The 576,716-nt window shown below is 41.9% G+C and overlaps 8 protein-coding genes, 4 long non-coding RNA genes and 3 pseudogenes across 18 annotated transcripts; 3 read left to right on the top strand and 12 right to left on the bottom strand.

Moving 5' to 3' along the window:
- Window positions 1-3,864: 3,864 nt before the first annotated feature.
- ETV3 (ETS variant transcription factor 3) lies at window positions 3,865-18,346 on the bottom strand. 2 transcript variants are annotated; one of them, XM_082423520.1, is made up of 5 exons: window positions 18,250-18,346; window positions 16,234-16,292; window positions 15,404-15,641; window positions 14,046-14,161; window positions 3,865-8,611 (listed from the first exon to the last, which is right to left on the bottom strand). In XM_082423520.1, the coding sequence occupies exons 2-5, from the start codon at window positions 16,277-16,279 to the stop codon at window positions 7,476-7,478; spliced, it is 1,536 nt and encodes a 511-aa protein (XP_082279646.1). In that variant the 5' UTR covers window positions 16,280-16,292; window positions 18,250-18,346; the 3' UTR covers window positions 3,865-7,475. The 2 variants fall into 2 exon arrangements, with proteins under 2 accessions (XP_082279646.1, XP_082279647.1); XM_082423521.1 differs by having other exon boundaries at window positions 16,234-16,289; window positions 18,250-18,317.
- Window positions 18,347-18,459: 113 nt separating this feature from the next.
- LOC309645449 lies at window positions 18,460-20,053 on the top strand. The gene is made up of 2 exons (XR_014254897.1): window positions 18,460-18,570; window positions 19,843-20,053. It is a non-coding gene; the product is annotated as an uncharacterized lncRNA (long non-coding RNA).
- Window positions 20,054-32,546: 12,493 nt separating this feature from the next.
- On the bottom strand, window positions 32,547-34,188 carry LOC309645583. The gene is made up of 2 exons (XR_014254970.1): window positions 33,284-34,188; window positions 32,547-33,194 (listed from the first exon to the last, which is right to left on the bottom strand). It is a non-coding gene; the product is annotated as an uncharacterized lncRNA (long non-coding RNA).
- A 19-nt stretch (window positions 34,189-34,207) lies between these two features.
- On the bottom strand, window positions 34,208-49,779 carry LOC309645509. The gene is made up of 3 exons (XR_014254930.1): window positions 49,565-49,779; window positions 38,165-49,251; window positions 34,208-35,539 (listed from the first exon to the last, which is right to left on the bottom strand). It is a non-coding gene; the product is annotated as an uncharacterized lncRNA (long non-coding RNA).
- Window positions 49,780-66,455: 16,676 nt separating this feature from the next.
- On the bottom strand, window positions 66,456-106,021 carry LOC309642503 (CD48 antigen-like). 3 transcript variants are annotated; one of them, XM_082424120.1, is made up of 7 exons: window positions 98,198-98,318; window positions 81,367-81,732; window positions 75,022-75,321; window positions 73,126-73,236; window positions 72,644-72,789; window positions 71,940-72,092; window positions 66,456-70,090 (listed from the first exon to the last, which is right to left on the bottom strand). In XM_082424120.1, the coding sequence occupies exons 1-7, from the start codon at window positions 98,262-98,264 to the stop codon at window positions 69,980-69,982; spliced, it is 1,254 nt and encodes a 417-aa protein (XP_082280246.1). In that variant the 5' UTR covers window positions 98,265-98,318; the 3' UTR covers window positions 66,456-69,979. The 3 variants fall into 3 exon arrangements, with proteins under 3 accessions (XP_082280246.1, XP_082280247.1, XP_082280248.1); XM_082424121.1 differs by lacking the exon at window positions 71,940-72,092 and having other exon boundaries at window positions 66,458-70,090; window positions 73,122-73,276; window positions 98,198-98,317; XM_082424122.1 differs by lacking the exon at window positions 66,456-70,090 and having other exon boundaries at window positions 72,015-72,092; window positions 73,122-73,276; window positions 98,198-106,021.
- A 36,480-nt stretch (window positions 106,022-142,501) lies between these two features.
- LOC309642627 (uncharacterized protein) lies at window positions 142,502-159,757 on the bottom strand. The gene is made up of 8 exons (XM_082424408.1): window positions 159,561-159,757; window positions 158,545-158,681; window positions 157,071-157,184; window positions 152,781-153,161; window positions 150,893-151,189; window positions 148,885-149,019; window positions 148,591-148,682; window positions 142,502-148,308 (listed from the first exon to the last, which is right to left on the bottom strand). Exons 3-8 carry the CDS (start codon window positions 157,141-157,143, stop codon window positions 148,213-148,215), a joined length of 1,074 nt encoding a protein of 357 aa, XP_082280534.1. The 5' UTR covers window positions 157,144-157,184; window positions 158,545-158,681; window positions 159,561-159,757; the 3' UTR covers window positions 142,502-148,212.
- A 25,370-nt stretch (window positions 159,758-185,127) lies between these two features.
- Window positions 185,128-400,918, top strand: LOC309645634. The gene is made up of 2 exons (XR_014254984.1): window positions 185,128-191,823; window positions 400,641-400,918. It is a non-coding gene; the product is annotated as an uncharacterized lncRNA (long non-coding RNA).
- Window positions 210,072-212,863, bottom strand: LOC309643768 (proteasome subunit beta type-3 pseudogene; annotated as a pseudogene). The gene has a single exon. The product of its transcript is annotated as a proteasome subunit beta type-3 pseudogene (transcript).
- FCRL5 (Fc receptor like 5) lies at window positions 250,579-311,406 on the bottom strand (the record flags this gene model as incomplete). The annotated part of the gene is made up of 16 exons (XM_082414627.1): window positions 250,579-253,405; window positions 253,484-253,515; window positions 255,618-255,686; window positions 255,889-255,971; window positions 257,091-257,118; window positions 257,794-257,910; window positions 258,350-258,628; window positions 274,453-274,731; window positions 278,057-278,335; window positions 283,651-283,929; window positions 286,606-286,884; window positions 288,344-288,628; window positions 288,918-289,172; window positions 290,323-290,614; window positions 291,830-291,850; window positions 311,329-311,406. The coding sequence occupies 16 exons, from the start codon at window positions 311,404-311,406 to the stop codon at window positions 253,316-253,318; spliced, it is 2,745 nt and encodes a 914-aa protein (XP_082270753.1). The 3' UTR covers window positions 250,579-253,315.
- On the bottom strand, window positions 299,085-345,685 carry FCRL4 (Fc receptor like 4). The gene is made up of 13 exons (XM_082430056.1): window positions 343,906-345,685; window positions 342,187-342,210; window positions 337,827-338,081; window positions 336,563-336,817; window positions 335,846-336,124; window positions 334,743-335,030; window positions 329,378-329,488; window positions 328,205-328,232; window positions 327,368-327,450; window positions 327,100-327,168; window positions 323,018-323,049; window positions 301,850-322,920; window positions 299,085-301,806 (listed from the first exon to the last, which is right to left on the bottom strand). Exons 1-12 carry the CDS (start codon window positions 343,964-343,966, stop codon window positions 322,804-322,806), a joined length of 1,602 nt encoding a protein of 533 aa, XP_082286182.1. The 5' UTR covers window positions 343,967-345,685; the 3' UTR covers window positions 299,085-301,806; window positions 301,850-322,803.
- Window positions 390,166-414,845, bottom strand: FCRL3 (Fc receptor like 3). Its single transcript, XM_082429909.1, has 14 exons — window positions 414,770-414,845; window positions 413,600-413,842; window positions 412,784-413,038; window positions 412,263-412,547; window positions 411,167-411,454; window positions 410,580-410,855; window positions 404,384-404,662; window positions 403,889-404,008; window positions 398,384-398,411; window positions 397,389-397,501; window positions 397,107-397,175; window positions 395,583-395,614; window positions 395,370-395,487; window positions 390,166-394,550 (listed from the first exon to the last, which is right to left on the bottom strand). Exons 1-14 carry the CDS (start codon window positions 414,837-414,839, stop codon window positions 394,429-394,431), a joined length of 2,298 nt encoding a protein of 765 aa, XP_082286035.1. The 5' UTR covers window positions 414,840-414,845; the 3' UTR covers window positions 390,166-394,428.
- Window positions 414,846-422,292: 7,447 nt separating this feature from the next.
- On the bottom strand, window positions 422,293-455,123 carry LOC309655170 (Fc receptor-like protein 2; annotated as a pseudogene). The gene is made up of 4 exons: window positions 455,064-455,123; window positions 431,213-431,297; window positions 429,963-430,450; window positions 422,293-429,685 (listed from the first exon to the last, which is right to left on the bottom strand). The product of its transcript is annotated as an Fc receptor-like protein 2 (transcript).
- Window positions 452,522-477,511, bottom strand: LOC309655124 (Fc receptor-like protein 1; the record flags this gene model as incomplete). Its single annotated transcript, XM_082449994.1, is given in 12 exon segments — window positions 452,522-455,389; window positions 456,326-456,357; window positions 456,926-456,997; window positions 457,222-457,325; window positions 459,594-459,714; window positions 460,061-460,339; window positions 460,483-460,770; window positions 467,854-468,123; window positions 470,407-470,427; window positions 474,554-474,599; window positions 474,601-474,642; window positions 477,452-477,511. Coding segments are annotated over 12 exon segments (1,407 nt in total). The 3' UTR covers window positions 452,522-455,317.
- Window positions 477,512-483,094: 5,583 nt separating this feature from the next.
- Window positions 483,095-498,840, bottom strand: CD5L (CD5 molecule like). Its single transcript, XM_082424847.1, has 6 exons — window positions 495,168-498,840; window positions 492,851-492,877; window positions 488,938-489,261; window positions 487,789-488,106; window positions 486,935-487,255; window positions 483,095-485,710 (listed from the first exon to the last, which is right to left on the bottom strand). The coding sequence occupies exons 1-6, from the start codon at window positions 495,193-495,195 to the stop codon at window positions 485,703-485,705; spliced, it is 1,026 nt and encodes a 341-aa protein (XP_082280973.1). The 5' UTR covers window positions 495,196-498,840; the 3' UTR covers window positions 483,095-485,702.
- Window positions 498,841-523,065: 24,225 nt separating this feature from the next.
- Window positions 523,066-548,864, top strand: LOC309655038 (Fc receptor-like protein 2 pseudogene; annotated as a pseudogene). The gene is made up of 3 exons: window positions 523,066-545,758; window positions 546,351-546,364; window positions 546,500-548,864. The product of its transcript is annotated as an Fc receptor-like protein 2 pseudogene (transcript).
- Window positions 548,865-576,716: the final 27,852 nt, after the last annotated feature.

The raw sequence follows: 576,716 nt of genomic DNA, 5'->3' as shown, positions 1-576,716 counted from the left end.
GAGGTCAAAATCATACAAAGAAATCTCTACCCCACCCTCTGCCTGTTTAAATTACTCTTTGAGGAATTTGGGGGAAAGAAAAAACCAGAAGGACAAAAAGGACACACTGGAACAAAGGGCCCTGAAGCCAGAATCATGTTTTCAAGGCTGACCTCTGTCTCCTGGAGAGAGGGGTCCCTCCATCCTCCTCCCTCCTTCCCTCTCCTCCCTGGTCAGGTTCCGGCAGAAGGTGGGGTGAGAGGTCAGAGACGGCCTCCCTCACGGGCCCTTAGCTCTCTGGGACCAAGGTTGTAAGGTTCTGACTGTTCTCCTAAACCAGTCTTCGGGCTGAAGCTGGGATGGAGCCAGCACCTGACAACTGAGGCAAGGGGCAGTGATACTGGGGCAGACACCTGCTGCCTCTTGGCTCTAGACCTTCACTTCTCAGTCTTAGCCCATTGTTGGGCGGCACCCTCCCCATTGTCTCCCTAGACCAGATTCCCAGATCCTAGAGTCCGGAGTTTGGAGATGTGGGGCTTCTCCCCTCAACCTGGGCCCTGGGAGTCAGGGTGGGGCTCGTCTGCATTCTGGGAAGGCTTTAATCTTTGATCTTTATCCCTCCGTGATCAGTCCTCGAAACCCAGCCCCAGGAGCCTGTTTGTCCAGAGATAGAGGCCCCCTCTCCTGGGCCTGCTGCAGGTGCTGGCTTTCCTTCTGCACTCCTGATTGGGACACAAGGCCTGACTCCTGGAGAAATGCTAAGGTTGGGGTCCCCTGCACCACCCCTAATTCTGCGTGTCTAATTAGAATAAAGTGTCTTCACCCTTGTCTCAGAGATCCAAGGCCATGAATGGGCAAAGTATGGGATTTAGACTCATGGGACAGGTTTGAATCAGTAGGACAGGTCACCCACTGTGGACCCCTACTTTCTCATCTGTGAAACAGGGATCATAGTGTTAGGGGAACCACTGACTGAAAACTGCCTGCCCTGGCCAAGCCCGATAGTAACCACTTGCATGAGTTATCTTACAACAGGAGGTCCTGGTAAGGAACGTGGAACTAACAAGCTACCACCAACCAGAAGAATTTGGGAAAAGTCAAAAGGAGAGAGGAGACACCAGTCCATATGTGCTATCAACCTCCGAGAATCCTTTTCGCTAGAATCTATCTTGGCTGAGCGATGTGCGCGCCACCAGGAAGGACCCTGAGTCAGAATGATTGTTCAGAGACAACCCGGAAACTAACCCCATCACCATAAAACCCGAGACTGCGAGCCACGTGGCAGAGCAGTTCTCCTGGGTTCCCTTACCCTGTGGCTCTCTGCCCCAGCGCCCCTTCCCAATAAAGTCTCTTGCTTTGTCAGTAAGTGTGTCTCCTCGAACAATTCATCTCCGAGTGTTAGACAAGAACCCACTCTAGGGCCCTGGAAGGAGTCCCCCTTCCTGCAACAATAGTATATTACCTCCTCTTGAGAGGGGCCGACAGAAGTGATGTGAAGGCAAAAGCCCTGTACAGAGTACAGGCATAAATATCTTTGTCATGTCATTTTAAAAAGGACTTTGAGTACTAAATGCTTTATGTGCATCATTTAATCTTCAGAACAATCTTCTAAAATAGAGAAATAGAGGCACAGAGAGGTTCCATAATCTGCCCAAGGACTCACAGCCAGTAAAATGGCAGGGGTGGGACTATGGGATTAGAGCCAATTCCACTTTATCTCCCTTCCTCAGGGAGTCAACACACCCAGCTCCTGAGAGAGGAGGGAAGCAGAAGCTGTGACAAGAGGGGTTAGGGGTGGTGGAGTGGGGGGATGTCTGAGACAGCAGTCTTCCTTCTGTCCTCAGTATTCCAAACTGGCATTCTCTATCTGGACAATCAAACCTCCTTCATATATTTCTTGTTATTCATTTATCCAGCAAATACTCATCAAGCATCCTCAGGTTCCAGGCAGTGTGCTGGGCACTGGAGAAAACGAACCGACCCCTGCACCAGCCCTAGGCTTCTGGACCATCCTGTGAGAAACCGGACCGGCAGAGCACTGACAAAATTGTGTTAGGGTGGTGGCACAGAGATAAACATGGGCTGCAATAGCACACAGAAGAGTGCCCAGGAAAGGCCCCTGAAGGCAATGACATCTGAGCTGAGTTCTGGAAAAGATGTAATTGGTCAGGTGAAGTGGAGGAAGGACGTCTGTCTCCAGGCAGTGAGTTCAGCAGGGCCAAGAGGCCTTATGGCATGAGTGGTTAAGAACACAGGTATTGGGGCTTGAACCCTGGTCATACCAGTTAATGTCTCTGTGATTTAGTGTTCCCCTTGATAAAATGGGGATTAATACAAGTAAGCGCTTAACATGCCTGGCACATGGTAACTGCTGTCTCTGCACTGGCTGTTATGGTTGGAGCTTAGGCTTTGTGTGGGCTGACAGAGTGTGTTTATGCATGTTTGTGTGGTTAAGGATGAGGCTGGAAGGGTAAACGGGAGCCAGATTATGAAGGGCCTTCTAAACTAAACTAAGGACTGTGAACAGGGAGATAATGGGGAGACTCTGAAGGGGTTATTCCCTACTCGCTCATTTCACAGGCTCTGAGACTTAACATCCAATTCTATGCATTGAATGGTCAACATCGGGTGGCAGAACTGGTGGCCTGGGATCCTGATCTCAAAACTATATCCAGTTTCATTCCTAACAAGTCGCACTTTGCTTTCAGCAGCCTGAGGAAGGAAAAGAATCAGGAGGCTCTCCTAGCAGGAAGGTCTGCATCCAAGCCCATTCATTCCCAGCTTGATTTGGGTTGCTTCAGGGAGTCAACCAGTTAGCCTCTGCCATTTCGCCTTTTCCTGCCAACATGAGTTAATAGTCTTCTTAAGCAGAAATGTTAATTTGACAAGCTGGCCTTCATGCTCCTCTTTGGTCTAGCCCAAACTCTTTTGCGTAATATTGGGAATGGCCATTGCTAGCAGAGTAAAATGTAAACTCTAGGTGTCTCCTAATACCCTTCATAATCCATCCTAGTTTGCCTCTTTAGCCTCACCCCTCATCAATTTCAGCCTTTCTGAACTCGCAGGACCCTTCCATAGAAGTCAAATTTTACACCTGTCTGTGATTCTACCAATGTTGGGATCTTTAGAAGATCACTTTGCCTATCTCACGAGTAAAATGAGAATACTTAGTCTGGCACCATTTTTCTTAGGGTGTGTTATATGATACTCAATATCCCAGTAAGATCTCCTCCTACTCCTCTGGATTCTTGTCCTCTACTGGGAAATACTAGGTTTCCCTAGCACTGGCTTGTCATGTACTAAAAAAACAAAACAAAATCAATAATCCCAAAATCACCTTTATTGGGATTATTACTCACATAGCTGAAAAGTCACCCTTTTAGAGTGACTGTAATTCAGTGGCCTTTCTATTCAACTTGTTGTACAACTATCACCACTAACTCCAGAACATTTTCATCACCCCAAAAAGAAGATGTGACCCATTAGCAGTCACTCTCCACAGCGCCCACTAATCTATGTTGTGTCTGTGGATTTGCCTATTCTGAACATTTCATACAGATTCATACAAAGCGTGGCCTACTGTGTTGGGCTTTGCCATGTACTCTTAATGAATCCTCAAGTCAATCGTGAGGTAGAAATTTCCCCACTAACTCATGTCCCTGGCTTCAGTTGTCCTTTATCTAGCAGCATCTATTGACTCAAGGAAATTGACAATCTCCAAAGCTCTTAAGGGACCTACCCTCACCGTGTTGGCCCCTGCACAACAGGAATAAAAAGCGTGGAGGTGGGTGAGCTAGCATGCACGCGGCACATTCTCTGGCATGACCACCCTGGCTTAGTGTATCAACAACAAAACCAACGTTCCGCAAACATTACTTAAAAGTATTTTTTTTTAAATTTTATTTAACTTTAATTTCTGAGGTAAAATACTTTTTTTTCTTTCAACTTCCATAACAAAATACAGAGCTATCAGATACCCCTGGAAAAAATATGTATATTATACATATATTTCTATAACATTACATCATATATATATAATATATATATGCAAAAATTTGAAGACTTTATAGAAAGCGGAACATCTAAAAGGCACTGCACAATGGAGTTAAGATTACTTACATTTTATGTACATATACACACTTTATTCTGCTTAAGCGGATAACTAGTGAAGTCATCTTTCACATGTGAATTCCCAAAAATCCCTGCATCACAATTTTATAACTCAAAGAATGCCTAAATATTTCAAAACAAATTAACTGGTAACTTTTTTTCCCCCAAGAAGAAACAAAAAATGGAACAGTTCTTGAAAGACTGGATCAAAGTTCTTTTTCTTTTAAACAAAATTTAAAAGTATGTTCCATTACTGTTTACAAAACAAAAAACACAAACATAATTATGGAATAAATAAAAAACAAGGGACAAACAGCCAACTGACTCTACCTGCTTGGTGAGAAGTGGTATACTTCAACTATTTTTTTTTTTTTTTTTTTTAATGCTTCTGAAAGTTTCTTGGCCCATTGAGGACTAGGGTGCAGTAATTCCCTGTGTTAGTTAGCGAGCTGGGTTTAATGCAATGCAGCTTGAAAACTGGGGGTTGAAGGGACTTAGTGAATTGTTTATATTTCACTCCTAGCCGTTCTTAAAAAAAAAAAAGAAAAAAAGCTCAGCAAGGCTGGATGCCCTGAAGAGATCTCTGCTATTTTCTTCTCTAGAGTCAAAAAAGCAAACAGTTAGCATGAACAGGTTCTTAATACGTGTTCAAGATCTGTATTTGCAAAATGTTAAAACATTTGGCACAGCAAAAGTTGGAAAAAATGGGGAGGCAAAATACGTCTGGTGTTGTCCCCCCCTTTCCACCTGCTGTTGGACAGTGATGAGATGCTCGTGGAAGAGAAAGGCCTGGCTTTGTGCCAGGCTGGTGACAGGTGCTGCCCAGAGTGGGCTCGGGGAAGAAAAACTATCTCCCACCCCTTTGCTCCAGGAAATATCAGTGACCTCCACATCCCCTGGTCCACTTCCCGGGCAAGCCCAAGTCTGGCTCTGTGTAGGACCCTCCCCCCAACCCCAGTGTGCAGTGCAAATCAACCAACAATTTACTGGTGGAATGGCAATCAAAGGAAACAGTTAAACACCAAACAATTTCTTAAAGCCAAAAACAGTTTTCATGGAGTTGAACATTTTTTGAGTGTGTTTTTTTCAAGTGTAAAAGCTGTGACTTTTTATTCAAACAGAAGCAGCATCTAGGAATTAATTCTGGCACTTGGGTTCTAGGGGGTTACAGGTATGCATCACGGATTTCTCTCCCTCTTATTTTAAAGGCTTCATGTTTCTATTCCTGAGTTCATACTGACACCTGCCGGCCCTCCCCTCTAGTGGACAGAGACGGTGGGCAGCCAGCCTCCCTGGTTAGATTGGGCAATGCCAAGCAGAGATGCCTCTTCCACCTGCCTGGGCTTGCTTTCTGATTCGAGGTAAGTCGAGGTACAGAGAAAGAAACCGACAAAAACACAACCAACCAAAGGCAGCCTGACCAAAGCCTGAGGGACCATTCTCCTAATCCTTTTCCCAGGGAAAGACAAGCCACTCACGGAATTTGAATCAAACAAGGGGGAGGACAATTGCCGAAAAACAGCATGATGGACTCAAGTCCTCTTAAGCCACCTAACAACTCACTCACCGGCTCGAACCTCTCCTGGGCCCCTCTCTCACGCACGCACTCCAGTTTAAAATAGACACCCCCCCACCATGAAAAGACAACCCTCAAGTGCTTCTTAGTACACTGAGTTCACCTAGGCTGAGATGGAGCCAGGAATCTCTCCAATTTCTAGACAACATCCCTGTGCCCACTCCTTGCCCCTATCAGAGATGCAGTTATTTCTTCTTTCCGCTGCTCGTGGACCTGAGCCATGTTAGGTATTTCTGTATACTACTATGTACTTACATGTGCGCACACACACACACACACACACACACACACAGTTGGCTGTGGCTTCTCTCTGCCCCTAATCCAGGCTCCTTTTGCTTCATGTAAGATCAATACTTTCCTATTCCTTTGAAGTTGCTGGAAGGGAATTTCCCATGAAGAAACAATTCCTGGGGTCTCATGTAGGAGAGTCAATTGATCATGAGAATTAGTACAATCTAGGGGAATGGGTATGGCAAGAACGGCAACACCACAACAGGACAGACACCCACTGTTTCACTTACACCAGGCCTCTTGGCATCTGTCTGCCTTCTGTGTCTGTCTACCGCTTCTTTCAGCTTCCTAAACATCCACTTGTACCCCCAGCTACCTTCTGTGTTTCCAGGTATCATCTGCCCTTAACTCCCACAATCCTGCCTTTTTGCTACCTATCCCAATACATCAAGTGGGGATGATTAAATACCAGCTTAAAATTTAACCATCTTCCAACACTCCTGGATTATCTGAAAAGTTGTCTATGCCCTTTTACAGGTTTACGTTGACAGACCCGTATCATGTTGAAGTATGTTCATTGTTAAGGCTTTGACTTAAGAAAACGATAAGAGAACCAGACACCGCAGAAAGACATCTTCAACTCTGTCACGTCTCTCAGTCAACTCGCTCAGTCACACGTTGGTTTGGCTCCCCAAACCCACGATAGAAGAAAAAAAAAAAGAGCATTTTTGTGTTTTTGTTTTTAAAGGCATTGGGTTACTTCCTCCTGCCCTCTTCTTTCTTCCCTGAACAAGAGTTTATAACTCCTCATGGCTTCTTAATAGGTGAAGTAGGTGAAATGTCCAAGAAATTCACAGCAGGGCCTCCTGTCTCAACAACGTAGCTGAAGGCTCAGTGCCTGTGCCTTGCCAGCCCCGCTCTAACTGGCAGTACATTTCATGTTTCCTGAAAACATTTTATAAAAAGGAAAAAAAAAAAAAAGAAGCCAAACAACAACAACAACAAAGGGAAAAAGAAAAAGAGCAACACCTGAACATCCTCCTGCCCCCGTAAGACTGAGATTATCTTATTCCTCCCCTGAAATAATTATAAAGAAACATTTCAGGCAAAATACTTAAGTATTAATGGTCTCTCACTGCTCAACCTCCCAACCACACCCCTTTCCCTTTTATGTGTATGTCTCAGAGCAAAATAAATTCATTAATGGCTTTCCATATATAAATACAATAGAAAAGAAACAAGTCTGGAACCTGAACTATCATGGGGCCAAACAGTATCTTGGCCCTCTGGGAGTTTGTCAGAAAGTGTAAGCCTCAACAGGAAACAGAGGCTCTTTCTTCTTTCAGTTCAATACCCTTCCCATGTCCTACTCACCAGGAAAAAAAGTGTGTTCACATCCCATCTAATTTACAACAGAAGATACCCCATCCTATCCCCCAAACATAAAAATACAAGTCTATGCCCCTAGAAGGATCAAACCAGCCTAATTCCCTCCCCGCCCCCCACCCTGAAATCTTGCTACATAAATACATGTATGTGTTTGATTATAGTATAAACAGCTCCCAATCAACTTCCAGTTCTAAGCGTCAGCAGCAGCCGTTGCCAAGCCCCGGGGTCCTGACCCATTCCAGAGGAACTTGCCATTCTTACTCAGCTCCCGGGCTTCAGGGTCATCATTCCAGCGCCTCTTCAACCGAAGCTTGGGGGGCATCAGGGCATCTTCTTTCTTCTCAGGTGCACCGGGCTCTTTGCCAGGCCTGTCCTCACCGTCTTCAGTCACCTCTAGGGGTTCTTCACTTGGGGTGCTAATGGGTACAGAGGGCCAGACAGGCGGTGCAGCCGGGCGGGCAAAGATGGTGCCTTTTTCCTCTTCTGTGGTCCTGCTTGGCACACTGCCCTCTTCTTGAGAGCGCTCCTCCTTTTCTCGTGCCGACTGCCTGAGACTCTCAGGATCCTTCTCAGAGGCTGGTTCCACCTTAATTCTCGGGGGAACAGGAGCCAGCGTGGGAACAGTGACAGGCGCTGCCTCCTCGCTGCTCTCCACCCTCTCCCGGTTCTTCCGCCCAATAGGTGGGGGCTGCAGCTTGATGGAAAACTGGGTTGACTCCTCAGGATGCATCTGGCACTGCAGCGGTGGAACCATGAGCCCCGGGTAACGAGGAAATGTCCGCGGACTCAGATGGTAGTTGAACACAGAACAGGCTTGAGAATGAAGGTAGTGTTTCATTTCCTCAGGGTTGAAGGAGAAGCAACTGCTGCTGGTGAAGGGGCTCAGGCCTGGCGACGGGCTATAGGAGAAGATGGTGGGAGTCAGGGAGAGGGCTGGTGAAATGGGGACATTCAGGACGCCTCCACGGCCGGGGATGGGAGAGATGGCGAAGGGACTATGGGGGTCAGGGTACATCCCTGGCCTGGAGAACAGGGGAAGCATGATGTCAGGCTTGCGCTTCTGATGGCCAATCCCTCCGCCGACAGCATTCCGGGAGGACATGAGATCCACACCCCGGCGCCAGTCAGCGGCTGAGCCATCCTCCAGCTCTGAAAGCTCCACCTTTCTATCAGTGCCAGTGCTTGACTCCTGGCCAGAAGCAGTTAGGGAGCTAGCAGAGAACCGCCCTGGCTGCACATCGCTAGTTGGAGAATGGGTGTCCAGAGGTGGGAAATGGAAGCGGGAAGAGGCTGTTGGCACTGGTGGCGCACTCTGGGGAACCACACCTGTGAGGGAGGAAAAGACAAAAGGCCACTTTGGAGTTCTGGTCATTCATTATCAGCAATTTTACTTATGCTAAACAAGTACAAGATGTTGAAGAGCAACAGAAAATAAACATTCCAGCTGGACTGAATCCCTCAGCTGCCTGTCTCCTCAGCTTCCTATACTCAATTTAGTTGCCACCTTTCTCTAGAGTCTTACTCACTGTCTTCACGGTACTCACTACTATCTAAAATATCATTTACTTGTTTATCTGTATTCTAAAACATAAATCCCATGAAGGCAGGGACTTCCTATCATTTGCAAGTAGATTTCCAGCAGTTCAGGGCTTAATAATTAGTAGGTGCTTAATAACTACCAGTTGAATGAATGAATGGGTATTACAGCCTTCTCCTCTGCAACTCTAAATACTGTATATATATCACCTGCTTTAACTCTCAGCTTTGCAAATCATCTTTTCATAATTTTGGCCATATCTATAAAGTAAGGAAACAAACCAAAACCAATGAACAAAACTGGGAACGATATGTATGTAAACAATGCATTAAAAGCCTGAAGACCCTGCACCTCACATGTATGAACACGAACAAGACCACATTTTAAGAACAAAAACAGATCACAAAAAGAGGCTATGTTTGTTAAGGTAGGTTCTCATGGTGTACCTTTTATCATTTCTGATATACAATCACTACTTTGTAGAGATTCAAAAATGTTTAAATCTCTCCAATCTATTTTCTATTATACATAATCTGTATAATGATCTCCACTCCCATCCTGCTTTCAAGCACTGAGGACGCTGGGAGAAAGTCGAGTACCTACCACTTCTCCCAAATTCACAGACTAAAAACTGAAGCTCTAGGCAGAAACCAACACTGTGCTACACATGTCAACTTCAAAGCCTCACAAGTTCTCAACTCCCCCAAAAGGTCCTTCTGACAATCAGAGCATAAGAGAGGTATGAGGCCTCAGGGACCCTTTGGGCGCCTGGGAGGCATCAGTGGCTTCTATCACTGATGATGTCAGGAGGGCTATTTTTACTCTGAGGGAAGGATAAAGGAGAAGAAAAAATAAGAAAAACCCAAATACGTGAAAGTGTGGTGATCCAGGAGAAGAAACAAAAAAGGTGCACGAGATACGATGTGGGTAGGAATTGCTTGCAGTCTTCTATTCTTGTTATAACTGAGTCATCCTCAGATAGGACTCTGGAGTCGGTAGGTATGTGCAAGACTGTAGCTTTCTTGGCACATGTGCCTGAGTAACACTGTGCCAGGGCAGCATTTCAAAATGATGTTCCACAGAAAACTGGTCTGCAGGTCTTTTTTCTGAAACCACTGATTTAATTGCACAATTCGGAAAAACAGATGGATGACCTTGAATATAATTTGAGTAGAGTCAAGAGGGTCTCCAAAGTATCACTTCTACTAGCTTATTACAATGGCTAAAATTCTATTTTTTTTTGATTCTCCTGGATCTTTATTTTGTATTAAGAGCACATCTATTCAAAAGCAAAAAAACACTTCTATGTGTTCTGAAGGACTGAATAAGTATAATGTGGGTCGGGGTGGGGGAAGGGAGGTGGTCTTGTCTCCTAAACAATTTAGTTATTCGCTTTGTTTTTTCTAAACTGGAGGATATCTCAGTCCCTACACAGGCTAAGGTCTTGTCTCCTAAACAATTTAGTTATTCGCTTTGTTTTTTCTAAACTGGAGGATATCTCAGTCCCTACACAGGCTAAGGTACACTGTAAATCTGCAAAAAGGAGACAGAATACATAGCATTTTCCAAATGCATTTAGAGGGAGTGAAGGAAGGCAATTTGGAGGTGGCATTCTGGATCCCTCACCTCTGATTAACTGCAGCAGCCCTATTTTTATATGTTGTATCAGTATGTTGAGATAACAAATCTAAGATTTTGTCTGAAAACTAAGTTTGCTGCTTAAAGAAGTATGAAAACACTGCTTTGAAGAAGACAACCTTTGTGGAGCCACTATGAAATCGGAGTAGTAGGGCTGGAAAACGTGGGTTTGAATCTTAGCTCCAGCACCTTCTACCTTGTAGCCTGGTACAAGTAACCAACTGGTTTTTGAACCCCTTTAGCAAAATGGGAATAATAAGGCCCTTGTCTAAGTTCAAACCCCGGCCCTACCACTTAATAGCTGTGTTACTCTAGGTAACTTACTTACTATTCCGTGCCTCAGTTTCATTACCTGTAAAATGGATAATAACAGGACTAATCCTCATGCTATGAAAACTACAAGAGTTAATATTTGTAAAGTCCTTACACTGGTACCAGCGCATAGCAAACTGCATGTGTTTGTTAAAATAAATAATTTTTTATTAGACAATAATCATGATTAAAAAAGCAAAACTTTAAAAGGCATATATCATTTAAATATGGACCATATATTAGATAATAGTATTAGAGCATGTTAAAACTTCCTGGGTATGGTAATGTTATTGTGAGTAGAAGGAGAATGTCCTTGTACTTGGGAGATACATACTGAAGTACACGGGGATGAAGTGTCACATCTGCAACTTAATCTCAGAAGATTTAAAAAGTATATCGAAATATAAAGCAAATGTTTATCTATTGATTAGTGAATCTAGACAGAGGATATATGGGTGTTCGATGTTCAATTTTTTCCTCAATTTTTCTGTAGCTTTAAAGTTTTCTAAAATAAAGATAAAAAAACTGGGGTGGGGTGAAGTGAGGTCTCAAGTCCATCCTTGAACTGGTCTGCCCTCCCCCCACACTTTGACAGGTAGCATTTTTACTAGTATCTTCTGTATCTGTCCAAGGTTTCTTATGTACATTAAAAAAATACATTTTAATGTAAATATTAAAAATGCATTTAAACATTAAATATTAAAAAAAAATTTTTAAAATTTAAATGTATTGCTTCTATTTTTAAAAACACACAGTTCAAAATAGCCCAACTGTACCAACCCACCATCTAGACAATATCTCTCTAGCCTCCAGGATCTAAATCCACATAGCTCTGCTTCTTAGCGCATTTGTCACACTCCACATTGTATTCCGAATTGTATTAAACCTCATGTATCTTATCTCTCCTGCTAAATTTTAAGTTCCTTGAGGGAAAGAACTCCCCCATAATCTTTTTCTTTGTCTTTAGGGCTTAACACATTATCTGTTGAACAAATGAATGAATCCCAATCCAGAGAAGGAATGTATGATCTATTTCAATAACTCAATCTCTCAAGAATTGTTTCCTGAGAAAGTGTCCACCAGATAACTGTATTCAAGGCACTCTGATCAATCTTTGACTTTGATGTCATCCTTAATTTTATCATTTGTAAAATGAGGGTACTGAGACATATACTTTATTTGGCTAGGAGAGTTGCATGAGTCAATTCACAAAACACTAGGCAAAAGTACCTCCATTAAGTAGATGTTCAATAAATGTTACATTCCTTTGTCATCATAAAAGTTAACCTGAAACATCTGGTCTATCTGGGTAAAAGTTCTCTATGAACTAATGACTCTAGTTCTTTGGGGCTATCTGCAACCAGGATGTAAAAACCAAGTAGTATCCCTAAAAGTTTTGCTTTCCCCATGACTTTTTGATTAGGATCTTGAGCTTAGTTAAGGATCAATGTTGGTTCAACCACCTTCAGGCACAATAGGTGGTGCTAGGCCACTACTGTTAGGTTTCCAGACCAGAGTCTTCATATAGTGAGGGTCCAGATTTCCTTTCCATGGAAAAGCATATTACTCCCAAGGGCTGATGAATGCCCCATTCCAGGTTGTCCAAGTGGCTGGACTTGTGGGTTTTCAATAAAAAAAAAATGGGTCAAAGACAGAAGAACAAGACTCACACACTCTAGTATACCCAGCTAGAGTCAAAATTCCTCTAGGTACACAGGAGGGGGGTAAGGGTGAAAAATAGAGGAAACAAGATTCCAGTGGTTAGAACAGGTTTGATTTCCTAACGCCTCTCCCTCAGGCACAAGGAAAGAAAACAGGTTGTAATTAGAGAGATGCATTCCAATACCACTTTTTTTTAAAAATGCATGCCCCAGGGACAGAAGGGAGTGGTTACAGGAGAGATGGAACTGTAATGATAGCAGCATCAAGCTAAAACTGCCCTAACTTGTTGTGTGTAGTAATTACATATCTGCCATGGATCTCAGCATTATATTCTCTCAGCCACACCCCTGCTCTAATTTTTCAGGTTTCTTCCAACGTTTCTCTGAGAAGTTGTAATACTACAGAATCACAATCAGATTTCTTTGCCTTGTACAATGCCACAAAGACAGAGCATTAATGGACTGCTCAGAAACTAGTTAAATACAATCTATTTTCTTAGGCAGGGGTCTGATTTGCATCTTAAAACAAACAAACAAACATCCTTATCAGAGACTGCCTTCTGCATCCCTGAGAGGCAGACCCAAAACCTCTGTGAGAAGCTGTCATGGAAACCTGTCCCGTGGAGAGCCTAGAGGGGAAGCCTTGCAGCACTTCAGAGGAGAGAAGGTCAAGTAACCCCCGAGTCCTGTTCTCTGAGGCGCTGTTGGTGCAGATCAAAGACACTGCTTTTCACTGCAAACATATGAACCTCCTTTCTGTGATCAAGGATGCTGTGGTTTTGATGATATTCACTTGATAAGGGTGAGCTTGGTTGTTTCATAGAAAATCGGAAGTGTTTGTAGAAACTAGTTCTTGTCTATGAAAGAGTCACTGGGCAGGGTGTTAAAACTCTGAGTCCTGAACTTAAAGATCAACACAAACCTATGGAACACCATTCCTAAAGAAGACAATGCGATAATATCTAGGAGATGACAAATAATATGCAGAAAAAGGAACCAAATAAACCAAATCTATCTTGATGCTGCAGAGTCTATCACTTCCTGTGAGATGAATGGGAAAACTTGAGCAAGAACGCAGAGGAAATCCAGGGGATCATATTACTTTGGTGTTTCTAAATACCCCTTAAACATGACAAATCCTAGACCTGGGTTTTTTTTTTTTTTTTTTACACTGAAGGTCTCTCTATTTCTGATCATTTCTACAACTGTCCATTCAACGATAACTCAAACATGTGTGTCTCAAACTGAATCCTCCTCCAGAAATTTACGTTCATATTTGACTCTATAAACACATGTCTCTAAAAGTCCCATCAACTCCCTAAATCAACATATCCTTCTGGAATCCTGCACCCCTGCTGGGATCACCTTTCTTTTTCCCAGTCACACTGAGCAGATAACAGAAACCACAGGTGTGTTTTCCCTTCATGATGTACCTATGTCCTAGATTTCGGTTTCCGAGGGTCCAGAAGAAAGCTTTTGAGAGAAGCAACCAACTAGGCAGGGTATTATAGCATTATATACTGGGACTTATGTGGTCACATATTAGACCTGGGTTTTTATAATTCTTTTTCAACTCAAAATTTATTCCCCACCAAGAGAGTTTGCATCTTACCACTTGACCGTATGTTGATGAATGGGTAGTTGGGCATCACCAGCTTGTTGAAGTTAAATTTATAAGTAAACCTTTTCCCTTTTGTTTTATGAAGGATCCTCTTGTTGTAATAGTATCTGTAAAAACAGGAATGCACGTCAATTTATCTTCTAGCTACTGACAGTTTTTGATATACTTAGGTAACCACTAAGATCAACAATTCTTGCTGAGTATTACTTGCAAACATCACTATCATTCTTTTGCAGCCTTGCCCTTAGGTTAGAGCTGGGAGACCTAAGAGCGTACTTTTCCCATTCAATTTTCAACTAAATTCTAGTCCTTTACAAAGACAATCTCACTTTGAGATCCTGAACACCTATCCTAGCCCCAACCACCTTTCTTCTCTCTCTCTCTCTATGGTTTCAATTCTTTAGTCCATTTCCTTCCTGTCCCACTGTATGTCACTGCCTTGTTTCTCCTTTCTGCCTTGCCCAGGTGGGGGCAGACAAATCTCTTGGGAGACCTGATGTGGTTAGTCTGGAGGCCTAAGCTCAAGGCATAGACAAAGGAATGTAGAACTGTTTTATGGTGGCAGGTCAAACAATGGTACACCCTGGTCTGGAAAACAGCCGTCAGCTTGGCCTACTTCACTTTCAAAAGGAAGTGAGAGGCTCCAGCGACGCTGCTGCCCAGATTTTACATTCAGGGTCACTAACAGTGAAGGAAGGCAAGGGGATTTCAATGTACCTAGAACCCTGAGGCTTGAATCTATTCAGTGGCACAGGTTACAAACTGGCCCCTGGAGGGCTAAAGGGTTATGAAATGTAAAGACTGACAAGGGGAAAAGAAAACCTGCGAAAACTTATAGTGACCAATCTTTAGACGTGCTGGAGCAACCTATGAACTGACAGCTCGCTGAGCTCACTGACTGGTTCCTGAACAGCCAGGCCACTACCATGCAGTGAGTGCTCTCTTGTGTGCTTGCCTCACTCTTTTTCTAGTTTCTTCCAGGAGAGCCTAAAAAAGAGAGCTTCTAAGAGAATTCTAACAGGGAAGTGTAAACTAATCTTTTGGATTATAAATGAGCTCCAATCCAGGTTTCACCACACATTCTCGCCCACTACAGAGCAGAATTGGCTGTCAGGATCCAGTGCCAGCCACGTTGGAATTCCCTCCTACAGATAACCAAAGATATGCCTTTTCTCCTCCTGTGCCTGTGCTACACAGATTCAACAGCTCCCACTCCCACTTTAAAGCTACACCTTATTCACTCGTGTAGTCTCTTATCACCTGATACCTTTTTTATCTAACATTCACCAAACTACTTAAGTCTCCTTCCAATCTGTTAACACAATGGATTTGGGAATCCTTTCCTTTACCTCAGGGCCCGGCTCAGCTTGTCATAATTCATCTGTGGTTTGCACTTCCTGCGGCCCCAGAGGCGGGCCACCTCGTCTGGATCCTTGATGACAAACTCCCCGTACTCTCCCTGCTGCCAGGCGATGACATGGCGGAACTCCTCCTTCTGCAGCAGCTCCAGGATGAAGTGCCACAGCTGGATCTGCCGGGAACCCGGGGACGACTCTGTTTTATAGGCCCAATCAGGAAACTGATACCCTTTAATATGAAAAGGGCAAGATCAAGGTAGTCAGGAGCTAGGAACATACATACCTGTTTCCCCAACCTCACATTCCAAAGCTCAGAATCTCTAGAGTGCTGTGCAAACATGCCACAAACACCCTTTCGGTCAGCTGGGGCTAACCACAACAGCCGAGAGGAAAGCAGAGAGAAGTTACCTTTCCTTGTGGCAATCATTAAATCTGGTAAGAGTTGGGCAGCAGCACCCAGGTGTCTAATCTCTTACCCTTTCCGATCTTACTAAATCTCATGCCTACTTTCTGTGAGGACATGAAAGTTCCAAAAGGAACGAACAGGAAAGATAATGTTTTAGGAAAATACAACCTTACTCTCAAGGTTGGAAATGTGTCTCTAACAGGAAAGAGACTCTAAAGCTTGGGATAAGGGTGTGGTGACCAGACATGTTAACATTCATCCATAGGAAACAAGCCTACAACTGTCCTAGCAGTATCTACCCTGTCAAGAGGCTGTCAGCCATGGTCTGGCATTTGTGAACCAAGCCCAAGTGGAGAGAAAAGGAACCACTGAGGGACATTCCAGGTATGTCAGAAGATGATTAACTTCTGCTCACCTCCACCTCCTTCTGGCTTTTCCACGATGCTACAGCCTGCTTTCATTTTCACCCTCCTGCTGAGAGACACAAGCCACATCAATTACTTTAAGGTGCTATTTATTTATTATCCTCCCAATGTTTTCTGGCACAGCCTTTCCCCAGACTTCTTTTTCCCTGTCTTTCCCTCCTTATGTAACCCTCTTTCTTCCAAACATGTCACCTCCAAACTGCTAATCCCCAAGTCATCAAATGATGGTCCTCAAGTCATCAGCTTCAAAGGCCATAATTATCTCTCACCTGACTTTAAGCCACAAATTGTAAACACTGTTTTTAATATTTGCTTTCTTCCTCCTGACCAGTCTTTCAAATGTAAAAAAGAAAGGGTATGGTGAAATGAGTCCAAAAAAGCAGCCAAAACAAGTCAAACAGTTTGTCTTCTATTACTAGACAGGCCCAGATGCCAAGATACACAAGCCTGAGTTCACCCAGATGTACCAGTTTAAAGAAGAGTTAAAAAAAAAAAAAATCCAAAGCCATCTGATTGCCACTCAAGAATGAACATCTGATTTTGATTTACTTTCCTGAATTATGTGAGATGGGAGAAGGAAAACTTCTCCCAGTCAGAAACTGCCCCTTCCTCCTTGAAACAGCACCCTGGGATACATTAAGTAAACACACCATATGTACACTTACTCTATACAAACACACACACACACACTCCCCCAATTTTTCTTTGAGAAAAAATTTTACATTTTCTTCCTTTAACAGGAAGGAAAAAAAAGCAAGCATTTCTGAGAAGCTTCTGCTCAACAAGTGGAGGGAGTCTGGCTGTGATTTGAATTCATTCCACCCAGATTTACAGTTCCTTAATAAATTTCCTGTTCCTAGCAGCAAGCAGCCTGTATCAGTCAATCCTTTAACAAAAAGGAGGGAAGGCTAAAACTGCCAGAGGGATATGCGGGCAGAAGGCAGATCTACCCTCACCCAGGCAGTTCCCCAGGGTGAATGACAGGCCCTCAGTACCAACATTAGCAGGAGTCTGGAGGGAATGTAGGTGCCTTAGTGACCCTAGGGTGGGGTGGGTACAAATTCCTAATCTTGAAATTTCATCTAGCCTAGGATTCCTCTAGATCCTTTGAATTTTTTTCCTCACCATACACATTAAGAAGACCGGCAAGTTTCGGGCTATGAAACTACCAGGGAATGAGGATGAGATACATACCCCAAAGGAAGGAAAAAACAAACATAAACACAGACACAGAGTTACACACACAAGATACACAATAACAAGGCCCCAGAGCTGAGGCAGGAGTTTCCTCTCCCGGCTGCTTCCATCTCCGTGACAATGAGAGAGGAAAAACACTAATTTCCCCACGGCTCCAGGAAGCTGCCCCGGACGCTAACAACTAGACCGCTCTGTCGGATCGCCGGGTCTTTATTCCGCCACCGGAATGCCTTCAGCCACCACGACTCTGCGATCCAAACCCCGCTGCAACAATGACTTGCCCAGGAAGCTCTCTCCTGACATCCCAACTCCTCAATTTCACCCATAAAGGCCTCCCTCCCATGGGCCCGGAGGCGCCTCTCCATGCCTTAGGCAAATTCATTCCGAGGACACTCTGTCCAAGTAGGATCACTCATCTCAACTCTGCAAAGCCCGGCAGGGCCCTCGCCCTCCCTCGGACCGCGACCATTCCCCAGAGAGTGAGGCTTGCAGAGTCTGGTGCCGCGGATCCCCCGCTGCAGCTCCCGGTCCCGGCTTCCACAGCCCCGGGAGCCTCCTTTCTACCTGCCTCCCGGCCGGGCCTCCCTCACCCCGTGGCCTCGAAGCTCCGCGGAGCCACTGCACGAACACTGCCTGGATCCCCGTCGCCCCTCAGCCGCGGGGCCCCCTCCCTCCCCCGCCCCCCGCACTGGGGGAGGCCCGGCTGGGTTGGTACGTGGCTCGCCGGGCGGCCCCGACCGCAGGGACGCCGTCCACGCCGAAGCCGGGGGTTCTGCCCTGAGGAACCTGGCGGCGAGGCCGGGACTCACCTCTCCCCCGCACGGTCCGTCTTCGGTCCGGTCTCCTCCGCGGCGTCTCCGGCTCCTCCTCATCCACCCCAGCAGGAAGTGACCTCCTCGGCTGCTTTCGTCACTTCCATCCTCAGCGGAGAGGGCGGGGGAGGAGGCGGCGCCCTCCTGCCGGTCTCGCAGCCGCGCCGCGCCGCACCCAGCCGCGTCTCCCTTTCCTTTCTCCTTTCCGCAGACGCCGACTTCCGCCCGCACCCAGCCCTCAGCGCGCGCTCCTCCCGCCGCGCTGCCCGCGCAGCCACCCCGGCGCGGCGCGTGCGTCACGTTGCGGGGGCACGTTAGGCACGCTCGCAGCGGGCGGCAGGACGGGATTCGGCGGGACTCGCAGGGGGAAGCGGCCTTAGAGGCCAGCGGAGCGGCCGGGGGCTTTCCCGCCGGGCTGGTGTGGGCCAGGCGCTGCCCCGGGGGTCACGCCTGTCGCGGGAGGGGACCTCGCAGACCCCATGGGAACGGGCCCGGCGCCGGCATAAAGCTTTCCCCCAGACCGCTGAGAGGGGGTCCCCTGTTTCTCCTTAAAAGGGCCCTGCGACCTCCCAGAGAGGAGCGCCTTCACAATGGGAAGAGATTCCCGCAGACCTCAGAGGTCGTTCGCTGCCATCTAAGAAAAGAGTCTTTTCAGATACTTACAAAAGAATCCGCGAGGCTTTCTGTGAAGCGCCTTGCTTAGGCATTACACCCTCCACCCCGCCCCGTTAGGGGAGTGTGACGTTTCCTCGCTGACCCCCAACCCCCTGCATTTAGTCTTCATTTGTCCACTTCTAAGCAGCTTGCAGGTTTTCTCCCTAAGTCATTCAACTACATCTCTCCTCTCTTTGTCTTCCGTCTTTTGTTTCTGCTCAAGCAGTTACAAGCATCTTATCCAAAGCATTTTTTGTTCTTCCTTTAAGGTTCACTAATGGTAAAGGATCTCAAACATCTACTTTATCTCCATCCCCAGCCCCATATGTCTGAGTGATGTCCAGGCCTGGTTTCACTCCAAAAGGAGAAAAAAGGGAGGAGTGGGGATCAGTAAAGGTGAAGTAAATTAAAATGAACAATAAGAGTGTGCCAGAAGTGAAATGGAGTTAAAGGACAATTTGGGATAAAGGAGTAAACTTCTTTTTGTACCGCTGTTGTAACAATACCTTTATATCCTGAATGCCAGGAAGAACATAAAACATCACCATTAGTTGTTAGAAAAGTTGGCTTCCAATTTTGGGTTTGCTACTAGCCATTCTCCAGTTACTGTAAATTAACTAGTAAGTTGGTCCCCTCTGGGCCTAAAGTTGCCTTTTCTGTTTAAAAAGAAAGGATAATAGCATTGGTGATACAAGGTCTTTTCTAGTGAGAAAATCCTATGTAGCTGAATAAAATGAGCAAAATTTAAGCGCTCTCGTAGAGAGGACCACTGTAATAGGGAAGAATAAATTACTTTAACCTTTGTATTCTATTGCGTTTGCTACAAGTTAATCACTAAAGGGATGTTGCCTATAACCTTAAATTATACATAATTGACCATCTCTGGGAACTCTGCCTCCCATGTAATGAGCGTTAAGCTAAAATACCTTTCTTTAGCTCACAGGAAACCTCCCGAACAGGCCCACCTGGAAACGGCTGCAGGAAGGAAGAAATTAATACATCCTGGAGCCAGGACTTTACCCCCTCCCCTTTTAGTATAAAAGAAGCATGAATTCTAACTCAGGGAAGATGGTTCTTTGGGACACTAGTCCACCATCTTCTCCATCTGCTGCTTTTCCAAATAAAGTTGTTCTTCCTTGCCCCGACACCTCATCTCTCGATTTATTGCCCTGTTGTGCTGAGAGCAGTACGAACTTGGACTCGGTAACACTACCAATATTTTTAACTATACCATGAGCTCTTTGAGTGCAGGAACTTTGCACTTCTGCAAAGTTCTCCTTCACCATGGCACTGCTGCCTTCTTCATCCACTGCAGACAGGCCTCACAACTTGGAAATTCTTGTTCCTGAAATGTGGAGAGCATGAGCTTTCTGAAAGCACAGGGGTGGAAATGCTCAGATACAGTCTGGGAGTCAAGACAGGTAATCTCTCTTGAATTTCCACTTGCTCAAAGCCCTCCTTTGCACCTTCTGCATAGTACCTAGAACAATGCCTTATATGTAAATGTCAGGTGCTTGGTTAAACATTCTTTTTAAAATGTTGGAGTTTGGGGCGTTCCCTGGTGGCCTAGTGGTTAGGATTCCAGGCTTTCACTGCCAGGGCCTGGGTTCAGTCCCTGCTCAGGGAACTGAGATCCTGCAAGCTGCGCAGTGCAGCCAAAAAAAAAAAAAAAAAAAAAAAATTGGGATTTAGCTAAATGATGTAAATTGTATGCAGGTCCTAGTGCCTTCATTTACTAGCTGTGTGACCTTGGTTAATTTACTTAATCTCTCTGTATGAACATAATACCTATAGTGTCTACTCAAGTGGTTGTATTAAATGTGTCAATACACGTAGAGTAGTTAGAACAGAATGGCCCATTATAAATATGGCAGAGGAACAAATGTTGGCACAAATAATCATAAGAACCATCATAAAAATCCTCGAGTTCTCATACCACCCATACAAATCTTAGTAATTGTGTCGACTCGGAAACCAGGGTGATCAGGAATGAAAGCTGCCTCTGAAAGTCTGAAATTGCTAACCGTTGGCTCATGTCTCAGATTGTCATGGTTAAAGCCAGCACTTCACCTCCAAAGACCCTGTGTTCTACAAAGAGCCAGAACCAGAGTGTAGGACTCTTTGCTTATTCTTATTCAGCCCAGTCTCCTAGTGGTCCTCTGCTGCTGCTTCTCTTGCTAATTAGAGCCACAAAGGATGACTTGAGTAAACAAAATTAACAGAGATAAACAGGTATCTCTACCTGGCTGGAGTCTGATTTGATATGTAGAGAAATGTTTATTTGCCAGCAGAGCTCAACAGAGTTTTTATATTAAGAATCTAATCACTGGCCTAAAACTCAACAGGTGAATTTGGGTTTATTAAAGCAAACTGGAAATTCTCTAACAATTTGTGGATCTGGATAAATGAGTTTTGCCCCGGGAACCTCTCCTGTGGTGTTAGAATCTGGGGAGACTGAGATGGCTAGGGACTTCTTGCCTCGCGTTTGCAAGGTCCCTATCTCCTTCACCATGGCACTGCTGCCTTCTTCATCCGCTGCAGACAGGCTTCACAACTTGGAAATTCTTGTTCCTGAAATGTAGAGAGTATGAGCTTTCTGAAAGCACAGGGGTGGAAACACTTAGATACAGTCTGGGAGTCAAGACAGGTAATCTCTCTTGAATTTCCACTTGCTCAAAGCCCTCTTTGTCCTTCTGCCCCCTTCCTACCCATCTTTATAATTGTTCCATATGCCTAAGGATAAATTTCTGTTTTAAATCTCACACTCTCAGCTCTGCTCCTGCCACAACACAGCTAATCCACTGCTTCTTAAAAAAGAGAAAAAAAAGAACTCTTAAACATTTTGTTCTTCCAAAAAACCCTTTCTGAATTGGTGTGTGTGTGTGTGTGTGTGTGTGTGTGTGTGTGTTACTTCCCTGGCTCGCTTTTCTTTATTGCTCTCATTTTCATTTATGCACTTACATTCTCCACATCCCAAACTTAGCTAGTCATGTATGTGATATAAATGCTTTCCTCTCTATTCTTGTCATAGATCACTATGGTAGATCTACTGTAATAGATACCATCTGTATGTCACGTACATATTTGTTCTTCTTAGTGTGTTTGTCTTAGATTGCAGGCCCTCAGAGGTTAGAGCTGCAGTCAGTAGGTCGCTGCAGTGCCCAGAGCAGTTCTGTGTCATCACTTGAAATGCCTAATGATGATTATTTCCTTTTCTGGGAATGTGCTTCTGAGACTGGCTTCTTCCCACCTCCCTCATACTCAAGTCTCCCAGTAAAAATCAGGTAGCCTCTTTTCCCCAAAGTGTGTCCTCACTAAACTTGGATTCAGAAGAATTGAGTTTCCATCTCAGTTCTGCCATTTGCTAACAAACTGTTTTCTGACTAGCCTCTGAGTTTTGGCCTCCTCATCTGTAAGGATGTCCTTGCTGAGGACAGAGTGTAACAGCGTCTGTGGAGCGCTTGTCCACTATGAAACCCTTTATAAAGGTCAAGGATCCCGATTACTCTTGCTACCACCCCAGACCCTACTCTGTTCTTGGTATCAAGAACTCAAACTTCACTTATCACCTAATTTCACAAACTTCAAGTGGATTTAATGTTTCAATCTTGGGTAAGAATCTAATGGAAAAAGAATTTTGCCTTGAGAATTAGGCTTCTTGAGTTTCTCATCTAGACATTATTTTATGAAGGCTACACTGAGACAATACATTTCAATCACTCTGTGCCTTGGTTTCCCCATTTATAAAAATTATCATGATAAGAACTTCCAGAAAGAAAAATACTGTAACATTAAGGCTATTTACATCGATGAGGTCAAAGACTGAAGGATATATATGAAATCAACTTATTTCCACTCTTTGTGACTCAGTTTCCCCTTCAGTAAAGTGAAGATAAATGATTATAAGAGAATAAAATTTGACTACATATTATTTGCATTTACCACATTGGACTCAAGTAGCTCATAAGATGTTGTGTTTTGGTTTATTTTTCCCATCAACTCAAAGTTGTTGTGAGGCCAGAGGAGTTAATGTCAGTAACATGAGTGGGGATCCCCAGATTAAAGGTTAAGTGAGTCCAAAGCAGAAGTAACTTTGCCCAAAGTCACAGCTTAGCCAGGAGGAGCAGAGAGCCTGACTGTTATTCAGCAGTGACTTAGGGACTCAAGGACTCTCCCCGATTCCACGTCCATCACAGCCCACAAATACCCCTTTCTCTCATTTCCCTTTTTTAGGTCTTGGTTCCCTCATCTCACATCAGCACTGTGGAGAGGGTAGTGAGAGATCACGAAGGAACAGAACAGGAGAATAGGATTAATGTGAGGAAATGACCACTTAAGCTATTTTGGCTTTTCTTTTTTTTCCTGGCAGCCTAGGAGAAAGTTTCCCCTAACCAAATGTTTGATTGCCAGAATCTTTTTCTTTCTTTCTTTTTGTTTTTCTGGGCCACACTGCATTGCCTGGCTTGTGGGGTCCTAGTTCCCGGACCAGGGATTGAACCCGTCCCCAAGACAGTGAAAGTGCAGAGTCTAACCACTGGACCACCAGGGAATTCCTAGAATCTGTCTATTTCCTAGAATCTATTCACTTCTTTCAGAAAGCCTGCTGAAGTTAATTGGAGCAGAGGCCTAGATTTCCTGGTCTTAACTTATCTAGGATGTTTTTTTTCCAAGACCCTTGTGTATTTGTTCCCCACTCATAAGCCCTGATCCTTGACCTGTTTGCCACATAAACCTTTTTGCTGTCTTTTGTATTTATTCACTGTTCATATCTGGCTCTCACTGTATTCTCTTTATGACTGTCCACATCATTTGTCATCTGGAGAGGGCAGAGACTGTGTCTATCTAATGCTCATTATATAATGGCCAATAAAAATGATAATCACTGTAATAGACTTGGGGTTCATAGTCTAACAAACACCAATAATGGCTGTAGTGAAAAATGGAACAAGGCCTCAGATCCTGTTAATTAACAGGCAATCACCTTAAGAATATTTTTAAAAGCTTTCCTTTAATAATTGTGCACACATTTTTTGAATGCGTAGAATCTTAGAGATGAAATGAATGTCAGAGGTCATCTATCCCATCCTCTCTCTAAGTGCTACCAGCCTCTCCTTGAACCCTCATGATGATCAGAGATGATCAGAGGTCACTGCTTTGCCCAACACCTCGTCAACCTAGATTTTTTTTAATACATTGTAAAATACATCATATCCACAAAAGAGTATATGAAAATATACGTGTATCAGTTGAAGACAATAATAAAACAAAGTACTTAAGAACCTACCACCCAGGCAGAGAAGAGAAATTACCATACCCTAGAAGTCTTCTTTTGTCCCTCCTGATTCATCCAAGTTCAACGTTTAGATCACCCTAATTATAGAAAGTTCTTCCTTATATGGAGCTGAAATGTGTTCCACTGACATAACTACCCATGACTCCTAGTTCTGGCCACTGGGGCTACGCAGATTAAATTTAATGTTTCTTCCATGTGACAGCCCATCAGCTATTTGAAGACAGGTATTATGCCTCCCTAAGTAGTTGCTGGAAAAGAACAACCTTAGTTGCTTTTCTCTCCAAATGTGGCTTCAATAACTAAACACAGTCCTCCACAGACCTGGTCTGAGCAAAGTAGAGAGTAAAACTATTCTCCCTCCTTGATTTGGATGCTCTCCCTGCCCCCTCTTTTTTTAAAAGGTGGCTTTGGATAGGATTGACTTTTTCAGAGGCCATAGTACACTGCTGAGTAGATAGTCAAAATTCTCATGGCTTTCTTTTGGGAACTGTTAACCCAGGACTCTTCTGTTAAGTAGTTTTAAAGTCTAAACGCCAGACTTTACGTTACATTAATTCTTGTCAATTTTACTTGGTTGGTTTTGGTCTCTTATTCATTCCAGCCTGTCTATATCATCTTGATTTATTAGAATGTATTATAGTGTAATTTATTGATAGATTGAATTTGGAGCAAGTGTGAAAAAAATGCAGAATACACTGAAACGCCAACGTTAAACTATTCTAAACACAGTCAAATATTTTCTAAATGGTTCAGAAGTCATTGCAGTGTCTCCTCAATTATTATACCTTTGATCTGCGAGATGCCAGTTAGCAGAGTTGCAGGTAATGGGATTTCAAATAGCAGAGTGCTTAGTGTATGAGACTCTGGCAGAGAGTTAAAGCCACTGTGGAAAGCAGAGAACATCAAAGTAAAGCTAGTCATTATGTTGGCAGGAGGGAGAGGGGAGTGGGAGTTCATGTACAGTAGTTGGACATCATAAGGAACTGGGAATCTATCATATTTTGGCATCAGTTCAGAAGGCGGAACTTCTAGATACATGTACTGCCAGGATATTTTTCTCTCAACAATAGATTATTGTAATGGGCTTGGCTAATGTGCTTGCAATAATGCATTAAGACCAGGTTCATTGGCACAATTAAAAAAAATCACCATCATTATAATAACAGGTCTTGATTTTGCAGCAAAAATCTGGGCTGCTAATACTTTAAGGAAAGAAGAAAAAGTCAAAACTTGGAAGGAAAACAACCTAGCACGCACGTTCTTCTCCTGGATGTTAGGAAAGCACCTGGGGCACAGAGAACAGGCACCGCAGAAGCACAAATACACACACAAGTGCCATCTTGTCCAGCTTCTACATTATGCAGATGCTGTTTGCAGACCAAGTCCTCTCCTGCCCCTACATGTCAATGTGGCCCAGAACAGTGCTAGTTTCTCTTACATCCCTTGTGGAAAATATTTTGCCCTAAGACTGCCCCTGAAACACTAATTGAACCTGAACGTTTTAATTGAACCTCATTACTTGAACTGCGTGAAGGAGATGTGGGTCCCTTGGGTCTGAAATAGGGCGAAAGGAGACTGAACTCACGGTTACACAGTCTCATGGTGCCAAAATACACTGCCTCTGGGAACCTGGTTACTTGTAGCAACTTTGAGCTTTCGCCTCCGTTGCTCCTTACACCTTAGCTGCCTGGGTCCCTTCTCCTTGCTGCAGAGAGGGAAGTTGGAATTAGATGGAAATCCTCAGAGCCTTTCTAACATTGGGGAACTGCCACCAGATCAGTCACTTATCCCCACAACTAATGCCATTCACTAGCTAGGTGCCTGGCTCTTCCCTATTCTGTAGAACATGGAAGATCAGATACTTGGGGATCAGTGCTTTGTGTGGATTTGTGACATGATTCCTGCAACTCCACAGGACCAAAATCAAACATCACATAAATAGCTCAGTCTTATATTTGTTAGTCTATCTTTACTTCTCAGATGAAATTGGTCTAAGCATTATGGGCTCATTGGCCAACCTCATCAGGATCATTCTTTGTTAGAATAGAATAGGATAGAAATAGGTGATATAACTACCTGGTGATAAAGAACCTTTAGAAATACCAACAGAGCAGAAGGGATGCCCAGTTCTGGAAGACATTTTTCTAGAAAACATAATAACTTCTTAAGTACATAACGATATTTTTTCAAAGCATTAAATATATTTTAATTTTTAAATATTTTAATTTTTTATCCATCCACCATTCATTCTACAACAATTCATGCATCAGTTGCTATATACCATGCACTACGCCAGACTTTGGGGAAACAAAGCTCATGGAGCTTGGTCTCTTCTGATTGAAATAACAGTTCCATTAGCCATACACCCTACAGATATTTAAAGGTGTGAACCACAGACAAAGCAAGCCAAATATATGAACAGAGTTTAATGTTGTAATCAAATATAACATAAACAGGTTCATCTAGTTCATTAAATTCTATTTGTTCATTCCTTCAGTAGATATTGGCTGAACACCTACTATGAGCCAGGCACTGTGCTAGTCATTAGGGGTACACAGATGATTGAAACACTGGTCTCTGCTTCAAAGAGCTGAGAACCTAATGGGAGAGACAGACACATAAGCAGACAGCCGTGACACACGTTGGGGAACAGTGCAACAGACACTTTGGTAACCTACCCAGTAATTCCCAACCCTTTCTTTCTGGCTGGCAGAGCCCTCTTCCCATTATAAAAGTGAAACTGCTTTCCTAGCCTCCCCTTGTAACTAGGAAAAGGGCATGCTACCAAATCCTACTCTGTAAATCTACTGGAGGGATACTGGGAAGGATTCTTCACCTGAAAAGCGATATTCCCAGAGGGGAACTCCTATACCTGCATCTCCTTCTGTTATGGACTGAATTGTGTCCCCCCCCCGCCCCCCCAGATTCATGTGTGGAAGTCCTAACTCCCAGTATCTCAGAATGTGACTGTATTTGGAGATAGGGTCTTTAAAGAGATAATTACATTAAAATGAGCCCATTTGGGTGGACCCTAATCTAATACGACTGGTATTCTCATAAAGAAGAAGAAATTTGAACACACGTACACACACACACACACACACACACACACACACAGGAAAGACCATGTGAGGACACAGGGAGAAGATGGCCATTTAAGATAGAAGAGAGGGGCTTCCCTGGTGGCGCAGTGGTTGAGAATCTGCCTGCCAATGCAGGGGACATGGGTTCGAGCCCTGGTCTGGGAAGATCCCACATGCTGCGGAGCAACTGGGCCCGTGAGCCACAATTACTGAGCCTGCGTATCTGGAGCCTGTGCTCCGCAACAAGAGAGGCCGCGATGGTGAGAGGCCTGCGCACCGCGATGAAGAGTGGCCCCCACTTGCCGCAACTAGAGAAAGCCCTCGCACAAAAACGAAGACCCAACACAGCCATAAATAAATAAATAAATAAAAACATCGCCAATGTTATAAAAAAGAATAATTCTAAAAAAAAAAAAAAAAGAAAAAAAACGATAGAAGAGAGACCTCAGAAGAAACCAACGTGGCCAACACCATGACCTTGGAATTGCAGCCTTCAGAACTGTGAGAAAATAAAGTCCTGTTGTTTCAGCACTCCCATCAGTGATGCTGTTATGGTAGCCCTAGAAAACGAATAGATCTTCCCTGAATTTGGATATTGTCATGAGTTTGGATCCACTGCAGAAATCTTGCAGAAGGTCCAAAAGAATTGCAGTGATGCTGACTTAGTCCCTGATATCACTGAGCCAATTCAGGAACCATCTTCTTCTGGACTTCTTGTAAAGAGACAATAAGCCCCTATTGTTTAAGCTGCTATAGGTGTAGGAGTTCTGTTACCTAAAACCACAGGCATTGTGATTGATACATGCAAGGATAGAGGCAGTGTGGTGTGGAGATAGGGTACTGCAGGGAAAACAAGGAGAGTTATCTAGGTGACAACTAAGCTTGGGTCTTTAAAGATGTGCAGAAATTAATCAAATAAATGGCCGGACAAAGGGTACTTCAGAAAGAGAGGATCATAAAAAGAGCAGAAGCCACCAGCTATGAGGGAGAAACTTAGTAGCAAGAAACCTTTGGTGTTGTAGGAATCCAAATGTGGAGCCAGGAGGGGAAATACTTAACCTGTGGAAGTTGGCAGGGGTTGGATCGCGGAGTGAGTCTTGATTGCTGCTAAGAGCTGTGACTTTCTTCCTGTCGGCTTGGTTAGAATGATGTAAGTGAAGGATAAATTTGAGGGATCATAGCTGGAAGTGGGGATCCCAATGGAGAGTTTTCTGAAAGTTCAAGAGAGAGAGGAGAAAACAGAACTAAGGTGGTAGAATCAAGATGAAGAGGAGGGGGCCTCCCTGGTGGTGCAGTGGTTGAGAATCCGCCTGCCAATGCAGGGGACACGGGCTCGAGCCCTGGTCTGGGAAGATCCCTCATGCCGCGGAGCAACTGGGCCCGTGAGCCACAACTACTGAGCCTGCGTGTCTGGAGCCTGTGCTCCGCAACAAGAGAGGCTGCGATAGTGAGAGGCCCGCGCACCGCGATGAAGAGTGGCCCCCGCTTGCCACAACTAGAGAAAGCCCTCGCACAGAAACGAAGACCCAACACAGCCAAAAATAAATAAATAAATAAAATTAAAAAAAAAAAAAAAAGATGAAGAGGAGGAACTGATGCCTGAAAGTTGAGGAGACACGGAGTGATTTGCCCATCACTGTGCTGTATGGCAACTAGGCATAGATGGTAAATGAGTAGAATTATAATGTAATGGGTGGGCCAAAAGTTTTGTTCCTTTTTTTTCTGTAAGATGGCTCTAGTAGCACTTAGTTGTCTTTAACTTCATTCGAAACAATTTTGTTAGATTGTATGTGACAGCTGTCATATCAGTGTGCCTTTAAAGAAAGACTTATCAAAATTGGTGAATTTTTGTGTAGCTATTTTAATATTGAAGATGGAAGAAAAAAAGTAACATATTTGGCATATTATGCTTTATTATTTCAAGAAAGGTAAAAACACAACTGAAACGCACAAAAAAGTTGTGCAGTGTATGGAGAAGGTGCTGTGACTGACTGAACGCGTCACAAGTGGTCTGTGAAGTTTCGTGCTGGAGATTTCTCGCTGGACGGTGCTCCACGGTCGGGTAGACCAGTTGAAGTTGATAGCGATCAAATCCAGACATTAATTGACAACAGTCAACGTTATACCATGTGGGAGATAGCCGACATACTCAAAATATCCAAATCAAGCATTGAAAATCATTTGAACCAGCTTGGTTATGTGAATTGCTTTGATGTTTGCTTTCCACATAATTTAAGCGAAATGAACCTTCTTGACCATATTTCTTCATGCGATTCTCTACTGAAACATAATGAAAATGTTCTGTTTTTAAAACAAATTGTGATGGGCGATGAAAAGTGGATACTGTACAATAATGTGGAACAGAAGAGATCATGGGGCAAGCGAAATGAACCACCACCAATCACACCAAAGGCAGGTCTTCATCCAAAGAAGGTGATGTTGTGTATATGGTGGGATTGGAAGGGAGGCCTCTATTAAGGAGTCTCCTTCCGGAAAACCAAACAGTTAGTTCCAACAAGTACTGCTCCCAATTAGAGCAACTGAAATTGGCACATGAAAAGAGTCCAGAATTAGTCAACAGAAAATGCATCAGGATCTTCCATCAGGATAACGCAAGACCTCATGTTTCTTTGATGACCAGGCAAAACCGTTACAGCTTGTCTGAGAGGTTCTGATTCATCCATTGTATTCACCAGACATTGCACCTTCGGATTCCATTCATTTCGGTCTTTACAAAATTCTCTTAATGGAAAAAATTTCAGTTCCCTGGAAGACTGTAAAAGGCACCTGGAACAGTTCTTTGCTCAAAAAGATAAGAAGTTTTGGGAAGATGGGATTATGAAGTTGCCTGAAAAATGGCAGAAGGTAGTGAAACAAAAGGGTGAATATGTTGTTCAATAAAGTTCTTGGTGAAAATGAAAAATGTGTCTTTTATTTTTACTTAAAAAAACCGAAGGCACTTTTTGGCCCACCCAATAGCTGAGAAGAGAAAGCTGAAGTTTATCCTAAATGCCAACCTTTGTCTATTTGTATCATTTTTAATAAAAAAATTTAAAAAATGTATTACTTACTTCCCTGTCTTGTTCAACAGAATCTACTAGGTGTAAACTAACCTTTTCTTAATGACTCACAGCCCTCATTATGAAAAAGGAGGCATCCTGGTGTAGAGGAAAAGGCTGGGTCATGGTGTAGAGGGAAAGGCCTGTGTTAGACATCATAAAACCTGGTTTTATTCCCAGCTCCACTGCTCGCTAATCTGTGTGACCATGGAAAAGTCACTAAGCCTCTCTGTGTAATTTTTTCTCCTTGGCGCCTACTTCATAGGCTTGCTGTGGAGTTGAAATGAGATAATGTGTGTGAAAGGGCTTGATAAACCATCAGACACCAGACAATGAGGCATTATAATCCTTTTTCTAAAGTGAAGTGGCATACAGCACAATGCTGTGTCTACTTTCGAGTCCTGTTGTCCTTTGCTGTTAAGTTGTTTGCTGTCTCTTTGCTCTCAAAACACTTCCCTCTCAGAAGGCCTTTCACCCACACCCACCTTGTCCTCCCAGGGCCATGGGTTGGGAAGCCAGAGGTCAGCCTCTTAGAAACTTTGTACAGTGTAACTCAGTAAGGCTCTGTGTGGAGCGCTAAGGATCTGGTTTTGGTTCAAGAGCTTTGTGTTAGCTATTTTGGGTGCTTAAAGGCCTTTTTCACTTCTGGATTTGGTGCCTCATTCCACAGAATTGGGGTTGTCAGAGGCTGACTTCCAGTTAAGCGAGGTGTAACTCTGGTGCTTTTATACTGCCAGCTGAACTGCTCAGTTTCCCTCTTCCTGCTTAGTTAGTTCTGTTTTATCTCTCTGTAACCAGTTTTCTGTGGTATCACGTACAGATTTCTCCTCACCACTGACTCACACGCCATGGCATAAATTCAGACAGAAACCTTGACCATAACTTTTCAACAGAGAATATTCCTTGCATTCCCATCTTCAAGGATTTGGGGTCCCTGAGTTTCCTCCTCCCCTCTCTTGCCTTCTAACGGGGTCCTCGTTTTAGCATGTTGAGGGCCTTCCAACCCTCACATCCCATAAAGACACGGATGGGTCATTTAAACGGTAGACAATTGGAAGAGTAGATGTATAACCTGGTAATTAAAGCCTGCACTTTTGAGTTGGAGCATACAAGCTCAGGTGTGTTGCATAATCTCTCTGGATCTCAATTTCCTTATCTGTAAAATGAGAGTAATGCCTTGTTGCGAGGAGTCAACGTAATAATGAATTTGAAGCACTTAGCACAGACTCTGGTACAAAGGAAGTGCTCATTAAATGCAAGGTGGTGATTACTGGTTAGAGAAACTAGTCCTGGGAGATAGTAAGGATAAGATGTGCAGGGTCTGAATTCCTTAGGAGAAAAGGAGAAGACAGGAGGTGATAGGAGGTGGGGAATAGAGGATCCTAGAAAACGATTAGGCGTTTGGGTAGAGTGGGTTCTAGACCATAGGCTGGATTTTGAATTAGCCAAACTCCTGGGATCTTACCAGGCTAGGCTAGGTTTGGGGTATAGAGAGAAGAGATATCCAGGAGGTTGAGGTATTTATTACCTTCTTCAGGGACCTCAGCCAAGTCTGAAACTTCAACTTTTACATCAAGAAACTCTCCGTAGCCTTTTTCATCCCAGGTCCCTCACTTCCTCTCCCACACATCCTTCCTTCTGAGTCCCCATCAGGTTACTCTGGGTGGTGGATTAAAGATGGCCACAAATTCTTGGATACTCCTTCCTGGAGAGATGGGATCTATTTCCCCTTCTCCTGAATGTTGGCTGGCCTCTGACTGCTTTGACCAACAGAGTGTAGCAGAAGTGACGCCGTGAGAGTTCTGGGCCTAGGCTTTGAGAGGATTTGCAGCTTCTACCTTTTTCTCTTGGAACCCTGAGCTACCGTTTAAGAAGTCTGGTCCCCCTGCTAGAGAAAGCATGTGCAAAGACCCTGAAACTACATGGAAAGGGAAAGGCACCCAACTAAGATCAGTCTTTCCAGCATCTCAGGCAAGATACCTCACATATGAGAAAAGTCATCTTGGACTCTCCAGCTGAGCTGAGCCCCCAGCTGAATACCACTGGGTAACTCCATTCAGTGCCACGTGGGGCAGAAGAATCACCCAGGTGAATCCTGTCCAAGTTCCTGACCCACAAAATTGTGAGATATAATAAAATGGCTCCTGTTTTAGACAGCTAAATTTGGGGGTGGTTTATTATACAGCAATAGATAACAGAACCAAATAAGCACAAAATAAGGTTTATTTGCAATATTTTGAATAGGCACAAAGAATTTCAGGGATAAAGGGCTCCCTAGGATCTCTCCATCAAAATATTCTTAGAGATCATTATTGGAATAGGGAATACAGTCAGTCATATCACTATTACTGATTAAAGGCCTAAAGTTCAATTGACCTGGGAAAGGCAACTGACTGAAACTCACCTCGCTCCTGCAAGACTCTACTACTCAAATTATTTCATGTTTAGATGGAAAAAATGAGGGAAATATTTGGGAGAGGGCGTCTTCCCCTCTCCTCCCACTGACTATTGGAAGCGGGAGGAAGGGATCTGGGATGAAAGAACAGAAAGGTCTGTAAAACATAGTTTTCAGATCTTGACAGTTTCATTTAGGGCCAGCTCTATTTTCCTACAATCATAAGTGGACAAATAAAAGTTTCGCCCAAGCCCAAGGGATCTTGGAAGGGCCAGCCATATGCAGTCTGGGATGTCTAGGCACCAGCCTCAGCACTCAGGAAAACTGAGTCACGGAGAAGTTCTTTGCTCAGGTAACCCAACATGTCAGGAGTGGAGCTGGAATCAGATCCTGGCTCTCCTAGGCTCTTTTCCAGAAGGATTTTTCTACTGCACCATGATGTTCCTTCACCCCTGTTGCTGAGGACAGAAGCACATTTAAATCATGATTATCTTGCTGTTCTCTGGAACCCTGATTCCCAGATGTTCAGCCTTCTTTTCTGAGTTACCTTCCATCACTCTGAGAAGGTGAGAAGGGGCAGGTGTGTTTCACTGTCTTTGAAAACGGAGCACGGAGAGGTGGGCTTGCACGGAGCTCATAGCTCAGAAAGAGGCATTCTGATGCAGTGGGGAGAATTTCAAAGGGGCCAGGTGTCTGCCCTCAGGCATTTACATTCAAGATGGGGGATATGGCATCTGCTTCCTCCAGTGGGTGGGGAGGCGGGAGGCCATGACTAAGCAAGGTCTGAGCGACTGCAAGGTGAGGCTGCCCCTGAAATCAAGGAGAGGAGTAGAGAGGCCGAGTCAAGAAGGCCTCCTGGAGGAGGTGATAGGCATGTATTGGGAAGGAGTGAGGGAGAATTATCTAGGAAAGAATGTTTTGTGCAAAGTTTCGGAAGCAGAGACAAGCAATGCTTATGTTGAAGACATGATAAGAAAACTACTGGAGATAGAGCACAACCCTTGCTGAGGAGGCAGGAGAGGTATGATTAGAAAAGTGGAGGGAGGGAAAGGGTAGTTAATAATGGCGGGAGGCCTGGACCCTTAGGAGCTCTTTCCCTGATCTCTGGACCCCAAGTATGAGTTGTCTGGTCCCAAGGCCAAACCTCCAGCTCTTACCAGCTCCATGTACATTCGCAACTCCCATCTGTGTCTCCCATCTCAGCAATAATCACAACAGCACCCACGATGGCTGCCCTGTGTTGAGTGCTTACAATGCGACAGGCACTGCATGAAGCTCTTTACATGCATCTTCTCACGTGGCCCTCGTGGAAACACTAAGGGGAATCTGCTCATTATAGATGAGGAAACGATGGAACTGTAAGACAAAGCTAAGAGCCTGTTGAGAGAGGTCAGCAAATTGCCCCATAACTCCCTTGTCACTCATAAGTGGCAGAGCCAGGAAGGAGCCCAGGCTATGTTTTCACCTTCATTTGCGGGGACCTTCTGAGGGCTGGACGCTGTGCCTCTGTGTGGGTTACCAAGTCCCGAAACCCGGCCTGATTGTGTGGGTCACTGCAGAGACACAGGAGGGTCAGACACATTGGGCTTAAGTGCTGTCAGCGGCCCCTGTGTGCCCTCTCTGTCCCACCATTACCCCTCTCCTCCCCTCAGGTAAATCTCTTAGCACCCTCATCCAGGGAGGATAGGGAGGGAAGGACAAGGAATTGGCACTGCCAGTGGGGAGGAGACAGTAAAGCTGTCCTTTGGTTGATCTATCCTCAAAGGATCCTAGCTCCCAGAATCCTAGGGAGAAGCTGCCTTCAGGTGAGGTTTATGCTTGTCTGCCCGGGGTTACATATTGTATAGATATGCACCCGTACAATAAGATACGAAGGTGATTAATCATCTAGGAATTCCTGCCTCCTCAATGCCTTTTACATCTCTGTTTATTTAAGGAGCACTTGCTGTGTGCCTAGCAGTCTTCGAAGGGATGGGGTGGGGGGGGGGGAGGAGACAGAATAAGTGAAGGGAAAGTTAAGCTTCTTGCACTCAAGGAAGTTTTGCACTGATTGGGGATATACGGTTTCTAAATATTAAATAATTAGAAGACAAAGCCAAATAATATATAATTACACTGTCATTTAACTATGATCAAGTGTCAAAATACATGCCACAAATGTGCTACGTGCTGTCTGGAAGAGACGCCAGGGTGGGCTTGAATGAATCAGTGTGGAGGGCTTCCAGAAACGCTGGGCCTTGAATGGTGGGTGGGAATCTGAGCTGTGGAGGTGTTCAGAATCAGAGGTGATGTGGAGAGTTGGTGGGGGGTGGACATTAACAAGCATGGTGACTGTGTGAGCTCGGAAGGTGAGCAGACAGGCTGAGCCACGGGAGGGTGCAGGGCAGAAGAGAAAACTCTGGTGTTGGACAGACTTGGGGTCAAGTTTAACTCTCCAGGGACCTAGCTGCATGACCTGGGGCATTACTTAACCTTTCTGAGCCTCTTTTTTCTTACAATACGATAATATCTGCCATTTAAGGTTGTTCTAAGGATTAAATGCAAGTAAAGTTATCAACATAGAGCCTGGCACAGAGTAGAGCTCAAAAAAAAAAAAAAAGAAGAAAAAAGTTAGTTATTATTATAATTATTTTGAAAATAAACTTGCATAGGTGAGTATGATCGTTATGAAACAATGTCTTGCATCAAATCCCGGCATCAGTCCTTTTTAGCTGGGCTCACTCCGGCAATGTGCTTAACCTCCCCGAGCCTCAGCTTCTTCATCTGAAAATAGGGATGATGGCGTCCCCTACCTCACAGGGGGCTGCAAGGACAAGATGACCTGTTACCTATAAAACACTTAGGAGAGGGCTTGGTACCTAATGAGAGCTAACAAATGTTAGCTGTTATTACAGTTAATCCTCCCAAGTCCTGCAAGGGTTTTTATCATTCCCCTATTGTTGTTGAGGAAACAAAGGCTCAGAGCTTAAGTAACTTGTCCAAGGCCACCCAGCCAGTCACTGGTGAGTCCAGACTGTCTTTCTCATGTCCCCAGTGGAAATGCATCTCTCCAACTCCAAAGCTCTCTGTGCTTCCAGTATAGGACTTATTATAGTGCGACTAACACTGCGGTGACGCCCTCGAGGGCAAGGCCTGGGCCTTACTCATCTTTTGTGTACCAGCACCTGACACCAGTCAGGCCCTGGCAGGTGATCAAGAATGCTTGCTGACTTGAGATGAAGTGAGGTGACTGGAGTTGGAGCGCTGGAAAAGGCAGGGCTGGATGTGAGCCTGTATCTGGGCTGTCGGAGGAAGGAGTCAAGATGACTCCAGGTTTCCAGCCTGGGTGGGTGGGAGAAGTGTGGACCTGTTAACTGAAAACCGGAAGTTGGGAGAGGCTGATGGCTTGGGTTTGAGAAGAAAGTGGGGAAGGGGAGATGCAAAGGTCAGACTTAGGCAGGTTGTGATGGAGAGATGGGGACCCTTTAATTAGGATTCGGGGCTGTGAAAATCCACTGGCGGCTCCCCCACCCCCTCCCCACATGGACTGGCTTGTGACCAGACGTCAAGGTCCCTGCCCTGGACTTGTTACTAATGGGAGACCCGAGACACACCCAGGAAACCACAGGGCTTAGAACACTTACACAGCCATCTATCAGCGCCCAGGAGAGGAAAGGGTGTCTGGCCATTGTGGCCGGATTGAAGAAGAGCCTGGAATGAGGGAGTGTGGGGAGGTCAGTCTAGGAGAGCTTCCTGGAGGAGGAGGCTCAGCTTGGTCAGGAGGGTAGTTAGCTGCAAAGGAGGGAGACAGAATGTGGGGTGGGGGTGCTCACTGCAGGGAAGACTAGGCTTCCTGCCCTTGGCTGGGATTCTGGGCCTGGTCCCCTAAGCCGTCAGCAGGGGAGCTGGAGGAGGAATACATCACAGCTGTTGTGAGGGGGCCCGAAGGAGATCTCTAGGGAAACAGGACAAGAATAACCATTCTAATGCCCAGCACCACCCCATGCACGCTGCCTTCTCTCCTGCGGGGGCTTCGCTTTCTGCCACGTGGACACCCCTCTCTCTCACTCTCCTTCCTCCCTTCCCCATCTTCCCACCCCAGCCGACTGTGAAGGGGGGAGGGCGGGACCACCAGTCCCAGCGCCTGGGGAAGAGTGGGCCTTGCCAGCTGTCTCCTCCCTCCCCTTAGCCCATCACGATCCCTTCCTCCCGGTTCTGACAGACAAATCGGGCACCCGCCCCTCCCTGTCTCCAAGCCCCCTCCCTTCCCCTCCCTCCACTGTCCGGCCAGCCCTCAGCCCCTCCCCTGAGCGGGATGCCAGTGATGCAACCCCATACATACCCAGAAGTGAAGGGGTGAACGAGGGCCCCTCTCCCTCCCTCTTGGGCTTCTGACCCTGTTCCCTGACGTCCCTCCAGCCCCTCTCTCACCCGGTCCCGCCCCAGCCCCTCCCCCCGGGCCCTCAGCCCCTCCCCCCGCCCCCGGCCCCGCTCTGCTGTGGGAGGGCCCAGCAGCTCCCCGGCCTGGCCTGGCCGGGTGTGAGTCCCTGGAGGGCAGGGGAAGCTCGGCTTCTGGGACTTCCCCGGCCTCTGGCCAGCAGGAAGTCTTCCTCTGGAGAGGGGAAACCTTGCCCTTGGCCTCGGGCCAGCTGCTGAGCAAGACCAAGGTTCAGGGGAGAAGCCTGTTTCCCTGGTCAGCTGGGGACTCCCGCTGACCTCTGCTCTTCAGGTCTGGGGGTTTAGGCCTCAGAGGCCCAGAGAGCGCGGTCAGGGTGGCGGAAGAGGACGCAGGAGACGCTGGGGACAGTGGGGCAGAGAGACTCGGCGCCGACCCCCCCTCCCCCCACCCCCCCCCCGCCCGCATCAGCCGTCCTGGCTTTCCCTCCCGTCCCCGGCCTGTGCAGCGGTGGGGTAGGGGCTCTCTGGACGTTTCTCCTCTCCCCGCTGGGTGTGTGTGCCAGGCGGGTGTGGCCTGGGCACAGGGCGTCGATAAGGGGCCGCGGCAGCACCGCCCGCCGCAGCCCTGCAGGACCCAGGGTGGCCTGGAGCAGAGCGGCGTGCGGGCACAGTCCACCCCGGCCTCGTCCTGACACATCGGGCACCGGGGGCAGGGAAGGAGGGTGCCTGGAAGTCTTTCTCCGGTGCCTCGGTCTCCGCCTCTCCGAGGCTGTGGCAGGTGATAAGCCCTGCGAGTGGGGCTGGGGGGGAGCGGCCTCCTTTCCCAGGGGCTCTGGCGGGCAGAGGCCCCGCTCTCCTCTCCGAATCTCGCCTCTGCCCTTACTCCCCGGTTGCCCAGTTCCCGGGCTCCAAATGAGCCCCTGGGGACCCCCCAGCAGCAAACACAACCGGGAGAGAGCCAGAGCCAGCCCCCGGGGAGCAGGGCAGACAACACTGGTGACTGTGCACATTCCCCCCCGCCCCGCCCCGCCCTCCGCCACCCCCTCCTCACCTCCCACTCCTCCGCCCCTCAAAAGCCAGATGGGGTCCCCTTCTCAGAGCTCTTCTTGGAGCTGGGCTGTCCCACCCGGTAGCTTGGGAAGAGGGGGGAGGGCGAGGGGGAGGGGGAGAAGGAGAGGCAGGGAGGTTGGTTGAGACAAAGGGGGCAAGCCTGGGTGGGAAGGAGCCGCTGCGTGGGCTGGAGGTGGGGACAGAGCCAGGTGGCGACAGCTCTGCGGAGCCAAGATCAGGGAGTTTCCGGGGATGAAGGGAGAAGCTGCGCGCTGGGCCAGCGCCCCCTGGTGGACAGTGCTGCAGCGGCAGCCACCCAGTCTCCCTGCCCTGCTGCTGTGGCCACCGGGGTGGTCTGTCCTGGACCGAGAGGAGAGCACAGCCCTGCACAGGACCCAGGCAAGGTCCTCACTAGCAAGACCTGGCTTTGAGAAACTGTACAGGAACCAAGTTCTATTCCAGTGCCCATCGACTCTGTCCACCTCGTTTTCTCACCTGACCAGCAAGTGGTGGGTTCTCATGCAGTCTTTGAGGCCCCTTCTGGCATCGGCAGCCCGAGATTCCAGGTCAAGATGGATCTGATCTGGCTCCTCGTTACCTCTCTGATCTCAGAATCTCCTTCCCCTCTTGCCCGCACTCACATCTGCTCCAGCCACGCTGGCCTGCTGTTCCTGGAACGCACCAGGCACGGTCCCCCCTGAGGGCCACTACAAGGGTTGTCACCTCCACCAAGAAAGCTATTTCTTAAGATGTCCACTCTGTCACCTCCTCCCAGTCTTTTCTCAAAAGTCTTTCCTTTGATGAAGCCTGTTCTGACCTTCCGATGTAAAATTAAAACCACTCTCCCAGGTCTGGATCCGCCCTACCCTGCTTGTCCCAGAGCCCTTATCACCTTCTAACACACTATACCATTTCCTTATTTATCATGACTGTTGTGTAGTGTCTTCCTCCTTCTAATGGAATGATGAGGGTAGAGGGTTTTGTTGGATTCATTCATGGGTGTATCCTAAGCACCTGGAGCAGTGACTGGCACATAGTAGAAGTTTGTTACCAGTTTGTTGAAGGAATGAGTGTACCATTGAGGAGGGTCTGGACTGGGGGCAGACAGGTTGTTATGGATTGAGTTGTGTCCCCCAAATTCATATGTTGAAGCCTTAACCCCCTATTTGATGGTTTTGGAGACGGGGCATTTGGGAGGTAATCAGGTTTAGAGGAGGTCATAAGGTTGGGGTTCTCATGATGGGATTAGTTGCCCTCCTATGAGGAGAAACCAGAGAGTTGTCTGACTCTGCCATGTGAGGACAGAGCACAAAGGTGGCCTTCGAAAGCCAGGAAGAGAGCTCTCACCAGGAAGTGAATCAGCTGGCACCTTGGTCTTGGACATTCCAGCCTCCAGATCTATGAGAATTCTGTTGTTTAAGCCACCCAGTCTCTCTTTTTTTTTTTTTTTTGGCCATGTGGCTTGTGGGATTTTAGTTACCCAACCAGGAATTGAACCCGGGCCCACGGCAGAGTGAGCATGGAGTCCTAACCACTGGACCGCCAGGGAATTCCCTCTGGCATTTTGTTACGGCAGCCTAAGTAGACCAAGAAAAAGTTTTGCCCTAATAGCTCATATTTAGTGAGTAGAAGTGGTTGTGCTACTAAAATAGGGATTCATCGAAAGGATCACATTGCTGATGAGCTTTCACAGGTGGGGAGGGCGAGAAGAAGGCGAGGATTGTGGAGAGAATACAACATAGCTTGGCTCCTGCACTCACTGTGTTCACAAACTGACACCCAATTTACCCATGTCAGAAATTCTCAGCGTGCTCCATGGAGCATCAGTTCTGAGAAATGCTCCTCCAGAAAGGTAGGCAGAGATCAGAGAAGTTTAGGAAATGTACAGACTGATCCCTTCTGAGATATTCATAGCCCCTACTCCAGTGGGAACATTAATTTAAATTCTTCAGTCTGGTATTTCACAACATGTATGACCATGGGATTCACATTCCTTCTGTCTTTTATCAAGCAAAAGCCCTAACTGTTCTGCTAAATTAGCATTCTGACATCACACACTTTAGAAATGCTGACTTACAAGATAAATCTTAACTCTGCGTGTGGCATCCAGGGCCTTTGTGGTCTCTTCCAGTGTCTCCAGACTAGTCTCAAACGTGCCCGACGTTTCACCTATTCCACGCAGTTCTCTATTTGCTCACAGTTCTTTCAGCTTCCCCCGCCCCCATCCCCCCCTCTCCACACTCCTTCCTGGCCCAGCTCAAGTGCTCGTTTCCCCAACCCTGCCTGTGTGTATTGTCTACCCTCCATCACTGTGTGTGTCCCATCCAGCCCTGTGTCTCAGTTGCCTTGTTTTCTTTTGTCTGCTGCCCCTCTGGACCTGCTCCTCTCAGGCAGATGTGAAGTCTGCTCACTGCATCCCCAGGACCTGTCCCATGAGCTGCTTCAGGAGACACAGGATGCGTGGAGCCAAACAGAAAGGATTCTCACAGCTCTGCGTCTGCAGCCTGGGGAAGGGACATCAGCTGCGCCCTCCGGTGACCCCCGCCCCTTTGGTATCTTTAGTATCTTCCTCTCCATGGACACCTCTCTGCCCTCAAAATGCCGAGGATTCAGCATCCCAAACATGACTGGATTTCCCCAAAGGGTAATATTCAAAGATATGTATAGGTCATTCACAAAATAAAAAATACAACCAACTAAGAAACATTTGAGAACATGTTGTAACTTACTAGTAGTCATAGGAATGCAAATTAAACCGTGAGACCACATAGGGTCTGCAATATGCATCAAGAGCTGTAAAGTGTTCATACCATCTGTCTCATTACCCACATCTGTGATGAATCCTAACAAAATCCCCCAAATACTGGAAACACTTAATGCCCAACAGTTATCCACAATATTCTTTTGTTAAAGACTTTTTGACTGTGAAAAATAACACACACAAAGTATATAGCAATAAATGTATAGCTTAATGAATTATTATAAAGAAGTACTCAATGTAAGCACCTAAGGTCACAAGATGGAACATCCCAGTGCCCCAGGAGTCTCTGTGTGTCCCTTAAAAATCACAAGGCCCCCCCTCCCCAGAGATAAGCACTTGCTTTTCTCCATAGTTTGACCACCTCAGTAGACATCCATGAACATGGTGGTTTATGCTGCCTGTTTTGGGGATTCACACAAGTGAAGGCACAGAGTTTGTGTTCTCTCCTCTCTGGTTTCTTTCACCCAGTGTTACGGGATCCTTTTCTTTTTTTCTTTCTACTTTACCCTCTTCCTGTCTTCTTTTATTTTGTTGTTGTTCATTTTTTGAAAATTGAAGTATACTTGCTTTACAATGCTGTATTTGTTTCAGGTGTACAGCAAAGTGATTCCATTATTTTTTTGAAGATTATATTCCATTATAGATTATTACAAGATATTGAATATAGTTCCCTGTGCTATACAGTAAATCCTTGCTGCTTGTCTATTTTATGTGTAGTAGTTTGTATCCCTTTCTCTTTTGGTAATCATAAGTTTGTTTTCTATGTCTGCAAGTCTGTTTCTGTTTTGTGTAGACATTCATTTGTATTGTTTTTTTTTTTTGGGATTTTTCTTTTTTAATTCAAACAGAAAGTCACGAAAATTATACTCATCCTCATCAGTTCACTCAGTCCCATGTAATTAATTTTTCCATCTTGGTCTTTTGTTAGCACTTTTATGAGTTCATCAGTTTTTCATTAGAGTTTTGAAAATGCTTATTCATTCAGTTCAGCAGTACAGTCAGTTACCAGAAACCTGTACTTGTCAGAGTCTTTTCCATGAATTTCTTGAGGATGAAGCCCTTTTATAGGAACATATTTGCAAAAGCGTCAGAGTACACCCAGAACTGTCTGTAAATGACAAAAGACTTAAAAATGACCACGGTTAAAGATTTGATGAAAGTTCATAATAATGCAGTTGACAAGAAAATTAGTTATTTCTGAGATATACATTTTAAAGTAATAACTAGGATTATTACTTATAACATTATACCAGGAACATATAAGATTTTTAGAAATTTCATGTAATGTCTGAAACATTTATATTAACATATTTCCATACAAATAACCCAATGAAAGTTTAGTATTAGTTGTTTTGTTTGTTTGTTTTTTTATACTGCAGGTTCTTATTCGTCATCAATTTTATACACATCAGTGTATACATGTCAATCCCAATCTCCCAATTCAGCACACCACCATCCCCAACCTCCTGCGGCTTTCCCCCCTTGGTGTCCATATGTTTGTTCTCTACATCTGTGTCTCAACTTCTGCCCTGCAAACTGGTTCATCTGTACCATTTTTACAGGTATTGTTGTTTTTTAATTTATTTTTTATTTATTTATTGTTTGTATTGTTTTTTAAGATTCTAGATAGAAGTGGTATTATATAATGTTTGTCATTCTCTGTCTTACTTCACTTAGTATGATATTCTCTAGGGTCCAGGAGCCTTTTTCTTGTGTCACCTGGAGCCAGGTGCATACATTTCTGTAGACCAGGTAGTTAAGTTATAGGGATTATGAGGGAGAACGTATATAAGCTCCTGTCACAGTGCCCTGCACATAGTAGGCATTTAATACTGTTTCATTCTTACCCGCCCTCTCTGACACAGGCCCAGCTCCATTTCTAAGCAGGATTCTCCACACTTCCAGCCCCAGTATTGATCTGCTTCCTATCCTGCTACCACCACTTTTTACCACCACTTGGAATCCAGATTCTGTCCCCCTGGCCACCAGGGACAGAGCAGTCTCAGCATATTATCGTCTGCTGTTCACACAGCTCCCCACTCCTGTGAGGGTTCTTAGGATTTTCTTCAAGAATAAGACAGGCAGAGCCCACCCCTCTATCTCCCACCCATCATTCTTCACTAAGACCCTTCACTGACAAGGCAGTGCTGCTTCACATTTCAGTAGGTGGATCTTTACACAAGGATATGGGAAGATTTCATCAGTATTTCGGAGGAGGTTGACTACCCAGACTTTCTGACAGTTTCTCAAAGAAGTTGAGGCAAGAGAATGAAATCTGGAAAGGAGAGTCCAGATGAACATGTGGGGTAGGAGGCAGGGAGGTGGGGAAGCAGGGAAGCTTCCTGGCTTGGAGAAGGGCAGTGGTGGGCAGAGCAGGCATCTGCAGGAACAGCTTTTAATCCCCCCTCTCTTTCATTTCGTCCCCCCTTTAAAAATCACCTTTGTGTCCCCACTGCACAGTTTCCAGTGTCTTGTGACATTTTGCAAGGTGAGTCTTTTGTGATTACCACCATTATACACTAGATCTCAGGAAGAATTCCTGAAAATTTGTATGGGTTAAGGGACAGGTTTTATCAGGGAAACTTACCAAGAGAAGTTGGCAAGAAGAGAAGAGGAAGTGACCCTGGCTCTCTCATCATCACATGGAAATCAGTGGCTGGGCCTCAGTGATTTGCTGGACACACAGATTGGGGCTGTGCTCCAGAAGAAGGACTCTGCTCCCTTCTTACAGGGCAAGGGGTGAGAGCAGCCTTGACAGTGAGGGGACAGGCAGTAAGAGTTAGGTGCCAGCAATTTATTAGAGTTTTCTGGGAGTGCAGGCAGCCCAGCACCAGTGACTTGGGGGACATGGGACTTTTGTAAGCCCTCTGTCCCAGGGATAGAGCTAAGGACCTCATGGGATGTTGAGTGTGGGTGCAGACTCTCCCAGGAGGAGGAACCCCCAACACCAGTTGGGGTGGTGTCTAGGAAAACCAGAATGAGCTCCAGAATGTTCAGTTTTGTTTCTGGCTGAGAGGCCTGGGCGACAGGCAACCAGCGCTCACTGAATCCGTGGATGAAGTCCTGTGCTCAGGCTTGAGAGAAACACCAGGCTCTTAGCCCGCAATCTCTGTCCCCAGTCCTGAGCCTGCACTGGTCCTGGGTCTGGCCCGCGCTGGGGCAGGGGTGAAGCTGGTGCTCAAGGGGTTAGGTCAGGAGAAGTGGGACGAGGCAGCCTTGGCTGTTAGGACCTCTGGGAGCTGGGTGGTTGGCAGGCCAAGGAGCAGAGTTCAAAGCAGGCAGGTGCCTCTGAGCACTGACGAGTCAGGAATTCCTTTGGGGGAAAGGTGAGCTCGGAGGCCAAGGGGCCTTTATCTTCAGTGATGCCTGTTACAGGAATTCTTTGGTGGTTTCAGGCGGAAGCTGCATCATCCTCACATCCAGGAAACATTTATTTGGCACCCACGACCTGAAGGGCCTGTGGGAGGCCTGAGGACACAAGTGGAAAAGGCTGTCCTGGCCTCAGGGCTCCCTTTCCCGTGGAGGCCACAGACCCCGCCTGCGGCCGGACCGGGGCCACAGTCTTCTTGGTGGAAGGTATTGGTCTTGCTGCTCTCCTGCGTTTTCATCACATGGATGTCGCTGCGACACTGGGCTCTGTCCACATTCCCTGGGTCCCGCTGGCCCTGCTCTCCTGGCCTCAGCCCCGGTCTGCTTGGCCCGGCTCTGCTGCCCTGCATGAGGGGCTTCTCCACACCCCACCTCTTGGCTGGCGGAGTCTTGATCTGAGTGGTCGGTTCGCCGGGAACTCACTGCTGCTGATTCTGCCCGTTACCCTTGCCTTGACTCCTGCTGTGAAAGTCCATCCTGTTAGCACCTGGCCACGTGACCCACCGTCCCCCGCATTCACATCAGCCCTCTGCACACTGAGTTGTATGGCTGGAAGGGGCCGTGGAGGGAGTCATTTCTCCCCCACCCAGTCCCGTTTGCTTCCCTCCCCTACACTGAGACCCCCAACCTTACTTGAACCCCTGGAGATGTGTGAGGAGGGATCTGGGGAAAACCTAGGCAGGCAATAAGCTCACTTACTCCCCTTTTGTCCTTTCCCCCTCAGACTGTCATGCTCCTGGTAAATTTTGATGCTTGAGAAGCTCATTTTTTCCTTTTTAAATTAACCGTAAGGCCATTGCTTTCGCCATTTCTCACATCCTTAAAGCACTCACATGCAGACTCAGGAGCCTGCATCCCACACACAGCACGTTGGACCAGTCTCCTCCAGTTTACATCTGCCTTGGCTTCCATCAGGAACAGGGACCTGGGCCACAGGCCCCCCCAAGCTATATCTCTTCCCATTCCTGCAGCCCCTTCCTCTCCCGGTGTCTGTGTGTGCTCCACCTGCCCCTTGCGGGTCATCCTGCACGCCTCCTCCAAGAGGCCTTCCTGCTTCATTTCAGTTTTCATGTGTTGCTTGCTATCGTCTCCTAGATGAAAGAAAATGTACTGTAGCACATACAACCTGCGCTGAAATGATTTCTGCTTATACCTCCCTGCTAGACTACGGGCTCCTCTAGGACAATGACTTTGCTTCCTGTCTTTGTATTCAGGGTACTGCACACAATAGGCGCTCATCACGTTTTTTTTTTGTTTTGTTTGTAGAATGTTGAAGTGCTGTTGGAAGGCCTCCTTTCGGGAAATCACTAGCGGCAGTTTGATCTTCAGCCGCCAGGTGGCACTAGTGCCCAGGCGCTGCGCGGCCAGTCGGGAGGGCGGAAGGATGCTTTGAGGGAGGCTTCGGTGCTGGTTGCAGGTGGTGCTGCGAGGTCCGTGAGTCTTTTCCTTTCACTCTCAGATTGAGCACACGGGTCGAACCAGAGAAACGGGGAAGGGGTGGCAGGTTGATAGCTGGGGCGGCAGCACAAGTGTAAACCAGGATTCAGCTATTAGGAACTAAATCCTGGGCAAAATGAGCTCATTTTGAGTGAGAGATCCGTGATCTGGGTGAGAAATCAGGGGCAAGGTGCCGATGTGGGAGAGGCCTAGGCTAGGAATCAGGGTGGGGGGACCTGGAGGTCCACGTCTTAGATTGGGCTGGGAGAGAATTATTTTGGGCTAAGAGTGGGGCGGGTTACCATTGAGAAGGGGGAGCCTTGAGGAGCCTATGTTTCAGATCTGAGTTCTTGATCCAAATGAGAAACTTCTGAGGTGAAACAGCTTCAAAGAGGAGAGTGGGGGAACTTCTGCCTCACCCCTTGAGACAGACTCTGAGAGGTGAAGGCAGATTGCCTGGGGATGGGACACAGGGGCTTTCCTGGGGCTGGGGTTCATTCAGGGGGAAATGCCCAGCTCTGTAGCATTTCCCTGGAAGTAAGACTGCTTTGAAGGACTGAGAGAAGACCACATGCCAATATCAAACCCAGCTGCCACAATTTTGTATCAAGCACCCTTTCCATCCTCACTTCTTCACCTCTCTGAGCTGGTTTTCTTCTCTGTAGAGTGGGGAATCCTCGCCTCTCAGGTCAGTTTGGAGACAGCCTGAGGTGAACAATGGGCAGTGCTTTGGAACCTGTAGGGCACTTCCCACCTGGTTCTCATCTTGAGCACTCACAGCTGGGCACCTGCTGGGGTTGAAATCCTGGCTTTCCCCTCCCCCACTGTGTGAAGCTGGGTAAGTTACCCAACCTCTCAGTACCTCCGATTTCTCATGATCCCAATGACGATGTTAATAAGGACAGACCTCATGAAACTGTTGTAAGGATCTTTAAAGTGGCTCCTAAAAATGGTCTTCATAGACTGTTTTCATTTAAAAGTTTCTTGATCTTGTCCTTCTGAATGTTGAAATATTACAGGTGTGCATATGTGTGGGTACCTATCAACACCATCTCTATGTATTTGGGAAGTTACATTTGAAAGAAATCTCCTGGAAGGCATAATTATATACCGCACACATGGCCATAGAACACATCTAACCTTCTGGAACATACCCAGCTGACTGGTTTGGATAGGGGACTCTGTAGTCTGCTAGATGGAGGCCTTCAACGTCACACAGATTTCACGTTAACCACCAGTTCCCACAGGCTGCTGATATTTTCCAAGTCATTAGAGCTGAGGCCCCTTTCTTAGGCATGATGCCACCAGACAGTGGCCTGAAGGAGATAGCCAGAAAATTGATTAGCATCATTGAAACTCCCGTGGCAACAACTTTTTTCAAATTTCTTAAAGATACCCTGGAAGAACTGCCTTCCAGAAATTAAAAAGCCCAGAGCCACAATTGGAGCTGGACCCCCTGGAGATCTTCAGAATGTAAAGGTGGGTCTGTCATTGCAGGAGCTGAACTGAAGGTGGGGTGTTCCTTGGAGAACAGATGCAATAGACCTAATTTTCATTTTTTGTTTGAAACAAAAAATGCCAAACAGGACTCTTGCCACCTCGGTGTGGTACCTGTCCTCCATGATGACCTTGGGGCCCCAGGAGGACTTGCCGCAGTTTCTTCTGATTCTGGGGTCAGCTGGGACCATGGTCTCCTCCATGCCTCTCAGCCTCTCAGTGAACCTGTCCCAGCCTTTGGGACAAGCTCCCCCTTCTTTATAAAGACCTGGCTTCTCTTTGCTAGAGCTTCCTCCTGTACAGACCATCCCCAGCCCTTAGGGCTGTAGTCTGGTAGGTCTGGGACTGCCGTGGGTAGGTGGTCTGCATTCGGGGAGGACCTGCATTTGGGAGAGGCCTGACGTGGCCCTGAGCTGCACAGTAATCCGAGGCTCCCAGCAGCTGGTGGTCAGCACTGCATTTTCCAGGCCGGGCTACCTGGAACACTTCTTCCTAAAGCTGTGACATGTCACTCTCCCTATCGGCCAACAAACCCACTGACTCACCAGCATAGACTCCCTCACTCCGCTCACTGCAGAATGTCACATTTCATCACAATCATGGTTTCCCTTCCAATATCTTCCCCACACAGCTGAGCACCACAGACTACAGTTTCCGCCAGTGACCTGAGGAGATGCGGGTGTTTAAGACTGAGACACTCTCCTACTTGATGGCTGTCTTTCCCACAAAACCTTATCCCTGCCTTAAATCAAAGACGGCTTCTAGCCATTCAGAGTCCCTGATGGGGGAGTGGGAGAGGGAATAAACAAAGAAAAAGGACTCATTGGAGAAATGTATTCCCTACACAGAGTAGACAGATAGCTATTTTCCACAGTATACAAGGAACTCTTATAAATAAATAAGAAATAGACTAACAATCCAATAGTAAAGTATGGAGAGAATATGGAGAGTCAGAAGAATAAATACAACTGGCCATTTAACAGATACTAGAATTTTTAAACTTTCTAATATTTAAGGCATGAAAATCAAAACAATGCGCTACTTTCACAGAGATTGGTAAAATTAAAAAATTAACAAGGTTGATTACTGATTACTGAAGGTTGATTAGGGTTTAGGGAAACTGGCACTCTCATATGCTGTTGAGTGTTAATTTGATGCAAAATTGAGAAAAACTTGACAATATTTATTAAAATATATATAATGTGTATACTCTTTGCTCCAGCAATTTACCCTTTAGAAAAATTCAAGAAAGATCACAGTAATAAATATACAAATAAGTTCAGTGTAGCGTTCTTTTGTTTTTTTGGTAATAAGAAACAATCCAAATGACCATCAATAGGGAATTGTTTAAAGAAGGAAAGAATGTCATTGTTAGGACAAATGAGTAAACCTAGTTGTACCACCAAGTGAAGATGTCCAAGATAGGCTTGTCAATGGAAAAATTTACAAAACTATGCATTCTATGATCTCATTTCTGCAAAAGCATATAGGTAGATACACACATGTAGATAGATACATACACAGGAACAATCTAGACTATAATTGTAGTGGCTCATTCAAAGATGAGGATTAATTGTAATGGCTCATTCAAAGATAAGGAATTGATCAGGGTTTGCTTTTTTCATTTTATGCAGTGTACATTTCTATGTTAATTGAATCTTTTATAGTGCTCACTTTTTGTAAAAAAATACTTAAAAAAATTACTTATTTTATTTATTTATTTTTGGTTGCTTTGGGTCTTTGTTGCTGCACGCAGTCTTTCTCTAGTTGCGGTGAGCGGGGCCTACTCTTCATTGCAGTGCCCGGACTTCTCATTGCGGTGGCTTCTCCTGTTGCAGAGCACGGGCTCTAGGTGCACAGGCTTCAGTAGTTGTGGCTTGCGGGCTCTAGAGCGCAGGTTCAGTAGTTGTGGCGCACATGCTTAGTTCCGTGACATGTGGGATCTTCCAGGACCAGGGATCGAACCCGTGTCCCCTGCATTGGCAGGTGGGTTCTTAAACACTGCACCACCAGGTAAGTCCCTACTTTATTTTATTTTATTTTTTAATTTTATTTATTTATTTTATTTTTGGCTGTGTTGGATCTTCGTTTCTGTGCGAGGGCTTTCCCCAGCTGCGGCAAGCGGGGGCCGCTCTTCATCGCGGTGCGCGGGCCTCTCGCTATCGCGGCCTCTCCTGTTGCGGAGCACAGGCTCCAGACGCGCAGGCTCAGTAGTTGTGGCTCACGGGCCCAGTTGCTCCGCGGCATATGGGATCTTCCCAGACCAGGGATCGAACCCGTGTCCCCTGCATTAGCAGGCAGACTCTCAACCACTGCGCCACCAGGGAAGCCCCCTACTTTTTTTTTTTAAAGAGCAGTTTAGGTTCATGGCAAAATCAAGTGGAAGGTACAGAGGTTTCCCATATACCCTCTGCCCCCACCACATGCATAGCCTCCCCCATTACAACATCGCACACCAGCGTGGACATTTGTTACAACTAATGAACCTACATGGACACATCACAATCACCCAAATTCCATAGTTTACATTGGGTTCACTCTTGGTGTTGTCCATCCTGTGGGTTCAGACGAGTGTATAATGATTTGTCTACCATTACAGTATCATACCAAATATTTTCACTGCCCTAAAAATCCTCTGTGCTCCACCTATTCATACCTCAGTCCCTGCTAACCCCTGGCAAACACTGATCATTTTATTGTCTCCATAGATTTTTTCATAAATGGATGTTGGTGCTTACTTTTGGGGTTAAAGAGAACAATAAAGAAGATTAATTTTGTAGAGGAATATCACTTAGGCAATTATCATTTACCTACACAGGTGAACCCCATCTTTCTCTGCTTACAAGAACATCAAGACCAGATTCTCTTGTACCCTACACAAACACCATATGTGCCATTCAAGTTGCCAAGAACTAATTAGAGCAAACTACTTTAAAGCAGAATCTGTAGGCTTCAGTTTAATTTTTCTTCCTCAGAGAAGCCTCCCTGCCCTTTCACGGCCCCCCTCCCCTCCCAGCAGCCTGCACTTTCCCTTCTCTGTAACTGTCATGATATCTGAGAGGTGACTTATGGCATTTCCTTGTTTAGTGTCTGTTCCCCACTGTGGTGTGGACTCCATGTGGATAGAGAGCAGGGAAGTTGTGTTTACCTTGAGTTATGAGCATCTAGCATGTGCCCGGCACCCAGGAGGGGCTCAGTAAACATCTACTGAATGAGTATGGAATAAACACCTATGAAACAACCCTGGGGACAGATTCCAGTTTTCAATTCCGCTTTCATGGGGTCGGCAGTGGGAACAGGGTTTATTTGGGAGCAAATGCTCCTGTGTATGTGGGGGAAGAGATTCACACATAGGTCTTGTTGGCCTTTGTGGAAACGGTGATGGACATGCCTGAATATCTTTCATGAGCTGTTATAACCAGAAGGGATATGAGCTCAAGGAGGGGTAGCGCTTTTTAAAAAATAAACTTTATTTTTTAGAACAATTTTAGATTTACAGAAAATTGGGAAGATAGTAGAGTGAGTTTCCATACACTCCTCACATACCTTCCCTTATTATTATTTTACAGTATTAATATTTGTTACAATTAATGAGCTGATACTGACACATTTATAGTTCATACTTATTCAGATGTCCTTAGTTTGCCTTGATGTGCCCTTTCTGTTCCAGGATCCCACCCAGGACACCACCTTACTTGTAGTTGTCATGTCTCTTTAGGCTGTTCTAGGCTGGGACAGTTTCTCAGACTTCTGTTTTTTCGATGACCATTTTTTTTTAAATTAATTTTTATTGGCGTATAGTTGCTTTATAATGTTGTGTTAGTTTCTGCTGTACAGCAAAGTGTTGATGACCATTTTGAATACTGAGCAGGCATTTTGTAAAATGTCCCTCAATTGAGATTTGTTTGATATTTCTCTCATGATTAGACTGGGTTTTGGGTTTTTGGGAAGAAGACCACAGAGGTAAAGTGCCATTTTTATCACATACCAAGGGTACATACTACCCACATGACTTACCACTGTTGACCTTGACCTCCATCACCTGGACAAAGGGAATGTTTGTCAGGTTCATCCACTGTGAAGTTACTCTCCCCTGCCCCCCATACTGTCCTCATTGGAAGGAGGTTATTATGTGCAGCCCACACTTAAGGAGGGGGGGGTTATACTTCACTCCTTGAGGGTGGAGCATCTACACACATTATTGGACTTCTGCAGGGGAGACTGTCTCATCTCCATTTATTTATTTACACAATCATTTATTTATATCAGCAAACACTCATTGACATTTATTTTATACTTTGGGTTATAATCCAAAATCACTGTTTAAATTTTGTTTGCTCAACTTATTCCTATTTTGGCCATTGGATGCTCTTTAGCTGGCTCCTGTGACCATTTGACGTGCCCCCATCATTTCTTTTTTTAAGAATTTCCTTACATTATGGCACTATGAGAACTCTAGGCTCATCTTGTATATTTCCTGCTTCAGTCCTAGAATCAGCCATTTCTCTAAGGATCTCTACTTCCATTTATTGGGGAATAGTATTAGATGTGGTGTGCTTGTTGCTACTGGGGGTGGTAGAACTTTTTCAGGTATTGCAGATTGAGAGGGGCATTTCTTCTCTACAGGTATAGATTTTAAGTCCTAAATCCATATAGTCTTATTATGTTCCTGCTTTGTTGGACATGAGTAGACTCTGAGTAAATAGATGTGTCAGAAATTCATCACAAACATCTTTAGACGGGAATGAGACTGGCTAAAATAATAGTCACTAAAGGAATGTCACTTGGCCTCCCCTCAAATATGAAACAACTGATATATCAGGCAAAGGAAACATAAAAGAGTCTGTTGTTTTGTTATTGGATAGCTGGTAATAGTTATCATATCACAGATGTTATTGTAAAGGTCTGTTGATAAAAGCAATCAAGATTGTACTGAAAGTACTGGACAAGAATGTTGCTTTGGGGCCAGACTGATGTGGATTTGAATCCTTTGCCCATTATATATCAGCCTTGGATTTTGGACAAGTCATTCTACTCCTCTTGGCCTCATTTTTCTCATCTGTAAAGAGGATATAATGATCATATCTACCTCATAGAGCTGTTTGAGGACTGAGATATTGCATATCAGGTGCTTAGCCTCAGTGCTTGACAAATGGTAATCACTCAATAAGTGTCAACTGCCTGAAAGACGCCAGGGAGCACCTGGTCAGGGGAAAACACGTAGAGCAGATGTCGAGGTATACAAGTCCTATTCAGACACCTGAAAATAAATTTTATTAGGACAGCAGATTTTGGCCTTTGATGTGGACAGCTTTAGGATATGGGTCAAAACTATTTTAAGGCCTAATAAAAACAAACAAATGGGACCTAATTAAACTTAAAAGCTTTTGTACAGCAAAGGAAACCGTAAACAAAACAAAAAGACAGCCTACAGATGGGGAGAAAATATTTGCATACGATGTGACAGACAAGCGATTAATCTCCAAAATATACAAATAGCTCCTACGGCTCAATATATGTGTGTGTGTGTGTGTGTGTGTGTGTGTGTGTGTATGACCTAATCAAAAAATGGGCAGAAGATTTAAATAGACATGTCTCCAAATAAGACATACAGATGGCCAAAAGGCACATGAAAAGATGCTCAACATTACTAATTATTAGAGAAATTAAAATCAAAACTACAATGAGGTATCACTTTACACTGGTCAGAATGGCCATCATCAAAAAGTCTACAAAAAAATGTTGGAGAAGCTGTGGAGAAAAGGGAACCCTCCAACACTGTGGTAGGAATGTAAATTGATACAGCCACTATGGAGAACAGTACGGAGGTTCCTTAAAAAACTAAAAATAAAGCTACCATATGATCCAGCAATCCCATTCGTGGGCATACATCCAGAGAAAACCATAATCTGAGAGATACTGGCACCCCAATATTCACTGCAGCACTATTTACAATAGCCAAGACATGGAAGCAACCTAAATGTCCATTGACAGAAAAACGGATAAAGAAGATGTGGGGTGTGTGTGTATATATATATATATATATATATATATGTATGTATATGAATGAGTGGAATATTACTCATTCATAAAAGAGAATGAAATAAAGCCATTTGCAGCAACATAGATGGACTTGGAGATTATCATACTAAGTGAAGTAAGCCAGACAGAGAAGGACAAATATCATATGATATCGCTTATGTGTGGAATCTAAAAAAAAAAGATACAAGTGAACTTATATACAAAACAGAAATAAACCCACAGACATAGAAAACAAACTTATGGTTACCGAAAAGGAAAAGGGTGGGGAAAGGGATAAATTAGCAGTTTGGGATTAACATATACACGCTACTAGATATGAAATAGATAACCAACAGGGACCTACTTTATAGCACAGGGAAATATGCTCAATATTTTTTTTTTCAATATTTTTAATTTTTTTAAAATTTATTTTATTTTTGGCTGCGTTGGGTCTTCGTTGCTGTGCGCGGGCTTTCTCTAGTTGCGGCGAGTCGGGGCTGCTCTTTGTTGCAGTGCCCGGGCTTCTCATTGCGATGGCTTCTCTTGTTGCAGAGCACGGGCTCTAGGCACCCGGGCTTCAGTAGTTGTGGCACGCAGGTTCAGTAGTTGTGGCTTGTGGGCTCTAGAGCGCAGGCTCAGTAGTTGTGGTGCACAGGCTTAGTTGCTCCGCAACACGTGGGAATCTTCCTGGACCAGGGCTCGAACCTGTGTCCCCTGAATTGGCAGACGGATTCTTAACCACTGCACCACCAGGGAAGCCCTATACTCGATATTTTGTAATAACCTATAAGGGAAAAGAATCTGAAAAAGAATTATATATATATATATATATATATATATATATATATATATGGTATATATTCTATATATATACATATATACATATTGATATATATAAAACTGAGTCACTCTGGGGAGATTAACCAAGATGGTGGAGTAGAAGGACGTGCTCTCACTCCCTCTTGCGAGAGCACCAGAATCACAACTGGCTGCTGGACAATCATTGACAGGAAGACACTGGACTTCCCCAAGGAGGATACCCCATGTCCAAGGACAGAGGAGAAGCCACAGTGAGACGGTAGGAGGGGCGCAATCAGAGTAAAATCAAATCCCATAACTGCTGGGTGGCTGACTCACAGACTGGAGAACACTTATACCACAGAAGTCCACCCACTGGAGTGAAGGTTCTGAGCCCCATGTCAGGCTTCCCAACCTGGGGGTCCGGCAATGGGAGGAGGAATTCATAGAGAATCAGACTTTGAAGCCTAGTGGGAATTGATTGCAGGACTTTGACAGGACTGGGGGAAACAGAGACCCCACTCATGGAGGGCACACACAAAGTAATGTGTGCATCGGGACCCAGGGGAAGGAGCAGTGACCCTGGGGGAGACGGAACCAGACCTTCCTGCTAGTGTTGGAGGGTCTCCTGCAGAGGCGGGGGCTGGCTCTGTTTCACCGTGGGGACAAGGACACTGGCAGCAGAGGTTCTGGGAAGTACTCCTTGGCGTGAGCCCTCCCAGAGTCTGCCATTAGCCCCACCAAAGAGCCCAGGCTCCAGTGTTGGGTTGCCTCAGGCAAAACAACCAACAGGGAGGGAACCCAGCCCCACCCATCAACAGTCAAGTGGATTAAAGTTTTACGGAGCTCTGACCGCCACAGCAACAGTCAGCTCTACCCACCACCAGAGCCTCCCATCAAGCCTCTTAGATAGCCTCAACCACCAGAGGGCAGACAGCAGAAGTAAGAAAAACTACAATCCTGCAGTCTGTGGACCAAAAACCACATTTACAGAAAGATAGACAAGATGAAAAGGCAGAGGGCTATATACCAGATGAAGGAACAAGAAAAAACCCCAGAAAAACTGAGTCACTCTGTATACCTGAAACTAACACAAAATTGTAAATCAACTGTCCTTCAATAATAATTAAAAAAAACGATTTCAAGGCCCAAAATATAGCAACATCCAGGCAGAGCAATTAATGGTAGATATTTTTCCCAGGTGGGGTGGCGGGCTCTCCCCTGTTGCTCAGATTCTGATAAATGAGTCCCCCTAGATCTGCCAACCCTACAGAGAATGTAGAGTGGACCTGCCCACCCACCCACTGCCACATTCCCCTGGCAGATGGCCCAGGGGAAAGAAAAGGTGGACATAGCACTGGAATAGAGGCCAGGTCTCACCCCAGGTCTTGATGAGAGTCAGAGGCAGATCTAAGTAGATGGACGGGTTTGGCCCCCAAGAGTGTCATTGCTAGAAGGGAGAGGTTATCCATCACCCTTGTGGGGAATTTTTGAGGAGTTTGGCAACAGATATCAATATCATTTGTGGGGTCCATGACCTCTGAAGGTGAGTACGGGAGGCGGCATTCACTTCTTGATGGAGCCGGTATCTCAAATGATGATTGTGGCAAGGACAGGACTGCTCTCTCTAAACGGATCCCCAAATGGGATGGAGAGGGCCTGTCTCATTACTACACTGGTCTTATCTCTGATTGCTATTTTGGTTGGTGAGTCACTTGTGAAGATGCCATGCGCTCAAAATTCCACCCCAGAGACAGCAACCCTAAGGGCAAACATTTACTTGATTACCCCATGTTATGGACGGAATTGTCTTCCCCCCTAGTTTAGATGTTGAAGCCCTAATCCATTATATGACTGTATTTGGAGAGAGGACCTTTAGGGAGGTAATGAAGGTTATCTGAGCTCAAAAGATTCGGAGCCTAAACTGATAGGACTCTGGTCCTTTTAGGAAGAGGAGACGACACCAGAGCTCTCTCTCTCTGTCTGTACAGAGAAAAGGTCATGTGAAGACACAGTGAGAAGGTGACCATCTACAAGGTAGGAAGAGAAGCCTTACCCAAAGCCAACCCTGAGGGCATTTTTACCTTGAACTTCTAGCCTCCAAGAGTGAGAAAAAAAATGTCTGTTGTTTAAGCCACCCAGTTTGTGGTAATTTGTAATAGCAGCCTGAGCTGTCTAATATGCCCCATATTTTTTCCACTGCATGTGTGAGACAGTTGCATTTCTTGTTTTGTGACCTGTTTGTTCCTGTCCTTTGGCTGCATAATAAAAGTTACTCTGTTTATCCATTTGCTTAGGTTTAGTGGCATTTCTTTCTGGTGAGTGAAGAATTTAAAATCCAGAAATGAGTTGGTGAAGGAATTAGTGAGTATTTATCCTCAGTTATTTTCTATCCTCAAGGATAGTCTTAACTTTTTGAAAGAAAATTAGGAAACTGTGGTCCCATGAGGGGGCGCTCCTGGAAACCTGGTCTAGTGATAAAGCCAACCTTTCATAAGAGGAAGTATCTCCGGGAGAATGGATTCTGGAGAATAAGCGTGTTTACTGAGCATTTGTGGCCTCACTGGGCACATGCACAGGACTGCACTTACTAAACCCAGAGACTCCTGAGGTAGGAACACATCCCCAATGCTGTGACAGCTCACGGGCTCAGAAAAGTTCAGATATTTGTCCAGAGCCACTCAGGTAACAAGTAAATAAGATAAAATACAGACCTAATTTTGTTGAGTCCTAAATCTTGGGCTTTCCCAGCACTGAAGACTGTGGCACTGGCCCATCAGGGAGGGTTTATAACCTCAAGGACACTGGTCACCACTGAAATAATGCTGGTCACTGTGTGTCCTCGGAATCAGGGTCACAGCAATCTGCCCACCGGACAGGTGCTTCCAGTTGGGTAAGGAAGTTTCAGGAAGTTCCCGAATATGGGAGAAATACCCCCCACCCTGACCGTCACGGGGTCTTTGTCCAGCAAGCCCCCTTGTTGTTGGGGAGAGAACTTGTTAACGGGAAGGGGGTGTTTAGGGTCCCTGGTTTGACACCCGTCCCCAGACTGGGAGTCTTTATTACAAATAAATATCTTGACATTTTACTCTATAGATCATCCTTGACATAATTTTGTTGACATGAGTATATCACCAAGTGTCTCCCTGTTATTGAATTATTGTAAAAATTTAGAGCTTTGGGACATCTCTAAGTCCACATGTGGATGACTGTGGACTTTGAGATACTTCCTCTAGGGGAAGATGAGGCCAAGGAGGAACTACTAAGGGGATCTGCAGAGGCAGGAAGGTGATGTTTATTAGGATCTGGAAAAGGGGGGCAGGAAGAGGGTCAAGAGCAACGAACACTTACTGAGTGCTTATCTAATGACCCAGAAATCATTATGTCCATTTTACAGATGAAGAAACTGAGGCTTAAGAAGTTAAATAACTTGCTGAAGTTCAAGCAGCTAATATCTCCAAAACTGTTACCGGAACCTCATGCCAGTGCCCAGTGTCTTTCCATGATACCAGGCGGCCTCTCAGAAACCCTGGTCTTGATTCTCACCAGCTCCCCCCAGCCCTTCCCTTCTCTAAGCAGTTTCCCTCAAATCCAGGAACAGCTGTGCAATTCTGAGCTCAGCCACAGGGTGGCGACATTGTCCGACTATGGCTCAGGCCGCCTCCCCCTGGGAGGATGGGAGGAGGGAAGCAGTGGCCTATGTCTGCTGGGGTTGCCCTGCGCTGGGTGCTTTTAGTACCACATTTACTCAGTTCTCCCGACAACCCTGGGAAGTAGCTATTATCCCGTTTTACACATGAGGCCATTGAGGATCTGCCCACAATTACCCGGTCTGTAGTAGAAGCAGGAATGGAATCAAAGTCTGTCTGTCTGTCTCCCTGCAAGGTCCTGCCTCCCAGCATGCTGGGCTTCCAGAGAAAAAGTCGTTTGTGCCCTCAGAATACACAGTCTGGTGGGGAGGTAGACGGGGTGGGCGGGGGACCCCACTTGAGCCTGGGCCGGGGGTGTGTAGTGAAGGAGGAGGGTGGGTGAGGGGTATGCAGGCCTTCGCTTTGGTTAACGAAGGGGAGAGTTAGGTTTTAAGGTGGGAATAAAGTACAGTTAAAACCACTCCTGTGAATCCCTTAGGATATGCTGCTGTGCTGTAGGCCAACGTACCACCCTCAGCAACTTGTCCTCCTGCTGTGGAAGAGGCTGCCTTTTCCTCCTGGTAGACAGTTGGCTGTGTTTCCCAGCAAGGCTACATGAATATGTGTCTGCAGATTGAAATGTTAGATTTCCCCCCCCCCAGACAGGGATGTGCTGGAAACACCTGGAGCTGGCTTGTGAGAGCTGGTTTTACGCGTCTTTTCCCAAGTCTGTGCTCAGGGTTATCACGGTGGTGGTTTGAAATGAGCCATGGAGGGAGTATCCACACCACAGGGATTGGCAAATGCTAGAGACCAGGGCCTTGTCCTCCTGAAGAGCCAGCTGTTAAACAGTTCCCGACACAGCCCTGCCCCCGGGGAAGGTGGGTGGGAGCAGAGAGATGGACCAAGGGACCCAAGGGAACCCATGGATTTACAGCTTCCATCTCAAGCTCACTCCAGGCCTTCAGTTTGTGAAGAGAGTAGATTCTCCTAGAGTGGAATCGCTGCACAGTTTAAGTTGCTATTTTCCTCTCTCTTCTTTATTGCTACTGAGAGCAAATAACCGACTTTGAGTAGAAAACATGCGTAAGCTGTGTCTGCACTGGAAGCAAGATGGCGAACACAGACTGTGTCTTTGGACCCAACCCGTGATGGACTGTGCCCAGGTCCTGAAGAGGTGGGGCGCCCACATGGGGCAGAGTGGCTGTGGGGTTGGCTGTGGAGGGAGGGCACACACGTGCTGCTCACCTCGGGGCTCAGTGACCGCAGCAGATGGTGACCTGGACAGGAAAGGAGGGCCCTGGCTGTGCCGAGACACAGGCGTGCTCAGTCAATATTTGCTGAGTGGAAACCAGTCATGGCTGCCATGTGCAGCTTAGCTGAGAGCTGCCTGTCTTGTTCAAGAGCATCTGTGACACCCCAGTGCCCTCCTAGGAGGGCTGGGACAAGGGTGAGTCAACAGGACACCCACTCTCAGGCGCTGACCCAGCACTTGCACCAGCCTGAGAGTGGGGTCTCCTTGCCTCCCCTGTTCACAGGGCCTGGGGCCTGCATCAGAAGAGGGGGAGGCAAGAGCCTGTGACCTGGTCACATCACAAATGACCAACAACTTGCTGAAGTGCTGTGGGAGCCCAGCGCAGAGAGCACCTAAGTCATCTGGGGCAGATGGGGCAGGCTCCCAGGGGGCCATCTGAGCTGCATCTGGAAGCATCATCGGGCATTGGGCGGGAGGGAAGGGTCTTACTCCAGGGAGTGGGAGCTGGTGTGCAGGCTGGAGGCTGATGGGGGTTCTTTCTTAGGCCCATAAGGGATGGGGATTGACCCCTAAAGTGGGGAGGTTTTCCCAGTTATCCATTCCTGCTGGGGCTCTCCCTCCCTTCTGTGCTCCCAATGGGAGGGTCTTAAAGGTCTGTGGGCACCTTGTCAGGGGTCATGAGTGGGGACCTATCTCTTCACTGTGGGGAGGTTGGTGTACCCTGAGCCCGTGGGGTGGGTAGAAGGTTGTGCTGGATGTTTTGCTCTGTCCAAACCCTGTTGGTTGCAAGAGAGAAGCTGAGAACTTGTCCGGCCAAGAACCACAAGGGAAACCAGTGACAAAGGAAGCCCAGCAGAAAGAGGCCGACTGATGTGGCTGGGGAGAGAGTCACCCACAAACTGAGGTTGGGCAGGAGCCATGCATGGGGGCTGGGCACAAGCTCAGGGTGGGGGCAGCCCCTCCACCAGGGGGGCTTCTCCAGCTTTAAAAGGTAACATAGCTGGCGTGACTGATGGGATGGTTAAGACTAAGGTGAAAAGACCCTGTGAAAGCTGGACCATGAGACTCCCTAGGAGGACAGTTCGCTGCCCCAGGAAGAAGGGCAGGTCCACCAGCCGGCAGCTCACAGACAGTGAGGGTCCCCGGGCCCTGCTGGGAGACCAGCTGAGGCTTCCCAGGCCAGCAGCCTTTGCAGGTCTGGTTTGCGGCTGGGGGTGCACACCTGTTTGTGACACGCTTAGTGCAGGGGGAGGCGGCTGTGGTTGACCAAAGGTCACCTTGATCTCAGAGGCTGCTGAGATGCAGCCATAGGTCTTAGTTCCTCTCTGGGCTGATGCGAGGGAGGCGAGAGGCTGCCCTGGGACCGTCCTGGCCTCCTGCCCCCTCATGTGGCTTCTCAAGGTCTGAAACCAGCTTGTGTGGGAGATTCACTGCACTGAGAGGGCCTTGGATCTGGAAAGACTGTTGGTCTGAAAGGGCAGGGACCTGGTCTTAGGCCAGGCTCTGCCTTGTACTGACTTTCCACATCTTGCGGTTTACCAGTTAACCTCTCTGGAGCCTTAGTTTACTCATCTGTAAAATGGGAAGGTAATCACAATGGTACTTATCTACCTCTCATAGGTGAAAGTGCTTTTGCACCAGAAAGTGCTAGACAAGTGGGGTGCGTTGATGATGGTTTAGCTCCTTGGATGCCCCTGACGGACTGGAGACCAGGAGAAATGTCTGTCGTGCAGATTCAGCAGGAACAGATGAAGCAATGCCCTGTTTATCCAGGGGTCAGACTTCTCCCATCCTTAACCCTTTAGCCCGGGGCTGGGCTCCCACCTCATCAGCACAGGGGCCCGTCTCAGTGACCTGAGCAAGGACCTCCCATCTCCCACCTTTGGGGGCCCCTCACCCACCAGAATAGTTTCTCTCAGACTGCTCAGCTTCACAAAACGGAGGTATTTTCCAACTGTCTCACAGAGAACCATGAAGCTGTTTTAATTTTCTTTTTTATTCTAACGTACAGCAAATCACATTACAGATTAAAAAAAAAAAAGCCCCCTACAAGCCAAAGACTTAACAATTTGAAGTGCCATAAAACGGATTCGTCAGTGACTCTCCTGAGACCATGCATGTATTTAGCATTTTATCTCTGCTCTCTAAGTGTGTGGTGTTGAGGCGAAGAGATAGACGTCACCCTGAGGGGTGTCCCCATCTTCCCTGCTGCTCTGTGCCACCCTGACCCTTTTGAGGGCCTGTGAAGGGAAGCTCTGAACCCAGGTCATAGAGGCAGGTCATGTTTCCTTGAGAATGAGGTCTGTCCTGGGGTCTTTCTCTGGAAAGGCCGGAGTCCTCCTGGCTCTTCAGGTCAGCCTCGGACCCTGGACTTGCAAATGTGCCCTTAGCATCAGAGATGGAGCCAGAGCGCGGTGAGGGGTGCAGGAAAGAGGCTGCCTGAATGGCCTCAGTGTGACCCTGACAGCTGGAACCCACGTCACATGCATGCTCCTGACAAGGGACAATTTTTGGTATTTGTGAGTGATGGATGGTTCCTACCTTTCGGTCACTTCCTCACTGATTTCCGCCTCTTCTGAACTCTTGGTCTGCATTACCGTGTGGGAAGAACTCATTCCTTCCCCACCCCTTGTCCCTCCTTAACTCTTACACTGCTACTACTACTACCACTCACAGCACTTCTGACACCAGACGTGTGGGCTACCCCAGCACCAAGCAAGTCTGTGACACCAGCTGATTGTCCTACAATTCAATTCAGTTCTGACACTGTCCACCTGGAGATATGCTACAGGTTAAGGGCTCAGCCCTACGAGACTGCCCCACCCTCCATTAACATGTCAATCATAAGTCCAGGTTGTCACTTGTGCTTCTGATGATGTTATACATCGGAGGTTCCCAAAACCTCCTTGGCTTCAATTAATTTGCTAGAGCAGCCTGCAGGATTCAAGACAACAGTTTATTTACTGTTTACCAGTTTTTTATAAAGGATATGATAAAGGATACAGACAAACAAGAAAAGGGAAGATATGCAGAGGGCGAGGTATGTGGGAAGGGGCGTGGAGCTTCCGTGCCCTCTCCAGGTGCCCCACTCTCCCAGCACATCCGTGTGTTCAGCAACATGGAAACTTTCCAAACTCCGTACTACTGGGATTCTCATGAAGGCTTCCCCATGTAGGCATGATAGACTAATAAGTCCATTTCCAGCCTCTCTTCCCTCTCTGGAAAAATGGGAGTGGGACTTCTAATCCTAGCCTGGTCTCTCTCTTGACCAGCCCCACCAAGAGTCACCTCATTAGAACAAAAGACTCTGTTATCAGCCAGGAAATTCCCAGAAATTTAGGAGTGCTGTGTCAGAAACCAGAATCAAAGGCCCAATGTTAGAACAAAAGATGCCCTAGTCCTCTTATCACTTCGGAAATTGCAAGTGTTTTAGGAGCTCTTTGCCGGGAATTCAGGGCAGGGACCAATATACGTTTTTTTTCTATTATCTCAAAATTACCAACAATAGTTGGTCCCACAGGATCCTCACACTCAGGCCCCCAGGCTGAGCTCGCCTTCCTGCCCTGAGTCTCTAAAGGCCCAGCACCTTCTCCACTGGACAGCTGGGTTCCTTCTTGCCTTCACCCCTCACACCCAGTCCTTTGCCAAGTGATTCTACCGCAGCCGTGTCTCTCTATCCTGTCATCTCTGCCCTCCATCACTGCCCTGACTTAGCCCCTCATCTCTTGCCTGGATATTACAATGTCTCCTGTGTGGCCCTGTGCCTCCAGTGTCTCCCGATAGGCCACGCTGCCCTGATTAATCCACTGAAAGCGTCCTGTGATCCTGCCTCTCCCCTGTTTAAAGAGCTTCACTGATTTCCAGTTACCCACAGAATTTACTTCCGATGCCTCAGCCTGGGCTTTAGCATCGTCTATGGCCCTGCTACTCGGAGTGTGGTCCTCAGACCTGAGGCTTCGGCATCACCCAGGAGCTTGTACGAAATGCAGACTCTCAGCCCACCCAGAGCTACCGAGTCAGAACCTGCTATTGAACAAGATTGCCAAGTGAATCGTGTGCCCATTCAAGTTGGACAAGTGCTGCCTTATGGTCTCTGATTTCTTCCTTTTAAATATATATATAATCAGATATATAATATACATACTTATAGCATACGTATATGTGCCATCAAGTCATACATGCATATGGTTTTAAAAAATGTAGTGAAAAGTCTCAGTCCCGTGCTGGCCCCAGTTCCTCTCCCCAGAGGCAACCACTTCTATTATTTCTGGTTTTAGTTTTTCTGTGTTTACTTCTGTGTCTCTAGGTAATGTGTCTGATGGTATTTCTGGAGTTTTCAAACTGAAATATCACCTAATGACTTCTTGTTAATCTACAGGAGATTTAACTCACTGATTCCCCCTCCCTCCAACCTGCCAACCTGCCTCCTGTTCTGCCTGCCAGTGGTTGGAATTGATCCGGCTTTTGTCACGTGTCTGGTGGATCCTTGGTTTTCCCCTTTTGTTTGAAAAGGATCCAGGCAGCTCTGTGGGCAACCAGGCTCCACCTTAGGGTGGGGGCAGGGGCTGGCTTTTATGCTGGGGACCCCTAAATGTCAGAATGAGGAGGATTTCCTGAGGCCCCAGCACCCACACAAGCTGCTGAGTTCTCTCCAGACCATGCATGCATTCAGGGTTTTGGGGTTTTGTTTTTGTTTTAGAAGAGCCTTTCTTTGTTGACATCTGAGAAGGAAATGCCTGGCCCCTGGATGGTCATGCCTGGGCTGGGTGAGGGTTGGGAGTTGACTGTTTCGTGCCCAGACTGCCCAGCAGGCTCCCTGTTTCAGCCCTGTTCTCACCCCACCCTCCTTCCTACCTGGCCGTCTGAGTTCAGAGGCCCTGCGGTTCCTCTGGGCAGATGGCTCCATCCTCCGCTGTGCCCCTCGGTGTGTGTTCTAGGTCATTGGTTCTCAAACTTGGCTGCACGTTGGGCTCACCTGGGTCATTAACGAAGTCCTGTCCCCTGGGCAAGACCCCAGAGATTCTGAGGTAATTGGTCTGGGGTCTGGCTCCGCCTTACTAGGCAGCCCTCTTCCTTTCCTCTCTGAGATTCCAGGCATCTCTGGTCTGCTGATTAGTTGCCTCCCTGTCTCTCTTTGATGTGATCGATACACTTAAACAAAATACATTTACTATAGTTTTAATGTTCCAGGGAAGGAGAGGAGACACATGCATTTACTTGGTTCATGAACATCTTGAACAAGAAGTGCAAAACCTAATTTCAGTCTACGTGTCCAACTTCATCTCCAGCCTCTCCTTTGCACTCTGTAATTTAGCAAATACAAACAAACTCCAAAATCATTCCCTTTCACCCATCTTCACGCTGCTCTTTCCCACATCTGTGATGTCACTCATGCTGCTCCGCTGGTAACGTCTAAGCCCAGAGACGAGCTGTGGATCAGCCTCTGCATCTCCTGACCATCCCTCTGCCCTGAAATGACTCCAACAGTTTCAAGCTCCTCATTCTCACACAGCCACAATCAGAGGCAAGAGCCAGTGGGCAGCGAGGGGCACGAGTTTCTCCTCTCCCTCCTTCTTCTTGTCAGGTGGAAGTCATTCTCAGAAGCTCCCAGGAAACTTTTCTTACCTATCATTGGCCAGAACAGGGCCACATGCCCACCACCAGAGAGCAGGGGAATATCCCCACCTACATCCCTGATCCAGGTATCTCGTCTTGACAGCAGAAGCAGTCAGGGCTCTGTTAGTAAGAAGAGGGGAGGCTCTGGGGGAGGAAGTGGATGGTGTTGATCACAGTATTTTATTTCTCCATTCCTTCTGTGTCCTCTTTGGGGAACTAGTTATCTACATGTTTGGTCCCCATTGTCAGTCCATTTTGCTCTAATTGCTTCCCTCTTGTCTTCTACGTTATTTCCTCACCCTGTCTTTCCCATCACTGATGGAGTTTTCTGTAGTGTTGATTCTGTTCTTTGTATTTGAAGTTCTGCAAAATCATTAATTTTCTCCTCGATTATTTTCTTAGATGCCCCACCCCCAACCCCCATGATATTCTGATATTTTCTTTCACCTCTGGTTTCATCAGTCTTTTGCAAACTGCTGTTTCTTTCCTTTATTTTGGAAGGCCAAATATTTGTGTAGGTCTCATGTTTGGGTTTTTTTTTTCCTGCTTTTTCATCTTTGATTGGAGTCTTTCTATTTGTTCTGCTATTTGCCTCAGCAAACCTGTGTATTTGGATTCCTTTTGACTTTGCTTTCTGTCAGGACCCTGAAGTCTGAGCACATGAGTTAGGGAACTAGATGTGATGCCTTGTGTTCTTTGCTTGGTCTCTCAGCTGCCTGGGGAGGGTGGGAAGAGAGCGTGGGCTCTGGGCAGTGGGAGCTGGAGTACCCTGTGTGCTCCACGTGCTCCAGTTCTGTGAAAACCACAGAGAAACAGTTTCCTCCGAGTGGGGTCTTCCTGCTCCACGAGGCGCGCCCTGTGGGGTTCCATTCCCTTCCCCTCCACCCCTTCCGCCTGGGCCGGCCATGTGGTGTAGCATCGTGTGGTTCATGAGCTTTCCGTCCCCTCACCCCTCCTGCCCCTTTGTCTGCTGCCTTTCCCATCTGGGTCCATGGCTCCTGGGATGGTGTTTCTCTCAAACTGGTGTGCTTTGTAGTCTTGGGGTCCTGCAGGTGCTCTGTTAGAATGTTTACATTTCATGCCTTCATTTCAATAATAATCTGACAGTTAATAATCTGGTAATTCATTCTGTGCATATTTGGATCCTGCAGGTGCCCACCTTATAGCAAAGGCATTTTCAGGGCTGCGTTTGCTTTTTTGTTACAGCATCTTCACAGGGGGACCAGAGAACGGCACAGAGCGTCGTTCTGATGGGGACCACCTGGTGCATAGTTTATGTGGAGGAGACAGGTGGGAGGACCGGCCCTCAGGCAGGACAGGGCAGAGTGACAATAACAACCTGTGCTTTTGATGCCGGCACCGCTCTGAGTGCTGTGAGTGTGTTAAGTCAGTGACTCTGCCGACAGCTCTGTGAGGGAAGACCCTGACTACTGCCCTCTTACAGCTGAGGAGACGGAGGCACTGGGAGGTCAAGGCCCTGCTCAAGAGTCTGCAGCCGGTAAGTGGACTGAGGGTTTGACGCGGGCAGCTGGGCCCCAAAGCCTAATTTCTTACCCATTAAGCCGTAAGGCTCACATACATTTGTCCAAAGGTTAATTCAGCTAAAACCAGTTTGCTGAAAGACAGTTTACACAGAAGTCCATTTTCTAAATGGGTAAACCACTGAACAACCAATTTGCTGAATTTCATAAATTTATAAAATATTTATTTCTGTCAATTATTGATAAAATTTGGACTTCCCAGGTGGTGCAGTGGTTAAGAATCCGCCTGCCAATGCAGGGGACACGGGTTTGAGCCCTGGTCCAGGAAGATCCCACATGCCACGGAGCAACTAAGCACCACAACTACTGCGCCTGCGCTCTAGAGCCCGTGAGCCACAACTACTGAGCTCGCATGCCACAACTACTGAAACCCGTGCTCCTAGAGCCCGTGCTCCTCAAAAAGAGAAGCCACCACAATGAGAAGCCCGTGCCCCGCAACGAAGGGTAGCCCCCGCTCGCTGCAACTAGAGAAAGCCTGTGCGCAGCAAGACAACTAAAGATAAATAAACAAATAAATAAATAAATTTATTTAAAAATTAAAATAAAGTAAAATTCTTGATAAAATTTACAATGCTTTGAGTCAGATGGATTACCAGAGCTTGTGAGGACTTTGGGGAGCAAAGCCCCCCGAGATCTGGCTTCAGACTGCCTCCCTGGCCTCAGGCCCCCTCCCTCTGCCTGTCAGTCTCCTCATCTCTCTGCCCCCCAGTCTCCCCTCTCAGGCCATCTTGTGAACTGACTTCTCTTTCTGTCTCCAGCAGGGAGCTGGGTAGAGAGACATGAAACACTGCTTTAGGTGCTCTTAGGAAGAAATAATGAAACCTGTCAACGAAAATGACAGAAATCTTCGAAAGCTGTTAAACCATTTTATCCAATATGAATTGCTTTAAGTTTTACACATAGTTTTAAAAAAAGAAGTTTTTGGTAAATGGATAGATTTGATAATTTTGATGACTTGAACATTCACTAAATTGGCATCTGACAAATTGGCCCCCTTCTGCCCCTCAGCACCTCTTCAACAGGCTTGTCACATTCAAAAATTCCTGCCCTATAGCTGTCAGGGGCGTATCTGACTTGTAAGCTGAGGTATGCGTTTCTATCCTTGTGGCACCAACTTATAAAAGTTCATTAACAGTAATGTTGTAAATACCCACTACGGGTGCAAATACCCAATGAAGAACGTTCTTTTTTTAAAATTAATTAATTAATTAATTAATTTTTGGCTGTGTTGGGTCTTCGTTTCTGTGCGAGGGCTTTCTCTAGTTGTGGCAAGTGGGGGCCACTCTTCATCGCGGTGCGCGGGCCTCTCACTATCGTGGCCTCTCTTGTTGCGGAGCACGGGCTCCAGACACGCAGGCTCAGCAATTGTGGCTCACGGGCCTAGTCGCTCCGCGGCATGTGGGATCTTCCCAGACCAGGGCTCGAACCCGTGTCCCCTGCATTGGCAGGCAGATTCTCAACAACTGAGCCACCAGGGAAGCCCTGAAGAACGTTCTTGTTCTATGATTCCAGTGGCAAGTAGATAGATATGTGTTGAATGAAGACTTTAATAATGTTGTCATGTTAATTTTTTTTCAGGTGAATAAAGCAATTCTACAGATCTATCAATTGTCACCCTGGCAGAGTTTTGGTTAAGATGAGGTTCTGGTAAACAAAGACTTTAATCAAGTATTGGTACAATAAATGTATGTGAACTAGCATTCTTTGTATTGAAGTTAAAAAAAATAAATTAAATACAGAGCCTGATGTGAGCCTGCAGGTTTTTCTCTTAATACCAACACCAATGGTTTAGTTTCAGCAAAACAAAAACATTTATCACATTACATTAAAGTTGCATGTTTGAATATGTTCAAATAATCATTGCTTCATTATTTTGTTGCTTTGTATTTATTTACTTTATATACATTTTTTGTTTATAATATAAAAGCTATAGGCACCAGACATTAATACATAGTTTCATGTTTATACATCTTTAAGTAACATAATAAAAATTAAATCAACATTCAGTAATGAGAATTATTTTCATTTTTTTTTTTAATATTGGTCTTATCCAATGAGTTAGGAAGTGTTCCCTTCTATTCTGTTTTTTAAAATTTTATTTATTTATTTATTTATTTATTTATTTATGGCTGTGTTGGGTCTTCGTTTCTGTGCGAGGGCTTTCTCTAGTTGTGGCAAGCGGGGGCCACTCTTCATCGCCGTGCGCGGGCCTCTCACTATCGCGGCCTCTCTTATTGCGGAGCACAGGCTCCAGACGCGCAAGCTCAGTAATTGTGGCTCACGGGCCCAGCTGCTCCGCGGCATGTGGGATCTTCCCAGACCAGGGCTCGAACCCGTGTCCCCTGCGTTGGCAGGCAGATTCTCAACCACTGCGCCACCAGGGAAGCCCGAGAATTATTTTCTTAAAAGGAATCTTTTTTTTTTTTTTTACTATAAAGTGAATTTTAATTGAATTATTACAAGAAATGAAAATAAAAGGGATCTCTGATAAGCATGACACAAATACCAAACTGACGAAGTAAAGCATAAAAAAAAGTACAGAAGAATTTCATTTATAAATAATGATGCAAAAATCCCAAGTAAAAATACTATCAAACAGTAGTACATTTAAAGAATAATACACCAACTGAGATTTATTCTAATAATGGAAGAATAGTTCCATATTAAGACATCTATTAATGTATTATTAGTAGATAAAAAAGAAAACCATATGCTATGTTCACAGATGTTAAAAAGGAAACAATAAAACTGACCATTTTACTCTTGGTAAAACTCTCGATAAAATAGGAATAAATACATACTTTCTTAACATGATACAGCAATATGCCTTAACCAAAAAAAGAACATCATGCTTAATGGAGAAACACTGGGAGCATTTACATTAAAGTTAGGAACAATACAAGGATATTCTTTATCATCATTATTTAACATGGTTTTGAAAGTATTAGCCAATTCAATTAGATAAGAGACAGGAATAAAGCATAAAAACTGGAAAAAAGGAAGCAAAAATTATAATCACTTGTTAATATTTTTATTTACCCCCAAATTCAAAGGGATCAAATGAAAAACTGTTACAAACAGTAGAGAAATTTAGTAACACGGCTTAATATACATTTTGCATGTATTATTTTAATCAACGAATTAGAATACTCACTGGGAACAAGATCCTATTTTAATAGCAGCAAAATTATGAAGCATTACCATTTCAACAGGACATGCCTTTTGACTTTTGTACTGCAGGCATGTATTATTGAATAAAAATAAAAAAGCCTGTGAATTAATTGAATTTTGAGAACCTAGATAGTACATTTCCTGTGCTTAGAATTAAGCCTAGTAGGTGACAGAGCTCAAAAAATTGTTTCCTTCCCTTTCCACCCTTCTCCTCTACAACACAGCTGGCCCTGAATCTTGTATCTGCAGGTCTCTTTTTTCCACAGTCAAGGGCCATTCTTCTCTCTATTCACGTGTAGCGAGCCGGGCTGTGAAATCCTGAAGGTCCTCCACCCAAGGCCCATCCTTCTCAGGGCCCCCAGGATGCACCCTGTTCCAAGGAATCATCTCTCTCCCCCAACCACCCCTGTGCAGGCCCTGCCTGACCATGAGTGTTCCCTGATGGGGTCAAGTGGCTCACAGGTCAGAAGTGTGGCCAAAGGCTGAAGGGTTTGCTTCTCATATTTGGTTATTTGAGTAGCAGAGTCACCACCCACCATCTGTGATGTGAGAAAATTTTGATGGAGAACCCAGGGGAGCAGCTCGTGCTGAAAATTGGTCAGGAAGACCTAGGCTTTAGCCCCAGCTTCACCTTAATGAGGGATCTGTGGGGACCCAGGGGAAAAGGGTGGGGTGGGGCAGATCTTGCCAAGGCCCCTCCATACTCCAGTGTCATCGTGGTCTAGGCATCCCCCTGGGGCTCTGTACTTGTCCGGATCTTCTCGTAGACAGTGTGGATGGCCAAAGTACACTCCGGGTTATGTGAATGGCAGCTGCCCTTCTCCCTGTCTTTCTACAATTCAAGCAGAGTTTAGGAGTGGTCTTGGTCAATTTCTAAGCATTAGGCAGAGGGGTCAGTCAAGCTACATCTCTTCATGAGCTTCTTGTACTCAACTAGGTAATTCTGGCTCTCAAAACTGATAACGCCCCCAAATATAGCTTCAGCACAGACCTCTCTCTTGAACACTGCAGAATCTTTGCACTGCTCTGTCTTCTACCCATGATGCTACCTCTCTCTCTCCACTCTAAGACTTCCACTTTGCTCACTCCCTCATCTCTTTCAGGGTCTCTCTTCTTCGTGAGGTTTCCCCTGACAGCCTTAATTAAAATCACACCCTACCCATGCATCTCTCTTTTCTGCTTTATTTTCTCATAACACTTATCATCGTCTAGCACTTCATAGTTTGCTTATTGATTCGTCATTCTCCCCTCCCTCAATCTAGAATGTATATTCTGTGAGGCCAAGGACTTTTCTTGTTTTGTAGACTTCTGTAGCCCAGATCAGAACAATTCACGGAACACAGTAGACACTCAACAAATATTTGATGAACAAATTTATAAATCACCTTGACTGCTCTTGTTGCAAAAGTGCTTTGAAAAACTGAGAAGCATCAGATAAATGTAAGTTATTATTATTGTAATCCTCATTTTATGAAAGAAGAAACTGAGGCACAGGGAGGAAAGTGATTTTCTAGAGTTGATCAAGAAGTCTGTGTCACAAACTTATTTTATGAAATAGAAACAGACTCACAGACATAGAAAACAAATTTATGGTTACCAAAGGGGAAAGGGGGTGGGGGAGGGATAAATTTGGCATTTGGGATTAACAGATACAAACTACTATATATAGAATGGATAAACAACAAGGTCCTACTGTATAGCACAGGGGATTATATTCAAAATCTTGTAATAAACCATAATGGAAAAGAATCCGAAAAAGAATCTATCTCTCTCTCTGTCTCTATCTCTATCTCTATCACTGTCTCTGTCTATATCTATATCTATATATCTATATCTGAATCACTTGGCTGTACAACAGAAACTAACACAACATTGTAAATCAACTATACTTCAATTAAAAAAAAATCTGTGTCAGAGCTGGGCCTCACATCCATTTCTGCACTTAACTCCCTGTCTCCTTGTAGGGAATTTATGTTCTCCATCAGACTGAGAGCTCCCCAAGGGCAGGGACTGATGTGGCAGGGGCTTCAGGACAAGGTTGTGTATCTGGGTCAGATGTTGTGTGTCTGGGTCAGACGTTGCCTGATCTGTTTCTCTATCCCAAAGCCACGTATTGCTCCCCTCCTGTGCTTCTCTGGTAGGGGTATTAGGGTTTGGGTAACAATGAACTATATCCTGAGTCCCCCTGAGGCCCAGGTTAGGTAGGGACATAACTGAGAGGGACTGACGTGGCAAGTCACAGTGTGGCAGGCACTGAGGCAGTTGGGGACGCTGCACGGAACACTAGGCTGGGAATGAAGACACCCCTATCCTGTCTTGTGCTTGCCATGGTTCTCTGATAAGTCCAAGTGTTCCCTCTGTGTCTCACTTTCCCCCACTATGACCTGCTGGGACTGGACTGGGTCCTGATGTTCTGTGGAGCAATGATCTAGCATTGTCCCCTCTTTAGGGAAGTCAAGGATGAGAGAAGAGAGGACCTGGCCACTGGCTACTCCTGGGCATCCTGACAGCAGCTCTACTTGCTTCTCCTCTGCTCACCATTTTAGCCCAGTAGTTCTCAACGGGTGGGACCAGGAGTATCGGCATCACTTGGAAACTTGTTAGAAGTGCAAGTTCTCAGGTCTGCCTTAGACCCATTGAATCACAAACTCCGGGAGCGGGCCCAGCAAACTTTATCTTACCAAGCCCTTCAGGCGTTCCCGACGCGAGCTCCGTTTGAGGACCATTGCTTCTGGGAAGTCCCTGAGGTGTCCTCTCCTCCTCCTGCTAGTCCTGTCTCCTGCTCTTCCCCCCGGTGAAATCATTCCAGCTGTGACCATAGCACCAATTCGCAACTAAGGGCAAATAGCCATATGAGATGCTCTCCCAGGGACATCTCATCAGCAGAGGTATCAAAGCCTTTACGCAAAGAGGTGATATTAATGGCAGGATCTCAGGCAGGTAGGAGGGAGAGAGACTTCAGGAAGGAGGGAGGAGGAAACGGGCCTTTCCGGATGCTTCTCAGATTCTTGGGTTTGCCCTATATCCAGGCCCTGCTAGTGTGCCCTACTTTTATTTCCTTGGGGCTTATATAGATGACAGGGTCTACCAGACACCTGGTCATTTACACTTTTGCCTCTTCCGCTTTGCCATCTCTCCTCCTTGGGTGGTAGCAAGGATCTGATGAGGCTGTGGACGTATGAGTGGGGTATGTTTCCCATCAGTGGTTTCCTCCCTTTGCCCCTCAGCTCTCAGCATGTTGTGGGCACCCAGGCACAGCAACCATATTGTCCAAAGCAAGGACTGGACCCAGAACTTGATGGGAAGCAGAATACTCTGGACTTCCCAGGACTCACTGTCTCTGAGCACATATCAGTTGACCCTAATTTGATTCCCTTAGACCCACCTTAGGGTGTCTCAGGAAGCTTATCTCTTCATAGGCAGGGTCATGGCTGTTGGCCACACCAGACTGAAGGTTAGCAGATTCCACTGTGAGAAGGACCTGGGGAGTAGCTGCTGAGCCTGGCACCACTGGCAGGAGAGTGGACCCACCTGTATATAGCAGATGCTAATGAGAATGGATGGAACTCGTGGTGACCCCCCATCAGCCCTTGGGTGAGAGCAGCCATGGCTCTCTGGTTCATAGCATCAGGTCCCAGACCCCTGTCCTGTCCCTGCCTTCCTCCACCCTTCCTTTCTGGGCATGCATACAGCTCCCAACCCCAGCATTGCTCTACCCCAGGCTTCTACCAGGAATGATTCACAAGAGAGGTCAGTGAGCCTCTATCTGACCATTGCCCTGCCACCTTCCCTGGGGTCTCCATCTACTCCTTTCCCCCAGATCCACCCCCATCCCAGGGCTCCCCTCAGGGTCTACCCAGCACCTGCCTCTCCCAGTCTGCATCTTCTTTCTCATCCAGATCCACACTCCAGCCACTAGGCTCACCGTCAGAACCATGAGAAGGATGCCTCTCCAAAGCCATTTGCTCGGAAGAGAACCTGGAGTCAAAGGCAAGTGTCAGATCTGCCTCAGTCAGGCCTGTTGGGTAGGCAATTGGGAGGAGGTGGGGCCACCCTGGCTCAGAGCCTGTATCCCACGTGTACATCCTTGATGCAACCCTGACAGTTTTCCTCCTTTCTAGTCTCTCTACACACTAGCTGCTGTTACTTTAATGTTTCTTCACCAGGCTTTCTGTCCCATTTCTGCACAGGAACCTCAGAGGCTCCCGTTAGCTGCGTGTGCCATTGCTCATCCCCTCAGCCTGCCCCTTTTCTCTTCTCAGACTCCCAGAAGAAAAATACATTCTAAGAGGAAGAAGGGATAAAAAACTCTGGGGTCACCAGACCTCAGGGTATGTCCTTTTCTCTGTTTGGGATGTCTTTTCCACTATGCCACAAGAAAACTCCTATTCATCCTTCAAGGCCCATCTCAAGTGTTCCCTTATCTGTGATGCCTTTCTCAACTCGGGCAGCAGTTACTTAACTTTTTTCTTCCTTCCATCCTTTCTCCCTCCCTCCCTCCCTCCCTTCCTTCTTTCTTTCATACCCAAACCATGTATTTTGTATTTGCTCCAACTTTAGCATTTAACATCTGTTTTTACGTTTAGAAATTTACTCCTCCCCTTCTTTGAGCTATTTTCTGATAATTACTGACATATTATGTGTCATGTACTGTGTTGATAGCTCTATGTAGATTATTTCTGTTCATTATCACAACAGCCCTATGAAGTAGATACAATTATTATCCATATTATGGAAGAGCTACAAAAATTAAGTAAGTTGTCCAGGGTCACACAGCCAGTGTGTGGTGAAGTCCCCACTGCAGTAAGCTCCTTGAGGGCAGGGGCTTATCTTATTTTTCACTGAGCCTTTCCCCTATCACCAGCACCTAGTAGGCACTCAGTGTGAGGGTTTGAATGCTGAGTGAGTGAGGAAATGAGAAGAAAGGGACTGTTCAGACGAGAGCCCCACCTGAGCAAGCAGAGGTCAGGAAGGCATTGGTGGGACGGGGCAGCTGAACTGGTAATTACACCTCTTTTTTAACATCAGTTGTTCCTGCTCTGTAGCACTCAGGATAGTAAGGGATTTGGTACTTTATGACGCCAGGGCCTGGAGTTCTTTCGTAAGGGTTCCCACCCCTGTAACCTACCCAGTACAGTCCCTTTATGAAGCTGAGGTGATGCTCTAGGCTGAAGGGGGAAGGGTGGTAACTGGGTGTAGTGACCGCAGGTTCTCACACTGCTCAGAGGAGGGCTGAACTGTGGTTTATGTACTCAGAGGTGGTAGCCATCCTTTGAATGGGCAAGTCTGGTATGCAGCAAAAAACGGGCATCTATCAGCCTGGACGTGCTATGCACGTCCTGCCCATCCAGGGTTGGGGCCAGAGTCGGGGGCACGGGAGAATTCCAGGGCTGGGGGCAGGGTACCCTGAGTTCCTCAGTCTTTACTCCTCGAATCCTTCTCCTCCCCTGCTTGGATTCTTATGTATAATTCAGCCTCCCAGGGTCCTTGATGCTGGGAAAGGGGGTGCACACAAGCCAGTCCCACATTTATGTTCTGGGTGATGCATTAGTCTCCATATATTGGTCCAACTTCTGGACTTGCAGGTTTGAAGACTACAGTGAGACTATGGCCACTCACTGAGGTGGGGACCTTTTGGCTGCATCACATAAACTGCCTTAAAATGTCCCTCAGTCCCCCCATTTTCCCCAAGTCCTCCCAGTCTTGCTCTCCCCTGGTCTCTGCTGGCCCATTTTCATCACTTTCCTAGCAGATCGCACTCACCCCTCCGTGGACAGACGTCCTCCAGGTGTAAGGTTGCGTTCTTCTCATCCGCGGGGTTGCTGACCACACAGGTGAGGCGGCTGTTGAAGTGGCTGAAGGACAGGCTCAGGCTCAGGTTCCGGGAGCTGCGGGCTGGCCCCAGCGTCCCTCTCTGCTCCAGCTCCCTGGGGAGGCCCTGGCTCAGCCAGGTCACTGTCAGGTTCCCTGTGTTTCCTGGGGTCCCACACTCTAGACTGACGTTGCACCAGCCTGATGTGTTAGATGATGAATGAATCTGGATCTGGGGGTGGGGGATGGGCTCTGGGGTGAGAGGGGACAAAAGAGAAACTGAGCTTCAGGGTTAGAAGCTCATCCAAGTATATCACCTCTCTCACCTATATGATGCATCTGTGTAGGTTTCTAACTATAGGCCTGGGGAAGGAACCTACGCTCCCTGGACTAAGAGGTTCTGATTCCCAGCCCACAGACAGATGGTTGAGTCCCTTCCATGCTCAGTTAAGTCTAGATAACTAAATTATCATGATGTATATGATAATTATATAATTATATGTATACATGATAATATATATGATCACCATATATTATTGTATATATAATAAATAAAACATGTGAGGCATTGAGAATACAGTGTAAAAACATGATAACGTTCTTGTTTTGTTCAAGGAATAAAAGCATACTGATTATCTTTAAATGCTGAAGTAAAAATGTAAGTTTAGTCATCAGTGGGATAAAAGTACAATGTTGTATAATTTCCTAACTACTAGAGAAGTTTGGATCAAAGAAAACTGTATTAATTAAACAAAAGGCAAAAAAAAAAAGAAAAAAATGATAAAAAACATTAAATAGGATGTCTGGAGTAGGTCCATACATGTAAAAAATTAAAATGCATTTGAGTGCGTTATATCCCCCTGTTAAAAAGCCAAGACCCAGATTAGGTAAAACCAGCTGTATGCTATTTACATTACCTAATGAAACAGAAAGATTGAAAAGAAAGAGATGAAAAACAGTAGATGTGGAAAATGTCAACAAAATGATTGCAGGGGTGGCAATAGTCACTACAGACCAAATAAAATTTGAGATAAAAAACATTAAGCAGGTCAAACAGAGATATTTTCGATTACTATGTACCTAACAACATGGTTTGGAAATGTATAAATCAAATTCACTATTACTACCATAGATGAGTTTACTACAGCAGATGGACCTAAAAGGACTAGAGGACAGGATGTAATATAGGTAAATACAGATGTTAATGGCCAGGTGGCCAATCTGGTAGGTCGATCACTATATGCTCAGTCCCACTTCCCTCACTGTCCTTGACTTCATCTCTTGAAGAACCTAGAAAGCTAAATTCTCAATTTCCGTCTTTCTTACAGTTGCATTGGTTCTGACCAGTGACTTAGGGGAAATCTCCTGTGTGAGAGGAAAGGTCTTCACTCCTGAAAAGAGAAAGCCTCAACACAAGAGAGATTTTTTTTCCCCTGTCTTTCTCTTTTTTGCTATTTATGCTAGAATGATGTCTGGAGCAACAGCTATCTTGGACCAAAAGGCAACAAGCATGAGGACAAAAGCCCATGTGCCAAGGATGGCAGAGCAGGAAGATAGAGTGAGCCTCCTTCCCAGGAGACAATGTGGAGCAGATCGATGGCTGCCAGCAAAAGCTATCTCTTGACTTCTGGTGATGTGAGAAAAATAAATCCCCATTTGCTCAAGCCTTTAAAAATCAAGTTTAGGGCTTCCCTGGTGGCGCAGTGGTTGAGAATCTGCCTGCCAATGCAGGGGACACGGGTTCGAGCCCTGGTCTGGGAAGATCCCACATGCCGCGGAGCGACTGGGCCCGTGAGCCACAACTACTGAGCCTGCGCGTCTGGAGCCTGTGCTCCGCAACAAGAGAGGCCGCGATAGTGAGAGGCCCGCGCACCGCGATGAAGAGTGGCCCCCGCTTGCCGCAACTAGAGGAAGCCCTCGCACAGAAGCGAAGACCCAACACAGCCAAAAAATAAATAAATAAATAAATAAATTAAAAAAAAAAATCAAGTTTAATGCTAATTGCTGTCAAACATATCCCTGACTTATGTGCATAGATAACAATAAAAAAGACTTGATCAGCAAAATCAAAGTTGATTAAAAAAAGGCCAATCAAAAGAAAAAAATATTGATGTCTGACCAAAAAATTAAAGCTATAAGTAAATGTCACTAAGAATGAGAATAGGGCATAACTACAGATGAGGAGATATTAAAAATTATAAGAAAACACTATGTACAACTGCATATCAATATATTTGAAAATATAAGTGAAATAATGTGTTTTTATAGGAAAGTGTAAATGATCAAAATCCTATTAAGAAGTGACAGCAAACCTGAATACACCCACAGTCTTAGAAGAAATTAGAAACGTGGCCAAAGATCTGTCCTTACAAAAGTCATGAAGTGTATATGGTTTTAGGGGTGAGTGTTACCAAATGGCCAAAGAAAGAAAATTCCTGTGTTATATACACTGTTCCAGAGTTTAAAAAGGCAAAATATTTCTGAGGTCATTCTGAAAGCATAGTTTAACTTTAATACTCACGTCAGACAAGAATACCGAAACCAAAACAAGACAAAACACACAAATCCATGGGTTAATGTCAGTTACAAACAGAGAATTGAAAATTCCTAAATTAAATATTAGCAAATATAATCACACAATACATCATGATCAAGTTGGGTTTATTATAGGGATGCAAGGATAGTATAATTAGGAAATTTATTAATGTAATTTACACCACTAGCAGATGAAAAGAAAACCATACCTAGCATTTATTGACAGGCATATATTTCCAGGCATAACTCCTAAGGCTTTACATTAACTCATCTAATCCTCATAATAACCCTATAAAGTTACATGAACTAGCTGTGTCAGTAGAGTCATCTAGGGCAGGGGTAAGCAAAGGGTAAAAGATCAGACGGTAAATATGACAGGTGGTCTCTGTCACAACTACGCAACTTTGCCATTATGGGGAGAAAGCAGCCGAATACAACATGTGAAAGAATGGACGTGGCTGTGTTCCAATAAAACTTTATTTATAAAATCAGACATTGGGCTGGATTTACCAGTGGCTGTAGTTTGCCACCCCTTGATCTGGGGCAGTTGTTGAAAATGCAAATTTGTGGGTCCTTTCCAAGACTCATTGAACATTCATCTGGGGAAAATGATATTTTTACATCACTTCTTTAAAAGATCTGATTTAATGAACAGATAACAATTTAAACATAAAACCAAATGGAATGTCTATTACAAAGTGTCATGAAGCACAGACAGGTGTTTAGGAAGTGTATGCTCTTAGGCATTTAAAGTATTCACTCAGCAAGTGGTTTTTATGAATTTTTATTAAGCTCTTTTCAATAGGTAAAGGAATATTAATCAGGCTTGAATAATAAAAATTCCTAGAAATCAGACTTCCCTGGTGGCACAGTGGTTAAGAATCCGCCTGCCAGTGCAGGGGACGCAGGTTCAATCCCTGGTCCAGGAAGATCCTACATGCCGTGGAGCAACTAGGCCCATGTGCCACAACTACTGAACCTGTACTCTAGAGCCTGTGAGCCACAACTATCGAGCCTGCACACGACAACTACCGAAGCCCGTGCACCTAGAGCCCGTGTTCCGCAACAAGAGAAGCCACCAAAATGAGAAGCCCACACACTGCAACAAAGAGTAGCCCCTGCTCGCCACAACTAAAGAAAGCCCACACGCAACAATGAAGACCCAACACAGCCAAAAATAAAGAAATAAAATAAATAAATTTATTTTTAAAAAATCCTAGAAAAATTAGGTGCATTTCTGTAGGTAGCCTTTAAAAATTGCTTAAATCTATTTGGTTAAAGGCATACTTCCTGAATGCCTCCTGGGAGCTGTGTAAAACACTGGGCAGATGCCAAGAAGAGTAGGGTATGGACCCTGCTCTCAAGTGGACAGCAGACCACACGCAAATAACTGTAGTCCAAGGCAGAGAGAAACATTACCCATAAAAGAATTAGGAAAAAGAACTTTCAGACTTCAAAATGGAAATACTCATTCAACAGGGATCAGAAAAGCCTTCATAGGACATGGCAGTTCTGAAAGCCATGAGGTAACAGAGAGAGAGAGGCTGTATTTGAGGAACAGTGTATTTGGCTAGAAACAAGGCTGGAACACTGGTGTCAATTGATGGAGGATCTCTAATGCTGGGATGAGTACTTAGTGCTGCAGGCGATGGGGTGTGAGCAAGTATTGTTGGAAGACTTAATATGGGCACTGGTGGATTATCAGAAAATGGAAAGCAAGACAAAGGGAAACCAGCTAGTAGCACTTGTACTTTTTCTAGCAACTCTTCTTTTGCTCCAACCTTGTGGTTTTGATATGATTTGTTAGTCAAATCACCCTGACCCTGGTTACAGGGGAGGGCACAAGTCCCAGGCGTTGACAATCAGAATATGTTATTTCCCTGGCCAGTGACCCATCTAGGGGTTATCTTGTGACCCAAGCCCAAACAGAAAATGCCCTCCCTAGAATTTTCCATGTGGAGTGAGCCAGGAAACTCCCTTTGCTCTCTGGCTGAGTGGGACCCATAGCTGTACAAGACCATACTCTTAACCACGTGGAGAAGCCCAGGAGAATAAAGCTGACAGGAAAGGGAGAGAGAAACACTGGAAAAAAAGATGAGAGAGTACGTGGTCCCTGACAGATAGAAGAGAGTGCCCTTCAGCTTTCCAATTCCTGTGAGCAAGAGGGCCAGAGGAACTCCTTTATTTCTTTTCCTCCTAGAGACCTATGTACCTTTATCACGAAAACACTCCTTATTGATCTAACTTGAGTAGGCTTTCGTTTCTTGCTGTCAAAAGAGATAGGACGAGACTGTATTGGTAGGATGTTACTCAGAAAGTTATGCCAGGAATTTATCAGCCAAGGAGGAGAGAGAGACAAGTTCAGGAATTAGAAGCTGGAGGCCAGGGAGGCAGCTGATACGTTCTCCATCCTTTACCGACTGGAAACCACAGCTTGGATAGTCAACCCAGCCCCTTCTTAAAAGCTTTCCAGTCTCCTGTGTTAGAGACCCTCACCCCTCCACTGCTGCCACTAGGTGAAGTATGCAGGGAATGTGTGGGATATGGATATTCCCTGGAGAGCCACCGCCGTGTGTCAAGAAGGAAGGGGCCAGGTGGCGAGGTGAAGGGTAGAAAATTTGGAGCATGGCACGTGGAGGAAAGTGTCAGGAAGCAAGGCTGAAGAAGCCGCCGAGGACCTGATCCTGTGCGGAGTTAAACTTCTTTTCCTGAGTGCCATTTATCCTGTGGGGGATGGGAACCGGGAACATTGTTTGGTTTCAAGCAGGTAAATAACAGGAAGAGCGCTACATTTAAAGAAGATCAAGATATCAGCTTCATGCAGGATAATTTGGAAGGGAGAAGAGACCAGAGGCAGGGAAGCCAGTTAGGAGGCTTGCTGTGATAACCCAAGCAGAGGTGATGGAACGGGACAGGGGCTGGGTCTCTTTCTGTATCTCTGACTTGTGTCTAGGACAGAGTTTCATCCTAATCTCTCCAGCTGGACTTCAGATCAACTGGTTTAAAAGCATTTTACCTAACGACTAGTTCTAACATTCAGTCTCCTACTTAGTGTTTTTTCTTCATCCAGTTTTGTTGTTTTGGTCTTGCCAAGTGTTTTGTCACTTAAGAATTTTTAAATCAGTTTTTGAACCAAGCGGCTAAGGATATTTCTGATATAATTGTGTATTTCTAATAATCAACTTTGTAGTATTTTACAATTGAAAGGAGAGTTGTTTTGATATTTGTGGGTGGGCCTCTATACTTTTATACTCCCCAGGGTTGCTGGGGGCTCTCAAGTGATCCCTCTGCTTTACAACTTTTATGGGCTGCCTCTCATGAGATGTGTAGCCCTGGAACCCACCCTGTACCCTGTACCTTCCCTCTGCCAGCTGTGTGTGGGCCCCCAGAGTGGGCAGTGGGATTTGGATGAGGGCCCAGCCCAGGAGGGGAGGAGGGTGGTGGTCAGGCCTTACCATGGTTCTGCTAGGGGTGGATTAACTGGAAGGTGATGAAGCTTAAGCCCCTTTCTCTTCCTGTTATAAATACTTTTAAACAAACAAACGAACAAAAAGAAATTGTAAGAAATTAAGAAATTGTAGCTAGTTTTTCCTAAGACGTAATTTTTAAAATTTAGTTTTCTTTTTAGGGCATCAGAAGAGATGTAAAAACTCCTAAAAAAGAGGTTTTTTTTTTTTTTTTTTAAAGAAAACCTGATTTCTAACTTACTTTAGATAAAGTGGTTGTTGGAATGCCTGCTTGGGGCACGGTCCCATACCTTACCATATAAACAGAGTCTAAAGACTTCCTCCTGGGATTTTCCTGAGTGGAATTTGATTTTCGCTGTATATAGTCCACTCATTTCCAGAGTGAGGTTCCTGATGCTCAGGAAAGCCATCTCTGTTACGTTGAATCTGTGCTTGTGTTTTTCTTCAAGGTCATACCAATCAGGATGAGGGGTATTAGGCCTCCAGGACACCAGCAGCTGTGGTTTCTCGTCGTCCTCCGAATCCCAATTCCACTCAATTTCTCGGATGTTAGGACCCAAAGAGGAGTTCAGTCGCAGCTGGACAGATCCCCCCAAAATCCTTTTCAATGTGCAGGAAGAGCTGGGGTCTTTGATTGTCTGGGAATCTGGTGAAGGAAGAGCTAAGAATGGAGGAAGAAAGAAGCAGAGCAAACATTATGCTGTATCTACTGTCTGCTTTCACATCACACTAATTTTATATTTATAAAAAGAGAATTATCTCCATTTTTACAGACAAGGAAAGAAAGCTGTAGAGGTAACTTGCTTAGGCATTGGTCTTACTTAGAAGTTGGCAGTTTTGATTCAAGCACATGTCTGTCACCCTCCTAGACTCACGCTCTTTCCTTTTCTTGCAGCTTGCACCCAACATGGCCTTTGGTTTAATTCCGGGAAATAGAAACTGAAAATATTGAAGATGATAAATCATAATACAATTTCCCCATTTGTTTGTATATACCAGAAGAAAATCATTTCAGCTTTCCCTGCTGCCACCATTTTTTCACTCAACCCACTGCATTACAGTTTCTGGTCACCACTCCTCTGAAACTGCTCTTGACTGAGTTACTAATAACTCCCTAAAATTAACAAATCCATATGTCACTGGTCAATCATCAGTCCTAGTCTTATGGGACCATCTTGTCACATTTGACATATGACTATTCTCTCTTTCTTGAAACTCTACTTATTTGATACAACTTTTTACTCCTTCCGACCCTCAGCCCACCTTCATTCAATAAATGCTTAATGAGCTAGGCACCATTGAAGTTGCCAGAGATACAGTGGTGAACAAGCAGACCAGGTCTCTGCTTTCATGGAACTTCCATTCTAGTGAGAGAGACTGCTGAAAAAAGCAGGGGAAACAAATGACTTCAGATAATTATAAGTGCTATATAAAAAAAAGGATGTGACACAGCTTTCATATCTGTGGCCTGGCATCTGAACTCCCTTCTCGTATTTATGGCATTTTCTATCTTATGAGGCAAGCCCATATCCCGCTATAGAAGGTGAAAATGCCTGATACTTTCCCAGCCACCTTTGCAGCTGAGACAGCACATAACCTGGGCTCCTCCAATCAGATGCACCTACCCAGACTTCCAAACAGAAGCTAGTGTCATGATGAGAGGAGGACAATAGTATATGTGCTATTGACAATGGCAGTTATGGCAGCAGCCACCTGATTGCCTAAGGCAATGGAGGCAGCAGTTCTGGGGCAAGTCAAGTGTCCAGAGTTAGTGGTGTTGGGATGTAAGCTGTGGTGTCTGTGTCAGGAGTGACAGACCAGCTTCTACTGGACCAGTTCCTGGATGAGTCATCTCAAAGCCTGGTCACCTGGATCCTTCAAAGTTTTGTGGGCCACCTACTCTCCTTTAGTATACATATTTAACTAGTCAGTTGATTTCTGTTGCTTGTAGCCAAGAACTTAGGATAATGTGATAGAATACTGGTGGTTTGATGGAAGTGTGAGGTGTGGGTGGTTCATCAAGAAAGTCCTCAAAGATGGTGTGACAACTAAAGTGAGTCCTGAATGATGACAGGACAGAATGAATTATTCCAGGCAGCAGAAAGAGCATGTGCAAAGTTTCCAGTGCAGAAATGATCTTGGCCTCCATGTGGGACAAAGTGAGAGCTATGGCTGGAGCAGAGTAAGTGAAGAAGAGAACTGAAAACAGATGGCCGAGGCAGGAAAGGATTTGTAGGGTGGGTAGGGGGGTTGGACGGATTCAGAGTGCAACAGGAAGCTGCCAGCTGGTTTTTAGCAGAGTAATATATGTAATTTACATTTTTATTGATCACTGTAGAATAGATACGGTGTGCAGAATGGTTTATAGGAGGGCAAGAGGAGGAAAAGGGATTCCAGTTCAGAGGCTTTTACAATAGGTTAAGTGAGAGAAGGATGGTGGTAGGGGATGGGGAGAAATGGGGAGATTCAGGAAAAATTTGGAGGTAGAACGATAGAGGTTGCTGATGGACTGGATGTCAGAGAGAAGGAAAAGAAGAATCAAAGATGATTTCTAGGTTTTTGGCTTAAGCAACTGGGTAGATGGGGTGACATTTATTGAGCTGTAAATACCATAAAAGCCTGGGGAGGAGAAGGTTTGGGGTGAAGATAAGCATAACACAAGAATTCAGTTTTAGACATGTTAACTTTGGCTTCCAAGAATGGATGTTAAATGGGCCATAGGGAAGGGTCTGAAGTCCAGGGGGAGATGTCAAGGCTGGAAATGTGGCCTTCAGCACAGTAATGCTACTTAACAACCACGGGATTAGCTAAAATCACCTAGGGATTAGGTGATTACAGCTAGGGAAGAAAAGAGGGCATAGCACTGACCACCAGAGGATTCAGGTCCATTGAGAGAGGTGGAGAAGGAGCAGTCAGTTGGGGAAGACCCAGTGAGTGCAGGGTCAGAAAAACTAAAGAAGGAAAGTGGTTCAAGAAGGAGGGGTGGATGACTAGGGCAGCGCTACTGAGAGGTGAGGTGAGACTTCCTTTCATTCTTTTCTTTTTCTCCTTAGTACTCCCAAAATTCTTTTGTGCTTCTCATTCCATTAGTACTCACTTTCTTAATATGTATATTTCTTCACTATTATATTAAAAGATTCAAATGATGCCTGTCTGCTCTTTATTCCCCAATGCTCACCACCACCCCAAGTAGAATGAAAATGCAGAACGTTCACTACCCCACATTCTCTGCTCACTACACAGCCTTATAATATTCTCACACCTCTCCCTGCAACATCCTTCCAACTTGGAGGTTTCACTGACATAGTCAAGTGTTCTATTTCTAGACATTTATTAGATTTTCTCTGAAAATATGACTCTATTGCAAGAATCTTCACCTACCACTTAAATCACAAATTCCCAGTCACATTACCATAATCCACTGCAGTATAATTACAACTGTTGTATGGTTTTTCGCTTACCTCTGCTTATTCTTTATCTTTCCCTGCTGTTACGATTAACTGCCTGTTTGATGGACAACTTTTCTGAGGATTTTCCTTCAATAGGCTCTGTGAGTGATATAGTCTCTGAATCCTTACTTAAATGCTAATGTCTTCTCTTACCATGCTAGTAAGTGGCATTGACGCTGAATAGCATGGATTCTTAACCTTTCCTTTAAGTAACACATAGATGTCTTTTCACCGTCATCAAGCTTCCAGTATTGCAGATAAGAAGTCTGATTATTTTTCATTTCAAAGTATTTTCCCTTTGGAAGCTTTCTAAGTTTTTTTTTGTTGTTGTTGTTTGTTGTATTTCAAAAATTGTACCAGCATACTCTTAGGTGCATGTCTTTTTTTTCATTGAGGTGAAATTCTCCTACGATTAACACTGTAAAGTATACAATTCAGTGGCATTTTGTGTATTCCCAATGTGCAACTGCTACCTCTCTCTAGGTTTAAAACATTTTCATTGTCCCAGAAAAACACCCGGTACCCAGTAAGTTATCATTCTCCCCCATCCCCTGGTAACCACTAATCTACTTTCTATCTGTTCTGGATATATCACATAAAAGGAATCATACAGTATGTAACCTTTTGTGTCTGGCTTCGTGTACTTAACATAATGTTTTCAAGGGTCACCCAAGCTGTAGTATGTACCAGTATTTTGTCCCTTTTTATGGTTGAATATTCCATTGTACATATATACCACAATTTGTTTATCCCTGCATTCATTGATGGACATTTGGGTTGTTTATACCTTTTGGATACTATGAATAATGCTGTAACAAACATCTGTGTACAAGTTTCTGTGTGGACATATGGTTTATTTTCTCTTGCTGTATAGCTAGGAGTGGAATTACTGGGTCATACAGTAATTCTAAGTTTAATTTTTTGAGGAAATGCCTGTTTTCTACAGCTGCTACACCATTCTGCAGTCCCAACAACGCACATGGGGTCCTATTTATCCACATCTTCACTAGTACCTCTTATTTTCCTATTAAAGCCATCCTAGTAGGTGTAAAGTGGTATCTCATTGTGGTTTTGATTTGCATTTCCTTAATGGTCAATGATGTTGAACATCATTTCTTGCACTTGTTGGTCATTTATATATCTTCTTTGGAGAAATATCTATTCAAATCCTTTGCCCATCATTAGTGTATAGGAATGCAAGAGATTTCTGTGCATTAATTTTGTATCCTGCTACTTTACCAAATTCATTGATGAAAAATCTGAAAGAGAAATTAAGGAAACACTCCCATTTACCATTGCAACAAAAAGAATAAAATACCTAGGAATAAACCTACCTAAGGAGACAAAAGACCTGTATGCAGAAAACTATAAGACACTGATGAAAGAAATTAAAGATGATACAAACAGATGGAGAGATATACCATGTTCTTGGATTGGAAGAATCAACATCGTGAAAATGACAATATTACCCAAAGCAATCTATAGATTCAATGCAATCCCTATCAAACTACCAATGGCATTTTTCACAGAACTAGAACAAAAAATTTCACAATTTGTATGGAAATACAAAAGACCTCGAATAGCCAAAGTAATCTTGAGAAGGAAAAATGGAGCTGGAGGAATCATGCTCCCTGACTTCAGACTATACTACAAAGCTACAGTAATCAAGACATTATGGTACTGGCACAGAAACAGAAATATAGGTCAATGGAAAAAGGTAGAAAGCCCAGAGATAAACCCACGCACATATGGACACCTTATCTTTGATAAAGGAGGCAAAAATATACAATGGAGAAAAGACAGTCTCTTCAATAAGTGGTGCTGGGAAAACTGGAGAGCTACATGTAAAAAAATGAAATTAGAACACTCCCTAACACCATACACAAAAATAAACTAAAAATGGATTAAAGACATAAATGTAAGGCCAGACACTATAGAAGTCTTAGAGGAAAACATAGGCAAAACACTCTATGACATAAATCACAGCAAGATCCTTTTTGACCCACCTCCTAGAGAAATGGAAATAAAAACAAAAGTAAACAAATGGGATCTAATGAAACTTCAAAGCTTTTAAACAGCAAAGGAAACCATAAACAAGACGAAAAGACTACCCTCAGAATCGGAGAAAATATTTGCAAATGAAGCAACTGACAAAGGATTAATCTCCAAAATTTACAAGCAGCTCATGCAGCTCAATATCAAAAAAACAAACAACCCAATCCAAAAATGGGCAGAAGGCCTAAATAGACATTTCTCCAGAGAAGATATACAGATTGCCAACAAAGACGTGAAAGGATGCTCAACATCACTAATCATTAGAGAAATGCAAATCAAAACTACAGTGAGGTATCACCTCATACCAGTCAGAATGGCCATCATCAAAAAATCTACAAACAATAAATGCTGGAGAGGGTGTGGAGAAAAGGGAACCCTCTTGCACTGTTGGTGGGAATGTAAATTGATACAGCCACTATGGAGAACAGTATGGAGGTTCCTTAAAAAACTAAACATAGAACTACCATATGACCCAGCAATCCCACTACTGGGCATATATCCTGAGAAAACCATAATTCAAAAAGAGTCATGGACCACAATGTTTATTGCAGCTCTATTTACAATAGCGAGGACATGGAAGCAACCTAAGTGTCCATTGACAGATGAATGGATTAAGAAGATGTGGCACATATATACAATGCAATATCAGTCAGCCATAAGAAGAAACGAAATTGAGTTATCTGTAGTGAGGTGGATGGACCTAGAGTCTTTCATACAGAGTGAAATAAGTCAGAAAGAGTAAAACAAGTACCGTATGCTAACACATACATAGGGAAACTAAAAAAAAAAAAAAGGTTCTGAAGAACCACGGGGCAGGACAGGAATAAAGATGCAGATGTAGAGAATGGACTTGAGGACACGGGGAGGGGGAAGGGTAAGCTGGGACAAAGTGAGAGAGTGGCATTGACATATATACACTACCAAATGTAAAATAGCTAGTGGGAAGCAGCCACTTAGCACAGGGAGATCAGCTCAGTGTTTTGTGTCCACCTAGAGGGGTGGGTTAGGGAGGGTGGGAGGGAGACGCAAGAGGGAAGGGATATGGGGATATATGTATACGTAGAGCTGATTCACTTTGTTATAAAGCAGAAACTAACACACCATTGTAAAGCAATTATACTCCAATAAAGATGTTAAAAAAAAGTAAAAAACCAAACAAAACCAAACAAAACCTTATGTAAAGCAGTGTCTGCTTACAAGTAAATGAATATCTTAATGTACCCATTGTTTTTTAATGCATTCTGTTGGGAATGGAAAAAAAATCATTTTTAAACAATCTTGGGACTTATCTAAACTTTTATTTTTTCCCAGCTAGACCAGTTAAATAAATGATCCAATGTATTTAAAAAAAAATCCTTCTCCCATTTAAAAAAATTGTATTGTTTGTCTTTTTGTTGTTGAGTTGTAAGAGTTCTTTATATATTCTGGATACCAGATCCTTATCAGACATATGATTTTGCCAACATTTTCTCCTATTCTGAAGAATGTCTTTTCATATTTTTAATAATATATTTTGATGCACCAAAGTATTTAATTTTGATGAAGCCCAATTTATTTTTCTTTTGTTGTTCATGCATTTGACGTCAAATCTAAGAATCCTTTGCCAAATCTGAGGTTATGAAGATTTACCCTAATGTTTCTTCTAATAGTTTTATAGTTTCAATGGGTTGTTGACCCATTTTGAGTTCATTTTTGTATATGATATTAGTAGGGGTACAACTTTATTGTTTTGCATGGGTTATCCAGTTATCCCAGTACCGTTTGTTGAAAAGGCTATTCTTTCCCCTCATTGAATGATCTTGACATCCTCACTGAAGATCAATTGGCAATAGATGTTTGGGTTTATTTAGGGACTCTTAATTCTATTCCACTGGTCTATAGATCTATCCTTATGTCAGTAGCATACTGTTTTGATTACTGTAGTTTTGTAGCAAGTTTTCAAATTGGGAAACATGTGTTCTCCATATGAATTTGAAGACTATCTTTTCCATTCCTGAAAAAAATAGGTTATTGGAATTTGGTAGGCGTTACATTGAATCTGTAGATTTATTTGTGGAGTATTGCCATCTTAACAATATTGTCTTATATTCCATGAACATGGGATGTCTTTCATCCATTTAGGTATTCTTTAATTTATGTCAACTCTATTTTGTAGTTTTCAGTGTGCAAGTCTTTCACCTTCTCGACTAAATTTATTTCTACCTATTTTTTTCCAGTGCTATCATAAGTGGAACTGTTTTCCTAATGTCCATTTCAGAGTTTTAATTACTGGTGTATAGAAACAAAATAGAGTTTTGTGTGTTGGTTTTTTTACCCTACAACTGTGTTGAAGTTATTAGCTCTAGTATTTTGTGTGTGTGTGTGTGGATTCTATAGGATTTTCTATGTATAGAATCATGTCATCTGCAAATAGATACAGTTTTACTTCTTCCTTTCCAATTTGAATGCCTTTCATTTCTTTTTCTTGCCCCATTGCTCTGGCTAGGAATTCCTGTACAATGTTGAATAGCACTGGTGAAAGCAAGCAACCTTTTCTTGTTCATGATCTTCAACAGAAAGCTTTCAGTCTTTCACCATTGGATATGATGTTCACTGTGGGTTTTTCATAAATGCCCTTTGTCATGTTAGGGAAGTTCCCTTCTATTCCTATTTTGCTGAGAGTTTTTGTCATGAAAGAGTGTTAAATTTTATCAAATGCTATTTCTGCATCTATTAAGGTGATCATGTATTTTTTTTTCTTCATCCATCTGTATGATGTGTTACACTGGCTGATTTTCTTATGTTAAACCACCATTGCATTCCAGGGATTAATCCCACTTGTAATGGTGTATGTAATCCTTTTAATGTGCTATTGGATTCTATTTGCTAGTATTTTGTTGTGGATTTTGCATGTATATCCATCTTCATTGGTCTATATTTTTTGTGATATCTTTGTCTGGCTTTGGTATCATGGTACTGCTGGCTTCATAGAATGTATTGAATGTAATACAACATAGAGAATGTAATGTACAACAGGGTAACTATAGTTAACCCTACTTTATGGTATATTTAAAAGTTGTTAAGAGAGTAGATCCTAACAGTTCTCATCACAAGGAAAAAAAACATTTTTTGTATCTATATGAGATGACAGATGTTACCTAAATTTATTGTGGTAATCATTTCATAATATATGTAAGTCAAGTCTCTATGTTGTACACCTTAAACTTATACAGTGCTGTATGTCAATTATATCTCAATAAAACTGAAAAAAAAAAGAATGCATTGGGAATTTCCTGGCAGTCCAGTGGGACTCCAGGCTTTCAGTGCCAAGGGCCTGGGTTCAAACCCTGGTTGGGGAACTAAGATCCCACAAGCCATGTGGCATGGCCGAAAACAAAAACAAAAAGAATGTATTGAGAAGTGTTCCCCCCTCTTATTTTATTTTTTGAAAGAGTTTAAGTTGGATTGGTTTAATTTTTCTTTAAATGTTTAGTAAAATTCAGCAGTGAAGCCATCCAGTTCTGAACTTGTCTTTTTGGGGAAGTTTTTGATTACTAATTCAATTCCTTGTTATATGTCTGTTGAGATTTTCTATTTCTTCTTTAGACAATTTTGATAATTTATGTATTTCTAGGAGTTTGTCCTTTTCACATAGATTATTTAATTGGTTAGCATAAATTCTTCATGAGATTCTCTTATAATCTTTGTAATTTTTATAAGGTCAGTAATACCTCAGCTTTAATATTTGACCTTAGTTAACTGCAATCTTCTCACTTTTTTTCTTAGTCAGATTAGGTAGAAGTTTGTCAATTTTGTTGATCTTTTCGAAAACTAACTTGTGGTTTCACTGATTTCACTGATTCTATTATTTTTCTACTTTCTATTTCATTTATTTCTGCACTCATCTTCATTATCTCCTGCCTTCTTCTGGTTTTGGGTTTAGTTTGCTCTTCTTTTTATAGTTCCTTAAGGTATAAATTTAGGTTGTTGATTTGAGATCTTTTTTATTTTTTAATGTAGGCATTTATAACCATAAAGTAATCTCTGAGCAGTACTTTTAATACATTTATACATTTTTGTATGTTTTGTTTCATTTTCATTCATCACAAAATATTTTCTAATTTCTTTTGTGATTTCTTCTTTGGTCCATTGATTGCGTAAGAGTATGTTGTTTAATTTCCATGTAATTACAAAATTTCCAGCTTTCTTTTGGTTACTGATTTCTACCTTCATTCCTTTGTGGTCCAAGAAGATAGTTTCTATAATTCTGAAGTTTTAAAATTTATGGAGAATTGTTTTATGGCCTAACATGGTTTATCTTAGAGAATGACCATGTGTAATTGAGAAAAATGTGCATTCTGCTGTTGCTGGGTAGAGTGTTCTGTATATGTATTTTAGATCTAGTTGGTTTATAGTATTGCCCAAGTTCTCTATGACTTACTGATTTTCTGTTTAGATGTTTTATCTGTTATTGAAAATAATGCATTGGCGTCTTCAATTATTATTGTAGAACTGTCTATTTTTCCCTTCAATTCTGTCAATATTTGTTTCAAAATTGCAGGCTCTGTTGTTTGACATGTGTATTGCATACTTATTATATCTTCTTGATGAATTGACCCTTTATCAGTATAAAATGTCCCACTTTGTCTCATAACATTTTTTTTTTTACTTAAAATCTATTTTTATGATATCAGAATAGTCACCCCAGCTCTCTTTTCATTATGACTTATGTGGATCTTTTTCTAGTCTTTCCCTTTCAACATATTTGTGTCTTTAGGTCTACAGTGAGTCAGGGCAGTTTATTTTTTTTAACTTTATTAAGCTTTTGAATAGCCAGTAAAGTCACAAGGCTCAAAATTTAAAAGGTATAGAATGATAAACTGTGAAAAGACTCTTATGTTTTTTTCCTTTTCCCTGTACCTTTTCAGAGATATTCTACCCATATGCATCCATGTGCATAGAAAACACATATATAATTCCCTTTCTTTTTTACACAAATGATAACATACTATGTAATCTTCTCTGAACAGTGCTTGTTTTCCTCCTTGATGATGTAGGTTAGTAATTATTTCATAACAGCACATAAAGAACTGACTTAGCCTTTTGCATAGTCACATAGAATTCTCCTGAATTATTATTGATCCTCTTTTTTTTTTCTCAACTGATGAACATTTAAGTACCTTCCTCTTTTTTTGGCTTTTAATATATGAGTTATACTATTTTTCCTAATTTGTGACATTTTTTCTAACCATGGGTAGTCATTTTTGCCATGAGGAAATGTTAATTTTCATAAGGTTAAATCTATCAACATTTTCTGCTTACAGAGGTTTTTGATTTTGCCCTTGTCTTTGTGCATGCTTAAGCCTTTCTTATTCTTGGTTATTAAATAAATCATCCCATAATTTTTTTCATTTTGTATTTAAATCTTTTATGTGATGTATTTTTTATCGTGGTAAAAATATACATAACATAAAATTTACTATTTTAGCCATTTTAAGTGTACAGTTCAGTGGCTTAAGTATATTCACAATATTGTGCAACTATCACTTATCTATTTCCAGATGCATTTAAATCTTTGGTCCCTGTGGAATTTATTTTGGTATGAGGTATGTGGTATGAATACAACCTTTTTTTTTCTCTGATGGCTAGCCAGTTGTCTCAAAACAATTTATTGTGTCTTTTCTGGACTTATCATGTCTATTCATGTGCTGATATTCTGCTGTTTTATGATGTGTCTTAATGTCTGGTAGACCTATTCCCTCGATTATGCTTATTTTTTTAGAATGTTTCTGAATGTTCTTGCCTCATAATTTTCCATATAAACAATCTGGATTCAAAAAAAAACTTTGTTGGTAATTTTTTCACTAGGATCACATTTAATTTATAGATTAATTTCAGGATAACTGATTTCTTTACAATTTAATTTTCCTATTAGGTAATATGCTGTATTTTTCTATTTGTTCAGGAATTATTTTATGTTCTTCAATAGCATTTTATATTTTTGTCACATATCTTTGACACATTTCTTGTTATGTTTATACATAGGCATTTTATTTTTCTGATGTCATGTCTTTCTGGTTATTAGTACTATGTAACATGTTCATTTATTTCTTTGTATTAATTTTGTATACAACTCTTTTCCTGAATTCTCCTATTATTTGTAATAATTTTTCTCTGGATTCTTTTGGATTTTTCAAGTAAAAAATTAAATCACCTATAAGTAATGATAATAGAACCCTCCTCTTTGAAATTTTATACCTCATTTCTTTCTCTGGTCTGTTGAAATAAATTTCTAGGCCCAAGACTAAGTCACTCCTGTCTGGATTGCCATGTCAGCAAACCCAAACTTAGATGACTTTTGTGCTCTTGTAAATGTTCCACTTGACCAGAAACTGCAATATCCAGTCAGCCAATCCCCAAACACTAGGCCAATTCTGGGCTCCATACTTATTTTCTTATTCCTCATTCATTTTCTATTTTCCTCTTCCTTATTCCTTATTCTTTATCCTATAAAAGCTTCCTGCCATCCACCCCATTTTACAGTCCTCTGGACCCTTGGAAATGGAGAATGCCCACTTCATGAAGTGTTAAATAAATTTGGTTTGTGTCACCTAAGTTTCCTTTGTTAATCATATTTAACACAGGTCTAACTGTATTAACCAGTATGTTTAAAACACTGTTAAATTGTAGTGGTGAAGGTAAAATCATCTGTACTATAAACATTGGTTATAAGTAATCTATGAAACTACCTGTGCCAATTTCTTTTTAAAGAATAGGTCTTAGACAATTTAACCTATTTTTAAAATCAGGTAATGTGTTATTATTATTTATTATATATATATTTGGTCTTTGTCCACTACTCCTGGGACAGAGCTCCTAAAGCCTTTGCAATTTCCTACATAAGCTCTCCAGTGGCATTATAATATTTAATATTTTTCCCAGTTCCTGAAATAGCTCCAGAGCAATAAATGTGAAATGGGTATCTTTTGTTATTCATAACAAGCCCCTTTGTACCACAGCTGAAATTTATGTTCATAAGATGACTTTGGAAAGCTCCTTAGGATGGGAACTGGTTGTCAGGGGAACCAACCTTGTTGGCAGGTTGGAACTTTCAGTCCCACACTCTGTCATCCTGACAGTGGAGAAGGACTGGCAACTGAGTTTAATCACCAGTGGCCAATGATTTAATCAATTCTGCCTGTGTAATGAAGTCTCCATAAAAATCCAAAAGGATGGGGTTAGGAGAGCTTCTGGGTTGGTGGACACAAGTAGGTGCTCGGAGAGTGGCACACCTGGAGAAGGCGTGCAAACTCTGTCCCCCTCCCTATATACTTGGCGCTATGCATCTTTCCCATCTGGCTGTTCACGGGTTACATTTTTTAAATAATAAACCAGTGATCTACTATAAACTGATCTCCCGTTGTTCTGTGAACTGCTCTAGCAAATTAACCAAACCTGACAAGAAGGTCACGGGAACCTCTGATTTATAGCCAGTCTGTACGAAGCACAGCTAACAACCTGGACTTTTAACTAGTGTCTGAAGTTGGGGGAGAATAAGGGACTGAACCCTTAACCTGTGGGGTCTGACACAAGCTGCAGGTAGATAGTGTTATAATTGTGTTAAATTGTAGGACACACAGCTGGTATCTGGAAAATGAGCAAATTGCTTGGTGTGGGGAAAAGAACTCGTATATCTAGTGTCAGAAGTAGTGTGGTAGTAGTGGGAGAGTAGGCGAGAAACACCAGAGTCTGTTTCCATAGCAGGTAATTTACCTGTTTAGATTTTCTTTCTCTTTTGGACTCAGTATTGGTAAATTATATCTTTCTAGAAAATGATCCATTGCATCTCAGTTTTCAATATATTTGTATAAAGTTAAGCAAAATAGTTTTTTGTTTAACTTCCTTTGTATGTGTGGTTATTTCCTGCTTTTAATTTCTTCTTTTGGGTATTTAGATTTTCAAGGGACGGTTTTGAAAGATTGGAGACACTAGATCATGCTTGTGTGCTGGTGGCAGTGATTCAAGTATTTTACTCTCTTTCAGACAAAACACTCTAGAGTAAGAGGCAGTTTGTGATCACAAAGCAATGTTTGGTTTTTTGAACAGGGAATTAAATTATTAAAGAGAAAGCAACTGGTCAGAGTTCAGGAAAAGGTAGGAATGAGGGAATTTCCAAAGACGGACAATTTAATGAAGAGAGCTGCAGGAGCTCCATACAGCTGTGAAGTTTACATCTGTGTGTTGTTGCAAGCTTCCTGACTCCTGGGTTTTGGGTTGTTTTTTTTTTTTTTCTGGCTTGTTCTCTCTCTCTTTCATTTTTAAAGAAATTTATTAAGCTATTTCTCTTGGGCTACAGAAAAGATTCTTTACTATGAACAGGGAGATAAAGTTAACAATTTACAAGAAAACTGAGAAAAATCGCTAGAGAGAAACTGGTGCCACAATTTTTACAAGATCCCAGTTCCTGATTTCCACTTCTCTTCCTAGTGCACTTCTGGAACCCATTAGAACATACAGAAAAGGGACCAAATCCAAATATGACTGAAAGGCTGGGTAAGAGCAGTGTAAATAAGGTCATTTCCATTTCTCCTATATCAACACATCCTGTGTGCCCTGCCTTGAGGACACATGCAAATATATGTCCATAAAATTTTTCCCTTGCAAATTTTTAAGGAACTGAAATTAAATATGATGATATGATACCATATCCTTTAAACGTCTTAAAATTATTATTTTAAATAAAGGACAAAAGCTCACTAGTTCAATCAACTTCAATTCTTAATAAAAATGAGTTAATCGTGAACCCAGCACTGCCTGAATCTGCTTTAATCCAAGATGCACTTAGAGGAAAGAGTTCTTGCTTTGTCACTGTTTAAGGAATGAAAAGAACATTGTGGCTAGAGCCACTGGCACCCATCCAGCTCCCTGCCCTCCCCTGTCATGTGGGACTCCATGCAGCCTGGTTATGACTGCTCTCGATCTGCTTATAATTCGGCATGGCTGATGCCTGCTTGGGCAAGGCAGGAACAGCTATATCTTCTATGGGGGACTTCCGGCCCTCAGTGGTTGCTAGGCAACTACAAGTGCACAAACAGAGAACAGATGGGCAGATAGCTTCCTGTGTACCCCTCACCACCCTGTCACCTACACAGCTCTCTGTTGACAAGTGCTCTAATGGCAGAACAGTAGAAGTGCTCTGGGAGCACAGAGGAGCCAGCCTAGATGTAACTACATCTCAAGAAAACCCCCAGCAGATCTCCCTGAATTGCTCCCAGTGGACTCTATGATCCTAACCAGGAAATGATAGCACTGTTGAGTAGAAAAAGGAAAAGGAATTCAGATGGGGGAAGGCACTAAGGGAGCAGCTGTTTCCTTACTGAGAAATGTAAATGGGATAATTTTCCTAGAGGCTGGGGTACGAAGGGAGGGTCAGAAGTAGCGAGAGAAGAGTGATTTCTTTTAAATAGCAGAGGTTCCCCTATCCCTTAATTAAGAGGTCAGAGTTCTGTGTGTGTGTGGGGGGGGAGGGTTAGGACAGTGAGGGCAGTGCAGCCTGTGTCCACCTCTCTGCAGTCTAAGGAACAACAAGGTCCTGGAGCTGTTAGATGCCTAGTAATGCTTCTTAGTTCTGAGACCTCAGGCAAGTTAATTAGCCTCTGTGAACCTTAGTTTCCTCAAATGCAAAACGAAGGTAGTGTCATCTACTTAATGGGGCTCATGTATAAAGCCAGATTTCCGAGATATGTCACAGTGCCTGGTGTTTAGCAGGGGGTCTTCCATTGTGTTGACACTTCCTGCCTCATTAGGAAACCCCACAGGAAGCATGTATTGTGTGAGGCTGAAATGAGATAATATATGTAATATTCCTAGTATGGTAGAAATCCTATATGGTAGATGCTCAACACATATTTATTCTTGTCTTTCCTTCTAACCAAGTCCTTTTCATCTTCTCACTCACCCAGACAGCTCTGCCTACCTATAGCGGTCATTGTCACCACCTTCGTGTTGTAACTTGCCCATTGTAATTTACCCTCTTGTTTGGTTCCAATTTCTTCATTATTATAAGTAAACCAAAAAGAATGTCTTTGTGCATAAGATTCTTCTGCATGAAGGTTTTTTTCTTTGGGGTAAATCCCAGAAGTGAAATTACCAAGGAAAAGGTATGAACATTTTAAATGTTTAAATGTTTCTGACACATAAGATGGACTACAGAGAAGCTTTATACTTATTGAAAAAGCTGACCATAATATATGAGAGCGCCTGTCACACTGTTCCGTTGTCATCAGAGTAGTCTCATTAAAGAAAAACACCTGTGTTAATTTGATAGGCAAAATATGATATCCAGTCTTCTTAATTTGCATTTGTTTGATTACCTGTGAAGACCATTCTCTTTCATGCTTATTTATCTTATCTATTTTTTCTTTATGCTTCATCTATTCATACTCTCTGCTCACTCATCAACAATGGTGGTAGTATTTCTCTTATTGATTGGTAAGGGGAAACTGACTTTTTAAAAATGTTCTCACAATATTCACCATGTGTAGGAGGTGGAGGTGGATGGGAGTTTAGTAGAGTGTGCAGTCTCCGTGTTGCTGCAATCCCCTTGATTCCCGGAGGAAAACCTTTTCTCTTTTATAAACTGTTGGATCATGATAAAACTGTCAATTATAAAACAAGGAAACAATACTTTTTTGTGTCTTTTACAGTGTCTATTTGCAAATCTTTCACCAAGATAGAAAAGTACCACATTACGTACATGAGTACTCTGTGTCCCTATGTCAGACATTGCTCTGACATAGGGATGCATGTGCTCTGTTTCATTTAATCTCCCAAATGACACCTCAAGTTAGGTGTTATTCTATCCATTTTACACGTGAGGAAGTTGAAGCTCAGAAAGGTAAAGCCACTTGTCCCAGGGTATATACGTTTGTCCAAGATTTTATGGCCAATATGTGGCAGGACCAGAATCTGTGACCCAGTGGGTCTGACTGCAGAGCTCAGCCCTTCTTTGCAAAGGCAGGGGGGCAGCTCACAAGTCACACACAAGGCAGCACCTGCAGCGTTACCCCCGCCCCCCCAGGAAGAGTTGGAAACAACCGTAACCACACGTAAAGGTCACCGGCAGATGAGAGGCTGGGGTCCCACTTCCCCTGCCTCCCCACCTCTGCGAATGGTGCCACGGCTCAGCTGTCCCTGAAAGATGGGGCAATGGCAAGCTGGGCCGGCCCCTCACCCCACGTGCCCTCCCCAGCCTGGGAGGAGAGGAAGGAAGCAGGCTGGGGGATGGGTAGGGGCTGGAGAGAAGCGCCTCAGATTGTGGAGGTTTCTCTGCCAAACAGGAAGCTGGAAAATGAGACACTGCTCTAACCATTTCAGCAGCGGCAGCCCAGTAAAGCTGGGCAAATATCTGTCTTCTGAGGTAAAGGTTTGACGGTGATTTTCCCATCCTGAGGAACTTGCAGTCATCTCGGAAAGGCCCTAGTCCCTCTTTCCTCCCCCCTCAACCCTCTAAGAAGCTGGAGGAACAGGATGTTGATACCATGCAAGCCCCAGCTGCCCAGCTGTCTCCCTCACACTTGTCTCCTCAGCCTCCTACCACAGCTGCGTCGTTCCAGGAGCAGCCCCCACCGTCCTGTTACTCACCGAGAACGAGGCTGATTTGGAGCATCAGGGTCTGGGTGGGGAACCAGCGGCTGCATAAGCAGTCCATGACTGCCTGGTGACTGCGTTAGACCTGGGCTCCTCCTCTGCCCCGCTCCCCGCCCCTCCCGGCGCCCACTGTCCTCTCAAATCCTCTCAGCACAGCTAGAGCCTCTCCTTGCCTGATGAGTCAAAGGACAAAGTTTTAAAAGCAAGAGGTTTTTTTTTTCTGATGAGAATAATCCATGTCATAATTTATGTAAGAATGTAATAATAATCCATATAAAATTTGGAAAACAGAGAAAATTGTACAGAAGAATAAAAAATCACTTATCACACCTCACAAATCTAACCGTCATAAACATTTTCCAGGTTATTGAGATATTATTGACACATAACGTATGTAAGTTTAAAGTGCACGACATGATGATTTGATACACGTGTGTATTGCAAAATGATTACCACAATGGAGATAGTTAACATCTCCCTGCCCTCACACAGTGACTCTGTGTGTGTGTGATAGTAACATTCAGGATCTATTCTCTTGACAAGTTTCAAGTATGTAATACAGTATTATTAATTATAGTCACCCTGCTGTGTAATAGATCCCCAGAATTGATTCATCCTATCACCCAAAGTTTGTACTTTTTGACCAACGTCTCCCCAACTCCCAGCCCTGGAAATGACCATTCTACTCTCTATTTCTATGAGTTCAGCTTTTTCAGATCCTATGTATAAGTGAGATGATGCAGTACTTGCCTTTCTCTGCCTGACTTATTTCCCCTAATGTGTGGCCCTCACGGTCCATCCATGTCGTCACAAAAGGCAAAACTTCCTTCTTTTTATGGCAGAATATTTTCTTTATCCATTTATCCACTGATGGACACTTAGGTGTTTCCATGTCTTGACTGAAATGAACATGGAGTGGGGTGGGGTGCGGAGTCAGATATGTCTTTGAGATCCTGATTTCACTTCCTTCAGAGGTATATCCAGAAGTGGAATTGCTGGATCATATAGTAGTTCTATTTTAAATATTTTGAGGAACCGCTATACTGGTTTCCATAGCGGCTGTACCAATTTACATCCTCACTAGCAGCGGACAAGGGTTTCCTTTCCCCCACGGCCTCACCAATACTTGTCTCTTGTCTTTTTGACAACAGCCATTCTAACAGGTGTGAGATGATATCTCATTGTAATTTTGATTACATTACCCTGATGATTAAGGATGTTGAACATCTTTCATGTACCTGTTGGCCATTTGTATGTCTTCTTTAGAAAATGTCTATTCAGTTCCTCTGCCCATTTTTTAATTGATCATCAGTAGTCTTGTATAGTTCCTCTGGGTATGTTTTTCTGTGCATTTTAAAATAAAATGAAAAAAAGGTTAACTTTTAAGATAAAGTAGTGGTCTTCAAAGTGTGCTACATGAGTATAAGTGTGCTACTGAATTATAAGAAGAATGTCTATATATTTTTTTAAGATAAGAAAAAAAGTCCCACTCATAACATGTAATAAAATTTCCCTGGCACCCTGTCTTGGTCTGTTTGTCAGTCGCGTGTGAATAAGTTACCCCAAGAGAAAGCGTGAAGTCCCAAGGCCAAGGTTGAGAGTGGCACTCTCATTTGTTGGGTCAGTTTCAGATGATCGCTCTCTAGACGGCATGGGCATCACTGAATTAACCAGCACAGAGTGGTCAAGTTGTTTAAAAAGTTCTCCTGACATTTGTGGACTGGAGAGAACACATGTAAGGCAAAGAACAAGAAAAAGACAGAGCTGACCCTCTCCTACACCTGATTAAGTTCTTTGTCAGCACATTTATGAGGCAAAACTGATGACCCAGTTAACCTGGACAAGAAACTCACCCAAAATTCAAAGTTGTTTAGGTCACCATGATTAGATCTCTCTTACTAGCTGCCTAGTGTATTTCTAACAGACACAAATGTTTGTTGTCACATTGCTTTAAAATAGAAGAATAATGTAAATAGTCTAAATGTCCCTAGCTTTAATTTTTGAATTAAAAATTCGAACTCACAAAAAATCAAGAATACCCCATGAAATATGGATTTGCCTCTGCTACTGTTAATGATAAACCTTACTCTAAATGCATATTGAGCCTTGAGGTGTTAGCTAATGTTGTATGAACCATCATGAACAGCCAGTATTAAAATACTGTTTATTTCATGGATATGGATATCTCATATTTTTATAGATTTTAATTTTTGGTGTCTGATTTTAAAAATGCAGTTCACAATTAAGAAATATACATGTGGTGGGATTGCCTGCTTAAAAGCTTTTAACTTATTTTTCACAACCCTGCCGTAAAATTTGTAGTAGACCACGATATAGACTCTATTTCTTTTTCTTTTTTTTGGCTACACCGTGTGGCACGCAGAACTTCCCTGCCCAGGTATTGAACTGTGCTCCCTGCATGGAAGCACAGAGTCTTAACCACTGGACCACCAGGGAAGTCCCTAGACTCTAGTTCTTTACCTTCTCTACTTTCTAATGATTTTGATGATAAACATCCTGTTTTCAATTTTGCTAGTGGTTTTCTATAAATGAATAAAAATGAGTTTGAACCTATTTTTCCTCTTATCATCAATGATATGCATAGAATGCTATTTCCTTTCCCATGTTCAATGAAAATTGAGTATGTTTCCTCTCTTTCTCCCAATTCTTAGTTTTTTTGATATAACTTGGGGTTTTATATACAGTTTATATAGCTGTTGAATCTTGTTTACTTTATGTCTTCTTTTCCACAAATTTAAAAATATTTGCATTACAAGTTTGGTTCTCTAGCGGCTCGAGAGGAACGTACTGAAGTGCAGCCAAGCTCAAGTTGCTTTAAGAATAAAAGAGGTTCAATGTCAGTATTCTCATATACTGAGACTGGAATTCGATCTAGAAAACCAGGAAAGTGGAAGCGAGGGGCATTTCTACTGCTTACATTATTCCCTCTATTTTAAAGCAGTGCTACAGCAAACTTCTGTCTGTTAGAAGTACATTTGACTGCTAGCGAGAGAGATCTAATCATGGTGAATAGTAATGGTAAATAAATTGTGGGTTTGTTTTTCTCCTGTGTTCAGGAAAAATCTGTAGGAAGCAGTGCAGAGCAGCAATGGTAATTCTATGAAGCATCAAATTCCCAGGCTTCTTATATTATTCTATTCCTTGGTGTGTGGCTTCCATCCTTAAGGTCACAGAATGTCTGCTGGAACCCTAACCATCATGTCCAAGTTCCAGACACTAGAAAGAAGAAAAGAGGAGAAAGCTGAGAAGGTTTTTCCTCAAGTCCCATCCAATTACTTCTGCTTACATTTCATTGCCTTTCTCTGTCTTACAAAGGAGTCTGTGAAGTGTCAGTTTTTAGTTAGGCACATCACTACCAACAAATATATAGTTAGAAAGGATAGCGAATAGGTAGGCAACTAGCTGTTTCATCCAGAACACCCTTAAACATGATTCTTTGAGCACTTATATGGCTTTGCTCCTGTTAAGATTTTTCCTTAGAAGTAGAATGTTGAGATCAAAATGCATTGTGCATTTACAGTACTGATATACTGTCAAATTTCTTCCCCAAAAGGCTGTGCATGTTTACATTCCCACAAACAGTGTATGAGAGTTCCCATTTTCCCATAGCCTTGCCAATACTGGCTATTATTATCTTGATTGTCAATTTGATATATGAAAAATGGTATCTTGTTTCACTTTTTATTTCCCTGATAACTGGTGAATTTGAGCACCTTTTTACAAGTTAACTTATTGGCTTTTACAAATAGGGGTTTGTCCACAGAAAATATTCTTCCATCCATGCCATCTTTCACCCCCTCCTCCTAACTACCCAAAACAAGACTAGGCTTATAAAGAGTGTTCAGAACTAGGGATGTGTAGAAAGTTAATTGAGCCAGTACAGATAAGTTCTGCGACATGGCATCTGAAGGAGAAATTGAGTTTTCTTTCTGGACACAGTAAAATTCTAACGAGGAAGAAAAGGCCAAGGGAGATGTTTGCTAATCAGAGTCATGAGGTCTGGGTGAGGAGAGAGACAGAGAAGTGGTTGATTAGGATGTTCTGGGAAGCTGTTGATTCAATTCCCGTACTTGGCTCATAATGAGGGTCTCTGTCTGGAGTTGCTCACGTGGTGGGAGGAGTGGCAATGTCTGAGAAGAGGAAGAATATCAGCTCAGTCCCTACCAAAGGCTTGGATGACTCACGGTGTTACAGACCCATCCAGCCTGAATAGGGAGACACTTTTGATCTCCTTTTGATCTTCCACCCAGCATAGAAACCCCACATGCACCACTGATTAATGACACCCTTGTCACTGAATAACCCAATGATACAGAGTTCATCTGGTCCAGCATCCCTTGGAATGAACATTTACATAACTCAGATGTCAACTTGATTAAACGTGGTCTGAGATTCACTTTTATACCCTTGAACTATCAAAAGCCCTCCTTGCTCTTCAGTAATATTTGACCTCTACATCCTCATAGCCTCCTCCCAGGGCCTTCTCCATTACTAAATCCCTCCTGATGTTTCAGATCTGCCCTATTTGCATTCCGCTGAAACTATCCACTTGAGCTAGTCATCTTATTGGCCTAATAACTTCACTGAACATCTGGAGGTTGTCATACAGGGAACTACACTCTTGTTGGCACTTCCCTCACTGTCTGTCTCCTTTCAAAGTCAGGTTCTCCCGACAAGTGACTCTTCCCTCAGAGGGGTTCCAGCCTCTTCACTCCAATTGCTTGTCTCAAGTCTTCCTCATGCTGCTTTCCTCAACCCCTGGAATTTTGGTGAATAAAATTTTCTCCATCTCATTACATTTTTTCAGAAAAAATATTCATAGATCCTTGCAAATTTTCTCCTACAAGTTGTGAAGGAGAAAACAAATCACAACATTTACTTGTGAGACTGAGCTCTTCCATCCTGTGTAATGTCACACTCCTTACTTTTTATAATGGTTGTGGAAGAACTCTTCTGTGGGTACTTTTAATGATTTGGAACTTTATGGTCCTTTATGGATCTGGCCCTTTCCTTGGGTACATGAGATCATCAAATCTGGCTTTCTCTATCCAACCCAGGCACAGGTCCCACTGCATCATTAGGATGTTTTAGGGGGTTCATACTGGCAAATATGCAACTGTTGTTTGATCAAATCTGACAGCATTCAGGTTTAGAGATGATCTGCCACATATCCTGCCTGTTCAGAGTCAGGGACCAGCCTGGTATCTACTCACTGGAAGAGAGCATCTTTTGGTGGATGCCCTCCTTTTAACAAGAGGAGCAGAATACTTTATCTACCAAGGTGTTTCAGCTGTAGATCTAAAACTACACATCACTCTGATTCCCTTCATTTCTTGATCTTAATTTCTGGACTCCCAGGGCAGGGGGTGCTTCTGGTGCAGTCTGCAACAAAATACCACCTCCTGCCTTAGCTGAAAAAAGTGGGTAGGATTTTCTGCCTCCCAGGATCCAGGCAGTGCTTCCATTTACCTGAATCTGCACCACATACACTAGGGCTGCTAGGTACTTAGGGCAGGTGGTCATACGTATGATAGTTCCTTGCCACCATCCCACACACATGAAAATTAATTAGTGGACACTATATATGACAATGCTTCTTACACATTTGGTCTGAGGTCTCTTCTGTGGCTAGAGGTGGGAGCCTCTTTATTCCCTTACCCAGAAGGTTGCTTTGTAGAAATCTAACTTTAGGGACTCAAGATACTTTCCACTGGTCTCCGGATCCCCTAAAGCTGAACCGATGTCTCCCATCCAACCCAGTCTTTTGGTATATTTGACAATATTGACACTATCTCTTCTTCCTCCTCAAATTGCTTCACCCAGAACAATAATTTGGAGGCCCATCTGGTGAAGTCCAGGCCTCGTCTGTAAGATTTCATTATAGGTTCTCCGGCAATGCCATGGTGTAGCAATCAATGCCCTCTTCACTTGTGTTGTCTCAATGAATAAATCTCTCTAACCTCAACACATGTGTAGAGGCCTCTTCTTCCTTTTGAGGGATGTGTGGTCAGAAACCTAACATGCAAGTCTCTCTGACTGTCGGCATTACCAAACACCTGTGAAAATCCTGTCAGGTATTGATTTCACGGAGAAAGAGACATTTGCAGCTTTAAACCCAGATATGGTATATAATACTAGATATTGCAAACTTTCTCTAATCTCTGTCAGTTCTCTGCCTCCAAAGCCACACTGTGGCATGCCTTCAGTCATAGGCACTGCACTTCTTGCTAATGTTTCTTATTTCTGGTAACAGCCTACCTGATGGCCGTTCCCTTACCTGCAAGAGTCAGTCTTCAGGAAACTCTGTTCCATCAACTGAAACAGGTAGGAAGCCCATGTTAGCCCAGTGTTGGCCACAGACCTCCTTTCTCTTCCAGGAAAGTTTCTAGTTTCTTAAGGAACTGTGGTTCCATTGGGTTAACATTAACTTCCAGCTTCCAGCTTCCAGCTTCCAGAGTAATTTGTTAGAATTTACTCATTCATTTATGCTCACAGGACAATATTGCAAGGTGGGAGAATCAAACATATCTTATTTAACATTAACCATATGTAGACATATGCTGTGTGCATGTTCATTTGTCCTCTTGTGCCAGGTTCCACAAATGTTAGAGATGGTCTTGGCAGCAGGAATAGGTGCATTGGGACTGTAAGGGAACTGCTTATGCAATGTAATTTTGTCTTCAGGTCCTGCTTGAGCCTACTCTTGTATATAACTTCCACTTGATAATGAAATGCTAGTGGACATGCCTGATTGTATGATTACATGGATTGAAAATCCATCCATCAAGTTAGGGATGGTCAGCTCAGGTTGCATGGTCATTTGTGGTGTCCCATGGTCAGGTATTAAGACTATGAGACTCTTAATATCAAGTCTAAAGCTGTATGAGAGGAGAGTTACTTTCCAAAGAAGATGTGGTTCTGCTTAATATCAGAGGACCCTCTCTTAGCTTTCTGCTGTCATGGTCTTCCACAGGCCCCAAAAAGTAATTAGATGGCTCAAGATCACTTCATACAGTGGTCAATGGCAGAGCTGCTTACATTGTAGCTTGTACCAGCTAGAGAATCCTCTTTCTCTGGGCCCATTCAAAGGTGGTTGCCTTATGGATTACTTGGTAAATGTACTAACATAGTACACCCAGTTGTAATGCATTTGCCTCCAAATACAAAAAGGCCTAGAAAGCATGGTGTCTCTTTCCTCATGACAGGGCATTAAGGTAAAACAAATTTGCTTTTAACTTTGAGGGGATATGCTGATATTCATAAAATTAACCACACACCATGCAAACACTAATCCAGAGAAAGCTATAATGGCTTTCCAAGCAATTATATCAGAGAAAATAGACTTCAGAGCAAGGAAAATTACCAGAGATAAAGAAGGATATTACATAATGATGAAGGGTCAATTCACCAAGAAGAGATAAGAATCTTAAATATGTATGCACCTAACAACAGAGCACCAAAATAAATGAAGCAAAAACTGACAGAACTGAAAGGAGAAATAGACAAATCCACTATTACAATAAGGGACTGTTAAATTCCTCTCCCAGTAGTGGAACTGGTAGATAGAAAATCAGCAAGAATATAGAGGAAATGAACATGACTTTGAAAAAACTTGACCTAATTGATACTTACAGAGCATTCAACCCCAAAATAGCAGACTACACATTTTTAAAAATAATTTAAAAAACATTTATTTATTTAATTAATTTATTTTTGGCTGCATTGGGTCTTCGTTGCCGTGCATGGGCTTTGTCTAGTTGCGGGGAGCAGGGGCTACTCTTCATTGAGGCGCGCAGGCTACTCTATCTTGCGGCGTGCAGGCTTCTCATTGCAGTGGCTTCTCTTGTTGTGGAGCACAGGCTCTAGGCACACGGGCTTCAGTAGTTGTGGTGCATGGACTCAGTAGTTGTGGTGCAATGGGCTTAGTTACTCCGTGGCACGTGCGATCTTCCTGGACCAGGGCTCGAACCCATGTCCCCTGCATTGGCAGGTGGATTCTTAACCACTGCGCCACCAGGGAAGCTCCAGACTACACAGTTTTGTAGTGCGCATGGAAAATTTATCAAAATATATCCTATCCTGGGTCATAAAACAAATCTCAACACATTTAAAAGATTTGAAATAATATAAAGTATATTCTCTGACCATAACAGAATTAGAGTAGAATTTAATAACATAAAGATAACAGAAAAATCTCCTAACAGTTAGAAATTAAACAAAACACTTAATAATTCACAGGTCAAAGAGGAAGTCTTAAGAGAAATTAGAAAATACACAAATCAAATGAAAATGAAAATACAGATATCAACATTTGTTAGAGGAAGCTAAGGCAGTAATATAAAGGCATATATTACAGAAAAAGAAATGTTTCAAATTAATAATTTAAGATTTTACCTTATGAATCTAGTAAACCAAGAGCTAAGTAAACCTGGAGCAAGCAGAAGGAAGGAAGGAAGAAAAATAGGAGCAGTGATCTATGAAATTAAAAGATCTAATAAAGCATATGTACACACAAAAAAAATGATGTAGTTAATATCATGCGTAATGGTGGAAAACTGAATATTTCTCCCCTAATATTGGGAATAAGACAAGGATGGCCATTCTCACCACTCCTGTTCAACATTCTATTGTAAGTCCTAGTCAGTGCAATGACAAGAAAAAGAAATAAAATGGTATATACATTCGAAAGTGGGAAAAAGACCTGTCTTTATTATAGACATTATCTGTAAGTTTTTCTAAATAGAAAATCCCTGGGAATTTACACACACACACACACACACACACACACACACACACACACACACACACATACAGGTTCCTAGAGCTACTGAGCTTACCAAAGTTGCATATATAAGAGCAATAGGGAGGAAAAATTACACTTCCTAAAGCCTGATTAATAAATTTGTATACCAGGTTGTGGGAAGTGCCTTGAGGTTCTTGAAGGGGATTTTCAGAGATGGAGATTAATCTAGTCAAGCTCTACAAAATGAATTAGAGGGTGGGGCAGGGCACTAGTGCATAGAGCCCCATTAGGCTTTGTAGGTATTATCATGGCCTGTGTACTCACCTGCAGTACCTGATTCATCCCCCTTACCATTTGGTCTAAATTGAAAATATGAATCATACTTAATTCAACTTGAGGTATTTCTCCCACAGATTTTGTGTAGTGTAGTTAATAATAATAATATCACCACCTGCTATAGTTAATGCATCTCAGTGTCCCCTGGAGTGGTTCTTACCTGCTCCCTGCCTGCCACCAAGGTTGAGTTTCTAGGACCCTGTAGGGAAAGGATCTTAGCTCAGTACAGTTACTGCACAATTCCGAGAGACAGCCCTGCTCCCCTTCCCATCTGGAAGATAATGATGTTCTCAAATACTTAGAATCCTCCTTTAAATTGCAATCTGCATGTTTTTGGAGTAGCCTTTGTTATAATTCACACACAACTGCATGACTGTATACTGGTGTGTGTGTGTGTGTGTATGTGTGTGTGTGCGTGTGTGTGTGTTTCTTTTCAGAAGCTGAGGTTTTAGTAATGATAAGCTTTGCGAGTTTCCTCTGATCTCTGAGAGTCTAACTGCTACAGGTGGAGCTTGCCGGCCAAGCTGGACAAATTTAAAGGGAGTGACATATGAGACACGGTTTTGTCCTGTTTGAATTAATGATTGGGGCAAATAGGAGCCTGCTTTGTTTCTATGAGGCTAAAGATGGTAATAGGAAAAAGAAGGAGAGAGAATATGTTGTATGAGAAAAGATTACCTTACAATACTTTCCATAGGCCCAGGTAAACCAGCTGAAATTACTCTAGCCTTTCCCATGAAACAAAACACACATTTATTGCCAGATTACAGAGGTAATGATTGCTTCTGCTTTCATTTCCTGTGGGAAAAGAACAATCCATCCTCTTTCTCACCAAGTTTCATGTTATAAAAAAGGAACTTGGCACACTGCGATATAGAGTGATGAGAGAGCTCTGGAGGACATACAAGGAGCAGTCCTCTGGTCTGAAACCAGAGAGAGGGGTGAGGATGGGGGGTGGGGCGGGCACTGTTCTAGACATTCAAAAAATGAGGGGGTGGGGTAGGAAGCTGAGAAAAAGTGTGATGGCTCGGGGAATTTTTCCTTGATTTCCTTAGCAATAAGGATAAGAAACAGTTAATATTTAATTATTGTTTTCTTACCTCTGAAGGTTATACCAGTAAAATAAAATCATTGCATGTGAGGTCCTTAGCACAGGACCTGACGTATGGCAGGCACGTGATCAACTACACTAGGGAGTGGAGAGGAAGAAGTCAAGGAAAAGGCCCAAGTTTCTGGAATGGGTCATTGGCTGAGAGTGGGAACCCAGCAATAGGATGGAAGTTGAAGACAATGAATGGGGCATTGGGCATGTTGAACATGAGCCCCAGTGGAGATACCTAGTAGAGAGTTGGATGCAGGGTCTGATAGTTGGAAGCAAAGGGTGTGGGGTGGAGATATAGACTTGGGCATTAGCAGCATGTGAATGATATTCGGAGCCCACAGGGTAGCTGTCCTAGAAAGAGAATGAAAACGAGTTGAAGGGAGGCTATGACAAAACCACTGGAAGCATCCACATTTGAGGAAAGCATTAGAGATAGAGGAAGAGCCTGAGGAGGATGGCAGAGGGGAATGAGGAGACCTAGGGTGCATAATATCAAGGAAACAAAGGGAAAAGAGACTTCAGGAAGGAAGAGTCAACAGTGTCAAATGCTGGAGCAGCTCCTGGTCCCCTCATGACGCGCTAAGGAGTCAGGGTGAAGGGAGGCCGAGGACTGAGTGTCTTGGAGCAAGTGTAGTAGTGGCTGTGATGTGGGAGAGAGAGAAATAGGACAACAGTTGGAGGTCTGAGTTTAAGGGGGTGTTAAGAAGGGAGAGTACCGAGAATGATTAAGGGCTACAGGAAAGGAGGGAGCAGGTTCAGCGAAATATGCCAGAGAAAGAGAAAGTACATTAGACAGTAAAGTTCCTGAAAAGGGGGGAGAAGGAGGGGTTAAAGCAAGGTGAAAGCACCAACTGTAGACTCTAGGAGCTCAGTGTCTTTTGTGGGGACAGAAGAGAAAGTTAGAACAGATGTAAATAAATGCAGGTCAGTTAAAAGTTAAGTGACAGGAACTTGAAGGCATCGCTTTTTTTCTTTCTTTTTTTTTTTTCTTTTTGCAAAGAAACTATTTTGTTGTCTTTAAAATTTGGGGGAAATGTTATTTACAAGAGTATAAAACATTAATTGAAACTTCTGAGTTGAGGTTTTGGGGAGTGGCACCTCATCTGGCCCTTCTATTATTCAATGGAGAGATCAAGCACATATCTTTCACATCCTAAGCCAACAGAACAAAGTTTCATCCTTTGTTGCTTCAAATACATGGTTGCAGAAGGCATCGCTTTCTGACTTCTATTTTTGTTTCCTGAGAAATAGGAGGCTCTTTCATTTCCCAAGGGTGATAAGGTAGAATGGAGGTTTGGAAGGCTATGAGAAAAGTCAGCAGTGTGATGAAAAGGTGGGTTCTGGAGCTCAGTTACCTGGATTTGAATCCTGGTTCTGATATTTCCCAGCTACGCGACTTGATCACATGATTTAGTCTTTCTGTGTCTCCTCTTACTAATCTGTGAAATGAGGATAATGACGTCTAGCTCACAGAGTGTTTACGAGGATTAAACGAATTTAAAGCGTGGAGAACTGTAATAGAGCGGGCGCTCGGGAGGCCCCGAGGCACCCCGCCCCACCCCCCGCCCTCCCCACGGGGAGACCGGAGCCCCTGAGCCTGCCTGGAATCCTCGGGTGGAGCTGGGCAGTGCGCAACCGGTGGCACGTGGCCCGTTGCTGTGAGCCATTACCAGGCAACCATTATCAGCAGACCGAGAGCCAGAAGGTTAGAGCGGTGGTGAGGGGGCCCCCTCGGCTAAGGGCGGGGTGGTGGTCCTCCAGCGGAGAGTGAGGTAAGAGGCAGATGTGGCCTTCTCCCGGGGGCCCTCCAGGGACAGGAGGGCTGGCGGGTGAGCTGTGGGGCCCGGGGACAGGCTGGGGGCTGTGTCCTGCAGAGCTCACGCCCTCTCCATGGCCGCCACTGGCTGGGCCCAGGCCTTGAGGCGGCAGTGAACCTCTCCCCCATCCCCGCCTCTGCGACCCTAATGGCAATGGCAGTCTGCATGGGTCGCTGTCTTCGAGATCCGGCCCCACCGTTTGGGTGGCCTGAGGAGCCTGAGGGCCAGTTGGGTCCTTGGGTGCCTGGCTCCCTCAGTGATGACGGCTGAGCAGGGTCTGGTGACCTGGCCCTGAGGGCACCTCCAGCTGAGATCTGCCTCTTCAGCCGGGCCTGGGCACTGGCGGGAGGACCCAGACGGGGTACTGCGCCAACGCTCCCGGCCGGGTAACCGACCCCTGCAGGGACCCCCTCCTCTTAGCCAGGACCTGGACTTCAGAGGGTGAAAGTTGTGCCTTGGAACCTGCCCTTTCTTGTCAGAACAGAGAATAACATTTGTCTGGTGGAGATTTATAGGAACGTCGTGACCTGATCTCAAGAACAAAGGATCTTTTGTCAGTTGCTTCATTCCAAAATTTACAAGCAGCTCATGAAGCTCAATATCAAAAAAAAAACCCAACCCAATCCAAAAATGGGCAGAAAACCTAAATAGACATTTCTCCAAAGAAGATATACAGATTGCCAACAAACACATGAAAGAATGCTCAACATCACTAATCATTAGAGAAATGCAAATCAAAACTACAATGAGGTATCCCCTCACACCAATCAGAATGGCCATCATCAAAAAATCTACAAACAATAAATGCTGGAGAGGGTGTGGAGAAAAGGGAACCCTCTTGCACTGTTGGTGGGAATGTAAATTGATATGGCCATTATGGAGAACAGTATGGAGGTTCCTTAAAATATTAAAAATAGAACTACCATATGACCCAGCAATCCCACTACTGGGCATATACCCTGAGAAAACCATAATTCAAAAAGAGTCATGTACCACAATGTTCATTGCAGCTCTATTTACAATAGCCAGGACATGGAAGCAACCTAAATGTCTATCGACAGATGAATGGATAAAGAAGATGTGGCACATATACACAATGGAATATTACTCAGCCATAAAAAGAAACGAAATTGAACTATTTGTAGTGAGGTGGATGGACCTAGAGTCTGTCATACACAGTGAAGTCAGAAATAGAAAAACAAATACCGTATGCTAACACATATATATGGAATCTAAAAAAAAAAAAGAAAAAAAATGGTTCTGAAGAACCTCGGGGCAGGACAGGAATAAAGACACAGACATAGAGAATGGACTTGAGGACACAGGGAGGGGGAAGGGTAAGCTGGGATGAAGTGAGAGAGTGGCATGGACATATATACACTACCAAATATAAAATAGATAGCTAGTGGGAAGCAGCCACATAGCACCGGGAGATCAGCTCTGTGCTTTGTGACCACCTAGAGGGGTGGGATGGGGAGGGTGGGAGGGAGATGCAAGAGGGAGGAGATATGGGGATATATGTATATGTATAGCTGACTCACTTTGTTATACAGCAGAAACTAACACACCATTGTAAAGCAATTATACTCCAATAAAGATGTTAAAAAAATAAAACAAAGAATCTGACACCAAGAATTTGCAACAACTAACCACGCCCCTCCCTCACCTTTCCTATAAAAGGGCTTTGCTGAAAGTTTTCAGGAATTTTGGGGTTTTTAAGGCATGAGCCGCCTGTCTCCTTGCATGGCCCTGCAATAAACCTTTCTCTGTTCCAAACTCCATTTTGGTATTGTTTGGCCTCACTGTGTGTTGGGCACACGGACTTGTGTTTGGTAACAGAATGATTAAGACAGTACGTGGCACATGGCAAGCACTCAATAAGTGTTAGCTATTATTAATTTATGTTATTATCTTTAAATAGCTATCATGCACAACAGCTGATTGCTGGGTGGTGTTAAGATTAGCTGAGGCTAGATATTGTGAATTTATAATGGCTTTGTCAAGGAAGGTTGATGATTCTGCCAGGCAGTTTGAGTGTGGTACAAAGGTGGGGGAGAGTTGGGCCAATATAGGGTTGCCAAGTAGGTGAGACTAAATAGTACTGGAACATATATTTGTTCTAATTTATTTACTCATTTCCCCCTTGGCTTACCACTATTTGTGTCTTATGATAAATTTGTGCAGAATGTTTTAGCACAGAAATTAGCTGATAGTTAGATAGATCCAGTTCTTCCTCTTAACGGTCACTTTCCATTAGTATTATGCTGAGGAGGCTTTAACTCATATCGCCAATATACTTGACCATCAATATCAGTATTATAATCTTACCAACAATGCCAGTTGTTATGGACTTAACTGTGTCTTCCCAAAATTCATATGTTGAAGCCACTCCAATGTGACTATGTTTGGAGACAGAGCCTTTAAAGAGGTAATTAAGGTTAAATGAGGTCATAAAGATGGGGCCCTAATCCAATATGACTGGCATCCTTATAAGAAGAGGAAGGGATACTAGTGATGTATGCATGTACAGGAGAAGGACCATGTGAGGACACAACATGAAGGTGGCCTTCTGAAAGCCAAGAATAGAGGTCTCAGGAGAAACCAAACCTGCCAACACTTTGATATTGGACTTTCAGCCTCCAATACTGTGAGAAATAAAATTTCTGTTGTTTAAGTGACCCATTGTGTGGTATCTTTTTATGATGGCCCTAGCAGACTAATAACCAGTGATACACCATATCTCAGTATAGTGGTATATACAACCTGAAAAATAAAGGCCTACTCCCTGGGGAATATCCTTCTTGTTTGTAGATGGAAAAGTTCTTGTTGGCATTTTGTGCCTCAGAGGGTATAAGAGAACATGCCTAGATTCAGCTCATCTCTGCATTGCTGTAGTAACTCCATATCCACTAACTTCATGGACCCAGGCGGCCACCTCAAGTAAGTTGCACCAAGATATATACTTGCTGGTTCCAATCACCGTTGCTGGAAAGGGGTTCTTTTGATGTGCATAAAAAAAAATATCCTTCCTTAATTCACTCCTTATATTCCCATAGTCATTTCCGTGGGGCCACATTCCGTAAAGATATCACATTAGGCCCGTTTCCATTACACTTCTGCTTGATTATATGGCTAGGCCAATGGTCACTGCCCATGAGTCAATAAAAATTCAAACATGGGGCAAACAGCATGCAATTAACATTAGTCAGCATGAACCATTTTATTTTTACTTTCTTTAATCAAGCTGTTGCCTTTCCAAGCAAGATGTCATTTATTCATCGTGCAGCTGCCTTCCATAAAGCCAGCAAATCTTTGCTGGTCAATAGAGAGTTGTTCATAAGCCACTTCCCAAGTGGCCCAAGTGGCTGTAGGATTTAGCAACTCCTCAGGTATTTCCAAAGTTGACCCCTGGGGAAAAGAGCGCCCCTGCTCCTGAATTCTCCTTGCACTGCCCCTGTAGCATATTCCTATAGAAATCATTTCCATTTTATTATGGAACTCTTCCTGGCACTGTCCTCCCCATTAGAACATTTCTCTGACATCACTCAAGACATTTTGGGTATTTCAGTATAATTTTACATACTCCAGTCATAAGACTAATCTTAATTAGCATCCAATAACAAGTTTGTTGTCTCCCAGATAGTTTCCTCTCAAACTTCTGGTCCGAAGTGCCAGCAGTCAGCAGTCACTGCTAGGTAGTACCCACTGGCTTTTGCCGTAAGCCCCCAGTCTTTCCTCAATATAGGGCTACTGTACATAAAATACGTCTGTACCATCACCCCAGCTAGATACCAATAGAGTGTTAATTAAAGTGCTAATCTCTTTTTGCTAGATAGTCTATACTGTTTCAAGTTAATGACTTGTGGGCTCAGGCAATCTTATTGCTTCTCAGTTAGCATGTTCTATCAATATTGACTGAATGGTATATTTACGTGTCTTCTATTTTACAATATTAATAGGGGAATCATTCCCAACTCAGACACAATATTCATCCCCATAATACATTCAAGTAAAGGAGATAAAACCTCTTTTCATTAAATCTGTTCAAACATTTCAGTTTTCATCCAAACTTTCACCTTAATCTCATCACCTGTTACATCCCTATATCCTCCCAATCTAACTGTAGCCCCTGTTAGGACTTCGTCAACAGGTTTTGGAAGACAGTTCATGAGAATCCCAATCAGAGTCCCAGAAACAGCTCTTCTCTACTCCCTGACCATTTTTCCAACGCCTGTGCACATGCCCATGGGTCTCCTTTGGTCAGTTCTTCTCTTAACTAGACTGTAGGATCATTGCCCCAGGTGCTTTGAGGTTAAATTTCTCATTCTCAACTTTGCCCTCTAGATTTTTAAATTTCTCTAAACTAGTGTGAATAAATCAGATTTTTGGAGACCCCTGGTTGTTGTGGGACCAGCAGGGGTTCCCACTGGTCCACCTAACTTCCAAGAAAGCTGCATTAAGACATTTTTGACACTATTAATGTCTGCTTTATTTATCTCACTTCTTAAAAACCATTTATAGATTTCTACCCTCCTAAGATGACTCCCTTGATTCTCCCCTTTCCCATTCCCCAATCTCTTGTAAATCAGTCTAATTTTGTTCATTATCTGTTCTTTTCTCTTAGGTAGCAACCCTGAGGCTAGCAGCTGTGGTGTGAAGTTGTTGGAATTCAAGCTTGGCCCAGCATCAGGATCCACCCTAACATTCTCTATAACTCTTATTTTAGCTATTACAGATAACAATTACCAATGGATTGCATATCTAGCTTTTTTCTTGTTACTTTGAATTCTCTTATGCATGTAACAAAACAACTCTTCAGGAATTGGATCCATCATTTCTAAATTTAATTGATAACTTCAACCTCTAATAACTGATTGCAGCACAGCTGTAATTCCATACGAGGGGTGACCTTGAGTACATACAGGAATCAAAGATTTCTCATCCTCTGCCTCTTGTTCTTATTTTTCTCAAACCACATGTTTCAGTGAGCAAGGATTGTTGCAGGGAATCCCTCTTCTGACACCAAATGTAAGAGCTGGGCTCACTATAAAGTTAGGAGGCACTGTGCACACAAGACCACTTGTTACCCAGTGCAAGCTTGCTCTGCTCGCTGCATGACAGGCAAATAAATCAGGAGATGAGGGGCTGAGGCAAGGAATAGCAACTTTATTCAGAAAGCCAGCAGACTGAGAAGATGGTGGACTAGTGTCTCCCAAAAAACATCTTATTGGGGTCTGGATGCCAGTTTCTTTTATAGAGCAGAGAGGGGGAGGATGTGAGGAAGTAAAGTAAAAAGGCCATTAGTTTTGCATGGCTTGACCAGCATCGGGGAGAGGATGTGGTAATTTCTTCTTTTCTACAGCCATTCACCTGTGGACAGGGTCAGATTGTCTCCCTGTGAGCTGAACAAAAGCACTTTAGTTTAACGTTCAGGCAGAGGGGCAGGGTTCCCTGAGGCAGGCCATTTTGTATGATTATAATAACAAAAGCAATGAAAAGCAAAGGTTAAAGTCAAAGAAATGATCCAACATGGAGTCAGATTTTGCTCTTCCCTGTTACACATTCACACTTCTGGCACTAACTGCAAGTCCAGCCACCTCAAGTTTTGATAGCTTTGTTAGAAGGACTCACAGAACTCCGTTTTTTTCCTTAAAAAAAATTTTTTTTATTTTAAATTGTGGTAATCACAGAACTCCTTTGTTATAAGGACTGTGAAATAAAATCCATATTTTATGGCAAGACAAGAAAAATTTAAACATAAAAAAATTTCTCTGCCTTTTGGCTTCCTCTCTCCCCTCTACTATGCATTGTGTATCTGCATTATGCATTGACCAAACCTCCCCATTGGCAGAAATACCTGCTCAGCCATAAAGAGCAACATTCTCCTAGCACCAAGACAACTCCTTAAAAGATGACATTCCTTCTTGATCTTGTAAGAGGTCACGATGACCCATCACTTTGTACTTACATATCTGGATTTTGCAAACTATTGACATCTTTTACTGTACAGCTCTCTGTCTCAAAAACCTGTGTAACTGTGCTTTGAGCTCTAATGGGCAGAACAGTTCTCGGAGCCTTATGAGAAGCTGTTCCCAGGTTATAATCCTCAATTTGGCTTGAATAAAATTTTTTACACAGGGAACTATATTCAGTATCCTGTGATAAACCTTAATGGAAAAGAATATGAAAAAGAATGTATACCTATGTATAACTGAATCATTTTGCTGTACAGCAGAAATTAACACAACATTGTAAATCAATTATACTTTAATAAAATAAAAAAATTTCTCTCTTTGATTAATTTCTTTTCATCAGCAGGACTCACAGACTCACTGAAATCTCTTATATTCAAGGTTACAGTTTATTACAGGGAAAGATACAGAGTAAAATTAGCCAAAGGAAAAATACACAGGGCAAAGTTCAGAAAATGTACCACCTCACCATGGAGTCAGGATAACCTTACCTTCCTGGCATCGATGTGTAGCAAATACGCACAGTACGCCAACCAGGAAAGCTTGCCTGTGCAGATCCTCAGCGTCAGCAAGAGATGAGCGCTTAGGGTTTTCTCAGACCTTTCACAAACATCAATATGGTACTGGGGATACACACAGCCCTATGCATGCAAGGACCTTCTAGATTCCAGGGAATATGTCAGAGCTTTCAAAAGCCCCTATGGACATCTAATTCCCCAGTTTTTCCTTTAAAGCTTTTTGGTGAGCCTATTGTTTGCTTCAACTATTTTTTTTTTTTTAATTTTATTTATTTATTTATGGCTGTGTTGGGTCTTCGTTTCTGTGTGAGGGCTTTCTCTAGTTGTGGCAAGTGGGGGCCACTCTTCATCGCGGTGCGCGGGCCTCTCACAATTGCGGCCTCTCTTGTTGAGGAGCACAGGCTCCAGACGCACAGGCTCAGCAATTGTGGCTCACGGGCCTAGTCGCTCCGTGGCATGTGGGATCTTCCCAGACCAGGGCTCGAACCCGTGTCCTCTGCATTAGCAGGCAGATTCTCAACCACTGCACCACCAGGGAAGCCCGTGCTTCAACTATTATCTACTACTGCATATAGCCACAAAGTTAAACACTTGTTTGCAGTTGCTTTCAACAAATACCTCCCTTCAAGTAAAGGGAGCGCACTGAGTTAGGTAAAATACAGGCATCATTGCAAATGGGGTCTTCCAGGAAGCCACCAGAGAGGCAAACAATGACAGTTCTTTGCACATGAACCTTTAAAAAGAAGTCCAGCCCTGTTCTGCTCTTTCAAGTGGCTGCTAGACTGTTAGTTTCACCATGAATTCAGACTGCTGTTTTTCAAAACTACAATGGAGGTAGGGAGTAGGGGGTGGGACTGAGGCAGGTTAAAACACCACGAAGTTCTCTGTTCTTATTGAGATTATGCTGTTTCTCTTGAATAAATTCTCCTTGGGTTGCTGCAAGGTTAATTTTCAGAGTTCTGAAAAAGTACTCTAAAGTTAACAGATTTTCTCATTGCTTTTATGGAGGAGAGAATTTCTGAAGGCTTTTACCCCACCGTTTTCTACACTTTACATTTTAGCATACATGTTGAATTATATTCTTTTTTCTTATCAAAGCTAAAGTTGTTCAGTGTTTATATATTCCCCCCTTAATGACCCATTGAAACCACCCATCATCCTATTATTATTTTATGAAATTTTGTTCTAAGTTTTTAAGTTAAAAATATTTTTAACAGCAAATAGTTGGGTCTTGAGGTTGAGGGAAAGAGGAACTGACATTCAGAGATCAGCCTACTGTCAGCCTGCTCCTGTAGCTGTTTGTTCTTCCTCATAACCCAGACCGGGGCTGCCGAGGGCACACTGGTCATGAAAAAGACAGTAACTCAGAGCATCTACTCCAAGTCTTCCCCTTATCCTATCCCTTATCCTCCTGGGTTGCAGTTCCCCCCCGCGCCCCCCCCCCCCCCCCAAATCAGGAAACAGCCATCCTCTTTCCCCCTAGGCCTCTCACAGTCCTGACTTGAGTTTCTCAGAATCAACACTTTCCTTCCCTTCCTGGGCATGTTTATGGTTGGGCTGGTGTTGAAAGCTTATGAGTACCTTGCCACTTACTATAAGGTGTAAACTTGGACAAGTTACTTAATCCTATGGACATCTGGGATGCTTATCAGTAAAGTGTGTGTAATTCTTAGAAAATATGGTTAATCTGAGGCTTCAATTCAATGTATATTGTGGATTAATTAAAATAATGCATGTAAACCCATAGAGAATAGTAAATATTGTCAAACCTGGAGGCTATAGGGCCATGAATACTGGTTCCCAGCCTAAGGTAAATGCCAATATTTGCACTGGGGATGTGGGGAGTTTACACTTTGAACAAGAAATTTATTCTTTGCTCATAGCTTCTTATGTAGGCAATCAACCAGCTGAAGTTTGTGGAAAGTCAGAAAGGAAACTTGACTCATTAAATGAGGTAGAGACAGAATCCAGGAGGAGCCTAATTCAGCCTTTCTGTAAAGCATGACTTCTGTGCCTGACCACAGGTTGCCACTTATGGTCAGGGCTGCCTGAAGCAGAGCTGTTAACCTGAGGAAGCCGCTAAGAGTAAGAGGTGGATATGAGGCTGGGAACTGTGAAAACACCAAGGTAGTCACAATTGTAAGGAATGGGGCCTGTCCAACATAGTGCCAGGCAAATCATCGACCAGGGCTGTTTACGCATTTATTCTACAATTATTTACTCAGTCCATACTATAGGTGCTGGAGGTGAGATGAAAGACTTTTCTCTAGTGTGGTGGGGCTGTCTCCTTAGAACTAACTTGATGGCCAGAGATCAGCTAAGAACTGGCTTTACAGCTCCAGCCTGGAAGAACTGTGTAAAATGCCCCTAGAGCTCAAGCTTTTACTTTTCTCTTGCCTCTGCCCATTCTGATATTTCCTCTGCAGCAGAACAGGCTGGAAGGGAGTGGGGCCCTACTCAGAAGACCCCCACCTCTGCTGGACCTTCTTGGCTCTGGGATATAACGGCCCCCTCCTCAGTGAGTGGCCTGGGCTCCTGGGAAGGGAGGGAATTGTGTGGAGCTGCGGTGAGGCAGGCAGGGGAGTGGTTGACCACTAGCAGGGCTCCTTAGGTTCAGGTTCTGGTGTCCTTGGTGAACAAAAGGAGAAAAACACAGCCTTGTAATTTGTAAATGTGGTAATTGTATATTTGGTTTAGAGCTCTGGGATGAACAGAAAAAACAAAATATCACCTTTTGGTGGTGACAGCCTGAGAACCCTGAGCTCAGGCGTGGTAGGCTGCATTGAGGGAATCATTTACCAGGGAGGGGGGGCTATTTCTGTTGCATTAGCAGAGAAACCACTAGAATCTGGAATGTCCCTGTGACTGTTGGCAAGGAGTGGGGGAAGAAAGGGTCCCTGTTATTATGGGCTCCAGACGGTGGAAACAGCAAACAGAAATGGAGGCTGGATTTGATGCCCTCTGATGTCCTGTGTGACCCAGGGCAAGTTCAGAGGGAACTACTGTTGATTGCACAATGTGGTGATAGGGTAAGAAAAATGAACAAAATTTTGTGTTAACATGTATGAAAGTTTTTAGTTTTATGTTATTTAAATACATTTTAAACTCAGTCTTGTTTACTACCACATCCACCCCTAGTACATTTTTTTTCTCTTTGAAGATTAGCATCTTTTGTAGATCTGAGCACTTTGCTTTCCTTCTCTTTCCCTGTCTTCTTTTAACTTCCTCACAGCTGGGCTCACCAGCCCCTTCTGGGTGGGTCCTCCCTGCAGCCTGAAGGCTGAGCCTCTTCTCTCCCTGGTTCCCTCCTTTCCAGCAAGTGGGGAGTCTGGTTAGGCTGCTGTCTAACCCTCAGCCGGCCAGAAGTCCCTGCCCTGCTAAACCCCTCTAAGTACTTGCTTCCCCTTTCCCAGGAGAGGAAAGCTGGAGAATGAGCCTCCAGGAACTGCTCTGATCCTGGTGATGAGAGAGCAGTGCTGGGAGGGGAGCTGCTGCGGAGGACAGGGACAGACAGGGTGGGGGAGGTGATGGGCAGCTCCTGCAGGGGAGAAGAACTGGGCTGGGAGACAGGGGCCCTGGCTCCAGGCGTGGCTCCGCCCTGTGTGACCCAGGACAAATTCATCCCCTGGGGCGCCTCCTCCTCCGTGAAAGGAGGGGTCTGGGCAGATCTCCTCGAAGACCCCTCCCAGTTGTGACATTCTGGGATTCGGTGCCTCCACCCAGACCGGACTCTCCTGTGGGGACTTCAAGGCCTCTGCTCTGTCTCTTCATCCTGTCCTGTCTTATTCCTGTGTCCTGACAGGGACTGACAGCTTTTGAGCCTGTTTAGGGAACCTTCAAAGAGAAGACCCCTGGCAGTTCTTGTGGTCACTTCTCAGTCCTTCAAGGAGGGAGGAGATGCTCCTCTTCAAGCTTCCCCTTGGAAATCCAGCCTGGACCTCTGTTTTCTCTGCCTCTGCTCTGGGGTGGGGTCTTGGGACTCAGTGTCCTCACACCACCTGCTGAAGGACATCATCTCCTTCCCCACAGTGTGTGGAAACTTGGTCTGCAAACCACACTCCGGAAAGCATGTTACAGCTGTGCCATTTAGAAGCAGCTAACTAATAATTCCAGCCAAAGTGTTTCAGTTTCTGTTTGTTTAGCAGAATATTTAGCTTCCTCCTTGCTGATCCCAAGTGGTGAGCCCTCTTACCAATGCTTAAGGGGAGTGACACAAACATTGTTTTGGCCAGAATTACCTGTGAGAACCTCTTAGGAAGGTACCACGTTGGAGACTGAAATACTGTTCCTCAGTAAAACCAACTGCCACATTTCCCTTATTGGAACAAGGGCTGTTTCTTGAGCCCAGATTAAACGGAGCACTTATGGCTAGTGTCCATTGTTATACTAAGAATTTTTTATTTAAACATTAGATTAATAATTTTAACATTAGATTCTCTTTGGTTATTTATAATCTTTTTAATACATTATTAGATTCAGTTTGCTGGTATTTTGCTGATGATTTTTTGTCTGTATTCGTATGATATATTGGTCTATAATTTTCTTTTCTTGTGGTTTCCTTAACTGGTTTTGGTATCAGTGTAATATTATACTCATAGAATGAGTTAGGAAGTGTTCTCTTACCTACTTTTAATTCTAATTTTAGAAGAATTAAAAAAGATTGATACTAATGCTTTAAATGTTTGATAGAATTAATCAGTGAAACGACCTGGTCCTGGACTTTTCTTTGTCGGAATGTTTTTTTTGGTTAGTAACTCAATCTTTTTATTTGCTGTAGGTTTGTTGTGATTTTCTATTTCTTCTTGAGTCAGTTTTGTTAATTTGTGTTTCTAGGAATTTGTCCATTTCATCTATGTTACATAATTTGTTGATGTATAATTGTTCATGATATTCTCTTACAATCCTGTTATTTCTGTGAGGTTGCTATTAATGTTCCCAATTTCATTTCTCTGATTAATGATTTGTGTCTTCTATCTAATTTTCCTTTTTCACTCTCACTAATGGTTTGTCAATTTTGTTGAGTTTTTTTCAAAAAACCAATTTTGGTTATGTTGATTCTTCCCATTGTTTTTCTATTATCTATTTCATTTATCTCAGCTCAAATATGTATTATTTCCTTCTATCTGTTAATTTTGGGTTTTGTTTGCACTTCTTTTTAGTTCTTTAAGGTGTCAATTTAGGTCATTAACTGGAAATCTTTTTTCTTTTTAAATATAGGTATTTACTACCATAAATTTCCCTCTGGGTGCTACCTTTGCTGCATCCCATATTTTGGCGGTTCTGTTTCCATTTTCCTACATCTCAAAGTGTTTTCTTTTCTCTTTTTAAGTATAATTGACTTAAAATATCCTATTAGTTGCAGGTGTACAACATAGTGATTTGATACATTATATTATAGTAATTTTGTATATTATGAACTGATCATCACAATAGCCCTAGTTATCAGCTGTCACCATACAATGTTATTACAATATTATTCACTGTATTCCCTATGGTGTATATTACATACCTGTGATTTAATTATTTTATAACTGGAAGTATGTACCTTTTAATCCCCTTCACCTATATCATTCATCGCCCCACCAACACTGCCTCTGGCAACCACCAGTTTGTTCTCTGTATCTGTGAGTCTGTTTCTGTTTTGTTATGTTTGTTCATTTGTTTTGTTTTTTAGATGCCACATATAAGTGAAATCAGAAAGTATTTGTCTGTCTTTGTTTGATTTATTTAACTTAGCATAATACTCTCTAGGTCCATTCATGTTGTTGCAAATGGCAAGATTTTATTTATTTTTTATGCTGAGGAATATTCCATTATATATATAAGCTACATCTTCCACTATCCACTTATCTATCGATGGACATTTAAGGTGCTTCCATATCTTGGCTATTGTAAATAATGCTGCAACAATACTGCTCATATCTTTTCAAATTAGTGTTTTCATATTCTTCAGCTAAATATGGAGAAGTGGAATTGTTGGATCATATGGCAGTTCTATTTTTACGTTTTTGAGGAAATTCCATACTGTTCTCCATAGTGACTGCACCAATTTACATTCCCACCAACAGTGCAAAAGTGTTCCCTTTTCCCACATACTTGCCAAAACTTGTTATTTGTCTTCTGATAATAGTCATTCTGGCAGGAATGAGGCAATATTTCATATGGGTTTTGATTTGGATTTTCCTAATGATTAGTGACTTGAAAATCTTTTCATGTGTCTGTTGCCCTTCTATATGTCTTCTTCAGAAAAATTTCTGTTTGGGTCCTTCTCATTTTTTAATTGCATTGTTTGGGTTTTTCATTTGATACTGACATGTATGAGTTCTTTACAAATTTTGGATATTAATCCCTTATCAAATACATCATTTGCAAATATCTTTTCTCATTCAGGAGGTTGCCTTTTCATTTTGTTGACAGTTTTCTTCACTGTGCAGAAGCTGTTTAGTTTAATGTAGTACCATTTGTTTATTTTTTATTTTATTGCTATTGCTTGAGGAGATAGATACAAAAAATTATTGCTAAGAATAATGTTAAAGAGCATACTGCCTATGTTTTCTTCTAGGAATTTCATGGTTTCAGGTCTTATGTTTAAGTGTTTTACCCATTTTGAGTTTATTTTTGTATATGGTATAAGGAAGTGGTCTAGTTTCATTCTTTTGCATGCAGCTGTCCAGTTTTTTCAGAATCATTTATTGAAGAGGCTCTCTTTCCACATTGTATATTCTTGCCTCCTATGTTGTAGATTAATTGACTTTATGAATGGGAGTTTATTTCTGGGCTCTATTCTGTTCCATTGATCTATGTGTCTGTTTTTATGCCAGTACCATATTGCTTTGATTGCTTTGATAGCATGGTAGTATTGTTTGAAATCAGAGAGTGTGATGTCTCCAGCTTTGTTCTTCTTTCTCAAAATTGCTTTGGATATTTGTTTTGTGTGTGTGTGTGTGTGATTCCATACAAATTTTAGGATTATTTGTTCTATTTCTTTGAAAATTACCAGGAATTTCAGTTGAGATTGCAATGAATCTGTAGATTGTTTTGGGTAATATGGACATTTTAACAATATTGATTCTTGCAATCTATGAGAACAGAATTCTCTTTCCATTTACTTGTTCATTGTCAATTTATTTCATAAGTGTCCTATAGTTTTCAGTGTATAGGTCTTTTCCTTCCTTGATTAAATTTATTCTTAGGTATTTTATTCTTTTTGATGTAATTTTAAGTGGGATTGCTTTCTAATTTCTCTTTCTGATAGTTTGTTATTAGCGTATAGAAATGCAATAGATGTCCGTATATGAACTTTGTATACTGAAGCTTTACTGAATTCATTTATTAGTTCTAATATTTTTTGGTGGAGTCTTTAGGGTTTCTTATATATAGTATCATGTCATCTACAAACAATGACATTTTATTTATTTCCTTCCAATTTGGATTTTTAAATTTCCTTTTCTGATTGTCGTGGCTAGGACTTCAAATCCTATGTTGAATAAAAGTGGCTAGATTGAGTATCCTTGTCTTGTTTCTGATCTTAGAGGAATGCCTTCCTTTGTCTTTTGTTACAGTCTTTTTTTAAACGTCTATTTTGTCTAATACAGGTATTGCTAACCCAGCTTTCTTTTCATTTTCATTTGTCTCTTGTAGGCAGCATATAGATGGGTCTTGTTTTTCTGTTGTTGCTGTTTTTTCTTTAATCCATTCAGCCACCCTACATCTTTTGATTGGTGCATTTAGTCCATTTACATTCAAAATGATTATTGATAAGTATGTAATTATTGACATTTTTTACTTGTTTTCTGGTTGTTTAGCTGGTCTTCTCTGTTCCTTTCTTCTCTTGGTTCTTCCCTTCTGGTTTGATGATTTTTTTTTTAGTGTTATGTTTGGGTTTCTTTCTCTTTATTTTTTTGTATCTTCTGTAGGTTTTGGTTTGTGGTTACAATAAGGTTCATACACACACACACACACACACACACACACACACACACACACACACATATATATAGCAGTTTATTTTAAGCTGATAGTCACTTAAGTTCAGATGCATTCTAAAAGCACTACATTTTTCCTCCTCTTCCTCCACATTTTATGTCTCTGATGGCATATTTTACATGTTTTAATTTTGTGTAAACATATTAAATACTTCTTGAAGTTACAGTTGATTTTAGTACTTTTGTCTTTTAACTTTCATACGAGTTTTTAAGTGGCTGATCCACTGTCTTTACTACATATTTGCCTTTACCAGTGAGGTTTTCTTCTTTCATATATTTTCTTACTTCTAGTTATGGCCTTTTCTTTTCTGCTTAAAGAAGACCCTTTAACATTTCTTTAAGGCCAGTTTAGTGGTGACAAAATCCTTTAGTTTTTGCTTGTCTGAGAAACTGTTTATCTCTCCTTCAATTCTGATTGATAACCTTGCCAAGCAAAGTATTCTTGGTTGCAAGTTGTTGTTTTTTTTTTTTTTTCCTTTCAGCACTTTAAGTATATCATTCCACTCCCTTCTGGCCTACAAAGTTTCTACTGAAAATCATCTGATTGTCTTATGGGGGGGGTGTCCCCTTGTATGTGACTAGTGGTTTTTCTCTTGTAGCCTTTAAAATTCTTTCTTTATCTTTCACATTTTTCATTTTAATTATGATATGTCTTGCTGTGACTCTCTTTGAGTTCATCCTGTTTGAAATTCACTGTGATCCCTAGACCTCGATATGTGTTTCCTTCCCCAGGTTAGGGAAGTTTTTAGTCATTATTTCTTCAAATAATTTTTCTGTCCCTTTCTCTCTCTCTTTTCCTTCTGGAACCCCTGTAATACAAATGTTAGTATACTTGATATTATCCCAGAAGTCCCTTAAACTATCTTCATTTTTTAAAATTATTTTTTCTTCTTGCTGTTTGATTAGGTCATTTCTACTCTTCTGTCTTCCAGATCACTCATCCATTCTTCTGTATCATCTAATCTGTTGTTGATTCCCTCTAGTGTATTTTTCATTTCAGTTATTGCATTCTTCAGCTCTGATTGTTTTTTTCTTATGTTTTCTGACTCTTTGTGAAGTTCTCACTGTGTTCCTACATTCTTCTACCAAGTTCAGTTAGCCTCTTTAGGACCATTTTTTTGAAACTCTTCATCAGGTAAATTACTCATCTCTATTGTATTAGGGTTTTTCCCTGGGGTTTTATCTTGTTTTTTCATTTAAAACATATTTTTCTTTCTCTTCATTTAGTATGACTTCTGTGTTTGTGTCTATGACTTAGACCAAGCAGCTACCTATCCTGGTCTTGAAGGCATGTCCCATGTGTAGACTATGTGTGCTTGGAGGCTTTGGCAGGCTGCCTGGAGCTGGAGAGGGTGCCAGCAGGAATATCCTGGGTTGCACCACATTGGGGTTGGCCTGGCAGGATGACTGGGGCTGGAGGGGGCACAGGCTGGGTGGTTCCTGAGGTGTGCCATGCCAGTACTGTCCTTGCAGGATGGCTGGAATTGGAGCAGGCATGGATCAGGGGGTGGGGTCCCAGAGTGTGCCACACCAGGATGGCTGTAACAGGAGTGAGCACAGGCCAGGGATCCCAGGGTGCACTGAGCTGGGGCCATCCCAGTGGAACTGCTAGAGCTGGAGCAGGTGCAGGCCTGAGGGGAGGGGATGGTCCTGGGACACACTACACTGGGGCCACCTTGGAAGGATGGCTGATGTTGGGGCAGACACAGATGGGGGAACCCAAAGTACATGGTGCCAGGCCAACTTTGGGGGAAGTTGTAGATGGTGGGGGCCAAGTGTCTGGGGTGTGCTGGGGTGGCCTTGGCAGGCCAGCTAGAGTGCCTAGACCATGTTCCCACCTGTGCTATCAAGGGGAAGGGAAATGCAAAAATGGCACTCTCTCGTGCCTCCAACTCTGGAGAAAATTACAGCAGTGCCCCACTTGTTTGGCTGATTCTCTACACTTAGTAAGTGGATTTCCTTAATGTATAGTCTAGGTGACCTTTAAACCACTGTTTTATCATTGTGCTCCCCAGGGTGGGCTAGTCTGTGCATGGACTCCTCAGCGATATCCCTCCCTCCTGCAGTTTGCCACATCAGGGGTGGGGTTCCTGTCTACAACACATCTTCATCTTTCCTACCCACTGTTAGGTGGTCCCTCTATCATTTGTTGTACAGAAGCTGTTCAATCAGCCCTTAGTTCTTCTTTAGGAGGAGTTGATCTATATGTATGTGTAGATCCAATGTGTCCATGAGAGGAGGTGAGTTCAGGGTCTTCCTACACTGCCATCTTAGGCTGAAAGCCTCTCATATTCTTTTCTGATTTCCCTGTGAGTTCACCTCTGACCCACAGGTTGTTTTATTGTGTGTTATTTAAATTCCACATATTGGTGAAGTTTCTAGTCTTCCTTCTGTTATTGATTTCTAGGTTCATCCAATGGTGGTCAGAGAATATGCTTCATATGATTTTATTCTATTTAAATTTATTGAGACTTATTTTGTGGCCTAATACAAGGTCCTGGAGAATGGTCCATGCACACTTGAGAATAAGCGTATCCTGTTGTTGTTGGGTGAAGTAGTCTATGTGTTTCTGTTAAGAAAAGTTGGTTTTAGAGTATTGCTCACGTCTTCTATTTCCATTATGATGGTGATGGTTAATTTTATATGTCAAATTGGCTGGGCCATGGCACCCAACTATTTGGTCAAACATTATTCTTGATGTCTCTGTGCAGGTATTTTTTGGATGAGATTAACATTTAAATCTGTGGAGTTTGAGTAAAGCTTATTACCCTTTATAATGTGGGTGGGCCTCTTCCAATCAGTTGAAAGTCTTACTAGAACAAGGACTGACCTCCCCTCAGCAAGAAGAAATTCATCCAACAGACTGCTTTTGGACTCAAGCTGCAAATCTTCCCTGAGTCTTCAGACTTCTGGCCTACCCCATGAGCTTTTGGATGCACCCATCTTCCACAATCACATGAGCCAATTCCTTAAAGTAAATATATATATTTACTTTGCTTTAAGTAAGTAAGTAAATAAACATATAAATTTATAATAAGAATGTATAATTGGAATAGACATACTCAGCAACTGGCAGAATCCCCACATTGGTTTCCTGACTTGTGAAGTGAGAGCTATTCTGATAGGAAAGGCAAAGTGAAAGCCACTAGAACCACTTCTACCTAAAAAAATAGTAAACCATGAGTAATTCTGCTTTCACAGAGGAACTACATAGATTAGTGTCAAGAACTTGAAAGATGTCGGGGTGGTGATTCCCATTCCCAATCAACTCACCTATTTGACCTGTGCAGAAGACAGATTGGTCTTGGAGAATGACAGTGGATTCTCAGAGTTAAGCTTGCTTACAGTGGACAGTAAGCTTAGCCAGGTGGTGACTTGAATTGCAGCTGGTGTACCAGATGTGGTTTCATTGCTTGAGCAGATTAACTCCTCCCCTGCTAGTGATCTGACAAATCCTTGTTTCTCCATCCCTTTTAAGAAAGATCACTGGAAGCAGTTTTCTTTCAGCTGGCAAGACCAGTAATACACATTCATTGTCCTATTTGAGGGGTATACCAACTCTCACCTGTATGCCATAACTTAATTTGCAAGGATCTTGGTCACTTTTCCTTTCTACAAGATATCACGTTGGTTCATTATATTGATGACATTGTGCTCATTGGACCTACCGAGCCAGTAGTTGCAACTATTCTAGACTTACTGGTTAAGACATGTGTATGTTAGAGGGTGGGAAATAAATCCAACAAAAATTCAGGGACCTTCTACCTCAGTGAAATCTCTAGGGGTTTGATGGTGTGGGGCATGGTGAAATATCCCTTCTAAGGTGGATGATATGTTGCTGCATCTGGTCCCTCCTACAACCAAAACCAAAAAAACAAAAAACCTAGGCATAATGCCTCGGGGGTCTCTTTGGGTTTTCGAAATAGCATGTTCCTGATTTGAGTATGTTACTCCAGCCCATTTACCAGATGACCCAAAAAGCTATGAGTTTTGAGTAGGGCCCAGAACAAGAGAAGGCTGTGCAGTAGGTCCAGGCTGCTGCACAAGCTTCTTTGCTGCTTGAGTCTTGTGATCCAACAGATCCAGTGGTGCCTGAAGTGTTAGTGGCAAATAGTGATGCTGATTGGAGACTTGGAAGCTCCCTATATGTGAATCACAGTGAAGGTCCTTAGGATTTTGGAGCACAGCCCTGTCATTGGGGATAATTACTCTTCTTCTGAGAAACAGCATTTGACCTACTACTAGGCCTTAGTAAAGACTGACACTTAACAATGGGTCACCAAACTACCATGCTGAAAGCAAAGGAAAAACAAAATAGGTTATTGAAGAAAGTAGTTATAAATACCAGCTATGACCATATACCAGTTACAGAAACCAGAAGCAAGGACTGTAATTGTCAAGAGTATTTTTTTCTCATTTTGTTATGAGTGCATTTGTGTGTGTTTGTGTGTTTGTATGTGTAGTGTGTGTGTATAGTGTATATATTTATATTACATATATAATATCTCCAATATCTTTGTTTTCTTCCATCTCTTATCCCCTTATTATATAACATAAGACATACTGACTGTGACATTAAACTAAAAAGCTTCTGCTCAGCAAAAGAAATGATCAATAAAATGAATAAGCAACCTATGGAATGAGAGAGAATATTTGCAAATCATATATCAGATAAGGGGTTAATATCCAAAATATATACAAGAAACTCATACAACTCAATAGCAAAAATACACAAAAAATACAATTTAAAAATGTGCAAAGGACCTGAATAGACATTTTTCCAAAGAAGATATTCAAATGACTAATAGGTACATGAAAAGTTGCTCAAATCACTAATCATCAGGGAAATTCAAATCAAAACCAGAATGAGATATCACCTCACACCTGTTAGAATGGGTATTATCAAAAGACAAGAGATAAATGCTGGTGTAGATGTGGAGAAAAGAGAACGTTTGTGCACTGTTGGTGGGAATGTAAATTGGTGCAGCCACTATGAAAAACAGAACAGAGGTTTCTCCAAAAATTAAAAATAGAACTACCATATGATTCATCAAGTCCACTTCTGGGTATATATCCTAAGGAAATGAAATAATCATTTCAAAGAGATATCTGCACCCTCATGTTTACTGCAGCATTACTTACAATAGCCAAGATGTGGAAACAACCTAAGTGTCCATTGACAGATGAATGGCTAAAGATGTGATATATATTTATATCACAATGAAATATACGCAGCCATAAAAAAGGAGGAAATCCTGTCATTTGGAACAATATGGATGAAACTTGAGGGCTTATGCTAAGCGAAATAAGTCAGACAGAGAAAGACAAATATTGTAGGATTTCACTCATATGTGGAATCTAAAAAAAAAAAACAACTCATAGAAAGAGAAAAAAGATTGGAGGTGACCAGAGATGGGGGTGGGGGGTAGGGGAAATGGGTCAAATAAAATAGGTATCATTGCATCCCAAGTGCTATAGAGATCCAGAGACTCTCCTACAATTTCTGTGAATTCCCAGGGGCTTACAGCTCAGATCTCTTGTTCTTCCTGAACTCCCTATCTCACTCAACTCTATATTTCTCTCCTGTATGGCACCTGCCCCTACTCCCGCCACTCCCTACACACATGCATGATCTGCTGCTGCAGATCAAAGTCTGCTTTCCTTTAATTCCACAAATATTATTGGCATAAGACCATTGTGTATAGCAAACTCTTACCAAAGGTACTGTGGTTGGTACACATGTGCTTGTTTATATGTTATGCCTTCACACAGGATGGATGGAACATTAAGGTGAGACTTTTTTTTTTTTTTTTTTTTTTTTAAATAAGTTTCTTTTGCTGTTTTTATTTATTTATTTATTTATTTATTTATTTATTTATGGCTGTGTTGGGTCTTCGTTTCTGTGTGAGGGCTTTCTCTAGTTGCGGGCAAGTGGGGGCCACTCTTCATCGCGGTGCGCGGGCCTCTCACTATCGTGGCCTCTCCCGTTGCGGAGCACAGGCTCCAGACGCGCAGGCTCAGCAATTGCGGCTCACGGGCTTAGTCGCTCCGCGGCATGTGGGATCTTCCCAGACCAGGGCTCGAACCCGTGTCCCCTGCATTGGCAGGCAGATTCTCAACCACTGCGCCACCAGGGAAGCCCCGAGACTTCTTTAAAAAGTCCTTGGCATATAAGAAGTCAGCCTTGAACGTGTATTGGCTGACTCCTTTCCAATGTCCCTGGCCTCCAGCTGCATAACTGGTTCCCCTCTCCGGGCCCCTCTTCCCCACCCTCCCGCACGGAAATCATTTTCATAATCAAATAATTCCCAAAGAAGGAGTCCTTTCAAGAGAGGTATAGGGACATGGGAGGGAGTGGTGGCAGATGGGACTTGCTCTCCATTACCATGCAGGAGACCAGGGGATGAACTGCTTAGATTTTGACTCCACGTAAGAAGAAGTGTCTGACCCCAGGCTGCACAGATTGCCTTTGCAAGATATTTCCCCATTACTATGTGGAGCAGAGGGGAAATAAAGCCAATGCTGACTATTCTCTTGTCTGGGATGCTTCAGAGCAGTTTTGGGGAGAGAAGAGACTGGACTGCAGGTGACTTGCTTGAGGTCACACAGTGGGATGGGAGAGGGGCTGTGATGTTGGGGGATAATTCCTGAGTTAGTTTCATGAGTCCAGACTCTGTCCCTTGATTAGCTGCGTGACCTTTCATAGGTCACATAATCCCTCTAGGACTCATGTTTCACATCCGTAATATGGTTTTGTATGCAGTGACCCAACTTTCTTGAGTGTGTGGGAGTGAATTCAAACCTGCAGGCTACAAGGCCTTGAATACTGGTTCCCAGGACAAGGTAAATACCAATATTTGCATTGGGGATGTGGGGAGTTGACACTTTTCACTCAGAGCTTTGTTCTTTGCCCGCAGCTTCTCAGTTAGGCAACTGACAGTTGCCATTTATTGAAAATGAGAGAGGAAATTTGACTCACTGAAGAGAGTAGGAAGAGGAGACAACCACTATATCCAGGAGGGCCTAGCCCAGCCTTGCTATAAAAGCATGACTTCTGTGCCTGACCACAGGCTGGCATCGATGAGCCAGGCTACCTGAGGCAGAGCTGTTGATCCAGGAAAGCGGCAAAGTGTGGGCGGATGATGTGTGTAAAAACACAGAGTGGGGACTGCCCAACACGATGCCAGGCAGGTCCTAAAGTGATGCTGTTTGTTCATTTAGTCTATAATTATTATTGAGTGCCTACTGTGGTGCTGGGAGCTCAGTGCTTATTATGATTCAGCAAAGAGGATAGTGGGAGCACAGAGATGATAAAGTTCAATTCCAACCCTCAAGGGGCTGACAGTCTTCAGGGAGAAACTCAAATGACCCTATTAGAAAAAGAAAATTGCTATACTGATGTTATACACAAAATGCAGTTGTGAGCGTAGAAGCAACCTCCATTGGCCTGAACACTCAGAGAAGTTTTCAGAAGTAAAGAATGTGAAGGCAGTTGACAGGTCACCACAAGTTTGCTAGTGAGAGCCAGTTTGAAGAATGTGCTCTTGGCAGGAAAATAGCACACAGAGACACAGAAGGGCAAACAGCTCAGAATGTTCAAGAAGGCAGAGGAAGTAAGTCTCTGTTACCAGAAGTGACAAAGAGCCTTGACATGCTTTGGAAAGAGTTTTGGTTTCGTTTTAGCCTGTCATCCTGGCTCTCTGCCAGGGTCATTTCTCCAGAACTAATTTCTTAGCCAGTGATCAGCAAATGTGGTCACAGTTTCCTTATTTCCAGGCCTGTCTGGGTAGCATTTTTCTTCTCTGTGTCATCTGCAGCTGATCAGGTAGCCTGACATGAGACCCCTGCTCAGGGGCTTAGGCCTCTGCTGGGCCTCCCAGCTTCTGGGCAGCATTTGCCTCCGGCAGGGTAAGTGGTTCAGGATCCCTGGGAATGCATGGCAACTGAGTGGAGCCAGGATACAGGGTCCTGACCATCCAGAGGGCTGTTTAAGCTGCCAGGGCCTAGGAAGCTGAGCCACAGTGGACCGCTGAGACAATATGATCCACTCTGACAATCCCTCACTATTGCACCCACCGTGTTTCATCTCGGTCACTCTGATTCCCACCCCGTCTTTCAAAAGACTCTCTTCCCAGCAGCAATCTTCTCAGAAAGCTGGCAAATGGAAGGGTGCCTCCCTTTCTTTCCTGCCTTTGGGGAATAACAATTGCTCTGTACACAGAATTCTGAATCCACTCTATTATTCAGCCTTTCTGAAAAAACTGCCCAAATAGCTATAGTGGGGTCCTGGACCCCCTTCAGATCTAGGATTTAAGGGAGAAATGAGCTTCCACCTTAGAACGGAAATCTGCAATCAGGCTGCCACAAAATTGGAGAAATACTTATAAATCATATATCTCATAAAGCATGTTTATTGCACCAAATTTTTTTGTTTTGGAAAATAGTTATTTTTTTCATTAAAAAAGTGTTATTTACTTAAACATGTAGTGGTTTCCTAACAAATTACCACAAACTATGTGACTTAAAGTAGCCCCCCATTTGGTATCTCTCAGTTCTGAAGGTGAGAAGTTTGACACATCTTGGCAAGTTCTCCCAAAGCTGAAGTCAATGTTTCAGCAGAGAGCATTCTCATCTGGAGCTTTGGGTCCTTCTCTAGGCTGATTCTTACTGTTGGAAGAATTCAGTTCCTTGTGGTTATGGGTCTTGCTACATGTTAGCCAGAGATGACATTCAACTCCTAGAGGTCATGCTCAAGTCCTTCCCCAGGGACCCCCTCCATTGGCGCAATGAAGAACCTCTCACGCTTTTGATCTCTCTGTTCCTCTTTTTCCATCATCTGGAGAAAACTCTTGTTTATGAAGGGCTCATGTGATAAGGTTAGGCCCTCCCAATCATCTCCCTTCCTTAAAGCTCCATAATCTAATCAAGAAGTGAAATCGATCATGTTCACAGTTGTGGGGATTAGAGTGAGAAGTCTTGGGAGCCAATTTAGAAATATATATATATATATATGATTTATATTTATATTTGTATTTATGTTACATTAAACATTTAATTTTTTTCTACACAAGAACTACAAAAACATGCAGAATATCCTTCCCGTCTTCCCTCTGCCACTCTCCCCACAGCTGCACCCATGTGCTCAGGTAGCTGGTACCTGACAGTGGCTGGGAAAGTCAGCTGCTCTCAACACAATACAACGAATGTCTTCTTAAAGTCAGTAACTTGTTGAACGTAAAGGTTCTGACGGCACCACAACTCCTTCCTGTGTAACAGAATATACAGATGCACGGCTCCCTGGATTTGAACCCTCCTTCTGATTCTGTCCCCTGGTCTCTGGGGAGGAGCCCCTGAGAGGGGTGCTTGGTGGAGAAGAAAGGGCACTGGCTGGGGAATTGGGAACACTGGTTATGTCTATGGTCTTTGTCAAGTAATAATAACAGTAATAGCTTTATTGAATATTGTTTGGACCAGACTCTGTGCTCAAAGATTTATAAAGATTTTTATTTTAGAAAAGAGATTTTGGCAGCCATGCCAAACATGCAGGTGCTGTTTACATGACATAAGAACTGATGAATAGCTAGGTGTGAAGAGTTATGGGCCTGGGGCCTGTGAGAGTCTCTATTTCCAGGAGAGCCTGGGATGCAACCAGCAATTGCTCTATGTTGCTCTAATGGCGTACAGAATGGGGCCAGTGGAGGACAATTTGCATCAGAAATTCATGGGCAGCTTTTGGCCACATGAGAGGTCCAGAGACTCTTAGAGGCCTTAGGGAAGTTTGCTAAAGTCTCTACAGTGAAGCAGAGTCTGGGGGCACTAATAGGAGTGCCTGTTGTGTTGCAATTTGGACACAGACTCTAGAGCAGTTTCTTGAAAGGGGCCACGTTCAAAGTGGGCTGATTTGTGAGTAACAGCAGAAATGGGCTTAAGTAAAATTTGTAAAGACATTACACATCGCTTCCAGAACCCACAAAGGCCTAAAAGATTCTGGGCTTGTTTTAATGTCATGAGTACTGAAAGGGTAAATAGTTGTTTCTTGAAAGTGCCAAGGATGGAGCAACCCTTGACTTCCCAAATAATGTTTAGAAACTTAACCAAAGCGGAAGGGTCTTATAATGTGTGTGGGGCAATGGCCCATCTCTTTGTGAGCTCCTTTGTGAGGATCTGTAGGTCCTGAATGAGTGTGTCTAATGATTTAGCAATCTCACTTCTGCGTATATATCCAAAAACATTGGAATCAGGACTTTGAATAGATATCTGCACTCCCGTGTTCGTTGCAGCATTTTCCACAATAACCAAAATATGGAGATGACCCAAGTGTCCATCAACAGGTAAATAGATAAAGGAAATGTGGTATATGCATACACTGGAATATTATTCAGCCTTAAAAAAGGATGAAATCCTACTATTTGTGATAACATGGATGCACCTGTAAGACATTATGCTTAGTGAAATAAGCCAGTCACAGAATGACAAATACTGCATGATTTCACTTATAAGGTACCTAAAACAGTCAAAAAGTGTAGAAGAAGACAATAGAATGTTGGTTATCAGAGGTTGGGGGTAGGAGAATATGGGGAGTTGTTTTTCAGTGGGTGTAAAGTTAGAGTTACACAAATGAGTATGTTCCAGAGACCTGATGTAAAACAGAGTGCCTATAGATAACAAGAAGGTATTGTGTACTGAAAATTTGTTAAGAGGGTAGATCTCATCTTTCTTACCATGCATACACACACACGTGTGCACACACACACACACACACACTAAAAGGGCACAAGAAAACTTTTAGAGGTGATGTTTGGTAATAAACATTACCTGGATTGTGGTGAAGGTAACACAAGTGTATACATATGATCAAACTCACCTATTTGTATTTATTAATTATGTACAGTTTTTAATATCAATTATACCTCAGTAAAGCTGGCGGGGGGGGGGGGAAGTCAAACATCAAAAATGGAGTCAGACTCTTTATTACAGTGAAGGTTAAAACCCCCTGCCCTTTCTTAGCCCAAAGAAGGCTCTGACTGCTCCTTGGTATGAGCTCTGACAGAAAATCTTCAGCTAAAAGTCATGTATGTAGCCTTCCTGAGTCACGTAAATGCAGCTAAATGCAGCGTCAACAGGGTCCTTCAAGGCTTAGAAAGACTAATCAGAAAGGTACTTTACTCCTGCTTGAGAAAAGGCAAAAGTTAGTTGCTGAGAGGTGGGACAAAGTCTTGGTCTATGGTGGTGGGCACAGGAGTGGGTCCTGTTCAGCCTCCACGGTTGTGCCACACCCGGGAAAGTGGCCCTGTGTGGACCAGAAGGTGATTTCTCAGAGCTCTGGTAATAGCTGTAGTAATGACTTCTTAGGGAGTTGCCAGTGAGTGTGTCCAAGGAGTTGGCTTTTTTCCGCTGTAGGGAAGGGCTCTGGAGCAGCTGCACGGGGACCTCAGCTTCCACCGCCATGCCCAGGCCTTGGCCTTCAGGGACAGCCTTGTCATCCTTACCCTCCACCATAGACTGCAAGAAATTCATGAGCACCTTCAGACCACCTTTGCTGCTTCACCTCCCTACTCTTTGTCCTTAGAAGAGAGACCTAGACTCCTAACCCACGTGACTCCGTGGGGTTGCTGTAACACTGCCCACCACAGCCAGACCTCCTCTGCCTCGAGCCTACTGCCCTCCCACATCTGCCATGGGACAAGGGCTGGGGAGAAGTGGGGGCAGAAAGAGCTCTCACTTGGAGGGCCCTGGCCAGACTTATGTGGGAGGGAGGGCACTTCCTGGGTGTGACTCTATTTTTTTTTTTTAAACACTATGCTGCCTTTTTATTATTTATTTTATTTTTATTTATTTTTGGCTGTGTTGGGTCTTCATTTCTGCGCGAGGGCTTTACAGACAAGCAAAAGCTAAGAGAATTCAGCACCACTAAATCCAGCTCTACAACAAATGCTAAAGGAACTTCTCTAAGTGGGAAACACAAGAGAAGAAAAGGACCTACAAAACAAACCCAAGGGGCTTCCCTGGTGGCTCAGTGGTTGAGAATCTGCCTGCCAATGCAGGTGACACGGGTTCGAGCCCTGGTCTGGGAAGATCCCACATGCCGCGGAGCAACTAGGCCCGTGAGCCACAACTGCTGAGCCTGCGCGTCTGGAGCCTGTGCTCCGCAACAAGAGAGGCCGCGATAGTGAAAGGCCCGCGCACCGTGATGAAGAGTGGCCCCCGCTCGCTGCAACTGGAGAAAACCCTCGCACAGAAACGAAGACCTAACACAGCCAAAAATAAATAAATAAATAAATAAATAAATAAATAAACTCCAATCTCTTAAAAAAAAAAATTTCTTCTTCTTCCCACTCCCTTATGTCTGTTATTTCTTCAAAGTGTTTATTTTTGCATTATAGGCTTGATTCCTTCCTTAATCCTTTTGAGCAGTTAGTCTACACATGTACCCTGATGTGGAAGTCTCCACATGAATCAGTTTAGTATTTGCCCCAACTTGGGTCTTTATAAGCGCCACCTAGTTTTAAGATAGTTTCTGGGCTCTGATTTCTAGCATGTAGTTAGAATTCACATCCACACCCACACACAATGAAGGCTTGGATTCCAATTTCTCACATTCCTCTCATGGAACAGGGCAGGTTGCAGCCCCCATGCTGGCTTCCCATGACAGAAGACAGACACTTTCTTACCCTAATTCACCCAGCCTTTTATCTTTTTGCAGCATCCCTACAAGCTCAAGGCCACGTTTACACTTCATCCCCACTTACAGACATGTAACATTGGCCTCTAAGGTATATTTCTGGTTCTGATAACCCACTGGGACACCTGAACTTCAAATTCCACTCAGCTCTTCAACACTGAGTTCCCTTTTGTTTCTGAACTTAAGTGGCATAATTAAAACATTTTAATTACATTTAATCAAGTTTTGTTGTGTGGTTAGATTGTAAGGAGGAACTCCTGAGTCAGTTCATGTGTCTTCTCCTCTGGAGGATTCCAAAGTATTTTTCCACTCCTGTAATCATTACTCCCACACCCTCCAACACTTGGGGCTGAGACAGCCATGCTCAAGGCAGAGGTCAGAACCCCGCTGAGAATGTGCAAATCCGTGTTCATCTTTTGACTTCCAAAATAGGCAAGAGCCATATTTTATTGACAGAACAAAAGAGATTTGTGTGCTCCCAAACCAAGATTATAGACTAAGAGAAGAGAGTTCATTTGGCAAATCACAAACTAAAAAGACTCCAGGTAGGACACGAGAGCGGTTTTATATATCTCTCTGAAATTAAGTAATCATTAAAAATGCATAAAGGGGGCTTCCCTGGTGGCACAGTGGTTAAGAATCCGCCTGCCAATGCAGGGGACACGGGTTCGAGCCCTGGTCTGGGAAGATCCCACATGCCGTGGAGCAACTAAGCCCGTGTGCCACAACTCCTGAGCCTGTGCTCTAGAGCCCACGAGCCACAACTACTGAGCCTGCATGCCACAACTACTGAAGCCCGTGCGCCTAGAGACCATGCACCGCGATGAAGAGTAGCCCCTGCTTACCGCAACTAGAGAAAGCCCATGCGCAGCAACGAAGACCCAATGCAGCCAAAAATAAAATAATTTATTTTAAAAAATGCATAAAGGATGAGACTGTAATTAAAACTTAAACAGAATGTGACATGCCATTCCCTAGGGGCTCAACAGAAGAAGGCTATGTGGCAGGGGGTGAGGAGCCAGCCAGGTGATAGGAATTCCAGATAAGATGAGCAGGAATGCAAAAGCAGAAGAAGCTTCCGTCCTACTTCCTTCTTCTTTGGGAGGGTAGTACCTCCTCCTAGGGAGTCATGTTTAGTAAATTGGGCCATGTGTGTTTGTGTGTTTGGGCTTTAAAGGGCCTCTAGAAGTGCTACAAGTTCCCCTTAGCTTGCATTCCATGTTGGGGAGGTTCAGACGTTCTCGTGGGCTCCTAGAGGGGAGATGAGGTGCTGAGAGGGGCCATGGGCCAGAAAGTGCCTGAGTTCAGAATAAGAAAGGTCAGAGTGCAGGGACCTCACTACAGGGGAGGCTGTGGCAGGGACCAAGGACGTCCCCAGTGTTGCCCACACAAGCCCAAGACAAGCAGGAACACCCACATCAGCAGCAGATGCAGCAGAGGGTAGAGAGTGAGACCCAAAGACCAGGGCAAATTTCCTTGGCAAAGGCCCACAAGGATCACAGAGAACAGCAAAATAAACTGAGCTCTCTTCCCCACTCTACAGGGACGGGGAGGGAAGGAGGAGCAGTAAGGAAGATGGAAGTTGGAGGCAACAGGAAGGACCTTCCTTGACTCATCCTGTTGTGGAGATCTAGCACTTGGGTTCTCTGGGTGTGAAAGCATTTAGGCTGCTGGTTCTTCCTCTCACGGGGCATTTTCATAGGTTCCTTGGATACCTCTCCTCACCCACGCTGGGGATCTCACCCACACTGTCACAGGTGACACTCTCAGAATGACCACCTATATCTTTCTCTTTGGTTGCTGGTCTTGGCTGGTCCATTTCCACATGGACCAGCCAAGATTCTCTTTGTTGGGAATCTGTTGCCTCTCTAGATGCCCTTCTTGTCAAAGTTCTTTTAAGGCCCTACTTCTAGTTGATAAAAAGCATGCTCATTTGACTCATCAATGCCTTTACAATTTCTTCCCTATTGGCAGCCAATATTTTACTACTATAGGCTGTCTCTGCAGCATTTTATTCCTTCAGCTTCTCAGGTATAAATCAGACACTTGTCCAGTGCATCCCCAAGCTGCAGAGGACACACATCAAGTTCTCAGAATCATCTCACTGAAGCCCCTATCACCATGTTGAGGTGAGAGGTAGGCACCAATCATGTTAGAAAGAAACTCACAGCTCTCTCCAAATAAAATCTCTTTCTGCTTATCTCCAAATCCTAAACTTTGTATGTCTTCAGTTTGGGTGAGAGAGGGTTAAGACTCTCAAACCAGTTTTCAGAACCTTCTTTAAAAATTCTACCCATGGGAAGTATTTGCCCAAGAAGTTTCATTACGCCCTCTGAGTGCTATGGAGATTGTGAAGGTTCTGATAATGCATGTGGAGGGCAAGCAGGTGTGATTTCAGCCGTGTGTGGTGACAGTTGGGGGTACGGGTAGTGAAGAGAGTTGATAGACTGGCTGCCTTCCCTTCTCTAAAACTGCGATTCAGTATCACTTTCTCATTATATAATTTTGCAAACTATTTCACATCTCTAAGCCTCAGTTTCTTTGGCTGTGAAATGCCCTGCCTTCCCAGCTGACTGCTCGGAAACTACATGATAGTGGGTGAATAACATGCTCTGCAAATACAATAATAAGCTTTTGTTCCCTCCTGCCCCAGCGCCTGTGCCCCTTTCCTAGATCCAGGCCGACTAACTATCCATCACACCAGGATGGTGCAATGTCACCCTGGAAGTGCAGGGCCACAGAGGACCTGAAGGTGACTTGGGTAAGCAAGGGCTTTCCCAGGGAGCTGGAACAGAGGAACATTGCGACCAAGCTCTGAGCCTGCCCCTAAGTCAGCCCAACTCCAGCCTCACCTGTGTGCTCAACAACCATGTGGACCAGAAAACTGCCACCATAGACCTTGGGGAACTCTCTTGGGATTAAGAGTGCGCCTGGCAAAGTGAGTGTGCCCACCTCTGCAGACATTCATTTCCCAGGAGATTGGGGGTATGGTAGGTCGGTGCTCATCATTGTCAAGAAATATGATTCCAACCTCCCCAGCCCTTGGGACAGTACCAGATGAGATGGGAATCAGAGATAATAAAGGTTGGCATATGACCCAGGAAATTATGGGAGGAGGTAGAATATCTGTACCAGGCACTGATGTTTATCTCTGCTCTGCTCTAAATCCCACTTGAAGGGCCATTGAGTAGACAAGGAATCATATTTGTAATGAGCAAATGAGAGGCAGGTTTTGACTCATGATATTAGAGGAGAGTTTTCTTTTTTTTTTTTAAATTTATTTATTTATGGCTGTGTTGGGTCTTCGTTTCTGTGCGAGGGCTTTCTCCAGTTGTGGCAAGCGGGGGCCACTCTTCATCGCGGTGCACGGGCCTCTCACTATCGCGGCCTCTCTTGTTGCGGAGCACAGGCTCCAGACGCGCAGGCTCAGTAATTGTGGCTCACGGGCCCAGTTGCTCCGCGGCATGTGGGATCTTCCCAGACCAGGGCTGGAACCCGTGTCCCCTGCATTGGCAGGCAGATTCTCAACCACTGCGCCACCAGGGAAGCCCCTAGAGGAGAGTTCTCTATAGTCAGTCATCCAAAACTGGAATGGATGCTTTGGGGCACAGTGACCTCATGTCACTGGTGGAGTGAAACTACAGGTAAAATCACTTGGTGGGTAGTTGTAAAGCTCAGAATGGGGTCAGACTCCACAGTGAGTTTTCTTCCAACATGGACATTCTTAGATTCTAGGAAAACTTCTTGGCAAAATCAGATTATTTTGAGCCCCAAAGTCCCAGTTTCTCCAGAACCATCAGCTGGAGTAGAGTGCCTTGTGTTGAGCCGGTACACCACAGGGAGCGTGGCCAGCCCAGGATCCATCACTCTGAAGCTTCTCACTCCCTGCTCTGTTTCTGACCCAACAGAGACTACAACTCTATTCTTATTTCCGTTATTGTGGATGATCCTGGCAAAAGCTCTTCTGCTCCTCAGCCTCCCTGGGAAGCTGGAAATTGAGCTCACCAAGGAAAATCTCCAGCAGAAGAAGGGAAATTACATGTGTCCAAGCAGCCTGGACAACTATTTCCTTTTTCATGCTTTGTCAAGTTTTCTGAATCATAAATGAATTCTTTCTATCTTCTGGCAAGTTAAAAAAAATTTGCTAGCACAAAAATTATCTATTCTTTAAAGATGTGAGGAATTCACATTAGGCTTTGTGAATAGGCTTTGCCTCTTATGTCATCAAAGGAGAAAATACTTATGTAAGTTTTATAATATTTTCTATGTTCATTTTTTGAGGTTTATACACACATGTAGATCAATTTTATCAAATCATATTTTTCTAGAAATTGTCCATTTAATAAAGATTTAAAATTGAATAGACATTAATTATGCACTACATTCTCTCAAGAGTTTTTCTTGTTATTATTGTTGTTTGGCTGTTTTAAATATGAGAGGATCTTGCTGAAAGGGTAAGTGATAAATTAGGTGATGTTTCCAGCCCTGAGAGCCACAGAATTCCATTAACCAGTTTATAGCTTTTCTTTTTTAGTCTATTTGCAAAAGTTATTTGGTGGCTCACCTGGTGGCAGGTGGTGTATTGAGGGAGTGTCTTCGCCCTCCACATCCTCTACTACAATTTGGAAATGAGAGAAATAAGGGTAGATGATTTGGAGGGATTTTTTTTTACTATTGGAGATTAAATAAAACGCTATATATCTGGATCACGGGAGAGATATAGCAATGCCAGTTGAGATCAAGGCAAGTCTTAATCTCACATAGGCACGTGACCAAAGAAAGAATGTCAATCAGAAGGATGGTTAACAAGAAATGGGGCATAACGAGAGATGAGTGACAGAGGCAAATGAAGTGCTCCATCAGGCTGGCAGGAGAATCCCATGCGCTGGGCAGGTAAGTCCTACCATGGAGATGGAGAGCTCAGATGAGAAGGCCACTGGGATCCATGCCGGCAGCATCTGCTTACCTGCCCTGACTCAGGGCTCCCCATGTAGTCCAGTGGTAACTCGGCTTCCAATGTGGCCTATCTTTGGGAAGAGGATGCCCTGGTCAGGCTAACAGGGATATCTAGCCCAGTTAGCAAGTATACTTCTCACTGTAAATGAATAAATATGCATTCTGGTTTTGTTTACCAGTGTCTTTTAACATTTATTATCAAGATTTTGCATCCCCAAGGCAAAAGGGCAATGGATGAAATGGAAATTCTGGGTTTTGGCTAAGAATCTACATGTCAGACTCTGAACACATGGTGAACACAACAAAGTACAGTTGACCCTTGAACCAGATGAGTTTGAACTGCGCAGGTCCACATATATGCTTATTTTCTTCAATAAATGTGTACAACAGTACTGTATGACCCATGGATGCTTGAACCCGTGGATGTGGAACTATGAATACAGGGGGCTGATTGTAAAGTTTTATGTGAATTTTTTAACTGCTCAGGGGGTGGGAGCCCCCTACATTGTTCAAGAGTCAACTGTAATGCCAAACTGTAGGGCTTTGTCATTCACTCATTCCTTCACTCAACCAACATTTACTGGCCTACATACTAGCACACACTGAGAAACATCTTGGAAGACAAACTCACAGCCTTTCTTTGCCATGTACATTCCCATTTGAATTTTATGGAGAGTTCATGTAGGCCCAAGGTTTCAGTTCTCAAGCCTGATCATGAATCAGAATCACCTATTGAGTTTTTAAAAAATATAGATGGTGCCCAGTTTCAGGATAGAGTCCAAGTATCTGTTCCTGAAAGCTCTCCAGTTGATCTAATGAACAGCCCAGATTGTAAGCAATTCACGGGGAGCATCCATTTGGATCAATCAGACCACTTTGCCTGTACTATATAGACAGATCTAGACATATTTGGGGTTATTTCAATAAAGATCCTGAAGGCAACAATCAATACAAAAGAAAGTAAAAATAAGCATAAGTACGTTAACTGGTTTAGATGATAAACTTCCTGTTGGTGTATATATGGCTTTATCTATCTGAAGCACAGCTCTGATCATGTCACTGTCCTGCTAAAAATTTTTAATAGGTAATTTTTTTGATTAGTGTTATAAAGAAACTGATGATACAGAAAAAGAGACAGACCGCAGAAGATAACCACTGTTAACTTCTTAACCTACTAGCTTTTAGACTATTTTATGCCTACATAAACATATTTATATATATTTACAATATAGGATAACACTATGCATGTTCCATAACTCATTTAATATTTCATGGGCAACTTTACATTCAAATATATAAAGATGTAATTTGTAACTTATTCTCCTTATTAAATAAATAGTATTCCCTCATGTGGAGAGAGTATATTTTATTTAACTGGTATACAGTGGTTAAGAGCTTTAGAATCCAACTCCAAGATTTCAATTCCAGCTCTGCCAACTATTAGTTATGTGACATTGAGTAAGTTCATTAATTTATCAGTGTTGCAGTTTCCTGGGAATAATAATGGTATTTGCATAATAGGACTGCAGTTTATACTTTGAGGCCTCAATACCCACCTGTCTTTAAACTACAGCCCAGAATAAATGTACCCTGTCACACAGCCTTGTGAAAGTACTATGGAGAAAAATAGACCATGGAGGAGGGAGGAGGGCATCAGGAAGAGTTTGCAGTTTTATATAGGGAGGTCAGGGTAGGTCTTACTGAAGAGTTAACATCTGTACAGAGACCTGAAGGAGGTGAGGAGATGAGACATGTGGATACCTAGAGGGAGAGAATTCTAGAGAGCAAAGGCCTTGTGGAAGGAGCATGCATGTAGTATTGAAGGAATGGCAAGGAGCCCAGTGTCCTAGAGTGGATTAGGAAGGAGGGGAGCATGGGAGATGAGGTCAGCTGATACAGGGCCTTCCAGATAAAGTGGGCCCATGCGGTAGTTCTGAGCTAACGAGTAATGTGACATAACTTAGGTTCTGAAAAGATAAATCTGGGTGATATTATGAAAATAGACATTAAAGGATTAAAGACAAAAGTAAGAGACTCAGAGGCTACTGCAGTAATCCAGGTGAGAAATGATGACCCTATTGGACTAGGGAGGTGGTGAGAGGTATTTTATTATAAATGTAATTTTTTCATATAGGTATATGAAATCAAATATTTGAATATATATAGAATGAAAAGATATCAGTATTTTCTAATAGAGATAGAGGGTGGGGTGTGAGAAAAAGAATGAAGTCAAGGATGACACCAAGGTTTTGTGGCCAGAAAAAATGGAAGGATTGAGGTGACGTTTGGAGGGATCAGAAATTGTATAGGAAGCATGTTTGGGGAGTTTGAATTTAGACATGTCAAGATGGGGATGCTTGTTATACGCGCAAGTGGAGATGTCAAGTAAACAGTTGGATATTTACAATGTGGAGTCCAGGGGAGGGATCATATCTTTAAGTCCCTTTTGCCACATAAGGTCATGTAGTCATGGGATTACTGCATGGCCGTAACATCAAAAAGAAATGAGTGTAGACAGTGAAGAGACGTGGTCTGGGTGGTCTGGGTATGAACCCTGGGTTATTCCAAAATTTAGAAGTTGGAGATAACGGAAAGATACTGATAAAGGAAACTAAGGAGCAACCACCCAGTAGGAGGAAAATAATGTGAATAGTGAATGCAAAGTGAAAACAGTGTTTCTAGAAAATATAGGTCCACTGCGGCTGAGAAGTTATGGGAAATGAGGATTGAGAATTGACCACTGGATTTAACAACATGAAGTTCCCTGGTGACTGGACAAAAGCAGACTCAATGGAGAGGTAGGGGCAATGGATGACAAGAGACAATTCGAGGGAGAAAGAAATTTCTTCAAATAAAGTATACAAATGGTCAATATGCTCATGAAAACATGTTCAACATGAATCATTTGAGAAATGCAATTCATAACCACAATGAGATACCACTTCACCAGCACTAGGTTGGCTACAATCAAAAAATAACAAGAGTTGGAGATGATGTGGAGAAATTCTCATACATTGCTGGTGGAAATGTAAAAATGGTGCAGCTGCAGGTATAAGATGGGAATGAAAGAATAAGAGGAGAATGGAGTACAAGAAGCTTTATGAAGAATAACCCAATGGAAGACGGTAAGTGGTTGGATGTCTGGGATGACAGAGAGAAAGGAATCACAATGTGTGAAATTATTATCCCCTGATATGCCTACATCACTTACACTTGGGAGAACTTCCGTAGGGTACTTAACATCTCTGGATTTTAATTTTCCATTTGTACACTGAGGATTTCTGCCTCACATAATTGTTGAATGAAGTTATGAATAATAATTGATAAGGAAGTTGGCTTGAGAATAGGGATGCTGAAAGCCACAACACACATTGAATGAGAGGAAGTAACTCCCACAAGACCCAAGAGGAAGAAGCATCTCTGCTTTGAATGTCTCATCTGAGCCAGAGGGCAGGGTCTCTCATTCCATGTCTCCCACCCACATCTCCTACTCCACTGTCCACTTAAGGGACAATTCCTCTTTCAACCACCAACTGCTCCATCCATCATCAGGATGAACTCATTCCAAGTTGGGGCACCTGAGTCAGAAGACCAGGATCCTTGGAAGAGGAACAAATGGAGGATATTCTCCTCTGAATACTCCAGGATTACAAGGTCTTCAGTGACCATGTGGCAAAGGATAAGATATGAATGCTGGAATTGTCCAGTGTTGGATTTAAGGCTTTGCTCTGCCACCAACTATTTTGGGACATTGGTTACTTGTCCTGCAAAATGGGGATAGTAATACCTACCCTAGAGTGTTCTTGTAAGAATAAGAAGAAATGATATTTATAAAATGCCTGGGACAAAACCTGGTTCATGATAGGCTTGGAAAGTCAAGTTCCCTTCCTCTTTCATTTTTTTTTCTCTTCTGCTTTAGGTGGGGGGTGGGAGGGGTCAATGGGTGGTCACATCTTACACTGCTTCTGGACTGATGGGCACTGATACCCAGCCATGATCGGTCACCTGGGATGCCAGTGAGAGATGTCATCTTTTTCCTTCTCAGCCTTCTGTTCAGTCTGAGCAGAAAGAGGTTAGAAAGAGCCTTATTATGGAAACTCTGCTCCTCTCTTATTCATGCACCATCTAGCAGGATCCTAGCATAACGCTCAAGCCTTTAGCTCAGAGCTTGGCTTTCTGAGGTCAGAAGTGAAGCAGCTGAGCTTGCTGAGCTGGGAGGGGAACCAAGAGACCTAGGAATCTAGGCCAGCAGACAAAGGATCACAGATCATAGTATCAGAGTGAATCCATCTCCGATTCAAGAGCTGGGACTCAAGGCGGAAGGTAGAGGCTTCGAGGAGGTGAGGACCCCCAGGGAGAGGAGAAGCTTCCACACAATACAGTGCCGGCTACATTAGGTCCTCAGGCAACGTGAAGCTGGATGTGGGTTGGGGAAACCAGGCGGTGTCATTGGAGTTCATCATGTCCTCTTTGCTTCCTTGTGGAGTCACTACCAGAAAGACCTTCAGCAGCCTCTGTGCTCTGGGTCTTGTCTGCTGAGTCTCTGTGGGAGTTGGGAGTAAGAGTAGCTCAGACCCTTCACAGACAGAGGTGCTTGTCTCCTTGGCACTGGCCTCCTAAAGCCCCAGCACCCTCCTGAGGGAGCCCCAGGTGAGGTTAGCAGGGAAGACTCATGACCAACCCAAAGCAAACCTATGGCAGGGGCCTTGATTATGTCCAAGTTGTCTGAAAAGGACAGATGTGGGAGAGGCTATTTTCAAACCTATGCGAACATGTAGACCATGTGACTTGGAAGGGGGTTTTGGGTTGGAATGGTAGGATTCCAACAGGCAGGGATGGGAGGAAGGGATAGGGAAAGGGAGCCATCATTTCAGGCAGAGGGACGTGAGTGAGCAAAGAGGAGGCTGACCTAGGATCTGAGGCCAGCAGGGCTGTGGGGCGCTGAGGGTCAGTAGAAGAGGCAGGAGAGGGTTGGCTCAGACCCTCCTACAAGCCTCACCCCTCACCCCTCCCAGCAGCCTCATCAAGGGGAGGCGGGAGCTGCATGCTTCGTTTCCATTCTAATAACCAAGTACCCCGACCCCAGACAAGGAAAGGCTGAAGCTGCTTTCCTAAGAACACAGGTCCCGACTTGGGTCCCTCTCTGAGAAACAGAAGTCTTGGAAGGTCCAGAAACAGTACACATTCCTTTTCCCACTCCACAAGAGGTGGATTTGAGGTCTACGAGCTGAAGCTGAGGTTAGTAATAGTGGTCAGGGAAAAGGGCTGTGGCCCGATGTATAATATACACTGGATACTCCCCCAACATACACACAGACACACACACACGCACACACACAAACACACCGCTTGACACAAACCTTTTGCCCTATACAGGGTGCAAAGGAAGCCCCAGGCCAGCCCTTTGTGGGATCCCACCTACCCATGCTGCATCCACGGACCCCCAACTCAGCTTCCAGCACCAAGGTCCTAACCCCTTCCTCTGCGGCGTGGTCAATATCTTCTACACGGTCCCCATGCCTGGGCTGTGTTCTCAGAAAGACACACGGCAGCCACTCAGCAGAGGCTGTGGGGATTATCATGTGCAGGAAGGTTCTCTTCGGGAAGCCTCAGGAGGAGAGTGGTCAGGAGCTGAGTCAGTGATGGAAAAAGAGCACGCTTCCTGCAGGGTGAGGATCCTGAGTGGGAAGGCAGCTTGGAGAGGCGACAGAGGCTGTGACAAGGCCACGTGTGCCCAGGGAGTCGAGGGCAGGAGGCTCAGAGTAACGCAGACCAGGGCGGCTGGAGCTGGACCAGAGCTGAGAGACGCAGGTGTCTGCCGGGATCAAGCTCCGAGTGGAGGTGTCCTAGGAGTTCCAGTTCTCCTACCTCCTCCAATTAAATTATCTTCATGGCTTCTCTTTCTGGCTTATGGACCTCACTGTAGACAGTATTAACAGGCTCCTTTTCTTCTAAATGTTGTTCACCAATACCCTAGGAATGCAAGACAGAGAGTTTCTAGAACAGCTGAGAGAGGCCCCAGAGGGACCCACATGGAACCAATGCTGCTGACATGAGCTGCACGTGAATTCCCCCAAAGCGCCCAGCACTGCACTGGCCCCAGGTATAAATTTTCTCAGTAAATACCACTGACCACCTGGAAAGAGTTAAAGAGACAGTGGGGCCGGGAAAGGCAGATGACTGGGTTGACAGGCCCAGACCCAGGTGAGGACGGACCCAGGAGAGCCCAGGCTGGGCACAGCTCCCAGCTCTCACCTTGTGCATGTCCTTTCGAGACTCCTGCTGGCTCAACTCCGCATACTGGATGCCACTATCATTGTCCCTGTGGTCCTCCTGCAATTCTGTACCTGAGTCATACACAGAGTGGAGCTTGAACCTGGGCCTTGAAAACCTGTACGCTCCCCCACTGTTCTGAACCCCAAGGCCAAGGCCACACCCACCATTCCCTCTGCAGAGAGATTCCTTGAGCAGCAAAATGCAGAAGGAAAGGAACCAAGGGTCCAGTGGGGGAGGGGAGGTATCAGGGCAGGAGGGAGAAGTGCAACCTGCCTCTTCCAGTCTGCATTTTCTTCTTCTTCTCACGTGTCTTCCAAAGGTACAGTCCTCCTCCAAGGATCAACAGCACAGCCACGACAGCCCCTAGGATGCCTGGCAGGGGGTCAGCACTGACCTGTCCTTGTGAATCTGTTTCCCTCACACAGAGAGAATGAAGAAAGTTAAGGAAAGACAGAACCTAAGATACCCATTGCCAAGGGGAGACAGAGAGAGAGCAGGTGGAGAGGTCTAAAGGGTCCAGGTTCAGAAGCTGAAGAGGGAGGACCATGTCAGTTTCATCCATTCAACCAGGTCCTGAGCTCCTGCTTGGTGCCAGGGGTACTGAGATGAACAAGATGGGGTCACCCAGTGGGGGAAGACTGAGAAAATACCAAAGTCTTCCAGCCAGAGGGACTGCAGTGCAATAGAGGTTTACACCTTGTACACATGTCTTCAGGGAGGGCCTCCCAGAGGAGGTGATGTGTAAATTGAGTCTTGAGGGAGGAATAGGAGTTAACTAGATATTCAGCGTGGGCACTGAATTCCAGGAAGGAGGAGCACCACATGTGAGAAATGACTGTGTCAAATCGCCAGCCGTGGGAGCTGCCATCATCCCACTGCAGCAGGCAGGAGAGGGACAGGACAGGGAGGAGCCGGGTGCAGAGGGTCAGAGGGAGGAAGAGTCTCTTTCCAGAGGGTTTTGTGGGTCATGCTGAGCATTGAACTTTATCTGAGACTCCAGGATGGGGCTGAGGGGAGGGTAACGCGGGATTTTAAGTGATGCTGACACATCAGTTCCTCCCAGCAGCTCATGGGGGGATGGGTTAGAGGGGCAAGGCTACACTCAGGACACCAGGTCATTCATTCATTCAATGAAATCCTGACTGTGAGCAAACAGTGCCAGGAGCTTTGCTTGGTACATGAATTCAAAGGAGAACAAGACATGGCCTCTGCTCTCAAGGTGTTCCAGGCTATGGAGGAGACAAACCCATAAACAGCATTGCTATTTCGTGTGGGGTGGCTACGGACTGCTCCTTAAAGGGGATGATGCTTGAGGGCAGGACAGTTATAGCACCTGCAGGGCCCTGTGCCACATGAGATTGACACACCCTTGTTCAAACTTTATTAATAACAGAATTATAACCAAGCGCAGGGTCCTGCGTTACTGTTCTGGTCACGTGCCCATGACCTGAGGGAAATCCTTGAACAGGAATAAGCAAGGAAGTGAAGGACTCTTGACTTGGGATGGCTGATGGTAGAGGAAACAGCATTTCCAGAGGCTCAGAAGCTTATAATAGCAGAACACATTCAGGAGCTCCAAGCAAACAATTCCGTGTGAAGTGTATGAGGTAAGAAACATGGGCAGAGGATCATCTGAGCCCTGAATCCTACAGGGAACCAGCGGGTCATACGCCTCCAGATGACACAGACCAATTTCAAGATCCAATTTCTTTTCAAAGGATTCCAGTGGACACACTATGGATAATGGATGAGGTGGGAGAAGTACTGGAAAGCTATTGCCCTGGACCAGCTCTGACACTGCACTACAGCAGCTGGGAAGGAGGGAGATGCCCAGCAAGCAGCAAGCAGGCGGGCAGGCAGGCAGGCAGGCGCAGGCAGCAGGGAGCATGGGTCAGGGGAGGTGTGGGCCCTCAGGGGAATACATCTCTAGGGAACACCTCTGCGGGCTGCAGCCCTAGTTCTCCTCACCTCCCCCACCCCGCCCCTGCTTTCCCTCCAGGGCCAGCTGGGACTGGGAGCTGCTCATCTGGAGCTGGGTGGACAAGATTTGCATCAAAAACAAAACACTTGTATCTTAGGGGGAAAAAGAGGGGGAGTGGAGAGGCGGGCATGGATGTGACAATGAAAAGCAGAGATGAGTTTGCTGTACCTCCCAGACTCCTGTATGAGGTGACCCGATGGAAGGTGGTGCTCATGACATAGTGGGGAGAAAAGCCCAGAACCCTCACCCCAGTGCACCTGAGCTCCGAGAATGCCCCTCCCCTCTGGCAGGTACACTCACCATGGACACAGACTTCCCCAAGGTCTAAGGTGGCAGTTTTCTGGTCCACCTGGTTGCTGACCACACAGGTGAAGCTGGCATTGGGCTGGCTCAGGGGCAGGTTCACAGGCAAGGTCCAGGAGTTGGAGGCTGGTCCCGGTGTCACTCTCTGCTCCAGCTCCCTGGGGAGGCCCTTGTTCTGCCAGGTCACGTTCAGGTCTTCTGTGGCCCCTGAGGCTCTGCACTCCAGGGTGACATTGCACCAGCTTGGTGTGATGGATGGTAACTTGAACAGGATCTGGGGAAGGGGCACCGGCTCTAGGGTAAGAGGGAAATAAGAATGGAGCCTCACATGAGTGGAGAACAATACAGTCTGCACATTCTCATCCAGTATCTCATTGAAATCCTGGCATCCTCCCTTTAATGATGGTGAATGCATTTTACAAGTAAAACACAATTTGCCCAATACTTAATACATAGCAAGTGACAATAAAGAAGGGAGCCACTGAGTTAAGTCCTATGTTATTTCACTAGATTGAGCAAGCCTTAAAAATCTCCAACAAGAAAATAAAACCTGGATCCCACCTACCCAAGGCCCGTTATTTCTAAGAAAATGGGGTTTCCTCTGGAAGGGGAAGAAGTCTGGGACAGAAAGGCTAGTCCCAGATCAGGACTTGCCCTCTTCTCCTGCTCAGATAATGCCTGGGTTTGCATAGCCCTTAGAGAAGGAGGACATCTGGCCAGCACTGGGAGCCCAGAGAAAGGCCCTGTGCTCGCAATAGTGGAGACACTTGTGGGAGATGTGGTGGTAGCAACTGGGAATGATGAGTCTGAGTCTGGTTAGAATATGCCGCTGAACTTGAGAAGTGACATATTGATAAGTTGGTCTTAGAAATCACATGGTGACCTAAAGCTGTAACAGCCTTTATGCAGACAGGGACTTTAGGGAAAGAAAGTGTTGATTAAGTGAGGTTCTTTGGAAGTGTTGCAGTATAACCTTTCTCCTACATCTATTGAGGCTTCTAGAGCTGGATTTGTGGAGTCTGTGAGTGAGGCTGGCCTTGGGTGGCGCTGAGTAAAAGGAGAGGAGGCATTAACTACGTGGGCTTATGAATTGTGGTAGGTGAATAATGGACCCCAGATACGTCCATGTCGATCCTCAGAACTTGTGAATATGTTAGGTTACATGGCAAAGTGGAATTAAGGTAACAGGTAGAATTAAGGTTGCTAATCAGCTGACTTTAAAATAAGGAGATTGTTCTGACTACCTGGATGGGACCAATGTAATCACAAGGGTCCTTGAACGTGGAAGAAGGAAGAAGAGGAGGAGGTCAGAGGGATAAGAATGTGAGAAGAATTGGTCTCACTATTACCTGCTTTGAAGGTGGAGGAAGGTGGTCATGAGCCAAGTAATGTAAGCAACCACTAGAAGGTGGAAAAGACAAATAAATGAATCTCCTTCTGGAAACTCTAGAAAGGAACACAGCCCTGCCAGCACCTCAACATGGGCCCAGCGAGACCCGTATCTGACTTCTGACCTACAGCACAGTAAGATCATAAATTTGTGTTTTATTAAGCATCTAAATTATAGCAATTTGTTCTAGCAGCAGTAGACAACTAATACACAAATTAAGTAAATCTAGACCTATAAAGTACAATAATTGTTTTGGCAATATCATTTCCCCAAATTTCCATTCTCCTCTCCCAAAATACTGAAGTGATTTATCCCTGCTGTGAATCTCAGCTCTGCTCACCATTTGCAGTAAACCCACTTACCCTAATTTCAGAGGAGAAAATAGAGTCTGAAGGCTGGTGTCTGGAAGGAATCTTGAAAAATGGGACCTATGTGAAACTCGTAGCATAAAAGAAGGAGGTAAGCCATGGGATGGGGTCAGGTGCTGTCACTTACCGTAGACAGTGAGGGGGAAAACTTGGTTAAGTTCTATTCCTCCAGTGAAGCTGGCTCGAGCCCGGTACAGTCCACTGTCCTCAGGGGTCAGGTTCTCGATCTTCAGGGACAAGATGCTGGGCACATGGACCCTCTGCTGGTACTTGTCCTGGAGGCTGACCCAAGTGGGAGTGTCTACCCCTGCATAGACTCGCAGCAGGACTCTGTAGTTTGAGTCAGGGCCAAAGCCCCATGTGACCTCCTCCAGGTTAGCTTCTTGCTTCTTGATCACATGAAACAATACAGAACCTCCTCGGACCCTGTGCAGATGAGCATGGGCTCCAGAATCCTGAACTCCAGAACCATGTGTCCCAGAACTCTTGACCCCAGCGCAGCAGATGCCTAGGGCATTGGAAACAGGAAATGTATTTTTTTTTTTCAGTAACAATAAAGGAGAAAACCACAAAACCCATCTTTTAAATGAAATTCATCCAATATACTCCCTTGATTCTTAGGAGGAAGCCTAGTAAAATGAATCTGAAGCAATTCTAGAATTAAGTCCTGGCTCTAGTGAATTGTAACCTTGAACAGGTTACTTAAACTTGCTAACCTGCAGTTTCTTCACCTGCTTCATAATGACAGTATAAACTGAATGAGATCATGGATCAAAAGCACCTGGCAGGGGCTTCCCTGGTGGCTCAGTTGTTAAGAATCCGCCTGCCAATGCAGGTGACATGGGTTCGAGCCCTGGTCCAGGAAGATCCCACACGCCGCGGAGCAACTAAGCCCGTGCGCCGCAACTACTGAGCCTGCGCTCTAGAGCCCGCAAGCCACAACTACTGAGTCTGTGTGCCACAACTACTGAAGCCCGTGCGCCTAGAGCCTGTGCTCTGAAACAAGAGAAGCCACTGCAATGAGAAGCCCGCGCACCGCAACAAAGAGTAGCCCCCGCTCGCAGCAACTAGAGAAAGCCCATGCGCAGCAACGAAGACCCAACACAGCCAAAAATAAAATAAATAAATTTATTAAAAAAAAAAAAAAAAGCACCTAGCAGAGTTTCTGTCAATAGCAAATGCATAACTGTAGGAGGAGCTTCTTAAGTGTCTCCTCATGTTCACATCCTTGTGTAATGCCCTCCCCTAGAGGGTGGGCTGCACCTAGTGACTGGCTTCTAAGGAATGGACCACAGCAGACTTGATGAATGTCACTCAGTGATACTAGGCTATAGGAGACTGTGACTTCCCTCTTGCTCTCTCTCTCTCCTTCACTCTCTCTCTTGCTCACTCTGAGACACCCAGCTGCCGTGTTGTCAGCTGGCCTAAGGAGAGGCCCACGTGACAAGTAACTGAGGGAGCCTCTGGCCAACATCCAGGGAGGAACAGGGACCCTCAGTCCAGCAGACACAGGAACTGCCTCCCATCAGCAATCACATGAGTAAGCTTGGAAGCAGATCCTGCCCAGCTGACCCTGAGCTGCTGCAGCCCCAGCCAAGACCTTGATTTCAGGCTGGGAGACCCTGAGCCAGAGGACCCAGCTGATTCACCCCTGGGCCCTGACCCACAGAAACTGTGAGACCATACCTGGTGGTGTTTAAGGCACTAAGTTTTGGGGTGACAGGTTACACAGCAGTAGATATCTAATACAGATATGAAGGCTGTTCTCTTTCCTGCTCCTTCTAGGCAGTGTAGCTGGCAGGACAGGCTAGGCTGTGCTGCATAACAAACAGTTACAATACCTCAGGGTCTTAGAACAAGGGGAGTTTATATCCCCCAGCACAGGTTCCATGAGACAGTGAGGAGGGGTCCTGTCGCACAGGGCGGAGGTTCTACCTCCTTGTAGCTGCACCCATGGAACTCACAGCACCCTCACGGGCTCCCAGCCCCGCAGCAGGGAGGGGAGACAGGAGAATCACACAGGGGGTTTCACTGCATCTGTCCAGAATTAGCGTGATCCCTGCTCTTGCTTTGTGGCCAGCATTTGTCACAAGGCTCTGGCTAACTGCCAGGGACTAGAATATGAGGGGAAGCGTGATCATTTAGTGAGATCTGCTGTCCCTGCCACCAAGACAGCACTTCCCTAGCCAGGCCCCACGAGGCCGCAGTAGGCCTTTCTTGGTCATTTTCCTGCAGAGCTGTGACCAGTGGGCACATTCGCCTCAGTGGCACCTCCTCCTGAGCCCACCCTCCCGCTTCAGACACAGACCGCAGGGACCCAATACCCTGTTTCCTTCCTGGGGACCAAGGTAGGACAGAACAGGACCAGGGAAAGTGTCTTATCCTGAAAAGATGATCAATCTGCTTCTTCCACCAGGTCAGGATCCATCTGCCTGGGTTGGCCTCTGGCTTCCAAGGTCCCAATCCTCTCTCCAATTCAATAAATTCTCATTATCTCAGGCCTGCCTCCCTCCTGCTGTACTTATGCCCATTCCTGGCTCTCACTGGAAGCAGAGAATAGCTCGTGCCAGCTTTCATATGCACAAGCATTTCAGATATTTCTTTGTTTTTATTTAATCACTAACTCACTTAACCAGGCATCTGTTCCAGATCAGGTCTTAGGGGGGATCTGCCCAGGCCCCTCCTGTCACAGAGAAGGAGGAACCCCAGGGGGTGAACTTGTCCTGGGTCACACAGGGCGGAGCCACGCCTGGAGCCAGGGCCCCTGTCTCGCAGCCCAGTGCTTCTCCCCTGCAGGAGCTGCCCATCACCTCCCCCACCCTGTCTGTCCCTGTCCTCCGCAGGAGCTCCCCTCCCAGCACTGCTCTCTCATCACCAGGATCAGAGCAGTTCCTGGAGGCTCATTCTCCAGCTTTCCTCTCCTGGGAAAGGGGAAGCAAGTACTTAGAGGGGTTTAGCAGGGCAGGGACTTCTGGCTGGCTGAGGGTTAGACAGCAGCCTAACCAGACTCCCCATGTGCTGGAAAGGAGGGAACCAGGGAGAGAAGAGGCTCAGCCTTCAGGCTGCAGGAAGGACCCATTCAGAAGGGAATGGTGAGCCCAGCTGTGAGGAAGACGGAAGAAGACGTAGAAAGAGAAGGAAGGCAGCAAGAGCTGTGATCTACAAAAGATCTAATCCTGAAGAAGAAAATAAAGCCGGGGGGTGTGGTTACAAACAAGACAGAGTAAAAGTTTATGTAAATAATATAAAATTTAACACTTACAAATCAACTTAAAATTTTGTCCATTTCCCTCCTCTCTCTCTCTCTCTCTCTCTCTCTTATGTAATCTTCCAACCCCAGAGCCTACGGAGAAAACTCTAAATAACAGAACATATTTTCCAGTTACGTAAAATTGAAGAGAAGGCCTACATTTTACTGTAGACATAAATTTAACTTGTTAAAAAAGAGGTCATGTTTTATAAAGCTCATTCTTATTTCAAGACATCTGTTTATAAAAGGTCTCTAATTCATTAAATTTCATATAACTCCGGCAAGTTTATTTAGTGGCTGGGTTACTAAAACAAAAAATTAAAACAATAAAAGCTTTCCAACTTTCTCCAGAATTCATAATTCACTGGGTATTAGTATTTTCTCATTAGTTTTTATTTAATTTCCTTTGACATAATCATATAATCTCCCAGGAAGTCCTGTATGTGATTACGGTGTTGTCCAGTCTTCAGTTCATTTTCACTTAACTCCCTGTTGTTTCTACTTCCATTTCTCTTCTCCCCAAGTTCACTCCCTTCTGGAGCCCACATTACCAGTCTACTGTTCCTTCTGTAGTTTCTCCATATTCTTTCTACACGTGGGTATACAGAAACCCTTAAGTTTTACAGGCTGCTGTTCCTTTTTACCAAAGCAGAATTTCACTGTATTCAACATCTTACATCTTGCTCAAGAAACCCAGACTAGAGTTGCTTCCTCCCTCTCAGACACAGGGTTCTGGCTGCCACCCTCCCCCATAGGACAACTGCACAGGCTGCCAGGCGTTCCCCTCTGAGTCTAGGCCAGGGGAGCTTCATTCCCCAGCCCTTCCACGCCAAGGAGCGGGTTTCTTTGTCTCCCTCCCTCTTCCCAGGCAGCTCGATGCTCTCCCAGTCTCTCTGTTATTGCACAGAAACAGCCTCGCCTCCCTGGAAATGTTTCCCTTAATGCAGCCAAGGCTGCCTGAGCACAGGGGTCCCAGGCTCGCCACAACCAAAAGGCCATTTTGTTCTTCTGTTCACCCCAGGGCTCTAAACCAAATGCACTGTAGTTGCTAAATAATTACAGAGCTGTTTTGTCTTTTTGTTCACCAAAGACTTTAGACGTGGAAAGGGGACATTGCCTCCCTGCTCCCCCCAAAGGTCCTCCCTCCCAGGAGCCCGGGCCACTCACTGAGGAGTAGGCTGGTGAATCCCAGGAGCCGGGAGGCCCAGCAGAGATGGGGGTCTTCTGAGCAGGGCCCCATCACAGGCTGCCTGCCTGCCTGTGCAGCTGTGGAAGAAAGGTCTATAGGAGGAGGGGCAGGAGAGAAGGGAAGCGTCACTCAAAGGGACACTTAGGTTCTTCCCCACCCCTAGGGCGGGGCTAGCATGTTAGCTCTGGGTTGCCAGCCCACTAGCCTGTAGTAAGCCACTCAGATGTTTCCTATTACGATCCCCAGCACTTACAGTAGGACCTCAATAAACAATTGCAGAATAAATGTATAAACAACTTCGCTATTGGAGATACCCCATCCCTGTGGTCACACCAGCCTGTTGATCTCACACTCCCCACGCTGGCACTCTCTATAATTCCCTTGCCTGTTTCCCTGGGGTTAGGCTCAGCCCAGACAGCTTGCTCTTCAGTGTCAGCCGATGGTTGGGCACAGAAGTCATGCTATTTCAGCCAGGGTAGGCTGGGCCTCTGCTGCCTTGGGTTGCTGTCTCCTCTGTCTTTACACTGTTTAATGAGTTTGGTTTTCCATAAACTTCAAATGTCAGTTGCCTAAGTAAGAAGCTATGAGCAAAAGAACAAAGCTCTTTGGGGGAAGTGTTAACTCCCCGTATCACAAATGCAAATATTGGCATTTATTGCTTGCACCCTTATGGCTTTCCAGCTGCCCCTAGTGTTACTTATTCTCCCTACATACACACAGGGCAAAGCCAGACCCCACGGTATCTGATAGGCTCTTGTCTGCTTCATTCCTACCATTTCCCTTTAAACCTCTGCCAGGCCTGCTCCTGCTATCACAGAGGGGCAGGGATAGATATCTACACATCCCTCCTGGCCACAGCCTCAGCTGCCTCAGACTCACTCCCACCTACTGAGGCTCAGGCTCTCGCCTCTTCTCACCAGACTGAATACCCCACAACATCGGAGAACTCTTGGGCCCACACCCTAGGGGAGCAGCACCATCTACCTAACTCCTGGGCAGTGCCTCCTTCTCATCCCCACTGAGACTTCCCCCTCAGCTGTCCCAAGGCTGAGGAGCCCCATGCATGACTGGCCCCATGACCATGCACTCAAGGTAGTCATGGCACTGTGTATTAAACCCATTTTACGGATGTGAAAACTGAGACCAAGCGAGGCAGTGTAATTGTAAAAGGTCATACAGTGAATCAAGTGTAGGGTCTGGACTCTCGACAACAAACTCTAGAAAAAAAAACCCCAACATCACAGCCACTGTCCCATCCCACTGTGTGACCTCAAGCAAATCACCTGAGTCTATTCTGTGCTCCTTAAATTGCTCTGCTGAATCCCAGACAAGTGAATATCCAATGCTGGCTTATTCCCTCCAACCTCCTCTAGTAATGGGGAAATTACTGCAAAAGGTAATGAGACTGTGGTCAGAAACTTCTTGTCTGGGGTCAAAAGCCAGGCAGCTCACCCACTGGTCCCTCTCAGAGTGATGGGGAGCAAGCTTCATATTTTTGCTCTCCCATGTCCTATAAGTCCTCTTGTGTTAGTCCTCTTGTGTTTGGGTCTGTAAACCATCTGCTCAGGATCTGGGGAGGGAGGAGGAGCCTAGAGAGAGGGAAACAGCAATGCAGCTACAGGCCAGGGACACCGGAAGAGAGCCAGACAATAAACATTCCATGCTGGCAGAACACCAGGGACTTTTTTGGAAATCTCTTAAGTCAGCATCTCAGCCACCTTGTGTAGCTGGAAAGTTAAATCATCATCAACACCCCCAACCTGTCTACCTCTTTCAAATTCACAAAGCATTTTCGTCTATGAGAGACAGATAGATATTATTACAATTATCTTCCCATTTTACAGATGTAGAAACTGAGGATCCAAAGAGGTTAATGAATAAACCCAATATGTAGTAGAGCCTGGCCTGGGACCAGATCCCTGTCCTTTCATACCAATGGTCTTTCCAGATCCAAGTCCCTCTCAGTGCAGTGAATCTCCCACACAAGATGGTTTCAGACTTTGAGAAGCCACATGAAAGGGGGAGGCCAGGCCTGTCCCAGGGCAGCCTCTCTCCTCCCTAGCACCTTTCCAGGCAGGAAAACTAAGGCCTGTGGCTGCAACTCAGCAGCCTCTGAGATCAAGGTGGCCTTTGTCCAACCACAGCTCCTCCTCCTGCACTCAGTACATCACAAACGGTCTGTGCCTCCAGCCCAGCCAGACCTGCAAAGGCTGCTGGCCTGAGAAGCCTCAGCTGGTCTCCCAGCAGGGCCCGGGGACCCTCACTGTCTGTGAGCTGCAGGCTGGTGGACCTGCCCTTCTTCCTGGGGCAGTGAACACTGTCCTCCTAGGGAGTCTCATGGTCCAGCTTTCACAGGGTCTTTTCACCTTAGTCTTAACACCCATCCCATCTGCCACACCAACGACATTACCTTTTAAACCTGGAGAAGCCCCCCCGCCACCCCACACCAGTGGAGAGACTGCTCTCACCCTGAGCTTGTCCCCAGCTCCTGGGAGGGCTCCTGTTTGCCCGTGACTCTCACCCCAGCCACATCTTTCGGCTTCTTTCCGCTGGGCTCCTTTTTCACTAGATTTCCCCAGCGATTCTTGGCTGGACTGGTTGCCAGCCTCTCTCTTCTGTCCAGCGGGGGAGGACAGACCACAACACACAGCACATCCTTCTACCCACCCCAGGCATTCAGACCACATTACTCTACCCCATAGGGAGCTGAGTGGGCTCTGCAGATCCCCACGCACAGTCCCTGCGAAGGTGCCCACAGACATTTGAGACCCTCCCATTGGGAGCACAGAGGGGAGGGAGAGCCCCAGCAGGAACAGGTAACTGGGAAAAACCTCCCCATTTTAGGGGTCACTCCCCATCCTTTATGGGCCTAAGAAAGAACCCCCATCAGCCTCCAGTCTGCACACCTGCTCCCACTCCCTGGAGTAAGACCTTCCCTCTCGCCCCCTGTCAAATGTCCACCGATCATTCCAGATGCAGCTCAGATGGCTTCCTGGGAGCCTGCCCCATCTGCCCCAGATGACTTAGGTGCTCTCTGCACTGGGCTCCCACAGCACTTCAGCAAGTTGTTGGTCATTTGTGATGTGACTAGTTTACTGGCTCTTGTCCCCCTCTTCTGATGCAGGCCCCAGGCCCTGTGACCAGGGAGGCAAGGAGACCCCACTCTCAGGCTGGTGCAAGTTCAAGGTCGGCACCTGAGAGTGGGTGTCCTGTTGACTCACCCTGGTCCCAGCCCTCCTGTGAGGACGCTGGGGTGTCACATACGCTCTTGAGCAAGACAGGCAGCTTTCAGCTAAGCTCCACATGGCACCCATGACTTGTTTCCACTCAGCAAATATTTACTGAGCACGCCAGTGCCTCGGCACAGCCAGGGCTCTCATTTCCTGTCCAGGTCACCATCTGCTGTGGTCTGAGCCCTGAGGTGGCTTCAGGGGCAGCGTGACCTCACCCAGCACCTCCCCTTCTGATAGACACTTGGCCCCCTAGGGCCCAAGGTGCCGTGTTCTGTGGGAAAATGAAGGTGAGCTCCTCCATGGCTATACCTTCCCAGACCTGTTTCAGGGGTGCTAATTCACCCCAAGAGCATCCACCCCTCAGAAGGACAGTCTCAAAGTCCGCAGTGTTATCCTCAGAAATTCAAGTCTGAAAACTAAATTCTACTACTGGCATATACCCTGAGAAGGCCATAATTCAAAAAGAGTCATGTACTGCAATGTTCATTGCAGCACTATTTACAATAGCCAGGACATGGAAGCAACCTAGGTGTTCATCGACAGATGAATGGATAAAGAAGATGTGGCACATATATACAATAGAATATTAGTCATAAAAAGAAACGAAATTAAGTTATTTGTAGTGAGGTGGATGGACCTAGAGTGTGTCATACAGAGTGAAGTAAGTCAGAAAGAGAAAAACAAATGCCATATGGTAACACATATATATGGAATCTAAAAAAAAAAAGGTTCTGATGAACCTAGGGGCAGGACAGGAATAAAGACACAGATGTAGAGAACGGACCTGAAGACACAGGGAGGGGGAAGGGTAAGCTGGGACAAAGTGAGAGAGTAGCACTGACATATATACACTACTAAATGTAAAATAGCTAGCTAGTGCGAAGCAGCTGCCTAGCACCGGGCGGTCAGCTCGGTGCTTTGTGATCACCTAGAGGGGTGGGATAAGGAGGGTGGGAGGGAGATACGAGAGGGAGGGGATATGGGGATATATGTAGACATATAGCTGATTCACTTTGTTATACAGCAGAAACTAACACAACATTGTAAAGCAATTATACTCCAATAAAGATGCTAAAAAAAAACCCCACATAGGTCAATGGAACAAAATAAAGAACACAGAAATAAACCAACACATATATGGTCAATTAATTTATGACAAAGGAGCCAGTGGGGAAAGAACAGTCTCTTCAATAAATGGTGTTGGGAAAACTGGATAACCACATGCAAAAGAATGAAAATGGCTGAGTAATATTCCATTGTATATATGTACCACATCTTCTTTATCCATTCCTCTGTTGATGGACATGTAGGTTGCTTGCATGTCTTGACTATTGTAAGCAGTGCTGCAATGAACATTGGGGTGTTGCTTAGCCATTAAAAAGAATGAAATAGTGCCATTTGCAGCCACACGGATGGACCTAGAGATTGTCATACTGAGTGAAGTAAGTCAGACAGAGAAGGACAAATATCGTATGATATTGCTTATATGCAGAATCTAAAAAAAATGATACAAATGAACTAAAATTTACAAAACAGAAATATATACACAGACTTACAGAACGAACTTATGGTTACCAGGGGGGAAGGGTTCGGGGGAGGGATAGTTAGGGACTATCATGTACACACTGCTATATTTGAAATGGATAACCAACAAGGACCTACTGTGTAGCACAGGGAACTCTGCTCAATATTATGTAACAACCTAAATGGGAAAATAATTTGAAAAAGACTAGATACACGTATATGTATAACTGAATCACTTTGCTGTACTCATGAAACTAAAACAACACTGTTCATCAACTATACTCCAATATAAAATAAAAAGTTAAAAAAGAAAAAGAATGAAACTGGACCACTATCTTATACCATACACAAAAATTAACTCAAAATAGATTAAAGAATTGAATGTAAATTCTGAAACCATAAAATGCCTAGGTTTTGACAATGATTTTTTTTTTTTAATGTTTGAGCTTTTTATTTAATCAACATAGCCTACTCTCATAATTTAAAAGCATCTATACATATTCGGTAAAATAAAAAATACATACATATGTAAACATACATATGACAATGATTTTTTAAGTGTGACTCCAAAAGCAAAAGCAAGAAATGCAAAAAGCAGCAAGTGAGCCTACGTCAAACTAAAAAGCTTCTGTGCAGTAAAGGAAATCATCAACAAAAGGAAAAGGCAATTTACTGAATGAGAGAAAATATTTTCACATCTTATATCTGAAAAGGGGTTAAGATCTAAACTATGTAAAGAACTCATACAACTCAACAGTAAAAGCACAAACAATCCAATTTAAAAATGGGAAGAAGATCTGAATAGACATTTTCCCAAACCTACAGATGGGCAACAAGTACATGAAACCATGCTCAATATAACCAACCTCAGGGAAATACGAGTCAAAACCGCTACGAGATATCACCTCACATCCGTTAGAATGCCTATTATCAAAAAGACGAGAAATAACAAATGCTGACAAGGATGTGGAGAAAACGGAACCCTTGTACATTGTTTTTGGGAAAGTAAATTGTTGCAGGAACTACGGAGGTTCCTCAGAAATTAAAAATAGAACCACCATATGATTCATCAATTCCACCATGGGGTATTTATTTGAAGAGAATGAAAACACTAACTTGAAAAAATATACATGCACTCCCATGCTCATTTCAGCATTATTTACAGTAACCAAGAAATGGAAACAACCTAAAACCTAAGTGCCCACCAATGGATGAATGGATAAAGAAAATGTGATATATATACATACACAGTGGAATATTATTCAGCCATAAAAAGAATGAAATCTTGCCATTTGCTACAAAATGGATAGACTTTGAAGGCATCATGCTAAGTGAAGTAAGTCAGACAGAGAAATACCAGTACCGTATGATCTCACTTGTATGTGGAATCTTAAAAAAAAAAACAAACAAGCTCATAGATACAGAAGACAGGTTGGTGGTTGCCAAAGGCGGGGGGTGGAGGGAGGTGGGTGAAATGGGGAAGGAGATCAAAAGGTACAGACTTCCAGTCGTAAAATAAATAAGTTTTAACGATGCAATATACAGCATGGAGACTATAGTTAAAAATACTGTATTGCATATTTGAAAGATGCCGAGACTAGATCTAAAAGTTCTCACTACAAGAAAAAAAATTCTGTAACTATATATGGTGACAGATATTAACTAGATTTATTGACTTAATCATTTTGCAATATATGCAAATATTGAATCATTATGTTATAAACTTGAAACTAATATAATGATGCATGTCAATTACACCTCAATAAAAATTTTTTACATTAAATTAAATCAAAAGTGAAAAAGGAACATCTAGTTTGCAGCAGCAGGAAGTCACAGGGGCAGGGCCTCTGGTGATCTGTCAGAGGCCCCTCAGCCCAGGGAATCCTGAACAGGCCTCCACCTCTACCCTTGAAGCTCCTGTGAAGTCTTCTGCAGGGGTTTTCAGCCCCCCGTTCCCCCATACGTGCCCATGCACACCCTCCACCAGAAGTCAGATTACCCAGCACCTAGGTCCGGGGGCAGATTCTTCTTGGAGACGGGATGGGAAGGGGACCTAGGAAGGCCACTGCGGCCATGTGGGTTCCTGGCATCTGTGCACCTGCCTCAGGGTCACCTTCTGCCTCACAGACCCAGCCCCATGGATTTTCCCCCAGCTGCCTTTAGCACAGGCCAGTATTTGGGAAACATTTTTGAGAAAACAGCTCATGTCAGTCAGGGGAGCCAGGAAAGAGTCAGGAGGCCCAAAGGAAGTTACTTATCTCCACATAGGTCTCCCTTGTTTTGCTTTCGACTTCCCCCAGGCTGAATACACCTGAGGACACGGAGTGGGTCCACCCCACAGGCTGGTTCCTGACAGCTCTGCCCATCTCTGCCCAGGAAGAGCCAAAGGGCATGAAACCCCTGCTGCCCAGCGTCCCACCTACTCACCTCCAGATCCAGTTGCTTTTTCTTTTTCTTTCATTTTGTGGAAGCTTTTTTTCAATTTTATGTTTTAAAGCTTTTATTAATTTTTAATAGACATTTTCTAGAAGGGTTTTATATTTCCAGAAAAATAATGAAGATAATAAAGTTCTCATATCCCCTACACACCATTTCCCCTGTCATTAACATCTTACATTAGTATGGTAATCTGTTACAATCAAGGAACTGTTATTGGTAGGTCCACACATTATTCAGATATCCTTAGTATTTCTCTTATGCCCTTTTTGTGTTCTAGGATCCCATCCAGGACAGCACATTACATTTAGTTGTCGTGTCTCCTTCAACTCCCTTAGCTGTGACAGTTTCTCAGAATTTTTGATGTTGACAGTTTTAAGGAGTATTGGTCAAGTACTTTGTACATTGTCCCTCCATTGGGATTTTTTTTTTTTACTTTATTTTATTCATTTATTTATTTATTTTTGACTATGTCGGGTCTTCGTTTCTGTGCTAGGGCTTTCTCCAGTTGCGGCAAGTGGGGGCCACTCTTCATTGCAGTGCGTGGGCCTCTCACTATCGCGGCCTCTCTTGTTGCGGAGCACAGGCTCCAGATACGCAGGCTCAGTAGTTGTGGCTCACGGGCCCAGTTGCTCCGCGGCATGTGGGATCTTCCCAGACCAGGGCTCGAACCCGTGTCCCCTGCATTAGCAGGCAGATTCTCAACCACTGCGCCACCAGGGAAGCCCTCCATTGGGATTTGTGTGATGTTTCTGAGGTTACAGGCTTTTGGAGGAAGACAACTGAGGTAACATGCCCTTCTTATTATATCATCTCAAGAATGCACACTGTCGACATGACATCACTGGTGATGTTGACCTTGTTATCTGTCCTGGGTAATGCCTTTCAGTAATTTTTTATTACTGCTTTGAGTTCTTATCTCTATTTCTAAGAGAACTTTCTCATTTTGAGATAGTTTCTTTCTTTATTGCTTGTTTTAGGTGGACGCATTTTTCTAGAAAGGGGTTCCTAAATCATCACATTCTCAAAAGTTTGCATAATAAAAAAAGAGATGTCAAGACCCTAACAAGGTTGGCTTAGGAGCCCCTTGGGTCACTTCCAGCACAGCCAATACTTACTGAATACGACCAGGAATTCACCCCATAGCAAGGCTTTCCTTCTAACTGTAGGAATTATTTCAAGGGCTTTCTTTTTAAAGAATTGTTCTTATTTATAGTCAAGGTAGACACAGTAGACAGCACAGGTGTTACTGCCAAGGAAAATCACTAGGGGGATATTTATAACAAGGAAATATTGGCAAATAAATGATGAAGAAGGGGAGGAAATCCCCAAGATGTTAAATTGGAGTGCTGCCACTGAGATGATTAATGGTGTCGTGAATTTTAGTGAAGATGATTACTGGATTGTCATGTAACCATAGTGTACACTTAATTGCACCTATAATAAAGCATGTGGTGCATGAGGAGACAAGGCCATGGATCCACATTTTATTTTTCTGATTTACAAGTGTTGAGAAAGGAGAAATCCCAAGATGCAGCTCTCCCCCACCAGGGAAAAGAACATTTTGAGTTCTGTGAATTGGCCAAGTTGTTGTCTCTTCCTGAAGCCATCACTAGGCAGCATGACAAAGCCTCCATCATTCGAATTAGCTATCTGAAAATGAGGGCCTTCACGAACCGGGAGGACCCTCTGTGGAATTTGCGAATGGAAAGCCCCTCACCTAACATATTAGTAAAAGTTATAGGTATACAGTGAAGGAAAGCCCCAGTGCACCAGCCATTGACGTATTTGAAGCACACTTGGGAAGTCACATTTTGCAGTCCCTAGAATGGCTTTGCATTGGCACTAAATGAAGAAGGAAAATTTTGTACATTTCCAACAGTCTCCATCTACCTGCCTCTCTTGCAAGTGACTGGCTTAGTTTGACCCTTTTCATCCAGTGGTTTGGCATGAGGAAAACACAGCTTTAGTGAGAGGGATTTTTTTTTTTTTGGCCACATCACACAGCTTGCGGGATCTTAGTTCCCCAACCAGGGATCGAACCAGGGCCCACAGCAGTGACGGCGCTGAGTCCTAACCACTGGACAGCCAGGGAATTCCCATAGTGAGAGGGATTTTGTATTTGTGTGATGATTTGCCAAGTTGGATAACCTACCTTGTCCCTTGGAGCTAAAGATGGGATAAGATTTGTCTGTCCCCTCTTAAGCAGGACCTACCCCAGACTTGTTGCTTCTGAGAGCTGACACTACTCTAAGGGGGAATCCAGAGCAGCTGGAACCTTCTGGCTGTTAGTGAGTTTGCTGGTTAATAGCTAAATCAAGAAAGGTATTGGTGAATAATAGAGATATTTGGCATTTGAGGAAGGTTGAGGGAGGATGAGAAACACTGACCAATATAACTACTCACTGTTGAGAATCCAAATCCAAGTCCACTAACTCCTCCTTGAAGAACATGGAAGCTGTTGGCTGTCACATATAGAGTAGTTCTATTTCATGTGGACTTTAGCAAATCAATTGATAGAAACTGGGCTATTGTCAACTCAGTATTAGAATTCTTGTACCTCATTGAAATCTCTGATTTTGTAATAGCCTTTAATAGAGTTTCAGCCTTGTCTTTTTTTTTTTTTTAAATAATTTTTATTGTGCATTTGTACTTTTTTTTTTTTTATTTTTTATGGCTGTGTTGGGTCTTCGTTTCTGTGCGAGGGCTTTCTCTAGTTGCGGCGAGCGGGGGCCACTCTTCATTGCAGTGCGTGGGCCTCTCACTATCGCGGCCTCTCTTGTTGTGGAGCACAGGCTCTAGACGCGCAGGCTCAGCAGTTGTGGCTCACGGGCCCAGTTGCTCCGCGGCATGTGGGATCCCCCCAGACCAGGGCTCAAACCCATGTCCCCTGCATTGGCAGGCAGACTCTCAACCACTGCGCCACCAGGGAAGCCCTCAGCCTTGTCTTAATCTGTTTGGGACCTAGTATCAAGAATATCCAATTTTGAAACTGATGTGTCACCGTGTCAACACTGTATCGAACTGGAAACACCACTGTTTGTTGTTCTGCAATGCCCACATTCATCTGTTTTGTGCAGAATATCCAACAAAGTTTAATAAACTAGTGAAGAAGAAATATGAGCAATTAGTTTAAGCAGGTAAATGCTAATTAGGGAATGCCTCAAAAGCATCCATTATATACTAGGTCAAAACACATCTTATAGCCCTGGTTAGTAGTATAATCCAAATTCTGTCAAGGCAACTGCACTTTCTGTTATTAAGGTGTGTGTGTTTGCTTTGCCTGACAGATGGCTCTGTTTGCTTAGATTGATAGCTAGGAAAATAATAATTCCATTATTCTGGCCAAAAGAATATTAGCTCTTGGGTTTTGGCCGTTTCAGTCAGTCTTCCTGCCAGCACAGCAATATGAACATATATGGATTGGATTTTCAAGGAAATTGACTCATCTGGAAGAGTGGCTATCTGAAATATCATCTGTTCACTCTAAAAAAAACCCCAAAATGAACAAATATAATAAAGCAGAAGCAGACTCATAGACATAGAGAACAGACTAGTGGTTATAAGAGGGAAGGGGGTAGGGAGAAGGACAAAATGGGGAAGGGGATTAAAAGGCACAAAACTACTAGGCATAAAATAAATAAGTTACAAGGATGTAATGTATAACACAGGGAATATAGTCAATACTTATAATAACTTTGTTTGGAGTATAATCTATAAAAATATCAAATCACTGTGTTGTACACCTGAAACTAACATAACATTATAATTCAACTATACGTCAATAAATAAAAAAGAAAGAAAAATTTGGCTTTAACTCTGTGCTTGTTTCTCCTTTAAAGCAGTTTATTTCCTTGCTTCTCTCCTGTAGCATTAAGGCAATCTTTTCTTAAAATCTGAGACAAATAATTGAGGTTTCTGCAGAATAAAGGAGCTGCGCTGACGTGGCACAGCAGCTTGCAACTCCTGTGCAGTCATTCTCTGCTTTTGTACGTGATGCTCTTTAAAGTGCTTTTAATAGTCAGCATTTTGACTTACCCAGGGACAGATACTGGCTGCAGTGTGCTATTCCTTCAGCAGTGGATGTGTTCAGTGTTGCCAGAAACAGTCGAATATGCAGGTAGAAGCCGTGAGATACAATGCAGAGATTAGTGCCCTCATAAGAAGAGGAAGAGGTAGCAAAGCTTTCCCCCTTCACCGTGTAAGGAAACAGCAAGGAGACAGCAAGCCAGGAAGAGGGCCCTCACCAGGAAGGGCATCAACCAGCACCTTGATCTTGGACTTCACAGGCTCTGGAATTATAAGAAAATAAATGTCTGTTGTTTAAGCCATCTAGTCTATGGCGCTTTGTAATAAAACTCTAAGAAGACCAAGACAGTCTGGAGGAGAAAAGAAAAAGACTCCATGACCCACCAAGCACCACCTGCAACCAGCACCTAAGCCTCCCTCAAAACATCCTCCTTCCCTGCCCACCCGTAGCGCCTGGGCGTTAGTGCCACCTGGCGGCTGAAGATCAAACTGTCCTAGAGGTTTCCTGAAAGGGTGTCTTCCAACATCAGGTCAACATTCAATAAACATGTAATAAGTGTCAACTGTGTGCAGCACCACTGGGATACAAAGACAGGAGGCAAAGTCACTGTACTAGAGGGGTCCAAACTCTAGCGGGGGAGATAGAAGCAGAAATCATTTCAGTGCAGGTTGTATGTGCTACAGTACAGAGGCTCTTAAGAAGCATTTTCTTTCATCAAGGAGAACAAAACAGATCATGTGAAAACTGAAATAAAGCAGGAAGGCCTCTTGGAGGAGGAATGCAAGATGACCTGCAGGAAACAGGTGGAGCACACACAGCCACTGGGAGGGGAAGGAGCTGCACGAATGGAAAGAGATGTACCTTGGGGATCCTGTGGCCCAGGGTCTCTGTTCCTGACAGAGGCCAAGGCAGGTGTAAGCTGGAGGAGACTGGTGCAACATGTTGTGCTCTAGGGATGTTAGAAATGACCAAAACAATGGACTTAAAGTTAATTTAAAAAGAAAAAAAAATCAGCTTCTCATGCATCAAAATTTACCAGGAGCATGACAGTCTGAGGGGGAAAGGACAAAAGGGGAGTAAGTGAGCTTATTGCCTGCCTAGGTTTTCCCCAGATCCCTCCTCACACATCTCCAGGGGTTCAAGTAAGGTTGGGGGTCTCAGTGTAGAGGAGGGAAGCAAACGGGACTGGGTGGGGTAGAAATGACTCCCTCCACGGCCCCTTCCAGCCATACAACTCAGTGTGCAGAGGGCTGATGTGAATGCGGGGGATGGTGGGTCACGTGGCCAGGTGCTAACAGGATGGACTTTCACAGCAGGAGTCAAGGCAAGGGTAACGAGCTGAATCAGCAGCAGTGAGTTCCCAGTGAACCGACCACTCAGATCAAGACTCCGCCAGCCAAGAGGAGGGGTGTGGAGAAGCCCCACACGCAGGGCAGCAGAGCCGGGCCAAGCAGACCGGGGCTGAGGCCAGGAGAGCAGGGCCAGCGGGACCCAGGGAATGTGGACAGAGCCCAGTGTCGCAGCCACATCCACGTGACGAAAACGCAGGAGAGCAGCAAGACTAATACCTTCCACCAAGAAGACTGTGGCCCCGGTCCGGCCTCAGGCGGGGTCTGTGGCCTCCATGGGAAAGGGAGCCCTGAGGCCAGGACAGCCTTTTCCACTTGTGTCCTCAGGCCTCCCACAGGCCCTTCAGGTCGCGGGTGCCAAATAAATGTTTCCTGGATGTGAGGATGATGCAGCTTCCGCCTGAAACCACCAAAGAATTCCTGTAACAGGCATCACTGAAGATAAAGGCCCCTTGGCCTCCGAGCTCACCTTTCCCCCAAAGGAATTCCTGACTCGTCAGTGCTCAGAGGCGCCTGCCTGCTTTGAACTCTGCTCCTCGGCCTGCCAACCACCCAGCTCCCAGAGGTCCTAACAGCCAAGGCTGCCTCGTCCCACTTCTCCTGACCTAACCCCTTGAGCACCAGCTTCACCCCTGCCCCAGCGCGGGCCAGACCCAGGACCAGTGCAGGCTCAGGACTGGGGACAGAGATTGCGGGCTAAGAGCCTGGTGTTACTCTCAAGCCTGAGCACAGGACTTCATCCACGGATTCAGTGAGCGCTGGTTGCCTGTCGCCCAGGTCTCTCAGCCAGAAACAAAACTGCACATTCTGGAGCTCATTCTGGTTTTCCTAGACACCACCCCAACTGGCGTTGGGGGTTCCTTCTCCTGGGAGAGTCTGCACCCACCATCAACATCCCATGAGGTCCTTAGCTCTATCCCCGGGGCAGAGGGCTTACAAATGTCCCACGTCCCCCAAGTCCCTGGCGCTGGGCTGCCTGCACTCCCAGAAAACTACTATAAATTGCTGGCACCTAACCCATACTCTTGAGGTCAGTGATATGTCTGTCCCCTTGCTGTCAAGGCTGCTCTTACCCTTTGCCTTGTAAGAAGGGAGAATGACCTAGGAGCAGGGACCTTCCTCTGGAGCACAGCCCCAATCTGTGTGTCGAGCAAATCACTGAGGTCTAGCCACTCATTTCCATGGGATGATGAGAGAGCCGGGGTCACTTCCTCTCCTCTTTTTGCCAACTTCTCTTGGTAAGTTTTCCTGATAAAGTCTGTTCCTTAATCATATGAATTTTCGGGAATTCTTCCTGGGACCTGATACGCGGTAGGGGCAATAACAAAAAGACCCACCCGGGGCTTCCCTGGTGGCTCAGTGGTTGAGAGTCTGCCTGCCAATGCAGGGGACACGGGTTCGAGCCCTGGTCTGGGAGGATCCCACATGCCGCGGAGCAACTAGGCCCGTGAGCCACAACTACTGAGCCTGCACGTCTGGAGCCTGTGCTCCGCAACAAGAGAGGCCACGACAGTGAGAGGCCCGCGCACCGCGATGAAGAGTGGCCCCCGCTCGCCGCAACTAGAGAAAGCCCTCGCACAGAAACGAAGACCCAACACGACCAAAAATAAATAAATTAATTAATTAAAATAAAATAAAAAAACAAAAAAATCCTCACTCACTTTAAAAAAAAAAAAAAGACCCACCTTGCAAAATGGCACAAGACTCTGGAACTGAGCAGTGGGACACAACGGTGATTTTGTTAAAGGACAGAGAATCAAAGGCACCAGGGCTGTTTCTCCAGGCCCCACCCTGCCCACCAGTGCCCCTCCCCAGCCAGGCAGCTTCCCTGCTTCCCCACCATCCCTGTCTCCCATCCCTACACATTCCACTTTCCAGATTTTTTTCTCTTGCCTCAACTTCTTTGAAAAAATGTCCCAAAAGCCTGAGTATTCTCTTCCTCTGAAATACAAATTAAATCATTCCCATTTGTAATGTAAAGATCCATCTTCTGAAATGTGAATCAGCACCATCTTGTCAATGAAGGGTCTTAGTGAAGAATGAGGGGTGGGAGACAGAGGGATTGGCTTTGTCTTGTTGCTGGAAGAAAATCCTAAGAAGCCCTCACAGGAGTGGGGCTTCTTTCTGTGTGGAACAGAGAGAATAAAACCCTGGTGCTGAGACTGCACTGTCCCTGGTGGCCAGGGGGAGAGAATCTAGATTCAGGGTGCTGGTAAGAAGTGGTAGTAGCAGGACGGGAAGCAGCTCAGTACTGGGGATGGAAGCAGAGAGAATCCTGCTTCAGAAATGGAGCAAGGCTCATGTCATAGAGGGGGGTAGAGAATGAAACTGTGTTAAGTGCCCACCACGTTCAGGGCACTGTGCTAGGAGCTTATATACGTTTTCCCAAATAATCCCTACAACTCAGCTCCTAACTACCTGGTCTACAGAAATGCATGCACCTATCTCCAGGGGACACAAGAAAAAGGCTCCTGTAATGCTGAGTCAAAGAAGCCAGAGAGAGAGAACACAAACTCTGTATCTTCTCTTGTGTGAACCCCCCAGACAGGCAAAGTAAATCACCACGTTTGTGGATGTCTACAGAGGTGGTCAAATTATGGAGAAAAGTAAGGAAGTAATTATATCTGGTGAGGGTGTCCTTGTGATTTGTAAGGGGCACACAGAGACTCTTGGGGTGCCGGGGTGTGCCATCTCATGACCTGTGGTGCTTATATTGGGTGTTTCCTTATAATAATTCCTTAAGCTATACATTTATTGTTATGTTCTTTCTGCATTGTTTTTCATAACTAAGAAGGTCTTTAGCAAAAAGTTCTGTGAACACCTTTGGAGCATAAAGTACTTCCAATATTTGGGGGTTTCTGTTAGGATTCATCGCGGATGTGGGTAATGAGGCAGATGACATATTTTACATTTCCTGATGCACATTACAGACCCTATGGGATGTCACGGCTTAATTTGCATTTCTATGACTACAAGTAAATTACAACATGTTCTCCAATGTTTCTTAGCTGGTTTTATTTTCTATTTTGTGAATTGTTTATTCATATCTTTGAATATAATCCATTGGGGAGATCCAGTCATGCTTGGGATGCTGACTCCAGAGCATTTTGAGGGCAGAGAGGTGTCCATGGAGAGGAAGATACTAAAGATACCAAAGGGGCGGGGGTCACCGGAGGGTGCAGCTGGTGGCCCTTCCCCAGGCTGCAGACGCAGAGCTGTGAGAATCCTTTCTGTTTGTCTCCACGCATCCTGTGTCCCCTGAGGCAGCTCATGGGACAGGCCCTGGGGATGCAGTGAGCAGACTTCACATCTGCCTGAGAACAGCAGGTCCAGAGGGGCGCAGACAAAAGAAAACAAGGCAACTGAGACACAGGGCTGGATGGGACACCCACGGTGATGGAGGGTAGACAGTACACACAGGCAGGGTGGGGAAAGTGGAGTTTGAGCTGGAAGGAGTGTGGAGAGGGGGGGATGGGGGCGGGGGAAGCTGAAAGAACTGTGAGCAAATAGAGAACTGCGTGGAATGGGTGAAACGTCGGACACGTTTGAGACTAGTCTGGAGAGACTGGAAGAGACCACGAAGGCCCTGGAGGCCATGCTCAGAGTTAAGCTTTACCTTGTAAGCTGGCATTTCCCAAAACATGTGATGATTCAGACACTAATTTAGCAGAGGCTCAGGAGGGCTTTGGCTGAAAAAATAAGAAGGAACGTGGAATCGCATGGTCACATATGCGATGCAGTGAGTGCAGGAGCCAAGCTATGCTCTGTTCTGCCCACGAGCCCTCACCTTCCTCTCCATCTCCCCACCTGTGGTAGCTCATCAGCAGTGCGGTCCTTTCTATGAAACCCCATTTTATTGTCAGTAGCACAACCACATCTCTGCACTGAACATGAGCTGGTTGAGGTAGACCTGTCTGCCCCCAGCCCAGACCCTCCTCAGTGGCATACTCGTTCCTTCCACAAATATTAATGAGCTCCTACTGTGTGCCAGTCACTGCTCCAGGTGCTTAGGATACATCCATGAATGAATCCAACAAACCCTCTACCCTCGTCATTCTATTAGAAGGACAAAGACACTACAATAGCCATAATAAATAAGGAAATGGTATAGTGTGTTAGAAGGTGATAAGGGCTCTGGGACAAGCAGGGTAGGGTGGATCCAGACCTTGGGGAGTGGTTTCCATTTACGTCAGGAGGTCAGAACAGGTTTCATCCAGGAGGAGACTGTTCAGAAAAGACTGGAAGGAGGTGAGGGCATCTTAGGGAATAGCTTTTCTGACAGAGGTGACAGCCCTTGTAATGGCCCTCAGGGGGGACCGTGCCTGGTGTGTTCCAGGAACAGGAGGCCAGCGTGGCTGGAGCAGATGTGAGCGCAGGCAAGAGGGGAAGGAGATTCTGAGATCAGAGAGGTAATGAGGAGCCAGATCAGCTCTATCTTGACCTGGAATCTTGGGATGCCCACGCCAGAAGGGGCCTCAAAGACAGTATGATAACCCACCACTAGCTGGACAGATGAGAAAATGAGGTAGACAGGATGCAGGGCACTCCCCAAGGGATGCTGGGATAGAATATGGTTCCTGTACAGTCTTTCTCAAACTCAACTCTTGCTAATGCAGACCTTGCCTGGGTCCTGTGCAGGTCTGTGCCCTCCACTCTCTCCACGTGTCCAGGAAAGACCACCCAGGTGGCCACAACATCAGGGCAGGGAGACTAAGCTCTGGGTGGCTGCCGCTGCAGCACTCTCCACCAGGGGGCGCTGGCCCAGTGCGTAGGTTTTCCCTTCATCCCTGGAAACTTCCTGATCTTGGCTCCTCAGTGCTGCCCCCAGCTGACTCTGATGCTAACTCCAGCCCATCCAGTGTTGCCTTCCAGCTGGTGCTTGCTCCCTTTGCTTCAATGTCTCTCTTTCTTAGGTTATGAGGTGGGAGGCCCCAACCCCTAAGGAGAGGCCTGAAAAAATAGACCTCAGCCTGTGTTTCAAGGAGCAGACAAGGGAAACGAGGAAACTGAGGAAGGGGATGGGGGGGGCAGGTGTGGCAGGTACGGAGTCATGCTGCCAGTCCCCACAGGGGCAGACTCCCCAACCTGGGTCAACCTGCAGGACAAAATACAAGCAGAGGGTCCATGGGCCCAGCATGAGGTCCTGAGGATTGAAAACCTGACCTGTGAGCACAGAGGGCAATACTAGACTAGAGCAAGCTTAACTCGAGGAAAAAATATAAGGCCACACCCCCTGTCCACTCTACACCCCTCCCCAGCCTGCCTTCCCCAGTTCTGACATGACTAGACCTTCCAGGGGTGAGTGCACCTCAGCTGGTTCCTACTCTTGCTGCTGCCCCTTCCTTTCCTTCCCCATTGCATCATGATGAGCTCAGGCCAACACAGTTCTCTCTCTCTCTCTCTCTCATCCCCAACATTTTGGCTTGCTGCAATATCCTATTTTGCTACTTTGCCTCCCAGAAGCTGATTATCCCGTTTTCTTCCTCTTCACATTTCTTCTATATCAGATCCTACCCTCTCAAGGCACATGTTTTGGCTTCACCCTACTAGGTAAAGGCTATGTATTCAGTGTATTCAGACAACCAAATAGAAAAAGGCTATCAATAATCTTTAAAACATTGCTCCATTAATGTTAAGAAAAGAAAAATAAAACTGATTGTTTTAAATTACATAAACCTTTAACAAGTATATTTGGAGTAGTCTCTAAGTAAGATCATTTTTTTTTTTAATAAATTTATTTATTTATTTATTTTTAGCTGTGTTGGGTCTTCATTTCTGTGCGAGGGCTTTCTCTAGTTGCGGCGAGCGGGGGCCACTCTTCATTGCGGTGCGTGGGCCTCTCACTATCAGGGCCTCTCTTGTTGCAGAGCACAGGCTCCAGACATGCAGGCTCAGTAGTTGTGGCTCACGGGCCTAGTTGCTCCGCGGCATGTGGGATCTTCCCAGACCAGGGCTCGAACCCGTGTCCCCTGCATTGGCAGGCAGATTCTCAACCACTGCGCCACCAGGGAAGCCCCAAGATCATCTTTACCAAAGAAACATTTGCTCAGGGAAGAAATAATATAGTGACCATTTTTTAAGTGCCCACTGTGAACACTTCAGAAGGTATGTTACATTTATTATTTATAATTTTCTAAAATAAGATTCCACAATTCAAGTTATTTTTATAGCTATGGATACAATATACTCAAAGTCAAGCTGCTTTTAAATGTAGAGTTAACAACAAGACTCAGATCTTTTTGACACTAAATTTGAGTGCTTTCCACTGCAAATTAAAAATATCTAACATTTTTAAAAGGAAGGGAAAAAAGAGAATAAAAAATCACCCATTAACATCATCTAACAGAGACCTGTTCTGTAAAATTTGCAACAGTGGTAGAAATGATGTAGCTGAGAGACTGTAGTCCCTTTTCCTTCTCTAAAACTGAGATCCTGTATCCCTTTCTCATTATATGACTTTGGGCAAAAATGCTTTACTCTCCAAGCCTCTGTTTCTTCATTTCTGTGAAATGTCCTGCCTTCCTAGCAGGTGCTCTGAAACTAAGTAAGGTAACGGAGGAGCAATGTGCTCTACAGATGCAAAAATAATTCTTTTTTAGGTGAGATGTTGCTGCTCAGTCCATAGTTTCAAAATGATAAACTTCTTCTCGGTATGTATGTGGCTTTATTATTCCAAATATCAGCTCTGGTCATGTTGTTCCCATGCCCCAAAATTTAAATAGATGATCTTTTTTTCTGATAAGTTTTATGGAAAATGTGATGATACAGAAAAAGAGACAGAGCCCAGAAGATAACCACTGTTAACAACTTCACATGTCAACTTTTGTATTCCCTTGTGGCCCACATAAACATATGTGAATATCTATTTATAATACCAAGACAATCTGACATGTGCTGTTAAACCCACCCTGCCTATATGATGTAACTTATTATTTGAAAGGACTACTCTGAATGCTATTTGAGAATAAGCTTAAGGGGGTACAGAGACAGAGAGACTCACTGTGAGGCTACTGAAATAGTCCAGGTGAAAACTGGTGGTCATATTGGATCTGGTAGGTGGTAAGGGTAGTTATATTATCAGTATAGACAGATGATTGATAAGTAGATGATAGATGAGATATATAGATAGATAGAAAAGATAACACTGTTTGCTGATAGAATGTGGGTTATGAGAAAATGAATGAAATCAAGGATGGCAGCAATTATGTGGCCCAAACAAATAGAAGTATGCAGGTGACATTTATTGGGACTGGAAAACTGTATGAGAACATGATTAGGGAGTTTAAACATAGACATATCAAGCTGGAGATGCCTATTATACATCCAAGTGGAGATGTCAAGTAAATGGTTGGATATTTACAATGTGGAGTCCATTGGCGCAATCCAGACCAGAAATTTTGGAGCAGTCAGTGTATTTAAAACCATGAGATGGTACGATAACTATATTGGTTTTCTATTGCTGCCATAAGAAATCACTGCAAATGTAGTCGCTTAACACAAATTTATTATCTCACAGTTCTGAAGATCAGAAGTCTGGTGTGAGTCTCTTTGGCATTAAATTGAGGTGTCCTCAGGCTATGATCTTCTCTAGAGTCTCAACAGGAGAATCCATTTTCTGCTTGTTTTTGTTCTTGTCCAAATTCAGTTCTTGGAAGTTGTAAGACTGAAGTCCTCATTTTCATCTGGTTGTTAATTAAGGCCTTTCCTAGCTTCTAGAGACCAGCACATGTCCTGGGCTTATGGCCCTCTTACTCCATCTTCAAAGACAGCAATAGTATGTCAAATTCTCACGTCATATCTCTCAGACCCACTTTGCTCCCTCTTCTTCCACATTTGTGGACTCCCATAATTAAAATGGGCCCACCTACATAATCTGGGGTAATCTCCCAATCTCAAGGGCCTTAACCTTGATCACATCTGGAAGACATTCTTGCCAGGTAAATTCACACAGTCACAGGTTTGGAGATTATTGCATGGGCATAACATCAGAAAATAATGAGTATAGATAGTGAAGAGAGGTCATCTGTTTGGTCTGGGTCTGAACCCTGGGAGATTCCAGAATTTAGAGATTGGAGAGATGAGAAAGAAACTAGTCAAGGCAACTAGGGAGCTACCACTGTATAGGAGGGAAAGAATGGTGATTGTGGAGTGCAAAGTGATACAGTGATTCAAGCACGGACAGGTCCATTGCTGCTGAGATTCAAGGGAGATGAAACAGAATGTCTATTAGATTTAATGACATGAAGTTTCCTGGTGACCTGAACAAGAGCAGTTCTATTGGTGTGGTGGGAGCAAAGCATGATGAGAGATACTCAGAGAGAGAAATGGATTAATTCAAACAAGGTATACAAATGGTCAATACACGTGAAAAGATGTTCAACCTCATTAATCATTAGGGAAATGCAATTCAAAACCACAATGAGATACTACATCACACGCACTAGGAGGGCTACAATAAAAAAATTTACAAGAGTTATGTGCAGAAATCCTCATATATTGCTGGTGGAAATGTAGAAAAGGTGACACTGCAGGTGGAAGATAGGAATGAAAGGATGAGAGGAGGATGGACTACAAAAAGCATTTTGAAGGCTAACCCAACGGAAGATGGTGATTGGTTGGGGGTCTCGAACAATGGAGAAAAAGGAGTCAAAATGAGTGAAATTATGATCCTCTGTGGATCCAAATCAGGCACATCACTTGGGGAGCTTAAATGTGGTATTTAACATCTGTAAATTTTATTTTTCCACTTGTGCAGTGGGAATTTCTGCCTCACAGAACTGCTGAAGGTCTAAATGAAAAACTTATGTAAAGCCTATTGAGTGGACTTTTGAATAACAATGTAAGGGGAGCTGGTTTGAAGACAGGGATGCTGAAATCCACAACACACCTTGTAAAGAGAGGAAGAACTCTTATAAGACCCAAAAGTGAGAAGCATGTCCTCTCAGAATGTGTCCTCTGCGCTGAGGGCAAGCTCCCTCTTTCCATGTCTCCCACTTACCAAGTCCCCATTGTCCACTTAAAGGGTAATTCCTCTTTCAACTATCAGCTGGTCCATCAAAAATGAACTCAGTCCATATTAGGGCACCAGCATCAGAGGCTAGGTCTTTGGAAGAGGAACAAATGAAGGCTATTCCCATCTGAATACTCCAGGATTCCAAGGTCTTCAGTGACCATATAGAGAAAGGGTAAGATATGAAAGCTGGAATCACCCAGTTGGATTTAAGGCTTTCCTCTGCCACCAACTAGCTTGGAGACAATGGTTACTGTCCTGTAAAATAAAGAACATGATACCTACCCTAGAGGGTCCTTGAAAGAATTGGAAGAGATAATATGCCCAGGACATATGTAAAGTGCCCAGGACAAAACCTGACTCATTATAGGCTCTGAAAGTCCAGCTCCACCCCTGTTGAGCTGAGGTCACATGGGTCAGAGTAAAAGAGACCAGGGGCAGCTGGAGCTGAACCAAAATTAGAGAAGCAGGTGTCTGAAGAATGTCGGGATCAGAGTGGAGATGTGCCAAGATTCTCCTGTTTCCTCCAATTAAATTATCTTCATGCCCTGGCCTGTGTTATGGATCGCAGAGTAGACAGTGCTAAGAGGCCAGTCTTCTTTCAGATGTTGCCCACTGATACCCTAGGAGTGAAAGACAAAACATTCTTAAAGCAGATGAAGTATAGAGTAGACCCAGAGGGACCCACATGGAACCAATGCTGCTGACATGCACTGTTTACGTGTTTCCCCAAAGCACCCAGCACTACACTGGCCTCATGTATAAATTTTCCTAGTTAATACTGTTGATTGTCCAGAAAGAATAAAAGAGGCAGTGGGGCCAGAAACAGCAGTAACTGGGTTTGACAAGCACAAGTGCAGGCAAAGAGGGACCCGGGACAGCCCAGGCCGGGCACAGCTCCCACCTCTCACCTTGTACATGCCTTCTTCATACACTTCTTGGCTCAGCTCTGCCCAGTCGATGCCATCATCATGGTCCCTGTGGTCCTTCTGCAATGTTGCTCCTGAGTCATACACAGAGTGAAGCTTGAATCTCAGTCTCAGAAACCTGTACCCACTTCCACTGTTATGACCCCAATGCCATGTTCACACCCACCAGCCCCTCCGCAGGGGCAATCCCTGAGCAGCAAAATGAAGAAGAAAGGGAGCCTAGGCTCCAGTGGAAGACAGGAGGTATCTGAGGAGGAAGGAGAAGGGCAACCTGCCTCTTCCAGTCTCCATGTTCTTTTTCTTCTTAGATGTCTTCCAGAGGTACAGTCCAGTTCCCAGGAAGACTAGCGCAATCACGACGGCCCATAGGACGCCTCCAAGGGGACCATTAATGGCCTGTCCATGTGAACCTATTTCCCTCACACAGAGAGGGTGAAGAAAGCTTAAGAAAGGTTAAGGAAAGACAGAATTTTAAATACCCATTGCCAAGGGGAGATAGAGAGAGAGCGGATGGAAACAGATAGGGAACAGATGGGAACAGATAGAAAGAGAAATCTGACGTCCTGGTTTAGAAGCTGAAGAGGAAGGAGTACAGCAGGTTCATTCATGAACGAACTGAGAAAATATCAAAGTCGGCCCGCCAGAGGGACTGCAGTACACACCTTTGCACACAGGTCTTCAGGGAGGGTTTTGCAGAAGAGGTGATGCATAAACTGAATCTGGAGGGAGGAATAGGAGTTTCCCAGATATTCAGGGTGGGCACAGCATTTCAGGAAGGAGGAGCACCATGTTCAGGTAATGGCTGTGTCAAATCGCCAGCCCTGGGGGTTGCCATCACCCCACTGCAGCAGGAAGGAGAGGGACAGGGCAGGGAGGAGCCGGGCGAGGAGGATCAGAGGGAGAAGGGTGTCTTTCTTAAGGCTCTTGTGGGTCCTGCTGACTGTTGAACTTCATCTGAGACTCCAGGATGGGGCTGAGGGGAGGGTAATAGTGGGTTTAAGTGATGCTGACACATCAGGTCCCCCCAGCAGGTCTCCCCAGTGGAGGATGGGTTAGAGGGGCGAGCTGCACACCAGATCATTCATGATTCAATGAAACACTGAATGTGAGCCAACTTTGCCAGAAGCTCTGCTTGGGACATGTATTCAAAGAACACAAGACACGGCCTCTGCCCCCAAGGTGTTCCAGGTTACACAGGAGACAAATCCACAAACAGAGCATTGCTACTTAGCTTGGAGTGGAAGGTTACAGCACCTGCAGGGCCCTCTGCAAACTGAGATTGAGGTTCCTTTTGGTCAAAATTTATTAAAAGCAGGACCATAACTAAGCAAAGAGCCCTGTGTAACTGTATTGATCACACACCCATGAAGTTGGCCTTAACTGAGAGACATCCGTTAATAGGAGTAGGTAAGAAAGTGAGGGGCTCTTGACTTGGGAGGGCTGATGGTAGAGTAAACAGTGTTTCCAGAGGCTCAAAAGCTTGCAATAGCAGGACACATTCAGGGACTCTAGGCAAACAGTTCAGTGTGAAGTGTGTGAGGCAAGAAACTTGGGCAGAGGAGCATCTGAGCCCTGAATCCTACAGGGAGCCACTGGAGGTCAAATCCCTCAGATGACACAGACGATTGACACAATCCAATTTGCTTTTCCTAAAGACCACTCTAGACACACAATGAATGATGAATGAGTGTGGGGAGAGGTACTGGAAGTCTGCTGCATGGACCAGCCGTGGTAAGGGGTGGAAAGGAGAGCGTAGATGTGAGAGACATTTAAAAGCAGAAGCAAATTGGATGTGCTTCCCAGGCTCTTGTATGGGGTGACCCAGTGGAAGGTGGTGCTAATAACATGGTGGGGAGAAAAGCCCAGAACCCTCATCCCAGTGCACCTGAGCTCTGAGAATGCCCCTCCCCTCTGGCAGATTGCACTCACTATGGACACAGACTTCCCCAAGGTCTAAGGTGGCAGTTTTCTGGTCCACCTGGTTGCTGACCACACAGGTGAGACTGGCATTGGGCTGGCTCAAGGACAGGTTCAGAGTCAGGCTCCAGGAGTTGGGGGCTGGTCCCGGTGTCCCTCTCCACTCCAGTTCCCTGGGAAGGCCCTTGCTCTCCCAGGTCACCTTCAGGTCCTTCGTGTCCCCTGAGACACTGCACTCCAGAGTGACACTACACCAGCCTGGTTTGATGAATGGTGAGCGGACCAGGATCTGGGGAAAGGAAACAGGATCTGGGGCAGGAAGGACAAAAGAATGGAGCCTCACATGAATGAAGAACATTGCAGTTCATGTTTTCTTATCCATTATCTCACTGAAGCTCTGGCATCCTCCCTCTCAGGGTGGTAAACACATTTTCCAGAAGACACACAGTTTTCCCAAAACCCAAATATGTAGCAATGACAATAAGGAAGGGAACCACTGAGGTAAGCCCTATGTGATCTCACTAGATTAGCAAGCCTTAAAATTATTCCGTAAAAAAAGTAAATGCTAGACCTCATCTTCTAGAACCCATTATATATAAGAAGTTGGGATGTTTCCTAGAAGGAGAAGAAGGCTGGGAATGAAGGACTTGTCCTGTTCCAGGGCCTTTCCCTGTTTATCCTGCTCAGAGGATGCCAAAAGTAGAGACATTTCTGAGCGATGCAGTGGTAGTGACCAGGAATGACAACTCCAAGTGTGGTTAGAACATGATACTAAACTTGAGAGGTCCATACAGGAAGTCACTGATTAACAAGTCTGTGGTAGAAAGCACATGGGAACCTAAAATTGTCAAAGTCACTCTGTTATAGCAGATATTTCTCTATGCAACAGGAATTTTAGGGAAACAAAGAGCTGACTAAATGAGGTTCTTAAGAATTACTGCAGTGTAAATTTTCTCCTATATCTATCAAGGATTTGGGAGCTAGATTTGGGGAGTCTTTGTGAGTGATGCTGTCTCTGGTTGGTAAGAAGAGAGAGGGCAGGGAGGACCACCTACATCTGGATTTCCAAATTGTGGTAGGTGAACAATGCCCCCCTCCAGAGGTGTCCACATCCCAATCCCCAGAACCTGTGAATATGTTAGGTTACCTGACAAAGGGGAATTAAGGTAACAGATGGAATTAAGGATATTTATTAGCTGACCTTCAAATAGGGAGATTATTCCAGATTATCTGGATGGGACCAGTGTAATCACAAGGGTCCTTAAAAGTAGAAGAAGGAAGAAGAGGAGGAGGTCAGAGGGATGCAATGTGAGAAGGACTCATTCCCTCCATTGCTGGCTCTGAAGATGGAGAAATGTGACCATGAGCCAAAGAATTCAGGCAGCCACTAGAAGGTATGAGGGAAGAGAAAATGTTTTTCCCTCTGGAACCTCCAGGAAGGAACACAGCCCTGCCAACACCTTGACTTTAGCCCAGTGAGACCTGTGTCTGACTTCTGACCTCCAGAAATGTAAAATAATACTTTCGTGTTTTAAGCCACTAAGTTTATAGTAATTTGTTATAGCAGCAATAGAAAACTAATACACAAATCAAGTAAACTAAGTCCTATAAAGAACAATAATTATTATGACAAATACATTTCCCTCAAATTTTCATTCTCCTCTCCCAAAATTATCCCTGGTATGAATCTCAGCTCTGCTCACCATTTGTGGTGAAACTACTTACCCTAATTTTGAAGGAGAAAATACGATATGAAGGCTGGTGTCTGGAAGTAATCCTGAAAAATGGGACCTATGTGACACTCCTAGGACAAAAGCAGGAGGTAAGCCATGGGATGGAGTCAGATGCTGTCACTTACCATAGACAGTGAGGGGGAAAACTTGGTTAAGTTCTATTCCTCCAGTGAAGCTGGCTCGAGCCCGGTACAGTCCACTGTCCTCAGGGGTCAGGTTCTCAATCTTCAGGGACAAGATGCTGGGCACATGGACCCTCTGCTGGTACTTGTCCTGGAGGCTGACCCAAGTGGGAGTGTCTACCCCAGCACAGACTCACAGCAGGACTCTGTAGTTTGAGTCAGGGCCAAAGCCCCATGTGACCTCCTCCAGGTTAGCTTCTTGCTTCCTGATCACATGAAACAATACAGAACCTCCTCAGACCCTGTGCAGAGGAACATGGGCTCCAGAATCCTGAACTCCAGAACCATGTGTCCCAGAACTCTTGACCCCAGTGCTGCAGATGCCTAGGACATTAGGAGACAGGAAATGTGAGTGTTTTTTCAGTTAAGAATAAAGGAGAAAACAACAGAACCCATCTTTTTCATGAAATCCATCCATCCAAAATACTCCCTTGATTTTTGGAACATAAGTAAAATGAATTTGAAGTAATTCTGGGATCACGTCCTGGTTCTGGGGAAGCATAACCTCGAACAGGTTACTTAAACTTGCTAACTTACATTTTCCTTACTTGCCTGATAATGATGGTGTGAATTATATGAGATCATGTGTCTAAATCAGATTTTCAGGTATATATTAAATGCATAACTGTAGGAGGAGCTTCTTAAGTGTCTCCTCACATTCACATCCTTGTGTAATGCCCTCCGCTAGAGGGTGGGCTGCACCTAGTGACTGGCTTCTAAGGAATGGACCACAGCAGACTTGATGAATGTCACTCAGTGATACTAGGTAATAGGAGACTGTGACTTCCCTCTTGCTCTCTCTCTCTCTCCTTCACTCTCTCTCTTGCTCGCTCTGAGAAACCCAGCTGCCGTGTTGTCAGCTGTCCTAAGGAGGGGCCCATATGACAAGGAACCGAGGGAGTCTCTGGCCAACATCCAGGGAGGAACAGGGACCCTCAGTCCAGCAGACACAGGAACTGCCTCCATCAGCAATCACATGAGTAGGCTTGGAAGCAGATCCTGCCCAGCTGACCCTGAGCTGCTGCAGCCCTAGCCAAGACCTTGATTTCAGGCTGGGAGACCCTGAGCCAGAGGACCCAGCTGATTCACCCCTGGGCCCTGACCCACAGAAACTGTGAGAGTATACCTGGTGATATTTAGGCACTAAGTTTTGTGGTGACAGGTTACACAGCAGTGGATATCTAATACAGATATGAAGGCTGTTCTCTTTCCTGCTCCTTCTAGGCAGTGTAGCAGGCAGGACAGGCTAGGCTGTGCTGCATAACAAACAGTTACAATACCTCAGGGTCTTAGAACAAGGGGAGTTTATATCCCCCAGCACAGGTTCCATGAGACAGTGAGGAGGGGTCCTGTCGCACAGGGCGGAGGTTCTACCTCCTTGTAGCTGCACCCATGGAACTCACAGCACCCTCACAGGCTCCCAGCCCTGCAGCAGGGAGGGGAGACAGGAGAATCACACAGGGGGTTTCACTGCATCTGTCCAGAATTAGCGTGATCTCCTCTCATGTTTTTTGGCCAGCACTGTCACAAGGCTCTGGCTAACTGCCAGGGACTAGAATATGTGGGGAGCAAGTGATCCTTTAATGAGCTCTGCTGTCCTTGCCACCAAGACAGCACTTCCCTAGCCAGGCCCTGAGAGGCTGCAATGGGCCTTCCTCGGTCACTTTTCTGCAGAGCTGTGGTCAGTGGGCACATTCCCCTCAGGGCCACCTCCTCCAGAGCCCATCTTCCCCCTTGAGGTTTAAGCTCCAAGGACCTGATACCCTCTGTCCTTTTGGGGACCAGGGTAGGACAGAACAGGACCAGGGAAAGTGCCACAGAATGACTTTATCCTGAAAGGAAAAACAATTTCCTTCTTCCAGCAGGTCAGGATTCTCCAGGGTCGGCCTCTGCCTGCTGGGAACCCAGTCCTCTTTCCAAGTCAGTAAGTTCTCATTTCAAGCCTGCTTTTCTCCTGCTGTACTTATACCCATTCCTGGCTCTCACTGGAAGCAGAGAATAGCTCGTGCCAGTGTTCATATGCACAAGTATTTCAGATATTTCTTTGTATTCATTTAATCACCAACTCATTTAAGCAGGCATCTCCTCGGGGTGAGGCCTTCACCCCAGTTCCATCAGCTCCCCTCACAGGACTGTGACCCTCACACTGAGCTTAACAACCTTTCAGCCCTGAGCCAAAAGCCTTCATGACCTATATCAGTGGGGGCAGTGGTCCACGAGAGTAAAAGGTATTCACTCATCCGTCTCCTGTCTGGCTCCTCACAGCTCTTCTTCTGTCCCTTCTTTCCACACCTCACTCCCCGCTGAGACCCTAGTGCAGGACGAGGTCTGGTGCAGATGAGACATTGTCCTGTAGAGCACACACCCTGTGGTGCAGGATGGACTCCCCGACATAGCCCACAGAAGGTTGACTGAGAAGAGCTGGATGGGACTGTGCTACCAGGTCCCTCTAAACAAGTCAGGACACAAATGCCATGACCAGCAGGTCCCCATGACACAGCGCTCTATCCCTCTCTCACCAGAAACAGAATTGGCCCCAAACTTGAGTTTGGATTCTAGCCTCCAGAACTAAGGGAAAACAAATTTCTGTTGTTAAGTCACCCAGTCTATGGTATCTTGTTTTGGCAGCCCAAGTTGAGTAACACAGTCCTACAGGTTTTAGAGAGAACATAGTCCTGCTGACCCCTTGATTTTCGACTTCTGGACTCCAGAACTGAAACAATAAATTTCTGTTCTTTTATGCCATCTCGATTTTGGGTCCTCATGAAGAGATTAGTGCCTATATAGTAAGAAGAAGAAGAAAGAGAGAAGTCTCTCTCTCTCTCTCCATGTCTGTCTGTCTGTCTGTCCTTCTCATGTAATCTTTGAACCCCAGGAACTATAGAAAAAAACTCTAACATATCTCTCTAGTTAAATAAAGTTGAAGAGAAGAGAAAGCTTACATTTTGCTGTTGACACAGAGGTACCTAGTTAAATGGGATGTAATGCCATGCAAAGCTCATTGTTATTTCAAGACATCTGTTTACAAATACTCTCTAATCCACTGAACTTTATATAACTCCTACAAGTTCATATACTGGCTGGGATACTAAAACCAAAAATTAAAACTATAAAAGCTTTCCAAGCCTTCTTCAGAATTCATAATTCCCTAGGTGTTCCTATCTTCTTATTAGTTTTTATTTAATTTCATTATAAACATATAATCTCTGATGAAGTCATAAAGGAGGTATAGAGCCTTCCTTAGGATAGTCTTTGTTTAAGTTCCCATTTTGCTTAATCCCCAGTCCTCTCTGCTTCACCCTCCCTTCTCTCTTCCCCAAGTTCACCCCCTCCTGGAACCCACTTAGCAGTCTACTGCTCCTTCCATGGTTTCTCCATACTTTTATGACATGTGGCTCTACAGACACATTTAAATTTTGGAGGCTGCCCCTCCTTTTACAAAATTAGAATTTTATTGTATTCAGTATCCTGCATGCTGCCCAAGAAAACCAGACTAGAGTTGCTTCCTTCAGCTCAGGCACAGGGTTCTAGGTCCGCCCCTTTCTCTGTAGGACAGTGGCAGAGGCTGTCAGGTCAGGGAAGACTTGTTCTCACTCCCTCGGCCCCCCAGGAGCCGGCTTCTATATCTGTCTCCATCCCTCTCCCCAGCTGGCTCCAGACTCTCCTGGCTTCCCTGTTATGGCAGCAGTAGCTACCTCATCTCCCTAGTAACGGAGCCCTTACTCTAGCCAAGGCTGCCTCCACTCAGGGTTCCCAGCCTCAACACAACCTAAGACATCAGACAGAGAGGGAGACCCTGTATCTTGGCTTGCCCACCCCCAGAGAGCCAGGCTACTCACTGAGGAGGAGGCTGGCGAATCCCAGGGACCAGGAGGCCCAGCAGAGGTGGGGTCTTCTGAGCAGGGCCCCATCAGTGCTGCCTGCCAGTCTGTTCAGCTGCAAAGGAAATATCTAAGAAGCAAGAGCAAGAGGGGGGGGAAAAGCTTCACTCCTGAGAGCTCTTGGGCTCTTCCCCACCCTAAGGGTGGGGCTAGTATGTTAGTTCTGGGATGTCAGCTCACAGGTCTAGAATAAGCCATTCAGATGTTTCATATTATCCCCAGAACCTGTAGTAGGATTTCAATAAACAATTGCAGAATAAATATATAAACAACCCCACTCTGTGATATGTCTGTACTATGTTGGAGAGGCCCCGTTCCTGTGGTCATGCTAGTGTGGTGATCTCAACTCCTTACCCCTACACCCATTGTAATCCCTTTACTAGTTTCCCCTGGTTAACAGCTCAGCCCAGGCAGCCTTGCTCACCAATGTCAGCCTATGGTCGGACACAGAAGTGACACTATTACAGCCAAGGTGGGCAAGACCTCTCCTGCTCTGGTCGATTGGCCTCTGTCTTTACACCGTTTAATGAGATATATTTCCTTTCTGATTTTCCGTAAACTTCAACTGTCCATTGCCTAAGTAAGAAGCTGTTAGCAAAAAAATAAAGCCCACTGTGGAAAGTGTCAACTCACCACATGCCAAGTACAAATATTGGCATTTATCAATTGCTTGCACTCTTATGGCTTTCTTAGCTGCCACTAGCACCAGTTATCCGCCCTACACACAGGGCAAAGCCAGACCCCCACAGTATCTGATAGACTCTTGTCTGCATCACACCCACCATTTCCCTTTAAGCCACTGCCAGGCCTGCTCCTGCTATCACAGAGGGGCAGGGATAGATATCTACACACCCCTCCGGGCCACAGCCTCAGCTGCCTCAGACTCACTCCCACCCACTGAGGCTCAGGCTCTCGCCTCTTCTCACCAGACTGAATACCCCACTACATCGGAGAACTCTTGGGTCCACACCCTACAGAATCAGCACCATCTACCTAACTACTGGTCCGTGCCTCCTTCTCCTGCCCACTGAGGCTTTCTCCTCAGCTGCCCAGACCCCATTGCTGCATTCGCAAGACTGGCCCCACGACCATGCACTCAAGGTATTCAGGGTGCTGCGTATTAAATCCATTTTATGGGTGTGAAACCTGAGACCAAGAGTGGCTGCATGACCTGCAAAAAGTCGCACAGTGAAGCAAGTGTAGGGTCTGGACTCTCAACAACAAACTCTAGAAAAAATTTTTCCAATATCACAGCCACTGTCCCATTCCACTCTGTGGCCTCAAACAACTCACCTGAGTCCATTCTGTGCTCCCTTAAAGTGCTCTGCAGCATCTCAGACAAGAGAATATCTAGCACTGGCTTATTCCCTCCAACCCCATCTAGTAATGGGGGAATGACCCGAAAAGGTAATGAGTCCTGTGGTCAGACACTTCTGTATGGAGTCAACATACAGGCAGCTCACCCACTGGTCACCCTCAGGGTGATGGGAAACAAGTCTGGTATGTCCCCCTTCCCCATGTCCCTGCACCTCATGTGAGCAATTTTTGTGTGAGAACTGTTTGGTTTTTGAAGATCATTTGCTTAAGGGCAGTGGGGAGGAGGAGCCTAGAGAGAGGGAACCAGCAATGTGGTGCAGGCCAGGGACACTGGGAGAAAGCCAGACAGTAGACTTTACATGCTGGCAAAACAGCTGGGACTTTAAAAAAATCTACCTCATTTTCAACATACCAACCATCCTGTGCTAAGGCATAACACATAAACAAGTACACATGCCAACTGCAGAAACTTTGGAAAGAGTTTACCAAACACAAACACTTGGTGCCAGGAATCTTTGGGGAATTGAAGGAAGGCAGGCCTGGATCTACAGCACCATAATGTGTGCGTCAGGAAGGTCAGAGAGGAGAGAAATGTAGAGTCCAGTGATATGGAGAGTCCAGGAAGAGGAGATCTGAGAGGTGACCAGGAGAAAGTAAGCTCCCGAGAATGCACAGAAATTGTCGGGAACTCTCTGGATGTCCAAGGGACTTCAGGGGTGGTCATATCTATTTTATTTGAATTCCAAAGAGCAAAATATCCCAGTGGAGTGCTTAGTTATGTGAAGAATACATGTATTGAATATCTATTCTATGTGTTCTTTCAATTAATCTACAATATATGCTTAATTAAATCCTTAAAACATGATATTTCCTAAGCATTACATGCATCTAATGAAGGATCATCTTGAAAGTACAAAGAGATTAAATAACTTGCTCAAGGTTGTATTTTAAGTAACTGGCAAGATGCTTACAAGCTTCAACATCAGCCCAGCCATGGACATGCTCAAGAGAATATAGTTTCTGAGAAACTTAAGTCATGACTGTGAAAGGCCTGGGGAGATAGAAGTTGACTGTTTCCTTATGTGAGAAGAAACTGCAGGCCTGGGAGGAGTGTTAGGTGCTTAGGTAAAGAAAAATTGGGGGGAGAGGATCTGAATTATGGTCTTTTCCATGATCACCCTTCCTGGGTGAAAGACTAGAGCCACCAAGCCAGCCATGCATGCTTTACTGCAGAGCAGCGGAGAAGACCCAGAGCTGGGCTGGAGGGAGAAGCAGACAGCAGCAGGTGCAGACTAGCCATAACTATTCTTCCTCTCTTCCTCTCCTCTTCCTTTGTAATAGAACTAATAATTTGCCAGTTAAAAAAATTACATTTAATATTTTTAATAAAAAATAAACAGCACTAAAATTTTAAAAAATAATAAGAGGATAATGGGTGGTTTCAATGAGTCATTCAGGGAAAAGTAGGTAAATATTGAGCAACTATAGTCATAATAATTTAACATGCATGTTAAAATGTGAAGGGTATTAAATGTCAGAGTAAGAACCTTCAAAAATTCTCTCCTTTCTAAAATCAGTGAGAGAAGCGGTTTCCCTTTCAGAGAACTTTTTCAGAATTCTGGAAAATAACTATGACACATCCAGTAACCTGACAGGCATTTATTCAAGAAAAACAGCTGAATTACAATAAGGACAGGAAGGTTTGTGGTGTTTTAAATTTCCCTACTTAAGTCTCTGCTCTCCAACAGCACAATACACCTGAAAAACAATAGCCTGTATTCTTGGTGAACACCAGCAACCTTGCAGACACCAGAGAAAGCCATTTCAAGGCCTCATTCCCAATAAATTTGTCATGATTTGACATATCTGGTGGTACCTCTGAAGACCCCACTTCAACAAAATCTGTATTTGACCTAACATGGAATTCTCCTACTGTTTGACAAAAGCAATTACAGGCAATTGTTTAATTTTGGGCTGCCTACAGTATTGAATAATAGTTCATGCAAACTATAGACTAATTAAAATCTTATAAGGGAGAGCTGGAGTATGAGGGGGTTTTGAAAAGCTCTGATATATTTCTGGGAATCTAGAAATATAGGCATATGAATATGGCTGTATGCATTTGCAAAGAGGCCTGAGAAGGCCCTGGCTAACATTGGGCCTCTGTGCAAGCACAAATTGAAGCCTAAAGGCACAGTTGTCAAAGGTCTGGACGAGTATGGAAGATAAAGCCAATATGCACACAGAGATTCTCAGCAAAGAAGATAAGAGTCCAGGCATTGAAAAAAAAAATCTTGGGAATTCCCTGGTGGTCCAGTGGTTAGGATTCCGAGCTTCCACTGCAGGGGGGATGGGGTCCGATACCTGGTTGGGGAACTAAGATTTCGCAAGCCACGCAGCCCGACCAAAAAAAAAAAAAAAAAAATCTCTACCCAACATTAGCTGACTACTAAGCTAAACAAACAGAAACTTCAGTAGTCAAACACAACAAAGAATGCGAATGAACAGAATTACTTCAGAAATGTAACTAAGCAAACAAGAAAAAGTACAACAAACAACAGTAACAAGCCCTAGAAAGGGGGAGAATCTGATTTCCAGAGTTGCCATATTATATTATTTTAAATGACCAGTTTTCAACAAAAACTTATAAGATATGCAGAGAACCAAGAATATGTGATACATTCCCAAAGATAAAAATACAATATCCCTGAAGAAGCATAAATATTGGATTTACTGAAAAAACTTAAAATTGGCTATTTTAAATATCTTCAAAGAATGAAAGAAAATCATGTGTGAAGAACTATAGAAAAATATAAGATCAATGAATCACCAAACAGAGAATATTAATAAAGATATAAAAATTATAACAAAGAACCAAGTAGAAATTCTGGAGTTGTAGAATCCAATAACTGAAGTGAAAAATTCACTGGAGGAGCTCAACAACAGATATGAGTAGAAATAAAAGTAATCAGTGAACTTGAAGACATGCAACTTAGATTATCCAAACTGAAATAGAGAAAGAAAAAATAATGAAGAAAAAATAGAAAGACATTCAGAGACCTATAGGACACCAACAATCATATCAAGATGCACATAATGGATTTCTAGAAATAAAGGAGAAAAGGAAAAATTGTGAAAAAATATTGGCAGTACATTTCCTAAAATTTATTTTTTTAAAAAACACTACACAGTCAATGAAATTCAACCAGGTTAAACTCAAAGATATCCACATCTAGTCATATAATTAGATTATTAAAAGAGCAAGATGGAGAATCTTGAAAAGAAAGAAAGTTACTCATCTCATAAAGAATCCCCAATATGTATATGTATAACTGATTCACTTTGATATAAAGCAGAAACTAACACACCTTTGTAAAACAATTATTCGCCAATAAAGATGTTAAAAAAGAAAGAAGAAAAAAAGATTAGCATCTGCTTTCAGAAACCATGGAGGCCAGAAAGCCCTGGGATGACAAATTCAAAGTTTTGAGAGAAAAAAAATTTCAAACATATATTGACTATCCAGCAAAACTGTCCTTTGAAGGACAAATTAAGACATACAAAGCTTGTGTAGCAATACATATATCAGAAAAAATAGACTTTAAAACGAAGCCTGTAACAAGAGATAAAGAAGGACATTATGTAATGATAAAAAGATCAATGCAACAAGAAGATATAACAATTGTAAATATAGATGCTATATATGTACCCAACATAGGAATATTTAAATACATAAAGCAAATATTACAAATATATAGGGAGAAATTGGCAGTAACACAATTATAGTAGGGGACATTAACATCCACTTTCATCAATGGACAGATCATCCACACAGAAAATCAATAAGGAAACACTGAAATTAAATGACATATTAGATATTAATAGAATATACCCTTGAAAAGCAGCATAACACATTCTTTTCAAGTGCACATGGAACATTCTCCAGGATAGGTCACATGCTAGGCCCCCAAACAAGTCTCAATATACTTAAAAAGATTGAAATCATATCAAGTATCTTTTCTGAACACAACACTATGAGACTAGAAATCATCTATAAGAAAAAAAACTGCAAAAAACACAAAAATGTGGGGGATGAACAATATGCTACTAAATAACCAGTGGGTCACTGAGGAAGTTAAAGGGAAAATAAAAAAATACCTGAGTCAAATAAAAACAATGATCCAAAATCTATGAAACACAGTAAATGTAGTTCTAAGAGAGAAGTTTATAATAATACAAGCCTACTTCAGGAAACAAGAAAAAAATCTCAAACGACCTAACCTTACACCTAAAAGAACTAGAAAAAGAAGAATAAACAAAATCCAAATTTAATAAAGGAAAGAAATCATAAAGTCAGAGCAGAAACACATGAACTAGAGCCTAAAAACTATAGAAAAGATCAATGAAACAGAGTTATTTCATTGAAAAGATGAACAAAATTGATAAACCTTTAGCCAGACGCATCAAAAAAAAAACCAAAAAAAAAACAAAACAAGGGCCCAGATAAGTAAAATAAGAAATGAATGAGAGGTTAAAATTGACATCACAGAAATACAAAGGATCATAAGAATTTACTATGAACAATATACACCAATAAAATAGAAACCTAGAAGAAATGGATAAATTCCTTGAAACATATAATGTCCCAAGACTGAATCAGAAAGAAATAGAAAGTATGAACAGAATAATTACAAGTAATGAAATTGAATTGAGAACTTTATTGAGAAACTCCCAACAAACAAAAATCCAAGACCAGACAGCTTCAGAGATAAATTCTACAAAACATTTATTTTTTCCTTCCCGTTTTATTGAGATATGATTGACATATAGAAATGTGTAAGTTTAAGGTGTACAGCATAATGATATGACTTACATACATCATGAAATTTTTACATTTAGTGCACATCCATTATCTCATAAACATACAAAATTAAAGAAATAAAAAAAAGAGATTTTTTCCTTGTGATGAGAACTCAGGATTTGCTCTCTTAACAACTTTTGTATACAATATGCAGCAGTGTTAATTGCATTTATCATTTTGTACATTATACCCCTAGTACTTGTTTACCTTATAAATGAGAGTGAATCTTTTGACTGCCTTCATCCAGTTCCTCCAGCCCCACACCCCATCTCTGACAACCAGAAAGCTGATCTCTTTTTCTGTAAGTTTGTTTGTTTGTTTGTTTTTGAAGTATAATTGCCCTACAACACTATGTTAGTTCATGTTACACAACATAGTGATTCAGTAGTTCTAAACATTTCAAAATGATCACCACTATAATCTAGGTATGAGCTGTCACCAAACAAATACATTACATAATTATTGACTACATTCACCACTGTACATTTGATACCCATGACTCATTTGTTTTGCAACTGGAAGTTTGCACCTTTTAATCTCCCTCATCTATTTCTCTCCTCCTGCTACCACTCTCCCCTCTGGCAACCACTGTACTCTGTATCTACAATTCTGTTTCTATTTAGTTGTTTTGGTTATTTCTTATGTTTTTTAGATTCCACATATAAGTGAAATCATACAGTATTTGTCTTTCTCTGTCTGACTTTTTTCACTTAGCATAATACCACTCAGGTCCATCCATGTTATAGCAAATGGGAAAGTTTCATTCTTTTTCATGTCTGCATAATATTCTATTGTATATGTATACTACATCTTCTTTATCCATTTATCTATTAATGGGCACTTTAGGTCGCATCCATGTTTTGACTACTATAATGCTGCAATGAACATAGAAGTACATATATTTTTTTGAATTAGTGTTTTCATTTTCTTCAGATAAATGCCCAGGAATGGAATTGCTGGATTGTATGGTAGTTCTATTTTTAATCTTTTGGGGAATCTCATATGGTTTTTCATAGTGCCTGCACCAATTTATATTCCCAACAGCAGCACACGAGAGTTCCATATTCTCTACTTCCTCACCAACACTGATTTCTTGTCTTGCTGACAATAGCCATTCTAACAGGTGTGAGGTGATATCTCATTGTGATTTTAATTTGCATTTCCCTGATTATTAATGATATTGAGCATCTTTTCTTGTGCTTGTTGAACATTTGCATGTCTTCTTTGGAAAAATATCTATTCAGATCCTCTGCCCATTTATAATTGGGTTCTTTTTGTGTATTTTCTGATGTTGAGTTCTATGAATTCTTTGTCTGTTTTGGATATTAACCCCTTGCTGGATATTATCATTTGCAAATATTTTCTCCCATTCAATAGGTGGCCTTTTCATTTTGTTGATAGTTTTCTTTGCTATGCAAAAGATTTTTAGTTTGATGTAGTCCCATTTGTTTATTTTTTGTTTCCCTTTCTTGAGCAGACAAATAAAAAAAAATTACTGAGAATGATGTCAAAGAGAATACTGCAATACTGCCTATGTGTTCTTCTAGAAGTTTTATGCTTTGAGGTCTTACATTTAAGTCTTTAATCCATTCTGAATTTATTTTTGTATTTGGTGTGAGAAAGTAGTCCAGTTTGATTCTTTTGCATGTAGTTGTCCAATTTTCCCAATATAATTTATTGAAAAGGCCGTCTTTTCCCCATTGTATATTTTGCCTCCTTTGTCATAGATTAATTGCCCATATAAGTGTGGGTTCATTTCTGGGCTCTCTATTCTGTTCTACTGATCTATGTGTCTGTTTTTATGCCAATACCATATTGCTTTGATTACTGGTATCTCTGGCTGCAGGGCCGGTGGGTCCTGGAGCTGGTGTTGGTTCACTGGTAAGCAGTGATGGCACCAAGGGAGTCGGGGGGTTGGTGCTGGCTTACTGGTAGGCAAAGCCTGATTCCAGGTTTCTGGCTATAGGGTCCTGGAGCTCCTAGAGCTGGCATCAGCCCACTGGTGTTGGGTGTTGGGGTACAGTGGGTTCCTGGGCTTTGCTGGCCACTGGTGGGCAGAGCCAGGTCTCAGGGTCTCTGGCTGCAGGGCCCTGGGTGTCCCAGATTTGGTGTCATTTTATTGGTGGGAGGGGCCACGGCCCAGACAAGGCCAAGAACAAGGCGGTCCCAGGGCTAGTACCAGCACACTGGTTGGCAGGCTCAGGTCTTGTGCCCTCCAGAGAACAGCTGTCTTAAGGCAGCTGGCCTGCTGGTGGGTAGGGCTGTGAACTCCTCTCCCCCCAGCTAGCTGCTTGGTCTAAGGCATCCCAGGATGGTACTGGGGCCAACAAGTTTGTAGGTGGTGCTGGGTCCCTGCACTAATAAGCTAGAGGGAGGGTTCCAAAATGGTGTTTGCCAGCACCAATGTCCTCATGGAAGAACGAGCTCTCAAAAAGGCTTCTGCCAACATCAATGTCCCCAGGGTGAGCTCAAGTTGTCTCCTGCCTCTCCCAGTGGCTCTCCAAGCTCAATAGGTAGTTCCAACACAGTCTCCTTTCAAATTACTACCCTGTCCTGGGTCTCAGAGTGTGTGAGATTTTGTGTGCACCCTTTAAGAGTGGAGTCTCTGTTTCCTACAGCCCTCTGGCTCTCCTGAAAATGAGCCTTGCTGGCCTTCAAAGCCAAATGTTATGGGCTTGTCTTTCTGGTGCAGGACCCCCAGACTGGGTAGCCTGAAGTGGGACTCTTGTTACCAAACCAAACTTGGGTCCACTTGCCCAACACACAGCAAAGCCAATCTACTGACACTGAGAAGCAGTGAAGGAAAATACAGTGCTTATTACAAGGCAACCAGCACAGGGCCAAGCAAGGAGAATGGGCACTTCATGCTCAAATGATCCAAACTCCCCAATGTATTTTGGAGAAGGGTTTTTAATGGCAAGGTTAGGGAGATCATTGCAGGGTGTCTGATCAGATAGTGGACATTCTTCTGATTCGTTGGTGGTAAGGTAACAGGTGGTATCTCAGGAGTCAACACCATCAACTTTCTGATTCTAACCAGTCTGGGGTGTAGGTGCTGCTGGTCAGCAGTTAACTTCTTCCACGTAATGGGGGTTTTAATATCTGCAAAACAACTCAAGGATGTGACTCAGAATATTATCTATAGCCCTTGAGGAGAAACTGAATGTCCTTGACTTTGCTTATGGCTAAATTATTATTTTGTCTTGCATAACTATTTTCCATTGTTTCTGCATTTTCTTATTTTTCTGATTACATTTGTTCTTTGGAATTTAGGGAAGGCCTAGGAGTCTAAAGCTTTTCTACTAACAAGAGACAGGGAACACAGGGGGTCTGTTCCCAGGAAGGGCCTGCAGGGTCCTGCTCAGTTTCACTCCAACCACTTGCTCCTTGGGGAGGACCTCTGCAATTGTCATTATCCTCCCTTTTATGGGTCACTCACCCAGGGGTGTGGGTCTTGACTATACCACATATCCACACCTCCAACCCATCTCACTGTGGTTCCCTCCTTGTATCTTTAGTTGTAGAAGATCTTTTCTGCTAGTCTTCTTTTTTTTTAACATCTTTATTGGAGTATAATTGCTTTACAATGGTATGTTAGTTTCTGCTTTATAACAAAGTGAATCAGTTATACATATACATATGTTCCCATATCTCTTCCCTCTTGCATCTCCCTCCCTCCCACCCTCCCTATCCCACCCCTCTAGCTGGTCACAAAGCACAGAGCTGATCTCCCTGTGCTATGCGGCTGCTTCCCACTAGCTATCTATCTATTTTACATTTGGTAGTGTATACATGTCCATGCCACTCTCTCACTTTGTCATATCTTTACCCTTCCCCCTCCCCATATCCTCAAGTCCATTCTCTAGTAGGTCTGTGTCTTTATTCCCATCTTGCCACTAGGTTCTTCCTGACTTTTTTTTTTCCCTTAGATTCCATATATATGTGTTAGCATACTGTATTTGTTTTTCTCTTTCTGACTTATTTCACTCTGTATGACAGACTCTAACTCCATCCACCTCACTACAAATAACTCAATTTTGTTTCTTTTAATGGCTGAGTAATATTCCATTGTATATATGTGCCACATCTTCTTTATCCATTCATCCGATGATGGACACTTAGGTTGCTTCCATGTCCTCACTATTGTAAATAGAGCTGCAATGAACATTGTGGTACATGACTCTTTTTGAATTATCATTTTCTCAGGGTATATGCCCAGTAGTGGGATTGCTGGGTCGTATGGTAGTTCTATTTTTAGTTTTTTAAGGAACCTCCATACTGTTCTCCATAGTGGCTGTATCAATTTACATTCCCACCAACAGTGCAAGAGGGTTCCCTTTTCTCCACACCCTCTCCAACATTTATTGTTTCTAGATTTTTTAATGATGGCCATTCTGACCGGTGTGAGATGATATCTCATTGTAGTTTTGATTTGCATTTCTCTAATGATTAATGATGTTGAGCATTCTTTCATGTGTCTGTTGGCAATCTGTATATCTTCTTTGGAGAAATGTCTATTTAGGTCTTCTGCCCATTTTTGGATTGGGTTGTTTGTTTTTTTGTTATTGAGCTGCATGAGCTGCTTCTAAATTTTGGAGATTAATCCTTTGTCAGTTGCTTCATTTGCAAATATTTTCTCCCATTCTGAGGGTTGTCTTTTGGTCTTGTTTATGGTTTCCTTTGCTGTGCAAAAGCTTTGAAGTTTCGTTAGGTCCCATTTGTTTATTTTTGTTTTTATTTCCATTTCTCTAGGAGCTGGGTCAAAAAGCATCTTGCTGTGATTTATGTCATAGAGTGTTCTGCCTATGTTTTCCTCTAAGAGTTTGATAGTGCCTGGCCTTACATTTAGGTCTTTAATCCATTTTGAGTTTATTTTTGTGTATGGTGTCAGGGAGTGTTCTAATTTCATACTTTTACATGTACCTGTCCCAGCACCACTTATTGAAGAGGCTGTCTTTTCTCCACTGTATATGCTTGCCTACTTTATCAAAGATAAGGTGACCATATGTGCGTGGGTTTATCTCTGGGCGTTCTATCCTGTTCCATTGATCTATGTTTCTGTTTTTGTGCCAGTACCATACTGTCTTGATTACTGTAGCTTTGTAGTATAGTCTGAAGTCAGGGAGCCTGATTCCTCCAGCTCCATTTTTGGTTCTCAAGATTGCTTTGGCTATTTGGGGTCTTTTGTGTTTCCATACAAAATGTGAAATTTTTTGTTCTAGTTCTGTGAAAAATGCCATTGGTAGTTTGATAGGGATTGCATTGACTCTGTAGATTGCTTTGGGTAGTATAGTCATTTTCACAATGTTGATTCTTCCAATCCAAGAACATGGTATATCTCTCCATCTATTTGTATCATCTTTAATTTCTTTCATCAGTGTCTTATAATTTTCAAGCAGGTTTTTTTATATGAAAATATAAGAGGCAAGACCATTCAAAGACATTCTAAAAAATAAGCATAAGCAGGAGACTAGTCCTAAGAAATTAAAACTTACCATGGAACTACAATGATTAAAATAGCATGGTATCAACACTTGAATAAACATAGAAAGTCCAAGAAAACACACAATAATTGTTTTGAGATAATTGGCTAACCATCAAGAAAAAAAATTGAATTCACACAACATGCTTCATACCAAAATAAATTTCACAAAGAAGAATGATTTAAATGTGTATGGAAATAGATAGTGCTGATGATTGCACAACATTGTGAATATACTTGATGTCACTGAGTTGTACACCTAAAATGGGTAAAATGTCAAATTTTATGTTACATATATTTTTCCACAATAAAAAATACACCACACACACAAAAATTTTTAATGTAAAAAATTTAAAAAAATCACAGAATGATATTTTTAATATCCAAGAGTAGGAAAAGCTTAACCATGACAAAAACAAAAACACAGACAATCAAAAACCTCTGAAACCAGAAAAGTTTGATATATTTAACAAAATAAAAATAAAAATTTTTCTTCATGGCAAAATTGGCTAAATATACAAAAAAATCAGAAATTATGAAAGATATTAAAATGCAAAAAAATATGGAAATTACTTAAATGTTCATTGGAGACAATAGAGGATCAGTATGATATTGATATACAGTAGAATTCTATGTAACCATACAAAAGATTAAGGTAGTTCTTTATGTGAGGTTATGAAATAATTGCTAAGCTACATTATTAAGGCAAAAAGAAGTCACAAGAAAAAGAGTACATAGTATGTTAGCATTTGTGTAAAGAAGGAGGGCAATTATGTGTACATTTTCTTTGCATGTGGATAGAATATATTCAAAAGGTAGAGGAAAAAGGAATAAAGAGTGAGAATTATAGACCTATGTTAATGGGCACACAGTGTACAAAGCTGTAATTTTTGACAATAACAAAATAACTCATACTCACCAAATCTGGATAGACTATTTTAAATTAAGAAGACATGCACTTGGAGTGTATCACAAAAGATGGCAGTGTAGGAACTCAGAAATTGGACCTTCCACACACATACAGAAAAAAATCTATTTAGCTGACAAGAACTGTCTGAATGACAAGAACTCTCTGAATAGCTATTTTAAAAACTCTGAAGTCTAGTCAAACACTTGCAGCATTCATGGGAGGGATAAAGAAAGAAGCTGGTAAATTTTAGTGTTTTTTAGTGGCTACCATCTCCCACTCCAAAATCCCATGGCAGGGCAGCCATAAGGACATGATACACATTCCTGGTGAGACTTGCTGGTGCCAGTGTGGGAAACAGGAAACTGTCCTCCTGGTTGCATTTTTTAATCTGTCTGGTAGATTTCTGAGTGGTATCATAGAAGCTGGCCATAGTTTCAACCCCTGCAAGGCCAAATCAGATTTCCTAGTGACTTCCATTGAGTGGCTTTAAAGAAACAAAACACCTTTCCACCTTCCTTTTTTATTGGATCCATGCATTTAAGGAAATCTTTGTCATGTCACCAGATGACTACAGAAATAATGGAATGGAGACTTCAATGACCACACATGACAAGGAATTTGGTCTTTGAAAAAATAGTTTGGAAAACTCACTAAACAAACATACAGTTGCAGCTTTCATCAAGCAGCAACAGCAATCCCTGGGGAAGGGGTGGAATTCTGCTTTCCAGAATTACCCAATTACAACATTAACAATGCCCAGTTTTCAAAAAAGTTACAAAGCATACAAAGACTTAGGAAAGTGGGACTGTTCACAGGAAAAAAAAAAAAATTGACAGAAAACATCCCTGAGGAAGCCCAGATCCTGGGCTAAACACTAAACAACAACTTTAAATTAGCTGTCTTAAATATCCTCAAAGAGCTGAAAGAAACTATGAAAAAACTAAGGGAACCCAGGGGAACTATGTATGAAAAATAGGGAATATCAATAAAGAAATCAAACTTATAAAATGAAAGGAAACAGAAATTCTGAAGTTGAAAAGTACAATGGCTGAAATAAAAACTCACTGGAGGGGTTCAACAATAATTTGAGCAGGTGGAAGAAAGGATCAGCAAACTTGAAAATAAGGCAATTTAAATTACCCAAACTGTGGAGCAGAAAGAAAAAAGAATGAAAAAAATAATGAACAGAGCCTAAGGGCCATGCGGAACATCGCCAAGTGTACCAACATATGCATTTGAGAGCCCCAGAAGGAGAAGAGAGAGAGAAAAGGGCAAATATTTGAAGAAACAACAGCCAAGAACTTCCCAAATGTGATGAAAAACATGCATCTACACATCCAAGAAGCTGAAAGAACTCCAGATAGGATAAACTCAGAGACCTACATCAAGACATGTTATAATCAAACTATCGAAAACCAGAGACAAACAGAGAATCTTGAAAACAGCAAGAAAGAACTGACTTGTCACATACATATATTTACAAGGCTCCTCAATAAGATGAGCAGCTCACTTGTCATAAGAAACCATGTAGGTCAAAAGATAGTGGGATGATATAGTTAAAGTTCTGAAGGTAAAATGATAGTCAAACAAGAATTCTAGTATCTACAATACTATCCAAAAATGAAGGAGAAATTTAGAAATTCCCAGATAAACAAAAGTTGAGGGAACTCAATGCTAGTAGATCTGCCCTACAAGAGATGCTACAGGTAGTCCTTCAGGTTGAAACAAAAGGGCACTAGAAGCCACAGGAGGAAATAAAGATCACCAGTAAAAGTGATCTTTTCTATATTTAACTGTATTGTTAAATATAGAAGCTAGTGTTATTGTATTTTTGATATGTGGCTCCTCTTTTTGTTTCCTATGTGATATATAAGAAAATGCATAAAACAAAATTATAAACCTATGTTAATGAGCACACAGTGTATAAAGCTGTAATTCACGACAATAACAAAATAAAGTCATTGATGGAACTGGACAGGAACAGAATTAATGCATGCTATTGAAGCTAAGATGCTATAAATCTACCAATCTATACTATTATAAATTTAGGGTGTTAATATTTTGAATGTTTACTTTTTCCCCATGGCAAGCACTAGGAGAATAACTAAAAATGTATAGAAAAGGCAATTAAATGAAATCAAAATGGTACACTAGAAAAAAATTAGTCAAACGTGAAAGAAAGCTGTATTGAAGGAATTGAGGGGAAAAATATATGACTTAGAAAACAAATAATACAAAGGCACAAGATTCTTAAATTTTATTTGGTCTGTAGTCACTATTGCCACACCTGTAATCATTTTGTTGACACTTTCCTAATCTATCTTTTTTTTTTTCTTAAGTGGAATCACCAACAATTTTATTGACCCAAATGCAAATGCTGAGCTCAAACAACAGTGCTGTCTTTCTACTACAGACATAGATGCTCCAAACTACTGGCATAAATTCAATTGTTCTACAAACCTAAAAGTTTTATCTGAAGAGAGAATGGAACATTTCCTCTAAAACAAAATTTAAACCTATGATTTTTATGAGCCCAGCACTGAGAGTTTTTTTTAAATTTATTTATTTATTTATTTATTTATTTATTTATTTATTTTTGGCTGTGTTGGGTCTTCGTTTCTGTGCGAGGGCTTCCTCCAGCTGTGGCAAGTGGGGGCCACTCTTCATCGCGGTGCGCGGGCCTCACTACCGTGGCCTTTCGTTGCGGAGCACAGGCTCCAGATGCGCAGGCTCAGTCAGTAATTGTGGCTCACGGGCCCAGCTGTTCTGTGGCATGTGGGATCTTCCCAGAGCAGGGCTTGAACCCGTGTCCCCTGCATTAGCAGGCAGATTCTCAACCACTGCGCCACCAGGGAAGCCCGAGAGTTTTATATCTAGACAATAAAGGGAAAGAGTGTGCTTTACTCTGTATGTGGTGAAACTTGTTTCACAGTGAAGGTGATTTTAATTATTTTAGCCAACATGTATCATTTCTACACTCTGTAATTTATAAACAAAATGTCATGTGAGGCCAGGCTCATTCACTGCACTCATGAAGGTCTATTGATTGTTTATTTTCATATTCATCCAATAGCTTTGGCTTCAAGGATTTTATGTTCATTTTCAAAAATTTAGAGGAAACTGCTTTCAGTCCTGTTGTAAACGACTTGTGCAGAATCTTTGTTACCTGAGCTCTTAACAAAAGCTCACCCTTGAGGTGACTGAGAACTGAAGGTGCAAAAACCTCTCTGCATAACAGTTCAAAGTCCACCTCAAGGCTCAGTGACCCCTCCCCCATATGAATTAGTAAAATAAGTATTATATTACCTCTTTCTGTCACATGAACCTATGTGTACAGGAATGGCCTTAGAACCCTCCAGAGACAGAAAACGTCTTTATTTAGCTGACTATCCAAATTTTAGTTCTGCCAAGCACTAAGAGGCTAACTAGGAGAATTGTATTTTCCTGAGATGGGCACCCAAATTAAGGATAAGAACTGTAACAGATAATTTTCCTAGTCTATATTTTCCCTTCTCTTTCTTGTAATCCTTCTGTGTCATTAGATCATGTAAATAGCATACAGCTGACTTTACCTAATCTGAGAATCTTGGCCTTTTAATAGGGGGATGCAATTCATTCAAATATTTCCGTTTTTACATGTAGGTACCTAATAGACTTTTAAAAAATGTTTTCTATTTACCATAGTGTCTTCTTTTTTTCCTTGCCTTTTGTTAGATTAACAGTGTTTTCTTCGACACAAACTTCTCTAGTAGTTTGTAAATAATACCACCTTGTATTTTTATCCTACTGGTTACTAAACTTCAATTTTTACTTCAACATTTAAAGATAATCAGTATTATGTTTTACCTTTGTACAAAACAAGAACTTAAACATATATTTCCACTATATTCTCAACCCATCCCATGTTGTGGTTATTATATACATTATATAATTGCCATATATAATTTTCATGTATATGTAAAATTATATAATTTTTATATAAATCATGATTGTTTAATTATCTGGACTAAGCATGGAAGGGACTCAACCATCTGTCTGTGGGCTGAGAGTCAGAAGCTCTTCGTCCAGGGAGAGTAGGTTCCTTCCCCAGGTCTATAGTTAGAAACCTCCCAGAGCTGCATCACATAGGTGAGAGAGGTGAAATACTTAGATGAGCCTCTAACCCTGAAGCTCAGTTTCTCTTTTGTCCCCTCTCACCCCAGAGCCCATCCCCCACCCCCAGATCCAGATTCATTCATCATCTAACACATCAGGCTGGTGCAACGTCAGTCTAGAGTGTGGGACCCCAGGAAACACAGGGAACCTGACAGTGACCTGGCTGAGCCAGGGCCTCCCCAGGGAGCTGGAGCAGAGAGGGACGCTGGGGCCAGCCCGCAGCTCCCGGAACCTGAGCCTGAGCCTGCCCCTCAGCCACTTCAACAGCCGCCTCACCTGTGTGGTCAGCAACCCCGCGGATGAGAAGAACGCAAGCTTACACCTGGAGGACATCTGTCCACGGAGGGGTGAGTGCGATCTGCTAAGGAAGGTGATGAAAATGGGCCAGCAGAGACCAGGGGAGAGCAAGACTGGGAGGACTTGGGGAAAATGGGGGGACTGAGGGACATTTTAAGGCAGTTTATGTGATGCAGCCAAAAGGTCCCCACCTCAGTGAATGGCCATAGTCTCATTGTAGTCTTCAAACCTGTAAGTCCAGAAATTGGACCAATATATGGAGACTAATGCATCACCCAGAACATAAATGTGGGACTGGCGTGTGTGCACCCCCTTTCCCAGCATCAAGGACCCTGGGAGGCTGAATTACACATAAGAATCCAAGCAGGGGAGGAGAAGGATTCGAGGAGTAAAGACTGAGGAACTCAGGGTACCCTGCCCCCAGCTCTGGAATTCTCCCGTGCCCCAGACTCTGACCCCAACCCTGGATGGGCAGGACTTGCATAGCACGTTCAGGCTGATAGAGGCCCATTTTTTGCTGCATACCAGACTTGCGCTTTCAAAGGATGGCTAGCACCTCTGAGTACATAAACCACAGTTCAGCCCTCCTCTGAGCAGTGTGAGCACCTGTGGTCACTACACTCAGTTACCACCCTTCCCCCATCAGCCTAGCGCATCACCTCAGCTTCATAAAGGGACTGTACTGGGTAGGTTACAGGGGTGGGAACCCTTATGAAGGAGCTTCAGGCCCTGGCGTCATAAAATACCAAATCCCTTACTATCCTGAGGGCTACAGAGCAGGAACAACTGATGTTAAAAAGGAGGTGCAGGGCTTCCCTCGTGGCGCAGTGGTTGAGAATCTACCTGCTTATGCAGGGGACACGGGTTCGAGCCCTGGTCTGGGAAGATCCCACATGCCGCGGAGCAACTAGGCCCGTGAGCCACAACTACTGAGCCTGCGCGTCTGGAGCCTGTGCTCTGCAACAAGAGAGGCCATGATAGCGAGAGGCCCGCGCACCGCAATGAAGAGTGGCCCCCGCTTGCCGCAACTAGAGGAAGCCCTCGCACAGAAACGAAGACCCAACACAGCCAAATAAATAAATAAATAAATAAATAATAATGAAAAAAAAAAAGACTTAGATTTAAAAAAAAAAAAAAAAGGAGGTGCAGTCAGACAAAGACAAAGATCATATGATATCGCATATATGGGGCATCTAAAAAAATGGTACAAATGAGCTTATTTACAAAACGGAAATAGAGTCACAGATGTAGAAAACAAACTTATGGTTTCCACTGTGGGGGATGGGAGGGAAGGATAAACTGGGAGGCTGGGATTGACGTATACACACTACTATATATAAAATATGTAACTAATAAGGACCTACTGAATAGCACAAGGAACTCTACTCAATACTCTGTAATGGCCTATATGGGAAAAGAATCTAAAAAAGAGTGGATATATGTGTATGTATAACTAATTGACTTTGCTGTACACCTGAAACTAACACATTGTAAATCAATTATACTCCAATAAAATTAAAAAAAAAAAAAGAGGTGCAATTACCAGTTCAGCTGCCCCATCCCACCAATGCCCTCCTGACCTCTGCTTGCTCACATGGGGTTCTCCTCTGAACAGTATCTTCCTTCTCAGTTTCTCACTAACTCAGCATTCAACCATCACATTTGGACTGAGTGCCTACTAGGTGCTGGTGATGGGGGGAAGGCTCAGTGAAAAATAAGATAAGCCCCTGCCCTCAAGGAACTTACACTGCAGTGGACTTCACCACACACTGGCTGTGTGACCCTGGACAGCTTACTTAATTTTTGTAGCCTTTCTATAGTATAGATAATAATTGTATCTACTTCATAGGGCTGTTGTGAGAATTAAAAAGAAAGGACACCCCAAACAGAGAGCAGAACATGCTCTGAGGTCTGGTGACCCCAGAGTCTTCATACTTTCTCCCTCTTGGAATGTATTCCTCTTCTGGGAGTCTGAGGGAGAAAAGACAAGCACAAGTCCAATGTAATGAGATGGGTGTTTTTGTTTTCCTGAAATTAAATGATTGATGCTGGGGTTAGGAGGAAAAAACTGTAGCTTCACATCAGGTTATATGTTTAATTTACTTTTTAACTTTAAAACAAAGAATGCTACCTCATATACATTTGTTGTACAACATTTGATTAAAGTCTTTGTTCACTAATTCAAGATAGTCAAGCTCATTTTAACCAAAACTCAACCAGGTGACAATTGATACATCTGTAAATTGCTTCATTGACCTGAAAAAAAATAACATTGCACCGTTCTTGAAATCTCCATTGAATAAATACTGATCTACTTATTACTGGAATCATACAAGAAAGTTGTTCATTGGGTATTTGCACCTATAGTGGTTATTTACTACATTACTGCTAATAAACTTTTATAAGTTGGTGCTACAGAGATAGAATCCCATACCTCTGCTTACAAGTCAGATACGCCCCTGACAGCTATAGGGCAGGAACTTTTGAACATGACGTGCCTGTTTGAGAGGTGCTGAGGGGCGGAAGGCGGTCAATTTGCCAAATGCCAATTCAGTGAATGATCGATCAAGTCATCGAAATTATCAAATCTATCCATGTACCAGAAACTTCTTTCTTTTAACTATGTATAAAGTTTAAAGCAATTCATTTTGGATAAATGGTTTAACAGCTTTTGAAGATTTCTCTCATTTTAGTAGACAGGTTTCATTGTTTCTTCCTAAGAGCACCTAAAGCAATGTTCCATGTCTCTCTACCCAGCTCCCTGTTGGAGACAGAAAGAGAAGTCAGTTCACAAGATGGCCTGAGAGGGGAGACTGGGGGGCAGAGAGATGAGGAGACTGACAGGCAGAGGGAGGGGGCCTGAGGCCAGGGAGGCAGTCTGAAGCCAGATCTCGGGGGGCTTTGCTCCCCAAAGTCCTCACAGGCTCTGGTAACCCATCTGACTCAAAGCATTGTAAATTTTATCAAGAATTGATAGAAATAAATATTTTATAAATTTATCAAATTCAGCAAATTGGTTGTTCAGTAGTTTACCCATTTAGAAAATGGATTTTTCTCTAAACTGTCTTTCAGCAAACTGGTTTTAGCTGAATTAACCTTTGGGTGAACGTACGTGAGCCTTACAGCTTAATGGGTAAGAAATTAGGCTTTGGGGCCCAGCTGCCCGCGTCAAACCCTCAGTCCACTTACCGGCTGCAGACTCTTGAGCAGGGCCTTGACCTCCCAGTGCCTCCGTCTCCTCAGCTGTAAGAGGGCAGTAGTCAGGGTCTTCCCTCACAGAGCTGTCGGCAGAGTCACTGACTTAACACACTCACAGCACTCAGAGCGGTGCCGGCATCAAAAGCACAGGTTATTATTGTCACTTTGCCCTGTCCTGCCTGAGGGCCAGTCCTCCCACCTGTCTCCTCCACATAAACCATGCACCAGGTGGTCCCCATCAGGACGATGCTCTGTGCCGTTATCTGGTCCCCCTGTGAAGATGCTTTAAGACAAAAGCAAACGCAGCCCTGAAAATGCCTTTGCTGTAAGGTGGGCACCTGTAGGATCCAAATATGCACAGAATGAATTACCAGGTTATTAACTGTCAGATTATTATTGAAATGAAGGCATGAAATGTAAACATTCTAACAGAGCACCTGCAGGACCCCGAGACTACAAAGCACACCAGTTTGAGAGAAACACCATCCCAGGAGCCATGGACCCAGATGGGAAAGGCAGCAGACAAAGGGGCAGGAGGGGTGAGGGGACAGAAAGCTCATGAACCACACGATGCCACCCCACATGGCCGGCCCAGGCGGAAGGGGTGGAGGGGAAGGGAATGGAACCCCACAGGGCGCGCCTCGTGGAGCAGGAAGACCCCACTCGGAGGAAACTGATTCTCTGTGGTTTTCACAGAACTGGAGCACGTGGAGCACACAGGGTTCTCCAGCTTCCACTGCCCAGAGCCCACGCTCTCTTCCCACCCTCCCCAGGCAGCTGAGAGACCAAGCAAAGAATACAAGGCATCACATCTAGTTCTCTAACTCATGTGCTCAGACTTCAGGGTCCTGACAGAAAGCAAAGTCAAAAGGAATCCAAATACACAGGTTTGCTGAGGCAAATAGCAGAACAAATAGAAAGACTCCAATCAAAGATGAAAAAGCAGAAAAAAAAAAAAACAACTAACAGAGACCTACCCAAATATTTGGTCCTCCAAAATAAAGGAAAGAAACAACAGTGTGCAAAAGATTGATGAAATCAGAGGTGAAAGATGAATTAAAATATCAGAATATGAAGGGGGTTGGAGGATGGAGCAGCAAATAAAATAATTGAGGAGAAAATTAATTCTTTTGCAGAGCTTAAAATACAAAGAACAGAATCAACACTACAGAAAACTCCATCGGAAACACGATGAGAAAATAACATAGAAGACAAGAGGGAAGCAATTAGAGCAAAATGGACTGACAATGGGGATCAAACATGTAGATAACTAGTTCCCCAAAGAGGACACAGAAGGAACAGAGAAATAAAATACTGTGATCGACACCATCCACTTCCTCCCCCAGAGCCTCCCCTCTTCTTACTAACAGAGCCCTGACTGCTTCTGCTGTCAAGACGAGATACCTGGATCAGGGATGTAGGTGGGGATATTCCCCTGCTCTCTGGTGGCGGGCATGTGGCCCTGTTCTGGCCAATGATAGGCAAGAAAAGTTTCCTGGGAGCTTCTGAGAATGACTTCCACCTGACAAGAGGAAGGAGGGAGAGGAGAAACTCGTGCCCCTCGTTGCCCACTGGCTCTTGCCTCTGATTGTGGCTGTGTGAGAATGAGGAGCTTGAAACTGTTGGAGTCATTTCAGGGCAGAGGGATGGTCAGGAGATGCAGAGGCTGACCCACAGCTCGTCTCTGGGCTCAGACGTTACCAGGGGAGCAGCATGAGTGACGTCACAGATGTGGGAAAGAGCAGCGTGAAGATGGGTGAAAGGGAATGATTTTGGAGTTTGTTTGTATTTGCTAAATTACAGAGTGCAAAGGAGAGGCTGGAGATGAAGTTGGACACGTAGACTGAAACTAGGTTTTGCACTTCTTGTTCAAGATGTTCATGAACCAAGTAAATGCATGTGTGTCCTCTCCTTCCCTGGAACATTAAAATTATAGTAAATGTATTTTGTTTAAGTGTATTGATCACATCAAAGAGAGACAGGGAGGCAACTAATCAGCAGACCAGAGATGCCTGGAATCTCAGAGAGGAAAGGAAGAGGGCTGCCTAGTAAGGCAGAGCCAGACCCCAGACCAATTACCTCAGAATCTCTGGGGTCTTGCCCAGGGGACAGGACTTCGTTAATGACCCAGGTGAGCCCAACGTGCAGCCAAGTTTGAGAACCAATGACCTAGAACACACACCTAGGGGCACAGCGGAGGATGGAGCCATCTGCCCAGAGGAACCGCAGGGCCTCTGAACTCAGACGGCCAGGTAGGAAGGAGGATGGGGTGAGAAAAGGGCTGAAACAGGGAGCCTGCTGGGCAGTCTGGGCATGAAATAGTCAACTCCCAACCCTCACCCAGCCCAGGCATGACCATCCAGGGGCCAGGCATTTTTTTCTCGGATGTCAACAAAGGGAGGCTCTTCTTTTTTTTTTTTTTTTTTTTCAGGAGTGAAAGAAAATCTTTTATTTAAAAAAAAAAAGGACACTGGGAACAGAGTTAGTCCATTTAGGTCTTCAGTGTCCTCATGGTGATTAAAAAAAAAAAACTAATTAATTAATTTATTTATGGCTGTGTTGGGTCTTCGTTTCTGTGCGAGGGCTTTCTTCTAGTTGTGGCGAGCGGGGGCCACTCTTCATCGCGGTGCGCGGGCCTCTCACTATCGCGGCCTCTCTTGTTGCGGAGCACAGGCTCCAGACGCGCAGGCTCAGTAATTGTGGCTCACGGGCCCAGCTGTTCCGCGGCACGTGGGATCTTCCCAGACCAGGGCTCGAACCCGTGTCCCCTGCATTGGCAGGCAGATTCTCAACCACTGCGCCACCAGGGAAGCCCCTCATGGTGATTTTGTCCTTCTCAATGATGTGGACAATGGCTCCCATGCCTGTCACTGCCTCCCTGCCCACAGCATGCAGCATGGCTTGTGAGATGGTTTCGATGCATGTTGGGCTCCCAGAGAGACTCACATGTTCCGTACATTTGTTCAGTGCAGGTGCCACTGACCACAAAGTCATCTGTCACCATGGGGCAGCAGATAAGGTCTAGAGAGCAAATGAAGGGCTTAGAGGTCTTCGGGTCCAACGTGGCAATGACCAGCTCAGTGTAGTAGGGCCCAAACCGTCTCTCATACAAGAGGCATGCTCATGAGGGTGTAAGGCTTGATCTACTGACCTTCCTTCAGCTCATACAGGTTCAGCTAGAACTTGAGGCACCTGGCAGCTGTCTGGACATTGGTGGCAAGACTGGCCAGGCAGATGTACAGTGAGTCGCCCATGGGAAAAATCTTCTGAACTTCCGTGGTCACCATCTGGGCCTGGATCCCGAAGCGCCTGTCAGAAGCGATGGCCACACAGTTCTTTCCTTTGTGGCCATGACAGCCCCTCCGTTATAGGACACAATAGACATGATTGTGATGTACTAGGATCTCTGATTGCCACAATTCCAGCAAACCAACTATGGGCCTCACTGCCAGGAAGGCTCTTCTAAAACAAAAACAAAACCCAAAAACCCTGAATGGGTGGCCTGGAGAAAACTTGACATCTTGTGTGGATACTGGGGCCTCAGGAAAGCCTCCTTATTCTGACATTTAGGGGTTCCCCAGCATAAAGGTCAGCTCCCTGCCCCCACCCTAAGGTGGAACCTGATTGCCCACAGAGCTGCCTGGCTCCTTTTTAAACATAAGAGGAAAACCAAGGATCCACCAGACACATGAGGAAAGCCAACAGCGTGAGCATCAATTCCAACTACTGGCAGGTGGAACAGGAGGCAGGTTGGGGAGGGAGGAGGAAGCAGTGAGTTAAATCTTCCTGTTAGATTAACAGGAAGTCATTAGGTGATGTTTCAGTTTGAAAACTCCAGAAATACCATCAGACGCATTACCTAGAGACACAGAAATAACCACAGAAAAACTAAAATCAGAAATAATAGAAGTGGTTGCCTCTGGGGAGAGGAATTGGGGCCAGCAGGAGACAGACTTCTCAGTATGTTTTTAAAAACCATATATATGTATGACTTGATGATATATATACTGATGCTATACATATAATATACATAATATATACATGATTACATATATATTAAAAAGAAGAACCAGACCATAAAGCAGCATTGTCCAACTTGAACATGCACACGATTCACTTAGCAATCTTATTCAATAGCAGGTTCTGACTCGGTAGCTCTGGGTGGGCTGAGAGTCTGCATTTCGTACAAGCTCCTGGGTGATGCCGAAGCCTCAGGTCTGAGGACCACACTCTGAGTAGCAGGGCCATAGATGATGCTAAAGGCCAGGCTGAGGCATCGGAAGTAAATTCTGTGGGTAACTGGAAATCAGTGAAGCTCTTTGAACAGGGGAGAGGCAGGATCACAGGATGCTTTAAGTGGATTAATCAGGGCAGCGTGGCCTATCGGGAGACACTGGAGGCACAGGGCCACACAGGAGACATTGTAATATCCAGGCAAGAGATGAGGGGCTAAGTCAGGGCAGTGATGGAGGGCAGAGATGACAGGATAGAGAGACACGGCTGCGGTAGAATCACTTGGCAAAGGACTGGGTGTGAGAGGTGAAGGCAAGTAGGAACCCAGCTGTCCAGTGGAGAGGATGCTGGGCCTTTAGAGACCCTGGGCAGGAAGGGGAGCCCAGCCTGGGGGCCTGAGTGTGAGAAGTCTGCAGGACCACCAGAGATCAGAGGAGGTGGAAGTCAGTGAGGAAGTGACCCAAAGGTGGGAACATCCATCACTCACAAACGCCAAAGATTTTCCTGTGTCAAGAGCACACCCAGGACCTGTATGTGATGTGGGTCCGGCTGTCGGGGTCACACTGAGGCCATTCAGGAGCCTTTTTCCTGCACCCCTCACCACTCTGCGGCTCCATCTTTGATGCTAAGACCTATGGCTGCATCTCAGCAGCCTCTGAGATCAAGGTGACCTTTGGTCAACCACAGCCGCCTCCCCCTGCACTCAGCGTGTCACAAGCAGGCGTGCACCCCCAGCCGCAACCCAGACCTGCAAAGGCTGCTGGCCTGGGAAGCCTCAGCTGGTCTCCCAGCAGGGCCCGGGGACCCTCACTGTCTGTGAGCTGCCGGCTGGTGGACCTGCCCTTCTTCCTGGGGCAGCGAACTGTCCTCCTAGGGAGTCTCATGGTCCAGCTTTCACAGGGTCTTTTCACCTTAGTCTTAACCATCCCATCAGTCATGCCAGCTATGTTACCTTTTAAAGCTGGAGAAGCCCCCCTGGTGGAGGGGCTGCCCCCACCCTGAGCTTGTGCCCAGCCCCCATGCATGGCTCCTGCCCAACCTCAGTTTGTGGGTGACTCTCTCCCCAGCCACATCAGTCGGCCTCTTTCTGCTGGGCTTCCTTTGTCACTGGTTTCCCTTGTGGTTCTTGGCTGGACAAGTTCTCAGCTTTTCTCTTGCAACCAACAGGGTTTGGACAGAGCAAAACATCCAGCACAACCTTCTACCCACCCCAGGGGCTCAGGGTACACCAACCTCCCCACAGGAAAGAGGTAGGTCCCCACTCATGACCCCTGACAACGTGCCCACTGACCTTTGAGACCCTCCCATTGGGAACACAGAAGGGAGGGAGAGCCCCAGCAGGAACAGATAACTGGGAAAACCTCCCCACTTTAGGGGTCACTCCCCATCCCTTATGGGCCTAAGAAAGAACCCCCATCAGCCTCCAACCTTCACACCAGCTCCCACTCCCTGGAGTAAGACCCTTCCCTCCCGCCCAATGCCCGATGATGCTTCCAGATGCAGCTCAGATGGCCCCCTGGGAGCCTGCCCCATCTGCCCCAGATGACTTAGGTGCTCTCTGCATATCACCCTCAACAAGTTGTCCTCCTGCTTTGGAAGAGGCTGCCTTTTCCTCCTGGTAGACAGTTGGCTGTGTTTCCGAGCAAGGCTACATGAATATGTGTCTGCAGATTGAAATGTTAGATTCCCCCCCAGACAGGGATGTGCTGGAAACACCTGGAGCTGGCTTGTGAGAGCTGGTTTTACGTGTCTTTTCCCAAGTCTGTGCTCAGGGTCATCGCGGTGGTGGTTTGAAATGAGCCATGGAGGGAGTATCCACACCACAGGGATTGGCAAATGCTAGAGACCAGGCTCCAGGCTGGTTTGCTGGAATTGTGGCAATCAGAGATCCTAGCACATCACAATCATGTCTATTGTGTCCTATAATGGAGGGGCTCTCATGGCCACAAAGGGAAATGCTTCCTCCTGAAGAGCCACCTGTTAAACAGTTCCTGACACAGCCCTGCCCCCGGGGAAGGTGGGTGGGAGCAGAGAGATGGACCAAGGGACCCAAAGGAACCCATGGATTTACAGCTTCCATCTCAAGCTCACTCCAGGCCTTCAGTTTGTGAAGAGAGTAGATTCTCCTAGAGTGGAATCGCTGCACAGTTTAAGTTGCTATTTATCTGTCTCTACTGTTGCTGGGAGCAAATAACCGACTTTGAGTAGAAAACATGCATAAGCTGTGTCTGCACTGGAAGCAAGATGGCGAACACAGACTGTGTCTTTGGACCCAACCCATGATGGACTCTGCCCAGGTCCTGAAGAGGTGGGGCGCCCACATGGGGCAGAGTGGCTGTGGGGTTAGCTGCAGAGGGAGGGCACACACGTGCTGCTCACCTCGGGGCTCAGTGACCGCAGCAGACGGTGACTGGACAGGAAAGGGGGGCCCTGGCTGTGCCGAGACACATGTGTGCTCAGTCAATATTTGCTGGGTGGAAACCAGTCATGGCTGCCATGTGCAGCTTAGCTGAGAGCTGCCTGTCTTGTTCAAGAGCATCTGTGACACCCCAGTGCCCTCCTAGGAGGGCTGCGACAAGGGTGAGTCAACAGGACACCCACTCTCAGGCGCTGACCCGGCACTTGCACCAGCCTGAGAGTGGGGTCTCCTTGCCTCCCCTGTTCACAGGGCCTGGGGCCTGCGTCAGAAGAGGGGGAGGCAAGAGCCTGTGACCTGGTCACATCACAAATGATCAACAACTAGCTGAGCTTAGAATTGCCCAAAAGGCATGCAGCTGTTCCTGGATTTGAGAGAAACTGCTTAGAGAAGGGAAGGGCTGGTGGGGGTCCGGTGAGAATCAAGACCACGGTTTCTGAGAGGTTGCCTGTTATTATGCAAAGACATGGGGCACTTGCACCAGGTTCAGGTAACAGTTTTGCCAGATATTAGCTGTTTGACCTTCGGCAAGTTGTTTAACTTCTTAAGCCTCAGTTTCCTCATCTGTAAAATGGGCATAATGATTTCTGTGTCATTAGATAAACACTTATAAGTGTTTGTTGCCCTTCTCCTTGTTCTTGACCCCTCTTCCTTCCCCCTTCCCAGATCCTAATAAATATCATCTCACTGCCTCTTATAACTCCTTGGTGGTTCCCCAACCACATTTTCTCAACTCTGTTTTCAGGGATGTTGCCTAATTTCTCTAAAGATCCTCACCTCTTAAGGGGGAAATCTCAAAGTCCACAGTCTTATCCTCAGTACTTCATGCCCCCAGACTCTAAATTTTTAGAATATTTCTTTATTTTCTATATATATATAATTTTTTATTGAAGTATAGTTGATTTACAATTTTGTGTTAGTTTCAGGTGTACAGCACAGTGAATCAGATAGATATATATATTCTTTTTCAGATTCTTTTCCCTTATAGGTTATTACAAAATATTGTGTATAGTTCCCTGTGTTATACAGTAGTGCCTTGTTGGTTATCTATTTTATATATAGCAGTGTGTATATGCTAATCCCAACTTCCTAATTTATCCCTGCCCTCCTTTCTCCTTTGGTAACCATAAGTTTGTTTTCTATGTCTGTGGGTCTATTTCTGTTTTGTAAATAGTTCATTTGTATCTTTTTTTTTTTTAGATTCCACATATAAGTGATATAATATTATATTTGTCTTTGTCTGGCTTACTTCACTTAGTATGATAATCTCCAGGTCCGTGCATGTTGCTGCAAATGGTATTATTTCATACTTTTTTATAGCTGAGTAGTATTCCATTGTATATATATACCACATCTTCTTTATCCATTCCTCTGTTGATGGACATTTAGTTTGCTTCTATGTCTTGGCTTTTGTAAACAGTGCTGCAGTGAATATTGGGGTGCATGTATCTTTTCAAATTATAGTTGTCTCTGGATATTTACCCAGGAGTGGGATTGCAGGATCATATGGTAGCTCTATTTTTAATTTTTAAAGGAACCTCCATATTGTTCTCCATAGTGGCTGCACCAATTTACATTCCCACCTACAGTGTAGGAGGGTTTCTTTATCTCCACACCCTCTCCAGCATTTATTATTTGTAGACTTTTTGATGATGGCCATTCTGGCCAGAGTGAGGTGATACCTCATTGTAGTTTTGATATGCATTTCTCTAATAACTAGCGGTGTTGAGCACCGCTAATTTTTTTCATGTACCTGTTTGGCCACATGGATGTCTTCTTTGGAGAAATGTCTATTTAGATCCTCTGCCCATTTGTTTGATTGGGTTGTTTGTTTTTTTTGATATTGAGCTGTATGAGCTGTTTGTATATTTTGGAAATTAATCCCTTGTCGGTTGCATCATGTGCAACAATATTTCAATAACATTCAGACTCTTGGTGATACACTCATGCTGACAGTATTATGTTAAGGATGATATGTAGAATAAAATGCCAAGTTATTTATTTGTAATAAAAGACTCCCTAGTCTGGGGATGGGTGTCAAACCAGGGACCCTAGATACCTGCTTCCCATTAACAAGGTCTCTCCCTAACAACAAGGGGGCTTGCTGGACAAGACCCCATGATGGTCAGGGTGGGGGCTATTTTCCCACATTCAGGAACTTCCTGAAACTTCCTGACCCAACTGGAAACACCTGGCTGGTGGGCAGGTTGCTGTGACCCTGATTCCGAGGACACACAGTGACCAGTATTGTTTCAGTGCCGACCGTTGTTCTTGAGGTTATAAATCCTCCCTGATGAGCCAGTGCCACATCTTATTTACTCATTAGGTCTGAATCTCATCTTCTTTACTTATTACCTGAGTGGCTCTGGATAAATATCTGAACTTTTCTGAGCCCGTGAGCTGTCACAGCACTGGGGGTGTGTTCCTACTTCAGGAGTCTCTGGGTTTCGTAAGTGGGATCCTGTGCATGTGCCCAGTGAGACCACAAATGCTCAAGAAACACGCCTACTCTCCAGAATCCATTCTCCCAGAGATACTTCCTCTTATGAATGGTTGGCTTTACCACTAGACCAGGTTTCCAGGAGCGCCCTCTTGTGGCACTACATTTTTCTAATTTTCTTTTAAAAAGTAAACTGTCCTTGGGGATAGAAAATAACTGAGGATAGATACTAATTTTTTCACCAACTCATTTCTACATTTTAAATTTGAGGCACTAAACTTGTTTACAATGAAATAAAAATGTAGCTATGTATCAACAACTCACTTGCTCTCCCAAACACTGGATTCTTCAGTCACCAGAAACAAATGCTATTAAACATTTGCAAATGGATAAGCAAAATGAATTACACAGGCATACCTTGGAGATATTGCGGGTTAGGTATCAGACCACTGCAATAAAGCAACTATCCAATATCGCAAGAAAGCAAGTCACACAAATTTTTCGGTTTTCCAGTGTGTATAAAAGTTATGTTCACACTATACTGTAGCCTATTAAGGTTCAATAGCATTATGTCTTTAAAAGCAATGTGCATACATTAATTTAAAAAATAATGCTATTGGGAAAATGGCTCCAATAGACTTGCTTAATACAGGGTTGCCACAAATCTTCAATTTGTAAAAAACAGTGTACCTGCAAAATGCAGTGAAGTGACGTGCAATAAAACAAGATGTGCCTGTATATTTGTGGTCATAGGATGGGGATAAACAGGTGACAAAACAAGAATTGCGATGGTTTCACATGTACAGTAGAGAAAATGTGGTAATGGAAGATATGCTCGCCTGTAGGGTTGCAGTCTCTGGTATGGAGTTTTAAGTGAATGCATACTCCCCCCCGGCCTCACCATCTGAAACAACCATCAGAGAAAAATAGACTAATAATGAGGCAGCGTCCACTCCATCCCACTTGGGGATTCGTTTAGAGAGAGAAGTCTTGTTTCTACCACCACCTGATACCAGCTCCATCAAGAAGTGAATGCTTTCCTCTCCACTGGCCCTCAGAGTTATATTTCACATGGTGTAATGTTGCAAGGTTCATCCATGCTATGTCATGTGTCAGTATTTCATTCCTTTTTATGACTAAATAATATTCCACTGTATGGATATACAACATTTTGGGTTTGTTTTGTTTTGTCTGAGCAAAAACTAAACTTCTATTATGTGTAAGCCACTATAATTGGAGGTATTTCTGCTATATACAACCAAACGAATTTTTAACAGATACATTCATACCTTCTGCTATTTCATTTGAGACCATGGCTAAGAACACAACAAGGCAATTAAAAGCTGAAGATGTTTTGTGAAACTCCCTTGGTTGAGAGCACTAGCTTAAAGAAGACAGTGTGAAGGAAGATTTTTGTATGTCTGAGGACCACGTTTGGTCACAAGGCTGCCCTAGTGCCCTTGGCAGAGAGCTGGGTGGGGTGGATCAGAGGCCATGCCACTCAGTCTCCAAGGCACCTTCTCTGTGTTTCCTGCCTTCACAAAGACACACAGGAAACTCAGCAGCTGGTCACCACCAAAATGTAAAGGACAAAGATTCTAGGGTCATGGGAAAGGGGAATAGAAGGCCAAGAGAGGCTCTTTCTTTCTGAGCACAAGCCTAAGGGGAATTTGGGGAAAAGTATAGGAAAACCTTCTTGTGATGTCAAACCCCCTTTCTGAATCAAGAGGAGGAGACTCTCGCCTGTCACAGAAAGTGCATACAATTCCCCTTTTTGGCATTCTATATGAATTCAGAATCAGCTTGTCAATTGCTACAGAGAAGTCAGCTGGGATTCTCATAAAGATTGCATTGAATCTGTTGATCGGTTTGGGGAGTATAGCCATCTTAACAGTATACATGAATATACAACAATATACATCTGATACATGAACATGTTTCCATTATTTAGATCTTTAACTTTTTCAACAGTATTTGTAGTTTTCAGGATATAAGTTTTGCACTTGTTCTGTTAAATTTATTTCTAAGTGTTTTATTCATTTTGAAGCTACTGTGAATTAATTTTTTTCTAATTTCATTTCTGGATTATTCATCACTAGTGTATAGAGACACAATTTTTGTATATTGATCTTGCATTCTCTGACCTTGCTGAACTCGTGTATTAGTTATAATAGTGAAATGGAGTGTTTACGATTTTTTTATATAGAAAATCATGTTATCTGCAAATAGTGATAGTTTTACTTCTTCCTTTATGATGCTTTATATTTCTTTTCCTTGTCTAATTGCCCTGGCTAGAACCTCTAGGACAATGTTGAATAGAAGTGGTGAGAGTAGAAAAGTAGATATCCTTATCTTGTTCTTGACTGCAGGGGGAAAGCATCCAGTCTTTCATCATTAAGTATGATGTTAGCTGTGGCTTTTTCATAGATGCACTTCATCAGGTTGAGGGATTTCTTGCTATTCCTTGTTTGTTGGGTGTATTTACCATGAAAGGCTGTTGGATTTTGTAAAATGCTTTTTTCTGAATTTATTGAGATGATCATGTGTTTTTGTTTTTTTTTAAATTTTATTTATTTATTTATTTATTTTTGGCTGTGTTGGGTCTTCGTTTCTGTGCGAGGGCTTTCTCTAGTTGCGGCAAGTGGGGGCCACTCTTCATCGCGGTGCACGGGCCTCTTCACTGTCGCGGCCTCTCTTGTTGCGGGGCACCGGCTCCAGAAGCACAGGCTCAGTAGTTGTGGCTCACGGGCCTAGTTGCTCCGCGGCATGTGGGATCTTCCCAGGCCAGGGCTCGAACCCGTGTCCCCTGCATTAGCAGGCAGATTCTCAACCACTGCGTCACCAGGGAAGCCCCCGATCATGTGTTTTTGTACTTCAGATTGATACTAGTTTCATTCTGTTGTATTGATGTGTTACTGTGATATTATGATTTATAATACTTACTTAAGTACATATTTAATCTTCATCCCCATTCCAGGCACAAAGCTGCTAAAACCCTTGGAATTTCCTAACTGTGGAGAGCTTTGAAGGTGTTTTATGTTAATGGGGTGACTTTTAGAAAGCACCTAAGTATGGGGCTGATTTCCAGGGGAGCCAGCCATGTGATTAAAGCATTGAGACTTTCAGTCCCACCCCCCAACATCGGGGGAGGGGAGAGGGGCTGGAGGTTGAATCAATTGCCAATGGCCAATGATTTAATCAATTATGACTATGTGATGAAGCTTCCACTAAAAACAAAACAAAATAAAACTTGTTCAGAGAGCTCCTGGGTTGGTGAACACATTAAAATCAGGGTGAGTGGCATGCCCAGCAAGATCATGGAAACTCCATGCATCCTTCCCACATACCTTGCCCTATGCATCTCTTCCATCTGGCTGATTCTGAGTTATAGCTTTCTATAATAAACTGGTAATCTAGTAAGTAGAATGTTTCTCTGAGTTTTGTGAGCCACTCTAGCAAATTAATTGAATCCAAGGTCATGGGATCTTCCAATTTCTAGCCAGTTGGTCAGAAGCACAGATGACAACCTGAACTTGCAGTTGGACAGTCTGCACCCACACTCAACGTCCCATGAGGTCCTTAGCTCTATCCCTGGGGCAGAGGGCTTACAAAAGTCCCACATCCCCCAAGTCACTGGTGCTGGGCTTCCTGCAATCCCAGAAAACTCTTATAAATTTCTGGCACCTAACCTAGACTCTTACTGCCTATCCCCTCACTGTCAAGGCTGCTCTCACCCCTTACCCTGTAAGAAGGGAGAATGACCTGACTCAGTGTCCTTCCTCTGCAGCACAGCCCCAATCTGTGTGTTCAGCAAATTTCTGAGGCCTGGCAACTCTTTTCCATGTGATGATGAGAGAACCAGGGTCAGTTCCTCTCCCCTTCTTGCCAACCTCTCTTGCTAAGTTTCCATGATAAAGCCTGCTCCCTAACCCACAGGAATTTTCAGGAATTCTTCCTGAGACCTGGTATACAATAGTGGCAATCACAAAAGACCCACCTTGCAAAAGGGCACAAGACCCTGGAAACTGAGCAGTAGGGACACAACAGTGATTTTCTTAAAGGACAGAGAATCAAAGGCACCAGGGCTGTTTCTCCAGGCCCCACCCTGCCCACCAGTGCCCCTCCCCAGCCAGGCAGCTTCCCTGTTTCCTCACCTCCCCTGCACCTCACCTCTACACATTCACCTGGCTCCACTTTCCAGATTTTTTTCTCTTGCCTCCACTTCTTTGAAAAAATGTCCCAAAAGCCTGAGTATTCTCTTCCTCTGAAATACAGTTTAAATCATTACTACTTAATGATTTAATTAAATCATTTAAATTTAATTACTACATTAAATCATTACAATTTTTGCTGAAATGTGAAGCAACACCGTCTTGTCGATGAAGGATGTTAGTGAAGAATGAGGAGTGGGAGACAGAGGGGTGGGTTCTGCCTGGGTCGGCTTTGTCCTGTTCCTGGAAGAAAACCTGAAGGAACCCTCACAGGGTGGGAACTGTGTGAACCACAGAGGGTAAAATGCTGAGACAGCTCTGTCCCTGGTGGCCAGGGGGACAGAATTCAGTTTCAGGGTGATGGTAAAAGTGGTGGTAGCAGGATGGGAAGCAGATGAGAGGATCTGAGGATGGGAGCAGATAGAATCCTGCTTCAAAATGCAGTTGGGCCCATGACATAGAGGGAGGGGAAAGAATGAAACTGTATTAAGTCTCCACCACGTGCAGGCCACTGTGACAGGAGCTTATATACGTTCTTCCATGCGATCCCTATAACTCTGATTCGGCTCCTAACTACCTGGTCTACACAAACGCATGCACCTGCCTCCAAGAGACATGAGAAAAAGGCTCGTGTAATGTTGGGTGAAAGAAGCCAGAGAGGAGAGAACACAAACTCCGTGCCTTCACTTGTGTGGACCCCAAAACAGGCAAGGTAAACCATCACATTTGTGAATGCCTGCTGAGGTGGTCAGACTCTGGAGAAAAGCAAGGAAGTGCTTATCTCTGGGGAGGAGGACCTTGTGATTTGTAAGGGACACACAGAGACCCTTGGGGTGCTGGGGTGTGCCATCTCATGACCTGTGGTGCTGATGTTGGGTGTTTCTTTATTAAGCTATACATTAATTGTTATGTTCTTTCTATGTTGTTTTTGACAATTAAGAAGGTCTTTAACAAAGAATACTGTGAACAACTTTGGAGCAGAAAGTGTTTCCAATATTTTTGGTGTTTTTTCCTTAGGATTTATTCCCAGATATGGGTAATGAAGCAGATGGCATGAAAATTTTCTAGTTCTTGATACACATTACATTTTCATTTCTACAACCACAGGTAAGTTCAAACATGTGCCCAAATGTTCATTAACTGCTTGTATTTTTATTTGCTGAACTATTTATACATATCTTTGAAAATTATTCATTAAGCAAATCCAGTCATGTTTAGGATGCTGACTTAGAGCAGTCTGAAGGCAGAGAGGTGTCCATGGAGAGGAAGATACTAAAGATACCAAAGGGGCGGGGGTCACCGGAGGGAGCAGCTGGTGGCCCTTCCCCAGGCTGCAGATGCAGAGCTGTGAGAATCCCTTCTGTTTGGCTCCACGCATCCTGTGTCCCCTGAAGCAGCTCATGGGACAGGCCCTGGGGATGCAGTGAGCAGACATCATATCTGCCTGAGAGGAGCAGGTCCAGAGGGGCAGCAGACAAAAGAAAACAAGGCAACTGAGACACAGGGCTGGATGGGACACACACGGTGATGGAGGGTAGACAATACACACAGGCAGGGTTGGGGAAACGAGCACTTGAGCTGGGCCAGGAAGGAGTGTGGAGAGGGGGGGATGGGGGCGGGGGAAGCTGAAAGAACTGTGAGCAAATAGAGAACTGCGTGGAATGGGTGAAACGTCACGCACGTTTGAGACTAGGCTTGGATGTCATGCTCAGAGTTAAGCTTTATCGTGTTAGTCTGCATTTCCCAAAGCATGTTATGATCCAGATACTAATTTAGTAGAAGCTCAGGGCTTTTGCTTGAAAAAATAAGAGGCAAAGCGGAATCCCATGGTCACATGTGTTTTGAAATACCAGACTGAAGAATTTAAATTAATGTTCCCACTGGAGTAGGGGCTATGAATATCTCAGAAGGGATCAGTCTCTACATTTCCTAAATTTCTCTGAATTTGTGCCCCACCCCCCTTTTGAGGAGCATTTCTCAGAACTGATGGTCCATGGAGCACACTGAGAACTTCTGATGTAGGTAAACTGGGTGCCAGTTTGTGGTACAGTGAGTGCAGGAGCCAAGCTATGCTCTGTTCTCCCCACGAGCCCTCACCTTCCTCTCTATCTCCCCACCTGTGGTAGCTCATCAGCAGTGCGGTCCTTTCTATGAAACCCCATTTTATTGTCAGTAGCACAACCACATCTCTGCACTGAACATGAGCTGGTTGAGGTAGACCTGTCTGCCCCCAGCCCAGACCCTCCTCAGTGGTATACTCGTTCCTTCCACAAATATTAATGAGCTCCTACTGTGTGCCAGTCACTGCTCCAGGTGCTTAGGATACATCCATGAATGAATCTAACAAACCCTCTACCTTTGTTATGCTGTTAGAAGGAGAAGACACTACAATAGTCATGATAAATAAGGAAATGGTATAGTGTGTTAGAAGGTGATAAGGGCTCTGGGAAAAGCAGGGTAGGGCGGATCCGGACTTGGGAAAGTGGTTTTAATTTTACATCAGAAGGTCAGAACAGGCTTCATCAAAGGAAAGACTTTTGAGAAAAGACTGGGAGGAGGTGATGGAGTGGACATCTTAAGGAATAGCTTCCTTGGTGGAGGTGACAACTCTTGTAGTGGCCCTCAGCGGGGACCGTGCCTGGTGCGTTCCAGGAACAGGAGGCCAGCGTGGCTGGAGCAGATGTGAGTGCAGGCAAGAGGGGAAGGAGATTCTGAGATCAGAGAGGTAACGAGGAGCCAGATCAGATCTATCTTGACCTGGAATCTCGGGATGCCGATGCCAGAAGGGGCCTCAAAGACTGCATGAGAACCCACCACTTGCTGGTCAGGTGAGAAAACGAGGTGGACAGAGTCGATGGGCACTGGAATAGAACTTGGTTCCTGTACAGTTTCTCAAAGCCAGGTCTTGCTAGTGAGGACCTTGCCTGGGTCCTGTGCAGGGCTGTGCTCTCCTCTCGGTCCAGGACAGACCACCCCGGTGGCCACAGCAGCAGGGCAGGGAGACTGGGTGGCTGCCGCTGCAGCACTGTCCACCAGGGGGCGCTGGCCCAGCGCGCAGCTTCTCCCTTCATCCCCGGAAACTCCCTGATCTTGGCTCCGCAGAGCTGTCGCCACCTGGCTCTGTCCCCACCTCCAGCCCACGCAGCGGCTCCTTCCCACCCAGGCTTGCCCCCTTTGTCTCAACCAACCTCCCTGCCTCTCCTTCTCCCCCTCGCCCTCCCCCCTCTTCCCAAGCTACCGGGTGGGACAGCCCAGCCCCAAGAAGAGCTCTGAGAAGGGGACCCCGCCTGGCTTTTGAGGGGCGGAGGAGTGGGAGGTGAGGAGGGGGTGGCGGAGGGCGGGGCGGGGCGGGGGGGAATGTGCACAGTCACCAGTGTTGTCTGCCCTGCTCCCCGGGGGCTGGCTCTGGCTCTCTCCCGGTTGTGTTTGCTGCTGGGGGGTCCCCAGGGGCTCATTTGGAGCCCGGGAACAAGGCAACCGGGGAGTAAGGGCAGAGGCGAGATTCGGAGAGGAGAGCGGGGCCTCTGCCCGCCAGAGCCCCTGGGAAAGGAGGCCGCTCCCCCCCCAGCCCCACTCGCAGGGCTTATCACCTTCCACAGCCTCGGAGAGGCGGAGACCGAGGCACCGGAGAAAGACTTCCAGACACCCTCCTTCCCTGCCCCCGGTGCCCGATGTGTCAGGACGAGGCCGGGGTGGACTGTGCCCGCACGCCGCTCTGCTCCAGGCCACCCTGGGTCCTGCAGGGCTGCGGCGGGCGGTGCTGCCGCGGCCCCTTATCGACGCCCTGTGCCCAGGCCACACCCGCCTGGCACACACACCCAGCGGGGAGAGGAGAAACGTCCAGAGAGCCCCTACCCCACCGCTGCACAGGCCGGGGACGGGAGGGAAAGCCAGGACGGCTGATGCGGGGGGGGGGGGGGGTCGGCGCCGAGTCTCTCTGCCCCACTGTCCCCAGCGTCTCCTGCGTCCTCTTCCGCCACCCTGACCGCGCTCTCTGGGCCTCTGAGGCCTAAACCCCCAGACCTGAAGAGCAAAGGTCAGCGGGAGTCCCCAGCTGACCAGGGAAACAGGCTTCTCCCCTGAACCTTGGTCTTGCTCAGCAGCTGGCCCGAGGCCAAGGGCAAGGTTTCCCCTCTCCAGAGGAAGACTTCCTGCTGGCCAGAGGCCGGGGAAGTCCCAGAAGCCGAGCTTCCCCTGCCCTCCAGGGACTCACACCCGGCCAGGCCAGGCCGGGGAGCTGCTGGGCCCTCCCACAGCAGAGCGGGGCCGGGGGCGGGGGGAGGGGCTGAGGGCCCGGGGGGAGGGGCTGGGGCGGGACCGGGTGAGAGAGGGGCTGGGGGGACTTCAGGGAACAGGGTCAGAAGCCCAAGAGGGAGGGAGAGGGGCCCTCGTTCACTCCTTCACTTCTGGGTATGGGGTTGCATCACTGGCATCCCGCTCAGGGGAGGGGCTGAGGGCTGGCCGGACAGTGGAGGGAGGGGAAGGGAGGGGGCTTGGAGACACGGAGGGGCGGGTGCCCGATTTGTCTGTCAGAACCAGGAGGAAGGGATCGTGATGGGCTAAGGGGAGGGAGGAGACAGCTGGCAAGGCCCACTCTTCCCCAGGCGCTGGGACTGGTGGTCCCGCCCTCCCCCCTTCACAGTCGGCTGGGGTGGGAAGATGGGGAAGGGAGGAAGGAGAGTGAGAGAGAGGGGTGTCCACGTGGCAGAAAGCGAAGCCCCCGCAGGAGAGAAGGCAGCGTGCATGGGGTGGTGCTGGGCATTAGAATGGTTATTCTTGTCCTGTTTCCCTAGAGATCTCCTTCGGGCCCCCTCACAACAGCTGTGATGTATTCCTCCTCCAGCTCCCCTGCTGACGGCTTAGGGGACCAGGCCCAGAATCCCAGCCAAGGGCAGGAAGCCTAGTCTTCCCTGCAGTGAGCACCCCCACCCCACATTCTGTCTCCCTCCTTTGCAGCTAACTACCCTCCTGACCAAGCTGAGCCTCCTCCTCCAGGAAGCTCTCCTAGACTGACCTCCCCACACTCCCTCATTCCAGGCTCTTCTTCAATCCGGCCACAATGGCCAGACACCCATTTCTCTCCTGGGCGCTGATAGGTGGCTGTGTAAGTGTTCTGTGGTTTCCTGGGTGTGTCTCGGGTCTCCCATTAGTAACAAGTCCAGGGCAGGGACCTTGACATCAGGTCACAAGCCAGTCCATGTGGGGAGGGGGTGGGGGAGCCGCCAGTGGATTTTCACAGCCCCGGATCCTAATTAAATGGTCCCCATCTCTCCATCACAACCTGCCTAAGCCTGACCTTTGCATCTCCCCTTTCCCCACTTTCTTCTCAAACCCAAGCCATCAGCCTCTCCCAACTTCCGGTTTTCAGTTAACAGGGCCACCCTTCTCCCACCCACCCAGGCTGGAAACCTGGAGTCATCTTGACTCCTTCCTCCGACAGCCCAGATACAGGCTCACATCCAGCCCTGCCTTTTCCAGCGCTCCAACCCCAGTCACCTCACTTCATCTCAAGTCAGCAAGCATTCTTGATCACCTGCCAGGGCCTGACTGGTGTCAGGTGCTGGTACGCAAAAGATGAGTAAGGCCCAGGCCTTGCCCTCGAGGGCGTCACCGCAGTGTTAGTCGCACTATAATAAGTCCTATACTGGAAGCACAGAGAGCTTTGGAGTTGGAGAGATGCATTTCCACTGGGGACATGAGAAAGACAGTCTGGACTCACCAGTGACTGGCTGGGTGGCCTTGGACAAGTTACTTAAGCTCTGAGCCTTTGTTTCCTCAACAACAATAGGGGAATGATAAAAACCCTTGCAGGACTTGGGAGGATTAACTGTAATAATAGCTAACATTTGTTAGCTCTCATTAGGTACCAAGCCCTCTCCTAAGTGTTTTATAGGTAACATGTCATCTTGTCCTTGCAGACCTTGTGAGGTAGGGGACAGCGTCATCCCTATTTTTAGATGAAGAAACTGAGGCTCAGGGAGGTTAAGCACATTGCCGGAGTGAGCCCAACTAAAAAGGACTGATGCCAGGATTTGATGCAAGACACTGTTTCGTAATCAGGTATTACTCATCCATGTAAGTTTATCTTCAAAATAGTGGTACTAGTAGGTAACCTTTTTTGAGCACTACACTGTGCCAGGCTCTGTGCTGATTGCTTTACTTCCATTTAATCCTTAGAACCATCCTAACAGGTAGATACTACTATTTGAAATTCTGAGAAAATTGAGGCTCAGAAAGATGAGATAATGCCCAAGGTCATACAGCTAGTTCCCTGCAAAGCCAAGTCTGTCTAAGAGGAACCTACCTAGCCTACAGCTGAAGTTTATAGAAGGTTTGGGTTTGAGAGAAAAAGCTGGTTTATTAATCAGTCACAGGCACCAGGAGCTCGTCTCCTGCCCCGACCTCAGCTCAGCTTTGGGAACGAGGCACACAGAGAGCTGCAGGCTGGGTTGAGGAGGGGAGGCTGTCAGTTTCCAAGGTCACTCACCATGAGGCCATGGCATCAGATGCAGCAGCAGGAGGAGGAGTGGGGGGCTTTACCCTTCTGTATTGGCAGCTGCTTAACCTGCGTTCCCAAGGCTTCCACATCTCAGAGCCTCAGACGGAGATGCTGCGCCTGGGCTGGTAGATGCAGAAGCTGTGAAAGAGCTGTTAACCAAAACTTTAGAAATGGAGACCTGACTGAAATAAAAAGGTGTACATTGGGGGCTTGTTAGAACTGCAGCCCAGGAGACACAGATTCAAGAAGTACTTGAATTGCGTTCCATGGGACTACAAAATGGGGGAGGCTTAGGAGGGCAAAACCTGCAAGGTTACAGTTAATTACCTGAGTTCTCAAGAATTATAATCAAAGATGGCAGGAAGTAAGGGTGCTGGTTAAGCAAGGATTGGTTGGGGTCCGAAATGGTTGCATAGTTACAAGGGGAACTCTTGAGACCATAAGGTTGCAGCTGGCAGGTGTTGTTCTGAATGCCCTGGTGGTGTCCTTGGGTCTGGTACAGTTCAAAGAAAGTTCACGTTCTCTGTGGTACAGAGATGTGTCTGACACCAGATCCTCAAACGCCTCCTGACTCCATTTTTGTGTGAACTGTGATTACTGTATTATAATTTCAATTTTTCATCAGAGTGGAGGGGAGAAGTGCCCCCAAGGGCACTGCCAACACCCCTCCCCAGCCCCATTCCCCAGCTATGACTATGGAACACGTCATCAAGAGAAACCACCATCTTGCCAGCTAAAGGTACCAGAGATCAGAGTTCAGGGCTGTCAAGCAACTGGAAGTTTAAAGGGGAAAAATCTGGAAGCATGACAATCTAGAAGGAGTGAGATCCAAGTCACAAAATAAATTGTCTAAATCCCTGGGTGGCAGCTAGACTATACATATGAGAGAAAGACCAAGAGGCCTCGTAGAAAAGTAGGTGTAAAGCAGAGAGAAATCTGTTACTGACAGAGATACAAAAAAATTAGAACTGTGAATCTTTTTAAAAAAAACTGAATTCATACCCCAACGTTGTCCAGCTTGTTGGTAAAAAGCTGAAGCCAGATGGGCTTGAAGAACAGAGTCCAAATCTGACAGAGCAACTGGCAAAAATGAGGGAATACTGAGAGGCAAGGAAACCACTGATGAACAACCTCTAAAAAAATGAGCAAATAATTTGAAAGACACTTCACTAAAGGACAAATTGCAAAGAAACACATGAAAGGTGGAGAAGTGCTTAACATCATTTATCATTAGGGAAATGCAAATGAAAATCACACTGAGATACCACTACACAACCCTACCATGGCTAACACAAGAAGACTGAAAATACCAATTGTTGGAGAGGATTTAGAGCAACTAAAATTCTCACACATTGCTGGAGGTAGTGAAAATGGCACATCCACTTTGGGAATTTGGCAATTTCTTGTAATTTTAAATGTATACTTAACCACACGACTCAGTGTTCTATTCTTAGATATTGACTCAACAGTCCTAAGGAAATGAAAAACAAGGCTGAGATTATGTGAAGCAACATAGGAACCCAGAAAGCAAAATTTAACTCTCGGGGTTGCACTAGTAGGACCTAAGAGTCGGTGTCTCCTTAAATTTTGTACCTTAGATGACTTCCTTGCCTCTAGCTAGTCCCAGCCCTGAGAAAACATGTCTACACAAAGACAGGTGTGTTCATAGTGTCTTTATGGGTAATATCCGAAAACTGGAAGCAGCCCAAATGTGTATCAGTTGGTAAATGGATAATCACATTGTGGTACATCCATTCCACGCTGTGAAATACTACACAGCAACACAAAGAAATGAACAACCAGTACACAGAAAAACATGATGGACTCTCCAAGGCTTTATGCTAAATGAAAGAAGTCAGACACAAAAGACTACATACTGTATGATTCCATTTACATAAACTTCAAGAAGAGACAAATGATAGTGTCAGAAAGCAGATCAGTGTGGCCTGGATCAAGAGGGGTCCAGAGGAAGGGGATTGATTGCAAAGGGATACAAGGGAATTTTTTGAAGTGATGGAAACATCTGTTTATTGACTGTGGTATGGGCTACCTCACTGTGTACAGTTGAGTAAATGTGTGAATGAATACATCCTTTGAAGGCAAACAGAGTTTGTCAAATCCCCTTGACAGGCTTAGAAGCCCTGAGTCTCAAGGACAACACAGACCCTGCTGGGAACTGACCCAAATGCCAGACCAGGATTTGTTCAGAGTCCTCTGCTTTTCACCTTCCAAGGACAGGGTGAGAGGTAGCATACTGGGCTTATCAGTGATGCGCAAGCAATCTCCCATGGAGATACACCTAAAGAGAGAGCCATGTGGTAAAGAAACAGACACACGTGTCCTTGATTACAAATAATACGTGCTTCAGAGGCAAAGTAAAGGATGCCAGAGACCAGATCTAGTAAGAAAAAGCTGGGAGTTGGAAGGGAATGGAGGGGTAGGGGTAGGAGGAAGCAAGGTTCATTTTTCAGGGCTGACTAGTTTTTAATTGAGTTGTAATTTACATACAGTAAAAGTTGTCGATTTTATGTGTACAACAAGATTTTCTTGTGTTTCCTAGAGAGAAGTTTTAACTTTTCTACAACTGTGTATTAGATCCATTCAGCCTTTTACTTCTTGGGTGGAGTGGGGACAATTGGGTCTGGTGTTTGCCTCGAGATATTATGAGTAAAATTGTGCCCCCTTTCTGTTTGGATCTTCCCCTTAGAAGCTAACTGGTAGGGCCAGGTGTTGTCTGCGTAGCTACTCAGTTGTTGAAACAGGTGGGGTTAGACAAGGGACTATGGGCAGCCATTCTGAGAGCTTAGTCTCTATGGTTTTTCTCTGAATTTGCTAGAACACTTGCACTTCAGGCCAGTGCCCTGGGCTTATGAGCTGGTTCTATTCCATGGTGAGAGGAGCGCGCCTTTGAGTTTTGTGTGTGTATGCATGTGTGTGCGTGTGTGTGTGTGTGTGTGTTTCCATTTCTGCATGGCCCAGCCACCTTGGTAACCATCATTACTAGTATTATCTCTAGGAGCTGAGCTTGGAGAAAAGAGTATGCTGGTAAACACTGCTCATTGAAAATCCCTTCTGGGAGAAATTCTTGGATGAAGATGAAGAGCTTTGCAGAAGTTACGAAGATTTTTTAAAAAACTAGAGCAAAAAGAATAGCAGGGGTATCTTGTCTGTTGCAGGACTGATATTTGGGTTCACTTGGAGTTAAGCAGTTTCTCACACTTCAGACACTCATCGGTGTTGGTGCAGACCAGCTCCCATTGCAAAAGATTGGCAAGAAGGTTGAAGTTACAGTGGGATATTGGGGAATTTTTTTCAACAGATGCTTGGCCACATCCTCATGTGTTTCCTTGTATACAGTAGTGCCACGGGAAAGAACTGATAGCTCAGGTGAGCTGATGGGGCTCCTCTCCTTATCCTTTAATTGTTAGGGGCTGAGAGTGAGTGGAGTCCTGGCATGGATTCCTAGCTTTCCAGTTGTTTTCCCAGCATTTGATGCTTTTCTGCCAAAGCCCCTTTTGGACCCTGCATCCTGTTTCAGAGCTGAGGCTGCGGAGCTGAGCCGAGCCGAGCTGAGCCAGGAGGGGAACCCAGATGCTCGGCCTCACAGATGAGACCAGCTGCAGAGGCTCGTAGCTCTGGAGTCAGTGGTCTTTGAAGCAAAAACTGGTGGAGGCAGCTATGGTGGGGTCTTGAGGCCGCTAGGACCTCCAGAGGAGGGGTGACGCAACTGCACGTCTAAGCTCAGGCTGCACCTCCTGGGGGGTGTCAGGAAGGATGGAGAGGATCTGGTAGTTTTGGCTGCCCAGGGTCTGACTAGCTCTCATAGGCTGAGGAGCACAAGGAAAATGTTGATAGTAACCAGTAATTGCAATGGTTTGCATTTATATATAACTCTTTTAGGAGAGTATTTCAAAGGTAATTAGCATTATAATGAATCAAAACTGCAAGGGACTGTGTAAAATGGGGTATGAGTGAATTGAATTAATGAGATTGCATTCTTCAAATTATTGGCTCATCAAAGAATTGGTTGATAGTTTAAAATGAGTAAATTTTTAAATAGGAATTTTTCTTTTTATTTTTTTTTAAATTTAATCAGTCATCAGTTTTATACACATCAGTGTATACATGTCAATCCCCAAAAACAGGAATTTTTAAATGACTCTAATAATTATCCATCATGTTTGTAGTAAATAGACTCAAGTCCATAACCAGTGGACCAAAAAAATGTGAATGCACATTAGTCCGATTAAATTCAAAATCACCAACTTAGTTCCAGCAAAATAACACTACCCACCACATTAAATTAACCTTAACTTGAATTTTATTGCTCTTTCTAATTTTATACTTAAAATTTTTATTGTTATTAGATAAGCATACAGTGTATACATTTCGTATTTGTATACCTTTGAGTAATGTAATAATAAAATAAGTTAGCAAAAATTGGAGTTTGGAATATGCGTGTTGAGTTTTACTTTTAAAAGGGATCTGTGAGTCTCAGCCTGAACACAAGTAACGTCTGTCACACTTGATGTCAGTGACACCTAGTGGCGGGAGGCAGAACTGCAACTTCATTGATGGTTTAAACAGCCTTCTCTTGGATAAACTTCAGTGTTCGTCTGGTCTTGAAATGAGTCTTGAAATGAGGTGACCACCAGTCCCTGGTCTCTCCCTGTGGCTCTTCAGCTATTTGGAGCAACTATATGGAGGAGAGAATTATATTTAATGTGCTGGGAACAGAACGTGGAAACAAATGGTGACTTTTAGAGTGAGGAAGTCTTCAGGAAGGCATTTCTAACAATTACAATGGTCCAACAATGTACATAATTTGGCTAGAAATTCTCTTCTTTTTTTTTTGTGTGTGGCGACTCTAACATTCCTTGACCTTATGCCCTCTGGGTAATAAGCTCCCCACCACCAGAAGTGTTTAACAAGCAGCTAATGACCATCGATCAGGGAGGGATTCTATTGAAGGGTGTCCTGAACTTGGTGGGAAGGTAGATTAGAAGGCCTCTTGGCCCCATTGCAACCCTGAGGTTCTTTGGGCTCAGAATTGAATCTGATTTCAGTGACTCTATGCAGGTAGGATGAGAAAGAAGGGGCTGCCTCAGAGCAGGTGGGCAGGACCCATTGATCCAGGTCTTGGGCCCAAGCCCACTCTGCTCCATGCCCTTCTGAAAAGTGTCCATTCAAGTCTCCACCTTCACCATCTCCACATCACTTGAGCTCTTATTAGGGTCAGTTGAATAAAATGTTGCCACTGCCTTCTCTAGGACACCTGGGTGTCCTAGAAGTCACTTTGCCTTAAGAAGTTTCTTAAAGCTCTTTTTGAAAAGAGCTGATGTGCTCTAAATTGCCAACAGACCAGGGAAAGAATTATGCCTTCGCACTATGAAAGGATCAAAGGTGGCCATGGGCTTAATGTGTGACAATGTGTGCAGTGGAGACGCAGGGGTCAGAGCTGTAGATATATAGAGTGATCCCAATAAGAACGGTAGACGCAACACCCCAAACCCCCTCATAAGTGGAAGGCCCATCAACTATGGTGCCTTAGGGGAAAATCCACAAAGTCTGAGAAGGAGAGTCACGACAATATAAGATTGTTTAAAACAAATGTGATAAATTTAGAAAGGTCACGGACAAAATGCAGTTAAAAGGATATGAGATATTCATCACAAGTACTGCTATGACCAAGGTCCTATTTATACAGAAAAGAGTTACAGGGAGCCTGAGACAAGAAGAACTTGCACTCTAAAGAAATGTTCAAAACAAAACAAAACAAAACAAAGGAACTGCCAAGGTCCCTGCAGACCTGGAGAGTGGGGGCAGAATAAGAGAATTCTCATTAAATGAAGAAGGCTGCCTAATACATTCAGAGGAGCGTGAAGGCCTCGCTGTTGCAGGTTCTTCAGAATTGGGGAGAGATCAGGTGCAAAGAGTTTCTACAAAGCCCTTCTCAGCGATGGCCCGAGCACTTTCCTTGGAACTGGACACCTGGCCGCAGAGCCCCTGTGTTGCAGGCCCTGGATCTGTGCTATTTGAGAGAGATGTTGCCCACCCTGGAAAATCTACCTGATCTAAGCCCTGAGATCCAACTGTTACACTGGGTGACCCGACCATCCTCTCCATGATTAGTTTCCTGCCTGCAAACAATCAACTGTAGAATGTGTGTGACCTGACTGAACTTGACAATAATTTCCTCAGGATCAAGTGACACTGAGACCTTGAGCCCAGGGAGCATGTGTAACCGAGCAGGACCCTATGTCCTCTGCTTTAGTTCTTCTCTGAAGTACCTAGATAACGGTATCTCATGCACATTTCCTGAGCTGTTTTACAGATGCTAAAACCCCCACCAGTGGAAGAAGTTAACTACTTGATGACCATGAGCATGTAACCCCCAGACCTAGTGGAGCCCGAGGATTGATAATGTTAACCCCTGTGGCACCACCCTATTACCTCACCATCAACCAATCAGAGAATTGTGCACAAGCTGATCATACACCCTGCGACTCCCCTCCCTCAGCTGGTCTTTAAAAATGCCTCCCTGAAGCCCATCTGGGAGTTCAGGCTTTGTGAGCATTAGCTGCCCCAAACTCCTTGTCTGGCGCCTTACAATAAACGCTGCACTTTCCTTCACCAGAACCCAGTGTTAGTAGGTTGGCTTTATTGCACGTGGATGAGCGAACCCAAGTTTGGTTCGGTAACACATCAGACTTCTTCAGGGAGTCTGACCGTTGGGCTCACTTGGGAGCCCCTGGCAGCACGGTAGCATTATTGAGTGCAATCCCAGGGTTTCCCTTTAGGGGCAGGAATGGTCCCTATGGAGACGTGGGTGGGTCTGATGTTGCACAAGGATGGGAGGGAGTTTGTGTGGCCTGGGGATGGGGCAAGGTTTTGTGGGGCCCACATGCGCTGGACCCCCTGGAGGTGCTCTCTGAAAGCAGGTGACCGTGTAGGCTCTGCAGACACAGGCCCAGCTCTGTCACTTTCTAACTGGGTGAGCTTAGGCAGGGTAGTGAACTTCACTGAGCCTCTGCTTCCTTTTTCTCTAAAATGAGAATATGAATGTATTAGTTGCACCTGCAACTAATACGGTTGGATGTAATAAGTGCAGTGAGGTGCCCAGCTCAGTGCCAGACACATGGGGGACCTCAGCAGAGGTGAGCTACAGTTACTGCAATGTAGCTACAGTTACAGGCAAGGGCCAAAGTGGCCCATCTGGTTGGACTGGGAGGGGGCTTATGCTGTTAAATATTGTTGAAAAGTTTGGATTATAAAGATTGTTTGGATTTATAAAATTTATGGAGCTGATAGAGAACAATCATGTGGCAACCACCCCCCTCTCCCTCTCCTGCACCCAAGGTTGCAAAAAGACAGTTGTGAAAAGTCCAGAAGTGTTTGGTGCCTTCGTGATGGTACAGACAACTTTTTCGGGGCGGTCTGTGACTTGCGGGGGAAAGCTTGCGTGGCTGCGGGAGTGGGATCAGGCATGGGCTGCTGAGGAGGGAACACTGTAAAGACTATCATGACCTTTGGAAAGCTGTAATTTAACATCAGTGGTCTTCAGAAGGTCTCGAGCATGCAGTAATTTATACATTTACAAATACAAAGCTTTGAATCATGTGTCTTGTGAGGTTGGTATGTGTTGTAAGTTGCTTAGCTGGGGAGTGAGCCTAGCAGACTGCCTGGCAATCCCAACCAATGTTAATGGTTCTCTACCAGTCTTCTCAAGCATTGAAGATGCTTGAGATGTGATTAAAAATGAGTGTGTGTGTGTGTGCACGTGTGTGTGTGTGTGTGTGTGAAAATGGCTTTCCAGTGAGAGAAACATGTTGTCAGAAGACAAAAAGTCACTGACTTACAGCATGAGGATACTCACAGGAAACATCTGTCTCAATGAAAACCGATTCTGGGGATGGGAGGGAACCTGCCCCAGCGGCTCCTTACATGTGAGCCTGGGGATGTCCACAGGTGTCCAGAGAGCTTGCAAAGACCCACGGTGTCCTGGATGGTTCTTATGCCCTGGGGGGAAGTGAGGCTTTGTCTGCTCAGACTCTGAGGGTGCCTACCACGCAGGCCCAGCTTCCCAGCCACTATCAGAAGCCGACCCTTTCATGAAGGGGCTTGAGGTCTGCCAAGTGGTAACAATGTCCAGTGACGCCAAGGTGTGACAGCACTGTGGGGACCCCTGTGCGCCGATGTGTGGTATTGACACTCTGGTACCTTTCTATAATGAGATCGTAAGCCTGTGTGCCGATGGTATGACTAAAATGACAAGGGTTGAATGAAGGGAAAGAAAGAGACATGCCTCTGCTTTAAGGAAACCCTAACCCTTTTGGAGCCTTTCCATCATCACGGCTAACAAAGCAAGTGAATTAATAAAAGGAAGTTGTCTCCTCTACTCTTCTCACCTCTTGCCCTTGGCTAGAGAAACACACACACACACACACACACACACACACACACACACACACACACACACTTGTCCCCTCTGGAGGGTTCTGGAGGCAGGCGCACTTTCTTCCATCAGGATGAATGTTTCTTGGCTCCTTCAAGTGGGGCACCAGGGCAAATTTTCTGGTATGTTTGTGGATGTCGGTCCAAAGACCAGGAAGAAGTCCGGGTGAGAAACTCTGAGCCAACTTGCCTCCCCTTCCTGCTACAGTCCTAGCCAGCAGCTTTCTTTCTGGATGCTTCTGGCTTTGCTCAGTCTTTTTACAACCCTCCTTTTCTTTTAATACAGGCACGCTCCTTTGCTGACTTCACGGGTTAATGGACCGACAGAGTTTAGCTTTTGCCTGACTGGGTGATAAATTCTTCCGTATGTGCTGGGGCAAGCTGATGTTCTTACAGACATTGAACACTGGTATTTATGTCCTAGTCAAGCATCTTTCCATCTTTCCACAATATTACCAAGGGCCCTTTTGCAATTATATGTAGATGGCCAGACTGGAGTGATGGTCTGGTTGTGAGGGAGGGAAAGTATAAATTCTCCATCAAGAATGGCTCTGTGGACGCCTGCCCAGAGGAAACGAGGCTTTCCTGAGTTCATTTGTCAGACTGAGGCTGCTTCCCATCATTTGTCTTGAGGGTTTTTTGTTTGTTTGTTTTTCTGTTTGTTTGAAAGAACTCATTCTATTACTTGGATTGTCAGTCTTAGGAAAATAGCTTTTCACAAAGAATAAAATGTAGAAAATATTCTGTGAAAGCCTTTTGCATCCAAGTGGGGAGTTTTTGAGGTTTCAGACATTAGGTCATTGATGATCAAAAAGTTGACATTCCCCTTGGGAAAATGGTTATTATCTTCACAAGACAGTAGCAAGCTGACCCCAAAAGGGACGTGTGAGAATCTGTGTTGTGCATTCTTACACAGCTGTGCCAAGGGCAGCGATATCTGACAGTTTCTTCAAGTCCACATGACAATATTTTATTATCATGTTTTAATTTTTTGGTTTCTGTTTCTGGTTTTGCTTTTACAAATAGCCTCTTACCAGAATGGGCGGAGGTGGAGGGTGTGTGAGATGGCCTAGAATGGTGGGAACCTCTGAGAAGGGTGCTGTCCGCATCTGTCAGGGGTTCAGGAACCCAGAGCCCAGTTTTGAAATGATCCTTTGGATTTTTTATGTATTTTCTTGATGTGAATTTTTCTCAAGCTTCGTATCTTTCATTTAGTACTTCCTGTTGTGGAACATCTTGCTCTGATGCTCGACCACCTGCTTGGCATCACTGGGTCTTCTAGAAAACACTGTGGACAATGAAGCTGCCTCTGGAGACCTGACCGCCTGCCTCACCCACTGGCCACACAGCTGCCACATGCCTTACTTTTGGTCACCTGAGCCCTGCGCCTGTTACATTTCCACGCCCCTGTGTGGTGGCCTGTGCAATTTGTATGCACCACACAGGGTTAGTGGCTTTCAAGGGCCTTAGAGGAAGGACGGAAACTGAAGATCCCTTGCGTTTTGAGGCCAGTGACCTCATGAATGTGGCCCCCAGTCCCTCTGTGGAATGAGAGTCTGAAGGGTGTCTGGTGGTCCCACCGGCCTTCCTGTAGGAATCCCAGACCTCTCTGGACCCAACCCCTTCCCTCCCACAGGACCCAGGGCCTAACTTTTTTTTCTTTCCCTTTGAAGTGTTCACCAGCCACTTTAAATGAGCTTTTCTCTTCCCTTAACCCTGACTTTGGAGCCAGCTCCCTTGTGCCTGCCTATTCCTGGGCCTCTCTGTTTTCGGGATTTTACTGGTCTTTATTCAGGGGATATAGGCTAGGGATACAAAAGTAGGCAAGGTATAAAGTTCAATAACCCCTACAGGTGTAACCTGAGGCTTAATAGCTGCTGAGAGTTTTTGTGAAAACCTCATGGGCTGCAAGCCCTGGGGTAGCTGCCAACATAAGAAAGGGGAGACCGGGTGGGGGGTCATGGCCAAAAGTCTCAGGTGTATTTTTTCACCCTTAGTGGGAGCTGGAGATGGGGCAGAGTTTGTTTGTGAGGTGGAAGACAGTAATTACCAAATCACTACAAAGTGATTACCAAATTACAAAATCACTACATTGGGTTTAGGTTTTCATTTTTAAAAATTCAGAAATTACTTAAAAATTTTTTTTGTCGTTGTTGGAAAAGAACAGTGAAATTGTTCCCTTGACACCACAATTATCTTTTCAGCATTAAAAATAAGTCCTTGAACACCATGCACTTTAAAAGTTTGATAACTTTACTGCTGAATTGTTTGTATCAACCTGTGAAAATTTCCAAATCACCTTTTATTTTTACCCTAATTATTTTTTTGTGACTTAAATAACTTATCTAAAAACATTTCCGCACAAACTCATCTAAATGTTAGTAAAGCTCCTCCTGGTGGCGAGTCTGAGTATTGAAGTCCCGCGGTCTATCTTCCTTCACGGGCACCAGCCGTCTACGACCTAAGCTGCCTGAAGAGCGGTCTGTGCCAACCTTTTGATGCTAAAGCTCTGATTTGCCACTGATAGGGGTGTGTGTGTGTGTGTGTTAGGGGGTGGCTGGGTGGGTGAGCGGAATGTGCATAGAGGCTAAGGATGAACAGGAAGACCACGGGTTGTATTTAGGCGGGAGTTGAGAGCGAACAATCAGGAGACCTACTTGTCACTTTGCATCCTGTTCCCCTATCAGCAGCGCTGAATTCGTTGGCCCGGAAAGGACCCTCATTACACAGGGGAGTTGTGTGCTCCCCACTATCCAGCCTGAGGCTGCCCATATCTGAGGCACCACTGGCTGTGCACAGAATGCCAGCTCCTGCTGCGGGCAAAGCCACTGGCCTCCAGCTGCTGCCTCCCTCTGTCCTGCTTCCCTATCCAGGCCCCAAGGAGACAGGAGGCAGCTCCCCCAGGTTGTTACTGGGGACTCTGCTCCCAGGCCTGGCACCAGCCAGGAAACCAGTGATGACTAGTGGTCACTAGTTAGAACTATGGCTTTACTTTGAATTTTCAGTGTGCCGTAATAACCTCCATACTAAATAGACATATTCATGTGTAAAGGATACATGCTCGTGTTTAAAACTCAAACAATAGATAAAGGCATTCAATGAAAGAAACTAAAGTTTCTCTTCCTTATTGCTCCACATTTACGACTGCAATGAACAATTTCTGAGTCGTCTGGTTACTAGCACACAAATGTAAATAACATGGCAATATGTGTAAACTCTTGATTTACCAACTTTAGGTAGTATCTATTAACTACCTTGCAGGAAAGGTAAAGAATTTAGGGCATTATATGGGCTTCCTTTCTTCCTGCCCCCTCTACTTCCTGGTTTCGATCTGTAATGTTACTAGGTTTTCCAGTGGTCAGATATATGATTTAAGAGTGTACTTAAATCTCTATTTCTTGATGTATCATCTTTAGACAAAATCTACTGATTTTCCACTACACAAGACAAGGAAATCAGTGCATGTAGATGTCCCTCCACTCTCCTCCTCCAGATTTCTGTCAGCCATACTATCATTTTTATATTGAGCATGTTTATAGCAGTTAAATGCTAAAGTAACCATAATTAAGTGTTCTATGCTTTGGGTTGATTCTGAAAACTGAAACCCCTTAAATAGTATTTACGGCATTATGATTATATAAACACTATTTACTGTAGAACCAAGAGTTGTGATTAGGCCCACAGAAAAGGAAAGAAAGTAACATGTAATTAAACCTTGGCCACTAAAAGGGGAACGTTCTATGAATGAAGTCCTATTTCCTTCCACTCCGTTGTTTACTCACAATTATCCCACAGTTTAGTTTGCACCAAATTTGAACCATGACTTTCTTAGACTGGGTTTTTCCCAAGGTTTCTAATTGTCATTTTACTTGTTGTTATTGGAGAATCACATATCTTCATCTTATTGTTTAGAATTAACAAAGACCTGCTTAGGATATTTATTTTGAGTTCTTATTCACATAATTTGCATAGGAGAAGTGGCTTGCTTTCTGAACACAATCTTCACAGAGCCCTCTGTCTTTGGACCAATTACTTTCTAGGGCTGCTATGCTGTTGTCAGTTTAGGATTTTTTCACTGCACACCTGAGTCCCACGTTTTCTTGGATGTGGGTCATTTTCTCTTTTGGATTTGTTTGTATTGCTAACGTACAGATTTGCTAGAGCACATAACTCCCGTATAACATAGCAGTTAAGAGTTGGCCTCCTGAGTTTGAAACCTGGCTTCATCGTTTATCGTTCTGTGGTTTGAACAACTGTGTGTGCAGGGTCTTGGTGTCCTCCTCTATAAAATGGGCATAATACAGCTCCCTCCTTGGTTATTTTGGGATGGGCTAAGATAATACATGTGGAACTTTTAGGTCAGTCACCAATAAATGATAAAAATTAATATTTGGTGGATTTGGAGAGGGAGAGGCATATATTAGTGTGCTCATTGACCACTCGGCCATCCTGAAACATGGCAGCCAAAACATGTTTCTAAAGTGGTCATGAAGGACCTGAAGGACCCTCTGCCACTGGGCACTCCCTTGATGATATTGTGCTGTCTTTTATGCCAATGACTCCCATGTGCGTGTCTCCAGACCTCTCTTCTAAGCCCAGACTTCCATCCCTGACTGTCTACTTGACATCCCCGCTTGCATGTCCAATACACATCTCAAAGGCAACTTGTTCAAAACTAAACTCCTCATCTTCTCTCCCAGACTTGTTTCACTCCCACCAGTCTCCAGCTCAGGATGGAGTTGTCATCTTTCTAGTTGCTCAGGTCAACCATTTTAGAGTCACATTGATTTCTTTTCTTTTTCTTGTAGTCCACATCCAAGCCATTAGGAAATCCTGTGTACTCTATGTCCAAAATGTCGCCAGTATCCTACCCCTTCTGACCACCACCACCGTCTCCACCCTTGTGGGAGCCATCATCATCTCTCACCTGGACCATGCACAGCCTCCTAACTGGTTTCTCCGCCTCCACCATTGTTCCCTGCCATCTATCCTCAGACTTGTCAGGTATGATCCTGCCTTGCAGCCTATGCCCTCTTTCCAGGACTCTCCTCCCTCAGAGACCCATTGTCCGTCCGATGAACCTATCATGCCTTTGCTCAGACGTCACCTTCCCAAGGAGGACTTCCACGGTCACCTTACTTAAAACTGCAGCCTGCCCTGGCCACTCCTGATGCTCCTTGCTCTGCTCTACTTCTTCTTCCTTCTCCATGGCACATACCACCCTCTAAATTACTACACACGTTACTTATTTTTCATGTTTATTGTTTAGTATCTTTTCCTCTGCTAGATTGTCAGCTCTCCTTGAAGGCAGAGTCTTGATCTGGTGTATTCACTGATGTATTCCAAGTGCCTAGTGCGGTGCCTGACTCAGTTGCAGGCACAAAGTAAAATTTGGTGAATGAATGAATGAATGGCAGTGAGGAGAGCTGGGGTTCTCCCACACTTGCATACTCCGCTGGCCCAGCTATTTGAAGGTGACACCAGGAGGAGGCAATTTGGTTAATAAGCCCAGGGAGCAGAATCTCCTTAAAGTTAAGAGTTACAGGGGGGTGACTTCCAGAGTGCAAGGCTATCAGGACTCATGAGGATTTCCCACCCCAGCATTCACTGGACCTGCTGGTCTCAAGGCTTCTTTCCAGCTCCAACCTTCTGTAATTTCAGACCATATGAGGTGCTGAGTTCCCTGGAGGTATTCCAGCATAGGCTGGATGATGTCTCAGGAAGGATAATGCAGAGGGACCCAAGCATGAGAAAAGCATTAATAGTGGATGACCTTCAAGTTCTCCTCTAATAATAAGATTTGATAATTAGATGACTCACCTCCTCCTGGTCTCTCCCATCCCTCAAAGCCTGAGTCACAGCCCTGGAATCTCTGGTCCCGCTGGGTCCCTCTGGGCCATTCCCTGACCCTCCTTATACCCCTATTACTCCATGGTTATGGTCACAGAACCTCTTTCCCCTCCCCCACAGAACGTATTCTATTTTTGCCAAGGCAATGTAGTATCCTTGACTGAGAGAGAGCAGCCTGGACCAATGAAAGGAGGGTAAGTGAGGGACACCTTCCTCTCAACCTTACTCTTTCATCTCTTCTTCTAATTTCCACCCCTTCTCACTGACATGGCCACATGGCCAGCTCTGGACCAGACTTATCCATCAGGTTTGCACTGTGGTTCTCCACTTGGAGACACAGGTGGACATGTGAGTTCAGAGGTGTGGAATAAGCACAGGAGAGATCTGAATGAGAATGGCGATGGTCAGGCAGGAAGGGAGGCTGAGGGCTGGAGCATGGAGAAACAGCCCTGAAGTACCCATCAGCCTAAGCACTCTCATTTTCTCCCACCCCCCAGCCCTTGATCTCTTCAGCAGCCTGGTACCAGAAAACCTAGAGCTACAGGATATGCTGGGCTCTGGCCCAAGGAATTAGAATTTATTCAAAGCCCTCTTGTGAGCAAACAACATGATCTTTTGTCAGTAAGAGACGTGGGAGAGTATGTCTAGCAAAATCACCCCTTTGCTTTTATTTCTCTGCTAAATGACCAGATAAAACCCAAATTACATATGTCATTCCCTGAAATGCTAAATATATGTATTCTCACACCTCCCACCTAATTATCCCATTCCTTTCACATTAAAAAGGTTAACAAGCTATTTTCCACTATTTTCTTCTGGAGTATCTTTTTGGTAGTTCAGCAGCTGTTTCACTGTAATGATGGAGTAGGGACCAATAAAGGCAGACAGCAATGCAAACTTCGTAATGAATGCAAGTACCTCGCCACCTGCTCTGAGAACACCTGCACAGGGTTTATACAAACATTATCTCTTTCAATAAGTACTCCAGGCAAGCAGCTGATATTATTTTCCTGTTTTACAGGTGAGGTAAGCAGAGCTTGGAGAGGCTGGATAGTGGGCGGTAGGGCCATACAGGAGCCAGGCCTCTGACTTCAGCTCTCATCTGCTCTTTGCTTCTTCACAAATGTCTCTCTCCAAACAAGACTAGTGACCCATGAAACCCTGCAAGGACATTGGATGAAGAGGCTAAGAGCATGGACTTTGATGCTAGCTCCAACTTACTAATGTGCGCTCTTTGCTTGTTATGGCTAAAATTTATTTATCTATTTATTTAAAAAATTTTTAAATTGAAGTATAGTTGATTTACAAAGTTGTGTTAGTTTCAGGTGTACAGCAAAGTGATTCAGTTATATATACATTATATAATATATATATTCAGTTATACATATATATTCTTTTTCAGATTGTTTTCCCTTATAGTTTATTACAAAGTATTGAGTATAGTTTCCTGTGATATACAATAAGTCCTTGTTGGTTATCTATGTTATATATAGTTACATGTATATGTTAATCCCAAACTCCTAATTTATCCCTCTCTCCCTTTCGCCTTTGGTAACCATAAGTTTCTTTTCTATGTCTGTGCATCTGTTTCTATTTTGTAAATAAGTTCATTTGTATCATTTTTAAAGATTCCACATATAAGTGATATCACATGATATTTGTCTTTGTTTGACTTTCTTCACTTTGTATGATAATCTCTAGGTCCATCCATGTTGCTGCAAAATGGCGTTATTTCATTCTTTTTTATGGCTGACTAGTATTCCATTGTATATATATACCACATCTTCTTTATCCATTCATCTGTTGATGGACATCTAGGTTGCTTCCATATCTAGCATAATGCCTAGCATGCTGCCTTATATTTATTAATTCTTCAATAAATAGTAGCTTTTCTTATGAGTTAGGTCTCTGATGAGTGGGCTGTATTGATCAGAGGAGATTGGAAGAGGGGAAAGACAACAAGGTTGGCTAGTTGACGTAGAAAGAGTTAAATCTGGAGATTTTGTGCAGGCCAGCCAGATGTCAAAGAGAAAGACAGACCTTGAGGAGGAACAAAGGACAAAACAGAAAGAGAAAACAGGTGTGCCCTTGAAATGTTTGACATTCTTTTAACTACCAAAGTGAGGGAGGCCAGACAGGTACCTCTCTTCTTTGAGGACACCCCCCAAATAACACCACTCTTCCCTGTCAGAGCTCTGAACCAATCGAGAGACAAACCAAAAGATATATTGGAGCCAGTTGACCACCTTTATGATCGTGATGATAAATTTTATACGTCAAATTGATAGAGCCATAGGGTGCCCAGACATTTGTACAAACGTTAGTCTGGGTATATCTGTGGGGGTGTTTTTGGATGAGATTAACATTTAAATTGATAGACTGAGTAAAGCAGATTGCCTTCCTTAATGTAAGTGGGCCTCATCCAATCAGTTGAAGGCCTGATCAAAAAAAAAAGGCTGACCCTCTTCCAAGTGAGAGACAATTTCTCCTGCTTGACTAGCTTCAATCAAGGACATCGGTTTTCTTCCTTTCTTGGACTCAAATTGAAATCTTGGCTCTTCCTAGGTCTCTAACCTGCTGGCATTTGGACTGGAATTACACCATCAGCTCTTCTGGGTCCCCAGTTTTCCAAATGCAAATCTGGGGACTTGTCAGCCTCCATAATCACATGAGCCAATTCCTTATAATAAATCAATCTCTCTTCTAGATAGATAGATAGATAGGTCATCTATTAGTTCTGTTTATCTGGAGAATCCTAATGCAATTATTAATAAAGCTGAGGAGTGAGAACCAAATGGGCTGGCTAACTACCCCTTTCCAGGCTGGAACTTGAGACAACCCACCTGAGGGAAAGTTTCAGTCTTCAGAGAAGACACACTTATCTAGAGTGCAGGCTTATACTGGTCCTGAGTAAAGAGGAAGGAGAAAGGGAACAAATTCCCATGTCTATAACTTGGATATAATAGATTCACCAGTTAAGATGTGAACAAATGGCCATTATCCACTAACTGGGGAAGAATAAGTGGTGTTTAGGGAAAATTACAATGTTCCCTAGATTTTTGTTCAGCTCACTGTGCTTATCCATTAAGCCTGTGGTCGATCACGGATGTGGGCAGCAGAAAGAATATCTACGATGCCATCTATGTGAGGCTGCATCCCCAAACCAAATATTCCTCCTCTGTGCAGTCTTCTGGGAGCAGAGCTGAGCAGCTCAGGTTTTGTAGAGAGCTCTGAAATGGGTCAGAACAGTGAACTAACGAGAGTCCACTCCAGCTCACAGTGTACGTGAACCTGAGAGTTTCCTCTCTGTTCTATTACCTGCCCCTAGTTATTTCATCCGTATTTCCTAACCGTCTATTAATTAGAGGTTCTGCATTGAGGTCTGATGACATCATTTACTTCTCCAATCATAACATGCCAACACAAAGATACTCTGATGTTGAAAACAAACTCCATTCCGTTAGGAAATCCCCAGGGAAGAATGACAGCTCAAAAATTAAATTCCCAAGGAAATTAAAGTAAAATATTTTAAGTTAAAAACCCCAGTCATCATCCTCAATGTCCTGTGTGGCTCTGTCCTTGGCCAGGGTGTCTCAGTGCCTGGGCCAAGCAGGATTCTCGCGACACATGTAGTGGAGACGGTGGCTCACAGGGCTGGGTGAAGTTCTATCAGCATCTCAGGGCACCTATCAATTCAATGCCAAGTGTCTGAGGTACTTCTCCCCTACCTGATGCTTTATTTTAAAAGTATGCAAATCTCAGAAAAGCTGGAAGAGAGAATAGTACAATGAACACTGGCATGCCCTTCCTTGCATTCACCAACTTTTTGTCAAATTTGTTCTCTTTCTCTCTCTCTCTCTCTCTCTCACACACACACACGATTTAAAAAATGTTTACTGAATCGTCTGAAAGTATTTTGAATATTTTCAAAAATATTTATAAAGTAATATCAGGTTATTGATTCAATATTATCAATAATATATAGTCCATATTAAATTTTCCCTAATTTCTCCTATGGTTTTTTTTTTTTTTTTGATCAAGAATCCAATCAAGGTTCCTATTAAGTGTGTCTTTTCAGTCTCCCTTTGTCTCACTGCCCTTTTGTTTTCATCTTTTGTGACATTGACAGTTTTGGGGAATCTCTCTCAGAATGGCCCACATTCTGAATTTGTCTCCTCAAGTAGGTTCTGGGTTAGCTTCTTTGATAAGAGCACTCTGAAGGTGAGACTGGACTTCCCACTGCACCACATTAGAGATCACCGAGGGTCAGTGCCCCCACTACCAGTGATGCCACATTTGATCACTTACTGAAGATGGGAGCTGCCAGATCTCTCCGTTGTAAAGGTACATTTCCCCTTTTGTACTGTGGGTGGTGATGCATTGAGACCCTGTGGATCTCTTGTTGCCTAGCAACCTCTTACCCAGTAATTTTAACATCCATGGGTGATCCTTGCCTGAATCAATTGTTACCATGGGATTGCAAAGTGGTTATTTCCTAATGTCAACATTCCTTCTACATTTATTATTTGTTGTCTTCTGTAAATAAGAGATTTTGACTGCTCTTTTTTTTCCTTTGAGAATAATTATCTCATAAATTCTTACTGTGTTCTCGTTTATTACTAGTAATATTATTTTTCATGCTCAAATTATCCCAAGGCAAACTCATAGATGATGTACCTTACTATTTGCTATATACTGAATGTTTGTGTCCCCTCCAAATTCATATGTTGAAACCTAATCCCCAATGTGATGGTATTAGGAGGTGAGGGTCTTTGGGAGGTGATTAGGTCATGAGGGCAGAGGACCATGAGGGCAGAAGATGGCTGAGACCGCAGCTTTTTTTTTGTTTTGTTTTTAGTAAACATATTTTTAATTCATTTTAATTAGATTTTAAGCTGCTTTTGTCTTTGGAGGCTTTTAAAAAGAAAACTGAGTTAGGTCCACTTCAATGTCCACTGATTTTCTTTTGTGAATCTTGTATGATGCTCGCAGGTTATATTGTAGCTCTGCAATAATATCTATCTTGATTTTCCATTCTGCAGCTTTCTTTTGAATATGTTCTCTAGTTGAGGATTTGTGTAAAGAATATACTGCTGTTCTTGCCATTTCCAAAGCAGTCTTCAGAAAGGCCATATCTATCCCTTTATTATTTTTGGTCCCGTGGGAGGATTCTTAATTACTGTATCAAATGACTTGGACATTCTGTTAGATAATGAGCACACATCACACTGAACCATGTCAACATTTGTTAACTCAAACTCTTCTACATTCCTATTAAATATTTCCAGTGCATCTTCATCTATGTCGAATCCAACACACAATCCCTCATAGGGGATTTTGCCCTTATAAAAGAGACCCCAGGGAGCTCCTTTGCCTCTTCTGCCATGTGGGAACATGTCTAAGAACCAGGAAGCAGGCCCTCACCTGACACTAAATCTGCGGGCACCTTGATTGTGGACGTCTCAGCTTCCAGAACTGTAAGAAGTAAATTTCTGTTGTTTTTAAGCCACTCTGTCTATGGTATTTTTGTTATAGCAGCCTGAGCAGACTAAGACACTATTTAAAAGAATCCAGAGAGTTAATAGGACATTTCAGTGTATCATAGCACGGGTCCTAGACTTACTGACTTTAGAAAAGAAGCCAATCTCAAGGTCCTAAAACATTTATCCTAACAAAATTATGTCCCCAGAGACCAGCATTTAGCATTGCCAAAGAAACTGGTGTCTGAATCACAGAGGGTAAATGGAAAAGATCTTTTCACCATAATGAAATTGTTATAAAGTCTAGAGTCTGTAATTTTAACTAAAGTGGAAGAAATCTTAAGTTTTGTTTTGCTACTATGAATTCACCATGCTGGGAAAGGGATACAATTCACCTAAGTGGTACCTTCCTTTTCCACTGAAGAATTTTAAAATTTCCTTTTTTTGAGCCTGGTGCTACCACCTTCTCAGAGCGGCATTGGGTATGAGCTTTGTTGGGTAATGTGGCCTCCATCACAGATGGTGAACAGATCTTTTCCTTTAGTCCTGAGCTGCTCTCGCTGTTGTCATCTCTCGATTTGCAGTTAGGCCTAAAAACCCTCCTTCTAGGGAATGCGCTCCCCTTGTCTGTCTTTGTGTTAGTTGCAGTGCTGTAGTGGAGACAAATGTCTCTCCTCTCGCTCTGTAAGGCAGCACGGGGATACAGCTCAGGCTCATATCTCTGGTGTCCTTGTTAAAAGACTCAGCTGAGGTTGGGTCAGCAGACCCAGCCCTTCCTACCTTGGCAAGACCCTAACACCTAACAGCTTGAAAAGCTCTGTGACATACATGGAAGTCAGCTGCCTTGCACTGAAAGCAGAAAATATTGCCCTGGCTCCCAATATATCAAAGGCCTTGAATGAAAAGGTTCTGTTTTATGGCTGAAGCTTGGTCACAGCCACGGCTGTTCAAGAAAGCCAATCTGTTGAAGGACAGTGGTCCCTTTTTCAAGGTTGCTGGCTTTGCTGGGGCCCTTGACTCTCACCTAGAAGATAGCCTGAAGGAGAAGCTCATGTGCTAACACACTGTGGGTGAGTATAATCCCAGGGAAGCGGAAGGGAGAGGGAATAGGAGGGAGGCTGGGAAAGAAGAACACATTTAAGATGTGTAGACCCAACTTGGCCACAGTTTTGCAATAGGTTGATTGCTCGGTCACTCAAGGAGTCCTCGGAGAGGTCATATAAATAAAGCTTTTACATCTCTGAATGGTGCATTTAAGGAGGGGGCTGTGGAGAGGAGAAAAGGAGCAACAGTTATCCATTGCCTTCAATATCCCAAAGTTAACTTCCCTGCACATTTGCACTTCAGCCCAATAGGGGAGCCCCGGAGTGGAGGTGGAAGGTTCATGGAATGTGTGTGAGGGAGGTGTTGTCAAGTCATGCCCCCAAGTGCCATAAGGACCTGGAACCCTTGACTGGCAGAAGCAGCTGCCTGAATTCACAACCATGGGAATAGTGTAAGTCATGTCCAGGGCCACTGCACCCAGAATAGTCCAGTGCACTTGCTCACCATTGCTTAATGGTCAGTGTGTGTATCCCCAGCCCTACAGTCTTTGGTCAAAACCTCGTCTTAGTTCTAGTGACCTGCCACAAAACACCACAGCCTAAGACTTAAAGCTCCTGTCTCAAGTTCAGCAGCCAAAAGCCAACTCCAATACACTGTCATAAAAAACCAAGGTAAAAAACCCATATAATCTCTGCCTGGTAAGCACCACCAAAGCATAGAGCCATCTGCCCTGCTCCCCTGAATTCTCTATTTTTGTTTCTCAGGGTTTGAAGCCTCCTATGCTAAACCTTGAGGTTGGGGTTGTGAAACTGTAAGTATCCCTCTATAGAGGCAGGTCTTTTAAAACTTAAGGCAGAGGGGAACACTTGCTCCTGTGGGCTGCTCTTGGCTATGAGAAAAGAAGACAGAGGGGCTGGACCACTAGAGGCCAGGAGCGTGGTGCTAATGGAACTCCCTTCCCACGAGAGGAGTGGGGAATCGTGTGCTCTCTAACATCCCCAAACCCCAGGGCTCTTGTGTTAAGATTTCTTAAAAGCTCTCTCCCTGGGCTCTGCTCTCTACCTGAAGCTCAACAGTTCCCCTTGAGTGGTGAGATGAGGGGCTGTCTTCCCTTCTTTAAGCCATTATCTAGGAGTCCTGCCTTCCCCTGGCTGGAGTTGGGAGGGAGAGTAAAACACCCAGTGCCCCTCACCAGACCACCCATCTCCTCCATCACCCCTTTCAATGAACTCTGATCTCAGCTGATAGAGGAGGTGTGAGGAGCCAGGGGACTACCCAAGGGTCGTGTGGCCACTTCTGAGTCAATCCTGTGGGATGTGTCCAGAAGCTCCTCTTCAGAACATGTGAGTTACTATCAACTGTTGAGCTCAGCTTTGGGCCTTAAGTGTTTTTCTGAGGGAAACAGGAAAAGTCCATTCAACACTGTTGCACATTCATTTATTCACTATGAATTGAGCATCTGTGATTCACCAGGCCCTGTGTTGTGTGTTGGGCGTGATGCGAGGATGAGGGGAGGGTTATAAAATAGAACTAACCATAACACTCAACCCTAGAGAGGCTTTAAGTAGTCCAGGGAGAGAAGCACGTGGGGGCACGCACACACACACGCGCACACACACTTTTGTAAGGACTACAAGAAACATAGATGCCAAAGGTTATAGAAACCTGTAGAGAGAAATGAGGCCTCACTGAGTATTGACATTTGAACTAAGTGTTGAAAGATGAGTGAGTTTGACAGAACAGAAAGGGGAAAGTTACTAGGAAAAAAGCCATGGCTGCTTGAAAGGAGGTGGTGCGTGTAGGAAATGAAAAGAGGTTCGCGTGGCAGGAGCACATGGTGCGTGTTCTTGTCTGTTAAAGGGGATATGGGGAGATGGAGCTGAAAGTGTAAGTTGGAACTAAATCATGAAGACCCTTGTGTCCAACGATAGAGCCTGAAATCTGGATAATTGAAGGATTTCAAGCAGAGGAATAAATAGAGCTGGTTTTTAGAAAGGTCATATGAGCAACTCTGTTGGGAGGTCCAGCTGGCAAATCTGTTGGGGATGGTTATGCAAAGAGAGAATCTGGAAGTGGGGAAACCAGTTTTGAGGCTATTACGTAATCCTGGTGGTAGGTGATGAAGGCCTGTACTAAGGAAGTGGCAGTGGGAACTAAAAGGAGGATGTGATTTGAGAGATATTTCGAAAATAAAGTTGACGGGGAACTCCCTGGTGGTCCAGTGGTTAGGACTACAAGCTTCCACTGCAGGGGGCCCGTGTTTGATCCCTGGTGGTCGGGGAACTAGGATCCCGCATGCTGTGTGGTGCAGCTGAAAGAAAGAAAGAAAGAAAGAAAGAAAGAAAGAAAGAAAGAAAGAAAGAAAGAAAGAAAGAAAGAAAGAAAGGAAAGTTGACTGGATTGGCTTGGGTGACCAATTCAATGTAGAGACTCAGAGATGGCTATGCATCTTCTGTCTTGGGTGACTGGGTAGAGTGCTATCTTCAAGTAGAAAAAGAAGAAGAAGGAAAAGAGAGGGAGGGAGGGAGAGAGAGAGAGAAAAGAAGAAGAAGAAGGAGAAGAAGGGGGAGGGGGGAGAAGGAAGAGGGGAAGGAGTGGGAGGAGAGAAGGAAGGAAGGAAGAAAGAGAACACAGTAAAGAGAGCAAGTTTTGTGGGGACAACTGATTGGGTTTTATGTGGTATTTTAGATATCTGCAGTTCATGCAAGTATCTTGTTCTTGTTTTGAACAATACACAGCATTCATCTCAAATTGACAGGTGGACCTCGTAGCAATGATTTTATTGGGATTATTAAAAACTCTAAGATTGAAGGACATGTATTGCACTTCTCTGGGTTAAGAGGGAGCAGGTAATGATATAGACAAATTTGTAGAGGTGATGTTTATTCATCAGGGGGATTTAATAGACATCCAATTCAACAACAGTTCATTGAGCACCAATTGAATGCCAGGCACCATGCTGGCTGCTTGGGCTTTCCTTTTAAGGAACTCTCAGTCTTGTTGGGGAAACACAAAAATGCACACGTCTCTGTATCAGAGGAGCCGTGTAAAGGAAAGAGCACCGTCCTGGGTACCACGAGTCCTGGGTTTAATTTAGTATGTGCTTTGCCACTAACTCGTTATTTAATTTTCAGCTAGTTGCTCTTCCTCTCTGGTTCTCAATTTCCAACCACAAAATTAAAGAAGTGGCTTAGATAAACTCTAAGTTCCCTCCAAACATCAACCATTAGTGATGCCATGTCTCACGGTATACAAGTGCTATGGGAGTCCAAAGACAGATCATTTCCAGTAGCAGCTGACATTTGACTTGGGGCTCAATGAATGAGCAGGATTCCAGCATATGCAAATGATGGAAAAGGCTGAGAGGAGGAAGTGCAGAGCGGCTATGTTAGAAAATGGGGAAGATCACCTGGTGATTGAGTGTAGGGTGTGGAGCACAATGACCACGGAAAAAGCTGGAGAGGGAAGTAGGTGGTGCTACATGGAGAAGGGCCATGAATGCCCCGTCAAGGATTTTATTAATCCAGGCAATGTGGCTCGGAAACGATTCCCCCTGTACAATCCACTGGAGTGTGGAGATCAAGATGAGGTGTGATGGACATCATAAAAATGGATCAAAACATCCCATGGCTCAGAGGCGAGATAGATCAACTTTGAATGGAGAAAGCTAAGAGGTATATTTATTCACAGTGTATTCATTTCCTCTATGGGAAAGTGTGAGGCCTGAGGTGGGGAAACGAAGATGACGGCAGCTACTTTTTACTGACCCAGGGAGGCTGATGAAACCCAGCATGTTGCTGAGAAGTCCTCTTAGCAGCAGGATCTGATGGTGTTCTAGTGGAAGGATGGTGCAGGGAGCACGTGATCTATGTGAGTGGCCCCCATGGAGCTGGGCAGTGGGCAGCCAGAGCCCACGCTACTTCTTCATGGTCCTGGGCGCTCAGTATGCTCCTAGGGTCAGTAGCATTAGCATCACGTGGGAGCTTATTACAGACGCAGGATCTTAGCCTCCACCCAGACTCAGCGAATAAGAATCTGCATTTTAACAAGATCTCCAGGTTACCCATAAGCACTTTATTTTATTTTATTATTTTTTAAACATGTTTATTGGAGTATAATTGCTTTACAATATTTTGTTAGTTTCTGCTGTATAACAAAGTGAATCAGCTATATGTATACATATTTCCCCATATCCCCTCCCTCTTGCATCTCCCTCCCACCCTCCCTACATAAGCACTGTAAAGTTTGAGAAGGCTTCCTGCTTTCTGAACACAGCTTTCCTCACTCAAACTCTTTCTCTTAGTTTATTTCCTACTCAGGGAAGAGAAAAGAGTACTTCCTGGATTTCCTAGGGCGCACACTGGAGCAGATGCCAGTTTGAGGGTAGGAATACACCATAATGACCTATAATATCTTCCTCATTCATTCATTCATTCATTCAATCAATCAAATAGTAATAGAGTACCTCCTATATTTCAATATGTATTCTATCTGCATCTCTGGTCCTCCTGGCCTTGACTGTCCTGGGTTACTTCTGGCAGGATGGGAAGGATCTAGGACCTAGGGTGTGAAATCCACTTACTTGGGCAGGAGAGAAATTATCCTGGTGTCAGATTCTGAGCTTAGAGTTTCAGACAGACAGTGGGAGTGTGGAATGCAGTCCCATCATGGGGAGGTCCATGACGAGCCCAGTGTCCATGTCTCCAGGGGTGTGTGCTGTCCCATTTGGCAGAGCCCACTGTAGCCTTACCAGCCTGACTGCAACTGAGAAAAGCACCCACTGAAAGCAGGTTATCCGTGGTAGAGTTTAGGTGCAGTCCTCATGGAGGAATGGTGGGGATGTGTATGGGAGTAGGACTCGGAATAGTGACCAAAGCTGAAGCTCATTAAGGAAGCCAGGCAACATCATGGGCCTTGGGTTGGGAGCAACATGTCATTAAGAAAAAGACCACTGGGCCAGGGCTGTCATTTTGGAAATAGGCGGGAGTCCTGCGGGACCCTGTGTTCTGTTCAGACTAGGGTGTGGGCACTTGATGTACAGGTTGCTGGGTGTGGCCTTGGGTGGTTTAAATCTTCCCACTTTGATGTCCCTTCTCCCTCAAGGGTGGCTTTGGGTGCAGAGGCTGAGACAGCAGTCGGGAGCTGCGTGGACTCATCTGTGAGGAGTGGATGCAGCCAAGAGCTGGGGCTTAGGGGCTGCGGCGTAAGCCCCCTTCACCTGGGAGTAGATGACACAGGAATCCTGGGGGAAGGAGCACATAGGTGAGGGCCAGAGGCCAGCAGGCCCGAAGTGGGAGAGTACACAGGTCACGGGACTCACCGTGTTCTTGAGAAGCTCCGGGTCAGAGGCTGCTGTGGAAAGAAGGGAAGCATTCAGCTGTGAACTCAGAACTCTCTCCTTGCATCCGTGCCACCAGCCCAGCCACAGCCATCTCCATGGGGCTGCACTGAACCTTTCCTAAGAACCTCAACCTCACAGCTTCGAGCAACTCTCTCCTCGGCATCACTCCACTCTTTGTTCCTCATGCTGAGCTCCCCAGGGACTCTCAAAAGAAAGAAATGTACTTTTTATCTTGTTCATGCTTTGATCATAGATTCATAGTGTATATTATGGAGAAGCAGTCTGGCCTGGAGCAGAGGCAGTGCAGTGGTTTAGAGCAGACTTCTGATCCAGACTACCTCAGACTGAGCCCCAGGTCAGCCGTGCCACCTCTGTGACCTTGGGCAAGTCACTCAATATCTCCTGCCTTGGTGTCTCATCTGTATTTTGGGAATAATAATACCTACCTGTAGGGTTATGTGTGTGTGTGTTTGATTTCTAACATCTGTTATGTGCTGAGCAGTTCCAATGTGCAGGTACACTTCTGAGGGTTATAAACAAACAAACTTTAAATATATGTGTGTGTGTATATATTTATGGCATATATATATATTTTTTTTTTTCAATGTATTTATTTACAGTACTCAGAACTGTACCAGGCACATAGGAACTGCTCAACACATGTTGATATGATAATAGAAGTTGTTATTATATTGTCTTAAAGCTGGAATGAAATATGGCATTCATCAAGCAAGGCTTTCCCTTTTTGGCTTGGAATGAGCCTCAAGGCTCCCTGGAACTGCCCTGAGAAGCAGAGCTTGGCCTAAGGCTTGGACTCTAGAGACAGACTCTTCTGTGATTTGTTAGCTCTGTGACTTCAGGCTGGTCATTTAAGGTCTCTCTGCCTCTGTTTTCTCATCTGTGAAATGGGGTAATAACAACACTCACATCAAAGGGGGTTGTAAGTGTGAATGAATTCATACATTTTAGAGGTGGGCCCCTGAACCAAGAATGGAACAAAATGGAGTTCATTTGATTTTATACAAGAAGAATAAAAAAACCAGAGAAGGAAGCAGAATGGCTAAAAATCACATGACACTTTTTACAGAACAAAGTTAGAATAGCCCCAAAGGCTTTCCCTTTCCTGCTCTGAGAGGAGGAAACCAGGCTGGGATTCTTCACAGCTGACCATCTACCATGAGTGAGGACTAATGACACAGACAGACAACAAGCATATACTCGTCATAAAAGCTGCTTAAACTCTGCTGCTGTAATAGCATCTCCCCATCTACTTCCTCGTTTGATCCTTACAATAACCCTATGAGAGAGTGTGATAGGCAGAATAATGTCTCCCACAAAGATGTCCATGTCCTGATACCTGGAACCTGTGAATATGTGACCTAAGATGGAGAAAGGGATTTTGCAGATGTGATTAAGATTATGGACCTTCAAATGGCGAGATTATTTTAGATTATCCAGGTGGAATTTTAAGGAGAACTTTAAAATCTGAGAACTTTTTCTAGTTGTGGTCAAAGGGAGCACTGACTATGGAAGAAATGGTTAGAGAGGTGCCACTTGCTGGCTTTGAAGATGGAGGGATGGGACATGAGCCCCAGAAAGGAAAAGGGTGTCCTTTAGAAGCTGGAAAAGGCACGGGAATACATTCTCCCCTGGAGCTTCCAGAAAGGACCTCTGCTGACACTGATTTTAGCCCAGTGTAACCTGTGTTTTAGACTTCTGACCTACAGCACAGTAAGATAATAAACTTGTATTGTTTAAGCCCTCATGGTCATTTGCCACAGCAGCAGTAGAAAACAGGTACAGGTAGGAAGGGAATGATAGACAGTCCTGTCTCATTTCACAGATGGGACACTGAAGCTCTGAGGGGCTGACTGCCCAGGGTGATGACTTTGTTACTCAAGTGATGCTGAGGCCATCTGTGGAGAATGGAGAAAGCAGCTCTGCACGGTGAGCTTGGGTTAATCGCAGCAGGGTAGGTGGGCACAAAGTAAGAAGCTCAGTGACCCAGCCTGAGGGGCAGTTCTGTGTCTGGTTGGCCCAGACCCACTGAAGGGGTGGAGACTGAGCCACACATAGCAATAGACCGCCCAAATCAAGGGTCCTTGGGTCTTACCTGCCTGTTTGTTCTCCACCTTCACGCTCCGGACTTCTGAGTACACCACATCTCCTCCGTTAGGATTTACTTGGAGAGAAGTTGAAGTTTGAGAGGACTCTAAGGTTCTTGCCCCTTGTCTTGCTACTTCCTCCTCTCCCAGATAGAGTTTGTTCTCTGGAGGGAGCAGGGCCCTCTGGGCCTCTGTACCATCCCTTCCTCATTTCTTGTCCCACCACTTCCTGGACCAACCCTGGGGTCCCTGCCCAAATGGAGGGTCCTCAGTCCTCACCATTGCTGTACACTGGTTGCAGTTCTATCCAGCTTGGTACATTGTAGTAGGTGGGCTCTTGGGGGTCTGAAGCTGATGGGTTCCTGTAAGGTAGAAGCATTGATGTTTCCCAGAAATCCTGATGAAGTAGCTATAAGGATCATTCCCTGTTAGTGAGTCTTTACCACAGGATAGTTGCCAAGCCTGGAAACATAGATGAGCATATAACAAATGGTCTATTGTTATGTACTATTATATTATAAATCATAATACTAATCCAGACTTTACTGCCACCTAGTATGTCACTGTGCTAGTGCCTATAACAATATTAAGTTGATGCTATTATTATCTCTATTTTTTAGATGGAAAAAATGGAGGTTCTGAGAGGTAAAATGACTTACTCAAGACTATGTAACTAGAAAGGGAAAGAGCCAGGAGCCATTCAAACCTGGCTCCAAGGTCTACACTCCCAGAGAGATCAGTATCTGAGTGAAATCCATAATTAGAAAGGCTCAAATGGGAATACCTTGGTGGTCCAGAAGTTAGGACTTGGTGCTTTCACTAAGAAGGGCTTGGGTTCAGTCCCTTGTGGGGGAACTAAGATCCTGCAACTTTGCAGCACGGCCAAAAACAAACAAACAAAAAGGCTCAGAGGAACTCAGGATGGTTTGGATGCTGCTACCATAAGCTTGCCCAGGGATAGTTTGTGAGCTGTGGTGTGACTCCTAAAGTCAGTCTTTGGAATCCAAGATGGCAGCCCCTTCTTCACAGGCACCACCTCCTGTTAGCAGAGAGGTCTCTCGGGGTGGCCAAGTTGCGTGACTCCATCTTCTTGGCTGTCATCACAACAGGTGTTGGTTAGGTTGGGTTGGCCATGACCAGAGCTTTCCAGGCTGATTAAGCTAAGACCATCTTAGGAAACGGATGGATTCAGTGGTCATAGTGTCACTCAAACAACCAAGGCAACATTGGACCAAGGATGTAAGTTAATAAATAAAAAGCAATTAACACTTGCTGCAAGAAAAAGGCCTATTTAGCTAAGCTGATGGGTGAGAAGGTCCTGGGAATTGAGATATCCCAAGGGAGGTGGCAACATGAAATTGGCACAACCCATCTCAGTGACATGAAGCAGTGACCATGCTCTCAGCAGTAACCAGATTCAATTCCATTTTCATACTTGGTGGGCATTTCATTAACCATACGGCAATATAGGCAGGTCTTACCTGGAGGAGTCAAATGTAGGCTTTCCTCCTGCAAAGGAAAGCAGAGAGACATTGAGTCCAGGAGAAGGAAGACTTCACAAGGAGCACAGCTCATAGGAGGCTCACCTAGAACCTTCCAGGAGTCACTGTCTCTAAGATGTGAACCCTCCTTTGCTATGTCCAAGGGAGGTGGTAGATTGGGCAAAAACTACTGATCCTGGATTCCAGAGGGGTATAGTTATAATACAAAAGGGTAGCCCACAATCCATAATCTTTTAACGTGGAGTTTGTGAAGAACAATGGTCAATACCTGAATGTGGGAAAATAGACTTGATCGGCTATGAAAGTACCATACATTTACAAAATCAGTAAGTTATCAAATTCCATTTGGTTTCTGTTCTCACTACTATTTCTCAGAGTTTTTCTTCTCCTCTTCCGTTCCTTGGGGGTCTTGCAAGGGTAGAGAGGGAAATGCACTGTAATTTGTCATGTCAGATAAACTACATCTTGTGAAGACATCTTACACCCAATAGGGCTGTTCTGGAAACTTTGCATTTGATGAAGACAAATTCTGGAGGAACTAGAGGGGAATGTAGGAGCTGTGGAATTGTGCAGAAAGGAGGTGTTGAGAGCTTGGGGGTGGTTCCAAAGGCAGCATGAGCCTGAGGGAATGGAGATGGGAAGGACAGGGACTCAAGCAAAGGTTAACCAGGGAGTTACTCACCTGCTTTCCTCGGGAGCCAGCAGTAGAACAACAGTGCCACGGCAGCGAGACCCATCAAGCTGAGCAGCCCCCCGGTGACACCGGTGGCAACAGGGCGACTTCTGCTCCCTGTCAGCCCTGAGGGGGAGACCCCAGGCATGAGCCAGAGGGAGAAGCTTGTGGTCTTGAACTGCCCTGATCCCTGGAGCTGATGCCTGGGAGAGAGGATGAACTGAGGGGACCAGGACTCCTGAGGCTAATCAGGTGCAGGTGTGGCACAGGGGATGGCACTTCTCTTGGTGGGGAAGCTCATGTCTGTGGCTGATGCAAGGGTTGAGGGTCAGGATGGATGATGCTAGCTGAAGAGTATTAAATTCAGTGGTCTTCTTTAGCCCCCTTTCCCACCCAAATGACAAGCCTTCAGAAACACTTAATGAAAATAACAGTTTGGAGAACATCTAGCTTTGTGTACCTGTCCCTGAGAAACACTGTCCTGGTCAGGCATCACAAGGATTATCAGAGTATCCTAGGAGGAAATCTTTTGGCCACATCTGTGGCCTGAGAATAGGAAACTTACCTGTGATGGAAAGTGTCACTGCCTCACTGCACTGGGGACCCAGGCCATTGTCGGCCTCACAGGAGTAGGTTCCAGAATGATTTGCAGTCAGTGAGAGGTTGAGGGACACTCCTTGTCCAGAGTGGGATATGCTGCTCTCCAGGGTGACATTCTTGTGATAAAACTGGTACAGGATCGGGGGAGAGCCTCTCTGGGCCTCACAATGAAGCTCCACCACATCCCCCACCACAGCCTGGGCCCTGGGGGTCCTGAGGGTGAGGATAGGGTGAGACACTGGAACTGAGGGAAAACAAAAAGTCAATAGAAGTTCCTACTTCTAACATACTCAGAAAGGAACAAAAAATAATATAAACAAATAATAAAAGTCATATCTCAATCAAGGAAAATATATTGAAACACATATGACAAGCAAAGTTAATGACCTGAATCTACAAATAGCTTTCAATGAACAAAAATATCCAACAGAAAAGTGTGAAAAGTGTATGAATCACTAAAAACTTCAAATAGCCAATAAATATATAAAGATAACATCTTTGTTACTAATTAAGTATATACAAATAAAAACACCCATCAGACTGGCAAAGCTTAAAAAGGCAGATAATACTGATGGGGTTGTGGATTAAGAGGCACCCTGATATGCTCTCGGTGGGAATGCAAATTTGAGACACTTCCTTGAATGGTGATTTGGAAATATATATCTAATTTAAAATGCACATAAACTTTCACCCAGCAAATCTACTTCTAAGACTATTTCTTTTAGGGCTACTAACATAAGTTATGTAAAAAATGGCCAACAGACACGTGAAAAGATGCTCAATATGGCTAATTATTAGAGAAATGCAAATCAAAACTACAGTGAGGTATCACCTCACACCAGTCAGAATGGCCATCATTAAAAAGTCAACAAGTTTGGTACTGTGCTGTGTTTACTTATTATATACAGTTCATACTTCATAGAAACTGTTATTTTATTGCTTTTGAATAAATTTTATATTTTGAATAAAAAAAAAGTCAACAGGACTGAGACATTCAAGATGGCGGAGGAGTAAGACGTGGAGATCACCTTCCTCCCCACAAGTACATCAGAAAAACAACTACATGTGGAACAGCTCTTACAGAACACCAACTGAATGCTGGCAGAAGACCTCAGACTTCCCAAAAGTATGGCTGACAGGGTTTTGGTGTTCCATCCGGGTGTCAGGCCTGTGCCTCTGAGGTGGGAGGGCAAAGTTTACGACATTGGTCCACCAGAGACTTCTCGGCTCCACGTAATAACAAATGGCAAATGTTCTCCCAGAGAGCACCATCTCAACGCTAAGACCCAGCTCCACTCAATGACCAGCAAGCTACAGTGCTGGACACCCTATGCCAAACAACTCACAAGACAGGAAAACAACCCCACCCATTAACAGAGAGGCTGCCTAAAATCATAATAAGTTCACAGACACCCCAAAACAAACCACCAGATGCAGTCTTGCCCCCCAGAAAGACAAGATTCAGCCTCACTGACCAAAACACAGGCACCAGTCCCCTCCACCAGGAAGCCTACACAACCCACTGAACCAACGTTAGCCACTGGGGGCAGACACCAAAAGCAACAGGAACTATGAACCTGCAGCCTGAGAAAAGGAGACCCCAAACACAGTAAGTTAAGCAAAATGAGAAGACAGAGAAACAAAAAGCAGATGAAGGAGCAAGGTAAAAACGACCAGACCAAACAAATGAAGAGGAAATAGGCAGTCTACCTGAAAAAGAATTCAGAGTAATGATAGTAAAGATGATCCAAAATCTTGGAAATAGAATGGAGAAAATACAAGAAACATTTAAGAAGGACCTAGAAGAACTAAAGAACAAACAAACAATGATGAACAACACAATAAATGAAATTAAAAATTCTCTAGAAGGAATCAATAGCAGAATAACTGAGGCAGAAGAATGGATAAGTGACCTGGAGGATAAAATAGTGGAAATAACTACCACAGAGCAGAATAAAGAAAAAAGAATGAAAAGAATTGAGGACAGTCTCAGAGACATCTGGGCCAACATTAAACGCAACAACATTCAAATTATAGGGGTCCCAGAAGAAGAAGAGAAAAAAAAAGGGACTGAGAAAATATTTGAAGAGATTATAGTTGAAAACTTCCCTAATATGGGAAAGGAAATAGTCAATCAAGTGCAGGAAGGGCAGAGAGTCCCATACAGGATAAATCCAAGGAGAAACATGCCAAGACACATATTAATCAAACTATCAAAAATTAAATACAGAGAAAAAATATTAAAGGCAGCAAAGGAGAAGCAACAAATAACATACAAGGACATCCCCATAAAGTTAACAGCTGATCTTTCAGCAGAAACTCTGCAAGGCAGAAGGGAGGGGCAGGACATATTTAAAGTGTTGAAAGGGAAAAACCTACAACCAAGATTACTCTACCCAGCAAGGATCTCATTCAGATTCGACAGAGAAATTAAAACCTTTACAGACAAGCAAAAGCTAAGAGAATTCAGCACCACAAAACCAGCTTTACAACAAATGCTAAAGGAATTTCTCTAGACAGGAAACAGAAGACAAGGAAAAGACCTACAAAAACAAACCCAAAATAATTAAGAAAATGGTAATAGGAACATACATATGGATAACTACCTTAAATGTAAATGGATTAAATGCTCCCACCAAAATACATAGACTGGCTGAATGGTTACAAAAACAAGACCCACATATATGCTGTCTACAAGACACCCACTTCAGACCTAGGGACACATACAGTTCAAAAGTGAGGGGATGGAGAAAGATATTCCATGCAAATGGAAATCAAAAGAAAGCTGGTTAGCAATTCTGATATCAGAAAAAATAGACTTTCAAATAAAGACTATTACAAGAGACAAAGAAAGACACTCATAATGATCAAGGGATCAATCCAAGAAGAAGACATGACAATTGTAAATATTTATGCACCCAACATAGCAGCACCTCAATACATAAGGCAAATGCTAACAGCCATAAAAGGGGAAATCGACAGTAACACAATCATAGTAGGGGACTTTAACATCCTACTTTCACAATGGACAGATCATGCAAAATGAAAATAAATAAGAGAACACAAGCTTTAAATGATACATTAAACAAGATGGACTTAATTGATATTTATAGGACATTCCATCCAAACACAACAGAACACACTTTCTTCTCAAGTGCTCATGGAACACTCTCCATGATAGATCATATCTTGGGTCACAAATGAAGCTTTGGTAAATTTAAGGTAATTGAAATTGTATCAAGTAACTTTTCCAACCACAACGCTAAGAGACTAGATATTAATTACAGGTAAAAATCTGGAAAAAATACAAACACATGGAGGATAAACAATACTCTACTAAATAGCCAAAGATCACTGAAGAAATCCAAGAGGAAATAAAAAAATACCTAGAAACAAATGACAATGAAAACACGAAGACCCAAAACCTATGGGATGAAGCAAAAGCAGTTCTAAGACAGAAGTTTACAGCAGTACAATCCTACCTCAAGAAACCAGAAACATCTCAAATAAACAACCTAACCTTACACCTAAAGCAATTAGAGAAAGAAGAACAAAAAAACCGCAAAGTTAGCAGAGGGAAAGAAATCATAAATATCAGATTAGAAATAAATGAAAAAGAAATGAAGGAAACAATAGCAAAGATCAATAAAACTAAAAGCTGGTTCTTTGAGGAGACAAACAAAATTGATAAACCATTAGCCAGACTCATCAAGAAAAAAAGGGAGAAGACTCAAATCAATAGAATTAGAAATGAAAAAGGAGAAGTAACAACTGACACTGCAGAAATACAAAGGATCATGAGAGATTACTACAAGCAACTATATGCCAGAAAAATGGACAGCCTCAAAGAAATGGACACATTCTTAGAAAAGCACAACCTTCCAAGACTGAACCAGGAAGAAATAGAAAATATAAACAGACCAAACATGAGCACTGAAATTGAGACCGTGATTAAAAATCTTCCAAAAAACAAAAGCCCAGGACCAGATGGCTTCACAGGCAAATTCTATCAAACATTTAGAGAAGAGCTAACACCTATCCTTCTCAAACTCTTCCACAATATAGCAGAGGGAGGAACACTCCCAAACTCATTCTACGAGGCCACCATCACCCTGATACCAAAACCAGACAAAGATGTCACAAAGAAAGAAAAGTACAGGCAAATATCACTGATGAACATAGATACAAAAATCCTCAACAAAATATTAGCAAACAGAATCTAACTGCACAATAAAAGGATCATACAACATGCTCAAGTGGGTTTTATCCCAGGAATGCAAGGATTCCTCAATGTACGCAAATCAATCAATGTGATACACCACATTAACAAATTGAAGGAGAAAAACCATATGATCATCTCAATAGATGCAGAAAAAGCTTTTGACAAAACTCAACACCCATTTATGATAAAAACCCTCCAGAAATAGGCATAGAGGGAACTTACCTCAACATAATAAAGGCCATATATGACAAACCCACAGCCAATATCATTCTCAATGGTGAAAAACTGAAACAATTTCCACTAAGATCAGGAACAAGAGAAGGTGGTTCTCTCTCACCACTATTATTCAACATAGTTTTGGAAGTTTTAGCCACAGCAATCAGAGAAGAAAAAGAAATAAAAGGAATCCAAATTGGAAAAGAAGAAGTAAAGCTGTCACTGTTTGCAGATGACATGATACTATACACAGAGAATCCTAAAGATGCTACCAGAAAGCTACTAGAGCTAATCAATGAATTTGGTAAAGTAGAAGGATACAAAATTAATGCACAGAAATCTCTTGCATTCTTGAGAGGGCAGACAGCAGAAGCAAGAAGAACTACCATCCTGAATCCTGTGGAACAAAAACCACATTCACAGAAAGATAGACAAGATGAAAAGGCAGAGGGCTATGTACCAGATGAAGGAACAAGATAAAACCCCAGAAAAACAACTAAATGAAGTGGAGATAGGCAAACTTCCAGAAAAAGAATTCAGAATAATGATAGTGAAGATGATTCAGGGCCTCGGAAAAACAATGGAGGCAAAGATGGAGAAGATGCAAGAAATGTGTAACAAAGACCTAGAAGAATTAAAGAACAAACAAACAGAGATGAACAATACAATAACTGAAATGAAAACTACACTAGAAGGAACCAATAGCAGAATAACTGAGGCAGAAGAACGGATAAGTGACCTGGAAGACACAATGGTGGAATTCACTGCTGTGGAACAGAATAAAGAAAAAAGAATGAAAAGAAATGAAGACAGCCTAAGAGACCTCTGGGACAACATTAAACGCAACAACATTCGCATTATAGGGGTCCCAGAAGGAGAAGAGAGAGAGGAAGGACCAGAGAAAATATTTGAGGAGATTATACTCAAAAACTTCCCTAACATGGGAAAGGAAATAGCCACCCAAGTCCAGGAAGCGCAGCGAGTCCCATACAGGATAAACCCAAGGAGAAACACGCTGAGACACATAGTAATCAAATTGGCAAAAATTAAAGACAAAGAAAAATTATTGAAAGCAGCAAGGGAAAAATGACAAATAACATACAAGGGAACTCCCATAAGGTTAACAGCTGATTTCTCAGCAGAAACTCTACAAGCCGGAAGGGAGTGGCATGATATACTTAAAGTGATGAAAGGGAAGAACCAGCCACCAAGATTACTCTACTCGGCAAGGATCTCATTCAGATTTGATGGAGAAATCAAAAGCTTTACAGATAAACAAAAGCTAAGAGAATTCAGCACCACCAAACCAGCTCTACAACAAATGCTAAAGGAACTTCTCTAAGTGGGAAACACAAGAGAAGAAAAGGACCTACAAAAACAACCCAGAACAATGAAGAGAATGGTCATAGGAACATACATATCAATAATTGCCTTAAATGTGAATGGAATAAATGCTCCAACCAAAAGACACAGGCTCACTCAGTGAATACAAAAACAAGACCCATATATATGCTGTCTACAAGAGACCCACTTCAGACCTAGGGACACATACAGACTGAAAGTGAGGGGATAGAAAAAGATATTCCATGCAAATGGAAATCAAAAGAAAGCTGGAGTAACAATACTCATATCAGATAAAATACACTTTAAATAAAGAATGTTACAAGACACAAGGAAGGGCACTACATAATGATCAAAGGATCAATACAAGAAGAAGATACAACAATTATAAATATATATGCACCCAACATAGGGGCACTCAATACATAAGGCAATGGTTAACAGCTGTAAAAGAGGACATTGACAGTAACACAATCATAGTGGGGACTTTAACACCCCACTTATACCAATGGGCAGATCATCCAAAATGAAAATAAATAAGGAAACAGAAGCTTTAAAGGAAACAATGGACCAGATAGATTTAATTGATATTTATAGGACATTCCATCCCCAAACAGCAGATTACACTTTCTTCTCAAGTGCGCATGGAACATTCTCCAGGATAGATCACATCTTGGGTCACAAATCAAGCCTCAGTAAATTTAGGAGAATTGAAATCATATCAGGCATCTTTTCTGACCACAACACTATGAGATTAGAATTGAATTACAGGGAAAAAAATGTAAAAAACACAAACACATGGAGGCTAAACAATACATTACTAAATAACCAAGAGATCACTGAAGAAATCCAAGAGGAAATCAAAAAATACCTAGAGACAAATGGCAATGAATACACGATGATCCAAAACCGATGGAATGCAGCAAAAGCAGTTCTAAGAGGGAAGTTTATAACTATACAAGCCTACCTCAAGAAACAAGAAAAATCTCAAATAAACAATCTATCCTTACACCTAAAGGAACTAGAGAAAGAAGAACAAACAAAACCCAAAGTTAGCAGAAGGAAAGAAATAATAAAGATCAGAGCAGAAATAGAAACAAAGAAAACAATAGCAAAGATCAATAAAACTAAAAGCTTGTTCTTTGAGAACATAAACAAAATTGATAAACCATTAGCCAGACTCACCAAGAAAAAGAGGGAGAAGACTCAAATCAATAAAATTAGAAATGAAAAAGGAGAGGTTACAACAGACACCTCAGAAATACAAAGCATCCTAAGAGACTACTACAAGCAACTCTATGCCAATAAAATGGACAACCTGGAAGAAATGGACAAATTGTCAGAAAGGTATAACCTTCCAAGACTGAACCAGGAAGAAATAGAAAATATGAACAAACCAGTCACAAGTAATGAAATTGAAACTGTGATTAAAGATCTTCCAACAAACAAAAGTCCAGGACCAGAAGGCTTCACAGGGGAATTCTATCAAACATTTAGAGAAGAGCTAACACCCATCCTTCTCAAATTCTTCCAAAAAATTGCCGAGGAAGGAACACTCCCAAACTCATTCTATGAGGCCACCATCACCCTGATACCAAAACCAGACAAAGATACTACAAAAAAAGAAAAATACAGAGCAATATCACTGATGAATATAGATGCAAAAATCCTTAACAAAATACTAGCAAACAGAATCCAACAACACATTAAAAGGATCACACACCATGATCAAGTGGGATTTATCCCAGGGATGCAAGGATTCTTCAATATACACAAATCAATCAATGTTATACACCATATTAACAAATTGAAGAATAAAAACCATATGATCATCTCAATAGATGCAGAAAAAGCTTTTGACAAAATTCAACACCCATTTATGATAAAAACTCTCTAGATAGTGGACACAGAGGGAACGTATCTCAACATAATAAAGGCCTTATATGACAAACCCACAGCAAACATCATTCTCAATAGTGAAAAACTGAAAGCATTTCCACTAAGATCAGAAACAAGACAAGGACGTCCACTCTTACCATTATTATTCAACATAGTTTTGGAAGTCCTAGCCACGGCAATCAGAGAAGAAAAAGAAATAAAAGGAATTCAGATTGCAAAAGAAGCAAAACTGTCACTGTTTGCAGATGACATGATACTATACATAGAGAATGCTAAACATGCCACCAGAAAACTACTAGAGCTAATCAAGGAATTTGGTAAAGTTGCAGGATACAAAATTAATGCACAGAAATCTCTTGCATTCCTATACACTAATGATGAAACATCTGAAAGAGAAATTAAGGAGACACTCCCATTTACCATTACAACAAAAAGAATAAAATACCTAGGTATAAACCTACCTAGGGAGAAAAAAGACCTGTATGCAGAAAACTATAAGACACTGATGAAAGAAATTAAAGGTGATACCAACAGATGGAGAGATATACCATGTTCTTGGATTGGAAGAATCAATATTGTGAAAATGACTATACTACCCAAAGCAATCTACAGATTCAATGCAATCCCTATCAAATTACCAATGGCATTTTTTATGGAACTAGAACAAAAAATCTTAAAATTTGTATGGGGACACAAAAGGCCCCAAATAGCCAAAGCAGTCTTGAGGGAAAAAAAGGAGCTGGCGGAATCAGACTCCCTGATTTCAGACTATACTACAAAGCTACAGTAATCAAGACATTATGGTACTGGCACACAAACAGAAATATAGGTCAATGGAAAAAGGTAGAAAGCCCAGAGATAAACCCACGCACATATGGACATCTTATCTTTGATAAAGGAGGCAAAAATATACAATGGAGAAAAGACAGCCTCTTCAATAAGTGGTGCTGGGAAAACTGGAGAGCTACATGTAAAAGAATGAAATTAGAGCACTCCCTAACACCATACACAAAAATAAACTCAAAATGGATTCGAGACCTAATGTAAGACCGGACACTATAAAACTCTTAGAGGAAAACATAGGAAGAACACTCTTTGACATAAATCACAGCAAGATCTTTTTTGATCCACCTCTTAGAGTAATGGAAATAAAAACAAAAATAAACAAATGGGACCTAATGAAACTTAAAAGCTTTTGCACAGCAATGGAAACCATAAACAAGACCAAAAGACAACCCTTAGAATGGGAGAAAATATTTGCAAATGAATCAATGGACAAAGGATTAATCTCCAAAATATATAAACAGCTCATGCAGCTCAATATTAAAGAAACAAACAACCCAATCTAAAAATGGGCAGGAGACCTAAATAGACATTTCTCCAAAGAAGGCATACAGATGGCCAAGAAGCACATGAAAAGCTGCTCAATATCATTATTTATTAGAGAAATGCAAATCAAAACTACAATGAGGTATCACCTCACACCAGTTAGAATGGGCATCATCAGAAAATCTACAAACAACAAATGCTGGAGAGGGTGTGGAGAAAAGGGAACCCTCTTGCACTGTTGGTGGGAATGTAAATTGATACAGCCACTATGGAGAACAGTATGGAGGTTCCTTAAAAAACTAAAAATAGAATTACCATATGATCCAGCAATCCCACTACTGTGCATATACCCAGAGAAAACCATAATTCAAAAAGACACATGCACACCAATGTTCATTGCAGCACTATTTACAATAGCCAGGTCATGGAAGCAACCTAGATGCCCATTGACAGACGAATGGATAAAGAAGTTGTGGTACATATATACAATGGACTATTACTCAGCCACAAAAAGGAACGAAATTGAGTCATTTGTTGCGACGTGGATGGATCTAGAGACTGTCATACAGAGTGAAGTAAGTCAGAAAGAGCAAAAGATATATCGTATATTAATGCATGTATGTGGAACCTAGAAAAATGGTACAGATGAACTGGTTTGCAGGGCAGAATTTGAGACACAGATGTAGAGAACAAACGTATGGACACCAAGGGGGGAAGGCCGCGGCAGGGGTGGTGGGGTGGGGATGGTGGTGTGCCGAATTGAGTGATTGGGATTGACATGTATAGAGTGATGTGTATAAAATTGATGACTAATAAGGACCTGCTGTATAAAAAAATAAATAAAATCAAATTCAAAAATTAAAAAAAAAACTAATACTAAAATTTCTTTGGGTTATTTGTATGGAAATATGTTAATATAAATGTTTCATTTTACATTACATGAAATTAATTACATTACATGACATTACATGAAATTCCTAAAAATCTTATATGTTCTGGTATAATGTTATGTCATTATTCTAGTTATTACTTTAAAATGTATATCTCAGAAATAACTAAATTTCCTTGCCAATTGCATTATTATGAACTTTCATCAAAACTTAACCGTGGTCATTTTTAAGTCTTTTGTCATTTACAGACAGTTCTGGGTGTACTCTGATGCTTTTGCAAAAATGTTCCTATAAAAGGGTTTCATCTTCAAGGAATTCATGGAAAAGACTCTGACAAGTACAGGTTTCTGGTAACTGACTATACTGCTGAATTGAGTGAATAAGCATTTTCAGAACTCTAATGGAAAACTGATGAATTCATAAAAGTGGTAACAAAAGATCAAGATAAAAAAATTAATTACATGGGACTGAGTGAACTGATGAGGATGATAATAATTTTTGTGACTTTCTGTTTGAATAAAAAAATAAAAAAGAAATCTCTTGCATTCTTATACACTAACAATGAAAAATCCGAAAGAGAAATCAAGGAAACAATACCATTTACCATTGCCAGAAAAAGAATAAAACACCTAGGAATAAACCTACCTAAGGAGACAAAAGACCTGTATGCATAAAATTATAAGACACTGATGAAAGAAATTAAAGATGATACAAACAGATGGAGAGATATACCACGTTCTTGGATTGGAAGAATCAACATTGTGAAAATGACTATACTCCCCAAGGCAATCTACATATTCAATGCAATCCCTATCAAACTACCAATGGCATTTTTCACAGAACTAGAACAAAAAGTTTCACAATTTGTATGGAAACACAAAAGACCCCGAATAGCCAAAGCAATCTTGAGAAAGGAAAACGGAGCTGGAGGAATCAGGCTCCCTGACTTTAGACTCTACTACAAAGCTACAGTAATCAAGACAGTATTGTACTGACACAAAAACAGAAATATAGGTCAATGGAACAGGATAGAAAGCCCAGAGATAAACCCACACACATATGGTCACCTTATCTTTGATAAAGGAAGCAAGAATATACAATGGAGAAAAGGCAGCCTCTTCAATAAGTGGTGCTGGCAAAACTGGACAGCTACATATAAAAGAATGAAATTGGAGCACTCTCTAACAGCATACACAAAAATAAGCTCAAAATGGATTAAAGACCTCAATGTAAGGGCAGACACTATAAAATTCTTAGAGGAAAACATAGGCAGAACACTCTATGACATAAATCACAGCAAGATCCTTTTGACCCACCTCCTAGAGAAATGGAAATAAAAAAAAATAAACAAATGGGATCTAATGAAACTTAAAAGCTTTTGCACAGCAAAGGAAACCATAAACAAGATGAAAAGACTACCTTCAGAATCGGAGAAAATATTTGCAAATGAAGCAACTGACAAAGGATTAATCTCCAAAATTTACAAGCAGCTCATGCAACTCAATATCAAAAAAACCCAAACAAAACCCAATCCAAAAATGGGCAGAAGTCCTAAATAGGCATTTCTCCGAAGAAGATATACAGATTGCCAACAAAGATGTGAAAGGATGCTCAACATCACTAATCATTAGAGCAATGCAAATCGAAACTACAGTGAGGTATCACCTCACACCAGTCAGAATGGCCATCATCAAAACTTCTACAAACAATTAATGCTGGAGAGGGTGTGGCGGAAAGGTAACCCTCTTCCACTGTTGGTGGGAATGTAAATTGATACAGCCACTATGGAGAACAGTATGGAGGTTCCTTAAAAAACTAAAAATAGAACTACTATACTACCCAGGATCCCACTACTGGGCGTATACCCTGAGAAAACCTTAATTCAAAAAGAGTCATGTACCACAATGTTCATTGCAGCTCTATTTACAGTAGCCAGGACATGGAAGCAACCTAAGTGTCCATCGACAGGTGAATGGGTAAAGAAGATGTGGCACATATATACAATGGAATATTACTCAGCCATAAAAAGAAACGAAATTGAGTTATTTGTAGTGAGGTGGATGGACATAGAGTCTGTCATACGGAGTGAAGTAAGTCAGAAAGAAAAAAACAAATACCGTGGGCTTCCCTGGTGGTGCAGTGGTTGAGAATCTGCCTGCCAATGCAGGGCACACGGGTTTGAGCCCTGGTCTGGGACGATCCCACATGCCGCGGAGCAACTGGGCCCGTGAGCCACAATTACTGAGCCTGCGTGTCTGGAGCCTGTGCTCCGCAACAAAAAAGGCCGCGGTAGTGAGAGGCCCGAGCACCGCGATGAAGAGTGGGCCACACTTGCCGCAACTGGAGAAAGCCCTCGCACAGAAGCGAGGACCCAACACAGCCAAAAATTAAAACAAACAAACAAACAAAAAAACAAAAAAAAACAAATACCGTATGTTAACACATATATATGGAATCTAAAAAAAAAAAAGGGCTATGAAGAACCTAGGGGCAGGACAGGAATAAAGATGCAGAAGTAGAGAATGCACTTGAGGACACGGGGATGGGGAAGGGTAAGCTGGGACGAAGTGAGAGAGTGGCATGGACTTATATGTACTACCAAATGTAAAACAGATAGCTAGTGGGACGCAGCTGCATAGCACAGGGAGATCACCTCGGTGCTTTGTGACCACCTAGAGGGGTGGGATAGGGAGGGTTGGAGGGAGACGCAAGAGGAAGGAGATAGGGGGATATATGTATATGTATAGCTGAGTCACTTTGTTATAAAGCAGAAACTAACACACCATTGTAAAGCAATTATACTCCACTAAAGACGTTAAAAAAAAAAAGTCAAGAAACATTGCTGGAGAACCTGTGGAGAAAAGGGAGCCCTCCTGCACTGTTGGTGGGAATGTAAATTGGTGCAGCCACTATGGAGAATAGTATGGAAGTTCCTCAAAAAAGTAAAACTAGAGTTACCATATGATCCTGCAATTCCACTCTTGGGCAAACTCTAGTTCAAAAAGATATATGCACCCCAATGTTTATAGCAGCAATATTTACAATAGCCAAGACATGGCAGCAACCTAAATGTCATCATTAGATGAATGGATAAAGAAGATGTGGTATATATATACAATGGACTATTACTCAGCCATAAAAAAGAATGAAATAATGCCATTTGCAGCAACATGGATGGACTTAGAGATTGCCATACTGAGTGAAGTAAGTCAGACAGAGAAAGGCAAATATCATATGATATCACTTATATGTGGAATCTAAAAAAAAAATGTTACAAATGAACTTATTTATAAAACAAAAATAGGGCTTCCCTGGTGGCACAGTGGTTGAGAATCTGCCTGCTAATGCAGGGGACACAGGTTCGAGCCCTGGTCTGGGAAGACCCCACATGCCACAGAGCGACTGGGCCCGTGAGCCACAACTACTGAGCCTGTGTGGCTGGAGCCTGTGCTCCACAACGAGAGACCGCGATACTGAGAGGCCCGTGCACCGTGATGAAGAGTGGCCCCCACTTGCCGCAACTAGAGAAAGCCCTAGCACAGAAACGAAGACAATCAATCAATCAATAAAATAAATAAATCTTTAAAAAAACAAACAAAAAAACAAACAAAAAAACCCAAAAACAAACAAACAAAAAAACAGAAATAGACTCACAGACATAGAAAACAAACTTATGGTTACCAAGGGGGCTAGCAGGTGGGGTGAGATAAATTTGGAGTTTGGGATTTACATGTATACCCTACTATATATAAAATAGATAACCAGCAAGGGCCTACTGTATAGCACAGGGAACTATACTCAATATCTTGTAATAACCTACAATGGAAAAGAATCTGATAATGAATATATATATATATGTACGTATATAAAACTGAATCACTTTGTTCTACACATTGTAACTATACTATTGTAACTAAACTTCTATTTAAAAAAGTATTTGCAAATATATTTGCACAAAGATTTATATTGTAGAATTTTTATAATAGCTAAAACTGGAGACAACCTAGTTGACTTGCTAATAAAACACGAAAGATATCCAAGATATATCAAGTAAAAAATGCAAGTTGCATAACTATATGTGTAATATGATTGTACTTGTAAAAAATTCTATGCCTTTGTTTATAATATATTTTAATATTTCTAGAAAAATATACCTGAAAGTACCCTTTTGCTCCATTTGATTTTTTATCGTGAAAGTTTATGTATTCTTCCAGAATAATAAATTATTAAAAAGTTGTGTTAAACCTGGCCACAAAGGATGAGAGCTATTATAATGTATATTTACATTGAGTTGGATAGACTCATTTTTCAACCTGGCTCTACCATTGCTAGCTGTGTCTCTAAGCTAGTTACTTCACCTCTCTAAGTTTCAGTTTCCTCTCCTGCAAACTGAGGATAAAAATGATCTCATTTTTAACCTCAGTGGTTTATCTTAAAGATTAAATGAGATATTGCATGTCAAGTACTAAGCACAGGGCCTGGCACATACAAGGACTCAGTAAGTATTGATGGTGGTGATGATGATGATGGTAGTGACAATGATAATAAGTATTCCTTTTTCTTGCAGTTCTCCATGATCTGTGTCCTAGTTCTAGGACTCAGACACAATCATCTAGCAAGAAGTCCTTTAGGTGTGATAGCACCAGCATAAATAATAGGCATTTGCACCAGGGATCATAGAAACAAAGGAATGAGGATGTGTATAAAATCACGGATACAGAGCGTGAGGGGTATGATGTGCTGGTCCACTGTGTTGTGAAGAGGGAGGGAGTGGCACTTGGTCAGAAGTACATGCCTGTGTGGTGGATCTAAATGGTGAGTGTGTAAACCATGCGGTAAGAGTCCCTGTGAACCTTAGAGGAAAATTGGCTGAGGCAGGTGCTGCCTGCTACTGGGGGAAGAAGAATGGACTGGTTGAATGGAAAAAATCAAATCTGCAATCAAGTTGCCTGCTAGATGCCAAAGAGATGGCTGCCCCAGCCACCTTGATGGGATGTTGGCTCCTGGGCTGGTATGCCTAAATCAACCTGCTCATGTGATTTTGTCTGTATTTCTTATGATACTCAGGGACCCAGCCAAGGGAGACTAAGAGTATCAGCCTGTATTTTGCTTTATGTACTTCAGAAAGCATTTGCATGCTATTTCATGGTCTCGTGTTTCTCTGGGTTGTATCCTAGGAGCAGGGACTCCCAGCTTCTCCTTTAACATGTCTCCTTCCAGGAACCTTTGAGTCTGACATACGTCATATTCCCTGTGCACCAAAATAATAGAATTCTAGGGTTGAGGATGACCCTGGTATTCATCTAGTTCAATTTTCTCACTTTATGAATGAGGAAATTGAGGTCAATATAGGGAAATATGCTTGGCCAAGTTCATAGAGCTAGTATCTTCAGAACCAAGACTAGAACATCCATCTCAACAGCCCTTAGCATACTTTTGCTCTACCATAAGTTTGACCTGTAGGGGATCATCACAAAGCAGATTCAGAGATGACAAGAAGCAGTTTTCCTTTGGTTTTTATACCTAATGGCAAGATGTCAGACAGCTTAGAGAATGAAAGAATTTGATTAATGGGTGACCATTTTCATTCCATGTCATCCTGCTTTCACCTCTGTGTCCCCACTACTTTAAGAATCACTTTGTAAACTAACTTGGATTGGTTGTGATTGTATATCCTTAAAGGCTATGTACCTAGCTAATATTAATATAGAATTTTTAATATGGAAATGTGAGGCATGTTTATATCCCTGGTAGTGAAAGAAGCTCAAGAGTAGAAGTTTGTTGGAAGTCAAAGAGATAAAAACCAGGACAAAGAATGGCCCAACCTTTTTTGGGGCAATGAAACCTATACTTAGAATTCATTATTTTCCCTTTTTTTATCATAATTGCAGATCAAAATATAGTCAATGTTCTAAAAACCTTCTTTGCATTTTTAGTGAGGAGTTTTGATCACATTCAAGAAGACTTCTTGAACTGTGCTGCTGAGAGGGTCCAGGTTTCTGAAACTGCAGCCACAGGAAGGATCCCAGACTTTCAACTGGAGATTCTATGTGCAGGAAATATGCTGGGGGTTCACACCAGCAAACAGGAGTGCTGGAGCTCCATTTCTGCTGCCGGGGAGAGAAGACGGTCAGTCCCTGGTTGTGCTGCCTGCGGGCAGGACCAACTCACCTATGACACTGAGTAACATCACCTCACTATGCTGGACCCCCAGGCCATTGTCAGCCTTACAGGAGTAGTTTCCAGAATGTTTCGTGGTCAGAGAGAGGTTGAAGGATGCTCCTCCTCCCAAGGGAGCTGAGCTGCTCCCCACGGCGACATCCTCATGATAAAACTGGTACAGGATCGGGGGAGAGCCTCTCTGGGCCTCACAGTGAAGCTCTACCATGTCCCCCACCACAGCCTGGGCCCTGGAAGCCCTGAGGGTGAGGACAGGATGAGACACTGGAACTGAAGGAAGAAAGATAGTTAACCATTAGTTCATGCTGTTTAAATATGTTCCTCCATAGAAAAGACATTTCAAACAGGAAAATGTTTTTCTGTTTTTAATGACCTTGTGACATCACTCAGAGCTCAGCTATAATCTCTTCAGATCTGAAGAAACAAACCATTTGTGTAGTGTTATATATAGTCTGGAATACTTCAATATACAATCTCAAAATTGTTTGGAGAATCTGAAAACAGAGATTAAATTGAAACCCAAGTATCTGAGAAGTCAAAAGACAATTGGAGAAAAGGAGAAATCAGTTCAATAGAAAATGAGAAACAGGGGAGACTGCTGCTTACATAGCCAGGGATGTAACTGAGCCTTGGCCGCGTCAAAAATAAGACCCCAAAGAGAATAAATATTGATCAAGTTATTGGCTCATTTTCATATTTATTCATTCATCAAAAATTAATTGAGCAGTTTAAAAGTCTCAGGAACTACACAATATGCTGGAGATTCAATAGTGAGAAAGACACAGTCCCTGCTCTCATGAAGCCTGCAATCTAGATGACAGGATAGAGTAATTAAATAGAAATACGAATACATAATTAAAACATTGATAATTGATACAAAGTAAAGAATAGGATGCTATGAAATGTATAATAATGGGACCTGATCTAGTATGGGTGAGTCAGGTAATGCTGCCTCACAAAGTGACATCTGAATTAACCAAGTGAGGAAGGGAATGAAGACTGCACAGGCAGGCAAACAGTGTGTGCAAAGGCCCTGAGCTGGGAAGAAGGTGGGAGCTTTTGAGCTGTTGAAACGAGGTGACAGCAGCACTAAGAGAAGGGTTTGAAGAGTGCCGTGAAATAGGAGGCTGGAGAGCTAGGCAGAGCTTCACAAGCCATGGTACTGATTTTGATCCTTCTTCACAGAGCAATGGGAAACCTGTAAGTGTCTCTATACAGGGGCATGAGATGATCAAACCTGTCTTTTTTAAAGACAATTTTGATCTCAGTGTGCAAAATGGATTGTAATGGGACAGAAATGGAATGGAGAGGTTATTAGGGGTGGAGTGGTGGCATTGCAGTAATTGAAATGGTGGTAGATTTGACTATGATAGTGGCAGTAAAGATAGAAAGAAAAGATCCAAGGAATATTTTGGAAATAAAATCAATAGGAGTCAATGATTAACTGGCTATGGAGACCAAGGGAGAGAAATGGCAAGGGAGCCTCCTGGGTTTTTGCCTTGTATATCTGGATGAATGGATGTGTCTTTCACAGAGCTAGGGACACTTGGAGGAGGACCAGATCTGGGGGGATTTCCATGAGTTCAGTTTTAGAGATGTTCAAGTTCATGAGCCTTTAAGAGATATGGCATAAGCAGGTGCTCAGGTAGGAGGTCTCTTTTGGAGATAAAAGTTTAAGAATCATTTATAGATGACGCCCCCAGGATCATTCAGAGAAAGAACATATATAAGAGAAGAGGGTACATGCAGGACAAAGCTCTGGGACACACCAATGCTTTTATAGTTTGTCTATAGAAGGAGGAGCTAGTAAAGGGAACTGAGAAGGAGTGGCAGAGAAAGGAGATCCAGGAGAAGGTGAAGTCATTGAAGCCAAGGAAGGGAGGGTTTCAAGAAGAAAGAAAATGCAAACAGTATGTACTATTTCTGAGAGATCAAGTAAGGTGAGGATTGGAAAATGGCCACTGGATTTAAAGCCATGGAGGTCATTGGTGACCTTTGTGAGAATCATTTTTTGTATAGAGGTCAGAAGAAACCAAGTGTTAAATCCTAGTGGGTAAGGAGGAAATGGAGACAATCTGTGCAACTGACTCTTTCTCGGAAGTTTAGCCATAATAGAGCAGTGGCTGGAGACGTAAGTGGGACCAAGTTAGGGTTTTTTCTTAGACCTGGGACAGACATAGCACGTTAAATGTCAATGGGAAGGATCCTATAAAGCAGGAGAGAAAGTTGTTCAAAGTGTCTGAGAATGCAAGAAAGGATGGACTCTAGAGGTGAGATGGAGATTTTCACCTTTCATAGGAAGCAGTCTTCTATACCTTAGGAAGAGGAGGGAAGAGTTACTGGATGGATACAGAGACAAACACTCAAATGGTGGTGGGAGTCGAGGGTGTGATTGTCTGGGAGGAAGTAAAGGTGTTAATGAACTGGGGGTTCTGTTGAGGTCTGAGAACAATAATGATTGGAGGATTTTATTTTTTTTAATTCCTGTATTTTTAAATTTTTTTTAAACATCTTTATTGGAGTATAATTGCTTTACAATGGTGTGTCAGTTTCTGCTTTATAACAAAGTGAATCAGCTGTGCATATACATATATCCCCATATCTCCTCCCTCTTGCGTCTCCCTCTCTCCCTCCCTATCCCACCCCTCTAGGTGGTCACAAAGCACAGAGCTGATCTCCCTGTGTTATGTGGCTTCTTCCCACTAGCTATCTATTTTACATTTGGTAGTGTATATATGTCCATGCCACTCTCTCACTTTGTCCCAGCTTACCCTGCCCAATCCCTGTGTCCTCAAGTCCTTTCTCTACATCTGCGTCTTTATTCCTGTCCTGCCCCTAGTGATTGGAGGATTTGAAGAAACTAGTAGAGGGATAGGAGGTTGTGGTCAGGTGATTGGAGTAGTGTATGTACGGGGCAGTGGGTGGCGGAAAGAATGACAAGACATGGTGTTGAGTGGGTCATTCATGTGAACGAGTTATGGAATGATGGCAGAGTGTAGGGTAGAGAGGAAGACTATGAGTGAGGTGCCAAGCCTGCACTGAAAGTGGGCATGACTAGGTTAGCCCATGACAGGCCAGGTAGGAGAGAGAGTGCTATAGCTGAATGAGAGGTAAGTTGTCAGGAGAATGATGTTGAAAGGTCTTTTAGCAGTTCTGGCTGGAGATCTGAGATGCTCTGGGACAGGGGCAGGAGAAGCTAGAGAGAAATTCATGAGCCAGTGAAAGGATGAGTTGGCCTTTTTATTGATTGACTGACAAAGGAAACCCCAACTAAATCTCTTCTGAGGTGAGACATGCTGAACTTTACAATTTCCTTTCTTGCTGATCATTGCTGGCCAGGATGCAATTTGTGTTTTAAAAGCCTTTATTCCTATGTTAGGAAACTTTTGGTCACAATGTCTTGCACTACTGCTACCAGGAGAGGCAAAGCAAGCAAAGGGAAGGTGAAAGTTCCTGAAAATGTAGAATACAGAACTCTCAGTTGGAGGCTGTGTAGCAATGATGTAAATGACCCTGGGGTACCTCCAATCTCGGCTACAGGGGAAGGTGGGGGAGATGGTCTGTCCCTGGCTGTGCTGTAGTTGGGTCCACTTACCTCTGACACTGAGTGACACTGTGTTACTGCGCTGGGCCCCCTGGCCATTGTTGGCCTCACAGAAGTAGTTCCCAGAATGCTCTGCCGTCAGAAGGAGGTTGAAGGATGCTCCTCCTCCCAAGGGAGCTGAGCTGCTCCCCACGGCGACATCCTCATGATAAAACTGGTACAGGATCGGGGGAGAGCCTCTCCAGGCCTCACAGTGAAGCTCCATCACGTCCCCCACCACAGCCTGGGCCCCGGGAGCCCTGAGGGTGAGGACAGGGCGAGATACTGGAACTGAGAGCAAAAATGAGTTAGTTGATACCAGGATCTTTTCCCATTTCCTCTATTTTTATTTTTCAGCGGTTACCTCTGTTGATTATTTGGTGACACTTTCGAGATCTTTTCTATGTGTAAGAACTCTTATTCTTATCAACACATAAACAAATGCATAAAAACCCCACATACATGCATGGGATCACAATATACATACTGGTCTACAACCTGATTTTTCCCCTCAGCAAAATATCATGAGCATCATTCTATGTTATTACCTAAAGATCTATCTCAGTCACTTAAAAAATCAGCTTTATTGAGCTATAATTTACATGCATAAAATACAACTCCTCTAAATTTAAAATTTGATAATTTAGGGTAAATATTGCTTGATTATTTTTAACAACAGCAAAGCATTCCATGGTATGAATTTACTGTAATACACTTCAGCAATTCCCCATTATGGAACTTTAGGTTGTTATTGTTTTCTAATTTTGAATAAGGCTGCATTACACAATTCTGTATATATATCACTGTATTTTGTCAATGCATTTCTTAGGATAAATTCTTCGAAGTGGGATTTCTGGGATTGGGATATGGGCATTTCAAATAATGATATATAATGTTAAATTTTTCTTCAAAAAGTTTCAACCAATTTACACTTGCACTAATGGTATGTAAGAGTTTCCTTTCCCCACCCTCTGATCAATTATAGTCATATAAATGCACAGGCTTATTTTTCTTATCATTTCTCTTTTCCTAGTTTTAAACTCTACAGTTGTTCCATCTGAAGAATTGACTTATTCTATCCTATGGGACCTTACAGTTTATTATTTGATTTTTTATGGACTGTTAGTGAGCTGTAATTCATTAATGACGAGTTGTTCTCTATAAAGTATCCAGAAATTATTTACAAAATGAAAACTTTGAAATCTGTCATTAATTTTTCTAAATTATTAAGTCAATTTTTATCCTCCATTATGAAATAATAATAATCATAAGAAAATTGGTTTTTTAATTTCCTCTTCTCCCTCTGAAGGATTTTCCTTTGTTACATATATTTTTTACTTTTTCAGCATTTAGAATAGTTGCTTTCTATTCTGTAACCATAACTCTCATATTGCTTAGCCTTTGTTTTTATGTCTGAATCAGTGGTTTTCAACCATATCTGTACAATATTTTCAACTGAGGTTGTGTTAAAAAATGTGGATTCTGAGACCCCATCTGAGAGATTCTGAATTTAATTGGTCTGGAGAGAGCTTAGTAAAAAGTCTCTTTTCAAAATTCCTAGGTGATTCTAATATGCAGCCAAGGCTGAGAACTACCGATCTGAATAGATTCAGTATTCACTTTTCATATCATAGTTTCCTCATTTTGAGTCTTTTATATTGATTCATACCTTGGCTGGCTAGAGTTTGTCATCAAGTAATTTTTCAAGAAGCGTTAATGGGTACTAAGTTCCCTGAATTCTTGCATGTTTGAAAATGTTTTTCTGATTTGATATAAAATTCTCAGTTCTCATTTCTCCTCTGAAAGTTCAAGTCTGAATACCATTCCTCTCTCTTTTAGTATTGACTTCTGTGTAAAGACTAAGACCAACTGCATATTTTTTCTTTCTGAGATGACTGCTTTTTTTTGCCATGATCACACACACACACAGGTGCGCACGTGCACACACACACACACACACACACACACGTATATTTTTAGCCTTGAAAGTCAATAACCTCATCAGGATATGTCTTTTGATCTACATATTCAAGTTTTCTTCACTTCAGGAAACTTTTTATTATGTCTTTGAGTTTTGTTTCTCTCTTTAGACACTTAATTATCCACACTTGTGGTCTTCGTTGTCTGATCGCCATACTTTACTTTCTTTTTCTTTTTGCCTTTTCTGTGTCTTTCTACTTTGCGTTCTGTATTATTTTCTCAAACCAACTCTCCATTCCATTAACAGATTTCGGAAGTATGCATTCTCTTCTTACTGCTTCAAATTTGGATTTTATTTCTAACATAGGTTTGGTTTTTCTCCTGAGCTCTGTTATATATATGTATATATATTTTTTTCTTTTCTGTTATCTTATCATCTCTTTTTTTTTTAACATCTTTATTGGAGTATAATTGCTTTACAATGGTGTGTTAGTTTCTGCTTTATAACAAAGTGAATCAGCTATACATATAAGATTCTCATATTGGACTTGTTTTCTTTATGGCTTTTACTTCAATGAATAAAGTTATATTCCGAGTTTTGTATTTGCTTGAGAAAGCTGTGTGTGTGTATGAGGGGCGGGTAGTGTTTTAATGACCCAGGGCTGTTGATAGATTCAAAATTGGTATATCTTATTAGCTCACATTCCCACGAAATTTCTGTGTCTCCTCTTTGCGGTATATTCCCTTGAGAGAAAAAAAAAACAAACCCCAGATTATTCTGCCAGAAAGTCTGCATGGCTCACAGTGAAGCTTCTCAACTTGTTTGCTAATTTAAGGCTAATTTACTTCTGTTCAGTTGATATAAACAGTTGCAAAGATCAATGTTCTCTCCCTGCTCTTTTTTTCCTCATCTCATCTCAAAGACCTTTTTGTTCATGAAATTACAAATGCTGACTGAGGACCTACTCTATGCCAGACACCAAGTAGGCACAGGGATGAAGTGCAGACCAAAACTGATAAGGTTCCATTCTCATGAAGCTTATACTCTGGCATTGAGGAAGACAGACACGAGACGGGAAATAAAGGGGTTTCAGATATTGCTAAATTTGAGAAGAAAATACAGCATCATAATGAGAAAGAGGATGTCTTAGGGCTTGGGGCTTTCCTAGGTAGATTGGCTTCAGGCTTTGGAGTCTGGGTCTCAGATCATTTACATTTTGAAAATAATCTCTTTACTCAACAATTTATATTGGGGTAATGTCTTCCTTTGGCCATGTTTTATTTCTATGATCTGAAACAAGAGCTATCGAGGAGCAAGAGGTCTTTCAGATCCATATGTTCCAAGATAGGACCATAGTAATAAGAACTCCAAATGGACTCATGGGTTCCTAAGACCACAGACTATAACAGAAACTTGCCTAATTTACAAATTCTGACCAGACCACACTTGCAGTTACAATCACACTCTGACCAGTTCCTGCTACCAAAGCCCTAAAAGTGCCTCCCCTAACTCCCCGCTGTGAGAGATGATGAGACTCTGTCAAACTGATGCTCTCCCTTGCTTTGCCAGCTAAACGAGCCCAGCTCTGGGGCACCCACAGGTTTCCCTGGTTGTCTTGTCTGGGGCTTTGACGAGTGTCGCTCAGCCTCTCCCTCACTTTGTTTCTTCCAGAGCTTCATGGATTCATGGCCTCTGGGTTCCTATTCCAACTCAAATCACAGAATTCTGGGGCTTTAAGGGACACGAATTACTGTCTTATCTAACTTTCAATAGAAGGTGAAAAGCAAGACAAAGAAAATTTAAAAGTTTTGCCCAAATTATGAGCTAGCTATTTTCATACCCAGGGCTAGAATTCAGGTTTTCTGACCCACGCTGACATCAGACAACCCGAGCAAGATGTTTTTCATGTACACTGGCTCTTTCTAGGAAACCTCAGAGATCTTTCTGTGCATATCATTCCTAGAAAAAGTATTTTCTTAAACGTAGTTCATTACATGTCATGTTGTCCCAAGTGACCCTGCTCTCTTGGCCATCATTTGTTGAATTAGAGGTGAGCAGTTGGTTTAAGAACATTCTATGTATAGACTTGCCAGTGGCCTATGAGGTGTCTTAGAGCTAGGCTGCTTGACTAGTTGGAAGCACCGCTTTGGCAATTGGGGCAGACGCTGAAATACAGAGCAGGACGTCATACCCAGAAGTCCAAGGCAGTCAATGCTGAAATTAACAGAAGTTTTGAGTAAAGATAAGTTATAAGATAGAGTCATAAGAATGAGGGTGGAAAGCACTTAGGAGCAGTAAGAACAATGGGGCAGAAGGACATAGAAAGGAAATAGCTGATGTGCCTAGGAGTAGAGAATAATGAAAGCTTCTAGCTCATCAAACATCAGCATAATCTGTTTTTGAGAAATAAGTTGAATTCTGAGAGATCTCTCAGTTCTTATTCCATGAGTCTGAATATAATGTCTTTCCTGTTTTTTGTTTTTTGTTTTTTTTGTTTTTTTACTCCCTGGATATCCTTAACAAACCCTCACCCACTGGAGACATGGGGGTTTTTTTCTTCTGATCTAAAATGATCTGATACACCAGATTCAAGAGTTTTCTATTTATATTTCTCTTCTCTGAAAAGAAAACTGAACTTTTACTCTCTACTAAACAAAGATTCCAAGTGTAAACAGAAGCAATTTTGCTCCTAAAATGACACTTTTTCATGGTTCCATGGGCAACCATGAGCTGTACACCTATGGTTCGTATACCTTTATAAATGTATGTCATACTGCAACAAAAATTTTAAAAACATAATACAATGAAATGACATTTATTTTACTGGGTTAAGTCAAAGGATCACGGAAACCCCAGTAAACAAATGAGCTGGTTTCCAGGAAGACATTTCCTCCCTTCCCTTCACCTTCAGCCCTCTTTAAACCTACTGGAAGAGCTTGAACTTCTTGAGAATCCTTTGGAGAAAGTAAGGTCTTGCCCACTATATGCCCATATGACTGTGCTTGTAGCTAAATTAATATGTAGGTGTGGGCTTCCCTGGTGGCGCAGTGGTTGAGAGTCCGCCTGCCAATGCAGGGGACACGGGTTCGAGCCCTGGTCTGGGAAGATCCCACATGCCGCGGAGCAACTGGGCCCGTGAGCCACAACTGCTGAGCCTGCGCGTCTGGAGCCTGTGCGCCGCAACGGGAGAGGCCGCGATAGTGAGAGGCCCGCGCGCCGCGATGAAGAGTGGCCCCCGCTTGCCGCAACTAGAGAAAGCCCTCGCACAGAAACAGAAACGAAGACCCAACACAGCCAAAAAAATTAAAATAAATAAATAAATAAATAAATAAATAATTAATTTAAAAAAAATGTAGGTGTTATTGAGGAAATATGAGATGCTTCTGTGCATGGAGTTAAGAGAAATTGGCTTGGAGACTGAACATACAGGGCCTGAGAAGATAATTTGAGAAAACAAATTCATTTGCTAAAAGCTGGAAAAGGTGCTGAGCTATCATAGGGGTCTGGCTGAGCCAGGGTAGATGAGGATTAAGGCCCACAGATAGCTGGTTCTATGAGAAGGGAGCCAAGACGGGCATGAGGTTGAGTGGGGTAGGAAACTGGAAGATCCAGGCAGACCTCTGAAGGGGTTGGTGCGAGAGGATCTGGGTCAGGGGTGGGTCACTGGCAGGAATCCAGGGCTTACCGGTGACAGAGAGTCTCAGGGTCTCACTGCTCTGGGGGCCAAGGCCATTGTCAGCTGTGCAGTAGTAGTTCCCAGAATGCTCTGCAGTCAGAGAGAATCTATAGGACGTTGTTCTCCATAAAGTAGTTTCTATCTTCATGAGCAGCACACCTTCACGAAAAAACTGATACCAGATGGGCAGAGAACCTCTCTGAGCTTCACAGTCAAAGCTCACCTCATCTCCCACAAGAGTCCGGGTCCCAGGAGGGTTGAGGGTGAGGACAGGTTGAGACACGGGGACTGAGGGAAAGAAACACTTAGTCAACAGGTGCATCTGCCACTTCCTGGAGCTTTCAATCAGTGGCTAGTGAGTCCCAAGTCCACTGGCCCTCAGGGCAGCCCAGTGCCTCCCAGGCTTTTCTCCCCAGCTCTCTCCTGTTCTCCATGCTGGTCTTCTCCTTTCCCATCAGACCTGGCCCTTCTCCTCTCCTATCTCCCTTTGTTAGGTGACCTCATTCCTGTTTTCCAGAGGAAATGATGTTCTTGGGGAAGAAGTCCCTTATCTTGCTTCCACCAGACTGACAGATTTACCTTGTCCCTTTCCTTTGCCATATGACCGTGGAAGATCTGTTCCCTCACCTGCCAAGCCTCTCTGAGTCTTGTTATCTGTCCCTGCTCTACACTTCTCCCTTTGCTGGGATTGGCCTCAGGCCTCTGCCCTTAGCCCATTTCTGTTCCAGATTCACATACTCTTCCAGGACCCTCTCCTCTGTTCCTACACTCTCCCTGCATCCAGCCTGACCCTCTCTATTTACAGGTGAGAAAACTGAGTCAGGAAAAGGTTAGGAGATCCACCTGTGGTCCCTCAGCAGGCTGTTTTCAGGGCCAGATAGGACCTGAGTCTGTCTCCTTACTCATGGTCTAATGCTGAATCATATCATCTCCTTGAAAGTGGAACTGGAGTTTGCCACCAATGAAGGGAACAGCACAGGGCTCTACAGAAGCTATTTTCCTCTCACTACCACAACTACCTTAATAGCTTTCAGGGTAAGATGGCATCAGATACTGGTAAAGTAGCTGGTGTAGTTTGGGGTGGTGTAGTATGGTGTAGTAACCATAGTTACATGATTGGAGTAACTGTGATGTTGCTACCTGTCTGTATCCTACATGGATTTGCACATTGGTTATTGCCAATAATTAATTGCTGATTGGAACAACAGATATCTCCACAACTCTGGGATAGAGAAATGATTTTAGAACTATTAAGATTGATTGGAAACTCAAGCATCTGGGGATTTGAAGGATAAAGAAAGAAAAGAGAAAAACAGTGAATTCTGTAGATGCCAGGGACCAAAGAGGGGGAGAGAGAGAGATGCTGAAGACATATTAAGGGGTGTGATGGTATCTGAACTTGTCGAAGAATGAGGCCCACAAGACAGAGACAGTTGTTCAAAGACCTGGGAGCCAATGGGGATATTAGAATGGTGTTATTGACTGAACTGTGTTCCTCCTAAATACATATGTTGAAGCCCTAATCTCCAATATGACTGTATTTGGAGATAAGGCCTTTTAGGAAATAAATGTCAAATGAGGTCATAAGGGTGGGGCCCTAATCAGATGGGACTGGTGTCCTTATAGAAGAGAAAGAGAGAGGCCTCTCTCTCTCCCAGGGCACAGAGGAAAGGTCATGTGAGGACACAGAGAAGGTGGCCTACTACAAGCCAGAAAGAGAGCCCTGATTAAATACCAATCTTACTGGCACCTGATCTTGGACTTTTAACCTCCAGAACTGTGAGAAAATAAATTTCTGTTGTTAAACCACCCAGTCTGTGGTATTATGTTATGGCAGCCTGAGCAGACTAATATAGATAAATTGGGGAAGAAGCAGGAAGTAGGTAAGGGAGTAGAGATTTGTTGGGATTCAGTAAGAGGAAGATTAGACCCAGGAATCGCTGGACTATTTTCTTTTTTTGATTGACAGAAAAATCAAAGACTGAGTATCATCTAAACCAAATAATGGTGAACTCTGACAGAATCTGGACCCTGAAAAGTTTTCACAGCTATGTTAGGAGAGTTTTGGTCAGACTGTGTATTTTACTGTTGATGATTCACTGTAAGGAATTCCTGAGAGTGTGGTCACAGGAAGGAGCCCAGATCTGCCAAGCAGAGTCAATGAACCTGCCATGATGCCATGTGAACCAAAAGCCTGTGAATTTCTGTAGCTGCAGTCTTTAGACTGTGGGGTAAGAAACAACCTGACCCTGTGACTTCTGGTGGTCAGACTTACTTCTGATGGAGAGTGGCCTCTCCTCACTGCCTGGGTCCCCAGGCCATTGTCTGAGCATGGGAGTCACTCCCAGAATGTTCTGTGGGCAGAGAGATTGAGGGATGTTCCTCTACTATAGGGGTCTGGGGTCCTCAGGATTTCAGCTTCATGATAAAACTGATACAGAATTGAAAGAGAGGCTCCCTTGGTTTCACAGGGAAGATCTGGAACTCTATCTCATTCTTCCCAACATCCTGTGCCCTAGGAGCCCTGAGGGTGGTGAAAGGATGTGTCATTTGGAACTGAAAGAGACAACGAGGTAGTGGGCGGGAGGGAATCCCTGCACATCCTTAAATCAAGGAGGCTTAAGAAGAGACATGGCCCCAGATTGTTCCAGTTCTAAAATTCTGTTTGTTCTGGCTTTATCCCAGGAGCCACTGCATTTAAGCTAAAAAGTAATTTGTAAATATGAAGAATCCAGACATGTGCCAGCCACTGAGTACTTTCTCTGACCTCCATTTCTAGGAGTTTCCAAAAGCTCCCACAACTCCTTCTATCCTTAAATCCCACTCCTGTTAGTCTCTAACTTCTGGTAGATTATTCAGAGTAGTAAATTATTGGCAACTATCAACATTCACTCCCACCCAACCACCTTGTGGTCTTCAAGAAGTTTGAAAAGCCATCCCTCAGATAATATCTGGCAGACACACCTTTCACATTGATGGTCACTGGGTCACTGCGGAAGGAGGAGCGACTATTGCTGGCAACACAGTAATACTCTCCATCATGACTGTTTTTCACCACAGGGATCTTGAATTCTGTTTTTGAGTAAGTGTGAAGCTTTCTTTCTGTCCTCGGCTTTTTGAATTTTCTGTACCAAGAAATTGTGATGGGCCCTGGAAGTCCATTTACTGAGCAGATGAGCACCAGCTCCTGCCCTTCAAACACCAACTTTGGGCGAGGGTATATACGGACGTCAGGAACAACATCTAAATGAATAAAAATGACATGTGGGATTCTTGGTATTGGGGTGTCACAGAATAAGCCATAGAAGAAGAGTCTCAGAATGGGAAGGGCTAAGTCTGCTGACCCGATGGGAAGTTGGCCTGGAATAGAATTGAGCTTGTTCCTTGGGACGAGGGAGAAAGTGGTGGAGAGACTGTGGTCCATCCATGGTTTGGGAGAACTTCAACTCCCTAATGAACTGGTGGAGCATCTGGCACAAGAAAAAGAGGCAACCCTGCCCACCCTCCCCTCATGCCCTACCTGTTAGAACATGGACTAATCATTCTGGAAATTACACCCGGTGCCCAACAGTGGTGTTGCTTGGGGGGAAGTGGTGGATGGTGAAGGGGAGGGGAAGACCTGCCATCAGAGGTGCTTGTTCTGAAGCTGTAACAACTGCAATGGCTAGGTGGAAATCAATCATTGGCATATACAGCAAGCTTGTCCTGGAATAAGCACTTCTTAACACCTCTGCCAGTCAGTTAGATGGTCAGAGGAGGTGGACCCATAAGTTTAGTCCTCCTAAAACTGGGAAAATCTGTGATGAAAGTGTTCTATACTCCAGGTGGCTGTGGTTTTACACTAGGATGTTGGCTTAGGGCAGTGCCTTTTTGAGTCATCCTGGGGGTTTGAAGAACAAGAGAAGATACCTGGGAACAGAGAGGGAGTAGGGTTTGAGATTGGGGTTCCATCAATTATGCTGGGGGAGATCCTATACTAGAAATTACTATGTTGTAACTGTTGGGTAACACCCTCTCCACTTCCTCTCAATTTTCCAGTCCAAACTAGGGACCTAAGAAAAATCTGTTGCCTATGACTGGAGAACAAAGATTAATAAAATCTGGACAGTTTAGAAGAAACATAGAACCTTCTTTTTTGCTTAGGAATGGGAGTGAATTTATGGAGAATGCTACCACTTTCACCCCTTCCTCACTCAGGAAAGCATGCATCCCAGATCTGCATCTTTCCTAATGCTCAAACACGTCTCCTATGAGACAGGTCAAATTTAATCAGAAGAGGCATTTGACAATTGGTTAGCAGTCATGCTTGAGGACCTACACAGTTTCAGAGACTTAGGGAAAAGTAATCGTGGGTAAAACACCATCCCTAAAGACAGCAAGTTGAAACCATTTAGTCCCCAAGCTCTTGTCCTTTGTTTTTTTATTCTTAAGTGCTCTGCTCCAGGGATCTAGCATTCTAGGAACCTGTCCATCTGGCTAAGCAGAGTCCATCCAGCCCAGTCGGAGGGCTCTGCCATAGCCCATGGCTTAAGCCTATAGGCCTACCAGGGAAAAAAAATGGTGTCAAGGAAGAGAAACTTCAGAAGAAAAAGAAAGAGTTGTATCTCATGAGATTGAAAGAAAAAAGTAAACAACTGTTGTGCCACTCTGCCCGGCTCTTCCCAGCCCCAGTCTTAGCAAGTCTCACCTCACTAACACTCACTTTTCACCTGTATGTGTAATCTCTGGCTCTGTTTCTGGACAGAGGGAGTCATGCTCTGTGCCTGGCACCAGTAAGACCCTGAGTCTTCTCTCCATATGGTGGGGATCCGGAATTCTGGGGAGCTTCTCCAGCCTGACCCTAGGGACTGTCTGTCTCTGAAGAAGTGGAACTGGAGCTGGACATCTGGCCTCTGTGGAGGGAGCTGGGTCTCACAGGTCAGAGTCACTGCTCCTTCTTCGGTGGGCTGGGTGGAGCTGGCTCTCAGCACAGGACTTGGAAACAGCTCTAGAGAGAAGAATCACAACAGTCCCTGGAGCAGTGAGGCTTGGAACTGCTCTGGAGAAAAACACAGTTCATCCTCAGCACCAGCAAGCAGAACATACAAAAGCAGGCAGAAGAGATGCCACCTTTGATTCCTAATATCCTTCAGCCCAAAGCACAGTAGTACTTTCTCTGTTCCTTGTAGGATTGTGCCCTGAGGTTCAATGGTATTACAGTCCACCCTCTTTATCCTCTACAATCTCAGGGGTCCTCCTTTTGACTATCCTATTTCACAAAATAATGAAGGCTTTACCTTGGACTTCGATTTTGACCGAGTTTGAAGAAACCAACAGATCATCTTCCTTAACTCCAACACAGTGATATTTGCCATTGTCCTTCAGACTTGCCTGATGAATATGGAAGTCAGAGGATTTTTCAAAGACTTCCAGGACTTTTCCATTCTTGTACAGCTTTATAGTATTCAGTACTGTGTTTGCCTTTGCTCGGCATCTCAGAATCACAGATTCTTTTTCAAACACATCAAGTGGAGCCTGCAGGATCAGGTTGGCTGTAGGAAACACAAGGGCAGTTGTTTGTTTCATCTGGTTGTTTCTCCCTTCTTTTCATTATTATTCCAATAGATTTTATAAGAAAGGGACTAGGAAAAAGGATTCTTAAAATAATTATCATTTCTTTTTTTCTGGTTCTATCTATCTATCTATCTATCTATCTATCTATCTATCTATCTATCTATCATCTATCTACCTATCTATCTATCTATCTATCTATTTTATATTTTATTTTTTGGCCATGATGTGCAGCTTGTGGGATCTTAGTTCCCCAGCCAGGGATCAAACCCGTGCCCCTGAAATGGAAGTGCAGAGTCCTAACCACTGGACCACCTGGGAAATCCCTCTTTTTTTCTGATTTTAAAAGGAACACATATGTTTGAGAAAATTTTGTAAACGGAAATGTAAATTAACCTTATTATCTCACCACCCAGATTTTTTCCAGTTCTTTTTTCTATGTACATGTATATGAGAGTCTGTGTGTATTTCTTTTCTTTTTATGAAATTAAAATATTTATCTACTTGATAACTTGCTTTTCACTTACTTTGCTATGAACACTTTCCTATGTCATCAATATCATTCCCTAATCTGGTTTTCAATGACTACAAAGTTTTCCTACAATGGCAGTAAGGTAATTTATTTAATGAGTTTTCTTTTCTTGACCATTTAATGTTCTTCAATTTTGGTTGTATATATCTATGCTTATTTCAGTAGGTAAATTCTTAAGAGGGGAATTGTCAGGTCAAAGAAGCTCTTAGCTCTTTGCTACTATACTGCTTCCTTGTTCACTAAATTAAAGAGCATTATAACTAGAAAGATACTGCTTCACCTCAAAACAGGTGGCTTTAGGACAGAAATGGAAATTTCTGTCTATCTGTCTATCTATTTATCTATCTATCTATCTATCTGTCAAATATTAACAAATCCTCATGTAGATTATTATTCCAAATAAATTTTATAAGCCTCAAACTATACATGGTTTCAGAAACCATTCAGATAAACTGCTTCTCAAATTTCCTTTTACCTGAGCAGTTTGTAAAATATATAAATTCCTGGGTCCTATTTCTATAGCTTTTGAATTAGTAAATATAGCTGAGTTCTGGGTAACTTTATTATTTCTAAACTTTTTTCTTTCATTTCTTTCCCACCTGGAGAAAAGAGCAAGCTCACACGATTACTCAGGAGTGAGTCCTGGGCCTGGCATCTGTAATCTCCAGATTCATAGACCTCATGGGTGTTTCCTGAGGTTTCACTTTGTATTTCTCCCAGAAGATACTGATGGTACCATTTTATTTTCTCTGATGCATCGAAGTGAATTGTTTTGCAAGTCAGTGTCACATTCTCTCCTTGGAAGACAGTGGTCCATGGAGGATGGAGGAAAATTACAGACTTTGGTTCAGTTGCTGTGGATGAAAGAGAAAGAATCTGAGGTGGAGTGGCCTGCAGTCCCCATCACAGTGGTTTGTGAGGCTCAGACTGGAGGTCCTGGCTTTTGGGAATCCCTAAGAAATCCCCCTGGGAAAGTCACTGATTGCTCAAGTCTGTGTTTCAACCAAAGCACTCACCCAGCAGAAAGTGATTGCTGAGGGGATGACAATGAGCAAAATGATTTCAAGAGGGTGATATCAGGCAAGGTTCACTGCCAAATGTCAATGGGAAATAAATGGTAGGTTAGTCTGTTATGGAATTGGATCCTGGGAAATGTCATCCCCTGCCCCTGCCACTTCATCATGTTCATAAACTCATAAGAACTTCCCAGGGAGTTGTTAAACTCACAGTTTTGCACATTCCAAAAAAGGATAAATCATATTAAGATTTTGGCACTGGAAAAAGCTGGAGAGATTAACTTGTCTAACACCTTCATCTTATAGATTATGCCCAGGAAACGCCCAGAAAAATCCCATCATAGCTAATTGTGGTAGAGCAAGGAATGGACAGGTCGTTAGCTAGAATCCAGAGGTGATCTAATTAAGGATGAAACACTGGGCAGCTGATTTTGGACAGGAGAGAGGTGGTAGTGAGTTCTTGCTATTTGTGAGTCCTCAAATATCCAAAATACTCTCTGACCCAAAAGATTGGCAATTAAGTGTCAGAACTTAAAAAAAATGTGGGATACAGACAATTTGTCTTCTCCCTCAATCTCCTCTTTTTGTGCATTTCTTCCTTTTAAGGGCCCATTTGTTGGATGTTCTTATGCTCTCCACACATTTCCTGGAGGATCTTACTCCTAAAACTTTAGAGAATGCAACATTCCCACTGGTAGCTCCACAGTGTGATGTTTTCAGAGAAGTTTTGCAGGCTTGCTGATTGGAGAACATCTTATCCCAAGTCCTGCACATTTGATATGGAGTTAAGATGTCCTGCCTTGTTATCTGGGGTCCATTTGCAATAGGAGTAATTGCAGGACCTAGTGAAGGCCAGGAGTTGCTTGTACATTTGCTGCTTCTTCCAGGGAGGGCCAGAGGATGACCACGTGGCTATCCTGGCTCTTGGGCAATGCCAATAGACCAGGTGACACTTTCACATCTTTGCCGACCTCAGCAAGAGAAACAGGAGATATTAGAGATCCTCAGGCAATCATCACAAATATTTCATATTTATTAGGGAGACACTCTTATCCAGGGACACTGAAGTACATAAGAAAGGAGAACTCACCAAACTGTCCACTGACAGGAGCTGTAAAAATATAAAGAGCCAGAGATGAGCACAGAGCAAGGAATCTTTGGCTTTTCGAAGGGAATGCTTGTTTTTTTTTCATTCATTTATTATTTCTTTCATTAAAATTTATTTTTTAATGTAATAGTCATTTTTCAAATGTCTATTTATACTGGTCATTGTGCTTGGACTAAAGCGTGAATAAAAAAGATGAATAAAAAATGGTATCTGATCAAAGAAGTTGATTGGTGGGATAAACAGAAACCTGAAGCAAAATAATATAATTATAATGCAGGGTATAAGTGCAGTAATAGAAATACACATGGGGCATCTTGAAGGCAGAAGGGTCACCCATCCCAGTATGTAGGGTCTGTGTGTGTGAGTCAGTGTGTGGCAAAGAGGGTGGGTGGACCATAAAAGATACCTGAAGGAAGTGATGCTTGAGAAGACTGAATGAGAACATAGGAGTCAGCCAGGCAAAGGTGATTGTGTTTGGCAAGAGCTGATGGGGGGTGTAATTAAGACAGAAAGGGCACAGATGTGAAGAAATAGCACTGGTGTTCAGAAGTTGAACGGGGGAGTGGTTCTGGAAGGTAGAGAGTTTAGGGGAAATCAGATTAGACAGATAGGCAGGGCCTAAGTTATGGATGGTATGTAGCTATGGTTTCATCATAAAAGTAACAGGGAGCCATGGAAATGTTTCAAGTAGGAAAGTGACAAGATTAAAAGTTGTAACTTATTGGAGCACTCTGGCAGATGTAAAACAGAAGGACTGGAGGGAAGGCAGAGCAAGAGATGATGATATTTAATTTTCTTCAGAATGTTTATCTGAAATTATCTTATTTGCTTGTTTGCTTTGTTTGCTTACTTTTCCTTCTCTAGAACAGAAGCTATGTGAAAGCAGGGACTTCTCATGTTCACCATATATCACACAGAATTTATAACAGTGCCTGGTTTATAAGAGACATTTCATAAACATTTATTGAATAATGAATTAATTAAAGTACTAAGTTAGTAAGTATCTCTACTTGGGAAGATACAGGTTTGAGAAAGGAGTATTGGAGAGGCAGAAGAGGCAAAATTGACTAGTTTGTAAACTGATTACACATTCCAGATGAGGGACAGATTTGATTCATTCATTCAACAGAAATGTGTGGAATGCCAACTGTATCTAGGAACTGGACAAGGCAATGGAAATCCAGCAGTGAGCAAAAGGGATATTATCCCTGTCCACATGGGGCTGATGAGAAGTAATCCAAACCTAAGTGTTATAATCAGAGCAATGGATTATTTGCCATTTTCTAAATATCTTGGAATCATGGATTTGTATTGTTTTATAAGTAGCTAATATTTTTCTGAGTGTATTCTATGTGGTAGATATTCACATACATTATTTCATGTAATCTTCTTAACTATCCCTATGAGGAAATTTCTATGATTATCCCCATTTTACAGACCAGAAACTGTTTAAGTAGCTGTTAAGGGTAGAATGGAGTTTTTAACCCATTTATTTGAACCCATCCTGTTTGACCCCAAAGCACATGCTCCTGGCCATTACCCTATCCTGCTCCTTTGTTTTGGTGCCACACTAGGATGTGCTTCCTATTTCTGGAGTATTCCATGCAGCTTCCAACTATGGGGTCCTTTTTTCTCACATTGTGCTGTACCCCATCCCTGCCCCCTCCAGCTCCTACTGTCTATCTGTTTCATGAAATCATTACCAGCTACTTGGCATATAGTTTGTTAACCACTTTTACCATCATTGGTAACTTTGCTTGGACAATTGTTTAACTGAGATCTTGTTACATAGATATTTCTTGTACATTGGCCTTGTTGAAGGACCTTCTATATCATGAGCTTCCTAAGCGCAGAAATGATGCTTCCCATGTCTTCCCATCATCATTCTTAGCACCTAGCATAGTGCTGTGTATTAAAGTTACTAAATAATTTGTTGAACAAATGAATAAATATGTTTTATTCTAATATTTTCTACTTTGGTAAAAAACCAACCAGTTGATATGTGTGAATTGACAGACTTATACACACCCACAGGCACAAAGAGAATGTCACATGTTGGGAGTGACATGAGCAAGATAGTAGAAGAGGAGGTCTCTAGTCTTTGTCTCCACCCTCTACAGAAACGAAGTTTTAGCAGCCATCTACAAACAAAAACTGAGAGCTTTGAGATCTAGAGATTGTGAAACCCCATTGGAGCCCAAGACCAAGGAGCGCCACTTTGAGAAGACAAGCACATGTGCTGGTAGAAGACTCACTGACTATGATCCCAGCTACAGACTAAAAGCTGCCTTATTCTCTTGTAAACTCAACTCTAGCTCCACTTGTCCATGGTCCTGCCACCAGCCTTTTCTGCTGAGGAATCCATGCTCAGCCATGCCCTTGGTAGCAAGCCCACCAGCCTCAGACCTGAGTTCTATTGCTGAAGCAGTTCTGTGACCCAGATCCAGTCCCACTCTACTGTAGTCCAAAGCAGTCTTGCCTGCCCAGGGTTCTACCCAGGGACCCAGTGAAAGCCACACCTGTAAGCACCCCTGGTAACAGAACTTCATGTCTTGAACTTGACTGTGGTCCTTAAAGCCATCCTGTGACCAAACTCCAGTACCACTCTACTGAAGTTCAGGGCAGTCCTGACTGCCCAGGGACCAGCCAAGCAACCCAATGAGAGAACGCTCAGGGACCTAGCAGAAACCACACCCATCCATGCCCTTGGTAACAGGCTTGCCAACTGCAGACCCAAATGTAAACCCAGCAATAATCATGAGATCCAGCTCCAGCCAAGCTCAACCATGATCCTGGAGGCAGTCCTATAAGTTCATGGAAGAAGCAAGAGTATTTAGCTGTTCAAACAAGTAAATACCAGAAAGAGTGTCTGCTTTTCTAAATTCACAGACACCAGTGCAGAGCTACACAGATCATATTTGTCAGGCAAATATGACAACATCAAAGGAAGCTAATAAAGCTCCAGTAACTCACCCTAACGATCCATGAACTGCTTGGCTAACATTTCAAAATAATAGTCTTAAAGAAGCTCGATGAACTATAAGAAAAAGCAGACAAGTAAATGAATCTGGAAACAATACATAAACAAAATGAGAAGTTTAACAAAGAAATAGAAAACATAAAAAAGAACCAAACAGAAATCTTGGAGCTAAAGAATACAATGACTAAGCTGAAAAATTCAACAGACACCTTCGATAGCAGAAGTGATCATGCAGGAGAAAGAATCAGTAAATTCAAAGACAAGCCATTTCATATTATCCAGTTAGAGGAACAAAAAGAAAGAAGACCAAAAAAAGAGTGAAGACGACTTAGGTGGTTTATGGGATAACATTAAACCAATCAATGTATGCATTATTCAAGTCCCAGAAGGAGCAGAGAATAAGAGCAGAAAGATTGTTTAAAGAAATAATTAAAAACTTCCCAAATCTGGGGAGGGAATTGAACATCTAGATCCATGATTCCCAAAGGATCCCAAATAAGCTAGACATCAAAAGGTCCAAGACATATTATAATCAAACTCTCAAAAGTCAAAGACAAAGAGAAAGTTTTTAAATCAGCAGGAGAAAAGCAACTCATCACACACAAGGGAACCCTAATAAACTTACAGTGGATTTATCAGTAGAAAAATTGCAGATCAGGAGAGAGTGGGATAATTAAAATACTGAAAGAAAAAACCCTGCCAACCCAAAATACAATACATGGCAAAGCTGTCCTTTGAAATGAAGGAGAGATAAAGACTTCCCAAGATAAAAAAAAAGCTGGGGAAGTTAACTACCATAAAACCTGTTGTAAAGAAAAGTTAAAGGAAGTTCGTCAAGTTGAAATTAAAGGACACTAACTAGCAACATGAAAACACATGAAATTATAAAATTCACTTTTAAAAGTGAGTATATATATGGTTTGACTTATGATTCTTCAGCTTTGTGATGGTGCAAAAGCAATACGCGTTTGGTAGAAACCATACTTTGAACTTTGAACTTTGATCTTTTCCTGGGCCAGCAATATGCGGTATGATACTCTCTTGTGATGCTGGGCAGCAGCAGTGTGCCAGAGCTCCCAGTCAGCCACACAGTCAAAGGGCTAAACTTACAACAATTCTGTATCTATACAGTCATTCTGTTTTTCACTTTCAGTACAGTATTCAATAAATTACATGAACTATTCAATACTTTACTATAAAATAGTATTTGTGTTAGATGATTTTGCCCAGCTGTAGGCTAATGTAAGTGTTCTGAGCATGTTTAAAGCAGTTTAGGTTAGGCGATGATATTCAGTAGGCTGGGTGTATTAAATACATTTTGGACTTATGGTATTTTCTACTTATAACGAGTCTATCAGGACATAACCTCATCATGAATTGAGGAAGATCTGTATAGTTATATTCAGACTACTCTGAATACTGGGTCTTATTCTATTCAGTCTGCTATGACAAAAATGCCATACTGGGTAGCTTATAAACAACAGTAATTTATTTCTCAAAGCTCTGGAGGCTGGAAAGTCTGATATCAAAGCACCGGCGGACTCTTCTCCAGTACAGTTCACTTCATCATAGACAGCTATCTTTTCGCTATAATCTCATATGGAAGAAAGCATAAGAGGGCTCTCTTTGGCCTCTTTTATAAGGGCACTAATCTCGTTCATGATGGTTCTGCCCTCATGACATAATCATCTCCCAAATGCCCCACCATCTCCTAATACTATCACCTTCGGTGTCAAAATTTTAACATATGAAGTTTGAGGGAAAACAAACATTCAGACCATAGCATCCTATATAGTGGTATATAAATCACTTTTAACTCTAGTGAAAAGATTTTAAAAAGACAAAAGTATTAAAAATAACTATAGCTAAAACAATTTGTTAACGTATATACAATATAAAATGTGTAAATTGTGATATCTATAACAAAATGGGGGAGAACTAAAAGTGTAGAGTTTTAATATGTAATTGAAATACATTTCTTAACTTAAATTGTCTGCTATATTTTACAAGGTCCCATAGTTATCACAAAGAAAAAAACTGAAATAGATATACAAAGACCCCCAAAAGCTAAAACTATCTTGAACCAGAAGAACAAAACTGGAGGCATTATACTTCCTGACTTCAAATTTTATTACAAAGCTATGGGAATCAAAGCTAGCATAAAAATAGACATATAGATCAATGGATCAGAACAGAGAGCCCAGAAATAAGTCCACACTTTTACAGTCAACTGATCGTCAAAAGGGGTGCCAAAAACACACAAGGGGGAAAGAATAGTTCTCTCCGTAAATCATTCTGCAAACACTGAATATCCACATGAAAAAAAAAATTGGATCCTTATATCTCACCATGTACAAAAATCAATTCAAAGTAGATTAATGACTTAAATATATGACCTGAAACTGTAAAACTACTAAAAGAGAACATAGGGAGAAAGCTTCTTGGCATGGATCTGGGACATGAGTTTTGGATATAACCCCAAAAGCATAGGCAAAAAAAGGAATAACTAAAACAAATGGGATTGCATCAAAAGTAAAAGCGTTTGCACAGTAAAGGAAACAACAATATAAAGAGTAACCTACGAAATGGGAGAAAATATATGCAAACCATATATCCAATAAGGGGTTAATATATAAAATGTCTTAGGAACTCTAACAAATCAACAACAAAATACAAATAACCTGATTAAAAAACAGTTAAGGACATGAATAGATATTCTTAATAGAAGACATAAAAGTGTCCAAAAGTATATAAAAAGATGCTCAACATTAGTTATAAGGGAAGTGCAAATCAAAACCAGGAGATAACACCTCACACCAGTTGGAATAGCTATTACCAAATAGACAAAATATAACAAGTGTTGATGAAGAAACCCTGTACACTGTTGGTAAGAATATAAATTCACACAGTCATTATACAGAAACAGTATGGAAGTTCCTTAAAAAATTAAAAGTAAACTATCATATGATATAGCAATCCCACTTCTGGGTATGTATCTGAAGGAAATAAAATCAGTATCTTGATGAGAATCCTGCACTCCCATATTCATTGCAGCATTATTCACAGTAGCTAAAATATTGAAACAATCTAAGTGTCTGTCAACTGATTAATGGATAAAGAAAATGTGGTGTATAATAATATTCCGTTGCATATATATATGCAACGGAATATTATTCAGCTTTAAAAAAAAAGAAAAAAATCCTGCCATTGTGACAACATAGATAAACCTAGAGGACATTATGCTAACTGAAATAAGCCAGACAGAGAAAGACAAATACTGCATGATCCCACTTACATGTAGAATCTGAAAAAGTTGAAATCACAAAAGCAGAGAATAAAATGGTGTTTGCCAGGCAGTGAGTAGGATGTAGGGGAACTGGGGAGATGTTGGTCAGAGGAAATGAACTTTCAGTTGTAAGACAAAGCAGTACTGGAGATCTAATATAGAGTATGGTGACTAATAACGTATTGTTGAAATTTGCTGAGAGTTCATCCTGAGTGTTCTTACCACACACACACACACACACACACACACACACACACACACACGGTAATTATGTAAAGTGAGAGAAATGTTAACTAGCTGATTGTGGTTATTACTGCATAATACATGTATATCAAAACATCTCGTATATCTTAAATATATACAATTTTTATTTGTCAATTATACTTCAATAAACCTGGAGGGAAAAAGAAAGAATGTCATGCATCTTAGGTTTTTCCCTTGCCTTGCCCACTTCCCCCTGTGAGTCTCGGTCTTTGTCTCCCCCTCCCTGTGTTCTTTATCTGACAATCACAGCTGTGGTTTGCATTTGTGTGCAAAAGAAGGAGACATCTTTTGTATTAGAATACTTTCCCTCCCATGTCTAGCACCATGGTCTGGCATTGTCATACAAGGGATAAACACTCCTCCTCTGCAGAGAGAAAACTAGGGTCTTCTCTGAATGAGACAATATGAACAAGCAAACGTAATACATTTTCTGGACTTTATCAAGTAATATTTGTTGTAGAAAAAAATGAATAAACCCTTAAGTGTTGTGGTCACTGTGGTTTCCTTCTTTGTAAAGTTGAAGCTCTGACCACGCTTTCAGCCTCAAGGGAGAAATCTCTGAGCTATACAGTGAAGCCAGAGAATATAATCTCCCCAGGCAGAAAAGAATCTCTGAGCAGGGGCTGAGCCCCAAGAAAAGGTCAGGTCCATGATAGAGAGATGCTGTCCCAACCCCACCCAGGGCCCACGTTGAGCTGTTCTACTTACCCAGGACCAGCAGTGACACCCACAGCAGCATGAAGACTTGGCCTGCCCAGGGCTGAGACCAAAAGAGAGGTTTTCTCAGGAATACTAAGTTTGGCTTTGATCTTACAGTTGTACACTGTCACAGTAGCCCCAAGGAAGACATCTGAGAAACAGCTTTTTCAAAGAGCAGGATGCATTAGTAAATTAGAAAAAAGGAAGTGGAAGTACCCATCCTCAACTACTAATCAAAGTTTCCTGCCCAGTGATCAAAGTGAAAAAATAAATGTTAGGGTTTTTAAAAAGCTCATATCCTTGACCCCACATTTCTATTGCTTGGAAAATACCTTAAGGGAAGTATGGAAGATAGCTCTAAAATAATGTTATTGTGACATTATTCATAATAGCCAAAACACTTGAAGCAACATAATGGGACTGCTTAAGAATATTCTGATACATCTAAACAATGACATAAAATGCAGACATTAAGAATGAGATAAACTTGCACATATAAGAAGGCAAGACAACCTTGATTAATGTGAAGAGAAAAAAGTGAGGAGTAGATTGGTATTTGTAGTATTATCACATTGGGGTAGATGTAAAAAATAGAGTACATGTGTATATAAACTGACAAAGTATCCTTTTTCATTTCCTGGAAAGTATATCTAAAATAGTGGTTATATTTGAAGAACTATGGATAGGAAGGAGACATTTTATTTTATGTCTTTCTATACTGTTTAACTTTTAAAAAATTACTATGTTTGTGAATTGCTTTTATAACTTTTTAAAACTCAAGTTTCCATCCTGGTATACTGACAGCAAAGATCCCTAAGACATTAGCTGCCATGAGAAATGCCAGTTCCTTATTTTTAAATAGTTTTCCCCACCCTTTCTTTCTGGGTCCATACCTTGGTCTTCTTAAGGGGACATTTAATCTCATATCTGCAAATGCATATCACCTTACATACATTACGTTATATCCTACCTACTTCATTCTGAGATAAGAAAAGCATATAAGGGTAAATAGAGATTATTCCATCTCAGTCCAGCAGGAGGACCTCCAGGGAACAAAGAGCTTTTACTTGCTTTTGAAGCTAATACAAATAGCTCTGCTACATATATTCTTGTATAGGTCTCTCGGTGCATGTGGGCACGCATATCCGTTGAATATATACCTGGGAGTAGAATTCCTGGCTCTTAAAATTATTTTAGAATGCTCAGTTTAGAAGGTACTGCTAAATTATTTTGGAAAGTGGTTGTGCTAATTCCTACCTTATCAACCAGTGTGTGAGAGTTCTTGTTGCTGTAAAATATTTACTGATATTGGTATTATAATCTTGTAAAATTTAGCCACTGTGCTAGGATTATCTTAATGCAGTTTTAATTTTCATGTCCCTGGTGAATTATGCAATTGAGCATCTTTTCATGTTCTAATTGGTGAATTGGATATTCTTTTAATCTCTCTGGTCATTTTTTTCTTTTCTTGCCTTAAAATACAAATTTTATTTCATCTGGCTTGCAATTTTTCTTTTGTGATATCATTGTCTGGTTTTGGTATCAGTGTGATACTGGTCTCATAAAATGACTTCAGAAGTGTTCTTTCCTCTGCAATTTTTTGGAATAGTTTGAGAAGGATAGGTGTTAAGTCTTCTCTAAATGTTTGGTAGAATTCACCTGCGAAGCCATCTGGTCCTGGACTTTCGTTTTTTGGGAAATTTTAAATTACTGATTCAATTTTATTACTGGTAATTGGTCTGTTCATATTTTCTATTTCTTCCTGGTTCAGTCTTGGGAGATTTTATCTTTCTAAGAATTTGTTCATTTCTTCTAGGTTGTCTATTTTATAAGCATATAGTTTTTTGCGGATGAAATGATACTACAGGGAGAAAATCCTAAAGATGCCACCAGAAAACTACTAGAGCTCATTAGTGAATTCAGTAAAGTTGCAGGATACAAAATTAATATACAGAACTCTGTTGCATTTCTATATACTAACAACAAACTATCAGAAGAAAAATCAAGGAAACAATCCCATTTACCATCAAATCAAAAAGAATAAAATACCTAGGAATAAACCTACCTAAGGAGGTAAAAAGCCCGTATACAGAAAATTATAAAACACCAATGAAACAAATTGAAGATGACATAAGTGGTTGGAAAGCTGTACCATGTTCTTGGATTGAAAGAATTAATATTGTTAAAATGACCATACTAGCCCAAGGCAATCTACAGATTCAATGCAATTCCTATCAAAATACCAATGGCATTTTTTTCCCCAGACCACAACAAATAATTTTAAAATTTGTATGGAAACACAATAGACCTTGAAGAGTCAAAACAATTTTGAGAAAGAAGAACAGAGCTTCCAAACAACTTGAAGCTAGGTACTGAGATACTTCTCTTAGGAACTCTAAGAGGTCTTGGCACATCGTCAAATACTGAGAGCATTTTAAAATATAATAGGCTGTTTGAAGAAGCACAAAGATTTGAGAGATGACAAAGAGCTGGAGCAGGGTTGAATAATAAGTTTTATCTCCTACATGTGGCCACTCTTCAATATTGGGAGAGGTCTTCATTTCATCTACTGTATACAAACCATAACAGAGTCAAGCAAAATAAAGAAACAGAGGAATATATTCCAAATAAAAGAACAAGATAAAACCTAGAAAGAAAAAAACCTTAATGAAATAGAGATAAGTAGTTTACCTGATAAAATGTTCAAAGTAATGGTCATAATGATGCTCACTGACCTGGGGAGAAGAATGGATGGACACAGGAAAACTTCAACAAAAAGAGGGAAAATATGAGAAAGTACCAAATAGAAATCACTGCTGAAGAATACAATAACTGAACTGAAAAATACACTAGACAGATTCAACAGCAGACTAGATGAAGCATAAAAGAGGATCAGTCAACTTTAAGACAAGGCAGTAGAACTCACCCAATCAGAGCAGCATAAAATAAATTGATTAATTTTTTTTTAAAAGTGAAGAAAGCTTAACGAGCTTATGAGGCAAAACCCAATGGGCACACGCTCAACTTATAGGTGTCCCAGAAGGAGAGGAGAGATAGAAAATAACAGAAATCTTGAAGAAATAATGGACAAAAACTTCCCTAACCTGAGTAAAGAAATAGACATCCAGATCCAGGAAATTCTGAGTTTAAATAAGATGAATCCAAAGAAACCTACACCAAAACACATTATAATTAAAATGTCAAAATTAAAGACAGAGAGAGAATATTAGAAAGCAGCAAGAGTGAAATATTTTGTTATATACAAAGGAACACTCATAAGACTATCAATAGATTTTTCAGCAGAAACTTTGCAGACCAGAAGGGAGTGGAATGATATATTCAAAGTGTTGAAACAAAGAATAAAAAATCCAACAAATAATACTCTACCCAGAAAAGTTATCAGGTAGAATTTAAGGAGAGAGAAAGAGTTTTCCATACAAGCAAAAGCTAAAGGAGTTTTCACCACTAAACTGGCCTAACAAGAAGTGTTAGGAGGACTTATTTAAACTGAAAAAAAAAAAAAAGGTTAATTTCTAACAAGAAAACATATGAAAGAAAACATTTCACTGGAAAGGTAAATATATAGTAAATGTAGTGGTTTAATCACTTATAAAACTACTATAAAGATTAAAAGACAAAAGCAGTAAAAAGAACTATTACAATCATTAGTTAAGGGATACACAAGACATAAAGATATAAACTGTGAGGTGGAAAGTAAAAATGTTGAGATATAGGGATCAAACTTATGTTGTTATCAATTTAAAACAGAATGTTATGTTATTATACGAAAGCCTCCTGGTAACCATAAAGCAATCCTTTAGTAAATACCAAAAAAGAGAGAGAGAGAGAGAGAGAGAGAGAGAGTAATATAAGCATAACAGTAAATTTAAAAAGTCATCAAATCACAAAGGAAGAGAACAAGATTTGTTCTCTTTGTTTGAATAAGTGGTGCTGGGAAACTGGAGAGCTACATGTAAAAGGATGAAATTAGTACATTTTCTCACACCATATACAAAATTAAACTCAAAATGGATTAAAGACCTAAATGTAATATGTGAAAAAGCTCTTAGGAGAGAACATAGGCAAAACACTCTTTGACATCAATTGTAGCAATAGTTTTATGGATCAGTCTCCTAAGGGAAAAGAATCAATAGCAAAAATAAACAAATGGGACCTAATTAAATTTAAAAGTTTTTGCAAAGCAAAGGAAACCATCAACAAAATGAAAATATAACCTACTGAATGGGAGAAAATATTTGCAATAAGCTCATACAACTCAACATCAAAAACAAACAAACAAACAAAAAACAGAATTAAAAATGTGCAGAAGAATTCAATACACATTTTTCCAAAGAGGAAATGCAGATGGTCAACAGGCACACCACTAATCATCAGGAAAATGAAAATCAAAACCACAGTGAGATATCACCTCACACATGTCAGAATGGCTATCATCAAAAAGAAGACAAATAACAAATGTTGGCGAGGATGTGGAGAAAAAGGAACCCTCATACACAGTTGGTAGAAATGTAAATTGGTGTAGCCACTGTGGAAAACAGTATGGAGTTTCCTCAGAAAACTAAAAATTGAACTACCGTGTGATCCAGTAATTCCACTCCTGGGTATACATCTAAAAAAACCAAAAACACTAATTCAAAAAGATATATGTGCCCCAATGTTCACAGCAGCATTATTTACAATAGGCAAGATACGGAAGCAACCTTTGAATGAATAAAGAAGATGTAGTATATATATTGAATATATATATATATATATAATGGAATATTACTCAACCAAAAAAAAGAATGAAATTCTGCCATTGCAGCAACATGGATGAACCTAGAGGGTACTATGCTTAGTGAATTAAGTCAAACAGAGAAAGATAAATACTGTATGTCATCACTTATAAGTGGAATCTAAAAACAAAACAAGCAAATATAACAAAACAGAAAAAGACTCACACCTATAGAGAACAAAGTAGTGATTACCAGTGAGGAAAGGGAAGGTGGGGGGGGAAAGATTGGGGTAGGGAATTAAGAGATACAAACTGCTATGTATAAAATAAATAATTATATTCTACAGCATAGGAAATGTAGCCACTATTTTGTAATAACTGGAAATGGAGTATAATCTATAAAAATATTGAATAAGTATGTTGTATACCAGAAACCAATATAATATTGTAAGTCAACTATGCTTCAATTAAAAATAATTATAATTTAAACTGGTACACTCTTACAGAGACACCAAAGGTGATTTTAAAATTTATCTGAAAGATATTTAAATTTCTAAAAAATTACGAAAATTGTTTAGGATGAAAAACTAACCCTTGTAAATTTGGTGTGATAAACTTAAAAGAACAAACATGTTTGGAAACACATCAATGATTGTAATTTAATTTTGTTGAACATATAATTTCACTTGCTTGTATATTTAAATATTTTGTAGCTAAAATATTCACTTAATGAATAAAAATAATATAAAATTTGGAAAGTCTATTAAAAAAAGAAGAGTGCAAGAGAAGAAAGAAAAAGGAACACAGAAGAACTACAAAAACAACTAGAAAAGAATTAACAAAGTGGCAATATGTACATACCTATCAATAGTTACTGTAAATGTAAATGGACTAAATGCTCCAACCGAAATACACAAAGTGACTGACTGATAAGAAAGCAAGACCCATATATATACTGTCTACAAGAGAGTCATTTTAGATGTAAGGACACACACAGACTCAAAGTGAAAGGATGAAATAAGACAGTCTACGCAAACGGAACCAAAAGAAAGCTGGAGTAGCTATACTTATATCAGAAAAAATAGGCTTTAAAACAAAGACTGTAGTAAGAGACAAAGATGGGCATTACATAATGATAAAGGGGTCAATCCAACAAGAGAATATAACATTTATAAATATTTGTGCATCCAACATAGGAGCATCTAAATATATAAAGCAGATTTTAACAGACCTAAAGGGAGGAATAGAGAGTAATAGTTGTAGGGGATTTTAATGCCCCACTTACATGAATGAATAGATCAACCAGAAAGAAAATTAATAAGGAAACATCTGCCTTAAAGGACGTGTTAGCCAGATGGACTTAACAGATATATACAGAATGTCACACCCAAAAATAACAGAATGCACATTCTTCTCTAGGGCTCATGGAATATTTTCCAGGATAGATCATATGTTAGGCTACAAAACAAGTTTTAATAAATTTATGATAATTAAAATCATATCAAGTGTCTTTCTGAACACAATATTAAAACTAGAAATTAATTACATGAAGACAACAAAAATTCACATATGTGGAGATTAAACAACATACTACTGTGCTTGCTTCGGCAGCACATATACTAAAATTGGAATGATACAGAGAAGATTAGCATGGCCCCTGTGCAAGGATGACATGCAAATTTGTGAAGCATTCCATATTTTTAAAACAAAGAAACCAATCCAAAAATGGGCAGAAGACCTAAATAGACATTTCTCCAAAGAAGATATACAGATTGCCAACAAACACATGAAGGGATGCTCAACATCACTAATCATTAGAGAAATGCAAATCAAAACTACAATGAGGTATCACCTCACACCAGTCAGAATGGCCATCATCAAAACATCTACAAACAATAAATGCTGGAGAGGGTGTGGAGAAAAGGTAACCCTCTTCCACTGTTGGTGGGAATGTAAATTGATACCACCATTATGGAGAACAGTATGGTGGTTCCTTAGAAAACTAAAAATAGAACTACCATACGACCCAACACTCCCACTACTGTGCATATACCCTGAGAGAACCATAATTCAAAAAGAGTCATGTACCACAATGTTCATTGCAGCTCTATTTACAGTAGCCAGGACATGGAAGCAACCTAAGTATCCATTGACAGATGAATGGATAAAGAAGATGTGGCACATATATACAATGGAATATTACTCAGCCATAAAAAGAAACAAAATTGAGTTATTTGTAGTGAGGTGGATGGAGTTAGAGTCTGTCATACAGAATGAAGTAAGTCAGAAAGAGAAAAACAAATACCGTATGCTAACGCATATATATATGGCATCTAAAAAAAGAAAAAAAATGGTTCTGAAGAACCTAAGGGCAGGACAGGAATAAAGATGCAGATGTAGAGAATGGACTTGAGGACAAGGGGAGGGGGAAGGGTAAGCTGAGACGAAGTGAGAGAGTGGCAAGGACATATGTACACTACCAAATGTAAAATAGATTGCTAGTGGGAAGCAGCCGCATAGCACAGGGAGATCAGCTCAGTGCTTTGTGATCACCTCGAGGGGTGGGATAGGGAGGATCGGAGGGAGACGCAAGAGGGAGGAGATATGGGGATATATGTATATGTATAGCTGATTCACTTTGTTATAAAGCAGAAACTAACACACCATTGTAAAGCAATTATACTCCAATAAAGATGTTAAAAACAACAACAACAAAACCCACAACATACTACTGAGCAATCAGTAGATCAGAGGGAAGTCAAAAGAGAAATAAAAAACTCTGAGACAAACAAAAATTGAAATGTACCAAAATTTGTGGGATAGAGCAGTTCCAAGTTCTACACCCACAAATCAGTCATGTGATATACCACATTAACAAAATGAAGGTTAATAAGCTCAATAAATGAAGAAAAAGCTTTTGAAATAATTCAACATTCATTTATGATAAAAACTGTCAACAAAGTTGGCATGGAAAAAGTACCTCAACATAATCAAGGTCATATATGACAAGCCCACAGCTAACATCATACTCAACACTGAAAAGCTGAAAGCCTTCCTCTATGATCAGGAGCTCGACAAGGATGCCCACTCTCTCCACTTTTATTCAATATGGTATTGGAAGTCCTAGCCAGAGCAAATAGTCAATAAAAAGAAATAAAAATGCGTCCAAATTGGAAAGGAAGAAATAAGTCTTTTACTCTTTACAGATGACATGATATTATGTATAGAAAATCCTAAAGACTTAATCAAAAAACTGTTAGAAATAATAAATGAATTCAGTAAAGTTTCAGGATACAAAATCAATATACAAAAACCTGCTGCATTTCTATACCCTAATAAACTAAACTATCAGAAAGAGAAATAAAGAAAACAGTCCCATTTACAACTGCATCAAAAATAAAATACTCAGGAATAATTTTAACCAATTAGGTGAAAGACCTGTATATTTAAAAGTTCAAGTACTAATGAAGGAGATTGAAAATGAAACAAACATATGGAAATATATACCATATTTATGTAATGGCAGAATCAGTATTTTTATTTTATTTTAAATTTGTATTGGAGTATAGTTGATTCACAATGTTGTGTTAGTTTCACATGTACAGCAAAGTGAATTAGTTATATATATATATACGTACGATATTTGTCTTTCTGTGTCTGACATACTTCATTCAGTATGACAGTCTCTAGGTCCATCCATGTTGCTGCAAACGACATTATTTTGTTCTTTTTCACGGCTGAGTAATATTCCATTGTGTATATGTGTGTGTGTGTGTGTGTGTATATATATATATATATATATATATATATATATATATATATATATATATATATATATATCTCACATCTTCTTTATCCATTCATCTGTTGATGGACATCTAGGTTACTTCTATGTCCTGGCTATTGTAAATAGTGATGCAATGAACATTGGGGTGCATGTATCTTTTCAAATTATGGTTTTCTCTGGGTATATGCTTAGGAGTGGGATTGCTGGGTCATATGTTAGTTCTATTTTTAGTTTTTTAAGGAACCTCCATACTGTTGCCCATAGTGGCTATACAAATTTACATTCCCACCAAACAAAGTAGGAAAGTTCCCTTTTCTCCACACCCTCTCCAGCATTTGTTGTTTGTAGAGTTTCTGATGATGCCCATTCTAACCAGTGTGAGGTGATACCTCATTATAGTTTTGATTTGCATTTCTCTAATTTTTAGTGATGTTGAGCAGCTTTTCATGTGCCTCTTGACCATCTGTATGCCTTCTTTGGAGAAATGTCTATTTAGGTCTTCTGCCCATTTTTTGATTGGGTTGTTTGTTTTTTTGATATTGAGCTGTATGACCTGTTTGTATATTTTGGAGATTAATCCTTTGTCCGTTGATTCATTTGCAAATATTTTCTCCCATTCTGAGGGTTGTCTTTTTGTTTTGTTTATGGTTTCCTTTGCTGTGCAAAAGCTTTTAAGTTTCATTAGGTCCCATCTGTTTATTTTTGTTTTTATTTTCATCACTGTAGGAGGTGGGTCAAAAAAGATCCTGCTGTGATTTATGTCAAAGAGTGTTCTGCCAGTATTTTTAAAATGTTCATACCACCCAAAGCAATCTATAGATTCAATGCAATCCCCATCAAAATTCCAATGGCATTTTCATAGAAATTGAACAAATACTCCCAAAATTTGTATGGAACCACCAAAAACCCTGAATAGCCAAAGCAACCTTGAGAAAGAAGAACAAAGCTAGAGGCATTATACTCCCTGATTTCAAATTATATTGTGGAGCTATAGTAATTAAAACAGTATGGTTTTGAAGTGGGACTTCATCATAATAAAAAGTTTCTGTTCTGTGCAGCAAAGGAAACCATCAACAAAATGGAAAGGTAATCTACAGAGTGGGAGACAATATTTTCAAATCATATATCTGATAAGGAGCTAATATCCAAAATATATAAAGAATTCATACAACTTAACAGCAAAAAAAAAAAAAAAAATCCAATTTAAAAATGGGCAGAAGATCAAAATAGACATTTTTCCAAAGAAGACACACAAACAGCCAATAGGTATCTGAAAAAGTGCTGAACATCACTGATCATCAGGGAAATGTAAATCAAAACCACAATGAGATATCACCTCACACCTACCAGGATAGGTATTATCAAAAAGACAAGAAAAAACATGTTGGTGAGGATGTGGAGAAAAGGGTAGGACTACCATATGATTCAGCAATTCCACTTCTGGGCATTTATTTGAAGGAAATAGAAACACTACCTCAAAAATATATGCACCCGTATGTTCACTGCAGTATTATTTACAATAGCCAAGATATGAAAACAACCTAAGTGTCCATCGATGGATAAATAGCTAAAGAACTTGTGGTACATACACACGGTGGAATATTATTCAGCCACAAAAAAAGACGAAATCTTGCCATTTGTGACAACGTGTGTAGACCTCAAGGGCATTATACTAAGTGATATAAGTCAGACAGGGAAAGACAAATATCATGTGACCTCTCTTAGGTGTGGAATCTGAAAGAAGCAGGGGCTTTGGGGTGGTAGAAATAAGGGAATGAAAAGAAAAAAGGAAAACAATGTACAGGTCTTTTTGTAAGCAGCCTTTGGCAGGAAAGAGCTCTTTGCAGGAAGTCCCTTTTGTCTTGTCACTAAACTTAAACCAGGCACCCCTATGCTGTACTCATCTCTAGCCCTAGCACAACTTTCAAATCTTTTGATCACACAATACCTTGTTTAACCTGTTGGTTCTTTCTGTGGGTCAAAGAAGTAGAAATGAAGAATAAGTAATTAACAGATGACCAGATCTCTTCCTTAGCTTCCCCTTCAGTAATCTCGTGAACAAACTGTGTGAACAAGACAGTATCAAAAGAAAGATCACAAGAATTTGACAAGCCTGCACAAAAACCTGCATGCAGTGGGGGATGGCAACGACTCTGACCCCCTATCTCAATGATTAACTGAGATAACTTCCCCTTTTCCCTTTAAAACTTTCATGGCTGAGCAGAATCTTGGGAGGCGGTTTTTGGGGAACACTGAGTCCACCATCTCCCCAGACGGCCGGCATTCTGATTAAAAGCCACTTTCCTTTCTACCAACATTTGCCTCTCTTGAGTATTGATTTTTGAGTGGTGAGCAGCTGGACCTGATTTGGTAATACTTTAAGAAAATTGTAAAATTTATTGATAAATGGAGAGTTATATCATATTTGTGGATAGCAACACAATAACATAATGACCTTAAATCTTACCACATTTATCAACAAATTCGAGATGAAAAAAAGAAAGAAGAGAAGTAACAGAAGTTTAAGGAGGGTGGAAGGGAGTGATCTGGACACCCAATAACACTTCTCTAGTAACATCCTGATGAGTTAAGTATAAATGAATCAGAAAGAAATGGATTTTTTTCCTTGAAATACACATGAGTTTAAATACCAACGAAAAATATGCTTGGAAAAAATGTTTTGTTAAAACTCCCCCTCCCCCAAAAAGTTTCATTGAAGATGGAGTTTTGTTTTTCACTCTTTTAGTCATTTGTGGTTTGTCTCAGAAAGTGAAATGTGGTAGATATGCTTTTATTCTGAACTGAAAGTGATGTTTATCCTGATAGCTTACCATATATTGGATGCTTACTGTAATACAATGTCACATCAGGTACTATGTATATATTACTTTATTTAATCGTTGCATCAACACTAAAACAGTTAAACAGTGAAATAACACAGGCAATGTTCTATCAGGTGGGTATTATTGTCCTCATTTTACAGATGAGGAAAACTGAAGCTCAAAGAAATTAAGTACCTTAATTTCAAGTACCTTGTAAGCCCAAAGACTCACAGACAGTAAGTAGACTCACAGACAGTAAGTAGTAGAGTCAGGTCTGGAACCCAGCTCTGTCTGAGAATGAGCATAACCAATTCAATAAAGAGATTCAACAGTCATTAACATTTGAATAGGAATCTAGGTAAAGCATTGTCCTAAAACCATCTGTAGCAGTAACAGTTTCCATGGTTAAATGGTTATCTCAAAGGCAATGTTAAGGACCTATTCTGGGTTCCTGATGGCAGGAAATGGAAACTTGGTATTCTGAAGTTTATAAGTAAGCACTGTACTATCTATAACAGTACAGATTAGAACCAAAGGCTTCTGGAGGACAAAGGGAGAGACATATTTAAAGTAGGACGTGAGGAATTAACCACAGTAATCTCATGATCACTGGATAAGCCTTTCAGTTCAAGGGCTCTGTCAATCAATATGGAAAAGGGTTGGAACCTCTCAGGTGCTCTGGCTATAAGCAGCTGGAGGAAAAGTGTCAGATACAGTGATGAGAGAGGATTGACAGAGATGAAGAGGGAGTGTTGGCAGCATAAACAAATCTGGACAAATGGAGAATTTAAATATTACCATCAGGTCATTTTCCTGAAGGAAAATCTAACCGGCAACGTTCTGTCATGACAGAGAGGTAAAGGAGCACAGGCTCTGTTACCAGAGAGACTCAGAGCTCTGCCACTTACCAGAGGGATGACCTCGAGCAAATTATCAAACTTGATCCCAAGTTTCTTCACCTTTATAAAGGAGACAACACCACCCATCTTATTAGGTTGGTGCCAGCCTATTCAAAACCCAGACCTACATGAAACCAAAATCTGCTGTTCTTTCAAACTTTTATTTGCTTTCTACACTACAGCCTTTTTACCAAATTGCCTTTATTTGTAATTAATGCTTATTAATAATCACTGGGTGAATGCATATATATTTAATAACTCTATTGAAGTATAATTTTCAAACATAAAATTCATTTGTTTTATCACTGCAATCTAATTTTTTTTAAATTTCCACTACCCCAAATATAAACTTGGCACCCATTTGTACTCTCCATTCCCACCCACAGCCCCAGGCAACAGATTACTAATTTACTTTCTTTCTCTATAGATTTGCCTATTCTGAGCATAGAAATTGATTCATACAATATGTGGTCTTTTGTGTCTGGCTTCTTTCACTTAGTATGCTTCCAAGGCTCATCCGTGTTTTAACATTCATCAGTACTTTGTGAATGTATGCTTTGTTATTTGAATCTTCTTGGCTAGGATAACAAGGTTTGTTAAGAATCTCCTTGAATATTTCACAGTTTCCTTGAGGGCACTACATCAACCTGAGTTTGATAAACAAGAGCAACAGCCAGAGATAATAAAGAAAGAACATGTCTGATATCCCCCGTTAAACTTTCTAGGGTTCTGAGGTGAGATACCCATGCCTGTGGGTCACTTTGCACACTTGCTACCATTTTCCTGACCATGTCCAGAAGGGATATTAGGTCAGATTAGGTTGCTCTTGACCTCTGTCTTTGAATGCTGGACATTCTTTTTGTGTCTACCTTGTACAGGTATCAAAGAACAAAAGTTCCCCAGCTTTCCAACTTTTTGCTAGTTCTCCAATCTATGTCCATTCCTCCACCTAATTCAACTTCTGAATACCCTCTATTCATTACTTCATATTGATTTTTATTTCTTATTAATTTATCTACCTGGTTACATTTAGAAAAAGTAATCGAAACAGGCACCCATCATTGGGTTTGTCAAGCAAATCTCTCCCCATCTTAAGATACATGCTGGACCTGCCAAGGTGAATCTCTACACAAAGACCCTTCTCCTTTCTGTGGTTTTTTTCCAACTTGTCCATCCCAATACACCAACTGCCTTGTGTTTTCAGACTCTGATCTTTGGCCAGGGAGGAAGCTTGTTGTATGGGAAGAACATTCGTATTCGAATTGGATAGACATGAAACTGAATCTTAGCTCTGTCAGTTACCCTCTGGGGGACTTTGGGCAAACAATTCAAGATTTTGAGTCCCAGTTTTCTCATTTATAAAGCAGGTATTGATTATACTTGCCTTCTAGTTGCTGTCAGCATTAAATGTTTGCAAAGTATATGTCACAAGAACATAGTAGATGCTGCATAAATGGCAGTTATGAAGCTTATTAGCCTGCCACCCTGAACTCAGCCCTTTTTTCCATTCATGTAACCGAGCAGGACCCTATGGGGCTTTCCCATGACAGACCCCTCCCCCATATCCTCGGCTTTAACTCCTCTCCGAAGTACCCAGATAATAGTATCTCATGCATATTTCCTGAGTTTTCAGATGCTAAAAACCACCACCAAAGGGAAGAAATTAACTACTTGGTGATCATGCGCACATAGCACACAGACCGCCCTGTTACTTCAACATCAACCAATCAGAGAATTGTGTACGAGCTGATCACATACCCTGTTACCACCCCCATCCCCCAACTTGGCCTTTAAAAATGCTTTGCTGAAGCCCTTTGGGGAGTTCGGGGTTTTGGGGTGGGGCATGAGCCACCCGTCTCCTTGCGTGGCCCTGCAATAAACATTTCAGTGCTCCAAACTCTGACGTTTCAGTTTGTTTGGCCTCACTGTGTGTTGGGCTCATGAACTTGTGTTAGGTAACATTCTCCAAGGCTGCCCTCAGCCCGGGGCTTTCAGATCCAATTGCCTTCTAATCCCAGCACTAGCATAATCACAAATTCCAATGACGGGTTCAAATATTTAGTTAGAAAGCATTTAGAAAAAGAGAGAAATTGTTTTGGGCCTGTTTGATTCTGGAAGGTCCATTGGAGAAGACCTGTGACTAGCCACTTATGACTTGTTGGAAGCATCACAACTACCTGCTTCCATGAACATATGACCTGTACAGTCACACAGGACCCTACATTTATAAAGGCCCTGAGCCTGACCTAATACTCTGCTGTTGCTGTCTTGAAATTTCTAATAATTTTATCTTTAAATTGTGTATTGTAAACGAAGTCTGATGGAACAATGGAGTCAGCACATGAGCAGAGAAGATACTTGTTATAGGTGTGTCCACTTTCCTTGCTGCCCAAATGCAAATAGCATTCAAATACCCCAGGAACACAGAATTCCTGTTGGATCCACAATATGTGTGAGTCAGCAAGACTCAAAGGGAGTACAAAGTAAACATATGACATCAATGACTAACAGCCCCGAGAAGCCATGCTTTCCATTTGAACCAGAACTTGCTTTAAACATAGTAAGAAGGCAATCGTGTTCTAAGAAACTTCAACAACCAAGGAACCCTAATATAAGGTACTTCCCTATATTAGCTAATCAAGTAAGCTGAAAATAAAGTAAAAGGAAAAGGAACGATAAGACAATCTCTATATTTCAGTCTTTCCTTACTTGTCAGTAATCTAAAGATAGAAAGTGTTGGCGTAATGTGCTCATATTAAGAAATGAAATTTTAAAAGTTGAGAGTTTTTTTTTTGCAGAATTTCCACTGTTCTCAAAAGAACAAAATACATATGCGTGAGTGAACTATGAAATACAAATTGTCTAATTTCTGTGGTTCTACATATGAGTGAAATACTCTCACATTTGCAGTTAAAGCTGGTATTGCAAAATACAAAGGTGAAACATAAAATTCATGCTAATGATTTAAAATTTTGTTTTTTCTTTTCTTATAATGACCTTAAATAGCAAATAAAAAGCATCATGACAAGAAGAGGCAGAGACCATGGAAAAAAGAAAAAAAAAAAAGCTTTATATTTTAGTACCTTTAGCATCACTTTTTTTCTCTTGGTTTTTGAACAAAGGGTCTTGCATTTTCACTTTTCACTGGGCCACAAAAGTTATGTAACATCTTGCATCTAGCTCTGCTCTCTTCTTGGTGGTCCTGAATAACTTCCTGGGGAGAACTGGGGCTACTTGTGCTCCTAGGGAAGGAGGCCTTATGCAAATGAGCTGACTTCTTTTCGTAATGAAAATTCTCATTTTTTTAGCCAGAAAATAATAGAACCCAACTGGTTTGAGGCTTTCCCCTTACCACTCCAGCTATGTAAATTTCTGAGGTGTTATTTTTCCATGCCTCTGGGAAGTCCGAAGACACAACACATTTTTTGCATAAACATAAATGATATATTTATCTTGGGGTTCCTCTTTCTGAGACTCTTGAACTGATGTTTGTGTGGGGGCTGTTTTTACATCTTATCTCAAGGTCAAGCTTAGCTTTAGAGATTTTATTAAATATAATAAGCAAGAAACTGGGATGGAGCTAATGAGAACAGAAGGCTGATGGTGTGCACAGCAGAATCACCAAATACATAAGATTGAAGTATTGTAGAGATTATCTAGGTAAACATTTTAATGACTCAAGAGTGAAGGCAAGGAATTTCAAATTCTTTAAAAAAAAAAAAAAAAGTCTAGGCCACAGAGTGATTGGCCAGGAGGAGAGAAAGCTGAATGTGAATCTCAAATTTTCTTCAAGTTTTTTTGGTAAATAAAATCCTGGCACGTAAAATGCAACACTGAGAGGAGTTGGGTGAGACTGCACTTATGCCAAGGAGTTTTTTTTTTTTTTTTGGGGTGTGCCCATGTTCCAATAAAACTTTATTGACAAAAACAGGCAGTGGGCTATATTTGGCCCACAAGCTATAGTTTGCTATCCCCTGATTTAGAACACCAAAAATAGAGATAGATGTTAGGAGCTTATTGGAGGGAGGACAATTCAGCTGGAAGGAATGTGAGAGCAAAAACATAAGAAAAAATACAGGGAGTAGGGAAGGTTAGGCATTGAATGGTTGGCTAGTATAGGATGGGCCCAAGTCATACAAGATCTGAACCTAAGCTGAAGTCTATAGATTTTATTGTGTAGCTGAGAGAGAATCCATTCATTTTCATGGGACCATTTTAAGTCTTGGGGACCTAGAATGCTCCCAGGATGACTGCTATCTCTGAGAAATTATGGGGGGATTCCAAATCTAGAAACGCTGATTTTGACCTCATCTCTATGTTTTTCTATTTTCTTGCTAACCTCCATTAGCATCTTATAACTCACTCCATTTTGACATATCCCGACGCCAGAATTTATCCAGCTGGAAGAAATAGGAGTGAAACAGAAGGGGAAGTTCTACGTTGGCTGCTGCTTCACTGGACTATGAATCTCAGTGCATGTCATGGAGCTCGAGTGAGAGCAGCTGGTCACCCAGATGTGGGAAGTCAGCTGACTCCTTGGCCTAGAGAATAGGCCTCCTTCGGGGTATGCATCTCTGCCAAGGAGTTTTTGAACGATACTTCAGTCTGTCTTCATCTATGGCATCGTCATTCCCTTGGATGCCTAAGCCAAATTCCTGGGACTTGTCCTAGATGCCTTCCTTCACCTCCAATCAATCACTGCTTTTACTGAGTTTCCTACAAAACAAGGTGTGTGCCCCTCGCCTCTACTACATCTGTGGCTCTACCCTGCTCATCTAACCTTGATGACAGTAACAGTACCTAACCACTCTCCCTGTCACCAGGTTCTCCCACCACGAAGTTGTCTTTGACACAGCCACTAGAAACATCTCTCTGGAGGACAAATCTGAGACACATGGTTTGACTAAAACATCTGTGGTTCCCTGCGGTTACAAGATAAAGCTCTTTATGGCACCAAGGCTACTGGGATCTCTCCCTTTCCAGATTGACACAATTTTCCAGTAAACAGAGTTTTATTTTGCAAATGTACTAAACTCCTTGTAAGTTCCTGAACACATTTTTCTGTTTTATGCCTGTGCACATTTTCTATGTCTGCTTAAGTCCTTTTCTTCATTCCCTAGCCCATCCTTTCTGTGTCTAGTTTTCCAACTCAGTTTCCTTTTCTTCTTCTTCTTTCTATTCTTCCTTCTTCCTCCTCGTGACAGCTAACATTTATTAAATGTTTACTGTGTCTAGGCACTATGCTTAAGACTCCACACATTTAATCCTCACAGCAAGTTTATGAACTAGATTCTACAGTTATTCCCATTTTTAATCTCTAAGGAGTTATTTGAGTGACTTAACTAAGGTTACATAGTTATGAACTGTGACCTGAACTCAGATCTGGTTGGCTCCCACATATTAATACTCTCTTAATCACTGTGTACTATCTCTTCCAGAAAAATTTCCCTTGGTTGAGTCGGGCAGTGACTGGCTGTGATGTTCACCAGATCTGTGTCTTCTGTTTCCCAGGCCACAGCTGGATTGCTTTTCCCACCCCTGAGTTAGGCAAGGAAACTGTGGCTAAGTTCTGGTCAATGGACTATGGGAGGAATGAGTGCATGCCACTCTCAGGGCTGGCCCCTAAAGTCTCTCTGGTGACCTTCCACACTCTCTCTCTTTTTGCAAAGAAATTGGAAGCCCAGAAGATGACAGTACCATGAGATGTAAGCAGCCTAGGTTCCTGAATGGCTGGGTGGAACACAGCCTTGCCCTTCATCCTGAGGGCAAGTGATGCTTTGTTTGGAAAGCTCTTAAGACTTCTGGGATCATCAGTTAGAACTGTTTTTTGTTTTTAATTTTTGTTTTTGGCTGCGTTGGGTCTTCGTTGCTGCGTGCCACAACTCTAGTTGTGGTGAGCAGGTCTACTCTTCGTTGTGGTGCATGGGCTTCTCATTGCGGTGGCTTCTCTTGTTGCGGAGCACAGGCTCTAGACTGTGGGCTTCAGTAGTTGCAGCCTGTGGGCTTCAGTAGTTGCGGCATGTGGTCTCAGTAGTTGCAGCATGTGGGCTCAGTAGTTGCGGCTCATGGGCTCTAGGGCATGAGGGCTTCAGTCATCGTGTGCATGGGCTCAGTAGTTGTGGCTCACAGGCTCTAGAGTGCAGGCTCAGTTGTTGTGATGCATGGACTTAGTTGCTCTGCGGCATGTGGGATCTTCCCAGACCAGGGCTCAAACCCGTGTCTCCTGCCTTGGCAGGCAGATTCTCAACCACTGCGCCACCAGGGAAGCCCACTAAATACTAATATTGATAATTAATATGTTTTGAATACTTATATGCAAAAAGCACATTATCAAGCACTTATATTCATTACTTTATATAATTCTAATAATTCACAAATGTTAATTAAGTGCTTACCATGTATTGTGTATTGGGCTCTGAAAGAGGCCCTGGGGATACATTAGTAAACAAAACAAAGTCCCTGTTTGCATAGAGCATAAATTATACTTTGGGTAATCAGATAATAAACAAATAAGAAAAACTCTTAGAATGTCAGATGGTAAAAGTGCTTTGGAGAAATATGAAGTAGCATAAGAAGAAGAGGAATTAATGGGGGTTAGGAGATGTGGCTATCTTAAATGGGTGATAAGGAAGACTTTGTGGGGATTATAACATTTGAGTAAGGTTGAGAGGAAACAAATTGTGGTTATCAGGAGGAAATCATTACAGAGGCAACAGCAAGGACAAAAGCCTTGAGTAGGAATGTGCTCACAATGGCTGTACAAGGTACATAGTATCTTCATTTTGCATAGAAAGAAATTGAACCCAGAAAATTTAAGTAACTTATCAAAGAATTTATAAGTGGCACATTGAAGGCTTGAACTGAAATCTTTTGGATTTAAAAGCCCATATTCATTCTGATACATTCTCCAGCCTGTGACTTTTACTAGTTACACTAAAAGTACACACACACACACACACCCCATTCTAAAAGAACTGTCATGGCAGGTCATGATGAATGGCTTTCCTAATACCAATGCTTTCTATGTGACTTTTATTCAGTAGAGACTAGAAGGGTGAAGCTAGGGTTTCTGCATGTAGCCTCTCCTTCACTAAACAGATCACCTGCCAGACTTAGAAGTGGACTTTGGTGTAATGAAATTGCAGCTGTGAGCTCTTCTGGAAGCTGCATGATAGAGCTGGGTGTTTTGATTTTTCTGAGCTGCAGAAGGAGAGGCTTTCGTGTTGAATGGAAGTTATAGCAGCTTCTCGGTTTTGGAACTTTGCCAGTAGCAGCTGAGACCCTGTGGATCTTGCAGTGGCTGCTCTCTTGCCAGGCCAAATTGGCAGTTTTATTCTGGGAGTTGCTCTTGGAGGCTCAGCCTAGAGCCTCATTCTCCAGCCTGTCCCTTAAAACCCTATATTAAATCCCTTTCAGGCGTCCAGTTTGTTTTAAGTTGTACATATATAGCTTGCTCCTCTATTTTGGTACCATGATTCAAAGTCCTTTTCAGCCACAGTATTCTAATTACCATTCTGACCTTGCTTCCTATTATAGTAGACACGCCTTCCTTGGACTCTGCTACACTGAACTCCATCATTATCAGGGAGCTTATTTCAGAAGTGGTATCTTCTCCTTTGCCTATTTCTATTATGCTTCACAAAGATGCTTGGACTTTTATCACTAATGTATTTTTCACTGCTATGTGTGGAAAGGGGTGTCCTAGAGGCCCTCTTGGGAGATATAGTCAGAGTGTATGTGAGTGGGTCATGTGTGATAAATCCACTTCAGCAATCTCATTTATATTAATCTTTGAATCTTTCCACTATATTATACCAATAAATAGTTGCTATCTCAACCTCATTTAACCCAGGCCACTGTTGAGAATAATTTTTGTTCCTCCAAGAGAGCAACTATTTAGGACCACTCCTAGCTGCTTGTGTTCATACACTGAATCCAGAATCTCTACCAATTGAAACTATATCAATTAATTTAGCCCCAAAGAAAATTATCTTCCTCCTTCCCTAGTCTACTATCCTCAGCAAAATATCCAGGTTTTTGTTATTATAAATTCATAAATGTAAAAAATTCTCTTAATATGTTATCCTTCCTTTTCAGGGTTTTGCAGTATTATTGGTCCTCTACAACACATTGGGATAGTCCTCTCAAAGTAAGATTAGTTGCTACTGCATTCTATTAAGAAAGAAGCCCAACCCAGACCTCTGGATATTGGAAGCAACATATATCACATTGGTTGCCCTGTTCTGACTCAATAACTGAACTGCCCATGAAGCTGTTATCTTTGAGAGAGTCCCTGAGGAAGGGAGAGCTCTTCAGCTGGTCTAGGCTAGAGTACAATCAGTTCTGTCCTTGGTTTTTATGATCCAGTATACCCAAAGGGTCCAAAAGTGCTGAGGTTGATTAGGATGTTTTGTGGATGCTGTAGCAAGCCTAGACAGGAGAATCACAGTCAATGACCCTAGGGTTTTGGAGCAAACCTATGTCCTCTTCAAGTAACTACCATCTTTTTGCAAAAGCTCTTGGGTAACCTTGCTCAGGTAGTCACTGAACACTTGAACATGACACACCAGAGACCTGAGCTGTTCATAATTAGCTGGAAGATGTCTGATCCACTAATCAAGAACTCATACCATCACCAAGCGGAAGTGATTACAGATCTGACACCTGAAGGTATGAGTAAGTTGAATAAATAATGACTGGCTCATATTCCTCTCTCCAACTCCTCTCTCAACCAACAACTATGACCTGGTGGTGAGTTCCCTATGACCAGTTGACAGAGGAGGAAAAAGTCTATCCTGGCTTAAATATGCCATCATCAGCTGGAGGTGACTGTTGTAACACTGTAGCCCCATCTGGGGAGTACTTGAAGGACTGTGAAGAAGAGTTTTTCCAGTGGCAGAACTTTTAGTGGCACATCTAGAGGCCCACTTTGACTGGAAGATGAGATATCCAGAGATGGATGTCTACTCTGATTCACGAGCAGGGGCCATATGGTCTGGGGGTTGGAAATAAAAAAGTTAGGAGATTAGGAAAAAGTTACATGGGTGGACCTCTCTGATTGGACCCAGAGCATGAGAGTATTTGTGTCTCATATGAATGCTTACCAAAGGCCTTGCTGCAGAAGAGGATCTCAATAATCTGAGGGACATGATAACTTGCCCTAGGTGAATGTCAGTCAGCTCTTTCCCCGGCTACTCCACTGATTGCTCTAAGGGTTCATGTAAAAAGTGGCATTGGTGGAAGATGCAGAGGTTAAGTATGGACTGTTATATAAACATCTGTTCACCACGGCCAGTCTGGCCACTCTTAAGTGCCCAGCCTGACAGGTACAGAGGCCAGACAGAGTTTGATAAAGTGCCAGATCCATGGGGAGCCAGCTTGTTACATGGTAGTAGAGTGTTTACATTAGATCTCTTCCATTCTGGAGAGGGTGGTTATTCTCCTCAATGAAATAGGTAATTCATTCATTCAAAAGTATTTATTAAGCACCTGCAATGTACCAGGCACAGTTCTAGGCGCTTGGGATATATCAGTGAACAAAAAAGACAAAGGTTGTTGCCCTTAACTTACTTTCTAGAGGGCTGACATACAATAAGCATAATAAATAAGCAAATTGTATAGTATATTTTAAAGTGATAAGTGCTGTGGAGAAAAAAAGTAAAGCAGAGTAAGGGAGATTGGGAGTGCTTAACTTTTTATCATGGAAATTTGAAACATACAAAAGCAGAGACCAGTATAAGCCCTCCTTCCTCCTGTAATGTACCTACCATCCAGCTTCAGAGTGATGCTCACATGACCAATCTTGTTTCATCTATACCCCTATCCACTTCCTGCCCACCCTCTCACTACTGGATTATTTCAAACAAAAACATATCATTTAATCTACAAATACTTCAGTATGAAGTAAAACATGAATTTTTTTTAATAAAAACATAACCACAATACTATCATTTATATCCCAAACACATAAATTCTTCAAACACATAAATTATCCAAACATAATTTCTTTATATTAATGTACAAATTTCCTTTAGTATTTCATAAGTAATTCCTTTTTAACTGAATTTGTTTGAGTCCAGCCTCACTTATTCCTTTTGACTGACATGTCTCAAGTCTCATTTAATTTATAGGTCTTCCCTCTTTCTTTCCTTCCTTCCTTCCTTCCTTTTTTCCTTCTTTCCTTCAGTCATTTGTTTATTGAAGAAACCAGGTCATTTGTCCTGTAGAATTTTTCCATAGTTTAGATTTTTCTGATTGCAATCCCATGGTGCTATTTAACATAGTCCTTTGTCCCATTTATTTCCTGTAAACTGGTAGTTAGACCTAGAGACTTGAGTGGATTCAGTTTTGATATTTCAGGCATAAATACTTTGTAGGTGGTATTGGATACTTCCATCAGGAGGCACATAATATTAGGCTGGTTTTTGTATGTCAACTTGATCAGTAACATGAAACATTCACACAAAATAGTCGTTTTCTATTTCTTTCCGTCTTTCTTCATCTATTGGAAGAATTATTCTAACGTCACCTCTTTGATAACTCAAAGATACAGCTCCTACAAGAAAGGCAGCTCTGTGTCCTTTGAGTAGGGAATAGTAATTAGAGACTACAACATGTGCAATGGGTGCTCATTGTTATTGAGTTGTTAATTATTTCTAGACATTTCCAGTGGACGGAACTAGGAAATAAATAATTTTTTTAAAAGGCAGCGTTTGTCATCAGTTTGCACTAACATTTCCAATTCAAATTTAGGTTTTTGGGGTTACTTAAAGTTACTTACTTAACTTTTTAATTTTATATTTGTATTTCTTGTCTCCAATGTTAAAAACTTTGTCCCTAATAACATTAACGTAATTAGCTTTTGCTTTTGGAAACTTAGTCTACAGCCTGCTTCTTCAACTCTTCTAATGATTTTCCGAAGTAGTTAATATAAACTTTTAAATTCCTTTATCTGTAAACCACTTGGAATGAATTCTTCTGTCTGCAACTGAATCTTGACAGTGTAAACAGTGTAAGCAGGAGGGATGGGGTTATGCATTGCTTGTAAAGTATACATGCAGTCACTCATAGTGAAACTAATTGATGCAGCTGATTCCCCAGTGGGAGAATTGTTGAAGATGTATTAAACAGAGACCTGAGTCACTTGGTCCTTCCTGTCTAGATGCAAATCCCAGTTCTCCAAAATTTGTGCTTCTGTTTTTCAGCAGCAGTCCTTCTCCCTCCTTATTCCTTTCCCCTAAATCACACCCTAGGGAACACATTAGGTTAGGCTCAGAGCAGGTACACAGGCTCTTCTTTAACCATGGACCCTGGTCATTTCAGTGACGTCTTTGAGGGGCTTTCCCATCACGGCATCAGAGTGGGTGAATCAGAAGTCCTGGGAGTGAATGCACATGGGCAAGAAGAACCGGAAAGTTGGAACTAGTTGGTCACTCTAGAGACCTCAAGGACTGCACTGCGTTGGGTCTTGGGATCAGGGACAAGTCACATTAGTAGGACACCCTTGTGATTTTCCATGATATCTTCATCTTTAGAGCTGACCTTTCCAGTTGAATCATCTTGGAGCTGTGTCTTCACCTCAGAGTAGACAATTGAGGCATTCTGGGGTGGAAAGAAGATAGAAGAAGAACTGGAAGGAGAAGGCGTATGGGGCTATAAGCAGTAGTGGGAGAGAAAACAGTCAGAAAATGAAACTCACCTGGTCCTCTAGAGATGTTCTGAAGGTATTTCCTGTGGAAGAAAAGGAAACCACTGAACTATGAGTATTTGGATCCACTCAGAACTCAGTTTTATAGCTTATTTCCCAGAATCTGGGAGTCACTGGGCCTTTTGTATTGATTGTCATGTTTTCTCCTCCCCGACCCCCAACATGTCCTACAACACGTGTGACTTTGTTTTACCATTTCTTAACCCAGCCCTCTGCATGTCCTTGTCAGGCTCCCTTGATCTATAATGTTCTCCCTCAATACCACAGAAAGTAACCTCACTCCCTTCCTTTACCAGATGTTAAGAGATAATTTCTCTCTTAGTTACAATTCTTGCCTCTCTTAACTTCCATCTTACCGACCTTGAAGTCCAACCCCTGCTTGTTCTGCAAGTTCCCACTAGACCTCTTCAAATGTATGCCCTGTGAGAAAAATTCTCTTACATTAGCATGTTCTGGTTATTGATTTTATTGCCAAAGTTTCTTAGAGATGGAGCCATAGTGAGAGAAAAGTTTAGCAGGTGTGATTTGTCACATCCTGCATATTAGAAATTAAGAATCTCAGAGAAGTTAGAATCATGAGAGCTATATATAGTAATTTTATGGAGAGATAGAGCTTGGGAAAAAAGGTACATCCTGGAACTCTCTCTTTTTCATTATATTTTTACCATAGACCTTTTGGGTTTACAGATCTTTTTAATGACCTGATAGAAGCTATGTACTCCCTCCCCAGAACAATAGACATATGCACGGAAATTTGCATACAATTTCAGGGGCTTCATGCAAACACTGAGGCACTGGTGAAGAAATCTTGCTACAGATCATCAACACATAAAGTGCCTAAAATAGAACTCGTCCACCAACAGAGTGCTCAGCTTCAGTGGTGTTTTGACAAATATGTCAAGGACAGAGTGTGAAGAGCAGCAACTGATCAAGGTGACTCTATAAGATGTACCCAATTAACCCAATCAAATTGATGGCAGTTCTAATTCTATCATTCAAAATGTCCTGATTAGTGGGGATGGCTGAGAAATCAAAGTAACAGACAAAGCACGTGTTCAGATGATGCATGTTAGTCAAATATAGCAATAGGCACTTTATGCAGCAAATATTATAGCAAAACAGAAGACTTAGTCTTTTACTGGCTTATGACCTTGTAAAAGTCCTTAACCTCATTTGTAAACCAAGTTCAGGATCAAGTTACAACTGAAATTTCTACTAGGCACAAAAATACTGGAGAGGTGCTACAGGTGGAAAAGGCAGCTTACAAAATACTTGCAAACCATATATCAGATAAGGGTTTCATATGCAAAATATATAAGGAATTCGTACGACTCAATAGCTAAAATAACAACAATAACAATAACCCAATTTTATAATGGGCAAAGGTTCTGAATAGATGTTTCTCTAAAGAAGACGTACAAATGGCCAACAGTTATTGAAGAGGTGCTCAACATCAGTAATCACACAAATCAAAACCACAGTGAGATATCACCTCACACCTGTTAGGATAGCTATCATTAAAAAGACAAAAGATAACAAGTGTTGGCAAGGATGTGGAGAAAAAGAAATTCTGGTACACTTTTGGTGGGAGTGTAAATTGGTACTGCTACTATGGAAAACTGTATGGAGGTTTCTCAAAAATTTAAAAATAAAACTCTCATGTGATCCAGCAATCCCACTTCTGAGTACATATCCAAGGGAATTGAAATCAGGATCTTGAAGAGATCACAGCACTATTCATAATAACCAAGATATGGAAACAACTTAAATGTTTATTGATGGATGAATGCCTAAAGGAAGTATGATACACACACAGACACACACAGAGACACACAGACACACACACACAACGGAATATTGTTCCACATTAAAAAAGAAGGAAATCCTGTCTTTCGTGACGACACAGATGGACCTGGAGGACGTTATTCTAAGAAAAATAAGCCAGTTACAGAAAGACAAATACTATCTGTTCTCAAACACATAGAAGCAGAGAGTAGAATGGTGGTTCCAAGGGGCTGAGGGAAAGGAGGCTAGAGGTATTGCTCAAAAGGTACAAAGTTTGAGTTACGAAGGATGAATAAATTCTGGAGATCTACTATACAGCATAGTGCCTACAGCTAACTATATTCTATTGTATACTTAAAGTTTGCTAAGAAGGTAAGTCTTACGTTAAGTGTTCTTACCACACATCATCATCATCATCATCATCATCATCATCAAGTGTGTGGAAGGAAACTTTGGAAGGTGATGCATATATCTGTGGCCTTAATGGTGGTGATGGTTTCCTTGGTGTTTGTTAATTTATCTCCAAACTCATGAGTTGTATACATTAAATGTGCATAGCTTTTTACATGACAAAAAAAATAGTGAACTACTTATAATATGCTAGAATATGGATGAATTGCAAAACATTATGTTAAGTGAAAGAATCCAGACCTAAAGACTACATTACATAAGATTCCATTTATATGAAATTATAGAAAAGCAAAACTATAGGACAGAAGGCAGATCCGTGGTTGCCAGGGGTGGAGCTGGGGGGAGATTAACTGCAAAGGAGCATGAAAGGATTTTCTGGGCTGTTGGAAATGTTCGACCTGGTGATTGTGGTGGTGGTTCTGTGAGTGGATTCATTTATTAAAATAATTAGAACTGTATGTTTAAATGTAGAGAATTATATTGTATGTCGATTATACCTCATTAAAGCTGATTAAAACAATCAATGAGTGGAATAGAAAACAGAGTGCATCACACTAAGTATTGTCTCCTAAAACTTTAGTTCAGTTATGTGTGTGTTTGTGTGTGTGAGTGTGTGCACATTCACACTGCTTAACAGTACAATTTGCATTTCTTACTGCAGATAACAATAAAAAATATTTCAACAGCCTTATCAAGAGCGTTGAGAGCTCTGACTCATGACTGCTGGTGGGATCAGAAGAAAGCTGCTGGGTCAGCAAGGACCTGAAATTCCCAGGTGTCCCCAAGGACAGATGTGGTCCACGTGGGAGACAGAACAAGCAGGAGTATGGTCACTTTGGGTCCTGTTCAGTAGGGCCTCCAGGTACCAAGGGAATCCAGCAGCAGGAAGCTGGATGTGATTGACTGGAGGTGAGGCCAGTGAATGAGTCACACACAACTCCTGGAATTAGAAATGCACCAGCTGTGCCAAAGGAATTTTAGGAAGGAGGGATCCAGCAAGAAACCTCAAGAGACCACACATGTACCTTATACTGGGGAGTGCCTCCTTAACCATCTGCCATCCCAGAGGGGCAGAAGCCAGCTTCCAAAATACCAGCTGGAGTAACTCCTTTCCCACTCCTTTCTCCAGGCTAATTAGGGGAAGCCAACCAAAGAAACAGAGAAGCCAACTCTGCCTGGTCCTCCCCCTCATCCCTACCATTGCCAGCTTCCATTCTGAAATTTGCCTGAACTAGGAGAGGGGAAAGTTTTTCTTAACATCTTCAAACTAGGTGTTCTAGTTACTTAATAGAGACTATGACATAAAGTGTCCACCTACTGTCTATTGTCTAAGATAATGTTTTGTAGAGACTTTGGCTGCCAGAATTTTCATCCTGATTGCCAGAGAAGATCTCTCACAGAAGAAAGTTTAAAGAGACAGTGGGAGACAGAAGATTTTTGTAATTAAGTCATGAGTCTTGCTTGTTCAGTACACTGGTTACACAAGGTTGTTATATGGATTAACTAAACATATACATACATATGTATATTTATATATATTATAATGCATATATATCCTTATCACATAATAGGTGCTTTGCAATCATTCATTCGTTACTTAAGGGAGATCTTTGTACATACACCTTCATGATTACAGTATCTGTTAGAAGGATGTTTAGTTTTTGTTCTGATCATGAGCAAAGATATGTTATGAAGTTTTCTGTGTTTGTCTTCTCTTTTCAGAATCTAAGCATCACACTGTAGGGATTTTTATCTGCCTTGTTCACTGATTTACTCCCTTTACTTAAAGCAGTACCCATCACATAGGAGGTGCTCAGTAAATATGTGTCGAATGAATGAATATAGTTTGCAGCAAGAATCTCTTCCCAGTGACTTACCTTCTCCTTCTTCCCCAGACTGAATAATCTGGACCTCAGAATATACCAGGTCTCTTTCTTTGGGGTGCACTGAGAACAAAAAAAGCAACACTTTCTAAGCCTTCCCAGTCAGTGAGGTATGCTGCAGATGCTTCTTCCTAAGCAATTATTTATTGGGAATGTCTGGGTTTGGGATAGTTAGGGAGACCAGGGGCCTTTGCCAGGCCTCAAAACAAAGTATCTCTCCCTGGCTCAGGCTGGGAGCAGTTTCCTACCAGGAAATCCTTACCATTGCCATACAACTGCTGCAGCTCCACTGGGGCAGGGCACATGGGATGGAAGGACACTCCTGGGTCTAGGGTTAGGGGTCTCCTGTGAGGCACAGAAACACATGATCGTCCTTGGAACATTATAATATGCACAAGAGTGGGACAGACAGAGACAAAAAGGAATGGGGAGAAGTCAGCAGAACAAGGCCAGAAGAGTCTCTAACATCATAGGAATGATGATCTCATAGATAGAATGGTCACTCTTAGTTGGTTAAAAAAACCCAGCCTCATCATCAGGAGGAAGTGTCCTCAAAGCAGTCTATCTGGACAATTCAAGAAGAAATTAGACATAATCCATGCTCCAAGTCCCTGACTATAAGACTGAGGCACTGACACAGACAGAAGAAGACCATATTTTCCAAACCAAATTTAAAAACACAAAATCTGATGAGTATATGAGCACATGTGGGGCAAAAAGAAGATTCCTAGAAGCTGAGCTTCCTCTAGAAAGTCTAGAATTAATAGTCATTTTATACATAGTTATAGTAACACATTGCCTAACTATAGGACTATTTGCACCAGAAATATTCTGTGGCAACCTAGAAAATCTATAACCTTTGGTATCTTCCATTCAGATAAATGGATAAATTTCAAATAAGAAACTGATCTAAATACATGCAAAATCCATTATATAAACTATTAGAAGGATTCTAGGAAGCTGTGATTGTGGCCATTTCAAGGAATGTGAAAATGGGAGTATCTAGACACAGGGACACAGAGAAATCACTTGGCCTAAACTTTCAGCCCCACAGTTCTGCAAATTTTATTCTTGGGAAACCAGAAGGCTGAGGCCTCACCTGGTTGTGTCTCCCAGAGAACCATCTCCTGCAAAATAAAACGAAGGCAGATTTGTGTCAGCAGAGGGAGCTCATTCTCAAATATTTCACACACATGCACTGCCTAAGACAGGTCATCAGAAAGTTATTTCAAACATGGGCCCAGTCCCATATTCTCATGAAAACGATGTGAAAAAGAACTGAACAAAGCATATAACTTGCTGGGGACAGGGCTACACATTTCTATGTTGAATGTGCAATTACTTGAGACTTGATTAAAGTTCAAGGCTGTGTTGATATACCTCAGGAAATACTAAGTATAGCCAAATTGTCTTTCTTGCAGAGTAGTGAGGAGCTGTAGATGGATTTCCAGGAGCATCTGTGGTTATGCTCAGAGGAACCTCAGGCTCAAGCTCGTTAAGGAGACTCATGGTCAAAGGTCCAAATCTCCCTACATTCAGCCCAGTGCAGGGCACATAGCAGGTGCTCAGAAGGATCTGGTGAGTTGAGTTGAATTGAATTAAATTAAGAGACAGGGATGAAGGATGGGTAATTATACTAGAGCTGAAAAAGTTTCTGTGCCTGTCTTCTACACCAGGTTTCCTGGCATCTGAAACTAGCCTGACCTGGGTTAAAGCAAGAAGCCTTTGGAAGCACATGGCAGATAGTACCAGGGAAAAACTCTCTCCACCAGGTAGAGGGGGAGGCAGCGGCCTGACCTGTGGAGAGCAGAGCCATTGGAGCACAAGGTGCTGGTTTCGGGCTTTGACTCTGGGAAGTCTCTGAGGAAGAAGAAGGATAATGATTAGCCAGCTCCCATTCTCAGTCATTTCTTCAGAGGGGCTTTCAATTTATTTTGATTGTCCACTTATAGGGGATGTAGGATGGGCTGAAGTATCTAGCTGACCAGTCTGTTTGGACCAAAGAAACCACCCAAGGAAACCATTTAAAGTTTTTGAAACTTTACATTAAAATGTTTATTTCCTCCCTACCTTTCACTTGAGGCTTAGTAAATTAGAGTAGATACCTATTAAGGAAACTGCCATTTCAAGAAAGAGTATGAGTGTGTCTGTGAGCGCTGGGGTGGGGAGGTGGAGGACTGTGGTGTGGCTGTTACCGAGGTTGGGGTGAGCTGGGGTGTCTGAGGCAGGGACAGGGCATGGACTCCAGCAAAAGGTAAGAGAGAACACAAACCTAGTTTCCTCTGGTGCCAGCAGTAAAACAGCAGGGCCACAGCCAGGAGAACACCGAATGTCGCCCCAGTGGTTCCCGCCGCAACAAGGCCTCTTCTTTTCCCTGGGGTGCCTGGAGGGGAAAAGCCTGTATGAGCCTCTGGGGGAGGGGTCTAGGGCCTGGAGCCCTGGAACCTTTCCTCGGCTTGGCTGGGGTCCTGAGCCCTGGTAGAGGGAAGAATCTAAAAGATGAGGACTCGTGGGGGCCTTTGAGGACTAGGCTAGGACTGTTGTGGCACAGGAAGCAGGTTTCTACTTGTGGCCAGCACAGCTCTGAGCCTGTATGTGACAGGAAGTGACTCACTGTGAAGAGGTAGAAGACAAGAGCCTGGGTGGATTGTGGCAAAGGGGAGAAAGCTAGACAGCTCCCTCCACCGACCCCCAGACATCATTTCAGAGATTAATATTTGGGGGAGAATCTACATCTGCCTCTCTATCTCTCTATCTATTCTGTACTTTGGCCTTTTGGAAATTTCCCCTAGACTTCTGGACGGATGTTATGTGACAGCGGCTTGGCAGCACCTAACTTTGGAACAGCAGCCTGCCTGAGAAAGAAAACAAATATCACCACTGATTAGGGCACTAGCTGAACCAGCAGTAACTCTGAGATTGCTCTCCATTAAAAAAATATATTGGGGGCTTCCCTGGTGGCACAGTGGTTGAGAATCTGCCTGCCAATGGAGGGGACACGGGTTCAAGCCCTGGTCTGGGTAGATTCCACATGCCGCGGAGCAACTAGGCCCGTGAGCCACAATTACTGAGCCTGCGCGTCTGGAGCCTGTGCTCCGCAACAAGAGAGGCCGCGACAGTGAAAGGCCTGCACACTGCGATGAAGAGTGGCCCCCACTTGCTGCAACTAGAGAAAGCCCTCGCACAGAAACGAAGACCCAACACAACCAAAAATAAATAAATAAATAAATAAAATTTAAAAATATATATATATATATTGGGTCACCACAATGAAATGCCACCAGTTTCCTTCCTCATAGAAGCCTGAGTCTTACGTGCTTTGAAGGGGAGGTGGGAAAGAAACTGATGGAAGGAATAAACTAAATTGTTGGGGAATTCTGATTTTTCCATTGGATCCATTCTCCAAGGCAAGGGTGTCCTCTCTCACCACTCCTATTCAACATAGTTCTAGAAGTCCTAACCAGAACAATCAGGCAAGAAAAAAAATAATAGAAGCCCTCCAAATTGGAAAGGAAGAAGAAAAATTGTCTCTGTTTGCAGATGACATGATCTTATATAAACAAAATCCTAAAGACTCCACAAAAAATCTGTTAGAGCTAATAAACAAATTCACTACAGTTGCAGGATACCAAATCAACATACAAAATCAGCTGTGTTTCTATCCATGTAACAATGAATTACCTAAAGAAGAAATAAAGAAAACAATCCCATTTTCAATAACATCAAAAATAATACAATACTTACTAGTAAATTTAACCAAGGAGGTGAAAGATCTGTATATTGAGAACTATAAGATATTGTTGAAAAAAATTGAAGAAGACACAAATATAGAAAGATATCCCATGTTTGTGGATTGGAAGAATTAATATTGTTAAAATGTCCGTACCATCCAAAGTCATCTACAGATCCACTGCAATCCCTATCAAGATTCCAACGGCAGTTTTTACAGAAATTAAAAAAAAAAATTGTATGGAACCACAAAAGACAACAAATAGCTAAAGCAATCCTGCAACGAAAGAACAAAGTTGGAGTCTTCACACTTCTTGGTTTCAAACTATATAACAAAACTAGAGTAACCAAAACAAATTGGTGTTAGCATAAAAACAGATACATAAATCAGTGGAACAGAATCAAGAGTCCAGACATAAACCCATGCATATACCGTCAACTAATAGTGGATAAGAGAGCCAAGAATACTCAGTGGAGAAGATAATCTCTTAATAAATGGTGCTGGGGAAACTTGATATTCACATGCAAAAGAATGAAACTGGACCTCCATCTTATACCACTCACAAAAATTAACTTGAAATGTATTAAAGACTTAAATGGAAGACCTGAAACCATAAAACTCCTAGAAGAAAACATAGGGAAAAAGCTCCTTGACATTAGCCTTGGCAATGACTTTTTGGATACGATACCGTAAGCACAAGCAACAAAAGTGAAAATACACAAATAGTACTACATCAAATTAAAAAGCTTCTGCACAGCAAAAGAAATAATCAGCAAAATGAAAAAGCAATCTATAGAATGGGAGAAAATACATGGAAATCATGTATCTGATAAGGGGTTAATATATAATAATATAAGGAAGTCATACAACTCCATAGCAAAAAAACCCTCAAATAATCCAATTTAAAAATGGACAAAGGATTTGAAGAGACATTTTTACAAAGAAGACATGCAAAAGCCAACAGGTTCATGAAAAGGTGTTCAACCTCACTAATCATTGGGGAAATGCAAATCAAAACCACAGTGAGGTAGCACCTCACACCTGTTGCAATGGCTTTTTTATAAAGTTTGTTTAGAATCAGAGCGTAAGCAAAAACAGTAAAATTAAATTTCAGCATTTCAGTTTAATAAAGCAGTCTACGTTATGGTGATTCAGCAGAACATAGGAAAGCAAGAAAATGTGTCACACTTACACTACATTAAGGACGTTGAGTTATATTACTAATGTATGCAATTTTAATTTTGTTTAACACTCTCTGCCAAAATAAACTTTATTCCCTATAACTTAAAAAAAAAAGACTAGAAATAACAAGTGTTGGTAAGGATGTGGAGAGAAGAAAACCCTTGTACACTGTTGGTCAGAATGTAAACCTGTGCAACCACAATGGAAAACAGTATGCAGGATCCTCAAAAATTTTTTAAAAATAGAACTACTATATGATCTAGCAATCCCACTTCTACGTATATATCCAAAGGAAATGGAATTACTGTCTTGAAGAGATATCTGCATCCCCATGTTTACTGCAGCATTATTTACAATAACCAAGACATGTGCAACCTAAGTGTCCATCGATGTATGAATGGACAAAGAAAATCTGGTATATATATATATATAATATTCCATCATGATGGAATGTGAATATGATGGAATATTATACAGCCATAAGAAGGAAAATTCTGCCATTTGCAACAACATGAATGAAGCTTGAGGGCATTATGCTAAGTATGACAAGTCAGACAGAGGGAAAGATCTCTGTCTCTTTGAGCTAAAAGATTGTGTCGAGGTTCAAATCTGGGCTGCCAGGTATAAGCTTTGTGACCATAGGCAAATTACCAAATCTTTCTGAGTTTCACACTCCTTTTCTGTAGAATGGAGATGATAATATCTTTATTTTCTAGAATTATTACTATGATAAGCAAAAATGATATGTGTAAAACTTATTCATTCAGCAAATATTTACTGAATGCCTAATATGAGCTAATCAGTAGAATAGGCACTTGGGATAAAATATGGTCAAAATAGAGATTTACCTTTATGAGGCTACTATGGGAGGTGTGGAAAGAGACAGAAAAAGACTGCATGGCATGGCAGTTGGTGACACATGCTGTGAGGAAGAATCAAGCAAGACTTGGAGAGAGAGGGCCTTGGTGAAGAGCTGCTATGTTGTATAGGGTGGCTGGGAAGTTCTCATTGAGAAGGTGAGTAAGGTCCTGGAGGAAGTGAGGGAATGAGCATGAAGATATTGGGGAAGAGCAGTGCAAAGGCCCTGAGGTTGGAGTGTGACTGGAAGTTTTGAAGAAGAGACAGGGGGCCATGGTGGCTAGAGTGGAGAAGGTGAGGAGAGAGTGGTGGGCCATCAGGTCAGAATAGCAGGACAGCCAGATCATCAGGACCTGGTGGGACATTGGCTCTCCCTCTGAAGGAGAAGGGAAGCCATGGGAGGATATTGAGCAGAAGAGTAACATGATCTGATTTATGATTTAGAGAGTTCCTTCTGATACTGTGTTGAGAATATGTTGTGTGGAGCAACAGGTGAAGCAGAAAATCAGAGTGTTATTGCAGTCATCCAGGTGGCTTGGATCAGGTGGTAGCAGTGGAAGTGGTGGGAATTAGTCATATTCTGGTGATACTTTGAATGTAGAGTTATCTGGATTTGCAGGTGTATTAGAGTTGGAGGATCTAGAGAATCCGCCTGCCAATGCAGTGGACATGGGTTCGAGCCCTGGTCCGGGAAGATCCCACGTGCCACAGAGCAATCAAGCCCGTGCACCACAACTACTGAGCCTGAGCTCTAGAGCCCGCGAGCCACAACTACTGAGCCCACGTGCCACAACTACTGAAGCCCTCCCACCTAGATCCCGTGCTCTGCAACAAGAGAAGCCATTGCAATGAGAAGCCCCCACACCGCAATGAAGAGTAGCCCCTGCTCACCACAACTAGAGAAAGCCAGCACACAGCAACAAAGACCCAACGCAGCCAAAATTAAAGTAAATAAATTTATTTTAAAAAAATATGATGGGGATCCAGTAAAAAAAAAAAAAACAAAAAACCTTAAAAGAGGTATCTGATGAATAGATATAGAAGTACCATTGGAGTGAGGCAAGCCTCAGGGTGATGGGTTTGAGAGAAAATAGAAGTGAAGACAGTGAGTAGAGATAACTCTTATAAGGGGTTTTACTGTAAAGGAAAGCAGGGAAATCTAGCTTTCCAGTAGTTCCTCCATAACAGCTAGCTTTATTGGATAGCCTGGGATGCAACTGAACCTGAGATAGAGGATGAATTGAAGCCCCATAGAAACCATTTCTTTAGTGCCAGGGGAGCTGAGTGGGAACCTGGCTTGACCTAGTATGACTCCTTGGAGACAGAGGAAGGTAAAGATATAAGCTACGACTGTGCTATCGCAAAGGAAGGCTTATCTCCTCTGTGGACATAATGGGGCTCTGTATTCGCTCTTGGTACTTGTAAGTTTCCTGACGTGAATACAAGTTGGTACTGAGACACTCTTAGACCTACAGTAATGGAGTAAAGGGATGTTTTATGTCTTTGGTCCTGTGGAGGATTACCAAAAGGAGAGTACAGTTGACGCTTAGGATGAAGGAGCTATACCCTACCCTAAAACACTGCTGATGACATAAGACTGCTCTTTGAGAGTGACACACAACGGATCCGCGTACACGCACATAGAATCATCCCCAAGAGATGAAATGGCCCCTGGCCAGCATTACCTCACTGTAGTACCTCTTTATAACCTGAATTATTGACATTTAATGGAAAAAAAGTGAACGTCGCAGTGGAAAATAGCAAAATGGAAATAGAAAAACGAGAATCACAAAGATAGTGTTGGTTGTGCCCACCCCTAATTTGAGAAATCTGAGAATAAATAAGGTCAATGGGGGTTAAAACTTACTTCTCACAGAGACGTTCACCGCCTCGCTCTGGATGATGCCGTAGCCGTTGTCAGCTGTGCAGTAGTAGCCCCCTGCGTGGCCCTCCCTGATAACAGGGATCTCCAGCTCTGCTCTCTGGGAACGCTGACTTTTCTGCCCCAGACTCTCCCTCGTGTCCTCTCTGTGCCAGGAGAATGTGGTGTTCCCCGTGCCTTCAGCCACAGAGCAGACAAGGACCAGTATCTCCCCTTCAAGCACTGGGTCCCCCTGGGGCTGGGTCTCCAGGAACACTCCAGACACGGGGATTCCTGTATGAACACAGACAACAGGTGAGGGCATGATGAGAGGAGGACAGGGGTGGGATGTTGGACAGGGTCACTTTGTATGAGACTTTAAGATATACTCTTCTGCAGGTGTTAGCACTGTAGCTCGTAGACTGTGGATTTGGGACCTAGAGTATCATTAAATGTAGTAACCTTTCCATCCTGATGCACAGGCTCCAGGAGAGAAAAATTGGGTCTCCCTGATAAAGCATTTGGGTTTTATGTCATGTCCTAGTTGTCAGTGTGAATTATTTTGACCGGGGATAAGTAATAACAATAGTGGCTATCGTCACACTGACCTAGACCACATCCGTTTCCAGAAGTCCTGCTTTGGTACCTAAGACAAGCTGATATTTATTGTATTTATCTTTGTGTGTATGTATGTCCTTCTCTTCTGCTTTACACATCACACTGTTGTTGTTTCTGGTTAGGGCCCAGCTTTGTGGATATGTGTCTTCTAAATAGTTTGCCCCAAGATCTGACATCCTAGAATCTGTCGATTCAGTAGCAGAGAATTTTGTTTCCTGTTTTCATTTTGTTTTGCCCAACTGTTGTATCTGCCTCCATGAATCACCTCTGTCATTTCAAGGTGCTAGAATTTCAAAGAAAGACTAAGTTTTTAGAGAAATCGAGGTGGAAACGAAATCCTGTATTTCCTTTATTATCCACCTCACTTCTCAGTCTAAGCCTGGTGCCTCTGTCAGGATGACAAAATCCATCTGTACTGGGCAGTCCCTACCCTCACTGGGCCAGAAGGAGCGGTCAGGGGAGACGCCACAGCTCGGCTCGCCAACACTCACTCTGCACGTCAATCTGAAGCGGGAGGCTGCGTTTGTGGATGTCGCTGGTCACGGCCCCACACCAGTATGATCCTGAGTCTTCTCTCCAGATGGCTGCGACCTGGAGTTCCGGGGACGCACTCCAGTTTGAGAGGATGACCCCATGGTCTCTGAAGAAGACAAAGCGAAGCCGAACGTCTGGCCGCTCTAGAGGAAGCTGTGTTTTACAGCTCAGGTTTACAGAATTCCCCTCTGTAGGCTGGGAGTCTGTGACTTTCAGCTTTGGACGTGAAAACAGCTCTGATTGGAGAGAAGAGGTGAATCAAGTTCTCAGTATGAGGCAGGCTTGGATTCTCGGTTCTGGAAAACTTCAGACACCCAGCAAGACAAACTTATTGACCCCTCTATCACATTTTTCTTTCCCAGGATTATTTAAGTCAAATTGCTCCACTTTCTCTGCCTCTTAGAGGACGTAGGTCTCAGATATTTCCAGAGTTTGTTATGATATCAACTTATATAGGGAATTCCCTGGAGGTCCAGTGGTTAGGACACTGTGATTTCACCGCCGAGGACCCTGGTTCGATCCTGGTCAGGGAACTAAGAAGATCTCACAAGCCGAGCGGCACAGCCAAAAAAAACAAAAACCAAAAAACACCACTTACATAGATCCCCGCGGATGTGCCCAATTTACCCTGCCCTGACATTGCTAAGCAAATTTGTATGAAATGAAGTGTTTACCTTGAATTCGAATATTTGTGAGACTTGTTCTCAATACATGCTTGTTTTCCAAGGATCCAATGCATTGGTAACAGCCACTGTTGTTTAATCTTGCTTGTGATATCAGAAGATCCAAGCTTTTATTAGAATCAGAAATAACTTTTCTATTCCACAAGTACCTCACAGCAGTCAGTTTCTCTCTCCCCCTTTTCCGGCATCTCAGAACCAACTCGTCACCTTCAAACACAGAATGTGGGGCCTGGAGGATGAAGGAGGCTGGAAACCACACACAGATAAGGCATTGTCATCGAGGCACTCCTTCCTCTGTGCATCCTGAATGACAGAGATTTTTTTTCTTCCCCAGGATTTAGTCTCCTGACTCAAGTTCACTCATTTCCTTCCAAATCAGTTGACCTGCTTCAGATACAATTCCTAAATAAATCCTAAACACATCTATTTAACCATTCAGGGACAGATTCAAAACTATAAGGATTCTAATGTGGAGAGGAAAAGCTGAGAGGAGGTGTGACCGAAATCTCTGATGTCATTGATTACAGAGAAGATCAACACCAACTTGCTCACCAAATAACAGAACAAGAGTCATCAAAGACGTAGTTCTTGGAGAAATACACTAGGAATTGTTACAGTGCATTGGAGTGGGCTCTGCAGAGGGCTTATGGTCACAGATACAAATTCAGGGTCAAGGGACAGTGAATGTGGTCCACTCATGAAACTGTCATGCTCTTCAGATTCTGATTAGAGGCTATTTCCATCCTTTCTCTCTGAGATGATGCAGTGAATGCCTGCTCCTGTAGACCAATGCCTGAGGAGTGATCTAAATTTTCTGAAATAGAGAAGGGACAGATCCTAAGACAGGTGAAGACCCAAGCCCTGAGGCTGGAGATTTCCCACCTCTGAATTCTTATTTTATGGAACTTTTCACTTTCTATTTTATGCTTAGTACCTTCATGTATACATAAATTCTCCCCAAGGAGGCTGTAAAGCCCTTGAAGGCAGGACCTAAGACAGCTTCACTTTTGAATCCCCTAAAACTAAAACTTCTTTCTTTAATTGTGTGTGTAAGAATGTCTGTTGATTAATATTAGACATTTAAACTCTAATGTCAATAGTAGTTTGAAAAACACTTATAGACAGTGAGAGAGGACATGAACCTGAAAGATCAAAGTTAGAGTAGAATGAAGGGCCTCAGTTCTTGGACAATCCAGGGAGCAAAGATGTACTGCAACCACTTCCAATGTTTTAACTAATTCACCTTCTTTCTCACCTGTAGAAAAGAGCAAGCGTACAGGTCTACTCGGGAGTGAGCCTGGGGCCTGGCAACCGTACTGTCCAGAATCACGAACCTCGAGGGTGTTTCCTGGGGTTTCAGTTGGATGTTGTTTCCCAGAGTACCAACGGTACCATTTTATTTTCTCTGGTGCATAGAAGTGAAATCCGCTGCAAGTCAGATTCACTCTCTCTCCGTGGAAGACAGTGGTCCACGGAGGCTGGAGGGAAATCATGGATCTGGGCACAGTAGCTGGGGAGAAGAGAAATGAGTCTGAGGTGGAGGTGTCTGCAGTCCCCACTGCAGTGGTTTGCGTGGAATGGACTGAAGCACCCAGCTTTGGAGAGTCTCTGAAAGGCCCCCTGGCGAGGCTGCTGTTTCCCCAGGTTTCAAGTTTTCCAGCTGTGTTCACCTTACCCAGGAGTGCAGCAACTGCTCTGTGATCTACGGGAACAGACTAACCTTTCGGAGGGCAACCCCAGCAGGACCTACTCACCACAGAAGATCAGTGATGGGAGGCTCGCAAACCCCCTTACCTTTTCCAACAGGCCAGGTCCTCAAGTAGATTCCTCCTGAACTCCCTCCCACCCGGGGTTCTTCATGTTACACACACCTCTCTAGGATGAGCATTTGTGTGGTGTGGCCATATGGTGGGGTGAGGGATTGTAGAGGGAGGGAGTATAGGAATTTGGGGTCAATTACGCAGTTATGGAAAAGGGTCTATAGTATTTTTTTCCAACAAGAAGTAGGTAGGGGAGGGGTGAGCAGGCTGTTGTCTGAAGTGAAAATTATATTGATATAACTACAAAGAGTATAAGTGCTGGGAACTAGGTGCTTCTAACTCCCCACACCCCAAAGATACTCTTTCATGAAAATAAAATGTGGGCACTGCATAAAATCAGGCCTTAAGATCTTTGAATTATTGATGGACAGAAGCTGGAGTATGTAAGGGTAAATATCAATACAAATTAAGGATAAGAGGTTTAATTCTCCCTGTTGAAAATAAGGGAAACAACTTCTCCCTCTCTTTTTTTCTTTCAGAATTTCTTTCAAATGTACGTGAATCTTTACAATGGCTAAAAAGCCTCTTGCCAGTCTCATAACTCAGGAACATCTTTCTCAAGAAGGAACCATCTTTTTGAAATGCAGACATCTAGGGGGGTAGCTCCCCTGGATCCTGTCTCCCCATTCCTGCGGAAGGGTAAGCATTTACCTTTGGTAGGTACCTTGTTGCAGTATGCAAGACTACCTCCAGTCCTAAAGATATGAGATGTTTATTCCTCCTCTGGATAAAAACCAATAACCATGATAAATTTAGGATAAACTATGTGTGACAAAAGGTGCTGTCAAGTCCTCCTACTTGAGAACTAGTTACTGTTTAATCTTGAAAACATGTATGTAATGGGCTGAATCCCCTTGGCAATATAAGAGTGGGAGATCCTTTTCTGTCTTTGCAATCTCTTGGTGGATTGCCTGTGATGGGCATGCTTATTATTAAGTGTATGGTTTAATGCTTATTCAATACTAAAAGTGTTTGCTTTCTTTATTACCTTTGTGGAGAGGATTTCTCGGTTGGGAGATTTTGTTTTTAACTTTATTTCCTGCAGCCGTTACTGTGGCTCTTTCTTATCTGAGTGTTTATTTCCTAAGTTTTGTAGCTTCAAGGTGTGAGAGTTAGTAACTGAAGGGTGAATCCACCACTGTGGCATAAAAATTATTTTGAGCTGAAGGCATTTGAGAATAGATTTTATTTTTTTAATTCTGAATTCTCTTATCTGCCTAAAAGCAAAGCCTCTGAAGAGTTCAATTGTCATAAATCACCTCTCCAGGAGCAAATAAATGATCAGCTCTTATCACCAGACGCTGGAAGTTGGCACCACACCTAAAGCAGAAGTTGTCACAAAACTAGCATAGCTCCCATCTGTTCTCTTAAGGGCCAATTTATCTTTCCTAAAAATCATTTGTTTTCCAGTAAGTGGCCTTCTCACCTGCCCCTTTCCCTATCCAGATGTTATATGTCTCAAATTCTAACTGCCTCCTTAGTTTATATTTTTCTGTGTATTCCCATAAGTTTTGAATAAAAAATTTGTCTTTTCTCTTGCTAGTCTGCCTTTTGTCAGTTTAATTTGCAGGCCCTCATTAGAAAACCTAAGAGGATAGAAAAAAAAAGTTTTCTTCCTTGACATAATAAAAGTAATCACAGACCAAATTATTCACTATTGGAAACACCCACTCAAACATTCTCACCCCTTTAACAGTACTATTTTCTAGCCTGCACAAAGATCAATGCTTTGATAGGCTAATCCTTCATTGTGTATACAATGAAAATTGACTGTAAAGTGATACTTCAGATTCTTCCAAAGATGCAGTAATTCATGAAGGTGGTAAAAGTGTTGTGGGACCACTGCTCTGATGGTTCCCAAAGTCACTGACAAGTGTAGTAGAGCAAGATCTGTTAACAGTTGAAGAGGAGCAAACAATGATAGAGAAAATATTTGTTTGGCTCCTGAAAGTTAGTCCCAATGCCCTTCTATTGAGCCTGTTGCCCACCAGCGGGTTTGAAAAACTGAAGCACTAACTTGCCCAGCCATGTGACACAGTTCTGAGTAAGGAGATGTCAGAGGAATAAAGCTAGGAGTAAACTAAGGAGTGAGGATTCTGGGGGAAGATGTTTCCTTTATGATGAAAGGAGAGAAGCATCGCAGGGGAGCTCTTCTGCAGTTTTAGTTTCCTACAGCTATCACATACAAGAAAACAAAACAAAACCAAAAAGAACACACAAAAAACTACATTTGATTCATGCTTTGTTCTACAAATTGCCTTGGTAATCTAAATTCTGTGATGTAGAAAATAAAACACATTATTTCCATTTGTATTGTCTTTTTTCCAAAAATAAAATCTCACTGTTGGGGATATGCAATTTACTATAAAATCATAAGTGGAATCAATTAAGTGTGTTTTTATCTTAGTACTTTTTATACTCAGGTAAGGAGGATTGTCTGTATTCAAGGGTGTACAAGCAATTGTTTTTTTAAAGCTTGAGACTTTAAATATTCTCACCTTTTTCTGTAAGAACTGCCCCAAATACGCCTTAGAATTGTACCCAAATGTAATGGAAATACTCTGTTTGGGGGCAAAAACTGTAGAGTAACCTGAACGCTTGTTTTAAATAAAGAAATTAAATGTTCTGTTTGGTTATAGAAACATTCATGTGTTTCTGCAGACTTTTTTTCCTTTCTCTTTCTCTAGAAGTTTATACAGATATACTACATCCCAGTGAGTATGGGGTTGTGTTTCTCTTGAAGAAAATAGAAATCTGCACTGTCTATGTTCCTGGGAAGCACCTGGGGTTAGGGAAATGGAGACTGGGCAGTTAAGTCTTGTACTGGAGGGAAGGGAGAACTTCTTTGGTGTATGCAGCTTTATTCCTCGCTGGTCCAAGTAAGTTGCCCCTGCTGTGTGCAGGTGGCCCGGTGGTCAGGGGGAGACACATCTTGCCGGCATCTTTATGAGGTTGGGACTGAGTCAATGGGTTCTGAGATTAGCCACATCTACTAGCTGACACTCTCTGTATTTTATTTCTCCATCCTAGAATGTTTAACAAAACCTAGTCAAGTTAAGATCTCCTCCCAGTTAGGCAGAGATTTGTGGGAAATGGGCTGTAGCCACAGCACTGATGGGGAGAATCACAGGCCCAGAAGCTACAGGGGACGGTGTGCATCAAGGGGCAGTGGCTTAAGCAGCTCCCTGGATGGGGGGGGGGAGGTGGGAGGTGGGCTGGACAAATCCGCAGGGATTGCCAAAACTCGTGGAGACAGCTCCCAATACAAGGCTGGACTTTCTGCTGATCAGTAGGATGGGGGCTCAAAGTTATCATGATCTGAGCTTATTAATAGAGAAATGTCTACACAGGATGCTGACGTTTGGGATGAGCTGGTTGCACGTGGCTCTGTCCAGCTGGGGCAGACGTGGGGAAGCCGGCAAGTTGGTTGCACCTCAGCCTCCCCCAGTGAGGTGATGGCTTATTTCTACCCTTCCCCTCTCAGGAGTCTATGCATTCTGTCAAGTTGGCTAGAATCCCACGTCAGGTGGGGACACCCCCTTTCCTTGAATTCTGTGACATGTATCCCAGCCCCGCCTCCAAGATCATCCAGCACGATGCCGGGTTTCATCCAGGAGTGTGACTCCCAAACTCTTAGGGTCAGAGTCCTAAGACATGTTTTCACCTGCCCGTAGTCCTCAAGAAAATGATGCGGGCACAACAAGGCCTCTTTTTTTTACAAGTATTTGAGATACAGGATAGTTATTAAGAGATCCAGAAACATAAAAGAGAAAGGGAAAGAAAAGAGGGACTTACCGAGTGGTCCACTGACTGGAGCTGCTGCAAGAGAGTCAAGAGCCAGGCATCAGCACAAGGCAAACCACAAGTCCCAAACCATTCTACCGTAAGAGTCCACCCGCCCATTTTCAACTTCCAGCCAAACGGAGGAGAAACATGCCCAGTTCCACCCACCCTGGAGAAACAAGGTAATGCCATGGCCAAAAGCTCAGGCTGCAGACTCAGGCAGAAACAGGTGTGAATTTTAGCTGTGTGGCCCTGGGCAAACTACACAAAACCTCCAAGGCTCAGTTTTCTCATCTGTAAGATGGGCGGGGCCATGAAACTGACCTCATGGCCATATTTTAATGAGTTAAATTAGTAAGTCATCAATTAAGGGTTTTTGTAATTATTTTTTTGACATGACTGTGGCTGCTGCTGAGGCTTGGCTTCACTATCTTCTTGCCTGGAGTGTTATTCTCCTCCTTCATTATGAAGCAAAAGCAAGTTACACCCATGTATCGAAACCCAGATGAAATCCCACCTCCTCCGTGAAGCCCTCTGAGATACCTCTAGGCTGCAGCACCCTCACTTTTCTATTGATTCAGAACCCCTCCCATTCCAGCTCAGTTGAAACTCATAACTGGACATGCAGTATGGGGCAGTGGTTAAAAGCACAGCTCCAGTGTCAGATTACGGGTTTGATTCCTGACTCTGCCACTTTACTACTGCATGAAACTTAAGGCAAGAGACCGTCTCTATGCCTTAGGTTCCTTATCTGTAAAACAGGATTTATAGAAGTTCCAGCTCATCTATTGTTAGATTGGATACATTAATACAATGGGATATTCTTAGAAGACTGTCTGACATAGGGCTCAGCAAGAATTAATTATTATCAGCAAGAATTAATTATCATTATCCTATGACCCATTGTGTAATATTTTTCTTGTATTGCCAAGTCAAATGCTCTTTCATTTGTCCTTTGATTTCCTTATCAGAATGTCAGTTCTTGAGGGCAGAGCCCGTGTCCTCCGTGTCCCTGCATCCTCTGCATTGCCCAGCACCATGCTATGCCCCATATAGCCATTCATTCACTATTTACTGAGTTCCCATAATGTGCCAGTCACACTAATAACTCTTCCTTTCTTAATTGGAGTCTGGAATATAGCTGAGAAGAAGGCAAACACATTTAACAAAATTCAGTGTACAAATGACTTTATTTCTTTATTTCCCTAAGCTTGAGCTACTAGAAAATCAGTGTCTCATTTGGACAAATGTTGGCAAGCAGGGAAGAAAAATCAAAGGGAAATTGTCTTAGTTCTCCTCTTCTCAGGCTCTTTGCAAACATCAGAGCAGGTTTGATCTTAGAATACAAGAAAGAAATAACTATTCTCAGCAGAAAATCTTTCTACATCAGCTCATGGTCAGAACATGGTCCTTTCACAAGGGACTCAGTTCATCTTTCACTCTTCGTTTTCATGATCTGTGATTAGAAAGGTAACCAAATTTAATTGTAGTTTTCTGCATGGAAAAATAAGCCCACTTTTTCATAGGCAATTAAAAGCAAACAAGGAACACATTATTAGAAATAATTTTTTTCCCTCTCATTCTATTATATCAATATCTTTCCCCTTTGTTCATTTTCTGCTGTTCTAAATGGGAGTAAAATCCATTTTTTCAGCAGCACAGAGGAGAGGTCTTTTGCCTGTGGAGAGGCTCAGTTTTCCCAGCAAACAGAGGCCTCCCCCCACTACTTACCGAGGACCAGCAAGGATGCCCACAGTAACATGGAAGTCTGCTCTGGGATCTTGAAGAGCATCTCATAGGAGACAGGCCAGTTCCCAGTGCTGGGAGTGAGTTCAGCAAGTTGTTCCTCTGAGTATAGCTGGTTGAGTTAATGAAGTTAATGAAGTGAAAGGGGGAAGTAGGGGAATCTTTCTTAAAATACAGAACAGTTACGTTACCTGGTGTAAGAAAATCTCAATGACGGAAGTCAACATTTGATAAAAAAATATTTAAGTACTGCTCTGATATATTGGTCTGAATAGCTCCTCAAGGCTTTAGTTGTCTTATTTTCAGAAAGCTCCAGTCTCTGCCTTCCAAGGAAACTGCAACTTATTCTCTCTGCTACCAGATATCAGGTAAGACTGAAGTTCTGTTGAGATTCACATAATCCAAGGATGTGTCTAAATCACTCCTGAGCTGGAAAACTTCTCATTCAATACAGAAATGCCCTTCTCTGACCCCTGACAGACTCTGCTGGACCACCTCCAGATGACCATCTGTATATGATGAAGTATCTGAATCATAAGACAACTTGCACCTTGTCTGACATATATGAAAATATCCTGACTCATTTGTCTCAGAGGAAGCCGCAAACTTTGATCTGAGTAGGCAGCAACGAATAAATTGTAGTCCCATCACGTTCTTCCTGGAGAATGGACTGTGAAATTTTTAACTTAAGGTCTTAGAACCCAAAATTTGCTACAGGAATGTCTCAACAAATACATATTGATTATATAACTGTATGTTAGGCATGGTGCCAGGTGATGGGAACACAGTGGTAAGCAAGACTCTATAAGCTTTCATTCTAGTGGGGAGACAGAAAAGCCAACAGGGAGTTAAATACAGAGTGAAAAGTGCTCCTAGAGTTCAGTAGGAGGGAAATCTGACCCAGTTCTGGGGAATCAGGAGAGGCTTCCCTGTGGAAGAGACACCCAAGTTGACTGAGAGATGAGCAAGGACAAAGGTGAATGCAGTCATATCACTGTCATCATCATACTCATGATATCTGTGAATAAATGACCCTTGGCCTTCCTAGGAGGGGAAAATAACAGACATAGGATGAATTATGTGGAATGGTCTGTATTCTTCTCTTACAGCAACATTTTTCTATATATCTATAATAGTTTCTTTCTCTAATTAGGGGTTTGTATTGAACATCAATTCCAGGCAATGTCCATGAATTTAGAAGTATCACAAAATAAATAAAATGCATCTCCTTTAAAGACTTTGTAAAATGTGGTAAGGGCCAAAGTAGACATAGACATGAGGCACAATGGGAACATAAAGAGTGTCAAGGTGGCACTTATGTCCTTTGTCACCTAGCCCTGGGACATGTCTATCATCTTTCAGCTCCGGAGGGGTGAGACATGATGAACCTGGATTCATATCTTGGCCTCAACTTTTATTAGTTGTGTGACTTTGGTCAAGCACTTGGCCTCTTTAGGCCTCAACTTCAACACTGGTATAAAGAAGATAAAAATAATATCCACGAGGGCTTACCTGGTGGCGCAGTGGTTGAGAGTCTGCCTGCCGATGCAGGGGACACGGGTTCGAGCCCTGGTCTGGAAGGATCCCACGTGCCGCGGAGCAGCTAGGCCCGTGAGCCACAACTACTGAGCCTGAGCGTCTGGAGCCTGTGCTCCGCAACGGGAGAGGCCGCGATAGTGAGAGGCCCGCGCACTGCAATGAAGAGTGGCTCCCGCTTGCCACAACTAGAGAAAGCCCTCGTACAGAAACGAAGACCCAACACAGCCAATAAATAAATAAATAAATAAATAATAAAAATAAGTAAATTTAAAAAAAAAACCACTTTAAGGCGATGTTGCTATTGATGTGTGTATGAATGCAGTAATGATGTAGAACTCGTGGCCCAGGGCCTGGCACCATGTAAACACTCAATAAATCACTATTACTATTTTAGGACCATGGGCTGGAGAGCACTTTATAAATGATGCAATATTCTACAAAGAGTATTTTAGACTAAGCACTAATAATATTGATTGAGTAAAGGTTGAGGGGAAGTTGAAATTACATCTTCTGTTTTCTCGTTTCTGGCATAAATTTTGTTGAATGAAGGATTTTCAATTAGCAAATAAAATTTTATATTTATGACATTATATAAGATGTCCAAACACAAAAATCATATTGGCAACCACTGTGTAAAATTTTAAATAGTTTAAGTCAGGTACTATTTTTGTTGTTGTGTTTAAGTCACTGATATAAATGCCTCAGTTATTGGTATCAAAACTGTAGTTTCATTTCAGAACACCAGCATATACCACAATTTATTAGGCAATTGCTTAACTAATCAGGGACAACTTTTAGATTTTATATTAACGAGGGAAAGTAATATGTGTATTTAGTGATAGCGTAAGAAACTGTGAAAAGTCTGACCTTTTTCATATATGAAAAAAGAAGCATTTAAAACTCTACATTTTAAAAATAAATTTTTAATTTTGGAATAATTTTAGATTTACAGAAAAGTTGCAAATATAGTACAGAGGGTTCCTGTGTATCCCTCACCCCATTTCAGTTTCCTGTAATGGTATCGTCTCATGTTATAGTGGTATATTTGTCAACTACTAACTCCACGCTTTACTCAGATTTCACCAATTTTCCCTTTAATATCCTTTCTCTCTTATAGTATCCCATCTAAAATACCACATTACATTTAGATATTTCTGCTTAGTCTACCCTGGTCTGTGACAGCTTATCAGTCTTTCTTTGTTTTTCATGACTTTGACAGCTTTAAGGATCATTGGCCAGATATTCTGTAATGCCCTTCAATTTGGGTTTGTCTGATGTTTTTCTCATGACTCAACTGGGGTTATGGGTTTGCAGAGGGAATGCCACAGAGGTGGAGTGCATTTCTCATCTCATCATATCAAGGGATACGTGATATCAACATGCCTTACTGCAAGTACTATTTATCTCAATCACTGGGTTATGGTAGTGTTTGTCAGCTTTCTTCAATGTAAAGTTACTATCTATCCCTTTCCATACTCTAATGTCTGGAAGCAAGTCCCTAAGTCCAGCCCACACTCAGGAAGTGGGGCTGGGAGGAGATTAAGTTCCACCTTTGTAATGAAGATTTGTCTTTTCTCCCCCATTTATTTACTGTTTGTCTGTTTGTGTGTGTTCATTTGTTCATTCATTCATTCATTCATTCAATCTTTGTGTATATCCCTACGGGCTCATGTGCATTTATTTTATACTTTAGGTAATAATCCAGTGCTACATCATTGCTTAAACTGTTTCAGCTTTGGCCATTGGGAGCTCTTTCAATTGAGCCTCTATTTCCCTTTGACGTGGATTGTGCTGTGGGATGGAGCTGGGTGTGGGGAGAGAAGGAGGAAGCTGCAGGCTTGGGACCTGCAACCAGAGCTTGCATTTCTTATGGTTCTATGTTCCAGTATGGAATTCCAAAGATCCAAGAATTTTATATTTGAACCTAGACTACCAGGTCATTATAAAGGTATATTTGTCAAGGTGTAGGATAAAAATATTTTATTAGTTCACTAGATTGATTGATAACTTTTAAACCTCTGGATATATACAATGAAGGCCTCCATTTCTACTCTTGTCCTGGACCACACATGTTAGGGGTTCTCTAACATGTATTTGGAAGGGAAAGTGAGATACTGCTTTTCCAATGATTTTGTTTATATGTAGAAGTTGATTTTCTTACTACTTCACTTCCATTGGCCAAAACATTTTGAAAAAGAATAAACAAAATAAAAATTTTAAAGCCATAACTTTCAGTTAGATTTTGTAATTTTCCAAGCCAGGCAACTCATTAGGAGGCTGTATATTAAAGAATGTAAAATTTAGGTACCAAAGTAAAATCACCCATCACTGGTAAACAGCATTAAACTATGCATCTGGTTCTAAATTTTGTCTGTAACTACCCATTTTTAGCTGCAACTGCACATCACAAAAACCTTGATAGAGAGAAGGCTGCTTTTTCAAGAGGCATAGTCTTAAAAAATTACATGGGAGGGTGCTCTCTACTTTATGGGAGTGGGGCAAGTTTACATTTTACCAATTTACTCTGTTTTAATTGCTTTTCATAGATTGGTGCCTTTGGCATGTTTTAATCTGACTCAGCCTATTTCAAGGGGTGTGAATTCAAAGCCTATGGGAGTCAGGCAGGCAGTGTAGAGTGAAGAAAGTCAGGTGTGAGAAAAATCAATTACCATAATGCAATAAAAGTTTAATTATTTTACCAAACTATTGGATATGTGTGTAACATAATATAAGCATGTGTGAAACTAGAGATTATATTTTTAAATCCAAACTTGAAAACTACAAATTGGAATGCAGACATAATTCATTATTTTTTCTCTTACATTATTTATTATTTCTCCATTGGGAACTGGAAACTTGACATCTTTTCTTCTGCACCAAGAAATCAGTATCAGAATTTACATTTCACATTGTATATGCAACATAAGATTCAGTTTTGTAAACCTTGTAACCTTTAAATGGCATGGAGAGTCCTTAAAAAAATTAAAAATAGAACTACCATATGATCCGGCAATTCTATTCCTGTATATTATCAGAAGAAAATGAAAATACTAATTCAAAAAAACATATGCAGCCTTATGGTCATTGCACTATTATTTTCAGTAGCCAAGATATGGATACTACCTAAGTGCCCATCAATAGATGAATGGATAAAGAAGATGTGAGATATATATATATATATATATATATATATAAACACACACACACACAATGAAGTATTATGTATATATGTATATGTATACATATAAATACACAGTGAAATATTACTCAGCCATAAAGAAGAACGAAATCTTGCCATTTGTGACAACATGTATGGACCCAGAGGTATTATGCTAAGTGCAGCAAGTCAGACAAAGACCAGTACTGTATAATTCACTTATGTATGGAATCTATAAACAAAATAAATGAACAAACATAAGTAAACATAAATAGTCATAGATATACAGAACAAAAATGTGGTTGCCAGAGGGAAAGGGGGTGGGGGGAGGAGAGAAATAGATGAGGGAGATTAAGAGGTACAAACTTCCAGTTTCAAAATAAGTGAGTCTGGTTTCTAAGTCGGACCTAGGCCAACTCCAGTTGGTTTTGGGACCCAGTTTGGAAAAAAAAAAAATGCTCAGAGTCTGAAAGCTCATGAAGCAAAACTGCTAAACAAGGACCAGATTCCTAGGGGACATCCCCACACCTCCAGAGGCAGCAGGCAGGCAACAGCTCCAGGGGGCTCGGCAGTTTAAATATTTCATCTATTCTCTTCATGCCTGTATGGTTTCTGAGGAGAAGCTGAACGTCATTCTTCTCTTTGTTCTTCTATAGCTGTGTGGCTGACAGGGTCTTGGTGCTCTGGCCGGGTGTTAGGCCTGAGCCTCTGGGGCGGGAGAGCTAAGTTCAGATCATTGGTCCACCAAAGACCTCCCAGCTCCATGTAACATCAAATGGTGAAAGCTCTCCCAGAGATTTCCATCTCAATGCTAAGACCCAGCTCCACTCAATGACCAGCAAGGTACAGTGCTGGAATTCCCATGCCAAACAACTAGCAAGACAGGAACACAACAGCACCCATTAGCAGAGAGGCTGCCTAAAATCATAATAAACTCACAGACACCCCAAAACATACCACCGGACACGGTCCTGCCCACCAGAAAGAAAAGATCCAGCCTCATCCGCCAGAACACAGGCACCAGTCCCCTCCACGAGGAAGCCTACACAACCCGCAGAACCAACCTTATCCACTGGGGGCAGACAACAAAAACAACAGGAACTATGAACCAGCAGCCTGCAAAAAGGAGACCCCAAACACAGTAAGTTAAGCACAATGAGATGAAGGAGCAAGGTAAAAACCCACCAGACCAAACAAATGAAGAGGAAATAGGCAGTCTACCTGAAAAAGGATTCAGAGTAATGATAATAAAGATGATCCAAAATCTTGGAAATAGAATGGAGAAAACACAAGAAATGTTTAACAAGGATTTAGAAGCACTAAACGGCAAACAATGATGAACAACACAATAAATGAAATTAAAAATTCTCTAGAAGGAACAAATAGCAGAATAACTGAGGCAGAAGAACGGAGAAGTGACCTGGAAGATAAAATAGTGGAAATAACTACCACAGAGCAGAATAAAGAAAAAAGAATGAAATGAATTGAGGACAGTCTCAGAGACCTCTGGGACAACATTAAATGCACCAAAATTCGAATTATAGGGGTCCCAAAGGAGAAGAGAAAAAAAAAGAGACTGAGAAAATATTTGAAGAGATTATAGTTGAAAACTTCCCTTATATGGGAAAGGAAATAGTTAATCAAGTCCAGGAAGTGCAGGAAGTCCCATACAGGATAAATCCAAGGAGAAACATGCCAAGACACATATTAATCAAACTATCAAAAATTAAATACAAAGAAAAAAAATTAAAATCAGCAAGGGAAAAACATCAAATAATATACAAGGGAATCCCCATAAGGTTAACAGCTGATCTTTCAGCAGAAACTCTGCAAGCCAGAAGGGAGTAGCAGGACATATTTAAAGTGATGAAAGGGAAAAACCTACAACCAACATTACTCTACCCAGCAAGGATCTCATTCAGATTTGACAGAGAAATTAACACCTTTACAGACAAGCAAAAGCTAAGAGAATTCAGCACCACCAAACCAGCTTTACAACAAATGCTAAAGGAACTTCTCTAAGCAGGAAACACAAGAGAAGGAAAAGAACTACAATAACAAACCCAAAACAATTAAGAAAATGGTAATAGGAAAATACATATCTATAACTATCTTAAATGTAAACGGATTAAATGCTCCAACCAAAAGATATACACTGGCTGAATGGATACAAAAACAAGACCCGTATATATGCTGTCTACAAGAGACCCACTTCAGACCTAGGGACACATACAGACTGAAAGTGAGGGGATGGAAAAAGATATTCCATGCAAATGGAAATCAAAAGAAAGATGGAGTAGCAATTCTCATATCAGACAAAATAGACTTTCAAATAAAGACTATTACAAGAGACAAAGAAGAACACTACATAATGATCAAAGAATCAATCCAAGAAGAAGATATAACAATTGCAAATATTTATACACACAACAAAGGAGCACCTCAATACATAAGGCAAATGCTAACAGCCATAAAAGGGGAAATTGACAGTAACACAATCATAGTAGGGGACTTTAACATCTCACTTTCACCAATGGACAGATCATTCAAAATGAAAATAAATAAGGAAACACAAGCTTTAAATGATACATTAAATAAGATGGACTTAGTTGATAGTTATAGGACATTCCATCCAAAAACAACAGAATACACTTTCTTCTCAAGTGCTCATGGAACATTCTCCAGGACTGATCATATCTTGGGTCACAAATCAAGCTTTGGTAAATTTAAGAAAATTGAAATTGTATCAAGTACCTTTTCCAACCACAACACTATGAGACTAGACATCAATTACAGGAAAAAAGTCTGTTAAAAATACAAACACATGGAGGCTAAACAATACACTACTAGATAACCAAGAGATCACTGAAGAAATCAAAGAGGAAATAAAAAAATACCTAGAAACAAATGAAAATGAAAACACGATGACCCAAAATCTATGGGATGCAGCAAAAGCAGTTCTAAGATGGAAGTTCACAGCAATACAATCTTACCTCAAGAAAAAAGGAACATCTCAAATAAACAACCTAACCTTACACCTAAAGCAATTAGAGGAAGAAGAACAAAAAACCCCAAAGTTAGCAGAAGGAAAGAAATCATAAAGATCAGATCAGAAATAAATTAAAAAGAAATGGAATGATAGCAAAGAACAATAAAACTAAAAGCTGGTTCTTTGAGAAGATTAAAAAAATTGATAAACTTTAGCCAGAAAAAAAAAAAAAAAAAACTTTAGCCAGACTCATCAAGAAAAAAAGGGAGAAGACTCAAATCAATAGAATTAGAAAGGAAAATGGAGAAGTAATAACTGACACTGCAGAAATACAAAGGATCATGAGAGATTACTGCAAGCAACTATATGCCAATAAAATGGACAATCTGGAAGAAATGGACAAATTCTTAGAAAACTACAACCTTCCAAGACTGGACCAGGAAGAAATAAAATATGAACAGACAAATCAGAAACACTGAAAATGAAACTGTGATTAAAAATCTTCCAACAAACAAAAGCCCAGGACCAGATGGCTTCACAGGTGAATTCTATCAAACATTTAGAGAACAGCTAACACCTATCCTTCTCAAACTCTTCCAAAATATAGCAGAGGGAGGAACACTCCCAAACTCATTCTATAGTGGTGATGGAGCCACCATCAGCCTGATACCAAAACCAGACAAAGATGTCACAAAAAAAGAAAACTACAGGCCAATATCACTGATGAACATAGAGGCAAAAATCCTCAACAAAATACTAGCAAACAGAATCCAATAACACATTAAAAGGATCATACACCATGATCAAGTGGGGTTTAACCCAGGAATGCAAGGATTCTTCAATATACACAAATCAATCAATGTGATAAACCATATTAACAAAATTGAAGGAGAAAAACCATATGATGATCTCAATAGATGTAGAAAAAGCTTTCAACAAAATTCAACACCCATTTATGATAAAAACCCTCCAGAAAGTAGGCATAGAGGGAACTTACCTCAACATAATAAGGCCATATATGACAAACTCATAGCCAACATCATTCTCAATGATGAAAAACTGAAACCATTTCCACTAAGATCAGGAATAAGACAAGGTTGACCACTCTCACCACTATTATTCAACATAGTTTTGGAAGTTTTAGCCACAGCAATCAGAGAAGAAAAAGAAATAAAAGGGATTCAAATTGGAAAAGAAGTAAAACTATCACTGTTTGTAGATGACATGATACTATACGTAGAGAATCCTAAAGATGCCACCAGAAAACTACTAGAGCTAATCAATGAATTTGGTAAAGTAGCAGGATACAAAATTAATGCACAGGAATAACTTGCATTCCTATACACTATAGATGAAAAATCTGAAAGAGAAATTAAGGAAACACTCCCATTTACCATTGCAACAAATAGAATAAAATACCTAGGAATAAACCTACCTAAGGAGACAAAAGACCTGTATGCAGAAAACTATAAGACACTGATGAAAGAAATTAAAGATGATACAAACAGTTGGAGAGATATACCATGTTCTTGGATTGGAAGAATCAACATTGTGAAAATGGCTATACTACCCAAAGCAATCTGCAGAATCAATGCAATCCCTATCAAACTACCAATAGCATTTTTCACAGAACTAGAACAAAAAATTTCACAATTTGTATGGAAACACAAAAGACCCCGAATAGCCAAAGCAATCTTGAGAAAGAAAAGCAGAGCTGGAGGAATCAGGCTCCCTGACTTCAGACTATACTACAAAGCTACAGTAATCAAGACATTATGGTACTGGCACAAAAACAGAAATATAGATCAATGGAACAGGATAGAAAGCTCAGAGATAAACCCACACACATATAGTCACCTTATCTTTGATAAAGGAGGCAAGAATATACAATGGAGAAAAGACAGACTCTTCAATAAGTGATGCTGGGAAAACTGGACAGGTACATGTAAAAGAATGAAATTAGAACACTCCTTAACACCATACACAAAAATAAACTCAAAATAGATTAAAGACCTAAATGTAAGGCCTGACACTATAAAACTCTTAGAGGAAAACATAGGAAGAACACTCTATGACATAAATCACAGCAAGATCCTTTTTGACCCACCTCCTAGAGAAATGGAAATAAAAACAAAAATAAACAAATGGGACCTAATGAAACTTAAAAGCTTTTGCACAGCAAAGGAAACCATAAACAAGACCAAAAGACAATCCTCAGAATGGGAGAAAGTATTCATAAATGAAGCAACTGACAAAGGATTAATCTCCAAAATATACAAGCAGCTCATGCAGTTCAGTATCAAAGAAACAAACAACCCAATCCAAAAATGGGCAGAAGACCTAAATAGACATTTCTCCAAAGAAGATATACAGATTGCCAACAAACACATGAAAGGATGCTCAACATCACTAATCATTAGAGAAATGCAAATCAAAACTACAATGAGGTATCACCTCACACCAGTCAGAATGGCCATCATCAAAACATCTACAAACAATAAATGCTGGAGAGGGTGTGGAGAAAAGGGAACCCTCTTGCACTGTTGGTGGGAAGGTAAATTGATACCACCATTATGGAGAACAGTATGGTGGTTCCTTAGAAAACTAAAAATAGAACTACCATACGACCCAACACTCCCACTACTGTGCATATACCCTGAGAGAACCATAATTCAAAAAGAGTCATGTACCACAATGTTCATTGCAGTTCTATTCACAATAGCCAGGACATGGAAGCAACCTAAGTGTCCATCGACAGATGAATGGATAAAGAAGATGTGGCACATATATACAATGAAATATTACTCAGCCATAAAAAGAAATGAAATTGAGTTATTTGTAGTGAGTTGGATGGACCTAGAGATTGTCATACCAAGTGAAGTAAGTCAGAAAGAGAAAAACAAATACCGTATGCTAACATATATATATGGAATCTTAAAAAAAAGAAAAAAATGGTTCTGAAGAACCTAGGAGCAGGACAGGAATAAAGACGCAGACGTAGAGAGTGGACTTGAGGACACAAGGAGGAGGAAGGGTAAGCTGGCACGAAGTGAGAGAGTGGCATGGACGTATATACATTACCAAATGTAAAATAGATAACTAGTGGGAAGCAACCGCATAGCACAGGGAGATCAGCTTGGTGCTTTGTGACCACCTAGAGGGGTGGGATAAGGAGGATAAGGAGGAGATGAAAGAGGGAGGAGATATGGGGATATATGTACACATATAGCTGATTCACTTTGTTACACAGCAGAAACTAACACACTATTGTAAAGCAATTATACTCCAATAAAGATGTTAAAAAAAAAAGACGTGAGTCATGGGTATGAAATGTACAGTGTGGGGATATAGTCAATAATTATGTAATATCTTTGTATGGTGACAGATGGTAATTAGATTTTTCATGGTGATCATTTTGAAATGTATGGAAATATCAAATCACTATGTTCTGTAACAGTAACTAATAGTATTTTATGTCAATTATACTTCAAAAACAAATAAACAAACAAACAAACAGATTCATAGAAATGAGATCAGATTTGTAGTTACCAGAGGCAGGGGGGTAGGGTGGGGGTGTGGGAGGGGGAATTGGATGAAGGCAGTCAAAAGGTACAAACTTTCATGAAATGGAAAAAAATTTTTTTTCTACTTCTTTAATTTTGTATTTGTATGAGATAATGGATGTTTTCTAAACTTATGTTAATTATTTCATGACATATGTAAATCAAATCATTATGTGGCATACCTTAAACTTGTACAGTGCTGTATGTCAATTACATCTCAATAAAACTGGAAGAAATAAATAAATGGTCACAATATTTAGTTTTGTTTTTTTATAAGGTCAAATAGCTATTTGCAATTATAAGCACATCTGATCATAGGTAGAAACTTTGCACAGTGGTTTTTATATTTAGAAGGACTACTTCTTGGATGTTTGGATTTCTGGTGTTCCTACATTGCCATATTTGTTGTTCAGTTATATTGCTTTACTCTTCAATTATTTCTATTTGTAACTCTTGAACCCAACTGTCACATTCATTGGAAAAGGCCAATCTAACCATGCTGGTTTATTTTTACATTTTTTTTCCAAATATACTTTTCAGCTCCATAATTTGGGATAGATAGTTCAATCTATCCCTTTTTTTTCTAGAAATTGATTTCAGTGAATGGGATCATAATTTTGGGTAATTACTAATGAATGCCTCCCTGAGAAAATAGTGTTTAAATGAATTGTATCATTCACTAAAAAGACCAAGTATTTGATCTAATCTTTGGTGGGGAGCCAAGGTCGATGACATGAACGAGTTAATTTTTTTCAATTCTCCTTTGTACCCTGTTACAAGTAAGTCACCTAAAATTCGTGTATAAATGACCACCATACTCTGCCTTTTATTCATCAAGTAAAGTGCTAATCTGTCTGTGTTCCTAAATCCTAGGAATTTATCTGGCTTATGGTTTTAATGACTGAATTTGAGATGTGTTCTTTTTCAGCACAGAGTGATTTCTCGTGAATGGTGCTATGATAGAATTTAGTTCTTTACATAACAAGTTCAACATTAACACTGGCCACTGTAGGAGCACATTTATATTTGTCTTACTAATCTTGACCAGGCTATTTTCAACTTTTCAAGACTTGTGGTAGATGCAAAAATGGCCACAACCTCTTCCCCAACCTGCATCTGTGACCTTATAATGTGACTTGGTAGCTTCTCTCATAAAAGAGGCGGAAATCTATTTCTTTACCTCTTGAATACAGTCTGGCCTTGTGTCTTGCTTTGGCCAATAAAGAGTGGCAGAAGCAGTGATATGAAAATCATAAATGTCTCAAGATGTTTTGCATGCTTCTGCTTTTACTGATTCATCATAAACCAGACAGTCCAAACCCAGCCATCAGCTGACGGCAGAAATGCATAAGTGAGTTCAGCCAATAACGGTCCAGCACCGCCCAGGCCAGAACAGCTGTCGAGATAAATCCAGGCGGAGTTACCGTACTGCCAAATCATAAGATAAATAAATGGATGTTGATTTAAGCCATTAAGTTTTAGGGTGGTCTTTTACACAGAATTACTATCTGATATGACTTGTCTCAATACACTATAAGCATCATGACCAAAGTTTTTAGTTCCATCTTAATTCTTAATGATATTGAAATAAATATAGTTTTTCCAGGTGGTAGTATTTATACTTTTATAAACTGCTGTAGAAAATGCCATGCATTGGTTAAAAATATCACACACTTAGCCTTTCAGCTCTTAAACCATATTTTCAACTTCCTGAACATCAGCCAATACTTGATTCTCTTCAGGAAACATAATATTTTTGCCCTCAAGAGACATTCTTTTATAGATTTACCCTCTGTGAAAGTTTTTGTACTTGGAAACTTTTTGTTACTTACTGAGCACATAACTGCATTTTATAGTGGTAGTATTTAATTTATGAACACTAAAAAGAGGTCCTCTTTAAAGTTCAGTTCTTTATTTTTTTAGTTCATTAAGTTCTTCAATGTGCATCTTTCTCTAGTCTGTCATAATTCTTGCTATAATTTGTTTTATAATGGTACCTTTATTTGCATTTAATAAAAAAAAGACACACTGGAAATTCCCTGGTGGTCTAGTGATTAGCATTAAGCGCTTTCACTGCTGTGGCCCGGGTTCAATCCCTGGTCAGGGAACTGAGATCTCACAAACCTCGGGTAGTGGCCAAAAAGGAAAAAAGAAAAAAAAAAAAAGACACATTTTATTTGCATATATATGTAGGAATACTTTTTACTTTTATAAAGAAATGATCTCTTCTTCTTGAAACCACAAGTTCTTCTCGAAACCACAAGTTCTTCTCATTCTGTCTTCTGTTTTCCTACTTTTGGTAGAGACATAGGTAAAAAAGTCACTCTTTTCTTAAATCTACTGTAAGTAAACAGTTGGACATTTGAGAGAATAAATGGAAACTGCCACTTGGCTTAGATTCAATGAAACAAAGGGAATAACAGATACTCTGGTCAATTGGAGAGCATGTGCTCCATTTGAAAGCAGAAGCTGATATTCAACTCTAGAATATTGTCACCAAATCTGAAAATCTGTTATCTGATTTTTCAAACTTCTTAAGAGAAGCTCCAAATACAGATTTTTGTGTGAAACCTCCTGAGTTCTAAATTACAACTGATTTAAACCGTAACTTTAAACACTGTGTGAGTCAAGGATGTGCACCAGATGAACATGAGCATGGTGGGATTTTTACATTTCTCCTCCCGGTCAATACATAGTATTAAGCAAAGTGGCCTAAACACAGATTAGATGAATGAATGTATAAATGAATGATACGATAGTATAAAATAGGGGCACAAAATAGGGAAGGACAAAACCTTTTCAGGGTTTTGCTCCAGGATTTGGTAAAGTAATTCAGGGAGGAAAAAGAAAAGACAAAAGTAGCAGGAGGCCGACTGAGGAGGCATTTTGAAGGAGGCTTGATCTCAAGAAAGAAGAAAAAAATCTCCCTCTCCCATAGCTTCCTCATGCTCTGCACGATAAAACACTCTACCTCTTTGACAGAGATGCTCTTCTTTAATGGGATCCTAAAGTCTGAACTCCTTTTGAAGAAAGCCCTCTTGCATCCTCTCCAGATTATGGAAAGGGTTATGGTTGGAAGAAAAAAAAAAAGATGGGATACCCAAAGAGATGAAGAACACTGAACCATCAATTTTCCAAGAAAGGGTTCTGCTTGGGGGAGTAGGACAGGATCCAAGGACCCTTTCTTCTCTCCCTTCCCCATTCATCCTGTTACTTCTGAATATAATGGTCTCTCAAGCCCAAGAAGACATTTCTTAGGTTCAGATAGTTGGAGGATTTCCTAAGCTTATCTCCTGGTCCAGTTCTTGGCAACTGGGTGGAGTTCCTACCTTGAAGAACTCCAGAATTAAAAAAAAAGAAAAAAAAAAAAAATCTCAGCATATGTGTGGTTGCCAGAGCTGGATTGAGTTTATTGTTGGTTTGTGGGAGTTAATGTTGGTATAAATTGAGAGAAAAGCAAGAAGAAATTGATCCTTCTGTATCAGGGTAAGTCACACCAGCAAGGTATTTTTATAAGGATCACAAAGCACCTCTAATCACAAATCTTCCATTTCATAGTAGAAAGTAGAGTCAAGAAAACACTCTGGTTAATCAAATAAATCTGTGATTGGAACATACAGAATCCAGAACTTCTGAGATGCAAGTTCTTTTAATGTCCTAGTTTTCCAGTCAGGAATGGAACTTGGTGAGTGTGGGTATGTGTGGCCGTAAGGGGTGAGGTGTGGGGTGCTAAAGCAGGCCATGAACAACTAATTTTAGTTATCTGTGGAGCTGGGACCAGCAGAACTTGGCACTCTCATGAAGATGTCCAGGGGTAAGTACTGGAATATAAATAGTACCACTGACTTGCAAACTCTCGATGCCCCAAAGCTGCTATGAGAGTTGTGGTTACTGAGGTTCTCATGAAGTTAGGATGAAAAATTTATAAGAAGTGGACGTTCAAAGAATAATATCCCCATGGATATTCTCTACAATTTAAGGAGAAAAATAAAGGTATAGACCCAATTAGTCATATTCTAAGATGCCCAAGTTACTATCTTTAGTAGACTCTTGTTATTTACTTATTTATTTGATCTCTTGAGTAAAACACACCCTATTTATCATCACTTTGATTTCCTTTTAGGTGGACTAACCCCGTGTATGGTCTTGGTGGGAAATAGGGCAGCCTCTCCTTTTAAAAGCCCAGTGAACAAGATTATTCCATCCCCTATTCCTGGGTTGTCAAGAGATGGGTGTGTGACCTAGGCTCGGTCAGTCAGTCCTTTGCCCTGGGACTTTGCAGCTTGAGCTGGTGGCATTAGGGTGCGGGGTTGCTGTGGTGGACAGGTCCGTGTGTGGATCACAACATTTCCGTAGTATGACATTTGCTGTGGTCCCTACTGCTTGGGCCTCCCACTCTCTCTTGTTCCTATTTATTTCTGAAGCCCAGTCCTCCCATTTTCTGAGTCTCTGACATACTTTCAGTAAAGTATCCCCTTTTTGAAAAGAGAGCCAGAATTGATTTCTGTTGCTAGAACCAAGAACCCTGACTAAAATATTACCTGAAGACTGGAGAAGAGACGTGAGCTTTCTGCAAAGTCTACTCGATTGATTAGAATACATAAGGGTATGTAGAATGCATGTAGGGTTCTAGGTATGTGCCTATGTTTGAAAAAAGGGGGTAGTAGCAACACGGGTAAAATTCACTAGAAACCTCTTGATAAACTGTTTTTGGAATGTCTGTAAGAGACAATCTTTCCCATAATAATGATGATAACAATAATTCAAATATTAAAATTACCACTTATTACATGCCTTCTTTACAAAAGACATTTATTTCTTAGAAGGTCTCAATCTTTTAATAGCCCTATGAGATAAGAGCATTTACTCCCATTTTATAGGTATGATAACCGAGGTTCAGAGAGGATAATAATTTCCCAAGGTCAGACAACTGGTAAAAAATCAGTCAACATTCCCTTCCAGTCCAAATCTTGTTCTCTTTTTGTTCTACAAGGTCATCTCTCTTCCAAAAACAGAGGGGGGAAGATTCTAGCCCAAAATATACCTTGTGAACCTCATATTGCTAAGTCTCTGCAGTTATCTTTTTTAACCATTGTGTTAACCAGACATTCTCAGACCCTCATTTTATTTTTAGATCTCACTGGTTTGTAACTTACTGGCGGTTGCATGTCAGGATTGCTAGCTCCAGAGCACAGAGGCAAGTGCTGCTAGGTGGAGTATGCATGCTCTTATTCCAAACACACCATCCTCCTTTTTGTTGACCTAGATAGTCCTTTGTGCTTTGTATTTTTGTTAGGGTTCTCTAGAGAAACAGAACCAGTAGAATATATGTAGGTATATCAGAAGAGATTTATTATGAGGGATGGACTCACATGATTAAGAAAGCTAAGAAGTCTCATGATCTACTGTCTGCAGGCTGGGAGCCCAGGAAAGCCAGTGGTGTAGTTCCAGTCCAAACCTGAAGGCCTGAGAGCCACTGGAGCCAGTGGTGTAACCAGTCTGAGTCTGAAGGTCCAAGAACCAGGAGTGCTGATGTCCGAAGGCAGGAGCAGATCAATGTCCCAACTCAAGCCCTTTCTCCACCTTCTTGTTCTAATCTGGCAGTCAACAGATTGCATGATGCTCACCTGCATTGATGAGGCTGGGTCTTTTATACTCAGTCTACTGATTCAAATGCTAACCTCTCCCATAAACACCTTCACAGATACACCCACAATTAATATTCTACCAGTGATCTGGGCATGCCTGAGCCCAATCCTGTCGACAAATAAAATTAACCATTGCTTATCTCAACTTCAACAGAGGTAGTTGTCAGGTTTTCCTTTCTTCTTTTTTTTTTTTTTTTTCTCCTTCCCTTTGTCTGTGACCTTTTTATTATTTCTGTAGTGACCAGGGGCTGTTTGACTCATCATTTCTCCTTTTTAGAATTTATTTTTCTCCCTTTTGTTTCAGAAATATATGTCTTGTCTAATTTGCCGAAAGTTTCTGGAAACATTTCAAAGATTTAAATTTTTCATGCAATCCAGAGCAAAGAGGCTGAAGGTAGTGTAGGGCAGGAAGTAAAGGTGGGGATAAGGAAGATAGGAGAGACAGTCTGTGGTATTTGGGGGACCATGGGCTTTGAAAATTTTGGAATAAAAGGGACAGGTCTCTGCTTTCAGGGACAGTGCAGTAAACTTTCTGTAAAGGCAGATTTATATTGGTCTCAATTATTTTGTATTTCTTGGTATGAAAGCCTTATTTCATAACTATTCGAAATCTCTAGGAGTAGGGATTAAATGGATATGAAATTAAGGCTGATGGTATATAAAGAACGATTCTGGAAAGAATATTTACACTTAAATTGCCTAAGAAAGTCATTTCTTTTTCTTTTAAATTTATGTGAAGTTAAAAGTTAATCTAGAAGCAGTTTTAAGAATTAATTTGGGTTTTGGTGGGGGGGGGGGGAATGGGAAGTAGAAGGTACAGAGTGAGGAAAGAAACCCTTTAGCTAGGAACTTAATGGCTTTAAGGTAGTTTTTCATATAATTAAGCTACATTAATGTAATATAATATAGTCTGACTACATTACTGTAGTAGAAGCAGATGAATATAAAAATATATTACCATTGATACAGGAAGTCATACAAGAGTTTGTTTTTCACAACTAGTTGTTTTATTCCAATTAGAATTACTTATGCTACATTATTATGTTTAATTTATTGATTTATTCTAGCCTCATGAAGCTAGAATATATATAAAAATATATATGACGATCAAGACTTAAATGGATGTCGAAAGATGAAAGGTGAAGAAATGGGGTAAACTAGTAAACCAAAGCCAGGAGTGGAATTAGAACATGACACACATACCGCAAGGTCTTGCCTGATGGTAAAAGTGCTTGAAAGTTCAGGTCTTGGTTTCTTGTGACCAAAGCAAAGAGGGCAAGATCATGAGTTGACACTGTTCAGGAATGTTGTTAAGAGAAATCAGATCTTGCTCTGGCACGAGGATTCACTGGACAGCAGAATCACAGTTTCTGACAGGGACACCAATTTTGCAGTGTGAGTTGCTGAGTCTACATCTCCTCCCACTGCTTGCCAAGTCGAGAGCCCTCTCTCACAATTAAACTCAAGGATTCTTCAAAGTCTCCCCCACGGGCCCTGCAACTTGCTAACGGAGGCCCAAGGCTTCTGCTCACTGTGTGCAGGTGCTGACTGCAAAGCTGGCCCTCAGGGGATTTGTGGGCAGCTCCTACTCACAAGGGTCCCCTTGCCTTTGTGTCCTGTCTGTGACCTGGGTCTCCTGGCTGAGGGCCCCTGGCCTGTTCTGGCTCCACCTCAGGGTGGGATAGAGATAGTCCAGGTGAGGGCATGAAGAAAACTGGAAAGACGGCTCCAACAGCAACGCCTGGTCCCTGAAGGAAACTCAGGGTCTGGGTCACAAGCAGGTCATGGGAACTGGATATTCTCATAACCTTCTCTAGCATCCTCGTGGCGTACTTCTTAGCCCTGACTTTCCTTGCTCAGTCCCTGGCAAATAATCCTTTTCCTTGAAATAATGGCTGAGGAGTCCTGGGAGAGAAGTACACGGTTATCCTGGTGGGCACCTGAAGACCCCAGTGATCTGAGTCAAGGTCAAGACATGCCTGCAGGACCTGTTCTGACTCACTGCAGGTGCCTCTCAGGCTCCTTTCATGCTCAGCTGAGGCTTCTGGAGGCTGCCCTTTCCCCACCTTAGGACAGACAACGGAGGAATTCTGAGGGGAAAAAGCTCATGAGAGAAAGGAAGTTACTGTTTTAATTGAGGGCCCACTGTGTCTAATGCATTGAACTACGTGCTTCATTGAGGGAGAGTAAGTCCTGGGAAGAGACAAGCCAGGAACATGGACCCACTTGTCTTCCAGACGTGTTTCTAGGTGCTCTGCTGGGGAGGAAATTAGAAAATCATGAGTGGTGAAAAACAGCAAGCCTCTTACAGCCCAGTCCTTGAACCATCCCCCAGCGTTTCAGCCTCTCCCCCCCCAGACAGGAAAGAGACACAATAGCAGCAGGCTCTGAAAGATCCAGCCATCAGGAGAGACCCACGTTGTCTTCTCATGTGCAGGGCGATGACTGCTATCAGTGCCAAGGAACAGACTTTGCTGCTCTGGAAAGCTCTGCTGTGCCTAGCAGCCCACTTACCCCCTCAGCTCCAGTGAAGACAACAGCATTGCCCCAAAGCTCACCTGCACCCTTCTGTCCCTGCTGGGTGCTCCAGACCTGGGAGTAAACCATGCACGGACACACTGGATTCACTGAAAGAGGGGATAAGATTAGACAGGTGGTGGTGTTCAAGGACTCACACAGGTGCTTTTCCCGACCACATGCTTCATACTTACCTTGACAACCCCAAATGAGTCTCAGCAGGACCTGGAATGTCAAGGACATCCTTACAAGCCTCACCTCATTGGCCCTTTCCCTACACCTTTCCTCACCTGGAGCCCTGACCTAACAGCAGTATTCACCATTGCTATACACGGGCTCCTGGTCCCTGGCTGGGGCAGGTGAGCTAGAGTAGAAGCATCCCGGGAGACCTGGGCTGAAAGTTTCTGAAAGCACAGAAATATGTGTCGGTCCGTGGGACAGTGAATTAGGAGGAGAAGAAAGGCTGGCCAGGGGGCTAAAGTGTAGACAGAGTTTCAGAGGATTCAGTACCCAGAAAGGCATGGAGTGTTGCAATGTAGGGCTAGAAAGGGGGAGGGATGCAGAACATGGCACGTTCAAATTTCTATTTTTGAGCCATTTTCCAAGTTCTCCATTTTGAGTGTTAAATAAGTCAGAAGGAGAGTTCCAGCATCCTTTGCACACTAGATGTTGAATAAATGAACCAACAAATAAATATGGACTAGACCTAGAGACCTCACCTGTGGGGGTCGGCACCAGAACCTGCTCCTGTGAGGCGGGGAAGAAGTAATGTTTGCCAAGGGGAAGCTCTCTCTAGGATGGATTTGGCATAAAAGGCGTCCACTCATTTCACGTATCAGTAGATGATGGTCTGGAAGGCCCCTTGCTGGGAAGTTTGCAGTCAGAATAAGCATCCCACATTCTACGTGACCCCCTGCTCCTGGCACAGTGCCTGGCATTGAATTAGTGCTTAATATATATTAGTGGAATGAATGAAAAATGTGAAATGCCTGTCTTCCCAGGGGCAGACAGCAGGTGCTTTACACCTGGAAAATTTAGCGGTTTGGCTACCGGCTGTGTAACCTAAATGAATCGCTTAGCTTCTGTAGACCTTGGTGTGCTCTTTATGAGTATAGTGTAGTGCATTAAACATGAGCTCTGGGGCCACACTTCTTCAGCCAGCCTGTAGTTGGGTCACTTTAAGGTTACTCATCATTCCTGTACCTCTTGTTTCTGTATTTGTGAAATGGGGAAAGCAGTAATAATAATAATACCTCTCAAATGAAGATTAAATTAGTCAATGCATGCTAAAGTGACGGTAACAGCATTTGACACACGGTGAAGATATTGCTACTATTTTTATTATTATTATTATTTTGTTAGTTTTACGAATTAGCCCAAACCTGGCTGTGCTTTTGAGTTACTCAGGGAATTAATAAATACCATTTCTTGATCCTCATTTCCAAAAATTCAGGTTCAGTAAGTCTGGGCTGGGATCAGATATTTGTTTATTCTATGGCTGATTCTGTTGTGCAGCCAGATTTATTGACTCCAGGGCTATGCTGCTTAACCCTATGGGATGCTGTCTCTGTAGACTACCATGTGAATGGCATCCCCTGGAGTTGTACTGTGTGGTGACTCTGACCTGGTTTCTTCCAGTCTTAAGAGGCTGTGATTCTGTTCTGTGTCCCAGATAGGCAGAGTTCAGGGTAATCCTATAGCATATATTCAGGACATACTTGATTTTGAAATTAAAGGACCCACACTTTTGAATTCTTGAGGATTTTAATTATTTGGCCATCACTGATTTGCTTTGCACAAGTAATATACAGTCTTGCCTGGAAGGTTTAAAAAGTGAATATTTAAATGAAATAAACATGAACTTTAACAGGTACCCTTAGCAGGCAGGGTAGTTTTCATCCTGCTGGAGTCTATATTCTTCCTTCCTCTGTCCTGAAAATAAGGCACTTTAAAACACTCTAAATACCCTTCAAGGCCATGGAGATCTGCAACCACTTGTTTGGTGTGTGCCAGGCTCCCTTCTGTCCCTCTGGTTAGTATCTTCATGGGGACATTTCGCTCTGAAGGTCTTCTGCAGTCTCTTGGCACAGGGCATTTTAATAGGCTCCTTTTGTGACTGGGGATATTAAGTGAGGGCCGGGGTCCTTTTCCTTCCCTGTGTTAGGATTTTCTCTAATTTTGACATTGTCTTTATGTGAGCTTGCTGGATATCTGGAGGGCTCCTAAGGATGGAAGTGCTGTCCTTGGCACTAATATGTTGGGCGTCCCTAATCCATCTAGTAAGTGCATTATGGCATAATATTACAAGAGCCTTTTTTAAAAAGGGTAAAAGTATTGGAAAGACTTCCCAGAGAGAAACATCAAAAGCCTCTCTTGGGATTAACAGCTCTTCTTAGGGCATAAGAATTGAAAAAGGTGATGGAAGGGGGCTGAATTGGGAGAGGAAATGTGATTATTCCATTGTGGGTAAAGGACCTAGCCTATATTAATTTTGGAACAAGTGACTTCTTGGAGTCAAGGTAGTGATATCGGATTGTCTATTGTCAAGATTTTATCTGGCTTTGTGTGTCCAATAAAGTCTTCTTCTGGGGGGAGGCACCCCTCACCTATTAGATGACAATTGTGCTTGGTTCATGAGGTTTGGGTGAGGTTGCCTCCTCCTTCCTTACTCCTGTGAAGGGTGGGACATGTGCCATTCATGCTCTAGGCTGGCTCGTCCCAAGTTCTCCTTGAGACTTCTGCAGGAGCCATCTGGATCCTGAGCATTAAACAAGAGGCAGGCTTGGAGTAGCCAATACCCTTCTGCTACCAAGAGGGCAGCCTAGGACCTGTCTCTGTGTGAGTACAAGCTGAGGTAAGCAAGCTGTGGCTGACTTCCATCTATTTATGTTTTCCACGGGCTTGATTCTCTACTTGCACTTCATTCTTCTCTAATTGTCAATGTTTTTGTCACAAGCTTTCTCAAGTCCTTCATGCAATGAATTAGAGGTATAACTAAATGAGTAAATGAAGTAAAAGACATTTTATATAAAATGATTGTGTACTTCATGTTATCCTCAGAATGCCTCTATGAGGGCAAGGAGAGGATGCATTAATATTCCCATTTTCAGAGAAAGAAAATGAAGGTCGGAGAGATAAAATCATTGTCTTGGTAGGTTTTTAATATATCCCACCCAGCAAGTGGCAGAACTGTGGCTAGAACTCATCGCTTTACTTCCAATCCAAGGCTCTTTCTATTATATTATACATTATCATATATAATTATGCATAATATAGTATATTATAATATATTATAATTAATATGCCAGTTATACTGTACTTAATATACTCATTGTATTATATTCTACAGTACTTAGAATACTCAGATTATTTCTTTTCAAATCTAGTTCCCTGTTGTATTTCTCTTGTCTATGCATCTTCATGGAGATTGTTTCTAACCCATAGCTATTTTGTCAGAGTTCTATTGAATAAACAAATGTAAATGGGCAATCAGTCTCACTTGAAGTCACATATGTAAAGCACTTTCTTGGAGGGTTGAATTACTTTAACTGACAGCCTCACCCACTGGGTGGTAGCTTCCAGACTACGTGTATGCCACCTGCTGCACCCAAGGAGCATTTTGGGTGATAATCAGCAACAAAGAGTAAAAGCAGAAGTTACAAACCTGACTTCCTCTGGAACCTTAAGTAAAAAACAGAGCAACAGTTGCCAGGAAACCAAGCAGTGACTCCCCCCACCTCCCCGCCATCACTGCCTCCGGAAGGTGGCTCTTGTCCTCTGCAGGTTCTGAAGAGAGAGGCCTGGTACTCAGGCTGGAAATCTGTGGATACTGCGGGGGAGGGGGCGTGAGGTCGGGGATGGGGCAGGGGTCCCAGTGAGTTTTGCCTTAGTTTGAAATGGTTAAGTGGATGTTCAGTTATTCGTCCAATGACCTGGCGTGTAGTCCACTCCTCTCAGGCTAGTGTGAGGCTGGCTGCTAACTTTCACAATTTCTAGTAGTCTCTATTTCCAGTATGAGTCACTGAGGAACCCCAATTTTTTTTTTTTTTTTTTTTTTTTTGGCTGTGGCACATGGCTTGTGGGATCTCAGTTGCCTGACCGGGGACTGAACCTGGGCCATGGCAGTGAAAGTGAGGAGGCCTAACCACTGGACCACCAGGGAATTCCCGAGGAGCCCCAATCTTAACCAAATGCCCTTTCTCATTGACCGGCACGCTTAGAGTCTTTCCTCTGGAAGGGAAGCGTGTAACCCAGGCTCAAGCAACACACAAATGACATTGAATAGCAGTGCCTCACTGCGCTGGGCCCCCAGGCCATTGTCAGCCTCACGGAGTAGTTTCCAGCAAGTTCTGTGGTCAGAGAGAGAATGAAGGATCCTCCTCCTCCAAGTGGGGCCGAGCTGGTCCCCAGGCTGACATCCTCATGGCAAAACCAGTACAGGATGGGGGAGAGCCTCTCCGGGCCTCACGGGGAAGCTCCATCGCGTTCCCCACCACAGCCTGGGCTCCGGGAGCCCTGAGGGTGAGGACAGGGCGACACACAGGAACTGAGGGGGACCGCGGGCTGTCAGAGAGGGTCTCTTCCTCTTGACAGTTCACCACCTACCCCTGCCTCTGTTCCCACATTCCAGATTTAATCCTTAGATCAGGGCTGTCCAACAGAACTTCCTGCAATGGTGGAAATGCTCTATTTCCGTGCTGCTCAGTATGGCAGCCACTACCCCATATGGCTGTTGTGCACTTGAAATGTGACTAGTGTGAATAAAAGAGAAAATTTTTTATTTTAATTAATTTAAATGTAAACAGCCAAATGTGATGAGCGGCCACGGTATTGAACAGCACAGCTGTAGAGGCATTTACCCCAGAGCTGTGAGGATGAATTCCAGGAAGCCTTTCTCCGGCTGGCTGACAGCATCAGTGTTCTTTCATCTCTTTCATCTTACTATCTTATTTTTTTTCTACCGAATTTGTAGTTCCCCTAAAGCAGCTGTTCATTTTGGAAGGTCTGCCTTTGTCAGAAAAGAATTATCTCTTCATAGCTCTGGTCCCTATGATCACCTTAAAGTGTTCTCATGACCCAGAGGATCCCTGAGTCCAGTTTGAGTACCTCTGACTGAACTGTGGGCGGGTGAAACTCACTTCTCACAGTGATATTTACTGCCTCACTCTGGATGAGGCCATAGCTGTTGTCAGCTGTAGAGTAGTATCCCCCAGCCTGGCCCTCCGTGATAACAAGGATTTACAACTCTGCTCCCTGGAAATGCCAAGTTTTTGTCCCCAAACTCTCCTTCACGTCCCCGTCCCCTCTGTGTCAGGAAGAGGTGATGTCCCCTGCGCCTTCAGACACAGAGCAGACAAGGACCAGTGTCTTCCTTTCAATCACCTGCCCTTTGGGGGCAGAGTTTCCATGGAGACACAAGACACAGGGATCCCTGTGTGAATAGGAGACAGCAGGTGAGGCTTGACTCTTGGGAACATCAAGGCTGAAGTGGTTGGTATCACCCTAAAAGTGACAGCAGATGGAGTTGGAAATTTTGAGCAAGATCAGAAAAGAGAGATCTTTGTAGAGTACGAATTGAGGATGCTGGGTGTCAATCCTGAGTATATTTCTGTGGGAGGCAAGATTCTCACTTCTCAGCCTTCAGTCACATGAGGTTCCTCATCTCATAATGTACTCATTTCAGGAGCTTATTTCCCCTAGGGGGCCAGGGTGGGCAACACCAGGGAAAAATCCTTGGGCTTGTGCTTGGTGACAATGGGTAGAAGTCTTGTGTTGAGAACTAGGAAGAATAATGGAAAATATTAGCCCTCCTTTAAAGGGACATCACGCAAGATGATAAACTGCTTCTCTCCCTTCTTTTCAGACCTACCTGAAGACCCTCTGCTTCAATACTATCTTCTCTAATTGCTCCGATATAAAATGGGTCTCTCTGTTCTCTCAAATCCTATTGTATTGGATTTGGTACTAGGCTACTCTCTAGATGACTGTCAGCTCCCTGCAAAGCCTCTATAGCATAATAATAGGCATCCAGTATATATCTGATTATATTACAATAGGAAAGGTAAAGTTAAGAGGAATGTGGTGGACATTCTGAAGTTTTATGATTCTTGAAGCCTCTCGGTAACCATTCCAGTCCTAAAGCACTATTAGAAATGAGAGGAGCTCAGGATAGCCTCAGGATCTCTCTGGAACAGACCCCCATCCCCATCTTATGGGAAAAGAAGGAACTAAGTTCTGAATAATGCCCTGCCCTACCTCCCCTTTTCCAGCCCCAGTGTCCCTTTTCACCAAAACTCACTCTGCACATAAATTTGGAATCTCTGTCTCTGTTTCCAGACACAGGAAGTCACTTCTGTACCTTGTACCAGGAAGACCCTGAGTCTTCTTTCCACCTGGCAGTGATCTGGAGCTTTGGGGAGCTGCTCCAGCATGACCCTAGGTCCTAGACATCTCTGAAGAGGTGAAATTGAAGTTGGGCATCTGACTCTGTGGAGAGAGCGGAGTCTCACAGGTTAGGGTTACTAGACTCTCCTTGGTGGGCCAGATGGTGTTAGCTGTCAGCACAGGAGGTGGAAATAGCTCTAAAGAGAAGAACAGACATAATCCCAGGGCAGCGAGGCTCAGAGCACCTGGAGAGACTCATCTATGTTCTCAGCACTATCAAATAAGTCTTACAAAACCAAGTCAATAGAATCACCACCCAACTCCCTGGCACAACTGAAGTATCATAATTTCTACCCATGGCTTTCTAGGGAAGCTTGATGAGCACACCCTCTACCTCCCCGCTCCTTGACGAGCCTTGTTTGCACCCAACCCTGCTATACCTGGAGTGTAGTCATTACCTTGAATTTTGACCCTTACAAGGTTTGAAGTTCTTTGCCACAGAGATACATAACCTTTCTCAGAAAGCAGCGCAATTATATAAGCCATTGTATCTGGAGACCGCTTTTGGTATGCTGAAGCTTGAGTTCCTTGTAAAAGCAGCAAGTTGTTTTTTTTAACATCTTTATTGGAGTATAATTGCTTTACAATGGTGTGTTAGTTTCTGCTTTATAACAAAGTGAATCAGTTATACATATACGTATACCCCCATATCTCCTCCCTCTTGCGTCTCCCTCCCACCCTCCCTATCCCACCCCTCTAGGTGGTCACAGAGCACCGAGCTGATCTCCCTGTGCTATGCGGCTGTTTCCCACTAGCTATCTATTTTACATTTGGTAGTGTATATATGTCCATGCCACTCTCTCACTTCATCCCAGCTTATCCTTCCTCCTCCCCGTGTCCTCAAGTCCATTCTCTATGTCAAGCAGCAAGTTTTTTCCCACCCTTGTAGTAAATCATTTCATTCAATTCCCCTCCCTCCCTTCCCCAGCAACTCAGAATCACTCTATCCCCTTCAAAGATAGAGTGTGGGTCCTGGAGAATCAGCCAGTCTGCAACAGACAGTAGACACTCAATTCACTCCTTGATTTTCCATCCTCTGGGTGCCTGTTGATATCTTGCACTCACTTTCCCCACAAAACCTACCCATTCATAGTTTCTTCAATGACAGTTTTGCTTTTTCCTCATGAATTTTACCCTTCACTCAGGAGCAGATGATTTCTGAAGACTGACCCTCCTCTCCCTCACCTGAAGAGACTACCAGGTACACAGGGTCACTGGGACTCAAGTTCAGGGTACAGCACTGGTGCTTTCCAGCACGTGTCTCTTAAATAGCATTTGAAATGAAATTTTTAGTCCATATTCTTTCATAGGCTCATCATGCTCTCTCTGTTCCTGGGTAGAGGGATGCTTTGCAAGTCATTGTTACCACTGTGCCTTGGAAGGTGGTGGTCCATGGAGGATGGAAGAGAACACAGCTTTTGGTTGGGCAGCAGATGGAAGGAACCTGTCATGAATCAAGTTTCCACTGGGTGCCAGGCACCTAGTTGTACTCTTTACGTGAGGTCACTGAATCCTCACGAATACCCATGGGGTCATTACCATCATGTCTTATTTGTAAACATGTAAGTCAGTGGGGGATCAGGCCACTTTGCCCATGGTCACAGAGCTAGAATGTAGCAAAGATAGGATTTGAACCTCATTCGCTGAATTTTAAGGCCATAGTCTTTCTACTAAACCATGCTGTCTGCTTGAGAAAGAAAGAGACAGAGAAAGAAAGAGAAAGAGACCCTAAGTTTGGATTGGCTGCCAAAACCCTCATCCCTTGCTTGGCTGGTGCCAAGGAAGTGAGGAGCCCACATTGCTCTGGGGTAGTTATGGGACTTTCTCGTTTGATTCTTTATGAGTATCAGAGCCTGAAATGAATCAGACAAATGAGTAAACAGTTCCTCCTCCCACAGCCCAAAACAGCTCTGACTCTTGCTCAGACCAGGAAATAACAAGTTGAGACAGGGTCAATATGAAATATTGAGTTTGTAGGTAAAAAGGATGGAAATGACAGGAGTTTGTTCTGAGCCTGGATCAAAGATTTGGGTGAGACATTTCCTGTGACTATTTCTGTCCGAGCTGCCTCCCTGCTCCTAAAATGGACTTCCAGCTGCGGTGCTCCCAGGAGACTTCGTGCACCTGCAGCCAGGGGAAGACACTGTCTCCTTACTTGCCTTTCCTTTGTCAGGTGCGTCCTCCTCCTTTTGCAGAAGAGGTCAGAAAGTAAACTCTCGAGCAGAGCAGAGCAGGAAGGTGCCAGGAACAGAGAGGTAGATAGGACTAGAATGATGGCCTAGGGGAAAGGGGGACACTTCCCTGCAGCTGTGGGGAGAAGGATTGGTACAAGCTTCCCCAGGCTCCTGTGCCGGGCACTATAACTCCAAGGCCATGAAGAAGAAACAAAGAGGAACTTGCAGGACTCTCCTCAGCCAGGAACTGCAAGAGAGAGAGACATGAGAAATTAGCACAGTACAGGGATCCCGTCCTCAGCTGCACACTCACACTTTCTCTGCCTTTCTTTGCCTTCTCTACGTTGCCCTGTCCCTACCCAAACAGCCGATGGACACTTCTGCAGTTCATCATCAGGACCTATTGGCTACTCAGCAGTTCTCTTTTTTGGTCCCAGACGCTAGTACGGAATAGCCCAGAGGCAAGAAGGACAGTGGAGAAAGAAGTCTAGCCCTTCCCTTTCCTCGGCACTGGTCTCCCTTACCTGCTCTCTGGTTTGACTTTGTTGCCCAGAGAAGGGCTTAGCAGAAGTCTGATCTCACCAAGTTCTCATCTGGGGGACTATCCCTTTATAAGGGCACTCAGTGGAAGCAACTTCCTTGTTCACGCACTCATTTATTCAACAAGCGTTTGGTAAATACTTACTGTGCCAGGAGTGGGTCTAAATATTAGAGTTACCAAGAATAAGACACTGCCCCTACCCTCAAGAAAATTACAGTCTAATGGAGGAGATGTTAAGTTGATAAGAAATTACAATACAGTGTGATAGGGCTATGACAGTGGGAAGAGAGAGAATTGTTAAGAACACAGAAGTGGGTATCAAACTTCTCCTTTTTAAATAAAAAAAGACCATTTATGTAGTTTTGCAATGTAACAGGGATATATCAGAATAAAAATGCTAAGCCTACTATCAGAATTGAAGTTTGAAACTCTTATTTTTCAAATATTTTAAATATTATTTATATTTAAAAAAATATAACTGCCCATATATATTTTCAATTCCACTGCTCATCAGATTTCACTATTTCCTTCCAAACATTTTTCTTGTATGTGTATTATCTTAACCTAATTTTAGTACTTGTTAAGTTACAGTTTAGAATTCTGCTTTCATTTCTTTGATATTATCATATTATAATAAATACAGTGAACATCATGGTGCATATTTTCTTCTCCATGCTCACCCCTTTACTTTAGATTCCCAGAACTGGGATTCCTAGGTCAACATACATGCCATTTTTTAACTGGCTTTCCAGATATGCTTTACCACTTCCGCTGTCAGGAGCAATGTGACTGCATTTGCTTCACTCAATCTTCCCACACTGGGAAACTAGCATGTAGCCTTCTGGGATTATTGTTGCTGTTGCAAATTTATTGACTGTAAACTGTACCGCCATGCTTTAATCTGTGTTTCTTGAATGGATTTACTCATTCATACAAGAAATATTAATTGAGTGCAGCCTATGTGCCAGGCACTCTGCTAGGTTTTAGGGATAAACAATGGTTTTTGTGAAGCGGGTGATCAAGCAAGCAGCTGCTGCAGGAAGTGTCTTTTAGTAGATCATCATGATCTTTATCCATTTACCCAAAATATTTTCAAGTTTTTTTGCCAATTTATATGAATTCTTTACATCATATCTCAGCTCTTTGCCTTATTAGCTGTAAATATTTTCCAAAGGTAATACTCATTTTTATTATAGTTGTGTTAGTATCATAATACAGAAATATCAAATGTTTATTTTAGAAAATCTTCTCTGAATTTTCTACTACTTCAATATTTAGGAAGACATAATCTGTATAAAAATCCAATACAGTTTTAATTCATTTTCCATGTTTCTGAGAATTAAAAAAATACACTTATTTCTTAATTATCTGGTTTACTTTAAAATTTACAGTGGAATCTGTAAATATCTATTGTGTGATGATGTCTACTTACCATAAATTAAGCTAATATGTAATTGAACGTATTTCTAGATTTCTATTATTTTCCATTGATCTATATTTATATCTTGTACCCATAACATCATCTTTTTATATTGTTCTAGAATCTATTTTTAAAATATATGAATTAGATTTCCAATGTTACTCTTTTAAAAAAAAATCTATTCTTTGATACTCTCACCAATAGATTTTTCCAGATAAGTTTTTGAACATTTTATTGAACTCCCAGGAAAATTCTTCAGGTAGTTTGATTGAAATTATATGGAATCTATAAATCAACTTGGGGAGAACTGACATCTTTATAACACTTCTACCTTAGTGTTCCTATCCAGACTAATGACATGTCTTCATTCATTGAAGTTTTCTTTGTACAGTTTTATAGATTTCCTTTTATAAGTCAAAAAACATTTTTAGCACTCCTATTTTTTCACTTTTATGGCTATTTTAGATGGCATTTCTTTGCTATAATCTCAAACTAATATTTGATAATATTCAAGGATGTCACTGTTTTGGTTGTTTATCTTGAATCTTCCTAATTAATTCATATTCATGTACTTCAAACTATACCACATGAATGATATAATCAAGAATAGAGGCTGCATAGTTCATAACACAATAGCAAACAAGCAAGTGCCAAATAAGTGTGGTGGGAATGAATAAAGAATGAATAATATATTTTAAATCTTGCCTTCCAATGTGTATGCCTCTTACTTTTGCTACTAATGTTAGTGTATTGGCAAAATTTAAAAACTATTACAAATAATAAGGATAGCAAGCATCTTGGTTCTAGCTCCAATTTGAATGGCAATTTTAGTGTTGTTCTGTTATGTATAATATTGGCTGTCAATCTAGAACAGGTATTCTTTGTTATGTTAAGTAGGTAGTCTTCTGTTCTGTGATACTTATTTTAGGGATAGATATTGATTTTTTATACCTATTCTAATACTTTTGGCACCTGTTGTCACCATAATTTTTCTCCTATTTAGCATTTTGATGTGGTTAATTATATAATAACCATCGATTTATCTATTCTTCAATTCTGACACAAATTCTACTCGGTAGTAGTTAGTGTAAGATGAAAATACTTAACACAAGCAAATTGCTAGTGAGCACTCAAAAAATATTAACATTTCTATTGTTATCATTTTTATTTTGACACGCTGCTAAATTCTTATTTAAGAAGATAGGGACCCACATTCCAAGGAAAGCTTCCCAGTCCATTTTACCCCTAGAGAATGCCTGAGGGCAGAGGCCAAGGGAATTTTTATGGGCATCTGAGACTAGTGCTCTGGGGACGCTGAACAATCCATCCCATCCAGGTCTTGCTCTGTGGTGCCCACTCACCTAGAACCAGCAGCAAATCCACAGCAGCATGGAGTCTTGTTCCAGGAGACTCAGAAGCAGTTCCTCTTGGAAATTGACAGTTGTACTTGGATCTGAGGACAGAGGCTGTCCACAGTGGCACCAATAAGCATGGTCCAGAAGATTCTGAAAAGGGGAAGCCGAGGACACTGCTATTTGCTAATTGCCATTTCCTCTGCTGTGGGTCCTAAGGAAGTGAAATTGTTCTCTTGTTTATATATCTGCTTAAATATAGGTCAACAATGTAGCTAAAATAGTCAAGAAGTCATCCAGGAACTGTAAGACTTGGTATCCCATTATAACAGTTCAAGTCTCCCTAGTTTCTGTGTCTGGGGGATTTTTCATTCCTTTAACAATTATCTATTGCTTATTTACTGTGTCTCATGGGCTGAGTTATACAGGTGACCTATATCTCCCTGGCCATGTTGTGTTGAACAAAGCTAACGATCCCTGCCCTCGTATAGTTTCTAGTCTAATGAGGGGAGAAAGCCTTGATAGAGAATGACATATCTATTTTCCTGTTAGGATCAAAAAACTTACTTGAACCTAAATGTAAGGCCAGACACTATCAAACTCTTAGAGGAAAACAGAGGCAGAACACTCTATGACATAAATCGCAGCAAGATCCTTTTGACCCATCTCCTAGAGAAATGGAAATAAAAACAAAAATAAACAAATGGGACCTAATGAAACTTAAAAGCTTTTGCACAGCAAAGGAAACCATAAACAAGACCAAAAGACAACCTTCAGAATGGGAGAAAATATTTGCAAATGAAGCAACTGACAAAGGATTAATCTCCAAGATTTACAAGCAGCTCATGCAGCTCAATAACAAAAAAACGAACAACCCAATCCAAAAATGGGCAGAAGACCTAAATAGACATTTCTCCAAAGAAGATATACAGATGGCCTACAGACACATGAAAGAATGCTCAACATCATTAATCATTAGAGAAATGCAAATCAAAACTACAATGAGATATCATCTCACACCGGTCAGAATGGCCATCATCAAAAAATCTAGAAACAATAAATGCTGGAGAGGGTGTGGAGGAAAGGGAACACTCTTGCACTGTTGGTGGGAATGTAAATTGATACAGCCACTATGGAGAACAGTATGGAGGTTCCTTAAAAAACTACAAATAGAACTACTATACGACCCAGCAATCCCACTACTGGGCATATACCCTGAGAAAACCATAGGTCAAAAAGAATCATGTACCAAAATGTTCATTGCAGCTCTATTTACAATAGCCAGGACATGGAAGCAACCTAAATGTCCATCGACAGATGAATGGATAAAGAAGATGTGGCACATATATACAATGGAATATTACTCAGCCATAAAAAGAAATGAAATGGAGGTATTTGTAATGAGGTGGATGGAGTTAGAGTCTGTCATACAGAGTGAAGTAAGTCAGAAAGAGAAAAACAAATACAGTATGCTAACACATATATACGGAATCTAAGGGAAAAAAAAAAAAAAAAAGGCCATGAAGAACCTAGTGGCAAGACGGGAATAAAGACACAGACCTACTAAAGAATGGACTTGAGGATATGGGGAGTGGGTGGGGTGAGATGTGACAGGGTAAGAGAGTGTCATGGACATATATACACTACCAAATGTAAAATAGATAACTAGTGGGAAGCAGCCGCATAGCACAGGGAGATCAGCTCGGTGCTTTGTGAACACCTAGAGGGGTGGGACGGGGAGGGTGGGAGGGAGGAAGATGCAAGAGGGAAGAGAAATGGGAACATATTGTATATGTATAACTGATTCACTTTGTTATAAAGCAGAAGCTAACACACCATTGTAAGGCAATTATACTTCAATAAACATGTTAAAAAAAAAAATCAAACTCAAGAAAGACAAATGTTGGTAAAAAGGAAAGTTGCTTTTAATCAGAATGCCGGCAATCTGGGGAGATGGTAGACTCAGCTTCCCCAAAAAATCACCTCCAAAGACTCTGCTCGACCATGAAAGTTTTAAAGGAAAAAAAGGAAATAATCTCAGTTAATCTTTGAGATAGGGGGTCAGAGTCATCCCTATCCCCCATGGCATGCAGGCCCATTTACTTCTTGTGATCGTCCTCTAGATGTTATCTTGTTTACACAGTTTGGTCGTAAAGTTTGTTCACGATATTACTGAAGACAAGCTAGGGAAGAGATATGGTCATCTGTTAATTACTTATTCTTCATTTCTACTTCTTTGATCTAGGAAAGAACCAACGAAGTATTGTGCGATCAAAAGATTTGAAAGGTCTGCTAGAGCCAGAGATGCGTAGAGCAAGGGGGTGCTTGGTTTAAAAGTTAGTAACAATATAGCTTTGCTAAAGTGACAAGAAAAGGGGTTTCCTGCTGAGGGCAGTTTCCTGCAGAGAGCTGCTTACATATGCACTCCAACTCCTTCTCCACCCAGTGGGTCTTAGTGATCACATAGATCTTACAAGTCCTGGGATGTGTCCTATTGCAGTTCCACAGTAGGTGGTGCTCAGTACGCTGAAGCCCGTGGGTGACCATGTTATCACTCACGTGGTAGGAGGGCTTCCTTGGAAAGAGTACCTCTGGGATGGGTCCTCTGTTTTAGCCACCACTGCTGGACACTTTCAAGATGTCCCTCCCAGTAGTAGAGCCTATGGTTGATTGACCCTGGGACATCCTGGGACACAGACAGATCCTGAAAACAGTGTGAGGGAGACGTTCAGGAGCTCCATCTGTTCAGGAGCAGATAACTACCTCTCTCCTTGACGCAAAGCCTCTGTTTCTTTTCCTTCCCCTTATTCTCACACCAGCTCTACCACTGCCTTTGCCTTTTGAACTCAAAGTATTCATTTCCTTCTTGAAAGTAAAAATTAAATTGTCTGTTAGGAAGGTCTTAGCCCACAGGAACCCGGAAAGACCTGTTTATTCTTTCTAGGATTATGGAGGGTTTGGTACTTAGGAACCCAAAGGCCTGTTATCCTCCTGGGGATGGAGGTCACTGTACCCGCCCCCTGTCCTTCCCCACACCCCTGCCCTGATGCACATTCACACAAACATACACAGCAAGTATGGACCAAGGATACTTCTTGTCACTTTCTTACTAAAAACTGTAAAACAAATTGTCTAGGACTTCACTGGAATATAGCTACATATAAAATGACTTAGACACACAACGGCTGTTTGTACTGTTGACCTGAAACAAATAGACCGCCAGGTATTTCTCCAGCAAAGGTGGGATTATTTGGGATCAGCAGAGAATTACAATTCAGGGTCTGCAACCACGGTTAGCCACATGCAAGTCCCCACACAGCGAGGGAAGGAGAATGCTTTTCTAGAGGGAAAAGGAAGCTGAGAGGGCTGCAGTAAAAAGAGTCCAAAACTTCAGTAGTTGCTGAGTCCTTGCTAAAAGAGGAGTCTTTCTTCTTCCTGGTCGGCTCTGCTGCTATCACAGGGTGTGAGAGCTCCCCCTGCTGGTCTTCTGACTCTATTTAATCGCAGTTCCTGTTCATTAACTTTTTACGGGAGAGATCTAAGCTGGCTTCTTGACTTTGATAGCTGCTTTTTATAATAGATATGAATACAGTTATGGCTACTTCAAATGTCATCTCTACCCTTTTCTGACTCTGCTGATTGCGGTGTGCAGTGGTGAGGAGTGGGAGAAGGAAAGTTTTTAAAAGCCTGCAAAGGCATTCTCTATGCAGTTTTGCTGAAATAATAAACAGAATCATCATCACCCCCATCATCCTCTGATCTAATACTTACTAAGGACTTACTAAATGCCATACATTGTGCCAGGTATCTCATGTTCTCCTCCCGAAACCTCTGTAAGTTAGATGATATTATTATCCCCATTTCAGGACATCGCCAAAGCCAATTATTGCACCTCACACCCCCTTATCACTAAAGAAGAGGCAAAATCCTTGGTAGATTTTCTTTTTTATTTTGGAGGCAACGTATTCCTCATTTAAGTGTACTACTCTGACCCAATCACTGAGTAGCCCAGACGACTGTCAGTTCTGAGTGAGGGCCAAGTCCGCGTTGCCATGGAAGCTGCTCCACCATGGGAGGGGTACAGTCCTGCAGATCTGATGTTGCCTGAGATGACTGTGGCAAGTATGGATGTTGCACGGGGCATCCGAGGAGCCAGGAGAGGAGAATTACAGCATAGCGTCCTAAGATTTTAGACAAAAACTATGGACTCTCTTCTAGAGATAGCTCCTGAGATAACTCTTCTTCTTTTGAGAAGTAGCATCTGATTTGTTACTGGGTCTTACTGGAAATTGAATGCTTAACCATGGGACATCAAGTGACCACAAAATCTGAACTTCTCATCATGAGATAGATGTTATATAATCATGTTGTATATGCACAGCAGCAATCCATCCTCAAGAGTAAAAACAAAAAAAAAACAAAAAACACAAAAAAACAAAACAAAACACAAAACAAAACAAAACTAGGCTCAAGCAGGCATAAGTTAGTTGTGTGATGTGTGAGCAGGTAGCTCAGGCTGCTATAGCACCGACTTTTGCCTCATTTCCTCCTCTCTTTCAGTCCACATGTAGAGTTCCTTATAACTAGTTAACTAAAGAAGAAAAACTAGGGCTTGTTTCATGACGATTTTGCACAAAATGCTGAAATTAATTGGAAGTGAACTGCTATAGCATTACCACTCCAACTAGGATTGTTCCTGAAAAAAAGTGATGAAGGGAATCCTTACAAGGGACAGAACTTCAAGCATTATAAATGGTCATCTTCTCAGTCTGACTTGAAACCAAATGAATTCTGATTAATTCATCTTTACAGTTGAGGGTCAAGGAGCTCCCCTCCTTGGGGTAGGAAGTCCAGCATTTAGCTAGGGAGGTAGAACCAGCCCTGGGGATGAGACACTGTTACAGTTTCCAGAGTACAAGTCTGGGTAAGAAACAAGCTGAGAGTTCTCAGCACCAGCAAACAGGGCACACAGCAGGACACCCACTGTCCTTGAGGTTGTGAAGAAACTTACATACTAGCGGAGAAGGCAAATATTATACAAATAAACGATTATGTAAATGAGATAGTTTCAGATAGTGGGGCTTTCTATGAAAGAAACAAAATAGAAATCAAAATATGTGGTTAGATAAAATGCAGCAAGCAACAACAATAGCAACAGCAACAACAGCTACTATTTGAGTGTTTAGTAAATTTCAGACATAGTTCTAAGCCCTTGGCACAAGTTAACTCATTTCATCCTCACAAAATCTTGTTATTCTCATTTTAATATGAGGAAACTGAGGCATAAGGAAGTTGAGTATTTGTCCAAGGACACAGGGGGCTGGTGGACGAGTCTGCCTGGTTTCAGGGGCAGGTTAGTGCTGAGGTTCCCACAGCATCCCACTTTCTGATTCCAATTTGTTTCTGACCTTTCTGATCAGTATTCTAAAAGCAATTGTTTTTTAATAATAATTTCCCACTTCTATTTAAGGTCACATAAGTTGGTCCACATTCCCTGATACCAAAAGAGTCCTATTGATATTTTATGAGTAAAGAGCAATTTCCACTTTCAGTAGATTGAAACCTGTGTGGAGAGCAAGGTTCTCCTCTTTACCATATTAGTGTTAGGGGCCTTTCTTTCCATTAGGTACTGAGGGACCAAAAAAATAAAAAGTTTATATGAAGAACTAGTTGAGGCACCTGGTTAATGGGAAGCTAAAGCTAAATGGCTGCGTTGGCTATTGAAAGCAGATGATGATCGCAAGGATACTACTTTATTCTGGACATGGATCGTGGATTTATCTGCGAGATTCCCTTTGTTTTCAGGATCCATCTCACCGAAGTCTGTCATTTGCCAAACCCCAAGGAGATTGATGGCACAGACACTATTCCATCAATAGCCACCTGTAAAACCTGCCCTTCTATTTGAAGAGCTCTTATCCCTCCCTCATTAGCATTCCTCAGCAGATAGGTTTACCTTTTAGGGCAGGCCCTGCTCACACAGAATGACAGGCAGGAGACTGGGGTGCAGATGGGTGTAACCACAGAGGTCTCTTGGCCTCAAGTGGTGGGAGCCTCACTCTTGTAGCTGTTAGAGAGAAGGGGCTTAGATGGATATACATGAGTGTTCTCGGTGCTGATAAAGGGAGTGGACCTTGCCTGGAGACCATAAAGCAGGAACAGAAGTCACAGATTTTTTTTTTTTTTCTTCTGCCTGGAACTGCCAAAGAAAAGAAACCAGAGACTTGCACAGAATTGCTCATTTTCCAATCTTTTCAATTTGCAAACTTCTGAGAACTTTCTCAGCAACCTACTAACCACTACTTCTTCCTTTTGTGCTTACTTCCCTCTGTTCCTTTTTTACCCCTCACACCATATGTAAAGCAGCCCAGTCCCTGCTGAAAGGCTGAAGAAATTAGCAGTTGTTGAAGCAGAATCACATTAATTATCCATCGATAGAGAAGAGGGGAGAGATTCATTTTAAGAGTGGCTTGTGTAGATAGATCCATTCAACTTCCTTCAAACCAAGGAAGGCAGAGAGAAGAATTTACAGTTGTCAGAGAGAGTAATGTGTAAATATGATTTCATCTACTAGAAGGACAGTACTGGGAGGAAACTGAAATGTCAAAGGGACCTGTGAGAGGCTATTTCATTGTAAGTTATAATACTTGATATAAGTGTCTCTTTATTCTCCAACAAGGCACTGCTTTTGGCTTGCATCTTAAGAGTATGTCCCCTGTAAGTGCGTAGCATGGACAAAAGTGGATGCTCCAATATATATTCCACCATGCTTGCTTTTGGAAGAATGAAGCTGTTCTCTAAACTGAATGACTCAAGGATTATGGTTCTTTTAAGCAGTAACCCTTAGTCCATGATTCTGAAATAGTCCTTTGTTGTTAGGTTGTTTGCAGTTAGGGGTCCCTATCTTTAATTCTTTCTGTCTGACACTTAATTTTCAGAGATTTTTGAGCATCAAGACACCCTGCTTTGGAGAACGCAATTCAAGAAGTGGCATGTCTTCCACATTACACATGGGTATTTCCTCTCTTCAGACCAAGTTTTGGTTTCATGTTTAGAGAAATTTAGAGAAGTGTCAGCAGATGTCCTGTCTCTTCACCCATGGCTGGAAGAGGGCATTTTCATAAATGAATATATCTTTATATTCTATTAGATAACTTTGGCATATTAAAATACCATGAACAAAAGTATAAGGCAAAGGACACACCATGAATATCTACATCACACATAATAAGTAAAGGATTAGTATCATTAGTTCATAAAGTAATCACACAGTTCACTAGGAAAAGACAGTTCCAACTGCTAGAAAAAAATATAAAAATATTATCACAAATTGACTATTGGTTTAAAGAAAAAGAACACTACCCCACACACATAAAACAATATTCAACTTCGCTAATAACCAAATAAAATGTAAACCATCAAGTATAGCTTCTGTTATCATATTTGTAAAAAAAAAAACAAAAAACACCACCCAGTGTTGGAACACATGCACGTTTCTGGAACAATAAAATATAAAGTTGTACTGGATTAAGAGCTTTAACATTCTTTATAATCCATTTCCCAATAAGAATTTAGTGTGAGAAAATAGTCAGAGATACAGAAAAAAGTTACACCTCAAAGTTTTTACAAAAGTAGAAAAAAAATGAAATATCCTAAAATGGGAGAATCTATATCATGCAATACTATATAGTTATTAAATTCATGTTTTAGAATAATACGTAAGAGCATGAAAAATGTCCAAATATATTAAGTACTGAAGGAAAATTATATCAGAGGGAAAATTGGATCTTCAGGAAAAGTTAAGAGCATTGAAATATCTGGAGAAAAATAAAAGATTACAATTTTCTACTTGTTATTTAAAATAGGTGTGACTACTTAAAACATAAATTATAACAATCACTTATGTGATTTTTTTACATGTATGTAAATGTAGTACCTATGACAAATATCACATAAAGAATTCAAGGAGTACCAAGATGGCGGAGTAGAAGGACGTGCTCTCACTCCCTCTTGCGAGAGCACCAGAATCAAAACTGGCTGCTGGACAATCATTGACAGGAAGACCCTGGACTTCACCAAGGAGGATACCCCACGTCCAAGGACAGAGGAGAAGCCACAGTGAGACGGTAGGAGGGGCGCAATCAGAGTAAAATCAAATCCCATAACTGCTGGGTGGGTGACTCACAGACTGGCGAACACTTATACCACAGAAGTCCACCCACTGGAGTGAAGGTTCTGAGCCCCACGTCAGGCTTCCCAACCTGGGGGTCCGGCTACGGGAGGAGGAATTCCTAGAGAATCAGGTCTTGAAGCCTAGTGGGAATTGATTGCAGGACTTTGACAGGACTGGGGGAAACAGAGACCCCACTGTTGGAGGGCACACACAAAGTAATGTGTGCATCGGGACCCAGGGGAAGGAGCAGTGACCCTGGGGGAGACTGAACCAGACCTACCTGCTGGTGTTGGGGGGTCTCCTGCAGAGGCGAGTGGTGGCTCTGTTTCACCGTGGGGATAAGGACACTGGCAGCCGAGGTTCTGGGAAGTTCTCCTTGGCGTGAGCCCTCCCAGAGTCTGCCATTAACCCCACCAAAGAGCACGGGTAGGCTCCAGTGTTGGGTTGCCTCAGGCAAAACAACCAACAGGGAGGGAACCCAGCCCCACCCATCAACAGTCAAGTGGATTAAGGTTTTACTGAGCTCTGACCGCCACAGCAACAGGGAGGGAACCCAGCCCCACCCATCAACAATCAAGTGGATTAAGGTTTTACTGAGCTCTGACCACCACAACAACAGTCAGATCTACCCACCACCAGAGCCTCCCATCAGGCCTCTTAGATAGCCTCAACCACCAGAGGGCAGACAACAGAAGCAAGATAAACTACAATCCTGCAGCCTGTGGACCAAAAACCACAGTTACAGAAAGATAGAGAAGATGAAAAGGCAGAGGGCTATGTACCAGATGAAGGAACAAGAAAAAACCCCAGAAAAACAACTAAATGAAGTGGAGATAGGCAACCTTCCAGAGAAAGAATTCAGAATAATGATAGTGAAGATGATCCAGGACCTCGGAATAAGAATGGAGGCAAAGATTGAGAAGATGCAAGAAATGATTAACAAAGACCTAGAAGAATTAAAGAACAAACAAACAGAGATGACCAATACAATAACTGAAATGAAAACGACACTAGAAGGAATCAATAGCAGAATAACTGAGGCAGAAGAACGGATAAGTGACCTGGAAGACAGAATGGTGGAATTCACTGCTGCGGAACAGACTAAAGAAAAAAGAATGAAAAGAAATGAAGAGAGCCTAAGAGACCTCTGGGACAACATTAAACGCAACAACATTCGCATTATAGGGGTCCCAGAAGGAGAAGAGAGAGAGAAAGGACCAGAGAAAATATTTGAAGAGATTATAGTCGAAAACTTCCCTAACATGGGAAAGGAAATAGCCACCCAAGTCCAGGAAGCACAGAGAGTCCCATACAGAATAAACCCAAGGAGAAACACTCCGAGACACATAGTAATCAAAGTGGCAAAAATTAAAGACAAAGAAAAATTATTGAAAGCAGCAAGGGAAAAACGACAAATAACATACAAGGGAACTCCCATAAGGTTAACAGCTGATTTCTCAGCAGAAACTCTGCAAGCCAGAAGGGAATGGCATGATATACTTAAAGTGATGAAAGGGAAGAACCTACAACCAAGATTACTATACCCGGCAAGGATCTCATTTAGATTTGATGGAGAAATCAAAAGCTTTACAGACAAGCAAAAGCTAAGAGAATTCAGCACCACCAAACCAGCTCTACAACAAATGCTAAAGGAACTTCTCTAAGTGGGAAACACAAGAGAAGAAAAGCACCTACAAAAACAAACCCAAAACAATTAAGAAAATGGTCATAGGAACATACATATCGATAATTACCTTAAACGTGAATGGATTAAACGCCCCAACCAAAAGACATAGACTGGCTGAATGGATACAAAAACAAGACCCATATATATGCTGTCTACAAGAGACCCACTTTAGACCTAGGGACACATACAGACTGAAAGTGAGGGGATGGAAAAAGATATTCCATGCAAATGGAAATCAAAAGAAAGCTGGAGTAGCTATACTCATATCAGATAAAATAGACTTTAAAATAAAGAATGTTACAAGAGACAAGGAAGGACACTACATAATGATCCAGGGATCAATCCAAGAAGAAGATATAACAATTATAAATATATATGCACCCAACATAGGAGCACCTCAATACATAAGGCAACTGCTAACAGCTATAAAAGAGGAAATCGACAGTAACACAAAAATAGTGGGGGACTTTAACACTTCACTTACACCAATGGACAGATCATCCAAAATGAAAATAAATAAGGAAACAGAAGCTTTAAATGACACAATAGACCAGATAGATTTAATTGATACTTATAGGACATTCCATCCTAAAACAGCAGATTACACATTCTTCTCAAGTGCGCACGGAACATTCTCCAGGATAGATCACATCTTGGGTCACAAATCAAGCCTCAGTAAATTTAAGAAAATTGAAATCATACCAAGCATCTTTTCTGACCACAACGCTATGAGATTAGAAATGAATTACAGGGAAAAAAACGTAAAAAAGACAAACACATGGAGGCTAAACAATACGTTACTAAATAACCAAGAGATCACTGAAGAAATCAAAGAGGAAATCAAAAAATACCTAGAGACAAATGACAATGAAAACACGACGACCCAAAACCTATGGGATGCAGCAAAAGCGGTTCTAAGAGGGAAGTTTATAGCTATACAAGCCTACCTAAAGAAACAAGAAAAATCTCAAGTAAACAATCTAACCTTACACCTAAAGAAACTAGAGAAAGAAGAACAAACAAAACCCAAAGTTAGCAGAAGGAAAGAAATCATAAAGATCAGAGCAGAAATAAATGAAATAGAAACAAAGAAAACAATAGCAAAGATCAATAAAACTAAAAGTTGGTTATTTGAGAAGATAAACAAAATTGATAAGCCATTAGCCAGACTCATCAAGAAAAAGAGGGAGAGGACTCAAATCAATAAAATCAGAAATGAAGAAGGAGGAGTTACAACAGACACCGCAGAAATACAGAACATCCTAAGAGACTACTATAAGCAACTTTATGCCAATAAAATGGACAACCTGGAAGAAATGGACAAATTCTTAGAAAGGTATAACCTTCCAAGACTGAATCAGGAGGAAACAGAAAATATGAACAGACCAATCACAAGTAATGAAATTGAAACTGTGATTAAAAATCTTCCAACAAACAAAAGTCCAGGACCAGATGGCTTCACAGGTGAATTCTATCAAACATTTAGAGAAGAGCTAACACCCATCCTTCTCAAACTCTTCCAAAAAATTGCAGAGGAAGGAACACTCCCAAACTCATTCTATGAAGCCACCATCACCCTGATACCAAAACCAGACAAAGACACTACAAAAAAAGAAAATTACAGACCAATATCACTGATGAATATAGATGCAAAAATCCTCAACAAAATACTAGCAAACAGAATCCAACAACACATTAAAAGGATCATACACCATGATCAAGTGGGATTTATCCCAGGGATGCAAGGATTCTTCAATATACGCAAATCAATCAATGTGATACACCATATTAACAAATTGAAGAATAAAAACCATATGATCATCTCAATAGATGCAGAAAAAGCTTTTGACAAAATTCAACACCCATTCCTGATAAAAACTCTCCAGAAAGTGGGCATAGAGGGAACCTACCTCAACATAATAAAGGCCATATATGACAAACCCACAGCAAACATCATTCTCAATGGTGAAAAACTGAAAGCATTTCCTCTAAGATCAGGAACGAGACAAGGATGTCCACTCTCACCACTACTATTCAACATAGTTCTGGAAGTCCTAGCCACGGCAATCAGAGAAGAAAAAGAAATAAAAGGAATACAAATTGGAAAAGAGGAAGTAAAACTGTCACTGTTTGCGGATGACATGATACTATACATAGAGAATCCTAAAACTGCCACCAGAAAACTGCTAGAGCTAATTAATGAATATGGTAAAGTTGCAGGATACAAAATTAATGCACAGAAATCTCTTGCATTCCTATACACTAATGATGAAAAATCTGAAAGAGAAATTATGGAAACACTCCCATTTACCATTGCAACAAAAAGAATAAAATACCTAGGAATAAACCTACCTAGGGAGACAAAAGACCTGTATGCAGAAAACTATAAGACACTGATGAAAGAAATTAAAGATGATACCAACAGATGGAGAGATATACCATGTTCTTGGATTGGAAGAATCAACATTGTGAAAATGAGTATACTACCCAAAGCAATCTACAGATTCAATGCAATCCCTATCAAATTACCAATGGCATTTTTTACGGAGCTAGAACAAATCATCTTAAAATTTGTATGGAGACACAAAAGACCCCGAATAGCCAAAGCAGTCTTGAGGCAAAAAAATGGAGCTGGAGGAATCAGACTCCCTGACTTCAGACTATACTACAAAGCTACAGTAATCAAGACAATATGGTACTGGCATAAAAACAGAAACATAGATCAATGGAACAAGATAGAAAGCCCAGAGATTAACCCACGCACCTATGGTCAACTAATCTATGACAAAGGAGGCAAAGATATACAATGGAGAAAAGACAGTCTCTTCAATAAGTGGTGCTGGGAAAACTAGACAGCTACATGTAAAAGAATGAAATTAGAATACTCCCTAACACCATACACAAAAATAAACTCAAAATGGATTAGAGACCTAAATATAAGACTGGACACTATAAAACTCTTAGAGGAAAACATAGGAAGAACACTCTTTGACATAAATCACAGCAAGATCTTTTTTGATCCACCTCCTAGAGTAATGGAAATAAAAACAAAAATAAACAAGTGGGACCTAATGAAACTTCAAAGCTTTTACACAGCAAAGGAAACCATAAACAAGACGAAAAGACAACCCTCAGAATGGGAGAAAATATTTGCAAATGAATCAACGGACAAAGGATTAATCTCCAAAATATATAAACAGCTCATTCAACTCAATATCAAAGAAACAAACACCCCAATCCAAAAATGGGCAGAAGACCTAAATAGACATTTCTCCAAAGAAGACATACAGACGGCCACGAAGCACATGAAAAGCTGCTCAACATCACTAATTATTAGAGAAATGCAAATCAAAACTACAATGAGGTATCACCTCACTCCTGTTAGAATGAGGATCATCAGAAAATCTACAAACAACAAATGCTGGAGAGGGTGTGGAGAAAAGGGAACCCTCTTGCACTGTTGGTGGGAATGTAAATTGATACAGCCACTATGGAGAACAATATGGAGGTTCCTTAAAAAACTAAAAATAGAATTACCATATGACCCAGCAATCCCACTACTGGGCATATACCCAGAGAAAACCGTAATTCAAAAAGACACATGCACCCGAATGTTCATTGCAGCACTATTTACAATAGCCAGGTCATGGAAGCAACCTAAATGCCCATCAACAGACGAATGGATAAAGAAGATGTGGTACATATATACAATGGAATATTACTCAGCCATAAAAAGGAACGAAATTGAGTCATTTGTTGAGACGTGGATGGATCTAGAGACTGTCATACAGAGTGAAGTAAGTCAGAAAGAGAAAAACAAATATCGTATATTAATGCATGTATGTGGAACCTAGAAAAATGGTACAGATGAGCCAGTTTGCAGGGCAGAAGTTGAGACACAGATGTAGAGAATGGACATATGGACACCAAGGGGGGAAAACTGCAGTGAGGTGGGGATGGTGGTGTGCTGAATTGGGCGATTGGGATTGACATGTATACGCTGATGTGTATAAAATTGATGCCTAATAAGAACCTGCAGTATAAAAAAACAAACAAAACAACTAATACTAAACTTTCATTGGGTTATTTGTATGGAAATATGTTAATATAAATGTTTCAGACATTACATGAAATTTCTAAAAATCTTATATTTGTATTTGTATGGAAATATGTATGGAAATATGTTAATATAAATGTTTCAGACGTTACATGAAATTTCTAAAAATCTTATATTTGTATTTGTATGGAAATATGTATGGAAATATGTTAATATAAATGTTTCAGACATTACATGAAATTTCTAAAAATCTTATATGTTCTGGTATAATGTTATAAGTCATAATCCTAGTTATTACTTTAAAATGTATATCTCAGAAATAACTAATTTTCTTGTCAACTGCATTATTATGAACTTTCATCAAATCTTTTACCGTGGTCATTTTTAAGTCTTTTGTCATTTACAGACAGTTCTGGGTGTACTCTGATGATTTTGCAAATATGTTCCTAAAAAGGGTTTCATCTTCAAGAAATTCATGGAAAAGACTCTGACAAGTACAGGTTTCTGGTAACTGACTGTACTGCTGAACTGAATGAATAAGCATTTTCAGAACTCTGATGAAAAACTGATGAACTCATAAAAGTGCTAACAAAAGATCAAGATGAAAAAAAAAACAACAATTAATTACATGGGACTGAGTGAACTGATGAGGATGAGTATAATTTTTGTGACTTTCTGTCTGAATTAAAAAAAAAAAAAAAATCCCACAAGGACTCAGAGGCAGGGAATATACAAATCAATTTTCACTGCAAAGTAAAGGAGCTGTTACAGTGGAGGATTACTGGACTGAATGTCAATATTATGACATAGTATGAGTGTGTTTCATGTTTGGTAATTGCAATCATTGTTGCTTTTGTTGTGGTCATCCATGTACAATGCTTGGTGTCAGTCTATTTATCTCTTGTAAAAATAAAATACAGTGTGTGTGTGTGTGGGGAAAAAAAAAAAAAGAAGAACATACATATGGCAAAAAAAAAAAAAGAATTCAAGGAGCTGGGATATAAAGATACCTATATGGTTTCATTTCTCCATTTTATATGGAGAAGTAGAATACTAATTTCAAGCAGATCAGGAAAGATTAAGAATGTATATTGTAATCTCTAGATCAGCCTTTAAAAATAATATAAAGACATATAGGTAAAAAGATAATAAAATTGCCATATTTAACACACTAAAATAGGATACTAAAAATATTCAAATAATTCGAAAGAGGGAAAGGGAAAAACAAAGGAACAAAAAAACAGTAGAGAAAAACAGGAAGCAAAAAATAAAATTATTAAGTCCAATCATATCAATAATTATCTGAAATATTAGTGGTCTAAACACTAATGAAATGAAAGAAATTATATGAATAGTTAAAAGAGTGAGACCCAACTATACACTGCTTACAAGAAACACACTTGGAATATAAAGACACTGATTGAAAGTAAATGGATAGAAACATATACATTATTCAAACAATAGCGTAAGAGAACTGGAGTGGTTACACTAATATTGGATAAAATAGATCTCAAGACATTATTATTAGAGATAAAATGGAATTTCATGATGAAAGAGACAACTTCAGGAATCCATAATTATTAATGTGTATACATCTAGTACAAGAGCCTCAAATACATGACACAAAAATTGATGGTAAAAAGGGAAAAATACATAATTCCACAATCATAGTAGGAAATTTTAAAATTCTTCTCTCAGATCTTGAAAGAACGTTAGACAAAAACTCAATAAAGACACAGAAAATTTGAACAACACTCTCAACTTCCTCGACTTAATTGATATTTATAGAATAGGGCACTCCAAAATTGCAGAATATATATTATTTTCAAGTGCACATGGTATACTCATCGAGACAGATTATATACTGGGTCATAAAACTAGTCCCAATAGGTCTGAAATGACTGAAATAATAGAATGTTCTCCAATGATAATGCAATTAAATTAGAAATCAGTATTGAAATCATGTACATACCCCTGTGACCTTGTCTTTTGAAGTAAAAGGCTGACTCAAGAGTTAATGATTGGGAAATGTGAAGATGTAGAAACAAGGAATAGCTGTTGGGCTGGGGAACTGGTAACAATTTAGACTATAAATCCACCACATCAAATTAAAAATGTTTGCTTTTGAAAGGTACAGTTAAGAAAATGTAAAGGCAAGTCATGTATCAGGAGAAAATATTTGCTAAGCATTTGTGACAAAGGTATACATATCCCAAATACATAAAGAACTCCAGTAACTCAGTAATAAGAAGACAAAGAACTCAAATTATAAAGAGGCAAAAGAAAGTTTACTCAGCAAATTATGCTGGAACAACTGGATATTCACAAGAAAAAAATGAACATTTTTCCTCACACAGTACACACACACAAATTTTCAGTCTAAATGGCTCTTAGGTCTATATGTAAGGGTTAAACTATAAAATTTCTAGAAAACAAAATAGGAAAGAATCCTTTGACTTTGTGGTATACTTTCTTATATAAAAAACACAAAGCTTACCCATAAAATGAAAAAGTAGATAAATTGGATTTTATCAAAAATAAAAGAATATCTTCTCTTCAAAACACACCGTTAAGAAAATGAAGGGCAAGTGACAGACATGGAGAAAACATTTGCAACGCATAAATCAGACCAGGATATATAAACAAACAAACAAAAAAAACTCTTGCAACTCAACCATAAAAAAGACTATCCAATAAAGGAGAGGTAAAATGTGTGAACAGACACTTCACAAAAGAAGACCTACAAAGTGCTAATAGGGAATTGAGAAGATAATCAACGTCATTGATTATCAGCGAAATCAAAACCACAATGAGATAACACTATACCACACGACAAACTCCTTAGAGTGACCAAAATTAAAAACTGAAAATGCCAAGTGTTGACAAGGATGTGGAGCAACTGTAACTATCAAACACTGTTTATGGGAATGTAAAACGGTACAGCCATTTTGGAAAAGAGTATTGCAGCCTCTTAAAATGTTAAGCATCAATCTACTATGTGACCGAGCAATTATACTCCAGAGTGTTTACAAGGGAGTGATGGAAACATATGTCCACACAAAGAATTGTACATGAATTTTCATAGCAGTTTTATTTTTAATAATGACAAATGAAACAATCCAAATGTCCATTAAGAGGTAAATGGATAACCAAAAGTGGTATATACATATAATGGAATATTTACTCAGCAATAAAAAATATATATGTACTATGGATTCATGAAGCAATGTGAATGAATCTCAAAATCTTTCTGCTTGGTGAAAGAAACCAGGCACAAAAGAGTATATACTCTATGGTTCTATTTATATAATATCTTAGAGAATACACTGTAATCTACGGTGACAGAAAGCATATCAATGATTGCATAAGATAAAGGTGGAGGGAAAGAAGTATTATGTACAGGATAAGGAAACTTAGGGGGGTGATGGAGATATTTGGGATCTTGATTGTAGTAGTGTCTTCATGGATGCATATATTTGTCAAAATTCATCAAATTGTATACTTTAAATCCATGCAGTTTACTCCACATAAATTATTCAATTATTTGTAAAAAAATAAAATAAATGGAGAGAAAGAAATTATATTAATGTCTTGAATCTTAATGCCTCAACTGTTACCTTCCTGACTAGTTGGGAAAATAATTTCCTCATGAATCTTCTCCCAAATATTCCTTAGACTCTCCCTGACTGCTTACAGGTACTACTATTTGCCCTTAGTTTGAAGACCTGCATAAGGGGTTCTGGGAGGGAGGTCCTCCATACACTCGGAACTATTCTGTGGGCTGTACAGCCCCTCTGGTGTCCCCATTTCTTGCTGGCATTTCCTGATTCTGTCCATCTTAGAGGTTGCTGTCCTTGGTGCTGCTTGCACCTCTTGCATGCACTCCTGGAGAGTGACTCTCACTGTCCATGGGAAGCTACCTCAATCCTGTCTTTATCCCTTAGGGATTTTTTTCTCTCTTAAGTCAATAGAGAAAACCTGCCTTTTGTCACCACTCTTTTAGATGGGTTTCCCACAGCTGGATCTAGTGTCATGTTTCCCTTCTCTTGTATACCTTATTCGTTCTGGAGCTCAAGGTGGGGAGGCATTTGGAGCAAAATTTAAGCACAGACACAGACGACACCTAGATTCCTTGCTCCCTCTAAAGGCCAGGCATACATTATGGATTGCATGTTGTACCTACTAATATGGAAACTAGAATGGTAAGTCCCTCTTTCATAATAAAAATATGTATTTCCTCTTTAAGAAGGCAATCATTTTTTCCCTTGGCAAATGATCTTGTTAGTTGAATTCATTAGTCAAGGCTAAAAGCCTCAAATCAGATTGCATTTTGATATATGTTATACTTCCTGATGTCTAAGCTCCTGACACCCAAGGGGAAAAACATAAAATTTGAAATACACAATACTCTTATGCTTGACTTGTTTTCAAGGGTTGCAAAGCACCATTTCATTATTTACTTAATGTTATCAACAATGGCTGGTGTAAAATCAATGATGTCCATAAATTGTATCAGTTGAGGTGCATCAGTCCTTGGTGAACTTCTAGCTTCTTTCCTTAAGGTCTACTGTTTTCAAAGCTAAAAAAGTTCAGTGTAACACTAGGTGATAGAGGCTAACAATTTCAATTATTCCTTTTCTGCCTCAGCAGAACTTATGAATAAAACTGCTTCTGACATTTTTTGCTGGCATACTTAAAAAAATGTTTTTTCTTCATTGGTAGACACCCAATATCTGTCAGTCAATTGAGGAATTGATTAGGAGTCACTGAGCAATGGAAGGGGATGTCCTCCTTTGAGCCTACTAATTGCCTTGCATCTCTCTCTACATCCACTGCCAGCTCAGGTCATGAGGGCTCCTGAGTGACACTAAGCTTTACCATCTGAGTCATGTGAATCATTGGCTCTACTGACCTTCCAAGATTGATGTTGATGCTTCTGTAGCCAACAAATAGTGGATGTTGAATAATTAAACAGTAAAACTGAGCTGCAACTGGTAGGAGGAATGTTTGATCTTATGAGAGATGAAGTATCTTGAGGACTACAAATTCTGTGTGGGCTGGGGTGTGTATGTGTGTGTGTGTCATATACCTGCATCTATCTTTATCTGTCTATTTATCTATCATCATCATCATCATCATCAATCATTTATCATCTATGTATCTATGTATAAATTTGTGTTAGTCTGCTCTGGCTGCCATAACAAAATACCACAGACTAGATGGCTTAAATATCAGATATCTATTTTCTCACAGTTCTAGAAGTCCAAGATCAAGGTGCTGGCAGAGTTGGTTCCTGGTGAGACCTCTCTCCCTGCCACCTTCTGGCTTTGCAGATATCTGTCTTGCTGTGTCTTCACAAGGCCTTTCTTCTGTGTGCATGAAGAAATATAGAGAGGGCTCTGGTGTCTCCTCTTCTTCTTAGAAAGACACCAGTCCAATTCAATTAGGGGCCACCCTTATGACCTCATTTAACCGTAATTATCTCCTTAAAGGTCCTATCTTCAAGTATAGTCAGATGGAATTTTGAGAGAATACAATTCAGTCCATTATACTATCTAATCAGACAGTTTGGAAGCTCTCTCCCATTAAATAGAATGTGTGATTTGAAAAAATCTTAATACTGATATATATTTCATGAAGAAATAGTATATATGTGGATAGAACATAGCTTTTTGTTGTTTCCAATTTGGTAGCTGGAACAAAGCATGTACAACAGAACATCAGCAATGCCACAATCAACCACACAAAAATGGAAACAAGATGTTTAAAACAAACTGTTTATGTAGAGATAGTACGTTAAAAGATTTTGATCCCACTTAGATCAACCGGTCACAATGGCATCCTTGTGATCCTGGCTAGACCGTTTCTCCCTTCTCATCAACAACCCCGGGAGCTGAAGACCCAACTGCCCTGCCTTCACACGTGTCTCTACTGTGAAAAGAATGCAGAATTTACTCAAATGCTGCTCACTATGTTCCTAGAGAACAAACAGACTCAGGCACAGAGGAAGTTGGCAGAACTTTCACCCAGCCTGATGTCCCCAATAGCCCAGCCTCTTGGGATGCTGAGCCCTGGAGGGAAAGAGGTAGCATGGCTGGAGATAACAGAGATAATGACATAGGCTGCTTCTCAGGGTCTCTGTGAGCCACTATGGGTACGGAGCTAGTGGTCTATGGCTGAAAATGCACGTGGGACATTCTCATAGTTTTCTGCAGCATCTTCAAGGTCCGTGTCTTGATTGATGGCCAGCCCTGGAGAATCATCTAGATGTGCCTTCTTCAACTCTGAATAGATGACTGCAGGCTCCTAGTGGAAAAAAAAAAAACAAAACACAAATAGTAAGTACCTAAATGTAGGTGAGGAAGAGCAGAGGGGAAAGCAAGCCAGAAAATATGACCCACCTTATCCTCCCAGTGTTTCTTTGGTGAATTTGCTGTTGGATGGGAAGAGGAAAGAAAAGTATTAAACTGTGGGTAATACATTGTAACTTACAACCTACTCACAGTGCATTCCAAGCCAATCTTTCCTCTGCTGACTCATTTCCTAACTGTCTCCTCTGCTGAGTTCTTCCAAGCCCTCACAGACCAAGAATCTCATCCTCACACAAACAATAAAGCCTTTCCTCTGCCCATAAAATGCCCAGAATGACTTTCCTGAAAATATCTTTCTTTTCCCACTGCTCATCACAACCCCAGCTGAGCAACTCTGTTATTTCCACCTCCCTACCACTATTTAGGGCCTCTATGGCTACATTGATCATCTGGGAGAAGGAAGTAAATATGATTCACTTCACTTTGCACAGAGAAATTGGAGGAGGCAGCTCCAATAGGGACTTGGTATTCTAAGGCCAAACAGAAAATGCCCAGTAAGGCAAAGATATGCAGTGCTAACATTGAGAAAATTCAGTGTGTGTATTTCTCCTATTCTTCCAAGGGATTCTTTGGATCTCTTTCATTTAGTTATTCAGCCAACAAGCATTCAGTGAACAATGACCTTCTATTAAGCATTGGTAAGCTATAAAGAGGCAAAAATGACATAAACTCAGTCCATACAATTAAGAATCTTATCATTTTTAAGGAGAGAAATAGAGAAATAGACATGGAAACAAATGCAACAAGTATTATGAGCACCAACATAAAAATACATATTAAACTATGCTGTTGCCACAAAGGGTAATCAGTTCCTCTCAGGTCAGGAGATAGGGAGGGCTGGTAGGAATTATTGAGTTTCACGATGGTAACTGAATTATTTCTTGAAATGTGAGCAAGGGTCACAGACAAACTAGAGGCAAGAACATTACAAGACAAATAAGAAGCACGAGCACCAAAGCACAAAACAACCCAGTTTGATCAAGGAAATGCTAAGAGTTCAATATGGCTAAAGTAAGGACATAAGGCAGAGCTTAGAGGAGGGACAAAATCACAGGGGGAGGCAAGGGTCATGCTTTAAAATGGAGAATCACTGAGGGCAGTTAACCTAGACAATGATGTGATCAACTCTGCATCTCAGAGGGATCACGCTGGAAACAGGTAGTTAGAAGGTTGGAAGGAGAATGAGATTAGAAATAAAGAGACCAGTTAAGAGAATTACAATTGTCTACACATTAGATAATTAGAGGCTTAATTTAGCAATTATGTTCATTCATTCATTAAAAAAAATTTGAGGGGGGCTATCGTTTTCTAAGCATAACACTATATGCTACTGATATATTAGCAAAGAAATAAGGTGTCTGTCCTTAAAGAGTTTATGGGGTAATGGTGGCAGTGTAGACAGGTAAGAGGGAATGGATGTGATTATAGGATTGGTAATATAAGAGGAGCAGTTAATGCCTCTCATGTTGGATTCATATTGAGATGACTCTTTGATCAAAAACCCCTTGCTGGATTTGATAAAACACTGCCACCTTACCTCTACTTGTGTCTCACCTGAATTTTCTTTTTTATCTTTGATGCTCCAGATCTGGGAATAAACCAGGTTGTTCTCACCAAGATCCACTGCAAAAGAATAGATCACAGTTGGCTGTAGTCAAGAGCTCACACTATAAACTCTTCTTCCCAGTCACCAAGTTTATAACCACCTTCTAACCTTGACATAGTGCCAGAAATGACATTTTTATATTGAATATGACTGAGCCATGGACTATTGCTCAATCTCTCTTCCCTCCCTGGTTCATCCCTGGAGCCCTCTGTTCCTTAGGAAGTTCTCACCATTGCTGTACACTGGCTGCAGTTCCATTGGGTCTGATGGTTCAGAGTAACTGGGCTCTTGGGGGTCTGTGTTGGAGGTTCTAGAAGGTTCCCTAAACTCCCTGGGACTGTAACTGTGACAGAAGGGGAGAGAGATAAAAAGGAGAAAAGTATTTGTGGATTATACAGAATCTCAGGAAAATCAATATCCAGGAAGAGCTCAGCATGGTTCATGTGAAAATATCATGGCTGCTACTCTAAGAGTCTTCATGGCTCTTTTGAGAAAACGTCAGAAGTATGGCACAAGACAGAGCCAGGGCAGCATTACAGAGAAGGCCAGCTGAGGCAAGGTCAGAGGACAAAGGCTACATAGTTCAAGGTCTCTTTGATAGAGTAAACACTTGTGTTTGCCTATTTTTTATTACTTTCAAAAGTTTAAATGTTTCAACATCGATACACAAAGGCTTCTGCATTCCACAGAAGTTGACCTTTGTCTTTTTTTTAGGTTCCTTTCAGTTTTCTACCTCATATTACAATGATCTACCTTTCCTGTAAAATATTATGAAGGCTCTTCAGGAAAAGTATTTTTTTCCAATTTCATTTCCTTCTGCAGTTAATATTGTGAGTTGAACATTGCCAGCATTCAATAATCGTTTCCTGAATGAGTGTATGAGTGGGGAAATGAGCGATAAGGGAGTGAATATATGTAGCCTTATGAAAGATGATATCATTAAGACATCAGTGATCAATTCTCTACTGGAGCACACTTAAGGAAGGAGATAAATTAACCATGGATAGTAAATAACATTAATTCTGTGTATAAGTAGGTATAAGTGAGTATTATTCACAACTATGATTGAAAGTGGCCTTCTTAATCACATTTTTCATTTTATAAGAATTTGCCATTTTTAACAGGAAATGAGTAAAATATTTTTTTAATGTACACAACTCCATATTCTATCTTGTGAGCATAAATAAAATGAAAATGCTGACAGCACAAGAAGCAGAGACCTCACCTAGGTGTTCCAGTGGTGGAAAGTCCTCCTGAAAAATGAAAAAAGGAACATTGATGATAAGTGATCTCTGTGGACAATGTGCTCTATGTTAGAATATCCTTTCCCAGAAATCAAATTCAGCCTAGATTTCAGCTATGGCAAATCTTTGAGAACATCCGGCTCCACCCCTTATGTCATGTTATAGATAAGGAAGGTGGGGTCTGGAGAGACATTTGCACAGAATCACACTTATTCTCAATCATTCAATCAGTAATAGCAGCATGAACTCTAAGTAGTTGTGACCACATAGCAGAAGAGAGACAACTTAATATTTAACTCTAGATCAAGTGCTTCCCGTACTCCCACTTCTCTCTTCTCACTGCAGCCCTATGAGGTAGAGACAAGGAAACTGAGGCCTAGAGGGGGGTTAAAATTAATACTTGTTACACAAGTATGACTCAATAGGACTACTAGAATAAGCTCAGACCTTTCTTTATCTGTGACCTTGCAAATCCATTTCAACAACATTGGGTGCATATTGTTTTCTCCATGCTCCTTCTTTCCTTTGCTTTCACCTGGCTAATACCAATTCATCTTTTCTCCTCCAGAGCTTTCCCTGATGCCAACAGGCTGGATTAAGTGACCTATATCCTTGCACATAGAACCCTGCAATATTAAAATTACTATATTGTATTTTAATTATCTATTTCTGTGTTTGCCTCTAACTCTCTCCTTAGTGAAAAGGTGTGTTACTTGAGCATGCAAAACTTGTCTTAATTATTTTTCTATTTCCAGTGCCTAGAAGGTTGAAAATATTTAGTAAAGATTTGTTAAACAACTGAACAAATTAAACTATGTACTATGAGGACTAAAAGAAAAACAAGTTGACAATTTTTTAATAGGTGACTACATGTAAACCTAATTTGGAAGCCTACTCCATCAGCCTTGAAAATATGCCAGCTTTCCATCAACACAAAAATATTGAAATCTTTCTGGCCTGCCCAGTACAGCCTCCTCCCAGTTTCCCATCTCTGCCCTTTGCCTACTTATCTGTGGCTCTATATCTGTCTCACTGGTCTTAGAGAACACAAGTTTTTTCCCAAAGTAAACATATTCAGTCTTACCTCTCATGGAAAATGACTGATTAATGCCTACACACCCCGTCTTTGGGAACCAGGTGTCCTGAGTTAAACTAGAGGTGTGTAGGAGTGATCCTGGCCTGTATCTCTCTCCTCAGGGCCATTGTAACCATATCAATCAACAACTAATATCCTTACTTGTAAGCAGGTTAACTAAGTCCCAGGATGCATCTAAGAGTCAGATTATCTCTTCATCTGCATAAAGGAAAACAGACCCAGAAGGTGGCTATTTATAATATAAGCTAGTATTCACTAAAGATATATGGGCCAGGCACTGTGCTAAGCAGTTTACATAGATTGTCTCATAGCACCTAAAAGGTATATACTATTATTATGACCATTATACAGCTAAGGAGACTGGAGTTTGGAGAGTTACATTACTGGAATTTAATTCCAAGCAGTTATAGAGTGAATAAATAAATCATTCCCTTAGGTAACTTGGAGGAAACACTCAGGCTTAAGGAGCAGAGTCCTTCACTTTTAGATGAATTTGAAAGGACTGAGCTCTTCCCTGAGAAGACTGGTCAATAATGAGAAGGAAGACTTTGCTATAAGGGAAGTACAGTAGACAAGATTTTGAGATGTGAAAGGCAGAGACCCTCTGATTGACACTGTCAGAATTCCTTAGTTGAGTTTGCTATTTAAAAACACATTTCCCTTAGATCTAGAGGACAGAATCTCCTGGGTTTCTGCCCTCATGGATCACATAAAATAATGATTGGTAATCTTTCCTTCCCTTGTGTTATTTGGTGTTGTACTGACTGAGTAACCTGTTTTTTGAATATTATCAACTACACTACTGAGGTTCTAATGTCTGCACTTCTAGTATGTTACTGATTAATAAATGACATCCAGATAGGCAATGAGATAGAAAAGTAATTTTTAAAGTAGGAGGTACAACCAGCCTTTTACAAGTCACCAAGATGTAATGGAGAGAATTTGGACTCAAGGGCTAGGGAGAGCCCAGTTAAGCCCTAACTCTGACTCTTAGTAGATACACATGAATTTGGAAAGGTTGCTAACTTCCCCAAACCTTCATTTCTTCATCTTTAACATGGTTATAATGATATTGGTTGAATTGAATTGAAATGTACATACTGAAAAACTGAGAGAATTAGACACTATAAAATTGCATATAGGGGCTTCCCTGGTGGCGCAGTGGTTGGGAATCTGCCTGCCAATGCAGGGGTCACGGGTTTGAGCCCTGGTCTGGGAAGATCCCACATGCCGCGGAGCAACTGGGCCCGTGAGCCACAACTACTGAGCCTGTGCGTCTGGAGCCTGTGCTCCACAAGAGAGGCCACGATAGTGAGAGGCCCACGCACCACGTTGAAGAGTGGCCCCCGCTTGCTGCAACTAGAGAAAGCCCTCGCACAGACACGAAGACCCAACACAGCCAAAAATAAATAAATAAATATTTTTTAAAAATTGCATATAATAGACTCTAAATGAATGACAGATTTTATGATGAGTACTATCAGGGTTAGTGCTACACACATAATTGTATATGTAATATTATTTAAGAAACTATTAAGTAGCTTTAAATATCAGTCGTAAAATGATGATGCCATTTTTTTGTACAAAGAAGAGGAAGGATGGATGCTCATTGACTGACCTGAAAGTGGAAGTCAGAAGACAATGCTTAACCACTATCATTAAGGAAAGTATGTAAGGTCTTCATTAAATTGAGACCCAGTTATTTGTTTATTTGCTTGATTTCAATATGAGCCCTGAAAAAGGAAAACAGAAGCATTTGGTCTGACAGAAAAAGAGAGTTCATGTTACACCACAAAGAAAGACAGAAAGTAAAGGATTAGTAATTCCAGATATAAAGTCTTGAAACCTTATAAGCACCCAAAGCACTGAATAAAACAGTCCATGCATTCAAAGATTTCTAATCCACGAGAAAACATTCAGAGAGAAAAATAAAAGAAATCACATAAGAAAAAGACAAGGATGATGGCAGATTTCTTGTTAGAAATCATGCACACAGGAAGACAGTACAGCAACATCTTTAAAATATTGAAAGAAAAAAAAAATTTCAACCCAGAATTCTATGCCAGTAAAAATATATTTCACAAATGAATGCAAAACAGAGACTTTTACAGACATACAGAAGCTGAAATAATTCATCACCAGCAGACCCATACTACAAGAAATGCTAAAAGAAATCTTTTAGGTGGAAAGGAAATGATACCAGATCATTGGATATGGTACATATGGATATACAAAAAGGAATGAAGAACATTGGAAGTGGTAACTTTATGAGTAAATGTATAATATTTTAAAATTATATGTAAGCTTCTTTAAAAGATAATTGTTTACAAAATTAATAACTATGTAACAGGCAGGGGAGAAATGGAGTACACAATGGTAAGATTCTTATGCTATACATGAAGTGATATAATGTCACTTGTAAGTAGACTGTGATAAGTTAGATATGTATACCATACACTCTAAAACAACCACTAAAAAAACAAAGCAATGAGTTATATAGATAATAAACCAAAAAAGGAAATAAAATGGAATCATAAAAAATACTCAAGTTGTCCAAAAGAGGGTAGAAAGAAAAGGAAACGGAAAACAAAGAACAGATGAGACAAATAGAAAACAAATAGCAAAATAATAGATTTAGGGACCTAACCCTATTAATAATCACATTAATGTAAATGGTCTAGATTTTTAAAATTAAAGGGTAGAGACTGCCATATTAGATAAAAAATCCAAGTTAACTATATGCTATCTATAAAAATACACTTTAAATATAGAGACACAAATAAGTTAAAAGTAAAAGGGTAGAAAAAAGAAATATCATGCTAACATTATTTATATTAATATATTAATATCAAAGAATATTTCAGAGTAAATGATGCTACAGGAATAAAAAGGTCATAAGGATAATGTGGTAATTTCTTCAAAAACATGTAACAATGATAAATATTTGTGCACCTAATAATAGAGTTTCAAAATACATGAAGCACGTGTGATAGAATTGCAAGAAGAAATGGAAACATCTACAAATATAGTTGAAGATTTCAATACCCTTCTCTCAATAACTGATAGATCAAGTAAAAAGAAAATCAGTAAGGATATAGAAGACTTCAGCAACACTATCAATCAAGTTCACAAACAAACCCATACTACAAGAAATGTTAAAAAGAAGTCCTTCAAGCAGAGAGAGAATGATACCACATGGATGTATGTATATACAAAAAGGAATGAAGAATTCTGGAAGTGATAACTAAGTGGGTATTACCTAGACATCAAGCCAGAAAAAGAAATGACAAGAAAATAAAACTACCAAATCAATATCCCTTATGAACATAGGTGCAAACGTTCTTAAACATTTTAGCAAATCAAATTCAAAAAGTATAAGCAAGTGAGGTTGACCCCAGAAATGCAAAGCCAGTTCAACATTCAAAATCCAAAATCTGTATCACTAGACTAGAAAATAAAATCATATGATCATCTCAATCAATGTAGAAAAAGCATTTGTCATTTTTTTCTGTAAAAACTGCCAGCAAATTACAATAAGTAGGGAGTTCTTCAGCCTAATAAACAGCAGCTACAAGAAATCCACAGCTAATATTATCATATGCAGTGGTGAAAGTCCAAATACTTTTCCCCCTTTAAGTTCAAGAACAAGACAAGTATGTCTATTCTCAACACTTCTATTCAACATTTTACAGGAGGTTCTAGCCAGTCCATTAAGGCAAGAAAAAGAAAAAAAGGAATCCAGATTGGAAAGGAAGGAGTAAAATTATCTTTATTCACAGATGACTTGATCATCTATGTAGAAAAATCTGATGGAATCTACAAAACTAATACTAGAACTAATAAGTGTGTTTAGTAAGGTTGCAGGATATGAGATCAATGTACAAAAATCAACAGAATTTCTATATACTAGCAACAAACAATCAGAAATTGAAATTTTAATTTCATTCTCAGAATATCTATTAGTTTTATCTACTAATAAATATCACTGTCTTTATATGCTTTTCAAATATATCTCAGAGTTTATGGTTTGTACTTATAGCTATTGTCTATTTTTGTTGTTGTTACAAGTGGAGGACTTTGTTTTTCCTTCTTTTTGTTTTCAGTAAGCTTTGAACTGGGGTTGGAACAGTAAATACTTAACTTTCTAATTTTTAAACGGAAGCAAAACTCTGTTCTCTGATTTAAATCTCAAATTAAACACATGGAGTAGTAACATCATTAAGAAATTTGTTCTACATTTTTGTCACTGCCACAGAGTGGCAGTGATTAGAACTGAGGGCTTAGTACTTGGAAAGGAATAATTGACCTTTATAGGATGTACTACACAAGTCCAAGTTATTATAGCAATGGCAAAAGTCACAACATCAAAGAGTAAGATATAGTCACTCACCTGAATTCCTTTGGGTCCTGAAGTAACACACCAGAGCAGCAGTAGCAGCAAGGCCAAGGATGCTTAGCAACCCTGCAGTGACCCCCTCCGCGATAAGCGTTATTTTGTTACTGGAAGGCCCTAAGTGAAGAGACCTATACCTGAGTTCAGGGCCAAATATTTTTTTATCTAGACAAAAAACATGTAGGTGGGGGCTAGCGATATATTAGGACAGGTTTTTGCTAGGTTCTGATTTCTCAATTTGAATCATTTACAGTATAATTTGTAATTTTCAAAATAATAGCACATGAGAGTGATTGCCAGAATCTATCGTTAAAATTTATTCCTTTTCCCTCCCCCTCCCCCACCCCCATGAAATCAGTACCAGTCTCCAGAAGCCACAAGCCTTGGTTTCATGTTAATAACTCTTTGACACTGGGAGAATTTCTACAGTCTATTGGAGAAATATTTTATTGATTATAAATGTAACCTATAGCCCAGGTACCACCAACCCACCTGTGATGGTGAGTGTCACCATCTCACTGCGCTGGACCCCCAGGCCATTGTCAGCCCCACAAAAGAAGTTCCCAGAATGCTCTGCCATCAGACTGAGGTTGAAGGATGCTCCTCCTCCAAAGGGGGCCGAGATGCTCCCCAGGGTGACATTCTTGTGATAAAACCAGTACAGGATAGGGGGAGAGCCTCTCTGGGCCACACAGCGAAGCTCTAACACATCTCCCACCATAGCCTGGGCCCCAGCCGGGTGGAAGGTGAAGACAGGATGAGACACTGGAACTGAGGGAAGCAACATAGTTCATGAGCAGTTTTAATTAAGTATGTGTACAAGATAAGTTAATAAAGGAAATATTTAATTTAGTTTAGTAGTAGGAACATAGACCTGGGATTCAGGAAAACCTGAGTTTAAATCCCATCTCTGCCCTTTATTAGCCCTGTGATCTTGATGTTTTAAAAACTTTTTACTAGCTCCAAGTCTCAGTTTATTCCTTTGTAAAATGGAGCTAATAATTATATCACAAGCTATGGTAATAAGAATCATGTATGTAAAATGCTCGATAAATGTTAGCTACTATTACTGATAGAAATAATAACTAAAAGCAAGGTTTGTTTTTCCATGTCATTGATTGACTCCTGAGACTTAGCTTTAAACCTAGACTTCCACACCTATCTGAAGTAGGACCTCATTACGTTTTACCCAGTTACCTTGCTTTATTTTTCTGCATAGCATTAGCACTAACATCTATCAATCTGTGTATCTATGTATCTCTCTCTTATTTATCTATCTATCATCTATAATTGTTGTATATATGATTCCTCCAATAGAATGTAAGTTTCATAAGAATGAGGACTTATCTGTTTGTTCAATTTTATATTTCCGGCTGCTGGAACTTTGCCTTGCCATGTAATAGTTCATCAATAATTCATGAATGAGTGGATGACCAAATTGATCCAGATTGGCCCCGAAATATCCAGATACAGCAATAACAACATGATTTCCATTTTACTTTGTGATTATAGAAATAGAACAGCCAGGAAAAACAGAAAATCATTATGTTTGTAATTAATATATGGAATTATTAATCAATAATTAATTAATGTGAAATGTGAACTGTGAGATTGCTGATTCTGCTAAGTTGTGAGGGAACCTGGATGAGGCAATCTGTGTGCAGTGCTTTAGATATAAGCTGTGTGCTTCATTGGCAAGAGAAGTTTGGTAAGGATCTTAAGCTTTGCTTGGCATCTGAGATAGGCTAAAGGGGAGGGAGCACGGAGACAATCCGTTGAATGGGAATAATTCAACTCAAAAATGCGCCATCTGCTGGCTGCAAGACAGATGGCACCAGCTGCCTCACCTGGGCAGAAATACCAAGTCCTGTTTTTGGAAATGTAGGATTCCTGCTAAATTTAAACAGCTTGAGTTTTGCCCTTCTGTACATCCTTTGCAATATATAGTGACCTGCGCCAAATGCTAAGGGTCTCAGAGGTAAGGCTTTATACATTCTTTGCACATCTCAGTGTGCCTTTCCACACATGTCAGCACCTCATATATTTTTATCCAATTTTTATTGCTGTAAAATACACATAACTTAACATTTTCCATCATAAACTTTTTAAGTGTACAGTTAAGTGGTATTAAATACTTTCATAACATTGTGAAACCAACACCACCATCCATCTCCATAACTTTTTACCTTGTAAAACTGAAACTCTATACCCGTTAAACAATAACTCCCTATACTCCATTTCCCCATCCCCTGACAAGCAGCAGGCTACTTTCTGTTTCTATGATTTTGACTAACCTAAACATCTTATATAAGTGGGATCATACAGTATTTGTCTTTTTTTGACTGGTTTGTTTCACTTAGCATAATGACCTCAAGATTCATCCAGGTTGTAGCATGTAGCAGAATTTTCTTTCTTTTTAAGTCTGAGTAATATTTCATTTTATGTGCATACCACACTTTGCTTATCCATTTATCTGTTGATAATGGATATTGGGTTGTCAACAGATAAATGGATTGGGTTGTTTCCACGTTTTAGCTATTATGAATAATGTTGCTCTGTACACACATGTACAAATATCTTTTTGAGAATATATTTTCAGTGTTGGGGGATGTACATCCAGAAGTGGAATTTCTGTATCCTATGGTAGTTCTATTTTTAATTTTCCAAGGAGCCTCCATAGTATTCTCAATAATGATTTCATCATTTTACATTCCTACCAACGTTACACAAAGATTCCAATTTCTCCACATCTTAGCCAACACTTGTTATTTTCCATTATTTTTATAGTACCCATCCTAATGAGTATGAGGTGCTATTTGATTGTAGTTTTGGTTTGCATTTCCCTAATAATGAGTGATGTTGAGCATTTTTTTTCATGTATCTAACAGCCATTTATATATCTTCTTTGGAGAAATGTCTATTGAAGTCCTTTACTCATTTTTTTTAATGAGTGCCCCATGATGCCAGCCCCTGCCCCTCAACCCACAGCAGCAGAGTCCACAAACCTGATGACACCAGAAAGGGTAGAGGTGCCAGCCTGACCCTGGTTCCCACCCTACCCCCTTGCTTTCCCTGCATTGGTGGAGCCTATGACTCAAGGGATCCCAGACATGAAAGAACAGCCCACCATCCTAGGACACTAGGTGGTGATAACAGCAACACTTCAGGAGCAAAGCAACAGTAACCCCGGAGGCACAGGAAGTGATAATAGATCCACACTTCTTATAGAGACAGGGGAGGATGGAAAGTGACTACTCTCAAACATAGCCAGAGACATTAGGTAAGAGAAACCAAAAACTTATTCCATATCACCACCTACTGGAAAACAAAAGGAAGGCCTCTGATTTCTAACTGTCACTACATCAAGTGCACCAGCAGAGAAACCACACATCAAGTACCATGAAGAATCACAGTAACACTGTACCACAAAAAGAAACTGGCAATTCTCCACAAACCAAACTTACAGTCATGAAATATTGTGATCTAACTGAGAAAGAATTCAAAATAGTTGTCATGCAGAAACTCAACAAGCTACAAGTAAACTCAGAAAGTCAGATTAATGAGCTCAGAAATAAAATGAATGAACAGAAGAAATACTTTACCAGAGATATTAAAACTCTAAAAAAGAGCCAAACAGGAATTCTGGAATTGAAGAACTGAATAAATGTTGAGAAGGATGCCTTGGAAAGCACTAGAAATAGATCAGACGATATGAAAGAGAGAATTAGCGATCTCAAGATAGAAATCTAGACATGATACAAGTATAAGAGGAGAGATAAATAAGATAATTTAAAAATGAGGGAATTCTCCAAGAGCTATCTGACTCTTTTAGGAAAGGCAACATTAGTATAAGGGGTGTCCCAGGAGAAAACAGGGAGAGGGGAACAGAGAGTATATTTAAATAAATAATAGCTGAGAACTTCCCAAACCTAGGAAAGAAACTGGATATACAAATCCGTGAAGCTAAGAGAACACTTAATTACTTCAATGCAAAAAGACCTTTTACAAGACATATTATGTTAAAATTGTCAAAAGTCAATCACAAAGAAAGAATTTTAAGGCAGCCTGGGGAAAAAAGGATGGTAACCTACAAAAGAATCCCCATGAGCCTATCATCAGGTTTCTCAACAGAAACTCTACAGGACAAGAGGGTATGGAATGACATTCTCAAAATACTGAAAGATAAAAAGTGTCACCCAAGAATACTTTTTCCAGCAAAGTTATTATTCAGATATGAAGGAGAAACAAAGACCTTTCCATATGAATGAAAGCTGAGGGAATACATCAACACTGGTTCTGCTTACAAGAAATGTTGAAAGAAGCTCTTCTACAAAAAACAAAAAGGCAAAAGTACACAAAACTTTGAGGAAAGTGGTAAATAGACAGAATCAGAAAATTGCAGCTCTTTATCAGAATAGGTTTTAAACACTTTATTATAGTATAAAGGTAAAAGGGGGGGAAGCAGAAAAATAACTATAGCTACTTCAATTTGGTAAAAAACTCACAATACAAAAAGAGATAATTTGAGACAATAAAAACATAAAAGGGGAAGAAGAAAAGGATGGAACCCATATAGGTAAATGAAGATAAGATTCTATCAGCAGAAAATGGACTATTTTATCCAGGAGTGGTCTTATGCAAACCTCAGTGTAACCACAAAATATAAATCTAGAACAGAGACACAAAACATGAAAAAAGGGAAACCGAGAAAAATATCATAGAAAACCACAAAACCAAAATGGCAGGCAGAAACTTAAGGGGGGGGGGGGGAAATGGAGATATAGAGCAACCTGAAAATGAAAGGTAAAATGGCAATACTAAATTCTCCTTTATCAATAATCACCTTAAATGTAAATGGGTTGAATTCACCAATCAAAAGACAAAGAGTGGCTAGATGAAGTAAAAAATAAGACCTAACTCTATGCTGCTTCCAAGAAACTCACATTACCTTTAAAGACAAACATAGGCTCACAGTGAAAGGATGGAAGATGATACTCCATGCATATGGCAGCCAAAAAAAAAAAAAAAAGTGGGTATAGCCATGCTCATATCAGAAAAAATAGACCTCAAGCCAAAAAAGATAACAAAGGACAAAAATGGACATTAATTATGATAAAGGGGACAATTCATTAAGAAGATGTAATGGTGATAAATATATATGCACATAACATAGGAGCACCAAAATATACAAAGCAATTATTAGCAGACCTAAAGAGAGAAGTTGACAGCAACACAATAATAGTAGGGAACTGTAACACCCCACTATTAATGGATAGATCATACAGAAAGAAAGTCAACAAGGAAACAGCAGCCTTAAAAGAAACATTAGACCAGATGGACTTGATAAATTTATACAGAACATTCTATCCAAATGCAGTACAATACACATACTTCTTAAGTGCTCATGAAACTTTCTTAAGAATAGACCATATGTTGGAACACAAGACAAGTCTCAGTGAATTTAAGAAGATTGAAATCATTTCAACCATCTTCCCTGATCACAGTGGTATGAAACTAGAGATCAACCACAAGAAGAAAGCTGGAAAATTACAAATATGTGGAGACTAAACAACAAGCTGCTAAACAACTATTGGGTCAAACAAGAAATCAAAGGTGAATTGAAAAAATACCTGAAGACAAATGAAAATGAAAATATGACACACCAAAATTTAACTTTGCACATAAAGGAACTAGAAAAAGAAGAATAAATGAAGCCAAAAGTCAGTAGGAGGAAGGAAATGATAAAGATTCAAAGAGAAATGAAATATACACTAAAAAGAAAATAGAAAATTTTGATAAAAACTAAGACCTGGTTCTTTTAAAAGATAGACAAAGTTACCAAACCTTTAGCTAGCTTCACTAAGAAAAATGAGAGAAAGCTCTGATAAATAAAATCAGAAACGAAAGAGGAGCTATAACAATGAATGCCCAGAAATACAAAGGATTATACAAGAATATTGTGAACAGTTATATGCCAACAAATTGAGCAACCTAGAATAAATGGACAAATTCTTAGAATCACACAACTTTCCGAGACTGAATCATAAAAAAATAAAATCTGAATGACCAATCACTAGGAAAGAGACTGAAATAGAAATCAAAAACCTCCCAAGAATAAAAGTACAGGACCAGATGACTTCACAGGTGAATTCTACCAAACAGTCAAAGGTGCTGTAAATCCTACCTTTCTCAAAATATTCAAAAAACCTGAAGAGAAGGGAATACTTCCTAACTTATTTTACAAGGCCAACATCACCCTGATACCAAAACCAAAGACAACACAAAAGAAGAAAATTACAGGCCAATGTCTCAGATAACATAGATGCAAAAATCCTCAACAGAATATTAACAAACCAAATACAACAGTACTTTAAAAGGATCATACACCATTATCACGTGGGATTTACTCCATGTATGCAAGAGTAGTTCAACATTTGCAAATCAATCAACATGATACATCACATCAATAAAATAAAAAATAAAAATCATATGATCATCTTGATAAATGCAGAAAAACCATTAGGAATGGCCTAAGTTCCTGAATGTATAGTCAGAAGAAAGAATCCCAGGACTCTCAGGCAGAGGAAGAAAAAGTGGGGAGTCTGCTGGAATGTCACACCAGCAAATAGCCCAAAAGAGAAGACAAAGTCTGTTCTGGGCTGTAATTGCTGCAGGCATCGCTACTCACCTGTGACACTGAGAGTCACTCTGTCACTGAGCTGGACCCCCAGGCCATTGTCAGCCTCACAGGAGTAGTTTCCAGAATGTTCTGCAGTCAGAGAGAGGTTGAAGAACGCTCTTCCAGATGGAACTGAGCTGCTCCCCAGGCTGACATCCTCATGATAAAATCGGTACAGGATCGGGGGAGAGCCTCTCTGGGCCTCACAGTGAAGCTCCATCACGTCCCCCACCACAGCCTGGGCCCCGGGAGCCCTGAGGGTGAGGACAGGGCGAGATACTGGAACTGAGAGAGATAGTAGACTGTCAGAGGGGGTCTCTGATGCTGTGACAGACTCATAACCCCACTCAAGAAACTTAAATATAGATATATCTCTTGAACCATGAAGAGCAATCCTGGATAATTTTGTTTTCATCACTACGGTCCTCTCCACAGGTAAGATATCTTCAACTTTTGTCATCTTTGCCATTCCTTGGTTGGCTTCTAAATCTTCACAACTCTGTTCCTTTGCCTTCTTCCAAAGAGCCTCATGGCTGATAGAAAACCTAAACCCTGGCTTGTGAACCGAGGCTGAATAGAAGGAATCGGGAACTTACTTCTCAGTGTGACTCTAATCAGTTTACTGAGGATAGGACCGTGAATGTTGTCAGCTGCACAGTAGTATCTCCCAGCATCACGCTCCTTCACAGTGAGTATCTGCAGCTCTGCCGACAAGGAACGTTGGGTCTTTGTTCCCAAAATTCTCACTGTGCCCTCTCTGTGCCAGGAGAATGTGACAGTCCCTGTACCCTTGGCTACTGAGCAGATAAGGAGCAGATTTTCTCCTTCAATCAGCTGCCCCTCGGGGGGCTGGATCTCTAGATTTACATCAGACACAGGGACTCCTGGGAGGACACAAGATGACATATGAGGGTTCTCATGGCAGAAACTTCAGGGTCAAGGAGAAGGCCGGTTCTACCACAAACAAGCCAATAGCAGCGGGTACAATAAGCAGGGGTCCAAAGTGGGCAATAGGGAATTAATTGTGTATGTTATTATAAGGGCAGTAACACCCCTCCCACCACATACAACAGTTCCCATCCTTGGGGAATGTGGGGACTAGTTTTCTGACCTTCTTAAACCTAATGCTGACTGCAGTCACATTTTATTTACATTTATATCTAAGGAATCTTTGGTGCACCAATGGATCACAAAATAAGAGTGAACCCTGAGAATATTACTTCTATCCTGAAATTCAAACCCCTTTCCTATCCTTCAAGACTCTTCTCCAGTCTCACCTCAATCTTCCCACATTCTTTTCTGATTATTCCAGTTCATGTTTATCTTCCAGTTTTATTCTAGAGTATGTTTAGGTCAACAAACGGAAGCAGCATAGGGACCTCTAAAGACTGCATGCGGTCTCTGTGCTTCTAGTTATCTGTTGACTCTTGAGAGAACATATCCTCTATGGCTCTGTAACCCCCCACAGGGTTGGGGACCCAGTAACTGATCAATAACTGTTATTAACTGAGTTAGATGGAAGAGAATGTTCTAGGGACATTAGGCCAGTGTTGAACCTGAAGAGAGAAGGATATCAGGACAGCTGAAATCTCCTCTCTGTTATGTTCACTGTCCTAGGGAGCAGGAAATGTCATTGCTCTGCTCTCCTCTCCCCGCCTCTGACTCTGGAAGTGCAGCCCCACAGACACTCACTCTGCACACGTATCTGGGATCTCAAGCTTCTTTTCCTGACAAGGTGAGTCACTGTCTCTGCCTGGCACCAGTAAGACCCTGAATCTTCACTCCATATGGTAGGTAAATTGAGCTCTGGGGAGCTGCTCCAGCCTGATCCCAAGGCCTGGTCTTCTCTGAAGAAGCAGAATTGAAGCTGAATGTATGACCGCTGTGGAGGGAGCCAAGTCTCACATTTCAGGGTCACCGGTCTCCCCTCTATGGGCTGGGAGGGTCTGGCTGTCAGCACAGGATGGGGAAACAGCTCTAGGGAGAAGAACAAACACAGTTCCCAGGGTAGTGGGGCTCAGGGATCCTGGAAAGATGCAAGTGTGCTTTCAGCACCAGCTATCAGAACACAGAGACCCAAGCAGGTGGAACCACGTCCCATCTCCCTCCCATGACTGGAGGCTTTTCATGAAATCCCCACTGATGAGCCCCTCCCTAAATCCTCACACAGTTTCCCTGCCAAGTCCTATTACCCACAGGAGGGCAGCCGTTACCTTGAACTTGAATTGTTAGAGGTTTTGAAGTTTCTGTCTTTGTAATTCCCCAAAAATTTTTCTGAGAAGTAGTACAATAATATTTGTCATTGTCCCTGGAGACTGAATTTAGTGTGAACGTTGATTTAGAACTCTTACTAATTTTTTTTTCATTTTTGTATAAAACTGTTTCACTTGTTTCTTCTCTCCCTTGGCATCTCAGAGTAACATCATCTCCTTCAAAGACAGGGTGTGGAGCCTGGATGATCAGTTTGTCTGCAAAGAGTGGAGGAAGGCAATCAGTTTATTTCCTGATGTTCCTTTTTTTTTTTTTTCACACACACACACACACACTGTATTTTATTTTTATAAGAGATAGACTGACATCAATGATGCTTCTTTCTTCAAACTCTCATTTCTGCCCATGAAGAAAGAGCTGCAATCCTATACATACCTGCAAATGTCCTCCATCAACATTTCCACATGATCCCAAAACCCAGTTCTCCCTTGTCCTAGGATAATGAACTAATTTCCAGAAAATATCCTTAAGAAATCCCCATACATATTGTTAAAAGAGAAGTTTTATACCATATCTTTCTTCAGACCCGAGTCCCTTTTTCCTGGTGACTTCTGACTTACCACTACTTCTCTGGATGGAGAGGATGGACAAGGCAGCATCCTGTTGCTGCCCTATCTCCTTATTTTCCCCACTGGGGTCAATACATCAAATATCCTCATGCCTGTTTACAGCCCTGCCTAGGCTCCCTGCATTAGCCTAGCCCTTAGACATGCTGCCCAGTGGTTTAATTTCGGAGACTCCCTCCTTTCTTTCCTCACCAGATAAAAAATCCACATGTACGGGGTCGCTGGGAGAAGATCTTCGAGTCTTGCATTTGTAATATCCAGTCTTGTGTATTTGGATCTCTTCAAATTTATTATCCAACAAATGATCATTATAATACCAAGATATGTCTCCTTGGGCTGGAGAAAGGGAATCCCTGCATGTGAGAGTCACTCTGTCGTTTTTGAAGTTTGTGGACCATGGAGGATTGAGGAGAAGAAAAGCTTTTGGAGTTACTCCTGAATAGGAAATGGAAAGATAAAGGCAGGTAAAGGTGAATGAGAGGTGGGTGGAGCATAAGGAAGGGCCCAGCTGCAACTAGGAGTTTTTCTGGGATAATTCCTATTAGGACCAGGGTTGGAAATGGAGCAGACACAACTTGGGAAACTGCCTGGGACAGAATCTGTTCTTTGTCATTTTTTGCCTAGTAGCAGTGGGCGGGTAGGTGTCATGGGGGATAGGTCTCAGGTTCCTGGTATGGGCTCAGAAAAGTTCAGGAGACATGATTCGTAGTTGGGCAAACACCGTGAGGGCCTCTGAAGGTGGGCTGATTCTGAAATGCTCTTGTCCTATACATTCCTGTCAAGGTAAAAGTCAGCGTGGGATGTATATACCTCAGAAGCAGTTTCTAGATTCTGAAAAACCAGTACCTACTTGGTTATTAATATTTAATGAACAAGATTTGTTTCACTTACAATTCTTTTAAACTTTGCTTAATTTGAGAGTCTATGGGGAAGGCAACATTTTTCTACTCTCCGCCTAAGGTGACCATAATCAGTCACTGATACAGGATACAAAAAATTTGAACAAAGAGGCATGGACTGCTTGCATAATCATATTTGCATATATAATTGCAACTAACCAATGGGACCAGAAATTGAAACAGTGCAGTGACATGAGCTTCTTTTGGAGATGTATAAAGATTTGGCTATAGCATTTTCTGCTATGAATAGGAGATATTTCTATGTTCTTTGATAGTGGCACCAGCTTGGACATAAAGAGGGAGGGGTCTTAGGGAATAGAGGAGATCAGATCTGAGTTTCTCTCAATATCAGCCTCCTGCCTCAGCCTTTCCTTCTGCAAATATTTGCTTCCCCTCTACACTGTGGCATTCGGTAATAGGGAAAGAACTGAAGACTGGAGAAGTCAGAGGAGGGTCTGCTCACCCACTAATGCAACAGGTGTGACCTCAGAGTAGCAATACCACTGATGTTGGCACATCACCACAGGCCTCATTTATGCATACAGGCAGTGCTGGCTGGGAGGACCAATGCCCAGAGACCAGGAGGAACAGAGAAAAAGGAAAACTGACCTGCTTGATCTCTTCCAGGAGCTGTGAGGGAGCCAAGATTTAAAGGTTAGCACAGAGCAATGTTTTTCAAACCTTTTCACTTACACAATCTGAGAAATGTTCCAACAACCCAGCCACAACCACTTCTTCGGCTTTTCCTTCCCATTTCCTTGCCCCCATTCTATGATACCCATAGTCCCCAAACAAAGAAACAAAAAAGAATAGCCTATAATTTATTGTATAAACATGAATGACTTGTATCCACAATCCTGACTCTTCTCTCTGCTATTTAATACTTAACAGCTTCATAGTTCCTTCCCCCCTCTCTTCCCTAGCCTGAACTCAGCCATGCAGAGACAGAAAAGGGCTTGGAGAAATGGTTTCTCCTCCCCTCATTACTTGGGTGCAGTTCCTCTTACTTTTTCAATCTCTGGTTAAATACTGGCTTAAAGTCTCAGGAAAGGGGGTCATATTTCTCAGTAGATCTTCCCTTACTCACTTGAATTTTGAAAATAATTGTTCATGTGAGGGATTTAGAAGGGGTTTGGTGGAAAGAAACATCCAAGCTTCTTATGAGATGAAAAAGAAATGGTTGAAGAATCAAGGGTTTGCTCTGTTGGCTTTGGTTTTCCTGGGACCCAGTTCTGCTCATTCTTCATCTCTTGTGTAAAGAAAAAAAGTGTTGCCTGCCATTCCAGTTCTACAATGATCAAGCTATTAGCCATTGTAGTTACCCATAGACAGTGTACTCTGAGGAATTCAGGATGAAGAAAGACAGGAAACATTCTGTGCTTTGGATATATTGGCCCTTAGATAGTTAAGATGCATATCTATGGGAAAGTTTCAAATGACCCCAGATTCTTGCATCATCCCATACAGAGAAAAACACTAAAATCATTGAGATTTCTCCTCTTTGTGATTAGCGGTAATCTTTTGATGCTTGACTACATGTTTTTCCAGCAAAAAGTTTGTATATATCTTGGCTCCTCCCTTACCTCTTCAGAGCAGTTCCTCAGATCTACCTGAGAGGCTGTCTTCTGGGCTATAGTCTTCAGTAATTTCCCCAAATAAAACTTAACTCAGATTTCACATTGTGCAGTTTTCTTTCAGTCAATAGTTTTGGTGACCACAAAGGGACCCAGAGCAGACTTCACTCCTTTGCCTGAGGATCAGGAGCTTTGGTACCAGCAAGGGCCTCTTGTGCCCATTTGCCTCTTCCACGAGTTTAGACAAATTTGGGTGAGTCTCTCCTGGTTCTTGGATCTCCCAATTATTATTATTATTTTTTTGGTTTAAGGCCCATGTTCATCATATCCTTTATTATATCATCCCTGCATATTAAGACTACAAATGACTTTCAGCTACTTAAACATATAATCATGATATAATATCCATGGCTTTATAGAGTCCCAGCATAATGTTTCATATATTCTTTTTTTTTAACATCTTTATTAGAGTATAATTGCTTTACAGTGGTGTGTTAGTTTCTGCTTTATAACAAAGTGAATCAGTTATACATATACATATGTCCCCATATCTCTTCCCTCTTGCATCTCCCTCCCTCCCACCCTCCCCATCCCACCCCTCTAGGTGGTCACAAAGCACCGAGCTGATCTCCCTGTGCTATGCGGCTGCTCCCCACTAGCTATCTATTTTATGTTTGGTAGTGTATATATGTCCATGCCACTCTCTCACTTTGTCCCAGCTTACCCTTCCCACTCCCCTTATCCTCAAGTCCATTCTCTAGTAGGTCTGCGTCTTTATTCCTGTCCTGCCCCTAGGTTCTTCTGACCATTTTTTTTTCTTTTTTCTTTTAGATTCCATATATATGTGTTAGCATATGGTATTTGTTTTTCTCTTTCTGACTTACTTCACTCTGTATGACAGTCTCTAGGTCCATCCACCTCACTACAAATAACTCAGTTTTGTTCCTTTTTATGGCTGAGTAATATTCCATTGTATATATGTGCCACATCTTCTTTATCCATTCATCTGTTGATGGACACTTAGGTTGCTTCCATGTCCTGGCTATTGTAAATAGAGCTGCAATGAACATTTTTGGTAATGACTCTTTTTGAATTATGGTTTTCTCAGGGTATATGCCCAGTAGTGGGATTGCTGGGTCGTATGGTAGTTCTATTTGTAGTTTTTTAAGGAACCTCCATACTGTTCTCCATAGTGGCTGTATCAATTTACATTCCCACCAACAGTGCAAGAGGGTTCCCTTTTCTCCACACCCTCTCCAGCATTTATTGTTTGTAGGATCTCCCAATTATTGGTTGATGATCCTGAGTTAGTTCTATTTTGTGGTGTATAACAGGGATTTGTCTGCCCTCCCCCTGAGGCAGGAGATAGATGGGCCCCAGGTTAGACATTTACAACTGGCCTCCCATTTACATTTCATGTGGCAGGAAAACGTGGGCTTCGGGCTGGACGCTTACACCTAGACTCCCGTTTGTATTTCCTGGGACAGGAGATAGATGGGTTCCAGGTTAAACATTGAAAATCAGTCTCCTGTTTGCTCTCCGAAATGGAAGCAATGACAGATACAGTGTAAGTAGCCAGGTTTTGTCTCCTGTGGACACCTTCAAAGGCTGAGGGGTGATCTGACAAGCCCAACCACACACCGCCCGGGCTGGGAGTCTCCACTCTGTGTCCAGTTCTGTTCATGTGTACATGCGTGCAAGTGTGTGTGTGTGTGCACGTGTATGCATGCAGGGTGTGTACAGCTGAATAACAGGAGAGGATCTGCTGGGTTCCAGTGTCCTGTGTCCCCCTCCCTGGCTGCCCTTGCTCGGGGCCACCTTAAGATAACAGTCATGGCTAGAACAGAGAGGGGCTAAACCTTGTTTGAGTAAAGGGTCAAGAGGTCACATATTTCCCCTTCTTGGGGCAAGGGAGATATTGCACATGGACAGAAAGTCTACTTGAGGGTTAAAAAGGAGGGCTCACCACCCCATAATATGTGATGCTAAGGCCACCCCATAGGCCTTTGGGCTGAAATCCATCTTGGAAAAAAGTTGCACACACATGTTGGGGAGGGTCCTAGGGCAGGTCAGGTGTGGAAAAAGAAGCCAGATAATTGGCCAAAGGTAAACAAAGACCTGGAAGAACTGCCCTTTATAAATTATTTAACCGCCTCTTTTCTGCTTTCCTCCTCCTTAGGGAGGATGCCCACACCCTTTCTCTCCAGGTGGGCATCTCTGCCTTGCTTCTATCATAACTAAACAAACTGTTTCTCTGTGTGCTCTCCCACTTGTTGTTGTGCTATGTCTCTAATAATAAACTTTGTACCTGATTTTACAGTTTTTACCTCCGTGAGAAATGCATTTTTCACTGGGGGCAAGAGCCAGGGGGTCTGGTGGCTATGATTCCTGGTTTTCATCCAGGGTACCCAGGTTCAATTCCTGGGCAGGGAATTAAGATCTCACTTCATGCCACCACTCACTTCTGCCTCTCCAAGATCACCTCCACCCCAGTTTAAAGATACTGGGGGAGCCTGGTTAAAAGATACAAGGATTTACTCAGTTGAAAGACACTGAGCCTCTGGACTGGGTAAAATGAAGGGCATCAGAAAGCCAGCCTCCAACTAACATTCCAGCCATGTTTATGTACATATGGAATTTATACTTACAAATATTAAATACTTATTTAATTGGGAATTAAAGGAAATCTTGCCCTAAAATGGCCAAGATAGGGTTCTTTTGACATTCTAAAAATGATTAGAAGAAAGCCAGCTTGATAAAACATCTTTTCAAAATTTTGACCTTAAAGGAACAAAAGCCCTTCTAGGAGGAACTTGCATTTCTCTCCCTGTGCTTTTGAGATGTAAATGTTATATCTGATCTTCTTAGGCATTTTATTCCGTGTTTCGAGAGCTTGGTCTCTGCCATCCAGAAGGAACACATATGGCGTACATTTGGCAGCCAGTTGAATAGACTGGGATTCCAAGCAGTCTTTTTGTCTGGCTGTGCCAGCTCTCAGGAAAATTTGTTATAAGGAGTCCCAGCCCATAAGGGGCCTTGTCATCTCAACCTTTGTTGTCTCTACCTGCACAAAAAAGACCTTTAGTTTCTTAGACTATTATGGGGAGTAAACTTACTGTATTTTGAGAAGGCTGCATTCTTTGCACTCTCTTGTGGGGATGCCTCTTGCGTCTTATTGGTTTGAGTTGCTATTAAGATACTATTCATCAATGGCCAGACACTGGATTCTTTAAATTGGAGAAACTTCTAAATTGCTAAATTTTTAGAGAGCTCTCATTTTAAACAGCTGTTTTATTGGTGCCTATGAAAATACCAAATTAAAAGGTAGATGCAAAATATATATATATATACATACATATGTAAAACAGGTAACCTTAAAACTCCCTTAGTTTAAAACTAACAAATAAAAACTGTTTTAGGACGCCTTATTTGTGGTCTCAGCTTCCCTTCAATGGTTCTTGCAGGTGTTAATGAAAACATTAGCTTAATTAATGTTAATTAGGTTGATTAACAGGGGAATAAGAAGAAACTGAGGGGAAAATCAAGAGACTTCTTCCCAACAAGGTGAAAATTTTAAAGGGACTTATCCCAACAGAATGGAAATCTTTAGATGATTATTAGGAAATGGGATAAATAAAATGGATTTTGATGGGATTAAAACAAAAGTTTTGATACACTACCTGGGGTTGGATAGACCAAAGGGACCCCCCAGTTAGTCCCCCCAACATTAAAGTGCACTCTATTAACCCCTGTTTTGAAACAAAATTTAAAGGCTGGAAGAAAATTACACTGAGATACCTGACTAGCATTTGCTTGGGACAACAGTGAGATCAATTAATGAAGTTAAGATTGACAAAAGGGCCTGTGTCCCTTGGCTTGACCCCTCACTGGGGACCCCAAAGTTTTTTATGCAGAAATGGATAAAATGGCCAGGGGATAAAAAGGAAAGTTTCTGGATTCCTTGTAAGACCAAGACTTGCTGATGGGGTCCTAATGGAGGCTTAAGTTAAAGGTATATTGCTTTGTGACCACCTAGAGGGGTGGGATGGGGAGGGTGGGAGGGAGGGAGATGCAAGAGGGAAGAGAAATGGGAACATATTGTATATGTATAACTGATTCACTTTGTTATAAAGCAGAAGCTAACACACCATTGTAAGGCAATTATACTTCAATAAAGATGTTTAAAAAAAAAAAAGGTGTAAGAGTTATAAATTTGAAATAAAATCTTATAAAAACTGGTGTATTTGAATGGGCTTTATATAAGATGGTTACATCTCTTTTGTCTAATTGTACTGTGGGATAGACATTACATCTCTATGAGGAATGTTTCCCCTGACTGGTATTATAAGACAGGGCATATAAATCTGCCCCTTAGGCAGCATTAATTAAACATACTAAAAAAAACCAATAGGGACTTCCCAGGTGGCGCAGTGGTTAAAAATCCGCCTTCCAATGCAGGGGACTTGGGTTCGATCCCTGGTCAGGGAACTAGATCCCACATGCATGCTGCAACTAAGAGTTTGCATGCCACAACTAAGGAGCTGGCGAGCTGCAACTAAGACTCGGTGCAACCAAAATAAATAATTAATTAATTAAATTAAAAGATGGTTTAAAAAAAAAAAGAAAGAAACTAATAGAGTTACCTGCACCCACACAGTATAAAGTAAAAACTGGGCCCCAACATTCAGGGACTAATAAAAGCAATAATAAATATTTTTTGCCCCTAGGGTAAATTGCTCTGTTTAATTTGTGCACGCACAAAGAGGGTCTTTGTAGAATACCTTGTGCATAAATTTTTGAAGGCATGATAAATTGAATCCCAAAGTTCTAGAACATAGAACTCTTGATTTCCAGTTTAGTGGAAAATCTTCTTACTGATATTAAAAAAGCAAATGAAAGAAAATGTAATTGGGCAAATCAATCTTTTAATATCATTTAAGCAGCAGACCAGTTCTTTGGGGAATTAAAAGCAACTGTCTTTGTCTTGCCAATCTACAAATCAGAAATGTAAATACAGCCCACAGTGACCTGAGACTGAGCCTAATTAGCTCAATCAGGTTGAATCTGAAGCTGAAGAGGGAAAAAAGGAAAAAAGAGGCCTTTTATCAATAAAACTCAAACTGTTGGTGCTCTGGCCTTCTGAGATGGCCCACATTCTATCTGTGTAGTGTGTTTCTCCCAGGGCCGTCTCGCCTTTTGAGACGAATTGTATTCTGTCTATGGAAAGTGTATCTCTCTAAATAAACTCAGCCATTAAAAGGAATGAAACTGGGTCATTTGTAGAGACGTGGATGGACCTAGAGAGTGTCATATAGAGTGAAGTAAGTCAGAAAGAGAAAAACAAATATCGTATATTAATGCATATATGTGGGATCTAGAAAAATTGTATAGATTATCCTATTTGCAAAGCAGAAATAGAGACGTAGAGAACAAATGTATGGATACCAAGGGGGAAAGGGGTGGGGATGGGAGGAATTGGGAGATTGGGATTGACACATATACACTATTGATACTATGTATAAAATAGACAACTAATGAGAACATACTGTATAGCACAGGGACTCTACTTAATGCACTGTGGTGACCTAAATGGGATGGAAATCCAAAAAAGAGGGGATATATGTATGTGTATAGCTGATTCACTTTGCTGTACAATAGAAACTAACACAACATTGTAAAGCAACTATACTCCAATAAAAATTAATCAAAAAAATTAAAAATAAATAAATAAATCCACTTCTTACCTATCTAAAAAATAAATAAATAAAAACTAAACAAAACAAAAACAAACAAACTCAAACTACTTGAAAGGCTCCCTCACCCAAAATCGAATTAACGGCCTCCTTAAGGATTTATCAAGGACAGATACAAATCTCAAAGTCTTTTCTGCAAATAGTAAAAAGCCTTAATTATCTGAGCAAATAAATTTAACTTACACCAACTGTCATTTATAAATTAGTAAGTTTATATTGTAATACCTGATTCATGACTCAGATTTAAAATGAAGCTATGAGATCTCTAGTTATGTCTTTTTATACATCTGTGTGTACATTATACATATGATACATCTTTACTTTCAGATAGTATTATGAAAATTAAATTTATAGAAGAGCTCTATTTAATTGACTTAAAAGTAGGCATTTACAAATTAAATATTTTTAAATGTAGTAGAAACTAACCCAAATGAATTTCAAGTTCACATGATCTGGGAAATATTCAATATTAAATTAATATTCGGTATTAAAGTTCAAGTTTGCTGGTTTAATTAATACAGATATGTCTTACTTTTATTACACTTAGGTTTACTAAAAGTCAAATAAGGTCATATTATCTCTATTATAAAATTTATCAGTGAGAAAAATAGCTTGGGATGGTGGCTGACTTGGTCTCATGTCTCAAAGTTTTCATGTTGTATGTCACAGAATGTTGTATATTCTTTGTCAGTTATATTGCAATCAGATATTTAACCATGCCATTTAAAATCTTTTGTCTTTTATAGACAGTCATTGTTTTACTATGATGCTTTTACAAAATCAAGATCTTCAAGAAGATTCACAAAAAGGACTTTTTGACAAATAAGGTTTCTGACGACTTCTAGATCATACCACTGAACTGGGTAAGAAATTACGAAACTCTAATGGAAAACCTGATGACTTCATCCAGATCAGCAGGAATCAATTACATGGGACTGAATGAACTAATAAACACAATTTGTATTTTATAACTTTTTTCTGAAATATTACTGACTTTTAATCTTTATTTTTCAGAAAACCTTTCCTCTTACACTATGACCTACAAAAAATTGATAAAGTATACCTTTGTAAACAAAGATGAAATATTTATCTTTTTCTCTCTACCTGATCCCTCCAGAATTTGGTTTTTCCAGCTGGCTCCCCGCTGGACTTGATGGCTTATTGCAATCCAGATTACAACTAGTTATACTAATCATTATTTTAATCTGTTCTCTCTTTGTTGTTTTCAAACTATGCTTTGTGTCTCTCTCTGCTCCACTCTGAGCTATATTACTTATATTCTGTCTATTTTGTAATATTGTTGTCTCTTAAATTACCTGATGTGTAACCAGGCCTCCAACAAAATTAATGATGACTAAAAGTCTTGAGGCAATGATCACATATATAACTCTATACAGAATAATTGTAATAGTGCAACTCTAGATATGGGAAGAAGTAACAAGGGAAACACATTTCCTGGATCATAATAGACTAGTAAGACAGGTGATCCAGAGAACTTTAGGTTATTAACAGGGCCTAATCCAGATATAGCACATGAATGACCTATCACTGAGATCTTCGACTTACTTAGGAATAAGTGTCCTTAGCGCCACAGGACAAATGGGTCATGAAATGCCTCCCAAACCTTAGTCAAATTTATGACCAACAAAGGGCACTGTAAAGAAAAAAATGTTGCCTGCCATTCCAGTTCTATAAGGATCAAGCCATTAGCCACTGCAGTTGCCCCCCAACAGTGAGCTCCAAGGGGAATTCAGGATGGAGAAAAACAAGAAACATTCTGTGCTTTGGATATACTGGTCCTCAGATAGTTAAGATGTATATCTAAGGGAAATTTTTAAATGACCCCAGATTCTTGCATCTTCCCATACAGAGAAAAGCACTAAAATCATTAAGTTGAGATTTCTCTTCTTTGTGATTAGCAGTAATCTTTTGATGTTTGACTACATGTTTTTCTAGCAAAAAGTTTGTATATGTCCTGGCTCCTCCCTTACCTCTTCGGAGCAGTTCCTCAGAGCTATCTGAGAGGCTGTCTTCTGGGCGATAGTCCTCAGTACGTTTCTTAATAAAACTTAATTCTCAACTTATACGTGGTGCATTTTTCTTTCATTTGACACTTGCTATCTGTCTCTGAACCCCAAGTGGAAGCACAGACAGAAGCTCCTTGGTCTTCCCTGGCTGACATTAGGAACTGAGGTCCCTGTCCCAGTTCAACCCATCTACTCACCCAGGATCACCAGTAGCAGCCACAGAAACATGGGGACCTGGCCTGGCTGAGGGCAGTGAAAGTCTGTCTCACCACAAGCCGGGCTTATTTCTCATCCACGAAAGAGGACAGAAGGGAGGTACTCAGATGAGATCTGCAAGAGTTAGAAAAGGGGAAGTAAAAGAATCATATCTTGCCTCAGGTTCTGAAAAATTAACACAACTACCTTCCTAAATGTTGTTTGTATTGCAACCCCGGCAGTCTTAGACGTTGACAGTTATCTTCCAGCAGCTCGACTCTCTCTGGAGAAATGTCTCTAAGGCTGTGCTGGGTTCTCTGAAATGCCACGCTATAGATTTGCTAGTATTCAAATAACTTTTTTTTCATTTTTCAAATGGAAAAACCCTTCCATTACCTTGAATTCATACAACATGTGGTTCTGCATAAGGTTCCTAATATAGACATACCTTGTGACTGTGGTGTCCTGCTATGTTTTATGGTGTAAGTCACAAAAAGTCAAAGTGTCAAAGCAGACATGAAAGCCTTTTGACCTTACATAAACTGGCACAAAGTTGTTGAGGAGGAAAAATTTTTAAAAATTCACCGACTACAAAAGGAGCTGCCCCTAAATTCCTCCCAGATCTGTGCAAATTAGGAGATAAAAGAACAAGCATTAGGTAGGAAACTGTTTTGTGCCCCATCTCAGCCTATAACCAGTGCTATGCCTGGGCAGGCCCTTGTGACTCTTATTATGATTGCAAGACACCCTCAGCAATAACCACGAAGAAACTTTGGAAAAAAAAAGAGTTTATTACTCACAGGTCTTGGAAAGCACATGGCACACCTGGGGCTACACTGTGAGGTCATGTGCTGGGGTTCTGCTTTTATTGGGGTGGAGGGTGGGGCTTAGTGTTTTGAGGGCTCACTCTTTATTGGTGAATTTAAAATATAAAATCCAGAAGTTAAAGCACAGGAAGAGAAAAAAACAAGAGGCCCAAATGGCCAGTTATCAAAATCAACCAATATCTCTAAAACAAAGGAGTCTGGGGCGCAAAGGAGGGCGGTGGGGTGGGCTTTGGTGCTGCCTTTTATCTAGTGGCTGGCAATGTGTTTATTCAAAGTAGCTCTTTAAAGTGGATGCCTCAGCAATCAAAGCTTAAGTCAGGCACTTGCATTATGAAAGAAAGAATAACTGTTAGGGCCCATACTACAGAACCTCTCTTTTTAAAGCCAGAGCTCTTATCAGAGAGGCCTTCCCTGGCCTTGCAATCAAAGAGGTCTCACCTGATTATTTTCTGTTTCAAGCCCCTGTATGCTTTTTTTCATAGCATTTATCATTATTTGTGATTATTTCCTCTATTTTCTTGTTTGTTTTTACGTCTTCTCCTCAGCTATCATTCAAAGGCCCATGTTTATCTTACCCATTGTTGTATCCCTTGTATCTCTACCAATTCTCTCTTGCAGGGAGGCATTAAATAAGTATTTTTTGAGAAACTATGAAAAACTCTGGACATTTATTTCATTAGCACTTCCCTAAGGGGCCTTTTCAGATTTTTTTTTCTAGCCACCCCCCTCCTCTATGAAACATTAATAGCACAGATATGCTGTATGTATATATATACATAAAAAGTAAGATTTTTTTTTTTTCACCTCCACAAGGACCAATTTTTGCTGCTTTGAGGGTGACATCACCTCTGTTGGGAATGCATGCTCGAGACATAGAGACAGACCATTCTCAGCAGTCTAACTACCAGGATAGAAAGTTATGACCATTCAAAGACATCTTTGTATTAGAAACAGAAACCTCTGATCAAGTTTCCCTTCTTTGTGGAGGCTATCCTGAGGCTATAATGGAAAGAAGTCCTCTTCTTTAACCAGATGGCATTCTATTCTCCCCTCCACCACCCCCGCATGACAGTTACCAAATTTTGTGTTTCCTTATGCATTTATGTGATTGAATGATGTTCCTTTCTCTCCTTAGACTGTAGTATCACAGGGCTGAAAAGAGTCTGGTGTGTTCTCCATCATGTTTTCTTTCTTTTCTTCCTTCCTCCCGTCCCTTATTTCCTCCTACACTCCTTCCTCCCTTCCTTTCTTTTTTTATTGTAGAAAGAACACTTAACATGATATCTATCTTCTTAACAAATTTTTCATTATACAATACATTGTCGTTGACTATAGATACAATGTTATACAGCAGCGCTCTAAAACTTAACTTAATCTTGCTTAACTGAAACTTTACGCCAGTTGACTAGTAACCCCTCATTTCCTCCTCCTGGCACCCACAGTTCCACTCTGATTCTATGAATTTGACTATTTTAGATAGCTCATGTAAGTGGAATAATGCAATGTTTGTTTTTCTGTGACTGTCCTATGTCACAACATAATTGTCCTCATGGTTCATCCATGTTGTCACATGTTGCAGAACTTCCTTCCTTTTTTAAGGCTGAGTAGTTTTTCATTGTATGTACATATAACAGAGAAGAGCCAATCCTGACTCCATGTTGGATCTGTTTCTTTACTTTAACCTTTGCTTCCTGTTGCTTTTGTTCACTAAAAGGACACTGTGTGTACCTAATGGCCTGCCTCCGGGAACCCTGCCCCTCTGCCTGAATGTTAAACCAAAGTGCCTTTGTTCAGGGAAACATCCTGACCCTGTCCACCTGTGAATAGCTGCAAGAAAGAAGAAATTAGCATGTCCCCTCTCCGAGGCTGGCCATTCCAGGAGATATTTGCAAGACTTATGGCCTTTTTATTTTACTTCCTCACCTCCTCCCACCCTCTGTTCTATAAAAGAAACTGACATCCAGACCCCGATAAGATGGTTCTTTTTAGACACTAGTCTGCCATTTTCTCCACCTGCCAGGTTTCCAAATAAAGTCATTATTCTTTGCCTCAACACCTTGTCTCCTGATTTATTGGCCTGTTGTGCAGCAAGCAGAGGGAGCTTGGACTCACTAACATACATACCATGTTTTCTTTATCTATACATCTATTGATGGACAGTTGGGTTTTTTCCACATCATGGTTATTGCGCATAGTGATTTAATGAACATAGCAGTGCTAGTATCTCTTCAAGATCCTGATTTCAATTATTTTGGATGAATACACAGAACTGGGATTGGTGGATCAAACAATAGTTCTATCTTTAATTTTTGTTAGAAACTTTATACTGTTTAATACAGATGCTCTATCTTATAGATTAATAAATGATGCCTTACTAAAATTGGTGAAACTTCTAAGAGGAAAATAAAGTGAGGAGGTGCAACAAAGTCAGGTTTAAGCCTCTGAAGTCAGGAAAATATGGACTCTGGTCTTAGCTCTACCCTCTACTGACTGTGTGAACATGGCAAGCTACTTCCCCAAGATTGTTCACCATGGGCAATATCACACACTTAAAACATACTTTTTTTTTTTTTATAATTACAGATAATATGTGTAAGTTTGCCATACATAATAGACCCAAAAATTAGTCATTGGTAACATTTTTTGGCTAGTAGAATATTAGTAGGGATCAGTACGATATATCATTTGGAGGTATTCTCTAAGTTTTTGGTCTTAAAAATAATATATTACAAAGAGATATAGTTACGCTGAAAAGGCTAAAAACATAACACCTTTATGAAAGTGTTGGTTATAAAAGGTGGATGCTTTTATGCTTCCAGTAAGGATGGAAGAAGAAACTGAACTAACCTTTCTTTTGAGGATCACTAGAAATGCTGGGCGAAATTCTTTTAAAAGTCTCTTTCAAGGTACTGAAGAGATAATAAAACAGTGAAGAATTCTGAGACACGATTAGAGAAGAAAGGAGCTCAAGGAGAAAAACCTGGCTTCTGAAAACACTTGTTTAAAAGGGCACTTGCCAAGTCCAGAAAGGGCAGCAGGGAGGCTTGTGCTTTAACACAGTCCTGTGGGGTTGGGAGACATGGACTGGTATTCATGTTGGTGTGTGTGGAAATGTTTAAAATATGATTGTAAAATAAAAAAGAATAAAATACTGCCATTTTCAGCAACATGGATGGATCTAGAGAATACTTAGCTTAGTGAAACAAGTTAGGCAGAGAAAGACAAATACTAAATGATATCAGTTACATGTAAGTAATCTAAAAAATAATACAAATGAATAAATATACAAAACAGAAACAGACTCACAGACATAGAAATCAAACTTATGGTTACCAAAGAGGAGACAGAGAGAGGTAGGGAGGGATAAATTAGAAGTATGGGATTAACATATACAAACTATGGTACATAAAATAGATAAGCAACCAGAGTTTACTGTATAACACAGGGAGTTATATTCAGTATCTTGTAATAACTTATAATGGAATATGATCTGCAAAAAAAAAAAAACCCAGAAGCAGAACCAAATCACTGTGCTGTACACCTGAAACTAATGCAATATCATAAATCAACTATGCTTCAATAAAAAATATATATATGGCTGTAAAATTTTTGACAGCTCCTCAATTTAGAGGTGGAGTCTACACTCCCTCCCCTTGTATCTGGACACGTTTGTTAGGCACTAAGACCCAATAAAACTGTGGTGGAAGTGATACTGTAATTTTTGAATTAGTTGATGAGATATTGTAGACTCACTGTCACATTTTTTTTTGAAGCTTAAGCCAACATATAAAAAGTCTGACTACCCTAAGGCCACCATGTTATGAGGAAGTCCAGACCACATTGAAGGGTCACACATACACACTCTAATTGACTGTCCAGGTTGAGGTCCCAACCTATAGCCAGCATCAACCACCAGACATGCAGGTGAAGATGGACCCTTATGAGCCATATAATAGATCCAAGAATTCAAAAAGGAGTCACTGTTCTTGTCATGAGTAGGGTGACTGAGAAGAAATGGATAAATAAAAGAGAAAATATTATACTAAGTTGTTTTCATTTATTTAAATATAACTCTTAATTACATTTTACTCCATTGCATATAAACTAATTTTGTCTATTGAAAATTATTAAATTACATTTAATAATTGGACTTTTTATTTAAAAGTCAAGCATGGAGGAATGTGTTAATGGTTTTAGTCTCAAGTGACTACACACAGGGAAAAATGACGTATTGTAAAATTAGTAATATGGCAACGTTGCCCGCTGCATGGAACCTTAGGAAATTATGAAGCATGAAAATAAATGATCAGAGTTTTGAAGATTTTCTTTTTTCTCTCTTGTTTTTTTTTCAGATCCAATCTATATCAGTAATGGGCCCTGGAATCCTTGCCAATACTATGCAGAAACAGTAAACATAAATTCATGTAACTTTAAGCATAGTGTGTACTTTTCAGGTTAGTGTGGAGAGAAGAAAAGCAGTCAGGCATGGAGGGAGCTCACCTTCTCCAACTCCCCCCATACAGCAGACATCACCTAGACCTCCACCTATTTTCTGAAACCCAAGTACGGTACCAATATAAAGCCATTGACTATAATACTACTCCTGTATCCAGGGACCATCAACCCACCTGAGATGGAGAGTGGCACCAGTTCAGAGAACTGGGCCCCCAGGCCATTGTCAGCCTCACAGGAGTAGCTTCCAGAATGCCCTGCGGTTAGAGAGAGGTTGAAGGATGCTCCTTCTCCAGAGGGCGCTGAGCTGCTACCCAGGTTGATGTCCTCATGATAAAACCGGTACAGGATTGGCGGGGGGAGGGGGGGGGTGATGTAGGAGCAGCTCCAAGCCTCACAGCAAAGCTCTACCATATCCCCCATGACAGCCTGGGCCCTGGGATCCCGGAAGGTGAGGACAGGACAAGATATTGGAACTAACAGACCCAAAGGGGGCTTATCAGAGAGGATTTGTGATGCTGCATTAGACTCATGAATTCCCATACCAGAATCTCAGCAAAGGGCCTGGCTCTTGGTCACTGTGTATTCCTTCCATTCCTGTAACCCCATTAGAGCAATCAGAGGTTGTTTTTTCAAAGTGTCTTTAGAAATTTGGGGAAATATCAATTCTGGGTCATTGTCTAGAGACATGATCATTTGTCGTTCTCATCTTATTTACTTCTAATGCCAACCCAACCCCCTTTGTGTTTTCTGCTATGAAAAAAAAAAAGATGTCAGCAGTTTAACTTGTGAAGGTAACCCATCCTCAAATTGTTGGTGGTTCTCCACAGCACTGATCACTGGGATCTCCTGGAATTTCCTCATGACTCCTGGCTCTTGGTTTGGAGATTTCTGTCTGAGATGAATAGGAGTGAAATTTACTTCTCACAGAGATGTTCACCACCTTGTTCTGGATGGGATTGTGGCCATTGTCAGCTCTATAGTAATATTGGCCGGCATTGTGCTCCTTCACAGATGGGATCTCCAGGTCTGCTGACAGGGAATGCTGGGCTTCTGTCCCAGACTGGTTCCTGTGGCCTCTCTGTGCTAGGAAAATGTGATGTTTCCTGTGCCCTCAGCCACTGAGCAGAGTAGGGTGAGATCCCCTCCTTCAGCCTCTTGTCCCCCAGGGGCCTGGGTATCTAAGCTTACGTTAGAGGCCTGGACTTCTAGCTGAATAGAAGATGACATATGAGAACCCTGACTATGAAAGACTCTGGGAACAGAAGGTAGACTTATTTCAGCCTCTAGTACAAGGAGTGGGAATATGGGTATTGCTTATGTAACATATTACAAGTATACAATGGTAAGGAATCCGTGGTAATTATCCTTGAAGAATGTGGATACAGATATTTGCAGGTCCTAACTCAGATCTTGGCTAATTTCATGGGTAGCAATCATTAAAGAGTCATGATGAAGCATCCACTACACGAGAGAAGAAACTTGTTTTTTGGATGAGTCACTGTGCAGACACATACCTTTTGCATAGAATGAAGACGTTCACTGGTAACATCAGTCTACCTTGAAAAAGACACTGTTCCTAATAATGTCAATAAAAATTCCTCCATTATTCCCAGTTTCAAGGATCAACACAAATTGTCACCCCCTCCTCTGACCACTCCAGTTCACTTTGATTTCTGCTCTTCTGACTCTTCATTTTAGCCCCATATGTTTTGCAATCCAGCATGTGGAGACATTTGGAGAGCAGGAGCCTTGTCTTTTAAAGTTCCCAACCCTCTGCTAAATGCCAGCACACACAGTCAGTGATCAATGAAGATCTGATTGATGATATTACTTTAATAAGAAGAGAAAGATTATAAGGAGCTTAGTCCATTTGTTATTCTTATGAAATGCCAAGAGCAATTTGGAGAGTTTCCCTAGTCCAACTCCTACTTTCCACAAGGACAGAAGTTGCACAAAGAAACAAAAGACTAGCCGTCCATGCTGAAGCTACAGTGTTCATGTTTTCCCCCATGCTCAGCCCCACTGATACTTATTCTGCCCATGAATTTAAGATCGGAGGCTCCAATTTCTGACACTGTGAGTCACTGTCTCTGCCTGGCACCAGTAAGACCCTGAGTCTTCACTCCACATGGTGGGGATCTAAAGCTCTGGGGAGGTGCTCTAGCCTAACCTCAGGGTCCTGCTATCTCTGAAGAAGCAAACTGGAGCTGGGCATCTGAGCTCTGTGGAGAGGGGTGGGTCTTTCAAGAGAGATCAAGGTCACTGGGCCCTCCTCAGTGGGCCCAGAAGAGCTGACTGTCAGTCCAGGACATGGAAACAGCTCTGGAGAGAAGGATCACAACAGTTTTCAGAGCAGTAAGATTTACAGTTCCTGCTGAAAAGTACCTGGTGAGAAACAATCCAGCAAACAGGACATTCAGAACCAGACATGCCACGTACCATGTCTCCCTTGCATGGTCAAACCACAAGCACTCCAGTTCATGTTTGGTGTATGGGTAGCTTTCCCCTATGAGGTACCCACCTGCTCTGCTACCACTGTCTCCTATCCACCCCAGCTCCCACAGGAGTGACAGTTTTACTTAAGACTTCAATCTTTACTACTCTTTACTATTTCTGTTTTTAGAATTTTCTTCCAGTAACAGTACAGTAATACTTGCCACTGTCACTCAAAACTGCATTTTGGATAGGAAAGCTTGAGACTTCATCTGTAAAAACAATAACTCTTTTCTATCTTTGTAATAAATCACTGTCTTTATTTTCCAAGACTTTTCTCTCTGGCATATCAGAACTACACTGTTTCATTCAAAGACAGAAGAGGGAGCCAGGACAGTGAGCCAGTCTGAAAGAGAGGGGAGGGGGGAACTGGGTTTTTCATTTCTGCAGAGAATCCAATGTCTGACCTTCTCCCTTACTCTTAGGCAATGAGATGTATCAGGTGTAACCTCTTCATCTTTAGACAAGATAGAAGTTTCAACCCATTCCTTAGTCACTCTGAGATGCATCTTATTTTTCCTGAGGAGATATCTTATTCAGCTTGGGCTGCTCTAACAAAATGCCATAAACTAGGGAGCTTATCAACAACACAAATTTATTTCTCACACTTCTGGAGGATGAAAGTCCAAGATCAGGGTGCCAGCATTGTCCAGTTCTGGTGAGGACCCCTTTCCAGGTTGCAGACTGCTGACTTGTATTCTCATACAGCAGGAAGAGACCCAACTAGCTCTCCAGCCTCTTCTTATAAGGGCACTAATCTCATTCATGAAGAGTCCACCCTTATGATCTAATTACCTCACAAAGCTTCCACCTACAAATACTATCACATTGGGAATATGGTTTTAACATATGAATGGGTAACAGGCTAAAACATTCAGTCCATTACAGGGAATGTCAAGGTAAACATAACTTTTTACATGGATAAAGGGTGTTCTGCTAAAGCTCCTACTCCTTAGCTCACTCCATTGGTGACTTCACATAGGGAACCCTTGTCCTCAGTGGACATTTTGCTTTCCCACCCCCTATGCTTTCATCCAGTCTTTAAAGGAACCACATTGTATTGTAAAGTCATGTTCTGTTCCTTCTTCTGAGCTTGCTAGATGAAACCACCAAGTGGCCTGGATAATGGGAATAAGCTGGTTACTGGAATAAGATCTAGTATCTTTTTTATTTTCTTCTTTTAACATCTTTATTGGAGTATAATTGCTTTACAATGGTGTGTTATTTTCTGCTGTATAACAAAGTGAATCAGTTATACATATACATATATCCCCATATCTCTCCCCTCTTGCGTCTCCCTCCCACCCTCCTTGTCCCACCCCTCTAAATGGACTCAAATCACTCAGCTAATCTCCCTGTGTTATGCACTGCTTCCCACTAACTATCTATTTTACATTTGGTAGTGTATATATGTCCATGCCACTCTCTCACTTCCTCCCAGCTTATCCTTCCCCCACCCTGTGTCCTCAAGTCCATTCTCTACATCTGCATCTTTATTCCTGTCCTGCCCCTAGGTTCTTCAGAACTTTTTTTTTTTTTTAGATTCTATATATATGTGTTAGCATACGGTATTTGTTTTTCTCTTTCTGACTTACTTCACTCTGTATGACAGTCTCTAGGTCCATCCACCTCACTACAAATAACTCAGTTTCATTTCCTTTTTTGGCTAAGTAATATTCCATTATACATATGTGCCACATCTTCTTTATCCATTCATCTGTTGATGGACACTTAGGTTGCTTCCATGTCCTGGCTATTGTAAATAGAGCTGCAGTGAACATTACTTTATTTGAATTATGGTTTGCTCAGGGTATATGCCCAGTAGTGGGTTTGCTGGGTCATATGGTAGTTCTTTTTTTAGCTTTTTAAGGAACCTCCATAATGTTCTCCATAGTGGCTGTATCAATTTACATTCCCACCAACAGGGTAGAGGGTTCCCTTTTCCACACACCCTCTCCAGTATTCATTGTTTGTAGATTTTTGATGATGGCCATTCTGAGGTAATACTTCATTGTGGTTTTCATTTGCATTTCTCTAATGACTAGTGATGATGAGCATACTTTCATTTGTTTAATGGCAATCTGTATATCTTCTTTGGAGAAATGTCTATTTATGTCTTCTGCCCATGTTTGGATTGGGTTGTTTGTTTTTTTGATATTGAGCAGCATAAGCTGCTTGTATATTTTGGAGATTAGTCCTTTATCAGTTGCTTCATTTGCAAATATTTTCTCCCATAGTGAGGGTTGTCTTTGCATCTTGTTTATGGTTTGCTTTGCTGTGCAAAAGCTTTTAAGTTTCATTAGATCCCTTTTGTTTATTTTTGTTTTTATTTCCATTTCTCTAGGAGGTGGGTCAAAAAGGATCTTGCTGTGATTTATGTTGAAGAGTGTTCTTCCTATGTTTTCCTCTAAGAGTTTTACAGTGTCTGGGCTTATATTTAGGTCTTTAATCCATTTTGAGTTTATTTTTATGTATGGTGTTGGGAAGTGTTCTAATTTCATTCTTTTACATGTAGCTGTCCAGTTTTCCCAGCACCACTTATTGAAGAGGCTGTCTTTTCTCCATTGTATATTCTTGCCTCTTTTATCAAAGATAAGGTGACCATATGTGTGTGGGTTTATCTCTGGGCTTTCTATCCTGTTCCATTGATCTCTATTTCTGTTTTTGTGCCAGTACCAAACTGTCTTCATTACTCTAGCTTTGTAGTATAGTCTGAAGTCTGGAAGCCTGATTCCTCCAGCTCTGTTTTTCTTTCTCAAGATTGCTTTGGCTATTTGGGGTCTTCTGTGTTTCCATACAAATTGTGAAAATTTTTGTTCTAGGTCTGTGAAAAATGCCATTGGTAGTTTGATAGAGATTGCACTGAATCTGTAGATTGCCTTGGGTAATATAGTCATTTTCACAATGTTGATTCTTCCAATCCAAGAACATGATATATCTCTCCATCTGTTTGTATCATCTTTAATTTCTTTCATCAGTGTCTTACAGTTTTCTTCATACAGGTCTTTTGTGTCCTTAGGTAGGTTTATTCCCAGGTATTTATTCTTTTTGTTGCAATTGTAAATGGGAGTGTTTCCTTAATTTCTCTTTCAGATTTTTCATCATTAGTGTATAGGAATGCAAAAGATTTCTGTTCATTAATTTTGTATCCTGCTACTTTATCAAATTCATTGATTAGCTCTAGTAGTTTTCTGATAGCATCTTTAGGATTCTCTATGTATAGTATCATGTCATCTACAAACAGTGACAGTTTTACTTCTTCTTTTCTGATTTGGATTCCTTTTATTTCTTTTTCTTCTCTGATTGCTGTGGCTAAAACTTCCAAAATTATGCTGAATAATAGTAGTGAGAGTGGGCAACCTTGCCTTGTTCCTGATCATAGTGGAAAGGGTTTCAGTTTTTCACCATTGAGAACGATGTTGGCTGTGGGTTTGTCATATATGGCCTTTATTATGTTGAGGTAAGTTCCCTCCATGCCTACTTTCTGGAGGGTTTTTGTCATAAATCGGTGTTGAATTTTGTCAAAAACTTTTTCTGCATCTATTGAGATGATCGTATGGTTTTTCTCCTTCAATTAGTTAATATGGTTTATCACATTGATTGATTTGCATATACTGAAGAATCCTTGCATTCCTGGGATAAACCCCACTTGATCATGGTGTATGATCTTTTAATGTGCTGTTGGATTTTGTTTGCTAGTATTTTGCTGAGGATTTTTGTTCATCAGTGATATTGGCCTGTAGTTTTCTTTTTTTGTGACATCTTTGTCTGGTTTTGGTATCAGGGTGATGGTGGCCTCCTCCCTCTGCTATATTTTGGAAGTGTTTGCGAAGGATCGGTGTTAGCTCTTCTCTAAATGTTTGGTAGAATTCACTTGTGAAGCTATCTGGTCCTCGGCTGTTGTTTGTTGGAAGATTTTTAATCACAGTTTCAATTTCCGTGCTTTTCATTGGTCTATTTATATTTTCTATTTCTTCCTGGTTCAGTCTCAGAAGGTTGTGCTTTTCTAAGTATTTGTCCGTTTCTTCCAGGTTGTCCATTTTATTGGCATATAGTTGCTTGTAGTAATCTCTCATGATCCTTTGTGTTTCTGCAGTGTCAGTTGTTACTTCTCCTTTTTCGTTTCTGATTTTATTGATTTGTCTTCCTTTTTTTCTTGATGAGTCTGGCTAATGCTTTATCAATTATGTTTATCTTCTCAAAGAAGCAGCTTTTAGTTTTATTGATCTTTACTTTTGTTTCCTTCATTTCTTTTTCATTTATTTCTGACCTGATCTTTATAATTTCTTTCCTTCTGCTGGCTTTGGGGTTTTTTTGTTCTTCTTTCTATAATTGCTTTAGGTGTAAGGTTAGGTTGTATATTTGAGATGTTTCTAGTTTCTTAAGGTAGGATTGTATTGCTATAAAGTTCCCGTTTAGAACTGCTTTTGCTGCATCCCATAGGTTTTGGGTTGTCGTGTTTTCATTGTAATTTGTTTCTAGGTATTTTTTGATTTCCTCTTTGATTTCTTCAGTGATCTCTTGGTTATTAAGTAGTGTATTGTTTGGCCTCCATGTGTTTGTATTTTTTACAGATTTTTTCCCCTGTAATTGATATCTAGTCTCATAGCATTGTGGTTGGAAAAGATACTTGATATGATTTCAATTTTCTTAAATTTACCAAGGCTTGATTTGTGACCCAGGATATGCTCTGTCCTGGAGAGTGTTCCATGAGCACTTGAGAAGAAAGTGTATTCTGTTGTTTTGGGATGTAATCTCCTATAAATATCAATTAAGTCCATCTTGTTTAATGTATCATTTAAAGCTTGTGTTTCCTTATTTATTTTCATTTTGGATGATCTGTCCATTGGTGAAAGTGGGGTGTTAATGTCCCCTACTATGATTGTGTTACTGTCGATTTCCCCTTTTATGGCTGTTAGCATTTGCCTTATGTATTGAGGTGCTCTTATGTTGGGTGCATAAATATTTACAATTGTTATATATTCTTGTTGGATTGGTCCCTTGCTCATTATGTAGTGCCCTTCTTTGTCTCTTGTAATAGTCTTTATTTGAAAGTATATTTTGTCTGATATGAGAATTGCTACTCCATCTTTCTTTTGATTTCCATTTGCATGGAATATCTTTTTCCATCCCCTCACTTTTGGTCTGTATGTGTCCCTAGGTCTGAAGTGGGTCTTTTGTACACAGCATATATATGGGTCTTGTTTTTTTATCCATTCAGCCAGCCTATGTCTTTTCGTGGGAGCATTTAATCCATTTACATATAAGGTAATTATTGATATGTATGTTCTTATTACCATTTTCTTAATTGTTTTCAGTTTGTTACTGTAGGCCTTTTCCTTCTCTTGTGTTTCCTGTCTAGAGAAGCTCCTTTACCATTTGTTGTAAAGCTGGTTTGGTGTTGCTGAATTCTCTTAGCTTTTGCTTGTCTGTAAAGGTTTTAATTTCTCCATCAAATCTGAATGAGATACTTGCTGGGTAGAGTAATCTTGGTTGTAGGTTTTTCCCTTTCATCACTTTAATATGTTCTGCCACTCCCTTCTGGCCTGCAGAGTTTCTGCTGAAAGATCAGCTGTTAACCTTTTGGGGGTTCCCTTGTAAGTTATTTGTTGCTTTTCCCTTGCTGCTTTTAATATTTTTTCTTTGTATTTAGTTTTTGATAGTTTGATTAATATGTGTCTTGGCGTGTTTCTCCTTGGATTTATCCTGTATGGGACTTTCTGCGCTTCCTGGGCTTGATTAACTATTTCCTTTCCCATATTAGGGAAGTTTTCAACTATAATCTCTTCAAATATTTTCTCAGTCCCTTTCTTTTTCTCTTCTTCTTTGGGACCCCTATAATTCGAATGTTGGTGAGTTTAATGTTGTCCCAGGGGTCTCTGAGACTGCGCTCAGTTCTCTTCATTCTTTATTCTTTTTTCTTCTCTGCAGTAGTTATTTCCACTATTTTATCTTCCAGGTCACTTATCCGTTCTTCTGCCTCAGTTATTCTGCTATTGATTCCTTCTAGAGAATTTTTAATTTCATTTATTGTGTTGTTCATCATAGTTTGTTTGCTCTTTAGTTCTTCTAAGTCCTTGTTAAAAGTTTCTTGTATTTTCTCCATTCTATTTCCAAGATTTTGGATCATCTTTACTATCATTAATCTGAATTCTTTTTTAGGTAGACTGGCTATTTCTTCTTCATTTGTTTGTTCTGTTAAGCTTTTACCTTGCTCCTTCATCTGCTGTGTGTTTCTCTGTCTTCTCATTTTGCTTAACTTACTGTGTTTGGGGTCTCCTTTTCACAGGCTGAAGGTTTGTAGTTCCTGTTGTTTTTGGTGTCTGCCCCCAGTGGGTAAGGTTGGTTCAGTGGGTTGTGCAGGTTTCCTGGTGGATGGGAGCAGTGCCTGTGTTTTGATGGATTAGGCTGGATCTTGCCTTTCTGGTGAGCAGGACCACATCTGGTGGTGTGGTTTTGGGTGTCTGTAAACTTATTATGATTTTGGGTAGCCTCTCTGCTAATGGGTGGTGTTGTGTTCCTGTCTTGCTAGTTGTTTAGCATAGGGTGTCCAGCACTGTGGTTTGCTGGTCATTGAGTGGAGCTGGTTCTTTATATTGAGATGGAGATCTCTGTGAGAGCTTTCACCATTTGATATTATGTGTGGCCAGGAGGTCCCTGGTGGACCAGTGTCCTGAACTTGGCTCTCCCACTCAGATGTTCAGGCCTGACACCTGGCCAGAGCACCAAGACCCTGTCAGCCACATGGCTCAGAAGGAAAGGTAGAAGAAAATAAATAAATAAATAAAATAAAGTAAAATAAAATAAAATAAAATAAAAAGTTATTAAAATAAAAAATAGAAAAATAATATTAAAAATAAAAAAATAAAACAGTAATTTAAAAAAGGAAAGAAGAGAACACCAAAACGAAAAAACAAATCCACCAATGATAACAAGCACTAAAAACTATACTAAAAATAAAAAAAATTAAAAAACGGACAGACAAAATCCTAGGACAAATGGCAAAAGCAAAGCTATGCAGACAAAATCACACAAAGAAGCATACACACACACTCAGAAAAAGAGAAAAAGGAAAAAATATATATGTATAAAACGAAAGGAAGAGAGCAATGAAATTAATAAAGAAATCTACCAATGATAATAAGTTCTAAATACTAAACTAAGATAAACATAAAACCAGAAACAAATTAGATGCAGAAAGCAAACCCCAAGTCTACTGTTGCTTCCAATGTCCACTGCCTCAATTTTGGGATGATACGTTGTCTTTTAAAATATTCCAGAGATGCAGGGTACATCAAGTTGATTGTGGAGATTTAAGCCACTGATCCTGAGGCTGCTGGGAGAAATTTCCCTTTCTCTTCTTTGTTTGCACAGCTCCTGGGGTTCAGCTTTGGATCTGGTTCCTCCTCTGCATGTAGGTCGCCCTCTGGCATCTGTTCCTTGCCCAGACAGGACGGGGTTAAAGTAGCAGCTGATTAGGGGGTTCTGGCTCTCTCAGGCTGGGGGGAGAGGGGTACAGAATGCTGGGCGAGCCTGCGGTGAAAGAGATTGGTGTGACATTGCAACAGCCTGAGGCACACTGTGTGTTCTCCCGGGGAAGTGTCCCTGGATCACGGGACCCTGGCAGTGGCGGGGTGCACAGGCTCCTGGGAGGGGAGGTATGGATAGTGACCTGTGCTTGCACACAGGCTTGTTGGTGGCTGCAGCAGCAGCCTTAGCATTTCATGGCCATCTCTGGTGTCCACGCTGTTAGCCGCAGCTTGCGCCCATCTCTGAATCTCATTTAGGCGGTGCTCTGAATCCCCTCTCCTCGTGTACCCTGAAACAATGGTCTCTTGCCTCTTAGGCCAGTCCAGACTTTTTCCTGGACTCCCTCCCAGCTAGCTGTGGTGCACTAGCCCCCTTCAGGCTGTGTTCACGCAGCCAACCCCAGTCCTCTCCCTGGGATCTGACCTCCGAAGCCTGAGTCTCAGCTCCCAGTGCCAACCCACCCCAGCAGGTGAGCAGACAAGTCTCTCAGGCTGGTGAGTGCTAGTCGGCACCAATCCCTTGTGTGGGAATCTCTCCGCTTTGCCCTCTGCACCCCTGTTGCTGCACTCTCCTCCTTGGCTCTGAAGCTTCCCACCCACCCACCGTCTGTCTCCACCAGTTAAGGGGGTTCCTAGTATGTGGAAACTTTTCCTCCTTCACAGCTCCCTCCCAGAAGTGCAGGTCCCATCCCTATTCTTTTGTCTTTGTTTTTCCTTTTTTCTTTTGCCCTACCCAGATACTTGGAGAGTTTCTTGCCTTTTGGAAAGTCTGAGATCTTCCGCCAGCCTTCAGTAGGTGTTGTGTAGGAGTTGTTCCACATGTAGTTGTATTTCTGATGTATCTGTGGGGAGGAAGGTGATCTCCATGTCATACTCCTCTGCCATCTTGAAGGTCCTCCCAGGATCCAGTATCTTTAATTTTCAGAACTTTCTACTTAAATGCTTTCAAAATTTTTTGTCCATTTATTCAATGTACAATTAGGTGGAAATGAGTTTAAATCCAGGGTTCAGTTCTTAGGTGACTGATTATAGTGAAAAAAAAAAATCATTGCCAAGGACAAATATCCTCCCCTGGGGCTGCTCTTCTTAGATTGGTCATAGATTCTCTAGTTTCTGCTCTGTCTCTTCACTTATTTATGGTACCAGACTATGTTCTGTCTGTGACATCTGCATTATATTTTAGGATTATAGTTGAGGGTTTTGACCTCAAGGTGAGGAACTAAGTTATATCTCAAATGAAAATATTCTTTCTATCACTGTTCAATTATACCATGATTACCAGAATTTGGATATGTAGTATCAGGAAGCAGAGGTCAGTCATATAAGAGAAGCGATAACTCCAAAAATATCACTGCAAAGCCAGAGCCAAAAGCCACAGGAAGCTTGTGGAATTTGGAATTATAATTTTTGAGAAAAATGTGTGGTTTGCTACTGACTGTTACAGGTGGAAAACCAGACTTACCTGTTGAACATTGAGGGACAACCTGTTGTTGTTGTTGTTGTTTAATGAAATTAGAAGAGCAGAAAATGTGGGTTACAGAAACAATTAGCTTAGTTCAAGAATTTTGCCCTCCTTCACAGATAGAGACTAGATCCCACAGGGACTTGGCCCTGGGGCCTACAGTCAAGCTGATTTTTATACCATTAGTAGTCTTCATCTAGAAGTTGGAAAAAATTCCCAAGGAGAATGCTTTCCAAGATAGGAAGGAAATATTATGTCATGGTTAGAGGTGCGTTTGAAAAGGCACATGATGGGCAACCTCACAGGCTCAGGGCTGTAGTTGACTAATTGAACATTTGAGTCAGTCACTAGGGATTATTCATGGGACAGAATGAATGCAAGAGATGAGTCTTGCTCCTGAGAAAACTCCAGGCCAAAACTCCTGTAGGTGTTCCTATGCATTCCTGTTCCATTAATATCTCACAATTCAAGGTGAGACAGGGGTCTGTTTATCCCAGTACAGTTCCTTAGAGCCCACAGAGCCCCTTCCACTTGGTGGTTATCATTAGATAAGCAAGAGAACAATTCTCCAACTCCTCAGATTTAGTCTTGGCTCATATGGATTTTCTATGTATAGAATAAAATATTGTTTTCATTTACTTCTTTTGTTGAGCACAGCTTTAAATCAAGAAGAGTGAGATGAAATTAGTTTTATTCATACAACATTAGAAAAGTATCACACATATAAAAAAGTCCAGAATTAAATAATGGTCTAGAATAAAGACTAGCAGACAGTGGCTTGTGAGCTTGTCAGCTGCCTGTTTTGGTAAATAAAGTGTTATTGGGACAAAGTTGTGCCCATTCATTTACACATGGTCTATGGTGGCTTTCCTACTACAATGACAGAGTTACATAGTTACAACAGAGACCTGAAAGGCCTAAACTATTTATTCTCTGGCCTTTTACAGAGAAAGTTTGCTGACTCCTGATCTAGAGCCAGAGAAACAATGATAGACAACTGGTCATTCTGCCCATAGGGAAGTTCTTAGCTATTTTCCTCAGAGGTTACTGTTTTCAGAGCTTGTGAGGATGTTCAGTGAGACAATGTTGAAGAGTTATGGTCCTGTGGCCAGAAAAACAATTCTCTCCAAATCAGCCTTTTGTCCAGACTGCACATCCTCTTTCAGATGTCACTTTCCTCCCTCCACCTGGGGTCTTAACAAGGAGGTAAACACTGGAGCCTTGGGAAGGCTGGGCAGGGCTTGGTCACCCAGCCAAGCAGGAAGTGTCAGGAGCAGAAACTGTGTGACGCTGGAGCAGGTTGGCCCGGGGAGCAGTAACATGTAGACATCTCTCCAGTCTTTCTACATCCATCTCTACAGGACCTTGTGGTAGCTGGGTGGCTGATATACCACAGATCAAAACCAACAAACACAAAGTGTGACTCACCTGCCTGTTCACTGAGCAGAGCTGTGAGGGGATCAAAAATCCAAGGTTAACACGGAGCATTTGCATCACAATTTAGAAATTTATATTACTTTGCTAAATTGCTCAAAACATTCCAGCTTTCCCTCATTTTCTATTCCCCTACCCCATTATCACCAACAATTCAATCTCCCTCAAACATACAACCAATCCACATTCATTTTATTTTTTTAAATTAATTTTTGTTGGCGTATAGTTGCTTTAACCCTCATTCATTTTACAATCATGAGGCAAATTGCAAACCTTCTCTTCCCCAAAGGGATTGCCAGAAGCAAGTCCCATGGATGTTGGATGTTTAGTGATTCTCTCCATTTCATTTTGCTTCCCCTGTCCCCCACCAACTGCCTTCTCACCCATGCTTTTCAAAGGGTAGACACTGTGCTACATGATAACACGGTCTCAAGTCACAAAGAGTTCATCAGGAAACATACCCAGTGAGAGTTTATGAGAGTTGAACCCACCCTGAACTAATGTTTTCTCTAGTCATATTTTATGTGAGAGTCCTTTTACTCAATTAACAAATATTTATTTAGTGCCTACTAAATGTAGAGAAAGGAATTTTGTTTCTCAGAAGCAGACTTCCTCTCCCTCATAGCCCATGATTAAGCAAAAGGACATTAGCAAATGGTCTCAATGTATCTTTTAAGCCAAAATCTTGTAGATAACTATCTAAATACTTTTCATGGAGGAGTATTAAGCATTGAAATTATGAAAATTTTATTTATGAGAACATATTACTCTCTGAGATCTAAGAGAATCAAAACAGATTCATTCATTCATTCAATTCATGATCAACAAATGGTAAAGTGGCCTGCTTTAAACATTAAGAATTAGGATGTATGGCAATATGATTTTCCTGGGGCAACTGTTTTGTATTTGACTATGAAATCTAAGCAGGAAGCAGAGAACTGAGCATTTCTACTGGTCCCTGGACTCTGATAAATCCTTAGACCTTTCAAGAGTTAGAGATCTCATCTTGCTTCCACCTCAGTTCTAACTCATTGAAGATGATTAGTAACGACCATAAGAGCGTGAAGGCCTAGTTCAGCTATTTGAGAAGATGTTCCCTCAGCCACCTGTTGAGTCCCGTGTTCAGGAAATGAAAACTACTTTTTAAAGTAAGTTTTGCACAGTTAGCAAGAAAAGGAAGTAGAAGAGCTCTTCAGTGTCTCACCACTATCTTCTTTTCCATAGGTGCTAGAGAATTAAAGACGATCCTCTCAATGCCAGAGAAATTCCACATCTTGACACTGATGATAGCTAACACTTATATATGGCTGTTAATAAGTTGAATAAATTCAAAATGCTTTATGCCCACAAAGTCATTAATACCCTCAGTAAGCTTGTGAAGTCAGCACTATCCCCTTTACGCAATTGAGGAAACTGAGGCACCAGAAAAAGCAAGTAAGTTGATCAAGACCAATATGGTCAATTTCTAGTAGTAACAACTGGGAGTCAAACCTAGGCAGTCCAGTTCCATAGTCTGACTCTTAAACACTTTGATGTCTTGCTATGATATATCGTCTCTCAATATTTCTTAAGATAACAGGGCCGTTGTTGCAATGGCTCAGATTTCTTAGGTGAAATTTTCCTTAGTCAATTTCTAACTTCATAGAATGGGATTTTTACTAAGATTCAAAGCACTTGCTCTATATCATTACATTATCCCCTTCCCTATTTCTAATCATGCTTTTTATACCACGGGCTTGTCTTAATACGTCTACACCCTGCAAAGCATGCATCACGTCAAAGCCTATTGTCACTCTCATTCTGATAGTATGTAGTCCTCAGAAATGTTATACAGAACAATCTGCTCAGATCAGGCTGTCCAGACAGATGTAAGTTGCCTTTTTGGACCTTATGCAGCATGAAACTTTAAATCACAAAATCACAGGTGTTTGTAACCTGGAGACTGATAGTGAAATAATAACCATAGACTCAATGTTATCTGTTCAGGTGAATACTTAACAATATTATTCGCTATAAACCTAGTTTTACTTTGGGAAATGCTGATGTATGTATGTGATGTGATGAACCATTATAATCATGTAATAAGAAAAGGCTAAAAACACCCAACAAAGGCAGTTTGAAATTAAATTATATATGGATTACCAAGCTGCCATTAAAATGCTTCTGTAGAATAATATTTAATAGCAATAAAAGATGCTCATGATATATTGCTAAGGGGAAAGTGGCTACTAAATGCAATTTATCTGCTGCACACCACTCTCTTGCTCTCCAGTAAAAAAATGTCTGAGACAATAAACACCAAGTTTTTACTGTAATTATATCTGAATAATGTAATTAAAGGTGATTTTTATTTTCCTCATTTTGCTTATTAGTGTTTTCTAGTATTCCTACAATAAACATATGCTATTTATATATTTTTAAAGGATTCATTTAAAAAATGGTCTGGGTTTTTTGGCCTTTCTAACCTTAAAGTATATCAAGCAATGCTACTTTAACTTTCTGCATAAATGGCTTATTTGTGTTTAGAAGAGGGGCCAGAGCTGATCTTCAAGTTCTTGTCTACTGGAAATGTTCCTAGGTGGCCTGTAAATTCCTCCTCATCCTGGCCAGCCAGGAAGTCATAGGATTTTGATGGATGGAAGCTAATTAGGGAAGAGAGTAGAGAGAGAAGCAAGCAAAAGATGGTGGAGGAGTTCATGGTAGGTATAATTTTTCATAAACATGTGAGGAGATTTTTCAAACTATTCACAACCTTTCATTGATTCCAATATGTCTTCTATGGACATGTATCCTGTTTGGTTGGAAGTTAATATTTCCTAAGGTGTTACCAAATGGTGTGGGGCGGAATTCATGGTTTGTGTGAAAGTGAGTGTTGCAGGTGGAAAAGAGAAATAATGAGTCGTTAGAGACAAGTGTTGTCATAGTGAGGTTGATGGGCCACAATGGTGACAACAAGTCCTCTGAAATGATTGACATACTCCATCTGGGTGCTGCTCTGTATTTGACAGATGGTAGGCATTTACGTATGGATAGACATAGACTGGAAGCATACCTAAACTTGGAAGCAAACTAGGGACCACATGCAGAGATTAGGAAGCTAAATGGTTCAGTGGAGGGAAAGGTAACTTAATGTTTAAGACTGTAATGGCAAAAGTGAAATTGTGTGTGCATATGTTTAACCAAAGTGAGAGATAAAACTATCCCTCTGCAAAGATATTTAGCTACCAGTCAGATGGAGCCACAGGTACCGCAGGGAAGCAGAGTTACACATAGATATAAAAGCCTCTTGGCACAGCCATGTAGACTCTTGACTTAGAGATTCCACACGTAGCAGCAGGCAGAAGGATACTACCTCAGATGCAGAGCAAAAGCAGTCTCTGCAAATTCTGTTCAATGTCTTGAATGGGACACAGAGCATAGTGCCAAGATGGGGAATGCCAGAATTGAAACAAAGAAGAAGAGAATCTTCATGAAATACAATTCAGAAGAAAATAAATAACATCTCCCATTTGAGGAAGTTGACTACTAGGACAGTTAGGGTAGAAAAATGAGGCTGGTAAACTTCAGAGATCTCTGGATATATCTGGTTGAACTTGGGGCTCCAAGGTCACTACGGCAGAATAAGTGTCATAATGTATATAAATATGCTGCATATATGGTCGTAGAAGTAGTCATTGTCATGGTCATCATCATTGTGTGGTAGTAGTTGTAGTAGTAATTTTAATAGTTACTGTTATTATGTTGAACAACATATGTCTTTCTTGAGTGGGGCTTGACCTAGGAATTTTATGTCCAGGGTAATAAATATATACTTTTGGAGGTGATAATGTTTGTTGGAGACCTTCTGGAGCAGAATTGGCTAGTGGAAATATTGATTTTGTCTTAATAGACAACAACTCGATGTTATTTAGGCAGAACCAGACCCTTCTGCCCAGCAGATTCTCTACAATGCAATTAATTAATTTCTAGAAGTCTACTGGGGCCCTGCATAGGCCAAACAGCATGACATGGAATTCAGACTGAGTAAGAATGCCTGGAAGCTGTGCTCTATTACCTCCCTGGCAGATATAAAGATGGAGATGCTCCAGAGACCCAGTTTCTAAAAGAAGTATCCCCATATTTGCTCAATTAGAGAAGGGCAGGAGGAAGTTTTAGTTTCAGATAGCGATTGTTTTTAGAGACTGGAATTTTACCAAACTCAATTTTTTCTTCTTCATGAGGAGTACCAGTTTCTTCAGTATTAGTAGAAGTTTCTATAAACCCCTTCTAAAGAAGGCATTGTTATTCCTGGGGTGGGGAGTAGAGGTAAACCTAATCTTGGAGTCTGAGGGGAGACAGAGGCACAGGAAGACTTAGTGAATCTCCTGGCAGATATCTGAGCAGCATCTGCAACAAGGAGCCATCCTCCCTCCATGTGTGAAAATACCACCCAGTAAGTGACCTAGACTCCCTGGGGATGGCAGGTGCAGAGGGGCCCCCACGAATCAGACAATTCAATCGGAAGCTTTCTATTTTCTGTTTTAATTGTATGTTTGTGGGGTTTCCAGAAATGTGGATGGGATATGACTTTCCATGCAGGAAGGACAATTACCAAAAAGAACTGTGGACCATGGGTCATTGACTATACCAACCCTTAATAGCATCACCCAGAGCAGCTTCCTGTGCATATCTTCCTGGCAGTTGAACATCAGCTGTTGGTGACAGAAAATAAACGAGTACTACCAAATCATACCCTGGTTTTCAATCTCAATTTCCCTTCAGAGGTTTTTGCTCACTCTTCTAACATGCTCTCCTAGCAACTCTTTCCCAGTTCACAAAGGTATAATTCCCAGTCAGAAAAAGCATTCATACATTCATTCAAGGATGGATAAATTTTACATAATTTTTAAAATGCATAGCCAAACAGGTAAGAAGGGAAATTCCCCTATTACAGATAAAAAAGGAAGTGAAAACAGAGTGTTAAACATGTAAATTACATTATTGTTCTCCTAGGAGGAGTGGGAGAGAACATACTACATTAAATAATTTTTATGAGCTTCGCACTTAAAGTCTATGTGGAATCAGTAGACAAAATTTTGGACCTACGAAAGGCAGAAACTTGAAACTAAAACATCACAAGACTTTCTTTTTAATAAATGAGTGGTTTGGTGAGGAAAAAAAATTACCCACAAGCACAGATAGATGTCAAATAAGCTTGTGTTTGTATCAAGCTTGGGGAAAACAGAAAGTTTCCTCTGAAACAATAAAAGCCCAGGACTGTGCCATGCTCCTGTGCGTGCCCTGGGAAATCCCAAATAAAGAATTATTATAAAAATTGGTCCTGGGCCAGTGAGCACCCAGGGCTTAGAAGAATTAAGTACAAAATGGCTTTTGAGAGACACAGTCAGAAACCCAGGTCACGTGGAATTCCTACACTGCACAAAAAGCTTCTTAATCTAAAATCACAAAACCCATCAACTTATGAAGAACAAGATTCAAAATATACAATAAATACAGGTTTTAAATACCTAAAACTTCAGAAAAACTATCTAAGAATTACAGTATATTAAATGTATTTAAACTATTTTAAGGTTGTTAAAATAATAAAGTACAGTTGACTCTTGAATAACACAGGTGTTAGGGGCTCCAACTCTCCATGAAATTGAAAATCCATATATAACTTTACAGTTGGTCCTCCATATCTGTAGTTCTGCATCTGCAGAGTCAACCAATTATGAATCATGTAGTAGTACATGTATTGAAATAAAAAGATATATAAGTGGACCCACGCAGTTTAAACCCATGTTGTTCAAGAATCAACTGTATTAAGCCCATAACAGTAAAATACTATAAATAATAAAAAGACAAATCTGAAAAGTTATAATAATAATATTTTTGAAAACTTAATATGTGCCAAGTATACTTTTTAGAATTTTAAACAAATGATTTTACATAATTAGCAAAACAACATCATATATTAGATATAATTGCTATCCCAGTTTTAAGCATGAAAAACACACAGAGGTTAATTAACTTGACCCAAACTGCAGGACTAGTAAATGGTGAGGCCAAAATGTAAATCCAGACAACTCTTCAGAAACCATGCTTTAAAAATTTTGCTACTAATATCTCTGAGAAGAAAAAAAAAAATGTAGTCATTGAAATAAGAAAGAAATAGGTTAAACTGATATAGCTGAAGAAACAATTAGTAAACTGAAAGATAGAGATTAAGAAATTGCCCAGAATGCAACAGGGCCAATAAAGAAATGAAGAATTGGAAGACTAATTAAGAGTCATGAGAATAAAGTCAGAAGGTCTAGAAAACTTCTAATATGAATTTCTGAAGGATAGAATTAAAACAATGATGAGGCAATATAATAACAGAGATAATAATTAAGTATTTTCTAAATTTGAAGAAAGCCATGAATCCTCAGGTTTAAGAAACATTTATCTCAAGCAAAATAAATTCATATTTAGACACAGCAGAGTGAAACTACATAAGACCAAAGATAGAGAGACTTAAAAGTAACCAGTGAGAAAAGACAGATTAACTACAAAGAAACAACAATTAAACGGAGAGAAATTTTCTCAAAGGCAACAATAGAAAGAGGAAGACCATGGAATAAAGTATTAAAGCTATTGAGAGCAAATCTAAACTATCAGTCTTAAATTCTGCTTTTGCACCTTCTGGACAAATGAACTCACAGATTGTAGCAAAAAGAACTAGAAAGTAAAAGTTCATAAAGAAAGAAATTGGACCACAGTGACATTATCATCATAGCAGAATAAGAATTTTCTTCTGTCCTTCCTCCAAGACCACCAGTTTAGACAATCACCAAAGAACAAGAAAGTCTTGTGGAAATCCAGGAGTCCAGCAGAGAATTTCTGACACACCCTCAGAGCAAAAAACTCAGATATTGGATAGATTGAAGGGGAATATTGAGGTGTGCTGTGTGACTGAGTGGTGGGGAGCAACTGGGAAAGTGGCAGATAGGGCTCTCAGAGGGGACCAGAGGGACATGAATGCTACTAACTGCATCACAGAATCCATCAGGATGTCTGCCTGTGAACCACAGGGGATGCCTCACCTGCAGATACCTCCAACTGGCCCACAGGCACCAATAGCAGTCCACAGGTCTCACTCACACATTCCCCCACTGCAGGAATGGTTCTTTATGTATGTTCCCAATAGCTGCAAGAATCAGGCTTTGAAGATGGCCAGTGAGCACACACAGAAAGCTGAACCAGCTCTGTGGACTTGGGGGAAATGACACAACTTAAGCATTCAGGACCACCCTAGAGAAAGTAAAAAGGAGTCTGGCAGCACCTGGCCTGGCAGATCAAGAGAAGGCATACAAGCTTAAGAATTCTCTTACAAGAGAGAACACAAAATGTGGATCAGGTGTACCCATAGAAAAGTTCTAAGAAAGCCTTAGAATTCCTAGCAGGGCTGACAGAAAGTATTTTTCTCCCAAAATCAGCCAGTAAAGACTGGAGAAAGAGACTGCTTCCTCAAATGTGAAGACAGCAATGCAAGACCCCAAGAGATATAAAAAATAAAGGAAATATAATACTACAAAAGGAATACAATCATTTTTTCAATAACCAGCTCCAAAGAAATATGGATCTGTGATTTATGCAATAAAAAATTCAAAATAACTATTCTAAGGAAGTTCAGTGAACTATAAGACAACACAGAAAGACAATTCAATGAATTCAGGAAAATAATATATGAGCAAAATGCAAAATTTAACGTAGAGATAGAAATCTTTAAAAAGAACCAAACAGAAATCCTGGAGCTGAAGAATACAATAAATGAAATAAATGTAACAGAGAGCATCAATAATCGACTAGATCAAGCAGAAGAATCTGTGAAGTATAAAAGACATATGCTTTGAAATTATCTAATTAGAGGAGAATAAAGAAGAAAAGAATGAAAAAGAGTGAAGAAATGCTATGTGAACTATGAACTACCATTAAGAGAAATAATCTATTCATTGTTGGAATCCCCAAAGAAGAAAGGGAGAATGGGGCAAAAAGCTTATTTAAAGTAATAATGGCTGAGAACATCCCAAATCTGGGGAGAGATTTGGACATCCAGTTCATAAAGCTAATAGGCCACCCAAAACTTCAACCCCAAACAATCTTTTCCAAAACACATGATAATAAAATTGTCTAAAAGCAAAGGCAAAGAAAGAATTATTTAAATAGCAAAAACAAAAACAAAAACAAAAACAAAATCTCATACATAGGAACACCCATAATATTATCAAACCTTGCAGGCTAGAAGAAAGTGGGATGATATATTCAAAATACTGAACAACAACAACAAAAAAAAACAACTAAGAAAACTACTGGGAAAAGTTGTCCTTCAGATACAAAGGTGAGATAAAGACTTTACCAACAAACAAAAGCTGAAGGAGCTCATCACCCACTAGACCTGCCTTATAAGAAATGTTGAAAGAAATTCTTTAAGTTGAAGTGAAAGGATGCTAATTAAGAACATAAAAGCATATGAAGACATAGAACACATTGGTAAGGGTAAATATATAGTCAGATTCAGAATACTGTAATACTATGATATGGTGATGTGTTAATAACTTAACTCTAGTATAAAGTTTAAAGGACAAAAGCATAAAAATAAATATAATGATAATAATTTGTTAATAGCTACACAATACAAAAAGTGGTAAATTGTGACATCTAAAACATAATGTGGAAGGAGTAAAAGGGTAGAAGTTTTGTATGCAATTGACATTAACTTGTTATCAGCATAAAATGGACTGTAATATCTATAAGATATTTTATGTAAGCCTCATAGCAACAACAAAGCAAAAACCTACAGTAGATACACAGAAGATAAAAAGAAAATCTAAGCATACCACTATGAATAATCATCAATTCAGAAAGGAAAACAATGAGAGGAAGAAAAGAATAGGAAGCTAAAAAATGGCAGAAAATAATGAATAGGATGGCATTAGTAAGTTCTTACATATCAATAATTATTTAAATGTAAATTAATTCAATTCTTCAATCAAAAGGCTGAGTGGATAATAAAACAAGGCTCAACTATATATGCTCACAATAGAAGCATGTCACCTATAAGGACACACATGGGACCAAAATGAAGGAATGAAAAAAAAATTCTGAGTAAATGAAACCAAAAGAGAGAAGTTATATTTATATCAGACAAAACAGACTTTAAGTCAAAAGCTATAACATGAGACAAGAAGGTCATTATATAATCTAAAAGGGGTCAATTTATCAAGAAGATATAACAACTGTAAATATCTATGTACCTAACATTGGAATGCCAAAATATATAAAGCAAATACCAACAGAACTAAAGGAGAAATAAGCACCAACACAGTAATAGTTGGGGGCTTAACTATCCCATTTCTACAGTGGATAGATCATCCAGAGAATTAATAGGGAAACAGCGAATTGGAACAACACTACAGACCTAATAGACCTAATATACATATATAGAACATTCCACCTAACAGCAACAGAATACACACAGTTATCAAGTACACATAGAACATTTCCTAAGCTAGATAATATGTTAGGCCACAATACAAGTCTCAACAAATTTAAGGAGAAATAAATTATATCAAGTATTTTTTTTTCCTACCACAATGGTATGAAACTAGAAATCAATAATAGGAGGAAAGCTGGAAATTTTACAAATAAATGGAAATTAAACAACACACTTCTGAACAACAAATGGATCAAAGAAGAAAGCAAAAGGGAAGTCAAAAAATATCTTTAGACAAAATAAAATAAAAACATAACACACCATTACTTGGGAATGCAGCAAAAACAGTCTAATGAGGAAAGTTTATGGCTATAAAAGCCTACATTTAAAAAAACATAAAAGAAAGACCTCATATGAACAACCTAGCATTGTACCTCAAGGAACTGGAAAAACAAGAAAAAACTAAGCTCAAAGTTAGCAGAAGTAAGGAAATAATAAAGATTAAGCAAAAATAAATGAAATAGAGAATAGGAAAACAATAGAAGAGAATAAGAAAACTAGAGCTGGTTCTTTGAAAAGATAAACAAAATTGACAAATCTGTAGTTAGATTAAACAAGAAAAAGAGGACTCAAATAAATAAAATTGTAAGTGAAAAAAGGAGACATTACAATTAATACCACAGAAATACAAGGGATCATAGGAAATTACTATAAACAATTATATTCTGACAAATTGGACAACACAGAAAAAATGAATAAATTCCTAGAAACATTCAACCTATGAAGACTGAATCATGAAGGAACAGAAAATCTGGAGAGATCAGTAATAAATAGGACATTGAATCAGTAATCAAAAACTTCCCCAAAAAGAAAAGCCCATGACTGTATAGTTTCACAGGTTAATTCTAGAAAGCATTTAAAGAAGAATTAAAGCCAATTCTTCTCAAGCTGTTCAAAAAATGGAAGAGAAGTAAACATGTACAAAACATAAAAAACATTTTATGAGGCCATAATTACCCAGATATCAAAGCAAAACAAGGACACTACAAGAAAAGAAAAGAAAAAAAAAACCTACAGGCCAATATCCCTGATGAATATAGATTCAAAAAAAAAAATCCACAAAATACTAGCAAATTGAATTCAACCACACATTAAAAAGATCAAATATCATGATCAAGTGAAATTCATCCCTGGGATACAAAGATGGCTCAACATATGCAAATCAACAACTGTAATATATCAATTTAATAGACTAAAAATTAAAACTATAAGATCATCTCAATAGATGCAGAAAAGGCATTTGACAAAACCTTTCATGATAAAAAAAACTTTCAAAATTGAATATAGAAGGAATGTACCTCCATATAATAAAGGCCATATATGACAAATCCACAGTTAATATCATACTCAAAGGTGAAAAGCTGAAAACTTTTCTTCTAACACCAGGAACAAGCAAGAGTGGTCATTCTCACCACTCCTATTCAACATAACACTGGAAGCCCTAGCCAAAGCAATTACACAAGAAAAAGAAATAAAAGGTATCCGAATCAGAAAGGAAGAAATAAAATTTTGTATGTGGATGATATGATTTATATATAGAAAACCCTGAAGACTCCACCAAAAATCTTCTGGAAGTAATAAAATACAGTTAAATTTCAAGATAAAAATAAACACACAAAAAATCAGTTGCATTTCTACACATTAACAACAAATTATCTGAAAAGAAATAAAGAAAACAATCCCATGTATTATAGCATCAAAAACAATAAAATACTTAGGAATAAATTTAACCAAGGGGGTGAAAGGTCTATATATTTAAAACTATAAGACCTTGATGTAAGACATAGAAGAAGACACAAATAAATGGAAAGATATCCCTTGTTCATGGATTGAAATAATTAATATTGTTAAAGTGTCCATACTACCCAAAGCCATCTATACATTTAATGCAATCCTTATCAATATCCCAATGATTTTTTCACAGAAATATAACAAAGAATTCTAAAATTTGTTTGGTGCTACAAGAGTCCCCAAATAACCAAAGCAATATTGAGAAAGAAGAACAAAGCTGGAGACATCACACTTCCTGATTTCAAACTATATTGCAAAGCTATCATAATAAAAACAGTATGGTATTGTTATAAAAACAGACACATAGACAAATGAAACAGAATTGAGAGCCCATAAATAAACTCATGCATATATGGTCAATTAATAATTGACAAGAGAGCCAAGAATATTCAGTGGAGAAGGGATAGTTTCTTCAATAAATGATATTGGGAAAACTGGATATTCATATTAAAATAATGAAACTGGACTCCTATCTTACACTACTCACAAAAACAAGACAAAAGCAAACACACAGATATAAAAAACAGATTAGCAGTTACCAGAGGAAAAGAGGGTGGAGGGAGAGCAAAGTGGGTAAAGGGAGCCAACTATATGGTAATGGACTGAAACTAAACTTTTTTGGTGTTAAGCACACTGTAGTGTAAATGGAAGTCAAATTATAATATACACATAAAATTTATATAACATTATAAACCAATGTTACCTCAATTAAAAAAAGAGAAAAATAGAAGAAACACAAATGAGGAAAAAAATGAATAAAAAGAACTTGATAACTGGAAATAAAGAAAAACATGGTTAAAATGGTAAATTTTATGTTATTTATATTTTAGCAAAATAAAAAAAAGAAAAAATATATTATGATTTATCATATAACAGGACACTACACAGCTTTTAAAATAGTACAATAATCTACATACAGACTTCAAAATATTTCATGATATTTTATTAAATAGGTATACTTCTAAATATCTATATATTCACACGTATGTAGAAGTGTTTCTACAGAAAAATAGAAAAATATCTGCAGAGCTAATATTTTAACAATGCTAAGCTTTTAACAATGGGTACCACTTGTGGTAACTTATAGCGAAGACTTTAACTTTTACATTATATACTTTTAAAATGTTTTAATTTATGTGCTAGCTTATGATTGCTTTAAAATTAAAATACAGACTTCAAACCATATTACCACATTTTCAAAAAGTTTGTGAATTAAGGAAGAAAACATATTCCTAAAGCTTTTAGAGGTTTCAACAAATACAGAACTTTGGATGTAGTGAAACCTACTGAGATTATGTCTCCTTATAAATATGGGGGCGTCTAGATTGGCACCTGGATTGGCCTGACATACAAAATATGTCATTACAATTTAGTGTAACCGCAACGGTATTTTATGTAACTTTGCTTTAATTTTAGTTTGGTAACAGTGACCCCCAAATTCACTGAGTCACATATTTTATGTAGAAACAGGATGATTAATGTAAGGGGCAGGGCTGGAGCTCTGTACTCTCTAAGCAGAGAAAGCACTTGGACAAAAAATTATGGACACAGCTTTCTGTATGGAGCAGTCCCACAAAATCACTAACCTTGGGTTCATGCTTTCTAAGCTTCATTGTCCCTCTACCCCATGACCTCAAGTTCTTTTATTCCTGTCCTGTTTTCTCTTGTAAAAAGAACTCAGAGCAGAGTTTGACCTGTACCTGAAAGAACCAATAGGAATCCGGCTCTAGTAACAAAGTTCTTCCCACTGCTGAGTTCATGTTGGTTCTCCTGGGCGATCTCTTCAAAGCTTGAGCCAACTTCACTTCACAGTAGATGCAGGAATAATCTCATGGAGGAAAGCACCTGGATGAGGTGTACTGGAACGCTGATTCTCCCAGGATCTCTGAAGGACATATTAGTTCCGAGGTATGGGGTCGTGCATGGTTTCCCAAGAGCAGAATCTTCTATAACTTCACATAACATCTTCATAGTCCACATCTGTAAGATCTGCCTTCTTCAGCCTAGAATAGATGGCTGAGGAGTTCTAAGAGCAAAGGTACATGGATAGAACCTGAGCAGGGAAGACAAGTCGAACATGTTTCCCACAGGTCCTCTTCCCCAGTCCTCTTCCAGTCAGCCTGGATGGTGCACCGCTCAAGACAAAACTTGGAGCCTCTTGGAAGACTGTGGTCCTAGGCCACCATTTTCAAAGGGCCTGCGTCCCACTGTTGGGCTACTGAGATGCTCCTGATGAGCAGCAAACTGACCCACACAAAGCCTTCTCTCATTTTTATGAGTCATTGTTAGGCTGTTCCATGGATTATAATTTTTCAAGGATGTCAGAATTTTGTATTCATAAACTAAATTTAGCCTGTTACTGGAGTTTATCAAGGACTTGAACTCTGTCCTGAGATATTTGGCCGCCACACCACACTAGACTCAAATACAAAGCACCTACTCTATTTGCACACGTGCAGAGTTGGAATTTATGCAATTTTCTGAAAGCATTTTTGTATCATCAGTGAAGTCTTGAATTGATCAAAGTTTAGAAATTACTGATTTTTTTAATGACAAAAATCACTTAGGTTAGATTTATTCAATATTAATTTAGTTTTTGACAAGTTGTTTGGTTAACCTTATAGCACAAAATGATGTATGTATGGTTCAACAGTATTTCAGGATAAAGATTTTCAAATCTATAGAATTTTTAGACTAAGCATGCACTACAGTTTAGCTACAAACCTTCCATATGTCCATTGCTAAATAAAAGTATACATGAGCCTCTAAAATTACCTTGTACAATGACACTTTACTGTTATAATCAAATGTTTTTATCCCTGTGGTGTGAGGAGATAAGGTAGGAGATAGACCATGAGATATCTTGTTTTTCCTAAGTGGCCATAATTTTAAAAATTTGAGAGCCTCTCTCCAGAAGAAAGAGAGAAAGAGCATGGAGGAAAGAACAGGGATTCTAACTCACCTTATCCCCAGTATGCATCCCAGGGGGTTCTTCTGTGGAGACAAACATATGTGAGATTCCATTTAAAGTCCTTCATTAAATTAGTGTTAATAAAGGCTTCTTTCTCTCCTGTCTATTTCCCATGGACTTACTTCCATTAATATTTTTCTGTCTCGCTTTTCTGCCTATCACAAATATGACTCCTTACTGTACAGAGGAAAACTAGCACCTGGGGGGAGTGAGGGTCCGCCAGCCCCTCCTGGCATTTGTACCTCTCAGCATTTCTGTGCCCACCAAGTACGGGATGGGACAACAGCCACAACTAAGCAGCTGTATTGGGGTGCTACAGGGAGTCCATAGCTGGTACCGTCTCCAGTGCTGCCATTTGACTGGGGAGTGAGATACACAGGAGGCCAAGTTAGCATCAGCATTGGGCTCTACTCAAGACAGCTTCCAGACCAAAGGCCAATCTTCATATAAGGCACAGCAATGCTCATAGCTCCAAGAGCAGAAGCAGCAGCACCAAAGAACAGAGCCATGTTGCCATACACGGTCACTGATTATCCTCCCGGTTCCAGGAAAGACGAAAGTCAGAGACAAGTTCGCTCCCTCATGTCTCACCTGCCGCTGGTTGCTGTTCCTGCTGCACACAGTACACCAAAGAATAAACCTCATCCCCACTTACAACATTCACTGAAAGAAAAAAGGAGGCATCATGACATGACACAGTCCCTTCTTCCTGCCATTTAACTCATGCCATACCTACCACCTATCACAGCCATGAAGATAGATGAGTCATTTATTTGTAGAGGTGGCTGGGACACAGCAGGGTCAGATTTGGTTAATAGACATCACCTTATTGCTTCTTCCCCAGCTTGCTCTGCCTACTTTGGCCCAGGTCATTTGGGAAGCCTCACCATTTTCATAGTCAGGGTGTAGTTGCTCTGGGGCTTGTGAGTTGAGGTAGGTGGATTCTTGGGGTACAGGGCTGGGAAGGCTCCTGCAAACACAGAAACACATGCTACCTATCTGGGATAGCATCCTAGACGTCCCAGACATAACTATCTGGGATTATGAGTAAAACACTGAAGGAGAGAAGCCTGTTACAAAGTGTCCTGAATAGAGTGCTAATTTATGGGGAAATCAGCACAGCTGTCTGGTACAAGCCACAGCTCTATACTTACACTGAGCAAGGCATTGCAGAGTATCACTGGAGTATATATTCTGCAAGTGTAAGGTTCTTATTTGACAGCTTACTGTGGTATTGCCCACACCCAGAATAGTGCCATTCACATCATAAGTGCTCGGTAAATATTGAATGAAAAAATTTTGATTCACCCCAGATGGAAACCGGTTGCTAGGCAGAACAAGCAGCTTGAGGAAGGGAAAGAAGAAAATACTCTTGCATGTGCATGTATCACTGAAAAAGTGCTATTCTGATTTGGAAAAAAATCCGTTTTTTTGTTGGCAAAAATAATAACACAGTATAAAATGTATCAACTAAACACTGATATCCCCCGATGGAAGTATTTAAAAAATCTTTTCCTCTTCTAACCAACAAGGACCTATCATACAGCACAGGGAACAATACTCAATATTTTGTAATAACCTATAAGGGAAAAGAATCTGAAAAAGAATATATAGCTAAATCATTGTGTTGTACACCTGAAACTAACATGACATTGTAAATCAACTATACTTCAATAAAATAAAATCAAAAATAAATTTTACAAAATCTTTTCCTCTTCTAATCTTCTAAGGAACTTCATCAACAATTTTTCAGTATGTTTATTACTTATTCTCTGGCCTGCATTATGGAAATGTGTGTATATCTTAACTACTCTAGGATACTTAAAACTCTCAAGATCTCTCCATATTTTCATGCTTTCTAGCACTCAACAAAATGACTTACAGACTCTCAGATATTGGTTGATTGAATAAATGCATGAAACTGGTCAATATAATGGAACTGTCTTATTCTGCACATTTAGTGAAGGAGATAAATTAGGAAAAATGATGAAAGGATTTAAATTAATTAGTTAATATATAAAAGAAGAGGAATAGCAAATGAAGTTATCAGTGGAAGAACTCTGGAGTAGTAGTTTTGGATATGACAAAATATGGAAAAAAGCTCATGAGAGAGAACAATTCAAAAAATTGTTTGAAATAGATTTTTCTACATTAACTGTGCACACAGAGAAAGCAGAGGTCTCACCTGAGTGGATCCCCAGCTGAACGACTTCCTGCAAGTCAAACAAATGAAAATACATGTCAATGAAGGAACTCTCTTTCTCAGTGCTTTCATACAGCGCTTGTGCAGGGAATGTGCCTTGTTTCAGGATGCCCATTGCAAGATGCCACTGTGTGCTCAGAGGACATCCTGGTAATTATTTGGGCAGATCCTTCATATTGCAGATGAAGAGATTTAGGTCCAGAATAGTTAAGCGAGCTTCCCAAAGACAGTTAATACCAGAATTGGACTTGAGCCCAAGGCTCTGTACCTGCACACCTATAACATTTTTTGGTTTTGGTTTTAGAACCATACGACCTAATCCTATCATGACAAAAGACACTGCCATAGACACAGTATAGTTGGGGTGACGTCTCCAAAGATGCCCAAAAGCTTGGAATTTAAGTAAGAATCTCACATTGTCCTCTCTTGCCCCATCTCCAACTTGCTCAATGGAGAACAGGAGACCAAGATTAAACATACACATAAATAGGTAATAATCAATTGTAATAATGTGTGAAGTTATTGGTACTCTGAGGAAGAATAATAGAAGAGAATTGTAAGCTGTGTGGCCAGGTGAAGCCTCTTGGAGGAAATGACATTTAAGCTGAAAAGTGAGAAACACTCAGCAAAAAGCATATGTGTGGATGTGTGGGTAAATATTTCAGGGAGAAGAAAAACCATGTGACAGTATTCTAAGACAAATAAGAATTAGTGCAATGACTTTACCTGGGAGATTGTCAGTATAGCTGGAACTGCTAACTGTATTTCTCTTATAAGTGGCTGATTAGTTATTTTAAGTAGTTACATTTTTGTATAAAAATTAAACCACAAAAGTACAAGGTATCAGTTTAACCTCAATTGATAATACATGGGGATGAAGGTCTTTACTAAAAACTTTCACTACTTTAATAGGTGCCATCCCATGTGCTGGGGCAGTGGGGTTGGCAAGGTGGCTAATGGGATATATTCATCCTTATTAGTATATATGTCACAAATCTTGCCCTATTTCAGTGAGAACAAAGGTCACAGTAACAAAATACCAATCTCTATAAATACAAACCTATTTTTCTCTTGAGCCAGCAGCAAAATAATAGGGCCATAGTGGTGGGACCAGAGATACCAAGCAGCACCTCCATGACTCTTGAAGTAAGAACTTCTTTTCTGTCCTCCGTAGGCACTGAAGGGAGAGACCTGTACATGAACTGCCAAGGAGAAGGGCTTGGGTTTGGAGAGCAGATATCTTGAGCGTGGGTTGAGGCAAGGTCTGCTCTTCCTGGGGGAGGTGGGGAGGTAGGACTTATTTATGCACCTAGGGACTTGCAGCTTATCACATTGATGAGAGAAGAGAGGCACCAGCTTTGATGTCCCCCATGCCCCCTCAGATACATCTCCCAGGACAGGACTACCCATAGAAGCCTCATCTTTGGTAGCACACCACCAGAAACTTTGTGGGGTCAGCAAAACTCTCCCAGAATGCTGAGAAACAGACATTGACCAAAGTAGTTCCACAGCGTGAGCTATACCTATGATATTGAGTGGTACCACCTCACTGCGCTGGGCCACCAGGCCATTGTTGGCCTCACAGTAGTAGTTTCCAGAATGTTCTGCAGTCAGAGAGAGGTTGAAAGACACTCCTCCTCCAGAGGGAGCTGAGCTGCTCCCCAGGGCGACATCCTCATGATAAAACTGGTACAGGATCGGGGCAGAGCCTCTCCTGACCTCGCAGTGAAGCTCCATCATGTCCCCCACCACAGCCTGGGCCCCGGGAGCCCTGAGGGTGAGGACAGGGTGAGACACTGGAACTGAGAGAGATAGTAGACTGTCAGAGGGGGTCTCTGATGATGACAGACTCACAATCCCTGCCCACAGAGGCGCAGCGCCAGTTCACTTCCTCAGGGTGCCCCAGGGGAACATGCTGGCTGAGCAGAAAGGCAGTGGAACTTACTTCTGACAGTGATGTTCACCAGCTCACTGAGCCTGGGGCCATAGCCATTGTCAGCCGCACAGTAATATTGCTCAGAGTCACTCTCCCTCACCACAGGGATCTCAAACGTCGCCGTCAGTGAACGCTGGGTCTTCGTTTCCAGGTTTAAACCCAGGACCCCTTTGTACCAGAAGAAGGTGATATCTCCTGTGCCCCCAGTGACCAAGCAGACAAGAACCAGCTTTTCCCCCTCCATCAGGTATCCACCGGCAGGTTGTATCTCCAAGTTCACATTACTGATGGGGACCCCTACATGAACACAAGATGACACAGGAAGGCCCTGAGTAGGGAGGGTTTCAGGGACAGGGTAGGTGCGACAGTCCTGAAAGCAAAGGCCTCCGGTGAAGTCAACAGCTTATATTATTTAAAGGTGGGGCAGGGAGCTAGTGGGCAGAGGGGGTCCTGCTGATTTGGAATTGGCATTGGTTGGGTTGATGGTGGTAGGGTAAGAAAGACACCATAATATTCCCATGGAGGCTACAGTGTCTTCTCCCTGCCTAAGACAGTGTGATTCCCAGAACCATGATCTCTCAAACTCCCATTTTTCAAGGCACAATAGTGTAATGGCTACAAGTCTAGGTTACAAATCAAACTGCCTGGGTTTGAATGTTGGTTCCAACTCTTCTTGTGCATGCTTGGTCAAATTACTTAACTTCCCTGAGACTCAATTTCCCATCTGGAAAATGGAGAAGATAATGACAGTTATCTCCTACAGTTGTGATGCTTCAATTGAACAACATGTGGGTCAGATTGGTTCAAGATGACGGAGTAGAAGGACATACACACTCACTCTCTCTTGCGAGAGCACTGGGATCACAACTAACTGCTGAACAATCATTGACAGGAACACACTGGAACTCACTAAAAGAAATACCCCACATCCAAAGACAAAGGAGAAGCCACAGTGAGATGGTAGGAGGGGCATAATCACAATGAAATCAAATCCCATAACTGCTGGGTGGGTGACTCACAAACTGGAGAACAATTATAGCACAGAAGTCCACCCACTAGAGTGAAGGTTCTGAGCTCCACATCAGGCTTCCCAACCTGGGGTTCTGGCAACAGGAGGAGGAATTCCCAGAGAATCAGACTTTCAAGACTAGTGGGATTTGATTGCAGGACTTTGATAGGACTGGGGGAAAAAGAGACTCCACTCTTGGAGGGCACACACAAAGTAGTGTGCTCATCAGGACCCAGGGGAAGGAGCAGTGACCCCATAGGAGACTGAACCAGACCTATATGCTAGTGTTGGAGGGTATCTTGCAGAGGCAGGGGGTGGCTGTGGCTCACTGCGGGGACAAGGACACTGACAGCAGAAGGTCTGGGAAGTATTCCTTGGCCTGAGCTCTCCCAGAGTCTGCCATTAGCCTCACCAAATACCCTGTAGCCTCCAGTGCTGGGTCGCCTCAGGCCAAACAACCAACGGGGAGGGAACTCAGCCCCACCCATCAGCAGACAAGTGGATTAAACTTTTACTGAGCTCTGCCCACCAGAGCAACACCCAGCTCTACCGACCACCAGTCCCTCCCATCAGGGAGCTTGCACAAGCCTCTTAGATAGCTTCATCCAGCAGACAGCAGAAGCAAGAAGAACTACAATCCTACAGCCTGTGGAACAAAAACCACATTCACAGAAAGATAGACAAAATGAAAAGGCAGAGGGCTATGTACCAGATGAAGGAACAAGATAAAACCCCAGAAAAACAACTAAATGAAGTGGAGATAGGCAAACGTCCAGAAAAAGAATTGAGAATAATGATAGTGAAGATGATCCAGGACCTCGGAAAAAGAATGGAGGCAAAGATTGAGAAGGTGCAAGAAATGTTTAACAAAGACCTAGAAGAATTAAAGAACAAACAAACAGAGATGACCAATACAATAACTGAAATGAAAACTACACTAGAAGGAATCAATAGCAGAATAACTGAGGCAGAAGAACAGATAAGTGACCTGGAAGACAGAACGGTGGAATTCACTGCTGTGGAACAGAATAAAGAAAAAGAATGAAAAGAATGAAGACAGCCTAAGAGACCTCTCGACAACATTTAATGCACCAAAATTCACATTATAGGGGTCCCAGAAGAAGAAGAGAGAGAGAAAATATTTGAAGAGATTATAGGCAAAAACTTCCCTAACATGGGAAAGGAAATAGCCACCTATGTCCAAGAAGTGCAGAGAGTCCCAGGCAGGATAAACCCAAGGAGAAACATGCTGAGACACATAGTAATCACACTGACAAAAATTAAAGACAAAGAAAAATTATTAAAAGCAACAAGGGAAAAATGACAAATAACATATAAGGGAATTCCCATAAGGTTAACTGCTGATTTCGTAGCAGAAACTCTACAAGTCAGAAGGGAGTGGCATGATATATTTAAACTGATGAAAGGGAAGAACCTACAACCAAGATTACTCTACCCAGGAAGGATCTCATTCAGATTCGACAGAGAAATCAAAAGCTTTACAGACAAGAAAGACCTAAGAGAATTCAGCACCACCAAACCAGCTCTACAACAAATGCTAAAGGAACTTCTCTAAGTGGGAAACACAAGAGAATAAAAGGATCTACAAAAACAAACCCAAAACAATTAAGAAAATGGTAATAGGAATATACATATCGATAATTACCTTAAATGTGAATGGATTAAAAGCTCCAAACAAAAGACACAGGCTCGCTGAATGGATACAAAAACAAGACCCATATATATGCTGTCTACAAGAGACCCACTTCAGACCTAGGCACACATACAGACTGAAAGTGAGGGGATGGAAAAAGATATTCCATGCAAATGGAAATCAAAAGAAAGCTGGAGTAACAATACTCATATCAGATAAAATAGACTTTAAAATAAAGAATGTTACAAGAGACAAGGAAAGACACTACATAATGATCCAGGGATCAATACAAGAAGAAGATATAACAATTATAAATATATATGCACCCAACATAGGAACACCTCAATACATACAGCAACTGCTAGCATCTATAAAAGAGGAAATCGACAGTAACACAATAATAGTGGGGGACTTTAATACCTCACTTACACCAATGGACAGATCATCCAGAGAGAAAATTAATGAGGAAACACAAGCTTTAAATGACACAATAGACCAGATAGATTTAATTGATATTTATAGGACATTCCATCCCAAAACAGCAGATTACATCTTCTTCTCAAGTGCACATGGAACATTCTCCAGGATAGTTCACATCTTGGGTCACAAGTCAAGCCTCAGTAAATTTAAGAAAATTGAAATCACATCAAGCATCTTTTCCAACCACAATGCTATGAGATTAGAAATAAATTACAGGGAAAGAAAACGTAAAAAACACAAACACATGGAGGCTAAGCAATACGTTACCAAATAACCAAGAGATCACTGAAGAAATCAAAGAGGAAATGAAAAAATACCTAGAGACAAATGATAACAAAAACAAGATGATCCAAAACCTAGGGGATACAGCAAAAGCAGTTCTAAGAGTGAAGTGCATAGCAGTACAATCCTACCTCAAGAAACGAGAAAAATCTCAAACAATCTAAATTTACACCTAAAGGAACTAGAGAAAGAAGAAGAAACAAAACCCAAAGTTAGTAGAAGGAAAGAAATCATAAAGATTTAAAGATTAGAGCAGAAATAAATAAAATAGAAACAAAGATCAATAAAACTAAAAGCTGGTTCTTTGAGAAGATAAACAAAATTGATAAACATTTAGCCAATAAGAATAAGATTAGAAATGAAATAATTTCTAATAATTAATAAGATTAGAAATGAAAAAGAAGTTACAATGGACACCACAGAAATACAAAGGATCATAAGAGACTACTACAAGCAACTCTATGCCAATAAAATGGACAACTTGGAAGAAACGGACAAATTCTTAGAAAAGTGTAACCTTCCAAGACTGAACCAGGAAGAAATAGAAAATATGAACAGACCAATCACAAGTAATGAAATTGAAACTGTGATTAAAAATCTTCCAACAAACAAAAGTCCAGGACCAGATGGTTTCACAGGTGAATTTTATCAAACATTTAGAGAAGAGCTAATACTCACCCTTCTCAAACTCTTACAAAAAAATTGCAGAGGAAGGAACACTCCCAAATTCATTCTACAAGGCCACCATCACCCTGATACCAAAACCAAAGACACTACAAAAAAAGAAAATTACAGACCAATATCACTGATGAGTATAGGTGCAAAAGTTCTCAACAAAATACTAGCAAACAGAATCCAACAACATATTAAAAGCATCATACACCATGATCAAGTGGAATTCATCCCAGGGATGCAAGGATTCTCCAATATATGCAGATCACTCAATGTGATACACCATATTAACAAATTGAAGGGGGAAAACCATATGATCATCTCAATAGATGAAGAAAAAGCTTTTGACAAAATTCAACACCTATATATGATAAAAACTCTCCAGAAAGTGGGCATACAGGGGACCTACCTCAACATAATAAAAGCCATATACAGCAAACCCACAGCAAACATCATTCTCAATGGTGAAAAACTGAAAGCATTTCCTCTAAGATCAGGAACAAGACAAGGATGTCCACTCTCACCACTATTATTCCACATAGTTTTTGAAGTCCTAGCCACGGCAATCAGAGAAGCAAAAGAAATAAAAGGAATACAAGTTGGAAAAGAAGATGTAAAACTGTCACTGTTTGCAGATGACATGATACTATACATAGAGACTCCTAAATATGTCACCAGAAAACTACTAGAGTTAATGAATGAATTTGGTAAAGTTGCAGGATACAAAATTAATGCACAGAAATCTCTTGCTCTCTATACACTAACAATGAAAGTTCAGAAAGAAAAATTAAGGAAACAACTCCATTTACCACTGCAACAAAAAGAATAAAATACCTAGGAATAAACCTACCTAAGGAGGTAAAAAACCTGTACTCAGAAAACTGTAAGACATTGATGAAAGAAATCAAAGATGACACAAACAGATGGAGAGATATACCATGTTCTTGTATTGGAAGAATCAATATTATGAAAATGACTATACTACCCAAAGCAATCTACAGATTCAATGCAATCCCTATCAAATTACCAATGGCATTTTTTACAGAACTAGAACAAAATATCTTAAAATTTGTATGGAGACACAAAAGATCCCAAATAGCCAAAGCAATCTTGAGGGAAAAAAATGGAGATGGAGGAATCAGACTCCCTGACTTCAGACTATACTGCAAGCCTACAGTAATCAAGACAATATAGTACTGGCACAAAAACCCAAATATAGATCAATGGAAGAGGACAGAAAGCCCAGAGATAAACCCATACACCTACGGTCAACTAATCTATGACAAAGGAGGCAAGGATATACAATGGAGAAAAGACAGTCTCTTCAATAAGTGGTGCTGGGAAAACTGGACAGCTACATGTAAAAGAATGAAATTAGAACACTTCCTAACACCATACACAAAGATAAACTCAAAATGGATTAAAGACCTAAATGTAAGACCAGACACTAAAACTCTTAGAGGAAAACATAGGAAAAACACTCTTTGACATAAATCACAGGAAGATCTTTTTTGACCCACCTCCTAGAGTAATGGAAATAAAAACTAAAATAAACAAATGGGACCTAATGAAACTTCAAAGCTTTTGCACAGCAAAGGAACCTGTAAACAAGACAAAAAGACAACCTTCAGAATGTGAGAAAATATTTGCTAATGAATCAATGGACAAAGGATTAATCTCCAAAATATATAAACAGCTCATGCACCTCAATATTAGGAAAAACAAACAACCTAATCAAAAAATGGGCAGAAGACCTAAATAGACATTTCTCCAAAGAAGGCATGTCCAAGAGGGAAAATCTGCTCAACATTACTAATTATTAGAGAAATGCAAATCAAAACTACAATGAGGTATCACCTCACACTGGTTAGAATGGGCATCTTCAGAAAATCTACAAACAACAAATGCTGGAGAGGGTGTGGAGAAAAGGGAACCCTCTTGCACTGTTGGTGGGAATGTAAATTGATACAGCCACTATGGAGAACAGTATGGAGGTTCCTGAAAAAACTAAAAATAGAATTACCATATGACCCAGCAATCCCACTACTGGGCATATACCCAGAGAAAACCATAATTCAAAAAGACACATACACCCCTATATTCATTGAAGCACTATTTACAATAGCCAGGTCATGGAAACAACCTAAATGCCCATTGACAGACTAGTGGATAAAGAAGATGTGGTACATGTATACAGTGGAATATTAGCCATAAAAAGGACCGAAATTGGTTCATTTGTAGAGACATGGATGGACCTAGAGACTATCATACAGAGTGAAATAAGTCAGAAAGAGAAAAACAAATATCGTATATTAACGCATATATGTGGAACCTAGAAAAATGGTAGAGATGAACCAGTTTGCAAGGCAGAAACTGAGACACAGATGTAGAGAATAAACGTATGGACACCAAGGGGGGAAAGTGGGGGTGGGGGAGAGGGGGGTTGGTGAGATGAATTGGGAGATTGGGATTGACCTGTATACACTAATATGTATAAAATAGATAACTAATAAGAACCTGCTGTATAAAAAATGAAATAAAATAAAATAAAATAAAATAAAATAAAAACAACATGTGTGAATCACTAGAACAGGGCCTATGGCATATGAACTGTCCAGAGGCTTTTTGTCGTGGTCCAGGTTCACAGAGTTGAGTTTTGAGGAAGTCTGGGAAAGCCCAGCTTTCGGAAGGTATTAGCAATTGCTTTATGGTATCATGGCTACATCTTTGTCTGAGAGTGGGAGAGGATGTCAGAAACGTCAACCATGTTATATGGAATAACATGGTTCAGAATCACAAAACACCCTCATTCCTTTTTATCTTTCAAAATCAGACTTCAGCTTCTCTTCCATAAGCCCTTCCGCCATAGCCTTTTCCTCAAAGCCTCCTCTTACCACCTCAGTCAGATTTCTCCCTTCTTTGTAGTTTCTATTAATAGTCGACCTTTACGACACCACCACACATTTCACCCTAGTTGTTTAGGATGCCAGTTAAGCATCAGTTTCTCATAGTCAGGGACAATATATTATGCAGCTATTTCCTCCACACCCTCCAGCACAGTGATGACACACAGTAAAGACTTCCTAAAACTTCTTTTGTTTGCTTGAATGCGAATGGCAAGGATAAGGGAAGACCCCTTAAGAACTCTGATAATCAAAAGCTCAGGTACATGTGTCAAAGAGTATCCATGCATGCAGGAGCAGAACACAACAGTCAGGGAAGACCAGCCTCGTACCTCTGCCCTTCTCAGCCCAGCCCAGCAGAGGTCCCCACCGGAACTCACCGTGTACTTGGATCCGGACTCTGCGGCTCCATTTGACTCTGAGTGGTGTTGTCTTTGCTTGACACCAGTAGGACCCTGAGTCTTCCCTCCACACAGCAGGAATCCAGAGCTCTGGGATGCTGTCCCAGTCCAGCCCTAGGGGCCTGCCATCTTTGTAGAAGCGGAACTGGAGCTGAACATCTAACTTCCGTGGAGGGGGCTCGGTCTTACAGGCCAGGGTCATTGAATTCCCCTCTATGGGCTGAGAGGGGCTGACTGTCAGGAACAGCTCTAGAGGGAAGAGTTAAACACATATTCTAGGGCAATGGGGTTCAGAGATCCTGATGGGTGGCACTTTGTGTTCTCAGCACTTGCTGTCAGCAAGACTCAAAGGTCCAGCTCATTGGACATGCAGACCACTTCTCACGTTACCGCCCTGCCCCGACATGGCGCATGGGCTTTCAGCTGCTCACCCCCAGCACCTCCTGCCCCTGTGCAGCACCACTTCCTTCTACAAGGCAACCCTTACCTTTGACTTGGTTATTACTCTTTGAAGTTTCTATCCATGAACTGAAAACACTTTTGGAGACAATGCAGGGATACTGATGACTGTCACTAGAGTTGGCATTGGAGATGGTGAAGCTTGAAGTTTTAGGAAAATATATTTCATTCATCCTTGTTATAAGCCATATTGGTCATTTTCTTCTGTTCCCATTCCCCTGATGTCTCAGACCCACGCTATCTCTTTCAGAGATAGAATATGAGACATGGAGGATCAGTCTGGGGTACTCAGAGGAACTCTGTTTCTTCTGTACTGTTTCTCTCCTGCCCCTTTTATTGCTATTCCTAATGGAAGGAAGAGGCATGCATTTGCCTAGAAATACCCTGCATCCATACATCCACATGGCCCAGATCCCTTGATCTGGGACCTCTATACAAACCCCTATAGAAAGCATGTATCCCTTTTTGGCCATAGGGGTTCTTTTCCAGATGAATTAAAGTAAAGTAAATAAAGTTGTGTTCTGCTTTCATCTCATCTCCTTATCTATCCCAGTTGCAGCAGCCCATGAAACATGGAAAGCCCTGATTGCATTTGCTCTCAGGGCATTTGTTTATCCAACCTTCAGAGCCTTTGTTCTTTGGGAAGTTTTAAGAGTATTCCTAAGAAAAGCCTCTTTGTCTCCTCATCAGATGAAAATGCTAAGTGTTCTAGATCACTGAGGGGTGATTCCTAGTCCAGTATCTATAATCTCCAAGCCTTTCGACTGGAATGCTTTACCCTAGGACTTTTAAAAATTCAGTTCAACTGTGGTACCAAAATGTTTACCCTGTGCTGAGGCCTGGAATACCCTGTGCATTAGTCACTTTCTCTCCTTGGAAAACTGTAGTCCCCAGAGGACTGAGGAGCAGCACAGCTTTGGGAGCATAGCAGAAAAAGCAATAAAAAAGGCATCTAGGCACCTGAAACCCACTCTTTTGAATGGGTCTGGGGTGGGGATGGAATAGGACACTGGACAGGGCAGTTTGCATGGGTCCAGAGCTCAGTCTTGCAGCTTGGAGCTTGTTTCAGAAAATTCTCAGGCACAGAGACTACCTGGCAAATTCCTGGTGGCAGAAACGTTGTTTCTTCATCCTGGATATGGCTTTGGATTTTTGCTTAGGCTATGACTGGTCAGGCACATTTACAGAGTAAAAGCGGAGCCAAGCACAAGGCATCAATCATGGAATTAACATAAGGCATGAGTTAGACTTGGACAAACATCAGGTGAGGAAACCAGAAGCCTGAGTTGGTTCTGAGTATCTCTTGTCATAGGAATCCCAAACCCTGTGTTCCTAGTTGCACATGCAGCCTGTGTTGAAGTAGCAGGATAATCTCTTTTAACCCTGTGCTTATTATTTTAAGCACAAGACAGCAGTCCTCATATATATTAGATTTAAACATACTTTAGTGGAAGATTTCTTCTGGGGGAAAATTTCCTCCTTTCCTCATCCGGTACAAGTAAGACTGAATCAGGAGCAAACTAATGAAGTAAGTTTGCATAAAGCAGAATCTGAGAGACAAAATGCACCGGGGTAACAGTTGTGACTGCAGAGCAGGGCCGAAAACAGGAAGAAGGCAGCAGTCTACAGTTTGTACATGGCCCACGCATTGACTGTAATGTTGTTCTCCGTGGAGGCGTGACTTTGGCAGTTTTTTCCAACACTTCTGGTGGAGTACCCAGCTGGGAGTACACAGGGGTTTTGGAGCCCTTCTGCCAGAGGGCAGAGATTCTTCTATAACATCAACCTTCAGCACCCCCTGACTTCCTTGTGCAAACAGCATTACACTCCCTAAGCTGGGACGTCCCAGAAAAAAAAGATTGTGGTCTTGAGAAGGTCAGAGCAAGACCTGCTCCATCAGCTGAGCATGTACATGTCACGTGCAGAGACTGGTGTGAACACAAGCAACCTGGGCCCAAGGGGGCCGCTGTCATCTGTATACCGGATATCAAACAGCCATCCACAGGCCTCCTGCACTGGCTCAAGTGACAAGATACCCACAGACGATGAAGAAGAAAAGGAAGTGCAACTCACCAGTTGGTTCACAGAGTGGAGCTGGGGGAGAATTTAGCAGAGATCAGTACAGGGCAGCAAATCCCAAACATACCCAAAGTTTAACTCCCACAAGCGCTTTCCCAACAACACACCCTCCTTCTTTTGTGCCCTTCCTCTCTTTTTTCTCTCTTTCCCTCTCTTTTTCTCTTTTCCCCTTCCTATCTTCTTATTTTCTCCCCCTTCCCTACCTTGCTTCCTTCCTCCTTTCTCTCTGTTCCTTTCCCCACATTCCACATCAATCACCTGCCTACAAAATGACACAGAGTTCTGTTTTATGATTGTAATTTCCAGTAACTTCTCTCACCTGTGGTTATGAGATGGCACCTTTGTTGTATAACTACTTAGCCGCTCCCTTCCTCAAGCCCATCATCCTCATTCCCTCTCTCAAAAGTCTGATGATCCAGCTCGAGACTTGCTGACTCATGGTAACAGCGGTCAGGCAAGGAGAGTGGACAGGTTTATGCTCAAAACATGATGCCCCTTTATTTAACAACTTCAGGGCAGAGGAGGCTTAGGTTCAGAGAAGGACTTCAGATTTCTCCAAAGATTCTCTCTTATCCCAAGGATTTGACCATAATGTTGTGGCATAATGGTCAAGAACAGAAAATTCTGGGGAAAACACAGCCTTTGTAGCCAGATGACATAGACCTGAATCCTGGCTCTTTTCCTCTTACAAGCTGTGTGACTCTGGGAAAAATGCTTTACCTCTCTGTGCTTTAGTTTTCTGTAAAATGGAGATAATAATAGACCTACCTCACATAGTTTTGTGAAGATTAAATGAGTTGATATCCACAAAATGCTTAGAAGAATGCCTGAAATTTATCTAGCATTTAATAAATATTATCTCACTATTATTATCTATTTTAGTTCAGTTTGGTCTGAGATGCCTACTGTTTATATTAAATGTTTATTTGAATAATCAGTTCCTCAGGAAGGAGAAGGGAATCAATGAGGGCTAGCATGAAAATCACATTTTATTTATTCATCCATACCACAAATAATTTTGAGTGCCTACTATATGCCAGGCATTGTACATCACACTTAGGTTGCAGGAATGAACATGAATGACAATCTTTTCTGTCAAGGAATTTACATTATAGTGGGAGAGAGCCAATCAAAAAAATATATATGTAACATGATTTTAGAGAATGGTCAGTGCTATAAGAAAAATACAGTAGAAAAATAAGTTACAGAGTATCTTGGGATGGTCTTGACTATTTAGATAGATGTCAATTGAGTAGAAACATGAATGAAATTAGAGAGCAGGCCTTCTGAATATTTGGGAAAGAGCATTCCTGGCAGAGAAACAGCAAACGTAAAGACCTTTAGAAGGAATGAGCTTGTCCAAGGAAGAATGAGAAGGCAGGTGCACTGGGAACTGACTAGGTGAAGGGAACAGTGGTTGATACTGGTGTGTGAGAAGTAAGCAGGGGTCAGTCACAGAAGGCTTTGTGGGCTTGGTAATAGCTTTGGATTTTGTTCATGGTGTAATAGAGAGCGAGGGACAGTTCTGACTTAATTTGCATTTGTAGAATCATTCTTCCACTGTAGAAAGAACAGACTACAGACATGCAAGAGTAGCAGGGGGAACATTAGTGGGAGGTTAGTCTGGAAGAGTGAGGATGGTGGCTCAGGCTAGGCAGTATTGGTGCTGTGAAGGGGACAGATCTCAGTATAAATTTGGAAGTAGAATCAATGGGAATTACTTATGGATTGGATATAAAGTGTCAAAGACAGAGAGGAATTAAGTATAACTCCTAGATTTTTGGCCATAGCAACCAGAAGAATGGTGGTGACATTTACAAAATGGAGAAGTGGTGGGAGAAATAGGTTAAGTCCTAGGTGATGGTGACTCATGTGGAAGATCAAAGGATCTGTTAGGACATGTTGAGTTTAAAATGCATATTAGACAGTTGAATGGCAGTTGAATATATGAAAGGTGTTCAAAGGTGGGATCGAAGTTGGATAAATAAGCTTGATTTTAAGCTGTTTAAGCTTAAAATGACTAAAGTGTAAAACTTAGGGAATGAGTATGGATGGAGAAGAGAAGTCTACGTACCAATCTTGAGAAACTCAAACATTTCAAAGTCAGTAAAGAAGCAGGTATTAAGTTAGAAAGAACACCAGCAGAATACGGTATTTAGAAGCCAAGTGGAAAAGTATTTCCAGGAGAGGGAATGATCAACTTATGTCAAATACCCCTGAGATGCTGAATAAAATGAGAAATAAAAATTGAATCCTGGGTGAGGCAACATAGAGGTGGTTGATGATATTAACAAGAGCAGTTTCAGTGGAGTGGTGAGGACAAAGATTGATTGAAGTGGATTCAATAAAGGATAAGGAAGAACTATAAGGACCTAAAACAGTTTAGCAGTTTCCAGGGGTTAGGAATGAGGGAGGAGTTGACTCTAAAGGGATTGAGGGCATGAAGGAATTTTTGAAGTGATGGAAATCTTCTGTATTTTGATCGTGGTGGTAGTCATATGATGCTAAATCTTTGTCAAAAATCATAGACATTGCATCAAAAAAGTGTATCTTACTGTAATGTAAATTAAAAATGAATTTTAAAAAGAAAGGATGGGAGGAGATCAAGTAAAGATAATGACTGACTGAAAACTATAAAAGGATGTGCAGAATGGTGAAGCAAATGGAGGTCACATTTCTATTATTTTAAGATAGAAGACATTATGGCATATTTGTATACTTATAGGAATAATCCAGGATGGAGAAATATTTTGATGATGGAGCAAGGGAGTCTGGGACCCAATGCACAAGTGGAGAGTCCTGTCTTCAATTAAGATGAGGGAAAATATATCCATAATAGGGAGAGAAAAGGCAGAGTATGTAAATGCAGAGGTGGGCAGGTTGATAGATACAGCCGTATAAAGATGAGGAAATTGTCTTTCGATTGCTTTTATTTTTCTCAGGTTATAAACTAAGAGTAAGAAGAGAAAAGTTTGAGGAGAAAGGAGTGGGTATGAAGAAGTGGTCATCAAGAATGGAAGAGCATTGGGGCTTCCCTGGGGGCGCAGTGGTTGAGAATCTGCCTGCTAATGCAGGGCACACGGGTTCGAGCCCTGGTCTGGGAGGATCCCACATGCCACGGAGCAACTGGGCCTGTGAGCCACAACTACTGAGCCTCTGCGTCTGGAGCCTGTGCTCCGCAACAAGAGAGGCCACGATAGTGAGAGGCCCGCGCACCGCGATGAAGAGTGGCGCCCGCTCGCCACAACTAGAGAAAGCCCTCGCACAGAAGCGAAGACCCAACACAGCCATAAATTAATTAATTAATTAATTAAAAAAAAAATAGAATGGAAGAGCATTGACTCTGAAAGAATAGGAGGATTGCATGGCACCTGAGATTGGTGGTCCTACATTTAAAGGAAGATAAGTCAGCAGGATTGTACCTTTTGTTTAGAGTCACATTCAGCTGCTTAGGCACAGGTGTGAAGCATGCAGAAAAGTGTGTTAGTCAGGAAAGTGCTACGGGGAAGAGGGATGAAGGTACATCCAAGGGAGTATTGTGATAAACTACAGAATCTAAGTATTGTGAGAAGTGAGGACATGGAGTGCAGTAATCTGACAGTGGAAAAGTAAGCCTGGGGAGGGGAAGGCATGTTGAACATGGAGCATTAGAGAAAGTGAGCTGGAAGTACAATGTAGTCAGGTAGGGAGGTGGGTGCTGAAGTCAAAGATTTTGGAAGTGGGACAGTTGTTGGTAATGATAAGTTCTAGGCTTTGATGGTAGAAATGGGGAAGTCAAGGAAGGATATAGGAAAATCATGTTAATGATAAGAAGGGCAAGGAACTGAGAGGCCAATTTGTTGTTTGAATTATCTTTGTGGCTATCGAAACCACCAAGAACCAAGTCAGAATCAAAAGTGGAAAGAAAGAAAGTGAACACTCCCTATGAGATAAAAACTAAAACGACAGTTTTCTTCCAAAATCTGGCTTTCCAGTATCTATGACTTTCTGCCCAACTCTAAGCCCTCAGTGGGAAGTAAAGATCTGAGCGTGCCTGACCATTGCCCAGCAGAAACTTAGTCCTGAGAAGTCCCAATGCTCTTCAGGAAGCCGGGCGCCAGGGAATGGAATCCCATACCCTTTTCTGGGTCGTCCTACTCACCACAGATCAACAGCAAGAGCCTCAGCAGCATGAGGACCAGGTCGGGGTACTGGAACTGGAGGTGCTCTCTCATCGAAAAAAGAATTCACCTTAGAATCAGGAGGCAGTGGCTTATCAGAGGTTTGAGGAAGTCGGGATCAGAAGTCACACAATCGAAAGCACACATTTACAGAAATAGAAAAAGGAACAAGAGCCTTCTGATGGCCAATCTCTATTTCCTCAGCTCTGGAGGCCAAGAAAATTAAAAATAATCCTGTTTATAGTTTGGTTCTATTTCCAAAATGTGAAGAGAATGCATATTAATACATCAGCTCCTTCTTCAAGAACACAGGTAGCTCAAAGGAAGTTTCCCAAAGGCAGTTTCTGACTTTGATGAGCATCTCATCAGGCAGTGGTCCTGCTGAAATTCAAATGGCATGTCTGTCATCTTTGATAAAGATGTCTCCTCGACCATATCTAATCAGCACATCCTTTTGTCTCACAGCAGCCTCTATCGTAGTCACGCTATGCACAAGTGCTAGTAAGGCGGGGACCGATGGGCTGTCACCCAGGTTATGTGTAATGTCTGACAGTTGTTGCACAGGATGATTTTTAGGGTCAAGCTATCCATAAAATACTAGCTGGCATATTTAAACTTTCACAGTGTACCAATAAGTGAGCATGAAACAGCTGAAAAATAAAATCATGGGAAATTACAACCTGGGCAACATTTATAAGTGAAATACAGGAAACAGGCATATGCAAATTATCTTCTGGGCATTTGGGGTCAGTTCGCCATTATCACTAACCCTGGCACTTGTAATACTGTTCCCGCCCTCACCCAAAATCAGGATATTTATAATCTCTTCCATTTCTTCCTTTAGCACCTTGTGGCTACCAGTTCTCCACACTTGAAGCCTGTATTTAATTCCGATTGTGGATTAGAGGGGAATAAGACATCTTAATTTTCAACATTTCTTGAATCTTTGAGTATCTAGGCATAAGAATGTGTAGAAGCTGAGATATTAGGGACCTGGGAAGATGCTATTCAGTAATGACTTCCAAGTCCAGGTATCGAGTCCAAAGAGGAAGACTGAGAAAAGAAACAAACGGTCTTGTAATAACCTAAATGGGAGAAGAATTTGAAAAAGAATAGATATATGTTTATGTATAACTGAATCACTTTGAAACTAACACAACATTGTAAATCAACTATAGTTCAATATAAAATAAAAACTTTAAAAAAGAAAGAAACAAATGGTCAGTGATGTACAAAGCTGGAGGGAAGAGGGAGCAATGTTGCGGACCAGACTAAAGACCCCTAGGAAATTGCCAAAAACAGGAAAAGTGTGCCACAGCTTTGTTGATTGACTTGGGAAAGCCTGTGTGGGGATGAGTTTGCCTGGTTTAAAGTTTCAGGGCCAAGGCAAAAAACTCAATGAGAAATGTGGAACCCTCTAAACTCAGAGTGTAAGGGTATGATTCTGCATACACTGTGCTGTTTAACACCTTTTCCTGTGCTCATGTGTGTGCCTTCACAATTTCTTCAGATTAAAATATCTGTCTCCTCCTTCTCCATGGGTTTAAAGACCGCATTATTTATCAAGTTCTCACATTTTATTTTTATAACATTAGTACATACATATATACCAAGAAATGGAACACGCCTTTAAGTTATACAATACTATAATAAAATGGAAAACCATGAACCCACTCACAAAGATTCTAGTGAAGTAAATGGGGATAAGAGCTGATTCAGGAGGTGGTAAGTGAAAGGGTGTACCACTAGAAAGGAGAGGAATGTGAAATCCTCTGGGGGAAATCACTGGGGCTCCAACATCAGGATACGAATTTACACAAGAAGATGCTTCTATTGAGAAATCAGCACCTTTTGCTCCACGGAGCAGTGATGAGGACACAGAGGTGATTTGAACTCAAATGCAATAGTTTGGAGAGTGAAGTAACATAGCACAATGCAGAGAAAAGATCTACAATGCTCATGGGTCATATCTAACAAACCCCACTTTCTGCAGGGGAAACTGTGATGGTTAATGTTCCATGTCAACTTGTCTGGGCTATAGTGCCCAGATGTGTGGTCAAAAACAGGAATCTTCATTCCCATATATTACAGATGAAGAAAATGTGGTCCATAGCGGAGAAGAAATTTGTTTCAAGTCACTGTAATAGATTGGATTACTACTTCCAACTATTGGCTCCCTACCTATAAGAGAATTATATATGCTTTCTCATCGTCAGGTGACTTGCTCAAGTTTCCTTTGGGAGAAGTGGACATCCCTGATTCACTGGCTTTTGGCTTGGCTATGGGACATACCAAAGGGATATAAATGTACAAGGTATTTGCTGCATCCATTCAGACACTTAATCGCAGTTTCATGGTTTGATTTGACTGCTCCTTCAACACACTTCCTAGAATGAGATGACAGAGGAAACCTGAACCCAGCCTACAGCCTGTAGCCAAGCCCAGATGAGCCCAGAAAAACCTCAGCTGACCTGCAACCCTCAGTTAGCCTGGGCAAGAAATAAAAGTTTACATTGTAAGTCATGAGATATCGATATGGTTTATTACCATAGCAAATGCTAACACAGTCACACAACAGATTTGTGGCTGGGCATTATTAATATGCATTGTCAATTTGATTTCATCTTCAAATTAATGTTACTCATTTACTTATTGGATCTCTGCTCTGGAGTGTTAGGAGTACACATCCTCTATTCCTCTGTTTTCATAAAAGGAAGAGATTTTCTGTCCATACTTGAGGAAGAATATTATCAAGGAGATGTGATTTATTTGATTGATACACTTAGGAGAAGCAATTGAGCAAGCTTGCCCTAGTGCCAGCTGGGTTTTCTCTTTGTGCTACCAGGCTTCACCATGCTCTAATCTGCCACTGTCCATACAAAAGGAGTCTGTCCCTGATGCAGAGGCCCATAGGTGTCTCGACTGCCTGTGGCTGGCATGGTAAATCTGCTTAGTACAGCGGTTAGTTATCAGAGAACCCACTGAGGTCACACAACTGAAGCCACTTCCTCCAAAGTACTTTTTATTGCTGAGAAAGCTGAAGTTTGATTCCCTCTGCATGACTCTTGGTACTCTCAGTTTGTTCCAAAGTTGGGTGAGTAAGAAAGGGGTGTTACTTATTGGTCTCTAAAAATGATAATATGCGCCATGCACTGTACTGCATGCTGGGTTTACAGTGATTTTTTTATAAGGCATGTTTCTTAAGTGCCAGGAACCCACAGTATAGTAGAGAAGAGAGATATATAAGCAAACAAAACACAATGAAGTGATTAACATGATAACTGGAATAGTCATGGGTATAGAGGTAACATAGTGGAGAGTCTAACTGAACTTATATCAGGAAAGGGGTGGGGTAAGGGAATTAAGCCAACCTTTCTAGAGGACGTCATGTGTAAGCTGAATTTCCAAGAAGGAGTAGTAGTTCAGCTAGCTTCTAGGTAGGGAAGAACATTCTAAACACACAAAATCATCAAGTCATGAGTAGTGAGGCATTTTTGCTGAGATATTTGTAATGTGATTTTTTAAATTTTATTTATTTTATTTTATTTATTTTTGGCTGCGTTGGGTCTTCATTGCTGCGCACGGGCTTTCTCTAGTTGCGGTGAGCAGCGGATACTCTTCACTGCGGTGCGCGGGCTTCTCATTGCACTGGCTTGTCTTGCTGCAGAGCACGGGCTCTAGGCACCCGGACTTCAGTAGTTGGGGCACGCGGGCTCTAGAGCGCAGGCTCAGTAGTTGTGGTGCACAGGCTTATTTGCTCTGCGGCATGTAGGATCTTCCTGGACCAGGGCTCAAACCCGTGTCCCCTGCATTGGCAGGCGGGTTCTCAACCACTGTGCCACCAGGGAAGCCCTGTAGTTTGATTTTATTGTAACAAAATATGAAGAAGTACTGACATGAAATGAGGCTGAAGAGACACAGAGGATAAATCATGACAGGCTTTAAATGCTATCCTAGGAGCTTTGGAGTGTACTTTCCAGGTGGTGAGCTGGGCCAGGTGGAGCTATGATGAGCTGGAGAAAGCTTTCCTCATCTAAGGGAGCAGTTGCTACTCTGTTTCAGTTGGTCACTGCCAGGAGGTTAAAATAACATGTTGCTAGATCATCTGACTGTCCAAGGAAATCAGAGTTTGGGCATTTTATGTAAAATCTACTAATTTTTAAATGTTTGAGACTAATTTAAAAAATTGTTTGAAAACAAGCGTTTTTGTAGAGCCCCGCAGCTTTGTGACGTCTGCTCTAGGTCATGGTCAGGGAACAGACACTACTAATCATACAGAAAATGAATTAGGGAGAGGATAACCTGGACATTATGAGGCTCTGATTCAGGAGTAAGAATGGAGAGAAGTGGACTTAGTTAAGGAAATGTCTGAGAAAACTTGGCGACTGGCTGGACGTGCAGGGAGAGAGACTTTTTTTGTTGTTGTTGTTTTCTTTTGGCCTAAGGTGGAATGATAAGGCCACCAACTAAGACAGTAATAGGGAAGTAACAGAAAGTTCAGGAAATAAAGAGGAGATGCTATAAGTTTTAGATGTGATGAGTTTGAACATTTTGAGGTAGAAAATTTACTCATTTTACACATGAGGAACCTACAGCTCAGAAGTGTTAAGTAATTTTCAGAGTTTTACTTGTGATAAGAACTAAGGCTGGTATAACCTCAATGACTTTATCTTACACCTACATGTGCTGTCACACATAATAGCCACTAACCACGAATGTCTTTTGAGCGCTTGAAATGTAGCTAGTTCAAATTGAAATGCACCATAAGTGTAAATTACATATGGATTTTGAAAACTTAGCAAGAAAAAAAGAGATTGTAAAGTACCTTGTTAATTTTTTTATATTGATTACCTGTTAAATGATAATACTTTGGGTATATTGAGTTAAATAAAACATATTATTAAAATTAATTCCACCTGTTTTTTTTTTTAACTTTTTTCTAGTGTGGCTACTAGGAAATTTTAAATTATATATGTGGCTCATATTATATATCTATTGGACAGAGCTGCCCTAGACCATGACCCTCAACAAGAAGGTGCTTTCTAACTCTGCCCACAGCCAGTCTATAGAGAACAAATGGGCCATTAGGCACACCTATCCCATTATCATGTGTTAAGCCCCATGAGAGGATGACTTCACCTCAGAGTAGAAGAAAAGAAACCCAAGGAGGGGGGGACTTCCCTGGTGGCACAGTGGGTAAGACTCTGCACTCCCCATACAGGGGGCCTGGGTTCGATCCCTGGTCAGGGAACTAGATCCCACATGCATGCTGCAACTGAGGAGCCAGCAAGCCTCAACTAAGGAGCCCTGGAGTCGCAACTGAGGAGCCCGCCTGCCGCAACTAAGGCCCGGTGCAACAAAAAAAAGTAAGTAAATAAATAAATATTACAAAAAAAAAAGAAAAAGAAAAAGAAACCCAAGGAGGGGAAAGCATGGGTTAGGGAAAGAGTAAAAACGACATTATCTAGTTTCCCAAACATCTCCAAGGAGCGTTTTGGATCTAGGTCCTACATTAGGAGGACATCATGAGATGAGGACATTCTTACAACTTTCAGAGCATCTTCATGAATTTAAGTAAAACTGTGGGCCCATCTTACTGACTGCTTTAGGTCTAGGTGACCTTCCCCTCAGAATAGGTTACTGGGTGGTCCTGATGAAGAAATGCTGAAGACCTAAGTGAATCCCATGAGGCAAGATCTGAGTGGGACTCCTGCGAAGCATCTCTCAGTGCTGGGGAGCTGGGTGTCCACCTTGGGCTCTCTTTTCCTACTGGAGAAACAACAGGCCCAGGGAGACCCTCTCAGTGTGGCACAGTGGCAGCCTAGGGGACGGATGATGCAAAGTGAAACTGCTCCTTTACCCTTCTAATGCAGTCCCTCTCAGTCTCTGTGGTCCAGGGGTTCTTTTTCCGCCTCACCCCCAGGTTCTGGAGTTTTCACAATGACATTCTTGTCTGTGGATAGTTGCTAGTTGGTTTTCTTATGAGGACTGAAGTCTGGAATGACCTATGTCACCATCTTGACGGCAGTACCTCAATTCATCCGTGTTTTAATAAGGAGGGCATGAGCTATAAATGTCACCTGTGTAAACAAGTTGATTGGTCATCCAACCGACCAGAATCACTCAAGGATAATACGACGTAGTGGTACCTCTGTTATAGATCTTAGTCCTCATCTTTTCAGATCCATAAACTTGATTTTATAAATGCAGTGAGAATTGATTCATTACTGATAAATGGGCTTATCTAACTAAACTTACATAGGACAGGTAAATTACCACTTTATTAAGTTAAAACAGGAAAGTTGGTTAGGGTTATTTTGGTTAGAAATACAAAAACCAATGAGATAGGGACTTCCCTCGTGGTCCAGTGGTAAAGAATCGGCCTTCCAATGCAGAGGACGAGTGTTCGATCCCTGGTTGGGGAACTAAGATGCCACATGCCTGGGGGCAACTAAGCGCATGTGCCGCGACTACTGAGCCCACGCGCCTCAATTAGAGAGCCTGCATGCCACAAACTACAGTGCCCACATGCTCTGGAGCCTGTGTGCCACAACTAGAGAGAAGCCCGTGCACCGAAATGAAAGATCTTGCATGCCATAACTAAGACCTGATGCAGCCCCCCCAAAAAAAGAAAAAAAAATGAGATAATTCAATAAAAATTTAATATATATTAATATGTATACTATAATATATATTACATATCATGGTATATAATATACATATATTATAAACCTACAACAGTTTGTCACAGAACCCAAGACCAGGAATGCAGTTGGATTCCAGGAAAAGATGAGAACCAGAAATTGAAAATGTTGTTTGGGTTCTATGTCTCTCATCTATGTTCCTCTCTTTGCATCTCGTTCATTCATTTCATGTATCTCTGTGGAAGGGCTTCCTCTCATTCTCTGATCTATATGGAAAATGAACACCCACAGCTCCTGGGTTAATTTGTTACAAGTCTAGCTACTTGGAGAAACTAACCTGATTTCAATCAGAGTTCCTGTCTCCTGGGAAGGGTTGATTGATCTAGCTCGGACATAAGCCCACTTTTGGTATCAATCAACTGTAGCCAGAATGGCATGCTTATATTGTTGAAAAATACTCCTTACTATTTACCCAAAAGAGTTTAAAACTTATGTCCACACAAAAATCTGCACACAGATGTTTATAGCAGCTTTATTCATGATTGTCAAAACTTGGAAGCACCAAGATGTCCTTCACTAGATAAATGGATACAAAAAAAAAAAAAAAAAAGAAGTGGCATATCCAGACAATGGAATGTTAGTGCTAAAAAGAAATGAGGGCTTCCCTGGTGGCACAGTGGTTAACGATCCGCCTGCCAACACAGGGGACACAGGTTCGAGCCCTGGTGCAGGAAGATCCCACATGCTGTGGAGCAACTAAGCCTGTGCACCACAACTACTGAGCCTGCGCTCTAGGGCCCGCAAGCCACAACTACTGAGCCCACGTGCCATGACTACTGAAGCCTGTGTGCCTAGAGCCACCGCAATGAGAAACCCGCACACTGCAACTAGAGAAAGCCCACGTGCAACAACGAAGACCCAACACAGCCAAAAATATAAATAAATAAATAAATAAATAAAATTAAAAAAAAATTTTTTAAGTAGATTGTAAAATAATACTAAAAAACTTTTTAAAATATAAATAAATAAATAAAAGAAATGAACTATCAAGTCATGAAAAGACACGGAGGAAACAAATACATATTACTAAGTGAAAGAAACCAATCTGAGAAGGCTATATACTGTACAATTCCAAAGATATGACTTTCTGGAAAAGGTAAAACTGTGGAGACAATAAAAGGATCAGTGGTTGCTAGGGGTTAGAGGGGCATGAGGGACGAATAGGCAGAGCACAGAGGATTTTTAGGTAGTAAAACTATTCTGTATGATACTCTAATGGTGAATACACGTTTATAAATTTGTCCAAACCCATAGAACAACACCAAGAGTGAACCCTAACGTAAACTATGGAATCTGGGAGATAATGATATTTCAATGTAGGTTCATTATTTTAACAAATATACTACACTATTGGGAATGTTGAGAATGGGGGAAGTTATGAATATGTGAGAGCAGGAGGTGTATGGGAAATCTTTGTACCTTCCACTGTGTTTTGTTGTGAACCTAAAATTGTTCTTAAAAAAAATAATAAAGTCTTAAGATACACACCAAATAATGTTGGCAAGGAATTCTCCAGGAGCATCTTGCATGGTTTTTAGAAAAAAAAGTATGTGTGGAGGGGGGGTGGTCAGAAGACCATCAAAAATAAATATCCAAAATAAAATATAATTTATAGTAAAATAAAGTGAGTGAGCCAAGTCTCACATTTCCTGATTAGCATGGAATATTAGATATCTAGAAGCTTTTGAGGAAGCCAAATGATCATCAGAAATCATTTTGGTGAGCTTTGAAGGAATGCAATTGATTTTTTAAAATACTATTTATATCTGTTTTAGTCAGACTAAACTAATTGCTGTAAAAACCACCTCAACACCTCAGTGACTTAACACAAATAAGGTTTATTTCTTATTCATGACACAGTCAGCAGAGTATGAGTCATTCAGAGATCCACACTGTCATTCAGGGATCCAGGCTCCTTCCATCTTCTGGGTCTGCCCTCCCCTAGGTCTTTGGGGTCTTCTCTAACAAGCCAGCAGGTAAGGAGGGAAAGAGCATTGAGAAGGCACACTATTGTTAACTGCCTTGATATGAAAGTGTCATAAATTATTTCCACTGTGAGAATGGGACATATGGTCCCACCTAGATCAAAGGGACACCTGGGAGCCCTAGTTACTTGAGAAGCCTGGGACCATCAGGCAGCAAGTCCAAATGGGGACTGATTGTGGCCAATTTGCAGCTGCAGCCTCAGGGTAAACTCCCAGGGGTGGGTCCCCTCCCCATTGGAGATTATGTAGGTGCTTGGTGTTAGGCTCTAGCTCCACAGACCTGGACACCCATTGCTGCCCTGGACTCCTGTAAGAAAGTGTAGTGAGCAAGTGCGTGCTGAGAACTTCGGGGGTAGCTAGGGATCTGGAACTGGGCAAGTGTCAGGAGATGCCTGTTACAGGACAGGTACTTGGAGGATAAGGTGTATGTCAATTGGCAACTCCTAAAATACCCAATGGGTAATATTCTCATTGAATGAAGAGCTCCAGTTTACTGCACTGCTTTGCTAGGGTGGGGGCAGGAGTCTGGTTGGGGTATCTTCTATAACACAAACTTGGGATAGACTAGTGGCATGTCCAGGAAGAAGAAACAAACATGAATATCTGTGAGCACTGTCAGTCATTGTCACTATGCTAACTTCTTCAGGCTCTGATGTACTATTTCATCCATGTCCACTTTGGAAATCAAGATAAACAGCCATATTCTTGGGTCAGGGAACAATTTTCTCCTGGACAGTGCTAATAGGCTAGTGTCAACTTTGACTTTCAGCTTCTCAGTTTCCTCTATTTAAGTGGCACATTCTTATTAGACGTCCAACGCTACCTCTTAGGCTTCTGTCATGTCTTGCCTTCTGCGTTGGATCACCCGGCCTCTTCCAAGAGGTGTTATTTTTATCTAATTTGTTCTCAGGTGTCTTGCTAAGTAGGAATTTTACAAAAGAAATTTTAATGTAGAAATTAAGGGGAAATCAAAGTTCCTTTTGTGAAATGCCAATCCTGTTCTACTCCACTTAGGATAAAAAAGCTTTTCAATGATTCAATCAAGGCAGTTCAGCAGGCCTCTAGATTCTAGATATAATACTGTGTGGTTTAGAGAACATGATACTAGTCTGTAGGGAAAATCAGGAAGACCTGAGATAACTGATCAGAAAAAGGCAAAATCTCTTTGAGTAGACAGGATAGATCTCAAAATGTCTGTTAAGGCATTTTCTTCTCTTCTATGAAGCTAGGTTTCTTTACATATTTTCCCGTTATAAGAAATAGACAGGGAGAAATTTCTCCATCCAGAGGCGAGAGCTATATTACACATAAGATTGCATCTGCTGGCAGATTGCATCTTCTACCTAATCCTGCCTAAAAGGTCATCCCTGTAAAGCTGAGACACCTGCTTCCTCTTGGGTAGAAAGAGTATATCACAGAGAGAGGCAACTGTTGAGACTGTGAGATCTACTTTATTAGAAAGCATAAATGTAGGCATATTACAGGTACTCGGCTCAGCCTCAGAATCTAAAGTTGTCAGTTTTTAGGATTAAGTCATGATTCTCTCCTTAGTATCATTCTATCTTGCCTCAGACTTGCAGATCCTAAAGTCTGAGTTGACAGAATTAAAATGATATCATCTGGTTGGCATGAGGCATGAGTCTGGACCTCCCTAAACTCTTTCTGCATCTCTTCCTTTCCTTTCTCCTAGTGGCAGCTCCATAGCCAATACATTTTTCCTTGGAAAAATTATAGTGAATATGTGAGATTCTTCTTGTTCAATGTACACCATGTTGGCAAGATGTATATGGATGGTCAACAAAGATATTTTATTATGGGCATTCAGGGAGTGTGATATTTTTTTCCAAGTGTCGTGAAAAGGTCTAGGATTACAGGATACTGCACTGCTCTTGAAAGAATGGTCTACTTTCATCAAAGAATAGGAAAATATTCAGATGTTAATTGTTGTGTCACCTGAAGGTTAAGAAAAAGTGTTCAAAAAGACTCTAAGCTTTCCCCCAACTTTCATGTAATTGTTAACCCATATTCCCCTTCGAATGTTCTTTTGTTGTCTCATTCCTTTCATGTTCTTTACAGACATAGATCTTGTCTTGAAAAGGGCCTGTAGTGGTCAAAGTAACAGGCCTGGGGATGCCGGGCTGGTTGAGAAGAAGCAGGAGAGGCCAGAACCAATGCCAAAGGGTCAGCAGTGAGGAGAGGGCGACTAGGAGCTCATCTTCCCCAGCAAGAGAGAATTCAACAGCTCATATCTCCAGGCAATGATAGGGGTGCTTGGCTCTGAGAGCAAAGTATAAGCAGAGTGTTCAGATTCCTGCTGAGGGACTGAGGGAGTGGTAGCTAAGCCTGCAGGCTCAGTGCTCATGCCAGGCCATTCTGGCCCAGGAGAAAGCAAAAGACACTCAGGGCCTGCAGGGATCAGGTCAAGCATCAAGAAGGCCAGGCTACAGTTCTGTAAAGAGAAGAAGAATGTACAGTAAAGATGGGGACATGCCAAGAGGGGATTATTTCATTCAGACACAAAGAGGCCAAGAAAGAAGACTGGGTTCCAGAATAGGAAACAGAGACCCTCCCAGACCTAATCACACACATATCTCACACTGATGTGAACCATGTCAGAATCTGGTACAGTGCCCCACGCACTTAATTCAACCAGCTCCCCTATGAGTCACAAACAGTATTCACATATATTAACACTTCTTACCCTCACACAATCACAAAACTCTTCAAGAGGAATGGGACAAGTGTCTCCCTTTTTACCAGTGAAAATACTGAGGTCTTGAGTAGTTAAAAGTGACTATCTAAGATTAACTAGCCTCAGAATGGCAACAGCAAGGCTCAAACCCTAGTCTTCTGTCACTAAAGCCCTCCTTTTCTGGGCACTAGCTGCTCTTCCTATCTTTGGTCCACTATCAGCTCTTACCCAATTCCATAGCTGAGTATTTAACCAGGCAGCCCTGCACGCCAGTTTCTCACCCTGATTAAAAAGCTGGGCTTCAGAACTGTGACTCTCTTGAGTCAGTCACCCAAGGGCTATGCTTGCATTTCCTGACTCATATCGGGTCAGGATTTCTTCCTTCACTCCCCCATAGAGGTCTACAGTTCAAGGTTAGTATCCCAGCTTCTCTAGAAAGACACTCATGGGCATTCCCAAAGAGCCCCCTACCACAGCCCTATTCCCACAGGTTAACTTAATATCTGGGGAGTGACAATAGGTAGAATGAGATGGGACCATTTTCTATAATTTAAACTTAGAGTTTGAGGACTGAGGTCATCTAAGACAACTAATCCTGCGTTAAGAGTCAATACTGGTCATTTTAGTTCTGCCCTATCATTTGAAAACAATTTTTATGATTTTGGAAAGTTACTTATTGACTGACTCTTACTTTCTTCATGTTTAATATAAAGGTGTTAATTCAATAATTTTCAAAATGCTTTTTGTTCTCACATTCAATAACTGTATGGTATGGGTTTTTTTAGTATTATTATTATTATCATTCTATTCACTACTAGAATGTCTCAATTAAATTCCTTGAAGAACACATAAAGTAGGTGACTATTATGGGCAGTTGTACGGCACTGGTAGAATAACCCTTATCCTCAGAGTTCACCCCCACCACCCCCTTCTTCACCTCCCTCAATGTCAGTCCCCTTGGGTTCCATCTACAGGACTTACCTAAGCAGGTCATGGCCACATCTTCCTTGTGGTTGCAGTTGTGATACCCCCAGAACCTGTGCCGACACTGCTCCAGGGACTGCTCATTCCCTGAGCAATGAACATCATCTAGCCAGATGCGGCCAGCTCCAAGGCCAAAGTTTCTCCGGGCTTTGGCAGATAGAAAGATTGGCTCCCCACAGCCCAGTTGCTTGCACACCACCTGTTCCTCATTTTCTCCCCAGCCATCATCACAGACAGAGCCCCATTCACCCTTGTGCAGCACCTCCAGTCTGCCAGAGCAGCGGGAGTCTCCTCCTACCAGCCTCAAGTCAAAGGGATCTGCAGGGTCAGGGGATGGAGAGAGGCATGGAAAGAAGAAAAAATAACATCATCTACATCCTCATTCAAACCCCATCAGCACTTTTGAAACTCTTCACCTGTGTTTCTGTGATTATAGCCCTTGCTCTAGGTTCCAATCCATGTGGCCCAGGACTGTTTCCTTAACTAAGATCTTTTCACTTTCCTATCTATTTTATAAAAGTCTAATATTTATGAATGACTTTCTAGTAGCTTTTTAAAATTGAAGACTTCAACAAGTACATGGAATGGTGTGTCCTTTTCCTATTATATAGAATTCAATATAATAATAGTTCATATTAATATATTGCTTAATATCATTTAAAGCATTTTCATATACAAAGGCAAGTATCATTATCCCCATTTTAAAAACAAGACAATTGATGGGCAGCACAATTAAATAACTTTGCCATGGTTATGTGATGCATGAGTAGTTCTCTGTAAACATTGGTTGAATAGAATTCCATTTAATCAAATTCATGAATGAACCTAGTTGCTGGACTTATAGGCATTACCTTCACATTCAACCCATGTGTCCTCATCATGGGTGCAGTTATTCTTCCCCCAGAGCCCAGAAGAGCAATCCTGAAGGTTTCCTTCTTGTCCTGAGCATGACACCTCACTCAGCCAGATGGGCCCTTGGCCCTGGGTATCCTTGTTGCAGGATCTTTGGGTCAGTATGGCCCTCCCACACCCCAGCTGCCGGCACACCACCTTCGCGGCTGAGAGATTCCAGCCTGCTTTGCACACGGTGCCCCATTGCTGTTGGTGCTTCACCTCCACTCGCCCTTTGCAGTGATCAGGGCCACCAACCAGCCGCACAGTCTCTGGAACTGTGGGAAAAGAAAGATGAAGCATCTGCTCTTTGTAAGAACACATCCTTCCCAGAAAAGGGAGCTCCTAACACTGAATTTTTCTAAGAAATAAGAATGAGACCTCAGCATCAGGGTGCAAGCATTTACTGATTGTTTCTCTGATAATGAACTGTGGGGTAACAAAGAGAAGACATGAACTAGTCCCTTAGCCAAATCACAGTCTAATGGAGGAGGAGATAGACACACAGAGAGAAATTATTAATACATAGAAAGCAAATATATGAATGGAACAAAGGAATACAACAACAAAAACAATTATATATATATATATTCACATATATATGTATGTATGTGTATTTATATGTATATATATGTGTGTGTGTATATATATATATATATACACACACACACACACACACACACACACACAGTTGTTGTGTGTTGGTTTCCTATGAGCGTCTCCTGTCTACCTAGCAAGATGGTGGAATCCTTGAGAACTGAAAAAGCATACATTATACTTTGGGAGCTCATTTCTTCCCCATAACTCCACCTGAGCTCTAGATACAAATGTTTAGTGGTTGTTGGATCTGTGCATGTTTGTGTGTGTGAAGAAGAGAAACAGGTTCTCATATAGATTGAAACTAAGAGAAAATCATTAGTTCAACCAAGGATGAGTAGCAATTCTAGCTGAGGATAATGTTTGTCTCCAGGGTCCACAATTGAGGAAGTGTAAGATGTGAAGGACAAGGAGCCAATTAGCCATTAGTTCATGGTGGAGAATAAGGACAAAGAGTGGTCATGTGGGGTGTGGGCAGCTGGCACACAGTCCTTGAGCCCTGCCATACTTACTTTCACACTTCGCCCCTGCATCCTCACTGTGGGAGCAATCAAAAACATCTTCCTCTTGCTCACAATGAATCAGTTCACTTTCCATCCCACTGCAGCTGACCCTTTGGATGAGGACTTTTTGGTCTTTTTCTGCCAATGGCTTATATAAAGTACCACTGGGTGTCCCTGTGGCTGCTCCACAGCCCAGCTCCCGGCACACCACTTCCACATCTTTCATGTCCCAGCCGTCATCACACACGGTGCCCCACTGGCCGTCCCGTTCCACTTCCACCCGCCCTTCACAGCGATGGCGACCTCCCACCAGTCGCATTCTGGATGAAGACTCTGCAAAGAAATGAGATATTGGCTGGAGATCTGTGAGGAGCCCAGAGAGTACTCAGGCACGTATGCAGTCTTCTTAGAACTCTTCCACCACTTCTAGTGTGTGGAAAATTGAGGGATGAAAAACGAGGGGCCAAAAGGGAAGAGGAGGAAGAGGAGCTTCAGGACTCCATCTCTGAGTTCTAGTCCTGCTACACTCTTAATTGTACCCTACCAAGAAACTCCACTTTAAGACACCTAGATATGACTGCTAGTTTTCGAAAACCAGCAGTCATATCTAGGTGTTTGAAGATTAAGAGAAAGAGGTTCGTTGAGCATCCAGCAGAGTTTTTAGAATCTCTGGTGGTCAGGATCAGAAGGACCTATAGAGATCATCAAGTCTACCCCACCATTTCACTGATGAAGAAAATGATCCTCATGAAATTCAAGGTCATATGGTCACACTGTCAAATAGTGGAAACCCCGGGTCAGAACAGGAGTGTAGAGATGATATCTGTTTTTGTTCTTTCTTCCTCATGACTCTGTCTCCCCCCATGGCAGCTAGATTGAGACAAGATGTCTGGAAATAACTTGGGCTGAACAACCTGACTGTCTCTCCCAGTATCAGTGATTCACCCCCACTCATCCTTGCTACTTCTATGACATTTTCCCATGTCCAAGAACCCAGTTCAGAAGAAATACAGAGAGTACTGGGCAAAGGAAGAGTCAGAGCCTCAGAGTCTCAGGGCCCCAAAACTGAGTCTAGAGGATTCTAGAAGTTGGGAGTAGGAGATAGGCTTCACAGAGTCTGCAGATAAGTTCTGAGGAATCCAGGACTTGTTTCTGCTTCTTAACTACAACCGTGAGGTAGAAAAGACTAATAGAAATTCTTTCCCTTCTACTAAGACTTAGATGTGGAGTAGAGATGGTTGTGTAGGGAGACCAGGGAAGAGCCCATTAGGAAACAAACTTCTGGATACTACATTCCAGGTATTGTTTTATGAAGTCAGAGAATAGTGATGACAAAATAGTTAGCATTGTTGCCCTCAAAGAGATTATATTTAATAGGCTTGAGGCAATCCCACCAAGTCTTCTCAGCCCCAGAGTGACAGAGTGATAAAGAAAACCTAAATTTGCCATACCTCCATGGAGAGGTCTGTTGAACCTGGAGGGGCCACTTTCGGACTGGTGGTCTGTGATCTACTAGAATATGAACAGTATAACATGTGACAACATGGGCCACATGGAATGACCCAGATCCCTGCAAGAATGGAATACAATTTCTCAGAACCAGATTTTCCACTGCCTACCTTGTCTCAACTCTGCATAAACTCCCTAGAACTTGGCATCAACCCCAGAAGAAGCTGTTGGGTGAAAAAAGTCTGACCTGATTTTAAGCTACATTGGGAAGTTTATGTTTGGTTTGTTCATTTGTTTTTGTTCTCCTTTTCTTCCATAATTTCTTGAGGGAAGCAATATGAAGAATGGAGGTTAGAGATAGAAATTAAAATAAAACTATAAAAAACTAAGAAAAGTCTCCATTTTTGCACACCAAAGTTTAAGGCATATATATCTGAGTACAAATATAATTCAAGAAGAGTCATCTAAAAAAAAAAAAGAAAAAAAAGAAGAGTCATCTAGAAATAACTTTTGGGTCATTGTAACTAAGATTAGAGCTTGGATAGGCATTATTGTGTACTCCAGCAAATATTAGCTATCAGAATCATGCATAGGTTATTTCATTTTATTTTGAATGATAAAACTCTGGTTTTAAATCAGTTTTCATTTTCATGAAGTGGAGGACTAGAACACCTCCTAAGAAAGAAGAAATATGTTTTTAAAAAGAGAGAGACAGTGAGAGAGAGAGAGAGAAACACAGAATAAGTATAAAAGAAATCCAGGGGCTTCCCTGGTGGTGCAGTGGTTGAGAATCTGCCTGCCAATGCAAGCGACACGGGTTCGAGCCCTGGTCTGGGAAGATCCCACATGCCGCGGAGCAACTGGGCCCGTGAGCCACAACTACTGAGCCTCTGCGTCTGGAGCCTGTGCTCTGCAACAAGAGAGGCCACGATAGTGAGAGGCCCGCGCACCGCGATGAAGAGTGGTCCCCGCTCGCCGCAACTAGAGAAAGCCCTCACGCAGAAACGAAGACCCAGCACAGTCAAAAATAAATAAATATAGAAATTTAAAACCACTGCCTCTTCCCTCACACCATGATGCAGTCACATTAAAAAAAAAGAAAAGAAAAGAAATCCAGCTTGAGGGGAGAGAAGGTGTGAGAAAAGATTTGAAAGCTAGAGAGAAGAACAGAGGGGTTCGTCAGTGCAGTGTGTCCTAGGCAGTGTTTTAGCTTACTTAATTAGCTGAGGTCTTAAAAGAGGGACCCAGGGATGGAGGAGCAACATCTTAGGATGTGAGAAGGCTGTAAAGAGAGCAGGTGTCTCCCGGAACTTGCAGTAAGGGATAGCCCTGGAGGCCAGAGAAGAAAGACCAAGTAATCTGAGTATTGGACTGAGACCCAGAAGCAGCACTCCTTTAAGGAATCAAACTGCATCCCTCAGGGTGTAAAATCCTCCACATTCATAGCGGAGTTTGTAGCTGCCCCTCTCTGGTAAAGCCTCTACTATCAAGAGAAAGACTAGGGCTTCCCTGGTGGCGCAGTGGTTAAGAATCCGCATGCCAATGCAGGGCACATGGGTTCAAGCCCTGGTCCGGGAAGATCCCACATGCCATGGAGCAACTAAGCCCGTGAGCCACAACTACTGAGCCTGCGCTCTAGAGCCCGTGAGCCACAACTACTGAAGCCCACATGCCACAACTACTGAAGCCCGCGTGCCTAGAGCCCATGCTCCGCAACAAGAGAAGCCACCGCAATGAGAAGCCGGCATGCTGCAACGAAGAGTAGCCCCCGCTCGCCACAACTAGAGAAAGCCTGTGCGCAGCAATGAAGACCCAACGCAGCCAAAATTAAATAAATAATTTTTTTTAAAAAAGAGAAAGACTAGGTTTAAGGGATAATGTCATAGAAACTCATAATCAACAACCAATCCCCTTGATTTTGGACCATCAGAGCCTTCCTCTTCCACAGAATAATTCTCTCTTTGCAGCCCCTTTCTCTCCTCAGTTGAGCTATTTGTGCTCTGCCCAAAGACTCCTCACAGAAATGGCCAGTGGTGGCTGAAATCCAGCCTGCACTCTGCTGGTGAAGCCATATGCTGCACAGAAGCTGATGCATTTCTAGTTCAGTGGTACCATTAAAGCTGGCAGAGAGAACTGGAAATGGTAGAATTCAGCAGGGCAAAAGGAAGTTTGTTTCCCAGGGGGTGAGGTGTCTTCTGAGCCTGAAACAAAGCCATCTGCTACTTAGAGGTGGCCGAGAGCCTTGGGTCACAGAAGCCAAGTGGAGAGGAATCCTCTTGCAAAATAAACCACCCAACTTTTTTCTTATGTGGAAATCTACCCACATGAGACTGAGTGGGTGGGTTGGGAAACCAGAAAGGAAATCTACTTGGGCTGTTTTGAACCAGCGGCTCTCTCCATGGCCTAGAGAAGTTTCAGAATTTCCACTCTTCAGAGCTTAAAGTCCTCCCCCTTAGGAACCCAAAAATCTTACCTAAGAGGCCAAGTCCATTGCAAAAGGCTGAGGAAAAAAGAGAGAAGTGAATGAGATCATGTAGTCAATTTCCAACGCTTTGTTCAAAAACGCAACTCTCTAGAAAGCCTTTGCCAAATTTTGTGGGACAGTTAGAGTGGTAGATACGCAGCCTCCAAAGTTAGTCCTTGTTGGGACCGTCTCTTCCTGGAATGACCAGTCTCAAAGGACACATGAGCACTGACTAGGAACCACAAAACCAGTTCTACCATAGCTAATTGACCCGTCATGTTCCCTTTACATCTGATGTTGGCTCTACCCCAGGCATGGATAGATTTGGTTTTCTATTCTAGTCAATTAGACTGATTGGTGATTACCACCTAAAGTAAAAGTGTGGTGATGCAGCATCTGGGCTCAAAAGGAAAGCATGCTGGAGGCCTCTGGGCAGACACACTGGTTGGGGAAGATAAAAATGTCATGGGAGGCAGCACAAAGCATAGGGAGAAATGGCAGGATATGTCTGTGTTCATTGACACTGCATTTAGACCAGGGTCAGCAAACTTCTTCTGTAAAAGGCCAGATTGTAAATATTTTAGGCTTTGTGGGCCATATAGTCTGTTCTAACTACTCGACTCTGTCATTGTAGCATGAGTGCAGCCATATATATATAAATGAATGAGCATGGCCGTGTTCCAATAAAACTTTATTTATGGACAATGAAATTTAGATTTTATGTCATTTTCATGTGTCACAAAATATTATTCTTCTTTTGATTTTTTCCCACCATTTACAAATGTAAAATCCATTCTTAGTTTGCAGTCTGTAGTTTGCTGAACCCTGATTAATAGGTCAGAAACAGTCCTATGTTGAGTTCCAAACTTCCAGGTTTAAGCACCAGCACATCTTTGAACCATCAGAGTTTCTTCCTACAGGATATCTACATGATCAGACTCTTCTACTCATTAGACTCCCTCCTAATGCTGTAGAGAGAGTCCTGAACACTGCTGAGTGTCAGTGGCCTTTGAACTGCAGAACTCATCATTCCCAACCCCCGCCTGCCATCCCATCTTATAGGATCTTTCTGAAGGAGTTAATATCTTTGGACTTCTAGCCTAGAGCTTTTTAGGTAAATCTATGTATTTCATTGGCTTGTCCTGGAATATTTTCTCCCAAATACTTGCTTTCCAAATAATTTCTTAATAACCCCATGTCCTTAGTTTTCAGGATATGGCCACTCCCACACTCAATGAGACCTTGTGTGTAATTGTCTAAAACTCAAAATTATATTATACATAACACCCTACATGTCTAATAAAGAACACAAAACATGTGTACATGCAAAGGAAACTGAATGTGATGAACCTGATATGTAGGTGTGGAAGCGACATAGCCCAACAGTGACTTGAATACTCTGTAGCAGGGTCGATGACTATGGGTGTCACAGATCAGGAAAGCTTCATGAAGGAGGTGCGACTGAAGGTAAGCCTGAGAAATTCAACAGCACCTTCATAATGGGTGGGACTATCTGTTGGGTGATATAAGGGGTGTATAGATGTTTAAGCATGTGGCCAGCACGCTGCATAGAACACACAAGTGCCCAACTGAGAAACCAGTGTGGGCTTCAGTGATGTACTGGATCATCAAGATAATTAAAATGGATGTGATTGATTAGGGAAGGGACCTAGCAGGCACTGTTATCTTGTGAAAATGTGCCTAACAAACGTCTGAGGAACATACCATTATCTTTATTCATAGATGAGAATGAGATTTCAGAGAGATATGGTAACTTTAAAATTCAGACAGCTAAGAAATCAAAGAGCAAGGATTGAAACTCAGATCTCTTTGATTCCAAAATCCCCATTTACTCTAAATTAATCTAAGCAATAAGAAGCTGGGAAAAACTAGGGAAACATTATATGAAGCACATTTGAAAGGAAATTGTACAATATGATAAATGAAAGGTGTTTGTCCTGCAGTTCTACTTCCCTTTCTTGCTTTACCTGCTGCTAACCTTGGTCCATTTATTTGTCTTTTTATAAATAGTGCATTTAGGAAAATTTATGTGATAAGGCAATGGGATAAATTATTACAAATTTGTTAGTGCAAATATAGTGAAATAGGAAATTTTCTGGTAATCAAGGTGGATTATAAATTGGGTATAGATTAAGTGGCTTTGGGGATTTAGAATAATTGCCAGATATAGAGAAAAGAGGAGAGCAAGGAAGAGCCTTTCCTTGAATGATACATAGATCTGCACCAGATGGGCAAGGAGAGGATTCCCCCAATCAAAGTTCCAGAGTATTCTGAAGCCTAGACCAAAAGGAGCAGATATACTCACCAATGATCAAGAAGAATAGCAGAGCCATGACCCAGGTAGCTGAAGATGGTGAGCTGAATCGTAAGGCTGGAAGGAAGCCACAGAACAGCAATATTCAGCTTTGGTTGCAAGTATGCTGGGAGGAGGGAAGGAGGCAGGTCCTGCCTGCAGCAGAGGCTTTATCAGATGACCAGAAACCAATGGGCTCAGGGGGCAGAACTGATAGAGCTGGACTTGCTGAATTCAGCATGTCGCCAGAGGAAGGGAGGTGGCCGGAACTGGCAGAAAGATGCTGAAAACAAAAGAAAACAATCAAAAGATTCCCAAGCTGTTATGATTTGGTTCAGCTGTAATCCCAGCTCCATCAATCTCTGCTTCAGTCCCTTCACTATGTAAACAGGGGAAACAACTCCCATAAGGAAAGGTAAGTACCAAGAATGGGGTCATTTCACATTAGAATATCAAGCAATGCTTGTCCCCCATGTATGGTTTGTGGGGGGCAATAGGCCAATTTCAATTCTTTCCTTCCAGGTGGAAGTGACTAGAAAATATAGAAGGCAGAGATCACAGAACAACTCCAGAGTTGCCCTTGTAGGCACCATAATCCAGAGTCAAGATGGTAGTCCAGAGTCAAGGTGTCAATCTCTGCAAATAGGGCTGGATTTATTTCCTTCAAACCAGATTTTCCAGTGCTAAGCAGAGGGCCTAGGACTTGGATCTGCTTTTCTTCTATGCTTGTCCTCATTTATGCCCATCTTTGGAAGTTGGATGGAAACAGGTCCTTACGGTAATGAAATCAAGTCATTCTTAAGTCTAAGATATGGTGGGCAGGGATTGAGTAGCAAGACCCTCAGTATTCCCAGGTCCCCCTGCCTTGTTATTAAGTATAGCTTTGTTTCAAGAGCTATTCAACTCTAGACTACTCAAGAAATCAACTACATATGCTAGCATCACTCCCTACTATTTCAAACAGGGTAATTTTGTCTCTCTAATGAAACATCTTAGCTTCTTTGTAATATTTGGATCACTCTATACAAAGATTAGTTCATTATAGGTATTTATGTTTAATCCTGTTTTTCTTCCTATAATGTACGTATTATTATATTCAGTAGAAAGTTTTTAGCTGCCATGTGTGTTAGGTGAATGTGTTGGGTCAAGGGAGTACATTGATGAATAAGGGAGAGTTTGGTGCTCCAAAATGATATGGTCTAGTAATTGTAATAGCACGTAAAAACAGCTGTAAGAGAGGAAAGTATAAGAAACTTTGGGAACACAGTGGAGGAAATGGTCACCTTTACTTGGTGCTAATAATAGACTTTAGAGAGATGATGACACTTGAACAGGAATTAAAGGATGAGTAGAAGGGAGAATCAGAATGGGAAAAGACTTTGCTGTGCATATGCAGACAAATGAAACAGTATTACCTATTTAAGCAATGACAGGTAGTTTGGAATGGCTGGTCACAGCCTGCTTGCTGGTCAGGTGTCAGGAGATATTGGTGTTGAAATGTGAAGACACTAGGTGATATGAAGGTATCAATTGGATCCAGATAATGGAGAGTCCATTATAAATGGTTTTGTAAATGCTAATTACTCACATTCCACCTTCTGCAGATTCTGAAATGATGCAGTAAGAGACACAGAATTCAGAAAAGGCTCAAAACATCAGCTTTACTTTGAGGAATCTAGATTAGTTTGCAACTGGGATCCAAGATCCTATGCTTTTACCTTCAGCCTTCAGAAGTCAGACCTGCCCTACTGAGTTTTTGCGTGGAGGAGAAAAGACTTCATGTGGCCTGTGGGCAGACAAATCCACCAGAGAGCTCAGGCTTCAAGATTGAGATATATTTCTCCACATATAATGTAGAAGATTAAGTGAAAGAAAAGGAGAGAAAAAATAAAGACAAAAGCTTTCTCCCAACTATAGTATTTTATTAACAGAGTCAAGAACATGAAGAAAGGAAAAGGAAGCTTTTTCAATCAGAAAGAGCATTATGCTAAGGGAACAAGAAAAGCCATGGAAGGATGGTATGTATTTTAGAGCATGCGTTCTGACTGCAGCTTGAAGGAGGAATTGGAATGGGGGAAGTCTGGAGTCAGGGAGATTCATGAAGAGACCACTGCACCAGTCCAGAGAGAGTAGAAGAGAGTCTAAACTGCCAGGGTGCCAAGGGGTGTCCAGGGGAGGGGATGGATATGAGAGAGAGTTAATTGTAGAATCTATAAGAAGACTTTGCTCTTTGGATGTGACCATAAGGAGTAAATAGTCATTTAAGATGATTCTCAGATTTCTGCAAGGAAAAAATGTGACAGAAGGTGAAAATAAAAATAAATGTCAGCTACAGTAGGTAGAAAGTAGGACACTACACCTCATAGTGTTTTGTGGGTGAAATGGAAGATAAGTTGCTTAACAGGAGCCAGGGAGTCTGGATTGGAGAGGAAGCTTCTGAAAAACGGTAAGGGTCTGAAATAATCACTGAGAGGGAGGGAGACCCTGGATAAAGACAAGCACTGGATTGAAAACCTGCATTTGCTAAGCGGCACAAATGTGCCCTGTCAAGCTACAATCAGGAGGTCAGTGTGAGATTATCATCCTGACCGATTCAAAGTTGGAGCATTGTAAGAAAAGTATGTTGGGAGCCTGACAGAGTCAGGGAGTTTGAGATGAGAAAGCAACTCAAGTGGCTGGCAAGACTTGGAGATCAGGAAATGGGTTGATAAAAAGTGAAAACAGAAATAAGTGGTAGGAAAGAGGATCTTACTGAGGAAGGGCTGGGGAAAAGGAAAGTGCTAGAAAGTTCAAGTGATGGAAAGTTGTTCAGAGATTTGGAGAGGAGTGGTTAGGGTTTTAGAGGAGAAGCAGTTCTGGGCAATGACAAGTCCCAAGTCAGTGAACTGAAAGAGAGTGAAGGTAGAAGTTTCAGAAGCTGAGGAGTTTAGGGAATTGGGAAGGGGTTATCAGTAGGAGGCTTATCCAGGTGAGGAAGATGGGGTGGGATGCAGGGAGTGGTAAGCCCAAAGCTGTGTGGAAGTAGACAATTGTCTGGAGAACATCAGTATATAACACATATAAGAACATAGAAGACCCTCTCTGGGGTACTGTAATGAAGGATGAGCTACATGCTCTGCTGGTTTAGCATCAAGGTGAAATCCCTCTGACAAATAACTGAGTATGTCAATTATTAGTGGTCTCTGTGAGAATAGGAAACCATCTGAGTTGTTCCCCTTGCATTCCCAGTGTTTGACATGCAATAAATGATTGTTGACTCTGTGAATGAATAAATGATTATATTACCAGCCAAAGAACATCACTGAGCAGTTAGAACCATAAGAAACATCATCTCGGGACTTCCCTGGTGGCGCAGTGGTTAAGAATCCTCCTGCCAATGCAGAGGACATGGGTTCAATCCCTGGTCTGGGAAGATCTCACATGCCGTGGAGCAACTAAGCCCATGTGCCACAACTACTGAGCCTGCACTCTAGAGCCCGTGAGCCACAACTACTGAGTCCATGCACCACAACTATTGAAGCACACATGCCTAGAGCCCGTGCTCCACAACAAGAGAAGCCACCTCAAGGAGAAGCCAGTGCACCACAACAAAGAGTAGGCCCTGCTCGCTGCAACTAGAGAAAGTCGACACACAGCAACGAAGACCCAACGCAGCCAAAAATATAATTAATTAATTAATTAATTAATTAATTAATTAATTAATTAATTAAAAGAGAAAGAAACATCGTCTCTTGTCCATCATGTCCACATTGTCTTGTATGGGCTGAGGGATAGAGACTTTAGAGTCCCTAAGAGAAAAAACTGGCATGGAATTAGTACTCTGTCTATCTGGGGTGTGCATAATCAAAGGATGATCTGAAGAGCTAATAGGATACTAAGTCAATCAGGTGTCTACCACCATAATAATGGGATAGATATTTTCCAGGAAGACCCGTTTCAGTCACTCTTGGTGGGACAAGGTTTTTAATGTGTACCTATCTCACGCAGGATTGGCTTTAGAACTGGGTGGGGCTGAACCCACAGGTGAGAGTCACTGGCGTGTGCTTCCTGGGTGGGAGAAGGTAAAGACTGACATCCTGAGATGGTTGTCAGAATGACTGGGGCTCATGGGCTGCCTTTCTATAATAATTGATCTGAAATCAGGCTTCTGGTGGTTGTGGCTGTCCTTTGCTGTGTACATCTGTAAACAGCACCACTGATTCCCTTCTGTTGCTCTCATTGGTTTATCTGCCTCCCTCCCCCATAGCGACCAGGATGGAGAAGGAGCTCAAAATAAGGAATAGATCCAGGACTTGGGATTGAGGGAGCATGAGCACAGTCTTCAGGTATTTAGGAGAAAATTGCTTCGTGGTATTCCTGAGGAGATAACAAGACTTACATATGGACACTTCTGGAAAACATTTACTTTCAACTCATCATGAGAAAAATCTGAAGACAAAACAGATTGTCCCAGAGGACATGATCTATAACTGCAGATGTTTATTCATATGGTCTGTTAATAGATTCCATTATTTATGGTTGGGTGATTATTATTAATTATTTTGTTGTCACCAAGTCTCAAAATTGCAAAAATATTCTAAACATGGTCAGGAAAAAGATCCTAAATCCTTATTAAAATTCCAGCATCACCTCTGTTGGGCTGAGGGCCCTTGTTCATGCTGAAGGACAGGCAGGACACCTGGGCTGTGGCCTCTATCAGGATGTGACAAAGGCTTAATGGCCTCTCACCCTTCAGGTACCAGAAGCAAGAAATCCAAGAGAGAGGAGAACGGGTGATGGCAGCCAAAAGAGTAGAGTCTGCAGGGAGGAAACCCTGTAAACCTGGCTGTCCTGTGTGCATCCTGCCTGGCTGTCCACTTCCTGCTGGCAGAAAAATGGCCCTAGCTGTCCTTATGTCCTTGGTGTGTGTTCTGGCCAGGGCACTTCAACCTGCTTTTCTGGACTTTCCTGGAATCATCCTTACAAAGAGGCATTGCAGTGCAGAGGCTAAGAGCATGTGCTTTGGAGGCAAGTGGACCTAGTTAAAATTCCAACTCTGTCACTTAATAGCCATGTGGCCTTGAACAAGTTACTTTGACCCTTTGGGGTAGTTCTGTTGAAGAGGATTTATACCTTTTTTGCTAGAATGATCAGTTTTCATTTCTGCCTTTTATTGAATAAATATTTAACTAATTTAATCTTGCTTAATCCACTTTCATGTTCCTTTTTTAAATGGGAAATCAAAAATGACAGCAAAGCAAGTAGCTTATAGAGTGACTCCTCAGATAAGCACCAAGCACAGAAAGCCAGCTCATTTCCTATGGTAATTAGCCTTTATTAGTTTTTCTGTGCCTCAAAGTTGGTTCCCTGGACATCTCTGATCCTAAACCTAGTCCCTATGAAAGACAGATATTCCCATGTTTTAAAAAATGCCCCTATTCTGGTAGCATAAGAATAAATGGTCAGTATGGGGCCCATGAGAAGACAGCAAGAGGAGCTGTCTGATGAACCAGCCACAGATTGGGCAGTTTCCCAGGGGTTACTAGACAACACTGCACTGTGCTGCCTCATCATTATACTTCAGTAAAAAAAAAAAAAAAAAAAAAAAAATTAAGTAAATAACAATTGTAAATATCTATGTAGCCAACATTGCAGTGCCTAAGTTTATAATATAAATATCTACATATATGAAAGGAGAATTAGACAGCAAAACAATAATAGTAGGGGGGAATTTCCCAACAGTCCAGTGGTTAGGACTCCATTCTTCCATTGCAGGGGGCACGGGTTTAATCCCTGGTTGGGGAACTAAGATTCTGCATGCTGTACAGCGTAGCCAAAAATAATAATAATAATAGGGGACTTCATTACCTCACTTTCAACAATGGATAATCATCAAGACAGAAAAGCAATATGGAAATATTGGATGTAAACTACACATTAGACCAAATAGACCAAACCTAATAGATATATGCAGAACATTTCATTTAACATCAGAAGAAAACACATTCTTCTCAAGAGCATGTAGAATATTCTCCAGGATAGAACATATATTAGGCCTCAAAGAACTAGAAAAAGAACAAACTAAGCCCAAAGTTAGTAGAAGGGAAGAAATAACAAAGATCAGAGCAGAAATCAATGAAATAGAGTAGAAAGGTGATAAAAAAAGATTAATGAAACTAAGAGCTAGTTTTATAAAAAAGATAAACAAAACTGACAAAACTTTTGCTAGACTAAGGAAAAAGAGAGATGACTCAAATAAATAAAAACACAGATGAAAGAGGAGACATTACAATTGATAACACAGAAGTACTAAGGTTCATAAGAAACTACTGTGAACAATTATATGCCAAAAATTTAGAAAACCCAGAAGAAATGAGTAAATGCCTAAAACATACAACCTACAAAGACTGAATAATGAAGAAAAATAAAACCTAAAGAAACCAATAGCAATGGAAAAGATTGAATCAGTAATCAAAACTTCCCAGAAAGAAAAGTTGAGGACCAGATGGCTTTACAGAAAAATTCTACTAAACATTTAAAGAAGAATTAATACCAATCCTCCTCAAATTCTTCCAAAAGATTGAAGAGGAGGTAACACTTTTAAGTTCATTTTATAAGACCAGCATTACCCTGGGACTAAAGACAGACAAGGAAGCTACAAGAAAAGAAAATTACCAACCAATATCCCAGATAAACATAGATGCAAAAAACCTCAATAATATATACTAGCAAACAGAATTCAACAGCATATTGAAGGATCATATACCATGATCAACTGGAATTTAGCCCTGGGATGCAAGGATAGCACAACATTACACAAATCAATAAATGTGATACAGGGACTTCCCTGGTGGTGCAGTGTTTACGAATCCACCTGCCAATGCAGGGGACACGGGTTCAAGGCCTGGTCTGGGAAGATCCCACATGCCGTAGAGCAACTAAGCCCCTGAGTCACAACTACTGAGCCTGAGCTCTAGAGCCCGTGAGCCACAACTACTGAGCCCACGTGCCACAACTACTGTCCACACGCCTAGAGCCCGTGCTCCACAACAAGACAAGCCACCGCAATGAGAAGCCCGCGCACCACAACAAAGAGTATCCCCTGCTCACCGCAACTAGAGAAAGCCCACACACAGCAATGAAGACCCAACATGGCCAAAATAAATAAATAAATACATTTAAAAAAGAAAAATAAATGTGATACAGCTCAGAAACAAAATGAAGATTAAAAGTTGCCTGATCATCTCAATAGATGCAGAAAAATCATTTGACAAAATTGGATATCCTTTCATGTTAAAAGCTCTTAACAAATTAAATATAGATGGAATGTACCTTAACATAAAAAAGGTCATATCTCTCTAACCATCTCTCTATCATATATATATATGATGTGTATATATATATATATATATATATATATATATATATATATATATATATATATATATATATATGAAAAATCCACAGTTAACATCATATTTAACAGTGAAAAGCTGAAAGTTTTTCCTCTAAGATCAGGAACAAGACAAGGATATATAACTGCCCCACTCCTCACAGAAGACTTTGTCTTTTTTCATTAACTCTTCCTGTCCTGCTCCTCCCTACTTCCTGAGGGGTCCCAAAGAGCAGCTAATGTATTGAGAAGAAAGTGAAGCAAAAAAGAAAAAAGACACTGATTAGATCTCATTTCCTTGCTGCAGACTTCCAAATAGGAGTCAGCCCTAAGCTGAGAGAGGGGTGAGGAAGACACCATCAGATGAGAAAGTCAAGTTCTAGAATGGACCAGATTTGTTCCATCATTTTCTTCTCTTTTTTTAAAAAATAAAAGAATTATTGATTGATTGATATTTATTTTTGACCATGCCATGCTCGGCATGAGGAATCTTAGTTCCCAGACCAGGGATGGAACTGGTGCCCCCTGCAGTGGAAGCCTGGAGTCCTAACCACTGGACTGCTAGGGAATTCCCTGTCATTTTCTTTTCTTTTCTTTCTTATTTTTACTATCTGAGGAGATGACTACTTATTGATATCTGCAAGTGATTGGAAAATTTAGAAGATGTGCTAGAGATTTCTTTTAGTGGTGAAAAACAAAAAGATTCAATAAAGTTAGGGTAAGTTATTGGAAATAATAAAATTAATTTGTTTGCACCCTACCAAAAAACTTAATAAACTGAGCTTTAATAAACTCAATAAAGTTATACTCAGTAATGCTTTGCAGAGAGGGTGTTTACTTTGGAAATGAGAAGAAGAGATGAGTACTGTAAAATTGGGCATTGGGAGAACAAAGTTTGCAGCAGAGATGGTCACCATCCAGGTCACAGGGGAGAAAAGGACAGGATACAAAGTGCATGCTGATCATAATGTGACTCCCATTCAAAATGAAAACTCTGGGTTAGGCTAATAAATGTTTATTTTGAAAACACATATAGTCTGATATTGGGTACTTTACACTGAGTTTCAATATCAGACATATGTGAAGGATAGAATAAAGCTTTCATACCACAACTCAGATGTGAAACAATTTAAACTGTCCTTTTTATCTATATAACTGATCGCATCTTAATTTGAAGTTCTCAGCCTTGATGAAGTCATAAGAAAAATTTATGTCTGATCTGAAAATCAGTGTGGTTTTGGTGAGAATGAGCCAACAGTGAACACTGTCTTCTCTATTGGGTAACTGAGAGTAGCAACAAATTTTACATGTTTCTGCAATTAAGCAAAACAACTGGCTACTAGGGAAATCTTGGGAGAAATTTGTACCCAAGAAATTCTAAACATCTTCACCACATTAGGGCATGATGTGAACTTCAGCAAGCCTGGGAACTTCAGATCTGAAAAAGTTCTATCCAATCTTGGAGGCTCTGATATTAACAACTGGAGATGGCAAAGTCCATTTAAGGCCCAAGTCTCACTCAAAGTGAAGCACACCAATGTAAGAAACACACCCTGGGCAGGGTCAAGCTGTGAAGGCTCAGATCCAGAAGATTGTTCCTAAGAACTAACCATGTCTGCACCCACTCCAGGGGACTTCCTTCTTCTGGATCCTTTCTCCAGAAGTTGTTCAACACTTGAACAACTCTAATCTATAAATTTCTGTCACAGTGAAAGAAATAGTAATGGAAATAACTTATATTTGCAGAGCCCTTAACAAATGCCAGACACTGTTCTAGGAGCTCTATATGAATTAACTTATGTGGGTAATTTTATTACCCTATGATAAGCAAACTTGGTGTAGTAACTAACAAACAGACCTTAATTAGATGAAAGAATTTCAAATCTCCTAAAGACCAAAGGGAAGATCCTCCCACATACTCAGAATATTGGAGCTGGAAGGAAACTTAGAAACTAACTGGTCCAGGGGCTTTTTTCCACCAATAAAAGAAGGACTAGGTTCAGCCTTGCAGAAAAGAAAGTGCTGATGATATTTTAGAAGTGGGGGAAGAAGAATGAGGGAAAGAATAGGAGAGATTTTTGAGTCAGAGAGCCCTCCCAATGGCTTATACATTACTGTTTCACTTCTTTGAAGGGGACTATATGGTGGTTTTTAGCCTATAAACCATCCATTAAGGTCTCTTGGTCTAATTCAGGTCCCTTCTCTTCAAATGGAAACTGAAGGCCATAGAGGTGCAATGACAGTGGCGAGGGTCACACAATGCAGCAGTGGCAGAGTTGCCTCTAGAGCCCTGGATTCTGATTTCTTCTAGCACATTGTGGTACATTTTCCCCACACCCTGTTACACAACACACAACTGTAGATGGGTCTTCAGCAGATTTGCATTAACTGACCAATGTAATGATTCTAACATGGAGGGAGTGTTCTGGGTCAGGGAGCACTGGTATCGATTTGTGGGACAGTGACCACAAATGTCCACTTTTGACTCTCTTCTCAGTTTGTATTACAGTCTTGCATTTACACTGCTTCTTCTGAGGACATATCAAGTGTTAACAACTACTACGTTGACATGTATGGTCTTGAACAAGTTAGATAATCTCTTTGGACCTTAGTTTTCTCATTAAAGAAAAAGACAAATAATACAACAAGCAAAACTCTTGACGCTTCTCTCTGCTAAGGTCTGTTCACTTCTCTCCACCAGTCAGATCTCTCACATGGATGACCCCTATGGGGTTCAGGGAACATAATTCAAGCACTCTTTATTCCCACACACTCCAGGAGAGTAAGATTCAGAGAGTGGAATCCTCTCAATAGCTCCATTTAATCTCAATACATAATTAAAAACAAAACCAAAAACTCTCAGTAAACTAGAAATGAAAGAAAATTTCCTTAAGCTGATAAAGGATAACTCTGAAGAAACTGTAGTTAACAGTCTACCCTCACCACTTGTATTCTACATTGTACCATCTTTCCTAGCCAGTGCAATATGACAAAAATGATAAAAGGCATACAAATTAGAAAAATAAATCAGTAAAACTATTGCTATTTTTAAACAACATGATTGTGTCCATAGCAAACCTATGTAACCTACAAAAGAAAAACACCTACTAGAACTAATAATTTAATAATACTAGAGGATTCAAGGTCAAAATACAAAGTCAGTTGCTTTTCCATATACTGGGAACCAAAAAATGGAAAATAAAATTTCAGGGAGTGGTTAGGTCCAGTGGTAGGACTTGGCGCTTTCACTGTTGTGGGCCTAGGTTCAATCCCTGGCTGGGGAACTGAGATCCCACAAGCTGTGCAATGTGGCCAGAAAAAAAAAAAAAAAGAAATAAAAAAATTTCGAACAACACCATTTACAATAGCATCAAAATACATTAAGAACGTAGTAAATGATCTAATGACATATATACAACACCTCTACACCAAAAACTACAAAATATCACTAAGAGAAATTAAAGACCTAAATAAATGGAGAGGTAGACGGTGAAAGGGTAAGCTTAACACTGGTAACATGTCTATTTTCCCTAAAGGAATAGAAACTTGAGATGTGTCACAATCTTAAATATAAAACACAATCTGTCAAACTTCTGAAAGAAAACTTAGGAAAATATCTTCATGACCTAAGATCGCTTAGAGACTTCTTAGGACACAAAAAGCTCTAACCATTAAAAACATTTGATGTTAGACTTTATCAAAATTAATTTTTTGCTTGTAAAAAGACACAATTAAGAAAAATAGAAAAGGCAGAATAGGAAAAAATGTTTGTACCTAGACTCTACAACAAATTTTTACAAAAAAATAAGAATGAGCAATCCAATTAAAACTGGGCAAAACTTTTGAGCATGCTTTGACAAAAGAAGATATATGAATGATCAATATATGCATGAAAATGTGCTTAAGACCATTCACTAATCATTAGGTAAACTAAGGCCACAATAAAATATACAATGAAATACTTGTCAGAATGCTAATAATTTTTTAAACTGATAACATTAAATGTTGGTAAGGATGTGGAGCAACTGGAACTCTCATACATTGCTAGTGATAGTATTAACTGATCTAATCACTTTGAAGGACTGTTCAGCAGTTTCTAAATTTAAACACACATCTACCTTTTCACCCAGCAATTATGTTCCTTGATATTTATCCCATATCCCATAAAAATATATGTCTTCAAAAAGACTTGTACAAGAATGTTTGTAAGGACCTATTCATTATAGTCCCAAACTAAAAACAACCCAAATGTTTGTCAACAGGAGGATGAATAAATAAATGATAATATATTCATATAGTGGTAAAATACTTAGCAATTAAAAAACACAAAGTACTGATATATGCAGAAACATTTATTCTTCTCAAAAATATTATGTCAAAATTTTTTAAAAAAGAAAACAGAGAAGATAATGTATGATTCTATTTATATAATATCCAACATCAGGCAAAACTAGTTTGTAGTGGTAAATCAGAAAGAGATTGCTTTAGGATGGGGATTGTACACTGATCAGAAAGAGGTATATGGGAACTTCTTGGGGTGATGGATATGTTCTATATTGGAGGAGAGGTGGATATATAAGTAGATACAATTGTCAAAATACATCAGACTGAACATTTGAGATCTGTGCATTTTATTCTTCACTAATAAGAAGTTTTTGTAGATTCCCATCATTAAAACAGAACTGCATTGATGTAGAAACGAGTGTCACAAATTATAATGTAAAAAATCAAAATTACATGTGAATTTAGTTTATGGTAATGATGTAATATTAATGGGGGAAAGATTGATTACTCAATTAATCAGATTGGGAACTCTAGTGGAGACCTGAAAAGAATAAAATTGTGTCCAAATTGAGGGGGTGGAAACAACAAAATTAAGAGACAATTTAAAAAAATAAAAATATCTATGGCACTCAGCTTCAGTCATATTAGGAAAAATGTAAATTAAAATACACTGAAATACTATCAGATTTGCAAAGATAACAATCTTTTGCGCATGGGGAGGGGGAAGGGTAAGCTAGGAGAAAGTGAGAGACTAGCACTGACATATATACACTACCAAATGTAAAATAGATAGCTAATGGGAAGCAGCTGCATAGCACAGGGAGATCAGCTCCGTGCTTTGTGACCACCTAGAGGGGTGGGATAGGGAGGGTGGGAGGGAGACACAAGAGGGAAAAGATATGGGGATATATGTATACGTAGAGCTGATTCACTTTGTTATAAAGCAGAGACTAACACACCATTGTAAAACAATTATACTCCAATAAAGATGTTAAAAAAAATATGCAGTAATATCTTGAAAGGACTCTTTTTTCTGAGCAGTAGGTCTCAACAGTGGGCTTAAAATATTCAGTAAACCATGTTATAAATAGATGTGCTGTCATTCAGGTTTTGTTGTTTTATTCACAGAACACAGGCAGAGTAGATTAATCACAATTCTTTTTTTTTTATTATTAATTTTTATTGGAGTATGGTTGCTTTAGAATATTGTGTTAACCTCCACTGCACAACAAAATGAATCAGCCATACACATACAGATATCCCCTCCCTTTTGGACTTCCCTCCCATTTAGGTTACCACAGTGCATTAGGTAGAGTTCCCTGTGCTATACAGTATGTTCCCATCAGTTGTCTATTTTATACATAGTATCAATAATATATGTGTCAATACCAGTCTCCCAATTCCTCCTTCCCCACCCCTTCCCCCCTTGGTATCCATACATTTGTTCTCTAAATCTATGTCTCTATTTCTGCTTTGCAAATGAGATCATCTATACCTTTTTTCTAGAGTCCACATATATGCATTGTTATACGATATTTGCTTTTCTCTTTCTGACTTACTTCACTCTGTATAACACTGTCTAGGTCCATCCTTGCCTCTACAAATGACCCAATTTCATTCCTTTTTATGGCTGAGTAATATTCCATTGTATATATTTACCACATCTTTATCCATTCCACTGTTAATGGACATTTAGGTTGCTTCCATGTCCTGGCTATTGTAAATAGTGCTGCTATGAACATTGGGGTGCATGTGTCTTTTTGAATTATTTTTCTGGGTATATGCCCAGTAGTGGGATTGTTGGGTCATATGGTAGTTCTATTTTTAGTTTTTTAAGGAACCTCCATACTGTTTTCCATAGTGACTGTATCAATTTACATTCCCACCAACAGTGCAAGAGGGTTCCCTTTTCTCTGCACCCTCTTCATCATTTATTGTTTGTAGATTTTTTGGTGATGGCTATTCTGACTGGTGTGAGGTGATACCTCATTGTAGTTTTGATTTGCATTTCTCTAATAATTAGTGATGTTGAACATCTTTTCACGTGTTTGTTGGCCATCTGTATGTCTTCTTTGGAGAAATGTCTGTTTAGGTCTTCTGCCCATTTTTGGATTGGGTTGTTTGTTCTTTTGATATTGAGCTGTATAAGTTGTTTGTATATTTTGGAGATTAATCCTTTGTCAGTTGCTTCATTTGCAAATATTTTCTCCCATTCTGAGGGTTGTCATTTCATCTTATTTATGGTTTCCTTTGCTGTGCAAAACCTTTTAAGTTTAATTAGGTCCCATTTGTTTATTTTTGTTTTAATTTTCATTACTCTAGGAGGTGGGTCAAAAAAGGTGTTGCTGTTATTTATGTTGGATTAATCACAATTCTTATGGGCCCTAGGATTTTGGAATGGTAAATGAGCATTGCCTTCAACTTAAAATCACCAGTTACATTAGCCTCTAACAAGAGATCAGCCTGTTCTTTGAAGCTTTGAAGCCAGGTATTGACTTCTCCTCTCTAGCTATGAAAGTCCTTGATGGCATCTTCTTCTAGTATAAGCCTGTTTCATCTACATTAAAAATCTGTTGTTTGACTAAAAGTAGAGTCACCGTATGATCCAGCAATCCTACTTCTGGGCACATATCTGGAGAAAACTATAATTCAAAAAGATACCTGCACCACAATGTTCATAGCAGCACTATTTACCGTAGCCAAGACATGGAAGCAACCTGAATGTCCATGGACAGATGAATGGGTAAAGAAGATGTGGTATATGTATATGAATATTACTCAGCCAAAAAAAGAATGAAATAATACCATGTTGCAGCAACATGGATGGACCTAGAGATTATCATACTAAGTGAAGTAAGTCAGACAGAGAAAGACAAGTAACATATGATATTACTTATATGTGGAATCCAAAAAAATGATACAAATAAACTTATTTACAAAACAGAAATAGACTCACAGACATAGAAAACAAATTTATGGTTACCAAAGGTGATAGCAGGACAGGGAGAGAGATAAATTAGGATTGGGCGATTAACAGATACACACTACTACATATAAAACAGATGAAAAACAAGGACCTACTGTATAGCATAGCAGTCCATTTCCTGATCTTCTCTAAGCCTGAACCCAACTTGAGTTGCTCTCTCAACTTGATCCCAACCTATTGGGTATTTGATTACACAACATCCTGCCTTTTAACATCCTCAAGAAGACAGTAAAGTAAACATCTGCATCTAGACTCTTTTACTCTTGATTCAAAATCTGATGGAGCCCAAACCTGGCACTTATTCATCATTCCTATACTCATCATTCCTAGCCTTAAATCGGAGTCAAGTGTTTCATATATACTCAAATCTCAAGATATCAGTCCTAAAGCAAGGATATCACTGACATTTCCTACACTGCACTTGGTTAAAACACTACCTTTAAAACTCCCATAAGGGCTTCCTTGGTGGCGCAGTGGTTGAGAATCTGCCTGCCAATGCAGGGGACACGGGGTCGAGCCCTGGTCTGGGAAGATCCAACATGCCACAGAGCAACTAGGCCCGTGAGCCACAATTACTGAGCCTGTGCGTCTAGAGCCTGTGCTCCGCAACAAGAGAGGCCGCGATAGTGAGAGGCCCGCGCACCGCGATGAAGAGTGGCCCCCACTTGCCGCAACTAGAGAAAGCCCTCGCACAGAAACGAAGACCCAACACAGCCATAAATAAATAAATAAATAAATAAATAAAAAGACTCCCATAAATGTAATACTCACTCTATTATTAGAGTTTACCTGAATCTCACTGAAAAGTTGAAACTCCATTCTTACATCTGCAGTGATCCTTGAGTTGTCAGCAACATAAAAGTGAGTTTATTCTAATACTAGACTCATTTAATTCAAAATCACATGAAAAACTTTCTAATGATCCTGGTCATTAATATCTTCTAAACTATATTTTGATGCCAATCCAAATGCTAATCTTAATTACCATGAAACATACTGACACCAAAATGATTTCTGGATGATTCCTGTTCAATTAGATTTGTAACCAGATGTACAGAATAAAAATAGAATAAGTCACAAACTAAAATGTACAATGATAATTTTCTCATATTTTTTATAATTTAACTTCTATTTCTAATCTCTATTCTGCATACTGCCAAATAAATAGTCTTTAATCGTGCCAATTCTGGTTAATTTCAGATATATCAGAGTTTTCTCACTCAACCCAATATTTCCCCCTCCCACTTATCTCTGAGAATAATTCCAGGATCAGGTGTGTGTGGGACACAGTGCAGAAAGGCATATATTGGGTATCTGGTCTAGTCCTTTTTAAAAAGTCCCTTTTTAGTCCATGTAGACATCTGGTTCATGCCATTCGGTCTTCAAGATCATTCCTCCATGTTGGCATCTCTTAAGGTGTCCATATTTCTATAGGTTTTAGATCATCATTCCATGCACTTTGCTTCTTTGTCCCAAATATGGTCCCTTCAGGAGACTTAGTGTGCTACCTTAAGCTCACTAAATATAAGCTCCTGAGGGGAAGGAATGCTGTCTATCTTGTTCATAATTGTTCTCAGAACATAGAATAACACCTCAAATAAAATACATGCTCAATAAATGTTTGCTAACTGAGGGACTTTTTGTTCCTTGATGTCTCTGTCCAGCCATCTCTAACCTACTTCCGTGCTTTGGTAGAATAGAGAATTTCTATCATATTACTTATACGTATGTCTCTGGCCATGAATCTGCCATGAGTATTGGATTTCCCATAACTTATCTGGAGGTTTATGGAATCTACCCCACAATTGTGTCTTCACTGAATTCCCTAGAACAGATGTTGGGTACTACAAGTCATGACACTAGTGTACCCCAATAAATTGGGCCTCTAATATCTCTCAATATCCATTTTGGCAATTTGGCACTTTCAAAAAATACAGAAATTTAACCCCCCAAATTATCAAACAGTAACACAGACCTTTATAGACTATCTCTTGAGTAGGTAGCAAGAGTGGGGAGCAGTAAGACGTGATGGATATTGCAACATACAGGACACAGTAAAACTTTCCAAAATTCCCCTTTAGAGATCTCTCTCCACAATGTGCATTAATCACAGCATCTGCCTACCCCAAACTCTTTTGATTTTTCCCAAATCTCCAGTTTCCTGATCTCACTCTTGACCATCTTTCCCAATCTCCTTATTTCTCTTGCCCCTCGTCCTACCTTCTAGAGCTTTTTTCTATATCTTACGTTTGTGTACCTTCAAGTTTCCTCTTTTCGTTAGAAAGACTCTAGAAGCTGTGGTTTCAGATCCAGAAGCTGACATGTAAGACATGCTGATTACAATCATATGCTATCCAAGTATCTATGAGAATTGTACTCCTGCCAATTAAAAATATAGAGAGAACTTGGAATGCAATTAGTTGAATCCAATCTAATGGCAAAAAGGCCTGATGGAGGACTAGTGGTTGGGGGTGGTCATAAGCCCAAATTAGGCTTGAAATTTTGTCAAGATGAATTCAAGGACAGTGAGCTGCAAGACTATCCCATTTATAGGGCATGGATTTGAAGTATCTATTGGCATGGAGAGTTTAAAACAAGGTTTGACTAATTTTTCACAGTTTTGAGAAAATTAAACCTAGAGGTCTGTTCCATGTGCAATATCAGTTCACCTACACCGTAAAGCCAAGGTGCTTGACAGGTTATGGCAGAGACTGCTGGATGCCCGCCAAATGTTCACTCTTTCTTTATTCAGTAACAACAGGGGGCAATAATGTGACCAGATGAACATCCAGATTCCCCACCCACTCCCTTTGCAGATAGGAGTAGTCATATGACAGCATTTTGGGCAATGGTATGTAGGCAGAAGTTGTTGGGTGGTACTTCTGGGAAAACTCTTCAGAGAGGATGAGGCTGACTCAACAGGGAAGGCTTTCTGTTCTTCTTTCTTCCTACTTCAAATGGGAAAATTGTTGCTACAACCCTGAGGCAACCTTTAGGATGGAATCCGTGTGCTAATCATGACAGCAAAGAAAGCTAGAAGGAACACAGACGTTGAAAAAATTTTAAAAGTCAAATTCAGTAGGAGGAAGATAATATCATGAGTGAAGGGTAGAATTTGAAGTGGTAGGGACCCTTCATAACCCAATTACATTTTGTGAACCTCTTGGCAAAGACTTAATTTTTGCAGGGATAAGCATCTTTTAGGTAAAGAAAAACAAATTCCTCACATTTTAAAGCCATCATCATTTACGTTTCTGTGACAGGCAATTAATCAAATTCCTAATGTTTAGTAACTTCAAATTATGTCAAAATTTCTTTAATGGATATGGGGCTTTATTCCAATAAAAAGAGAAGTAAGGATTGATATAATGAAGTTAAAAAAAACATATTATTAATATTTCTCTATGTTGAAAAATAATCTTTAACTATTTAATGTTTAAAACATCTGTAATACTTAATATAATATGTATATTGAAATGCTTAACAACTATGAGATTTCAATATTTAAAATGTGTAATAAGTAAGTGATTTAGAATTGGGGGTGGTGAGAAAAAAATAAATATTTGAGTTCTAATGTGTTTTGCACCTAATTCTCTAAACATTTTCTAATTAAGGAAGAATATTCATTATAATCTTAGGAAACAGCTCCAAATACTCTAAATAATTGGCATATTTTCTTGAAGACAGCACCTTTTTTTCTAATATTCCATGGATTAAATCTGATGATCTTGAAGTGATGACTTGTGTGTGTTCTTTTTCTCTTCATTGTGGTTCTCATTTGTCTCTTCACTTACTAATTTATACAAGTTGTCATTTTTCTGTTTTATATCATAAAGAATGGAATCCATAAAATAGCCAAATTCAACAAGAGCATAAACCTTACCTCTGAATTTATAAGAACACCCAGTGGAATGCAATCAGCAGCTAACTTGCCAGATGCATTAAATGCAAGGGAGCCAGGGAAACTTTAGAGAAACAAGTATCATAACTAAGTGTGTCAGAGCTCCAAACCTCTATTAGAAATTTTCTTTGGGTAAACATAGGGCAAGCATGATAAGTGGCAGCATAGGATCTGACCAACCCAGCTTGATAATGCTCTGGATTTAGAGAAACGAAAACACAACAATTTATTTCCTGGATCAGACCTACTGGGAGACCAGTTAAGTAAGACAAACCACTAAATGATTGAGGGAGAATTTGTTTAATAGAATTGTTGTTTTAAGTTGAATGTTATAAGAGAACTTTACTGTTGTAAACATCATTGAGGAGAACATCATAGTCACCATACTTTTAAGAGCAATTTATTTGATTTGTGATTACTTAAGTACATGAGAAGGTTTGTTAGACTGAGAATTTACTAGGAAAGAAAAAATAATATAGTACATTAAATTTATCAATGCAGTTGAAAATGTCTAGGAAATTTAATTATCTAAGCTATAAAAATCCCGCTTAAAAATACTTGTTAAATTTTCATTAACATAAAGTTACATTGTTAAGTATCATTTTTGTTTTTCTGTTGGTTTTTTTTCCTATTGTTTGGGTTTTTTGCTGTTGTTGTTACTCAGTACATTTAAAATATCTAACCATAAATATCTACAAAGAATTTTATGTGTCCTCAATCTACTTTCAGTAAATTCCAAAATTCACATTGACACTCTCCTTGGATTATATTGATCAGAGCAGTGCAAACAAAGAATTTTTCACAAGAAGCAAGGATGAGGGAAATGCTGGAAACTGAACACTTTAGGTTTTGTCCTGACCAATTTTCTACCCAGGAAAACTATTGTAATCTTTTAAAAGAAGTTTAAAAAATCTCATTGGGTGTCTTAGAGTCCCTTCAATTTCAAACTTCATTCTCATCCTTGATATTATCTTGCTCTTACTGGGTTTTCATGGATTCTCTCCATCAACTTTAGGGGTGGTTTTGACTAATTCAGCCCAGAGTTGTCTGCAAAATTTGCTTTAGAAAATTTTATATTTTGGAAATTTGTAACAGTCCTGAAAAAATACATTACCAGGGAGAGGGCAGACAGCAGAAGCAAGAAGAACTACAATCCTGTAGCCTGTGGAACAAACACCACATTCACAGAAAGATAAACAAGACAAAAAGGCAGAGGGCTATGTACTAGATGAAGGAACAAGATAAAAACCCAAGAAAAACAAATAAATGAAGTGGAGATAAGCAGCCTTCCAGAAAAAGAATTCAGAATAATTATAGTGAAGATGATCCAGGACCTCGAAAAAAGAATGGAGCCAATGAGCAAGAAGATGCAAGAAATGTTTAACAAAGACCTAGAATAATCAAAGAACAAACACCTAGAAGAATTAAAGAACAAACAAACAGAGATGAACAATACAGTAACTGAAATGAAAACCACAGTAGAATGAATCAGTAGCAGAATAACTGAGGCAGAAGAACTGATAAGTGACCTGGAAGACAGAATGGTGGAATTTACTGCCATGGGACAGAATAAAGAAAAAAGAATGAAAAGAAATGAAGACAGTCTAAGACACCTCTGGGACAACATTAAATGAAACAACATTCACATTATAGGGGTCCCAGAAGGAGAAGAGAGAGAGAAACGACCTGAGAAAATATTTGAAGAGATTATAGTCAAAAACTTCCCTAACATGGGAAAAGAAATAGCCATCCAAGTCCAGGAAGCACAGAGAGTCCCAGGCAAGATAAATCCAAGGAGAAACACGTTGAGACAAATAGTAATCAAACTGACAAAACTTAAACACAAAGAAAAATTATTGAAAGTAACAAGGGAAAAATGACAAATAACACACAAGGGAACTCTCATAGATTAACAGCTGATTTCTCAGCAGAAACTTTACAAGCCAGAAGGGAGTGGCATGACATATTTAAAGTGATGAAAGGGAAGAACCTACAACCAAGATTACTCTACCCAGCAAGGATCTCATTCAGATCCGATGGAGAAATCAAAAGCTTTACAGACAAGCAAAAGCTAAGAGAATTCAACACCACCAAACCAGCTCTACAACAAATGCTAAAGAAACTTCTCTAAGTGGGAAACACAAGAGAAGAAAAGGACCTATAAAAACAAACCCAAAACAATTAAGAAAATGGTAATAGGAACATACAAATCGATAATTACCTTAAACGTGAATGGATTAAATGCTCCAACCAAAAGACACAGGCTTGCTGAATGGATACAAAAACAAGACCCATATATATGCTGTCTACAGGAGACCCACTTCAGGGCTTCCCTGGTGGTGCAGTGGTTAAGAATCCGCCTGCCAATGCAAGGGACACGGGTTCGAGCCCTGGTCCGGGAATATCCCACATGTCGCGGAGCAACTAAGCCCATGTGCCACAACTACTGGGCCTGTGCTCTAGAGCCCGTGAGCCTCAACTACTGAAGCCCACATGCCTAGAGTCCGTGCTCCACAACAGGAGAAGCCACCAAGATGAGAAGCCCGCACACCGCAATGAAGACCCAAAGTAGCCAAAAATAAATAAATTAATTAATTAATTAAAAAAAAAAAGAGAGACCCACTTCAGACCTCGGGACACATACAGATTGAAAGAGAGGGGATGGAAAAAGATATTCCATGCAAATGGTAATCCAAAGAAAGCTGGAGTAGAAATACTCATATCAGATAAAATAGACTTTAAAATAAAGAATGTTACAAGAGACAAGAAAGGACACTACATAATGATCAAGGGATCAATCCAAGAAGAAGATATAACAATAATAAATATATATGCATCGAAAAGTTATGACGGACAACCATGAGCTGGGGCAAGTTTGAAGGATAAGATTTATCTCCTATATGAGGCCACTCCTTCAAGACTGGGAGAGGTGCCTGTCTTACCAAATGCATTGAAACCATCACAGAGAGTGAAGCAAAATGAAGAAACAAAGGAATGTGTTCCAAACAAAAAAACAAGAATGAAGCCAAAGGTATGGAAAGCACATTCGTCACTGGATAGCTTCAGAGGACACAGTGTTCTCCAACTACATCTCATATGGAGGCAAATGTCTTCCTTAAGCTGGAGAAATGAAATAGAGAACGACAAGAGCAAAGTAAAGAGTTAAAGGAAAAGAACAAAGCAAAACCTATATTCAAGATGAGCATTCTTTGTAAGATTATTTGTTTGGTATAAAAGACAAATGGGGGCTTCCCTGGTGGTGCAGTGGTTAAGACTCTGCCTGCCAATGCAGGGGACACACGTTCGAGCCCTGGTCCAGGAAGATCCCACATGCCGTGGAGCAACGAAGCCCTTGCGCCACAACTACTGAGCCTGCACTCTAGAGCCTGCGAGCCACAAATACTGAAGCCTGTGGGCCTGGAGCCCGTGCTCCACAGCCAGAGAAGCCACCACAGTGAGAAGCCCACACACCTGAAGGAAGAGCGGCCCCTGCTCGCCACAACTAGAGAAAGCCTGCGTGCAGCAACGAAGACCCAACACAGCCAAAAATAAATTTAAAAAAAAAAGACAAATGGTGTGACTCTGTAGAACATATGCAGTATAAAAACTGAACATTAGTTATATTTCCAAGAATAGCAAATCATAGAACATATTTCTGAAAAGTTACAAATACTGTCTTTTCCCCCACAACTTTAGTTTAAATGCACATATTCTCCCCACTCCCATGACCAAAACACAAAAAATTTAAATAGCATATCAACTTTTCAAGCTAGTTCCAAGGTCTCTAATTCCATTAAACTCCCTCCTAGGAGAGGAGTTGTGAGTTTTATGCTTGTGTGTGGGTTAATGCATTTTTGACATTTTTATGTAACTTCCCTGTGATGGTTAATTTTATGTGTCAGTTTGACTGAGCTTAATGATGCTCAGATAGCTTGTAAAACATTATATCCAAGTGCATCTGAGAGGGTACTTCCAGAAGCGATTAACCTTTGAATGTATAGAATGAGAGAAAAATGTCACCCTTACCAATGTGGGTAGGCATCATCCAATCCATTGAGGGCCCAGATAGAACAAGAAGACAGAAGAAGGGTGAATTTGCTCTTTCTACCTAAGCTGGAACATCCACATTCTCCTGTCCTCAGGCATTCATGCTCTTGGTTTGTGGACCTTTGGACTCAAGCTGGGATTTATATCATCAATTCCCCTGGTTCTCAGACCTTTAGACTAAGACAGAATTATACTCCCAGATTTCCAGGTTCTCCGGCTTGCAGACAGCAGACTATGGGACTTCTCAGCCTCCATAATAGTGTGAAACGATTACTATTATACATATTATATATTTTATATATATTTAATATTACATATATTTTATTTAATATCTTACATAAATGCATATATTTTATTATATATATTTGTCTAATATATCCTATATATTTCCAATATATAAAATTTGTGTATATGTGTGTATATATTTATCCAATATTCTATTGACTGTTTTCTCTGGAGAACCCTAACTAATACACTCTGTTTCTGTGACTCTTGAAAAAACTAAATCAAAATGTGAATGTGTCCTGTGTTTATTAGATAACTCTATGCATCAACGTATTGTAAGGGTGTGGTTGTCCTCCTCCAATAAGGATATTTTTATATAGATTCCAGGAATATGATTTTCATTTATAATCATATAAGCATTTATTTTAGTTGCTTCATTTATTGAGTAAACAATAACTGAATGCCTATTAAATGAAAAGATGATATAACCAAGCAGTTAGGTATGCTGACTTTGGAGTCAGATTCTTTGGCTGCCAAATCCACAATTTACTGTTTCTGTGATTATGGACAAATATATTTTCTTCTTTAAGTTACAATTTTCACATCTGCAACGTGGAGATAATATAATATCTACCTCATTGGATTGTAAGGATTAAACAAAATAATGATTTACAGTTTTTAGGCCAATGGCATGCTATTAATACTAGATGGTCTTGTTCTTCTCATTTTAAGTTCTTATTATATGTTGGGTATCATACTAAGTCCTGGATATATACAGGGATAAGGCACAGTTCTTACCCTTAGAGATATCCACCTAGTGGATAAGACTGAACATAAATCTATAGTTGCATCGTGGTATTGTAAATGAGAGAGGTAAACACAAGGTTTTATGGAAACAGTGGGGGGTCAAGTGAAATTGAGTTGATGGTGGTATGAGAAAAAATTATTTATTCCTTGACTACAAATAAATTATCTCTGACTTAGGAATGACACATCCCCTTAAAATTAAAAGCCTGAAATATATTTATCAAAACTTTTACATTTCTTATTACAGTATTGGGGCTCAAGGTGGCCTGCCCCCAAATATGTCACAATGGTATATTGATTATTTTGTATTAAAGTTACTTAAGAAACAACCAGGGCTTCCCTGGTGGCGCAGCGCTTAAGAATCCGCCTGCCAATGCAGGGGACACCGGTTCGAGTCCTGGTTGGGGAGGATCCCACATGCTGCGGAGCAGCTAGGCCCGTGCGCCACAAGTACTGAGCTTGCGCTCTAGAGTCTGCAAGCCACAACTACTGAGCCCACGTGCCAAACTACTGAAGCCCGCGTGCCTAGAGCCCGTGCTCTGCAACAAGAGAAGCCACCGCAAGGAGAAGCCCGTGCACCACAACGAAGAGTAGCCCCCGCTCACCTCAACTAGAGAAAGCCTGCGCGCAGCAACGAAGACCCAAAGCAGCCAAAAGTAAATTAAATAAATAAATTTAAAAAAATACAAAAAAAAAAAAAAAAAAAAAAAGAAACAACCAGTGCAAGACCCTCCTTTCTGTCTTCCTGAAAGCAGGAAATGTATCTCCCATGTTAAAAGTTCACTCTCTGTATCTGTAGGTAGAGGACATCCTTACTGACAGAGATAGGGAATTTAGATGAGAAGCCTATATAAAACTTGGTCACTTTAATTTACTATCTCAAGCTCAAACTCTGTTTAAATTCTTCATGAATTGTGTACCCAAAACGTAAATTTCTTTGTACTTTCCATTCCTTTCAAATGTATTGTTTCTTTGTCTAAAAAGTGTAAAAGCTGCTTGCTTTGGCCACTTCTTACTTCTTAGGTCCCATTTCTCTGAGACATAGTCCACACAAATTAAAATTTGTTTACTTTACTTCTGTTAAAAAAAATAATATAATAAATATATATATATATGCATCCAACATAGGAGCACCTCAATACATAAGGCAACTGCTAATCGCTATAAAAGAGGAAATCAACAGTAACACAATAATAGTGGAGGACTTTAACACCTCAATTACACCAATGGACAGATCATCCAGACAGAAAGTTAATAAGAAAACACAAGCTTTAAATGACACAATAGACTAGATAGATTTAATTGATATTTTTAGGACATTCCATCCCCAAACAGCAGATTACACTTTCTTCTCAAGTGCACACGGAACATTCTCCAGGATAGATCACATGTTGGGTCACAAATCAAGCCTCAGTAAATTTAAGAAAGTTGAAATCATATCAAGCCTGTTTTCTGACTACAATGTTATGAGATTAGATATCATTACAGAGGAAAAAAACGTAAAAAACACAAACACATGGAGGCTAAACAATACGTTACTAAATAACCAAGAGATCACTGAAGAAATCAAAGAGGAAATCGAAAAATACCTAGAGACAAATGACAATGAAAACATGATGATCCAAAACCTATGGGATGCAGCAAAAGCAGTTCTAAGAGAGAAGTTTATAGCAATACAAGCCTACCTCAAGAAACAAGAAAAATCTCAAATAAACAATCTAACCTTACAGCTAAAGGGACTAGAGAAAGAAGAAGAAAAAAAAACCCCAAAGTTAGTAGAAGGAAAGAAATCATAAAGATCAGAGCAGAAATAAATGAAATAGAAACAAAGAAAACAAGAGCAAAGATCAATAAAACTAAAAGCTTGCTCTCTGAGAAGATAAACAAAATTGATAAACCATTAGCCAGACTCATCAAGAAAAAGAGGGAGAGGACTCAAATCAGTAAAATTAGAAATGAAAAAGGAGAAGTTACAACAGGCACCGCAGAAATACAAAGCACCCTTAGAGACTACTACAAACAACTCTATGCCAATAAAATGGACAACCTGGAAGAAATGGACAAATTCTTAGAAAGATATAACCTTCCAAGACTGAACCAGGAAGAAATAGGAAATATGAACAGACCAATCACAAGTAATGAAATTGAAACTGTGATTAAAAATCTTCCAACAAACAAAAGTCCAGGACCAGATGGCTTCACAGGTGAATTCTATCAAACATTTAGAGAAGAGCTGATATCCATCCTTCTCAAACTCCTCCAAAACATTGGAGAGGAAGGAACATCCCCAACTCATTCTATGAGGCCACCATCACCCTGATACCAAAACCAGACAAAGATACTACAAAAAAAGAAATTTACAGACCAATATCACTGATGAATATAGATGCAAAAATCCTCAACAAAATACTAGCAAACAGAATCCAACAACACATTAAAAGGATCATACACCATGATCAAGTGGGATTTATCCCAAGGATGCAAGGATTCTTCAATATACGCAAATCAATCAATGTGATACACCATATTAACAAAATGAAGAAGAAAAACCATGTGATCATCTCAATAGATGCAGAAAAAGCTTTTGACAAAATTCAACACCCATTTATGATAAAAACTCTCCAGAAAGTGAGCATAGAGGGAACCTACCTCAACATAATAAAGGACATATATGACAAACCCACAACAAACATCATTCTCAATGGTGAAAAACTGAAAGCATTTCCTCTAAGATCAGGAACAACACAAGGATGCCCACTCTCACCACTATTATTCAACATAGTTTTGGAAGTCCTAGCCACGGCAATCAGAGAAGAAAAAGAAATAAAAGGAATACAAACTGGAAAAGAAGAAGTAAAACTGTCACTGTTTGCAGATGACATGATACTATACATAGAGAAGGCTAAAGATGCCACCAGAAAACTACTAGAGTTAATCAATGAATTTGGTAAAGTAACAGGATACAAAATTAATGCACAGAAATCTCTTGCATTCCTATACACAGATGATGAAAAATCTGAAAGAGAAATTAAGGAAACACTCCCATTTACCATTGCAACAAAAAGAATAAAATACCTAGGAATAAACTTACCTAGGGAGACAAAAGACTTGTATGCAGAAAACTATAAGACACTGATGAAAGAAATTAAAGATGATACAAACAGATGGAGAGATATACCATGTTCTTGTATTGCAAGAATCAATATTGTGAAAATGACTATACTACCTAAAGCAATCTACAGATTCAATGCAATCCCTATCAAATTACCAATGGCATTTTTTACAGAACTAGAACAAAACATCTTAAAATTTGTATGGAGACACAAAGGACCCTCAATAGCCAAAGCAGTCTTGAGGGGAAAAAACGGAGCTGGAGGAATCATACTCCCTGACTTCAGACTATATGACAAAGCTACAATAATCAAGAAAATATGGTACTGGCACAAAAACAGAAATATAGACCAATGGAGCAGGATAGAAAGTCCAAAGATAAACCCATGCACCTATGGTCAACTAATCTATGACAAAGGAGGCAAGGATATACAATGGAGAAAAGACAGTCTCTTCAATAAGTGGTGCTGGGAAAACTGGACAGCTACATGTAAAAGAATGAAATTAGAACACTCCTTAACACCATACACAAAAATAAACTCAAAGTGGATTAGAGACCTAAATATAAGGCCAGACACTATAAAACTCTTAGAGGAAAACATAGGAAGAACACTCTTTGACATAAATCACAGCAAGATCTTTTTTGATCCACCTCCTAAAGTAATGGAAATAAAAACAAAAATAAACAAATGGTACCTAATGAAACTTAAAAGCTTTTGCAAAGCAAAGGAAACTACAAACAAGATGAAAGGACAAAAAAAAAAAAAAAAAAAGATGAAAAGACAACCCTCAGAATTGGAGAAAATATTTGCAAACGAATCAACGGACAAAGAATTAATCTCCAGGGCTTCCCTGGTGGCGCAGTGGTTGAGAATCTGCCTGCCAATGCGGGGGACATGGGTTCGAGCCCTGGTCTGGGAAGATCCCACATGCCGCGGAGCAACTAAACCCGTGCGCCACAACTACTGAGCCTGCGCGTCTGGAGCCTGTGCTCTGCAACAAGAGAGGCCGCGACAGTGAGAGGCCCACGCACCGCGATGAAGAGTGGCCCCCACTTGCCGCAACTAGAGAAAGTCCTCGCACAGAAACGAAGACCCAACACAGCCGAAAATAAATAAATAAATAAATAAATAAATAAATAAATAAAATAAAATAAAATAAAAAAAGAATTAATCTCCAAAATATATAAACAGCTCATACAGCTCAATAATAAAAAAAAAAACAACCCAATCAAAAAATGGGCAGAAGACTTAAATACCCATTTCCCCAAAGAAGATATACAGATGGCCAAGAAGCACATGAAAAGCTGCTCAACATCACCAATTATTAGAGAAATTCAAATCAAAACTACAATGAGGTATCACCTCACACTAGTTAGAATGGGCATCATCAGAAAATCTACAAACAACAAATATTGGAGAGGGTGTGGAGAAAAGGGAACCCTCTTGCACTGTTGGTGGGAATGTAAATTGATACAGCCACTATGGAGAACACTATGGAGGTTCCTGAAAAAACTAAAAATAGAATTACCATATGATCCAGCAATCCCACTACTGGGCATATACCCAGAGAAAACCACAATTCAAAAAGACACATGCACCCTAATATTCATTGCAGCACTATTTACAATAGTCAGGTTATGGAAGCAACCTAAATGCCGATCGACAGAATAATGGATAAAGAAGATGTGTTACATATATACAATGGAATATTACTCAGCTATAAAAAGGGATGAAATTGGGTCATTTGTAGAGACATGGATGTATCTAGTGACTGTCATACACAGTGAAGTAAGTCAGAAAGATAAAAACGAATACCGTATATTAATGCATATATGTGGAACCTAGAAAAATGGTACAGATGAACCAGTTTGTAGGGCAGAAACTGATACACAGATGTAGAGAACAAATGTATGGGCACCAAGGGGGGAAAGTGGTGGGGGGGGGTGATGAATTCGGAGATTGGGATTGACATATATACACTAATATGTATAAAGTGGATAACTAATAAGAACCTGCTGTATAAAAAATAAATTAAATAAAATTCAAAAAACAATTACATTACCAGATATATCTGGCTCCTATTGTATGAATATCTGACAATATCAGGCCTCTTGGTGAGTGAGGAAGAGGATGTGTTCACTTTTTTCTTCATGGGTGCCACCAAGTGTCGCTCTTCTCCAAAACTAAGGTCAGTGCTAATGCAGGTACCCTTAGCTTCCCAAATCCTGGGACGTCCAGGATTTGTTACCAACTCTGTGCCAGTCATGGGGGGCATTGCAGGCATCAACAGGGCCTTGCAGATTCTCACTTAATCTGCAATATTTCTTTACCTCCAAGGTTGGCCAACCTGTAAGCTTCAGGGGGGTGGTTTTACCACTACTCCGTGTCTTCCTCTACCATCTCCCTCCATGAGTTTCTCTTGTTTATGGTAACACATGGTCTCTACTTGTGGTTCCAGTATTTGTTTAATGGTGCACACAACAGCCATTCAGTCCCCAGAAGGCTTGTCTTACATGGTGCAGAAGGGCAAAGAGCTACCCAAAACCTTTCTCCTTCTAAGAAAGACTCTATTAGGAAATTGTATTTCCATGGAAGTGAGTTAAAAAACAAATTCCTGTAGGGAGAGTTACTGAGACTTCATATGAAAGAACTCACTGAACACTGTAATTCTGGTTCTCCATCTCATATAACCAGATTTAAACTGCAATTATTTCCTCAATGAGCATTATTAAGATATCATAATTTTCTCTACAATATCCTTTTAAATTTGAGGGTGTATTTTGAAGACCATTGTAACTTAATGGGGATATATTTCTACTTATTTATACTAGAAGCCAAAGAGTGTGGGAGTCATGGTGAAGGTTATCTCTTTCCTAACTACATTTAAAAAAATTTCATTGCACAACACAAAGTCAGCCTTTCCTCAGTATCTTTTTTTCTATATCTTTCTCCCTCAAAATTGCACTCAGTATAACAGCTATTCCTTTCAAATATCTCTTCCAACACTGTTTTCCCTAACTCTTCTCTTTCATCACCTCTTCTCCTATCTCTAACCTCCCGTTCTCTTTCGTTCAGAATTTTTTTTTTCTACTGTGTTCCTTCTCTGGAAATCAATCACTCCCCTCTCAGCTCCTTCTAGTTCCTGTGACCTCAATCAGGCCTGGACACTGAGCAAAGCCAGCAATGAATTTTACTTAGAAAGAGGAACTAGAGGAAGGGCATGTATAGTTATATTTCAATATCTTCCTAGGCACAATGCAGTTAAATTAACAAAAATCAACATAAAGAATACATTGCAGTGATAGCAGATTGTTCAGAAACAATTATATCACTAGTGGCATTGGAAAATCGTAGTTTTTCAGAAAAATAATTTTACAATATGTGAAAGGATCCGTTCAAATTCTTTCTGATTCAGTAATTCCATTTCAGAAATATGCCCCCAAGAGGAAAGTAAATGTCAAAATGTGTAACGATGTCTGAAGCCGTGCACTGTGAAGTGAGGTGACAGAGGGTGTCATAAATACGATACCTGATTCACAGTCAAAATAATAATAGGAGCTGTCTATATAGGATGCAGCCCCAGAATCTGAATAAAAACAAAGTACTCCCATGCTGTGAAATGTAAGCACACAAGATTCAACATAGAATAGAAGGCATATGCCATGGTCTAGTTCTTCCCAACAGGAGTCCGGAAGAGTCATATGTAGATTTGTTTTGATAAAGTTTGGTAGTTCCCGGTTCCCAAGAGGGCACCTAAAGCGTAACAAGTGGCAATCAGTGAGCTATAATGTTGGAAACCATAATATCAAATAGCAAGTAAAATATCTGGATTGACTGTCAATAGTTCTCAGTCATTTTTCCTCCCTAATACTTTTAATGGATATCATATGCTCCAATCAGGCAGAGAAGCTCACTAGAACTAGAAAAGTTTTTCTCAATTAGTTGGATGTGGCAAGGATGTGCAAAGATGGGTAGTAGGTGGAAGGTAAAAAGAGAAGAAGAGAGCAAATTAGTCTCCTTGAGCTTCTAAGACCTGTGTAGTCAGAAAAATCCACTTTCTTCCAAGATTTTGATATTGATACATACCCCTAGGTCACTTCACCATCACCCTACGTAGCCTTGGAGAATCACTGCCCTACACTAGGATCAAAGTTTAAGTATGTGTATATGCGTCTCCAGTACTATCTGTAGAGAAGAAACATCCTTCTCAACTGACACAAGACAAAGTTGGAAAAAACTTGTACTTCCAGTCAATGCTTCCGAAAGTATTCCATGTCATGACATTTTGGGGATAATTTGGTATAAACTGGAGGGGATCTGAAGGCCCAAGTGAGGCTGCTGCAGCAGGAAATGAATGGTCCAGGGGTTCCAGCAACTTCAGGCACCACCCCAATCAACTAAGGGCTTAGGGGATCAATATCTCACCTGGAGCATTGGGTCACAGTATAACAAAAGTTGGGAAAGTCTGTTTAGAGGAGAGGGGATCAAGGTCTACCGCAGTCCAAGTGACTTATCTATCATAAGCCCTTTACTCTGATTCTATGTTTTTTAAACATTCCAATGGCTGGATGAAACACCCCAACACAGGGTGTGGGAGGAGCAGTTAAATCCTCCATCCCTCGTTGTTCTCATGGACCACTCAGTAGCAAGATGTTTCACTGCAGCCTCTCCAGAGAAGTTTTGCCAGCCAAGTGGCTGTACCTGTTTTGTGACCTTACTGCCTTTCTTCACGCCTTTTTTATGATCAAGACCAGCATGACAATGCACCACTTCATGGTCTCACATCTCTGCTGGCCTCATGCCCTTCTCCCAAGCCCTTGTCCACTTGAGTCAATGCTGCCCAAATAAAGGGTCAACAATTTAATCCTTGCCTCAGGCTCCAATGTCTAGAAACCTCGGGCTAAAACAGCCATTACACTTTCTCTCCTGTTTTCTCTCTTTTTACCTAAACTGAGTTGTATTTTTCTCACTTGCGATCAAGAAGCCTGACAACTTTAAGCTCAGTACAAATGTTTACACCACTGGATTTGTTCCTAGCACCCTATAATATTCCTTTGATCACTTTATCACAATTTTTAATGTCTGTCTTCCTGCGTTAGACTCTAAGCATCATGGGAATAAGGACCATATATTTTTTTGTATATTACTAAAAAGTCAGCATCTACCACAGAATTCAGCATAAAGTAGGCAATCAGTAAATATTCAAATTTTTTAATGAATAACTGAATTAATTAATTAATTATATCTTTCAATTACCTTGGGACTAAGCTATAATAGTTCAAACAAGTGTTCTAAACCTTGAATGATATATTCAATACGCAAAACTTTTAAAAAATGATATTTGGGTTTGTAAATGTGTCTTCTGTGAGTCTGGCCAATGAGAATTAATCAAGCTGTATGTGTTTAGCGCTGATACTAATAAATTTGAGTTACTAAATCTAAAACATACACAAACATGTTTTAGTAGTTACCAGCTCTGAGATTTGGGGTATGTCATTGAAACTCTTGGATATGATCTTTTCATTCAGCAAATGATAATGAGTGTTTTCCTCTGCCAATCTTATAGGCAGTTTTAAAGACCCAATACTTCAAATGATGTGAATGCTCTTTGTACCTGTGAAATGCTGCATATATGTTGTGTTTGTCATGAGTATGACTACAAAGGACAACCACCACATAAGGAAGTTCCAGCCTGAAAGAATGATCTCTGACTTTCTAACCCAGCAATGAGAAAAGCAACTGTATAATATTTTTGAAAATGATTTTCTACATTGCTTAACTTTTTATTGTAACATTCAGAAGAATTTTAACTGTTCTTTGTCTACCTTCTACTACCTGGACGTGGCATTAGGGTGGAAGTGGGGAAGGTGTTAAATTTCTTAACATAATCAAGGAGCACAGTAAAGTATTTTTCTCTAATAAAAGGGCTGTTATCTTCCTAAGATAAATTTTGTTTCCAATCTCTAGACTAATTGATATAAGTTGATATTGACATTAAGTTGAAATTAACTAGTAATTTCTTCAAACACATGTAATAGGATCAGACTATAATGCTGCTTTATAACCTGCTTTTGTTTGCTTAGTTACAAAACAAACATGTATAGCTCTACATCAAAAAAAAAGGATTTTTCCTTCATACATAACAACACATTTCATTTTTTGAATGTACAATAATTAATCTAACCAATTCCCTAAAATTAGACAGTTTCATTATTTTTAGTATAATTAATACCCCAATAGTGAAGTTCTTTTGCAACCACCTTAGCTTGATATATTTTGGGATTAAATGCAGGACATATAGTACTTTAGATTTTGTAAGTTAGGAATTTACAAACATAAAGACACTGTATTTAGCATCAAGTTTTTTTTTTTTTAAAGGAATTCCTTTATTTTTATTTTATTTATTTATTTATTTTTGGCTGTGTTGGGTCTTCGTTTCTGTGCGAGGGCTTTCTCTAGTTGTGGCAAGCGGGGGCCACTCTTCATCGCGGTGCGCGGGCCTCTCACTATCGCAGCCTCTCTTGTTGCGGAGCACAGGCTCCAGACGCGCAGGCTCAGTAGATGTGGCTCACGGGCCCAGCCGCTCCGCGGCACGTGGGATCCTCCCAGACCAGGGCTCGAACCCGTGTCCCCTGCATCGGCAGGCGGATTCCTAACCACTGCGCCACCAGGGAAGCCCCTAGCATCAAGTTTTTAATCAGTATTTTTCCATGAAGGGAAAGCAATGATAATTGCCTACTGAGAAGTATCTCCCTAGGAAAAGATACAACTCATCCCTGGCAATCCCGTCTACCCAGTTACTAATGCCTCTCCTAACCCATGGTTTCTGTCTCTAGATGACAGTTGTGGAAATTTATCAGTCCTGACCCAACAAAAACCCTGGCTCCAAGATCATGACTACATTTTGTTAGAGTGAAGAGGGAAGAAGTAGAGGGGCTGCAGGATCCCTGAGCTTCCTCCTTCACACGCAGCCTCTCACAAATCAGAAATGTCCTTGTTCCTTCTGGGAAACTACAGCAGCTTTATTCAGAAACACAGAAGTTGTGCACTGGTTCTGTACCCAGATATTTGCTTCCTGGGGGGTAGAGAAAAGGAAGTGGTTTCAGCAATACCTCCTGACATCTGTGCCTCTAGTCCAATCTACTCTGCCTGTGCTACACTAGTCTCTGTCAGCAGTTCATATGTACTGTCCTATCTTCTCCTTTCTAGGCACAGAACACCCCCCAGGTAGAAAGGAAAAAACAGAGACACCCTGAATAGGGCCATCTGAAGTAACATATGGAGTTTGACATAAGCTGAAGTGTAATCCCTTTCCAAGTCAGTGAATTGAGGGTACAATAAGACTAAACTCTCAAACACTGATATTATTCATTCTTTCCACTGATGTTGAACATTTGCATGTAGGAGGCACTATTAGACCTGGATGATATAACAGGAAACGAAGGAGAAAGTCTTTGCCCTTGTGGAGCTTATATTCTAGTGGGAAGAGAAAATGTAAACAAAATATATAGCATTTCATATATTGATAAATGCTATTTTTAAAGAATGTAAAGGAGATGGAGGAGAGAGTTGCTATTCCATATGAGTTAGTCAGGCAAGGCCTCACTGATAATGTTCCCTATGAACAGACATGTGAGAAAATGAAGGGATAGACCACACGGTTATCTAGGGGGGAAATAGTCTAAGCAGAGGGAACAGCCAGTGCAAAGGCCCTGAGACAAGAGTGTGTTGAGCATTTTCACAGAATAACATGAAGGCTCCTGTGGCTGAAGTTGAAAGCATTAGGGGAAAGCATTAGGAGATGAGGTCAGAAAAGTATATCTGGATAGCTAGATGACATTGGTAGAGTCTAATAGAACACTGTGAAAACCTTTGTACTCTTTCTCTAATGTGAGATGGAAAATCACTGGGTGCATCTTAAGAGAAAATGAACATAATCTTTCTCAATCCCTGTTCAGCTGCTTGAGTGTAGGCTTTCCTGCGTGCCACAACTACTGAAGCCCGCGTACCTAGAGCCCGTGCTCCACAACAAGAGAAGCCACTGCAATGAGAAGCCCATGCACTGCAACGAAGAGTAGCCCCTGCTTGCCACAACTAGAGAAAGCCTGCACATAGCAACAAAGACCCAACGCAGCCAAAAATAAATTAATTAATTAATTAAAAAAAATAATAATAATGCTGAAAGTCCTAACCACTGCAATAAGACAAGGGGGAAAATGGCATACAAACTGAAAAGGAAAAAAATAAAACTGCCTCTGTTTGCAGATGACATGAGTGTCTACATAGAAAATCCCCAAGAATATACAAAAAGAAAACCCCCAAAACAAAAACAAACACACAAACAAACAAAAAAAACCTCCTAGATCTAATAAATGAGTTCTGTACAGTCAATGGATACAAGATCAATGTGCAAAAATCAACTGCATTTCTGTATACTGACAGCAAACAGGTAGAAATATAAATTTAACACATGCTATGTACTTACTAATTTGTTAATAAGTACAATTTGTTAATTGTTCTGGGATTGTTTTTGCAGGGTTCTTTGTTGTTGTTGTTTCTTTCTTCTTCTTCTTTTGCTTTCTTCCCTGTGGTTTGATGACTATCTTTATTGTTATGTTTGGCTTCCTTTCTCTTGTTTGTGTGAGTATCTATTACAGATCGTTGGTTTGTGGTTACCATGAGGTTTATATATAGCGATATTTTATATATATATATGATTATTTTAAGTTGCTAATCTCTTGAGTTCAAATGCATTTTAACAACCCTCCATTTTTACAACCTGCCACACATGTGTTTACAGTTTTTGACATCATATTTTACATCTTTTTATTTTGTGTATCTCTTAACTATTTATTATGGATATAGATGATTTTATGACTTTTTTACCTTCCTACTAGCTTTATAAGTGATTAATTTACTACTTTTACTGTGTATTTTACCTTTACCAATGAGATTTTTCCTTTCATAATTTGTATATGTCTAGTTGTGGCCTGAACATCAGTTTAAATTTTATTTTGGTATCTCTACTCTTGGAAGTGGGACTTTGATATCCCCATATTCCAACATGACCTCATCTTGGACAATACGTATATGACACCTGCTTCTGAAGCCTGACTCAGAGCCTTTGTGCTTGTACTTATACCCTTTCCTGATCATCCTCAGTCCTGGAGAAAGACAGGAATTCCTACTAGTGCAAGGAGGCATCAGAACTTTGAGGATTTAGGATATTACTATAAATATGACCTTGCTATAGTCACTGAATTCACCATGGGTCTCCCCATGTTTACTTTAGGCTAATGGCCAGACCTAGAATACAACCTAGAATACATCACATACTGGCCAAATGTACCACAGATTCCAGGCTGACCCTTCACATTCTGTACTAGACCTTGAGATACCACTCCAAAGGAAAAAGGAAGATTTTGAAAATATTTCTATGACAACATCAGTGACCTGGGTTAGGTGGAGGGCAGGAGACCATTGTAGGGAAAGCACCGATAGAGACTGGACGTATCACATAAATTCTGCCACCTGCAGTATTCCTAGAGATCCTGGGAAAGATTACTTCTCTCTCAAATTTCCCTAGAACCTGAGAGGGGGTTATTTCACATTTAATTGGATCTTTTCCCTGAAGCTCCACAGTCTCTCTGCTCCAGTGGTTATGATAGACCTGCCAAACAAGGCCTGCTGTCAAGAGAATTGACTCATTGCCTTCATGACTCTTCCCATTCTCCTGGCAATCTCCTCCATTCTGGAGACATGGAGGCAAGACAGGTAAACATTCACAACATTTCTCAGAGCATTGCAAGATTTAAAGTTTGAAAAGTCCTTCCTATGCAAATTGCAGAACCTTCACCCCCTAGTGTATAAATAGTTTCATGAGTTCCCCTCCTCTTCATTCTTTTGAACCTCTGGGTACTATGGCACCATAAGACAGAAATCTATCAGATGCCTCTTTCAGTGGCAATTGACTATCCAGTCCCTTTTGCCAAAGTTTACAGGAATAAGCTTCCTGCTCTCCAGCTTATGATTGCTCTGAGGACATACTAGTCCCTACCTCTGACATTTGCCCATTCTCTTGGTTTTAAGTGAGGTTTTCCTCACCCAACCTGGGAGGGTCACGACATCTATAGAGAAGACGTTGTGTGTGGAGCTGGAGGATGTGGGGCTAAAAGATGCTCCAAGATCTCTATTTTCCCTAGCTGGGAGTCCTTACCAAGAGGGATGGAGGATGTTCTGGAGAATAGGAGCCATGAGAGCTCTGAAAGCTTAGGAGTCCTATATTCTCTTATTTGGATAATAAACTGGCAAAAGCAAACCAGGTTTCTTTTCATGTCTTAAAATTCTAATTAACAAAGAGAAGAGCCAGTTTTTACCATCCACTAAGAAAGTTGTATTTTTCAGGAATTTGTCCTTTGTATAATAGTCCATCTCTATCTTGTCTAGCCTTTGTGCTACATAGCAGTAGGCTAGTGGCTCTTAATCTGATGTCCCTGGATCATTTATGAAAGTTTTGAGCCTCCCAAGTTATCTGAAAAATTTCTACCTTTGTGTCTTTGTATATTTGAGAAGATAAAGTGTCCATATGTTATAGCAAGATCTCAGAGGAACATGTAATAATGAATACTCATCAAGTTTGCAGTTCACCTGCCCCTTAACTGTCATGTCTTACTATTAAATCCTTGATTCATGGTTGGAATGTTCCAGTGGCACCATTTCTTCTCTGTCTCTGGTTCTGTCATTCATTCCCACTTTTGTCATATAATCTTGTTCTTTCTCAAACATTGCTTTGACTTAAATCACCTTTATATATCTACCTCTGAATAAAAGCTTACCCAGAACATTTATTTGTCACTCTTCTGGAGGGTGAAATGTCAAAGGTGTTATAAAACAGAATGTATATGTATCTATATGGATGGAATTTCTTTGTTACCCTCTCTTCTTCCATATATTCAACAAGGCAGGCCTGGAGTCTGTGCCCTCAGATGCTGCCTCCTCCAGCCTCCTGATCCCCACAGATGCCAAACATAAACAAATCAACAGAGAAAGACCTGCACCTAGTAGCTTAGACAAGCTCTAGCTTGTTTCAATGCTTATGCACACATCTGTATTCCAGGGGTAGACTGACTCAGGGAAAAGGCGTTGTAAAGTCATAAAGGTCTATAGCCTAGGCTAAAAAGAGCTACCTTTGGAATCTGGATCTGAAATTGTGTTGGAGGAGGTAACCAAGAGGACGTGACCTCCAGTTGACCTGAGACCTGAACCTGGGCAATCAGAAGCTCTTCATGCCCTCCACTGTATTTGAAATGTACATCCTGCCCACTGTCCTCACAGTGGGAGCTGTTTTCAAGGATGCAGCCTTGACAGAACAATGTGTTGTTGAGAGCATCTGGAGAGTATACATGACTGAACCCAGTTAAGGCCTCTATATAAACTTATAAGATTCGGCAAGAGGGTGCAGAAATCTACTCATCTTGTAGCCATCCAAGACAAGCCTCATAAGTAAATTTCCTTGCTTGTTAAACCTGCCACCTACCAGTCTGGAGTGCTTTGCCTCTTTCTTCCGTCTCTCCTTGCCTTCCGTGTATGGGGGCCAGTTTGTGAACCAACAATTGGTGAGCCAGCCAGGAGACCAACGTAACGGGCCTTGGGAAACTGACATCTATGGGGGAAATCCTGAGTTGGCCATCGACCTCTACATGTGGAGGGGTGGCTTCTGTGTTAGATGTGTGTGGACTGCCAAGTGAGTACAGGGATGCCCTGAAAATGCCACCTGCTTTAATACATTTGTTTGAGAAACTACACATAGTGAATGCACTGTGGCAAAGAAGAGAAATGAATGGCTGCTTCAGTGGGCTGGCCTCTACTTGGGCAGTTAGGCTGGCCACGAATACCCAACTGGAGGCTGAAGCCTGAATTAGAAAGTTGGAACAAGAGGTGAAGTTAGAGAAGGATGTGCTGTTGTCCACTGTTGTGCTAGCTCAGGGCTGGCAGAAAGGTGGAAGAGCAGAATAATCAGTTGGAGACCTTGACGCGCTGTTTTACAAAGCTAGGAGGGCACAAGCTGCCACAGGTTAAGGTCCAAGTGCTTGTGACAAAGCCTGATTAAGATGCTAAGAGGTAAAATCCCTGGGAAAGTGAGCAGAACAAGGGGAAGGATATTATGATGATTGACCATAAAACAGACGGAGCTCCTCATGCCATCTGAGCCCTCATACAAAGGAAAATTTTAAATAACAATTAATCTAGACTTCCGATAATAGAGAAATATAGCCCAAAACACCTAGGAGAAATCTTGTGTATGTGTGTCTAAAACTGAAACTTCATTTTATTTCATCTACTAAAAGGACAAAGTTTTCTTATATTATTGGTCAAATAAAAATTGATGCTAAACTTTCTTTAGGTTTATTTTATATAAATATATGTTATTAACATAAATGTTCTTACAAAAGTGCTTCATCTTCAAGAGACTCATGGGAAAGACTCTTACAAATAAGGTTTCTGATAACTAAGATCGTTTTGCCTTCACATGGACCTTTCAAGAACTTCCCCAAGGTTGCCTGCACAGTTCCACAATATGTCACGGGATGGTAATTCAAGATCTGTCTTTCCTTTTCTTCCTCACATCAGTAAAATGGGCCCATTACATTAATAACATAATGTTAATGTGAAGACTTGCCTCTGCTGCAGGGCACTCTGTAGGCTTTGCTGAAACATCTGCAAGACAGAGGATAAGTAGTGAACCTGCAAAAATTCAATGCCTAGGCACTACCATGAAGTTTTGGAAGTTGTTTGGTCAGGTAAGATGTGCGCTGTCCCAGAAGCTGTAGTTGATAAGATGCAAGCCTATCGAACTCCTAAGAATGTAAAAGAGATGAAAACCTTTGCAGGGATTTGGGGGTTTGGGAAGACTTTTATTCCCCCCCGGCACAGTGCCTCTGTCCCTTATACTGCCTAGTAAAAAGAAGGCATATGGGGGGCTGGGGATCAGAGCAGCAAGCCACCTTTGAGAAGGCAAAAATACTAATGAAACAAATTAAAGCTCTGGGCATCTCCCAAGCGGGGCTACCATTTGAGTTAGATGTATCGGTGATTCTGGAAGGTGTGAGTTAGGCACTGTGGCAGAGGCAAAAGAAGGAGAAAGTATACTTAGGATTCTGGAAGGAGGCAGAAACCTGACAGACTCCCACAGAGCAACAGCCCCTAGCAGTGTACACAGCACTCCTCAAGGTACGGCATCTCACAAAGGAAAAGCACATCACGGTAAGAACTTCCCTTCCTATCAGGGCGTGGATTAAAAATATGTTCCATCAACCCACCTCTGCCATGGCTCAAACCCCCACTCTAACTAAGCTGCAGCCTATTTACAGCAAAGGAGCACCCTATCCGCCAGCCCACTGTCTCTAAAAACGCGGGCACTACTAGGCCTTGTAGTGTATGTAGTTTCTCCAAATACCACCCCTCTGTTCCTGTGGTAGCCCCCTGCAGCCTATAAAAAGTGAATGAATAAAATTCCCTCTATGTCTGGTATTCAGATGTCTGCAAACACAGCAGCCAGTGGGCTAGCCTCAAGCAGTTTGGCTGGCGATCATTCATGAACTCGGGCCATTAATCCCTTGTACTGACTGCTGGGCTTTTCTAATGAGATTAACCCTATGGCTTGAACAATGGGGAGCCAAGGGGTGGACGATCATACATAAGCCCTTGGGGGTCAGGGTATGTGGAAAGACATTTGGGTTCACCTGCAAGAGCCTGAGGCCATCCTCACTGTCTTCCATGTTCCAGCTCATCAGACACTGACATCTCTTGGCAATCAGGAAGCTGTTGTCCTAGCTTAGGTACAAGCCCTAGCAACTGTCCCTTCAGTAGATACAGCAGATTGAGTGCATAAAAAGAGTGGCCACCGCAACACCTGGGTAGGATGGCATAGTGCCAAGGATGCCAGGTTGCCTTTAAAATATAGTGACTTGGTTAATACAGTAACAGCGTGTTTTGTGTACTCTAAACAACATCCAAGGCAACGGCCAAAGTAGTCTGGAACCATCCAGCAGAGTTTCCAATTTGTGAGGGATTGACAGATTGATTATATTGCCCCCCTCCCTCTCAGTGAGGCTTCTAAATATGCCTTGGTTTGTGTGTATACTGTGTCTGGCTTAACTCAAGATCTTTCCTGTTGCCAAGCAAATCAGGCTACCACCATTAGCGGATTAAAGAAGCTGAGAACTATGTAAAGGTACCCTCAGCAAATAGACATTATTTAAGGGTCACATTTCAAAAGTCATGATATGGGAAGAAGAACAAGACCTTAAGTGGAGGTTCCATCTCCCCTATAACCTGCAAGCAGCAGGTTAATACAAAAGAAAAATAGAATATTAAAACAGCAGATTAAATTACTAACAGGTAAACCCACCTTGGCTGGGTGAACCAAAGTCACGTCCCAGGCTTTCATACATTTGAATGATTAACCAGCAGGGTCTGTTGCCCTATATGCCGAACAGGGGACCCCTGCTGAGGCACTAAATATCGTAAAGGTATGGGAATCACGAGAAACAGCCATTGGATCAATGAACTATGCTGCTGAGAATATCAAGCCCCATCATGCCTAGGTAAGGAATTGTCCACTGAAATTTTCAGTGGGACATCCTGTCATTGGGCCCTTTCCAGATTCTTAGACAGCAATATCATAGAATTGAATATGGCCTCCACAAGATTCTTAGGCAAGCAAAGCTTTTTATTAAAAGAGATAACTTGTGCAGAAGGGCGAAGGCAGAAAAAAAGTGCCAGCTCCCCCAGTAGAAGGGGCAAGTTGCTTTTATAACAGAAGTGAGGTTTTGTCTCATTTCCAGAAATCATCAGACGTCTTTGATCTGCAGCAGGTGATCAAAGGGTGGCTATCAGGAATAGGGAGTGCTTCTGTGAGGGGAAAGAAATGCATGAGACTTTTCTGCAAGAAAGCACAGGAAGAGGTAAGTTTAAAATTTATAGTTGAGTTTCTTGTCTTGTGGCAACCAGGTATACTCATTAGTGTAACAGAGATAAAGCTAACTTTTTATTCCTGGGAGCCTAGTTTTTTGTCTCTGGAACTCTGCTCCCCAGGGCCTTTGTTCTTTAGCTGGCAAGGCCTGTTTTGCCCAAGGTCGTTCCCTGGTCCTTTTCCAAAATGGCTGCATTCTTGTCTTCCTGTCTCAGTCCCACCAGAATGGGTGAGATACTTTGCACCCCTGGGTGAGGGAGAACTACTAGATCTCCATTGGGGTCCAATTGTCCTGCTACAAACTGGACTTGTTGAAACACACTGTAGCTGGAATGGGATACACACCATTAAAAGAGGAGAAAAGGTAAGGGTTCTGGTCTGGCATATCCTACCCCCAGACCATCTCCTCATGCCTGGCAGTGCTGTCTCACCCAGGGCACAGCCAAGTCAAGTTCTTAAAGCTGCCAACCTCATTCTCCTCGAGGTCGGGTGGGCATGTTCTGTTTTCCATTAGTACGGTCAGTTTGGCTGCTGTCTTTGTTCCCTCCATTGGCCTGGAGGACATTACAGAATATATAGAAGTTCTTACAGAGTTCACCCAGCAAGGCTTAAATGACAGCCAGCAAAGCCTGTCCTTACCGAACACTGAAATGCTCTCAATGGAGGAGAAAAGTTGCTCTCCAAAATAAAATAGCCTTGAACATTATTATTGCCTCGCAAGGAGAAACCTGGTGCCATGATCCAAAAAGTGTTGTATGTTCAGAGCTGGATCTGCTAATGTTATCATCTTTAAATCATATAAAAACACAAGTAAGCAAACATCCTGAATGATCGGACCCCCAGCTTAGGGGACTTAGTAAATCAGTGGTTTGGATCATGGGGCTCTTAGTGGAAAAAACTGTTATTTATTTTAGGAATCATTATCTTGATCTGTGTTTTCTCTTACAGGTGCCCGTATTGCTGCTGTGGTATCTGACTCTGGTGCAGCCAGATAACCGCTAAACGAGCCACCTCCACGCTGGTGAGACCCCTTGCTGACCACTCAGGGCACATCGTGGGAGAGGGGACTGTGTGAAGTTGTAAGAGTCGATCACGAGGGGTAAAATGTTGGAGGAAATAACCAGAGCACATGACTGCCACTTGACCCAAGAACTGGACCAGGACAATCGTAGGCGCCTCACCCCCTCCCTGTGCTCCCACAGTGGGAGCCATTTTCAAGGACACAGCCTTTGAGAGAGCAATGTATTCTTGAGACTCTCTTGACAGTATATGTGCCTAAACCCAGTTAAGGCCTCTAAATAATCCCACATACCGCGGAGCAACTAGGCCCGTGAGCCACAACTACTGAGCCTGCGCGTCTGGAGCCTGTGCTCCGCAACAAGAGAGGCTGCGATAGTGAGAGGCCCGCGCACCGCGATGAAGAGTGGCCCCCGCTTGCCGCAACTGGAGAAAGCCCTCGCACAGAAACGAAGACCCAACACAGCCAAAAATAAATAAATAAATAAATAAATAAAGATATCTAAATAAACTCAAGATATGGTGGGTAAGGGCAAAAATCACTCACTTGTGGCCACCCAAGACAAGCCTCATGAGTAAGTTGCCTTGCTTATTAAACCTGTCACATACCCATGTGGAGTGGTCTACCTCTTTCTTTGGTCTCTCCTTGCCCTCCATGTACAGGGGCCATTTGTGAGCCAAGAAATTGCTAGTGAAGAAGAGTTCATTTGCCTTGTTTATTCCATTGTCAATATTCCTCCCTAATGTGGCTGACTGAGGATGATCAAGGTGCTCAGTTTTGCCTCACCCAAATATCTTCTTGGTCTCATCTCAACAACCCACACATTGACAGTATCAGGTGGGGAACATGGAAAAAGAAAGGTTTTTGCTGGGAAGGAGCTTCTAATGCTGGTATAAGCTTTTTTCCCCCCATTTAGGTCTACACTAGTTACTCTCGATTTGAGCCACTCTCACCCCACCCCAGACCCATGCTCTGCCCTTCTCTGCTGCTCTGTGCCCTGGGATGCTGCCCCCTGCAGACTGCATCAGCCAGCCTGTCTGGTGTACAGTTGGACTCCATCAGCAGGAGGTGCTAAGGGGAGACCAGGCAGCAAGGTGAGGCCAGGGCATTCTCCCCCTCCCTCTCAGTTTCAGTGTCTCATCTCCAGCAGTAGTTTCATCCTTCCACAGTCACAGCTCCACCTGGCGGCCCCTCCTTGGTGACTCCAGTTCTCACTGGGCTCTTGTAACTCTCCTTCCTCCCCCTGCTTCTTCACGCTGCTTCTTCAGCTGAAACAGTGTCCCACTGTGACTGGCCTCGGGGTGACCCATCATGTTTAGTTTGTTGTTTCAACCCTGTCCTCATCTCTGTGAGTCAGTCTTTTCGTTAAAGTCCCTTCTTTTAAGCACTAGGCTGATTCTATTTCCAGCCTGATATAAGAGCTCTCTCTCAAAATTTATTCTTGAACTTTGGAGTGTGAGGAGACACATGTGACCTGTCCTGTGTGTGTTAAAGGTCTTCAGACCACTGTAAAGTAATTTGGGGCTAATGCCTCAAGGTTAATACCATAGAGTGTATTACTTCTTCCATTCTGCTTGTACCCGTCTGGAACATCTCATGGGCAGGGGTGACTTGGGTTGGGCAGAATTTGTATCTTCCTGAGTCCCCGGACTACATAATACCAACTAATATCATCCTAATCCACCATTATTTTTAACAAATGCTTATTTATTTCTTCATGTGGTCTGGGCAGATCTCCAAAGAGAGGCATCCATGAAGTGTTAGCGTAGTGTCACAATATTAGGAATTGCATAACAGACCATGCATTCTGAGGAGTAAGGGGGCTTTCCCTTTGAAAGAGACCATGAAGGTAATTTGAACTTTAGCAGGTACAGAACTAAATCAGCAAAGTCAAAACAAGTTGGAAAGCTTCCCTAGAGGGACTTTAGCTATAAGGTGAAGACATCTTACATTTTAAGGAGAATTTCTAATCAATACACACATATGTGAGAAACTCTGTAAAGAAGAACATTTATTTTCTCAGCATATGTGGGGCTGGGGGTGGGGACAATGCTGATTGTCAAACAGGGAGCTTTCCTACTTCTGTTTTTTCTGTTTCTATAAAATCCCTGCTGAACCACAGTGCCCAATCCCGGCTTCCCAGTCCATGGGGATAGTCTGTGGATTCTGCTCTAGGACCTGAGCTGCACCTGTCACTGGGAGAACTTCTTGCCTCCAACCTCATGTTGCTGTGGCCATTGCTTCTGGTCCTTGGTGGGTAGGATGCTGGAGCAGGATTTGGGGGCAGACAGGGCAGAACCACCTGTGCCTGGGCATCCCAGAACCTCTTCTTCTTCTGCTGGGCTGAGTAGGGATGGGCTTCAGCTTCTAACTCAGGACCGATAGGTAAAATGCAGATGGGTACTGAGCAGAGCAGGGTTCCCAGGAAAAACAAAGTACTGTGAGTTTCTTTTCCAAATACTGATGCCTTCTCCCTTTGTTTAATAACCATTTCTACTTTGATCTCTAGGAAAATTGGAAAACTTCTTAAAAGGACATCAAAGGAATTTTCTGTTCGGGTAAATTCTATTTCTAGCCCATTTAAATCCTACTCTGCCCCCAACCCCACTTCCACTTCAAGCTACCACATTTTTGGCTAAGCTCTAACTTTCCTAGACTTAAATTTTGGAGAGGCTTCAAAGATGATGAGATGAGATTGTGGTTTTTGCTGAATAATATGACTCTTGTATATGGATGCAAATACAGTACTAGATGTAAACAGGGAAAAAGGGAGAAACAGTGTCAACTAGATGTGAGAGGACACCTCCATTTCCTTCCTGGCCCTTCCTGGCTTGTGTGTTGCCACCAGGCAGGCAAAATATCTCAAAAAAAAAAAAAAAAGTCTTAAAAAGAGAAGGTGGAAGAGGAGAAAATAAATCACGAAACTTCTGAGATTTTACCTACAAAATAACCAACTTCTGGTAAGTGAGATGGACTGTATTTATAAATTTTGGTCTTACAAAACAAGTGTTTGATTCTACGAGAGTGTTGCTTGCGAGTCAGGGAAGAAGGAAAGATGGAGGGGAAAAATAGGAGGGAAAATAAAGACAGGAACTGAGGGAGGGAGGATAGAAGGGAAGGGAGGATGGGGGTAGAGGGAAGAAGGGATAGAAAGAAAGGGGAGAAGAGAGTTGTTGGGAAGGTTCTTAGAGGGTTATAACTTTTTTTAAAAAAGATCTTTATCCTGGTCCTGTGGTAACTCTCTGACTCTTCTCTCACAGCTCCTCTCAGGGTGCAGTCAGGTGAGTTACTTGCTTTTTCGTTCTTTTCAGTCTCGGGGAATCATACTTACTCTTCCATGCAAGGAAGGTACCGCCTCTCCCAGCCTCCCAGGTATCAGGGTCTGGACTGGGGTAAAGAGAGCAGGAGGCCAGTGTCTCACCCTAGTCCCAGCCAGGGCAGGAATACTCCAGTGTCACATTCATCTTTGTTACCTGCCTGCTTGATGGGCGAAAGACCCTACCCTGACCCTCCAAGGCAATGAATTCTTTTCCCTTTACTGTTAAGCCCTGGGACAGGAAAGAAGTTAACTGTGAAGGAAAAGCAAACAATGCAATGTACTGTTGGGAAAATGTTCTCCTGGTTCTGGCCACAGGAGCTCAACGGCCTCCACCAGAAGCACTGGAGGCAGTGATGGAAAAATATTTATAACAGAGAGAAAACCAGTGGGCTAGGGAGATGCTCTGCATCAAACAAGAACTTCCCTCAGTCTTTTATTTGGATTGCAAACTACCTGTGCCTAACATGTTTTCCTTCCTTTCCTTTTTTTTTAAATTAGAATTCTAATGTAATGAAATAAAGAGGAAAGCTTTGTTTTATATTAGACTGGAAAGTTACATTTTCTTCCTGAATCATTCCTTTGAGAGAGTATTCATTCTATTATAGGGAGGGGAAGTGATACTTATAAATCTAGTACTTTTATGTCTGATGATATAAATTCCATTATATCTAACATAATTTTAAGCAAGAGTGTTCTTAACACATTAGAGGGTCTCTGAGTCAGCCCCATAGGATCCAGTGAACTCCCTGAAATCATGGTAAAATGTGTGCATATGTACAATTGTACCTTCCTCTAGGGAAAGGGTCTGTAAGTAATATGTCAATGTTAAAGGCCACTTATGGTCCAATCCTTGTTCCAGGCTCAGTGTAACCTGGAGTCATCATTTCTTATTCTCTCTTGCCCTGTCATTATTACCAAGTTGGTCACATAAATCTTATTTCTCAAGTATTTCTTTAATCAAATAGATTTCATCTCTATAATCTTTACTGGAAAACTTGCCCAGTCTCAATGTGGAGGAAGAAAACTTTTGGCCTCCAGGAGGGCTTAAGACTTCTTTTTCTTTATCAATATTTATGCCCCCTTGCCCTCCACCCCAACCTCCTAGTCTAATGGTGGAACTTTCAAAGTGGCTAAAAAGTATATAGTAGTTGTCTCTGAACTTATTTGATCACTTTGCTCTATCAAGAAAAAAATTTTCAGCATGCACTTTAAATGTATTACATAGATATAGATCCCTATATTGATGGTGAATGTTGTAAAACATACACAAAACAGAATATTTTGGGGCTTTCCTGGTGGTGCAGTTGTTAAGAATCCGCCTGCCAATGCAGGGGACACGGGTTCGAGCCCTGGTCCGGGAAGATTCCACATGCCACAGAGCAACTAAGCCCGTGTGCCACAACTACTGAGCCTGTGCTCTAGAACCCCCAAGCCACAACTACTGAGCTCACGTGCCACAACTACTGAGCTCACGTGCCACAACTACTGAGCTCACATGCCACAACTACTGAAGCTCACGCGCCTAGAGTCCGAGCTCCACAACAAGAGAAGCCACCGCAATGAGAAGCCCACGCGCCGTAACGAAGAGTAGCCTCCGCTCCCTGCATCTAGAGAAAGCCACACACAGCAACGAAGACCCAATGCAGCCCAAAAAAGTAAATAAATTTAAAAAATTTTAAAAACACAGAAAATGTTTTAATGAGGAAAGATGAGACAATGTTTAATATAATACGAAAGCTCTAAATGCTTTTTCTCCACCTCCTTATGGATCCCACTTTGCATGTTTTTAAAATTGAAGTATAGTTGATTTCCTATTTTCTGTTAGATTCTGGTTTTCAGCAGAGTGATTCAGTTATACATATATAACTGAATATATGTAACATATATATTCTTTTTCATATTCTTTTTCATTATAGGTTATTACAATATATTGAATATAGTTCCCTATGCTATATAGTAGGACCTTGTTGTTTATCTATTTTATATATAATAGTTTGTATCTGCTAATCCCAAACTCCTAATTTATCCTTCTCCCCCTTTCCCCTTTGGTAACCATAAATTTGTTTTCTATGTCTGTGGGTCTGTTTCTATTTTGTAAATAAGTCCATTTGTATCATATTTTAGATTCCTCATATAAGTGATATCATATGATATTTGTCTCTCTGACTTACTTCACTTAGTCTGATCATCTCTGGGTCCATCCATGTTGCTACAAATGACATTATTTCACTCTCTTTTATGGCTGAGTAGTAGTATTCCATTGTATATATTGTATTGTATATACAACATCTTCTTTATCCATTCATCTGTCGATGGACATTTAGGTTGCTTCTGTGTCTTGGCTATTGTAAATAGTGCTGCTATGAACTTTGGGGTGCATGTATCTTTTTGAATTAGAGTTTTCACAGATCCCACTTTGAAGACTGGATCTTGACACAATGAGAGAAGACCCTGAGAGCTGGCACTCCTTCCCTCCACCATAAATTTGTGGCTGGAGGGGTGAGCTGGGCAGACAGCCTAAGCAAACCCTCTCAAGTCCAGTCTCTTTCTCCATTCCATTCCTTCATGTCTGACACCACCTCTGTTTTACACTGAAGGGGAATGATCCAAAGTTCAGGCCTGGGATTAAGATTTTTATCAGAACAACAAACATTTTCTCTGTAATTCATCCCAATGTGCTACAATTCCAAATTGATTTTTAATAATTTCTAGCTCCATTGCCAACTGAAAAATTTCCCCCCAAAAAGCTCAAGGCTGTAGGGCTGGGTCACAGAGCAGTGTGGTGGCTGGCTATTTCTTCTTCAAGGATGGCCACACCCTGAGGTCAGACTGGCGCTCACCAGAGTTTTGGATCTCATCAATACGGAAGGAAGACTCAGGATATTCCTGGTGTGAAGCGATGACAGCATCTCACAGTGTCTCAAAGCAGAGTCACCGATCCTATATACAAGTGCAGATTGAACATCAGCGCTGGACTGCCAGGCTGGGTGGGGCAGAGAAGAACAGTAGCTCCCAATCAGACCTGCGTTTGTCTTTTCAACTGTGCTTCCCCCATCCCCGTGGGTGTGGGGGCTACAATGACCCACCTGGGTTCTGCTTTATTACCTGCTACCATGGCATCATTTCCCAACAGCTTTGCTCTCCCTCTCAGAAAATAATCCCTCCCTGGAGCATTTATGTATGCCTAGCACTGAAGTATGCTCAGTGAACCAAGAGATCAATAAATCATGGTCTCTGTCTGCAGAGAATGACCCCTAACTAGGAGGAACATTTAACCCAGGTAGAGCCATGAAGGAACAAAGTGATGATGGTGATAATGATGATGAGATGATGATGATGACGATGATGATAGAAGCAACAATAACGATCCCCAGCATTTATAAAAAGTTTACTAAATGCTAAGCCTGAACCCAAGCTGTTGTACTCAGTTCAGAACCCGTCTGATGCTCAGAAATATTTGCAGAGGGGAAGACTTGTAGGAAGTTTACCAAATACTAGGAAGGCACTGCTCAGAGCAGTTTTATGTTTAGCCCTCAAAGCAACCCTGTGAAGTAGGGTGAAAGTATCTGTAAAATGGATACTATTGTCATCCCCATTTTACACATGAGGGACTGAAAGCACAGAGCTGTTAAATGGCCTGCCCAAGGGAACCCAGCAAATAAATGGCACAGCTGGAATTTAAACCCAGGCACTCTGGTACCAGTGTTTGCCCTTTTAACCACCTTGCTACATTTCCTACCTCAACCAGGCCCGTGGAGGGTGGTACCAGTAGTAGCTACCATTTGCTGGACATCTCCCGTGTAATGGGTTCTTTATACATCTTGTATCTTGTTTCATCTTCATGAGAACCCTAAGAAGTTGGTATGATTATCCACACTTTATCTTTGAGAAAACTGAGGATCAGAGAGATTAATTTATCTACCAAGATCATGCAATGAATGAGTGGCAGAGGTGGGTGGGGACTCCCCAGTCTGTCCCCCTCCCACCATACCCACTGCCCCAAGTTTATCTGGAGATCAGGAAGGAGCAAGATCACTGTAGGCTGTGGGCATTAGTGAAGGCTGATGAGTGTGGAGAAAGTGCAAGTTTGAATTTTTGGCGTGTTCAGTAGCAGGGTGATGCTTCCTGAAGGCCCTCAGCATGCACCTCCCCGATAAAAACTACACCTCTGCCTAAACCTTCTACCAGCTCCACCTGCCATAACGCTCAGCAGGTGGTAACAGCCTCCACATCAGGCCCTCACCTGCCCTCTTATGTTTACACAGGAATCCCCGTGTCTGGAGTGTTCCTGGAGACCCAGCCCCAGGGGGACCAGGCGGTCAAAGGGAAGATGCCAGTCCTTGTCTGCTCTGTGGCTGAAGGCACAGGGGACACCACGTTCTCCTGGCACAGAGAGGACACGAGGGAGAGTCTGGGGCAGAAAAGTCAGCGTTCCCAGAGAGCAGAGCTGGAGATCCCTGTTATCAGGGAGGGCCACGCAGGGGGCTACTACTGCACAGCTGACAATGGCTACGGCATCATCCAGAGTGAGGCGGTGAACATCTCCGTGAGAAGTAAGTAGCATTCTCCTAATTAGCCAGAGAGTCCCAACTGGGGTCAGTTTCCTTCTGTGGCAGTGAGGATGGTCCAAGGATGATACGGAACGGGGCCGTGAAGAGGTTAAGAAGCCATCTGGGGCTTCCCTGGTGGCGCAGTGGTTGAGAATCTGCCTGCCAATGCAGGGGACACGGGTTCGAGCCCTGGTCTGGGAAGATCCCACATGCGGCGGAGCAACTGGGCCCGTGAGCCACAACTACTGAGCCTGCGCGTCTGGAGCCCGTGCTCCGCAACAAGAGAGGCCGCGATAGTGAGAGGCCCGCACACCGCGATGAAGAGTGGCCCCCACTCGCCGCAATTGGAGAAAGCCCTCACACAGAAACGAAGACCCAACACAGCCAAAAATAAAAATAATAAATTAAAAAAAAAAAAAAAGAAGCCATCCGAACATGCTAGGATTGTTACCGCCATGGTGGTGGCGGCGGTGGCAGTGGCTACGGTGGCGGAAGAGCTAAAGGAGGATGGCAAGGGGAGACAGGAGGCAGGCTACGTGGCACGGCCAGAGGCACGCGCTCCAGAACTTATCAAAACTCTACGGGAACTGTCTCTGCAGTGTTAGATCAGGAGGTGCGACAGCGGGAAAGAATCCCTGGGGCTCGAGGGATACTGTGTGGACACTTGGGTGAGGATGGAGTGGGTTATAAGTCTGTGCCGGCACGAGAGACCCTCTTTGATGGACGGTCCTGCCTTTATCCGTTCCAGTGTCACATCCTGTCCTCACTTTCAGTACTTCTGGGGCCCAGGTCTTCACTGGGGACGTGGTGGAGCTTCGCTGTGAGGACAAGAGAGCATCTCCCCCCATCCTATACCGGTTTTATCATGACAATGTCACCCTGGGGAGCACCTCGGCACCTTTCGGAGGAAGGGCATCCTTCAATCTCTCTCTGACCACAGGGCGTTCTGGGAACTACGCCTGCGAAGCCGACAACGGCCTGGGGGCCCAACGTCACGGGAGGGACATGTCCAACGTCTCCTTCCACAGTACTAGCTGCCATTATGCCAAACCATGGCTTGTGTGTCCTTTCCATGGATTTTTCCTCTCCCTCAGGGAATCGAAGCTAGCCTAGAGAGGCTGTCAGCTCTCCCAGCCTCTCCTCCTCATTGGTCTAAACAACAGCATCACTGGCCTTCCTGTTTCCCTGCCACTTACCTCATCAGATAGGTGTGAAATAGGTACTGTACTAGGATCAAGGCAGTACTGGAAGTGGGGTAAGTGTACACTCAGAGCTCTCAGCGAGCAAGGAATTACAACCAAACCTTGTAAAGACTTAAGGAAAAAGTAGAAACCCCATGAACAAACCAGATTCTCGGATTCAAAACTTTACTAGGATTATCTCATTTAATCTCCATTAACAACTCTCATTTTACTAATGAGGAAACAAAATTTAGAATAAGTAACTTGCCCACCGTCACACAGCTAATAGGTGCAAAGATAGAACTTTAGGCTAGGGCTACAGAATTGAAAAACTTTGCTCCCTGCCACTATTTTAATATGATGGTTATATAATTTTTTTCCCTTTAATTTATTATTGTGGAGAAGTGCATTAATAGATTTCCTAATATGGAACAATTATTGAATTCCTGCTATAAACCCTTCTTAGTTGTTATATCATCATAGGTAGCAGCTACGTACAACTTACTAATATTTATTTCAAATGTTTGCATCTTTATTTAAAAGTGAGTTTTATTTTTTGAACTAGTTTTGGTTTCAGGGATAGGTTAGCCTCATAAGAATGTTTTCAGAGGTTTTCCATATTTTCTGTGCCCTGCAGCTTAAAACCATATTGGAATTATCTGCTATTTGATAAGTCTTTGGAACTAGCCCAAACAACATTCTGAGCCTGTTAGATCTTTACTTCCATTGTCAAATCTTCTTTTTTATTAGTCTCCAAATTTTTTATCCTTTGTTAAAACAATTTGGATGATTTTACCCAAATTTAACACGTAGTATTCTCATCGAATTTTCAGACAGCCTTTATAGATGTCATTATGCTCTCTTCTCATTTCTGGTTTGTGTGACCCCTTTCTTAATCATATTTGCCAGAGGTTTGTCTTTATTCCTCTTTTTAAAGAGCCAGGTTTGTTTTTTTTATTCAAATCTATTTGGTGTTTAGTTTTCTAATTCATTTATTTCTCCTTTATCTTCAGTATATCTTTCTTCCTTTTTAAGTTTATTTTATGTCGTTCTTTAATGTCTTATTCATTTTTCATCTTTATTTGTTTCCTAATAAATGCATTTAAAACTGCGTGGTTTCTTCTCAGTACCATTTTATCTCATCCTACAAGTTTTTTTTTTATTTTAAACTTTTGGGTTTTATTTATTTATTTATTTATGGCTGTGTTGGGTCTTCGTTTCTGCGCGAGGGCTTTCTCTAGTTGCGGCAAGTGGGGGCCACTCTTCATCGCAATGCGTGGGCCTCTCATTATCGCTACCTCTCTTGTTGCGGAGCACAGGCTCCAGACGCTCAGGCTCAGTAATTGTGGCTCACGGGCCCAGTTGCTCCGCGGCATGTGGGATCTTCCCAGACCAGGGCTCAAACCCGTGTCCCCTGCATTGGCAGGCAGATACCAACCACTGCGCCACCAGGGAAGCCCGCATCCTACAAGTTTTGATGTATAATATTTTTATTTGTTTAATTTCCAAAGCATGTGAAACATGTTTCACATATTTATTTTATAACTTGAGACAATTTCTTATGAATACATTTTTATCCTCTATTTTATTAATTTCTTATAGATTTCTTTTTAAAAAACTTTTCATTATAGATTTTTTTTATTATCCTTGTATTAAATTTTATCAAAGAATATGGTCTGCATAATTTTTACATTGGGGATTTACTGAGAATTTCTTTATGACCTAGCACACAGTCAACAGTTTTCTAAATAGTATAAATGGAATTTGAAAAGAACGTGAATTTTCTCTTTAGGATATACAAAGTTCAGTATTTATTTTTTTGTTAAATTAAGCTAGCTGCTTGATTTATTCAGTTTCTATAGAGTCTTACATATGTTTGCTCTTTTTAATCTATTAATTTTTGAGAATCATATTCACATTATTACCTATAATTCTTTTTTTTTTTTTTAATATTAATTAATTTATTTATTTATTTTGGCTGTGTTGGGTCTTCGTTTCTGTGCGAGGGCTTTCTCTAGCTGCGGCAAGTGGGGACCACTCTTCATCGCGGTGCGCGGGCCTCTCACTATCGCGGCCTCTCTTGTTGCAGAGCACAGGCTCCAGACGCGCAGGCTCAGTGGGTGTGGCTCACGGGCCCAGTTGCTCTGCGGCATGTGGGATCTTCCCAGACCAGGGCTCGAACCCGAGTCTCCTGCATCGGCAGGCAGACTCTCAACCACTGTGCCACCAGGGAAGCCCTACCTATAATTCTTTTAAATTTAGCTTTTTACAGAGGCTTTGCCAAGAACTTGGTAATTGACTGTGTAAGATGTGGCATTTTGGTTGTTAATGACAGAAATTCCATACAAAAGGGCTTGGTCCAAAACAAAAAAGAAATGAAGTTGGTGGGAAGGGTCAGGTATGGACATGGCCTAATGTGCAACTGGCCAAGCATTCTGTCTTTGCCTCCCCTCTTCCCCCTGCATTTCTCCATTAGCTTAATTCTCAGACAGGCAAAGCTGGCCACTGACATCTCCAGGCTTATATCCCTCCTTTCTGCTAGATATCCCAGAGAAAAGAGTCTCTTTACACATTACTCCAGTTTAAAAAACAAAAACCAAATAAATAGGCAGAGATTAGGGATTGACCGGTCTGTGTGATGTGTTCACCCCTTTCCATCTGCAGAGAACATGAGCCTGTGATTGGTGAAGTTAGTAACAGCGTGGAGCAAAAGAAAACTGAGTAATTCAATTGACCTATTCTAGGCCTTTCCCTAGTCTAAGCCTCGGTGTCCATTTCTGGGAAAGATCTAGTTCTAACCTCCTCTTTTTCTAAGATCTTTCTGAACTCATATGAATCAAACCATAAGTCTCTATGTGCCCATATTCCTTTGTTTTCAGAAAGCAGAAACTTTTCCTAGGTGTCTTTGAGTGAGGGCCTTAGGTGAGGTGGGATGCTCTTAGGAGATGGTAATAGCATGGGATAGAGCAAAGCTCTGTGGTTCCCAACTCAGCAAGCCCCCTACCCCCACACCACATATCACCACCACTATCAAACAACCTCTCTTAACATTGGGAACTGCCCTAAGAGGACATTTCTTTTTTTTTTTTTAATTTATTTATTTTTTTAAGTTTTTGGCTGCATTGGGTCTTCGTTGCTTCGTGAGGGCTTTCTCTAGTTGCACTGTGCGGGCTTCTCATTACGGTGGCTTCTCTTGTTGTGGAGCACGGGCTCTAGCCACGCAGGCTTCAGTAGTTTTGGCACACGGGCTCAGTAGTTGTGGTGCACAGGCTTAGTTGCTCTGTGGCACATGGGATCTTCCCGGACCAGGGCTCGAACCCGTGTCCCCTGCATTGGCAGGCAGATTCTTAACCACTGCGCCACCAGGGAAGCCCAAGAGGACATTTCTGAATGCGCTCTGACCTCTTCTGTTTGCAGAACATCCACCTAAAATCCGGTTGGTGAATGGTGCCCACCACTGCAACGGGCGGGTGGAGGTGGAAAAGGAAGGTCGCTGGGGCACCGTGTGTGATGACGGCTGGGACATGAAGGACGCGGCCGTGGTGCGCCGGGACCTGGGCCGTGGAGCAGCCAAGCACACACCTGCAGGCATGTTGTATCTGCCAGTGGCAGAAGAGGACCAATCTGTATTTATTCAGGTAACCCTGTGCAATGGGACAGAAGAGGCCCTGGCTGGATGTGAACAGGTTGAGACCTTTGACTGTGGGCACGATGAGGATACAGGCGCAGTGTGTGAAGGTGGGTGACGGCAGGGCCTGGGGCATGGGAACTGGCTTAGCCCCCTCCGAGGCCCTTCTCTATGCTGCCTCCAATCCACCTTGATACTCACCATCGCCCCTGCCGCCTTTAGAACCACTCACCCATTCTACACTAGCATGTGGTCAGGACAACACCGTTAGTTCACATTAGGTAGTCCAGAATTATAAAGGACTCGCTTATGCATGCTATTATTAGCCTGTATCTGCCACCTCAAAAGATAAGATGTTGGCATTTTCACAGCCATGAGTTTGGCCATAATACCGGGAAAATAATTATGAAACCATAGAATTACACAGTTTGAGTGATTTTAATCTGGGTCACACTGCTTATATTGTTCTATAATCCCAGCAGCTCTTCTGCATTCTCTCCCCTAAACAACTCTACTCATCAAAATGAGTCCCAGAATAGAAGGAGCACTGGGTGGGGAAGATACAGGTGCTCCTTCTCTCTCCAGATCCTGATGGGATGGAGCTGGGGGATGGGAAGGACATTGGAAAGACTCTGGGTCCGTCAAGGAAACCAGGCCACAAACTGAGGGTGGAAGTGAAATAAAGCAAGCCCACTGCAGGTCGCAAAGCCTCTATAACACTTGTGACTAGAGCAGAAGCCAGTGGGACTGCTCCCTCAGGCCCAGCCGCAGACCCTATCTCTGGCAGAGCACCCCAGTCCCCTGGGCCAGGAGTGCAGAAGCAGCCCTTGAGAGGTGGTGAAAAGAAGGGTCTTTAGAACTATTGAGCCCACGCCCAGTTTTAGGAGCATCTAAAGGCCTGTGGCTCATTCAGGGAAATGAATCAGCTTTGGAAACCGGAAAGGATCCAGGATTTATAGTCAGCTATGCAGAGCTTGAGACCTGCCTGCCTCACCCACTTATCAGCCACAGAAGCAGCAAACTTCTCTGAAGCTCATTATCTCTGTCAGAAAAGTGGGACAATACCTGGCCCAGCTTCCTCACAGAGCTGGGACAAGATTGAACACTCATCACTCATAAAGACCTTTTGGAAAGAGCAAAGTCCAGGAAGAAGCCCCAGGGCCTGCTCCAGCTTACTGATTTGGGACGGTCTCCATGAGAGGGCCAGGTCTGGGGCTCAGGTTTGGCCTTCTTCCTTATACTGGGCCTCACGTCTCCAGGGAGACCCCGTGAGTTTGTCCGGAAAATCTCTTTTCAGATCTCCCTCTTCTTACCATCATTTTCCATTTTCTCTACAACATTCTGGCCTAGTTCTTTTTGAAGATATGGAGACTAGAGACTGGAGACTGAGCAGGCCTCAGATTCTCTCCTTTTTGGCATCCCAGACCTGGTTGGTCCAACAGTTCTGGACAGACCTTAATGCTTTACCTGCGGCTCCATTGCAGCTCCCCTCAACAGGACTCTAAATTGCTCTTCTGGGCCAAAGTTTCAACTGTGCCTGCATCTGGGGCAAAATCCAGCTCCCAAAGAAGCCAAGCTTGAAGAATTCTCCCTCCATACTGACACCTTGGCCCCGGCCCTGGCTTTTCCAGTCTCTTCCAGAACTGCCTGGGAATCCCAATACTACTTCCTTGGGCAGATGTAGCAGCTCCTGAGGTGAAACAAGCAAGGAATTAATTGAGATGGGCCCTACATCTGATGGTAGACATGTGGGCATATAAAACAGACAAAATGAAAGAAAATGTGGGGACTTCCCTGGTGGCGCAGTGGTTAAGAATTCACCTGCCAATGCAGGGAACACGGGTTCGAGCCCTGGTCCGGGAAGATCCCACATGCCGTGGAGCAACTCAGCCCATGCGCCACAACTACTGAGCCTGCACTCTAGAGCCTGCGTGCCACAACTACTGAAGCCCACGCACCGCAACTACTGAAGTCCGCGTGCCTATAGCCTGTGCTCCACAACAAGAGAAGCCACTACAATGAGAAGCCCATGCACTGCAACAAAGAGTAGACACCGCTTGCCGCAACTAGAGAAAGCCCACGCGCAGCAACAAAGACCCCATGCAGCCAAAAATTAAAAATAAATAAAAATAAATAAATACAATTTTTTAAATAAATAAAGAAAGAAAAGAAAAGAAAATGTGGGTACAGTATTTAATTTTGTTTCCAAGTGACTTGGGAAGAAACTAGGTCCTAAATAATTTCTTTTAAAAATATTTTCTTAAATTACAAATATAAAGCATATTATAAAAAGAATAGTATACAAAAAAGAAAATGAAAATTAGCCAACATCTTAATACTCAGAAGTAACTGCTGTTAATATTCTGATAATTCTAAAATGTTCTATGAATATATAAATATATATGAATGAGTATATGTGTTTTTATATTTTATACATATATGTGTGTGTGTGTGTGTGTGTGTGTGTGTGTGTGTGTGTGTGTGTGTTTTCACAAAAACTGACCTCTCAGGAGAATCTTGTCCTACCCGGTTACGTGGAAATTTTCTTGCCCTTTTGGAAGTTTGAGATCTTTTGCCAGCATTCAGTAGATATTCTGTGAGAATCATTTCACATGTATCAGTAGATGTATTTTTGATATATTTGTGGGAGGAGGTGAGCTTCATGTGCTACTATTCAACCATCTTGGACGCTCCCCTCAGGAGAATGTTGATTCATAAGGTCTTTTATTCTGCTGAGTATATTGATTGGATTCGGGTGTGCAAACTGAAGAAAAGGAAAAAGCCACGTGTTCCATGATGTAACCCATCCTGTGAGCCCCCCAAAACTTCAGTAGTGTCTAAGTCTCAAAAAATATTTGAGTGGGTGTTTTCTTTTAGAAATTTGTAACTAAGTTTTGAATCTTAGTGGATATGGGAAGAAGAAAACTGAAAATATATATTCCTTCATTAACAGTTTTCCTAATAATGAATAATTATCGCAATCTTACCTGGCTGTGAGATATATTAATATCCTACTGAATCCAATTTGATAGTATTGATATCTTATGTAAAACTTTCGCATAGATATTCATAATGAGGATTTCTCTGTAGCTTTTTATGCTTTCTTTGAAAAGCTTTGATCAATGCTGTGTTGGTTTCTTTTTTTTTTTTTTGAATTGTATTTTATTTGTTTTTTTATACAGCAGGTTCTTATTAGTTTTCCATTTTATACATATTAGGGTTTCTTATTATTTTGGAAGTTTTCTTTCTCTGTGATTGCTCAAAAAATTTTTAAATACTACTAAATTTGTCTTTTCCTTGAAGACTAATTAATATTAGTGTGTGAAACCATCTGGCTTGATATGTTTGTACATGTGGCTCCTAACAATGTTCTCATTGTTTTTCATGATTATTGTTCTGTTTATTTAACTGCCTCTACTTGCAAAAAAAAAAAAAAAAAAAAGTAATTTATATTTTTTAGAAAGTCATCCATTTAATGTAGGTTTTCAAAAGTTGTGTATTTACTCGTTGTCCCCTCTTTCTTTTTTTTTTTTTTAATTTATTTTATTTATGGCTGTGTTGGGTCTTCGTTTCTGTGCGAGGGCTTTCTCTAGTTGCGGCAAGCGGGGGCCACTCTTCATTGCGGTGCGCGGGCCTCTCACTATCGTGGCCTCTCTCGTTGCGGAGCACAGGCTCCAGACGCACAGGCTCAGTAGTTGTGGCTCACGGGCCTAGTTGCTCCGCGGCATGTGGGATCTTCCCAGACCAGGGCTCGAACCCGTGTCCCCTGCACTGGCAGGCAGCCTCTCAACCACTGCGCCACCAGGGAAGCCCTGTCCCCTCTTTCTTGATCAGTCTATTCAGTGGTGTATCTATTTTTCATAGAAAAGCTTTTGAGCTTATTCATATATTCTGTTGGCATTTTTCTGTTTGTTTTATTCAGTAATGTTTGCTTTTATCTTAATTAGTTTTGTTGATATTTTCCTGTTCCTAATTTCAATGCTTAGTTCATTTCTTTTCATTTTCCCTTGTTGGTACTCTTTCCAATTGTTTAAAGACCAGTTTTAATCATATCCCATAAGTTTTGATAGGTAGTGTTTTGATTATAATTATTTTCAAGTCTGTAATATCAGTTTTATTTTCTTCTTTGACCTTGAAAAGTATTTAAAAGAGGGATTTTTTTAATCACCTGATGAAAGGATTTTTCCCTTAATTTTGTGATTTTTAAAATAATTTGATTGCTTTTATAATATTTAAAGGTTTTCTTTGTGACCTAAAATATGGTCAATTTTGATAGATCATCTATGAGTACTTAAAAGAAAGTGAATTCTCTGTTACCAGAATCAGAAGTTCAATATATATTCATTAGGAACTTCTTATTAATCATATATCATTAGAATCATATGCACCCTTATTTTTTATCTACTTGATCTGCTGTGGGTCTACAGGCATCATTTGTTTTTGTCGTTGTGATTAAGTTTATTTCTCCTTCCATTTCCTGCAGCCCATGTGTCAAGTATTTTGATGGCATGATATTTAATTCCAAAGATTTATGAGGCTTAGAGCTTTCTCATATATTTTAGCCTTTTCCACTCTCATTCAGTGCTTTTTGCCTTCATATGTCTTTGTCCAATCTTTCACTTCTTTCTGAGCAACTTTCCTTTAGATATGTCTCTTATATGTAGCATATAGGTTTGTTTTTTTTTTTTGGTTTTGGTTTTGGTTTTTAATTGATTTTATCCAAGTATAGTTGATTTACAGTGTTGTGTTAATGTAACATATAGTTTTTTGGTTTTATACTGAATAAAACATTTATTTTATTAACAGTTTGCTTTTTTATTCTATATTTTCTCTTCGTATTACTTCCTTCATTTTTGCGTTTGTTTTGTTTTCCTTCCTCTCTATTTTGTCACCTCTGGTGCCTAGTTAATCGCACTTCTCAGCTCATGCTCACTCCCGCTGTGGGGCCATACCTATTTTCTCTAGTTTTCCTTATTTATGGCCTTGTATCTTTAGTTGTTATTCTCATTCCTTAGCCTCCAATCATTCTAATATGTTTGATGTGTTTCCTTCACTTACATGTGTTGAATATTATTTTCGGTGAGCCTAAATTTTTTATTTATCTATGGTATTGCTCTGTTTTTCACTTGGTGCTATTTTTTGATCTACCCATGTTGCTGTGTGTACATCTAGTTCATTGCTCCTAACTTCTGCACATTATTTCACCACACTTTCCTTATCTAATCCCCCAGTGATGGACACCTAGATTATCCCCAACTTGTCACTACTGCAAACACTGACAAACTTCCTTTTTCATGTCCCACCAAGGACCTGTGTGAGAATTTCTCTGAATATATATCCAGGAGTGGGATTAATGCAACAAGTACTGCCAAGTGGTCCCCCAAATTGCTACTGCCTCTATCAGTGCATGACCATCCCCTAACCTGACATCCCAAGTAACCCTTGGCATTAGTTAGTGCTTCAATTTTGCCAACTCAGTGGGCATAAAGAGAGATCTCACTGGCATTTTTGTTTCCATTTTTCTAATTATCACATGCTTGTTAACCTTCTGGGTTTCCTCTTCTATGAAATAACTGCTTGCCCATTTTTTAAACCTTTTTTTAATTGAAGTATAGTTAATTTACAGTGTTGTGTTAGTTTCAGGTGTACAGCAAAATGATTCAGATATATATATATATTCAGATACTAGTAGTCTATGGAGGAGTTCAAGCACCAGATTCTTACAGATATGAGTAACCCAACTTTACTCCAGCTCCTGCAAAAAGGGCAGAGCTCTGGCAAAAGGCTGAAGCAAACCCCAGGAGCTTTACATTCTGGGGATAGAGGGAAAAAAGCCTCTGGCGTAGTGATGACTGGGAGAGAATGCAAAGGTCACTGGGTATGGGAAGAGAGTCAATAATCCCAGGCTCATATAAGCAGTATCAGAGGGACCAGTCTGCCAGACTGGGGCTGAGAAGAGGGGGACTGTATTTGTTTCTTCTTTTTCAATTTTGATCTTGGAAATGGGGCTCTGCTTGAAAGCAGATAGGTCCTGTCAGCCATCCTGGTCTCCTCTATTTCCCATCGGTGCATAAAACTGTGGAAGTTATCATGATATTACAGTAATCTCAAGATTTATAATTCCTCTGCATCCCTGTAATCTTGATCCTTCCAATCAGTCAAACCACCAGGTATTTACCGTAATTATGGGGATGGGGTGCCCATCAGCTGAACACAGAGGTTGTGGGGGTGTGAGAAGTGATCCCTCCCGACACTAAGCTGGAAAACAATTGAGAGCCACCACTCACAAACCTGGAACATTACAGAAGAGAGAGAGACAGTATAGACTGGAGCAGAGAGAAGACGGAGTCACGGCCACACTTGAAACACCTGGGCTTGAGATAAGTGTGGAAACATGAGAAGAAAGAGGGATTTATGGTCTTTGGGGTGTCCTTCAAATGAGGGTTAATGTCGTCCAGTGTCCTCCCCCAGATCTACCCGATAAGCCCCCAGGCACATGCCCAATGATGTCACTGTAGCTGCTCACCCTGACCCTCCTAGGGAAATCAGAATTCCTGCAATGAGTTCTTGTTTCAGGAGGCCATATGTTCCTAAGCAAGGAGGTAAGAATTCCGCCCATCTCCACAGATATATGTTTTAAATTGCCTCTGATTTTGTGTAATGGATGCTATGATACACGACCCAGATCCTCTGTCAGGAATGGAGGACTTATTCCCCCAGGTGCTGGGATTTCCACTGGCAGATAGCCTGCAGTCATCGGCCCTCTTGGGAAAGTGCCTTGGTCACTTTATTCAAGATCACTTTCCTTTCCCACAGTAATGCATCCAATGGTTGATCATCAGTCACTGTGGTATAGAAGCAGGACCCCTTCACTCCAACTCAGGACCACTTTGAGAGAACATCCCAGCCCATGCTATCTATGGGGGCTGGCTGAGACCTTTGTGGAGACTGCTTCAAAGCCCAGCTTCAGCTTCTCCCTCTATACAAGCTTGCTTCCTCTGGCAACTTTTGATACTGAGACCACTCCCTGATAAATTTCCTACATGCTAATTTCCATGTCAAGCTCTGCTTCTCTGGAAACCCAACCTGTGACATCTTGTGCTCGCCCAGTGAGCTCTGAATCTAGAGTGATCATTGAGTCCCAGCCCAGCCCCTTCCCCAGAGCAGGGGTAAGTTATTGAGAGAAGCTTGTTCTTGTCTTCTCAGTGAAAAAGAGAACCACATTCTCCTGGTGCACAGCAGGCAGAGAGAATTTCCGGGGAGGAGCACTCGGTACTTCCAGAGAGTGAACTGTTGTGAGGGAGAGTGATTCTGTGCAGCTGGGAATAGCCATGACCATATTTTTAGGGGATGGGTAAATGTCACTATGAGAAGTACATTTGCGTTCACTCATCTCAACCAGCAATTCCCAAACTAGGGTCATTGTCCCCAGAGGGATCATGAGAACTTTTCAAGGATGACCCGGAGACCAGTCCTATAGAACACATTTAGCTACTTTTTTCTTTTTTCAGGCCACGTCGTGCAGCATGCGGTATCTTAGCTCCTCGACCGGGGATCGAACCCAAGGCCCCTGTATTGGGAGCGCAGAGTCAACCACTGGACCACCAGGGAAGTCCACATTTAGCTACTTTACATGGTAGAGTCTATGAGATACCTTGCTACCTCCTTGGTGCTACTGCTATTATTTGTGGTGATGGTAAAAAAGAGGTACTGAAGGGCCCTGGGAAGATCGCCATGTGGAATTTATGGAAATCCAAGATCAGGAGGGTTGCACAGAAAAATGCTGTCCAAAATTCCTCATAAGAGCTCTAGGGGTGATTGCTCTGAAAGTAAGGTCAGAACTGTGGGGATGCTGTATATTAGGTATGGACTATTTGCCTACTCTAGCCCCCTTGAGTAGATGGAGAGATGGGACTGGGTATTTGTGGAAGCAGTGAGGCCTTTTCTAACAGCTCCTTTATCTCTGTCATCTCCAGATTCTCACTCTGCCATAACCATCAGGGCTCCTGGGATTCAGAATGACATGGGGGACATGGTGGAGCTTCACTGCCAGGCCTAAAGAGAGAGTCTCTCCCTCAATCTTGTATTCAGTTTTATCATGAGGATGTCACCCCAGGGAACATTTCAGCCCCTTTTGGAGAAGGACCATCCTTTGACCTCTCTCTGACCCAGAGCATCTGGGAACTACGCCTGTGAGGCTGACAAAGGCCCCAGGACCCAGTGCAGTGAGGCAGAGACACTTTTTGTCACTGGTTGGCTATCCCTGGGCCATGAGCCACAAGCCACTGATCTGACACATAATTTCTACCCTTGTGGCCCAGAACAACTGTCTGATTTGAGAGCATGTGGCAGTACCTCTGACAAGTTGCCCAAGTGAGAGATATCTAAGAACAAGATTTCTCAGTATAGTGATTCTACCTTGCGCACTCAAAAAGCTTTGGGCACCATGCTTCCTGTGTCATCGGGTCTCAGTTAAAGAAACAGAACCACTAGGCAATATATAGACTAAACAATATTACTGTAGGGATTTGGCATTACACAATTTTGGGAACTGTCAAACTTTCTATGGTTGGGTTGAAGATGGACTGGTTAAAGAGCTTTCTGTGTCTGGTGTGGCAGCCTGAAGTCCACAGAGCAGGCATTTAGGAGAAGCAAGGACACTCTGGAACCTGCACGAATGAGTAGCACCTATGAGAATGAGCTGAGACCTGCATTAGTCACTGAGAATTGCAAACCACCCACTGTGATGATGAGGTTGCCCTGAAGGAGAAGTCAGCACCCTTCATCACTAAGCTAGACGTGAACGAGGCCCAGGAGTCAGAGAGCTGAAGGAGAAGATCTGGTAGGAGCTGAGCTGCAGGCTGCTGCCCCACACCAGCAAAGTGAGCTACTAGAGAGAGGACCACACAGGGCCTTGGGTACAGCTATGCCTCTCAAAGCAGAAAAAGAATAGAGAGCCACTACTTTACTTCCACCTTACGAACCTTGCACAAATATCTCGTGTGGTCCACGCTTACGTGGAACTATGCAGGGGAGGGAATTCTGGGAAATTTAATTCCTGCTTAACTAAGTTGACACAGTGCAAGTCTACCACACTTCCCATCCTGACCCACTCCCCCTAACTGGGGAGGAAGCACGATATGATGGCAATATCATGAATTTTTTTAGTCAGACAGACTTGGATTCAAAATCCATCTCTACCAGACATGTGTCTTTAGGAAAATTATCTAATCCTGCAGAACCTTTCAGCTTCCTCTTCTATAACACGGACATGTCAATTCCTAGTTTGTTAAATGGGAAATGGACTTGAATGTGAAGACACAAACTACCTTACTAAGCATTGGTTCTCTTTCTTTTCCACCAATTATTGATTCTCTTAGAGGCTACTGGAGTAAAGATTAAATAATATCTTTATTGCTCAGTCCGTACCTGTCACCTTTTCCCCCTGACAACTTCTCAAGGATTCGCTACATTCTGGGGGACAAAGAAGGAGTGTGTCTTGTATCACTTAAAAGTCCTACCCATGCCATGGGCCTTCCAAATGAAGTGATCATTGAATCTGTGTCTCCTAGAGTTCCCAGGCCCTGTGGTCTTCCCAGCATGGCTAGGCCTTCACTGCCTGAGGGGACTTTCAGACATGCAGTCTGTTTCCCTGGCCTGTGGTGGATGCATATCTCATGAGGTCATTGGTTCAGTCTTGACTGCATATTGGAATCACTGAGGGGCTTTAAAAGGTATGGATGCCTGGATCTCCCTTCCAAATTCTTTAAGAATCCGACGTGATTCCCGGGAATCAAGATTTTCTAATTCATTTTATTCCCCAGGTGATTCTAATATTTAGACAAACTGAAAACTACTTAAGATCTTACAGACCCCTACATTGATTGCTGGCCCTGAGAGGGATTGTGTCCTCATTCACTAGATCATCCTCCATGCTGCTGATATTCTGATTTTCTTTGGATCCAGAAAAGAGAGTGATGAGTAAACTATATTTGGTCTTGCATTCGTTTTCCAGGACTGCCGTAACAAAGTACCAGGGTCTGGGTGGCTTAAACAATAGAAATTTACTTTCTCACAATTCTGGAGGCTGAAAGTCCAAGGTCAAGGTGTTGGCAGGGTTGGTTTCTTCTGAGGCCTCTCACCTTGACTTGCAGATGGTCGTGGTCTTCCTGTGTCTTCACATGGACTTCTCTCTGTATGTGTCTGTATCCAAATGTCCTCTTGTTATAAGGACACCAGTCATATTGTGATTACAGCCCACCCTAATAGTCTCATTTTAACTTAATTGCCTCTTTAAAGGTCCTATCTCTAAATACAGTCACATTCTGAGGTCCTAGGGGTTAGGACTTCAACACACGAATTTCTGGAGTGCACGACTCAGCCCATAGCCAGTCTTCTCTATTATCTCCTGTTGGTCAATTTAAAGCTTACTCATGACCACCTAATGTCTAACCACAATAGCCTGATAGGACTTCCCATTCTTACCTTCTCTGCAGCGATTGACTTTTAGTTTGCAACCTCATCTCTCTAGCAAATCTCTCCCTTGCTCCCCTAAATCTCTCGGGGATCAATCTTACTCCAACCTCACATTTGCTCTGTCCTTTGTGGACTTCTTCATCCTTTTGATGGATTGTTTCTCAGGGCCTGGCTCTTCCCTCTAGCCTTTCTACTCTCAAGAATCCCATCACTTTCAGAGCTTTAACTATGGCTTCTATGCGAATAATTCAAAAATCTGTATCCCTTAACTTCTCTACTGAGCTCCATGTTTAAAGGACTGTTCCACTACTAGAAGTTTTGTTCAGACATTTCAGTCATCTCAACTTAACGCATTTAGAATCAAAAACCTCTTCTTCTACAGAACTAGTTCCCTTCCTCATGTCCTATTTCTGTTGTAGATTTCAACATTCTCTCACTGGCCCCAGCTGCCATCTCTGAGTCACTCCTATCCTTTTCTGTTCCTTGCCTCAAGTCAGTAAGGACAGCATTTGTCACTACCTTTTATTCTAAACTTTTGTCAATCTCCCTTCATCATAGTTCTCCCCTCTTCCCTGTATCATTGTCACGCCTAGAAAAGTGTCCCCATCAGCACAGAGACTGAAGTTCTCTCTTAGATCAGGGAGTCTGTCTGTGGTCGCTACTAGCTCAAATCTGTGAGCTCTGAGCCCCATGGGAACCGCAGAGTGGGCTACTGAACTCCTCCAACTCACACAACATAGTCCCTATGGGGGACATGAACCTCCGCCCTTGACTCACACAGCTGAACATGGACAGTTCCACTCTGCAAGAAAAAGGGCACTAGTGTGTGTTGAGGTGGGAGTTGATTGAATCTCTGTCTTCCAAGTGATCAGATATCTAACCCGCATCCCTCAATCTTCTTGAGAACTTCCATTCTCTCACAGAGTCAGTTTCAGTGAACAAGGCAAGAAAAATCAATCTCAAAACACCTCTTTCTCTCCCCTTCCTAAGCCTGGATGGTAAGATAAGCAACCAGATGTTAAGTAGAGAAAACTTGTCCTGAAAGGGCACATTGTTTCTCAGTTTTTACAGAGGTCACATTAAGTTAAGCTGTCCTTTTGTGTCAGGCTGACCATAGCTACCAGTGGCTTCTGTTCTTAGATACTGGAGCTGCCTTAAACAGACCTGCCTTCTCCCTATGCAAAAGGAGGGAGAATGTAGAAGGCATTCTTCAACAGATTCTTGTCTTCATGACTCTGCAAGCAAAGAACTGAATAGATACTCAAAGAGAAAGCGATGTTTTCGGTGCTAAACGTCTGCTGGAATGTTCAGAACTGACTTACCAACTGCAAACTCTTTGGAGCTGTTGTTATGAAACTTCTGTTATATAATATTCATGGCCTAAGGTATATATAGAGAAAGATGAGTCAGACATAGTTCTTCACTGTTAGGGAGTTTGATAATCTAGTATCAGACACATATATGTAAAGATTCCTCTTTAAATCCAGTGTTCTGGAGTTCCGTGGTGGTCCAGTGGTTAGGGCTTGGCGCTCTCCCTGCCATGGCCCAGGTTCAATCCTTGGTCAGGGAACTATGATCCCAAAAGCTACATGGCATAGCCAAAATAAATAAATAAATAAATAAATGCAGTGTTCTGACAGAAATAGAATCTATCTTTATAGACAGTGAATTTTATTAAGGTTCTATAAAATCACTAAGAATAGTTCTCTTAGAGGGTTACTGTGTGCCCACACTGGGATGAGCAACTTTACCAACATTATGACTTTTAACCATCAGAACAGCCCTCTAAGGAAGATTATGTTCTTTCCATTTTTGTAAAGTAAGAAGTAGGTAACCTGTTCAAAGTCTCATGACTAGAGATGGTGGGCTAGGGTTCACACTAAGGTCTGTCTCCCCAGCTGGTAACCACTGCTTTCTATGGCCTCCTCAAAGGTACGTTTAAACTGGGCAGAGTAAGTAAAAGTTCAGTAAATAGGAAATAAGGAACAGGATAGTACCATTTGGGATTGGCAGGCGAAAAAGCCACAGAAATATGAAAAGTCACAATGTGTTTAGAGGTTGTTATGGACTGAATTGTGTCTCACCCACCATTCATATGTTGAAGCCCCAACCCCCAATGTGATTGTATTTGGAGACTGGATCTTTAAGGAGGTAACTGAAGTTAAATGAGGTTGTAAGGACAGCAATATGACTGGTGTCCTTAGAAGAAGAAGAACTGGCACCAGGAGTGTGCTTGCACAGAGGAAATGCCCTGTGAGGACATGGTGAGAAGGCGGCCACCTGCAAGCCAGGAGGAGAGGCCCCACCAGAAACCAGCCCTAATGGCCCCTTGATCTTGGACTTCCAGCCTCCAGAACTGGGAGAAAATTAATTTCTGTTTTTTAAGCCACCCAGGCTGTGGTATTCAGTATGGCATCCTGGGCTGACAGATACAGAGGTCAATGAGTAAAATGATACAGAGACATTAGACAGGCAAGTTGGAACTTGACTGTAAAGGGCACTGAATGCTCCAATAAGGAGCTCTTCACTTGGTTGGTGCAGGAAACCTCTGAAGGTTGATAAGAGAATATGAAACACTGTTCATCCTATTTTACAAATACCCTGTTGGTGGGTGTATGGAGAGTCTGAAGAGTAGAGAGACTGATGAGGAGATTGAGAACACAGGTAACACACTTTTCCCAAGCCCAGGCCAGCAGTGCAGAGTCCATCAGCCCTGATGACAGTCATTATACCTTAACCCATCTTTCACCATGCGCAGAAGGCACCAGCACAATGCACACTCAGAAGATTTGTTGATTTGCTAGGTATTCAGGCATCTAATTTGAACATCAGGGCAGCTTTGGGATGGGTCAGCAAACAGTGGGCACCATAGTCTCCTTTTCATAACTAAGAACAACCAGGAACCCCAGCAGGTTTTACTTGTGCATCCTGTACTTGACCAAAGCATTTGACCTATCAGATGTATGAGACATCTTGGAGAGAACTGACCCCTCCGAGAAGGTCATATACATCCTTCGTGAGTGAAAGGGAGATACATACCAGGTGCCTTTTCTGTAACTGCCAGCACTCCAAAAAGGCCATCATCCTACCCGACGTTTGTTCACACAAATGACACTGCAGAGCTTTGTGCTGCTTCATGACGATGGCTCAGACAACAGTACGATTTTCAAGTCAGATGGGAGGCAGATCAACCAGAAACTCTGAAAATCACAACCAGATCTGCCATTGCCCATTCAAGCCTTTCTACGTGAGCCAATTATTCAGTTGTCATTCAGAAGCAGAAGGTTAGTTTCACCCTCAGCTGGGTTCTAACAGCCAGGACCCAGAGACCCTCTATTATTTTTGTTATTCATTTTTATTGGAGTGTAGTTGCTTCACAGTGCCGTGCCAGTCTCTGCTGTACAGCAACACATATACATTTAGCTACTCCCCTTCAGATTTCCCTCCCATTTAGGTTACCACAGAGCATCGAGTGGCGTTCCCTTCGCAGAGGTCCTCTATTATGATACTGACCTCTAGGGCATCACTCTTGAGAGTTCCTATGGCTATAAGACCTATGGCTACAGGCAACTCACATCTGATCAACTGAAGTTACAGCAAAAGATAATACCCCGTACAAGTAATAATTGCATCTTGGTAGAGAAAGAACAAGAATATTCCAGACCTGCTAGCAGATCCACAGGGAAGAAGTTTTCATGGAATCTGAATATTGAAGTTAGAAGAATATTAGAGATCAGCTTGGTCAACGATCCCCACCTTTGTGGATGGAAAGACACTGTTCACCCTAAAAGCATCATGGGAGACCATAGGGGCTGCTAATATGTGCAAGGAGGGGACAAAAAGATGTATGGGGGGGGGGCTTCAGATTCATTGGAACCACCCCATGATGGACCCTTTGAACTGCCAGGTGGATCTGACAGTGCTACTATCATGATGGCAACCAGTCTGCAAAACCCGTGATCAAGCTGATCTTTTCCCTCTCTAGATGAGGAGAACTGAGATCTAGAGAGATGAAGTAACTTGCCCAAGCTCACCATGTTTGGTGGGAGCAGAGCTGGCACTAGCTCTGTAACATCCCATACTTCTTTCTAGCGTTTAGAATACTTCCAACTATTTCATTTATGTATAAGGGTTCTTTTTCTTACCATCTAGATTGTAAGCTCCATACAGGTACTATCACATTTGTCTTCACCACACCATCCCCAGCCCCTGACAGAGTCCCTGAAATATTACAGAATACTCAATAAATATTTTTTGACAGACTCACTAAAGTGAGAGCTTCTTGAGAACAAGACTAATAGCCAGCATTTAATGAGAGCTTCTGTGTGCCAGGCAGAGTTCAAAGAATTTATCTGTGTTAGTTTATTTAACCCTCAGAATAACCCTGAGTCAGTGTTCTTATCATCTTTGCCATCTTACAGAAGACAACACAGCCCAGAGAGATTAAGCAAATTACCCGGGATCACACAGGAAGTGGCCAGCCTGTGACTCTCACCCAGGCATTGTATATCAGAACCCACTCTCTTATTCACCATAAAATACCACCTCTTCATCCATCTCTTCTGTATCCACAGCTGATACATAGACGGCACTCAATCCATATTTATAGAATAAATGCCACATCAACAGACAAGAGCCCAAGTCTATGACTCTTTCAGCATCAGGTAATCCCGCTGGTTGCACCACATAGGTGGTCACTGTCCCAGCTCTGAATGAGGCACCCGGATCCCCTTTGGCTGAAAAGAATGGCTAGTTGGGTTTTTTCTTATTCTGGCTGAGCCTCCTTCCTCCCTCAGCCCAGTCTTCCAGAGTCAGCCCCGTCCGTTAGGAAAGAGTGCCCTCTGCTGACACAGATAAGCTCTTGCTGTGTGCAGCCCTTTGGTACTGCAGTGTGAGCTGTGAGAAAGATTCAGCCAGTTCCAGCCCGAGCCCTCTGGACACATCACCTCCTGCTGCTGCATCCAGATTAATTTTAAGACCAAGCCAGATGGAGAATTGAGGTTACTGAATAATGAGCACGCTTTGGCCCTGAGTCTTGTTGCCTGTCCACTCCTCCTGCTGAGGCACCCCTTGACCATCTTCTGCCTCTTCCTGCTCCTCCCCCACTACGGGGTCCACATTGAAAAATCCCACACAAATTGCATCATTTTGTTATCAGTAGAGGGCCTTTGGTTTTCCTGACTGCTGATTTTCTGAGATTTTCTCCCTGAGCCCTATTTTCTTACCAGCTCCTCTCCTATTTTCACTTACTGTCTCAGTGAATACTATGTTTTCCTTGCTGCCACAGGGGCCCACATGCAGCCTGAGATGGCTCCCAGGGGCCCCCCCCTATTCCAGTTCCCCTCCTCCAGTGGGGCTGCATTCAGTGTGTGGCAATGATGATGATTTCTTCTGGGCTTAAATTCCAGAACTGAACCCAAGGAGGAGGAGAGATGTGGTGAAGTCACCACTGGGTGAGGATTGGAGGGGGTCTCCTAACCACTCCAGCCCCTGCTGAGGTCCTAAGGAAAAGAAAAATGACAAGTGATATTATTGCCACTCATTTTTTAACTTCCCCTTCATAAATTCTTAAAAATGGTATAAAAATGAATCCAAGGGGCACTGCGAGAAAGAGAGAGAGAGAGACTGACAAACATAGACAAGCATCTACCCAAGAGCCATGGTCCAGATATAGCATGGCAAACCATTGGCCATACAGGACAAGAGCAGGTGAGGGAGACTTTTGGACACCAGAGGGGCAGACTCCCTGAAAAAACATTGGCTACATAGCCTCTGAATGGTCCAGCTCTGACCATCCATGTTGGAAGACTGTGGGAAAGTACTTCAATGACTTCATGATACAGAAAATTTGGGTGGATGATAGCTAACGTGTTCCGTAAATCTCTCAGTTGATTTCATTCCTTTCTACTGAATCCCCATCCAGGGTAGAGTGAAAAAAGACCCAGATGCCTCTGACACCTCTACTTCTTATGCCCATCACGATGCTCCCTTCCCAACTTCCACATTTATGGGTATCAGTGGGCTGGACCAGAAGCTGGGTCCTAGATGTCTCTCCTCTGGAGACCTCTAAGACTCCAAAACTCCCACTTTCCTGACTTCATTTCCAAGGAGCGAACAGATGAAGCTTGTATGAGAAACCATCTCTCTTCTTTCCACTGCCTTTTAATACATGACCCCTATACTGTTCGCAAATGCTAGCGTGCTTATCAGGATTCTTAGTTGTAGTTATTACTCCAAGTGATAAATAATTAACTACTTAGTTCTTTTTCCTTCATTAAACTGTAAGCAAATTGAGAGCAGAAGCTTCTTCTTGTTTTCTGTTCCATCACCCATAACTAGTACAAGAGTTGCATCATTGCTATTCAATAACTGATGGTAGAAGAGATGAAACATTTGCTTAAAAATAAGTTGCCCATTCTCTGGGCTCTGGGCTGCTTTGGGAGCCCATCCAAGCACACATGTCAGATCACCTGAAGTTGAACATCATTGTTCCTGGAGAGGACCTGCTCAGAGTTGCCCACTCAGTTCTGCTAAAGAGAAGCTGCCAGGGTCTCCTATGAATGAACCTGCTCAGTTTGCATCCAGCCACAGGAACTAAGCTCTTTTGCACATCATGTGCTTCTAGGATGGGCAGTATTCCTGGCCCTCCTGGAGAGCATTAGAAGGAGCCCTGTGACAGCCTGGAAGGTACACTGCTCAGATCTCCCTCTAAGAGAGAACCTGCACCCAAGAATGAACTTTCAGGATCCACTGCAGCATTTGAACCAATGCTGACCTCTCCCCAGATAGCTCCAGCCACTGAGCACAGCAGGGGTGCTGTTGATCCTGGGAGGAAGACACTAATGTGCGTTCCCAAGCATCCAGAAATCATGGCATGAGTGCCGGACTTCAGAAACATTGCCTTGGATATGTCTCTGATTCTTGTACAACAGGATTTGGAGGAAGGGGCCAATAAGAGTGTCTGCCACATAGACGGAGGAAGACGTGAGATGAGGATGTGTGACAGCCAGGGGAAGATGCCTTTACCATGTACACTTTATTGTGTAAAGCAGTGGAAAATTGTATTCCCTGGAATTCCCAAAGGTTCTGATGGTTGTGAGAAAAGCTTCAGTCATGTGTGTGAGTAGGGTGAATTATACTTCCCAGGGAATACAGTGCAGCAAAAAAAGTTCACAGGTCTGGAGGGGTGTGTGTGTGTGATCAACAAGGGAGAACACCACAGTAGGGAGATGCCTGGAAGGGCAGAGAAGTGCACAGGAGAGCTCAGTGGACTCAGGGATAAGGGGAGTTTGTGGAAAGGAGAGAGAGAAAATAGAGGAAAGAGTTGGTCCTAGACCCACTGCCTGGCGAAGGAGACAGACTGAAGCTAAGAGGGGTGTCTAAAGAAGACTGCACTGTATGAACATAAGCTTCCTTGTGAAACACTTGAAATATTTTCAGTTGCATTTTTCTACCAGATGCTATTTCTTTAAATGTGACTTAGTCCAGGCTCAAAAAGTAATAGTCTGATCACATTTTGTGTGGGCACCTCCTCTTTTGTGCTCTAAGTATTTACACTCTGGGCCAAGCATCTTTCATGGGGTCCCATGACCCTACTGGGGGTGCTGAGTTGTGAAGACCTAACTCAGGGACCAGTATGATGCTGAAACTAAGCCTGATTTACAAGGTACAATTAAGTCAATCCATCTGAGTTGTAGTTACATGCGCAGCTGTTCCTGAGCTGCCTGCCATTATACAGGGATGGTTCACATGCTTCAGGGTAAACAAACATGTATTGAGCTCCTGCTGAATGACAGGCACTGGATGCTCGATGGCCTCAGATCAATGGTCCATGACCTGGATTCAGAGCCCACCAGGTGCCACTCTTGCAGAATTCTTACTGAAAAGGAAAGTTAACAGGATCAACATCATTCAAGTATCCTTTCCAGGAACCCATGTGTCCTGAGTCTAGTCTTTCTCTCTGCCTTCTAGCTACAAAGCGGTTTCTGAAAAAGTGTTCTGTGGGAAAGGATCTGATATTATGATGTCTCCCTTACTTAAAGCCAATGAGTGAGTGCATGAGAATATAAGACACATGGATGTTCAGTGTAACATGGTCTATAATAGGGAAAAACTGGAAACAGTTAAATGTCCACCAACAGGGAACTGATTAAATATATCACCATATATCAATACAATGACATATTAAACTGTTTCTAAAGATCTATGCTACTTAGGGTAAAGCGGTGCATCCCTAGTGAACACAGGCATATTCAAATTCCCCAACCTTTCTTAAGACCTCCACAACAATTAAAAAATGCAAAATCTTAAAAAAGACGAAAAAAATACTGCTTGCTATACTAGGCAGTTCTAAAAATACTGGTTTATGAAATGGTCACGCACATGAGAGAAGAAAAGAAGAGAAATGTGTGAGGAAAAATAAAATGCAACTAAAAGAAAAAAGAAGTAGATCTACATATAATGACAGAAAATATGCCCAAGATATAGTATTTTGCTTAGCAAGAAAAGCAGATGGTAGAATAATATGTGTAGAATAATCCCATCTGCTGAATTAAATTATATGGACTGTCTTTAAGTTTCATTTCAAGCCCCAAAGCTGAAAACAGTAGGTGTTAAAGACCCCTACATTCTGAAGGGAAGTGCCAAACACAACTGCTGAACTTGTGAAAAGATGGCAAAACTGGTCCTGAGGCCCTCACTCAGTTGCTGAGTCCCACCCTAGAGAGAAGACTAGAAAGTCAAAGGGAAGTTTAGGTTACTCATATGAGTAGAATCTTGTAATGCTTTTCTTTTTCCCCTCAAAACTAGCCAATAGATGAAAATTCCAAGGGAATAATTCACAAGACATGAGGTACCTACAGGAAAGGGAGACTGGCTTCTTACTGCCTAGCTTAACACTTGCTGAGCTATAGCATCTCATAGGCTTACCTGGGTGTACCTCGGTGTAACAAGGTGAGAGTTCTGAGCAAATGACTGCTGCCTACTTACCACTGGCTGGAGCTAGACATGACGGAGGACAAGAGGAGAAAGGTCAGTGGTTGGGCAAGCTGCACTTCCACCATTCAGTGGGTCGAGACTGTTTCCAATGAATTTCCTATGAGTTTCCTATGAGCCTAGTGGATGTTATGAAGAGTAACCACACTATTCCTTTTTATGGCTGAGTAATATTCCATTGTATATATGTACCACATCTTCTTTATCCATTCATCTGTTGATGGACATCCAGGATGCTTCCATGTCCTGGCTATCGTAAATAGTACTGCAGTGAACATTGGGGTGCATGTGTCTTTTTGAATTAACCTGCTGTATAGCACAGGGAGCTCAGCTCGATGCTCTGTGGTGACCTAGACGAGTGGGATGGGGGGGTGGTGGGAGGGAGATCCAAGAAGGAGGTGATATGGGGATATAGGTATACATATAGCTGATTCGCTTCGTTGTACAGCAGAAACTAACACAACTTTGTAGAGCAACTATATCCCAACTAAAAAAATAAAAGTAGCCATACTAGAACTGCTTTGATGAGATCCCACCCAATAAGGCTGCCCTCTGGGGCAAAGGGAGTCCACCAGTAAGAAGCTATTGATTGTACCTGTAGGGGCCGGCCCCGAGTAAGGCTCACAATAGGTCAGCCAGCAGGAAACTGGACAGTGAGGAGGTCCCCTATGACAGACCTCCCAAGAACTTGCTGCCATACTAGAAGATGTGTAGTTACTACATCAGCCAAGAAAGAACTACAAAGAGCGGCCACGAAATAAAAAGAACTTTATCTCTCTTCCTCTGGCCCTAGGAGGAGGAGACAGAAGGAGAATGAATGGCCCCTTTCCCACTGCAGGTTTCTGAGCCACAGGTCAGGCTGATGATTAAGGGAAAAGAGAAGCTTTGAACTGGATGTGACACCTAAGTTTTAAATTGAACTAAGCTAGACTATTTTTTCAATGCCTGAAAGTGGTCAGAAAGCTATTGTGTCTGCTCAAGCCAGTCTTCAGGGGCAAGTCAGAGAGCTTCTATATAATGTGATAGATAGCAATAGCAGAGCTAAGAGAAAAATGAAGCTGTTTCTTGTTTCAAGTTCAACCCATTCAATAAAACTATATATATAGCTATTCTTCTGTATCCACAAAAGAATTCTGGAGAAACACAAAAGGAAATGAAAGTGGATATCTCTGCAACCAGAAGGGATAAATGGAGTGAGACCTTGACTTTTCAGTTTGTACTTGTCCTGTGTTATTTGGATGCTCCGTAACAACCTTGTATTACCTCTATAATTTAAATAATTAATTTTCGAAAACTGTGGGTATGCTAACCAAAGTGCCTAGTCCAGAATCTTGTAGTCTCCCGCTCAGCTAGTGAGTTTTAGGAGGAGAAGGGTTTGTTCGGTGATGCAATGGTACACCAGTGGCTGGAGGAGAAAACCATTCCTGGGTTTGTATTATTTACCGATTTCCATGGTGTAAACACTGCAACCACAGTTGATTTCAAATTACCAACAGTTTAACCACTAGCTCCCCAAATCCCTGGCTATTTAACAATTGGCTTAATCCAGCTGCAGCATAGCAGAAGAGCACCGTGTAGGAGGCAGCGGCTGGTGTCCTTTTCCTGGACCCTGGCAGTTCGTCTCCAGGCTCTGTTAACTACCAGCTGACTGACAGGCCAGCCTCTGACCAAGAGTGATGAAGGGTCCCCAGAAAATGTCAGGGCATTCCAGCAGGCTGGCTGGACCCCAACAAGCTGCTCATTTGAGCCACGTGGAAGATTCTAGGAGAGCTGGGAGGGCATTAACAGGCAGAACGGTGCGTCAGAAGAGACAGAGGAGTGGTGCAAGATCTCAGTCATAAGTGACCCTTTGCAGCCATAGAGCTCCTCCGGAGCAAGGGTGAGAAGAATGTTGGGAAGTCACAAAGCTGAATATTCTACTTCAACCTGTCACTGTCTAATAATGGTAGTAATGTGACCATAACAACAGCAATTTATATTTTATATATATATATATATATATATATATATATATAGTCTTTTACAGATTCTTTTCCATTACAGGGTCTTGCAAGATATTGAATATAATTCCCTGTGCTATACAGTAGGTCCTTGTTGGTTATCTATTTTATACATAGTAGTGTGTATCTGTTAATCCCATACTCCTAATTTATCCCTCTCCCTGCCTTATCCCCTTTGGTAACCATAAATTTGTTTCTATGACTGTGAGTCTGCTTCTAGTATGATAATCTCACCTAGTATGATAACTTCAAGGTCCTAGTATGATAATCTCAAGGTCCAGCCACGTTGCTGTAAATGGCATTACTTCATTCTTTTTATGGCTGAGTAATATTCCATTGTGTGTGTATATATATATATATATATATATATATATATATATATATATATATATATATATATATATATATATACCACATCCTTATCCATTCTTCTGTTGATGGGCACTTAGAACAACGACAATTTATTGAAAGCTCGCTCTGTGTTATGTATTTACTATGTGCTGCTAAAAAGCTGTATATGGAGCCCCTCACTTACTCCTCACAGCAATCATACAAGATAAGAGCTGTTATCATTTCCACCTTACAGGACAGGAAACTGAGACTTAGGTTAAACAACTTGTCCAAGACCCTCAAGTTCGTTACTGGTAAAACTGAGATTCAAACCAACGTTTTATTCCAAAGCAAAGCTGGATTTCTGCACAGGTGCATAAAGCCTCATGTCAGAGTGAAGCAGTGTCCCCCACAGTAAACCGGGATCCAGTAGCAGATGTGGAAATCTGACCTGGAAATGTCCAGATCTAACTGCCACCTCCCTGTCTCCCTCAGGACAGGAGTGCTGGATCTGGGCACAGCTGCTGCTTGGGGATAGAGTAGAGTCCAGGCGCTTTCTAACGTTGCTATGTGAGCTTTGGGCAAGTCATTTCATCTCTCCTACTCTCCGTCTGTCACTTATAAAAGTAGAGAATTGAATCAAATAATCTCTAAGAATGACAGACCCTTGTTGACACACCCATTTCTCTATCAGTGCAAATACCAGGAAGCCTGGGGAAATGAGTGTCTACTTTATGTAACAGTCTTTCCACAAATACGTATCAGTATGCATCAGGCATGGTTCTGAAAGACATTGAGGATACACTCCTTTCTAACAAAAAGCTGAGGTCTTCAGAAATCAGAAAAGGGAGACGAATTGGTCGAGGAAATTAGCAATTCCACACGTAGATGTACTGAGTGCCTACAGAGTGCCTGATATTTCACAAGATCTGGGGAACCCACTCAGAAGTCAGATTGTTACAACAAGAAACGGAGGGCCGCTGGAGTCAGACTGACCTGTGGAATCGTGTGGCCCTGGGCAACCCACCTCCAAACCTCTGTCTCCTGGTCTTTAAGTCAGGGATAGTGCCAAATTCCCTTCCCAGGATAAAATTGAGATAGCCTATGTAGAGAGCTCAGTGCAGTCTCAGGCATGAGTGGACCCTCAATAAATGTTAGCTGTGCTGATGGTGAAGAAACAGCCTACTTTATTGGGATCCCACAGGCACAGTTGTTCAGGAATGGGCAGAACTCACATGGCTATTTCGATGGAGTCAGGAAGTAGTTGAGCTCCTGAGAGGAGACACAGTGGTCACGTATCAGGACTCAGCGACATCTATGTGCTACATAGGTTTGGGCGCCTGGAGGTTCCAGAGCCTCTGGGGAGGATGAGGAAAGAAGAGGATACCCTTGCCAGGTTTCCTTGAGCTCCACAGAGATAGACACACATTAAAAGCCCCTGATGGTCCAGATATGGACAGCTGGGGAATCTCCCCTAGATATACCTCCAAGCTTTGATTATAGCAAATCCAGGCAAAACATATTGCTGTTTTCAGGGCCTTCCCACACCTCTGTTCTGCACCCTTGACCTCAGAGCCCTGAACTTCACAATGTTCATATTACAGTCACCCCTGTCTAACACCAAGGGGAAGGCCTACGGCTTTTCAGAGCTCTTTCTCCCTCTGTATCAAGTTATTCGCTGGTACCTCATCCCTGCTCTCAGAAAAGCATCACTGGGGAGCGTATGTTCATCAGGGCAGCATACTCTGTGGCTCCTTCCTTTCCGCCTCCCACTTATGGAGGTTAGAGAGCTTCTCCTACAGCTAGAGGTGGCAGGTGAAATCTAAGGAGACATCCACTAGGAGTTTTCCAGAAAAATCTTTTGCTTCCTCATAAAAGTGACAGGAGCAGTTGATGCCACTGGCTTTCCTCCTTCCTGCCTTGAGTAGCTGTGTGATACCTAGAGTTGCAGTAGCTATCCTGTGACCTCAGGGTGACAGTCATGAGAATGAAAAGCCAAGATGCTAAAGACGGTGCCTAGGTCCTCAATGACGCTACTGAGGGGACACATCAGCACAGAGACTGCCTATGCCCAGAATGCTTGTTTGTAAACCATAAATGCTCTCGTATCAAAAGCCAGTGTGAGCTGAGTATTCTATTTCTCATGAACAAAAGCATCTCCAACAGGTAAAATCAAGTAAACCAGCAATTGAAACATGAATATTAGAGAAGACGGGGCTTAGAGATAGGGTGACCAACTTGCCCTGGTTTGCCCAGGACTTTCCTGGTTTGGGCACTGAAAATTCCGCACCCCGGAACTCCTTCGATGTCAGGTAAACAAGAATGGCTGATCACCCTAGTAGACATACCCTCTCAGTTCATAGAAGAAAATACTAAGCCCCAAGGACGAAAGAGGTATGTCCAGGATAACCCAGGACGTGGCCAAGCCTGCACCATAATCCAGATTCCTGACTACGCTGAGAGCTCTTCAGTCCTGTTGCAAATCCACAGAGATGTGCTGTCCTTCCCAAGAATCAAAATGACCAAAATCACCTCCTCCCAGTGGAAAGCGTGTGATTCCCTGGGGTTCCTGATTAGGACCTGCCTCAGTCTAGTGTATAAGACATAGCTTCTGTGAATGCTGATGAATTTAGGGGAATGAGGCAAAGCCTGCATCTTCAGAGATCACTAGAGCAAAGTTGGAGGGAGCAAGACCGCCTCCTGGCTCCTGGAATGGGCTGGGGCAGGCTCAAAGCCTCTAGTCATCAGATGTCGTGCTTTTGGTGAATGAGTGGCTCAATATTAATGTAAGTTAATAGTCACAGGACATAAGCGGCACTGAATCAGTCCTCTACTCTTCATGGTTTCACATTCGACAAACACTTGCTGGGGGCTGACTATGAGTTGAACACAGGGGCTACTGGTTTCACCTTGTTATTTCACTTAACTTTCAGAATAGTACTGTGAAATAGGTACAATTGTATTTTCTCCACTTCACAGATGAAAACATTTCCCTGAAGACCCAGCTTGGTAACTGCAGACTCAAAAGTCCACTGATCTTTCTATCTTGCCTCAGTGTTGTTTTCCTTCTGTGCCCCCTCCTGCCTCCCTCCCCTCTCTTCTGTGGCTCTCCCTGGCCATTCCTCCTCTCTGCACTCTTCTCCAGGCTCACACTTGCCCCTCTTGAGCCTCGGGGACACAGGAGAGCAGCAACCAGCTGTAGCATGCCCCTCTTATCCATATAGGCGCTGGGTGACCTCACAGAGAGATGCTCAGGCTGGGGTTTTTGTGGAGCAGAGACCGTGGGATCCCCGTAAACACTGATGTCAACATTTCACATGCGTGGACGGAGGGGTCAGAGCTTTCAGATACCCTGAACTACAACCCAGGCCCAACACTCACACTATGTTATACAGTTTGATATCATTCATCTGCACTAATCTCTGGGTTATAAACTCTCTGATCCTCAGTTTCCTCGTCTGTTAAATGAGTATGGGATTACTCACCATACAGATCACTATGGAAAGGTGCCGAAGAGAAACCAGCCAACAAGACACAGCTCCTTTCCTGGAAGAAAGGAGTGGTGTTGGATTCCTGATAGCCTCTTCCTACAGCCTTTCCAGAAGCACCTGCCCCCTTTACCTCCTCAGGACACACAGGGAGGCCTTCAGTGCTCCTGTCAAGGGGCACCACAGCCACAGCCTCGGGTCTCCGCCAGCTCCTTGGCCTGGACTTGGAGGGGCTTGCTTGACAGTGTGGGGACCTCACCCTTGGGAATTAACTGCGCTTTCCCTTTTGCAGTCAGTTTTCCCCTCAGACCCAAGAGGATGGTTTTCTGTGTCTGCCTTCTTTTCTTTTTCTCATTTTTGAACAGGGACCTATCATGTTAGTTACCTGCCTGCAGGAGAAGATTAGAGGGATTGGAATTAAGAGGGAGAGGTGGGTGGGATCTTGGGGTAAGAGAAACAGAGAGTGGTAAAGAAAGTGTCAGTTACACGAGATAAGTTCTAGAGCTCTGCTGTACAACATAGTACCTACAGCTAACAACACTGTATTGCGCACTTGAAATTTTTTAAAGACGGTAGACCTCATGTTAAGTGTTCTTGCCACAAGAAAAATGAACAGAAAAACTACTGCCCTGGCAGCTGGATGGGCTGGTGGCTCCGGCCAGCAGATGGCAGCACTGCACCACAGAATCTGATGTGACCCTGCTTAAGGGACACCAAAGTGTCCCGAACAAGAAGACGGCAGGAACAACAGGAAGTGTGGGATGGGTTTGGAGTAGGGAGCAGAGAGAAGAGGCAGAAGCTGTGACCAGAACCCACAGCAGGAGGGTCAGTAGGGAGACTGCTCAATGCTGAACCTCAGCTCCGGAGT

The sequence above is a fragment of the Balaenoptera physalus genome, assembly GCF_965194825.1.
Source record: "Balaenoptera physalus genome assembly, chromosome: 1".
Classification (NCBI taxonomy): Eukaryota; Metazoa; Chordata; class Mammalia; order Artiodactyla; family Balaenopteridae; genus Balaenoptera; species Balaenoptera physalus.
This window is presented reverse-complemented; position numbering and strand designations above follow the sequence as displayed.

Bases quoted from the DNA above. Each gene is read 5' to 3' on its own strand.
- ETV3 (XM_082423520.1), bottom strand. From the start codon at position 16,279: ATGAAAGCAGGCTGTAGCATCGTGGAAAAGCCAGAAGGAGGTGGAG. The intron at 15,642-16,233 runs GTGAGCAGAAGT...TTCATATTAAAG, and splicing joins AAAGCCAGAAGGAGGTGGAG to GGTATCAGTTTCCTGATTGG. The intron at 14,162-15,403 runs GTAAAGGAAAGG...CTGTTTTTACAG, and splicing joins AAGCTGAGCCGGGCCCTGAG to ATACTATTACAACAAGAGGA.
- LOC309642503 (XM_082424120.1), bottom strand. From the start codon at position 98,264: ATGGACTGCTTATGCAGCCGCTGGTTCCCCACCCAGACCCTGATGCTC. The intron at 73,237-75,021 runs GTGAGTGCGATC...CTTTGACTCCAG, and splicing joins GGACGTCTGTCCACGGAGGG to GTTCTCTTCCGAGCAAATGG. The intron at 72,093-72,643 runs GTGGGTCTAAGG...ATTTGCCCTTAG, and splicing joins GCTTCCTGAGACACCCTAAG to TTGCGAATTGGTGCTATGGT.
- LOC309642627 (XM_082424408.1), bottom strand. From the start codon at position 157,143: ATGGGGCCCTGCTCAGAAGACCCCCATCTCTGCTGGGCCTCCCGGCTC. The intron at 149,020-150,892 runs GTGAGTGTACCT...TGAGGGAAACAG, and splicing joins TGGGGAAGTCTGTGTCCATG to ATTCACAAGGACAGGTCAGT. The intron at 148,309-148,590 runs GTGAGAGCTGGG...TTGCATTCCTAG, and splicing joins CTCGAAAGGACATGCACAAG to GGTATTGGTGAACAACATTT.
- FCRL4 (XM_082430056.1), bottom strand. From the start codon at position 343,966: ATGCTCTTCAAGATCCCAGAGCAGACTTCCATGTTACTGTGGGCATCC. The intron at 342,211-343,905 runs GTAAGTAGTGGG...ACTCTCTTGCAG, and splicing joins GGCATCCTTGCTGGTCCTCG to CAGCTCCAGTCAGTGGACCA. The intron at 329,489-334,742 runs GTAAGTTTTAAC...TTTCCCCTCCAG, and splicing joins GGTGAACGTCTCTGTGAGAA to GCACCCCAGGGAAAAGAAGA.
- FCRL3 (XM_082429909.1), bottom strand. From the start codon at position 414,839: ATGAGGCCTGTGGTGATGTGCCAACATCAGTGGTATTGCTACTCTGAG. The intron at 404,663-410,579 runs GTGAGTAGCGAT...TGCTTCCCTCAG, and splicing joins AGTGACTCTCAGTGTCACAG to TTCCAGTGTCTCATCCTGTC. The intron at 394,551-395,369 runs GTGCATTTTCAG...TCATGCACACAG, and splicing joins AAACTATGAGAATGTCCCAC to AAGAAAGGCCTTGTGAAGAC.
- CD5L (XM_082424847.1), bottom strand. From the start codon at position 495,195: ATGGCTCTGCTATTCTTCTTGATCATTG. The intron at 492,878-495,167 runs GTGAGTATATCT...TTTTTTCCTCAG, and splicing joins GCTATTCTTCTTGATCATTG to CCTTTTGCAATGGACTTGGC. The intron at 489,262-492,850 runs GTAAGATTTTTG...ATTTCTTTGCAG, and splicing joins CAATGGACTTGGCCTCTTAG to AGTCTTCATCCAGAATGCGA.